This window comes from Cylas formicarius, unplaced genomic scaffold, assembly GCF_029955315.1.
Source record: "Cylas formicarius isolate icCylForm1 unplaced genomic scaffold, icCylForm1.1 PGA_scaffold_10__41_contigs__length_53128322, whole genome shotgun sequence".
In the NCBI taxonomy this organism is placed as follows: domain Eukaryota; kingdom Metazoa; phylum Arthropoda; class Insecta; order Coleoptera; family Brentidae; genus Cylas; species Cylas formicarius.
In genome coordinates this window covers 37,480,347-37,949,970 of record NW_026844214.1, presented here as the reverse complement: position 1 = coordinate 37,949,970, position 469,624 = coordinate 37,480,347, and the positions used below count along the sequence as shown (strand labels likewise).

Sequence of the window (469,624 nt, the reverse complement as noted above, 5' to 3'; positions counted from 1 at the left end):
CCGCAATTTTTTTTAAATTTAAAAAGTTCGGATATTTATTTATGTTGTATTGGTAGTTTTGTTTAAATGATTAAAAAAAAAAACAATATTGTTCAAGGAATTATTTTATTTGCTCGCTGGTTTGTCCACTATTTATTTCAGTTGGCTTCAGAGTTCAGTGAAATAATTTTGTTTATTTACAAATATATAAAACCTTCTGTAATTAGTACATTACAAAATAATAGGTATCATTTATTGATGCCTTTATGTAGTAATACTATTAGCACTTCACCGTTTGGCCTAATATTTTCCAGAAATTTACATATTTTACATCGCGTTTTTCCACAGATTAGTAACACAGTCTTTACATAACGCATTCCAACTGAAAAGAAAACCTATCTAATGGCAATAACAATACATACAAATACAATAGTTTTTACTAAGATTACAATATTCTACACGCATTTTTTAACACTTTTTTTTTCTTTTTATTCTTATGTGGTCTCAATACTATGGTTCCATTTTGGTGTTTCGAAGAATGACTAGGGTTGAAGGCACCTACGATGGAGAAAGGATTTAATTAGATGTACATTTTTAAGCACTTGTGGGTTACCTGGATTAATTATTAAAGTCAGAAAGATGCAATCTTTTTGATGTTTTGGTTAGATTTTAGATTATTATTACTGTTCTTGTTCTTTAGACATGACATATTCCATTTCTTTTGTTTTTGTCTTTAAGTGTATTTGAATAAATTTAAATTGAAATTGAAAAAAATTAAAATGAAATAAGTTGAAATGAAAAGCAAAATAGTAAAGAAGAACACTAATAAAGAATAATACGAATAAATAAAAATAAAGAAAAATGAGCTATACTATACTATATATATATATATATATATATATATATATATATATATATATATATATATATATATATATATATATATATATATATATATATATATATATATATATACTGTAAAAAAAATGTTCAAGCTTTATCCAATATTTTCAATAGTGTCCTTATTTTATGTTTATTACCGTTGTTTCCTACACACTTACTAATAGTGAGCGAATTTGGATGGTTCATCGTGGGATGATGAATTGCAAAGTAATCTCCAGATCCGTTTTCTTCTCTAGGGTCGCGTAGCTCAGCTAAACACTGCTGTGCCAGATGACGGAAAACGGTAGAAACGTTCACGTCTTCTTTAACTGAAGTGCGAATTAATCGGCAACCAAGGGCGCGGGCTAAGAGATCTGCTTCTTCGCTATAAATTAATGTAGGTGTTGGGTTCATATACTTAGAAGAGATATAAAGGCACTGGTAATACAGGAACTTGTGAATTTTTTTTTGAGAAGATGCTTCCGAAAACACTCCGATAACTTCCCAGTGTTCGAAGTGTTTTCGGAGCGCGAGCATTGAAGATGCCAAGTGAGATTTTGGCGACACGTCTGCAGGATTCCAGTTGGAGTTCAACAAGCGAACGGATGATCCCGGAATGTTTTTTAACATATTTTTCCATCAGTGAATCAATGCGTATATATATATATATATATATATATATATATATATATATATATATATATATATATATATATATATATATATATATATATATATATATATATATATATATATATATATATATATATATATATATATATATATATATATATATATATATATAATCTCATTAAATCAATAAATCTTCGGACAAAATTGAGTTAAGTGAATGAGAAATCATTGCCGTCTCAGGCGCATCAATTTTTTACCGTAGTATGGCCGCTATCTTATATAATCGCTATATTGTTAGGTTCAATAGTTCAAAAATTGACTATACTTACGGATTTACGACACTTTGGTCGGAAAGATCAATTTTGTTTTGAACTATAACTGTGGGGATTTCACCGCATTCGTTTTCAACCTGTTAAAAAAAACAAAGCATTAAAAGAGGCATTTGGAAAATATATCTTTTTGTTGCTTTCTTAATCACCACATACATACATACTTTTTTCTCTCTCTCTCTCTCTCTCTCTCTCTCTCTCTCTCTCTCTCTCTCTCTCTCTCTCTCTCTCTTTGTAGCGTCAGCTTCAGTATAAAAATCTTAGAGAAATATCTAATCCATTAGAGATTTGTTGTGTTTCGAAATTAACGGTCTGGGAAAATTCGTTTTATTACATTTCAAAAACTGAATATTTGTCCACAGAATAACAGCCTTTCTGATAGTGAGCTGTTAAGCGTTTTTGAATGCCTAGAACTATCTCGTGTCAGGACCACCGTGGAATACATACCGCGTTTTATCCCTAATTTATTATACGAATAAAGATTTAAATGCGTTCGTTGTTCTATCGAACATGTGTTCGCGCTCTGGAACAATGATTTCGACATATTAATGTTCTTGCTTTAGGAATAAGATACGATTACAATACAACATTGCTAACCGGAGCATTATCTAAATGACGACTAATGGAGTGCCATTATCTTTACTAGAGACAGCAACTTGGTTTTTCCATTATTGTTCGAGGAATAAATGCGGATTCATTGAACGCTTTTTAAACGACCATGTGACGTAAAAATTGGCAACACCTAGTTAGTAAATCTGAGAAAAGGACTTGATAATCACCTTCGATATCATATCCTACAAATCAGACAACTTAGAGGAGATATATGGAAAATCGGCTTGTTGAATATTTACGACACTCTACTGATGTGGTTAAGCATTGTTTTCTAGTTCTAGACAATGAAATTACCCTATGTTATAACACTATCCACCGCAAAAATAACTACCAAAACTAAATACTAAATCCGGACCGATTCTTCAATTCTGATAGTTTTTGGTACATGCAGTTTCTTAGTCAAGGCCCGAAATAATCTCTTCTTAGTCGACTTTCAACATTGTATGAAACTTAAACAGCCTCGCTGTCACTAGACAATGTATTCCATTATATCATTAGGGAAATTCCTTTCCGACCAACGTCGTCATTAATTTGTTTGTTATAACTCTAAGAATAATATATAAAACAGAACATTGTCTAAATGACATTCTTCTAACAACCCACGTTAACGTCAATGTTTCGTATGTTTGCGAACTTTGCGAACGATCCACTTTAGAAGAATACTCACTTTAAGTTTCCACGAATGAGCTGCCTCAAACGAATCCCTGTCCGTTGTCGAAAACGCTAGTACGCACGCTTGCGCGCCCCGATAATACGCTTTCGTAATGGCATCGAACTCCTCTTGGCCCGCGGTGTCCCATAACATCAAGCGTACTTCTTCGCCGTCGACTCTGAGGAGCAATAATTCTAAATTCATCCGATTTTTTTTTATTGCTACTTTTATCTATATATCAAGTATTCATTTCCAATTTCTTGAATCCTGGATAACCGTCAAGAGCGTATGACGATAAAATTTAATAGCATACTGCGTGACATACATGATATAAATGAAATAAGTGAGAGCCAGCTTTAGGGAACTTCTAAGTTTATCAATTCGTAATGCTTAGGAACTACTACTTCATATAAAACTTGTGTTCATTTAAACTCTGAAGTAATTTAAATCTACAGCGATACCAATATCCACACGAAGAATGCATTAAGTGTGTAAATAATTTAAAAAACATATTTCCAATAAATACAATATATTATTAATGAAAGTTGGTGGATGTTCGGTAACTACTTTAAGTGCACTTAGTTGAACACTACACCATAATTGCAGATTTTGTGCATAATATTATAACTGATATGGACGAAATTATTAATATTTCATATTTTTAGCCTATAAAATTAGGTTTCATGATGAGAGTGAGAAACTTAAAAAGCATTTAAAATCTAGCAAACTTATTTTTAATCAAAACCTAACATGGGATGTTTTCGGTAGGTACATATTGAAAAACACTGATAGTATTTTGACTTTTGTCAGTTCTAAAGGTTATGCATTCATCACGTAACTCAATGAAAGAAATGAAATGAGTGTAAAAAATGCAACACGTTTATAAACTTCACACAATTGTTTAATAAACGCTACCTACACAAACTCATTCAGAGCTACGGTACACAAATGGGATTCCAAAATAAGAGTAAGTTTTAGAAATCAAGGACAAAATTGTCTGAACGATCCCAATTGAATTAAATGGCGAATTAAAATGGTTAAGTAAAAGCGACTGATTGCTCATTCGTTTTTGATTCGCTTGTACTGATGTTAGGTTAACTGTATATCTTTACAATAATTGTTCCTTTAAAAACAATCAACAATTGTGAGATAAGCGAGATAAAGGTAAATGCTTTATTTTAAGTAAATAATCTATTTGTATCTACCGAAAATAACGTATTTTTAATATAAAATACAGATTTTTTCTTAAATATTAATATTAATATACATTTAACAAATCGGTTTCTTAAAATCAATTCTGGAGTTCGCAGTCTATTACTTATACCAAGTATTTCGTCTCTTCTTACAAAAACTGAAAATCTAAGACTAAAATATCATATATTATTTTAGAGTCAAGCCAATTCTAAAAACCAGATACAGACTTTTACTTTCTAGAATTGACAGTTGACTCAAGTTTTCATATGAAACCATTAAAATTTTGAATCAATAATGTCATTTTCTCTTTAATATTAATACATCCACTTTATTGAAAGCACGTGTGGCTTATTTCAAGAGACGTTATTCTAATATGCAGAAGTTGTTCTTTATTAATAAAGAATCTCTTTAATTAAGGGGTCGGATTTCTCAATGCGAAAGTACCGTGAGTTCTGTTAAAGGAATTTAGAGGGGTTAAAAAAGTAGACATTCACAACAAACATATTTTATTTCATACGTATTTATAAACATAAAACGAAAGATAAACATAAAATAAATAAATAAACTAAAAAATAAACATAAATATTCGTTGAGGAAGTTTTATAAAAAGTATAGTAAAGTTTCTTTGAATAATCAAAATATTTATTGGTTATATAGCGTACTTTTGTCACCCGGTGATTTTTAAAATAGGGAAACTTAAATGACTGTCTAGTCTTCAGCCGGTATCCTTTAAAATGTTCATCATATCCACTAATTTTCCAGACATCAGTAGTAGTAGTATCAGTAGAAACACGTTGCTTCATTCTGAAATCAATAGTGAGGTATGAAAAGTAATCTGTAAACCACCCTTATTTTATCTCACCCTGCATGATACATTTGGTTAAACATATTTTGTTCCGAAGGTAATATTATTAAAATTCTATTTTTATTTTAAATTTTAAGAGCTTTGTCTCTCACATGTCTTGAGAAAAACAATCGAAATTTGATAATGTTTGTTATTGCTGTCAAATATGATCAGCAACGAAAGACTTGGTACCAGATGCATTCCATTTTTTGGAATATGTGATATTAAATATTAAAAACTTGCTTGACCCGCCAACGATCGTTAAATATCTACTGAGGAGATAGCAACTGAAATCAGTTCAAGATTATATTGATCTTTCAGCCACTGAAAAAGTTGTTTTCAAAGTATATCCTTTACCCAATTGCTGGTATGAGTGCTTTCATTAACATTTTGTCGGCATATAACTTCGATATATGCTCAATTTCCATTTTGTTAGCTAGAAAGAGATAGTATTTTAGTCATTGTATGCCATATCTACAGTTTGAGCGGAAAATTTACGAGCCCAGATACGCATGCTATATTTGAAGGCATAATCAAAATGAGTAAACTAGACAGCATTCCTAATATAGCGTGTCGACACTTTTTTTCTAACTTCTTCATTACCGAAGTGTATTTATTTACCAATATAAATACCAAAGTGAAAGAGTTATGACCCTATTCTACTTTTCTCTAGTTCGCCATGAAATTTAACAAAAAAAAAAACAAGTAAAACAAATTAGTAAAAGGCTTTCTTTTAATAAATCGGAAAAGCGATGTTCAATTATTGTTTTTTCGATACAATCATGCTACAACTTGATACAAGAATGCTACAACTTGACCAATTAACCGAACTTCAATAATACCTGAAGAAGTTAGCAATAGTGTCGACTTGAATAGATAGGTATCAAGTGATTTTCGAGCTGTTGTAATAATAATATAAATTTACTTACGTGTTATGAAATACAAAAAAAAACTGTAAACGGTTTACTGTATACTATAGATATATTACTTACCGATAAAAATTTCGATTGTAGATCCCGAAATTCCTTAGCCACTCAGCAGTTTCTCCAGCTTTTTCAAAAATATTTGCATATTTCACCGTAACAACTTGCTTCACCGAAAAGTTTGAAAGACGCAAACGTCTTCTGCGAAATTAACCTAACGCGTATCCAGATGGTTTGCTGAACTACATAGCACTCATCATTTTTTTAAATTAGGGATGTGATATTCTTAATTTAAGTACTAATGTTGAATATAATTTAACAATTTTTTTTTGTATTTTTCGAGGCTCACTCTCAATTTCTGACAATGCGTAGGTGTAGGCGTTATGATTTTTTGGTTGCTATGAATAGGGAATTTTCCTATGAGAATTTGTGTTGCTGAGTATAGCTTTGTTTTTATAATATAACGAAATTTATCTCCACTTTAAAGAATTCGCTCTCCAAGGTGTAGATAACAGTAATTATGTTCTATGTTAAAAAGGATTTAAAATTTAGAAATTCAAGAACTTATAATATGAAACTAGAATTTTCTTTATTTGATATAAAGAAAGTAGCCAGCTAAAAAAATGTTAACTTATTGTAATATATTGATAAGTTGGTCCATTTGAGTTTGTGATAGACTCGAATTAAATATCCAATATCTTTTTTTGAGTTTCGCTGATCAGAATTGGATATGCCCAATTTAAAATTTAGTAAAAATATGAATGAGAAATTTTGTTTTGGATTGAATCTAAAACTTTTGATCTAAGTAAAAATTAAACAAATATGATTTGTGAATTGATGCGCCGCAGATGGCATTGATATTTTCTTAGAGTAGGTAATTATTTTCCGCGCATGCCTCTACATTTCATCCACTAATCTACACTTTGCGCCATTTTCTTTGAAAACAACTATTTTCACACACTTAACTCGTTTTTCTAGAATATTTAACGCACGAAAATAGTGCCGTAAAATTGCCGCATCCAAACTTATTGACAATCAGTCAGCAGCCTTTCAATTTTTTTTCCATTGTTGCTTCATAAGTTCCTGTATTAGCAGCATAGACAGGGCCACTATATCTTCGAATTGCTATATGGTATGACCAGCCGGGTTAATCAATCAGCGGGGAAAATAAAAAACTGTCACAAAAACCTGTCCTACCGTAACGAATATAAAATTAATTACGTCGAATTGAAATTTAATTGACCTAACCGTCAAATAAAAATTTCCTTTTTTGTCACTTTAATGAATAGCAAAGGTCCTCTGCATTACGTCATTTTAATTTAATATGTAATGATTACTTGACCATAATGAAATTTCTGAAAATAATCTATTGCTTATTTGGAAAACAAATAGGTACTACAAAATAAAGAAAATTTGCTGGTTAAACCTATTTTAAGTTTAATGAGAACGGTTGGACCATTTATTAAGCGTGCAGGATTACGAACTCGTTCTCATTCAAAAAGAAAAATTGCCAAAACTTGGCACGATCGTACCAGGAAATAATTCGCCATTTGACATCAGTATTTAAAGATCTTAATTTAGAATGCGCAAATTGTGACGTCGTGGGTTATTGCCTCTGTGCTTATTAGTTTTAGTTCGCAATCTCTCTTAGAAGACATACCTGGCCGCTTATAACCGGTGATGATTGTGACCACTTAAATGAATTACGCATTTATAATATTATTAATACTTTTGCTGTAAAAATAATTCACCTATAATATTTTAAGCGCATTAATTTATGTTTGTTAGGTAACTGGAAAATTAAGAATAAAGAAGAAATAACTGCCGTTTCCAAGAAACAACAGAATTTTCTGAATTTAACAACCGACAATGACGCACAAGATTTAGTTACGGTAATAGAAACCCAATGAAGACAGTAACTTTAACGTTATCAATATCGCCACCACAACTTTTTAACCGAATAAGAGATCAGATTAATTTACACTCTGGTGAGTTTTACGCTACTTATTATGAGGTATTATGTACGGAGAGATATTTCTTCGGCCAAGAAACAAGTAATTCTCTATAACATGCACTACTTTTTTCCCAACAATTGTAGAGCTTTTAAACCAAACCGCTTACTTGCAAATCACTAAGAATTATTAAGTATTTAATAATTGCATAAGTGAAAGGAACAAATTAATTTAATAAACTCAAAAAAAAACTCGGCCAAATTCTATTGAAACAATCGAAAAAGCAACATAATTTAGCATAAAACAGTAAATCTCAGTCCCAATAAAAAACTCCCCTATAGTTCTTGGAGTTTACCAAATTTTAGCGTTTTTTTTACACGCATAAACAGGCTTACTCTATTTGGCGTTCAAGGAAGTCGACGCCAATGGTTTTCTTGTAATCCTTGGTAAAGGTTCCTTTGCAATATCTTTGGATCATACTAGATTTGCCAACTCCACCATTGCCCACGATGACCACCTATGAAAATCACGAAAAAAAGCTAATTAAGTAAGTGAGTATACGTATTGTAATTCCTGTATATAGCTTTCCTACTTAAGTTTCCTGTTTGAAAATTTTATACAAATTTCTAAAAACAGGAAAGCAAAATAGCGATTTCAATTTTAAAACAATAATTTATAAAAAACGAAAAAAATTTTGTCGTTGGTTAGGTTCTTCATTATCATCCGAGGGGTGATTGAAAATTAATGTAAAATAATTAATTAAAACTTTGTATATTAAGAATTTTTTTTTGCTTAATTAGGATATAAATCTATAATACTTTTTATTAAATTTTGTTTCATTTTTGTTAGCCAGGAATAACGACTTTTCTAAAAATGCCAAACTCTCTTCACCTTAAGAGCCACTTCTAGTTCCTCTTCCCGCATGATTTTAAAAACGAGGGCCCGCGTAGCCCCCAAAAAGGGCACCCGAACTCATCGCCCGGCCACGGGCAGTGCCCATGTATTGACCATCAGGCGCCTGAAACAGATATATCATTAAATGAATAATTAATTAATTCAAAGTTTACAGTGTATTTAAATGCATGTATAATTGAAATGCAGGATTTCAACAAAACAGTGAAATATGTTCAATATGTCAATTGATATACGCAATATATGTAAATTTGCTGCATTAATTATGTGTTACTGGAAGTACCTCAAGCATTTCCATTTTCCGTTCTTTTCATAATGCAGAGTAACTCTGCAATCCTGTTATTCTTACCGCAATGCAGTGGAGAAGGAACATTTTATTTTTAACCGTCCTGAAAGCGACATTTTCTGACATAATATGAGTGCCTCGGCTCGTTTTGTGATTTAGAACGAAATTTTTAGTCTAAGTCGCCTTTCAATTGGTTAAATGAAAGTTTCAGCCACTTATTACTTAAACTTTATGAAGACTTTTTTATTGACAAATTTGTCAGACAATCATATGCAGTGCCGAATGCTACTTACCACGAAAAATATTGACTAAAGCAAATATTTTAAATTAACAATGTTCATGAAGACAAGATAAAGAAGAAGATAAAGCGAAGAAATCGAGAGTAATGAATTAAATGGATATCGATAAATTCTTAACAGAAGCAGCAGATGGGCACATTCTTATTACCAAAGTTTTGATTAGTTGTCAACGGGAAGAAAGTGCTAGTTGATGACAAAACAGACAAATAAACTATGCTTTTGTTCAACACTCATAAATAATGGAGAAAAATAATATACAAAGTATATATCCGACACTTTTTTATTCGTTACAACATTGGAAAATGTAATCAACGAACCCTGGCCGTCCATACAGTAAGTAAATCTAAAACTATTTTTATAATTGCGTAACCCCGAAGAATAGTCATAGGGAAACTGTTTTCGTCGCAATTCATTCATTCAAGGCTGCATTGAGGACTCTTTTCAGAATAAGTTAGATAGAACTGACAAAATTCAAAAGGCAGGCAGTTCAAACAGGTATTGTATCATCAAAAAAAAAACAAAATACATTCCTTACAAATAAATATTAATATTAATATTCAAGAATCATCTGTTATAGTTTTTCCTAAGTGCTAACTTCGAATCGGTATAAAACGCTAAAAAATATTGTCAATGAAGATTTCACAAAAAAAATTAATATCACACTTTATGTCTAAAAAAGTTTAATAGTGCTTCAAATACGTCTCTTTGATTATTCATTCCATAATATAGTCCCATAAATGAGCAAGTAAAATCTACAAAAACACCGAAACAAATTAACCAAAGTGCGTGTTACTTTTGTATTCTTTGTGCTATTAATATTGCCGCACGAGTAAAAGTGTCTGGCGTCTGGGTAATTCTTAACTGGTAATTATTTAATATTCTAAGCAATAAAATCACTGAATCGAATCTTTCTGGCGTGTATTCATTCCCGATGGTTTGCATCATAGCGGGTCAGCGGCCGCTAACTCACAAGGTCGAACGTCTTTTTGTGTTAAGAAGAGGAGTTATTAAAACTCCTTTCACTGATCTCTAGATACGAATTTTCCGTGTTTTATATTGGTTTTAGAATGCGAAAACAAAGCAACAAATCTTCGTGGCGCGGGCGATAACTTGCTGCCCAAAATAAAGCATTGACGCAACTTGAATTTAATCTGCACAGAATCGCAATGATAAAGGAAAAGCAACATACTTTAATTAGACCAATTACAGTAAACTCCGTTCATAACGTACATGGGATATAACGTACTTCCGGGTATTACGTGCGTATTTTACTGGTCCGGCCAAAATACTCTTGATTTTTTTTATCGGATATTACGTTACTTATATAATTTCTACTACGGTTATAAAGTACAATATTTTCACTATGGTTCTGGTTATGAAGTATGCTAAAACCGGATTATTGAGCGATGGTTCCCCGAAATAATCGGGGATTTTTCAGTAATCCTTTGCGAGGTTTTCTGTGAAACGTGGTGTCCGACCGACAGTTTCCACTTTATTTTTTGAGTTCTCTTGTCTCGGATGACTGATTCCCTAATTGGTGACAGGTAGTGGAAGCCGCTACGTCGATGATACTTTTGTTATTTGGCCTCATGGTCAAGAAACCCTAGTAGATTTTCTTAGACATTTAAACTCGATACACCCTAACATACGTTTTACCATTGAGTTGGAAGCTAATAATAACCTTCTATTCTTAGATATTCCTATCAATAGAACATCAGACCTAACATTGGGTCATTGTGTTTACAGAAAACTTACGCATACAGACCGATACGACCTTAATGCATGGTCACATCACCATCCGGCCCAAAAATTATCGGTTATCAACTCTCTTATTTACAGAGCCGTAAAACTATCTCAGCCCAAGTCGCTGAAAACAGAATTAAAACACCTTGCCTCTGCTCTTCTCTCTAATAAATTCCACATTAAAGATATTAAGCGTTCCATCAAAAAATACACTTCACCACAACTTTCCGATAGCAATGAGGCCGAAAGCAATCCTAAACTTGCCACTGTCGTCCTTCCTTACATTCAAAACATCACTGACCACATATCAAAAGTTCTAAAGAAGTATAACGTCAAAACCAGATTTACCACTGGTCCAAAAATCTCTCATCTTCGGTCTGTCAAAGACAAAATCCCATTTTAGATGCCAGAAGTTTACAGCATTCCATGCATATGCGACAATACATTGGAGAGACCGGACGAAAAATATCAATTAGGCTCAAAGAACACGAAAGAGATTTACAACTAGGACAAATAAACTCATCAGCTGTTATTCAATAAAACTAAAATTCCTGCATGTAATCCGTTCTACTACCAGCGAAAAATCCAACAGTCTATAGAAATCTATAAACCACCTAACAATCTTAACCGCGACTCAGGTCTCTACTTGTCACCAATATGGGAATCAGCCATCCGGGACGGTGTGTATGCCCTTCATTAGCACCCCCTCAAACAATAAATAAGCAGGTATGGTATGTTCATAGATATAAGAAAGTGACCAATTGCTTTTGAATGGGATTATCCAAGGGTGGTCATTAACATACAATGCAACAAGATTATTACCTAAAGCTTCGGAATTTAAATTCAGGTAAAATTGTGACGCTGATCTTATAGAAATAGAAATAATGTTATACCAACCTGTGTTTTATATTCTTTGGTTTGGTATACTATTTAGTTTAAGTTAATTAGTGATCATTTCGTCTGTAATACAGCGTGTGTTGAATCGTGTGCGAATTATGCAAAATATATGCGAGTCTAGTGTATCTCAGGGATGCTCCCGTACAAATGTATAAAACACTATTCTATTGAGACTAAGGACGTTATAAACAATGTTTATTTGAACGTGGTGCCAGCAAGCAAGCATCTTTAGAAGAAACGGCCACATTGACGAAAATTCCAACATCAACTGTATGGAAAATTGTGAATAATCCCATTTCAGCGTACAATTTACCAGTTATACGAGGAACAAAGCGTGCCTACATTAGATATCTTAATTAGGAGACTCGAAAAAGATGAAACCGGTGTTAAATGTGGCAGAACTACCTTATGGGAGTGTATTTTAAAAAAATTGACAAATGGCAAGTTTTAATGGAATCTTTTATAATTTAGAAATGGCGACTGGAAAAGGGTTGGGTTGACTCAAGTGATAAGTGTAAAACAAACGCGCCATCAAAAAGAGGTAAAAGAATAACTATTTTGCATGCTGGCTCTAAAGATGGTTGGATTCCAAATGCACTTTCTCTGTTTGCGAAAAATATTAAAGATTCTTCTCTGGATTACACCACCGCTGATTTATTTGAAAGTTGGTTTAAAAACAAACTAGTTCCAAACTTTCCTCCTAATCGCGTCATTGTAATGGACAATGCAAGTTATGACAGTAGACAGTTGACTAAAACCCCTTCCTCATGTGACACAAAAGCAACAATCCAAAACTACATGTATAATAACGACATTTATTTTCACGAAGATTATACCAAAAAGCAACTAATTGAGGTTCTACAAAGATTGAACCTACAAAAGGAATACGTCTGTGATAATTATGCAAAAAATCTAGGGCATACAGTTTTAAGGCTTCCACCTTACCACTGTATATTAAATCCCATTGAACATGTTTGGCATCAACTGAAATCTCGTAACAACGTTTTTCCCCGTGTTAACTCCTATGTCCTCAAACTTATAGAAACCGAACTTTTTAATATCCCTCCACAAAGTTGGGCAAATTCTGTTAAACATATAGAAAAAGCAGAACCATCGTGTATCCACATTGCGAATAATATAGAACACATAATAATGTATAAATAAATGTATAAATGTGAATAATTTTAAGTAATTTAAGTAGGTAATAAAAATAATCTGTAATTTTATTTGAGATTTAAACATAAATACATAAATAAATAAATAAATATTGTTTAGTATCTTTCCTAACAAAACCCCAAAGAATTAAATTCTAAGCAAAGTACGGACCCTTTCGGCCATATTTCATTCTTACAGCTTGCCCGGGTCTTTCCTTATTTCGTATCAATTAGTCACTTTCTTATATCTATGAACAGACTTTACAGAGTAAAATACGAGCCAGTTTCAGTCACGCTCTGAAGAAGCCGACAGGATGATTGGCTGGCGACTCAGCAAAAATCGACCTATATTAGTGTTTATTAGTTTTCTATTTTTATATAAAATGGAAATATGTATGTACTTACATTTTTTTTTGTGTTTTTTTTATAGCGTACTTCCGCTTATAGTACTCATATTCTGGTCCCTAGAGGGTACTTTATAACCGGAGTTCACTGTATATCAATTTTCAATCAATTTTATATTTTTTTTACCGCTTCCTAAAAATTACAAACGTTCTAATAATTATTTGTGTTTCATAGATTTCGCCGATACCTAAATGATCAGAAGTCGCCTTCAAAAGCGGGGAGTACTCCAGGTATTTCCATGGATTTTTGAAATAACGGTCTATCAAATAGAAATAATACGAACTGAGTACCTTAGTAGATAAGAAAAAGTGTTTCAACCTAAATGTTTTTGGTAATCCGCCGTTGCTCAGTATACAATCAATATAATAAATTGGTATAATTTGTATGCTCACTTTAATCAACTCCAGAATGGAATATGTGGGCCATGCGGTCATTTGAAATCTAGTTTTGAATAGGTTGTAATTTAGCTATAGCTTTTTGACGGCAGCGTTTCTCATTAGATGTTCAGATCTCGTTAAATATTCTGAGAAAACGAGTCCAGTTATATGGAGATCGCTGTTTAGACAGAAATATCATTACCGCCTGAGGCGCATCAATTTTTACCGTCTTTAGGCCATATTATCTAAGAGCTATTTTGTAACCCAGAATTAAAAGTTTTGTCTTTAAAATATCACAATACAATAAAAAAATAATGATCTAATCTGAGTTATATGTAGATATAAGTTGTTATATCAGAAGTAATTGACCGACTTGACTTCGGGTTTTATAAATCAATTTAGTGGTAACTGTAGAACAATGGACTAGGTGCGGATAAAACTAATTGCGTTCCCGTTTCTATTGTTTTAATGCACAAACAGTAAAGTTTATGTTACCCGCTGTGTAAACAGAAAATCCGTGGCACTACTTGCTCAATTTAAATAAATATACAAGGCATAACGCATGAAAGCAGGCTGTTGCATCGCATGGAAACAAAGTTGCTGAAGTTCAGAATCTTCTTAAGTACATCCAAGGAGCGACATGCTTATTTATCTACCATATATTGGATAAAAAAATAGCACTTAAATCTTAGATTGCTTAAAATTAGTTCCTAAAAATTTCAATTCATCAAATATGTAAAAAAACATATTTTTTCTTTTTTGCTTTTGTTCTACAAAGGTCACATTATCAAAATATTAAATATTTATATTATATTTTCAAAAATAATGGTTCGATATTTTCAGAATAAGTTTCGCAAGCGACGAACAAACGAAGTTCTAATAAAATCACGAAACTGGCTCGAATCATCAGAGTATATTCCTTTGTTCATAGACGTAAAAACTAAACCCAGTTTTGATAGTATGAAATTACACGACAAGGAATGCAACTCTGAAAATAACTGCCACGGTAAGGTTAGAACTATGTTTCTTGATGCGATAAAGTGCCTGGGAGTATCAACAGATAGCTCAATAAACTTAGGAAAGGCATTCTCATTTGGGGAAGTAGTTATGAGAATACAAGTAACCCTCTTGAGTTGTTACATAAAAGAGCAATAACATTTTTCATGCGGAAACCTTTTAGATATCCTACAGATCATCTTTATCGTTAAGTATCATTTTTTCTATAAATAGGTTTTATTTCTACCAAATTCTACCCATCTGTACAAAAACCGTAACTTAATAGGTGGTGACGTAAACATGACAACACAACGGACACAGGCAATTTGATTCGCCACTTTAGTCACCATCATTATTTTATGTGTCATTTACTTAGGATAAGTTAATTTTTAATGTTGTAGGTATAGTCTGTTCATAGATATAAGAAAGTGACCAATTGCTTTTGAATGGGATTATCAAAGGGTGGTCATTAGCATACAATGCAACAAGATTATTACCTAAAGTTTCGGAATTTAAATTCACGTAAAATTGTGGTCTGTAATAGAAAATAATTTTATACCTACCTGTGTTTAATTTTCTTTGGTGTGGTATACTACTTAGTTTAAATTTGTTAGTAATCATTCTTATTTCGTGTGTAATACAGTGTGTGTTGAATCGTGTGCGAATTATGCAAAATATGTGCGAGTCTAGTATATCTCAGGAGATGCTCCCGCCCAAATGTAGAAAACACTATTCTATTGAGACTAAGGAAGTTATAAACAATGTTTATTTGACTCTTATTGAACGTGGTGCCAGCAAGCAAGGATCTTTAGAAGAAACGGCCACATTGACGAAAATTCCAACATCAACTGTATGGAAAATTGTGAATAATCAGTAAGGAAAAAAAGAAGCGATGCTGACATTTTCTCGAGTGTAGATGAAACTGATCAAGATATAATACGGCGTAAAATTTACCAGTTATACGAGGAACAAAGCGTGCCTACATTAGATATTTTAATTAGGAGGCTTGTAAAAGATGAAACCGGTGTTAAATGTGGCAGAGCTACCTTATGGAAGTGTATTCAACACATGGGTTTTAGATTTAAAAAAATTGATAAAAGGCAAGTTTTAATGGAATTTAAGTAAGTAATAAAAATAATTTGTAATTTTATTTTAGATTTAAACATAAATACATACATAAATAAATAAATATTGTTTAGTATCTTTGCTAACAAAACGCCAAATAATTAAATTCTAAGCAAAGTACGGACCTTTTTGACCATATTTCCTTCTTACATCTTGCCCGGGTCTTTCCTTAATTCGTATCAGTTAGTCACTTTCTTATATCTATAAACAGACTTAAAAAACATTGTATTTAAGGAAACAGTGTAAATCGTTGTATGTTCAAAATTAATCTATCTATCTATCAATATTAAAGTTTCCCTTGCTACTACTACTACTCAGCTAAGCTGATAACACAGGCACTTTTGGAGCTAACATGAAAAAATTTTGATAGTTCAAAGCCTGTTTTCAACCAATAAAATTTAAACAATAAAATTCAATCAAATAAAATTCAACCTATTAAATTTTCAGAAAAAATACAAGTTTAAATACTATAAATGCCATTGCGGTGGGCTCATTAATTTTACGGTATTTAAGACTCCTACATTATCTAATAGCTAAATGTTTGTTAGTGCCACAGTTATAATATTAAGTCATGAATTTGACTGAATGCATTTGGCTGGAATTTCAAAGCAGTCTCTGCAATGTACAACTTTTTCTTTTGCTGTTTTAGAAATAAAATGGAAAAAATTACATGATTCTGAAATTCCTAAAAAACATAAGTTTTGGCCAATTTACGATTTGATTAGTGAGAAACAGTGTAGTGTAGCGGTAGTGCTTAGTCATTAAATTGGTGAGTGACAAGTGCGAGTAATCGGAACCTGGTCTACTTCAATACTTTACGCTTAACATATTAAGTTAGAATATAAAAATCGCGAGATACGCGAGAAAACGGACTTTGGGTCAGTTAACTGATAAACTGTCAACGGCATCTCGATGCAAATGCAAATTCCTGACAAACTTGCTTTACATAAATTTTTCAGTTAAACGATACCCGGGTATGATTTTGTCATCTCTTCCTGCTCTAAATTTCTATTTATGCATACTAAGTGTAAATTAGATTCATTAATAATTTTGCAAATATAACAAGTGACAGACGAAAGTGAAATGTGTCGATTATGTATCTCTAAAAATTAACCGATCACTTCCTATGTAATTTAGAGAAGACACGACTTTCTCGATTTAATTTCCTAATCAACAAGTTTTTCTATAACATACTCATGTGTTGTAACAACATAGGTTTGTGATGCTTAAGTCTTATAAATCACAGTTGTATTATTTCTCGTTTTTATCACATAGGGCTTTCGATTATATCGTTCTGTAGGACAGTATAGACAGTAGTAATTTTCTATAGTCTGATTGGTTTTTGAAGTATTTAATATTTCTTGTCAAAATGTAGTCCAGAGAATACCTGTTAGATTGTTCTACACAGCAACATATAATCCGCTAGAGCCAGATTCTTGGTACCTTATTTCTAATTATTTATAAGGATGTTTCAAACAATTAAATTGGAAAACTAACAAAACTTTTTTTTCAGATTAGAAACGGTCATTTTTATAATTCTATCTTACTTAGCCTTGAATGCATTACTTATCTAACCACCCTTAAAGTTGACGTCCGATGATTACAGGTTTGTTTTAAATTTATGAGCGTTGTAATATGGGGTAAATGGCAAAGTCGGTATTTTTGTTTGCTGATTCGCCATGGTTAACGTCGATTAAAGAAGCGTCAGCTTTATTTGCAAGGGAAAAATATTTAAATGATAATATTTACAAAAATAAATTATTCCAAATATAAAAATTTATACAATGTTTACTAAACTTTTTATGCTAAATAAATAAGTAGCCAGCTTTTAATGATGAAAATTGCACACGCAATCGGGTAATTGGATCCTCTCTCTAGGAATGAATTACAAAAGAGTACTTTTAACAATTATATACAAGTTATTCTACGATTTGCAGACTTTCTTTTTATGCCGCGTGATTTATTAGTGTATTAAAATAAAATAAAAAAATAAGAAATTAAAAAAAAGATGCTCCTTTGGTATTATGATATGAAAATTTATTTTTCCATTTTACCGGCCTTATTTTACGCCATACAATAAAGAATGCACCATTTTAATAATCTAACGTATTTTTTTTTCAGAGAAGTACATTTTTTATGCAATGGCAATTACACCCTTATGCGGAATAGATAGAAGCCTCATAAATATTCCCAGCAAGTTCTCGGGGAAAATTACATGAAGCGAAGATTTTAAAAGATATAGATAATAATATATAATAGCAAATACTCTTACTAGCATGTTCCACTTGAAATTTGCATTTGCTAATGGGTTCAGGTAGATTTAACAACGCTGAATTAGGCAAAATATTTATATAGTAGATTATTATATAAGGAAAAGTTATCCGTTTTAGTTCTCGAGAACTTTTAATAACGAGATACTCAACGTGAAACACTCTATACAAATTCCAAGCATTCTCTTACAGCTACGCATAGCTACCTTAGCTGAACAACTCATCTTAGAAAACAAATAAGGTCCCATATATTTCTTTTTTGGGAATAACCATAGTCCGTACACTCGATTTATCTGACAACATTATCGGACAATATTGCCCATAATTGCTAGGACGTCGATAATAATTGCAGAGAATACCGCGGAAAAGCGATTAACATAAACATCTATCAAGGAATCCAAGGAATTTTAGTTCTTTTTATAAATCGGTGTCAAGTTGGTAGCGAACACTCGTTTTACTGGATCCATGTCACTTTACGCTTGTTTTGTCGAGAACAGTTTGTCCGTTCCGCACAGGAAGATTGTAGTACTAATTAATAAGAGATCCTTTCCTTCAAGAAATTATAAGTCCCTTATCTATCTAGATAGATAATGCATTTATAAAAAAAAGCAGAAAGTGACAATTAACATCTAACAAATTTGACTAAGGGCATGTGCAGTTTACTAATAAAAGTTAGTTTATCGATACGAAAATTGTAGATGACCGACTCATACAGCGTGTCCTAATATAAGTGAAACGACGCTTGTAAAATAAAGAAAAACTTTTCGTTACAGAAGAATTTATAACATAATTAAGCAAGATTTGCAAATTTTTGAATATTCGATTTCCCTTTTAGATAGGATAAAAGTTATTTGAAAAAGTTACTGCTTTGTATTTAATCAAATCAACCATTTTTTTTCTTACTCTTTTGAGAACGTGATCGGAACTGAGTCGGATCGCAACTGCTGTAAGACGCAAGTTGGGATCATGTTAAAAATATAAACTATTGCTATTGCCAGAAATCTGTTAAAAATTTAGGTAATTGAGTGAAAATTCAAATTATTTTTCAGCTTCGTATACATGACAGTTTTCTGACACAAAATACGTATTTTTAATTGCTTAATTTTGGATCCGATAAACAGCACATTGACGCTCTTTTAAATATTTTGCCAGTCTTTCTGTAAGGCCAAATTTTCTAAAAAGCAAACTTTATTTTATAGTATAATTATGATGAATGACCGTCATTGACCTAGACGTAGGAAATAAATAATTTTTTTTATAGCAACGTGAAAAGCGAACCTAAAATAAATACGAAATAAATTTAATGTTAGTCAATATAAATAATTTTGTTAGTTTTTCTCGGTTTGATTTTCAGTTTCATTTTATTGATTTTCAGGGAAAGAAAAATATTCCAAGGTTGTCGTCAAATTTCAAACCCAAAATTATTTATAAAAACGTAATAAAACTGACTTTGATGGGTTTAAGCACCGAAGGGCAAGGCGATAGAAATTGCGAAAAATTTAATTTGACCATAAGTTAGATTACTTCAAATTGGCGTAAAAAAGCATTTTGCTCACTTCGTTCTGCTGGGTCATGATAGAAACCGAATATTAATTATAGTATTTAAAAAAAAATTTTGAAGAGTTACATATAACATTTTCAACATATTAATGATATTTTTTACATATTAGTCTTATGACTAGGATATAATGCATTATATGTAGATTGTAACGGATTTTTGGTCGCATCCTAATGGATTTTAATTGAATTGCTTGTTTAATAGACACAAATTTTATAACAAAAAGCAAGCATTCCAACCGAGATTTTCTAAAGTTCTGGGCGTTTATGATCCCTAAAATTTTCGAATTTCATCGCATTAAAAAGGTAATTTATTGAACATTTTGTAACACCGGATATACTTAGTGTATACTGAAGGTACAAGATTTATATTTTAATATATGCTTAATCAGTAATGCAACATTCTAATATAACCAACAGCACATACATTACGCCATCGTACGTTAGATATTCAATGTCCATAAATCAAACAAACCATACAAAAAAAACTGTCTAGACTGTAATAAATCGTAATGATAGCGAGGCAATGGATAGTATGGCAATTAATTTTGAATATACCCATTGGCATGTTCAAACATATATAGATACTTTCTGATTATGGAAATTTTAACTTTAATTGCATATGGCTCAAAAAATAACGAGAAAGCTTCAACGCGATAAATGTTTTCATTTTGTATGGGCTTGATTAAAGAACGTAATTAAGAATGGTTTCTCTTTCTATACGTGAAATAATAGTTGCTGAAAGAATTGATCGATTTTAATCATTACAGATGTACTCAAGACGGAAGTTATATTGCTTGTAACGTGAAGCATTTCATTTGTTGCTTTTAAATTGGTTTTGATGCCACTCTGACACAGTACTTTCTATTATCAAGATGAAAATGTTCAGAGAGAGAAGTAGACTCCTAATATTAATTTAAAAAAAAAGTATAGTCTTGCCTCCTGGGCTGTCGTGTTTCTATTGTAAAAATTGTTAATTAGATCACAGAAAATAGCATTTTTCACATAAAGTAAAAACAAGTAATCCCAATTCGCATAGGTAAAAGGCCTCTAGACATCTAACACACATCAAATAAGACATCAAACTTCGATTGCAATTTTGGACAGTATTTTTTTCAAAATATAATGAGATTCCATTTTCATACTTTTTGGTGTTTAAAAAAATGACGCAAATTACAAATTAGTGTGTGAAAATTAGGTTCATGTGACAAATGATTTTTAAGTTTAATACGAAATCACCTTTCAAAATACGTATTTGACATTCTGTATATCCATATATAATAATAATAATAATCAATTTATTGTAAACACCAATAACACATTTCAAAAGACGATACTTTCTCACTTAACCTACAATTGCTCTATATTAATTAGATAACAGTTAAGCCCGTACAATATACAAACGATAAATCAAAGCAATATAAAAGGAGAGAAAAAAAAAGAAACGAAAGGAAAGAAAAGAAATCTATTATTATTTATATCAGTTTATTACAGAAAAAAAGTGTATAACAAAAGAAGATAAGAAAAAGAAGATAGCGTAGTATGCTGTGTGCACTCAAGGCAATTCATATTCAGTGATTTCAGCCATTTACGAGCAGCCTTTGTATATTAATTACGGCACAATCTAAGCATAAAGTATATTTTTTTCTGAACATCTTATGACTTATTCCTTACACAATTTAATTAACTTAAACCCGTCCAGTCCATTCCATAAGGAATTAACAAATAAAGCACTCCTTAATTTAAAGTGTTTCAAATCAAATGATCCGAACGCGTAGAAGGCGCACCTAATCTCATTTCTCCAGCTCGCTTAGCATATGGTGTTTCATAAAAAATAACCGAAATTAATAGTAAGTGTACATTGTAAGTTGGCGTTAAGAGGCAACACGATGATGTATGACATCATTTTGGAGCAAAGTAATGGTAATGGTACGAAGTTTCTCGACTGACATATACGCGCGACGAAGAACTACAAATTTAATACTAATGTGCAGATAAATGTCTCGTGCAGAATATTAAAATGAGAAAACAAAATTATGTGGTGAATTATTTTATTCTTCTATTAAAAATTTATTAAAAATTGAAAATTTTCTTAAAGTTTCGTTTTTTTTTGTTATTGCGCAATTTTGCCAGTTTTTAATGAATTACAACCTATAACCTAAGATAACTGATAGACCAGATGCAGTTGCTATGTTGAACTTCTTCAACTTGAACTTTTTTGATTTCATTTCAATTTTGTTGTTTCTGATAACAGTTTAAAAAATTGCTGTCTGAGATGATAAACTGATTTGTTTGTTTCAAAACTGCGTCTCTAATGATATTTGAATTTTAAACTGTGTGAAAAATGAAAAAATAATTTATGCTTTATACAATGTACTTCAAAAATACTGTGTTGTACATTCTTTTAATATGTCTGGGTTTCTGTTCCTATTTTATTATTTTCATTATATTATTTATTACGATTCATGACATTTATAATATAGTATGCCTGTTCTATGTATTGTAATTCAATATTATTTGTACTATGAGGGTACTGTCCAAGTGATATTCTGTGGTGAATCGTTACCAAATAATACACGTAGTTACGCGATTACTTTTATGTTGCTGGGTACGGCTACGAAGCTATCACGAGTTTTATTTTAATTTGTAATTAGTTAATACACTTTGTGAACTAAGATGTTGACTTTTATTTAGGACTAAAAAAGTCCTGAGTATTACACAATATTTATTTATTTATAATATACAATGGTAGGCTAACCTATTTTTTTAAGTACTTGTTTTGCGCTTGATGGATGGGGAAACTACAATCAAACCGTGGATAATCGAGGACATCTGTAAAAACTATGATTCGCTATCTTTCAATAAATCAGTTTTTAAAGTTAATTGGGTAGTAATGCCTCGTACCCACATACACAATATAATAACGTGCGCAAGATACTTTCCCACACGGTGAAGAAAATTATATGATAAATTTCCGATGCGATGCAACGTAAAATAATTTTGAAGGGATAAAATTAGTGTAATTTAATTAATACGGGCTTTACATTAACCGGCCGGAATTACTTTGGTTCAACTGTAGGGAGTCTAGACCAAGACCGCAAGGACTATCGCAAAATCTATATTTGGTCTTGATCTCAGTTTTTCCCTATTAAAAGAATCTTTAATCTCTTATCTACAAAACTGGCATTCTTTAATGGCACTGAACGTGGTTGTTAACAGTACCCCTTTAAAGAATGTTTGACCGAGGCTTTGACCAACCACAGCTGTGCTTTGACATTTATACGGTGATCTTTTGGTGGTGATTGTTTTTATTTTATTAAGTATATCTACTTAATAAAATAAAAACAATCACCACCAAAAGATCACCGTATATATATATTCATAAAATACCTAAAAATCCACAACATTAAACAAAAAATGCTTTGTAACACTATATCGTGTTACAAAGCATTTTTTGTTGAGTTTAATTTTGTGGATTTTTAGGTATTTTATGAATGGCACACTCCAATAACCAACCTTCTTCTATGAAGCAACAGGGAACGTTAGGTTGTGTTACGAAGTGATTGGTGTTGGGTCTTCTGTTTCGTTGAGTACAGAGTCCTTCTAACATTCGTTTTAACCTAATGACTTGAAGTGAGATCTGCCATGCCCCACCCAGTTCTAAGAAGTTCGGTTACAAAATTTTCCGCTCCCTGATGATAAACGAGTATTGACGTAAGCATGTTGCTGAGTTCATATTGTAAAAAAACCCTTTTTGTGCTGCAATGAACCTCAGAACTTGCAGCATGTGACGCATTTTTCTCTAGCAGCACAATTTCCAAATCGTACGGAAAGTTAATCAAATGAGCAAAAATCTCTGACAATCTGATATTCGCTCAATTGTTATAAGTAAAAAATTAATACGTATTTTAACAGCAGAACAACTTGCCATAATTATTGCGTTAATCGAAGATCTGTGTTTCGAAAATGGTATCCAGATATATGGAAACTGGAAATTACAGGAGAAGGCCTGTTTTTCGACGCCCTCGCTGCGTTCACAGGCATTACGGCTAAGACATGTTACAGCAAGACAACTGCAACTGACATCGTGTGGCTCGTTTGAGGTTTCGTTTACTAGTCTACTCTTTTTGCTTCTGTTCGACATATACTAGTTTACAGAGGCGGTAAAGGATAGATATTCAGTAAGTAATATGCGACTTAACCTCAATTTTTGCGCAGGGCAGGACAGAATTATCTGCAACAAATTTCATATAGATTAATTTTAATGTATGCTAATGCAAGACCATACTTGACAAGAATTGCATGTGAATACTTAGAAGAGGTTGGCTTAAAAGTTGGCCTGCTGTAACTTCTGATATGAATCTTAAAGAGCACGTCTGGAACCATCTAGTACTGAAGTTAAAAAGCGAAATGTTGCTTTAAACAATATTCTAAAAGTCGAACATGAAGAATAGGATAATCTTGATCATTTTTATATATGAAAACTAATTGAATCAGCCCCAAACCGTATGAGAGCAGTAGTTAAGAGACCGATTGTTGTCGTATTATTTTATTTAAAAAAAACATTTTTTCTGTTTTTCTGCATTTCACTCTATAATTATTATGTTATTGTTTTAGCCGAATTTATTTGCCTATGATTTATGATGAATAGGACCAATTATTGCGAAAGCTGCAAAATCTATTATGCGATAGTTTTTTTAGGGAAGTGTACTTAACACCTTTAAATTATTTGTTTTCATATTGTATAAAATAATGGCTTTCATTCGGCTACAAATTTAAAAAATTAAGTAATTATTAAGCTTCCCGGTGAAATAAGCGAAGTTATTAAAAAAATATAATTTCAGACTTCAGCCAACCTCATATCCGGTGGTAGGGCTCGAAATATGTACCGGTCGATTAATAAGCTTCATGAGAATTACCGTTTGATATAAAATCAAGAATTAAATGTTGGATTGGCAATGAAATGGTCATGTAAGGGAAGCAGTCGTCATATTAACCGAGAATCGAGAATCGAACCAAGCACTTCTATATATCCGCAAATAATCATCTCGATGCAGAAAATGTTTATTAATTGATAATACTTTAAAGACAACTTTTCAATATATTTACTAAGTGTTTTTTGTTTAACATCAAAAATTGAATTATGTCACCCTGATTTTCGTCTCCCAAAACAAGCTTAGCGCAAAACTCATATTCTTTCAAGCAATAACGTAATATCAAATAGCAGGTATTCCCAGACATCTTTATTATATATCTATGAGGTAAAATTCGGGGTGAATTTTAATCAGTATAAAGCAATGTATGTTTTTATTTATTATTTCATAAAATACATTTCTTATAAAAAAATAGTTTGCAAAAATGTTTCAATAAAGCACTATTCTCGAAGATATTGAAATTCTTGGGAAAATTTTGATTTTCTTTCACCGATAAATCAAATAACTTTAGATGCCGCTGAAAGTTTACCTGATTTGGAATTATAGAAGTCGTTAATCCATCGTTTATCAACAGAACACAAATGAATAGGCACAGAACTATACAGAGAAACTTAAAATGTTAAGATAAGTATAGCCGGCAGACCGAAAAATGTTAAAACCCGTAACAAATACTTTTCATGGAGACGCGATTACCGCACCACTTGGTACCAATCCGGGCACTTCTTGAATACTGAAAAGTTGTTCTTACGACGTTCCTACGAGCAGCAAGAACCTCATGTTCACTCTTTGCTGTCCTCTTTGTTCACCTGCCCCGTTTGTTGTTCCAAGGTAACACTAAGTTGTAGGCATGTAACCCGCACGTATATTATATTCGTTAATTATCGGGGAGAATCGACTCTAAATTGGACTGTAGATATAAGTTCGGATTATTCAACTTCTTAACGTGAAGTTTAGTAAAAGTGGCTTGAAGATAGCTGCATGTACCATTTACACTATTTTTAGAGATAATTTGTCTCTAATTAATGTTATTTGTCAATTTGGCTCCTTTCATTCCCCTTTCTATAGGAGATAGACGAATGTTGGTGTCTATTAATTTTCAGTCAATACTAAAAATCGCATATAGGTATCGAGTATTGTTTCAATGTTTTTGGAAAATGTGCATTTTTAAAAGGTACCTAGTATGGTATAGTTGTTATCGAAAATTTTGTGGTTTCAATGAAAATATTTCCTAAGCAACTTTTTATTTAGAATTTAATGGTTTCAATAGAAAACTCATAGTTAATTAGTTATGAACTGAAAAATTGGCTTTTATATTAAATTCTCTACTTCAAATCATTGAAAATTACTTGAAATTACATTTTCAAAAATACTTGAAATTTTGCTCTAGAGTTTTGCATGCGTACTTATGGACGAATCAGCCATAATGCCAGAAACTGCGTACTGGTAGTTTTGGTTGGTCAAATAAATAAATAAATGGGATACTATGGTTTGTTTCTCAAAGAAACTTTCACAGCCTGCAAAGCGTTTTCTGTATTTTTCCTGCGTCAGGTGTTGACTGTGTCTCGCTGCCGAATCGCCAAATATGCTGCTGACATCTTCAGAGCGCTATCTGAAACTAATTTGATTGCTCTACACGTACCTTAAATACTTGCTCCCTACCATTCTACCCTCCCTGGTTCCTAGAGAAATATACCTGAATATACACACCTTTTTCGTTGATTCTTTGAAATTTATTTGAAAGGTTAAAGTAAAAACTAGAATTTGGCTACGCATTTTTCTTCTGTATGTCGTGCCACTATCCAAAACTCTCCTTGTTCATCCTTCGAAACTTTTTCCTAAGATAACTCAAGCAATATATAAAGTATGCTTTATTTTTGAAAAGGTAATTTTTATGCAATACGGTTATTTTCAATGTTTGGAAAACAAAAAATAAAAAGTAAACTTTTCTGTTGACTAATAAAATATTAGTATTAAAAAATATATATTTATGCCATTAAATTTCCCATAAACAATGTTCTGTAAATGTTTTCATAGAAACACAAAACTTTCCATGCCACAAAAGTTACAGCGATTTTTTTAAAATCCACATTATCGAAAACACCCTATAACTCTGGAACGGAAACAGATATCCAGGTGCGTTTTTTATCATTATGTTTTTTATGAAAATAGAGCTCCAGAAATTCACATTTTTCTTTTTCGACTCTATCCTTTAGTAAGGAGAGTGTTCCTTTAAAAGTGTCCAATTTGACCCACCCTGCACATATCGGCATTTTTTTCAACGAACAACGGATTGATAATTTTTTGTTTTAATGCACCTTGGAAACAGTTCTCAAATACCTTCTACAATTCCAAATTGTGTGTATATAATTAATATAAAAAAATTACCTTTTTTCTGTTTAAAAAAATCTAAAAAATTTTTGGCAAAATTTGGTCAAAATCGTGTTGTCTTTTACATCAAAATGTTGGTCTCAAAATACCAATTTTAAAGATACCTAAGTGATATTTTTTGTTGTATTTTACAAAGTTTGAATAAAGAAAGATTTAGTTTCGTGCAGTTCATGATTGCATCTTAATTGGTTGTTTTTACGAAAAAATTACACAATAGAATAAAATTAAATTGAAAATAAATAATTGCGGATACTCAAATGCATCTTTAGAAGAGTGAATCGTTAAAGTAACTATCTATTTCTTACTAAAGATACTAATAAGAACTTAGCGAGGTCAGCTCCAAATACAATAGTCAGAAACAATTGGTCTTGTCCAGACTACTGTAAAATCATTTCTTTTTCAGGTGATAGGATATTGGTCGTATCGCTGAACTAACGCAACACCCGCTAAAGTTTGATTTGTGTAAAGCACGTATTAATTAAATTACACTAAATATATCATTTTAAAATTGTTACCCCATAAGTTGGGTCTCATCTTAAATTTATATATATAATTTTCTTCACTTTGTGGGAAAGTATCTTCTACACATTATTATAGAGTGCAGAGTAATATGTGGGTGCGAATTATCATTAATTTCTTTATAGGCAGATCTTTATAGTAGATCATGGATATATTTCAGATATCCTCGATGTCTACCTTAAGAATAATATAAAACAAATTTCAAAATCGAGTTCAAATAGGGCTTTAATTATTAAATAGTAATGGACTCTGTATTTTGTATTCAATTGGATTGCCCATGTGACAACTTTGCGACTGTCCATTTTGTGAGAGCCTAGATGTTAAGCGTCCTTTTTTTACACAAACCACCTGCCGTTATCATTAAGTGAAATAAGTAGTCACAATTTCATTGGAAATTAGGTTCGAGACCCCATTGCGAGAAAGCAAAATTCCTTTCGATTCTGTTTTTTATGTCTAGCAATTATTTCAAATATCGTAATGGTATGTCGTAACACTAACATGCGATACATAGTAAGTTGCCGGTATTGGACCATGGAATAGGAATTAATTTAATACTAAATATATATTACAAGTTGTTTGCTATTTATTTACTATCGAAAAATAGTATTAAAAAAACAGAAATGTTCTTTTTGTTTTTAAAACGTAACATTTATTGCATCTTTCCCACCAAGTGGAAAACTTTAATAGAACGAGTCCCAGACAATCAAGATCTAGGTTCTTTACTCGATACAATAGTATATTATGCAAGTTTAATAAACATCACTTTAGTCACCAGTTAAAATTGGCGCGAGCGGAGCGAGCCTTTAATAAACGGGTGAGTTTGAATGTGGAAATTTTCGACAGAGATAGGTACATAAATGTAAGCTTGATAGCGAATGTTTATGGCTAGGAAGATTTTTTCAAAGGAACATAATTAGTACTAATTTCCTTTGAAATATTTATACATTTAACAGAAAGAAAATATCTTGTAACCGAATCAATTCAAAAATACGTACCTACATAGGTGGATATCTATTTACAGTATGTGGTTAATCTTGGATACGAATTCTTCCTGTATCTAATTTATACACGGTAGTTAGAACACCCGTATCAAATAAATTTTGTACCTGACTGCAATTGGGATATTAATCATTAACTATAGCGAAATAATTTCACTCCAGATTCGCTATTAATTCATTGCCGCTAGCTTGGCTAGGGTTCTGCTGATTGTTGATGATTTATATAGCACGTTTCTTTTTTAATGGTTAAATATTAAGCAGAAGTTAAGTGAAGAAATCATGTATCTAAATACAAATGTTGGTTTTTAGAAATATTGAAATTTAATTAGATAATAATTAGGAATTAAGTAATATTTAGAAGAAATTCAAATGCTTCAAAAACGATAACTAAAAGACGCAACTAAAGTTAGACATTAAAGGATAAACTTTTTTCAAAATTTGACTCACAACAAATAAACAACCAAGATATTTGTGAAAGACACAACAAGCAGAGCAACAAGTTTCTTGGGAATAAATTGGCTCTGTATCATGTCTTATCTCTTCCATGCATGGTAGTAATTACAGTAACAATAATAATTGACTTTAATTAACACCGGCAAAATTATTATATATTAAAGTTACTATTACATTAACGGTCAATACCTGGAACCAGTCTAGTTACAATTAATTAACTCGATCAAATGATTACATCATTTTATTTTCTTTCGGATAATTTTGAAATTGCCAGCGAATATGATTAAAATGCAAACGACCTTTCTTATTTACAGTTTAGGACATATATACGCACATTATAACACTTGCCATGCGTTGGTCTTGAAACTATTAACTGCCGACGTTATCAGACTGAAGGGAAACGCAATGAAAAATTATTATTATTACTGAAAAATATGTATTTTCTTAATTAAAATTAAATTGAATGCAAAATTGAAAGAAATGAAAATTTATACATTTTGTAAAAAAATTAACACCATGCTAAAAAATCTAAGATTTGCCTTTTTTTAATGAAATTGTACACATATTTGAAGTTAAGAAACAGTAGGATGTGGCCCTTCTGCGCTTTCGTATCATTTCTTTCTCATTGCAGACGATCCCTCAAAGATCCATAATTTTCATAATAGTAACTTTAGTTCGTTGACTATTTTTAGAGTTAGTGGAATAATTGGTAAGTAAATTAAAATTTAAATTCAGCCTTTAGAAAAGTAGTAAATTTTTAACGACTGTCAATGACCCGATACATAAGCAAAAAGCTATAAAAATGTTATGAACGTAAATTAAATTCAACCCGTGCTTGCTGGTGTTTTATGACAAAATTTATACAAATTAGAATTTTTTTAAATAAATAACTTACTGTATATTCATAGCGTTTTTTAGTTTAACGTTGTGTTACGTCCTACTGTTGCCATGTAGTTGTATCACTGGATAGAAATAGTCATCATTTTAAAACTTGTAATTTCAGTTCTCTTGGAACTTCCTTGACTTATTAATTCCAATCCCAATTCATTAAAGTTATACAATAAATTTACACAAGTTTCAACATAACGAAGAGTTAGAGCTGGAGTTTTATAAATAGGAATGTTTTGAAATTGATTATCAACTCCAACTATAAATGGAAGTCGATGAAAATCTGGTTGACTCTAAAAAATCTCGGTAACTAAAATAATACCTACATTCTCAGTCGTTTTTTATGAGACGAACCTAATAATGAAAAAATTGAACTCAATTTTTAACCACATTTAACGGAAAACACAGTTTTTTAAATCAGTTTGTGTTGCGCCAATTTTAAAACCTGGATTATGACCTACAAAACTTAGCTTAACTTAAACAATCGTTGTTAGCATTTTCTGATGTACAATTTCTTGTTCACAGAAATCTCATGGTAAAAGGCAAGCTAAGTTTATCAGTATTTTGTCTGGTCCTTTATCGGGCAAAAATAATAAACTCATATCATACATTATCTGTTATAGGAGTAAGAAAAATACCCAATAAAATGAAGGAAATGTATTATCAAGACATTTTTTGATGAAGATAATGTTCTACTGATGTGATTTTTTTCAAGGCCGGTGCATCAACGGCAGAACTGCTTTCAGATTATGGACGACTACAGATTCTTTTCAATAGAATTTCTTCCCATTCTCATAATTTTTTTTTAAACATTGGAGGACTCTAGGGAAAGAAAAAATTTGTTTGCGTTTTTTTTTCTGTTTCTAGTTTTTCCACGGAACTTACAGCATCAATTTTCGATAATGTGCATATTGAATTGAATTAAAAGAGACTTGTACCAGTAGAAGTAGACATAGTTTTATTTTTACTTACTTTGAGGTTGGAATCGACTCAGTTAAAACATGGTCATATTCTATGGGGAAAACAAAAAATTCCCAAGATTTTCCAAGAATATCTTCGTTTTATTAATCCTCAAAATTTAAAACACGGTGCCTTGACTGTGGAGTATTTTTTAAAGTTGGTTCTATTAAACTTAGTGCAATGTTAATGCTGGTGCAACAGCCCATAAAAGAGGCATTTTTGAATGTCATAACCACTTTTTTTGGTCTTTTCTTCTTCAGTGGCCCGTGACTAATGAGATGTATCTCCCAGGCATAAGTTTTGGTATGGTCTCTCAATATCAGAATTGGCATTTTAACATCATATATGTAGGTAGTTTTCGACACTGTCACATTGTAACTTAAAAATGTTGAAGTAGCCTTAAGAGGCGTTATCGCGCAAATGACGATAATTCAGTATATTCAATTATTTTTAGATACTCATATGAATTGCGTACTAAAAAACTGCAACTTTATATTGTAATCAAAAAACAAAAAGATTCAATATCCGGAAAGGTCATTGAATTCTACTTATAAAGTGCGTAAAGAATGTGAAAATATCTTTTTCTACTCCCTCTGTAAAATGCCTAATTGCACACCGATCTAGCGGCGGGAAGTGTCACTTTACCACGTCAGTTTCGTTTCCCATGGATCCGAGCCACTTCGGACATTTCCGGGCTTTTACCGCACGGGTATGAAAGCAATCGGATGTTTTCGAAGATATTTTCCACGCCTTGAATGTTGACGTTTCTCAATTCTGACGGTCATGTCAGTGAATCTATTCGTGTTGGTTTGTGAAAATGTACCCAAAAACTAACGGTCGTAGAAAAAGAACTTTTTAAGTCACTCGTTTATTAAACACTCGCTTCGCTCGCATAATATACTATTGTGTAATTTGAAAAAAAAAAGACAGACATCGACATTAAGTTAAATCGTAAAAAAATTGAACTAGCTAGAAAATTGCGAACTGCAGTGTAGATATTTATAATCTGCGCATACTTTTTTCTTTTAAGAAAAATGGTTTTTGTTATGAAAATATGCCGGCCACATAACCAAGGAGACTTACATATATTCCTCTTTGGAGCAATTCCGAAGAAATATACTTCCTTCTGTATCCAAAACCCTCACGCTTTTTTGGGCGTTTTTCAAACAGTCTTTGATGGGCGCCAAGACAGGTGTAATCTTCAAATTTTTTAATATGTTCCCTGTCCAACTTCAGAGCGGTAAATATATGCTTAGGTGGGAAGAGTGTAACGCCTTCTTTGTCATCTACCAAGTAGAATGCTGCTTTGCCGGCAAGAACGTCTCTAGTTGCCTCTTTTGGTATTACTGTATGAACACCAATACTACAAAAATGACGCGGGCAGAAGACTTCGTTATTCTTAAATGGATCTAAACAACATTCTAAATATTTACCCTCTTATAAGCATGGGAATTCGCTGTTCGTTGGGGCCATTTTTGTTAGTACTTTGCTCATTACTTGACGTTGAAGGTTGATTGTCATTTTGTTCTTCATTTCGTTCCGGTTGCGAAGAATGGTATTTTTCGGGAGGCCTGCCTATCGGCACCAGAGATTCCTTCATCTCTTTTTAATTCTTCTTTAATGAAAATATAAATAACACCTATCAGTTAAAAAGTATGGAAGATAAATAAGAATAAAAGCTAATTGAAATAATATTTATAGATTTTATCTATTTAGATTAAATGATCAATCAAAACTCAATGGTAATTTCCAAAGTGGTAATTTACAAATAAAAAAGAAATCATGTATTTGAATTAAGCTTAAAATAATTTCTCTTGGGTGCTTTCTGTTTCGCTTTTTTTTTCTATATTTCATTATCATAAGTATATGTTATATAATCCGAACGTTTCAATCTACAAACCGAAACAAATCCAAGAATTTTTCGTACCTTAATTGCTGATGGAGTGGCACATGGATCGTCGAAACAAAAATAACAACTGCCCCGGCTGAACAATTAAAATTGCTATTAAGGGCAAGAATGTCACCGTGTTGGTCGGTTATTTATATCTTGTTTTCGATTTTGATGGTCCGAATAGAAGCACGTGTATATCACTACATTACAGACGAACATACCTAACTACCATGCCAAAAATATTTGCATGTTCAATTGCTGATGCTGATATGCTCCATTTAAGAAGACGAATTTAGAAAGATCATGGCATTTTACTTAAATATTTTGCATACATTACATAATATTGCGGACAACATCAGGGCTTTGAAAAAGTGTCACTTTTGGTTTGATAATAAGGTCTATCTTTACGATATCTACCCACTTTTTAGAATTGCTTTCGTTATGTTATGCAGTGCTTAAAAAAAATGCGGAAAGCTTAAGTGAGTGATGCCTGGTTCAAAATAATGGGTCGTTTGTAACATAAACGTTGGGCCATATTTTTCACTTTTTTAGAATTAGACTATCTACGATTTTTCCTTTAGAACTAAATTTAAAGAAAAATTTTTTTAGCAATTTATTTTTTTCGATGGCTATGGTTGGTGGTACCGATAAAGGTAATTTATTCTGGACTGAGTGTGGCTGTCATGGAATTATAATTTTTCTTAGTTACTTTTGTTTCTTTATATTTTTAATTAAGTTTTGGTTAGTCGATGAATAGAACGTAAGTTTTTCCATTTTCAATTGGTTATAACTTGTGAGTGTATGTGTTATAAATTATGTCCATTCAAACCATCAGTCGCGCCGGAATGGTAAACATAAAAATTTCAAATCATTTGAATAATATTATTAATAAGCCTCCAGTAATATAATTAACATATAAAAACTTTAAATTTCTAGAAACCACGAAAAGAGGACCATTATTTTCATGACAAATTAGGAATCCGCTAAATAAGGTGGAGTTCTGACGTCAATTGGGACGCGAATGTTGCTTTTTAAAAAAGTAAGCTTTAGAACAGGTTTAGATATTACGGTATATTATATTAAAGATCGTAACAGCAAATAAAATACTTTAAAGAAAAATTTCTATCTTGTTTGCCTGCCTTCTATTTTTGTACCGTATTTTTTTTAATCCAGTTCGAAGGGGTGATCTTAAATGAATTTTGCAAAATTTTATTGTACTGCGTAATTGGTAGATCGTTTGCTGTAGAAGTTTTGAAAAAAAAAACTATTAATATAAGTTGAGGAGCCAATAGAAATATATATATAATAATAATACATAATATATAATACATAATATATATCATAATAATATAATAATATAATATATATAATATGATAGTATTTAACATTGCTATTATAAGATAGAAGGGAAAGGATTCCGTCTTGTTTAAGGCAGTGAGGTGTGTCGACTAAAATAAACAATATACCAATATCATATTAGCTAAAACGAGATCTAGTTCATTTCATTTAAAAATAAAATTTCCCACTAAATCTTATATTCGGAGGATTTTTTTCTAAATTTTTGGGAGTTTGGTGAGATCAATATTTAACATCTTAGGAAAATCAAAGCAGTCTACAGTTTTTGCAGACACAGATTATCCTGGTTGTTTGGAGTGTTTTGATACCATCATAATGCCATGAATTATCTACTATCAATGTTGCATTCATTACAGGTTCTGCTTATGTGCCAGATGGTAAAAGACAGGAGGCGAGTAAATACGACAGGCACAGAGAACAAAAGATCTTACATTTTTGTAGAGTTTGGTTATATAGACATTCGAGGCTTAGGAACTTTAATTCTTATTTAAGAGTGAGGTCAAGGCTCAAACTATTTTTTTCAAAATATTAATAAGAAGAGCCTAGTTTCACGACCAAAGGGTAAAATATATATTTTTTTTAATTTTGTGGCCAAAGAACAAAGCTTTTAACAGGTTTTCCTTTGGGATATATAAAGTCCTAGGAACGGTAACTTTTTTAAATTACTTTCGTACTATACCAGTTGTCCAAAAATAATTAAGAGTAACAAAGCTGTACTTTTTTAAATGAAACTCCCTCTATATCTCCCTCTAAAATGGAGGTATGCAATAAATACTCGAAATATCGAGGGTCCATTTTCAGACGCTCACATATTTTGTCAAAACTTTTGCTAACTTTGGACAATATTTTGCGGGGTTACAGTGTTTAAAGCATCTGTAATACGCATTTTCAGATTTTCTGGTTTGGTTGAAAGTATGTTGTAAACAATTCCTTTCACGTATTCCCATAAAAAGAAGTGTAATGGTGCGCAGTAAGTTTGGGGATCTAAGGAACCAATTTTGAAACCGATGTCTTCCAATCCACCTGATTTCAAAATTGGTATTTAAAAATTGTCAAATTCATCGTTGTTATAATATTAAAAGGGAACGTTCCAATAATACAGGAAATTGATATTCAGCGAAATGAGACTGACAGCCTTAATAAATTATAAGCAACGAGATACAACTTTTATTTAGTAATCACCAAATGGCGTCAAAAACCATAATCTTGGGTATTTTGCGAAACGCGAAAAGACACTCTAACACCATTCGATAGGTAACTGAAAAGTATATTGCCTCCTCCACCGTAAATGTCGTTGATTTAATTTAAATATTTCTTATGTATGTATTTGAGAAATAAAAATTAGATTACATTTTGATAAAACCCAAATTATTTAAAAAACTTTAGATTTGTGTATCAAAAACCATATTGAAACGCACACTTATTTTGATTATCCAGTGGAGAAATGTTATAATATAAAGCGGGTTGGTTATGATTTTAATTTCCTTTGTATAAGTATCGTAGGTCGGGTCAAGTTTTAATCCATAACGGGCCTATGGATTGGGTTGGATTGGAAATAGATCTTCAGGGTGTCCAATTGAGGTGCTGTATTTCGGAAATCGTTAATTGCATACAATTCACTAATGCCTCAAGAGACGTCGCCGGACATGCAGCAGTAGCTTGGGAAAAATAAGTGAATTTTATCATATATTTCAATTATCGCTTTCAAGTCTGGCCTTTCTAATAGACAATAAATTATGCATTATGAGTGCCCTAAAGTGAAATTTAGTGGTTTCTAAATAGTAACAAAATTTTCTTAAGCCCACTTTTAAAAGAACAAACAAGTTACACAAAATTACTAAAATTATTTTTTTTACTACTTGCAGTTTCCAAGACATTTGATTAAACTCACCAAATGTTGTTGTGATTTTGTTTCATTCACACAGTAAAAAAAATATAATAACAATAAATAAAAATAAAAAAGACACTAGCACACAAATATAAATATACTAAACTTATTTTTTAACAGAAGCAAAGAAAAAATCTTGGAAGCACTTCACCAATATATGAGTTAGAGTTTTAGTCGACAAAAATGTTGTTGATATGCCGGGAACAATGTCTGGACCATTACGTAAACTGCCCAGAAAAGTGCCCTTGTTCCGTTACCAAATTGCCTACAAATTTTAATTAAAAAAAAATTTAAAAAGAACATGAGATAGGTATAGGGAAACCCACTCAACATTATTTCTTTAGTAGTATCTAAAAATGAAACGATATACAGGAGATACAATTTGAGCCAACCTTCGTTTTCATTTTTTTCGAAGTAAGAAAAAGTTTGTAGCCGATAGTACTTACATATATTATTCGTTTTTACTGACGGACTTTACTCCAGTAATATAAATAAATATAGAATATTAAAATATTTAACTTAATTTATCCTTTTAAAACAATCTTAAAATGATAACAATCGGCATTGTCATAATTCTAGTTTACAATAAACTCTATAATTTATTTGCAGAGGAAAAACTTTCCTACGGAAAAACAATTTTTCTTTAAAAAAGAAAAGGCATTCCATTTATTAAACTTATCCAAGTCGCAGACCATCACTTCATTATTGACTACGTTGGCAAAAATTTCTTTATGAGGCAGAGATCAAAGGCACAAAATGAAAGTTTTAAAAATAGACCGGAGATTTTGACTCACCTTTGTAAACTCGCAGTTTCCAAAAATATCGTGAAGCCGTTTGCGTGGGCACATCGCAGGCGATATTTTGACTACGTATTTATTAATTTAAGGGATATTCTTGTGTCCTACTTGTTGTATCTCATTGAATCATTTTTATTTACAAACACACGCATTTAATCACACTCACAGGCACGAAGTTGTTTAAATATTTAGGCACTTTCATATTTTTAAACAATTATTGGAGTCTGAAACGAAGAATAAACTGGATGATTTTAGTTATGTTAACTGTCAAAAGGTTTAGTTCAGTTTGGCAGGATTTAATAATAATGTGAGGAACAATAGTCAGCTCAAAAGTAAGATCATTTCAAAAATGTACTTTTCATTAAATACTGGTGACTCCCTAAAAGAACATGGAAACTAAATTTAGAGCAGTCGACTAGCAATCTACATAGTCTATATAACAATTGAAGAGAAACACATTTTGCGGTTTAAACAGACAACAAACATTAAACCTTAACAGTAGTATCATTCTTGATTCACCATTTTGAACACGCAGTTTTCAAAAATATCGTTGTTTTGAGTGAGCACATCCCTGCGGCGAAATTTTGATCAAGTATTTATTAATTAAAGCGAGATTCTTGTGTCATACTAATACAGAAATGAAAACTTCAAATGAGTGAATATATTTTTGAAAAGCATCTTGGTAAAATTTCCATCAAAACCGATGCGACATAGTTTTCAGCCAAATATTAAGAACGGAACAACTGCCAATAATGCATATTTGTTAATCATTTAGCTTTAAAAAGGTTTACTCGTTAAGAAACTGCATTCTTTAAATATTTTGCTGGGCAACCATGACTATAGAATTAATTAACAAGCCAAGAAGAGGAAATTCCTGCATAATATAAGTTTATACTGCCGAAAATTCAACCGAAACAAGCGTCAACTTTATTATTTATACATCTGTAGGTATACGAACAAAACGTTATTCTTTAAACCTTTTTCAGAACAAAATCGAAAATAAAATTTAGACGTTTAGATGAAAACTTTTTAACATTTTATTTTTTTACTAATTCAAACGTAATGTTTTCCTTTTTTTGTGTCTAAAATGGTTGCAGATAGTTGATAATAAGATAATAGAAAATATAAGAATTTGATTGTATATTTTTTATATTTAAAAACAGAGGAACTTCATTTCATCTTCATCTGTGCTCACTTAAACATTGAATCTAATTAGTATTTTGAATGTGTAATATTTAGAAACTTTTGATATCAAAGTAAACACTGTCATCAAAATTAATAAGAAATTTTGTTATTAACATACAGAGTACTCTAAATCTGGCACTCGGGATTTTACGTTTGAAATGGTAGAATTTTTGAGGTGAGTAAAAGAATGACTACATAATATTTTAAACTGTACTTCTTTTTTGTTGAGAACAAGTAATCTTTTCATCGAATATAAGTTGTAGTGTTTCTACGTTGCAGTCGACGCGTCACCGATATATTTCTTTGGGAGTTTTTGAAAATTTAAACCGTTTTTTGTCGTTTGATTTGGAGAAACTTAGGTACAGGACTTTATAAAAATATTTCATGTACAGTCAATAATGTACCTGTCAAGCTGAACTAATCAATTTGTGTTTAAAGACTAAGATTACTTACTGAATCGATTGCAACTTCGTTCCCGCAAACCCAGAATTCTTAAAAATATGCCAGTGCCAAACATATACTTCAATTTTATTTATACGTTTTATCATGCAGATGGTCTACTATTATTTAAAAATTTTTTCAACTTCCTTACGTTGCTTTTTGCCTGCAAATAGTTCTTGGCTTCGTCTTTTTCCACCGATATCGACTTGGACCTCTCTCGAACACCACTTAAATAGTCCCCGATTCTTCTTTCGCGATTTTTATTCACACTAATGGAGGATAACATATGCATTGGTTTAAAATTTGTCACTCCAGATTCGTCAATTAGTACAAAAGGAATTCGTCCCGCCAACACGCCCCTAGATGCGTCCTTTGGAACTACAGCTTGTAGAGAACCACGTGTTACTAGCACGGGACAATCCAGTCTCATCCTTTTCAATATAAAATCTTCAATCGCCAACAAATTTTGTTTCTTCATGAGATCGTATGGGATTTCTCTCGAATTTCTTACCGGTTTTTCATCCGATATTAGAACGGCACTTTCCCTAATTAATTGCCTTATTCTGGGATCCGATTTGGCACACTCGGGATTCTTTTTAATCCTCGAAATAGCGGTCTTTAAAGAATAATCTCTTTCCGCCAATTGGCGTATAATCGTCATCCGTTTTATCATGTCTAGGGAAATATCCTTCAAATTGTTTAAAGATGTTTTTCGCTGCGAGAGATTCTCAACAATGTCGTCCAAATCGAGTGCCTTCGCAAAACTTAGTGCTTCCTGTATAAACTCCCTCAACGTGCTTTCTTTTTTCTCCAACAATTCTTCAAGGTTGTTACTCATCATGGTTTTAACAGAATTAACGATGCAATCCTGAAGCGCTTCTACGGATTTTTCTTCGGAGTCGACCGTTTTAATTGAAGCTTTGATGAATTGCGAAAAATCTTGCAAGATTCCCGGACTAACTTTGACCAATTTTGTAAAGGAACAATTCATAATATGGCCGTCGCCGATAATGCGATCTAGATATTTGACCGCATCCATTATCGATAAATCTTCCGCAGCTAAGTTTTTCAACGCTGCCATCTTGGTGTGGGAAATGTCGTAAGTTAGCTGCCTCAATACCGCGTCGCAGACTTCTAAACGATCGGACGAAGTCTGCATTAGGGATAGCAATTCGTTAAGCACTTCGGGGTTATTTTTGAGCATGTCCGAAATAATATCGACTACCGAATGAAGTGCTAAAAGCTGGTCTTTGGGTCTATTCTTGTAAACGTCGTTAGCTACAACTAAAGCGTTCTTAAACAAAACCTTCAATTTACTGGAGCACTTGTTAAATTTGACATCGATATCTGTCTGTTTGATGTTAACGTCCATGTTAATGTTCTCGACGCGAACACTATTTTTATCCCGGAAAGCCGCTGACCTCCTAGTTATCGCGATCAGTATTTCGGAAAGTTTATTTAAGGTGTCATTTTCTTGAGTTATTCTCGACGCCGCATTTAACGCGTCGCTATCGCTTACATACGATATTAGGTTATTTTGGGACACTAAACTTATCTTGCGGAGTTCGTCGAGTTTTCTCTGCAGCTGCTTCTTTTTTTCCTCTAAGCTATTCAATAGATCGTTCATGCCGTCGTCCTGTAACATCTGTTTTAACTTTTCCAACTCTAAGCGTTGCTGTTCGTGTTTCAAACGAATCGCTTCCAGGTCGACCTCCTCCATTTCGGACGTATTCAGTTCCGCACTGTCCAAAGTAGAGTCCGTGGAGACCTCGTCAGTTTCTTCGTCGCTTGGTATGCTCGATTTTTCGGCACTTCCCACAATTATTTCGATATTGTTCATGTCCTCGACCCCTTGTTCTTTCATCACCTCTTCGATGCACTCCTTAATTGCGTCTTGATCGTTGTTTTCTTCCTCGGGTACGACACTTATAATTCTCAAGAGTTTTCTCCTTCTTTTCTGTCTTTGTTCCTCCGGTTCTGGTGGCGGTCGTTCTTCCACCTCGCTGGCAAAAGTTAATTGACCACCCGATGTAATTGTCGATTGCGTTGGCAAAAACAACGGATCTTTTTCGTTATCTCCCATGATTAGACCGTTAATCAGAGTTGGTTTATTGTCGATATTAATGGTGATTCCGGGGGCGTATTCGTCACCAAACTCATTTTCAACCGTTTGCCCCGGTACGAAAACGTCACCATCTTCGGTATGAACCATTTGTCCGCTGATAAAACATTCCTTGCCCGAAGTAAGTTTAACTTTGGCCCCCGTAACCCGTCCGTTAATCGATCGGTCGCTTTCGATTTCCGTGAGAGTCGCGTCGCCCAAGTTTTTAAGAATTTCCGGTATGTCCTTAAGGGTAGGCAGCTGTCCGAGCAAATCTTCGCTTCGCGCGATTACTTCGTTAACGTTCTTCGTACTTTGCAGATCGGCAATTTCCATGGCGATTGGATTTTCAGTGGCCGGAACCTCGATCTCGTCTATCACCTTTTTGGCATCTTCCTCGAATTTTTTCCAGTCGAATTTTTTCATTATCTGCTTCATCATTTCCTTGAACGCTTTGGTGCCTTCCCATTTGTGTCGCTTCTTCTTTTTCATGATCCTCTTCAGTTCCTCCTCCCATTTTTCTTCTTGCATTTCCTTATCTTCGAACAGTTTAGCCAAACTCATCGTGTACTTGCCGTGGTGGTGATTTTGTTCCTCCTCTTCTGTGGTTGCGGCCTCCCCGCAAAAAAGGGGCCCGCCATTTTGCTCGTAATACTGAATTTCGAGAGGAACTTTTTTGAAGTCCTTCATTTTGACTAGAATTTTGTCGTTTTTTTGCGACACCAAGATGTCGACGATATCGCCGTCCCTTAATGCCAATTCAAAGGCGGCTTCGAATACTATATTGTATTTTTTGTCTTCGACGGTATATACGAAAACGTCTGTGCCGCTTTTGCTTTGAAGGATGTTAGATAATACTTTTTGGGTTTCGTTTTCGGGATCGATGCACGGGGTCATATAAGTAAAATCTTCCATGCGCTTATGCTCCCTTTTACCATAATTTTTTGACCTTTTCGATCTCTCTTGTCTATGATTCAAAAGTACCGGAATATAATGCTGGATTTTTGCCCCCAGTAGCCATTTACCCGTTATTCTGAGCGTGCGCAGTGCGTCCCTAGGGGTCAGCGGTTTCAGCAAAGGCAGGTAAAAGTTTCTAGTAAATATCTTACTCGCTCCGGTAATTTTGCAAAACGAGAGCACGTAGTTCACCATTTTTTTTTTTACTTTTTTAAGCAGGCACGATCGATGAATGAATTCGAATAACGACGTATTTAAAAATATTTAATTTATTCAGTTTTATTATTAAACATTACTGATACACGGTTAAAATGAACATATTTCAACAGAACGAAGTGAAATACAATACAGAACCACGCTTAGTTTACAAAACAGAAGCAAAATCAATTCGTTCGCAAATTCGGCTCGAAATAGAAAGGCGCGCGTTCGTCCCGACGCGACGTCGCCGACGCTAACCGGTACACTGAAACCTCGCATCGTCTCGGCGTCGCAGCCTCTTCTAAAATCTTCTAAAATTGTTCCCGTAAGCGTCTAAAGCGGCTTGATATTTTAACATCCTCGTCGCGCTCTTCGCCTTCTCTAGGATCTGTTTCGTCTTATCGTCGTCGAAGAACGTACCCTTTTTAATGCTCAACTCCAGTTCTTCCAGTTTCTGACTTTTTTTAACCGGCTGGATAGGTTCGTATTTCGGCGGTTTTTCTATTTTAAATTCTTTACACTTCTTGCGAATATCTATTCTGAGTTTGTTTACCTTCGACTCTTCTTTTAATACTTTCTCCTCCATCCTTTCCTTCATTCTTTTCCTTTCCTGCTCGTCTCTCAGTCTGCGTTCTTCTTCCAAAAGCCGCAGAGGATCTTCCAACGGCTGCCTCTGAGGTCTGAAAGATTCCCTGGGTGGAGTTACTTCCTTGACTTTCATTATTACCGGCGCCCTCCTTTTGACCTTTTCTTTAATTAGCGGCTCCGAAGGTTCGTCAAAGTTTCGACGTTTAATGACAATCTCCTCATCTTTTATTTCTCTCGGTTTGCGCTGATATGAAGGTGGGGGACTGGGAGTGAGGGAACGGCGGGGTCTGGGCGGTGGAGGTGGAAGATCCTCTTCGGTAGCTTCAAATTTCAGCTGACCCTCTTGCGTAATAGTAGACTCACCGGGAAGGAACATGGCGGGCTGTTCCTCTTCACCCATTACTAGACCAGGAATTAGGGTAGGTTCCCCGTCCATCAACACTGTTATTCCGGGGATGTACTCCGGGGTCCCGTTTTCTGTTTCAACGGTTTGACCCGGCATGAATACCTCATTATCTTCAGATTTTACCATTTGGCCCGGAACGAAACAAGCTCTCCCTTGTGGTATCGACACCCTCGCCCCAGATACGTTTACTAAATCCTCCATTTCTCCCGACTCCAAGTTTTTGATGACGTCCGGAATTTCTATTAACGTGGGCAACTGGTTCAGCACCTCCTCGCCACCGGCAATCAACTTTTCGTTAACATGTTTGGTTTTTTCCATATCGTCCATTTCCATAGGTATGTTCTCCTCTTCCACGATTTCTTCTTTCTCTTCGACAATCTGTTTAGTTTCCTCCTCAAATTGATCCCAGTCCATGCTTTCTAGGCAGCCCGCCATCATTGTCTTCCAATCGGCCGAGTCCTCGCCTTTAATCTTCTTCTTTCTTTTATTCGCCATTCTCATCATTTCCAGTTCCCATTCTTCGACGCCCGATTCTTTGGCTTCGAAGAGTTTGGCGATGGACATGGTCTCTTTGCCATGATGGTGTTCTTGCTCTACTACTTCTTTGGTCCATCCGCTACCACGGTAGAGGGTAACTCTGTCATTCGTAAAAGGGGCTACCGGAATCGCCACTTTCATACCGTTGGAAAGTTTGACTAGAATTTTTTCGCTACGTTGCGCCATCGTTATATCCACGATGTCCTTATCTTTTAGCGCTTTTTCCATTTGGTAATTGATAACCAAGTTACAATTTTTATCCGTCACCTCGTAAACGTAATACTGACCTCTGCCTCTGGGTTTCTGGGCCAGGATTCGTTGAACCCGGTCATGATTTTCCATGTCGTCGTCAAGAAATGGTTCTACGTATTTTACATCGTCGTGCAGTTTGAGCTTTTTCTTTATTACTGGCACCCCTTTGCCTCTTCTTTTTTTCTCGGCGAGTTTTTCATCGTGTGGTTTAAGCACGGGAATATAATGTTCTATTCTAGCTCCAAGTATATTTTGACCCGTGATTACCTTTCTTCGAAGTGCGTCTTTAGGCGACAGGGGTTTTAGCAAGGGCAAGTAATAGTTTCGCTGAAACAGTTTGCTAGCCCTGGTGATCTTGCAGAGCGATATTTTTACGTTGATCGGCATTTTCGATGATGCTTCTGTTTTGTGTTCAGACTATACTTAAGTTAATATCTAATATTGAGAAAAATAAACACTATGCAGACTACTTTTGGATTGGCTTCGTTGTAAAACGCATCAGGTCGAGCAGCGAGCGTGGACTAGAAACACTAATGCGGATGTGGTCTGACAATGCGGATGAATCCGAAGAATGTGGGTTGAATCGGTGCCCGATCCGATACCTGATATTTATAGCCAATCACCTCTCCAATTCGGGCATCCATTAATAGACAGACTTCCATATACGGTGACGCAATATCCCCACCGTATCAAATGTATTTCTGTATTGGTAGTCTTCCAACCAATTGAACCGTTCATTCCGTTCTTTGGTTAAATACTTTTTGTAATCGTTATCGAAAAACTTTCCTTTTTTGATGCTTTGTTCGAATTCTCGAAGTTTTTCACTTTTCCGAACAGGCTCCAAGGGCTCGTATTTGGGAGCTTTCGGTCGGTTCTCGATCAACTGCTTCGCTCTCTGTTTGATTTCGCGACGTTTTTTCTCGACTTTCGCTTCCTCTTTTCCCGTTTTTTCCACTAAAGCCTGCACCCGTTCCTTTTCCTGTTCCAATAGGTCTTTCTCGAAGGTGGGCACTTGAAGGTCATAAATCACAGCATTTACTGTCATTATGGGCCGTTTCGCTTCAGTATCGTCCGTAACCTGTAACGAGGCACTGGTCTGAATTTTTTTGGGAGCACGTTCGCGATGTTTCGGACCCATGTTTTCGGTTGCGTACTCGCGCTTAGGCCGCTCGTAAATGAACTCCTTCTTTTCTCGTTTAGGGGGCGGTTTCATTTCAATCTCCTCATCTTCGCTATTTTGGACCTCGTCTAGCTCGACTTCTTCCACTTCCTTCTCGAAAGGTGGGGTAGGTGAACGCCTAACTACGTCATCCTCTGTCTCGGTGAACTGTAATTCGCCGGACTCTGTTATAGTCGACTCCCCTGGCAAAAACATCGCCTTATTTGGATCGTCGCCCATTACCAGTCCGGGAATGAGAGTAGGTTCGTTATCTAACAGTACGGTAAATCCTGGCGTGTATTCCTTCTCGCCCGATTCCATAACGGTCGTTTGACCGGGCACGAACAAATCTCCGTCTTCTGACGTGACCATTTGACCGGGAACAAATCTTTGTTTTTCATCACTTAATGACACGATGACGCCCGACACGTTGGCGATATCAGTTAAATCACTTTGATCTTTCAATACTTTTATAAGCTCGGGAATTTCTGGTATGATAGGTAACATAGACATAACCTCATCTCCTGCGTCTTTTAGTTTCTCGTTAACGTTAACTGTTTTGTCAATGTTTTCGAGAGCCATCGTTATAGGTTCATCATCAACTGGGTCATTAGCTTCTTCGACAATTTGCTTCGTCTCTTCTTCGAAAGCGTCCCAATCCATCGATTCGGCAGTGGCCGCCAACATTGCTTTCCAATCCTCTGTGCCTTCGCCTTTCATTTTCTTTTTCCTTTTATTCGCCATTCGCATCATTTCCAGTTCCCATTCTTCCACGCCAGATTCTTTCGCTTCGAAAAGTTGCGAAATGGGAAAAGTGGTTTCCCTGCCGTGATGATGAAACTCTTCCAGCTCTTTCCTCGTCCAGCCCTCGCCTCTGTAGAGCGGTGCCCTGCCGTCGTACGCTACCAAGGGCATGACGATTTTCGTCCCATCCTTCATTTTTACGAGAATTTTCTCGTGACGTAGGGAAATTAAAATATCAACTATAGCCTTCTCCCTGACGCAGCGTTCCATTTGATGGGTCAGCACAAGGGTGCATCGTTTCTCGGGAATAAAATATGTATAGCATTGGCCACGGCCTTTTGGTTTAGAGTTGACGGTGTGTTGAAGTTTCGTGTGATAGTCCATTTCGTCGTCAAAAAAAGGTGTTACATATTTCATGGAATCTTTTTTTCGTTGTCGCTTTTTCCCTTTCCCTTTGGGGGTATATTTTCGTCTTAGGACCCTCGCAGCATACTCCTCGAATACCGGTATCCAGTGTTCAAGTCTTTTCGACAGCACATCCTTACCTACAAGAATCTATGATTTAATATTACTCGTGTGACCGAGTGCCGAGAAAACGCTTGCCTGTGATGATGTGTCTTCTGAGGGCATCCTTAGGGGATAAAGGCTTGAGTAACGGCAAGTAAAAATTCCTTTGAAATAATTTACTCGCTCTGGTGATCTTACATAACTGTATCATAACATTCAAAACCATCTTGGTGGAATTTCAATAGTCAGTTCACTAAAACTAGGCTGAAACGACAGACTTCGCGACAATAGAAGCACAAGTTTTAAAAATATATCCCTAAGAGGTTAGATGGGTCGTTCGAATGTAACTAACCGTATAAATGCTAGGACGTTGGTGGGGTATACCGTACTTGGCACATGGTTTGTAGACGATTCATATGACTTTTTAAATGCGGATGTTGTTCAGTTTGTTGTCGATCAAATGGATTTAATGCAGGTGTTTTTTTAGTCCATTAGTACAAAAGGATAAAGTATGCCTAACGGCAATTTGATAATAAAAGTTAAAGTTCGAACCTATAACTTGCAGAAAATGTTTATATTAAATCTAATGTGAAGTTAAAAAAACAATCACTCAAAAACTTATAGAATGTTTGGCTAGTTAGAAAAGAATAATAAAATTCAAATAAATTTGAGTTCTGCATGCTTGGTTACTGAGATGCAGATTGTGTTAAATAGCATTTCTTCAAGTGATTTTTGTGCAAAAAAGGTCCATTTACGGTCAAATTTGAGTATTTTAATATTGACCAAACTAACAAATCGTTGACATAATATGGTCTATAGGTTCGCCTTTCAGATTTCAGCGAAAAAACCAGTTTTCACATTACTTTTTTTAATTGCCTTCAAACCTTTTATTTGGAAAAAAAATGCAATTAATTTTTATTTGAGGGTTTCACAGTGAAAAATAGCAAGCGTGATTAAGCCTCCCAATGTTTAGGCTTTGTGTCCAATAAAATCGATTTAAAGATCTTAGAATTTTAATCATAATTTTTTTTTCTTACAGCACTTGTACTTATAGGTTCTTTCGGTAAATCAATTGCACTGACCGGCTCTATTTCCATACCTACATGTAGTTATCCCATCTCCCATCTTTTATATTTGAAATAAAAGTCAATAATAAATATTTGACTGCGCGGAAGGTTTTGTTTTAGTCCATCCAGCACCTCATAAACATTTGCAGCCAATTTTGACAAGTTGGACATGTTTAATAAAAGGTGGAACATTATTAGTTTGTTACGTGTTAAAATGTTATTGTTATTGTTAATGTCACTTTGTAATAATTTTGTAATAATTTTAAATTCGTAGCAGCGATTCTAATGGTAGTATGTATTTTATAATATATTATTATGCGTTTGTGATATCCAATTTACATATATGTAACCCTCTTCAAGGAATACCCGAATACGATACTTGGCGATTCGGGGAATCCCAATAAAAATATCGACTCCATTTAATTCTCAGAACGACGAGATGGCGACGTAACGCACAATATAAATCGATATAAATCTCATTGTATTTTTAAAATTATTTCAGTCAATTGACTGGTCAATTGACACAAAAAAAATTGACCCGTCAATTCCACAACCTTAATGAATAGATTCGTCGAATTGCCCAGGATAAACCCACACTACAGGATATTCCTAGTAAAAGCAAAAGGTTCTTGGTTAAATTAATGAAATAATAATGCACACAGAATCGTCTACTTGAAAGGTGTGCCTTGTTTGGTAAAGTGAATTCTGTCGGTGTCTGTCCAGTGTTTGATACTACCTAACTATCGGCTAGCTATAGCAGAGCAAATACTCGGTCACATAAGCCCAGACAACCTAGTAGAAAAAATGTTAGAGTCACCGACAAATTGGGACCACGTCTGCAAAATGGCAAAGCAAATACTTTCTGCCAAGAGGATAGATCGGCCAAATCTTATACAAGCTCGCTGAACCTTAGTCAATAGGAGACCGAAAGATCATAAAAGAAATTATACCCAAATTAATTATTGTTTTTTATTCATTATTGCGAATCAGCATGTCAAATCAATAAATCGCAACGAGGGAAACCCTCCTAGCAAGCAATCCAACAGTGTCTTGAAGAAAAACCAAAAAGGCGAAACCATTTAAAAAAATAAATGACATAAATGACTATAAATGACATTACAAAAATATATAATTATAATAATAAATAATATTTTGTTTGTAAGATTTTTAGATTTTATGTTTTCCAATTTGCTGTTAGCATCAATATGTGTATATATGAATAAAAAAGTTTTATTACGAGTTTTGTTTATTTAAAAAGCTCTGTGGCATAAGTAGCCCAGAAATCGAAAAGTAAGATCGGGTAAGGATAAGATACCATTCAAAAAATGTTAAAAGTTTATAGTTGCGTTCGGATATTATATTTGATTTAGCACCATTTCTTGTCATAATAATCCAAGAATAAAATATAAAGACAGAAACGTCAAAACATCTGACTGAAACAAACAAAAAACTGGGCTAACCTCCCTGACGGTAGCATTCTAGAAAATGCCGATTGGCTTACGTTAGCTTACCTAGAAACCGAGTGTCCCATGCTGTATAGGTATAGAAAATGTGCTTTAAGTAGACGGGCGGATTGTTCGCTTTCTTCAATAACACCCACACCTAATAGAACTATATTCATATGTTGCCTCTGGACGACGAAGATCGACAATTGGAGAATGGTCCTGATAATTTTGCTCAGATTTTATAAAAAGCAATATGCATCACTGTCACTGAAGAAACGGTTTGTTCTAGGCTGTATGATCCTGGCAAATTTGGCGAATAGCAGTAACACAAAATACCTAGTTATAACAAAAGAAGAAGAAGAAATACTGTATGGTTTACATTTTTGTTTTTCCGTGTGTTTATTTTTTGTAGTTTGGGATAGTTGTCGAATTTTTCAAATTAGCAAAAAAAACAAAAAATGTCTATGGATCACCCCAGGTAATGCGGTACTTCACTTTCGATCTTGACTCTAGCAGATAATTATTATAAACATTTTAAAACTAAACTTAAATATTTTGGCCTTCAGCGAATTTTGTTTAATTTTATAACCTAAACTTTATAACAAAAAAGTGCTTTTGTTTGGTAAGAAACAAATATCATATTAAACGAGAGTATTATTATTTAAATTTAAATTTTTGGAATCAAATTGAGCATTGGTTATGGTTAGTTTTTTTCGGGCAAAAATTTTTAAATTTATTGCTAATCAATAAATGAATTTTAGTAGTTTTAGTTTAGTTATTACATTTTTCCAGGTTTTGTGCTATCATCAGAACAAATGGACCAGAATTGGAATTGGACCGTGTAAGATTCTTAGTTAATATATAATATTGTATTTAATTGTTTCCATGGAAGATTTCAAGTTGTATTTGATTCATAATTCATTATATACTATTTATTCTCTTTCTTGTTTGTCTGCTTTGACTATTGTTAAAGTTACACCTATCTGGTATATAGGGGTGGTTAAAAGTAAAAATTGTTTCATTAATCTATACCAGTGATTGAAGAGCAAAATATTTAAAAAAATTTCACATAATTTTTTTTAGAGGACCATAAATGCTGAATTCTCTAGGTTTGGAAAAGTTACAAAAATATACATTGATCCTGGGAAAACAGTTGCAAAAGTATACCTGGACAATCTTGAGTGAGTATAGTATAGCCTGTTCTGAGATTTGTATGGTATTTTGCATTTTAGGCAGCTTAGAAAAGCATGTCAGCAGCTCCATAAGAAATCTGACTGGTGCATTGAATTTAGCAAGGATCAATTTTTTGACAACCGGACTCAACAGCGACTAGACCATCATAATAATAGGTAAGTCATATTATTTTGACTGCTGCATTTGTTTAAATGATATGATAATAATTTATCTAGCAATATTTAAATATATTTTTTGTCCACTTTAAATTTAATGACATTAATTGGATATTATAACATGGTTCAACCATAATTTAGATATTCAATAACCTCTGAATGAAAATTAGGTATTAAGATCAAAATTATAATTATTTATAATTAATGCGGCTAATATAAATATAAATTAGAAATTTATATAATTAAATCATTAAATTTTGTAAGATCTGGAAAGTTTTGGAAATACAGAAATTTATCTTTATAATATATATTTGGTCTTTAGATCTGCCAAACTACAATTTTTTAAATTGTTAAATGGATTTTTTATTATTATTATTGAAATTGTTAAACAATAGAAACAAATTGTATGAATATTGATTTGTTTTGTTTTTCCCTGTTCAAGGTTTTATTGTGACAACAGAGTAACCAGCCAGGCAGTTTCAGACACCACTAGTGGACCAATTAACATGGATAGTGAAGAAGAATGTGAAATTTTGGAAAATTATGTTAATGGCCATGGTAGGCCTGTTACTGTACTGCGAGCTGATAATGGTCAACTATTTGTTGATCTAAATGACATTCGTGCATCTGGATTTGCAATATTTAGAAAAGAAGATTACAAGACAACTATATTAACAAAAATGTAAATATAATTTTTATGCTTTGTTCTTTTCTAATAAGTTTGATATTGTTTTAGGGACGACTTGAGAGAATTTGAAAGTTTTTTGTTAAATCAAGCAGTTGCATATCAGCTTAATACAAGAAGGAACTTTGCCACAGATGAAATATTTAACACAATTGAAAAGTAAGAATGACATTTCCCTTTACATTGGTGTTCATTTATACATTTTGGTTACCGATTATTGTATTATGAACTTGATACATCCATTATGTTTAGGGTAAAAGAAAGACTTTGGGGCTCTCAAAGAAATGAACAAAACATTGTCACTTCTATGAACGGGGATGCTCCGGTTGTTAACGTTACGAGGAGTTATTCAGGTCTCAGTAGTAACAATGCACAGAATAAACCTCGTCAATCTGACCAATATGCTGCTCCATCATGTAGTCATGTGAAGCAGACCAAAATAGAAAGCCAAAATATAAACCGGCAAAGTTTTATAACTAATGGTGCTAGATCAAATGAGTTCAACCAAGATGTAAGTAGTATGTAGGGTGGGACGTTTGGGTGTATAAAACTAATTTTTTTTCAACCATTCTAGAACTATGCTTGTTATAGTTTCGCAAAAATGATTCAAGGTAAAGTTAATTTAATGTTTTACTTTTAGAGTAGAAATACAAAACCAATAAATTCCATACATATTACAAATTCAAGACCAAAACCATTACGCAAACCTAATGTTGATAAAACCCTTGAAAATCTACATTTAAAACCTGTTGGTAGTAAAAAGGCACCAAGTGAAGATGAAGATTGGTTTGATGATTGTAATACTGGAACTATTCCAAAACTTGAAGAACAAGCCGTTGCTATCAATACAAGCGCCAAACCTTGTGATATTCCAATTGAATTTAAGCAAACAGATTCTGCTAATCCATGTGTGGAATCTGGAGCGGCGGTGTCGTCCATTAACAAAGTTTCTTTACCAGTTTCTTCTAATCCCTCCAAGGTTAGTTAAAAATTCTTTTTTTGTGGAGATTATTTGTAGGCTGAGGCAAATTGAAAATGTGGTTAACACAAAATGCTTATTCACTAAGTGCAGAGGTTTATGTAATATTATTTCTAGGTTCGTATTAGTTATGTTATGGAAAGAGAAAACAAAAGTCGAGTATACTTTGTTCAACGGTTCGAAAATATAGACCTAGTGGACGACCTTTTGCTGCAATTAAATACCTTAAGTGAAAATCAGAATATTGCGAATCCAATAGAAAATGGCGTTTATCTTTTTCAATTTGAAGAACTATGGTCAGTATTATTTGTTAGAATATTATCACATTGTTTGATTTAATTTAAAATTAGCCATTCAATCTAAACTCACTTTAATTAATTTTACAATTTTGGAATAATTTCATGCCTTGTTTTTTTTTGGAACAGGTAATAAAATCTATATCTGGTAATTTAAAAAGCAAAGTTTTTACAAAAAATGATTTGGACAGATAAAAAGATAAGAGCGTTTGAATCTAGTCTAGCATTTCTGTCAACCTTATTTCAGAGGCTACATTGGTTAAATATTTTTCTTTTTTTATAAAAAAAATAGGTATCGTGGCAAGCTTATAAGGATCAATAAAGATCAGTCATATTTAGTGGATCTAATTGATTATGGAAATATAGAAAATCTAAAAAACCCTGTAAAGGAATTACCTGAAAAGTTCAAATCCACACCTGCGCAAAGCATTCGAATTACTTTTACAAATGAGAGTCCCTTAGCAACATATAAAGTTGATGATGAAATAGAAATTGTTGCAAGGAAACAGGTAAAAAAAAGTCTGTCTTAAGTCCATAACATATTTCGAATAAATTTTAGTATGATGATGGCACATATCTGGTTCAAATTTTTGCTGGTTGTTCAGAGGTACCATCTTCTTCACAAAGTAAACATGAAGTTCAACCTGTAATCACCAAACCATTGACACCCAAATCCCATCCAGTTACAGATAACTCCTATTTTGTGATCCCTCCACTGCTAGGTCCTCTTAAAAACAATGAAAAGGTGATGATATTAGGCATTACAGATGGAAAATTGTTATTAAGGACAAAGGATTGTGCAGCACATTGTAAAGAATTGTATAAACTGATTAGTGACATGGAGAAACAATGTAAGTTCAATTTAACTTTCTGTTGTATATGAAACTGAATCAAAATGATTTGAGCCTATAAAGCGACGATGTATTTTTTAAAAATCTTGTTTTGCTTTAGATATTTTATTCTCACTAGGCATTGCTTGATAATCAGTCAATATCAAATATTAAATATTTTTAGCTATCACAAACGTGAAAGAAGGCCAGTTGGTATTATGTTCTCGTGATAAAACAGAAGGCTTACATAGAGGGGTCGTTAAAAAAATCGAAAACTCTGCCGCTTATATAGATTATTTGGATTATGATGGGACAGAAACCCTATCTCTGAAATCACTGAGAAATGTTAATGCTGAGTTAGCTGCAGCACCGAGGGCGCTAGTGGAATCTCCACCTTATTCAGCTTTGAAATCTACAAACATTGCTATTGAAGACTTTATCAACAAACTTATTATTACAAAGAAGAAGTTAGATGTGGTAAGCTTATACCATCCATAATGTGAGGGATATGCCGGAATTTTCTGTTGTTTGAAATATAGGCCAGTTGACAGATTTCTCGAATTGATATATTTAGTGGTTATTATTTAGTTGCTTTTTAAGTATGTGACCAAACTTCAGGAGGTAATTCTTTGAGTGAGTTTATGTTAAAAAGTGTAAGAAAATATGTGTGAAATATCGCAAATAACATTTATAATAACAAAATAATTTTATAGTCAGATTCAGAGAAATTATAAAACAGGTCACGATGGTCAGGACAAGGTCAAAAGGGGATTTTAGTATTCGGACTCTCGATTAACAATCGGTCAACAACATCTGTATATATTTGGGAGAATGTGTCTTAACAAACTTTCAAAATTAAGTGACAAATTCCAATACACGAATTTAAATAGAATTTTTAAATTACGTCTATATTTGTTTTGGGTAATTTTTGTCACGATCCCATAATTGTTATTTAGCGAAGTAAAAAACGTCATTATTAGTATTATATATAACTTTATTATCCTTAGTGTCAATAATTATTGAGTATAGTTCGCTGGCATGCTCTTCATACATAAAAAATTTTATTCTCATAATTGATAATTAATAATATTAGATAAGGATATTGATTTTGAATTTGTCTCAGATTATGGAAAATGGAGATTTTGACTTAAGAATCGACAGTAACACACTGCTATCACAAGAAATCGAAAACTTGAGGGTTAAGGATCAACCACTTTCCGATGTGGTTTCTGAAGGTGAAGGTGTGTTAAAATATATAAGTGTTTTCAGCTGTTACTCTTGCGTAAAATTGAAGCAAGTTAATTATTTTATATTTTCAAAAGGTTTAATCTGCATTGTGATTCTTCCAATTTCAGTTTATTTACCTGCAGTTTCTTTTTGTTTTTTTTTTCTACCAATGAAAACTTATTGCCTTTTTGTATTCATTTTTATTTAGAAATTTCAATAAAAATGAAAATAATAAAAAATCTAGGGTTGTTACAGTTTTCAAATATGCACATGTTTCTCATTTTTAGATGTTGTCAGATATGAAGACATGCCTTATGCAAAGTTAAAGAAAGGTACCGGCTGGTACTTTTGTTACAGTTGTAAAGATACTGAAACAATAACCCTTATATCCAGTGAACCAGAGTATGAGAAATACTTGAATGATTTGATTATTACAATATGTGACACAGCCCCATATGCACCGGAAATTTACCATATGTGTTTGGCGAAATTTCATGGTAAATAACTTAATTAATATTGTAAAACACAGTACATATAATTAATTAATTACTTTATTGCATTGTGATGTACATTTTTTTCATAGATCAGTGGTACAGGGCCACAGTGATTGATGTTGATGAAGAACATGAGACATTTCAAGTGTTATTTGTCGATTTTGGTAATGTTTGCGACCTTGAAATGAAAGATTTGAGGAGGCTTCCTAGAAAATATGCAACTATTCCAATACTAGGAGTGTCCTCATATTTTATTGGTAAGTGGATAGCAAAATTAAAAGCACATAGTGAATGGTCCTGTGTAAGCTTCAGGAATTCCATTTTCAATATTTTATGTTTTGATTGTTGGTTTTCTCTATATATCTAGTAGATAAATTGACTTCAGAGATATATGTTAATAACACAGGTAGTTTACTTTCGACTATTTCGCTATTAGATAATATATGGGGCCCTAATACTACCAAACTAAAGTAAACGCGCATGCTCATAAATTTTACACTAACCTGTTCTTTGCCCAATTTTCTTTCCAAACAATGATTTCCCTACATTTGCCATAAAAAATTAATGTGAAATATTGCCCAAATGACGGTGTTATTGTGTGAAAACCAGATTTAAAATGACCTCGCTTGCTCACCTTGAATGATCCCTCTCAACATTTGTTTTTCATGGTGACTTCAAAAGTTCCTGTATTATGAGCATAGGCATGGTTTTTATACAGGTCACGAAAAATATTATTCAGTTATAGCGTTATCGTAAATGTGACAGAGTTACTCCGAGGCTCTTGGAATGTTAGAGAGTGATAAGAAATGTACGCTGTTGCCACGAGATTAAATCAGACAGTGCAGGATATTTTAAAGAGAAATGGGTACAAGTGTTGTAAATTACAGACCACACAGGAAATTTATAATATATAATAATATTTATAATAAATAAATAATAAGTAATAATCTTGTATGTTAATGACCACCCTTGGATAATTCCATTCAAAAGCAATTGGTCACTTTCTTATATCTATGAACAGATCATACCTTTATAAAATAGTTTTTTTTTAGTTGTAGTTTAATTTTTAGAACATCTTTTATTTTTCATGTAGGGTGGATAGCTATGATTTTAATATATATATATATATATATATATATATATATATATATATATATATATATATATATATATATATATATATATATATATATATATATATATATATATATATATATATATGTATATATATATATATATATATATATATATATATATATATATATATATATATATATATATATATCTCACTTGGATGCTTTTAAAATCTCCGTTTAACTTTGTCACACTAACGATAACCCTATAACCGAATAATATTTTTCGTGACCTGTATATCTGGTAGCTATATGGTTTCAATCGATAACATTTCAACGTTCAACAGCACTGGCTGTTCTTGAATTTGATTTCACATTGGGGATAGCATTTTTTCCAGACATGCTTGTTTAAAAAAATGTTCAGAAGTAAGTTAGTGAGTGAAATTTTTGTGCATGCGCGATACATCATTCTATCCTGCACAAAAATAATATAGCTGCCTGAATTGTAACAATTTTGCCATATTTTTGCGGCTTCTATATTCAATTTACCTGGGTATGTGGTTCTCTCCAAGTTTTGACACACCTACGTAAATCTGAGGTTTAAAATTCGACGCTTACAATTTGTCATAGCGTTTCCCTACATAGGTACGTAGCTATAAAATATTTTTGTTTTTAGGTTTGCCTACAAATAATACTAAGTTGAACTCGAGACTACAGGAACTAATTCCCGATGCTACATTTTTGGATGTGAATGTTAAAACAGATTTAGATCCTGACAAGTTGCAGTATGGCATTGAAATCCCCGAGGTCTATGAAACACTCAAATCTGAGGGATTTATTTAGTTGAGCAATGTTCATAGTTTGTGTATTATAGTAATTTTTATTTTTTTTATATATACCGGGTGACACAAGAAAGTGGAAACACTCGATAACTGTTAAACGGCTTAAATTTGGAAGGGTTAATATAGGCTGAATGTCCAATGTTTTGACAATATGCAGTAGTTTCCGGTTTGAGCGGAAAGAACAGTAACTTTTGAATTTGAAATGGCACAACCGATATTTTTTTGCATTTTTGGATTCAGGAGATCATTCTACGTATAGGACAGTTTTTCTCAGTTTTTTTTTGTTTCATCATAAATACTATTTACCGGGTCAACTGATCAGCGGAAAAATTGTAAATGAAACTTTTCTTTACTTGCGTAATAGCAAATATCATTTAATGTAATCAACTATTAGTTTTTTAGGATAACATAGTTTTTTTTAAATAGCATTTTTATAAAAAAAATATTACGCAGGTGGCTTTGCTTCACTTCTAATAAAATTATCATGTCGATTATTTTGTGGATTTCTCATTTTCCATTCCAGCTTTCTTAAGAAAGAATATGGAAGAAGGCGACTTCCCGCATAGCCCCGTATATCAGAAACTTTTTCTCCATTTGTAATTGATTATTGTTTTCCTTGATAATCTAAATCGATAACGCGACAAAATCGATAATCAGATAAAAATGTGCAAACTGTCAGAAGTTTTAATCATGCCGACTTGATGATGAATAGAAGCAAAGCTACCTAAGTAATATTTTGTTTTTATAAAAAGGTATTTACTTATCTGGTTTTTTCCATCCTGTGAGCTTATTTTTTCACGAATTTTGAAAGTTTTGTCTTCAAAATGTTGAAAAAAAAGTTTTTGTTCCCACTAGGGTGCTATTTGAAAAAACTAGGTTATCCTAAAAAATTATCAGTTCATTATATTAAATACCATTTGCCATTGGACAAGTAAAGAAAAGTTTCATTTACAATTTTTCACATGATAAGGTGACCCGGTCAATAGTATTTATAATACTCGCGGCCTTCTAAACACAATTTTCGAAATTAAATAAAAATTTTAAAAGACAAAAAGAAAGTGAGAAAAACAAAAAAAATCAAAAAATATAGGTTGTGCCATTTAAAATTCGAAAATTACTGCCGTTTCCGCTCAAACCGGGAGTGCAACTATTGACTACATATTGTCAAAAAATTAGACATTCAGCCTATACTAACCCTTCCAAATTTCAAGTCGCTTTCTCAAGCCATTTAAAAGTTAGAGAGTTTTCCCACTTTCTTGTATCACCCGGTATATAAAAATTCTCATTTTCCCAATTAATTCTTAATTAATTAATTAATGCTTTATTCATTGTTTTATCAATCAAAGACTTGTTTTGTTTCTTTATGGTAAGCCTATAAAGCCTAATATAATCATATATTTTTTAATGTATATATATATATATATATATATATATATATATATATATATATATATATATATATATATATATATATATATATATATATATATATATATATATATATATATATATATATGAATATTTTATTTATTGTCCTCGTTAGCCCTGTGTGAAAAGTAATTGAGAGAAGTGAGTTGATTTCCCTGTGGATTGAAAGAATGCTTCCAAAATATTTAGAAAAGAGTGAAAAAGAAGTTAGATGCATATTTGGTTATCACTGGCGGAAGAATCCTTGATCACATTTTGTACAAATGACTTCAGCAAGTCTAGGAACAGCTTTTCATATTTCTTCAAGTGAGAAAAAAAAATGCAGAGGCTATTTGAATGTCAAATCTCAATCCCAGTTTTTTGAACTTGCGCAATTAAAAAAAAACTGATTCTCCTTTCTCCTTGGATTTAACTTGGGGTATAAATTGGTGAAGAACATTAATCCGTTAAAAAGCGAATGAAATGCTTTGTGGCTGCTCTAGCTGTGCGCATTTATAATAATTCTGTTTTCACAACAGGTTTCTCAGCAGATAATTCTATTATCGACTGAATTCGTTATAATGATGTATCTATTTGGCTTAGAATTTCAAACTGCTTTATTGAACCTTTTTATGCTGCTTATCACTTATTAATTTTATGCGTTATCAATACAATTGTTTCATACATCATTTGCAGTAGGTATAACAACATATCATTGAAATGCGCACTCAAGATAAACAAAAATTGAACTTTGTTAATGATATTTTAAAAATATCCAAGATTTTATTAAAAATATAGGAAAATATTTTCTTAATATGTCGAAAACTATAGACAGTAGAGGCTGTGGCTCTCTGTGACACACTATTGTCCGTAAGATGGCAGCAGCTATTTTGCGTTTTATCCAATCGGCTTGTGATTCTTTGAAGCTCGGTGAATACTTACGTTTTTTTGGGCAAGAAATAATTTCTAAATTGATCTAGTTTTCGACCAAGTAAATGAGATAATTCCCCCTTCAATTATAAAAAAAATGCGCTAAATAAAAAGATTTAAATAATGGAAGTTAGGCACGTTTGTTTGCATTTGTATGCACCGCATTCATTTATTTGTGTAAATAATAAAATAATGATAACAGTAAGGAAACCACACGACGTTGAAGTAAACAATCTCAAACGCTCAGATGTATTAAAAACATTGCCTGTAACATTAACATTATCGAAATAACAAAAAATTATGTTTTGTTCGAAATAGGCGGTGAGTTACCGGTAAAACAGCAGTTCTTCTTAAAAAGGTGAATAACCCGTTTAATATAGAGCGCCACAGATGTCGACACCACCGTTCCATGCAAGAAGCTGTCCAGTGACAAAATGGCAATGGAATGTATATGCAAGAGAAGGACTTTATAAAGGGTTTTCGCCATAATTCTGTATAAAATACCGGATTTTTTCAATAAAAGTGATGTGTATGTAAAATTTAACGTGAAGTGCAATATTCGTACATTTGTGTATGTGATTTTTACTCAGTTTAGGTGGTTTTCTTCAATAATTATGAACCATATATTTTTAACAATAGGTAAGTACCTAAAAGCCATTTCCTTAATAATATGTATGATTTATTTTTAGTAATTTAATCCGTATTTATCGATTACGTGCAATTCTCAAATTTAACAATTTCCTCACTCCAGGAAAATCAGAAAATTATTGTGTTATTTATTCTTTGACCTGTCTAAAAGAAAAAATTGTTTACACCCCGTTGTCCACCCCGAAGAAGTTATCGTTGATGAAGATGAAGTTAACGTTGATGAACGTCAAAATACACAATAGTAGGAGAGTTTATGTTGTCGAATCGGATTTAACCAGGATGGTGCTGTAAACTGATCTCTCATTTTATTATTTTTTAAATTTCGTTTTCGCAGGACTTCAGCTTGTTGGCTGTGCGATCTTTATAAATCGCTTTCTTGTCGGTTACGACTATAGTAAAAAGTTCGGCCAAAAGTACCATACTTTATTATAACATTGATTGTTTTATGTTGAGTCCATACTGTTTACTGTTATGTTGTTTATTGTCGCAAATTTTGATGATCAGTTATTCTTATAAAATCGATTATTGTCGTTGTTTTCAACCACTTTTAATGTGATTAGCAGAAGATTAGGAGTTGAATCAACTCAAATCCTATTAGGAAAGTTTTTGCCAAAAAATATATACTTGATTAATTAGAATTATAACGACAGGTTTTTATTAGTGCCCTATGAGCAACCCTCAAAATGTTCGCATATTCATTTTCTTTGTTCCGAAAAATATTAAAGTGCAAGTTTTCAGTCGATAAATAATTTACGAAACATAGGGGATAGGATAAGGGACCTATAATTTAAATCATTTCAAACTAGATTTTAATAATGGATATTGACAGGGCTGATGCCATCGGCTATACCTACGTAATAAACTTTAGATATTTTGAGCTGTTTAAATTTGTTTTTCTTTACTAATTTGTGGAATTGTTGCGAGATTTAGACCACACCTCACCAGACCTGAATTCAAGTTTGTTTCCAATCAGTTTCCAATGAGAATTTTCGGAACCGCTGTTTTCTGCGTCGAACGCACAGACAATTTGTCACTTTTAGCTTTTGACAGGTATATGTACGTATCTTTTTTGATTCTTTCCCAACCGTATTACATGAAAGGCGTATTCTATTTAGTTTGCGGTCTTATCGATTCGAGGGGTAAACGTTGAGATAATTATTTCGGTAATAAGTATCGGAGTAGCGATTGGGACCAAATATGAGCTACTCTTTCCCAGACCCTTCTAGAATTGACAATTTTCCAGATAATTTGATTAGAAAATAGTAGATAGGTGTTCATCAAGTTGTTGCAATTGATCAGCGGTAATTATTAGGACAGGTTATTGGCGTGGAGATGTTGTTACTTGGATAGAAATACAGGAAATGTGGGTTAACACATCGCCGAAGACGCCACGCGCAAACTTCTGCATCTATTATGCTAGGTGCTACGCCAATGCTTGTTTTTCATTCAACTAATGGTGGTTCAGCTTATAGTAGATTGACAATTATGTATTATGTCATACTATTTACAAATCTCCTGGATTCCTCCTGTGTCGGTTATTGATAAATACAAATTGCTGACGTTTCGTCATTCATCCTGTTGGCTTCTACAGAGCAAGATTTAGTATTAGTTAAGTTCAGAAGATTGTGGAACTTTCTTTGAAACATATATATTATGTCAACCACCATTAGTGTTAAATTTTATTCGTTATGGAAAATGAGTTTAAAAATATCCTAGAGATACTAGATTAAATATCATGTGTTGTTATTTTCATAGATAAAACAAATGCTAGTTATTGCAGGTCTATAGATGCGTCTTATAAATTCCATAATTCCATATTTTTTATAAAGTAATAGGGAGAAAGATGAATCGTCAAATTAGTGTAACTCTGGCCTGAGGTTTGACCAACTTCATTCCCAATTGTCAATCGCGATTTGGATCACAAGAAGAGGAATTTTTGTACCCAAAGATTCGCTGCTGTGGTTTGTATATTTTCAAAATTTTCTAACCCAAGAAAAAAAATGTATCTAGTTGATGTTAAAAGGGAAAATACTTTAATGCTGATTAAGTTATCAAAAATCAGTCGGACTTTTACCTTTAACACACAATAGAATTTTTAAATGCGGAGAAAATATGAAAATATTTTTGTGTTTAAATCAAACCTAGATAAATAGTTTTATTTTTTGGGTTTGCTTTGTTTACCAATCACTCGGTGCATGAATAATATTAAACCAGCATCATGCTTAAAACAATTTATGTTGTAGGATTTTAGCTCAAACACAATCATTAGTATATTATTTTTTGTATCGAGGTTTGTATATTTATTACTAAGTGGCCACTTTTTTCTAGCATAATTTTACAAGAAAAAAGTTATAGAAGACTAGTAGAGTTCAAATTAACTTTTACGGAATTTATTTTATTTACAGTGTGTCCCAATTAAGTAAATTCGAAGAAACTCATTTTAAACTTTGCAACTTTTGGATAACTTTTCTTTTGTAAAACTGGAAATATGCTAGGATGGAAATACTAAAAAAAAAATTGTGTGTGTATGTATACAAATTTTATTTAGTTATCTCTGAAGCTATAGCTAAATATAAAATCGAGCCTAATGTAAAGGGATGTTAATTATAGTTCACTAGTAACGTCCGTAAAAAGCAAGCGCCTGCCTCGATTTATCAAAAATATAAAAGAAGTATTTTCCGGATATCAGCAGGTATTATAAATAATAAGAAGTTTCTGAGGAAGTTGGAGAACCGCGCGGATATGCCATGGATTTATTTTCCTCCGTCTGCTTCTTTCCTTATTTTCCCCCGTCTGCTTCTTTCCGGATTTATTAAATAGAATATTTTACATATTATTTTAACCTGTTGTGCAACGAATTTGGGTGACGATAATTCTGTCGAACTATCGTATCCGTCAAATATTTGCTTATTTCCACTACAACGTGATAACTAAAACGCGAGTTAAAATCCAATAAAAATTAGCCGCAAAGCCAATACATTATAGACAATCTAATGATACATACATTTATAAGTGTACTTGTCATTTGATACGTAGCCAGGTAAAATCATTTCACGGTATGTTAGCCATTCTACGGGGAAGTCTGTTACAATGTTTTTGACCAAGGTAATGAGTCGATCAATCGAATTTAGTTAATATATATCCAGTCGAATTTCGATAAGTCGAACTTCGATAACTCGAATTTTTGATAAGTCTAACCAAATTGGTTGGCAATAGCGTCAAAAGTAGGAAACGCGTGTTACTTTGTCTTGATTACTCGAATATCTTGATAACTCGAACGAAACATTTGGTGCCAACTTTCATAAGTCGAATTTTCTCGGGGAACCCCCTAATTACGACCGATCTTAACCTGTCTTTTTAAAGTATCTATGCAAGCAGTTCAGTGTCTGTGTTTGCTAAGTTCACTTGTATGACTTACTAGTTATTACTAAGTGAAAAATACTGTTCCTATTCAATTTACACATTACATTAAAGACATTTTTGGATTTTTGCATTTGTTGAGGTGTCATCAAAACGTACTTTAAAAGCTTTGTCTGTGGCTCAAAAAATAAAGATGTAGCTGTGAAGTATGGGATTTCGGCAAGTACAGGCTCTACAATTTTGAAAAATAAACATTCAGTCATCACCGCAATGGAAGGTTTCGAAAAAAACAAAAACAATAACATTACACTAATGGTGTTGACGCTACCGCATGCAATATCGACGTTAAGCCCGAAACAATTTCTAATTGTTTTAAAAAGCCGGTTTTGGTCAGTATTCTGAATGGGAAGAAGAAGAAGATGAGATTCCCTTGATTTTCCTAAGTGAACGCCTGAAAGAACAGAGTGAAGACGAAATCCAAATAGAAATCGAGTTTAAAGCTTGGACAAACATTAGAGGTATAGCAGAAGGTAGCACCATTAACGATTTTATACATGTGGATGAGGATATTGTTACTTCAGAGTTTCCTACTGATGAAGATATTATCGAGTCCTGAAGATCCGAACCGGTACAGTTAAACATCGAAGATGACTGCGAAAGTGACACGATGGAGGAGGAATTGGAAGATGATTCTCAGCAACCACCTTCAAATGAATTGGTTGAAAATTCGTTGATTGTCTTGCGTTCCTATTTGAAAATCAGTGAATACACAACCGATTCCCTCTATCATTGTTTAAATAAAATTGAAGCTTTTGTTGAAAACCAAAATAAGAAATCCGGTCGTCAGTCACAAATAACCGACTTTTTTCCAGTGAAAGAGTAAACTTTAATATGTACATAGATATGTATGTATATGTGCACACATACTATGTTTATACATACTAGGTACATATACAATACATTTGTATGTACATATGTACTACTATTTCATAATTTTAGTTTTTTATTCAAAAATCATAGATATTAGGGCATTTATGTAACGTATAACCCATTTTCAAAAATGATTGAATAAATATTCATTCACAAAAAAGTACATGCATTTGTAGTTTTTATTGATAACTAGAAATTTTCATGTGTCAAATCGCAGTTCGACTTATCGAAGTTGACTGTATTCAGCTATAACCGGACATATAACAATGTTCAATATTTGAATTTACAGGAAAATGTTAAAAACTCTATCTGCTTTAAATTAAAATTAATGTGAAGTAAGCTTTAATTAATATGTCTTAAGTTTTCCTGTAACCCATTTTCCAGGAATAATAACCATGTTGGAGGCTTGGCGCGGAATATTTCTATCGGATATTTTATTTCGGCATTCGCTATACAACAACGCCCGTGCTCACGTAAAAAATAGTCAAAATTAAAAGCCAAATTGAAAATAACTTCAAGTTGGAATTTTTTCGTTATTTTGCGAATCATCCGATCATTCTGCTTGTTGATAAAACGTTATAAAAATGTTTAAATCGCACAACTCTTTTTTTCGATTTAATTAGTGCCCGGCGGTGGTGGAATTTGAAAATTTTTTGGATATTAATCAAAGTCTCAAACGGGTTTCAATCAACATTCTTCGGATTTATTTTTTATACGAAATCGCTAAAATCGGGCTCTATATTCGCTGCTATTGGCTTTCACTGCGAGGGTTGATTAATACGCTATATTTTCGACCTAGATTTTACGAGTTGTATTTTGTTACTCGTTGTCGAACGAATAATTTAGACAACTGATGTCAGGCATTCGAAAAACTTTTAATGGACGGACGATATAATTGGTGCGGACGTTTTCTTTTTTTGTTGCGGGGTGATCGATTACTTTTAAATGTATAAAATGGATTAATGGCACACCTTGTTATCTTTTTTGTTTTTTTTTTAACTCACTGCACTCACTATTAAGAAAAAAATAATGTTTTAGGAAGATTATTTAAAGGGCGCAAATAATCTTCGCAAAAACATATCCAGTCGATATATATCTCGATATTATCAAAAAAAAAGCAAAGATTCTATGATGGTGCGTGAAGACTTTTCATTGCAATTCGGCTTTAGTTTTTCATAAACATATATTTGATTAACCTGACCCCGAATCCAGATTTCAGAAACGGCTGCTATGATCAACTTTTACCAAATACATATAGCAGCATTTTTATTCTAAACAAATAAGTAACTCGTTTTTTCATTAAAATGGAAAATGGGATCCGGGAATAAATGCAAAATACTGCCGAAAAAATGCCAGATCTAAAATGAAAACTTTTAAATTGACAAACTATCAGTAGGTTCTTTGAACGTAAAGTATGGTGGAAAACGAGTTTTGGAATGGCTCGGCCATGCTCTTATTTTTAACATTTTTTCGTGTTTTGCATAATTTTTTTTTGGTAAAAAAAACAATTAAAGTCTTAAATCTTTTTGCCTAAGTGAGCTAATTATTTCAAAATTTTCCACAGGGTAGCTAATTCATTTATATGGATCACCGCTTGACTTTGCATGTCTCGTCTCAAAAATACACTAAAAATTTTTTTTTTAACATTTTGACGTCAGCGTTAAAAAGTTCAAAAATTTATCAAATATCAGCAACCGTTAAAACTGTTTGCTCATTTTTATGAGAAAAATCTTTTTTACGTTGATTTTTAATACGTGGAACAATCTTATTTCACTCAAATCTAATCGATACAATGTTTGTTTCATTAATGTAAATTTTTGGGACATTATGTATCTATCGTTTTGGATATTCAAACAAATGTATTAGCTACCGCCTGTGAAATTTAATTTTACTTACGCACAAAGATATTAAACTTTAATAAACGACGTTTTTTCTGAAAAAAAAAATAAAATTAACTTTTTCCGAATTAAAGGAAAACCAGTAAACGTGCTACAATATTGTCGTCTGTTTCGTATTGGAAACGGTGAAGGTGCGTAAGTATTTCAGGAAGATTGATCATGGCGCATTATGGAGATACTCCAAATTTGAATAAAGAAACTTCTTATAGGAGACTCAATGTAAATCTATCACCTTTTATGTATCACATTGGATGAAAGACCTTGACACTACATTTCTCTGAAATCAGTTTCTAGACTTAAATAACTTGGGTTAGATCTTTATATTTTGCTATCTTAAGTTCTACCGACTTACCTTTTTCATTATCTTTATTCTTTTTATATGAATATCTGAATATTATTTGGTTTTAAAACATTAAAACCATAGTAACTTTGACTAGATCTTCTTGTGCATTTGAAGTTTTTCCTTGAGTGTTTAAGATAAATGTAAAAAAAAAATCTTTGTAAAATATTAATTCTAGTCTACCTAAGTAGTTTGATTTCTATTTCTTTAAATTGGGGTGTACCAAAAAAAAAAACTTAGGATAGAAAAATGTGGAAAAATCGAGTTGTTGAGATTTTTTTCGAAAATTCGCACATTTGCAGAAAATTGATACAACTTTTTCCAATAAAATTTTTCCTAATTTTTTGTAAAAAATATTTTTTTTGTTTTTTAACAATTTATCAAATATTTATTGAAATGTTTTTCCAAGGAATTTCCACAGGCTGCAGTGGATACTATTTACAAATCTTCTGGGTTCCTCCTGTGTCGGTTGTCGATAAAGCAAACTTGTTGACGTTTCGATCACCCTGTTGACTTCTTCAGAGCTTCACTGAAACTGGCTAGCACTCTCTCTTGAAAACTGTTTAGTTGCAAGTTTGGAATACATACATATTCGTGACTTTTGTAGTCGGATATACATTTACTGATTAAATATAGATATCGAGTATGTGGCGCTATGGCTCTAGTTCACTACAAGTGTTGCAAATCTTAACTTAGTTTTTGGTTAGCATTCAACTCAGTCACTGTTTATATACATACTGTTTGAGGGGGGGCTAGATGAACATTGTCTCGGATGACTGATTGGTGAAAGGTAAAGGACTGAGTCTGAGTCTGGGTTAAGATTGTTTGGTTGCTTACAGGTTTCTATGGATCTCCGTATTTTTTCTGATAGAAGTATTGTTTACATGAAAAAATTTTAGTTTTATTGAATAAGATTTGATGTTCGTTTTTTTATTGTCGGTATGTTACTATACAGGGTGTCCAAAGAGTGTGTCAAAGTGATTTATCTCGTTTATTACTTGTTTTAGAGAAATATGTTAAATCGAAAAGTTATAGATGAGACTAAATGATGATCCATAAATATGTTTTAAACCAAACATATTTTTAAACCGAATACGTTGTATATCTTGAAAAAATCAAATGGTATACCCTGTACATTATACTTCTATTAATTAGAACTATTAATGCGCTTTCAATTTTATTAAGCAATGCCTATACCTACAGTTAGTATTTTTTGAGGTATACACAGTTTTACGAACAGAATACTGAAAATTTTCAAATCGTACGAAAGTATCACAAAAGATTGAGAACAAAATACATATTACCTGATTGTGAAAAGTCAGATAATATATTAAATCCCAGATTTAAACAAAAATAATTAATAAAAATATAAATCCGAAAACACTCAGCATAGACCATAACATCCCTACATTTGGTGATTGAGTATAAAAGGGAGTATCTACTAATTCCATAATATACAGGGTTTTCAATTTTAAAAATTAGTTTGGTTTTCTACATATTTATGAATCACATTAATGTAATTGTAACGTTTGTATTTAACATTTTTCTCTAAAACAAATAATAAACGAGATATATTACTTTGACATATTATTTGGACACCCTGTGTATTTCCAAATCTGTCTCCGTATTGGCCAATATTTCTCCATAAGTATTTTTATTATATATCCTCATACCGTCTATTTTCATAAATACTATCAATTTTTTCCGCACCTTTTAAAGTCATTCTGTATAACCCCATTTAATAATAATTAAAAATACGTTGATAATGATAATTGTTATTGTTATTCATTCGTATATGCTGCCGTTGCCGAACAATATTCTTTAACAGGATAAACTGAAATTTTAAAATCTACGTTTTGCCAGTATAGTTTCAATTGAAAAACTGACGATGATAATTAGATGAAATTATTCTCTCCGATTGCTCCCAAACCCATATATCCCGGAAATATCCGAAGTGGCTCGGATCCGTGGGGATAAGAAACTTGCGTGGTAAAGTGACGCTTCCCGCGCGGTGCATAATTAATTATTTTACAGAAGGAGGTAGAAAAACAATTTTGCATTCAAGATTATCCAATACCGAACGTTTTTACTTCAAATTGCCCGTTCATGGTGGTTTTTTGTTAAGGGCAGTAACCTGTGTGTACGCGCGCTACGGACAGCCGGATAACTAAAATAATTAGAAGGCGACGGTTTATACGGAAAACGCGAAATTAATTATCAAGAAATTCCCATAAGCTTAAACACGTCTAGTCCTCGTCATCCACACCATTAAACCTGATCCATACTTTTCCAAACAACTGACAAATATTTGAGCCGGTATCGCGCTAATCTACGCAAAGCGAATCGTACGTTTTGTAATTTCATAATTATACAGCCCGTCAGAAACTTTAATTAACTCTTAATTCGTTTTAATGCCGATCAAAAATTACGATCCGCTTCGCCAACGTCGACGCAGATTTCACGTGCGGCTCTCGAAAGCCTTAAGGCTGACCACGATCACTCAAGAGTCATAGGCCATCGGAAAATTATTTAGTTATCGTCAAAATATTAAGCGAAAAATAGTAAAAACCTGAGTTCAGTGGCTTTCTTCATAGTGGCTAATATACAGCACCTGGTATATGTTTCGCTATATTTTTGAGTTTATTGTGTTTGAGTGTAGTAGTAAACGATAACATTGTTATCCTGGTCGGTTTGCAAATAGACTTATTTAAAAATAAACTGATTTTGTTATTAGTTTTTAAAGAATTTTGCGCAGAGCTATTCAGTTTTTTGGATTTGGTAGTGCTTCGTTTAGTAGATTAAGTAAACTTCAACGAGGTAGGATAGTATGTTCTGTGATATGCGTGCACCCTCTCAGGCTTTGGGGCTTTCAAAAGAACCAATGATTGCGAAGAATGGCTCCTAAGACTAAGTAAATGTTGACCGAGGAGTTGACAGATTTCTATGATAGCGATTTATCAAAGAAGAGTTTTTGGGTTGGTATTACCATTAATCAATTGATATAGAGAGCTATGTTCGAATATGGTGTCAAGAACGAACTTGCTGGTATTAGGATTTGAATCTGGTCTTTTTTTAGTGGGAAGTCGAGTTTTTGTTTGTTTGCTGATGATGGTCGCAGAGAGCTCATACCGATTGGTAGCAGGTTATAGTATTTTTCAGCCAGAAACATGAACGCTCATGTTATAACGTCAATAACGTGTTACAACCTGTCGCGTCAGAAAGTGCATGATCCAGTTTTTCAGCAAGACAATGCATGAACACGCAGCCGCACTTGCCTATTGTGGGATATAATAGGTAGAACGCCGAGTCGGTTGCCACATCTCAATACTGCAGCATTGCTTCGCATTGTTGAAAGGCCTCTAAACTTTAAACTGACTTTATTTTACAAAATGGAACTGCTAGTTTTTAAGTTTAACGTGTTTGATTTAATATGTTCTGTGGTGATTTTATCGCCCCGTCCCTTAAATTTTATTCCACATAACTGCAGTTCAGAGTGACAAAAAGAGGACCAATCTGAGGATAAGTTCTGAAAAAATAATTCGATTGTTGTTGGTTATAAAGTTTCACAAAACACTAAAGATTTGACTATGTATTTCTTTTACTTTGACATTTGATTTGATTTATTTGGTATTTGCCTTTATTTAAATTTGATATTATCCCATACGTGTATGTTTTTGGGGTCTTTATATAAATAATAAGCACTTTACTTCGTTTAGAAAACAGCTATTGTGCGGAGGGGGAACTCATAAGCTAATAGAAGCCACAAAGTTCATGAAGACCTTCTTTTACATTATGGTACAAATGATGGAATTTCCCATCGTTACCTACGGTACGCAATTAAAACCAAGATGCAAGTAAATTAGTTGGTTTTATTTTGAAATGTAACAACTTTTTTCCGCATCCACCAGATTGTCGAGAAAATTTAGTAAATTTCAGATTGTATGTCTACCATTGAGCAGAGAGTCTTCCAAAAGAAAGTGCGAGTTGCACTTTTCCGCTCGCTATACATCCGTTGTGTATTTCTAGCTAGAGCGGTAATGTATCGCATTGAAGATACACAAATGGTTTTAATGCATGTGCTTATTTGTGCTCTGTTATTTTAATGAGTTATTTTATTGTGATGGATTTACGGATAGAAAACTGTTGATAGTATTCCCCTGGGGATTCCTTTTTAACTATATTAGAATATCGTCTTCGAACTTTTTTTCAAAATCTGAAATAATTTCGTTTTAATTCGAATTTTGTCTGAAATTAATTACATCCTATTCATATAGTTATACTTGTTTAGATTTTTGTAAATATTTTGTTCTAATTTTCTTATAAATAATATATTTTATGCATGCATTGTATTTTGAGTTGGTGAAATTGATATTCATGTTCTGTCAGTTTTATTTACGTAATGTTTCCTTGTATGTTGTTCGATATCGGTAATGATCATGAATTTGTATTGAGCGGTCAAGTAATTTCAGCAACTTATAAGTTACGCTACGCTTATTGAAATTGAAATCGGATTAAATTGAGTCGTACAACTCCACAATTTTTCTGTAAAATTAATATTCAATTAGAAATCGCAAATATTTTTTTTATATTATATTATCTTTTATATTTATTTTATGGTGACTCTAATTTCGACCAAGGGTTGGACCAACTAAAATTTTAATGCATTGACGTTTCTTACGCTAAATTTTGTAGTTAAACATGCTAACTCAAAATTCCGAAATAGAATAGTGTATTATGCAAAAAGTGCGGTAAACGGTACTTGAGTCACGAATTTATTTGACACGAGCTGAGTAATTAATAAACGAGTGACTTAAAAAGTTTACCAAATGTGTTGCATACTATATTTTTTTCTAAGACCGTTAGTTTTTGGGTACATTTTTGTATAACAACACGCATATATTCACTGACATGCCCGTCAGAATTGACAAACGTCAAAATTCAAGCCGTGCGATAAAATCTAAAAAAAAAATTCGATTGCTCCCAAACCCGCGCAGTAATATCACGGAAATGTCCGAAGAGGCTGGGATCAGTGCGAGAAGAAGCTCACATAGTAAAGTGACGCTTCCTGTACGCTAGATCGGTGTATAATTAGCAGAAGGGATTAGAAAAACACTTTTACTTCCTAATAACGAGCCTTTTTGTCTAATCTTTCCACATTTCTATATCTCCTTTCATTACCTCGCCGACTTAGTGCCGCCGTTCCTTAAGAGATTTGTACGTTCATTTTTGTTTTTTGTTTTGTTATTAGTGAGTGCCGATAGAGACTCTGTGATATGCCAATAAAATATTGGAAATTTTGAGGAGAATTGAGTAGAAAGATAGTCACTAGAAGCTGATAAGCTTCGTTGGTGATCGTTAAAAGTTTATTTTGCGCCGACTTTACTCGAACTCGAAAGTCCACGCCTTGGAATTTTCTCGGCAAAAGCATGTGCATCGTAAAACCATATTATTCGCCGTAGCTTTTTAATGTTAACCATTGAATATAAAATTTAAGCATGAAAGATGGCGTGCTGTATCATTGTGAGTCATTAAAATTAAAATTTTTGGTTTTTTGATCTGAGGTGACCCCAAAAATCAAATCAATAGGCACAATGTAACTCGTACACTCTGGCGTTTACGCTGGTTGACCGCATGATGTGGGCCGCGCGTTAGCTTTACGAAAAGCATTAGTTCGATGGGAACATATAAATCAATGGTTGCCCTCATTTTTACACCTTTACACATAAACTCGTTTTCAGTTGCTTTTTATAACTATGGTTTTTTTGGCTGTGTTTGCCATTGATTTTTTATATTTATCGTAAACTGTCATCGTTTTCTATTTGTTTGCCAAACTACTGTACATGTAATTTAACCGAATTAACAAAATTACAAAAAGGTACATATATATATAGGTATTATTAACTATGATTGCCGGGCAATTGAATGGCATTTTTTTTTACCTATTCTAAGCTCTCGTAAAGATAGCTTTGGGGAATTTTTAGTGTATAAGCTAGCAAATGATATATCTGCTCGATAGATATCTTTGATAAATAATTAAAATTTTGTTTAACATAACTTTTATTTAAATTAAAGTCGTACCTGCGGAATTTGTGACTTACATATTGTATGTACTCTGACTCATATACTATATGTACTATATATCCTACTATCTACGTTTTACTTCATTTTAATAATTATGTTTGGCAGTGTTGTGATAGATAAGTACATAAATAGACGATTTCTAATATTTTATTACAAACTAAAAAAAGGATAAGTATGTAAAACCTGACAGGAATACGGATCAAAGGCAACTTCATAATAAAGGCGGGGTGGAATGAAGGACATTCCTAATTAGCTGCTCAGTATTAGGGTCTCTTAATACTTCATATTTAGTGTGAAGAATTACCCTCGCTTGATGGTGTGTCTCAAAGTATCCCGCCTTGAGTTTTCATTTTTAATTAAATATAATATAAATATAATCATTAAATATTATATTATCTTTATTTACGTATAAGAAAGTCACATTAGTACTAATAGAAAATACGCTAACATAAATATATAAAAATGATCAATAATTACCTAATTAAATACTTTTTTATTCAGTCCCAGAGTCAGAGAGATTAATTACAGCTATTCTGTATGTAAATGTAAGAATCTTTAATTCTTAAAATGTATTGTACTGCATTTTTCCAGCTCTCAACAGGAATATTATATTTTTAATTAAGTTTATTACACTAAGACTTAAAGGAGGAGTTTTTTTTAACAAATGTTGTGTGGGGTTGAATATACAGTCGTATGGAGGAAGATATAAAACAGTATGCTCCATTTGTTCAGCTAAACTATCTCATACATATTTTTTTAATGGCATATAGAGTTAACACTTACAAAAGTTGCCCTTTGTTGTAACTGGATTCAAAATAAATACCATTTTGTAACAAAAATTCTTGAATTTCGGTTGTTGTACTGGATGAATTTGAAGCTTTTTCAATTACCACTTGTTTTTGGTTTATTTTGGTATTTAAATCCTATTTTATAAATAACTCTGTTGAGGGTGGCACCACTAATAATTACATTGGTTTCATCTTCTTCCAGCGTCCTTTCCAGTTTATCCAATGTAGGAACAAACTGATTTTAATAAAGGATATGTATTTTCCTTCTTCTCATTGTACAGACGGTGAGATTGAACATTACTGAGTTTTTTTTTTCATTGAATAATTCACTGTTAACAAAATCCGTTTCGATTATACTTTTATAAGTTGGCAGGTATCTTTTAAAGCTTCTTGTTTAATGATTCCAAGAGAAAAACCATACAGGGCTCTTCTAAGAGTAAGACCGAATATGGGCAAATAATTGATCGAACTTTTTTTGCTGGCAAACTAATTGTAAATTGACGTGTAATAAAAAATACAGGGCGTTAATTTTTTGAAAAATATCGGAAACGCCACCTTGAAATGGAAATTGTAACTTAAATAATAAACACCAATTTACTGTCGAAATTTTAATATGAATTTGTTAATTGTTTTGACATACCTAACATTCATTCGATTCATTCGGTGAGCCACGTATGTGGTACATATACTCGTAAAACATATACGTAATTTCCATTAAACGTTGAACAATAAAAATGTGAAAAAGGTGAACGCCCACGCTATCGAAAGTGTGTGTAGCATGTTAATTTAATTTATCATTCCAGTGCGCATATTTTTTTACCTCAAAAACGGCAGAAAACAAAGCAATAAATTATAACGCGGTCGCGCACCCGCTAATGGTCATAAATTACTGCCAACAATGGTTACCAATAAGTCCGGCTGCTTATTTTACATACGTACGGTTAATGGTATATGTATAGAAATACGCGTTGAAATCTATCAAAGTATCGACGCCAGAAGAAAAGCGCTGCCCGTGAAACAATAAATGGGTTTGGCGCGTTGACTTGCATGGGCGCTTTATTGGCACCGCATACTTATTTCCGCGTATGTTAGCCCTATTAATTAGAGCGGCTGATATAAAAACTGTCTTCTATTTCGCCGCACCATATTCCATGTACAGGATGTGTGGAAAAGGGAAACTCCAATGTCTAAAGGAGATACACGGAAACTAATGTAGATGATGTCTGAAGCTCAATTTTCATAAGTTTTGTTTTGTTTTGTTGCTTTTGGACAAGTAGTCTTTAGACCGTGCAACCGTAATATGAAAACAAATACGTACTAAAGTATAGGCAAATTGTGATTTTGGTGGTAAAGATGAATGGGTTTTACTCAGTTACATTTTTCTAGGAACCACTTTGTGGCATGTAGGTGTTTTTTTTAATTTCATCTAATGTTAGTCTTTGGTAGTCTTGTTGGTGTCCTTAACTTTCGTATCGATCTTGTAGAGTTATTCTTATGGGCTCTTAAAACCACTATTTCTTGTTATATAGTTGTATAGTTTTTTGGCTGTTTTTTCTCAAATTGACTACTATTAAATAGGTTGCGTTGAAATCTTCCGAAAATGTCTTTAAGAGGTTGTTTTCTTTTAGTATATTGGTCGTAATACAAATAATAAAGCCAACTAACCAAAGCTGTTATCAAATTACAGTCGCTCGGTCGAAAGCCTACTTCTTTAAAACTCTCCGGCAATAAATCAAATATGCTATATTTCAACTAATATAATTATTAATAACTGTGATTACATTCTACGTAAATAAATGCTTTGGAAATGTTTTCACAAGTACACAAAATTTTCCATTACAAAAAAGTTGCAGCGATTTTTTAAAAATCCCCCTTTTTCAAAAACACGCTACAACTCTCTTAGTTTTCTTCTATCTTGTATAAAAAGTTTAAAGTATAAAGAGTTTCCATTAAAAAATGTCCAACTTGACCCAGCCTGTACAGGATGTCTGGAAAAGTGGTAGCAAAATACACACACAGTAATTCATTGTTTATATTTTAACGGAGGTCAAAATATTAAGATTCAGCGCAAATGTACTTTCTTATATTATACGTGTTATTAAAATTAGTCTTTTACAGATTGGAACAAAATAGTTCTTTTGAGAAACACTATTTTTAATTGTTTTTTGTTAATACGAATTACAATTTCGTATGCCTAACATACGCAATAATACCGAGTAAAAACTTGACATAGATAATAAGTACCTACGTTAAAATAATTGTGCAAAATTATATAATAAATATAAAATCTGTACGTGCAAAGTCTGATAAATTGATTCCTAAATTTTTATCTAAATAAAGAGAGTGAGAGAGAAAACTTTCTTATGGAAGACAGTTGTGGAGCTTAGGGCCCAAACTTGTAGCAAATCTACCGTCCTTGCTATAGATGGGATGATATGTGTGTCCAACTGATATTTGCAGATTTGCTTAAGGCTTTTGTGTAAACTGAGACAAATGTTACAGAAATAACATTCTATATTTAGTATATTTTCATTACATAGCTGGTTGGTCGGAAAATGTTCTTTTTGACAAATGGCTTATATAATATATAACATATAATATATAACATGTAACTTAATATATAATTTGGAATGACATTTGGTGGTCTTGAAGAGTTAGCGAAATGTTTTATAGATCGATATTAACAATTTTTCGTTGATGAGCTTACAGACTTCTTGCCTTAACAAGCGGGCTATGAATATAATTTTTGCTAACTGTGACACGCAAGTGTCTATTGACGTTAGTAAGAGAAAATGTAACACAACTTGGATTTATTAATATTGAGCATTAATTCATTCATAGTCCAGCGAGTCTTACACGAACTTATTTACGAACGATAACGATTTTATCGTAACGAAGAAAGAGTACATTATTCACATAGAAAGTATTAAAGAATAAAAAAGTGCACCCGCCCTAAAGGACCTATACTTTTCGCCATATATGATAAGGATGCGTTAAACAGTTTTAAAGTACCAGGCAAAAATAATTTTCAAATTTTTAAATAAATCACCCAGTAATTAGCCACATTTTGTCTAAGTGATTTGAGTTAAATTTTAAGATTTTGAGCTTTGGATCCTACGATTATAAGGCAAGGAATATGTGATAGTATTTTGGATTATCTTGGCAAATAAGTGTGTTTTAACAATATAATATAATAGTTTTTAAATAATTTTAATTTTTCAGAAAATCCCAAGATATCAAAAAATTTAATCTAATTCATTAAAAACTATATTTTTAAACTTGTCTGCCTATTAGTTGTTGGGTGTTTCGTGCTCTGCTAAGTTTTTTTTCTATAAAATAATTAAAAAAAAAAAAAAGAAAAAGATTACAATTATTGTTGTCAATTCTCAATTTAAACATCTGTTGATGTTTGTATGAATTGTTTTGTTGGTTTTAATAGTGGTAGATTGCTCAAATAAACTGATACACTCCGTATAAAGACCCGACCTAATTGATTTATGTCTCGGAAAACCTCAAATTGCCATTTGATACGGTGCCAAGAATCGGTTTGCCGCATTTTTCGTTTTTGCCGAGTCCTGCCACCCCCCATTACCCCACGTAAATTAACGAGAGAAAAAAAAACCTCCCTATAGTTTTTGAATATAACCGCGATAGACGAAACGGTGGGCGGGGCAGGGGCCAGAAGTCGGAACCCTCTCTTAATTGTTTCTCGCAATTGTCGGTTTTTCGTTTCGTGATTTTCAACGCGATTGATTGGAAAATTGCGCGCGGCATTGTTAAAACAGGTTAAAAGGATTTTCTGCTAGAGAATAGTTCGGCGCTCGAAACTCATTATTCGAACGGAAAATAAACCGTGAAGCGTGGTTTCAGAATGGAAATAATGCCGAAGATTTCTTAAATATTTTTTCCCATTGTTTAAGAGTATCATCTTGTTGGATATAAAATTCTTCACATACATAAGGTTGAGTTAAAAAATGTTTAGCGGAAGATGAGATAAGAAAGCGACGCTCTGCCTCTACATCATCGGTGTATGGTAATTATGGCACTACTGAATATAAAACTCAAAGAACTTTTTCTTTATTCTAAAATCGACGGAGGTTTAAACTAAAATAAAAGTTAAATTAGCAAATTTAGTAAATCCTCATCTGTACTTAGGTCGGATCATTGCTGCAATTTTGTTTCCTCTTGTCATCAAAACAGATTAGATTAGATTAGATTAACAGTTGGGAGAGCTAGCAGTCAGCCTGTCCGTCACTGCGACCCAGAGGATCTATTGTGACTCTCTCCATAGCTATAGGGCTTTATCCAGGTTCGTCTCTCTAACCACACTCCACAACTTCGATAATGGCTCCCTCGAATAGCTAGCTCTCTGCCTCTGGTTTGGTATCGCCCAGCAGATAGAAACGCACTCTCGCTAGGCCTTCGCAGTGGCACAGTACGTGTGCGACTGTTTCCTCCTATTTCTGACAGAATCTATATTCTGTGTTTTCTTCCACTTCCATCAGGCTTAGATGCCTCTTAAGCCTGCAGTGGCTCGTCAGCAGACCTACCATTATTCTTACGGCTTTTCTATTGTAGCTTAGTAGGTCCGCTGTAAAATTGGCCGATGGGCTCCTTGGCCTGTCTTTGCATGTCCCTCCACCATCGTCGGGATTCTCGGTCCATCCAATCCCTGATGGCTGTTTTTGCAACGGGTTTGGCCACCCCACAAAAGGGTTCTGGTCCAATCAGGCGCATTGACGACCCTTCGCGGGCTACGTCGTCTGCGCCTTCATTACCTTTATGCCCCCCGTGCCCCGGTACCCATGATGGAGTACCTTTGTTCTGGCTTGCTGTCTCGTTTAATGCCTTATGGCAGTCCAGAACTAACTTGGATGTTATTTTATTAGATTGCAGGGCCTTTATAGCCGCTTGACTATCTTTGTAAATTGCAATTGATTTGTTACGGATCTTCCTCTCTTTTATTTCTCTTGCACAGAGTTCTAGTGCGGTGATCTCTGCTTGGAACACTGTTGCTAGCTTACCCATTGGAATAGAGATTTTCCTTTTCGTTAATGTATTCCGGCTCCTACTCCTTCTTGAGTTTTTGAGCCATCGGCATATCAGGTTATTTCTGCCTTGATTGGTGGCCCGTTTTCCCAGTCTTATCTGGCAGGGATTTGAGTCCTGTAGTGGTTAACGAAGCAATACTTAGGTGTTGTGCTGTCCGTAGGCAGCCCTAGGACATTGTCCGCCCTTACATCCAAGTAAAGCTTGTTATGTTTCGTGCGATGTCCACCAATTATTGGGGACTGGCTTTTAAGAAATCTATATACTGCGGATCTTGCTTCCCCTTATATATAGATCTGTATTGGTGGGATATTCAGTAGGACCTTCAGCGCTGCAGTGGGCGTTGTGCTCATAGCCCCTGTAGCGCACAGACTCGCTAGTCTTTGCACGTTACTCAGCCGCCTTATTGCCTCCCCCTGCATGGTTCTTGTCCACCAGACTACTCACACCATTCACTACTGCTAGATGCAACCAAAGTGTCATTTTTGAGTTTAAGCCCCAGTTCTTTCCACAAAATCCTCATCTGTAGGTAGGCCGTATCATTGCTGCAATTTTTTTTTCCTCCTGTCATCAAAACGGAACTACATGAACAAGATATTGTCGGCTACTTCAGAGTTATAAATTTTGGAGTTTGATTTTTACTTGAATGGAACAACCCTGTATTTGACAATTATTCTGGGATTTAACTCGTAATATCAGGTAGTACGCAGTATCGAATTATTGTATATATTTCTAAACAAATTCCAAATAAACAGACTTGGCGTGATAAAACAGTTATTAAATATTAAATTGTAGATTTTGTGTAGGACTAGCTTAAGCATCGAAATGCTAATTGTAGAGAGCGGAGTAGAAAAAATATTTCTATATACTCAATAGCCAAAATTTCAGAAAATGGTTACAATTTTGTTGTTTTGTCAAAGGCGTTTTATTATTCCAAAGTTCTCAGCAATCTGGAAAGATAAGTCTAAATTTTTAGGCAATTTTTGGTTTTCGCGTGAAAACTTCTTAATAATTTTTGGAAATATTAGTATAAATATTTGTTTCCACACTTTTTGCAACAGAAAACTATCTCTTAGTTTTATAATAAGTATAAGATATATACACATTGATTGCAGAAAATATTGAAATTTTATGAAATATTTACGTTCGAAGTTTTCATTATTTCTGAGATATACATAATGACCACGGTTGTTTGATTTTGATATTGAAACTGAAAAATTTGAAGCTTGCTGATATAATTGTCAATGAAACCTTGAGATATATGCAAACGTTGCAAAAGCCCAAGTTTGTTTAGAGTTAAATTTCGAGCACCGGACTTCCCTAGTGGTTTACAGTCTATCAGAGCCATTGATAGTGCGCGAATTTAGTTTTAAAATAAAATGTCAATAACATTTAAGTAATTTTGAAATTTCAATTCTGCTTTTCTTTTCTGGCAGATCGCCATGCGAATCTAAACTGGTTCGTATTATAAGAACTCGTTCTGCAATTAAGTTTTCTCATAGGGACACTCATGCATCTGGTTTGTTAAATGATATTTTCCAAAAAAGTACATAATTGAATCCAAAATAATGGAACGGTGATCAAAAGTTGTTAGCGTGCGAACGATCTTGTTAAATTGTTGCAAATTGATGCCCAGTCCGATTTTTAAATTAACTCTAGTTTTGGCTCAAAAAACTTGGTGGCCCCGAACTGATTTTGAAGATTCAGATCGATTCGGATTCATTACGTTGAGGGAATTGAATTTGTCTGCAAGTTCTGCAATTTGATCTGCAATATACATCTGATTAAGCTCAATCCATTTCAAAATGGCGCGGACACGTACGACTGAAATTTTAAGTATGACAAGAGAACATATTGAATGGAATAGTAATTTATATTCAAATTTATTTAGTTTTATTGTCGTTTTTGTTGCCATAAATTGAAATTGTATATTGAAGTTCAACGATATTAAATATTGTATATTGAAATTCGAACGATAAGAGCAAATTTCTGTTGCGTGTTCACTTATTAAAAGAAAAATATGTCGTATTAACTGTGTGCTATGCCTTGAATTTTGGAATTAATTTCTCTGAGTGTGCATCATGGAAGAAGCAAAAGTTTTATCAAACACATTATTTTTTGTTTTTTTTTTCTAGCCTCATTATTTGAATCATTTAGTGAGAAGATTTTATTTGGAGTATACATCAATAGAATGTACGTTTTACTCAGTGGTATTAGTGTGTGGCAACGTTTATTCTTATTTCCTCGGCTATACTACTTCGCTTCCAATTCAACGTAACCCGAACTATCGGTTTTATTAATTCACCGACGCCGTCGCACATTCCAAGCACACATAAAATGCAAATAGCAACATGCCAATGTCTCATAGTAAAGCGGAATACCGTGCACATTTCGACATTCGAGGTCAAACTTGCATATTGTTGGCCAGTGTCTTTTTATCGCAACTAAAGCCAGCTAGACGTTTTGCTATCGATTCGACGGGTTCCGATACTAGACGTGCATTTTTAACGACACGACTGTTGCTGTAGTTTCCGGAGGGGATCGCCTGAAATGTTACACGCTCCATGTTTACTTGTCGGTACTGATAAGTAACAACGATATTATTTTTCGTTGTGTAGTGAGACATTTGCACGAGCTGCTGATAGTGAAAGATAGATATATCACTGTGATATTCGCAGTTTCGACTTGTTGCTTTTTAATAGTATAAAGCAAGGGTTCAAGACTCCACAGTTTCTGTGGGGAAGATTATGGCTACTTATTTTACTATTAAAGAAAAAAGGAGAGGAAAGTTGACACGTGGTGTATTGTTTCAGCAAGGCAATATTTCTGACCACAAGAGTGTTTTTTCCCAGTATCACTTCTGTTTCGCCAAGTATTCGTCTGGATTCGAAACGCTCTCTAAAATTTCAAGATCTTTACCACTTCTAAAATAAAGGGTTAGCAAATGTATATAATTGTATCAGATCTGAATCAGAGTTATATTCTTGGAGCTATTTTGCTCACGTTGCTGATGTTTGATGTTGTGATATTTCACTTAAATCGCACACCATTTTAACAAAACACGATTAAGTGTTGATTGAGCCAACTCCTTTTTAAAAATAAGGTTTCCTATTCCTCATCCTATTCGTATTTCGATATTTCACTTCATTATACTGGCATATTTTCGCTTCCTAGAAGATCCTTGTCCTCTCCAGAAAGTACAGAACTTTCTTCATTGAATAGTTCCTCTTGGGCTCAATGAATTAAGATGTGCAGCTGGTTAGGAGATGAATTGGAGTTTCCTCGTCTTTTAAACACAGTCTACATATGCTGTTGCCTTCCAACCTGAATTCTATCCCTTCCAGTTCCAGTGCTGCTTCCAGTTCGAGGTTTCTTCGTCGTCCTGTGTAGATGGTCTAACAGTGACGGTTCCTGCAGTACTTTCCTATCGTTACCTACCTCCTGAGACTTGTGACAAACCTTTGTTCAGCACCTCCAGGTCCGAGAGGCACTTATTTTGTGACTTAAAATAATTTGGATTCTGGATGCAGAAATAAAATTATCTGCGCAATTATCCTTTTTTTTCGTACGTAATTTCAAAAATTCTTTCCCCTCTTGTTGCTAAATTGTTTAAAAATGAGGTACTGCACCTGGGGACAGACAAATTGATAGATAAGCGCTAATGATTATGCGTTTATTTATTCATTTTATTGTTGCAAATGACGAACGGAAAAATGCAAATATGAACGCTTTTCGTGTAATAATAAAGACCGAGGCAGGAGTTCCATATTACTGGGTCAAAACTGCATATTGTTCTCCACTTTTTTTGTCTAAAAGTTGAACAAAGCGGAATAGGTATTACGGTGCAGAAACGTATAACTGAAACGTTTTTAATTTTCGGGGCTTTGTGATTTCGCAGTCTGCTGTGTGAGTTAATTATTAATTTTTCAATGCTGTCATGTTACCTCGAGTGAAATTTAATTTCAAAGGGTTCATTAATCGAATGTAATATAACTGCAACCAACACGCCTTTAACTTTAACTGCTGACTGATATTTAGTTCTTGATAAGTGGAAATCAGCTGAGATGCTGACTTCCGAATGCAAGTTGGCAAAACCAAATGGACTCTCAAAGGTTGTAATAATATTTTTCCTAGTTCGCCACATCATATCCCAGTGCGCTGTGGCAGTAGACTGTACTTGAAAAGGTGCTAATAGGTTAGGATGTATGCGAAACATTTAGTGTAAAAATATACCAAGCGTCCAAAAAGTATGGAAACGGTAGAATATTTCGAAAATTGCACAATTTATCAAAAAACAAAAAAAAGTCTTTTAATATTGAATAAAAAAACTATTTAATAACTCCAAACATGACCCCCAAATCCAAGCCACTGGTGGTGGGGAGGAGGCAACTTTCAAATATTAAAGTGCGAGTTTGAAGTTTTCTTTTGATAATTACGAAAAAAATAACAAATACGATTTCTTCATTTCAGCATATTTTTCTACTCCCTGCGCCAACATGAGTACCTGAAGAAGTTTATAACAGTGGCTTCTATACTTTTAATTTTTGGGTACATTTTTGCAAAACGAGTAATGTGTGTCTTGAACTGTCAAGTCAAAATACCAGCAGTAATTTAAATCTACCAAAAACAGTTGATGGCTCCTAACAACTGACTGAAGTGAAAAGACTAAGATCTAAGATTTCATATTCCCCCGTCCTTATCACCACATACTTTTTGTTTTTGATCAATTGTGTAGTCTTGGAGATATTCCCCTATCTCCATCCTTTTTGGACAGCAATTTATAAAATTTCAAATACCATAACTTGCTATTGGTTATTTTAATGGAACATAATATATTTTTCCAATTTTCATATGATTTTAATTCACCAATTTCAAGAACATGAAAAATAGCAAACATTATTCAACAATTCTAATAAATTTATTTTAAAAAATCTTCACAAAAGTTATTGCTGTATGTTGATTGTCTTTTGCTGTGTTGCCTTTATTTTTTCTTTATTTTATAATGTTGTTGTGTAAAATTTAATTTTCCTATTTAACTTTAAGCTGTTCCACTTTTTCTTGTTTCTTCAAATTGTATTTTGTGTTTTTATTGAATTGTTAAATTTTGCTTAACTTATTAGGTAACTAAATAGGTATTAGTGGAGAGCACCACAGTTAACTTAGCTAGTTACTTAATTAATTCACATTTGCCCTACTACTGGTATAGCTTTTATTTAATAAATCATTGATAAATCACACATTAATTAATTTTTGACAATCATCAAAATACCATCCATATGGCATATTTGGGTATTTTTGAGTAGGGAGTAGAACAAAGGTTTTTGTTTTTTTATTAGACTAGCTATTAACACCGTTTTCAGATAGGACCAAACTCGTAACCAGTGCTGTTATTACTTGATTGAAAAAAGCCGTAAAGTTTCCGAAGAGTGCTGCTTTTTTAAGCCCTTTTTTGTACAAATTAGCCCAAAATTAGTACTAAATAATGTAATAGGTTTAAATCCATTCTACATTAACTTCAGAGAAGCACGAAAGCCGCCACCTTTCCGATATCTACGTAATTATTAATTTCGAATTCTTTTCGTTTTCAACACAAAACTGCATTATAGTTAGAACGCAAAAAAGCTATAAATCTCTAATTGGTCTAAAAAGAATACTCGTTGTCCAGCTCGGCTCAAACATTTCCGAGTTATTTAAATGGGGCCCCCTAATTATCTTCGGGTTATATCGTTGTGATTTTTGGTTCCCAATTTTTTTTGCGACTATATAATGTGTAGGTTCGCATCGGATTTGGTGCAGCGAATTATGCTAATAGGAAGAAATTATTTAAAAACTTACCCCTTGGGGTATATACCTCAATTTTTTTGCCGCTATTCTACTATCTGATTGAGCCTATTATTTGCTTCGGATTTGATCGGAGGTATTTGATAGACACGTAAATTTAATAGTGAATTTATTAAGCTACCATGTTAAATTTGTCAGTGGTGCACGTTTCAAACAGATTGAAAAAATGTCTTCAGAATAAATTTATTGTGATTTTAAATGTTAGCATTACCGCTTGCAAATGTTTAATAGTCTATATATCCACTAGTTGTCCTTACTTTTTGGCGTCAATTTGTCGTAAAAGAAAAAAAAAATGTCGGGCTGGGTTTAAAAAAATGCTAATGGTAATGCTAACTTCACGCGGAAATTAGCATGACCACCCTTAAAACTTTAACGTCCTTATTATGTTGTTTATGTATTGGGTAAAAGAAAAAAAATTGCCCCGTCGCATTTTATAACACATTATTAGTTCTCTTCAGCATGAAATTACTAACTTACTCCCTTAAAACTTTGAATCAAATTTTTCGCTTAGCATCCAAATCCAAATTTTAAAAAATGCATCTATAATAATAATTAATCACATTGAGTTACTTTCTATGCTGGCATTAATTAAGCGTTTGTTGGTAGGTAAAAGTATTTTTTTTAATAATATTTACATATTTATAATAGAAGTTATAAATTCCCAATCAATTTTAGTATATTTAGTAAATTCTTTTCAAATTAGTAACCATCCTGGAATTCTTGGCTCAGCGTCAACATGGGAAGTTAGTATCACCGGTTTTTTTTTAATACTTATTTTCATAAATAAAATGTCCAAAAAGAATCTTTTAATGCACATTTCGGCATAAAGCATTACTAGGAATTTTTTTTCATAAAACGTTGCTCGACAATATTTATACTTAGACTTCCGATTAATAGTTTTTTTTAACTCTTCGCGACAATTTTTTTCTTTTACGACAAATTTACAACAAAAAAATGACAGTTAGTGCATATGAACCATTAAAAATTTTCAAATAGTGATACTAAGTTCCTATACATAACTTCTGGACACTTAAAAGTGTTTTCTCTATTACTGTTTTCAACTAATGTGACAGATGCATCCATACAACATGGCAAAGAGTGTCTGGCAAAATAAAAAAAAAAATGCGTTCGCCTAGTGCGGCAAACGGAAAGAAATACATGTTCACAATTTGGTAAGATGTATCAATTACACACATACTTATTTTTCGTTTTGTTGTTGGGATAGTTATTTTCCGAATAAGTCATTTTCATTTTAACTGGTAAAATATTTTTGAAATGAATATTTCAAGAGCGGCCTTCAGGATTTAAGTTAAAATTCTTGAAAGTTGAAAAAATAAAATTATCAAATTTCAGAAAAAAAGTACTTGCACATATGGTAAAAGCGCACCTGAATTATATTTTACTTTTAGTACATACGTTTAAAAAATGTAGCTGATGGAAAATATTTCTTTGTCAGTGTCGTCAGGTTGAAATTTGCATAATGTCTTTTACCAATGTAAAAAAAGGGCGATAAACACTGTCCAAATATTCGTTAAAATTTATGAAACGCACGCCTTTGGTTGCTGGGAAAAACGTTCTTGCTACCTACTGCTCCATTCTCCGGCAGCAGTTTAGTATGTCCATGCTATCGAACTGTTAATTCGTTTTATTCAATTTTCTGTTCCGATATTCTGGCGCAGCAGTGCAATTACCTTCAGTCATTTCTTTGACTATTTTTCGTTTTTTTTTTTTTTGGTTTTATGAAATTCTTTTAGATCTTTTCGCCTTTGGGGAAAATCATTATATGAGTCGGCAAAAAACTAAATAATCCAATTAAAAGGAAATATAGTGTTTTTGTAGTTCCTTTGGTTTGATTGTTTTTTACGTTGTGATGAGATGCGCTTTCTAAAAATTTGGGCGTTCGCATGTAGTCTGACAAATAATTATTATGGCGTCCAAACAAAACGGGTGCGTATTTTCCGTGCTACATGAAACTATTAAATAACAATATCTGCAGCTTTATTTAAAGATATTTTTTTATCTATAGAAATACAAAATATGAAGCACTTAAATTAAATAAATTTATAAATTATTTAAAACATATTTTTTCAAATTCATTTTAGATGTTTATAATTGATAGGCATTTTAAAAGTATTTTGCTAAATTTGCTTACAGAAAACTTAACTTGCAGTTGAATGTAAAAAAATATATTGAAAATACGATATTTTCAAAACGCCAGTGCGTATTTTTTTATTGCGATGAAATGATCTACTGTTTCAGTTTGAGCTTTTCTTCTGTGTCATTCCTCGTCGAAATTAAAAAATGTATGTATATATTTGTTTTTGGAAACGGATTTAGTTTCATCTTAATAATTATATTTGGTGCCTAGTTTATAAAACTCTAAATATGCATTCTCTAACTGCATGAAGCAGCGCTGGTTGTTTTATTTTAATGCGAGTGACTGAGTGAACAAGACATCTTTAAAAAAAATAAAACTGAAAGAATGAAAAAGTTTTCAATTTTTTAAACAAAATCGCCCATTCGTGGTTTTCGAAGAAACATGCCACCTGTCCCACCATTTTAGTCCTTGTAACTAACTTGTCAGAAAATTATATGGTATCTTTTGGCTCGTATCAAGACTTCTTTGATTTTGGCATATTTTATTGTGTTGGGATTGAAAATATAAAAATAGTAAAACGGTTACAACCTCTATACATAATTGCAAGAACGTGTTTAAATTTACGTAGGATTAAACAAACTAGGTATATCATCTACTTTTGACCGTCGACTATCCCGAATTTAATAAATTACTGAAACTTTTATTCGTTTTGACTTTTTGCGCGACATTAGATCAATCATGTTTCACATAAAATTCACGAGGATATATTCATATTTAAATTTTCCACATTTAATATTCATTTGTCACTTCGCGGAAAGTATATTTTCTGTCAAACTGCACATAGTTGGATGATGAATGGAACATATAATACATGTAATGGAAAATGCGTGTAATACGATATAGGTACCATTGAACGAGTTTCCGATTCTATGGGAATTTTACAAATTTGCCAAATTTTACAACTCGAAATTAAACGTGGCGTATAAAAAAAATTCAAAAATGGGCAATTATTTAAAAAAGAAGCAAGCAGTTCGCTATAAAAAAGATTTTCAATTCCTAAAGCCCTGACCAAAAAAAGTCAACATCGAAGCGAAACTGGTTTATTTTATATTATTAGGAACTCGCCATAGTTTCAAAGAATCCTTATAAGGTTATAAAATGTCCCTATTAGGTATAATTTAAAACTGGGACGGCAAATCCCAAGGGATTAACTCGCTTCTTTCGGCGTGAGTTCGGTCAATCCAGAAGCGTATCTAAAGATTTTTTTCGTTTCGGCTGGCAGTCGAATAATTTGTGAGATTGTTGGTTTGTTCATTTCAAAAACCTTTCTCAAAAAACACTAGTATGCAACTTATCGAGAATGATTTAGAGATCAAGTTTGTTTCTGAAAACTTAGTTTTGACAAAATGTCAATTCACAATTAAAAACCAGAGTGCCAGATATTTCCACTTGTTATTGAAAGCTTTTGTGAGTTTAGTTAGATGTTTTTATTTTTTAAATAGAAAACTACGCGTTTGTCAATGTCTTTTTCGATTTATAAAGCAATATGCAATTTTTTAAAAATAAGGGACGAATGGATGGTATCGGTCGAGGTGCAAGTAAGTCGATTTTCTATACGTTGCACATATGTTGAAAAGTGTACATTTCACAAATGTATGCAACACAACGAGGACCTTAAAAAAATCAGGTTTTTTTTTAAACACTTTACGTAATTATCCACCTAAGTGAGCCCTACTAAATATGTTTTTATTTGCTGGACTGATCCTCATGATTTATTATTACAATTTGCATTTTATTTATGCCAATGTGCAGACTAAAAACAAGTTCGGGCATTCAACCATTTTTTATCAGTGTTTATGAAAATTTTAAAATATCATTCGTTGAAAATTTTAAAATAATTCTTTTTTTATGATGGTGCATGGCTGGATCTTGGACGCCACTGTTTTGCCTGCTCTCGGGAAAGAAGTATATTACTCGGCTGCCGAAATCTATTGCTATCTGGGTCGCTTCAAAGTTTGTTTAACCCGTGGTGCTTGATAACGATTAGGTAAATTATCCCGAAAACTGAAAGCGCTTACTACGATGTTTTCTTATTCCTGGCCCTCTCTGACGTATGAATCTGACGCCCATTATAAGTTTGGGTTTCTCCATAATAGTTATGTTTACTCTGCGAAAAGTCCGTTAGTCGTACTTGGATCGCCGCACCGCTGCATATTTGGTAAATTTTGAGGACCAATAAGAAATTTTGCTGGGAAACGGGCAAAAGAAGCTTATTACTAAAGGGTGATTCAATAAGGGTTTCCACATTAAAATAATAAAAAAATCTCGGAAGAATATAAAAATATACAAAGATTTTTATTTGCCATTTTAGATTAATGTATGACAATTAGGTATGACAGATGATGTCGTTCAAATGACCCCCGCGACTCACGTGGCATGACGTAATTTATTGAAATTTCCTAACACTTTTTGACACAATTCAGGTTCTATGCCGGGGCTATTTCAAGTCTAATCTCCTGTTTCAGCTCTGAAGTAGTGTTTGGTTTATTTCTATACACTCTGCTTTTTAGATACCCCATACCCGTTACGTGAGATAATCCGACCAGGAAACTTGCCCCGCAGCAATTGCATCGTTTCTCTGGATGTGTGACAAGTAGCTCCATCCTGTTGGAACCACAAATCTTCAATCTCCAACTGCTCCCAGAAAAAATCAGATATCATGTTTCGATAGCGAACACCATTAACCGTAACAGCGTTCTCCGCATTATCTTCGAAAAAAAAAAGGGCCAATTATTCCTCCGCACCAAAATGGCCACCAAACAGTCACTTTTTGAGGATGCATTGCTTTTTGAACAATCTCTCTTGGATTTGCTAATTCCCAAATACGAGCATCAAATCAAAGTCTTGGCCATTGATCAGTCGGTTTTGTAGAACAGAGCGCCAGGGACGGACTTTGTTTTAATATTTAATATTATAGGTACACTCAATTTATACAAATTATCAATAATTACCTATATAATCTTGTTTCCGTTACCATAGGCTTTTAGTTATTATGTATGTAAATGATAAGAATCTTCAATTTTTAAAATGTGCTGTACTGCTGTTTTTCAGCTCGCAACAGTCGGTTTTAATTTGAAGAAAGACGTTAAACAATATTAATTTAATACTTCTAAAAGTTTCTTGCAATTGGTTTAAAAATAAATATCATTTTGAAACAAATATTCTCGAATTTTATAGCAAAATATAATTTTAAAAACCATTTCTCAAAAAGTTCTACACTTGTATCTTTACGATAGTCTAAGCTAGAATCTATCTCCTTTCAAATATCAGGTTAGCGTTTTTGCCTCCGAAGAGCACCTCAGTCGTCCAATCAATGGAAATTAGGTAAGACATATTACTAGCAGATATTTTTCGTATCCTTTGATCCAGTCATTTGAAAATAAGGATCCTTTCAACATCACTTTCCTAGACTCCATAAAATTACTTGCAGAATATTGGAATGATGTTACTTTAATCACTATTTCGGAAGATGAGTTTGATTCAGAGGATGACTTCCCTCTGGTTCAGTGGTTCGAGAAGTACAAAAATAATGATGACTGGGAGGTTCCCCCAAGTAATTGGTTGCGCCATAGCGGCCAAGATCTAAGCGACATTGAAATGTATCTTCCTGAGTTGGATAGCTTCCCAACTGTGGATGATAATTTAATAACAACGGAGTTATTAACGGATAATGATATTATTACTGAAGTTTTACATCCAAATGATCCTCAAAGCTGTGATAACGAAAGGGACGATGATGGTCAACAGGACGAAGTACCAAGTTATTCTGAAGCGTTTGGTGCCGCTAAAATTTTTACAAATTATTTAAAATCACTGATAATGTAACTGATGATACTATGCAAGCGTCCTGGAAGATTGAGTAGCACATTGAGAATATGAAATTAGTATTGAGAAAAAATAAACAAAAATAACGAATTTTATTACTCAAAAAGAATAAAGTTTATATAGATAGATACGTTTTTAGTTTAGATAGTTTCTTTCATTTTTTAGTACCTATATTAGTGTTGAGGGTACTTTATTCAACACTGCCATTGATATATTAATTATTAGTTTTTGAGTTTACCCATTAACAATAGGTAGGTATAAGAGTCGTAATTATTTTTTTTGGGAGGGCCCGGCAAAAGCCAAAAAAGTATATTGTGAAGCACACTATAGGCCCAAATTTCCAATTATTGCTCAAAGGTCTACTTACTTAACTTACTAACTTGTGTTAAATCATTTTAGTTTTCCTATACTCTCGACATATATTGAAAATGATCGGAAAATCCTTTATTTTTGCTACTGTAACACAGATCCGATTACTGTTATTAGGTATAAATCGTGCCTTTATAGATTTAACGGGAAACACGTGTTGGACAAGGCTGTTGGCACGACATAATACTCAAATGTAACTTCTTATAAGTTTACCAATGAACAACCATTATTGTGCACAACAACAAACCTCCGCTGTATGTAATATAAACTTTCCGAAACGGATCGACTCACTATGCGGTCTTGTATGTTAACCATTATAAATAATTATTTAAGTTATGTAAATAAATACATATCCACCCTCGTAAACTTTACGAACGTATACAGTTGAGCTGTCACCCTGTCCGTCTGTTTGTAAATTCTGCCGTATTTTATGGTATTACGTAGCGGAGCTCTTTCTGCTCTCTCTCTGTATTTGATGCCGTTTTCACATTTTATGTAACTACCCGATGAATTCTAAATTAGAACGTTCGCAGAAAGTAGCGAACGGAATTCCATTTATTATCGGTCGCTTCAAATATGAAACGGGAGAAAAACGAATTCTTGACCTTTACACGGTGCTTTCGGAAATGTCAGCGTATAATTGTTAGGGACGATTCCATTAACATTTGGCCGCTTTTACTTTGAAATACTATTGTACTAGGACGGTATATACTTCGGATGGTTCTAGAAGTATCGTTCCCTAAAAAGTAATTACGACCTTCATACTTATTGCTACTCGCTAAACCAGCAACCAAAAATGTATACATGATAGTGTCTGCTACAAAAACCTATGATTTCACGAAATAAAGGGTGATTCAATAAGGGTTGAAATTATAAAAAAAAAACTCGAAAGAATATAAAAATATACAAACATTTTTATTTGCTCTTTTAGATTAGTGTATTACAATTAGGTATGAAAGATGATGTCATTCAAATGACCCCCGCGACTCATGTGGCATGACGTAATTCGTTTATTGAAATTTCCTATCACTTTTTGACACAATTCAGGTTCTATGCCAGCTATTTCGCGTCTAATCTCCTAATTCAGCTCTGGAATAGTGTTTGGTTTATTCTATACACTCTGCTTTTTAGATACCCCAAAAAAAAATCTAGGGGAGTAAGATCACATGATCGCGGCGGCCAATTGATATCGCCGTTACGTGAGATAATCCGACCAGGAAACTTGCCCCGCAGCAATTGCATCGTTTCTCTGGATCTGTGACAAGTGGCTCCATCCTGTTGGAACCACAAATTTTCAATGTCCATACCTTCCAACTGCACCCAGAAAAAATCAGATATCATGTTTCGATAGCGAACACCATTAATCGTAACAGCGTCCTCCGCATTATCCTCGAAAAAAAAAAGGGCCAATTATTCCTCCGCACCAAAATGCGCACCAAACAGTCACTTTTTGAGGATGCATTGCTTTTTGAACAATCTATCTTGGATTTTCTAATCCCCAAATACGAGCATTGTGTTTGTTTACAAAGCCACCAACGTGAAAATATGCCTCATCGCTAAAGATGATTTTCGTTGAAAAATGAACCCCTTGTTTTCGTAACCATTCTGCAAACACGCGGCGCTGTTGATGATCTCGATGTTTCAACTCCTGAGTTATTTGGACTGTATTTGGGTGTAGATGCAAGTCTTTTGTTAAAATTCGCAGCGTGGTTGAATACGTAAAGCCCACTTGCTGCGATCGATGACGAATCGATGTGTTTGGATTTTCAGCTACACTTTCCCAAACAATTTGATCTGACCGACCTGTACGAGCACGTTGAGGGATTTTGAGGTTAGTTACAGATCCACTTTGCTCTAATTTTTGAACCACATTCCAAATTGTCCTCTCAGAAGATCGATTTTGCGCGCCGAAAAATTCACATAGAGCCCGAAATGCATTTTTCCTTGATCGACCATTTTCATAATAGGCTTGCACAATTTTTACACGTTGTTCAGTCGTATATTGCTCCATGACTAATTTTGTTTATGTTTTGAGGTTAGAAATCTCATATGATAATAAACAAATACAGTGGCGTTTCAAAAATATTTCGGATTGTAATGTGGAAACTCTTATTGAATCACCCGTTACAAAAACTGAAATTCAAGAATATTTGTAACAAAACAATATTTATTCTGAATTTAGTTACAATAAAGGGCAACTTTTGGACGCGTTAACTTCATATGCCAGAAACCAATAGGTAGGTTTAGCTGAACAAATGGAGCATGTTGTTTTACGCCTTCCTCCATATGATTGTATATATAAAACCCCTTGACAAAGTTTATGGCACCAACTAAAATCAAATGTCAAAACAGAAAATGTTACTTCTGCTTTTAGAAGATATTTGCGTGCAAAATAACATAGAGCCTCATTGTAATTAATATTAATGACCACGAGAGTGAAACAGAATGTGATTGGTGTTGATTTTGATTGGTTTGATTTTGAATTATTTATTTATATTAATAAGTTCTATACATTTAGTGTCATCGTAATTTTTATTAATCAAGTCAGTGTTTACATTTGCCTATCATGCTTCTTTGATTTAGTTCACCCATCATAAATGTTTTTGTTTTCATTAATTACCAAAAGCAATATCACTTGTATCATGAGAATTTTTTCAAAATAGTTTTCAATGACTTTGGCGTAAATTTGGGCGTTCCAACATTTAACCCCAGAAAATTCACTGATATTAGGTGACATGATAACGTCACCAAAACTTCGACAAATCGACTAATACCGGATTGAAAGTGAGGTCGAGGTCCAGAGTTACAGAGGTGGGAAAACGTGTGGCATCTGCGAAGAAAATTGTTTTTCAAATTATCGCCTTCCTGCTATTGGAAAACTCAACTGAAGCTTGAACTGCACTTTATTGTTTTTTTTGTTAATACTGAATTGAACATTTTTGGAAATGTCTTTCACAGACTGATTTCCTAAAGCTGTTGATGCAGCTGTTATGTGAAAAATGAAAGTTAATTTTTATAAACATGTCGAGTCGAAAGGTCGACCCCACGGTGGCAACTTAAAAGTTTTTAATGTTCTCAAGTTTATCAAGTCATAATTTGAAAATACACAAATTGTCGGCAACTTTTTTTCTTAATAATAAAAATCTTGAGAAAAATATTTCTAAATATTTATCCCATGGTTATGCCCGATTGTTTATGTGACGTTTAATCAAAGGTTTCGATTTAGTTTATACGGGGTTTATGGGGTTTTCATCACGGACACCAACGTGAAGGTACTACAAAACGACATATTTGGCAAGGAACTGGGTGCATTTACGTTTTGCTTCGACATAGTGGACGATGATATTTGCAGAACCAGCGTTTTTCAAATAACACTGATGACAAAAATTATAATTATAATTCTTTTCCTGTGAATGTACATACAAAGCTCATTCAGATTTTACGTTTTGGATTGTTGTTTTTAAATACTAATAATAAATTAAATAAATACACCACAAAACTCACGTTTGATTTTTTAAAATCGCAATTATGTGTTTCTATTTAAATCTGGCAGAGGTCGACCCAGAATAATCTAGAAAAAAATGAATCTGGGGAAATACCTTTTATATTTTACAGTTCGGACGTAATTATGTGTAAAAAAATCAATAATAAATAAATTTCTTAAATCCAAAGTAATCTGCATTTTTTTCTAAACATTTTTTTTATAGTTCTTGGTAGGTAAATACACAAATTATAGACAGGCTAAGTTCTAAGGGTATCTTTTTACATATACTCTGATCACTCTATATAATACTCCTTTTCGAATATTCCAGTAAAAATAATCTTTTGCAAGTTTTTTTTTTTCCATGAAGAATTTTTTTTGCCAAATTAAAAATTCTTTTAGACAGATAATTTGCTGGATTTGCGTTTGACAGAGAAGTGGTCCGGTTCTTTGGTTCTCGTTCACGTAAAAAAATGGAATTACTCACGCATTGGAATATTCTGTGTGATTGATTTGGGCGTACCCATAACCTGTCCATTATATTTATAGATTAGGCCATTTAGAACATTTTTAACGCGATTGATTGCTTTTGTAATTGTTTTTTAATGTTATATGCAAATATAAGTTTATACGGATGGGTGACGAATGCCACTGTGATGGTATTATCGCTACGACGAAAACGTCAATCCCCTCCATTTAGGAAAATTGTGTTAGTATAAGAAAAATATTAACCTCATTCGAAATGCGGAGTTATACAAGGAACTCTACCAAACCTGGAAATGAATTTTAAATTTTCAAAAGTTCGTGAATGCTTTGTATTACGTGTACCTGTAAATCATACTTTCGAAGGGTTATTACCCTTTTTTATTTTATTACCCTCTTAGTTTTTAAATAATTAAAATATTGAATAATAAGTTGTGAATATGCCCTATTAATACTACCCATCTTGTATAGACTATAATCTATGAGTTCGTCAGACTACATTTGTGATGGGCTTAAAACTAGTCAATTAAAGGGAATCAGAAACTAGCGGCGTTTGTAGCGTGTTGCACCTTGCGCATAATACATGTACTTGAAAAGGAATCGCTATAGGGACGGAGTATTAGGTATAAATTCAGACTCGCGTTTGAACGTAATGTTTTGCTTCTGCCATGACTTCAATAAATTGACTCAAGTATTTCGCTGCACCTACGACGCAGCCCTGATGCTATTATGGCGTCATTGCAAATGTAGTGGTGTAGTAAAATTTGTGTATTTATTATTTCATTAGAAATGTAACGTTTTCGTTGTCACATCACTAAGTTGCACAATTACTCTGTTTGATTATTAAGTGGATATTATGTAAGAGTGTGCCTTAAGTTTAATGTCACTCATGTACTTATCCCATAAAGTTGATTTCCTCATTTATGCATCGTCTTACTTATTAATTTGTTTACTTTGTAAACTTTTATGGTGTCTGTGCCTACTCACAAAGGTCGCGCGAGAACAGAAAAAATATAAGCAGAAAACAGACACTTGGAGACCTTAGGTATGCTACAACATTGACATTATTTGTTCTTTCACACGCGCAAGTTTTTTATTTTCTAAGCGCCGTTCTGATGGAATAGAAATACAAAGTTATCACTTTAAGGGATGTTGTTAAATGTTTCATAATAAGACATAAAAAAATTCACTATTAAATGCCTCTTTAATATTAGAATAATATCAGCAAGTTTACTGTTGTACCTTGTGTTTCTGCTTTCCAACACAAACATCCGTAATAGTATAATTTAGGCCTAGCACGATTTATTTAATTTTTTTCAGATTCTGGAAGAATCAAACTTTTATAAGCGAAAAACAGTAACGGGACTACCGGTAAAAAAATCACTTAATGACTAGACATCTTTGGTGTATTTTTTGTAGTCCTGATCAGTAACTATTCTCTGGTCTTATCATCTGTTTCATTTTTAATAATTTAAAGTGTTCATTTGAACTCTCAACAATACTTTTTAATGATTGACTAGCCAATTAGTTTCGTATACTCGTTTCAGTTTAATGAAAATGTTTTCCTTAGATAGTAGTATATTTAATATTCTATAGATGTAATGCGAGAGAGTTCTCATTATTGAACTGTAAAACTTGTAGTCTAAGCTGTATTCCATAGGCGTTCGGACTTATTATACCTATGATGATTGCCAAAGGGTGGCAGATGGAATTTGTTGCTGGGAAACGGACTAGTAACACTTTACTTTCTAAAAATCATAAAAATATTGTTCTCAATGTGTGTAAAGGTCTTCGTCGCCAAAATTCATCATTCAAGTTATCAAGTTGCAAAAATAGTTAAAATGTGTTTGAATATGACTGTTTTGGTACGAGGGCAAGGCATAACACCTCTCGCAAAAGGGAATAAAGACAGTAGATTGTGAAAAATGGAGTAAGTGCGTCGAACGACTTTCACGCATTTTATAATAAGGTTCGTGGATCTTGAATAATACACCATTTTACTGTACTTGAACGATCTAAAACGATCTAAACAAAGCTAAATATTATTACAGAATTGTACCTATGAATAGAGATTCCTACAATACATCTCGGAATATATTAACACCAAAATTTACATATGAAGTTTTATTGTAAATCAATCATTCAATAATAGTGTTTATTGGAATATAAGTACAGTCGAACCTCGATAAGTCGAACTGCGATTTGACACATGAAAATTTCGAGTTATCAATAAAAACTACAAATGCATGTACTTTTCTGTGAATGAACATTTATTCATTCATTTTTAAAAATGGGTATACGTTACATAAATGCCCTAATATCTATGATTTTTGAACAAAAAACGAAAATTATGAAATATGTAGTAGTACATAGGTATGTATGTATTTACATAATATGTACATACAAATGTATTGTATATGTACCCAATATATATAAACATAGTATGTATGCACATATACATACATATGTATGTACATATTAAAGTTTACTCTTTCACTGGAAAAAAGCCAGTTATTGGCTGACGACCGGATTTCTTATTTTGGTTTTTAACAAAAGCTTCAATTTTATTTAAACAATGATAGAGGGAATCAGTTGTGTATTCACTGGTTTTCAAATAAGAACGCAAGACAATCAACGAATTTTCAACCAATTCATTTGAAGGTGGTTGCTGAGAATCATCTTCCAATTCCTCCTCCATCGTGTCACTTTCGCAGTCATCTTCGATGTTTAACTGTACCGGTTCGGATCTGCAGGACTCGATAATATCTTCATCAGTAGGAAACTCTGAAGTAACAATATGCTCATCCACATGTATAAAATCGTTCATGGTGCTACCTTCTGCTATACCTCTAATGTTTGTCCAAGCTTTAAACTCGATTTCTATTTGGATTTCGTCTTCACTCTGTTCTTTCAGGCGTTCACTTCTTCTTCTTCTTCCCATTCAGAATACTGACCAAAACCGGCTTTTTTAAAACAATTAGAAATTGTTTCGGGCTTAACGTCGATATTGCATGCGGTAGTTACGTCAACACAATCCATTAGTGTAATGTTATTGTTTTTGTTTTATTCGAAACGTTCCATTGCAGTGATGACTGAATGTTTATTTTTCAAAATTGTAGAGACTGTACTTGCCGAAATCCCATACTTCACAGCTACATCTTTATTTTTTGAGCCACTTTGCACTTCTTTTATAACCTTGAATTTTTGATCAACAGACAAAGCTTTTAAAGTACGTTTTCATGACATATCAACAAATGCAAAAATCCAAAAATGTCTTTAATATAATGTGTAATAAATGTAATGTGTAAAACAGTATTTTTCACTTAGTATTAACTAGTAAGTCATACAAGTGAACTTAGCAAGCACAGAAACTGAACTGCTAGCATAGATACGTTAAAAAGACAGGTTAAGATCGGTCGTAATTAGGAGGTTCCCCGAGAAAATTCGACTTATCGAAGTTGTCTTTTGACGCTATTGCCAACCAATTTGGTTCTACTTATCAAAAATTCGAGTTATCGAAGTTCGACTGTATGTGTATTTTCATATTGTTTTTACTTCTATATAAGTTTTTATTTACTTGATTTTAGAATAAATCTTCATTATCTACTCATCTCTATAATTCTAATCTATAATTATTATTATATTTATTGTTCCAATAAACTATCTGCAGTAACGCCTCTGTTACATTACTTTCATTCCGTAACTTGTCTTTCTATTGTATGCAAATTAGTGCGACCCTAATGTAGGAACGATTGTAGGTATTAAAATTTATCGAAAACTATCGTTGCAATTTATTGCAATATAACCTGAAACTTTACTTTTTATTACTTTCTCACATTAAGAAACCTTGCGATTGAATGTTCCTCTGTTTAGCATCCTGAGACAATCAAAAACTAATTACACACGGCACTTCATAACTTTGATTGCTCCCTCGTATTTCCGTTTTTACATACTAAGACTTTTATAAAACTGTTCAGTTTGCAAACTTTTTCGATAGCCAAAAAAATCTCTTCATTCATTTAGAATTTAGAATAACAGAAATCTTAAAGGTCTCTCGATGATACGGAGAGGGTTAATCCTGATTTTTTCAATAATTCACTTGAAGAGAGCAAAAGCATTAAATAAAGTTAGACTTGTCGTTAGGGTTCCTTTGTAAGAAAGCAGCGTTTATCTTATAATTTAAAAACGCAACTCTTCCCTACAGGTTTATAATTAATTATCATCTTGGGTCATTTTTAATGCTACCTCATCCTATACTGTATACATTTTAAAAGTTTCACGCACAATCGCAGTGGATTATGGCGCTGTTTTGTTTCTTTTTATCGAAGGCAGCAATTTTTGACCGTTGATAATTATTATATTCTCATTGAAATATGCATGTAAGGATGGCTTTCAAGCGTATAGTGGCGGTTGAGATTATTTTACGAAGAAATCGCAATAGTAGACGTTCCGCGAAGTATGAGAGTTATTACAGAAACCTTTTCTTCGCTAGGAGGATAATGCAAAGCGTTTCGTGCACGACAAATTTATCCTATCGAATTCTCTGCGAAAAAATGTTTCTAGTAAAACGTTAAATTAGTTTTAGTTTATTTCATAACTTAAACCAGAATGTAATAAAGAAATTAATGCTCAGCTATATGGGATTAAGAAAGTAAAAAAGGCTCAATATTTGTACATAGAAAACTGATCTATTTTTATTATCGATTCGTCAAATAAGATTTCGTTTGTAAAATTTCCAATATCAAATAATTAATCTTCACAAACCCATAAACTGCCACCTGTAAATCCGACTTATCTCGATTGACTTCATCGACTCTCTGTGAGATTTAGCAGTTAAAGTATAGCATCTGATATTCGGAATTTAGGTTGCCCCAAGTGTTATAGATTTTTAATTTGACACTTATTTGACTATACATTCGCTTGGCATCATCTTCATTAGTACGCAATTTTAACTGTAGAAATGCATATGCAAATTTAATATTTTGATTACAAATATAGGGTGTTTAAAAAAATCGAACTTGAGCTTTTTTGACTATTTTTTGATGTTTTTTACTTATGGTGTTACCAAAAATTCAGTTTGTTTTATTAGGTGATTTAAAAAACGTTAAAGAACTCTGCATACTATAGCATAGCGTTAGTATGCAGAGTTTCATTTTTTGTTAGCAAGTTAACTCATTTTTGCACTAGATAGGAATTTTCGGCTGTTTTCATACGTTGTTAAGGTATTTTTAAATTGTTTTCCCTTCATAATGGTTGTGTATCAAATGTAAGCAACATTATTTCCTTATTTTAACTGTTTTCAACTGTCCTGCCCAAAATTATACTTTCTGCATTTTTTTTTATATTTCATTGAGAATGAGAATTTTCGAGTTTTTCGTGTTGTCAGTTTGAAACTTCTTTCTTTTCTTATTCAATTTAATTCGATAGTAGAAAAAATGTGCGCAATATTCCTCATTAATCATTACAAAAATTATTTGGTCTATTTGAACCCGAATTTTGATTCCATGCATCCAAAATTCCGGTTCAACGCAAGACTCGCTGTTCACCAATAAACACATTAGTTAATAATATTGATTAAGAATTATTACTCATAGGATTCTTTTTATCACTTACTCAATTTCTGAATGTTCGATCACGCTGCTTGCAATATTTTTTCTATCACAAATAGTTAAAAATCAGAACAGAAAAAAGAACAGAACAGTGATTTTTTTAAATTACTTAATACGAATGCCTATTCCAATAAAACATTAATAAAAATGTTAAGAAATTAAAAAAAATATATATTTTGAAATTAAAGAGAACATGGAACTATAATTATTTCTGAGATTTAATATTCGCGCATAATTATTAACCTAGCAAACTTTTAATGAATATTTTGCCTGAGTAACGCCGCATATGTTAATAATGTATCAAACGACACTTAAAACTTACACGTTTTTCAAAGATATTTCAATTTAAAATTTGATAACGGAACCCGCAGACAAATTTTATACGTTCCTTGTGTTCTTTAATCTAAGAAACAAATTTATTCGATAGTGCTGCGGACAAAAACGAGAGTAACGTTTTAATGGACTTTCTTGATAAATTAACATTACCAGCAAGCATTTACCTTAAATGGGTTTATCTATCTAAAATGTGCTTATCGGAAACCTGCTCAACGTTTTTGTATTTTTCATGCAGAGGTGGATTTAAAAAAAATCACACTTACGACGACAGGTACATTAATTTCAAAAATAAAGCTCTGCAATTTCGAGTTCCTCGTTGTAATAATAATTCTTTGTTTGCGATTTTATTACCGCATGTTTGGATTTCGCACAACAACATTATTCTTTAGTAACGGAATTCCTGCCATGGTGAAGTACGCCATTACTGCCCGTTTTTTCGCGTGTATTTTTTATTTACTTTATTTAAAATTTATAAAAATCAACCGTATGACTTTTGTGTTTCCTATAAATGCACATTTTTAAAAATTATTTGCAATTATATGATAAATTGGAAACACTAGCGCATATTATGTACAAAAGACCTACTACCTCGCCTAGAGGTGAAACCATGCTGGGTGAACCATATCTATCCCCTCCTGAGATTAGCGAGAAGACGCTCGAATTGTCATCGCTATCATATGATATCACTGGACGTGATGAACGCTGTGCAAGCACTACCTTTTTTTTTGCTAATCAATGAAAATGAATAAAAATATGAATTTGATTTCTTCTAGGTCGGGATCGGCTGAAAACGCTACTAAAAATAACTTGTAAGTAAGTGACACTTCTACAACTTTAGAGATGTTGTTATATATTACTCAGAGTTTATAATAATTAATCATTAATTACAGTTTTCAATAAAGAGAGAAGTTGTAGGACAAATTAAAAAGGGGGTAAAAGTAAACAGCAAAGTGGTTTTCCGGTACAGAAATTATGGATTTCCAAGAAGATATTTTTTAATTTAATTCGAAGACTTAAATTATTTATTGAATGTGCAATGCAATAAGAAAATATTTTAACCATTTCTTTTCGACGTTGTGGTATTCTCAATATAACATCTGTACAAAAAGTGATTTTATGAAAAACATTTTCATGAGCTTTGTACTTGCTTAATTTGAAATAGAATGTAGCATGGTGTAACCTAAATATATTATACATGTTAAGCCAACCCGAAACAGCCAAGTATTTTCTGGATACGATATTGGTCAGCAGCGTCCAGGCAGGTTGCGCACATACCACTGCAATGATTGAAGTGTGACAGATCGATGGATTCACAAAGTAGTTTCTTCTAAACTTTTCTTTGTATCCGAGTATGGTATAGGAGTGTCATTAATTTTTGTGGTCATTTTGTTTTCCAACAACCAACAGCGGCGATTTAGTTGGATTTAACTGCACTAGATGATCGTATGTAATTTTATAAAAGTTCTTTAAATCAATGTTAATTTTAGTCTCAGACTGCGTCATTTCACAATCTTGAAAAAAAAGTAAATTTGAGTATGGTCAGCATATAGGTGATAATTACAATATTTTAAAGCCTTTACAAAGTTAAACATATTGATTGTATACAACAAAGGACCCAATAGGCTAACTTGTGGTACACCTAAATCAATAGAGAGTAGTTTGTAATACACATTGTCGTACACCTGTTGAACTCTATCGGATGAAAACGAATTTAAAAACACCCGTGCACCTTCAATAAACCCAATACAGCGTAGACTTGAAGCAAGCAATTTATGATTGATCATGTGAAAAGTCTTGCTATCATTATCAGTAATGTCGGTCAAAGCACTCTCACAACTATAATCTTAATAATCTATAATCTAAACCCAGATTGTTTTGTATCAAAAAGAGCTAAGAATCTTCTTATTTGCCTATCAATTATTTTTTCTAAATCTTTAGAAAGAATAGGAAGGTTGCTAATTGACCTCGGTTGTTTAAATTTTGTGGGGTTTTTTACTTTAGGACGAGGTGTGACCTTTGCATGCTTCCAAGATTTTGGAAAATAAGAGTTTAATATATTTTCTTTATAAAATGTGTACTTAAAGGGATTATAAAAGAAAAACAAAACTGTATTAGAGTAATATTTAATTTATCATCATCCATTGCCTTAGACTTGATATTTTTTATTATGTGAAATATTTCATCGTCTGTAGCCAATGTAAAATGTAGGTTGCTCTTGGTCGACATTTTCTAATTGAATGCTCTCATGGAAATTTATTAATTCCTGATCTGGTATTTTATTATTTTCAATAGAGTTTATGAAAAACTGATTTAGTTAGAGCATTGGAATTTGGCAAATTATTTGGTAGAATATTTTCTTTAGGTTATATTCAGTCTTTTTAACTCTGACCCCGTGTCCTTGGAATTTGAATTTTGAAATTTATGACGCAGATATCTTTTTTTTTTCTCGGTGTATTGCTGATGTGGTATAATTTCGGAGTTGTTTATGTTACATTTTATTTCGTTTCGTTATGAAATTTAAAAAAAAAACAGTATCATTTTCTACCTCGTATTTTTTCTTTTTATAAAATTATGTTTTCAAAGAAACTTCCACAGGCTACTGTAATACTTTTTATAAAACTTCTGGATTCCTCCTGCGTCGGTTTGTTCGACTCAATAAAAACCGACGCAAGAGGAATCCAAAAATTTTATAACAAGTTTTATAAAATTGTTTCTATTTATATCAAACTGGAATCAATGCCAGAGAAAGCGAAGAAGTAGATGTATAGTTAAATTTACTTTACTAGTGACGCATTTTACACAGTTTTGAAATAGTACTGACGTCAATAACTCCCGAGGTTCTAAAATAATCTGAAATTTTGGTTGATCAAAATTAGAAAAATGCTAGTGCATAAGTTAGGAAGAAAGTTTGTTTTATTGGTATTTCCATTTAAAATGAGTCATAAGTTAAATAAATTATCGAGGCTAAAGATATTCTGACAAATTTTCATAATTTCATTTTTTTTTATCTATGTTTCTTTTCTTGTCAAAAGACACACGTAAGTCGTTTCTAACCTCTTCCTCCAAAATTTTGATCAATAATTTACAATACCACAATCCGCCCGATTATTCGAAAATTTATTGGAGTTCATCCCTTATTATGATTTTAGTTCGTCGCTTAGACACTCATCGATTCTCTTTGTGCTTAGCCGCGGTCGGTAAAATGAATTGCCCAGGGTGGTCTCCTTGAGTTAACCTGATAACTCGGGCACTTGATACACATACATAACACTTTTAGTGTCTGGTTGCATCGTCGGAAAGTCCTTTACGAGAGATACAGGTATATTGATCGAAAGTTAATTATCGCGGCAGCAATTTGTACGCGCCTGCTTTACTAATAAACCGTTTCCGTCGCATCAGTTCGACGTGTAATGCTCAAATATAGGCACGTTTGAAAGATAAAATAAAAAGTGTACTATGATAATCAGCTAGAAGGCCTTTTTAAGCCCCTTTTGGCTCATTCGTCTACGTTGTACTTTATTAAAACTTTTACTAAAGATAAATTGCTTTTAAAAAGTAATCCGATATTGTCTCAGTCCCATGCACAGGGTGGGCGAAATTGGACAATTTTATAAGGAAATAAAGGAAATAGAAGATAACGATTGTACGTGTACATAATAGTTAAAACCGCACATGGATATTTGCTTCTTTTCCAGAGTTTTTCGAACATGTGCATTTTTAAATAATCGCTCCAACCTTTTTGTTATAAAATGCTTCGTGTTTATATTTTTGAAAACTAATATTTTATTCGTTATCAACCAAAAATCGATTTTTCATTGAAAAAAAACTTAACATTACCTTTCCAAAAATATAGCTTAATTGATATTTTGTACAAGTTTTCGTGAAAAACGCGCCACTATGCCACGGTAATATACACTCGGAGACTAAACGTTGTAAAATTAAAAAGAAAAACGCTAACGATTTGATAAAAATTAGATATAATTTTGCTTCATTGTTTCTTTTTAGTAAATCAAGAAGGCGCTATATTATTTTATAATGTCTTCTTTAAACTAACATGTGTATAATAATTTGTAGTGCTAATTCCTATTAAAAGAAAAGTATTGTCTGCATTTGGATTGAAAAGAACACCATTCAAATTATAATTAACAGGTATTAAAAATAAGCATCACAAAATATTTTTTTAGATTGTTAAAATAACAATTTAAACATGTTATAGATTTAAAACAAAGAGGTCATATAAATTGTATCGCTGTCGTTAGACTAAAAATTCCTATTTTTTAGTTTTACTCAAATGCAACATTAATGTAACAAACACGAAACAAAATACAATATTTTTATTGGAATCAAATTTGCCCTACTTTGAGTTAATACACTGACCAGCAAAAAAATTAGGGCACTCAAATTACAATTTTTTTTGGGAGAAAAAGTTTATCACTGAATCGTCGATCTAGTAGGTGGTAAATTATCTATAAGTGGTAAATTTTCTATCCAACTCTATTTTTATAACTGAATTCAACATTTAATCGGAAAATCTTGTTGATTTTCAACAGGAAAGCAGAAAATCCCTATTATAGATAGTGATTTTTTATTTGTAACTATTGGTAATGACTAACAATTAGAATATTGGAGAAAACCTGAAAATTAATGACTTGTTTTTGTGTTTTTGTGCTTGTAATTACCGAGGCATGCTTTGAATTAAGTCGATGTTGTTCCATTCCTGCATTAGCAACTCTGTCAGCTCTTGAACGCTTCTTCGAATATGTCGTCCCATCTCATCCCACACGATGGGATTCATGTCTGAACTGAGTGCTGGCCAATCAAACGCCTCATTCCCTGCTCATCCAGATATTGACTGACAATTCTGGCGGTGTGGGGTCTAGCGTTATTGTTCATGAAAATGCCATCTTCGCTCAGTGATCATCCATGATTTTCGAAATGTGAGCTATTAGAGAGCCATTCTGTATGAAGACCAACTCTGTGTGTGCCCTAACCAGAACCGAACCACCACCATACGCAAGTGTTTCTTGAATACAACCTGGGGCATATCTTTCTCAGGGTCTCCTCATACTCTCCGACGACTTTACTTAGGTTTAGGTAATAAAATATATTTTATTAAGAATATATGCTAGATATACATTGCTTGCTTGTTTACTTCCAGCAATTTAAAAACTACTAACTACTCTGAAAAGATGAAGGACCGCGCAGACGCTAATAGCGTATGTGTCCCTATCCTATTGGCTGTTAAAAGTCACATAACAGCAGACCCTATTTTCTTTTTAAAATGTTTAAGAAATCTTTTAGAAGTAAAAACTGATCGCCCTTCAAATATGAGTTTGATTAATGCAGTCATCTTATTATTAGAAGAGAACAGAAAAACGTCATTTTGTAATAAGCAAGTAATAAGTTGTTTTGAATGTAATGGCGTTTAAAACAAATATGCAATACATTAAATATAGGAAATAAGAAAATCATTTATGTTTTAAAGTGACTAATGTAATAATTTATAAACAAATCAAAGTCAAAATATTAGTTAAATTGTAGCAAAGAGTTAACTTATTACAAGATGATTCCTTATGCATTTTAAAACGCTTTTTCTCTGAGTGTAGAAGGCAAATGCGTGGGCAAATTGTGATTTTGGTCGTAAAGACGCTAGATTTTGGTTTAACGTTTTTAATTAAATTTTGAGAATCAACGGGAAAGTTGCATTTTTGTAAGAACCACTTGCAATTTGCAATTTTCTGGTGCTGTGTGGCATGTACGTGTTTTTTTTCTAATTCACCTAACCTTAGTTCTTCTTAGTTTTGTTATGATCTTTCATATTTACGTTGTAAAATTATTTTTAGCGACTTGTAAAATCCTTATCGCAAGTTTATGTATAGCTTTTTGGCCAATTCTGAATCTGATTGATATTATTTAGATTGCTTCGCAATCTTCTGAAAATGTTATAATACACATTGCTTGCTTTCTCTGTATTCTTTTCGACTTTGTTAAAACAAACTACAATATCCCATTTACTTGAAAACTAACCGAAACTACTAACCCAGTGCGCAGTTTCCGGTATTATGGCAGCTCCGTCCAAAACCTACTTGTTCAAATATTAAGTGTACTATATTTTTGGAAAGGGATTTTCAAGTACTTTTCCATGACTCCGTGTTTGTCTATCTCCTATAGAAAGGATATTTCTCTTATCTTGTAACTAGAATGTTTCAGAAAATATCGGTAATCTTTTGAATTTAAAATTTTATTTTTACAGAGCTCTAACCTCCAAAGTAGCTGCTTAAGAAAGTTTTGTTTGAATAAATGTTGGATTAGTTACCGAATAAAAAAAAAATGTGAAGTTCTTTAAAACGTATCTTTCAAAATGTGGGTTTTCAGTTTATCAAGTTATCAAGTCAAGTCGCTTAACCCTTCTATTTTAACGCCCTGTGTGGTTTACCACCGATAAATGAAAAGAGAAACAAAATAACCAAAAGAACCGCACTGAATATAGTAAATAACATGGACCACTTCTTTATTTTTCACTTCAACTGCGCAAATTACGAACGCCATTGAAAGCACGCAAAACTTTTTATTGTTTATTCCAAAAATTTTAAAATATTGGTGTGGGACGCTTCCACATTTTGAACAACTTGAACAGCCAATTTTTTTGGTGTTTCATTTAAATTTCGAAAGTTCTATCACATTTTTCAGGTACCAGCGTCACCGAAAAATGGCCAATTAAGGTAGTTTTCCAATTAAAAGTTTAAAAATTGCTTAGTGTAATTTGATTGTTTGATGATGAATGTGCGCCTCGAATATAAAATCTATATTAGCTACAAAAATTTTTATATCCTATTTTAGGTTAGAAATAAGAATTTTATAAGAAAGGAATATGGAAATTTTCGTATGTCAAAAAATAACTTTTTCTTTTCATTTCTATTTCTGGTAAGCTAAGGGATATCATAGTTAAATTCAGCAAAAATAAATGCCACAATCTTCAACTTAACCGTTACCGTAGATATTTTAAGCCCCGGGGTAAGCCATTTAAGTCAATATAAAAATGAAACGCAATTGCAGTGTCTTTTGCTCATGCGTCCGACAATTCGCAACAAGAGCGATGCTAGAAGCGACTTTGCTGACTTCTACTCAAAAATGATCACAAGTTGTTTATTTTTCGACTGCAAAAAAGCTTTGGAGAGTTTGTTATTATTCTTAATAAATCCAAAGCTTATTTTTTGAGAATTTTTATATAATTCTGTAAGTGATGTAAAATCAAAATAAATAAGAACTAAAAGTTCAGATTTTCACGAAATTATATATTTTTACATGACAATTGTTCCGACAACACCGTGTCTTTATCAAATGTAATGTTTACAAACTACCTGCTACTACTACTGCAGTAAACTCTTTTATCCGAAACCTAATACAGAACAGAAACAATTTAAAACAATTACTTACATAGTAGAACCCAGCGAAAGTTTCAAAACATTTGTCAAAATGTGGTTTAAAAATAGCTTTCAGAACTAACAACACAATAGCAAAATTTTTAAAAAACAATAAAACGAAATGTCCAAAATCTCAAAAATCAGGTGTCTACAGGTTGAAATGCGGATCTTGTCCTAAAATTTATATTGGACAAACAGGTAAATTCTTCAAGAAATGCATTAACGAACAAAAAAGAGCGTTTAAAAACAATAGTCTAGATTCTAATTATGCTACACACTTAAACACAAAAAAACACATTTTTGATGACAATTTTGATATTTTACATAAAGCCACGAAAAGTTCTTATTTATTTTGATAAATACAATCATAATGTTTTAAATAGTATATCTGAAAATTCGGTATGTTATCAAAAAAAAAAAACATTTTTTAATTATAATAGGTAATAAAGAAATATTAATAAGAAAATTAATATATCGAACTTCTCGTTCCATATACGGCTTGAAAATACTTTGCCCGATTTGTACGCCGTATTTTCTCTGGCAACAACCCCTTTAAACAAAACACCTCGCTGTCGGTTCCGTCTAATGGTCCCACGTCACTATAAAACTCCTTCCCGCCGAAGTGTTGTTACGAAAAGTTTTCTCCAAAAACGTTGTCATCGGAAATCCATCTTCTCGTCTCCTTGAGATTCGCCTCGGAGAAAAAGCTCCCTCATCGGAGCGGCGGCGGCGTCTATTCTTGAAGAGGTTTTTCTTTCAGTCCTGATGGCTGCTTAGCTTCGAGCCAGAACCGGATTAGGTTTTTAATTTATACGACAAATGGTTCGCGACATTTTGCGTAAAATTTAATTTCAAACTCTTAATGGAAATTTTCTTTACCGGTTAAGTCGACGTCGAATTCAATAAATAACGACTTTTATTTGCCCGAGATTGCGCCTGGTTAATTCGATATTGGTGCGATAATAATAATGGTACCCTAGGGGTAAATCACGTATGTGTGAATCTTTGTTATCTGCGAGATCCGTGAAATCTTTATGAAATCATAATGCATTTCTATAATATCGAGTTTTAAGCACTTTCCGTTAGTTAAATTCTTCGTCTTTAAATAATAAACAAATTAATCTAAAAAAGTTCCAGTACGTGATCCAATAGCTATTTTTACGTTATTTATAGATTGCGTCTAAGGTGTGTGTAAGAAACTCAATGTTTCCTAGACTTCCTTTTAGAAGCCGCGTGTGGAATACAAGTTCATCGAAATAAATTCTTAATTTAAAATTTGATCACAAACAAAACAAAACTACGGATAAACCCTCGAATTATAAAATAAACGGCCTACCTTATGTGCACTCTAGTGTAAGACCCCCGAGACCTCTCGGATTTTCTTTCTCCACACCATGTCCATTGCAGCAATGTAGTGGGGGTTACCAATCGCAAACACGCGAAAACTATGCGCGGTAATTCGGCCAAACAAAACCCGAGGGCTCATATTATCGCGGTGAAATGACACGCGTTTTTTACCATAAAGTATATAAAAAATTAAATTAAATAAAAATTGATAAATGTATTCGATTAACCCCGAATCATAAAGAAATCAATATATAGAAAACCCAGGTAATGAATTAATATTTAGTGTCAATATACAAAATAAATAACCAAAACTGAACATACCGCCCACCAAATACAACGGTATTTCAAAAAACAACAAAAAAAAAAAAGAAAATAAACAAAATATGCTAATATTAAAGTTTATCAATTGTGATTAATTGGCCGGCAGAGGACATACCTTAATAACCGGTCGTTTGATTAAACCGGTTTGGGTTCTGACAGTGACTACTCGTGGAACACCGTCAGCACCAGGGTGAATGGAATCAATCCGTCCCAGTCTCCACTGGAGGGGAGGTAAATTATCCTCCTTCAGTACAACTAGAGTACCCGGCGTGATAAGAGTGGTATCTTTATCCCATTTAGCTCTCTGTTGTAAAGAATGAAGATATTCCATATGCCATCTTTTCCAAAATGATTGATGCATTTTGGTCAGTAACTGCCACCTATCAAGTCTATTCATAGGAACACAAGTGAGGTCGTGATCGGGAATAGCTGATAGAGCTAAGGAGAGAAAATGACCTGGTGTTAAACTGGATAGATCGTTGGGATCACTACTCATAGCGCAAAGTGGTCTAGAGTTGAGTACGGCCTCAACTTGAGTGAGAACTGTGTAAAATTCTTCATAGGTAAGTAATTGTTCCCCTATGATTTTAGTAATGTGGGTTTTGACGCTTTTAATGCCAGCTTCGTGTAACCCACCAAAGTGAGGCGCTGAAGGAGGGAAAAATTGCCACTCGATTAATTCCTCAGCGGCTGCGTTAGCCATGCAATCTGCTAAGTATCGAGCTGCACCAACGTAGTTGGTACCGTTATCACTGTGCAGTTTGGAGCATCTACCACGTCGACTGATGAAGCGACGCAATGACGCAAGAAAGGCAGAAGTGGATAGGTCTGATACCAGTTCCAAATGCAGGCACTTTGTAGAACAACACACAAAGAGAGATAGATAAGCCTTTTGAGTACGGCAACCTCTATGTCTTGACATCAGTATCTGAAAAGGGCCACCGAAATCCAAAGAAGTACATTGAAAGGGCTTGGCTTGGGTAATGCGGAAACTAGGCAAATCGCCCATTTTTGGTTCTATTACCTGAGGATGTGTTCGAAAGCAGCGGAAACACTTATGGACAATACGTTTTATAGCACCCAAAATCCAAAACCGTTGAGATATAAAATAGCGCAAGGCCTGCTGTCCACAGTGAAGGTATCTTTTATGAAAATCCTCTATTATAAGATCAGTCAACCTATGTTTGTTGGGAAGCAAAACGGGATGCTTTTGATCGTAATCAAGTTGAGAGTGCGTAAGGCGTCCGCCTACCCTGAGAAGTCCTTGTTCATCGATGAAAGGAGCAAGCTTTCTTAACGGCTTGGAACAAACACTCTTGTTCGAAAGATTGGAAATGTCTTCATAAAAGGCTTCTGCTTGTACTTGCTTCACAATGCGGAGAAGACTCTGAAATAACTCGTACTCCGTGAAAGGACCCCTTTTAACCACTGAAACCACTTTAAAACGAATGCCAAGAAAATGACGCCAATAAGTAATAAGGCGAAGTATTTTCTGTAAGCATGAATACCTATTCAAAATATCACCAACAGGATTATAGCCTTTTATTACCGTGAGAATGGTCGCTCTTTCTTCTGGTAGTGGTTCGTCCAATTCACCAAGTTCGTGTTTGGGCCACTCTTCGGAGGGACGCGACAACCAAGCTGGTCCCGCCCACCATAAGGGACAGTCAACTAAATCAGACGGAAGGACAGGGCGACTCGCAAGGTCAGCTGGATTGTCTTCTGATTTGATGTGAAACCAACGTTCAGGTGCTACATTGTCTTGAATCTGACTCACCCTGTTTGAGACGAAAGTGCGCCAACGACAGGGCGGTGACCTTATCCAACCTAGGACTATAGTCGAGTCAGACCAAGCATAAATATTTTGTACGTCGGGAATGTTGTAGACATTTAAGGCATATTTAAGCAATTTGGAAGCCATTAATGCAGCACTTAATTCCAATTTAGGAAGACTCAATCTCTTCAATGGAGATACTTTACTCTTAGCATAGAGGAGATAAGTAGAAATTTGGCCATCTGGAGATACGAGGCGAGAATAGATACAACTTCCATAACCTAGCTCTGAAGCATCCCCAAAAGCATGGAATTCTAAACTAACATACTTTGAAATAAAACAATAACGGGGTATTTCTAATGCTGACAGACTTGGCAATTCATTTTTGTAGTCGGTCCACCTTTGGGCAATATCTGCGGGCACTTCACTGTCCCAGTCGATACCTCTCGCCCATAAAGATTGCATTAGCTGCTTAACTAATAGAGTTATGGGACAAAGTAATCCAATTGGATCAAAAATTCTGGAGATTTCAGAAAGTATAGATCTCTTAGTACATGTCGAGTTGAGAAATTGTATGTCGTATGAGAAGATATCCTTCTCTGGAGACCATCTGAGACCCAAAACCTTCAAGTAAGGATCGGATTTAGTGTCAAGTGCGAGAGGTTTCTGTAGAATATCTGAAGGTATAGTAGATAAGAAGTCAACACAATTGCTAGACCATTTTCTAAGGAAAAAACAACCCTCATCCAATAGAGCAATAAGTTGTTGTTTGATATCCACAGCATCCTCTAAAGATTTACAAGATACACATATATCATCAACATACACTTGGGACGCTAAAATTGCTGCGGCCCTAGGAAATCTATCTCTACCCTCGGTGGCTAATTGTAAAAGACATCTCAGAGCAAGGAAAGGAGCTGAATTTAATCCGTAGGTTACGGTTTTTCGGCGAAAATCTTGAACAGGTTCTCGAGGGGAGAATCTCCATAAAATACGTTGGTAGTCTTGGTGGCTGTCATTAACAAGTATTTGTCGATACATCATTTTGATATCGGCAGTAAATGCTACAGGAAACCTTCGAAAACTTAACAGAATACTTACAATTTATTTTGTAGTTTGGGACCAATCAACAAAGTGTCATTCAACGATCGATCCCGCGGACTGCAAGATGCGTCAAAGACTACGCGCAATGCAGTAGTCGTACTATTCGAATTAGTAACCCCATGGTGAGGGATGTAGAAGTGGCGCTGGGCAACGTCAGAGACAGGAGCAGACACGGGTTCCATATGATCCAGCTCTAAGTATTCCTTCATAAATTTGGAATATATCTCAAATAATGGAGGATCCTTAAGAAAACGGCGCTCTAAGCTATAAAACCTTTTTAGGGCTATGGAGCGTGAGTCAGAAAACTGGAAAACGGTAGAGTAACGATAAAACGTCCTTCAGGAGTTCGAGAATGAGTCTCGTTAAAAGAAATTTCAGTGGGATCGTCAAGGGTTAATGAAGTCTTGCTACTTGGAACTTCCTCCATTTCCCAAAACATTTGAAGAGTTTTATTAATATCCCGGTTTTCTTCCAATAGTGTGCAACAGGAATATGAGGACTTGCTTTTTATACGATCAATTTTACCCATCACTACCCAGCCAAATAATGTATTGAATGCGACAGGTTCCAACTCTTTACCGCACACCTTCTCAGGCAACAAAATTAAAGGGAATAACTCGCACCCGAAGAGAGCATCTATAGGTCCAGGAGTATTGTAGGTGTCATCAGAAACGACTAAATTCTCCAAATGTGACCAGTTCTCGCGACTGAAAGATACAGAAGGCATGTAAGAGCAAATCTGCGGTAAAACGATACATTCTATGGGAAAAGAAGGTGTGTTCTTACCCACCGGGCGGACCGTACAACAAGTAACACCATTCGACGATACAGATGTCATATTACCTAACCCATTAATTGGAATGTTCAAACGAGAGCGGGAAAGTCCTAATTTCTTAAAGCATCTTTCGGATATAAAATTGCCTTGGCTTCCGCTGTCCAGTAGTACTCTAACTGTGTGGGAATAACCTTGGCTGTCCAGAAAATCCACTTTTGCAGTCGCAAGGAGCGTAAATGCACTATTAGAATTTATGGAAGTGGTGCCACAATGTGGTTGATCTACGGAAGAGTCATTAGCACTGGGCAAAACATCGTCATTAGGTGGACTACGTTCATTACCATGTGCCGACTCGAAATGTAGTAAAGAATGATGGCGTTTCGTACAAGAAGAACAGGTCTTATTAGAACTGCATTTCGAAAATTTGTGAAACGAACTCAAACAATTCACACACAAACGGTTGCGTTTAACTAGTAAATAGCGCTCATGAGGAGTCTTACTTAAAAAGACGGAGCAGTTTATAATGGAATGCTGGGTCCTACAGATACCACAATTCAATGTAGGAACGTTATTAGAAGGAGTATTAGTAAAAAATGCTTTGGAGTGATCACCATTATTCCTAGAACCTGACTTATGTTGACGGTTACTGGCAAAAGACTTACTATTATAAATGGTTCCGGCATTTTTTGATTTATTTTCTTCCTGAGTATAGGTCAACGTATCTAAAACCTTACACCTGTTATTCAGAAATAATTTCAACTGCGCAAAAGTGGGTATATCAAATTTTGCGTGCTCCATTTCAAATCGCTGTAAGGTATCAGAATCGATGTTCATTAAGAGTAAATTAAAAAGCAAAAAATCCCATTCCGCAGTAGGAAAGTTCAATAATTTTAATGCCTCCACATTTTCACAAAACTTATCAACAACATTACGCAGTGCTTGATTCGATGGATTTGAAATTTTGGAAATGTTCATTATTTCATTGAAGTAATGAGTCGATAAAAGCCGTTTATTGTCGTATCTTTTTATTAAAGTATCGTAGGCTACTGCGTAATTGTCATCAGTTATAGGAATATTTCTCAATAAACTGAGCGGTTCTCCGGTTACGAGAGTAAGCAGTAATTGAAATTTTTGTGAAGCGGAAAAGTTCATATTATGCACCGAACTCCTGTATAAATCAAAAAATGTCGGCCACTGTTTTAAATTGCCTGAGAAAACAGGTATATCTAAACGGGGAAGATTAAAATTTAGGTAAGGCGGCAAATTATGGCTCTGGCCTGGTGGCGAAGGTGGTACCATCATGGATATTTCAGATTTTATACAAAGTTCACTATAAATGCTTTTAATTGAAAAGTATTGATCATCAACTTCCGCTCGAATTAGCTCCTGCTGCTCAAGCATTACATCCGTTACTCTTTTATCAGAAATTATGTCCAAATGCAACCTATCAAACTCATTATATGTTGATTCTAACGCCGAATATCGTATTTTAAAATCATTAATTTTAGCTGGGTTCTGTGTAGCAGCAGTAGCTAAATCGTAGATTTCTTTCAATCTTTGTATAAAAACGCTTCTTCTATTTACTTTTGAATCTGCCATGGTTTAAAAATATTTTTAGAAATTTTCTATATCATAAAAAAATGGCAAGAAAGAAGAAATTAAATTCAATTATATTAAAATATGCGAACAACCTCGTAAAATCCACCAAAACCACAATTGATAACAAAAAACAATCAAAATATCGTACACAAAATCAAGACCGCAAAAAACTCTAAACGATTTAAATTCTTTACCTGTTTTCCGATACTTCGTCAAATTTATTCAAGGTCGTCTTATTTAAACGCCTTTATAGTGAATGAAATCAAAATTATTTTTACCAATTTAGTATTAGAAAATGAATTTAGAAAAGACAAAATAATTTTATTTTTGAATTACTGATTCTTTAAAAATCCGGGCTCGAAGACCATATATATGTAAGAAACTCAATGTTTCCTAGACTTCCTTTTAGAAGCCGCGTGTGGAATACAAGTTCATCGAAATAAATTCTTAATTTAAAATTTGATCACAAACAAAACAAAACTACGGATAAACCCTCGAATTATAAAATAAACGGCCTACCTTATATGCACTCTAGTGTAAGACCCCCGAGACCTCTCGGATTTTCTTTCTCCACACCATGTCCATTGCAGCAATGTAGTGGGGGTTACCAATCGCAAACACGCGAAAACTATGCGCGGTAATTCGGCCAAACAAAACCCGAGGGCTCATATTATCGCGGTGAAATGACACGCGTTTTTTACCATAAAGTATATAAAAAATTAAATTAAATAAAAATTGATAAATGTATTCGATTAACCCCGAATCATAAAGAAATCAATATATAGAAAACCCAGGTAATGAATTAATATTTAGTGTCAATATACAAAATAAATAACCAAAACTGAACAGTGTGGTAATATTTTCTCTACTTTTTTTTCTATGAATTTAATTGTACTAACTAATCAAAACTAAATATGTTTAACTTAATTACTTAATTATGTATTTTTAAACTTATCGGCTGCGATTCTTTGTTGTATCTATTATATCTTTTCCTCGGCATCAATAACTTTCCGCAAGTTGATAAACCAATATATTGACTGATGGTGATGGATATATTAATCACATTTTTTTTTTAAATCTTTGTTGTTACCGCTGTTTGGAATTTATTAAACAATGATAAACAAAAAATACGTTATTACAAACAGGTATAATGCCCACTAGACTCCCGATTTATTTTTTAAGCAATTTGAAAAAGAAACGGAAAAACTCATACTGACTGAATAGTAGTCTAGTCGAATTTTCACAATCTAGATACTCATATAAGAACGAAAATCTCGACAAGTCACCATAAATGCCCGTGAGCAAAAATTTTTGCTTTTAATTGTGATTTTCTGAATTTAAGATCCTATTTTTTTTTAATCCACATTTCGAGTTGTAGAGTGTCATACGTGCATATTTTTCCTATTGTTATTGTCCCCTCAATTATCAGTCTTCATATCATTTTCCGATAAATCGTTGTTGTTAACTTTGTTTTTTTTTATTTCATGTTGATTTTTGTTAAAGTAAATTGAAACAAATAAGTTTCTTTATTATTAAACGCTTAGAAATCTGCAGTCAACATAAGCAAACCCTATTGAAGCAGTTGCCTTATCACTAGTTTGGCGATAGAATGTGTGTTAATAAAAAAACGACTCTAGTAAATCACATTGTATCTAAGCAGTTGTCAGACGACTTATTTTTATTAATATATCAAGCATTTTTCAGACGATTTTGTTTGAATTTTATATTGTTTTGTTTTATATTGCATAGTTTTATAAAGTGGGGAACTAACAGTTTTTGTTTCAATTTTTTAAAATATTTAGGCGTTGATAATTTAACTTAAAACAGACAACATTGAAAGTTTAAATTAAATAAATGTATATGTATTAGTACGTTGTCTGGTTTTGTGGAAAATTCTGAGTAACTTTTGTATTGCCTTTCATTCTGAGCATTTTTTTTTCTAAGGTAAGGGAGAGAAATATAAACTAAACGATAATTATGATTCACCTTATTAAGACGTATTTTACCGACAAAATTAGGCTTTTAAGGCTTTTTTCAAAATAAATTCGTTTTGTAAAAAGCACCTGGCATCTATGCTCTATATGTTATTTCTCCTAGTACTTTTTCTGTTTGTGTTAGTTTCCTGATCTCACTAAATGCAAGCGTTTCACCTATGGATTGGAATGTAAAAACGTTTACAAAATGGTCGTACCTATCTTAGTATGCCACCATGTTTAGTATAGAAATATTTTCAGCCTAAACAAAAAAAATGGATATTAATATCCCTTCATAAATAAATTTGGTGTTCGATTATGAAAGCGGCAATGATTTCGTTGAAGCAGAAGTGGGGAATGGCCTCGTTCCGTTTAATATTCCCTACGCAGCATTTCTACCATTCCATAACGTCCTAACCAAGGCGAGCCACTTTATGAATAAACAAAGAGGAATCTTGATACGTCGATCCCTTATTGGAAAGAGAATCGCATTTACAGCTTCACAGTTTCCTCTTTTGCATGCGAAATCCATTACGCGTTCGCCATAATCTACTTCTCGCTATTGATCTCCATAATTTTCTCTTTATTAGAAGTCGCGTCGAGCGAAAAGGATTTTTATCAGTTTATCACCGGTGGTCAGATACATTTAACACATACGCACACTTAAATGGTATATCGCCATCTCTATCTCTATGTCCGTCGTCCATCTTCTCTTCAACCTATCCACGATCCCTTATTGTTAGTTACGTTAAAACAATTTCGCTGTTGATTTTAATCTAGTTTGGAATAAATGTCCATTATTTAATTTTAGTTTTATTTTAGAATTTTGAAGGAGTGTCTTTACTGCAAAACACCTTACTATTAGCCTTTGCATCTGGAACCTACATTTAAGGGTATCTTGCCTGAAAAGAGTTTTAATAGCATTTATGGAGGGTCTGCTTAAAAACGAATACATTTTGCTTCATTTAGTTTGAATTGAGTATTGGAATCTCGATAGGAAATGTCAAACGGCAGAATCGTGAATAATAAATGTACACATGTACACATCTGGACTATCATTAGGGACAGTGATTAATGTCTACCGATGATTTTCGTAGTCGCCGTCTTGTTTTCAAAAGGTTTTTTTTTATTTAAAAGGATGCGCGATTGGGTTTGGCACTCCGTCAATTACAATCTACAAAAATAAATTGAGTTTTGATAGAGCTGTCAAGTAATGTTTATTAAAGAAAAAAATTAATAAAATTAAAGCCAACAAAGGTGATATATATTGTTATTCCTGGGTTAATTTTATTGTAATTCCTACGCTGTTTTAATACTGATGTGTTTTTTTGTTAAATCAGACCTTAAAATCAATAATATTCAATCTTTAAGTAATGTGTAACATTAATACCTGGGTGACCAAGACTTTTTGAACAGAAATGTCCAAACAAAGTTTTTTAGTTTTGATATTTTTTACCGAGCCATTTGCATTCCAGCGTAACACTCATATGATTTTTATCTGCCACTACAAATGCGTGGGGTTATTCCCATAATTAAAACGCAGAATATTACAACTCTCAAACTGGGACCAATCAATACTCTTCTCTACTGACTACTTCCTAAAATCCCGCAATGGCCGAACTTACATTGAGTCACGTTACTTGCTGCTTTTGGTTTCAACCTGCCTTGTCAAACAACACTGGTTGAATAAATAAATACATTTAATAAATCTTCTGTTTTTGTTTCTATTTTTTCGAATATTTTCTGAACTATTCGAGAATTTTGCTGCAGAATGTTAGACAGTAAAATCAGGAAATTTACCTCAGTTTATTGATCCCCGTATCTTTTATAGTTTGCGAGGCCCATGGTGGAGATCGAATTTGAATTATCCTGTTAGCCATATGGATTGAATAACTTAGGGATGAATTAGCCCAATGCAATGTTTAAGGAAAAAGCTGAATCAAGTTAATTTTGCGTTCTTATGAAAATTTGTCCATTTTTTCAGTAAAGTTACGGCTATGTGGCAACTCAGGTACACCTTATCTAGGAGAATATCATAGCCACCTGTGGCGCATCACTTTTTACAGTAGTAGGGCCACTATATTATCTTCTAGGTTTATGGTTACTCCTAAATAGATATTAGATAATATAGTGGTCCTACTACGATAACAATTGGTGCACAGCAGGCGTCCAAAAATGTGATGATAATCTACAATTTACGCCATTTTATTTCTAAATAGCGATAATCTACAATTTACGCCATTTTCTTTCTAAATAGTGATTTTCCCAGACTTGGCTCCTTTTTGAATTAAGAGGTGGTGTTTGTTTTGTTTTATCAACCGGTCTTTGATCAAATAGAACGCTTACCATACATGTGACTTATTCTTCATCCGTTCTCTTCTTCCTCTAGCTGTCAACCGTCAGTTACAATTACAAGAATACTACATATGCATGCATGCGCGGGATATCATTCCTATCTTTATTAAAATATCACTGCCTTCTGCGGCGCATCAATTTTTATTACATATATTATCTAATAGCTACATGGTTGTACCCATATAGCTATTAGATAATATAGTGGCCTTACTACGTTAAAAAGTGATGCGGCGCAGGTGACTATGATATTCTCGTAGAGAAGGCGTGGATCGTATGCGCATGCTTCCCGGCCAACTAAGTTGTCACATTACCGTAATTTTTCTGAAAAAACTGACCAATTTTCATAAAAACGCAAAATCAGTCAGAAAATCAGAATATAATTCGCAATGCCGAGCTAGGAATTCCTATTGCCAGAGAATGATAACAGTCTGTGACATTGTTGTTTACCTTTTATGGTTTTTGTGATTCTTTGCATCCCTTTTTCGTGTTTTTGTGAAAAACTTGTGATTGTGGTCAAAACTAAGGAAAAGAATGTGCCTATATACGGGTAAGTGTTGCCTTATGTACAAGTTAATTTAAAAATTTTTAAATTGGTTTCTATAGGACTTCGACTCACAAACTTGTATAATTGGTGCTTTCAATACTTGCTTCTTCATGAAATTACAAGTGTGGCAAATATGAGGACCCAATACAATCTCAGACAAACCCGAGGGATTTAACAAACTGCAAGGTACACTTAAATAGCTACATAAGAAAGATGTTTAGGTATTATGTTTTTGTGTATAAGAATTACAGGAAATGTAAGGAAACAATTAAGCTTGAAGTTTTATTAGAACAATCACAAGAAATATTCCTTGATAATTACAAATCCTTGTAAGTCTCAATGTGGGAAAGTTTTCGTTTGTCATCGTCACACTGAGTGAAAACAAAATTGCCTATCGGTTGGTCGAAAATTAACAGAAATTAACAGAAAGTGGGGAATTACCAGAATCGGTTCAGCTGCAACAGAAAGAATTTAAACGATAAATCTGCAGGATATTTTTCGGAGGTCTGAAGGCATTACAGGAAATCTTTGAGAATTACCAGGAATTCTACGCAACTATTCAAAATTTTCGGGTACTTCATTTGTGAGTGGAGTACTTCATTGGTAAGTGATAAATGCAGTATGTACATACACATTTTGACACTGATTAAATAGAACCACTTCTCACAAAAAATACTGATTTTGTACAAATGCTTGTTGGATTCGGGACAACTTGAGTAGCAAAAATATTATATGCACAACTTGGGACCATGAGATATTGGTTAGTCTCCGACCATTTTCCCACCCTTTGCTCAGCTCTAGAGTAGGCTATGTCCTTAACTCATAAGTATCACCTACTTCCCTTGTGTAAATAAATATTTGGTACAAGTTTTTGGACAAGTTTTGGGACTGATCCAAGTTCACTATCCCCCTTTTTTTTGTAGACTTACATATATGCCTGTTTCTTATCCAGTGAGTGTCATTCAATTTACATTTTATTTTTACCAAAAGATGAAATTGTAAGGACACAATGGATGACATTGCTTGTCAAAAATGGAGCTGCCATGGAGGCTTTAGAAGATGTGGGGGTCATATCACTTCTTCAAGCTATAGAAGAGGTGGTAAAATTTTGATAAAGTAAGCAGTGCAGTGTCTTTTAGGTAGATATTGTGGTCAATTGTAAATCGGGTTACTTGTTTTCTGGTCATTCTATCTGCCGATGGTACTTAACAGCCCATATTTAAAGTGCCAAATGGTACCTTTTTTTTTCTGACCAGACTGATAAAATGTATCAAATAATTTCACATTACTCAAAAATATGTTGTTGGTAATATGTTACCAACTTTTTTTTTAGTCTAAAATATTGTTGTTTTTCCTGCATAATTTGGGACTGAAATTTTTCCATCTTGAACAGAAGAGAAATTTTTGTTGATAGGGGGGCGTTTTTAAGCTTTATTTCCAACAAGTCAAAATAATAATTTCATTACTAGGTGGAACTAGAGCAGAAACCAGCAAATCTTTAATCTTCAGTGGTAGTGAAAACAACATTACAAGTTATAGAGAAGGGGTCATCAGTTTTTAAAAAGAACTTAAGGCACAGTAACATATTGTCAACAAGTAAAGTGCTTCTGATTTAAAATTTGTTTCGAATTTACAGTTAATGAAATTTTGCTTTAGTTATTCTACTAATAATTATTAATAGTTTAATGTAATAATAAAATAGTAAATGAACATTTTTTTATTGCTTACATCTTTTTTTTTGCAATTTTTAAAAGTGGTGATCCTCTCAAATCAAGTAATATAAAATTTCCTTGAAAGATAAAAAGTAAATATGCATGCATATATTTTTATGTAATTTCTTATTGTGTTTATAAGCAACAATGTATTTTATTCTTTTCAATAAAGGCCTTATTAAATAATTAATGTATTTATTTATACTAACCAAAATGAGTTAATAAAACACTATATAAAATGCTATTATAATTAAAGGTAAGTCATAGTTGTGGCATAAACTACAATCTTGTCTACAAAACCAGTATCGAGTGTGCATCTGGAAAAAATTTTTTCTTAATAGGACATCTGCCACATAGAATGTTTCATGTCAGCTTACACTTTCAAAAAATCCCTAGCATTTCCGGAGAAGTACTTTTTGGTTATTTAATTCTGTTACATTTAGGGCTAATTGTTTATTGACTTGTTTTATACTAGTTTTTAATTTCCTTGGTTACATTTTCCAATACCTAGAGTTTTTAAGAAATTATCCATTGACGTTTTTCATAATTATGTGAGATGCGAAACTTTCTGTAATTACTTGACTTGCGATGAAAGAATGAGCGTTCTGTTTATATGCGGTGCCTGTGGAACTTTTTTCCACTTAGATGTGTCCTCTGCGATATCTAGTACCTCAGTTATATTTACACTTTTAGAGTCACATTTCGTGATTTCGACTTTATTTGCACTTTCAATGGGGGTTAAACCAGTACGTTTATAAAAACAAACAAATTCGGGAAAAATTAGCTGGTATGGTGTCTATAGCGCTTAAAGAATCAAAACGCTAAAATACTTCCAGAAGGACGCCGATCTGTGTGCTGTAATTCTGCATAAATTCTGCACTTGTCGCTAATTTTTTTTAACACTTTCTACAACTTAATTCCTTTTGTGCCTGAAAATTTAATGGGATTTCGACATATTTTGCCGTAAAAATTCAGCATCCAAACATTGACGACATGCTTTCGGCCAGGTTGGTTGTTGGTTATAGGTCCTAGAACGTCAGAAAAATGCAATTTCAAATCTCGCGCATGCGCATATTGAACAGATATCAAAATTTTGTAGTACTTCACGAGTTCCTGTAGCTTAGCATAGGCAGGGCCTCTAAATGTCTAGTAGGGATGTTCTGATACCATTAAAGTATCGATACCTACTCATTTCGATAGTACTCGAATCTTTTTTCGAGACTACCCAAATAAATACTCCTAAAGTATCAATACTTACTCATATCGATACTTTTAGCACTTTATTATTTTTTATTTACTTTAAGGAAGCTAACAATGAACGTTGAAGGACAATAATTGAAACAAAATTAAGAAGGAGAAGAAAACTTTTTTATTATAAAGGTTTGCGTCACGTTAAGCACGTACATTAAACAAAAAGCTCCATGATAACATTGGAATAATAAGCCGATGATTGCAATAAATAAAATTATATATTTTTACATGACAATTGTCTCGACAACACCGTGTCTTTATTAAATGTGTTGATAAAACAATTGTCATGTAAAAATATATAATTTCGTGAAAATCTGAACTTTTAGTTCTTATTTATTTTGAAGTTATTTTTATTTTTATTAAAAAAAAACACCAAGATAACCAATTGCACCGCAACCTTTTTGCATTATTGATCGTGGTTTATTCTAAAATCAATATCGTGACGATCTTAATTAGCAATTATTGATCAATTACTGGTGAGTTATTATGGAAGTGCGTTATATTTGTCAACCGTATTTCTTATTAGCTGTATCATTATTTAACAATATGGAGGGTTATTCAAAAAGAAGATAAACACATGATTCTAGCGTTAATGAATAGAGAAAAGTGTACAATTATGATGTGCATTCAATATGAGCACCGTGCGTTACACGAATCAGCTGGTCTTTGGTTATGGAATTCACTTCATTAATTCTTCCTATCCAAAGTGCTGGAATGGTGTTATTCAAGTAACGTCGAACGTCTAAAGAGAAATGAGGCGCGGCACGATCTTGCATGAAGATGAAATCATCTGAATCATTTTCAATTTGGGAAAATAACCAGTTTTGATGCATATCTAGTTAAGAAGGGCCCATAAACTTTGGTTACAGAAGACGTTCATCTTTGGTGAATCTCATTCATGTTCAATAACTGCAGTAGGATTTTTAGTTGCCCAAATTCTGACGTTGTAGCGATTAACCTCACCAGAAAGATGAAAAAATGGATTCATCTGAAAAAATTAATCGTTCAACGAAATTGTCTTCTTCCAAATCATCTTTTTTCATATTTCTTACCTGCAGTTTGTATGGGTTCATGCGCATACGATGTTTTAGAACTCGCCATATACCGTTGGTTGAGGAATGTTAAGTTTTTTGCTTGCTCGCGATGTGGATTTCTTTGGGCTTTTTTCGTAACGCGTACGAATACTCTCGACATTCTCGTTCGATATGCGAGGACGTCCCTTGCTTTTTCATTTGCAGAGACAACCATCTTCTACGACTTTTCGATGCCACTCGTAAATTTGCTTATTGAACTGCAACAATAGACTCTTGTTTTCACCACAGACCACCAACCTGCAAATAAATCGAGAACAACCATCAGCGCCAATGCGACCGATTGGAACTTTCACACTTTTACACTTTTCTCTATCCATTAACGTTAGAATCATGTTTCTATCTTTTGTAATTTGGAAGAAGTAAATGTTTGAAATCAAGCTCTCAAAGTTTGTCATATAAACAAATCGATCAGTTTTTGCCTGATACTCAATTATCGAGGAGAATTTAACCGAGGTTATAATTATTTTAGAATGCTGTACTATTCAACTATTACTTTGTAACTGTTAGAACTGGAAATGAAACGAGTTATAGTATTCTATTTTAAAATCAATATATAACATACAAATATTAATAGTCCCAATACGGTTCCAGGACATTAATTATGTAAATTTATTATTTATAGTACGAGTGTCCGATTATTAGTATCCCACATTTCAAGTTTCAATCCTAGAGTCAACCCTGAAACATTAATATATAATCACATGCTCTAACGCTTTTGTTCATTTCTATTTACAATACTAGAATGTAGTAATTAAATAGTTCCATTATTGATCAATAATCATTCTGTTAAATTGAAACGGAATGAAAGAACAGAATGGAAAAATATACCATATTTGAATTTTTTGGTTTAAGATATATTTAAGTGAAATTTTCTGCTTTTAACAAACAAATATAATAATAATAATAATAATAATAATAAATGTATAACTTGTATCAATAATAGAAGTTAAACATTTTGGTGAGCAATTCCAGCGGGCACTACACTGGGTCGACCTCTCGAGTTCGAAATTGGTTATCACTTGCAGGTACAGCGTGGAACGGGAACAGCACACGCCGATAGATGCTGTAAGGGGTGGGATCGATTAATTTGGCTGTGATTAATAGTTAAAAAGCTGATTAATTTCGCTTATAATGCATCCCACTCACTGCTGGCCGGCGATTCTATTACACTCCCGACCGATCCCGAGCGCTGTTCCCGACTTGACCGGCATTGAATTTCAAATAACCATTTTCCCGTGCTCCAGGCAGGCCTTTTACCGATTAACGTTTTATTGGGCTGCTACCGCAGAGCGTTGCTAACATTTGGCAGAAGGATTTCGTTTTCGGCACTAAATAAATTATTGCAACAAGATGGGCACAGCGATTTTTCTTTTATATATTTTTCAGCGAGTTTACCTTTGCACATAGATACACTCTAAGTGTAAATTTGTAAGGATGTCATTCCTGCAATATTCGTCTCTCTTTAAAATGTTCTTTAAATGAAATTCGTCTTATGTAATTTTTTGATTATAGTACTAAGTTCAAAAATGAACAATTTGTCAAAGAAATGAACTTTTCTAAAAATCATTGGTTCGCTTCGTTAGTCGAAATTTTATTCTTTATTATTATTTGCAGCTGTTAAGTAGATGTTTTATATTTCTTTTTTACTTATATCGGACTTTTTAACAAAAGATCTAATAATAATAAAAGGACTTTTAAAAATGCAAAAATTCATAGGACATGAGGTTGGTGGTTGCCAAAGGGACGAATTTGTATACTGAAAAATGGCGGATATAAATTTTGCGTTTAAAATGATACGGTTTAATTGTTTATGATCAAAAAACAGCCGATGTCGTGAAGAGGCAATAATATAAGTTTGAGACTCTGAAACGCTAGCTTCCCATAAACTTATTTTACGTTTAAGTCTAGCAGTAGTTTCACAAGTAAATACACTTAATTAATTGTTTGTCTGCTGAGTGTTGTGTAAGCCAAAAATGACACTGTACTAGTATTTTTTTACCGTTTTTTTAATATTGAGTCGATGTCTCAAAAATGGAGCACATTAATTTTAGAAAAACTATTGTGGTAGTAATAGGATTAAGGGGGGAAATTATGAGGAACTCTCAAAAGAAAATATGTAGAGTCATGCCAGGAACACTTCAGTCAAATTTTGAAATTTTTACAACAATTGAAAATTTTGAAAAAAATGTTTTCATTTAAAGGGTTAAACGTGATAGGAATTTCGCCAGTTCCGTACTGTAACCGAATTAAGGTAGAATGCATTTTAATTTCATATAAACCATGATTGACGCCCATATAAATTATCGTGGTAAAATTTTAATTTGGCCCAGTGACTAAAGCCGCACGTAATAAATAATTTCATATTCAAAAACTCTTAATATTGTAAAGCCTGCGCTGACTCGCCGCAAAGTTACTCAATTAATGATTTTCATTCAGCGCCATAAAATACGGAAATGCAGGAGTGGCGTATTTCCTTCGTCAAAAACTGAAGTCCGCATGTTAAATTCTGCCGCTAAATAATAAAACAAATTCACGCTCCCGCTTCGGGGCTTTATACACTTTTGACGTGTCTAGTTTCGAAACCTTTTAGCAGTTGATTCGCCGGTCGGTCCTTCGAGAGTTAAACTCAATTCCCGTTTTGAGCCCTACTTCCTGCGCGGTACGAACACCGACGACGACCTTTTCGCTATACTTGACAGTCTAATAAAACAATTAAAATTTAAATCGACGCGTTTCGTTTACGGCAAATGCATAACTTTGAGGATCGCCGTTTTGGGAAATTTAAACGAATGACCGTTTATTATGCGGCAAAACTTTTTAGAACGACACCCATCGATTGCTCTCTCTGCCTTCAAGAATCGGAATGTTTTTTCATCAATATTTCAATAATTTACTAGTTATACTATCAGTGGCGTTCTGTTTATTATGGGTTGAGTTCTACTTGTTCTTTAATTTAAATGATCACATTAATTATTTTGAAGATACTTGTTTTTTCACATTGCTGCTCTAATAGTTTGTTCACCGGACTATAGTATACAGGGTGCACCCTCTAGGGACTAGAAAATGAGTACTCTATAAGCGGAAGTACGCTATAAAAAAATATATTATTAAAAATAGAAAACTAATAAACACTAATATAGGTACTAAAAAATGAAACAAACTAAACAAGCTAAACTAAAAACTTGTCTATCTATATAAACTTTACAACATACATACTTTATTCTTTTTGAGTAAAAAATCGTTATTTTTGTTTGTTTATTTTTTCTCAATACAAATTTCATAATCTTGATGTGCTTCTCAGCCTTTCAGGACGCTTGCATAACAATAGATCAGTTACATCATCAGTAGATGTTAAAAAAGTTGTAACAATTTTAGCGGCACCAAACGTTTCAGAATAACTTGGTACTTCGTCTTGTTGAACATCATCGTCGCTTTCGTTACCAGAGCTTTGAGAATCATTTGGCTGTAAAACTTCAGTAATAATATGTTGGTTACATCTTGGCCGTTGTTGCGCAACAAATTACTTAGGGGAACCTCCCAGTCATCGTCGTCGTTATTTTTGTATTTCCCGAACCACTGAACCAGAGGTAAGCCATCGTTTGAATGAAATTCATCTTCCGATTTTATCAGACTTGCATGACGAAAGCAGTTGGAAATAGTGGTTGAACTAACATCATTCCAACATTGTGCAAGTAATTTTATGGAGTCTAGCATGGTGATATTGTAAGGTTCCTATTTTCAAATGACCTATTTTGTATTCTGACGTATTAGTCTTTCATCCCAATCCTTATTAATAATTATAGATTTTTCACATTTTTCATGCATTTCGGTCGCTCATATTTACCAATAACAAGAAGTTTGCATTTTTCTCTTCCTGTCATATTTGCACAAACCCAAACGGTGTACGTCAACTTCGACTGCTTCTCACCCAAACACTTTTCTCCTCTAAATTTAATCTGGAGTCATCTTGTAAAATAGCCCAGTCTTGTCACCATTGAAAATAACCTCAGAGCCTTAATTTTGTGCAACACTGGGCTACTTATCCTCTAACCAGTTCAGCACAGCTTGTTTGTTAACATCCCCTGCTTCATCAGAATTTTTTTGTGACGTTTCTGTTGTGAAGAACTTTAAAACGTTCGAGCCAACCTGCAGAACAACTAAAAATCCTCATCCTGTAATCTCCTGGCCAATTTCTTTTGTCTAGCAATTTCGGTCTTACCGATGCCACTCTCAATACTTCTGATAATCTCTATCTTTTCTTTTACAGTTAAAGACTTGGGCCGATCCGCCATTTTAACCATAAACTCAAAAAATAAAGTGGAAACTGTCGGCCGGACACGCACGTCCGGTTTTAGCGTAGACTCGTACTTTATGACCAGAACAATAGTGAAAATATTGCACTTTATAACCGTAGTAGAAGTTATATATGGTACGTAATATCCGATGAAAAATCAAGAGTATTTCGGCCGGACTAGTAAAATATGTACGTAATACCCCGAAGTACTTTATATCCCATGTACGTTGTAAACGCAGTTTTTGTTTATATAAAATTGACCGAAATAATTTTAAAAATACCATGAAACTTTTATTTTTATTATTTATATTGTGGAGTCGATATTATTATTGAGATTCCCGGAATCGCTTAGTATGGTATTCGGGTATAGTTTATTATAAAATACACATATTATTATTAAATAATGATAGCTGACACTCTACAATTGCAATATGATATTTAAAACATTTTTTAGTCAATTAAGAAGTGGTCAATTGACCAGTTCCAACACTAAATTTCATAAAATATCATTTTCCAGTTTAAGATTAAACTTGTAACACTTAAACTACCTAAAACTTCACTGTAGCTTGATTTATTCATAATTGACGGCCTTAAGTTTAAAACATCCAAACAAATGTTTTATCATAAGTATTTCCAAAAATGTTAAATAATTAATATATATATATATATATATATATATATATATATATATATATATATATATATATATATATATATATATATATATATATATATATATATATATATATATATATATATATATATATATATATATATATCCGAAAACACTTCGAAGTGCGAGCATTGAAGATGCCAAGTGAGATTTTGGCGAAACGTCTGCAGGATTCCAGTCGGATGCAGGATTTGCAGGATTCCAGTCGGATGCAGGATTCCAGTCGGAGTTCAACGAGCGAACGGATGATATCCCGGAGTATAGTGTCATCACATTTTTCCATCCGTGAATCAATACGTGAGAATATATATATATATATATATATATATATATATATATATATATATATATATATATATATATATATATATATATATATATATATATATATATATATATATATATATATATATATATATATATATATATATATATATATATATATATATATATATATATATATATATATATATAAATTATTTAACATTTTTGGAAATACTTATGATAAAATATTTGTTTGGATGTTTTAAATAAATCAAGCTACAATCAATCAATCAATCAAGTTTTAGGTAGTTTAAGTGTTACAAGTTTAATCTTAAACTGGAAAATGATATTTTATGAAATTTAGTGTTTTAACTGGTCAATTGACCACTTCTTCATTGACTAATTAAAAAATGTTTTAAATATCATATTGCAATTGTAGAGTGTCAGCTATCATTATTTAATAATAATATGTGTATTTTATAATAAATTATACCCGAATACCATACTAAGCGATTCCGGGAATCCCAATAATAATATCGACTCCACAATATAAATAATAAAAATAAAAGTTTCATGGTATTTTTAAAATTATTTCGGTCAATTTTACATAAACAAAATTGACCGGTCAATTCCACAACCCTAATGATATTGTACTCATATAATTTCTAATCAATTATAATGTAATGTGACAAATATGAAATAATAAAAAATATACCAATAGCGCCTTACCAAAAATCTAAAATACAATTTTTGTTCGAGTTAAATCATCGCGAATATAAAATTTTAAAAGGACGCATCTAAAACAGATATAAATTATACAAAAAAAAACAGTTTTATATTTAAGATTGAGAGTATAATTAAATTTTATTTCTGTTAAAAACTGCCAATAAAGTTTTGTGTTTTTGTTTTAAAGTAAGCTTTACGTTACTTTACCTTTGTGGTTTAGATTATATTAGCCATTCTATTTTTTTGCGATTGTTTTTGATAAATTGGTTAAGGCTTTCGCGGCCCGTTGATAAGCTATTATCTTGATTCGGGTTTAAAGGCCGTCGTCGATTGGAATTACTTGCTAACGTTTCGCTAGCATGAGTGGCGAGCTTCTTCAGACGTCCTTCCATCTCCGATGTTGGACGTAGCCTGTCTACATCGGAGATGGAAGGACCTCTGAAGAAGCTCGCCGCTCATGCTAGCGAAACGTTAGGAAGTAATTCCAATCGACGACGGCCTTTAAACCCGAATCAAGATAATAGCTTAATTGTTTTTAATGTAAAAAACAAAAAAATGTAAATTTTTTTGAAGTGCTATTTTTTAAGAAAAAAAACATAACAAATCATATCAGTTATTTACTGAACTGAGGTGGCTTTTACTTGATCAAAATCCATTTATCAAAATAAATAAGAACTAAAAGTTCAGATTTTCCCGAAATTATATATTTTGACATTTGATAAAGACACAGTGTTGTCGAAACAATTGTCATGTCAAAATATATAATTTCGTGAAAATCAGAACTTTAGTTCTTATTTATTCAGTTATTTACTTCAATCAAATCGGGATATACATTTTAAAAAATAATTACCTCCGCAAACTTGCAAAATTTTATAGAAATATAATATGTCGCTTGAAAAAATAAAAAGTACATCTGGGATTTTGATTTTATAGTGCACAGCTTCAGACCCTTGTAGACCCTGTAGACCCTGTAGACCATATTCCTGAACTGATAAGTCAAATGCGTGCGTTATGTTTTTGTTTCTATTAAAATCGTAGGAGTTCGTGAAAAACTGTTTTTTTTTGCCATTATTTGATATTATACTTTTCGAAACTTGTCCAAAAAATGCAATCCACAAGTCAGGGAAAACTTGGTAAAGTCAAAAAAATTCTAATTCTCCAAATTGCTGAATTTATCGAACGCGCACCAGAAATTGTTAGAAATGAATCAATCTGCTGTAAAATGAAACAAAATGAGCTTAACGCGGATTCACCACCCCCACTCGCCGTCGTCGCATCCCCGTCCGCCAATATAAATTTTCCCCGGCAAACATTATGCAAACATGTCCGGCGGCAAAAATGAGCAAACAAACGGCGACGCGACGACCGCATAAAGTGAATACGCTTAGCGACGCGTGATGCACACTCCCTTTTCATAATCAGTAAAAATGTTACATTTTTACGCTTCGGATGTCATAATAAATGTTTTACCGTAAATTTATTTACAACGACCGGATCCCGTGTTTGTCGCTAATTTTATGTGCCTCTATCGGGAATTGATTACACCGTTTTCTATTTTGCTACCAAATTAAATAAAATAATATAAATCGCAGCGAAACACACGAATAGTCATATTAGCTAAACTTCAACGACTGGCTTGCAAGGAGCTGAGGTGGTTAGTTTGTGCCTTCCACGATTAGGCGGAAAACAGCTCTCTAGGCTAATAGAAACATTGTGGAGAAACAACCAAAATTGAGCGTGTTTTACTTAATTGTAAAAATATTTTATTAAAAAAACAAGCGAATTTTTACTCAGGGAGAGATCTTTCTCTCTCGCTTTCTGTTCATGAATAATGGAATGGTAGAAAAGGCAAGATTATTTGTTATAATTAAAATTTATAAAATTTTCGTTTTTATGATTATTCGCGATATTTTACTACTACATTAACATCTAGCTAAAAATCGCATTACTAATGGAGAACCTTAACCAACTGGCATGTTACAATGCCAGTTGGTTAAGGTTGAGGAAGCTTTGGAAGAGATGTGCTTTATCAACCGGATCCTTTTCTGGATGGAACATTCTCTTGTGGGTGTTGCCACTAGTGTTTGAGGCTTTTCTGTTATACAAGAAATCATCAATCTTTTTCTTCAGGGCTAACCTTTCTTCTATTCATTTTAGTACCATTACTTTTTTCCGTTGTAATGCACATTTGTTTTCTCGTCAGTTGACCAGCTGACTATCAAAATTATGATATATTATGGAGGGTAGGATAAAATTACCGACGTTCATTGGTGAAAGTGCTATTGAGAAATTTGTCGACGTAGAACTTTTTGTCTCCGTTTCCCATCCACTCTTCTATTCCCCGGTTTCAAGATTACAGGTTTTTGGTTTCGAAGGAAATACTTAGGGAGAAGACGTTTCATAATCTCTCTGGGGAGTAAAATTTTTCCTGTTTTTAAGAATAGCTACACCGACGTGGGACTCAATGAATAGTCTTTGTTCTCACTCTACAAACAAAAAATACATGTGTTCAAAAATATTGTGTGTTGTATTATGGATTTGTTCGTTGTACAAGATTTGGTAATTGATTATTTCTTCAGCTTCCCAACTTCTTAAAAATGTAGAATTTTGTGCCCAAGATCGGTTGCAATTCTGCTGCGAGTGCGTTTGCAGAACTCTGCATCGTGCTTCAATCTGAAATAATTGCGGTAATTCTATGTATGCAAACCATTTTATGGAGGAACTGTAGACAAAGAAAGATCCACATCCTCATATACAGATGAAACACGGTTCAGTCTTGTTCTGCAGTGCGCGGAAAAATTGCTAACATCAAGCTGCGAACAGGATTTCTTGGCCCAGAAATCTGGCAGAAACAAATCAATTAAACCCTGCCATTATTCATTCAGTGGCGAATTTACAGCGTGTGATTTCCAATCAGCGAATTATTTAGCAGTTAGAAGCTGTAGACTAAAACCTGAGACAACCTGTACATGAGAGCTGATTGTCTAAAATTAGGTAGAAAACAACTCTTGCAAATTACTGAAGGTTTACCACAGATTGTGGTCTGATTAGACATTTAATAATTTAGGACTTGCTGAGAACCCTGTGTGTGTAGAGCCTGTAGCGAAAAGAATGATTGCTACCTCTTACACTTTTTTTCCAGTGTGAGACCATATGGATACAACTCTAAATAGGCACCATTTCCAGAAGTCTGAAAGTTTGTATAAATGTTTTTATAATAAAACTTTATCGTCAGCAATGCAAAAATATATTTTTAAATTGTTAATTGTCAAATTCTCTTGGACTTCTCAGTATTAAAGTATAGATTATAACGTCCATCCCTTGTAATATGAAAACGGTTTTAATTCCGTTAGGCTTCCGCTTTTTATGTTTTAATATTACATTGTCGTTAGTGTTTCTGCCAAAACGGCATTCAACGTGTTTAACGCATGCGATAAATTGCCCGAACGCCTTGTTTCGGCTTTTTGAGAAATATATTAAAGCATTTTGACACGGGCAATTTTAAAATTCATTTAAAATTATAATTATCTCCCTGATTAATGCAACCAGCTGACTCCGAGGAAAATAAGAGGTGAGTGTCGGTGCGTTAAAAGCAAACAAAAAGAACGGTTACTGGCATTTTAAGGAGACTAAGAGTACAGTTATTTCTGTCAAGAGATATGGACCTTTTAAGAGAGAACGAATATACGCCCGAGATGTGCGAGAGAAAAAAAAAAAAAGCATTTCGGGTTAGTTTACAAGAAAGTCAATTTTCCGACAGTCAATTAAGATATTTACATTCTAAAATAAAACTGGTGTCGGTAACAGAATTAATTAAAAACGAGGAATCTTTTGGCCGTTAAAATGTTTTACTTTGTTGTGTTTCGATTTGATTTGGCTTATCACGACATCGATGACATTCTTGCATTGTACTTATCTGTGCTTGACTTAGTTTAATTAATACTTTTCGTCATGGATCATCGTCTCACCATAAAAAAAATAAAAAAACTTATTTATAAGGAAAAAAAGCTGTTTCAACTTAAATTTATTTAAAAAATATATTATTATATAATAAGTAAAATAATTTTAAAACAGTCAAACACGAATTTGTCATACAAAATACGAACTGTTAACTGTAAACGGTTTTATTTTTTTTATGGGAAACAGGTCCGCCGTACGAAAATAAGTTAGGAACCAAGTAAATAAGAATTTAAGAGATAGTTTTTGTTTTTAGACAAAGCAGAGTCATAATTTTTTTTTCGAAAATAGCTAGTGCGGATCCCGCACGAACGGCAGTGATAATAATAAATAAGGTTGCTGTAGTTGGAAAGAAGTTCAAACATATCTGTGCTTTAAGAGATGCTAAAATATCATTTTTTTTATTTTTGTACCACTCCGTATCTTTTTTTTTACGAATCTTTTCCTACATTTCGCTGCACATTTTGGAAAACTATGTACAAAGAAATCCCTATTCAAATATCTCTTTTTATTTTTGCACATAGACTCCACAATTGCTTAATTTTAAATTTAAATGATGGTGTTGGCGTTTTCTCGATGGAATAATTACTATTTCCTGATTTATATTTTTTTTTTTTGTTACAGGTAAGGCCATATCGAAAAATTTAGCGTCTTCGTGTTATGCAATCAAGTAATGTATCAAATTTATTATCTAATTTATAAGTCACGTGCGCGTTCTAAATAATGTTCTGGTATGTGTGTAATGTTATTTGACATAATGTCGCTTTATTTAGATACGGATTTAATTATCGATTTTATTTTTAAAGAAATTCAGATTATACTGAAATATAAATTTTAGTCGATAATAATAGCGGCGTCGTGTGGTGGACCCGCTGCATACATTTTTAACATTTCGAATTTTTGAGGATCACTTAGAAAAAATTCTAAAAGGCTTGTTTATATGGTGTACCTTAAAATAAAAAGCAAATATGTATTACGCACGGACCACGTCTAATTGACATTTAAGTGTTTCGTTTCAGGGAATTGTTTAAGATTAAGCTTGATGACGTTGCATACATTTAGTGAGAAAAGGTGTTAAGTATAGATACCTGATTTTCAGCCTACGCATTTGGAAATCCCAATAAAATTTAATATAACCTTTAAAACGTATTAATATTATACTTATGAGATAATGTGGTATTATGGTGTGAAATTGAAATGATGTAAAAAACTGTTACGGCTGGTTTATTAGATTACAGAAAAGGGAGCAATTTAAGAAATATTTGCGCAGAAGCAATTATTTATATAGAAGTCTTTCCAAAACAAATTAATTTTTTGGTACAAAGGGGGAGATATTATGAAGGTATACAGTAACAATTAAAAGTGAGAAAGTGGTATGTCAGATTGTATTTATAATATTTTTATTTAATGTTAATTAAAGATAGACTAAAAGATGAAGATTTGTCAAAATTCAGAATTTTGGAAGACAAAGATTATGTTGTAACATTTAATTAATTTAACAGAATATGCAACAAGGGACTGAAAAGTATTGTACCTACTTATATTGTGGACTTCAGAAATAATGAAATTTTGTTTTATTTAATTTAATTGATTTGCTCGTAACATCTGGAAATTATTTGTTAGTAACTGCCAATATTTTCATAAAGTGAAACAAAAAACGTTGGCCAGGTTTTTGTGTTTTAACAACGGAATTCATCGCAATTATGGTGCTTGTTACGGGTTTACGGGTTTTCTCGGTAGTTAAGTCGTGGCCGTTTGTTTTTGTTGAAAACTTCCTGTTCGAACCGTATCCAAAAATACATCCAGACGAATCGGGATTGAAAGGAATACAAACATTTGGTTGCCTGTGGTATTACATTTGACTTTTTCGGCAACTAAAACCAGGGACTCTAAACTCTGGTATAATATAATTGTTATATCACAGATCAGTAATGTGTAAGTTGAAGAAAACCCAAACCATATGCATTTTGTAATGTCCGTATGTGTCGCAATTTTTACAAACCGTATTTTGACGAACCGCGTGAAGACCTCACAAGCGGATCTAGTAAAAACTAAAGAAACTAACTAAAATTCAAAAACTCAAATAGAAGACGAATCTCTGACCCATTTTATCTACGACATTTTGCTCTTCAATAGTTAGAGCAATTATCAAATTACCAAAGTTAATTAAAAAATGTCTGATAGTTTTCAATTAAAAATATCAGAGCTTTAGGCTACTGATAATCGTCGCTCTATGTATAACGCGTTAATGTTATATCGGTGCTTGGACCTATATTTGATAAGCACGCTCTTAAAAGTTGTTTTTAAATTTTATTGTTGTTGTCAATTGGAAAATTTGTTCAATAAATATAAAATATTTGGAAAGGTTTCAGATTTAGGTTTATTAAATTATTGAGATTGTTTAATATTTTTCAATTTTAAGAGCCCTTATTTAGCCCCTTGAAGATTAATACGTAAGTAATTGTTGCTGTCACGCGGCGTATCTCAAATTCCTCAGGGATTCAGTCTTAAAACGAAGTTATGAACGTACAACCATATTTAGATATCAGTATAAACTGAAAGTCTAGATGCGTGTGGTAAAGCACGATGCTTCTGATAAGTGGCAGCCACTTTAGATCAAACGATTAGTTCGATTTTCGATCGTGTTAAGAATCTTAAGCGCTGCGATGCGTATTACCAATCGGTTGAGAGTTTTGAAATTGAATACCTTAAATCATTTTTTGTTATATATTTAAGAAGTCGCTGTCAAGTGGTTATCATTTTTGTAATTTTGCTATGAATGTAAACGATGCGTAATCAGTTCTAATACGAAAATATACACTAACTGAAAGAAACTAATAATTTAGTAGAAATGGATTATTGGAATTTCTTAAAAAAGTATTAGGCAATTAGTTAAACCTTTGGTAATGGGGCACGCTACTGCTTTTTATTATCCCAAATAAACATGAATCTTCCGATTCATCACAAAAAATGAATGTTTCTTGGAAAACGAACTATTAAAGACTACACACAGATTTTTTTTTCTGAGATGAATTAAATCATTTTAATAACAAACGTTACTAAAATATTAAAGGTAACTAAAATATTTAATTCAATATCCACAACTTTGTAAATTATATTCTGATTGCACCAATAAAGTTTTGCCGAAATTTTCTACAAACCGACTAATAAATTTTTTATTATATAATTTGTTCCCCGAATTAAAAAATTCTTAAAATCACATAGGTTTAGTATTAATTGGAATACAAAAATTGCTACTTGGAATAAAGTGAATGTTAAACTAATATTTCCTCAAATTAAAATTTATTTGCTGCAAGTAAATCTGTAATTCAAAATCTTTTTGATGCTAGTAACAGCTTTTTTCTGACATTCCGACGAGAACTGGACACACGCTGCCGGGCGCACATCGCGCCATTTGTATTGCCGCCAAGATGATCGTGAATGTGAATAATAGATAAATTATTATCTGCATGAGGAGGGGAACATCTTGTTCCGGTGATCCAAGTTATGTAGAAATTTAAATTATTTGATATGTAATAGATACCTCAAACTTAATTGAAACCTCATATTCCTGAGTCTAGGGAACCTAGTGTTCTTAAACTAAAGGTATGTACAGTGCCTTCAATTTATCTTGATAACATTTTAATTGGCCGTATTTTTTTTTGTTATTAGAGATATCAAGGTAAACAAAAAAACAAAATGTTGTGTTAGTAGCCAAGTTTTTTTCCAAGTGACGTATAAAACAAAACGCTATCAATTTTCTGACATATAAGCCTACATCGTATTTTTTTAAATGGAACTCACTGTGTGTTATATACGTGTTTAACAGAATATCTTATTCCGATTACAATGATGTAACACACTTTATATTTTAGTCCACTCGTTTTTGAGAAATCTTCAAAAATAGAAAACTTTTATATAATTTCAAAGAGTGACTGCAAGAACAATAATTATTTACAAATTAAAATAGAACAAAAATCCTAAAAATGACAAGATACACTAAAGTAAAAAAAACATTTAACTATTCTAAATACTGCTATATGTTACACCCATTTTCCTGAACACATTTCTCACACACTCTAATTATTAATCTCTTTCATTTAGTAACGTTTCCGGATTGTCTCTTAAGTGATTGATTGCCTCTGAAATCCTTTGCCAAAGTTGTACGACATTATTCCAAGCAGTTTTGTGCACCTGATTTTTTTATTAAACTTAATTCTTGTTTATTGGCTGGCCAATCAATATTCCGCCGTTCCCTATTCAACCCCTGGGGTATTCCACGTTAAGAAAATTTTTAACTGGCACGACATTGTGAGGAGGGCCACCGTCTTGCTGCCATGTAATCAGCGCAGAAATATCTAATGGTAAATCTTCTATATATTGTTCTATTTGTTGCTCTAAGAGTTGCAAATAATGATATTCAGTTCACTTTTGATCTATGAATATTAGGCCCAAAATATGCCCATCTATGATACCACACCATACATTAATTGATTGGTACCCCTGGGTTTTTATTTCGCGTATTTGTCTAGGATTATTTAAAGACCAATATCGCGTATTTTGTCTATTATAACCCTTTCATCAGTCCATAAAATGTTTTTCAAAACATTATTATTCTTATTATTTAAAAAATTCAAACAAAACTGCATCCTGCACTTAGTTTTTGAGTTTTACCAAATTACAACTGGTTTGATCCTCTAGAAATACCTGTCCCTTCATATACTCTACTAATAGAGGAAACCAGATGTGCTTCATAGAATTCTAATACGTTTGCCTTATTTTATTCATTTAAAACATTGTGATTTCGCCATACCTTTTTTGCAGGAGCTCTGCGCTCTGGACAAAGTCTAATAAACTGACTACGAGCTGCGGTTGCCCTTTTATTACTCAGAAAGTTTACTTGAAGCATATCACTCCTTTCACGGATGCTAAATTGGCACTCTTTGAAATTATATAAAAGTTCTTTGTTTTTGTGTATTACATCATTGTAATCACACAAACACACATTTAAAAAATACGTTGTAGGCTTATATGTCAGAAAACTTATAGTGTTTTGTATTATGTGGCTTTGAAAAAAACTTGGCTACTAACCCTACATTTTGTTTTTTTGTTTACCTTGATATCTCTAATAACAAAAAAGTTACAGCCAATTAAAATGTTATCAAAAAATTGAACGCTCGGTATATTATTTCTGTGGAAGAAAATAGAAGAAGCTATAAATGCAAAAGGAGAGAAAGTAAGAATATATGGCATAACACTACAACCCTTTACTATTGCAGAAGCTCCCACAGTTACTAAGGTTACACCTACATTGCTCTTACTTTTGCAAATTAATATCTCTGGATATTGTAGGTTTTAGACCATCATGCACCACAACTTTTTATAAAGAATATTTGTTTTAATAAGCAATACAAAAGTTGCCCATATATTGCCGAAATTGTAAGATTACTGCCTCGCAATTCACTGGTGACCTATCCAAACGAGTCGCGGGTATCGACAAGTAGCTACACGAAAAAGCCGACCTAAAGATAGCATATTTGTTTTTTTTTTTTAATTTCAACTTTCGCTAAATTTCCTTCAATTTAATATTACTGTTAGCAAGTTGCACCCTCCTTATAATTTAAATTAATTTTGCATTGCTTGAAATAAATATTTCACTTTTGTTACTTCAACGAGAAGTTCTCGAAAATAAATAATAATTGTACCTAGTATATACCCCTTTCCTTGCAATAAATAAAGTAGAATTGTAGTAATACAACCCTATTTCTTGTAACAGTGCAAGACTTATCATGGCAAATAGAATTTTCTTGCAACAAATATATTTTTGTATACGAATTAAATTATTTAATTAAAACAAATGTGCTATTTCAATGTATCAAAATACTAACAGTTATTCATCTAATATAGAGGATCTGCAAGTATTGTTGATTGTCGCCTGTCTAAGTGAAACCAATTGTTCTAAAACCTGTTTTACAAACGTCATATTTTAAAAATGCAATAGCTGATGGATATGTTTTAATTATAGGAATTTTAAAAACTCATCAAAAGAAATTTGAATAAAAACCAGAGATATGTACTGAGTGTTATTAATATACCGTTTTTTACATTGAATATAAATATAATGTGGAGCAAGTTTGATAAACGCCGATTTAGTCACGAATTTGATTAGGCACAAGCACAAGAATACTTAATAAACGAATAGCTGAAGAAGTTTGTCAGCGTGTTGCATATTATGCTTTTTCTACTCCTTGCCCTAAAATAACGACCCAATTTACCCAATTACGACGTCAGGGTCATTACCAACCGTCGCGAGCGACTTCGAGTTTAACTTTAGTCACTTGCCACCGTGGAGGTATTTGTGCTGTTTTGCAAAAACGTATCCAAAAACTAATCGTCTCAATCGGGAAGAGCCCAGTGACGTCAGATGCGCAGAAGACGAATTTGAAACGGCAACCAACTGTCGTTCGAAAATGCGGCCGCCATTGGCGTGGATCAAATCGTTCCGGATGTTTCCGTTTCGTGGCTGTGTTTTGTGGTTGCTTATATTTCGTTCATTTTTATATACTGTTATTTTCGATAAAGAACGCAATAACCCGAGAGGGAGATAGGATGCTTATTCCGCGCGTCGAACAATGACGCCACTGGCCTCTTCTCTATTGAGACAGACTCTATCGTTGAAAAACTAGTACGTAACACGTTTATTAAGCAATCGCTTCATTCTTTTCAAAGCTCATGTCGAAAATGGCGTTTATCAAGTTTGTCTGCATAATATATTATTTTATAAGACCATTATTCTTTAGTACATTTTTGAAATACACCCGGAATACATCCTACCCTATCTCTCCAAAACCCACTATTATAGAATTAGAAAACTCCGAAACGGCTGTGTGTAACGAAGCTAACGTCTTACAGAACAGAAAAACATTTTTTGTGCCTTTTTCGTGTCTATTCTACTATTTAATATATTAGTTGGCAATATTTTCGACTGCCATGGAATACTAAACAGCTTTTGCTTCGAAAATCATTTTCACATAGTCATAGTATTTATGTCGAAAATAAATTTGCTTAATTTATTTAATTGCATGAAAAGTTTGCATCGAATTGTACTTTTGATTGAAATTATCAAATATATAAAAGAATCATGAGAAATAGTAATGGAATTTTGTTTAGTTGCGTTTGCGATAAATTGAGAATAGATAGCTCAGTTTTCAAAGTTTCCAAATTTTGCTGGTGAGAACTTTAATAGTGATCACTTGATATCATTTTGTTATTGCCAGTGTGATACCCCCCAGTTTATAATCTTTACGGTTCTTGTAATGCCATGCATAACTCTACTAGTTATTAGCGCGTACAGTCTTTTTGTTGACAAGGCACTCCCTGTAGGTAAAAGGCTCAAACGGCAACCACCTGACATTTATTGAACAAACACTCGAATTTGAGGTGTATCTCCCGTTCCCTACATCTTCCATCGTTCTTCTTCGCCAAATCTCTATTTAGCCATCGATTTTCGAAGGGTGTTGCGCGGCAAGGCGAAATGCATTCGAGCACTTGAAAGGTAAGAAGGAACAGAGTATCGGCAAAGACAACAACAACGCCACTTTGCTGTGCAAACAACAGAATGGCAATTAATGTTCTCTCAAGGATACAGCTACTTCACTTTGCTGCTGTGTTGTGTCTATCGGTTTGGATTTCGGTTCATGACGCGATGGCTAATTTGACACTCGTATCGGATAGTTTGAGCACACGAGATGCGCTAGATTTTCGATAACGTTTCGTGGTTTTAATAAAGTGATATATCTAATAAAATCTAAATGTAATTAGAAATGATTATGTAAGTTTTCAACACAACTTGGTACTTTTTCATAAAGCAATTTAACCAAAACAGCCACTAATATATTGTAATATCTAAAGTCTTACGAAGTATTTCCAAGCCAAGTTTAATATTATCCGGATGATTTTTTTCGCCAACTTCTAAATGAAATTTTAGCAGCTGTAACCGTAACCGTTCTAACTTAATCTGAAATGAGAGATGGGGTAAAAATTAACCGGATATATGATTCTTGCAATGTCCAACTGAATGTACATGAGTTTATCCAGTCTGGGAGGAAACTTCCGGAACGCATTATTGAGCAGATCCTTTTAACAAACTGAGCAACTTCACTTGAAGCCAACGAGCCGGACTTGGTCCAGCTTTTGCTTTACAATATCTTTTGTGAGGAGTCATCGTGTTTGCAATAATAATTTTGCAGTTGAACCCAACATAGAGGCTGCCTTCATTTTTGATTCCAAATTCGCCAAATAAAAAAGATGCGGTGCTCATATCGTATTTTGAATATATCTACTTGCGTTTACTCCTTAATTTGTTTTGTATCCTATTAATCAAAAATCAGTACAATATTTTAGAACTTGTTGAAGTACAGTCATTTTGCTTGGTTATGGCAGCCGTATAGGTGAACAAGTTGCATTGCATTACTATTATTATTTCTCGGAATACAGTATTTTCGAATCCAGAATTTCAGATAAGTGAAAATGAAAAAAATATATAATAAATAATGTTTTCCCATAGCAGTAAATACAGTAATTTTGACAGTACTTTAAAAGCATTTAATAGATTTGCATAATAACCAAATAAGAGTTATTGCCCGTACATTGAAAGACGTTACTTTGAGACACGATCGTAGCCTGGCATTTAAATTAAGACGTAAAACGAAACAGAAGTATAAGCAATAACATCTGATGTCGTGGCGTAAGGTAAAAGAAATGTTTTGTACTACAAAACATCAAAGAAATTCGGAGCGTGCCGCGCTGTTTTCCCTCTCGCTTGAATTGGACGACGACGTCGCCGCACTTCCGAAGTAGTCTAAACTTAAACTTGACAGTCTGTTTAATTCTGCTTGTCTGTAGTAGATGTTACCAAATTAGGTCGATGTCCTAGTTTTATTAGCTATACGGGGTGTTGCGCCGGGAACGTCATCGGTCTGTGAAAAAAAGCCGGGCTTAAGAAGCTTATAAGCCACTAGTAGGTGTTAGTGATACACTAGAAAGGAATTCTATAATAATCATTTATGCCGAATAAAACTTTGGTTCTTGAATCAGCTCAGGTCAAATTATAACTTATGAATGAGTTTTACAACAAGTATATAGGGTGTTTCAAAACAAACCAAAACGTTGACACAAGTCAAATATGACTGAAAAATAAATATCTTTTATCTTACGAACGTTAAGAGAACAATAAAATGTTATCTAACCTTACTATTTACAAAATACATTTTCTGCGTGTTACTCTATGCAATTACGTTGTTCCCAAACGAAAACTACACCATTTGTTTTAATAAGTTAATAAGTTAATCTTTATATAAAATTAAAACTGATTACTAAACAGTTTATGAGACGCTGTCAGCCAGTGTCTGTTCACAGTAAGTCGCATTCAGTGGCGTCGCAGCTATCCTTCCTAACTAAATTTAGAACAACTTGAAGAAACGGTAACGGTAACTTTCATGAAAAAAAATGTACGAGAGACAAAGAAATTGTAAATGAGCCTCTCATCAAAATTTATTTTTTTCCATCTGATTGCCTAAGTTTCTTAAGTTAGGAAAAATGATATTAGTGAAGTAAAAAAATGAAAAATATGCATAGAGCGTGTTCTTTAGTGATAGGTCGATAATTTTTTTTGGTTCTATATCTTTTTGTTTTTAAAATGAAAAATAAAATCTATATTTCTCCGGCTATCCTGTCTTTGGGGGTAATTAAAAAAAAAGTGAAAAAAAAACAAGCCACATAAGTTGTGAAGTTACACTTATATCTTTAAAATATTATTAATAAGCGATACATTTTTTGTTTGAACAAAACAGCCTGTATATTAAGGAAGTTTTTTAATTCTTTGCAACATTTCTGACATATTTTGAATGATGTTTGCAGGTCTAAATCGATTTCTCCGACTGAAAGCCTTTGTTATATATTTGGGGTTGATTTTTTATGCAAGGGGACCTACTTTAGTGATAATATTAATAATAAATTAATATGGGATTTCCAAAAAGTAACATTTAAAATCAGAATGAAAAAACAACCAATAAAGAAATTGTCATTTTCAATTTTTCTAAAAGTTGTAAATGTCGAAATAATAGCATTGTTGTTGTAAAAATACTGTGACATCGAAAGATGTTTTTTTTGTGGTTTTGAAAATAAATTTTCACAATCAATCAAATTAATTTTTTAGTTTTATTTGCAAAATTGAATTCTGAATTGATTTTATGTCCCACTTAAGAACTGAAATCTTTGTTTATGGATCGATTTTGATAAAAAAAAAATTGTTGGATAGGTCTCTAAAAAATTCACCTTTTTTGGTTTATTGCTTCAACTTCCTTAAGAATAAAGTGTCATCGAATTTTTATTCAGGACCACATAAAACCGAGCTATACTATGTTCCATGAAGTTCGCTTGTGTGTTTTTGAGAGATCTATCCAACAAAAAAAAATTATCAAAATCAAACCGTAATCAAAGATTTTACAACGATGCACAGCCTTAGGAGGGCGTAAACAATATTTCAAACACCCTATATTGAAACATTATAAAAATTGGTATAGTTAGGTTTCAAGTACTCCTGAATAAGAATTCGTTTTCAATTTTTTTTTTTAAATCTCTAATAGTACTTCTCTCTTCTCTCTTAAGTGGGACACACCGTATATGGTCATGTCATAGAATAGTAAATATGCCTCAATGCTTAATCCTATACATATGCGGGGTTTGTTTTACATTACTGCAACTGTACCTAAATGATCTTGACTTGACCAACATGCTCATAGACGATAGCTTGTTCGAAACGCCACTTACAGGTACTTATCCGGGATTGAATAAATTTTATTAAAAATGAAATTCCCCGATATTCCAATATATAAATTTCATTCGATCTCGGGACTTATGACTACTTAAATCCAATTTATTGCGACGCTTCCATTTTTCATTTAAGGAGGAATTTATTAATTTTAAATCAGATTTTTAGATTTTACGCTGATATTGTGGATATTCGATGTCGTAGAATCCGGATGAAAATCGGAGCGAGGCGAACGAAAATCGCAAAAACGAGAAAATGAAGCAAAAGATTTTATGGAAACTTGAAAAACGGCCGCGCTTGATTTGTCTATTTAAGTTTCGAATTGGGCGTTAGTTTTTAAGTAGAACTGGACCATGTATCATGGGTAAAACTTTTAGCTGGTTCAGCTAAAGTCAAAAGGGTAGGGAGAGTATGCGAAGATATACTACAGAAATGATCCTGTGAAGTATGATCTGAGGGTAGGGAAAAGATAATTGTAGTGCTACCGACAAAACGATTTCTAACAGAATTTTATCGTAGTTTTCACATGTAGGGTGTTCAAAAATAAGCTGCCAAATTTTAAAGGACTGATACCTTCGGTGCTATTTACACATCTTCTGGATTTATCCTGCGTCGGTTTTTGATGAATCGATCTTGCTGATGTTTCGCCCATCATCCTGTTGACTTCTTCAGAGCTTAACTGAAATAGTTTCAGATTTTTCATAAGTATCTTTTCAATCTTCTAGTCGTTTTTGTTTAATGTTGATAGCTATGTTACACCAGTAACCGATTAATTTAGTCTCATGTTTTGCAGGTTAGAGCGGGATCCTTTTTGCTGTATAAAATGGTATGGAATAACATTCTCCAGTGGTCACTTTTCGTGGTGACCAATATGATTTCTCTTCAAATCGTTTTTGAACAAAATTATTAGCAGCCTCGAACCAATTACGTAGTATTTTTTGTAACTACGGTTATCCTACAGAACATAGCTGTCATTAATGCGGGACTGCAAAAAAAAACTAATTTTGCCCTAAATGATTAAGTTTCAAAATATATTTCAATTAAATTATTTTTATAACTCGTAACAATTTTCCACACCCACGTTATTGATTTTGTCTGCCTATGTTAGTATCCCCACGAATGCATCCCCAAATATAACTATAAAATCCGAGTTTCTAAAAATGGGTAAATTTTCCGACTTCTTCCGACCTTCTTTTCCGCAAACGAATAAAAACAACTCCGAAAATATCCTAACCTAGTCCGGTAGCTTTTAAAGTCGTCCAATTTACGTACTCCAATAAACTGTGGAAAGTGGAACAAACTTTTATATATTTGACGTGGACCCGTTCGTGCGTTTTAAAAGCGATAAAGGGAGCACAAATACACAGTTTAAAAGTTTGTTTACGTTCTTGTAAATCCCCGTACAAACTATTTTGACAGTGCATTATTGGACTACTTTGAGATTGATTATACATTTGAACCGGAGATAAAACATTCCGTAATCGGGCCGGTTGGGCTATTAGATAATGGGATGTTCTGGCTGGGGCCCTCGCGCTATGAATCTCCCGAGTTTACACACGGTGATTATTTGCTGAAAGCGTTTTGATTACATCTGTGGGCCTTTTTATAGATCGTGAATATCTTGAGCGTTCGCTTATTACAATAAGCTCGAGTTTAAAATACGTTTCAATTTTTCCATAAGCAATATTTTCGTTTATGTAGTAGCCTCATTGTTATTTACATAACAATTTATCATGAGTCTTTTTGTACGAAAATTTTTATCAAAAAAGAAAATATTTCTTAAATTGAAATGTGTTTGCTATTTATTACGTATTTACAGAATAAATGTATAAATTTTTCAACATATGAAAAATTTACGATTTTTTTTAATTTATACTAATTTTTTTATATTTTATCCTATTAATTCAAATTTCCAGATTTTTCAGGATATTGTCATTTCTTTTAATTGTGCGAAAAATATAGTCGAGTATTCTTTCATAAAGCTTTAAAATATTGAAAGACTGCTTGTGCCTGATTGCCTCAATATACCTACATTTAAAGGTACAATTCTTAACAAAAGTTTTTTATTATCATCTTAAATACCCTTTACGCGATTTTGTTGAATATTATTGGTGGTGTTATTTCGTGTGATATTCCAAGTTCAACGTTCAAGATTCAAGATTCATTAGTTCAACGTGGTCCGGAAGTCAGCTTAATGAATGCAATTGACAGAAAAAATACAAACACATTTAAATTTTGTTACTCTAGGACGAATGCAGAGGTTGGGCTGTCTAGTGGCCCTAAGACTTCAGGTTCTGGAAAACTGGAAGTCAGGTATAGATTGGCACCAAGGGCTGCTGTTTGTCACAGATGCGAATCAGCTCTCCTGGGGTACACGCGATTGTCTGCTCACTAAAACATTACCGAAGATTACTCAGACGTCCACAACTATATTTGAAGCCACAATCAAGCGGTTATGCAAACTCTTACTTCTGTGTAGGAATTTTTACTGCCATTTAAACAACACCTTCATAACATGGGGGTGGGCGCTGTGCCAAATTGATCAAGGCTTGCGCTGCCAGTTGATGAGCTGTTGTACTGACTCGTTTCTAAAGTGGCAAGCGTCTTTGAGCTCCTTTCATCTCCGATGTTGGACGTAGACAGCTAGCCGTTTAGTACTCACGCTGTTGCAATGTATTTTTTATATCATTAGCTTTAGCTTTAGGGAGTTTTTGATTCGTCTAAACACCTTTGCGTGGAAACGATGGTACTTACCTACCATTCCTTTTTTAGATACAAATTGAAAAGTGATGATTGGTGTGATCTCATCCTGTCTTGTCTTTTCGGCAGAGTAACGTTTATCTCATTGATGTTCTAATGACAGCAGAGCCCTCTCTTTGTTCCACCAAGTGAAATGGAGAAGCTTTAGGTTGTATTGTAGAAGTTCGGCTCATGGGTTCTAAAATCACATTTGACTGCTGCTCAGTTAACCAACCTTGAGATGTATAAGTTACAATGGTCAGTCAGATCGTCTCTAAATTTACTGTTTACTAATTTTTGTATATTCTAGTTAAATTTGTTTGAGTAATAATTTCCGACTAATGACAGAATTCATTTTATGGATCTGTTTATCTGCTATTGACAATAAATAAAGCTAAATATATTTCGACTAACGGGTTCCATTTTTAAGTGCATCGATTTGAAAAATCAAAGACATGCCCTTTCGCGCTGTCATCGTGTCAGTGTTTTTGTCATGGTGTAATACATCATCGGGCGTCGTATCTCCCAAACTTAATTTGGAATATATGATATAATAAAGTGGTTCTGCGGAGGAGAAAGAAAAATGACAAATTACCGATGCTAGAGGGGAAATAACTTTTTTCCTAAAAACATCCTCGAAAATATCGACATTTTTCCATGCTCTGCCATTTTTCCGTCGCACAGTCTTACAGTGAGTGTAGCTAGTCGGTTACGCAAGCAACCATCAAGGTTTCATAAAATTTGGTTTTTGTTAAAAGATTTCGCTTGTCGAGTGGCGGATGATTAACGAGCCCAACCATTCGAATAGGTTACGGCGCATCAACCCGGCGCTGTTGCCTAATGTCAGAAGTGGGATTTGGTGGAATCGTTCAACAAATACGGGTTCATTCTAGGATGTTTTAATTAAATGGTGTAAGGCAAATGATAAGTGAGATTATCGCCTTTATGTTAAGTATGATGGTGTATTAGATTCGGTTAGATTATTCCGCCATGTGAAAACTGAAACGTAATCTCTTAATTGACAGATTAATTCTTGTGTGATTCTGTTCTGTGGCGCATTTTTAATCCGTTTAGTTACAAATCAAATTATAGTTCCCCGCTTTTGAGTGAATAATTTAGCTTTTTTGAGTACAAGCATTATTCATTTTTCCTCCAACCAACAATTTAAGGAAAATACAGCCCTGTTCGCTTTTGAGGATTTATGAAAAAATTGCATTTTGTGTATCTTAAAGAGTTTTCTACTCCCGTCTCTAAAATACGCAATTATGAACTGTTCAGGACTAGGCAAAGTGTTACTTTAAGACACCAGCTTCATTAAATGCTGTCGCGAGTCACTTCGTGCGTTTCCGGTACTGTTACTAATTAAATTTGACACACTGATTGGTGACTTTTGTCAGGTATGATGGTCACGTCACGTCACTCGGTGAATATATCCGTGCTGTTTTGGCAAAAATGTACCCAAAAACTAAATGTCGTAGAAAATGTATAGTATGCAACTCGTTTGGGAAACTTCTTCAGTCACTCGTTTATTAAGCATTTACTTAGCTCATGCCAAATCAAACTCGTGACTAAATTGACGTTTGTCAAACTTGTTGTATAAATATCATTTAGATATTTCCAGTGAACAAAAAGTCTTACAGGAAGCACAAATGTGCTTGCGCATAATATAACTTGCATGAAAGCTCAACAACGAAAGTGCAACGTTAATCTTCAAATATGGGTATATCAAAAAATGTAAATATTTACGACCTTTTCATTAGTAGTAGAGGTTGTCGTAAGACACTTCTTCCTCGACTTTTTGGCGAAGATCTTTTTTTATTATAATTTTTGTTTGTAATTGTCAAAACTTAATAAGCACGTATACATAGTATTACCGTAGTAGTCACAATCTGAAAATAAGATCAATTAGTGGGCATACCCGCAAGGTAGGAGATACTTAACACGTGCTTTCCTCGTCAAAGTGTAATCCAGTTATAATTCGTGTCGAATCGAATTATGATTTCCCATTAAACCTGATATTGACAATTTCGTTTTACAGACACATACGCACTTCACCGACACAGGTTGTTAAATACATTTATACAAGAGGCACGATGATACTTGGCCTTATTTCTCGTAGAGTTAATTTGATTTGTTAATAAGAGGATTGGCGGTGCAATATCGGAAATTGGAAAGTAATGCGGACAACAATATGGGAGTGTGTTAAATTCAGTGAAGTCTAAATTAGATTTACTCATTTTGAAGTTGCTGTTTGATAACTAAAAGAAAAGGTGACTTTTGTTTGTGCAAATTGGAATTAATAATGCGCGTGAAGTGCATTATAGCAGGTGTACTAGTATTAAGTTCTTATATATTCGCCTTGGTATTATTTTGCATTTTTTAAAAAATTCTCTCTGTTGAAAATATTCCGCCAAAATTCTGGAAATAAGACACACAATTACCCAATAATTAGTAAATACGTCGGTCCAAATCTTAAAAGATACACATAACGTATACAGAAACAAACTTCATTTGTATAAAACTTTTCTCTATTTAATCTAATCAATCTTTGTGTTCCAATAATGGTTTCGTTTTCTTACTTTGGCTTCACTGCAGTGGGACTCGTCAACCGGCAACATATCATTGAACTTTACTGACAACTAAGCCAAGGAATCAGTGGGTCTTCACATAATAAGTAACTATTATTACTCTATGTGCTGTATCGAGCAAAGGTCCAAACCTTGGATCTAGATTTGAGTTCCTAGAAAGTTTTCAGTAGTTTCCAGATATGCTTATCAGAAAGATTAGTTAACCCATTTCATAATCTTCGTACGCAATGTCCGAAGGTGAATAGACCCATTCTTAATACTGGATCTTAGAAAATTAGTCACACCCATTTAAGCTTCTTTGTAACTTACATCTAACGGTAATTTTTATAAATCGTCTTATCAATGTCGGTGTTATTTTGACGGCCCGCATTCAAACGTATAATTTGATCCTATTGTTATACCATAATCTTGTTGTAATATGGATCGTAAGTTCAGGCGGTGAACGGAATAAAATCCAAGCGGCGGCGGATATTTAAAAAATTATCTGTGATGTATCAGGAGAAACCCTCTTCATTTAACTCTGCACACTTCGTTTCGGATACCAAGTCAGTGTCATTTCGTTATGTTTGTAGGTGGTAATTTGGAAATGTCACATACAAATGTTATTTTTTAAATTGTTTTAAAAGTAGACAAATTTGGGGAAAAAACATTTATCAAAAATATTTTTCGAAAGAGCGGAATTTGTACCATTTTGAACCACCAATACAAACAAATCAAAGCTGTTTTTAGCAGTAATTAGCAGGGTTGGGTTGATTTTAATCAAGTGATTTAAATAACGATTAAAATCATTATTTAAATCACAAAGTATTAAATACGCGCCCATTTCCTTTAAAACGTTAGTAAAGGGTTTATTGGATTTTATTATATTTATACGGTTAACTTTTTTTTTAAATATATTGAAAATCGTTTACATTCTGTCCAGAGATAAAGAAATTTTTCGATATGAATACGAAATACTTTTTTTATGTATCGTAAACATTAAAAGGAAGTAGGTATCTAAAAATTATAAACATAATATAAATAAAATATGCATGAATTCGAATTTTGGCAAGAAAACACAAAAAAAGAAATGACATTTTTTAAATAATAAGCGCCTTAATTCTTTTGAAAACGTTTTTGTGAATACCTTACTTCAACTTTTAAGTTAAATAAAAATCAAATAAGTAATAATAAAACAAAATATTAGTTGTCTACCTGTATTCGTTTCTTGCTGCGTATTATCACAACTATCATGGTGTGCTTTAAGTGTAAATTGAATTTCTTGCTCTACACCCACATTTATTTGGATTTGTTGTTTTTTATGTAAAACTGTTAGCAATTTAAATGTTTTCACCTAATGCTCTATTTTCCACTAGTTCCACTCTTTTGACAAACGACCAACTAAATACGCGAGACGTACTCATGATTTTATAAAAGTCAATTATTTTTTATTTTTTTAATAAAAATAAAAGTTTACCCAACAATGCGAATTAACAAGTAAGCAAACTATGTGCAAGAAAGGATTGGTCACGTATAATAATAGTATATTATGCAAGATTGATAAACTCCACTTTAGTCACGAGATTTGGAGCGCCGCGGAACGAGTGCTTAATAAACTAGTGATTGAAGAAGTTTATCAGCGTGTTGCATATTATTTTTTTTACGATCATTACTTTCAGCCCACACTGAGTGACGTGTAACAAGATCGTCAGAACTGACAAACTTCAAACACCACCTACCGGAAATATTCCATTGCCCTCAAACCCGTCACTTAATGAATCTCAACAGTGATCATCACTCATCATTGAATATTTTAGAATCTCAACAGTGATCATCACTCATCATTGAATATTTTACAGTGGGAAGCAAAAACACATGGTTTTTCCGATAATTGTAAAATATAATTAATCTCAAAAAATCTTTCGCAGTGTTATGTCTGCTTATAATCCAGTGAAAACATCGTTCTAAGAGTTTTTTTGTGGATTTTGCTCTGTTTTAAAAACTCGAATTTACTTTTCTCTCATGTACAGGCGTTGAATCTTAATCAACCATTGTGAAAAATAAAATTTTTTCGATACTTATTCTTTGGTAATTTTTATGAGATCTTCAACTAATTTTAATGATAATTATTGCTGCATTTGGACTCATTTCTTAGTTTTCTCTAGTCAATTTAGGGAGATGTTGAACAACGGGTTATGTCCCAGATTTACCGAACGTCATATTTCATTCATAAAACGGGGGTCTTGTATCGTCATTATTTACTCTCTTCTTGGCGGATGTCCTAAGTGTAGCGTTACAGTACGTGGAAATTTGCTTGTTGATAAAAATTTTACATGAATTATGGATAGCTGGCACACGATCTCACGATCTCGCCTCACACAAAAACACTAAATACGGAGAATATATGACACCCTGTCTTGACGTTTTACCAACGTTAGAAAAGCAAATACACACATGCAATCTGATACGTTAAGATACCTACTCCGGGCACCTACTTACTTCATCATTTTTACTTTAATGTTATGTCTCATTTGTACGGTACGACCAGGTATTAACAACCCGTATCGGGTTTCTTTTGGTTTATACGGTTGGTTAACTGGGGAATTTCATAAATATTCAGGTGGTACAATGTAATTCTATAGTTAAAAGGAGATAAGGATATTTATCTGGTAGGTTGCTATTGCTACGCTCTCATTTGACACTTCCATGACGGCTTATCTATCTTTTTGTGTCGAAGAAAAATTATAAAGTGTTGTTTCGTTGCTTGCACTAGGCAAAAGCTAAAACATTCATTTTTTGGTTCGCGTCACATTGGTTTCAACGGGTACCGACAAACGCGACGTACACTTAATTTTGCTTTTCAACATGATATAGAAAGCTTAATTTTCTTATACAGGTTGTACTTTTGTATGTATGCTATACTCTGTGTAGAGGTCTAGCAAGAGGTCTGTGTTTCTTTTTTAATGTAATAATTAAAAACTCTTATTAAAACGTACAAAAACACTAAATGTTGATTTTTTTACTTTTAAATTAAAATCTGCAAAGACTTATTCAAGCCACGAATAAGGAACTGATTTTTTTTAAAGATATTTTTTGATTTTCAATTTGCAAATCCTTATGACATTAAAAATTCTATTCGTATTAATTAATCATGCTATTAGCAGAAGGGGAGTGAAAAGAAACCGTGAAAATAAATAAGTGGCAGGAGGTTGGGGCCACACGAAACAAAGTGTCCCCGTTTCTCGTATTTTTTCGTAGAATCGAATACGCTTGCTCGCATGTTTAATGTGTATAATACGACTGAAAGCTCGATTTGATAAAACCATTCATCTTCAAAGGAAAATAAACAAATCTCAAGTCGAAAGCTGTTTCTGCGAGGCTATTATGTACGAGAAAAGCCTCTTTTCATTTAAAACTAAAGGAAGGAGCAGCGGGTAAAAAATAAACCTACTTTTTAAATTGGGTATGTGCGGCAAGTACTTTTTTCAGGGTTTGTATTCAGATTAGTGTTCTTTTTACTGAATAAAATTCAAAAGAAAAAATAACGTTTTTGGGGGTAATCAAGGGAACCAAAAATATAGTACGTTTTACATAAGCCTATTTTATATGCATATAACTTTGCTTAAATGTCATCTAAATGTTTTGGAAAGAATGAGCTTTCAATTTTATTATAAAAACATATTTTTTTTATAAAACAGTAAAAAACTAGACAGACAAAAATGAGTCTTTGACAATTGCTCTTTACTGAAATATTTGTGCAGAATTTTCATAATTATAGTCATTTTTGAAACAGCCAGTAGGTATTTCAACATTAAAAAATTGTCACCTCCTACATTTTATAAACAATTAAGATTGCTTTCAAATTTAGCTATTAGGCTATTAAAAAAATATGTTTTTTTATTTATTTTTGTATTTAGGCAGATAAAAATATACATTATACAAATATACAGTATGCCGTGACTGACAAATATTGGTGTCAAGACAAAAGATGGTTGTCATAGTTATATTATAAAAATATAAACAGTAGAATGATTTCCTATATTACTCATTTAAAAACATGTCTGCAAATATTAACAGAACAGAAAGAACGGAGGCAGAAAGAAATATGGTCTAATTATTTGACAGGCATTTTAGACTCGCTTTGCGAGAACTTCGTCGCAGTGCTTTAATCGCGCTCATTCACGGAGAGCAAGAGGTGTCGGAACTCAACTGAAGCAGTTTTCTGCAAAAAATTGTAGGTATTGTGGTCAAATTGGGCCAGTGTGCAGAAGCTGCTTTAAGTAAAGAGGAATATGCAACCACAACATCAAATTCCACAAATGATTAATAACACCTATTTCTTGTTTTTTTTATGTAGTGTAGTATCCCACATGGTATGTTTGTTTGTTCTTTTTATACACAAAATTCACACGTTTACATTATATCATCCGTTCGCTTGTTGAACTCCGACTGGAATCCTGCAGACGTTTCGCCAAAATCTCACTCACTTCGAACAGTGTTTTCGGAGCGCGAGCATTGAAGATGCCAAGTGAGATTTTGGCGAAACGTCTGCAGGATTCCAGTCGGATATATATATATATATATATATATATATATATATATATATATATATATATATATATATATATATATATATATATATATATATATATATATATATATATATATATATATATATATATATATATATATATATATATATATTCTCACGTATTGATTCACGGATGGAAAAATGTGATGACCTATACTCCGGGATATCATCCGTTCGCTCGTTGAACTCCGACTGGAATCCTGCATCCGACTGAAAACACTTCGAACACTGTTCGATATATATATATATATATATATATATATATATATATATATATATATATATATATATATATATATATATATATATATATATATATATATATATATATATATATATATATATATATATATATATATATATATTTGTATATATTTCTTATTGTATGATTTAAACAGCTTTTTTTTATCTACAAAACAAAATACTTTAGGTATTTATCTAACGTTTTTTTATTGCAAACTGTTTTTACAAATAACAAATAGTGTACAAACTTTAAAACTCAAAAATTCTAATAATAAACTAATTTTTGAAAAACTTTATCTAAAATAAAGTTAGGTATAACCATGACTATATTTTTCAGCGAATACAGATTTTTACACATTCTGGTTGCATATTTTATACGGAGTGTTTTGATTTTTATAAAAATTGCAATTTTTTTGCTAGGCAGTATTTAATTTTAATATATTATCTATTTAAATCTTATATTAACACCGTATAATTCCCTGGTACATAATTAACCAAAAACGTATAAATTTGGAAACATTAGTTAATTATTTGAAAATGTATACGTACAAATAATTTATGTAGAAATTATTTGGGTAAGCACAAAAATAAAGCATTACGAATAATTAACACTAAAGCATATGGATGTGATATAATAATATAATACTTTATGTCAACAATTAATAATTTTTTAAAGGAAAACAGTATCTAAACCAGAAAAATCATCGCTAAAGTTTGAGCCTCTATCGAAAAGACTAAATTATTAAAAAAATTCTAAAGTTTCAGGCATTATTTCCTTGTGTTTAGTACTTCTGCTTGGCCGTAAACTGGAAATTACTGGATCGGTAGCAGGTAAATGTTATATTTTCGTGCTCGTAATACTCCAGCAATTATATTGAGGTTATTGGTTAAGCGAATCCTGTCGAATATCAGATTTTGTAAATACAAAAACTTAGATGTTGATATGTTTTTAACTAATTTGTTCATTTTATTATTATATTTCTGATAAAAGAATCGACTTATTTGTGTAAAAATTTCAAAAAACCATTAATCAGTATTCGTTTCGTTTAAATCGTAGTTAAATTTGTAATTAGACACACTGACACGTCAAAATTTAACGCATAAAGATAGCTATCTATGTATATCTATATCTATCTAAATAATTGTGTGAATTTAATTCTAAAAATATAAAGAAAATTTTTTGGTGTATGTCTCTGATATTAGACTAACCCGGTCCTCTGCGCGGCGCCGGCGTTAGAAATAAAGAAAATATGATATTTGTGCAAGTTAGTTTTGTTTGTTTGTTTGTAAGGAACAGAAGCCTCTGGCAACGAATTGATATATCTATATGAATATGCCAAAGGAAAAATGCATTTTAATTTTTTTGCGAGTGTCTTTTTTATTTTCTTAAATGTGTAATTTCGTTTTTACTTCTTTTTTAATAATATTTAAAATACTCGACTCAATTCGATGAAAATTATTGCAAGTGATTTATAACTTATGTAATCAGCGAAAAATGTAATCTATATTGTTAATAATTTTGATATATTTTTGGTATTTGGCAACTAAAATTACACGATTTCACATTCGCTACGCTTTTAGACATTTGATTAGAAATCGCAAGATTCATTTTGCTGACCAGGTTAGGAAACACCCCCTACAGGTTCATCAAATAAGTATCTTAAGAGATCTATTTTCAATGCCAATCGAGTGTGGTCCCCTAACGCGACGTCCCGGATGCTTCGCTTTCTCTCTTTAGAAAGAATCACCAAAGGAACGTATTTATAAAGATATTTTTGTAAGTTTCCCTTCTCGTTGGCGTTCATAAAGGGACTTACTGTTGGTTCGATGTAATTATAAGCTCTAATTCTCGTTGCTCTTTCCCGGGGGGGATTGTGCTCGGAAGAAACTTTCCAATAGAGACTTTTTAAAGGAAATGTCAATACGTTAGTCGTGGAAATATAGCTTCAATAATTAAATCTGGTCAGTGAAGTAATTCGCAATGGAAAAATCTTCTTTCATTTGCTAAATTATAATTATTAGCGAGGGTTTGTAAATAGTGGTGCAATGGTTATTCTTGGTCCAGCTGGCCTTAAAATTGAGATTGAGGATTTAATTATACAAAAATTTGAATGTTGATTAGAAGCACGTAAATAAGTAGCCCTGGGATTCTATCTAGCGCAATCCTAGCCTCCGTAATCTTCCATATCGGGAAAATGGAAGTGTTGGTGACTTCGTGGTCGTCGTCGTTAAAAAAGCTTGAGCAAGATGAAAAACTAAAAATTAGTCATTCATAAATTATAATCGAACCAGGAAATGTTAGAAGTACTCTTTTGGCAACACCGCAATATGTCAAGGCTGTGTGATTTTTAAAATGTTAGGCTTTTTCAACAAAAATTGTAGTACTTTTTACAAAACTTCTGGATGACTCCTGCGTCGGTTTTTGCTGAGTCGAACTTGCTGACGTTTCGCCAATCATCCTGTTGGCTTGTATGGGGATAAGGTTCCCCCACAATACTTCCATGCTTTGTGCAAAAACCAAGAACACAAACCTATCTTTATGCAACTCTTTAAATACTACGTATATTTTTTCGCATTTCATTCTAAGGCTATACCGCAAATGCTACTCTCCCCCCGTTTCAATGATAACTTAAACTGACCAACAAAAATTGATTGAAGGGTCGATTTATTGATACTAGTTGTTGTGGGATATTGCAACCAATAAATTTTGTTTTGTTTGTCATTCATTTGGTATTAACATTTCCACAACAATCCGGCACATATTATTCGAATACATTATTGTATTTTGACTGACCCCAGTGTTTTTAATGTCAGTATCCAACTCCTGGAGCGGGATAATGATCCTTCTAGAAGATGGTCTGAACTGGTAACTTCTAATTGAAGCCGTATAATAATGAATACCACGCAGCAAGTAATTTCGTCAATTAAGGGATCTTCCACGTTGTTTTCTCCGAGATATTTGATACCGGGTGCGTTGAGTAACTCGGTCCGACTAAAAGGATTTTTTTCTTTCCGAAACAATTAGAGACAGTAATAAGTATAATGCCACTAATTGGATCAGAGGAATATCATCGAATATCAACAAAATTTGAATTGAATGCCTTAAAAGAGCCAAGCAAAGTTACTTATAGTATTATTCGCGTCTGAAATAATTAACTAGAGAAAATTCAATGGAAATTCGTAATGGGGAAAATATTTTGTGGATGGAGTAATATATTTCATATATTAGGTACCTATATTTTTATAGTCGTGCGTCTGGCTCGAGTATATCTAGACTTAAAAGGCTTATGAAACCAAAATTAAACTGCTTATATAAAAGCAAAAATAAATTGCGACCGCAAATTTCTCTAAAAATTAAGGTTTATAATAGCCTATTTATCACATAAAGGTTTCCTCAGGTGGCCAATAATGGAGAAGCCGAATTAACGCACATATATGTTCGGCCAGTGTGCATTTTTCTAAGATATATATTTTTAATTAGACAGAGGCGCAAAAGATGAACAGGTAGGCAGAAATTATATATATATATATATATATATATATATATATATATATATATATATATATATATATATATATATATATATATATATATATATATATATATATATAATTTCTGCCTACCTGTTTATTTTTCGGAAACGCCTCCATAACTCGTGCACTTTAAATATTGCTTTTGCAAATTTTACTAGAAAATTCACAGGCTTGACTTATTAATTAAATAATTTCGGTAATTTTACTTCTCCATTTTCAATATTTTGCCTCCTTGATGAATCTTAAAGATCGTTAACTGTTGTAACTATAGTATAATCCTAGTTTGCAAAATCTATCGAGAAAATCACCATAGTTGTTTGGATTCAATTAAGCATACTTTTAAAATATTATAATGTTATATAAACAGGATGTTTGTATTTTATTGGATAACTACTTTCTTATTTTACACCTTTTTATTATCACACTTTTGAACTCCTCGAAACTTCCTAGAAATATTTCATTTACAATATCCTGTGGCTAGGTCTTTGTCATATATTTGGCGTTGATTTCCTTATAGAAGAGGAACCTTACTGCCGGTGTTGATATTTTAAAAACCCATAAATTTTAATCATCTAAGAAACTAAAATTTTTATGCTATTTGGTATTTTAAAAAGGGTGACTTTGTAGTTGATGGAGAATTCGAAATATTCGCAGTAAAATTACACACCGATCTAGCGTGCGGGAAGCGTCACTTTACCACGTCAATTTTATTTCCCGCGGATCCGCGCACACTTCGGACGTTACCGGGAATTTGAGCCCACCGGTTTGGGAGTAATCGGATGATTCCAGAGATATTTCCAACGCCTTGAATTTGACGTTTGTCAATTCTGACGGTCATGTCAGTGAATGTATTCGTATTGTTGGGCGAAAATGTACCCAAAAACTAACGGTCGTAGAAAAAGCATAGTATGCAACACGTTCGGTTAACTTTTAAAGTCAATCGTTTACTAAACACTCGCTCCGCTGCGCTGCGCTTGTGTCAAATAAACTCGTGAGTCAAATGCCGTTTACCGCACTTGTTGCATAATATACTATTTCCATTGTAACAGTGCCAGGGCGACCAAACATGGCGAAAAAAAAAAGCAATCAATTCCTACAGAAACGTCATTATTTTGATTTGCGATGCGTTTGAAAATAAGTCATTTTTGACAGTTTGACATAGGCAACGCACTCAAAACTAAGTCTGTATTAATCAGAATCTCTAGGCATCAAACATCCTTTTACAAAAGGAAGTTATGTTTATCATGCAATGCGATAAAATTCGCTGACTGAAGGTAAAAAAGAAACTTCCTTTCAGAAAATTTCGAAATACCCACTTTTGACCGAATATGCTTAACTTAATACTTATAAGCCGATATTACTTTCATGTTAGTCAATATTTGTGCTTTTTATTATATCTTTCTGGATGACTCATTAATGCGATTTTTTAATTTGTTTATGTTGTTATGTGCTTATTAACTTCGCCTGTAGTGTTGTTTCAGCTCTCATTCAAATAACAACCGACCCCCAATCCAAGTGAAAAAATTGTGTGATAACTTTGTTGTTCCACCACTTCATTACGTACACTATTTTGGAGGCAGATGTAAAATTTTGTAAATTGGGCCCTGCAAAACATACAGATATATTGGAAACACCATCTAGCAATTTAACACGCGCATGACAAATTACTACTTTTAAAAATCAATTTTTGACAAGCTTGTAATCGAAATTACAACACGGATACAACGCCTCGTTATCAAACGTGGCGCGACTTATACATATTATAATTTAAACTGTACATCGACAACCGCGCGCATAAAAAAGAAACTTAATATAAAAAAACGAAAAAGAAAGGGTACCGTCCTTAACCAGCCGTTAAACGAGCAAGTGAGGATTAAACGGACACCATAATATTTTACGTGCGTGGTTATTGTACCCGAAATTGTTCCCATAGTGGTACCCTTCACTGTGCACACGCCTATGCGTTATTAAATCATCATAATACGACATTTATTAGCGTTCCTTAACTCGAAACGTCGCTTCGGATACGCGGTCGCAGAGCAGACATTTTGGCCGTGCACACGGCGTCAAAGAAATAAGCCCAAATTTAATGTTTTTGTTTGTGGGGCGTTCACGTTGCCGTGCGTATTTTTTCCATGATTTTGTTATCGACTTTCATTTATTGTTATTTCGAAACCTTCAAAGTTCATTGGTTTTCTCGTTTCGCGGGTTGATTTTCTTTTTTGATTTATTATTATTATCAATCATAATTATTTGTCCTCTGAACTACGTTTGTTGCATCATAAGCTTTTAATTTTGGTACTTCCGTTTATATATTTATAAGTGCAAATACAAATTTTCTGTTGTACATTTTCTCGGTGAAAATTTTTCTAATATCATTTTGACTACCACTTTTCTTTATTTTTATCCCTCCCTTTTTGCTTCATATAATTTTTTCTGTCGAACATTCCTTCCCGATTTGACCATTGCAAGCCCATTGTAATAACAACGATTAACTAATTTTGTGAAAAATCCGGCTGGGCAGCAGTTTCCCTTTTAAATTGTTAGTTACAAATCTTTCCAAATTTTTGTCAATTTTGTTGTTGAGTCATAATCAAAGAAAGCTCTCGACACCTTTCATCTAAAACCAAAATTATGGAAACGCTACGTCGATGATACTTTTGTTATTTGGCCTCATGGTCAAGAAATCCTAATAGATTTTCTTTTACATTTAAACTCGATACACCCTAACATACGTTTTACCATTGAGTTGGAAGCTAATAATAACCTTCCATTCTTAAATATTCTTATCAATAGAAAATCAGACCTAACATTGGGTCATTGTGTTTACAGAAAACCTAGGCACACCTTAATGCATGGTCACATCACCACCCAGCCTAAAAATCATCGGTTATCAACTCTCTTGTTTACAGAGCCGTAAAACTATCTCAAAAGTAGGTACGGAGCCACTTTCAGTCAAGCTCTGAAGAAGTCAACAGGATGATTGGCGAAATGTCAGCAAGTTCGACTCAGCAAAAACCGACGTAAGAGGAATCCAGAAGTTTTGTAAAAAGTATAATAATAATAAAAAAACCTTCTAAACTCATAAGCCTTCATAACATTTTAAGACAACATACACACTAGCAGTGTGTATTTTCCCGAACCATTATTTTAAGAAAGACACACTTATTTACCTAAATATGTAGCAACTGTAGACAAAAAAATACCAAAATACTGATTTATTTATTTTTAAATAATACGCACAAATAATCAAATGATAAAATCAAAATAGGCTTTATTTTTATAATCGTTTTTATCTAATAATTCTATCAGGTAACATTTAAATGTGTAAAATTTAATATAAAAAATAGCACACATTGTTGACACCCCCAAAAATAGTCAATTAGTTCAAAAAAGAAATAAGGAGAAACCATCTCTTGTTTCTTTTATCTGCCATTAGATAGATGAGTTGCTTTCCGAGGTTTTTTTTTTTAACTTTTGGAGGATTTTGCAATCTGCCCATTGGGCACTCAGCGTTTGATTTGACAAGAGAATGATTCCAGCGAGTGATCGTCTTTAAAATTATAACTAAATCTTAAGTCTAGATTATTTCAGTCTGTACGATCTTAAGCCTAAACTTATCTGAGTCCTATAGTGAGGTCCGATAGCAGTAGACGCTTCAACCTGCGCACTACATTGACTTCGTGCATATTTAACTCGTGGTGAACTGAACGAACTATAAGGATGTAAATTTTCTTTAACGGTTTGTAGAGGGAGGTCGTGAATAATTACTCCATTGGGTGCGTCAACGAAGATACGCATAACCTTGTTGTGAAGCCTCTGCAGGATGGCAATATTGGAGTCACTAGCAGTAGCCCATAGCTGAATACCATAAGTCCAGACCGGCTTGACTGGTATAGTAATATTTTGCTATCCAACGATGTGTTTTTTCTTCGGATTGTGGCAGCTGATAGTTGTTAATCTTCACTAGAGAACATGTTTCTATGTATTGTGTGTATGTTATATGTACAGCTGTATTTTATTTAGGTTAGGTTGAAAGATTCTTGAGGCCAATGTTGGTTCGGTGTGTGGTGGTAATATTGTAGTGTCATCAGCATAAGTTGCTACCCTAGTAGTTCTGGTTGTTGGTATGTCTGCATTATATATGGGCTATAGTTTCTGTCAGAGCACACTACCTTGGGGAACACTCGAATGAATGGAGTATAGCTTTACTTGTAAGTCGTTGTCGAAGCCAAATTGATGATCTGAAATTATTTTTTTTGCTTCGACCATCTTGTTCAGCCCCTCGACATACAACTTCTTGAAGACTTTGGAGTGCATTTGCAGCAAATTTATGGGCCTATAGGAGGTGACTTCTTCTGGCTTTTTTTCCAGGTTTAAGGATCTTAATAATTTGGGACACTTTTTAAGTATTTGGGAAGTAGTTGCGAGGAGGTTCTAATTAGATAAACAAAAACGGCGCTATTAACTTGTTAAAATTCTGGTATCGTTTCTCGTTTGTATATTTTAAAATATGCTAAATATTACACAGGTATTTTACTTTTGTGGAAGAAATTTAGCGAGAAAGGTGTTCGAGTTTTTTGAAATTAACCAGCGGAACTGGAATAACCAAGGAAACATCTTGCAGATAAATTCAGTTTTGTGTTATTACTGAGTAGGACTTTTTAAAACTATCCTTTTTGATTTTTTTTTATCGAACTGCACCGAATTGAATCGAATGGTAATATTGATTAGAACCTTTTTAATTGGTAATCAAAATTATTTTTCAAGGCAAGAAATAAATAAAACATTCGACACCATAAACATTAAACAATGATGTATCCAACGGTGTTCCGGTAAAAAAGAAACAAAGCGATTTAAAACCTTTTTTTTATTTTGGAAACAAAAATCCTCCAAACATGAAAAATTTGTTTTCGAAGAGGAAATAAACTAAACGAATATTTTCCAACCCCTCGAAAACTCTAGCGGTGGGGACAGCCACCCTTAACGTTTTAAATGGAATTAGTGGTCGAGTGTAACTTGATTTGAAAACCCAACCTTGATGATCGCCGAACACGTGTAAAATTTCAAATATTATATCTACCTTTCACGAGTTATCATATAAAGCTTTAAAAATTCCTTATTTGGTTATTGAGTAAATTGTATTATTAATTTCATTATTTTTATTTAGTAAATTTAACACTTGATATTTTCACAAGATCACGCAATAATGTCAAATTATAATAACTGTGGTCCGTGCCAAAGCGAATAAATTAGTAAAATGTCACTGTGAGATACAGACTGTTAAGGTTTCAGGTGATCATTTCTAAGTAAAAAAGTATACTACATTTAATTCGGTAAAACACCGTTCATGATATCAGCATTTTAATACAATCACCTCTACAAATTATCAGCCAATTTTAACATCGGTTTTTCTTGTGATTTGATTGATGCGTTCGACATATGCGAGGTGCACCAATGAGTCACTCTTTATCCCATTGGGCCACAGAGAAATGACAATTTCGAGAACTAAACTTTAACACTCTATGTTGCGGACCCTGCCGCATAATCGTGTGCGTTTAGAAGGTAATCTATATGTTCGCTTGGTAAGTCTCCGTTGGATACTTAATGTTATTTAGGTTTTTTTCATAGTTGCTACGGCGAACATTATTTCCAATTTGCTATTTAATTCGCTGTTGTTATAAACCGTTCGAATTTAACACGACGATCGTATTCGTTGTCGTTTGTGCGCAATTTGATGTCTGTTGCATTGGCGTAAGTTCAAAGATATCCTCTGGCACAATTTCGGGAGTGGAACGATACAGTTAAAACTGTTTTACGACTGCGGGTTAATAACATTAACAGTATTATGTGATTGGGGTTGGGAAATAAAAGTTTTCAAATGATCTTGATGCGGTTTATTGGGTAGAATGTTTGATTACCACGTTTTCGCAATTGTTTTGTTAAATAATATTAAAATCAAAACTGACTACCAAATCTATAATTTCTATTCTATGTGAAAAATCAAAATTATTTAAATTTATTCTTTGTTTCGAATACGATGATTCCGTAGGTAAAAAATTACGTTCTGCTCCGTTGTGTCAATAAAAAATTATCAAAAAAAAAAAAACAGAAACTATTGAAACCTGTTTTAAACGTTTCTTTGTTTCAAATACGATGATTCCGTAGGTAATAAATTACAAAAATTACGTTCTGCTCCGTTGTATCCAAAAAAAAAATTATCAAAAAAAACGGAAGCTATTGAAACCTCTTAAACGTTTCTTGTATATTTGCAATATGGCATTTACGGGTATATAAAGTGCGTATAGGGTGGTAGTTAAAATAACGTGACAATTTGGAGGACTTAATTGTTATTTAAAAGGACCGTGGCACTGCATTTTTCAAAACAAAAAAAAAATGAAAATAAGTTCTTTGAGGTACTAAAGTGGCAATAGGAATTTTTTTTATCACTAATTCGTTTTTTTCCCATATACAGGGTTTTATGTTGACGTAGCTTGCCAAGGTAAGTGAACTTTTCAGACGCCAAAAGAAAATAGTAAGTGGTGTGAGTGTACACCTTCAAATTAAAAAATGACAAAAAGTAGCACCTTCCGCAGCACCATAATTTAATAAAAAGTTGCTATATAAATCAGTATCTAAATTTGAGCGTTTGGTATTTATTTTATATGAATATTTTTATTTGTCTACTATATTAAATTGATTTTTAATATTCATAGATATATTTTACTTTCCATGATATAAGAGAAAAGAAACAGCCTTGTCCTGTTCCACACTAGTTTAATGTAAAATCGTCTTTTTATTTATTTGTATTTTATTTTGTTTATTAGGAGTTCTGATACTACATCAACATCTCGTGATTTAATGAGAATTCTATATTTCTTCTTTTGCGGCTACCAAACACAGAGTAATTAAATTTCGTCCAAGTACGCGTTTTTTACTTTCTTCATTTGAGTTTACGGTTCCTGCTCAGAATGGGTTTTTATTTTTATTTATTTTTAGATTAAACATGTGGAGAACGACAAGGTTGTTTCTTTTCTCTGGCCTTTATTACTCCACTTTGAGAGGTGGACCACTTTTTAAATATAATATTGATAAAACTGAATTTTGTGCATACATTTCTAAAACTATTCATTTTTTTTTTTCACTTTTCTGTTTGGGCGTCAAGGTAATTTTTTATTTCTTTTATTCTATTATTATTATTTATTTTATTATTTCTTCTGATATTTACGTGTAACCTGTATTGCCGCCCTGGAATCACAAATACTTCAAACGTAAAGTCCAGACAGTATGTGGCGGCTCTCTTTATTCCAACTGGAAACCAAGCAACTTGTATTTTGGTATTTTGGGTATTTTGTTTCTTAGTTTTAGTGATTTAGGCCGATTGAAACTGGCGAAGGTAAGATAAGCCTGTTTAAAAAATTTAAAGATTATTGATAGACGGTCGGTCGCCAATATCAGTGAAAGTTTAATGAAGTTATTAATGATCCAATGCGCTCCTGTCCTTCAATTTTACCTGCTTCTGGTGTAGACGGTGAGTTCGTGTGTGTGTGTGTGTGTGTCTGTTTCCTTTTCTAGCGATCCGCCGCCGTGTCGTTTGAATTAAACATAACGTCAGACATCGAAATAACACGAAACCGATTAATATTCCGCCGTTGCCGGAGCCTGATGAACGGGCCAATTTTGAATTTTTCGACTTTTCGGACCGCGGCCGTACACGAATTATTATCGAAAAAGGGATCGCGCGTCTGGCTGAAACGTGATTGATGGTTTCGAAATTTGTTGGGACCATCTTCCGAGCGGGGAAGAAAGAAAACAGAAAAACGGACAAGAATGAATTATACAACAGCTTTGTGAATTTTTGCACTTTTTTGTCGCCCGCTCGCACCGAAACAATTTAGTTAACGAAAGGGTTCTATTTTCGTCGGGTGACATTTGCGAAATAAATTCTCGACACAGTTTCTCTGTGTCGGTTTTCACCGTAAAGGTTCTCGCACCCTTCTACGTTTTTATGTCGCAAGTGCTTGCGGAGCAGGCCATAGCGCTCCGCTACTGCTTTCTGTGTAGCTATTCAGCAGAGAGATTTTAAGATTTTTATTGCCAAAAATCAAAAACGAAGAGAAAGGATTCTATGTTGTCAAATATCTCAACAGCAGTTCCATCAATGGTAATTTTATCCCATCCACCAAAATATATTATGCTATGATTTTGATAGTCTCTCACAAAAAAAAAACGCGTGTGGTTTTAAAAATTTTAAACTACATTCCAGTATTGTAACTAGATACCCAGAGTTTACTATCGAGGTTAGCGACGCACAAATAGATATGATGATCTCCGATTCGACAGAACAGTCTGAAATATTAGAGAAGTTGTTGAACAAGATGTTTTGTTGGTCTAAATAAAATAGAACGAGTTTTTCGACTCTTCGAAATGAAGAGCTGTTTCCTGAACCGAGCATATAAATTATAAATTTCCACAATTAGAACAAAGTTATTGTAATTCTACTAAATAAATTTGTCTTAGATTTAAATGACTATCAGGATTTTACGTCGAGGCATTAATTAATTATTTTTTATTTAAAAAGAGCCGTTTTGTGATGGGGAATACATGTATACATGTAAACAAGTTGGTTGTTGTGACAAGTGTTACGAAAATAAGTTGTATATTGAGGATTGAGGATATTGAAGAGTGCCCACTCTCAAGGAATTTGTAGAAAAAACAGCCTAAACGCAATTTCAGTCTTTCCTTCATATTAAGCTGCAGCTTACAGGATACATGATCATGATCTCTCATTTGAAGGTTAAAAATAAAACGTATGCATGTGTTTTGAATTCTCGGTACCTTTGGACTCAACATCAAGACATGGGCCACAGGCAATGTCGGCGCAATTACAATGTGAAAGCAGCAAAGACCCTCAGCTGTTTTTTTAATGACTGGTTAAGTATATCCTTGTTATATTAATTTCCGAATACATTTTTTGTTCGAAACCTGAAAGAGCCGATCCACAAAAGGGGAAAGAACCAAATTTGTAGGTTATAATCTTGCCTCTTTCCCTTTTTTCTCTTTCGCTCTGTTTTTTTAATAGAAAATTTTCATTTTCACATTCCTTTAAACATTTCATTTACGTAAAATTCAAGACCGAAATTAATTAATTTCGTTATTTTTTCTTTTCGAAACTATAATAACGTTTATCATTGCTTTGTTTTTGTTTTGTTATAATAAGTGTTTCATAACGTTATGAATGGTAGCTTTTCTTTGAGCAGAGACAGATATACCTCAGTAAATAACAATAATTGAGAAGAAACTGTATCTTAATGTAACGACCATAACATTATGGAGTATTTTAAAAAATATTATATTTTAGAAAAAGATAATATTGGTAACCTCATGACTATTCTTTCCAATCACTCAACACTCAGTTCTAATCGGTTGCTTTTCTTTTTTTTTTTGATCGTTTATATATTTTAAAACTTCTCTCCTCGATAATTTCGAAATTAAAAATAAAAAAAACAAACTAACTAACTAATCAAAACTGCTTCGCTCTTTTTGCCTCTTGTCCCCAAAAATATCTTATGGGGGATCAAGTGAATTTATTATTATTTTAACGTTTGATTTTTTAAAATTGACCGAAGAAAATTACTGTCAACAATAATTCCTCATAGTGACCATTTTATTATTTATCATACAATTTCCTTCTTAGATTTTGGGGGAGAATACATTTTTCCAAATTTCTCGAAGAAAAAGGCATTATCACTTTCCATTTAATTTCACTTTAAGATTATAATTTTGGTCAGAAAGTTTTTTACTTGGACTTCTTTTTAACTTTCGTATATCGAGATATTCGAGGTGGGAAGTTTTGAAACAAACCATCCAGTGATTGGCCATTGTTTGCGGTTTAAGACTATTGTTAGCGTTCTTCCACCCTCTCATCGGTGGTTAAAAAATTATTTAAATGAAATAATCAACTTTAAATTCACCGTCGACATAAATAAGTAAATATGTAATTAGAAAAATGAAGAGTAAAATCCTCATGGTTATCGAATTTTTTATTAGAGCCAAGCTCTTTACTACACTATTTTATTATTTGTACATTGCGATAAAATGTGATTAATTAAACCGAATCAGATCTGAGTCAATTTGCTCTAAATGTTGGATGTCGTGTGTCGAAATCCCTTATGCAAGGAAAAAACTACATATACATCTCGGACATGATTAGCCATCCATTCTCTCAGCTTTCTTGTCTGCTTGTCCCCCAATTTTTCCTCCTTTCTGCACTCCGATTTCTAGCGACAGAAGCACAATATCCACTCTCGGGTTACCGTAACATCGTTTTACAAACGAGTTTGTTTACGGGTTACTTGGCCGCTAACGTGTTGCAATCCCGTCATGATTTTTCTCATCAGCAAACACGTCAAATCTTGTCGATCATCAGTCGCGGTGACACAATTACCTTATGGCTGTGTATATACGGCGAGAAATTTTTCACTCCAGTTTCTCGGAAATTAATATTCTTTGGATGTTAAACGAAGAGGAAAGATACAATTGATTGACTCGTGGGTTGAATTAAATTACGTGATTATTGTGTAAAACATGGAGATTATATTATCATTTCTGTAGGTAGCAATAATGGGCGTATCCAACGAGAACGATGGGCGGTTTCGTTTTCCTTTATTAATTTCACTTTGTCTGTTTCCTTTTTACTTTCTTTATTCAGTATTTGGAAGATCAATCGATATTGATATATGCCCAAAATTCTGAATTTTTCGAAATGTATCGTTATTAATTGCTTTGGTTATTGTGAAACTTATTAGAAATGCCAGTTATTTTCATTGCATGCTGGTGCTTATTTTTGTTCAGTTATTGTCACTGTGTTTGCAGTTTAAATGTAAAATATACTGTTACTGTTTAACTTTTAAAAATTTGGTTCATATCTCATTTGAACTGAGAGCGCCCCCTTTTTTAATTCATATTAATTCAGGAGTGTCTTGTAACTTCGAATACAACGTTACTAGCGAATATTTCTAAAGTATTGGTTAGTAAGTTTTTCTTAGTTAACGTTATGTAGAAAATATCTGTGTGAATTTGTGGTTTTCATAACAACGAGATGGATACTGATGTTGCAGTTTTTTTTTTCATGCTTTTTAATGTGCTGTTTCATAACATATAGTTAAAACTGTGTAATTAAAGATGTATATGTTGTTTCAGAAAGTTCTTTGTGTAACTCGTCGCATTAAGGGTAAGTGACCTTTTTGTTTTAGCCAATACTACTACAGCATATTTTTGTGTGAGCCGTACTTTAAGTAATATTTATATACGTATATTTAACTACTCAGTGATCCAAAGAAGCACCTTGAGCGATTTATAATATGAAAACATAAGTAACATTTTATCATAACATAATAGTAAAAATAATAATAATAATAATAAAGTAATTAAAGAAATGCACAAAAGATACATCTAGAAACTGTAACATAAAATACTAAAAATAATAGAACATAGAATAATAAGAAAAAATGACTATAGAATAATTAGAAAACAAACATATTCGGATAATAATAAAAATAAAAAAACATCAAACATCAATATCAAAAGAATGGAAAGGAAAGTGAGACACCATTGATTTTTAGTGGCAAGTTTCTATAGGCGCTTTGTGTACAGGATTTTAGCTACATTAGTCTAGACCAGGGGTCTCCAAACTTTTCAGCCTTAGGGCCATATTGATCACGCCAAGAAATTCTAAGGGCCAAAACAATATTATCATTAATTGTCAATTACATAAATCTCATTAGAATTTCATATGTCATTATGCTTGTTATAAGTTATTTTTTTATTTAAAATGTATAAAATGTTGGTTGAATTCATTTCAATAATTTGTTGGTTAGTATATAATAACCTACAACAATGTTATGAGTAGTTAGCCCATGACCATATCAATGTAGATGTCATATTAATTAATATTTTACGTAAAAATAGATTACTTCAGTAAACTAAATTTATTTGCTATAAACAACATCTAATCTCTAGTAGATTTTTCTTTCAAGTATACAAGCTCTCCGCGGGCCGGACAAAATCTGTTCGCGGGCCGGATGTGGCCCGCGGGCCGTTGTTTGGAGACCCCTGGTCTAGACGACCTATGCGGAATCCTGTAGGAACCATACGTATTTCTTGGGATAAAATTCACTACACTACATACAGAATTTAAGTATTTAAGATTTATAGTGGAAGCTTATTTTTTTTCACCCAGTCCCAGTAAAGTTCCCATCAGGGTGTCAAACAACGTGATTAATTTAAATACACATAACGCCACATCTTCAATATGTTCTATAACTAAGTCTTTGGAATTTTAAAGGGAAATTTATTTGGGTCCCATTCGGTGTTTAAGCGGGAGCTTTATTGCATAATATAACAAAGAAATAAATAAATATAAATTCAAAATTTTTTTTCCAGAAAAAATTATGTGAATGTAATAGGATCCTAATCTAAAGTTTAATAATATTTTAACGAATAATAATCAACATTTTTATAACGATTGAGAAAAATTTGCCATAGCAAAAGTGAAAACGCATCAACGCCATGCACGAAGGAAGGATGTGTCTAACCGAGGTAAATATTTAAATATTTTCGTTAATATTCCGCGCATTTCGAATACTCTCGGATCATTATGCAAATCAGGTGGATTGGCTCGCACAGGATGTAGGCACGTCGGTAATTGGAGGTTTTTAAAAGGCGGACTTTAATGCGTGTAATCTGTCCGATTTTATTGATTCAACAAGTTTCTTCGACACATCCTCCCGACGGAGTTTTTTATTCAAATCTTATATATCACAGAGATTTAATTGGATAAAAATAATCCTTATTGATGCCGTGTAAATAAATTAGGCATTAGAATTATTGTTGGATTATTCATCACGCTGGATGATCAAAAGAGATGATTCGGTGTGTGGCGTTCGTTTCATGAAGTTGGAAACCGTTTTAGCCCAAGACAATATTGAAGACAAATTGAAATATTTAGGTTTTTGTAACTTTTAACCCAAATATTTAAATCAAACTCGGAATTCATTTATTAAACGGCCTTTTTGAAGTTAACGGTGACACATCGTCATCACAATCACTTTTTCGTCTTACCAAAATCTGCTATTTTTTGACCAATACCTAGCGTTGGAATTGGTCAATTTACCACTTTTTAATGTACTGATCAATTGACCACTTTTTAACTGACCCATCAAAAAATGTTTTAAATAACATCTTGCACCTATAACCCTCTTCAAGGAATATCAATTCCATTTATTACCCAGACAGACGCGACGGCGACATAAGGCGCAATATAAATATTTATAAATAAATAAATATAAATTTCATGGTATTTTTAAAATTATTTCGGCTAATGGTAACTGGTCAATTGACACAAAAAAAAATTAACCTGCCAATTCTACAACAATATATGGAGTAAGAACACCCATTTATATAAATGAGCAACAAAAGGAGAATAATCTAATAATGAAATTTGCCTCACTCTTCTATCATGCGAATTCCACTCCAATTTGAATCAAGTTCGCCGCTTGTAACTACTTGCTCACTTTTCTCTATATTAATTATTGTTGTATTGTACCGTTCTGTTGTCCATTATTCTTATCAAGTACCCCACCGAGTTCGATATTTTTTAAATTTAAATCTTAATACTCTGTACCTAAAAAATATTTCCATACAATGCTCGTCGCAAAAATTGACTTCCCCCGCATCGCGCTGTGCGATCGATTGTATCGTAAAGGCTTCAAGGAAATATTTTGTCATTTTTCAAATGGCGTGAACAAGGCAGTCACTCACAACGATCTTCCATTTTTCTATTTTTTTTTGTTAAATGCTTAATAGCGTGTCAGGGTTTGACGGATGAGCAGACTCGCTATTATTAAACAAGGTGCGAAATTGTATTGTTTTCGGGCTTTTATATCAATTTACAATTTTGCAAGCCTATAAAAACCAAAACCCAAAAAATATGGATTGGCTATATTGCCATTGTTTAATACGTAAAAACGTTGATAAAACCAGATCGAAAAACGCTTTCACGTAAATTTGTCTGGACTAAAACTTGTATAATAAATAAAATTAAAATGCGTTAATTAATTTTTATCTTTTCTTTGTGATAAACGTCTGTAAACTTGATTTTTTTTAGTAGGTTGATAAGTTATCTAAAATTTTACTTTTTACAAAATATCGCATTTTTTATTTGTTTTATTACCGAGGCACTTAAAGTAGTGATGGCCGTGTTTGTCCAAATCGTATTGGGGCGTTCGTGGCTCGCTCGGGGCAGCGCGGGAGGGAGGCCGGCAAAGCGTTTCCGTGGAGAAAGAATTTTCCTCGATAGAGAATGATTATGATTATGTTTACATTGCAATGTTTTCAAAATGCATCTGTTAATACATTGACTCAGCTTAAAAGATTCAGTCGTGTTATAATTAATCAAGGAGCCAAACCTATCATAAATTTATTTAATAAGCGATATAATTTATCAATATCTTTATCTAATACTTCAGCTGCGACTATTTTGAGGATATGATTGTCAAATAAAATCCTTTGGATTATGCAAAAAAAATAACCAGCTACCCAACCCAAGAATCAAAAAGTAAAAGTTACCGAAGTAGTTATCAGGATAAAAAGTATGAAAAAATTGAAATTGCATTAAAATTTTAGAAAAGGAAAGCGTCCCGTTACTAAAAGATACCTATTTTAAAAGGTCCAATTGTAAAATAAAAATCTCTTAGGTGCCAATGAAATATCTATCTACACCTGCATTATAGTATGTTTAATAGAAGTTGTAAGTTTTTTTTAGCTTAAACAATAGCGTAAATTGTTCTTTATAGCATGTCCAATAACCTCTACTTTATTTTGTAAGCTTTTGATTTTATTTTGTTTCTAAGTGTGTAAGTGAAAACCACCTATATAGATAATTATCCCAAGTAAAATAATTTTTTCTACTCCCGTCTGTAAAATACCTAATTACGCACCGATCTAGCGTGCGGGAAGCGTCACTTTACCACGTCAGTTTCGTTTCCCATAAATCCGAGCGACTTCGGACATTTCCGGGATGTTTTCGGAGATATTTCCCACGCTTTGAATTTTGACGTTTGTTTTTAACTCACTCGTTTATTAAAAATTCGCTCCGCTGCGCTCCGTTCCTGTCAAATAAAATCGTGAGTCAGCCGTTTACCGCACTTGTTGCATAATATACTATAACCGCATTTTATAAATTAATTTGCTATCTGAGCCGCGTTTACTCTCTTTATTTGGATAAATGTTTCGGCCGCTTTCGGGTGTTCGTCGCCGGTGCCTCGGGTGATTTGGACAAATGCACAGTATAGCATTTGTGGTTTTCCCCTTAAAGTATAGGTATAGAAAATTTAGCATGTTAATTGAATGAACACAAGTTTCTATAGCCCACACCAGACCTTCACACAAATTAATTACCCAACTATTTGAGTTTCTTTAAATATGTTTTATGTTTTAAGCCCTTCAATTTTATTAATTTGTTTGAGTTTGTTTTGTTTTTTATTCGACCAATGATTTTTTTTTATTTGATTTGATTGATTTTTTATTTTTTATGGAATCAAACAATGTTGTTTGCTACAGCTGGTCACATAATGTTATAATATTATAAACGATATAGATAGTGCTTAGGTAAAAAATAGAATCGTAAACTGTCTCGGAAGAGAAGTTCAAAATACAATAAATCAAATTGCCAAAGTTTTCTTGCTCCATTTCTAAGCAAATGTTGGAGGAAAGATCAAAAATCTTTTTTTTTTTTTTTGGAAAATCGAATCCAAATACTGTAGTATTCGCGAGTCGATAATTAAAGATGCGGCGGATTGAAAGGCGGTCCCGGACGTTAATTCAAATGCAAGTTGCGGTTTATTGCAACAAATCTCAACGCGATAAGGCCGCGCCTTCCAGTCCAAACGCAAAAAGAAATCGAATGCTAAAAGCAACCTGACAGTTACACTACGAACATATTCGGAAATCTTGCGGTCGCATTCCTCAATAAACTAATATCAAGGAAGTTTTCGGATTACTCGAAGCAAATTAACTGTGCTTTGAAGAAAACGAGACTGATGGACAGCTTAAAACTTGGCTCGATTTAAGTGATGTGAACCGACTCGAAGGCATCAGACTACGGAGGTCCATATACCTATCTACTCTCAGTTTGAAATATATATAAAATATTTTAATAATATTTGTTCTTGTAGACCAATTTTCGACATACTACAATCTAGCAAGAAACCTATCCATTAAACCGGATATAGAAATAGTGCATAATGCAAAAATTTTTGTTTGCGGAGCTGATGTTTAGTGAATCAGTGATTGTTTATCAACGTGTTTCATACTATAATTTTTCTATGACCATTAAATTATTACGTACGTACGTTCACTTTTGCAAACACTTTCACTGACTGATGTGTAAAATGACGTCATCAGATCTGAGTCATGGAAATACCATCAGTGCCCAAACTCTAAACGTTCAATCGCTCCGAACTGGAAAGAAAATTTAACTGGATCAATATTTGATTCAATAATCGAATTATTAAATTTTTTCCATTTTTTTATAATTCCATCGATTATTGGGAAAAAGACACATCTATTTTTAACACCAAATATTATTGTAGCAAGAAAAAACCGTTACAAAGTGTATGTTTATTTTAAGTGGTATCTTTCTTATTTCTCAGAAAATTTTAGATAATTTCACGTATAGCTAAATTTTGTGGATGAGATACGTATTTAATATTTTCTGTCAAAAATGACGTTGGAAGACTGAAGAACGTCTACATAAATCCATATTATTTAGAATACAAAATTTTGGTAACTTAAAAATTTATATTCTGTTTTTGAAATATTGCTATTTAGACATTTTCCGTTGCAAATATATGGCTTATAAGTTGCATTCAACGATTCTAGGGCAAATGAGAAAATATCAAACCAACCTACAAAATTACCCAATATTGTTACATCAGCTGAATTAGTTCGAGTTTGTCAAACGCGACGGTAAAATGAAATAAACCCCTCCGCCCAACACAAAACAGTACCATATGCAGTGAAGGTTATAGAGAGCTGTGAAATTTAGGCATAGAATATTATACATGTAATATGTCTGAAATTTTCGAAGGAATTCAAGAAAGCATATTTGTGTTCCGTTTAAAATAACAAAATTGACACCCACCTCGAGGATATCCTGATGTGCGGCCATCCTGGAGATATTTTAGTCGGATTGGCCCACCAAAATTATTTTAATTGCAAATTTTAAAATTTTTGCTGCTTATAGCACACTTTGCACACGTTAATAATACTAATAATGTACGAATAATTTATATAACATCTGTTATTTATATCTCTTATATCTGTTGGCGCTCATTGTGTCACGTTTTTGGGTTCCAGACATGACCCGGCGTAGCCCGATCAAGTCTCTTGCCACCATATTTTGTTACATTTTTGAATAGACCAAAATTGTTCGACAAATGCGACGGTGGAATTAAACAATCGACCATCTAGTCAACGAGTGGAGAAAGAAAGGCAAAGAAAACCACACGAAAGCCAGAACTTGGAACTGGGGGAGTGTTCTACTGATAGATTTCTTACAGGGACGTTAGACCATCAAAGCAACCTACTATTTCGGTCTCTTGGCTCGAATTAAGCTTCAATATCGACGCAAAAGACAAGATTGTCCCATCCGCGAGGTGTTGCTCCTCGACGACAACTTTAAGTCCCACACGGCATCTGCAAAGCAGGAGAAACTAGTGAATGGCATCGCCATGTGATTTTCACATGTTTGGGTATCTCAAAGAAGCACTTGTAGCCAAGCAATTTGATACCAACCATCAAGTAGAAACATTACTGCGAACGTTGAGAAAAACTTATAAGAAGGGAATTATATAGAAAAATAATTTGTAGAAATGTAGCCGCTTCTTGTAAAATAATTTTGTTTATACAAATAGCTCGTTTATATTTGAGTGACCTTCGTCTTGGATCTCCCACCGTCCCCTGATTACCCCGAGTTCTTGTAGGGCCAGGTCCGGAGTCAGCCTATTCCACTCGCTCCTCTCAGTATTTGCGAAAGTACTTCTAATGAGCGAAAGTCTGATTTTTAATTCTCGAATGAATTCGTTGTCGAATTACCATAAACCGTAAATTTTTTGTGACGAGATCAAATTTTCCCACCTAAACGGGCAATTCGTTCGGGTAATCTAATTTGCGCAATTTGCTTTGGTGCAGCCAGTTGTTAAAAATTAGACTCGTTAAGATTACACATTATTCTTCCACCATTGGCGGAATGTTATATCGAAAACAGCGTCCACACTTAACGGGGCTCTCCGCGACGGATAAAGGCCGCAATTAATTAACATCGGAACAATAAATTAGCATAAATTTGCGCCGCTCTTGTTAATATAAATCAACAATTATAACCGTCTCGAGTGAAATTCGCATTTGTTTATGTTAATAGGTTGTAAGAATACGGGTCTCCCGGGTTTTGTTTGCGTATTATAAATACGTTAATGTTCCAGATTTCTGTTCAAATTAACGGTGCATTAAACAGGGAATACTTTAGGTATGTTGTGATTATTTTTTCGTCTGCTATTTTACTTAGTTATTTATTGTTATTACTTTTTATTTTTTTATTATTATTTGTTATTTAGGTCACTACATTTTGTTTACGTTTGTAATATAGTTCAGTCGCGTTTTTTGTCATGCGTTAACGAATGAATTCGTTTTTTTCCTGTATCTTTTCTTTCTTATATTTTATATCTTTTATATAAACTAGGCCAAGAATGTTCTGTTCTTTGTTATTTATACTGAAATTTTCTTTTCTTTTCTTTAATTTTTGTTCACAGTTGTAATTTTTGAGATATAGGCCTTTGGTATTATTTCTTCTTCTTGCAGTGTGTATCCACTGTTGGATGTGTGCGATAACATTTTCCATTGTTTCTCTATTAGCCAAGACATTTTTTTTCCTTCCGATCCCTCTCCGGCCTTCGATCAGCAGATATGCCGTTTTACTCATCTTAGGACCTCTTCCTTTGTTAGCTTAGCCGTCCAAGGTATTTTTAGAATTTTGCAGACCAGCCACATCTCGAAAGCCTTCAATGTAATGATTGCATTCGCCTTTAGTGTCCAACCTTCTAAACAATAAAGAAGCACTGATGAAACGTAGCATTTAACGAATCTGAGTCTTGGGTTTTTCGAAACTTCCAGAATGCCTGTTCAATGCGACTTTTTGTTTCGTTGTCTGATGCCCATTCTTCGCAAAGCCAGATGCCCAGGTGCTTAAACTTATCTACTCTTTCCATGGGCTTTGCGTTAAATGTTATTAAATATTTAGATTTCTAGAGATAATCATAAACTTTGTTTTTTTGTTATTGGTATTCAGGCCCAGTGATTTGCTCTGTTCTCCTATCTTGTTGACTAGTTGTTGTAGATCGTGTATGTTACCAGCAATTAAGACCTCGTCACCATAGCGGATATTGTTGATCCGCCCTCCATTAATTGTTATTAACAGGTTGACCTATCTTTTCGACTCACTCTGTGGGGTTCTTACAACCATTAGAAAAAAATGTACAATGGTGAAGTTAATGCTCGTCCACTATTACATTTGTATTTACATCTTATCCAAAAATGTTAAAGACTGCCTTTAGTAATGTTTTTTTCTTGGAATGGGACATTTAATAAAAAAATGCAATTAACCAACCCTCCATCGACATCTACGCAGCTAAATCCAAATTCTGTTTCTGAATACTTATTACCTAGTACTTATATCGTGGTTTTGTTATATGTCAAGTCAATGTCGACCTTTTCAAGGCCTTCAACAAAATCGTAATAATCGTGTCAAAATTACCTTTGGCGAACTTGCTACAAAATGTTGAATTTTGATTAGCTTTACTCTGATTAATATTAATCCTTAATTAATCTCTTTCAATACGTTTTGTATAATATCAACTCCAATCAAATATCTACTGCTAAACATTTTTAAAACGCCTCAGTTAAAAAAAGAATTTCTTTTTGTATATGCGTCTATGTTGTTGTAAGCGTTTTCTATGAAACTTCTTAACTTAAACCGTAAAAACTACAGAATGCCATTTGCATGCAATGACCGCATTGTGTGCTCATGGCATTTAGTATCCCCCATTACTGCTTGAAGTTCTTCATGCGATAAACCTGGTAAATAATATGTATGTTGCTTTTATTATACGCTCACTTGATCATTTATTGTTTAACTGTTTCCTTCTTTAAGAATGCAGTGACTGCGTTGTTTATTTGGTGGTAACTCCACCGACCATAAAAGTTAATAATAATAATTTACTAACATCAAATTTTTGCCGTAACCGCGCATTTTGGGATTCTCAAAATGACCAAATTAAATATATGACAATATAAAATACAAGTACAAGATGGTTTGTAATGAATACTTAAAAAAACAAATCAGGATTAAAGTTGGGAAAATAATGATACTGAGGCAAATATACCCTTAGTCAAGTTTTATAACTTAGCATGTTTTAGAGATATTCACTTGAAAACTTGGAATCGAAGGTCATTATGAAGCCCAATGTCAATATGTCTAAAGGCGGATCCCACAGCGCGTAAATCGCCGAGTCACAAGCCTGACTTTCCGAACTTCGCGCCGTGGGAATGTGCTGGCTCGTGGTCTCTGGCTCGGCTGAGACTTTTCCGCGCTCTGTCAGTAAATTTAGCACGAGTCAAGGGAAGATGATGCAGACCATTTATTTTCTTGCTCGGCTCGTAATACTTTTTACCTCATTCTAACGGCACGGGGAAAATTTTAGCTTTTTTTTCCACAGTCAGCAGTGTCCCCACACTTTGCGTGAAGTGTTAAATTTGATCAAAATAATATAAAAAATGAAATGGACCAACGACTTCGTTCTTGAATTTTTAAGTGCTTATACGGAGGAAGCTGACGTAGGGAACCCGAAGGATACAAACCTCTAAAAGTAGAAACCTCGTTAATGGTTCCCGAAAACTCATCTAAGGAAAAATGTTTTTGAACATTTTAATCACAGAATTGAAGAAAAAAGAACGTTCCTATGGCGTCTTTTCGAAATATAAAAAAAAGACTGGACCTGCATCTCATGGAGGGTACTTTCATACTTACCTATTACGGCTTTTATTCAATGATCTTCTTTTTTTTAGGCTTTTTTATGTTTATAGAAAAGCCAATATCAATACATAGGCACAGTTAAAACAGCAACTCATCTTTACTTACGAATTTTATTTTGGGCTTGTCAAGCTAGCACGAGCGCGATCTTGCCAAGCCTTTTTTAACGAACCGAATTTTGACGAGTAACAGCGAACCCAATTCGTCGATCCACGCGCCGTGGAATCCCACCTTAACGTATATTGACAATTGCCATAACCTCACTTTTGTGGAGTGTTTTCGAACCCAATTGGAATTAGTGTAAAATATTTCAATGGGAATCTAGAAAATGATGTTTAATCGAAATAGAATTAGTACCCATACATTTTTTCTTAAAATGCATTATCCTGTCATAATTTTAAAAAATCAATTTTATGGATTAACTAACGTCCTCTTCATATTACGTGGAAAGATATTTTGTAAGTACAACGTGTATACAAAAACACGGAATTCCAAGTTTTCATGTTGAAATTTCAACAATAGAGTTATAGATAAATAACAATTCTCAGAACTAGACATTAACACACTGCACTACCACTAAAGTGTGTGTGGTTCATTATATTCGCTATATTAAATCTAGACATTATTTGGTGCATTATTTGCATTGCCGATAATTGTACCGCATTTCAGATAATCTCACGTGCAGCAATCAAATTTAAAATAATAATAATTTGAACACTTGGTCGCTCGTAGCAAAAATTTTCACAAGGCGTTGTAGCAAAACCCCATCGTTTCATTTTTTAAATTTTTAACACCACACGTCATGCGTCAGATTTTGTTGGAAGGCCATATGTTTCGCATAACAGACGCCTCCGCGTAGAACCTGATATCTTTTATGCCGCGTACAAAAAAATATAAATAAGCTTCTCACAGCGATTTATCAAATTATCTCGCGCTCTTCTGTTATGTACCGGATTTGGTAGAACATTTGTTGCAACGGGCGTTAGTAGAAATGATATTGATTGGAACCTCATTGATATACGAGTCTCATGTAAAAACGATCAATACGGTTTGTAAAGAATAGACACTATATATATATATATATATATATATATATATATATATATATATATATATATATATATATATATATATATATATATATATATATATATATATATATATATATATATATATATATATATATATATATATATATATATATATATATATATATATATATATATATATATAATTTGTAACCTATAACCTTCTCCAGAAAGAAATGTTTATTAAATTACAGTTATGATTTTATTAATTCAGTATAATCATCATTGGACTTTTTAGCTGCGGTTGGACACAATCATTGCAGAGGTAAACCAAATGCTGGGAGGTGTAGGAAATTTCGGAATCTCGAAATGTTTCATTACTTTATATAATTCATATGTCTGTAGAAAACTGCCATTTGCACCTGCTGTCTGGAACCCACAACAGTTACTGGTGTTTCGGCAACACCGTGCCTTTATCAAATAAAGGATCTTATAATCAATCGTCCGATGTTTACAAAAATGAAGAGAGTAAATTCTTAATTATAGTTAATGTATGGTTTCTAGGTAAACCTAAACTTTTAGTTCTACATGCTAGTAATATTATATATAATAATAAATAATTTGTGAAAATCTGAATATTTTTTTCCATAACCAATTCGATGTTTTACGCGCCTCCTCCGGTAAATTCCTAAATCCCCCTCCCCCAACCCCAATTAGATCTTTGAATTGAAAACTATATCGTTCCACAAATTCCTTCCATTTAATTTATTTTATAATAGTTATTTCTAGTCAAATGGTGGATGTTGTTTGGAACTCGATCTATGAGACCACAAATAGTGCACAATTTGAAACTCTAGCACTCTACACTTGTGGTTTGGATTTGATTTCATTGAATTATAAATTATCATTTCCTCAGAATTATCCTTGCTTTCGTTTCTAGTTCAATTTTAGGTGCCGGTTCCGAACCAACCACTGTTCTAATTGCTTCAACAAAATAACGCTCGCTGGAAAAATGGATATCTGTATGGGAAATCAGATGCGTGTTTAAACTTGTGAGAACAAAATGGAACCAATGCATCAAGAATCTTACTTCGAGCCATTCCTATTTACTGAGTGCCCAAATTTTCAAAACTTGCTAGTTTGCTGTTTTTTACAAATCAAATACAAGTGAAAAATTTTCATTTTTATAAACTCGTTCGCTTTAGGTTTTTAGTGAAACACCCCATATCTTATTTGTTACTATTAACTGTAACATTGTGTGAAAAAACCATTTCTGTATCACCTGCCAAATTTTTGTAATAGAGAGCGGTGCTTTGAACATAGAGAATAGAAGTGCAGATGGCGAGGTAGTTGGTAGGTCTCTATTAACAAAAAGCAAATATCTTCCTCGATCATCTGATTAATTAGTGCCACATTTTTTATAAGGATTCTTTCAAATAGTGAAACCTAGTCTCTTAAAATCGCTTTTGGTAAAATCATGCTAAAATATTTGAACAGAATTCTAAATATATTTTTTTATTTTTTATGAATATTTTATGTTATGTTAATTTTTTCATAATGCTAAAATTTTACAACATTTAAGTAAATAGTTTGACTACATCTATTTATCTGACTACATCTATTAGTCTGTTTTAAATTTACATATCGATTAATATATATTTTTGAGAAGCTCGAAACCAAGTAAAGGTTTCCACCCCTGAAAGAAATATTAATCTTGATTTTAAATACTTTAGTCCTTATTCGTTTGTTGCTGTCTAAAATGGTTTAATTTAAATGAAATTTTCAGTAGGTTTTAACTCCCAAATATATTATCCTTTACATTTCCGGTAAGACGGCTCTGTTATGTTTATAATTATTTTATGTTTGCTGATATTCTCATAAAGTTTTTATTTATTATGAATTATATTAATATATCACAAAATATTATTTTCCAGTGAAAATTGATTTATTGTATTATCTACAATTTTTAACTTAACTTTAGAATCCTAATTTAAATGTTCGAACCGAAAAAACGTCAAAAAAATAGTTATATTATAAGGATATCAGAAAACATTTCTAAAAAAACATCACAGTGCCGTATTGCCAACAATCTGAAAGATAAAATTTTTGGAAGTTAAAACAACCCGAAAATGAAATTTACATTGAACCATGTCGTATTTATGATTCTAACCTTGATGATGGCCCTGAAGAAAGCTTTTAAATCTTTATTTTTAAATGCTCCATGTTCTCTGTCATTTTATGTTGAGGAAGATCCGAAATTCAGAAAGATTTTTTTTCGCTAACAGTTCAATGGCGCTATGCGGTCCTCGTCCGTCTATTAGTAATACTAGTGTATACTAGATTAATGAAAATGCTGCATTCCCATTACAAGTAATGCCCAGAATAACAACTTTTTTTTGTTGCCTCATATAATAAGCATCGTGTTTGTTGCGGAGCTTTTCTTCGCCTTACAGCTCCGGACAATTTGTGTACACACAAGAGAGAGAGGAGTGAGCTATTTTAAAGTGGGTATAATTTCAGCTCTTTAGGCGTTTGATGTAATGTCTCAGACGTGTTAATTTACCGGCCTTTGTTTTTAAATTATATGCAATTTTCTGCTAACTTGGGAAACATAAATTTCACGACTTTTTTTGCACCGTCTGTGTAATCGAGCGAGATCGTATCGATGATATAATATAACGTAATTATTTTTCCTTCGGTGCGACTTACTTTTTTTTTTGTTGGTATTAAAAATTTTACACACAGGTGAACGTTCACATATATGCTTTTTTTTTTGGTCGTCATTGCGTAGAGGTTTTTTTTATACCGTTCGATACACCAACGGAACGTGATTATTTTGGCTTTCTGTGGGGTTGTAAATCAATATTTGACAGTTTTATGCCACTTAACTTAGTAATTTTTTATTGTTATTATTATTTAAATACAAAAAATGATTTCAGCATTAAGATTTTTCTAAAAAGAGAAAAAAATAATGGAGAAAACACTAATAATAAATGAAGTATATTAGAAAGATTTATTATTTGCAATATTGAGGATAACAATATATTAAAATGCAACCGTTTAACCGAGCATTTAACACTGTTTCATGCTGGTTTCTGTATATTTGAATATACTTCACTAAATGTCACAATGGTTTTGATCAAATTTGTCCATTTCTAAGAAATTATACAAATTTAAATATATTTTTTTGTTAATGAATTATTTGCCTGGATTGCGTATTAAAAGTTGTCTGTCTTTCTGACATATAAGTTGTCATCTTCGTGAAAAATGAATATCCGTATAGCATTTTTTCTAAGGAAACACATTTTATTGCTAATCTTTCGAAATATAAAACTTGGTGAAATTTTACTTTATACAAAGTCACCATTTTTTATATGCTAAATTGGATAAAATAAAATAATATTAGTTTTTGATCCCTATGTATTTTTTAATTATCCAAACCGACCAGATTTAATTAAATATATAATAAAGCCTTTAATGTCGGAGAAATCATTTTATGTTATCATATTCTTCTTAAAAAAGTGTTGTAATCGTTTACTAATCCCAAGGTAATGTTTGATGTATTTTGAATCGAAATTTTCTCATGAATTTCTCAGAAACGATTCACGATGCAATTATTTTGCGGATAGATTTAGGTTTCTCATTAAATTAAAGCACATCCTTATATTGGACAAATATAATGCTTTAAAAGTGTACGTGAATCCAAAAACATTTGTTTGTTTGTTGTTCGACTAAGATGTTCCCCTTAAATAATGATCGAAGATTCGCTTCGGCAACATTAACTACTACAAGTCTTTTTTTATCTCAGTAATGAAGACTTTTATCGACGATCATGATTATATATATTTTATTATATTTTATATATTTTTTATTTTAATATATATATATATATATATATATATATATATATATATATATATATATATATATATATATATATATATATATATATATATATATATATATATATATATATATATATATATATATATATATATATTTTTTACAGGTTCTGAGATTTCATCATAGTTGAATCATTTTACTAGCTCATAATTTTTGGAAACAAATTTTCAAAGTTCCAGGTAGAATTTTGTAACTGAAAGTGATAACGAAAAAGATAACTAACTTAAAGCCACCACCAAACAGACATTTTGTGGTTTGTCCTGATTCGTATTTGCTTTCAATCGGTTCTTATCAATTAAAATCAAAGGAAATAGATAGATTTCTTTAGTATCATTGTCGATTTCATAATCACCCCCCTGAGGACGTTTACACGTTAGATCGTCACATTGTGTTTGGTCAAAATTGGAAGCAACCTTTTTTGTTTTAAATAATACGGTATTTTACAGGAAAAAAATATTAAATAATACATATCCCTAGTTTCCTTATATTTTTCAATATTCTATTTTTGTCTTTTGAAATACTGATGCAGTATTACAGCTTGGAATTTTCTTCATTTGCTTTTAAATTTGCCACACCTATTTTATTTATTTAATTTTGAAATTTTGCACAATATTGTTGATATTATCAAGTTCGTTGACTTTTTCGTGATTGGTCAAAACTTATAGCTTCTAGGTCAATGTCATTTTTTTAAATAAAGTAAATCTGCGCGTTGTGTTGTGTTGTGTAACTAGTTTATCAAAACCGCTGTCACGAAAATCTCTAAACATCAGGTAAATCCACAGTTTGAATGAATCAAGAACCTGTAAAGTTCTTGGTTCGTATTTGGATCAATTTCTAATTTCTAATCCTTACTAATCATTGAACAAAATAAAAATATAAATCAATATTGCCTATTTAACATTTTCTCCTGCAAAAAATGGTCAGAAAATTTCTTAGCTTGTACTTCACACTTTGAAGCCATCATGTATCTATGTCCTGTAATTTAGGAGTGAAATAGTATAATTAACTTCCCATTTCACCGAAGGAAATACTTAATTTTAAAATAAAATACTTTTAAAAATGTATGAGCGGAATTTGTACGTTTTGTGTAGTATGCTTTTAGTCGTAGAAGAAATAAAATCTTTACGTTTTTGTATACAATAGATATTTCTACCCATTCAAACTTAGCATGAGAAGCGCAATCACGAAACAGCATGGCTAAAAGATGGACACGATTATTATATCTTCACGGTACTCGTTTGCATTATGGCAAACCTATTTGAAAAAAGTTATTACAAATTTTCGCGGTAATATGTAATTGCAACCGCAAACAGAAAGACACAATAAAATATACGAACACTCTCACGAAAATAAAGAGCACGTTTGATACCTCACCGGGAATTCTAAACCGAGGAAAATCGTCTTTTCGCAATTGTATGCAATTTGGTGTTATACGGAATGGCATTCGGCATTGTGTGTAAGCATACGCCGGACGGAAAGAAACTCTTATTACGTTTCTAATCGGTGAACGCTGGAAACTGTAAATCATCAAAATTGTTCGGTTTCCTTGTTCGCAAATTCATGCGTGAAATAAACAAATTCGACAAAGTGTAAGATTGTCGAGATGAGAGATCACGCGGTATTTCCTAGATATACATAAGAAATCAGACAAGAATGTCATCAGTAATTATAGACCCATCTCGATAATATGAAACTTCCTCAAGGTTTTCGAAATCCTTCTCTATAATGTTATTTATTCGGCGACGAGTCAACAGCTGTGTTCGAAACAGCACGGTTTTATAAGGGGTAGATCGACAAATTTATTTCTTCACGCAGGATATAGCTAATGCTAAAGATGACCATGCACAGCTGGATGTCATTTATGTAGATTTAACAAAAGCCTTTGACACACTAGATCACAGCATTCCGTTAAACAAATTGTCTAAAATTGGATTTTCCTCCTCTTTACTCACGTTGACGGAATCACACTTAACTAATCGCAGGCAGTACGTTTTCGTGAATGGTTTCAGTTCGAGTGAATATAATGTAACTTCGGGTGTGCCACAGGGCTCCGTTCTAGGGGCCTTATTGTTCATTCTATTTATGAATGGCATAGGGCTGGACCTTTCCTTCAAATATCTTCTTTATGCGGATGACTTAAATCTGTATGCTGTCATAAATCATTTTCTTGATTGCATTCGACTGCAATATGATCTGAAGATTCTAAATCTGTGGTGTAACAACATGATGCCTCTTAACATTAACAAATATAGTGTCATGACTTACTCTTTGAAATCGTCCCCAATTCTCTTTGACTACAGCATTTGCTCAACATCTCTTGCTAGACCGAACTTGTGCGCGACGTAGGTGTAATATTCGATAAAAAGTTGTCGTTTGTCGATCATATCGAGTCAGTAGTGGCAAGCTAATCTAAAACTTTAGGTTTTTTGGTCAAATGCGATAGGGATTTTGCTTCACATTACTCGATAAAGCTTTTGTTTACCGTTTTTATTCGCTCGAAGTTAGAATATGGCTCTGCCGTCTGGTCGCCTGGTTATAGCGTTCGTTCGCAGAACTTGGAGTCCATTCAAAGGCGATTTCTAAAATATATATATTATAAAACTCATGGATCTTATCCTGAACAGGGTGTTCTTCAGACTGAGTTTTTGAATTTGTTTTCGATGGACCCTCTGCAGACCAGGCGCGAGTATTTGTCACAAGTTTTGTTATACATGCTGATTCATAATTTAGACATTTTTAATTGCAGTTTGAGTAGCAATAGGCTAAAATTCTGTTGTGCCTAGTCTTCTTGCAATTTCGTTGCCTTCGCAGTTGAGTAATTTCCATCATTAGTATTTTTCTTATGTTCATTTTGTTGCGGATCATCTTTTTTGCAATATTAGTGTATTTGTGTGGTGGTGTTTATATTTTGTAAATAATTTTGTAATTCTGATTAAATGTAGTTGGTGTTGTCCTGCTCTATAATTGGGTTTGATCCTGTTGAGCAGGATATGTAAATAAATAAATAAATATACCGTTTTTAATACATAATAAATTTCTATGATGCTCTAACCCCAGACCTACTTCGCTTGGGTTTCTCTTTGTAACCTTCAACAAATAGATTCGCAATTTCACAATGACATTCAAGAACCGTATTTCGGTACTGCGTGCATGCAAATGCTAAAAGCTGACGGACTTGTGTTTCATCGGCGATAATCATTACTCCATGCAATTAAAAATAAATTCTTACTTTAAAATGTTTGTTATAAATCTAAATGAAGGAGTGAATTTAGCTATAAAAAAATGTTAAAATATGTTCATGTTCCGCTGTAATAATTATTTCTGGCACTAGTCGACTTCTGTAAACACTTTCTTCTTCGGTGACATGTTCTACACATTTTTTCCAACTAGAAGCAGATATTTTTTCTACTTCACTTCTTATTAATTTTATTGCTCCAGAACTAAATTTCGGCGAGGTGTCCCCATATCGGTTCTATCGGGTCAATGTTGAAGTGATATGGTGGAAGACGGACAACTAAAATCCCCGCTCCATGGCCAACTTGTCCACATTATACTTCTTATCAAACTTTTCCGTCTTAAGAACTTCCTTTCTTGAAGGTATCGTGATTATCAAACCAGGTCTCATCTAAATATATGATGGGGATGTTTTTAGCACGAATTTCTTGGATTTCTATTTTGTCCTTCACTCCGAGATTCCGTCTTGATTCCGTCAAAACTTTTCTGTTATTGTTTTTTAATAAACCAATTCCAAACCAATGTTCAAAACACTACTTAATTCTTCATGTAAAGTTTTAACTGTTATAACAAAATTCTTCTGATACCCAGTATATATATCAACGGTCTCACTATTCCGTCAAGTCAAGTAGACTTTTTGGAAGCCCACGATCTTTTCGAATTTACTTATTATTGGGTGCACTCTACCTACCTAAATGGAATAAAATGAGTAATTTTTTAAACAATGGATTAAAGAAAATAATGAAGAATATCGAACAACAGGTAACCACTCCTCCATCTTTGCTATAAGATGCCTAGCAATAGCGAGAGTAATACTAACGGTTAAAAGCGATGAACTGGAATGAAAAATGTTCACCACATGCGAATTCTTATTTGGAGTTGCCGAATATATCTTTGTGTTTAACAATAATATTGTTTGCCATAATTTTTGAGCCAAGATTATGCGAAATCGAATTGGGAGAATTAATACAATAAATGAACCGGTGATAGTCGTGTGATTCAGGTAAATATTTTTCGGAGATAATTTTGCAATCGTATGAATAATAAACTATGTTACCGAAATATTACAGAATATAATGACACAAGTTCCCAAAGTTTCATTAATGAGTTTCGATTGATGCTGATCGATTTCGATTTACCTTAAAATAAAACTGACACACCACTTTGCTTTTGAGCAGCTGAATTGCATCGACGAACTTGGGGTAACATTTACATTTCCTAGGATAAATTAAAGAGTTGAAAACAAACGCAAATAAGAAAACATACCAAATGAACAAGAAATTTGCTATGTCGATATAAAAATTACCGGTTTGAAGAGTCTCAAAATGTGATACAACACCTAAAAAACATGCATTGCAAATACGGATTTGATGTTTTTTAATCTTTCTACGCTATTCGTCTGTGTTGAGAAAGTTTGGAATTAACAGGAAACTGCTTAGAAATTAGTAGAATTGTCACAAATTACTAAAAATTAGCAAAAAATTTAAATATACTTTTTTAATTGCATTTGCTTATTTGCTTATTCTTTCCTTCATTTTTTCTTCAAATCTGTGACTTCTAACAATTATTCGTTAACATATATTTAGCTCTTTGGGGTTCCATTCCGTTTTATAATTTTTACTTCAACAGAGTGTTGTTTTAAATTTAAAATTGAATAAATGAGCAAAAAATTAATAGATACTCGTGTTTTAGGAAATGTCACACAGGTTATATACACTATCAATAAAGATGGACATCACAATCAATTTATATTTTAATACGTTTTAATAAAAATGTTCTCGCTTACTTTTAGAATTCAAGATCCTCGTATCACTAAGTTTTGTAGATAATAGGTCTGGGACGAAATCACCCAAAATAAAATTTACATAATTTAACATTAATTAACATCAATCGTTGGGGCGTGAGTTATTCTTTAAATTCCTTTAGTATGTTTTTCTCGAGGACAAAATTACTTGAATATTTCGAATTGTTTTGTTTCAAAAGGTACATATGATACACAATACTTACTACTAATTAATATTCTTTTTTCACATTCCGTGCCTATTTTTGTTCCAACCGAGATATCCATAGAGTACGTAAACCAGTTCAAAGTTAACAAAAGGTGCTAAAAATCTTATGTCGAAAATTTTAGTCACATCTTTGACCTTCGTCCCCATTGGTTTTTTTGCTTATTTGATTGATTTTGACTATTTCATTCTAGTGTTTTTTATGAAATAATTAGATCTGGTTCATTTATAATCATGACAGTCTTTTGCAGATCCGAATTTAACAAATATAGGAGTATAGGAAGTATAGGAATTGCGCAATAGTTACTTGCTGCGTTGCATCAGCGCACGAATAATTTTAGTCCACTCCTTACCTTAAATTTAACGTTCGTTATTAGAAATAGGATAACTATTTTTCAACATATGTCAAATTAAAATTTATTTTTTCGAAAATAACAAACAACAAATAATAGTAATATAATGTCTCTTATTCTCTCTCTAAATGCAGCGCCTGCCCGCGATAGGGGTGGATCATTCGAGTCGTCTCCTGTCTTTGATCTCGTTCCCTTCCTTGCGTACTTGCGTTCTGGGAATGCGCGGGTCAGGGCTGAACTCGTTCGTCACAATACTAAACACGAAACAAAAATGCATCCCAAACAGACATTCCTGAGATCTCAAGAGCTGCTACATAGTTTAAAATTGGTTTGTTTCGTTTTGGTGTTGGTTGTACATACTATAATAGCATCTACGGTGTGGGCCAAATTGGACACTTTTTAAGGGAAAATCACTTTTCTAAAAGAGATAGACGAAAGCTGATATGAGGAAATCGGGCTCAATTTTCATATCAAAATAAAATTACAGTTTGCACACTTGATGTTTTGATTGAGTCCTCTTCCAAAAAATACAAAAAATGAATATGTCTTTGGACGGTGCTACCGTGTATTGCTCCGGCTAGCCAATCGGAAATAAACGACAACTGATGTCGTACTTTCTATTTTAGTTCAAACTCAATCACACGCTTACACATTTGGTAGTTTTACGAGAAAAATGAACAACATCCCGCTACCGTCTTCCCACCCTAGTTACCCATCTCGCCGTTCCAGCTCGTCTTCTTCTTCTTAACTTCTGACAGTATACTTTACCCAAAATACAACTGGGACAAGGTATTGGGCGCACCACAACCGTAATACAGAAAAAATGGGCATCAACTGACCAATACTAGTTTCGTAAAAAAATATTCTCGTCCGTGACGATATTCAACAATTGTTCGATAAATCATATTTCAAACAATGATTAAATTCATATTTTGAACAAGCGTACAATAATGGCTGCCCGAGAATCGTGTGCGTGCGTCTTTAGCGAGAAACCGAAACCGAGATAAATTACGCTTTTCAAACTTCCAGACAACATTTATTGAAACGTTTGAAACGGAGCTAATTTGATAATTATTGTGCCTCGGCATAATACATCGCTAATACTTTTGCTTTGGGTCGTTTCACGACGGCAAATCCATGAACGGCCGACAATATCGTATTCATTTTTTGTATGTTCACGAATATATCTTTCTTTCATTCTTCGCCTTCGTTTTTTTCCGTATTATCTGTGCTTACGGGTTAGTTACCGGGGCGACGTTGCCGTACGTTTTTCATTTTCCTTTCTTCACTTCTGACAATTGAAGATATTCGGTACTGGTTCACAGTTGTTAACGAGTCACCAAAACATTTGTAAACCAGAACTAAAGACCTTCACAATTTTTTCGTATTTTATTTGTGTTCTGGTATCGATATTTTTTTGTTTTTATGTATTTTCGACGGCTCAATTTTAGGTAAGACGCTCTTGGCTATACCAAATGTGTGTGAAACATTGCCGAATTTCCAGCAAACGACAAAGCAGAGATAAATTAAAATAAAAGTGCAACCTTCTCTGAATTATTGACAACTAAATTTGTTGTACCGCTTCTCTGAAACGGGCACTACTTTTAATAACTCCAATTTATACTAAGAATTCTGTTACGTTACCAAATCTATACCCAAATTTCGATAACTAGGATTTTTTGTTCTTTATGATAAATATTAAGAGTGTTCTTGTAGTTTTTCAACTTCTTGACTGACTTGGTTCACTGTTTTGCGCTTTTTACAGCGAGTATTGGCTTTCGCATAGGGAAACTTCATAGCGGGGAGATAATGCGATAATGGTGCAAAATTTCTTTAGCTCCCAGCCGTCCGTTGTTTTGCCAACTTTGTTAGTACGTTACACAACGAGTAGAAACCTGCAAGGTTTTTGTTTCGGCTATCAAATATCGTCTTACGTTTGTTTTTCTCCAGGGTGAAATTAGGGTTTAGTTAAGGCGAAATCTCGTGATTACCGAATGAACTCCTTTGATTAATTACATTACATTAATCTCGCTGTGAAGTAATGAATTAGTGTCCTAAAAATGTTTATTTACACTTGGCTACCATCAATTTAATAAAAAAAATCCTCATTTTCTCTGGGTTCATTGAGGGTATTACCATTTTAAAATAGCAGAAGAAAACACATGCATTATTCGCTATATTATCACTATTTTAACTAACCTCTATTTTCTAGAAGTTTTGAGTTTTGAGTTTTGAGTCTTCGGTGTGATTTTAGTGCGAGCTTGCATTAGGTATAGCTGATACTGCATTTACGTTCTCATTTATGCTTTTGTATTAAATGTAATTGTTAACTAAATTTCATTCCCTAAAAAAATAAATATGAATTCGATACGATTTCTTCTGAAAAAATCGAAATCAGTGGCAACAGGTCAGATTCTCCGTTGTTATGTTGCCGATACAACACCTCTCCTCTCAAGGTGAACGTATAATATATTATCGTGAGTTGGCTGGTGAGGTCAGAGACCCCCGGCCGCCACCGCTGGCTGACTGGGATTCAGATTCCGACTGTTGGACGACTGGTCGCTTGAATGTTCTGGTCTTACGTCATTCTCAAATTTTTTCATACATTTCAAAGAGCTCCGAGTAAACGCGGTGTTCTTATCTATCCCACAAACCACCCATCGTCCAAGGCGTATTCTTCTTCTTTGTATCTTTTATTTTGTTTTTTTGAGTATCTTATCGATGGCATTTTTAGAAATCATATTAATCGTTTTATAGACAATCACTTCCAGCAATGTTTTATTCGAATTCATCCATTCACTACGTATCAATAGCGAAATCCTATTTTATTTCTCTTTATAATTGATGGCGGATGTAAACGCAACTTGAGCTCCTATATAATAAATATACAGAAGTATAATACTAAACACCATTAAATGATAATATATAGAAAGAAAACCAGTAGTACTAACTACTTCTTCAAATGTACTTTAGTAAATTCTTCTACAAACTGTATTATTTTGGTTAATCACGAATTTGTGTGGTCTGTCTAGTAGCAGGTCTGTCTGTACTAAGTAATTTTCAAATTGCAATAATAACCAACCTTCATTTCAAACCGCTCCACTGTGACGATTATTTTTATCGTTAAAAAAAAATTGTGACAACGCTAACATTTGAAATTTAATTAAAATAATTACAATTAATTTTACTTTTTCCCTCTTTATTCCAGTTGAGTTGTTTGGCTTCTTTATTTGCCGTAGAGCATGAACAAAGGTGATTGCGATATGATTATGGGTAAGCCTCCTCTAAAAATTGATTGCAAATTCATGTAACAAACTTGCTTCTCTTTTCTTGCGATCTTTGAAGTCAGCAGTTTTACGTCTCATAAAAAGAACTTCTTGTCTTCTGCGATTTTAATCAATACACAGCCTTGCTGCCTGTATTAAAATAGGAGCTTTCTCAATTCGTTATTGAAAGTTGCTTGAACAAGTGAGTTTCCGGCGACAGTATGAAGATGAGGCCGGATAATCGTTGCAACGATTCACACAGATAATTACCAATTCCAACAGTAGCCAAACGGAGTAAACTGACAATTTCAAAACGTTGGCATTTTACCTGAAAATTGCCCCGACATTAAGCCGCAAAAAGTTCCCAGTTTTGCAGAAATAAATGGGACAATTACGGGGCAGCGAAGCCGATTTTTTGCCCGTTTTCAGCCATAACCGTGCTCCTCTCCAATAATGCGCTAAAATTTCGGTTAAATTACTTTTAACTAAGCGAAATGCCTTTTTTAGATAACGGCGCAGATTTAACCATTGATGTGTTGTTTGATTGTATTTCAAATTATATGATGAGTCACTTAGGCAGCAATAATAATGGGGCAAAAGGCTGTGAAAGTTTTAGTAATAGCTCTTCAAGATTACTGACTCGGTCGCACTTGTTACTTTATTTGCCCAACCATTTATGACTTTCATATAACCACGCAATGAGCTTCTGAGACTGACTACAGTCCTGTCGCAAAACTATACTTGGTGAGAAGCCTCTAGGGCCAGATGTGGCCCTAGGGCCCTAGGGGACCTTGGGCTACTCGATCTACTAGTATCATTTCGTTTATTCCATTATTACTTTTGCCATGATATTTTTGGTTTAGTTGTCAATAAAGTTTGTTAAAACTTTCTCTTTTATATCTCATCGGGAATTTTGCATAGTCGAAAATCAGAAATGCAGTTAGAGTTGTAAAAATTGTATCCATTGGAGGTTTCAGCAAATGGCGACCATTTGTGTCACAAATCCTCACCAACCCACTTTCGCTCTCTTCCCCTGAATACAACGAGAAGATTGACGATAGTGCTAAAGTGGAGATAGGGAACTTATATTTACCAATCACTCAGAACCAGACGTACAGCGGAGCATGGATATAATAAACCCGTCTATTGTGAACACTCAGTTATAATGAACACTTTTTGAATTATACTCGAAAAGTCTCATAAAACAGAAGTAAATTTGGACTGTTTATAGTGAACCCGGATATAGTGAACTTTCGGATACAGTGAACTAAATTTCGTCAAAATTAAGATACATCTTTTTCGGGGGTGCCCTCGGTAATTTTCGGGAATATAAAATTGACTTTTTCGGGGGTTCACCCGGTAATTCCCCCGAGAAAGGTTAAAATACATAGCATTTGTTTTGTTATTGTTTTGATCTCAGTTGTGATTTGATGACAGACCTTCAAATGGAGAAGCAAAAATGAAAAGCATTAACTTTGAAAGAAGAATACGATGTTATACAAAAAATTAAAAGTGGTATGAAATAAAGTGATATTTGTCGTGAAATGAATTTACCGAAGGCAACTGTCTCCATTAACTTAAAAAAAAAGGTGTCAATAAGGGACTTTTACAGTGGTTTACCCAAAAAAGAAAAGAAACTGTTGCCCTAAGTGGTCCAGTTCTACAGCAAAATTCAAGTGAAATTGGAAATAGAATAGAAGGAAGAGATTTTGTGTGCGCCAGAAGTTGGATTGAACGTTTTAAGAAGAAAAATTTTATCTCTGGAGGAAAAAATGTTGGTGCGTCTGCATCAGTTGATATAAATGAATGATTGATGATCTTTGCAAAAAATATAACAGTGACAATCTTTTTAACGCCGAAGAGACCAGCCTTTTCTGCAAATTAACCCCTGGTAAGGAGAAAGGTGTACAGGTGGAAAATTGTCCAAGCTTTGAATAACAGTTCTGGTTACTGCAAACATTTCTGTGCAGGTCAAACAGAAAAACTTGGATGATATCTGACTTATTTACCGAAGAACTGCTCCAATGGGATACAGAATTGAAGAAGAAAATAAAAATTATTCTTCTAGTAGATAATTGTCCAGCACATCCCAATGGTTCGTTGAACCAAATCAAACTGGTTTTTATGCCACCCAATACCAGTTGAAAACTGCTGCTCTTGGATCAAGCCATAATCCATTCCCTGAAGTGCCACTATAGGAAAATTTTGCTTATAAAGATGATATAAGGAATTGATGATGAACAAGAGTTTTTAGTGAGCTTATTAGATGCTGTAAAGTTTGTTCACCGTGCTTGATAAAATTCTTTGAAACATGAGATGCTTTCGACTCTGACGATGAATTGACTCTAATGGAATGGCTAAAAAATCATTCAGGAGATCCCGAAAATACCGACACCCAAAAAGCTCTTGAAGCAGAGATTACGAATAGGATTGAACATTTCGACGATTAAAATAATGTATGGTTTACGTGATTTTATTTAGAAACAAATGCAGAATTGAGTGACGATGAGCTGAACGAGAACGAACTAGAACGACTTGCAAGATATCCAGGTATTACTCCACTGAATTTTTTCCTCGCCGTTAAGGAAAAACCACAAAATTTAGATGATTTAAAATTTAGAATTATACGCGAAGTAAGGCAATCAAAATGTCCTGAGTAATATTTTGGAAGGGTTTTAAAACCGTTTAGTATATTATCAAGAAGTTAATGGTGGGCATTTTCAGGGCCTAATAAAATAATTTCTTTGATATACTTTTTCAAAATTATGTTAAACAAATTTTTTTGCATCATTTTTTGTTTTTTCTTTTAGGCTAGTATTAAGAATGGCTTTTCCTATACAATGTTTGTGTTGGTGTCTTGTTATTGTAGAAAAAAGGCATCCAAAGACTGAAGAAATTTTCTAGCCTTTGTCTAGAGGTTGTTAGTTTTTCTTACGTTGACATTCGTTCTGCTTGCGTTATGTTATTTATTCCATTTTTCTTTACTTATTTATTGTTGTTTTTTATTATATTATTTTCAGTGTATTTATCGATAATGTTTTTTTAGAAGTTAACTTATGTTTCTTTTAATACACTGGTGTTGTAGTTACACGGAAGAGTATATTAATCAAATAGTCTAATTCTCTTTTACAATATTTTTTATCTTTAAGTTTTCAAAGAAATTTCCTCAGGCTACTGTAATACGTTTTACAAAACTTCTGGATTCCTCCTGCGTCGGTTTTTGCTGAGTCGAACTTGCCAACGTTTCGCCCATCATCCTGTTGGCTTCTTCGGCTTGACCGAAACTGAACTGCAACTCAGGATGATTAGCGAAACGTTAGCAAGTTCGACTCAGCAAAAATCGACGCAGGAGGAATACAGAAGTTTTGTAAAAAGAATATTTTTTATCGTTTTTGTAACTTAAATTTGCTTTTTCTATGTCCCCTAAATTGTTAGACTCTCTGTGTTCATTCGAGTCGCATTTAATTCGCGATCGATCATCACCCCAAGCTTGTTCAGTCTATTAAACTGCTTTTTGATCGTAAATAAGGTGTCCACTCTCTTAATTCCATCATTTGAATGCACAAAACATTTGACTTAATAAAAGATATTGATTTATGAACACATTAAATATTAAGAAACGATGCGAAACTAAACCCTCCAGATTGCATAGTTTCTCGAGTAGGCCATTATACAAAATTCTCACGTCTCGTCTTCCATAATAAATTTTATCGTGAACATTTGCCACATCTATATTACTTTGATTGCATTTCGTTTTCCGAGAAAAATGTTTAAACGTCGCCGTGAAAGCAATAAACGAATACTGGTTATTATTGAGTGGCCGATTGTAATTTAAGAGGGGAGTTTTAGCGCAAAGATTCCCGGACACTTATAATTAATATTATGTTGTGTCGGAATCTATTATGACTTAATTTAATGCTCGAGTTTTATTAACTTATTTCCGGTCCGCAGACGTATCGATGGTTCCTTCGCTATTATTCAGAATTCATGGTTTTTGATGGTCACTTTCAATAATAAGTTACCACTAATGGTATAAACATTTTCCTATGATATAACTCAACTTATTTCAACAGTTGTACTTCATTCTTCGTCGAACAGACCACCATGGTTGCAGGACCGGATCCAGGATCTAGGTCGTAATACTTGCGACGCTGCCATATATAATGGAATCAGATTGTAACAATATTCGTATTGATCATATAGCGACTATTATAATCTGGTAGAATTTTATTATTACGTAAAATTATTTTACATGAATTCGTGTAATGCATTGGGAGTAGATGCCCATGGCATTTTCCTTGATATATTACTTATGTGCTTCTTGATCAGAACAAAGTTAGCACTTGTTGATTTTTTCGGGGGTTTCATTAGTTGTATAAAACGAGGCTATAGATTTGCTATTGACTTAGCAAGATTTGCTTTGCTTGGATATTTTTAAATAATTTTTGGTTCAGGCTATTAGTTCTGTTTTCCAAATTACTGAATCGTCTTTGTGCTAGGATGTAGCTTGACAATATTGATGGGTGATATGTATCCCCAGTGTGGCGTTTTCTTATAGGATTTTTTCTTCAAAATATAGGTGTTACTTTTTATTTTGTTTTTTTTTTCAATATTAGTTATTAAAATAAATAAGAACTAAAAGTTCAGATTTTCACGAAATTATATATTTTGACATGACAATTATTTCGAAAACATCGTGTCTTTATCATTTTTTTATTATTTGATATATATTTGATTATTGATATATAATTTCGTGAAAATCTGAACTTTTAGTTCTTATTTATTTTGATTAATGGATTTTCATCAAGTAAGAGCCACCTCAGTTCAATATTAGTTATTAACAATATGAAACTCGGCATCTAGCAAACCACTTTGATCAAAATTACATACAAATAATAGAAGAATAATTATAATAATAATAATAATACATTTATTGTTATAACCAAAGTTAAATAAGTGAAATAATGGTCAACAATAGGTCTTGTTAGGGCAGCCATCTAGGAGTTCTAGATACTGTTCAGGCCTCAATTTAACAGCGAAACTATAATAATAAAAAATTTCATAGAATTTATTTGAAAGCGCCAAGCGTAGATACACATAATTCTAAAGAAAAGAAAAGAGAAGAAATGGAGGGGGAAGGAAAGGAAAGGAAAGGGGCACATGTTTTTTAGAAGCGCTTAATATTAGTGCGTACGTAACAACTGCTTTTTGAAATTATTCCTAAACGTCGAGTTGGAGTGATAAATATCAACATTAGTAATAGAGCTAATGCAAATGGAATATGATCTTTTAAATAATTCTTTGCGGTGACGGGTATAACTAGTCGGTGTCTTATATTATGTATTACTGAAGACCTAGAGATTCAGTCTATAGTAAAATAGCATAATATTTCTTAGAACTTAAACTATTCTGAACTCCCCTAACATTAATTACTAACCTTGTTTGCTGTTTTATTTAAGTTGGCAGCCCCAAATTGACCTGTTTATGTGAGGTTCTAATAAGCATTGGCAGATTTGCAAAATTACTTTAAAATTCTGTATTTTCCAGTTGTTGGATTTTTGGTTAGAATTTCCTTGAAGGAAATTTATAGCTGTCAATAAATAATCCTAAATTTACGACGGACGACTATTCATGAGAATAGCATTTTTAACCAAAATCGTTCTAGTGAGTTTATGTCCCAATCAATGGGACCAAATGAAGCTTTAAAGCGTTTGGGGACCCACGTAACATTTATTTTGGGTGAACTTACCAGCAATCTATCTCTTTTGATCAATGCTTATAGATAATAAATAACTAATTATGGCCGACGCCCTTCGATAATGCCTTCGATTACTCTATTTTTATATAAAATAATTTCCTATTATTTCACTATGCGTTATGCATTATTGGGCATTATGACCTTTTACCTCTAATCACATGAATATGTTTAAACGGAAAATTTTACTTATATTGGTCAAAAATTGATTCGGACAAAGAATCGGCGGGATCCTGTTGATACCCATCGAAAAATAGCTCCTATTCAACTTGGAATATTTTAATTCTAACGAAATTGACATATGTATTAGCTAATCCCTGATTCAGCTGTAAAATCGGCTCGGACGAGCATACGCTTTCGATTTTATGTTTAGAGTTTTGTACGTAAATCGTTTGATTATAATAGCAAACGTAAACCCTAAACCGCGATACGTTCACGTAAAACCCTAATAATTTGCGTTTATATTTTTCGCAATATAATGGGCAACCGAAAGGGCATAATAGCACTAGTTTAATCGGATATTAACAACCAACAGTTTCGCATCACTTTAAAGCCCAACATTCAAAAGTTTGTTGATTAAATCTCCCCGGATAGCTTTTGTTGGTGATTAATTTTCTATACAATAATCTCTAACGTATTTTGGGATGGATTATGTAGAGCCCGATTTAATTGATACGTTTCAAAAGTTCTGGCTTTTGTTTGCATTAACGGTCCGATTTTATGGAGAAGATTGATAATATACGGTATATATTCATAACAATTCTTAACTAATCCTAGTCACTTAAAAAATATAAGGATACAATTATCCCCAGTCTTGCGCAATTTGTGCAAGCAATATGTAATTAGTTGGCTAAGGGATATCGAATATGTGCTGTTTTCGCAATTTTTGAAAATATTAAGTTATTAACAATACTGAACGGCCTCGTTAATCACACCAACGTTTTTAGTAATGTGTGTGTTTTTAGTAAATGTGTTATATTAATTATTTTATTTGGCATTCTTCAAATAGGTTTCTTTTTTTATAGTTAAAATAGAAAAAAATCAACCACGAGACTTTGCACATTAAATTCAAAATATGTGCATAAGTTATAACTTTTGAGTCCGTCTTTTCCTCCAAAGTTTTTCTCATGAGGGCCATATTTGCTGCGTTCTGTCACAAAAGATTTTACCTCGCAGTTATATTTTAATTTACGTGAAGAAATTAGGTCACAAACTATTTCAGTCAAATATTGTGAAGTATCAATAGTTTCGTAAGTCCACGTTCAGTTGTTAAGATAAATAAATTATTCGATATGACTGCGAAATACTTTTTAATATATCGCAAAAAAATAAAAATAAGTATCTAATTTGCTAAAATATTGGCAAGAAAAGACGAAAAGGACATGGCATTTTTTAAATAATAAATGTCTTAATTCTTTTAAAAACGTTTTTGTGGATACCATACTTCTACCTTTTACGAGGTGGAAAGTTAAATAAAAATGAAGTAAGCAATAATAAAACAAAATATTAGTTACGTACCTCTATTCGTTTATTGCTGCTTATTATCACAAACATAATGATGTGCAATCCCTTAAATTTCTTTCTTGCAGATTTTACAAATCGCTGTACATCTCTATATTTTTTTGGATCTGTTGTTTTAGTGTAAAACTGCCATATGTTGTTTTTTTTTCTTCCAGCCATTTAAATGTTTTCACCTAACGCTCCATTTTCCACTAGTTTCACTTTGACAAACCACCAACTAAATATATTCGCGACAACGATAACTTATAGATCGGGAAAAAAAACAGATTTTTTGCAAAAAGCGCGTTCTGACGAATACTTAGTGTGTATATTGTACTGTATTGTTTATAGTGGGTTTAAAATATTTTGTAATTGCTACAATATAAAACGAGAAATAAAATATTCTTATGAAATCAGAAAACCAAAAAAATCATGTTTCTTTTAAATCAATGATTTTTAATAAAAATCATAGTTTGCCCAACACTGGATACAAATGATAACTGGTATTATATATCGGTAGTTTAGAGTTTTTCGTATTTCAATATTTTATAATTAATACAGTAAGACGCCGAAAAGTCATTTTTCAAGCGCTTCTGAAATTGGCAAAGAAAGGCAGTTATTTAATCTAGAAAGTTAGGTTTTAAGACGATATTGGCAGTTTTTATGATTTTTTCGTTACAACAAACTGCGCAAAAGTCATTATTGACTAGAATATGATCGAAATCAAGGAAATGTATAGGAAAGGTGATCTTCTAAGTTAGGTTTTAAGCCGATATCTGCAGGTTTTGTGTATTTTTCGGTACAATAACTGACGGAAAACCCGATTTTGATTGGAAATAAAAGGCTGTAAAAGTCAACCATTCTACGATTTTTTTTAAATTAATTAATGAATCGATTCGCACAAGAAGGCGAACATTTGTTAAGAACATGCCATTTCACTAAGTCCACGCCTACCATTAAATGTTGATAACTTTTAAATAAATTTTTATAAAGCTAAATTACACCAAAAATGGGTTGGTTCATTTTAAAAAGCAAAAATACTCAAACCATCTTAAATTCATAATCTTCAAACATTTCGAACGTTTTTCTAATTTTAAGGACCGAAATAGATTATGGTTTGACATAAATTCCCCGTACAACATAACTCGATTATTTAAAGCGACGAAGCCGAAAGTATCCGTAATTGTCAATTCGTTATCTGGAGAATCCACCACTGCTAGTCCTATCTACGAGGAAGACGACACAATTATTAATAATGATAATTGCCTCGTGTTCGAAAATAGCATAGGAAAAAATGCCTCTGCCTAACAGACATTCTTAAATAAACTTGATAAATTAGTTTCGTTCTAGTTTTAAAAAGTGATTTAGATAGATGGTAAGGTTTTAATGGCACCCACGATGTTCGATGCAATTTTCGAATGGATGAATCTTTTTAAAAGCTTGATGCATAAATGGGTTTTTTAGAGTATATAGCTAGTAGAAAAAATAATTTTTTCTACTTTTTGCTCTAAAACACTCAAATTATTAGCGCGGATCAAGCGTGTGGTAAGTTCTAACGGCGCGTCACTTTTCACTTGTTGGATAATATTCCATTACTGCATGGATGGGATAAGATAATACTAATGTTATAATTAAATAAATTAATACCGGATAAATACTCGTGTGTTTTTCAATGTAACATTTTTTTTCAGGTGTTGAAGTTGCATCTTATGGATACAGTCCGTTGGGTAAAAACGAATTTCAGGTAAGATGGATTTGGGTTTGGGACTTCTTATTGAGTAAAATTTCACTTGTGCTGTTTGTAAAAAACGTTGAATTATTCTCGTGCTCTATAAATCAAACAAGCTTATATGTATGTTATGCCGGGCATTCCCCGCAAATAAACTTAGGCGTATCAACATCAATGGGTGATTATACCTATAATATTCCACAATCCTAACCGAATCGGCAATATTAAATTAGCTAATACGCTAATATCCTATTTGATCTTCAAAGACTATATCAAATATACCCTACGGCAATTACATAATTTACTACGAATATCGCAGTTATAAACTATGCATCGTATGTTATACGTTTCTGGCCGAGTCGTCCGAATGATTAAAATTTAACCGACACAAATGGACTGATACGTTTGTGAATCGTTAATCGTTTTAGATAATTATGAATTGTTTCTCGTTAATCGCTCATCAAGCGCAGGTGTAGATCGAGAGGTGTATACTAATGAAAGTTATTTTTATTTGGGGTTTTATATATAGAATATCAAGATTCATAACTTAAAGACCCTAGCAAAATCGCAATATTGTTTTTTTTTTCTAACTGTACCTTTATTTCACGTTAGGCTAAGTTAATATGATCATAAAAACCTATTAATTGCAAAATATTTTTTTTATTAACCGTCATTACAAAACATGCTGAGTTGAATATAAAGGTAATTTGTGATCTAAGGTTTCATACTAGAAATGCTATTGATAACATATTCTTTAAAAAAAATACATAACTAGGAACACGCACATTGGAATAAACAAAACAATTCAATACCTAGACTGACTGGAGCAGCACTTATATACAATTTAATTAATAAAATATTACCTTTAATTAGTTCAATGTTTTAAATACTGTTAACATAAAAAACTAAAATGACTGTTTATCGTGCGTTTTGCCTCTCATATTTCAGATCAGTGTTGTAGAAAATTTGCTTGAAATTATCCTTGTGCAATTCAGATATGAAACACAAAATTAGATACTTCCATACAAAACTATACATCCATAATTAATTTCGAGAAAGACATGAAAGCTTTTGGATCCGTCTAAATTTGATGGATATTTACATGCAAATTTAATTGTCGAACTTGCTAACGTTTCGCCAACCATCCTGTTGGCTTCTTCAGAGCTTAACTGAAAGTATTTCAGGTAACATTTTATTAGTTAAATCGTTATATAAATGCTGCTGCCAGTCAGTCTAGGTGTTTAATTGTTTTGTTTATTCCATTGTGTTTCTAGTTATGTATTTTTTTTAAGAATGTGTTATTAATAGTTTTTCTCAATTTGTTATATAGTAGCCAGTTTGTAGTATGAAACCTTGGATCACAATTAACTTTATATTCAACTCAGCATATTTTGGTTAGTTTTGGTTCCTTTAGTTTTAGTGTTTCAGTAAAGCTTTGGAGAAACCAACAGGACGATTGGCGAAACGTTAGCAAGTTTAACTCAAGAAAAACCGACGTAGGAGGAATCCAAAAGTTTCTTTGAAAAAAAAAAGTTGAATTTTGCTAATGTTGAGCGATTCTTATATAACGAATCTATAAAAATTGAAAAGTAATTCTCGAAATTTTTAATCGATTCATATTTTATGAAAAAACTGAAGCCGCCTGGGGTTGAACGGACGCTCTTCAAATAGGCATTGATTTGTTATTATTATATTAACGATGCGGATATAATAATATTTAGGGCCCATAGCTTTTTAGTTCGCCTTCTTATGGAATGTTTTATGGAATTTTGAGATTTTATAGCAACACACTTTTACTAACAACATCAATGTGATAAAATGTAATTTCTTGTTTAGAAAACTAAAATAGAATATAATTGTTGCTTTACGTCAGAAAGTGGACATTAAATCAACCGTCAAGTCAAGTAGAAAAGTACAAAAATGGAAAGCAATGGCGAGGTACCGAAAGGTCCAAATCACGCATCTAACGGACAAATCGTGAAAAATGACCACGAAACAATCCTGGACGTGAAAGAAATCGCCGCGGAAGTTTGCAATTTGGCCGGAAACCCTACTTACTGTAAAATCGTAAAAGCTGCTTTGAGAATGGAAAACCAAGAAAGTGCGCGGAAAAAGAGTCAGATCGACTTAAGTGTTCTTCCCACCAGAGAATATTTGGATCAAACGGTGGTGCCGATATTGCTCAGCGGATTGTGTTATTTGGCACAGGAAAGGCCGCCCGAGCCGGTAATGGCTTTAGCGGAGTTTTTAATTAAAAACATTGAGAAGTATAATCCTAATTGAGTGCCCAGAAATGTTAGCGGTAATTTTGAAAAGCCATAAACTTCTTTATTCGTGTTCAGGCATGATGAAATAAAAATCGCGCATAAGAGTGCTTATTGTTTTGACAAATTATGTACGTACGTACGTACAGTAGCATACGAAGTCGTGCTATCATTTAGATTTTTGTCGCGAGCCATATGCAACCTATATGGGTCGTAACTCAATTCCTTTGTGGCATAATACTATAAAAGGTACACTAAATTTCACAATATGTGTATGTAAATAGCAACTAGAAAGCACTCCTGCATAAAAGAAAAACCCGACGTCTAAAATATGAAGTCTATTTTAACAAAATATGAAACTAGTCTAAATCGAAGTTAGTCAAATCTTTGTTTCGGTTTGCACTTATTCGTTTCTAATTGCTGTAGATTTAGTTTAACATAAATTTGAGATTCAAAAATAATGACAATGACTTTTTTCTTTAATATTGCAATTGTTATATTAGTTTACTACATTCCTAACATTACCTGAGGAAAACTTTACTTATTTATATTATGTAATTTTTACTAATTTCTTTTCATTTATTTAATGAAACATTTTATACCTGCCTAAAAGTTCTTTAGCGAAAGGCGTCTTTCAAGTATACTTAGTATATTCGTTATTAAATTAATTATTTGTAAACTTTGTCACTTGTTTAAAATTCAAAGATAAGCATATTTTTCGTCCACATTCGTCAACATTTTTTACCAAATTGTTGCCCAAGTTGACTAGGTATTATATTCTTTATATTATATTTTATATAATATAAATTATTCAGTTTGTTTTGCTCAAACAGCAATGGACAATGAACTCCAGATTTTTTTATCGTCGTTAATTCTAAATTATGTATTGGGCTATTTCAAAAAAAAACGTGGGAGTTAAAACCGTTACTCTCGTCGCAATTGTTGAATGAAACGATGAAAATATAACATCTGCGTTCATAATTCATGATGTTCCCATTCGTATTGATTTTGACGCGACACAAAGGCTATTATAAAATTCACATTTATGTCATCTTACCGAACAATCCAATTGAAACTGTTAATTTTTAACGATTGACGTTTGCAGCAGATCAATATTGCGATGGCGTGGTAATATAAATGACGCAAAACCTATTTATACCGGGTGGCATGTCTCAGAAAGTAGCTAGTAGCGCACGAAATTCTTTTCCGAAAAACGATCAAAAGAAATGACTGGCAATATATTTTATGTTTCCATCTCTTCTACGAGGGGACGTATTAGCATCATATTGTATTTTATGAAAAATTTTGCGTGTTGGTTGTAAAATAACAGTAGGGGCACAATTAATTTCTTCATAAATTTTAAGCGTACTTAATAAAGGGTTTGTTGTTTGAACTAGAAAACTAATCATCGTTCATTCAGGAGTTTTTGTAAAACTCTTGTTGGGTATGATTTAGAATTAATATTGTGTAGTATATTAATTAAGAAGTAGATAACATTTGCAAGAAAATTTGTGATAGTTCTCATCAACTTTGAACAAGCAAAATGAAGACAATGTTGGTTTATTGTTGTTTATTTAGTCACAAGCCACATCAGCCTCCAACCAACCACTAAAGCAAAGGTGTGCTAGAGCGTTAAGTAGGTTTCCAGGGAGGAAGAAATGTTTTCAAAAAGGCAATTTTAATAAAGATTTTTTCTCTACGACTATTAGTTCTCGAAATATTTCACCGCTAATAATCTCTAATGAACTATTGAATTGATTACGTTGATATTTGATAATTTTGGGAACACCTTGCTATTGATTAAGTAATCTAACCTAATTCGTTGTAAGTTTGTCCTTATATTTATTTTCATTTAAGTATGACCCACATGTTGCCCGCAGCACACCAGTTTTCATTCATTGTTTTCTTATATCAGTATAGAAAAGCTCAATATATTGACGCGTGACACTTTCTAATTAAAGAACAAAGCTGCTGAAATACCCATGTGCATTATTAAAAACTTGCATACATATAAGGCGCACCGGACCACTTTTTATAAATAGTTCCCCCCTTAACGTGTTAACGGCAGTATCGTTCTTGATTTAATATAATTTTTAATTTCAACTACAGTGAAGTGACTACAGTGTGTTAGTCTTCAATTAGACGGATTTTGGTTACAGAATTTGGTGTTTTTTAATGCAAGTTTAATTGTGCACGCTGGCAGCAAATCAGGTAACAAACACCAATAAATTTGTTCAACCCATGGGATGACATTGATACAAATTAGACAATTTTTTGATCAAATTTTTATCCAATTCTTACAAATCGCGTTCCCTTCATATTTTGTGAATTTTCAGTGGATTGCTATTTCAATAGGGGTTGATAGAAATCAGTCACACCTTCATTCGTAATAAGTCCATAAGCATACATAAGTATACAGGAAAAGTTCAAATTAAAAGAAAAGATCAATTTGGAAGTTATATCTGTTCTCTGTTTACAGCATTTTAAAAATTCGCTTCTCGATATTGTTTTTAGTAAGAGATACCAATTCGATTAATAGACTCAACGTTGTGAATTTTGTTTTCAACTAAAGCCGTTTTGAAAAAAATTGATTTGGAGACATCCAGGCATTTATTATTCAACTAGTTAGCATTAGGCTTTACAGGATAGGATGACATTGATACAAATTAGACAATTTTTTAATTAAATTTTTATCAAATTGGGGTTGATTGATATACTAATATACAGGAAAAGTTCAAATTAAAAGAAAAGATCAATTTCAATCAATTTCGAACTTCTATCTGTTCTCTGTTTACAGCATTTTAAAAATTGGCTTCTCGATATTAGATATTAGATCGTCAATTAGATTAGTAGACTCAACGTTGTGAACTTTGTTTTCAATTAAAGCCGTTTTGAAAAAAAAAAGATTTGGAGACATCCAGCCATTTATTATTCGAATAGTTAGCATTAGGCTTTACAGAGAGAATTTTTTTTTGTTCTTTACAATATATTTCTTTTTAAATCATAAATTTGTGGTTTCTATATGGGCATGTAAATTTTTGGTTTGAAAAATGGGAATTGTTGAATTTATAATAAATATTTTTTTCCAAGAGAGTTAACGCAATATTGTGTTAAAAAAAGTCGACTGGAAAAATATTTGTTTCGGATAAACATTTGTATTACTAACAATTTCTTTTATTTATTTCAAAAAACTATGCCTCTCACAGAAATGAAAAAGGAGATATAAAGAATCCGAAAATAATTTCCCAACAAATTTATTCCTGGAAACGTTAATCAAAATAAAAGTACCCTAAGAACAAGTATCTGATCTCATATTTGATTTTTTTAATTTTCAAAACGGTATTGAGTACCAAAATCACAATCTTTCAGTTGCGGATGTCCCAATAGGGAGAGACAAATTTGTGGCAACTCTTATTTTCTGTTTTCTCTGAAGTCCGACCTTACTTTGTGTAGTCAAGCTTTGAAAAATAGCCATTAGCTCAGCCCCCTCATACTTGCGAATATATTATAAATAAATATTGGACATGCGTAGGTTTTAATTGTGACGTTGGAGATGACGTCATATTATAATAATGCAACTGGCAATAGACTTACTTAGATAACGAACTAGATTTGCAAAGTTATTTTTTGTTCATTTTGAACGTTTTCAACATAACATTTTTAAATTATATACAGCAGACCTATTTTTAATGCCAATATCTCCTTTTTTATGTTATTCATGTTTGCTTTGCATTGCTAGTTATTCAGACATAAGCTGTCTAAACTTTGGGCATCTTTGCTACGCTACGCAATTTGTTAAATAGGTAAATTTGGTATTGCTGTGGTTATAAAATCAAATTAGTGATAATTTTAAACATAGAACGAATGAAAGTGTTTACGATTCAAGAATTATTTTTAAGTTAGGGTTATGGTCCAATTTATGAAATACGTCGCATCGATGAATTGGCTTCTGGTATTTGAATTGGGGTTGTTAATATGTTGCGGTAAAATTTTGTGACAAATTAAGAACATGCAATATGAAGCGCTTGCGTAAAATATGATCGAGTTTTATGGGCACACGTCTCTTCCCATCTTAACTGTAAAATTTTATTGTATAAGTATTATATGCGCGGTCGCATCATATAAAGAGCTGCCATAAAAATCGTAAAAGATTTTCATAAAATGAGTAGGATTATATACTGTGTCTTCATAAAATTATTAAAACGATTTTTTTTAGTTGGGAGTTATAAATATTTTTATTGTTGTTCTTGGAGGTCGACTCGCTAGGTAATAAAAGCGCGCACGTCAATGCCATTCTTTGTGGAGGCGAGATACAAGTTCCTGATTGTTGATGTATTACAATTTCCGTCAATATTACATTGAAATTTAGGATTAAGCGGGCATTTTGAAGAAAATGTTTTTCCATTATTTTAGTAAATCAAGTTCAATTAACAAAATTATACGGATTGTTTTATTAGAATAAATTTCAAACTATTATGATAGCCTTAATATTACTTAGAACTTTTTACGTGAGGTAAAAAAAGTTGAACTTTTGTCACACGCCACATTGTTTTATCGAATGTATATTTTGTATATGTTTAATTATTCATATTGCAATTGCACAAAGCCCTTAAAAGATGAAAAAGCACTTTATCATGCATGGCAAGTACCTAACCTACGCATTTGTTGTTTGTGATACTCTGAATCCTCTGGAATATTGCCCTTATTTAACGAAATTATTCATAGGAAAATAATATAAAATAAATAAGAAAACTTGTACATTAAGGCTACGGTCCTTTGGTTAGTCATTCGTAAACACGGTATGTGGGTCAACGAGAAATTCTCACAAATACTAGCTTGACAAAAGCAATGGCCACCATCAGAAGTCTGTGACTGAGTTCTTTGCTCTGACATTGGCGATTCCATCTTGGGATTTGCAACATGTAAATAAATTCTAGCTTCGTTGGCTATATGCTATTTTTAATTCCGAAAAGTTTTATTCCAAATTATGATACACAAGATGATCTGCGCTAGACAATTTTGTAATAATGCAATTTTTCTTAATGTCTATGTCTACACCATATTTAAGAGGAGTTCCCTCTTGGGGATGCGTTATAGAAATACATTTAGCAATACCGTAAATGGATGTGAATTCCAACATTTCAATCTTTGCTAACCAAAACTATTTGTAAAATAGATCTTTTTATAATCTTACAGATACTGCTTGAGATACTAACGCTACGACCATATTTAGTGGAATATTTTGTTTGTTTCTTGCACTTAGTTATTAATTCCAAGAATTGGAGATTCTCACTTATGAGTTTTGAAAGTTTTGAACGTTTTTATCTCATTATATCACAAGTAAACGTGTAAGCATATTTCGGAATTAACACTTTTAATATAGATTACGAATGGGCGCAATTTGCCATTTTGAGTGTATGTGCATTTATCTTTTAAAGCCTTCCTCCGTTGGAACATTTACGGTTTCTGAGTGGAGCTGCTTAATTATGTATATATTCGTCAGGTGGTGGGGGTTGTGTTATCTTCGTTCTTCTCGCAGCTGGGCCCAATTTGCGCGAGTTTCAGGTATACACGACAATCCCTAGCTTTATGCGACTTGACACTTTGGAAGTTGTATTTCGGTGGGATTCGTGAAATATTCAGGCGATTTAGGATGTCGGGAAAAAATATTCCCAATATTTATTCATTTTTAAAACGAATTCTCATTGCCATTCAAACAAAAAAAGAGGACCGTAAAAAATAACAGGTCTCCATTTTTTTTCGTTACATTGTCTAAGAAAAAATTCGGCATTTTGAAATATAATGTCCCCCTATAACCTCGTCCTGTAATTTGCGAGGCTTGCGTTCCTTTTTACAAAACAAACCACACCCTTATTGGTTCAGCTATTTTTCTACCGCATCGGGCAGCATAGAGGACATAATGACGCTTATTTTATTCAATTAAGGGGACAGGCTGTTAATTTTCGCACGAAATAGAATCCTAAAATGAGGCACTTCTTTCTCGCAGCCCTCCCCTTTTAATAGATATTCCCAGAATTGAATTGTGCGGGGATCTTTGTATATCAATGCAAGTTTTGTAACATATAACCAAGTTCACACTGTTTATTTTTATTTATATCTATATTTTAAAACTAATATCACACTGCCAGATGATGGATTCTAGGACACGAAACGAGAGCAAAAAATGCCAAAAATTTCTGAAAAAAATACAAAATCATCAACAGCACATAGATCGACAAATAACATGGCCAGATGTTAATAGCCCAAAAATTGATTAAAGATCATGTGAAAACAAGCGTGTCAAAAAAAATTTTTTTTTGTCAGAAAACTACTACAGCAACGTTAATGAAATACAGACACTCTGTATATGCATGTTGCACGAACGAAAACCTCATTTACAGTTAATAAAATCATCAAAAGCATTTTGTATCGAACAAAAGAGTAACGATGATATATTATTATTGTCCGTAACAGCTTCGCATCACTTTGTAGTCACGTGACCTTTTAGTTCTCTCACTCACTCTTCCCTTTTAATTTTGTCGCTTGAACTTATCCGCTCTCTCTCTCAACTGTCATGTCAATTTGTAAAGGTCTCGTGGTATCGTAATGGGTATCGAATATCTGACGGTTCTAAACTTTTATTTTTGTATCGGACTTTACACGGGGTGTTGGAAAAAGCGCTGTCATCTTGTAAACGTTAAACGAAGAACCTTGTATGATTTTCTTTTTATTTCGACCGGCCATTTCATATAAAACTTTTTAATCGTTGCTGGCTTGCAAGGCAAGCCGCCAAGTCATATAGTGTAAATATTTTATGTGCAATTGTACAAGGCGTGGCGTTGATGTGTATGTGGCTTTTGTTCTGCAGAATTATTTGTATTTTCCTATTGCATCAACTATTGCACGTTACGTAGGAGGCTGTTTATGCGTCGGTGAGACTGAACAACTTTTGATATTGATGGATTAATCAGATTCCTCTGTCCCGTATTGTTAATTGATACGTTTAGTACCGCATGTCTTAATGCTATTTTGTGTGACTCATTTGAATTCAATGTTTATCTTCGTCCGTGTCACACCGACGACACCGAGAATACAGGGACCCGGTACTTTCGGGTGACGTCATCATAGGGAGGCGGCACGTCGAGAACGGTTGCGCCTGCCGCACATGAGTTTTGTGATGTGGCTGAAGTTAGATTTGGATTTGGATTCGGATTTGCGAATATTACAGTGGACCAGTTCGTTGTTTCCCGTAATTAAAACAACGTATTCCTGCGGAAATGCCGGGAAATTAAGCACGGGAAAATTGTAAGGGAACTCCCAAAAGCCATATTCAATGTCGCTATACAGAAAATAACACCTTTTCCGCTCGTATTACAGCAAATAATATTTTAACTAATATTTCGCAATCTCGAAAAAATCTAAATTTGTCCCAGATGTTCAACCAGACCATTGAAATGATTCTTTGGGATGTGGCTGAAGTTAGATTTGGATTTGGATTCGGATTTGCGAATATTACAGTGGACCAGTTATTTATTTACCTTAATTTTAAAAAACGTATTCCTGTGGGAATGCCGGGAAATTAAGCACGAAAATATTGTAAGGGAACTCCCAAAAACCTTGTTCAATGTTGCTATGCAGAAAATAACCCCTTTTCCGCTCGCATCACCCCAAATAATTCGTTATATTTATTTTTTAATTTCAAAAAAATCTGACGTTGCCCCAGATATTGAATTAGACCATTGAAAAGTCACTTGGGAGAGCTTCAAAATGAATCAATCACGTTGAAACGGTCGGGCAGATATAAAACTACCCCCTAAAATTCGCCATTATCAAAGTAAAGATTTGGTTTTTATTTGTAGTTTTCGTTTTTATATTTTTTTAGCCGTTCATTAAAAGTTTTCATTATAAAATGTTTGCAGTGTAGGAAACGCCAATAATCGACAAGGGACTAAATTCTGTACTTGATGCTGTTTAGAGAAACGGGGTGTCCCATTTAAAGAACAAATCGTTGAAACGTTTCCGGATTTGGAGCAATAGTTATCATGCTGGTTGTACAATTTCTTTCATATAATTCAAAAATAAAAAGAGACAGGCATATACTAACATAAATAAACCATAGCAACAAAACATGACAAAATATACAGGGTATGCAACTTAACATTTGAAATATGACAACCATTTGGAAACGAATTCTGGGGCATCTCATAAATGGGGTAATTTTCTATCTTCCCGACAGTTTCAAAGTTGAGTAATACATAATTTTGAGGCTCTCGTAAGTGGCGCTTCAATGGTCTATATGAATATTTAGGACAAAGAGATTGCGAAATAAATAAAACGCATTTGGTTATTTCATAATTGGGGGTAGTTTTATATCTTCCCGACCGCTTCAAGGTGGTTGAGTAGTCCTTAATTTTGCAGCTCTCGTAAGTGACTCTCCAATGGAATATTGAATATCTGGGACAACGTCAGCTTTTTTTGAGATTCCAAAATAAATAAAACGAACATTTGGTTATTTCGTTATTGCGGGTAGTTTCATACCTTCCCGACCGCCTCAGGGTGGTTGAGTAGTACTTCATTTTGAAGCTCTTTTCAGTGACTCTTCAATAGTCTAATTCAATATCTTGGACAACGTCAGGTTTTGTTGAGATTCCGAAATAAATAAAACGCATATTTGGTTATTTCATTATTCATTAGGTGGTTGAGTAGTACATCATTTTGAAGCTCTCGTAAGTGACTCTTCAATAGTATAATTCAATATCTGGGACAACGTCAGTTTTTTTGAGATTGCGGAATATATATAGCGGATTATTTGGGGTGATGCGAGCGGAAAATGGGTTATTTTCTGCATAGCAACATTGAACAAGGTTTTTGGGAGTTCCCTTACAATATTGCCTTGCTTAGTTTCCAGGAATTTCCACAGGAATCCGTTTTTTAAATTAAGGTAAATAACGAACTGGTCCACTTGGATTCGCAAATCCAAATCCAAATCTAACTTCAGCCACATAGTTTTGTGGCGTTTTAGCATTACAAAAGGTGTATTTTTAACATTTTTGAAAGACCTTTGATTGAAAGAAAGAAGAAAGTGTTAGTCGTTAATTATTTAATTATTGAGAAACAAATTTTTAAAGCAAAAATCAATAGGAAGTTTTCGTTGTAGTTCACATACTCAAAATGTTGATTTAGGTGATACCTAGAAAAATATGTATAGAAGATATATAATCATTTTGAATCCAATATGCAGTAGAACGAATTGACACAATATTGAACTTTGCAAGTGACTATACATTACTGTGATTATTGTGCATGGAATTTCAATGGTTGCTATACGAACAATCGTATGAATAGTACATTTATGGTCGAGAGAAAGGTGCTCGTTTACTAAAAGAAATTTCACGCTTTAGAACTGTCAGAAAAATTTCCTCATATTCATCATTTGTTAAACATTAAATATGAATATAAAACAATTGACACAATAACATCTTGGGGATAAAGCAATTTTCCTTGGCTTATTAATAAGGAGAAATAGTAAAATTATCTTCAACTACGAATGCATCATTATAAATTATATTTTTCTATTCCCGTCTGTAAAATGCCTAATTACACACCGATCTAGCGTGCGGGAGCATCACTTTACCACGTCAGTTTCGTTTCCCACGAATCCCAGCCACTTCGGACATTTCCGGGATTTTATCGCACTGGTTTGGGAGCAATCGGATGTTTTCGGAAATATTTTCCCACACCTTGATTTTTAACGTTTGTAAATTCTGACGGTCATTTCAGTGAATGTATTCGTGTTTTGCGAAAATGTATAGTATGCAACACGTCCGGTAAAATTTTTAAGTCACTCGTTTATTAAGCACTCGCTCCGCTCGTGTCAAATAAACTCGTGAGTCAAATGCCGTTTACCGCACTTGTTGCATAATATACTATTATTTTACTTCCGTACATTCTGTATAATAATCGTTTACTAACCGAAACGGTAATTTTATATATAAGTTGAGACTTTTAAACTAACCAAAATATGATTTGTTGCAATAATTTTGGAAAGTGATCTGCCTAGTAGTCAGTATTGTAACGGCTTCTAAAAAAATTAAATTTCTGTCCAACTACGCTAATTTTAATTTTGCAATTTTGTTTTTGAGACAAATTCCAATTAGTTATGAAAACTTCATTTGAGAAGCTTTTAATAAGCACTTCTCGGGGTGTGCTCATATGAATTTTCTTTTTGTTTCCATCTCGAAAATAATTACCTCGTATTTTTTAGTTTTCATCGAAAAACTCTCTGGAAATGTGTTTCAAAAGTTTTTGCGACGTTCGTCTAAAAGCGCCATAATATTTAACTCCGGTTTACGAGCCCATTATCTCTGTACTATCTGGATAAAATCTTATTTAATGTAAGGCGGCTTTCCGTTTTCGGTAAATTCAAACCGTAACAGCACCAGTAACAGTAAATTAAGCACCTCCCGATGATGTCATGTAAACATTTCGGATGGAAAATAATAATTTAAGTGGGTTATATACGTATTCGAGAGCAAGTTCCCGCCGTCAAACCCGAAGTTGTGTATTGTAAGGTGGTCCATAGAAACCGGATCTGTTTAAGTTATTGCTCGTGTTCTTATTTTTCTACTACGCATATGCGGCCAGCCAATCAGCCTTTTTATTATTTGACTTAAAGCACCCACAAAACGTTGCTTCGATTTTACTCTTTATTTAAATTGTATATTATATTATTATGTATGCACATTGTAGTATTTAATAATAATAATAATAATAATAATAATAATAATAATAATGATAACAATAAATTGTCTTTATTGAAAATCAAAATATACAATATAAATAATAATACGAGTGTGGCAAATTGCGGTCTTCCATGTAACCACAAAAACGACAGCACCAACACCATAATTGTCAACAAAATAAACACCTATATATACATCGTAAATATAAGAAATAGAAGCTCATTATAAACTCATACGCTTTTGCTATAACCATCAATGTTTAGAACATTATTAGGTACAAGAGTTGAAAGCCAAGTTTCCGAAAGACTCACAAGTCAAGTCCAGAATCCAAAATAAGTTGGATTGGATTGGAAAAATGGTCAAAGTTAGAATCAAGTGATCTTACATTTAAATGAGCAAAAGCGCAAGCATCGTTATAATGGTTTTTTTTTTTCGATGTATAGAACTTTAAGTTGGCATTACTGTTCAAGATGACGATCGATTTAACAGCTGTCAAAACTAGATTGCCGTTGTTCCCGATTTTCATAAGCGAATTTTGTTTAGCGATGAAGCGCACTTCTGGTTGAAAGCTAATCCTCAAGTGCATGTCGAAACACCGTTACATCCAGAAAAACTGACTGTTTGGTGCGCTTTATGGGCTTGTGGAATCATTGGTCCGTACTTCTTCAAAAACGATGATGGCCAGAACGTTGCAGTCAATGTTGATCAGTATAGAGCTATATTATAGACAAAATCTTAAACTCTCTCTCGACACAGTTTACGATACTGTTGATACTGTGTAAAAGTTTTTCACGTATCGCCCACAAAAGCTGAAATTTCTATCTATTAGAATTTTTTGCCCATAAACGACGTACCCTGTATATAATTCCACCAATGTTCGAAATACAGGATATAGCCTTGGATCTCGTTATTTTCCTGGTATCCGACTTTTGCCAATGGAGTAAATGGTTTTCAAAAAAACTGTTTGTTTCCTGAAACCATGCAGAATGTGGTAATAGTAAATGACTTCATCGCGTCTAGATTGAGGGCGAGAAATCGTGATTTTTATTTGGATTTTTTCCAATATATCGAACAGCGTATGTGACGAAAACCGTAAACACAAAAATTGTAGCCCTTGATACCGCCTATAACATTGTTTGAACGGATTAGCTATTGTTTGTACGAATTTTGATTTACGCTTAATAATTTACTCTCCAAAAGAACAATTTTCAGGGTCTTTTGAATTTTTGTTCATAACTAAAACACCTTATATATAATCGAAAAAATGCGTGAAACAAAAGTTATAGCGCCGGGTCTTCCACATATTACGGACGTAAAATTTTTCCGTTCGGATGAATGGCCTTGGAGGAAAAGATGTTTTTCTGCATGCCAAAATAACCACAAAAAAAGTACTTATAATATTTTTTAATATTGCACGAATATCGCGAACAACCTGTACAATACTTAAAACCGTAAATAAAAAAGTTTAACCTGTCTATATGGGCTATATCGTCATGTAACAGAAACTGACATCTAAAACACAGATTTGAAATTATTTCCAATTTTCAATAATAGGGGGTCCCATTTTACAGTTTTTTTGAATTTGCGGCGCACCCTGTATTTATTAAGCACTCGCTCCGCTCGTGTCAAATAAACTCGTGAGTCAAATGCCGTTTACCGCACTTGTTGCATAATATACTATTATTTTACTTCCGTACATTCTGTATAATAATCGTTTACTAACCGAAACGGTAATTTTATATATAAGTTGAGACTTTTAAACTAACCAAAATATGATTTGTTGCAATAATTTTGGAAAGTGATCTGCCTAGTAGTCAGTATTGTAACGGCTTCTAAAAAAATTAAATTTCTGTCCAACTACGCTAATTTTAATTTTGCAATTTTGTTTTTGAGACAAATTCCAATTAGTTATGAAAACTTCATTTGAGAAGCTTTTAATAAGCACTTCTCGGGGTGTGCTCATATGAATTTTCTTTTTGTTTCCATCTCGAAAATAATTACCTCGTATTTTTTAGTTTTCATCGAAAAACTCTCTGGAAATGTGTTTCAAAAGTTTTTGCGACGTTCGTCTAAAAGCGCCATAATATTTAACTCCGGTTTACGAGCCCATTATCTCTGTACTATCTGGATAAAATCTTATTTAATGTAAGGCGGCTTTCCGTTTTCGGTAAATTCAAACCGTAACAGCACCAGTAACAGTAAATTAAGCACCTCCCGATGATGTCATGTAAACATTTCGGATGGAAAATAATAATTTAAGTGGGTTATATACGTATTCGAGAGCAAGTTCCCGCCGTCAAACCCGAAGTTGTGTATTGTAAGGTGGTCCATAGAAACCGGATCTGTTTAAGTTATTGCTCGTGTTCTTATTTTTCTACTACGCATATGCGGCCAGCCAATCAGCCTTTTTATTATTTGACTTAAAGCACCCACAAAACGTTGCTTCGATTTTACTCTTTATTTAAATTGTATATTATATTATTATGTATGCACATTGTAGTATTTAATAATAATAATAATAATAATAATAATAATAATAATAATGATAACAATAAATTGTCTTTATTGAAAATCAAAATATACAATATAAATAATAATACGAGTGTGGCAAATTGCGGTCTTCCATGTAACCACAAAAACGACAGCACCAACACCATAATTGTCAACAAAATAAACACCTATATATACATCGTAAATATAAGAAATAGAAGCTCATTATAAACTCATACGCTTTTGCTATAACCATCAATGTTTAGAACATTATTAGGTACAAGAGTTGAAAGCCAAGTTTCCGAAAGACTCACAAGTCAAGTCCAGAATCCAAAATAAGTTGGATTGGATTGGAAAAATGGTCAAAGTTAGAATCAAGTGATCTTACATTTAAATGAGCAAAAGCGCAAGCATCGTTATAATGGTTTTTTTTTTTCGATGTATAGAACTTTAAGTTGGCATTACTGTTCAAGATGACGATCGATTTAACAGCTGTCAAAACTAGATTGCCGTTGTTCCCGATTTTCATAAGCGAATTTTGTTTAGCGATGAAGCGCACTTCTGGTTGAAAGCTAATCCTCAAGTGCATGTCGAAACACCGTTACATCCAGAAAAACTGACTGTTTGGTGCGCTTTATGGGCTTGTGGAATCATTGGTCCGTACTTCTTCAAAAACGATGATGGCCAGAACGTTGCAGTCAATGTTGATCAGTATAGAGCTATAATTACTAACTCTTTCATTCCTGAATTGAATAACCATGATGTCCAGGAGATGTGGTTTCAACAAGACGGCGCAACATGTCACACAGCTCGTGCCACAATCGATTTATTGAAAGACACGTTTGGTGACCGCTTAATTTCACGTTTTGGACCTGTGAATTGGCCTCCAAGATATTGTGATTTAACACCGCTAGACTACTTGCTGTGGGGCTATGTAAAGTCATTGGTCTATGCGGATAAGCCACAAACGCTTGACCATTTGGAAGACAACATTCGCCGTGTTCATCAAAAATTGTACGTCCAGAATGGATTACATCCGCGCCAGAAGTGGCGGTCATATGCCGGAAATCATGTTTAAAATGTAATGCCACAAGATTATCTTTCGGATAAGTAAAATTCATGTCAATCAAATAATCCATCGTTGTTTTATTGCAACTTAAAGTTCTATACATCGAAAAAAAAAAACACCCCTTACATGAGTATCCTAAACAACTAAATAACTAAAAAAAGTAAGGAATTTGCACGGAAAAAAGTTGGGAGACGCCCAAACAAAAGAGTAAACAAACAACAACAAACAAACAAATACACCGAAAAGCATACAAATTAGCATGTCTCGTAATAACAAATCGGCAATATAAATCGCAAAAAAAAAGAAAAAAAAAACAGTACGAGGTCTAATTTCAGATAGCGACAACACCGCTGTGCCTATTATACTAACTGTTACAACTTTAGAAATAAGTCAGTCTAGCAAGAGAGCCAGATGTAATATTGGTATTTCAAAATTTCATTAAAAAAAAACCAGAGAAAAGTAAGATTTATAAAGCTATAAGCGAGTTTGTATGAGAAAACCCATAAGTTTACCGATAGAAAGTAAAATAAAACGGAAGGTTTTTCTCCAGGTCTATACCAAGTGCAAACCGAAGTAATGAATACGTGAGCATGCTCAGGCAATATTTTGAAGCGGAACCTGGATCTTCTGCTTCTTCTCGTTCAAAAAAAATATTTTACCGTTGGCAGACCACACCTATGTCCGTATTTAGCTTTAGTTGCTGTGAGTAGTTCATATCTTTGGGGAGACAGATCTTCGTAGACGGAGATCCCTGTACCTTTTAAGGCTGTTCTAGCACTAAAAACTATGAAGAGTTTAGTTAACGCAGTCTAAAGAGTTACTAATTTGGGACAATTTGTTATCAAGAGCGGTAAACTTCGAATCGATTTTTGTTTCGAGGTGCGAAATAAAGTTTGCACATACTCTAGACCCGATCCTTTCCATGTTTTCGTCTTCCAATCTACTAGAACTTCCACTTCTAAGTACCACCAGTCATTATATCAGGTAAACGACAACTTTATTGAACAACAAACTACGACAAACTGGGCACAACACGCTAATTAGACTTTCTAGGATTAGCGGCTAATTGCCGCACAAAAATCCTCAGGATTTACGACAATGCATGCGCATATACACTAGCTATATCGGCAGAATAAGTAAAGAATTATTCACTGGCAATAACCCTTAAGATAGTCAAAATAATAGGAGCTTCTCACAAAGCGGTCTATCTATTCTCGTGCGAAACACATCACACATGTAATATACATGTATATTGTATATTTAATTTTACTTGACCACAACTGTAACAGCTTCTAAAAGGGTATATGTTTTACGCCCGCAATTTTACGTGTTGAAAATATACTTTCCGCAAGCGTTAGAAACAAACGTGTGCAAAACAGAAAACCTATAAGACACCATTGGTAAAATTATGTTTTATTTATTCATTTGTGTTACAATAAAGAAACAATTATTCCCGTTTCCGTATTATTAATACAGCATTAGCAGCAGTAGTTATATTTCTTAATTTTTGAAACTGGACTTAATAATAAAAGTAATAAAGTAGTAAATAAATAAATAAAAGTAAATAAGTAAATAAAATAAGTGTTTGGTTGTTGATTGAACGAGTGTGCGCAGGTGCCAACCTGTTCAGTGATCCCTCCATGAAGTCTTGCGGTGGCGTGGCTTTATATCTTTAAGAATATCAACAGTTTGGTCTGCCGCGTATTCATACAAAGATGGAGTTGCTCACTATATTCCACAGTTAGGTCCATTAGAGACAGAAGTTCTGCTGCTGGCTATTATCACGGTGTCACCCACGTAACAAAGATATTTATTTCATAATGCTGCCATTGATCTCTATGCCTGCACTTGTATTTTTTTGTGTTTATACACGTTTTCCATTTTTTATTTTTTTATTATTGCTTGGCCCGCAAGCTAATACATTGTCTCGAAATCTAGTTTTTGTTGCTGAGAAGATGATTTAAGCCCCTGAAAATGTGACTTTTTTTTATTGCGGGTTTTTAAAGCGGATAACAGTTTTTCCAAGATCATTCTTTCTTCTCAAATTGTGCGGCCGAAAACATCACCGAAAGGGCACAAAGATGTCAACGCTAAATCGCTCGGGCGCATATTACATCCAAATTTCCCGCATAATTAAAAATCGCTGCACCTAAAATAACACTTCAGACGAGGCGTGACGAAATCAACGCATCCGTGTTCACTTTTGCTTTTTTAAGCCTCCTTTTGATTTTCCGCGAGCTTTTTTAGACAGCCGCATTAATGAAAAGCAAACACTTACCATTTTGGGCGTTATAATCTTAAAAGGTTTGAACTATTATATAAACAACAATTTTTTTATATTGCAGAAATATTTAGGATATTTTATTGAGATGTAAACCAAAAATAATATGCATATAAAATAAGCCAAGCCCCCCTCTAATTTTGATTGGTCTTTTTGAGTCACAGAAAGCGCTTAAATTTCGTAATCACTTTGTTGGAAATTCAGAAGTAGAAATATAATAACTGTCCCTTGTGCCGAAATAAAAATGAAAAATGTGCCGGACGACAAGTTTAATATGATAATAAACAATTTTTTTAATTAAAATGAGTTTTTATAGACTAGAGGATAACGTGCGTTAGTGTGACGATAATGGGCTGCCACTTCCAAAAAGTTGCTATATACGGGACTTTAATTAAATATCCAGCGTAAATTTAAAAAATTGAGATTAGATTTTCTTAGTTAATTTTAAGGCAGACAAAATTCTTTTTTTTTTTAACGTGCGAAATTAGAATTTCATTTTAGCATGCGTCTAACTTCTAAACGGCGCCATATTGTCTTTCCTTATTTAAGACTGTTTTGTAAGTACTTCAATATCAAATATAATTAAAAAATAGATTTTGATCATCAGTCATTCTTACGTACAATCTACTCGATACTCCGTAAGACAAAATTGAAGTTACTTGTAGTTTAAATAGTTCTGAACCCTAGCTTGTTTGAGCTGGAGCAAATATTTTCATTTCTAAGTTATTAATTTTTTTCTACACCATGGACTCAGAATCTACTGATATGAATAGCGACATAAACGAGGATAAATATAATATACGTAATAAACCCTTATAAAAACAGTTGATAACAACTTATGGAGGCAGTATTCGGAAACATGCACTCCTAGATCGCGACCAAGATTGAACAACACAAGAGCAATCTTGGCAGTCTGCTACGGGGCATTAACCAATTCATTCTTAAACCACAAACATTAGACACAAATATCATCATGTCTACTCTCATCAATTTACGAATTTACGCTTAGTTACGAACGCATGTAAATACCAAATTTAGAATGATTTAGTTTCAACCGATTTTCATGAAGCAGTAGGCAACGAAATGGACTAACTTGCCTATTGGAGTAGGACACTATCCTTTTCGTATGTAAGAGAAAAAGGACAGAAATACAGCAGGAAAGTGATAAACATGATTATCAATCGTTTTTGTGAAATGATGATAATGTTTTGGGAATCACTTGAATGACATTTGTTTGCTTAAACTAACCCGTAATCCGATTTTAAATCATACGAATTTGTTGGAAATTTGCGGTTTTACACCATTCTTGCGAATAAATTCGCTTTCGTAAATACACATTTATAAAAGCCCTTTAGAGATGTAATGTTTCAAACCAATTTATAAACGTGGATTAGACAGCAGTTACCTTAAACGGTCACAAAGGATTGCTGGTATTCACTTGCTAATATTTACGAATGCGGCTTTGTTACTACTGAAAAGAATGTAAAACCCCAACAAAACTGAAATCGGTCAAAAGCTCAGCATAGAAATGAATGTGTTGCTATTAAAACGGTTTAGGCGTCTATGTAACCATGTAAGGCGTTTTCCGGTAGACTAATCCACGTTTACAAATTGCAGGTTTCGAGACAAATAGTCATTATGTCTCTCAATGCACTGTTAATGAACCCATTTCCACCAGGATGGTGTAATCGTTTATACTAATTTAAACGCCCTATACAATGTTCGCAAAGATTTTTAGGGTGTTCTGAATATGATATATAAGAGGTTATTGCATTATTTATGAACCTCCGCTTGCTCAAAATTTTTGTTCATTTTCCCAATCCCAATAATAATATCGACTCCATTTGGTTCCCAGAACGACGCGATGGCGACGTAACGCACAAAATAAATAAATATAAATTTCATGTTAGTTTTAAAATTATTTCGGTCAATTGACCGGTTAATTGCACAACCCTAGTGTTTAGCGTTATTAACTCGCGTGTTACTAACCAACTATTAAGCACGTAGTCATTTTTTGTACGCCAAGGCCACAGTACCCTTAAAAATCTAAGATTGTGGCCGTATTGGATTGCTTTATAATAGTGAGGGTTAATTTAAATTTTTTGTCAAATACATTTTTAAGTGGCTACATAAAATATCTACCTCGCAATATTATCGGTTAAAAACTTTTTTCTTTCTTAAAGCCAATACAAAATATATCTGACAAACCGTAACCACTTGTCTGCATAAAATACTTTTGCGAAGAAAACATTGTCTCAAAATACCTCGACAATGACATGGCACTCGAATAATTCATAAACACCCACGGATGCCTAACGATGCCTTACACCATAAATATAAATCTAAATAACCATCCTAGTGTTCCTAATCTCATTTGCCGATTAAAATAAAAGTGGGATATTCTTCAGTTCATATTATTGATAAATTCAAAAGTATTTTTATTCCGTGTATGTAGTTAGTTTTTTTTATCTTCTTTATAATCAATTCTGCAAATTTAAACTCTGAACTCCATAAAACTCCTAGATTGTACCCTAGTTCCGCTCTGTTTGCAGTACTCTTCATGTCTGTGGAATCCTGCTTATATATGTCATATTCTTTGAATTGACCAGTAACAGCATCGTTTCCTTCGCTATGTAAGACATGGCTAATATTGATTGTGGGATACTTGAGAAAGTTTCTAGATGCTTTAAGCTTGTCGTCAGAGCAGTATCATATCAGAACTAACTATCGAAAATTACAAACACACACTGCAGATACAAAATTGGACAGACCAATGCAGTTGCGGTAAAGAATCTATTGAAGGAACAAGTCAATCAGGCTAAAAGAACAACAGGTGTTAAACTTTAGTATATACACATTCTCAACAGTAAAAAATGGCGAAAAATTGCTGTGTTGTAATTAATGTTACACCATTCAACATGTACGCTCCTCAGATGAAAGACCTCAAATCAGCTAATCTAAGTGGTCAGAATGCTAGAGTCTCCCAACTCCTTTGACGTAAATAAAACAAGATTGCTTTCGAAAAATCGTCGGTGCAACTTCGTCGCAAATAGCGCGAATCAGCTTTTTATGGAACTTTGAAAACACCCTGTATAAAGTGTCCTTCATATCTCGTCGAACTTCAAAGTTACGGCACACTTCGGTAAATATTAAAATTTGTACGGGTACTCGCAATTTAAAATTATATTTTTTCAAATGTCTTGCGTCCCCTATATTATAGACAAAATCTTAAACTCTCTCTCGACACAGTTTACGATACTGTTGATACTGTGTAAAAGTTTTTCACGTATCGCCCACAAAAGCTGAAATTTCTATCTATTAGAATTTTTTGCCCATAAACGACGTACCCTGTATATAATTCCACCAATGTTCGAAATACAGGATATAGCCTTGGATCTCGTTATTTTCCTGGTATCCGACTTTTGCCAATGGAGTAAATGGTTTTCAAAAAAACTGTTTGTTTCCTGAAACCATGCAGAATGTGGTAATAGTAAATGACTTCATCGCGTCTAGATTGAGGGCGAGAAATCGTGATTTTTATTTGGATTTTTTCCAATATATCGAACAGCGTATGTGACGAAAACCGTAAACACAAAAATTGTAGCCCTTGATACCGCCTATAACATTGTTTGAACGGATTAGCTATTGTTTGTACGAATTTTGATTTACGCTTAATAATTTACTCTCCAAAAGAACAATTTTCAGGGTCTTTTGAATTTTTGTTCATAACTAAAACACCTTATATATAATCGAAAAAATGCGTGAAACAAAAGTTATAGCGCCGGGTCTTCCACATATTACGGACGTAAAATTTTTCCGTTCGGATGAATGGCCTTGGAGGAAAAGATGTTTTTCTGCATGCCAAAATAACCACAAAAAAAGTACTTATAATATTTTTTAATATTGCACGAATATCGCGAACAACCTGTACAATACTTAAAACCGTAAATAAAAAAGTTTAACCTGTCTATATGGGCTATATCGTCATGTAACAGAAACTGACATCTAAAACACAGATTTGAAATTATTTCCAATTTTCAATAATAGGGGGTCCCATTTTACAGTTTTTTTGAATTTGCGGCGCACCCTGTATATTTTTGAAAAATTGTCAAGACTTAAAGTTTATGGAGTCGTTTCCTCTGCGTCTTCTGGTTCAAGAATTTTTTCGGTCTTGTAAACGGTTTTTGAAAAATTGAAAAAAAAATTATTACTTCAAATTTCGGACACTCGTGTTTCATAGCAAGGTCCAAAAAACAGTCGAAAATCGCGAAAAAAAGATGGATATTGGCGTCGGATCAGGGTCATTTCTTATAAGCTTATGTGCCTCGTGGAGGGTTAAAAAGGAGTCAAATTTCAATTTTTAGCTCCAACGGTTCGAAAGTTATTCAGGAAAAGCCAAATACGAGAACGGGGAACAGACAAATAGACCAAAAAATTCTTTTTTCGACGGTGATTATTTCTGTACCAACGGCGATCCCATAGGACTTACTGTTACCGAGATATAAAATTTTTATACGAGCGCAGATACTTTCGAAAAATTCAATTTCATCGATTTTCGAAAGTAACAAGAAACAGAACACCCTCGCTAACTAAATACATACAGGGAAAGACATACCAGGCAATCGAACATAGCGTTTCGTATTTGAAAAATCGAAATCGGTATCTTCGCAAATAATGTAATTCATTGATATATTTTGGACACACTGTTCTTAATAACAATTTCGAAAGGTCGATTCTTGTGTTTTCGTTTACTATACAGGCGATTACCACGAAACAAAAGTGATTAAAGTATTGTCCAACATTATATTCAACATTTTCAAAATTATTCAACATATCTAAGAATCTGGACTAACTCTAGGGAAAAGGAACAATGTTTGTATTTAAAATTTTTCGATAAAATAAACTATTAAGGAGATATAAAAGAATCCCACAATAGTGAGCCATGACAGCTTTTACCACCTGCAGTAAGCTTATCACGTGGTCAACTATTTCCTACATCGGAAGACCGCATGTTTTTTTTTGCTGTGAACTCGTATTAAATATGTTTCCCTACGTGCGTGGAAAAAATCGGACGCTTCTATGGAGTCATATTGGAGCCTTATCCCAAATTGTAACCGACAAAACAAGTCACAGGGTTTCGTATAAAGTATAATGCATTATAAATCGCCGGTGTATCAGTCTCAGAATATCTTAAAATATTTTTGAATTTCGTCGACGTACAATACGCGCGGCCAAAAATAAAAATTCCCGATAACATGTATAATTCACCCGCAAGAAAGATTTATCTCGGCGCGTTGTTGTCATGCGACGAATCCCCCGTTACTTCTTGATTTAAAAGACAAAATGCCCGGTATCGGTTTTCTCACCGCACGTATATTTTTCCATAAATTTACGATTTTTTAATACGCCCGAAATTCAAAACCCCGAATTATTTATTTGCATATATACAGTATTGCTTTGCTACGGCGAAATTATTGTGCTCTCGCGAATCGAGTTGCGTGTTTCCGAATTCGTAACTCCCAAATTATTTATTGTTCGGTATCAATCAAGCTCAAATGATGTTGTAATTTCGAAAATTTGCGGGTTCAGTCTCAAAACACAAAAATGGATATGTTTGGCCCGGGGGTCGGGGGTGGGTTTCTCGGCGTATAGACCACCGGCTGATCGCTACGCGCGCAGATATGCATTTCAAATTAACCAAGCTACTTTCGGTCAGCCACGGGATGTCTAAATCAAAGACCATTCGTTGGAGAGACGAATATATTACGATAACTTCAATAATTAACTCCGTAACAACATCAAAGTAATGCGCTGATCCGCCTAGAGTCAATATCACTTATATGATCTAATTTGGGACCAAAGCAGCGTAAGTAGAGTAGCTGCGTTGTGAAAATAACATTTTTAATTCAAATATTAATTTCTCTAAAGCTTGCAACAGATTGTACAGTGTGTCCCATTTTTGATTGTTTTACAGCTTGTTTCTCTTATTGATAAAGTTATCGCGTTGCAGCTTTCGTGTTTTACGGCTTCTATTTCCTGAAATATAAGGTTGCACAAAGACATATGTCATAGTCAAACTATAATAAGAATTACGAAATGTAATGACTGTTTGAAAACTACAGTTTACTATGAAAATAGACCCCTTCTTCCAACTTTCCAAAATTGTAGATACAGTAAACTACGTTTATAACGTACGTGGGATATAACGTGCTTCCGGATATTACTTACATATTTTACTGATCCGGGCAAAATACTCTTCATTTTTCATCGCAAAGTGCGAGTGTACGCTAAAACCGGATTATCGAGCAGCGGTTCCCCGAAAAAATCTGTGATTTTTCAGTAATCATTTCGAGGTTTTCTCTGAAACCTGCGTGTCCGACCGACGGTTTCCACTTTACTGTTTTATGAAAATAAAAGATAGAGATTATCAGAAGTATTGAGAGTGACATCGGTAATGCGGAAATTGCTAGACAAAAGAAATTGGCAAAAACAACAATATCTGCAATTTGGAGTAATCACGAAAAGATCAAGAAAGCAAGTGACTGTAAATCGCACAGGGTTTTAAAAAAATTAGAAATCCTGTACGTTCAGATGTAGATAAAGCTCTTTTACGATGGTTTCAAGTTCCAAGATCCGAAAATATAGCAATAAGTGACCCAGTTCTGAAATAGAAAGTTCTTCCAGTATTGTACAAAATTACGGCCCTGAGGATATTTTCAATGGTGACGAGAGTTGGCTATTTTGCAAGATGACTCCAGATTATACCCTTAAATTTAGACGAGAAAAGGTGGGAACAGTCGAACTTCTTGTGATTGGTAAATATGAACTACCGAGATGCATGAAAAATATGAAAAATGTACCTGTCATTTATAAGTCGCACCAGCGAGCGTGGATGACTTAAGCACTTTTTTTATAATTATTTAAAGAATTGAGATGAAAAACTGAAACGTCAGAATAGAAAAATATTGCTTGTGGTTGACAATTGTGCAGCTCATCCAACAAATCTAATCCTTTCAAATATCAGATTAGAGTTTTTGCCTCGAACCAGTCGTCCAACCAACGGATCAGGGCATAATAAAATGCCTTAAGACGTATTACCGCAGATATTTTATGTATCGTTTCATCCACTCATTTGAAAATAAGGAACTTTTCAACATCACTATCCCATACTCCATAAAATTACCTTTGGGAATGATTTTACTTCAACCACTATTTCAAACTGCTTTCAACATGCAGGTTTGATAAAATCGGAAGATGAGTTTGATGCAGACGATGACTTACCTCTGGTTCAGCGGTTGGAGAAGTACAAATAACGACGATGACCGGGAGGTTTCACTAAGTAAGTCTTTGCGCAATAGCGGCCAAGATCTAACCAACATTGAAATGTATCTTCAGGATAGCTTCCCAACTCTTGATGATAATTTAATGACAACGGAATTATAAACGGATAATTAGATTATTACTGAAGTTTTACAGCCAAATGATCCTCAAAGCTCCTGTAACGGAAACGAAGATAATGTTCAACATTACGCTTTGTGCCGCTAAAATAGTTACAATTTTTTTAAAATCTACTGATAATGTAACTGATGATGTTATGCAAGCGCCCTGGAAGGTTGAGAAGCACATCGAGAATATGAAATTTGTATTGAGAAAAAATAAACAAACAAAAATAACGAATTATTTTACTCAAAAACAATAAAGTATCTATTTTTAGTTGTATGTTGTAAAGTTTATATAGATAGATGAGTTTTTAGTTTAGGTAGTTTAGTTTCTTTCGTTTTTCAGTACCTATATTAGTGTTTATTAGTTTTCTTTTCTTATATAAAATAAAAATATGTACGTACCTACATACTTTTTTGCGTTTTTTTTTTTATAGCGTACTTCCGCTTATAGAGTACTGATTTTCTGGTCCTTAGAGCGTACTTTATAACCGGAGTTCACTTTATCTGCTTTGTATTTGAAAAATCTCCCCTATGTATTCCATTAATTAAAATGCAAGTTTAGTTGGTATTCAAAATTTTCCAATTTTACAGACTGGATCCTACGTAAAAAACCCAATCCAGGCCAGTTTTGCAACATCTTCAAAAATCACCCCGTACCTAAAAACTCGCAACTCGCTAGTTTTACTAATAAGGGGGCAAACCCATCAAAAAATGTACATAAAATTATACAGTGAAGTCCGCCTATCGTAATTTTATTTGGAGTGAGATGGGAACTAATGGCGAATGTTTTCTTTGTCATACGTATTACCGTATTGCAACTAATGGTAGTTAATTTTAATAGATGATAGATGATATTAGCGTACCTCTGGAAATGCTTAACTTCCATGAGGTGTTAAATAATTTTAAAAATGGCAAATTTTATTCTGTAACAAAATTGTCAATATTTATGTTTTTTATTTTTTCGCTTGAGAACCAGGCAAAGAGTCAAAAAAGTTGTGTTTTTAGTATAACTTTTTGGTACCGCCGTGTTCATGCTTATTTCAATTGCAACAGTGAATTATTATCACCATTGCAAATATATAAATTTTCTAGGCATGCAACTAATTAATGACACCAATGCTCCTCTTATACACTACATCTATACAAATTATGCATTTTAAGTATCTATATATCTTGTTAATGTTTCTTAATTTTAACTTTCAAACGAGACATTCCACAATTTAATAAATAAATAAATAAAATAATAAATCTCCTTCTGTGCAATACTGGCTTAAACTGATATTGACAAAATATATTGTTCGTGTTCATCAAACATTTATTAAACTAGTCGCTTCGCGAATCACACACTAATAATTTCTTAGATTGAGAACAACAATTAAAATTATTAAAAAACTGTGGACACAATACTAACAATTTATTTAACTTCTATTATTTATATCGACTGACTATTTATTTGGCACGTCCAGATCTTCCCAGTAAAATCTTGCCATCTTCCTTCTGCTGGCCTCTAAAACCGTGTTTTGCTTTCATAGTTCGCAGCGCCTTGCCCCGGTGAGTATAGAACGTCCGAGTGGTTTGTTAGGTTCTGCATTCAGTCGTTCATTCCCAAGTTTTCTTAGTTCTTACAGAGTTGTTACTTTCGACCCCGGTCTATCCTACTAACCGTGTTTTATTTTCGCACTTTAAATACATTATTGTTATTTATTCTTCCTAAACCTGGTGAATTTTTAATTTCTTGTTGTGTCACTTTTTCCTGGTTATACGAGTCAGGCACCTTGAAGAGCCTTCCCAGGCCTATTCGTTGGGGTTTTGACTACATGCATAGTGGTATCGATCACTATTCTGATTTCATATCTCGTTTAACGCATTGTGGCGATCCAAAGCAAAAAATAAGTGCACAGATTTTTTTTGTCAAAAATATTTATTAACGTGCCTTTTGATACGCTTAATAATATAATGATATGATATTAATATTAGTATAATAAACAATATTTGAAAATTTCAATAAAATCGACTAAAACGTTAAGATATTGTATAGAAAAGATTATATATTAAACTTAAATCTTTTGCGCAATTTTGCAATAACATTGACTACAAATGTATATCCAACTATATTTGATTCAGGTACATGTATATGTTCCGAAGAATTCAGTTACATAAAATATTCTTTTTGTTAGCATCCTAAGATATAAACTCACTGTTATACGAGCATTAGTCATTTCACCCGTTCGTTAATAAAATTTATACTCCTGGCTATAAAATATATAATTTCGTCGGCGTTATTAAAATGTCGTAAAAGAATCGTTTTCTTAATAAATATAAACACTCGGAGAAGTATTACAAATTCGGTTCGGAATTTATACTCGTGTTGCTTCACTTGATAGTTTTCACGCGATTTTAATGACTTAGTTAGACTGGTGTATTCGCCAGGAATTCTATTTACTAAACTAAATTTGCTTGCATAGAAATAGTAAACTGTAAATTTTTGACTTGCCGTATTTTTTTTCTAGAAACTGTTCATCTGACCCAAAAAATATACATGCAATTTGGAAGATAATTTAACAGGCTTTAGTATGAGTCTAAATTTGTCAAGATTGCTGATCTTTTATATGCGTAGCTACGGTTAAACAAATGAAACGTGTTGCACTTAAATGCTTGATGCATACGACACCGCAAAAAACTGCCCAAGTTATCGCTCTAATCGAAAGTGGACTTCGCCTGGCAGCTGTTGCTCGACAACTCGATATGACACTTGCACCAGTTCGAAGAGTATGCCAATGGTATAAGGAGACTGGATCCTTTGCTAATCGCCCTGGAAAAGGCAGAAGGTGAATTACAACGGCTCGTGATGATCACTTTATTGTGACAACAGTACTTAGAAATGGTCACCTTAATGCGATTGAAGTGCAACAGCAGGTCCATGAAGTTCGAAGAGGGGCTATTAGTCAATGGACAGTGAGAAGAAGACTGAAGGAAAATAACCTGACCCTAAAAACAACTGAAATTGGTCCAAAACTTACTCCAGCTCATCGACAATCACGCCTACGCTTTGCACGGGGTCATCCGAATTAGCCATTAGACCAACGGAGGTCTGTTCTGTTTTCACATGAGACCAGAATATGTCTTTTTGGTAGTGACCGACGAAAAAGAGTGTACCGAAGACCAGGAGAGCGATCTAGATGTAGAATGCTGCAATGAAGAGCGGAGCCCTTATGAAAGTGGTGCATGATATGCAATTTCTATGGACGCACGAATTGGCCCTGTTTTCATCCGTAGGGGCGGCCGTGGTCAAGGGGCAAGAGGTTTAACAGGTGCTAAGTACATCGAGTATATTTTATCAGTTAACGTGGTATCATATGTCGACTACATTGGAGAAGTATTCATTTTTATGCATGACAATGCTAGGCCGCACACCGCAAGAATCGTGCAAGATTACATTACAGAAGTCGGTTTTCGAGTTATGGAGTGACCAGCATGCACTCCCGCTCTCAATCCGATCAAACAATTGTGGGATGAGCTAAAACGGAGAATTCAAGCTAGAATTCGTACCCCAACCTCGATCCCAGAGCTTATTGTTGCAGCAGGGGAAGAGTGGCTTAACATTCCACAAGAAACAATGACGAACTTGATTCGATCTATGCCCAATCGAGTAAGTAATGTTAATAGGGCAAGAGGGGGCCATACCCATTATTAAAAAATAAGTGTTGAGTTGGTAATTGTCAATAACCCTATTTGTTTTTAGTAATAAAAACAAGTTAATTTAACTCTTGCAGTTATTTTATTGTGCTAAACCTAAAAGGCAGAAATTGTTTTTTTCTACTCCCGTGTGTAAAATACCTAATTACACACCGATCCAGCATGTGGGAAGCGTTTGGGAGCAATCGGATGTTTTCGGAGATATTTCCCACGCCTTGAATTTTGTAAATGTATGCGTATTGCGTTGCGAAAATGTATCCAAAAATTAACGGTCGTAGAAAAAGTATAGTATGCAACAGGTTCGGTAAACTTTGTAACTCACTCACTCGTGAGTCAAATGCCGTTTACCGCCCTTGTTGCATAATATACCATTATCAATTTCAAATTGTATTATAGCATATTAAATTGTCTTTCAAACAGCATTTTTTTATCTGATCAATAGTTTCTAAAAAAAAATGAAATTGAAGTCAAAGTCAAGTTTATATTCAGTGCCAAAAGATTTAAGATCCTATAAGCAGTAAAATTGTTTCCATTGCTTTCCAATTATCCAAAATCTGTTATCTATCATTGCTGAGGTACTGATTGATGATTACTTTTGATTAGAAAATAAAATGGGTTCGGATAAGCTATATGGTCAAGTTCCTTGTCTTCTGTTAGCCTTCAAAAAAATCACAAATCACAAAAGCGACAAACAGTAAGAGGTGGGCCAAATTTAAATATAGGGGAGTGCTTTTACATGAGCTAATGTAAATTTGGTAAATATGCCACGTACTATTTGTTAAAATACGGTTTAATAATTTTGTTGTATCAAAACTCTAGCTGTAAAGTAGTTATGACATGTACAAAAACCTCCATACTACCATATGTGTATAGGTAACGCAAAAATAAATATGTCTGCTAAACCAAAATATCCGTAACAAAATCACAAACTTGCTTTTGAGGGAATGTTACGGTGGCGTAACCGCCTTAATATGCGACAGCTCGAAATAATGAACAAATAATGCCGTTCATATAATAGCTTTTGTAAAACGAAACATTGTACACTTTGCGCGAAAACTAAGTAAAAAGAATCCTGCCTTGAGTGGAAGGGCAACGTTACAGCGTCGTAAAAGTAGACAATACATTATTAAAATCAATAACGACGACATACGAGAAGACAACAACAACAGCGCTAACGGAGACATTAAAGCCGCCGTTTTTGTTACAGCCACATTAAAAATACGGACATCGTAAAACAAAAAATTATATGAAAACGACGGCTTCCTATCGTATATCTCAAAAATCGCTTCTGTCGGAAATTAATTAGCCGGTTCCAACACAGGAACGGTCGGTAAAAAACTGCGGTATAAATAAACGTCAGAAAAATTTTCCGCCACGAGAAAAAGATCATTTTTATTTTATAAAGCCGGGAAAGAGTTTTTGAAAACGCTTTTACAAAATCTATCTAAAATCCTAATAATTACAAAATACAAAATTATTTTGGTGGTATAGGGTTTTCATTTAATGTAAAGTATAGAATTTTAAACCTCTCTATTTTTTTGCGAGAATATTCATTAAGAACCTGTAAGGAGTTGTCGGTTCAATGTGGGCCAGCAAGACACTTTAACTGGGATTTTAAAGTGTTGATAATACTAGATACTAGTAAGCACGTATTTTAATACAAAATGAAAAAAAATATCAAGCATAATAAATAAAAAAAGAAATAGGACATTTAGTAAACATCCGAATGAAAAAGATAACTAACTGAATAAAAAAAAACTGGCCAAAACTAATACTTGCCTTGCCACAACTGTTTGTTCACCATTAATTCCATGTCGGTAGAGTACTCCAAACATAATCCGGTATTTAACTTTGGTAATTTTTTATGAAGATCTAACGGCAGGCCTACCTCGACAGGGTTTCTCTTTATAACCCTCAATAAATACAGTCGCAATTCCACAATGACTTTCCAGAACCGTACTTCGGTACTTTGTGCATACAAATGCGGAATGCTGACGGAGTTGTGTAGAGTTTCGTCGGTGAGATTCCTCGATGATTATTAATCAATGAGTGAAAAATCCATTCTTACTTTAAAATCCTACTCTTGATATAAAACAGTCCGCACGGCACAGTTCTTGTCGGCTAACGTCTTAAATACGGCCGCGGCTTGTAGTGGCCGGGCTGAAAAGAATATCTCCTTCCGCTTTACAACACGCGCGTCGTAATCTCATTCCAAAGTCAACTATAAAAGGTTGTAAAAACGGTATATCGTTTGGTGAAGTCTATTAGGGTTGTGGAATTGACCGGTCAAATTTACCACTCAGTTGACCGAAATAATTTTGAAAATACCATGAAATTTATATTTATTTATTTATATTGTGCCTTACGTCACCGTCGCGTCGTTCTGAGAACTAAAGGATGTCGATATTTTTATTGGGTTTGTGGATGGATATTATTATTAAATAATAATAAGTAAAACGTTTTTTTATTATAGTCAATTAGGAACACTAGTTGGTACTATGTGATTGTACAAATTAAGTGAGCCACTGTGTGCGCATACTTGAGTGAAGAATACACCGCTACTCACATAGTATAAGGGTTTGCAGGAAATATTATTTCACATTATTTAATAATGTCACAAATCCGAGAGTCGACATCATCCCCACCATATTGTGCAAATTAATCTTTTTTTTTTCTTTTATATTAAAATTTATTTTTCATTGTTATATAAAACATTCAATTATTCAATATCGGTATACGCTTACCTCGTACCGTTTTTATGAAAAGGGGAGAAAGATTTTTGTTCAGTCAAATTATTTAAGTTTTTACCATTGCAGGTTAGTTCGCTTTACATAAAACCTAGGTTTCAAATTCTCTGAAACCTGTTCACCCATTGTTCAAAACAGACCAGACAAAAATGCTTGAAAAGTGGAAATCAAATTTAACCTTACAATGTTTTCGATTCATTCGGCATAGTCAAGATATACCAAGATTTATGTAAATCTGATAGGTTTTTGTTATTTGCCTCAAAACCAGTATTTAGAAATCCGGTAATCTGTTTTCGAAAAGTCCAATTTGGGTTTCGGATAATTTGTATTTATTTTTTGAAATTTCAAAATGTGTTTTCTATATTATCTTACTAACATTAATTATTAATTTTAAATAAATGACAAACAGTGTTATTGGCACTATTGGAACAAGGAAAAACCAGCGAAGAGCTAGTCAAATTGATATAAGTGTACATTCAATACAAAAAATATTTAAAAAGGTACATAACAAAACAATGTAACAAAATTACAAAAAGAACATTTGTTAATGAGGTGATTGGTCAAGCAGCGCTGGAATTGAGCTGAACTATACTAATATTGCCTTATGGCGAAAATTAACTAAAAAAATGTTGTATTTTGTGCCGCTTCTTCTCAACCGAGTAAATGGCCCTAGATTGCATTAGATAATGATGGAAGATGTCATCTCCTAATCACTTATGCTTGGAAAATTCAAAATGGCTGGTTCATCCAAAGTTTCGCATCACTAAGCAGAAATGGGAATCCCTAACTTAACAATCGTCCCGGGAAATTGTTATCGCGTATATGCGAATCCGTCTAAAACAACGTCTCTTCATACGGGAAGACATTCATTCCAATCAGATACAAACGGCGAATAATGGCGGAATAAAAAAAAATCGCAAAACAAAAAGGTATCCGGCGCATTCGAGACTTATCCAAACGCAAAAAACAAAAAAAAAATGAAAAGATATGAGCTTGGTTACAACGGGACATTCGCGCATAAATGCGCATATCTTTCGTAAATTGATACATATGTAGGAACAGACGTTAAATATGTAAAAGGGATCTCATCAAAGAGGACAATGCTTTATTAAAATGATACAAGTTACGTCGACCGTCACAGAGGCAGAGCAGAAACTCTTTTTTATACGGAGATCGAGTCGCGCAATACAATAGCTTTTTATGCTCGGTATTTGTTTATTTCACATTCGTCGTGTGTGCTGATGTTAATTAAATGTACGCGTACTTAGTTAATGTGGAGTTTCTGGCCTATTTGAGTCGTTTCCAAAATAACGAATTTGGCTGTTATTTCTCGATTAAGAGGTGAAAGTGAAATCAAAAAGCGATACCGCAAAGGTTTAGCTGTGAGGGAGTTTTTGCAACCCCTCAAATCGTTCTTAAAATGAAAATTTTTGTTATTATATCGCTCTTAGGGGATATGGTCACATCAAATAACGATAAAGAACCAACTTTATTTAGGTAGACTTAAAAGCAGAACACAAAGTGAATTGGTCTATTGGTAACAATAAATTTTTTCCAAGTAACTAGAAAATTTTTAACAAGAACACTTCAAAAAGTTTCTGAAAGAGGTGCCCAGGCTTGCAAATTCACTTTATAGTCTACGTATACTACATCAACTGTACAACTGTATCCATAAGCACGTAATGTATAAGATGAGAAGTTTTTTTAATTGTGACATAAAATTGGATTATTGTTACATTTTTGTGTAAATTTCGGAAAGCTAGGTAGCATAAGCCTTTTTGAAACTCACTAATTTTGACCGTAGAATTCAAAAATGCGTAATGTGCAGGGGGTTAGATTTAAAAAATGCAACTTTCGATAATTTTAGCAGTTTTAGTGAAGTAAAACTTTTTCAAAATCTTCCACGTCGAATAGCCCCTGTATAATTGAAGTTGTTTCGTATCTATGAATTTGATGTTTCGAGATGTATAATATAATATATAATATAAAGACCGATGCCTTAAATGTTTTGTCAAAATGTCTGCAATTTATTCCCATTTTAATGAAGTTTCCAAATTTATGTCAAGATGCATCGTCAAGTCCCAATATTTGATAATTCGCCTTCGAATAAACAGCAGAACCAAGAAGTTTGTGTATTTCTAAAAGTCGGCGAAAAAATCAGTGTTGGGCAAACTTTGATTTCTATAAAAAAATCAAAAATCATTGATTTAAAAAAAAACATGTTTTTTTTAATTTTTTTTTTATTTTAATTGTTTTTTTTTTAATTTCATATGAATATGTTTACCGTTTTCTTTTGTAACCATTAAAACATATTTTAAAGCCATTATAAACAATATATTACATTATATGCACTAAGTATTCGTCAGAACGCACTGCATGCAAGAACATTTCTATCGCGACCTGTTTTTTTCCCTATCGATAAATTGTTGTGGAATACGTCTCACGTATTTAGTTGGTGGTTTGTCAAAGAAGTGGAACTATTGGAAAACAGAGCACAAGGTGAAACCACTTAAATGGCTTTAAGAAAAGAAAATAGCATATGGCAGTTTTACATTAAAACAACATTTGCAAATAAATCTGGTGTAGAGCGATTTGTAAAATTTGCAAGAAGGAAATGCAATAGATAGTTCAAAGACACAGTATGATGTTACAGGTAGGTAAATAATATGTTGTTTTATTAATACTTACTTCATTTTTATTTAACTTTCCTTTTTGCAAAAGGTATAGTAGTCACAAAAACGTTTTGAAACGAATTTATTGTTTAAAAAAAATGTCTTATCCTTTTTTTCTTTTCTTACCAAAATTTGAATGCATGCATATTTTATTTATGTTTATGTTTATAATTTCTTATTCTTATTTTTTACGATACACGATACATAAAAAAGGTATTTGGTATTTAATTTTATTATTTATTTATTTAGTATATAATTTGTGAGAGATTTGTCAAGCCTTTGGAATTCGCCCCAGAGTTCAAACAAAGAACAGGTCCAAACAACGAAAAAGAAAAAATTGAATATCAGCCTAATTTGAGTAGTTTCGTACTGCGGGCATCAACAGCTGAAAAAGAAAAGATTGATAAACAAATAGCAAAGGCAATTTTTGCTACTAATTCAATCTTTGGATGCATTCAAAACTCTGAAGTAAAAAAAAAACTATTCACTTATGGAGACCTGGTTATACGCCGCCATCAAGAAAAACATTATTAACAAGATTGCTTTCGAAAAATCGTCACTGGGCGGGGCAAGTTCGTAGCGCGTAGCGCGGAGCAGCTTTTTATTGTAAAAGGAAAGAACTTTGCGGTTTGGTGCGGTAAAAGGACGCATTTTTTTTCTATTGTGCTCCTGCGGACCACTATGGAACTTTCGCAAAATCGATGTAACTTAATTGTGCATGCACCCTGTATAAAGTGTCCTTCACATCTAGTCGAACTTCAAAGTTACAGCAAACATCGGTAAATATAAAATTTGCACCAATAATAGCGTTGTCGAATGATATTTTTTCAAATATCTCACGCCCTGTATAATTCACCACACCTGAAACTTTCACGACACGGTGTACGATACTGTTCAAATAAAATTATCCCATCTTTAACGGTTTTTCATTTATCCCCAATAATTTGCCCACAAAAACGAAAATTTGTAGGATTTTTTAGATTTTTTGCCCATAAACGACACACCCTGTATATGATACAATCATTGTTGTAGAAGTTATAGCCCTGGATTTTCCACGCGTCCTGGTTCCAGAATTTTGCCAATCGGATGAACGATTATGGAGAAAAACATATTTTTGTGGAAGCTAAAATTACCAAAAAAAAAATTCAAACATTTTAAAAAAATATTTGGTAAAATTTGATTGCGCCTAATTTTTACTGTTTAAATGTGGACACGGACTTTTACTTCTCTGCTAAATTTGAAGTTGATATCTGCAAATTTAGGACACTTAACGCATTTCTCATTTAGCATGGAATATCTGGAACGCCCTGAAAAAACCTTAAATACAAAAGTTTTTTCTGTCTATGCGGGCTATATCGCAATATAAAAGAAAGTGAGATCTTTCAGTTATAACCAGTTTTCAATAATAGGGGGACCCATTTTTCAGTTTTTTTCCTGTATATTTTTGAAAAATTGTCAAGAATAAAAGTTTACAGAGCCTTATCTTTTGCTTCTTCTGGCTCAAGACTTTTTTTGTCTCGTAAACAGTTTTTGAACAATGTAGACCCTTGCACGCGCGATTTTTTATTTTTTTAGAATACTTCCCGGTTTATTGACGTACGATGGAATATCATTGCTGATTGTTTAAAGATGTACGTCACTCAGTGGGATATATTATTACAAATCTGTCAAGAAAACAAAAACCAATGTACTAATTCGATGCTGTGGAGCAGTGGAAATATTTACGATGTATCTTCCAGAGTGTTGTAGAATTACCTTTATCAAAAATACAAGACATTCAAGATTGATATAAGCGGGAACTCACGCTATATCATTTTATAGCCCATATTTTGAACCCTCAAAAGCAAAAATGTTAGTTAACACCTGAAGAAAAGAATCTGGCTTTAGAAACAATTAATAATTTATATGGAAACACTGGACTTTTGCCATTAGTGATAAAGTTGAATGCCCGCAGTTCCCTTTCCAAAAAAAAAAATATGTTTTCGGATGAAATAGTAAAAAACGTAAATGGAATACAGTGGTCGACATGACAAAAGTATCAGCCAGGAATTGCGAAACAGCTAGCAATAATAAAACAGTTTCTGAGTGCAACTGTTCCCTCAGGGTCAGTAGAACAAATTTTCAGCACTTTTGGTTTTGTACACTCAGATATAAGGAAGAGGATGGGGATAGAAAAGATAGAAAAGTTACTATTTTTGTTCAAACTATACAAGGAAAATGCAGATGCATAAAGTGTATATTATTATGTTATTTGATTTATTTTTTTAAAGAGTTGTGTTTTGCCTTTATTTTGTGATATTTTTACGTTGTACTTTTTGTGTTGGGCTCGAGAAAAAAAGATTTTGAAAAATAGCAGTTTCATTTAAGTCATGATTTAGATTTTAAATTTAAAAAAATCAAGTGATTTCAATGATTTTGATCGGGATTTAAATTACCTGATTAAAATCAGCCTAACCCTGAATACAATAAAATTCAACAATTCTCTAAAATAGATTTTATTTACTATTTATTAACAATGTTTTTTTTCTCCTTAATATTGATTTATAAACAACTTTCATGGCTTTTGAGTTTAAGATGTTTCCATAAAATCCAATGTCTTCCTCCTTTATCGTTACATTTGACGGTTAAAGTTGTAAGGAATTAATTTATGTACATCAATTGAAGCCATTTGGTTTTATTGATAGTTATAATTACAACAAACTTGGCACAAACTACTTATCCAAGCTACCAAGTAATTGTGCACTGCTTTCCAACACCTATTCCAAGAAGCAACACCTCTAGTTTGCAGTGTCATGTGCAAAACAATACATTTTATATAACGTAAAAATTGAATATAAAAGGATTTAGGGTAGCATAAGAAGGGAACTCAAAAATACTCCCTCCATTAAGGAGTTAAATCTTGAAAATGTACGTTGCAATAAAAACGCCATTCGTTGAACATGTTATTCGATTAATCGTTTTATTATCTCCCATGCATCATCCGCCTTTTATATTATAAACGCCGAAGTGAATAACCCGCACCCCCGCTGTTATCCCCGTCAATGATGGTATGTCGAAGTAAAATACTGTACAACAATATCACAAATAGTCGTTATTGCCTGTATCACAAACGTATATTTGTGTTCGTCTCGTTGTAAGGCCCGTCTTATTATGGGCAAATCAAACTCTCCAATCTACCCCAAACCAGTTTCGCGCTCATACGGAAAAGTACAGTGCCGGCTTTATATCTCTGTCTACCTTTTTCAGTATTGTCGACCCTGACGACGCATAATAATAATAATATACAGGGAACGTGAATTTAACGCTACCAATTAACACTCTCTTCAAATTTAATTTTTTTATTTTTTTTTTATCTTAAATACCCGTTTTCTGTAGCTTTTTATATCTCTATGTTGGTTATCTAAGAAATAAACGATTTTTAGTTTTAGAAACCTAAAAACGTGTAATGCCAAGTTCTATGAATTTGAACCTTCTGCTGTACAGCTGTACAGAAGACGCTATATTAAAATTAAAAAAAAATCAAAATTAATATATTTTATACGCCATCGAAAAAATGTGAACTGTTTTTTAAACGTAATGATTACATGGTTTAAGAATCAGTTCATCATTTTCCTGAAGCTTTTGTTTGTTATTCAAATGTATTGAATATTTGTATTTATTCAAAGCAATGTTTGAAAATGCGTTTTTAGGATTGTAATATTAAGATTGCGTTTAATAATCATAACTCTGCAATACTATTAATTTCATCTATCTGCAAAAGTGTAAAACCGAATCCTATAGTTACATTGTCATCACCAACAATTGTCACTATACAGCGCTCGCGATTTTATTTGATTACAGTCCTGCCTTAAATACAGTGATATAGGTAAATATTCAACTAGCAGACACACGATGAGATGTAAAAATATTTCTCGTTTCCTCAGGTCGTTTCACCTACATTTTCCTTTTTCACCGGCGCTCTCAGATAGATTTGAAACGATTTTTCGCCAATTTATTGCTGAATAACGCGTTATCGTATAGTTGCCTTTTGCGAAAATGGCGTCTCGAATATACATAATATAACATCTCCAAGGCATAAAAGCTCCAGCTGCATGAGTTTGATCGTAGAAAAAAAACAGTTCTAACGTAAACTTATTCTTAATAATAATAATTAAAGATGAACAGATTGCTTCGGAATACAAGGAAATAAGCAAAGAAATAGGGCACAGAAATGAATTACATAATAATACATGACCACCGTCTTTTCTTTGTTAGTACACATGTGCTTAATTCGAAATAGAAGAAAAATATGCAATTCGAACACTGGGTGTTTTCGGTAACTATGTTATATTTATATTGAAAAATAATATACCTATATTTTGAAGAAGGGAAAAATAAAATATTTTAGTTATTAATTTTTTTCTAAAAGGAGCGAATATTAAAATTAAATGTTTGCTATATAAGTAAGACTACTACAGAAAGCTTTTTAAATTTTTTCTAATAATATTATTACTTCAATAAAATTCATTTAGCCATATTAGATATACTTGTTCCTTCGTAACATTGCTGTACTTTTTGATATTCAGAACATTCTACACAAAGTGAATATTTTTTTGTGATAATTTTCGTGATTCGGTTGATTACGAAATTTTCCGAATTCTTTCAATGAAATTTTTATACCTGTTGTATTTAAGCAATGACGACCTTAATCCCTTTCTTCCCTGACTTGACAGCTTGTCGCGTGTGTAGATCTAATAAATAGCAGCTTAGTAAAGCCACCAAATATCAAACCAAAATAAATATACCAGACATAATTTTTGGTATATGAAGACGTTTTTGAAACTAATTCAAGCTCTAAGTACCTATATACAGAATTCGAAATAAATCACCTCTTCTTTTTCCTATAAAAGGGAAACATAATTCGTTTTACTTCTTACTCCTGCGGTCTGTCAATCGGAGTCTATTAATACACGTAAAGGGCAAAACATTCTTTTATGAGATCGTTATACGAATTACCCGGTCTCGAGATACAGATATCAAAACAAATTCCCGAGAAACGGAACGGAAAAATATTGCTTTCTGGAAATGTTATCGTCGGACGTTTTCTTTGTGTCAATTGATTTTTCGAAATTATTATTGAAGTTTCTCGATTTATTCGGGATAAACCGTTAGAGTTTCGACAAAGTGAAAAACTTATTTTCGTGTTTATTCGTTTGTCAGTTTTGATCAAGATATAATTCAATTTACCACTCTCTAAATATTTCGGTTACTCTCTTTGATCGGTTTAGGAAAAACTAGTTGATGTCTATTTGGTAATTATTAAACAAATCATTTCACCGAGGAGCGAAAATATCATAAAATGAACACTGAAACTCAATTCAAATGCATCAAAATCCAATTGGTATTCGTGATTAAAATCTGGAATCTGATAGGTAGGCCGATAGTTTATTGCACTCCACTAGACGATTTACGAAAATAGATGAATATTACAAAATGCACTAATCCAGGGGCAATCAACAGTGTACTCGGGCGATTCAAATTCATCCAGCTGTTACGAAGATTCAGAATGTTTGATTTGGCTATTTTTTTTCTTTTATTATATTAGTGCCACTATAAATATAAAAACTAAATGTGGGTGGACATGTTCTATAATCGATCATTCACATCGATGTGTCCATTTTGGTTAATGAAATTTTTAAAAATGTTGAAAAGACCAAATTAGCCAGCCAGATCAGACGCGGAGTAAAACCCGGAAGTATTTACAACACACATATAAGACCCGCGGAAGCCTAAAACAAAACATTATATATATATATATATATATATATATATATATATATATATATATATATATATATATATATATATATATATATATATATATATATATATATATATATATATATAATGATGAGACACTATATTCCGGGATATCGTCCGTTCACTTGTTGAACTCCGACTGGAATCCTGCAGACGTTTCGCCAAAATCTCACTTGGCATCTTCAATGCTCGCGCTCCGAGCATATATATATATATATATATATATATATATATATATATATATATATATATATATATATATATATATATATATATATATATATATATATATATATATATATATATATATATATATATGGATTCCTAGCTTCAGTAGTGGCGGTATAACTTCCCAGTTATACTTCAACCAGAAATATAGTGCTTTTACAATCAACTCCGTGATTAACTTTGCCTACTGTTTATTACTGCCGAGCAGACCCTTGTCCGTAACCATTCCAGGAATTTATCTACCTACCAAGTTACCGGCTCGGAATGGCATTTGGCTATTGCGCGGGCGCAATCACTACTACAACCACCAACGAAATATCAAATAAACGTCAAAAGTTGCCATGACTGATAACAGTAACACTATAGGGCGTCTTTCCAATAACACAATTAAACTAATTCGCTCCAGGCTTTCCATCGATTTTTTCACCCGTCCATAGAGGACACAACATCGTTTTTCTCACAATTCGGTCGTTATACAGATTGTTAATGAGATTTCTTTGAATCAGGGGGACTCACACTGAGATAATTATACGTGATAATTAGACAAATCATCAGGCCAATCGAAATGTAAATGAGGCGAAACGCGGCCGTACAACTGATCCCAGCTATTCTTAAAAACAATGCCATAGAAAAGCGTTTGTAATTGCACGGACGTAAGTTGCCCAGCAATTATTTATTGCCTATCGTAAATTATTCGGTTATTGTATGCCATTGAATGACGTATAATTAAAATGCTTTGAATATTTCTATCCGATGTCAGTAACAGAAAAAAAATTTTTTTTTTCATATCATTTGAATGATAATGAAAGGTGAACTTCTTGCGAAAAGCGAATGTCTTCAATATGGTGTTTGTAGCACATTTTTTAAGAGGCATAGCGTTACGCAACCCTCTCTCCTTTCCGAGATACATCTCAAGTGTCAATTTACGCATGTCCGAATAGATGCAGGGGCATCGACAAGTGCAAACTCAATTTGAAAGAAGTATTTAACGTAAAAGAAAATTACACAAATGATCCTAAAAAAGGCAGACAGGCAACACGCAAAAAATGAATAATAAGAGTTATAATGAAATTAAATGTATTAAATGTTTTTTTAATTTGAATCAAATTCGGCCGCTTGACTCTCCTTGAAAACACCAAGAAAGTTACCTTCGACGATTTTCTTCAAGTGTCATGTCCCTTGAACGTTGACGACTGCCATGTTCACAATGTTTTTATATCTTTCCCTATTTGGTGCCACTCATCTGCGTTAAGGCCTGTCCATTGTCTCAGGTTTCTTAGCCATGAAAGCCTCTTACGCCCAATCCACATTTTTCCTTCTATTTTTCTGTTAAGGATAAGTCGAAGAAAGTCATATCGAGGTCCTCTAATTATATGGTCTAGTTGCTTGATAATATTCAGAAGTAGTCTGTCGTGTCCCATTATTCGAAGAACTACCTAATGGCTTTTTCATCTAGCTGGATGTTCTGTAGGGTTGATATCAGTTTATTGTGCTGAATGCGGTCGAAGGATTTTTCATAATCAATAAAGCACAAGTAAACAGGCTTTCTCACCTCCTTTGCAGAAGCGTTTTCATGGTAAATAGTGCTTCTCTAGTTCCCATGCATCTTCTGAAATCAAATTGCTCCGAACTCAGAGCTTGCTTGCATTTGTTGCTAATTCTTTTTTGTAAAATGTGTAGAAATAGCTTAAGCACATGACCAATTAAACTGACACACATTTGATCCGAACATTTTTTTGGGTATTGGGATGAATAGCGATTTTTGACCAGTTTGGTGGTATATTACCAGTATCATATATCTGGTTGAATAGCACAGCGATTTCACTTCACTATGTATTTGATCTGGTCCACCTATCTTATTGCTTCTGGCTTGATTTATAGCCTTTTCCACTTCAAATTTTAGAATAGATGGCCCTGTCTCAGCCTTCAAGTTTGGCATCGCTGCTCTGTTATCTTGTACCCCATGCTTCCACTACTTCTGATTCTGATAGTGCATGTCCTTACACAAGGGTGCTGTTTTTATTTCGCCTGTGTAATCGAGTGACTTCTTTAACTGGTTGCATTTTGTTTGCTTCCATATTTCTTTAACTGAGTTGATTTTTCGTTTTATTTGTTGTTGGATTCTTTTATATTCAATTTTACTCTTGTTTTTGTGTTTTCTTCTTTGTTCCATTAGTTGAATTATTTCATCCGTCATCCATTGTTGTTTCTTGTTGGTACTGTGGACGATCTTGGAATGTTGTAAATGATGATGGACATTGCATGATTGGTACAGACATTTTATCCTTATCTCTATAAAGTTAGGAAGTTAGGAAAGAGGTTTAGATCATAACTTAATTAAACTTCAACTTAGTTTCTATAGCATTTGCGATCTAAACTTAGTAGGTATAATGATTATTAAGCAAGATCTAGGCGTTCTTGTGCAGAATTTATCGAATTATTTACAGTGTCTATAATATTGTGGAAACTTTTATGCCGAATTTTAGGAAAACAAAGCAAATCCCATTATTTGTTTTAATAAGTGAAATGTATACCACGACCTGGTAAAAAACTCATAATTGGTGAGTGAGAATTTTAATAATGGTCGGCGGAACTTGGACTTCCTGAAATGTCACAAAGTGTAATAGACACGTACACAAATTAATAACTTTTTTTTTCTCAGCAAACGAAAATTTTTTATACTGGTAACCTGGTAAAAGTGGGTTCTTTTTAGTCCAGTCTATTTTTGGTTGCTACACCAGCATCAGCAAAATAATTTATTTCAATTCTCATTTTTTAATGGCACCTAGCCTCTATAAATCAATCTCTGTCATTACGATCAAACTATAATCGAAATTGTCGGAAGTCGACCAAATAAACGCAAATTTTCGAAGATTAACTTCGGCCCTTAATCTTGAAGATTTTAATTAGTGCCAGGTGGTTTCACAGTGGCAAAATAATCGGATAACGCGGTGCAAAGTGTATAGCGTTTTGCCGGTTGCAGAACTTATTATGTCACGTCACCGTCATATCGTCCGTCGCACCGCTAATCGATCCCTAATCCCATTTTCGATTAATTTCGGGGGCGGATCGGATGTTTTCGTTTTCCTTTTTTTAGGGGGGAAAACGCTTATTAAGGGGGCTTTGTCGGCATTTCCATTACGTACCACTGATTACAGAATCCTGTAACAGGAATTCTTTAAATGTCTAGTATTTATTTCTGGTGATGCTGGTTTTAATTACGTTAAACTAACATTTCATAATCTCAGTTGTCAATTTCGCAATTTGCAAAAGTGTCGAAAAATGGACACTGTACAAACTTTTATTGTAACCATGCAATAGTTTCAAATAGAATGTACCTACAGTAAGGTAGTAAAGGACATTTTAATAAAACTCAATTTTTTATCCTGGCGACGCACAAAGGTATTTTTTTATTAATTAATAAATAAAAAAAAACTTTTTTTTTTCAAAGAAACTTCCACAGGCTGGTGTAATCATCCTGTTTTCTTCTTCAGAGCTCAACTGAATCTATAGGTAGTTTCAGTTAAGCTCTGAAGAAGTTAAAACGGTCTGTAATTAGGTATTTTAAAGAAGGAGGTAGAAAAATAACTTAACTTAAAATAAGAAAACATTACAAGGAATAATATTTTTGAATTTGCTTGTTTTGCTGATACGAGTTGGGCACGAAAATACTTGAAATATTAGTAAACAACTTGACTTAGTTTTTTTGGTATTGTGTTGTAAGCCTTTAAATTTGGATTTTTTGTATCTTAGAGAGCAAGATAAATGTTTTAATATTTCACTTAAAATTATTTAGAAAGTATGCACATGAGTAATAAACAATCAAACGTAAATACCTCAGTTTTTTTACCATTTTAAAAAATTTCATTAATATTTAAAAACTACCAATTGCATCATCACATATACGCAGGTACAACTGGCAACAGTGTGAGCTCGATGTTGCACGTGGCAGTTACATTTCCTTGAGCTTGTCTGAGATTAGTTCACGTTGTGGTTACTTTGCAGTCAACACTTGAAGGAAGAAATACTTTGTTGATCCGCCTTTGGTCACCTTATGTCATATATAAGACAGAACATTTATGGGACACTTTCCGACAGAAGATGGTCCCAAAGGCAGCCCATGTTGCGAACTACCATGTTTCTCATTGGGTACACGATATAACCCAACCTCACACGACTGGCTTGACATGTCAACCTTCAATAATTTGTTATAATATAATATTTGCATGCTTGCCATTTAACTCTACCCATATCACAACCTCTAGATGTCCCGTTTTTCGGGCCCTTAAGAGAAAGCCAGAGGAAAACTCTAACATCCTGGAAAATGCAAAATTACAAATCGTTTTAGCACCGATACCGTTGGAGGGGTCGAGCGACGATGCCAATGGAATGTTGAATTAGAGGACAGCGAATGATGCCGACATCAGCAAAAAATACTTTTCTCCTACGTTAGAAAACATCACCAAGTGAAAATTCCTGCTAATGAGATTTTTGCCTGGTTCTCGGAAAAAACTTAATTTCGCTGTATCTGCATCGTTAATAAAGTGTTAGAAGGAGAAGAATTCGAAGTTCAGGATCTGAAATCAGCAGGACCGAGAAAGGATTTCTCCGCGATGCTCTTTAAGGAAATTATTCCTCTACTACTAGATCCGACACATGTTCTGAATTATATTTTAAGTTCTAATAAAATATTTGCTCTTTTTATGTAATAAATAAACGATAGTCCAGTAAGAATAGTGTGGTCAATCTAACCCTACATGATCAATCTCACCTCTTTGTAAAAAAAGGAAAAAATGTTTCAACCCATTTGACCTGTTTAATGCTATAAAATCGATGTGATCAATCTCACCCTATTCATGGTCTAAACATAGTTTTTTCATAGGGTAAGTCGATTCGTTTAATAGATATTTTAAAGCTAGTGCTGAGGTTTTTCTCTTTGGTCCATAATGTAACAACTAAAATGGTTAGAGATAATAAATATAGGAAATTGTTTAAATTACGACAAAACTAAAGTTTAAATTGATCAATCTCACCCCATTTTACGGTACATCAAAAGTATAATTTTATTTTAAATGGAAATAAAACAATCATATCTATCAAATGTGATTAAATATAAAATATATAACTTTATTATTATGATTTTACAACATATTTAAAAAATATATATTATATTTGGATATTAGGTCATTTGCTAAGTCCGAGGCCAATTTAACTTTTTCCTTTTTTTTTCTATTATTTTTTTATGGGTTTTGGATTTTTTCAGAATAGTTTTTTGCTTCTATGAACATTAGAGTCTAGATATAGATACACCATCTGTTTTTTATACTTAGGTGTACCAATAATAGTGTTTGGTAATGCCAAGTATTTTTTATAAAATATTTTATCTACACACCGAGAAAATTCATAGTTTGTAGTAATAATGTTTTAAATTGAAAATATTGTGGTTTTAAATGTTGATGGTTTTTAAATTTTCAGGATTTTCTGAGTTATTAATTTTATATGGTAATTGCAAAGCTTTAACAATTTAAATTCTCAGAAATGTAATTTTTATTTATATCTAGTGGGTTCGATAAAAGACGCTTTAATGTTTCATTTATTTGAATTGCTTAAAATAGAAGCCAATTAGGAGATATTAAGGAAAACTGCAAACCGTAGGCGGGTATAATCTGCATCCTTACATATCGAGTGTTTAAAAGACTTTTTTGCCAATATGTATATATTTAATTGTCTCTTGTCTTTTTACCTTGAAATTTTACTCGAAATTCCGGTTTTAAGTGTAAAATAAAAACAGAACGGTAAGGCACTTAACTGGAGCCTCGGATTGAAGTGCGTTTTAGCCTGGTGCATTCGTTTTGTTTGTTTTTTCACCTTTTAATTGTTGTCGCTACATGTCGCTGATTAAATGTTTGTTTTTTAGCGACAAACCGCATCCGGTTATTGGTTTGTTTCATTTATTGAAGACTAAATTTTTCCTTTCTAAAAGTTTTTTACCACATCAAAGCTAAATTATGACTAAACAAATTAAAAAATGATACAATTTAAAGGACTTTAATAAATTAGATTATTATTGTCGTTATTTTAATGCAATATAATTAAATAGAATTAAATTGTTATAGTATTCTAAAATAATTGTTTCAGGTATGTTTCGGCCAAATCATGTCAAATTCAAGTAAGTAGATGATTGCTAGAAAGAAGCAGTTGGATGGTGTAATTAAAACATTTTTCTTGCATTAATTTATCCACATCTTTATTCCTTTTATTTTTTATCCATTCTGCATTTCTGCCAAATAACAGTAACAATTCCTTTATATTTTAAGTTTTGGCCAAGATTTACTTAAAACTTTCAACTACCTTTTTGCCTTTTAGCTATGGTAAAAAATTGCTTTTTGCCAAATATCTTTCTTTTTTAGTTGATTGTATTTTGTTTTTATTTCCACTAATGTGCATTGCAAGGCTTTTTCTATATAGCCGTCAAATGACAATGCGATTGCTGCAACAAAACACTCTGCCATCAATCTAAATGAAAAAATCAACCCTATAATATATTCGCGAAAATAAATAACATAAAACCATTAGGCGCTTCCATACCTATTAGACTGGGCGCGGCTGCCATTTTCCATTTTGCACAAATTGACCGGACGAAGTGTGTCCAGACCTATCCTGTCAGTGCTGAATGTTTTCTAATATGACCCTTAAATATCATTTTGCGCGAGGAATATTCCGCAACGATATTCTGTAAAATAATCAAAACGGCATTGATTAGTACTCGTAACAGAAGAAAGTGGAAAATAACATTTTTTGCATTTTAACTGCCATACTCCTTATTTTTTAATTTTGCGTAAATGTGACGTTTCTCCCATTTGTTTTAATTTTGACCAAACGGCACCGTAGAAAATATTTGTGGTGGTTAACGATGCCTATATACCGGGTTAAAAAAGACGCGGCAATATTTAATGCCTCAGATCATTTTATGAAAATTTTTTCCATAAATATAGAACAGGAAATGTATTGTTGCTAACATACATGGTGTACGATAAAAATTAAACAGTGTTGTTAGGGAGTGGAGGAAAGGGGGGGGCAACTTTATAAAATATATTGGATTGCACTGTAGCTACAACCACTTTTATCAGTTTTTGTAATGTTTTTGTAGAATATACTTATATTAAGTAATGTTTGGTAAAAATATTATTGCAATGTTGAAAAATATGTTTTAAATAGTTTTGGGTTTTTATCTCGTAAACGAAGCAAGAGATTAGAAAAATTTAAGAGGCTAAAAGGTAGTAATTTATTAATTCATTAAGTAACATCAGTTTTTATTTTTATCTATACATTTTATAAAGGGCTAGGACTTTTTCTTAAAATAATCTGTGGAGTCAATAATATTGATATAGAAATGATATTTTAAATAAATCGCTTATTTTAAATTGCACGCACAATTAAAAACGTATGTACGTAATTATCAGACACAGGAGACTATGTTAAAAAAATATTCTACGGAAAATGATCTTGTATGGATATTTTTGATTCACTTTGTTATTACCCCTTTCAAACCAGCACGAAAAAGCCGTTTTAACGTCTAGCTTTGACTTTGACCTAATCTTGCAAAAATTTCACGACAATTTTGTACAATATTATACAGTGTAACGTGCCAATTTGCCAAATCAAATGTGCGGCTTATTTTTAAAGCAAATAATATGTTTATGCGGCGTATTTCTATAGCAAATAATATATTTATGGTAGATTTCCTTCGTAACATCATTTCTTGTTCCAAGACTTTATTGATAATACATTACAATATTACTCTTAACCTTGCCGTGGATTAGAAATAGGGATTTAGATGCTAGATTTCTCCCAATAGTTTATTTCTTAGTTTCATTATCCTTGTTTAATTTATGCGTCCCATCATCTCTGCCCGGTTCGAAGATCTTTTTTTCTTCAGGTCCACTACATTGTATGCCACCTGTGATCGCGAATGTGGTGTAGTGAGATGCTCAATGGAACTGTATGAGTATGGGAGGATATCTGTCCGCGGTGTGAGAGAACTCGATCTGGTAGACGATTTTTAGTTTTCGTACCCTGGAAATGGGTAGCTCGGTATAATTTAATTTTTCGGTGTGATGTTGGTGATTTTGTAAAAAATACCAGGCCCATTGAGTTGATTGAGAAGATTCTTCGAGGAGACTTTTGTACCGATATGTTGATCGTGCCTTTGGATGTTTTTGGCCAGATCTCTACGCCATTTTGGGGATCAGATATACTTCACGCACCCATATGAGGTTCTTATTCTTGCTTTTCTGGCACTAGGCCAATTTGTTGATACGTCTCATACCTGTACGTGAAACCCGATCAATACCTGCAGGTATGTGATAATTTATTTCAGAGGTAGTTATTAATTTTTGCCATTTCGTTTTTTTTTATTTTTCTTTGTTATAATTTCAACAAATTAGACAACACGTTATGAGGATATGTTAAACAACCGGGTTGGTTAAAAATAGCCATTTTTTTTCTTTTCTTGCGGAACCTTACCTCCATCGTCTCTTTTTATATATGTATTTCATTTTTTTATGAATTTTGGGATGCTTATTCTGTATTTTAGTGTTTTCGAACTAGACCCTAGGCTCTCTCTGTTCTCGCACAACTGTTTATACACTATTTATCACAGACTAATAGTGAATGTAATCACGTGGCGCGCAAAACCACCATCTGAATATATAATTATAGATTGGTAACATATTTTTTTAAATTTATATATATATTTCTCACTTTCTTTCCCAGTTGAACGAGCTGTCCGCTCGTTGAGCGTCACAACAGGATGATCTGAATTATAATGGTTAAACTGTTAAAATATTTATTTTTGAAAAATCTCCTCTACATTTGGCTTTTAAATTTTATGGCATAGGAAACGGTTTTAGCGAAAACACTGAACGGTATCTAAATTTATTAACAAAATTTGCGATAAACCATTGTTGTTGTCCTGTTTTAGTATTTAAATTAATTAAAGCAATGAATCTTAAAAGCAAAATGTAGACAATTTTTTTTTAAATAAAAAAAATGTTTTTTACGCAATATTTAAGATATTAGTTTATGTGAACTTTTTTATTTACTTTTATCTGCTGAGTATGTTACGAACCATTTCACTTTAAGCACACTGTGTGAACTTAGTCAATGTCAGATGTTTGGACCCTTTTCATAGCAATAGAAAAATGTATTGTTGCTCCTTATCTTTTTGTGCGTGACCTTTCTTTTTCCCCTTGGTTAACAATTAGGAAACGATCTTTTAGACTCCATGTTCAGTCATTGGTTGCACGTGTCCCAACCAAATTAGCCGTTACCATATTTCAGGAGTCATTCCAAAGTATGGATTGTTCGTTTTTCATGGCCACAATTTCTAAAATATTATAATTTCAAACCACAAAAGAAGAGGGTTTGGCATTTTCCTTGCCGTTCATTACACCACACCGTGGCGGTATTTTACTAATCAAATTAAAACGTGACCGACCTTTTCGTTCGTGTGTAGTCAAATATTCCGAAGTTGGCATTAAGCGAACAGTAGACGATTACACACGGTATTCCCCAATCAAAATTATAGTTTTCTTTTATGGCGGCAGCGGAACAAAAAATGCCGCAATCCGAAAGGAAATAACTCGGAAATAAGAAGACGCCCCGCGGGGGCCGGGCCGTAGACATACCCACGCTGACAATGAAAATTCTGAACGGGCCGCCCCCTCTGACCTCCCCCCCCCACCACCCTCTTTTAAACTTTGCCAGCAATTTTGCCCGGGAATATTATGGAAACGCGCCACCGCATTCGTTGTTACCCGTCCGGTCGTGTCCAACTTCTATTAAACAAAAGGACAAACAGACTAAGAATTTAATTTAGTTATTATATTTGCCGAATCGATAATCAGATTCCCAGTGGCGTGTGCGTTTGTGTGTGTGTGTACCTTATCTTCGAACTAATGCGGGCCAAGCTTTTCTATCATTGTCTCTCATATTGCGCATATATACCTATGTATATCACCCATGGTTGTGCATTTCGAAATGTTTATTTGAGGTACAGGGTAGGCACTTTATTATCTACCCCTATCTTATCTCAAAAACATTTTGCAAAAAAAGAACAGTTAAATACAAATCTCTTGTTGGTTTAAATGATTTGGCGCATTAATTGTTCAACAAATGAAGAAATATTGATTTATTGTTCCACGAAAATACGATTTATTTTTGAAATTGGGAATTTGGCACGATAACCATTTTATACGCATTTAGAATAGTACCATCAAAACAATTTAAGTTTTAATTGTAGGGATGGCCCTATATTTTTGAAATGTTATGTTGCTATATTTACAGGGGAATTGGATTTTAAAGGCGAACTCCCTGACATTGAGGCTGATATTAAGGGTTCTATTAAAAAGAAAACCGAAAATTTCGCTTTTGCCAAATATTTTTTCTCCTGTAGGCCACAAAAAAAAATCACGTATTAGGTCATGTATTTATAGAAATGTTATACTATTTATAATCGCGATATACGGAGTGCTCAAAAAGATCCGGTTTTTCTGGAGTATATAAATTTTGACTTTTTTTAATACAAAACTATTTTGCTATATTTTAAATCGAGCATTAACCCGATAGACTGATAGACTTGTCTTTTATCGGTAATCTCGGAAAGCAAGAGTATACAGGATGTTTATTTCTGGACTACCATTTGTTTTTTGTGATTTTTTTTTTTTAACAGTGAAATGTTAGTTTGAGGTCTTGTGAAAAACACAACCTGTGTAATTGGGGAGTTTGAATGGTCCTTGGGTTGTCAGATTTTAAGTAAAAGATATTCTAATGTGTTATTTAAATTTCAGGTTTATAAAAGTAATTGCGGTTGGCTATAGATCTACCCCTAGGAAGCGCTTTATGGGATTGCGTAAAATAGAAAGAAAATGCCTCGATTTTCGTTAAAAATAAAAAAAATGTTGATAGTGACTCTACTCACAGTCCCAAGTCACTTGGGACATTTAAATCACTGCGTTGGGAGGGTTAGGATGTTTTCGGTAAATTTTAGTAATGGGTTTTGACGTTTGTCAATTTGGACGGTCACATCACACGTCACTCGGTCAATATATTGGGCCTGTTTTGCAAACGTGTACCAGAAAATTGTTGATCGTAAAAAAAGTATAATATGTAACACGTAAATAAACTTCTTCGGTCACTCGTTCGTTATTATTGTTATTACTCGCGCCGTTCTTGCCAAATCAATCTCGTGACTAAAATGGCGTTTATCAAATTTGTTGCATAAAATAAAACATTGTAAAATGCCATTTAAAAAAATAGATTACTAAGAAATTTATTCGCTCCGTGTATGAGGCCTAGTAGCGCCGCCCACGGAAAAAAAGGAATTACAGCACTCCAATTTTATCATTGTCTTTACGTGTTAATTTATAAATAAAACAATTAACAATAAATTTTGAGATGGATAAGTAGTATAAAGTGATTTAAACGAAAGGTACGTGAAAATTATATATTAACAAAAATTTTTTTCTGTAATTAAAACGTGTAACAAACAAATAATAATAGTTTTTTTATTGACAGCATAACCTGAAAATATGGCATCGGTAATATTGCAGACCGGGTTTGAAAATATCTCCCATTCAATAATTTTTACTGCAGGTACGCTAGAAAAAGGAAAAAAATTGGCTTTTTGTCATATTAAACATATTGAAGAATACGTTGGTGGCAATATTAACAATAAGTTAATTGCTAAATGCATTCGGCAAACGGCCGTCACTGAAACACCATATAATTTACAGATTACAGAAAAAAAATTGTCAAACTTTAAAAGTGGCTTTTTTACTTGATTCTTTAATTTTTTTAGCTGAATAGTAAAAGGGAGGTGGTACATGCTCAATGTACTTGCATTGCCAAAGAAACTGGCGAATTCAAACATATTGCGGCATTTATCCACCGAATAAACAATGACCGGAGTGTGCCTAAAATGAGTGTTCAGCAAGAGTGGGGATTTCCATCAATTAATCATTTAGCAAAAGAAAAATATTCTCGAGGAGCTACGGTAATTGATCTTTTTCCTCAAAAAGTGCTTAAAAATCCTCCTCAGCCACTGCACTTGACTTTGGAAGACTTTGACGATATCGAATGCCCAATTAAAAAAAGGTTAAAAGTCGATCATATTAGTGAGGAAGAACAAGTCTGTAGGGTGGTCATGAATATATGTCTCGAAGAACGACAGGTAGAACTAATATCAGAGTGTACGAAAAACGTGATTGCTTGTCTTTTAAAGAGTGCTGGTCAGTGTATCACCATAGGAAAAGACAAGTTGGCCCTGTCATCTGAGATAGCACAGTTTTACAGAGATCGGATACTATTAGACAGTGAAGAAGTTTTCACATTGTGTTTACAAACTACACAACAATGCGAGACGGTAAAATGGTTTGAAGCAAGACGTGTACGCATAACGGCCAGCGCAAAAGCTCATAAGATAAAAACAATAACTCGCACTTCAGCTGAATCTTTACTACAGGATTTTCTGAATCCGAAAAGTTTAAATTATGGAATTCAAAATGAGGTAAAAGCTCGCGAAAATTACAAATTACTGCATGATGTTCACGTATTTCAAATTGGATTATTTGTGTCTCCCAACAGGCCTGGTTAGGAGTCTCACTAGATGGAATAGTAGTCAGTGACGGCATGGTAACTAAAATAGTCGAAATAAAATGTCCAATATAATGCAAATCGAAACCAATATGGGATAAAGAAACGAAAAAATTTAATGTCGGCTATATTGAAACTGTAGCTACGGGAAAAGTCCAATTAAAAAAGAACCATATTTATTATATTATATATTATATTATTTACGAAGGTTGAATTCATTTCTTCATGAAAATCAATCCGTACAGCAACATCTTTAAACCGCGGTTGCAGTGAGTCAATAATAACTTCACTACATTACTGTATATCCATATGATCATTCAGGTTATCGGTATCCTTATTGTCGTTGAGGTCATCGTTACATGTTCTTATATTAAGAAGCTTAGTGTTGTCCATTTCGGAACCATTTGAATTTTGACTTCTCCGCATTGCTTTCGCGAATCTGTAATCGAGAAATCCTATATTTTTTAGTAAAATGAACATCTACGATTCAATTAATTTTTCATATCATCCTCTGTACAAACGTCTTTTACGTCCAGCCGTTTTGTATTTACTGATCTCGGTCCAAAAATTATGTACAAAATTACGGTTAACGTTACTAATTTTCAATCCGATATATCGATTATAATTTTACGAAACCAATAGAGAAACTTCTTGAAATGTACGTGGTTTACTCAATAAATATTACATTAAGGACAAATGAAAAATTTTACAACCAACTAAACGGCAAATGTAAAGCAAAAAATATAGTTTTTCGTGGACTACAGAAAATTGAATAATCATTTTTACAAATTTATAACAATAAATTCTGAATCAGTTATTAGGATAATCATGGTCTTACTTACTTGATTCTTTTCACAGCTTTAACCTACTTTACTCTCTTTTCGAGGTTATAGCCTTGCGTGGGGAATTTATAAAATTTTATGTTGTTTAAGTCTTCATTAACACAGCAGCCAGGAACACAACAAGTATTTCCTGATCGCCTCGTTCTAACCAATTTTTATTTATAATTAAAAACCGTTTAAAATTATTTATATTTTCACTTTTAATCACACTACTCATTAGAGTGTACGAAAATTTGGAGTGCAAAGATTCGACTGACGCTCACGAGGATCGCTGGCGTCCAATTTTTCCTTGACCACGCCCCCCCACAGAGAGCCTATAGGCAACAGGAATTATAACAGGTCTCAAAGTTTTTATCCATAATAAAAAATTATGCGATTGGATGTTGCTCTCCCATGCCCTGATGTGGCATACTTTATTTTTCTACGCCTGTACTCTGAAAAGTGTCTTGAGCTTAGGCCAAAAAACATCTGAAAATAACTTGGTATGTGAGAACTGAACTAATTCATATTTGTTAAATAACTTAACCAAAATATTCTAAATCACAATATTTTTTTTTGGAGTTGTAGTAATAGTAGTGGTAGTAGTGAGTGGTTTGAAACTGACTCTTTAACGCGCGCCCAAGCTAACGAAAACTAACTTCACATCCGTGCGCAAAGCGTCAATGGTGCACCATGGACTTATTTTCGTTCAATTGGGGTTGTACTAAAGACGAGGCCTTTCGGAATTCAAATTAAGTTGAATAAACAAAAAGTTCGAATTTTCGACTCACTTGATTTTTAGATGGCTCAGGAGAATTCGCATCAATTAAGCGAATGAGAATTTGATGTGAAATAATCCAATTATCTCCGGGTTATGTATGATTCGATGCGAGTGGTAGGGGAAATTATGATAATCGGACCCGTTGCCCCATAAAGTTATCGGTTTCGAGTGTTGCCCGCATTTACGTCGATTAATTGCCCGGTTTAGGGTTTTTTAAGTGGCACCGGGTCGAATTAATTTTTGATGACAGCTACAGGCGCTGTTTCGTGACCCTTCGCGGTCTTATAATGGGCCGACCTGATTTATTTAATGCACGCCTCCTAATATTTTTTCGCATACTTTGTGCTTAATTGTGAGTGATCATGATAGTACTTACGGAAGATTTATCGGTTACGAAGCTCGGTCGTGTGCATTTTTCGTTACAATCATGGTGGCACGGAATATTCAAACTCGATTCACAGCTAAAAGTAACCCAACTCTCTACTCTTTATTGTTTTTTGAAAATGCAATTGCGCAGACGATTTGTTAATAGACAGATTCATAGTTAGATGGCGCTAGCTGTAGAACGTAATTATCAGATTCAAGTTCCAAGTTTAAAGAATCTATTGTGACTCCCTGCACAGCTATAGAGCTTTATCTAGGTTCGTCTCTCCCATTATTATTACGGCGTTTGATTTGTACTTTCGCAGGCCTGCTCTAAATTTAGACAAAGGGCCTCTAAAGAATTCCTTGGCCTACCGGACATATCTCTCCTCCAATTTTGGGATTCTCTTTCCAGCAATTTTTTGATGCCTGATTTTGGAAAAGGGTGCTCGTCTAATCGCGAGCAACTTTGTCCCTGCTTTCGCTATCTTGATGTCCTTGGTGCCCCTGGTATCCATGACCACGTCACTTTTTTTTGTGGTCTCATAGCTTTAATTGTCACTTGACTGTCAGTGTAGGACGCAATTTTGCTCTTTATTTCTCATACATATGGTTCTAGTTTTTCGTTCTGATTTTACATATTCCAACTCATTTTGAGCAGTCGTGTACCAGATTATTTCTGCCCGTATTGATTGGGCATTTTCCGGTCTTTTCTGGTAGTTTTGTTTGTCTATACATCATTATTAAAATATTACCACTGTTCAAAAGAGCAATAGGAAGCTAATCAACATTTAAAATTGCAATATATTTGCTGACCCCTTTAAATTTAAATGCCACCTTTGTTTTTATATTTCAAAAATGGAAACGCTATTTCAACTGCGTTTTTAAAATACGATTGTGTTTATTAACGCTCGCTCAGAAAATGGTAAGTAAATGGCAGCTAAAAACGCAATAAAAAATCTATTTCGGCCTTGCATGAACGCGAATACTATTATTGACTTTGCAGCGGCAAATTGACAGCAGAAAAAGCCTTTACCACATTTTATGCTTTTATCGGGCATGTAGCGATCGGTTGCACCGAGAGGCTGTGTGTCCTTTACGCCGTACCACGCCGAAGCTATTTGACGTATAATTTCATAAATTATCTCTAAAGAAGTATTATTAGCATTATTAAAAAGGGGCGGCAATTTAATTTAGTCCCTAGTGTATATTAATTATATTCAATTAATCTGTCGCAATTATCGCGCAGGATCGATTACTTTTACTGTCCAATACTACCTGTTTGTAATTAATTTATTGCTAGATATTAATTACACTGGTGATAGATTTTAAATCACATATTAATGTTTCACACTTTGCCTCTTGCCCATTGATAATAGGAGTGTAATTAATAGTATTCGATGTTTACATATTTTAGTTGTTAATTAAATGGGAGTCCGGCAAATGTTGCAAAACTAAAATGAACCATAAAATCAGCCAGAATGCCATATTAATTTTATTAAAGCTTTGAGTTTCAAAAAAAATTGACAACTTATACCTTATCACTTTTGTTTAAGTACGTCAAGGACCAAAGATTCATTATCATCAATGTGCTGTGATATCGATCGCTACTAGAGATATAGAGGCACCGTCTAATAATTGATAATACAGGAACTTTTGAAGCAACTATGAAAAAATGTTGGGATCATGCGCATGCGCAAGTCCGCGTAAGTTTGGTTGACCCATTCTTACGGCAGTATTTTCTCAAAATATGTCCAGGTTCCAAGCCAGTTAAATGGAGAAAATAATGAAAAATGTAAACAACAATGACACAGCTGTAACAATAGCAATAACTTGGCCCGGCATTGACAATAATGTTCGGATTTCAGAGGCTACTTTCCAGAAATTTTCCGGAGAAATTACGACAATGTCATACCTTAGTTAGTTGTTCCCACCTGTACTACAATTTTTACCGTAGTACTATAAAATATACTAGCTATTTGAGTATATTAAATATAGGTCTTTGTTTTGGTGATACGTGAATTCTGAATGTATACCATAGTCTTCAGCTAATCTGTTCAGTTTCCGAGTATAAAGAATTGATTATGGGGTTTCTATCTTCCTGTTTCATCTTTATTTCTTCAAGGCTATGAATACGTAGTACTTACTATCACAAACAAACTGTCACAAAACTTTCTAAGCATTGAATCAGTCTTTAAGCATATAGCAACTCAATTTGCGTTTTTTCATTTTCCTTCATACATATACAAGCTTGTCTCATTTTGGTTAGTTGCAAAAAATATTACACACAGAACTTGCTGAAATTTTTGAAATGTACTTAATTGATTCTGCTCTATCGATTGAATATATTTTCGCAGCCCCCGTGTATCGTACTCGTATCGAAATATAGAAGTAATTGTATGGTTTTCAAGATATTAATTAATTTTTTTATTTGTTGACTATATCATTGTTTAAAAAATCATGATTTTGCCGCCTTATACAAAATAGGATACAAAATTAGGATCCTTTGCAACTTTTCATAAAATTGCGCAACATTATTTCGGGCAGGCGCGTAGACAACGTATCAATCAGCAATTTTTATTGCGTCGCTAAGATCACTTCAGCGAGTTCTAATATGATTGTGTTGCGGACGCAATTTTTTAATTACTTGCAGGTGGGCAAAAATAAACATTAGAAACGAAAAGAATATCGATTTGCCATTGCTTTTTGCTGCCATTCATTTTTTCCAAGTGAGAACAGGCTTACTAAATATTTAGTACTAGTGTAAAATTAATTTTAAAATCATCCTTCTGCAAGGTCGTATGCGAATGATATCTGACTTGACCATAGCTGTATTTATACACTACCTGCTTGGCTCTAGAGCGCGGGTTTGTCGCACGTTGGTTTTCATTACATCGCTTGTCACCTCACAATATTGAAGGGTCTGCAAGGAAATGTGAGGTCAAGAAATCTAAGAAAAACAATTCCAGACTATGACGACCATTAAAAAATGTTGGATATTTTGAATGTGGAAAGTGTGAACCCGTTGTCAGGTCAGCTTCGTATTTACTAAATACTATTAAAATGTAAAAGTACTTAGCTGTTGCGAAATTTTACTTAAAATATGAGACAAATGTCATTCGAAATGCAAGTGTAAGAATCGTTGTTCGCTTATGAACGCAAACGCGCGGTACAGTTCAATTTCCGATTTATAGTTGTATCATTACTGCCAGCAAGTCAGCAATTTCGAGCTTAGTATTAATTATCGGTCTGTTACACAAACGTCTACTTTTCGATTTTATAGTTACCGTAAAAAAATGTAAATAAACAATCTTAATCGTTAGTTTCGTAATAATACGTTGATGGCGGTTGGAAATCATATAAAGTTACGTTGCACTTTTAAAGCTCGTTAAAATGTGGATCGAGCTGTTGGAATGTTTGTAAAACGGGTGAATCGAACAATCGTTTTGTTGATGTATGAAATATTGATTTACCATTTCGTTATTATTAGGTACACACAAGCTTGTTGCTATAAAATGTCAATATTGTCAACAATTTAAACGATGGCAATATTTTTTTTAAAAAATTGCACAAGTTTTCAATTTCATCATAAACTATCATCATATATCATCATCAAACTGAGTATCGTTCCTAAGGGACTTAATATCTAGAGTCGAACTTGCTAACGGTTCGCCAATCATCCTGTTGGCTTCTTCAGACCTTAACTGAAAGATGGCTCTCATTTTACTCTGTACCTGCTTATATATTGTTTGTTTGAGGGGGCGGAGCTAAATGAGTTTATTTCTCTTAGTCTTAAGGCTGTTTCATGTTCTTTGAGCCTAGTTGATACTTTTCGTCCGGTCTCTCCAATGTATTCTTTGCCGGATATCCGTGGAATGCTATAAACTCCTGGCATCTGAAATTTTGTCTTTGACGGATCAAAGATATTGAGAGATTTTTGGACAAGTGGTAAATCTGGTTTTTCTTTAGAATTTTTGATATGTGGTCAGTGATGTTTTGAATGTAAGGAAGGAGACAGCGGCAAGTGTGGAATTGCTATCGGACTCATTTCTACTGGAAGGTTGTGGTGAAATGTATTTTATGATGGAACGCTTAATGTCTTTAATGTGGAAATTATTAGAGAGAAGAGCAGAAGTAAGGACACCTTCCATCTAAAACCAAAATTATGGAAACGATACGTCAATGATACTTTTGTTATTTGAAGAATCCCTACTAGATATTCTTAGACATGTGAACCCTATACACTCTAACATAAGTTTTACCATTGAATTGGAAACTAATAATAATATTCTTTCTATTCTTTGAAAAATGAAGATAATCTGATATTCAGAATATTAATCAGTTGGTTTTGATCAACTAAGAACGCCGTCATTGATTTTTTTCTGAAATACTTGTAAGGCGTTTAGTAGTAGTTAGTAGTTCTTGAAGTTAGTGAAAAATAACAAATATTTAGATTTGACACTAATTTTAATTTTTAACAAAATTTCTCACTGTTGATGAAAATCTCTACAGCTTTATTATTTACCGCTTTCTGGTAGAGAGATTCGCATATATATTGTCACACAAAACAAATGTCAAAATTTTTAGCCTGTTACTGCCAGGAAACAAACTTCAATAAAACAAGTGGATGATTTTGCCAAGAGTTTTTTTTTAATTTCTTGTCTTTTTTAGAAAAGATTTTTAGTTTTTGCAAACGGATTTCGATCGATCGAAAAGTTCTGGTCTTGTCATTAAGAAATGCCATTTCTCCTGTATGAAATATTGAAATGAAACAGTCGACAGAAAAACTTCATATTTCCCGCTTGCATATACTTTTATATCTGTAAAATAAGTATTTCATTGTTTAAGTATTTAAAGCGTTTCGCGTCTTCCCGGCGAAGCCAGAATCCAAAGTCAACGACTTTTCAATGTGTCCGGTAAACTAGCATTGGTTGTGAGAAATACGCAAACTCCTCTTCTCCAAACACATTAAAGCCTTCTGCAAGCCAGGCGCTTTTAGAGACCGTCAATTTTACTTTGATAAGACGATAGATTGTCGAAAGTCAATGCATTCGTATTTCACACAACCACTTTAATTTTCAACTTTAAATACTGCAATCCAGTGATGGGAATTCAAATTTAAACACCGTGGTCGATGACGAAGAGAGAAATAAAATTAATATTTTCCGAATGAAAAATAGTAAATCACGATCGCGCGATTTCACGTTTCGTTTTTAATTTTGAAATTACTGTTGTTTCAAAACAGTGATCGGAAAGGGTTTGTTTACCAAATTTAAGAGCCGTGTGTTATTAATTTACGTGTTTTGTTATATACTCCATAATTTTCAAACGCGAGTACATTATCACTTTAACTTTGCACGTCGTTACCCTTTTTGTAATCTTTTTAAACAATTTTAGCTACAGGTTATTGTTGCCACCACCATGTTTTTCTTTATAGTGAATGTCAGTTTAGACTTTTTATAGAACAATTTTCTGAAATCAAAATTATTGACGCACATAACTTTTTAAGGCTATTTCCTTGCTATTCGCAGTCCACGGCTTACGGGTCCAAGTTCACAAATTTAAACATATCTTTGAATTCTTCAGAACACATAGTAGCTCCAATGAATTAGCGCAAATGGATTGTACAAGTAACAACCCACACTTAGAACAGAAAGGATTATGTAAATTAAATTACTCGAAAAGAAGGAACTCCTTAATTAGCACAAACCTAAATTCGATTTAATCTTCGAATCGGCCGAATACATGAGCACCTGAACAAAATTTCGTTTTCATCATCTCGAGATTTTCAGCATTTTAGTAATTATTCTTTCATTGCTGTTGCACAAAAAGTATGTTTGTTCGATGCTGGAAGAGAAGTAAATGTTCTGAGCGATGTTCTTGGCCAACTAGACAATATCCAATATTTTGAACAGTATATCAGAATGCCCACTTAATGAATGTGAAAAAAACTCTTTCGCTTTTCTTAGGCTGGGGTCGATTTGAAAATAAATATAAAATCCAAGCTAATAGAAAAGAATAGCATTCCTCACTGCACAGTTGGATATCACCAGCTGCTTTCTGGTGATAAAAAATTATTTGTGATACAAAAAATATTTCTGTTGACGTTAAATAATTCTTCAGCGTCGTCAACATTACCCAAGATATACTTCCATAACAATAAAGAATATTTTTTCCTTTAAAATTAAAAAAGAAAACAAAAGCAGGAACTGTCAGAAGAAATTTGTATTCCCTTTAAAATAAGTTAATAGAACGTTCATGCAATAAAAGTCCATAGGTTTTCAATAGAATGACATTCAATAATTTTTCTATTCTATCGCGGCCAAGAATAAGTGCCCTAAACTAAGATATCCGTCAGCTCCAATATTCTTCCCTACGCTTTGGACTATACCGTTCGCTTATATTTTTGTTTGGTTTGCAACGCAGCACAAAGAATGTCCGAGCGTCGCGTGTTTAGATGCAATAAAGATTTTTATGGTACCTGCATAAACATAATAATTTTATTAATATATTTTTTTACTCATTTAAGATTGAATAAGTGAATACGTAAGTTCGGCTGGTCCTCTATTATAATTTTATTTTCGACAAATAGTCCCTCGTAAAATCAGATAAAGTGTTCTCAAAGCATAAGTTGTGGCGCGTGTAGATATATAAGCCCGTTTAAAAAAAAAAAGCAGCATGGAAGAAAAGTGCTTTTGTAAATGCCACGCGATGACCCACCGTTTTAAATATTAGCGGTTTTTGCCCTTTCTACCTGCGCGAACGTTGAGCTTTGTTGGATGGTCATTTTCACGTCACCTACGTGGTAATTGGAAATATAATTCCGATTTTTGTAAACATAAGCACCTTCTAACACAGTTAATTTAATCGTTAATTAACATTTGTCCGATTTCAGAAAATTAGTTTAAGTCCACTCTCAATCGCGGAAGTAACACCAAAATTGTGTGCAATAATATAGTACTAAATGGTAATTTACAATCGATATGGTCTCACGCTTATAACATTGCTAGGTCCAGTGCTGTGACTGGAGGTATTTTGACCAATATTATTGTCAAAAAGACGTATGCCACCAACTTTCTTGCAATTTTTGTGATTTTCTCTTAATAAGCCACTAAAAGTACCACTTTTTTGACTCTTCAGTTGTTTTCATATCCTGATTATTACTCTGGCAAAACGACCTGGGTATGGCACAAAGGCAGATTGCCAGAGCGGTTTATGTTACTCAAAAACCTAGTCACGGTTGCTGGAATTGGGAACTCAAAAGGTTTTTATCGAAGCTGCTTTTTTTTATCGACTACTGAAGATTGGGAAATGCCAAACTTATCCCGAAATCAAAGGAGGTACTGTAACGTTTTGGGGTGGACCTATAATTGGTGAAAACTTCTTGGCAATCTTTTTTGTTGACGTATTGTATGCGCCTAGTAATACCAACAGAGTTGAAAAATATTTCTTAGAAGCGAAAGGTGTTGTTGCAGTTGGTCTTCTTGCTCACCAGATATAAATTCTACGGGATAAGATTAAAAAAAGATTAGGCTCGTTAAAATAACAATGGTAACACAGAGCAACTAACACAAACGGTTTTAGAGGAACAGGCAAATGTTACCCAAGAAGAAATTAACAACTTGATACATAGCTATGCCTCGTTGAAATCATGCTTGCATTGATGCTGGTGGTGGCAACATTGATCATTAAAATAATTTAAATAGCATTATTTTTGTTCTATGTTAAGGAAATTGTGAAAAATTTTATTTTTTATTTGTTGCTTTTTACTTCTTAACTTTTTTTTCAAATTTAATTCTATTTCTTCAAAGAAACGGGTGATGTACTACGGTAAAAGCTATATAGCTACCATATAGAGGCCCTGCCTATCCTGATTATATTGTGAAGCAACGTTTTTAACCTTACGGCATTCAACAACCAGCACATCTTTATGGCAGTATTTTGTGAATGTGTGGAAATTGCTATTTAGAAAGAAAATATTATCTAGGAGCTGTATATTAAAAATTGATGCGCCCCAGTTGGCTGTATCTTCGTATAGAGATAGGAGTGATCTTCCGCTCATGCATCTATCTATATTTCATCTCGTAACATGTCCTTTGGGTCATTTTCTTTATAAACAGCACCCTTGACACTTTTCTGTCTGAAGATTTAGTAGGATCTGGATAGAGTTGTGCAATTCAGCGGTCAAATTTTGTTCTGTCAATTGACCGAAATAAGTTTAAAAATACACTGAAATTTATATTTATACATCGCCGTCGCGTTCTTCTGAGAACTAAATGTAGTCGATATTTTTATTGGGATTCCCCGAATCGCCAAGTATCGCATTCGGGTATTGCTTGAAGAGGATTATAGGTAAATTGGACATCACAAACGTATATTACATATTATTATTAAATAATGATAAATAACACTAATTTGGAAGATGTTATTTAAAACAATTTGACCGAATTTGACTAGTGGTCTAGAAGTGGTCAATTGATGTCATGTCATTAGACATGGACATGTTTTGAGAAAATACTGGCGCAAAAATGCCGCACCCAAACCTATTGACGATCTGTCAGCGGCCGGGTTGGTTGTTGAATGCCGCAAGGTCATTGGTTAAACACGAGATCTCAAATCTCGCGCCTGCCCATATTGAACGGACCTTCTGAAATTTATATTCATGTTTGCTTCATAAGTTCCTGCATTATCAGCAATAGGCATTGCCTCTATGTCTCTAGTAACTACTAGAGACATAGAGGCAATGCAATATGGTGATTTCAAATAGGTTTGGTATTGCGAAAAATGTTAATTGTTTCGGGTAAGTAAAGGATATATTATGTGATCTGATTTTGTTTGGTAAATAAATAACATTTGATAATTATATATAAGAATATATAAATATCATGTGTCGATATCCGTGAGTATTTCAATCAATTTGTATAATGTATATTTGTACGTATTTATAATATTTTTATATTGTTTATTTATTTTTATCGTTACAAAAATTTAAACAGAAAATTAATAATAATAATAATAAATATTGGTTAAATGTACATATTTAAGCAAATACAATATAGTTTTAAAAACGTTTGAAAAAACTAAAATATTATGAATTTCTAGGTATATTAATTTATATGATAATTTCATTATTTATATAAATTTTAAATTGCAAATAATTTTAATAAAATATTATTTGATAACCAAATAGATACACCAATCAAACAACGAGAATACCCCGTTCACCTATTTACATAAATGTGTGAGAAAAAGACAGTCATCCCCATGACCAGCCCTCTTTTTCTATTGTAAAATTTGCCTCAGTTTTCCACCACGCCGTTGCCATTCCGGCTTGAATCGAGTTCGCTGCCCAAAATATATGGTGCCGTGTCGTTGAGTGCATTAATATCTCCGTTCCCTTATATAAATAACGAAAACCGTAATTGCAATTTCCCGTCAACGTGAAAACAAGCCCGCGAGGATATCCATTCGGTATAGTGCCTAAGTTCGTGTTCCGTGTCATCAAGCAGTAAGACTCCGACACAGAATAATGCGCATTCCCTCTAATTTAACGGGAATACGTTAGAGTGAACGCGAAGATTATCGCAGCTCGCGCCCGCTGTGCGAGTATAGGTGCAGTTGACAATAATTCCGAGTCTACGAAAACGGTTCGAGGAAGTTAATATGACCCCGCCTGCGAAGCAGCGCCGATTGTGATGCAAATCTGTGCCGGTAAATGACATTTCGTATATCCTGCTATAGCGAAGAAGTTTTCGCCGCGCATGTAAGTTAATCATTTACTAATTTGCGATATAAATAAGGCAGGTTGACGTAGATCGATAGAATGTTGTGTTATTTTATCGAATATATAATTTGAGTCGTATATATTTAGCGGCGGTGCGGTGCGGTTTCGGCGGTATCGCCATCGACCATTCGATAAATGTCATTTGCGGATAACCGTGAGTATAAACATTTTAATCGGCTTTGTAAAACGCAAATAATAAAATAAATATACATTAGTTAGTTGTTTTATTTTAAAGATTGGCTTGAAAGAGATGAATACGAGGGCTACCTTATATATTTTGGGATTTGTAATAAAAAACTATAAGCTACCGACAAATATGACATTATTGTTTCTCAAAATATTCACCCTGATGTTCAATATACTTTTGCATTCGATAAAACCAATCATCAAAGCACTTTTCCCACATCTATTCGGGCACCTCCAAAACATGTTTTTTAAATGCATCAATCGCTTCTTCTGGGAATTAAAAGAAGTCATTAGGTGCTAAATCAGGACTATAGGGTGCCATTGTCGTCGGTTGGTTTTTCTAATCTTTACGAAGACTTTCGGCAAACAAATGGTTGTGTACCATTCAGAATTGACTGTTTTACCTTACACTAAAGAAACAATCCCAACGTGGCCAGTTATCCTGAAAACCAAAAATTGTTTCTAAGTGCTGCGCACGAACAACTGTTGTGGGCTTTGCCCATTCTGAAAGACCCACATAGTCGACTGCCGCTTACTTTCAGGTTCATATACGTAGATCCATGGTTCATCACCTGTCACAATATCATAGACGTGTTTGGAAGCACCGCCATCGTATTTTTTTAGCATTTCCTTCGACCAGTCAATATGAGCCTTTTTTTGAGCTGATGTCAAATTGTGTGAAATCCAACGCGAACAATTTTTTTTAGAGGCCAAATGTTCATGCAAAATTGTATGTATGCTGGTCCCACTAATGCCCAAAGATACCTGAATCTCATGGTAAGTCACATGATGATCCTGCAAAATCAGTTTCCACACTGCATCAATGTTTTCTTGGACAACCACCGATTTTGGACGACCTTCAAGAAATTCATCCTTAAAAAAACTACGACCACTACTGAAGTCCGAAAATCAGCGACAAATAGTAGTCCTAGATGGTGCTTTAACTCCAAAAGTCGAATTAAGATCACCGATTCATTGTTATTGAGCTAGTCCACGTCTAAAGTTGTAAAAAATTATTGCACGAAAACACTCCCGATTAAGTTCCACTTTTAACCGTCACAATTTTTTAAGTTTATTACTAAAAACACAGCCAACATGGTTTCGCCTAACTGATTAAACCTAACCTCAAAATGTCAAACTTCCTTATAAAATCGTTAGTCACCAGATGGCAGTACTAGTTTAAGAAAGGCCCGAAATATAAAAGGCAGCCCTCGTATAACTAGAGCTCTGCGAGTATGCAGGACAGAACCCTTTGTAAAATAAATATCCGTTGCACCAAAAATCCTAAACCTTGTTTCTTTGAAAGTAGTAGAAGAGTAGAGGGGGAAAGTTTTGCTCTATTTCGTACTCATAATTTTTACCAAATCGTCACAAAAAAAAGTAGGTTGACACCACCATCAAGTGAACAAAAAATAGGGAAATATATAATTGCACTTTTGGCAAATTTCTCTGACTCAATGCCTACAAACTATAAAATTGCAGAGTTGCACTGTTAGTTAAATCTTCACTAGAAGCTTAGTCGCTTTAAAAATAAGTATGCCAAAACAAATACAGGTGAATCAGGAAAAATTAGTATTGGACTCTGAGAGCCTGTTTTGCTATTACTCAAATCATTCCTATTTCATGCAATGGGTCAAGACTTGTCCAAAAGCATACTCTATAACAATTCTCCTTTTTTTTTAATAATCATCTAAAAGAAGCCTGTGACTGCGTCTTCCACGATGGACAGGGCAAGGACATTGTCCCTTAACCATACCATATTTGTCGACAACATCGCGATTTCATGAACAGAAGCATTTTTTGAAATTCGACACATCACAATAAATCATAAAAACATAATTTCGATCACATATGACTTGAACATTAGTACCAGCAACTAGACGTGGACTTTCAACATGCGTGCTGTCGATAGCTCCCTATTGTGACACCAAAAGTAACACCGACGATTCTGGGGACTGTGGACTGTTTCCTTCCTAGTTATTCGTCGATACCACTTTGGAACCCGAAAGTACCTTAAGATTACTTTCTGTTTTGTATCAACGAGACTGCTCTTCCCTGGTTCCAGATTCTTGCCCCTACAAATTTAATCGGAAGACCGTTCAAAAGTAGCAGTGGTATCTTTCCTGCGATCTTCCTCTATACATTTTTCGTGCGCGTACGTGTCCTATATTCTGTACTAAATGCATGTTTGCTGAATCCAATCCTTCAATTATTAAGCAAATCCTTATTTTATTAATAAATAGAATATTAGTAAAAGCTTCGATTTCAACAAGTACGGACAAATCTTTCTCTTTATTAATACTGCTTGTTACAACTAAAAGAACTTCGAACTTTTGTTGTCTTTATTTTTACTTAAATATAAAATATAAATATTCAATGGAAGTTCTTTTATTTTCAACATTTTAAACCTTATTCATCAGAACTGCTCGGCTATCTACCTAAATATTTCTTAGTTGCCCGTCAGATATAATTTGTTATCTTTTTTTTTTCAGAAGCAAGGTTGGTACCGGGTCACTTAATGATTTTCCAGGTCGTTGGAAATATACACCGATTAGAAATATCGACTTTAAATGAGGTTGAAGTTACCTCCGTTTCCAAAGAAAAAACAGGTGATATTTTTCGGGGAAGTTTGGAATGTTATCTCGACCTATTCGAGAAATAAGAATTATGAGCTGATGTTTCTTTATTCATGTTTGAAATTTTTGTTCGGATCAGCATCTGATGTCTTCTAACAGGCTGTTATAGGATTCACATGAAGTACGTGTTGTAGTTTAAAAAATACATTCCAGGGAACGATAGTATATCAAATCCGATTTGTGAAGTTCGAAAATGATGAATTCTAGCATTCTAGAGGAGAAATAATGAATTCTAACTAGCATCAAATTACCGATTGGAAATTTACCTTCGAAAATTGTCCAGTGAGTTCATCAGTTCCTGGGCAGAAATACTGTTTATCTCTCTATTAAATCCTGTTAATTCAAGTTCGCCTGTTCGAGTTTCCGCTATCAGTACTAAATTGCAAATAAGTAATAAATAATTGTCAGAGAGGCTAGAAAACGCCCGATATTTTTCTCACGTTTGTACTAAACGAAACCATTGGTAGTTAGAAAATTCAATTGATATCTTCATTTCTTCTCTTTGAAAGAATCAATCGCACAATTTTTGTTCTGCTGGAAAACTTTTGCTATGTGTCTGTCGAACCTCACACACAATCATCACACAATATATAATGCGATGAATAACAATCCATTACATCCGTATATATTTTTTTGAATGAATATTGAGTATTGTTCGACTGCGATACCTTTTTGACTATTTTAAATTTCATCGTTTCAGCTCTTTGAAATCCATCGGCAAACAATTCGGTGCGTATTGGCATTATTTTTTTATATCCGCGGATTTTCACATTTTTATTGAACATGTGGAAAACGTAAATGCAAATACCGTTTTTTTTACAAATATATGGATTAATAGTTTTCCGCGCGTAATGCTTATTAATATGGAATTTTATCTATTTATATTTATCTACCTGTCTATTTATTGTTAGTTTGTGTTTGTATCGCTACATAAAATTAGTTGATATATTATTAAATGTAACATTAATTTCTAAATAAAACCAAAGGTTTATGGCTCGTATGCATGAATATCCGAATTCGAAATTGCACTAGCCCAAGGAACAAGGTGTGTACCCGTAACATGACTTATTATAAAATAATTAAATTTTCTATATGGGGGCACCATCGACGCCCACATGTAATCACCTACACCGTATCAAATAATTAATGTTTTACCTTCTTGGAACGCCACGCGGTTAAGTAATAAAACCCGCGTTGATTAAGTCACTTTATTACAACAACTTCTAATGGAGTCTGCGACCATTTTATTACCATTTCTGAACATTGCGACGTAACGTACAATTTCCAAATCGAGGATGACTTGTATGACTGTGTGTGTGCTTACCGCACTTACGGATGGGCATGGCCCTAGCTTACATTATAAAACTTTCCAAGTCAAACATGGAACTGCTATTGATCTGGCAAATTGAATTCACTTCTGGTACCTAATAGAAATATTCTGCGCCTTTTAGGGTAAGTGGGGCAATTGCTTTGGCGTTTTAAAAATAAGGCCCGAATTGGTTCGATTTCATAAAAGCCTGGAATCGGTAGCATATGTGGACATGATTATTATTTTGCACCAAATAGGCTATTTTTTGATTGAAATTCTCGGAATATTAAAAATATGCAAACTGTTATAAAAGCTGTTATAGTAACTCTGCTTGTGAACATTAACTCAGTTTTTGATTAGTAAACCTTTTAGTAAACAGTACTGAATTTTAACCTCAAACACAAGTATTAACAAAGGAAAATAAACGTGCAAATTGTAATGTGAATTTCGTACATTATTTATATCTAACCTACAAGTGTAGCATGTCATATTTTCACCACCTTCTACTACCAGTTAACACCAATTAGGACCGAATTCCATATCTAGTGCAATAAATAAATAAATATTATTATTAACGCCACTCGAACATTGCTTTGCGTTCTGTTCTTGCAGCCTCAGTATGTGACATATAGGATCAGTCATTCTAATTTCTCATCACCGTGATTGCATTCTAAACAACCTTCAAAAACGGCATAACTTCCCATCATTTTCGATCTAATATAATAAGTTAACCATCAGATTTAGTTGTGAAATTTGTTTAAAAACCGTTATTACTACAAAAAGCTTATCAAACTATAATATATTAATGCAATTGCAGAAACTGCAAAAAGGGTTACCCGTTGATTAAGATTTTAAGTCAAGTCGATGAATTTATAGAATCCTCTTAAAACACAGTGTTGCAGTGCATCAATATTTAGTACTACGGCTAAAATAAAGACTGATTTGTTGACAGTGAGGTTCTAGCCTTGGGGTTAAATATGCATGTCTTAAAACTAAAAAGCACAATCAGATGCTCCGCTTGAGTACCGTACTCTTAGATACCATTTCTTGTGGTGTGAAAGTAGACTTCAGTTTGATGTTATCCTTATTTTGAGTTTCGCAAAATATTGCAGACCAAGAAGAAGATAAAATGGAAATGTTGCTGGTGATCCGGGTTTTTAGACAGAAAAGGTGTCAAAAGAGCAAAAAGAGCAAACTTCGGTGTCCACAGTTGTGACGAAGGTTGCTGCTAATGAAATTATAGAAATGTCCGACAGATGGGATGGGAGGCGACGGGACAAACGTAATTAACTTTTGCATTGGGTACCCAAATAAAAATAAAGAGAACCAATTCATGCTGACCAATACATTAATCGGAAGCCAAGTTTAAACTCATGCGACTTATTTTTTTCAGAATTCTTGAGGTACACCAAATAAAACGATCCACTATACGATCTGGAAACCCTTGGAAGATACGAAAAAAAGTTTCATACAAAAGTTTCTTGGACACGGTGTCCCAAAAGTATCCCTCGACATAAACATTGTTATTTTAAATGGCACACCCTATATATTTTGACATTTTTTGAATCCTTGGTTAAAATATAACTTTCTTAAGAAATTCCTATTCAAATTTTGCATAGTTTAGGCAGAGATTGAGGGTGTTCTATTTGAAAATCTTGAGATTTTGTTAATTGAATTCTCCCAAACGGCACCACCTATTTAGGACACCCTGTATAATCTGAGACGCATTTGTCAAACTGATTGAGTAGTGCATCATCTCCTTAGTCTGTGGTTCAATTTTCGTTCCAAAACTTATATCAGTATCGTCACAACACAATTTTATATCAAAATATGAAAAAAAAAACAACCTCGGCCTAAACTATCCAAAATTCGAATAGGAATTTCTTAAGAAAATTTACTTTATTTTAACAAGGGATTCAAAAAATGCCGAAATATACAAGGTCTTCCATTTAAGATAACAAAGATGATAAAGATAAAGATAGCTTTATTTCCATAAGACTTGATTTACAAGTGTTGGAGATTGTCAGCATAATGTAAAAGTATAAAATTATCTTAGTATAATTAGTAAATTAATAATAATAATAAGTAATACTGATGGATAAACAACAAATATAGAAACAATAACAAACAACGAATACGTATTAAAAGGTATCACAACAAAGAAAATCCTTAATATTGTAATAGGCGAGGCGTGGCAATTTGTCTTTAAAAGTGCATTTGAATTTTGTTTGACTAGTTATCTCCTTCAGTTCGATAGGCAATTGATCATAAATTTATACAGTCAAAACAAAGGGACTGTTTGCTGTAAGAGACAGTCGATGTGTAGGTATTTTTATGTTAAGATTCGGTCTTAAACTGTACTGAATATCTGAGTTTCTTGACGGCATATAAAGATTAGAGTTACTTTTTACAGACGTGGCACAATTTAGTATGTACATACTAGGAAGTGTCAATAAATAGTGGTGTGGAAATAGGTTCCGACATGAAAATTTCCAGGGCTTAAACAGTATAGTCCGTAAAATGCGTTTCTGCATCCTAAAGACTTGCTCCGCACGTGGGGAACCTCCCCAACAAACCAAGGCGTAGTTGAGACACGAATAACATACGAAAAATACTACATTTTTAACAGGGGGAAAGAAACCTGATGGCGGAGCCTCCATATGACAAAGCAGTAAACAGAAAGTTTTCTGAGAATGTTGTCCACCTGTTCGAACCAGGAGAGTCTCGAGTCTACATAAAATCCGAGGAATTTTACAACACTTTTCTGTTGAATTGTGCTTTCATTAAAGCGTACTAATAAACTCTTATTTAAATCCCGTGTTGAAAAGGCGATTATCTCAGTTTTACTTTTATTCAATATCAATTTGTTAATTTCTGCATAATGTTTCATTTGCTCAACCGTTGTCTTGGTTGCAATGCATCACTCGCAAAAAGGAAAAAGTAAGTATGGGGGAAAGATGAAAATACATCATTTATAACCACTATAAACAATAAAGGACCGAGTAAACTTCCTTGAGGTACACCACAATTCACTGACCTGGAATCAGAGACGTATTCAAATCCAATTTGACCAACTGTGTACGACCCCCAAGAAAAAACCTTAACTAATTTAAGATGTCGGGGGAGTCACTTTTGAGATACCCTGTATCAACAAAATTATAGTATTTTAAGTCTTCAGGAGAGTCCCAGCAGCTTGTACGAAACTTTTCCGTATCTCCCATGGGTTTCCAGATCGTATAGTGGATCGTTCTATTTGGCACACGGTGTACATTAAGTCGATATGCTCATTGGCGGAAAACGTCAACTGTGACATTACTTTTTTTTTTTTCATAAACATACCAATAATTTGTAAAATATAAAATTTGTAAAATATAACATGTATTAAAAATATCTGGCAAACGGTACTAATTGAATGAAATTGTGTATTATCGAAATAAATTTGCGAAATCGCATTAAAATTTCTCCTTATACAACTGAAGCAATACTGATTTTAAGTGCCCTTTCAAGCTGCCCTTTTCGCAGAAATAATAAGAGATTTTCTATCCCCATTATATTTTCTCGTTTTTTACACAGCCATCGTTAGGAATGAATTTAAGATATTGAAACATTTTAAATCTCTGAGTGGGCTGTGTTCGAACCATATACACATGTATGCGCAACAATTCGAAAAACTTGTACTGCTCCATTAATTTGCCAATAAACGAAAAAAAAAATTAAAAACCTTCGATCACCAATATAAATCAATGTTATTGCTCTTGTAGCAACAGTTGGTTGTTCAAGCTTCAATGATTTCGTCTGTACCTGCATTTTTGTTTCTATTAACATAAGCAAGTAATTTACGTGTTCTGTTGATTAGTTCGAAAGTATAGATATTTTTTTTGTAAATCTTTTGGAAACTTCTAAAAATATTGAGAAAAATATGGTCCAATTTTTTGGTAGTTGATTTTTACTTACTTTGGCGATAAAATTTCGTGACGTTACCTACACAAATATGTCAGTGGGCAAACTGAGATGCAAGAAATTAGTAAGCGTGGGAGTAACTAACACTAAATTGTTTGGATGTCGCACAAATCGAGGATTTTATTGCGAATCGAAATGTGTCATTGTGAATATCACCCATCTTGTCGCTCTTCAGATTTAGAAATTTTTTGGTCAAAACTTTTTCCAACGACGTGCTTATGCTAACCAATAACTAATTAATTCAACAAAGCGTAAAATGTTTAGAAATTGTTCCAAATTTTAGTTAAATCTCTAAAGGTTTCGAAAACATTTACAAAAAACCGTCACCAGGAGATTACGAAGCCAAGTTTATAAGAACTTTTATTTGTATTTTACGGCAAGTAAGTGGTTAAAATATTAACGTCTAATTTCGGGACAAATGCTTACAACATTCTCCATATTGACCGACCGTACTAATATCTGGATTCAATACCAATACTTGCTTTAAAAGTATTTGTGTTCATGTGTCGATATCGACTTAGAATATGTGTTTATACGACATTCAGTAATAAATGCCTATATAGACAGGGAGTACCAACTATACGGGATGTGATAGTAAACATATTTTTGTTCCCTATTGTAAACCCGATGCTAATAAAGACTTGACTATTTGATCTCTTAAACTATAACTATACTTTATGATATACTCAGTAATTACAGCGGCATGGACAATTAAATTATCACTTAAAATAGTACTAAATCAAATATTAAAATATTTTATTAGCTTGTAATTGAAATTAGTTTATTTACATATTTTTAAACCTATATATTGGATTAGCCAATTAAATTCAAGCCTTGTGGTGGTTGCGCCGATTTTTAAAACGTTATTTCACAGTTGAGCGGATGCGCAAATGCTTTAACGCTCTTTGAAGAGGTAACACACCTGTGGCGTAATCTCCCATTTTTTCTAGTTATAATTCCTCGTTGTAGCGTCCATAACAAAAATATCCACATATATATATACCGAATACAAAGTTGCACCAAAGCCTCATTAGAATTGGCAATGAACGCGCGTTTTGTTTGGTTTGTTTGCAGTAAATATACGATTTTGTCGAGGAGCGGGTTGTGACCAACGGCGACTGAATTAATCTTCACAAAGTATGAATGTCCTGTGCATAAAAGCAATACCCTGTTACGATGACCACGCGCTAATTAGCCACCAGTAAAGCTCTTGCCGCCAAATTATTTTTTTATTGTTTTTCAACGGGTTTCAATGCAATTTTTGCTTTGATACAGTCTAGATTACCGTAATTATGCCCCATTCTTATTCTTACAAATTACTTTACACTTTAAATAGGTAAGCAAAAATTGACGCTTCTGGGAAGAAAAAAAAATATTTGCACAGGAATTTCTGTATATGATGGGTTATATATTATATATTTATTATTTATTATTTTGTAAAATTTGATTTTTTTTTGTTAATTTGAGCTAAACTTCAACCTGAAGTTCTCTTTCAATTAATTTGACATCTTGTCCAATAATTAAATACAAGGCGAATTACAATTGGTTTTTACTTGTAAACAACAGTAACCATGCCAAAACAAAAAATACATGATACGTAATTGACGATAGATAAACATTGCAAATATTTGTCGAGATTGAAACCTGTTTTTATATTTTATTACAGCAAATCATTTCCAAAGTAAATGTGTTACAATTATTCATTTACTTTGCGTAAAAAGCATGAAATTTATACCCACAAATTGGCCGGGTTTAAAAAAAAAATGTGTCTCAAAAACATGTACATTTATCAAAAAAGCTACCAAATCCGTGACTAAAGTTCGAAAAGCTCTCATCGAAAGTGAAACTCGTGATCAGCGCATATTTTAAGGAAGTTGAAAAATATATATTTATATGTCACATCTGAAAAAAAAAAGTATGATTGTGTTAACCTTTTTATTTATTTTTTTATTCCATTACTGAAAGTTTCAATGAAAGGGGCGATTATGTAAAATTAATGTTCGAAATTTACATACCTTATATTTAAATTTCAATATCTTCGGAAATATAGTTGAATTTTTTGATAGAAATCTTGCGTAATATTGAAACGAAGCAATTGCTGTGAAAATATGTTCTCTAATGAGAATCCTGATTGATTAATTATCCAAATTGATATCGTTACCCGCATAAATCGATTTTGTGATCTTTATCCCTTTGCACCAATTTTGTAATGTGAACGTAGACAACTGATTGTCGATCCACTGTCGAAATGCGATTTATTATTATCTAAACGAACGTGGGTAAATTTGTTGATTAAAACCCATCTTTTGTCAGTATTTGAATACGTCATTTTGCTAATGAAAGCGTGCGGTAAAGTCGATTTGCGAACTAAAATAGACATTTAATTCGTTGTTGACGGATCGCTTTAACACTATAAAGTCATCTGGAAAATTATGACATGATCCGTGATCCTCTAAAAATCACCGGTCTAACAAAACTAACATTTTGTTGCCGTTCAGGTTTTACACTTTTATATACAATTTAATTAAGTTCAAATCAAAATCAAAATCAAAATATTAAAACGAAAATACCAAAACTCCACATTTTCACAAATTTTCCCAACACACATAAAGCTTTAAGCACTCAAACAAATATATACAGAAAAATTTTGATCAGTTAACTGATCGTTATGTTTGTCATTTGCGGCTTGTGTAACCCATGACCGAGTAAACGCAGAGGTTCCAACTGATACGTCGAGACGGAAAACGCCACCGCCTAGGACGTGAATCATGTGTATTAGATTAAATAAAATAACATCTCGAGTTACGACCTTACACACGTAAGCGACAGCGCACAGATCACTTTCACTAAGTCTCAGAGTATATATTTTGTCAAACATATATATGATCACAAACCAGTGGTGAGTTTTTATATGAAAACTATGAACGATTCATCATTCATATTAACAGTAATGTGTGAATTAATCTAAACAGTAAAGCCAAATCAGACCTGACAGCGTCATCAATCCCAGCCGCTACAGCGAATAGCTTATTCTTAAGTAAAGATTAAACACAAACGTAATACGCAGAAATTTTTAACTAACAAGTAACAAATAATTGAAATGTGTCCCACAAACAATAAATGAACAAGAAATTAAAACTGCGTTGGTCCTTGGAACTTCACTGAAGTAAACAGTATTTCCAATCAGGTTTCTTGTGGATTACCAATACTTCAGACTGCCTCTGAGATGTACATTTCCCCAATATACGACTCGCCTCGTGGACAAGATGCCTGATTCATCCATTCTCTTTATTCGATAGCTTGGTCATGTTCTGTCATTTTGTAATTCGTCTAATATCATTTCACATCTTTAAGGAAGAGAGAGCATCTTCCACTGTCTTACAGTATTGACGAACCAACCAAAACTATTCTGAATCAAATCTCTTATCAGTCTCAAGAGATCCTTGGGCATTGCAGATGCTCCTTCCTCGTTAGCGTTTTCACGATACGCTAATAATTTAGAGGCTTGAGAATGATACATGTGAAAACCCAAATACCGTACACCGGCGACCTAACATCTAGAAACGGCAGACAAAAGTTCTTCTCTTTCTCAATTGTAAATTTGATGGAGCTATTTAGGGATTTCAGGAGAATTGAGAATATCATCCAACTATTCGTCCCATTCCAAATTATGAAGGAGTCGTCAGGATATCGAAGTCAGATTTTGGATTTGACCATTGAAGTATTTTCAAACCTAGGGGAACCCATCATCTCGAGCATAAACTCCCCTCAAGAAATAACGAGGGTTTTGCTTGGGGATTTGGGGATACCATTTTTATTCTTCATTTGCTTTCCTCCTGGGTCGGTTGTTTATAAAAACTTGGATCACGTTTTATTGACTTCTTCAGGGATTAGGTGAAACAGTAACTTGAAACTGTTTGATTTATAATCAACCGACGCAGAAGGAATCCAGAATATTTGTAAATAGTATTACAGTAGCCTGTGGAAGTTTTTTTTGAAAAATTGTTATGACTTTATAATGCCGTCGTTAAACGAATCACTTATTTTAAAACCTTGGCTCGCGTTTTCAACGAAAATACCTAATATTGCATTATGCAGAGCAGCAAAACACAAACAACCCGTGGAGCTAAAAAACCGAGCAGACGTAATCAAATATTTAACAAGCAAACAAGTAAACAAAACGGAAGACAAAAGGAACATAACAATATTTCTGGACAGGGATAGCGACTTAATGTCAATCCATTGTGCGTGTACGCCACCGTGTATTTTCTCGTTAATGTAATTATCACCCAATATTAGCTCATTCTTTTCATGTCGATTCAGTGTATGCTCTGCTTGTTAGGAAAATTATTGGTGGTTAACATTGTTTTTTGTTGAGTTGTTACGGTTACTGACAACGATAGACATTGTTGGAACGTCGCTGCATCGTTTTCAATTACATCGTTATTCAAATCCCAGAAATGTTCATTATTCCGTGATTTGTCGATCGTCATGCCAATTCTTTTTTTTATAGCATATAGTTTTAAACTTAAGCAATAATGGATACGTAAAGTCAACGTTGAAACATTGTTTTAAGCATTTTAATTTGAAAATGTAACGTAGGTTTTCCCGAGTGTCCTGATTTCGAAACCATTAAATATTGTTTCTGGAATTAGGTCACAAAATTATTTTCCTTTTTGGATCAACTTTATAACATCTTCATTTTCCTAAAACTTTGTATATCTGAAGAGCGTTACATACAATTAACAACCTCTGCTCATTGCGATCTAGTAATTCCTTCGATAACAGTACCCTAATAATATATTATGCAACAAGTGCAGTAAACGGCATTTGACTCACGAATTTATTAAACGAGGGACTTACCAAACGTGTTGCATACGAGACTTTTTCTACGACCGTTAGTTGTTGGGTACATTTTCGCAATACAACACGTATAGGTACATTCACTGACATGACCGTCAGAATTGAAAAACGTCAAAATTCAAGCCATGCGGTAATATCACCGAAAATATCCGATTGCTCCCAAACCCGTGCGGTAAAATGCCGGAAATGTCCGAAGTGGCTCGGATTCGTGGGATACGAAACTGACGTTGACAAGTTTGATAAAGGTTAAGAGTGAATGAAGAAATGTATCAATTAGTTTTTGCGCTCGCTTGATCGGTGCTTAATTCGATAATGGTAAAGTATGAAATACGAAAATAAATTCAATACTACAATATGCATACAATAAAATACAATAACTAGCATTAGTCGGATTCAATATTTCTCTTATATTTAAAGTAAAGTAACAAAAATCTACTTTCCTAAGGTTATGAAAAAAATTTAATTAAAGTTTTTGGTAGTGTTATTGGTGTATTTAAAAAACGTAAAATATCTTTTACTTCCCCAGAAATGGCATAACTGTCATTTATTTCATAGAGTTAAAACTTTAAACAGAATACCGATTATTAATTAATTGTACTTTCATATTTCGCTAGAATGATTCAGTCATAACCATTATCGCTACAATTTCATACTGCGTTTCAACAATAAGAAATATTGCGAAAACTGATTCGATTGACGGTCAAATTTTTGCGGTAAGGGGGTCTAGATTCTATTAGGAGCACTGAAAGTTCAATTGCCTTTGTGGACTGTATTTCTACGATCGAATTTGAGTCCTATCCTTGTCTACGATGATTTTTTTATGGCATATAAAAATTATACGTGGCCCGTAAACTGTCGCCTTGACTAGTGGGATGGGGATTTTTTTAAACGGAATATTTTATTTCCTTTTTAATTTACAAGCACCGTCTTTTCTAGTCGGATAAAAGTCATTTTCGTATAGCCTTTGTTAATGATGTTAACATAATTTTAAATAATCGCAAGAAAGAAATTGTAATTTGTAGGTATCCGCAGAAACGAGAATAAAAATAAATTCTTGATTCGGGTAGCGTATTTATCCACTGAATTATTTACTATGACAATTATTCGATTTGATGGCGAATAGACAATTTTACTGACGTTTATTGCTGATTAGTTCGAAAATGGATTTCCTTTGAAATTATTCTACTTCAGTTTTGTGATTATGCTGTACGTTTCAGAAAATAATTTCGTCAGTTAATAATGTGACAATTATATAGCACCCAACAATAAAATTTATAGTCGGGTTTGCTTTTCGTTAATGTTTATACGTTAATCATCAATAATTATTGACGTTAGCCAGAATTCAAAGCTTGCAAAATTAATGTTATTGTTAAATGTCCACTTTTTAAAATGTTTGTTTTTAATTATAGATTCAAAAAAAATCAAACCAAAACTGGGGTTTGGGTATAACAGACACTCTTCATAGTGTTCCATGTTAATTTGGCACTTTTCCGACATCATGTTTAACATGAAAATAACTTTTGTAAATCAATAACGCTCTTAAAATCATTTCGAAGTTAATTAATCTATTTTTAGAAGAAGCAAATCTGAAAGGTACCGTAAAATCACGAAATTTCTCTTTTAGAATCCGAATTTTGCAAACGTTAAAGCCGCTTATGAGAACGAACTTTTTCTTTGTTCTTTGGATGCGAATATAATTCCGGATTGTCCTCTTAACGACTCTCTTAGTTAGTAAAGAATAATTAAGTCGATGAAAGCCAGGATATTTTTTTACTAGTTTATGTTGCTTTGTTTAATGTAAGGCATTATCCCTAAGCCGTGCTGCTTACTCCGTAACGGTTTGCGTCGAACTTAAACATTTAAAACGTAGCTACTAGATGTATAGAAGCCCTGCGTATGCTGATAATACAGGAACCTTTGAAGCCACTATGAAAAACATTTTGAATGCATTCAAAATGTCTTTGCGTTGTCATTTCAAACCCCCTTTGTTTAAAGGAAGTTTTAACGGCGGCTTTCAACAACCAACATGACCGTTGACAGTTCGTTAGTTTTCAGTTTCAATGTGGCATTTTTACGGCGGTACTTTATCAAAATATTATCCTTATCCTTACAGCTATATATTATCTAATAGCTATATGATTACAACTAGAGTATTACTAATTACAGCTTATAAGACCTTTCCAAAGCAAAAACTCCAACTTCTCCAAAAATTTTATATACTTTTGTCAAAAATGCTTTTATCTGTTTTACCAACCATTTTTAGATTTATAAAAAAAATATTCTATCGTATTGACATATTTTTTCTATAACTCATGGGGAATCCTGTATAATCTGTATATATTGTATATATGCGAAAGAGTGATTTTGTTTAGAAACCTTATGATTATATTATATAACTGAACTTTTTTTGCTGATTTTACATGTTATATAAGCACTACTTTCAGAAATAATAAAATTAAAATTAAAAAATCTACAAAATGTTGAAAGAATATGCAGTTCTTCCAATTTGTCCAATAGTCAATTTTCCACATCGCACCTTTTATTTCCTATACTATTACATTATCGTTTTGGCTTACGTATAAGTAATTCAGATAACAACATATTGGCGAAGTAGATAATGGGTTGACCGTTGATTCTTAGATAAATGAAATTTTCACATTTAATTATTAAATATATTGAACTAAAACAATATTTTAAATATTTTGCAATAACAAAAATTTTCCCGCAAGTGACAATAATCAGTCAAGTCAATGTAAAAAAGTCCCCTTGGTAATATAATGACCCTAAGTCAAATTGATAATACTCACCATCTCAATTAATAATCATGTACCTGAAGCGCTAATTATAATGTAGTATTCTCGACGTAAGGAAGATCGTCAAGATACTTTCAAGCATTTCCACATAAATCTTGGCTGCCCTTTAGTCACGACCCTTCACTCTATTCGGTTTGTTACACGTTGCGTATGGGAGAATAACAAAAATTTGATAGCGGCGTTGCCGTTTTTAGTGCGAAAAGCTATCGCGTTATTATATACCTGTAATATTAAAAATTAATCTTACACACGCCTTCGGTTACATTTTTGGACACTCTGTACAGCTGAGTTTTGAAGTAGTAAATTGAATTTTTTTTGATAAACATAATTAAAACTAATCAAAAAGTCGATTATAATTAATCACAGTTCTACTGGTTTCAAGAAGGCTATAAACATCAAAAAGTTGAAAATTAATACGTTGTATAAATAAAATACTCTTCACATAATAGTAATAAAAAATATTGTTATCCTATTATCTTCTGTTTGTATGAAAAATATGTCAAAAACCAATATTGTTACATCTATTTACTGTACCATCGCCGATTTATTTTTTATATCTCCAAGTTCTGATAATTTTACTCCTACAGTACGTGCACAACTGCCCAGAGTGTTATAACAAAATCCCCTTCATTTCATTGAGTTGTCTAACATTTGGCAACGTCTATCGGAAACATGGAAAGAGAAAAGCAGTACCTAATGGCATTCCAAGTCACGGAACGCGCGTAAATATAAAGAGATTTGCATGGAAAATTATCATAAAAAATTCCCGGCAACAATATACCACAAATTTGTTGCGACTTTTTGATTCGTAGTGATAATGATGATTTATTGAGTAACGGAGGGAACTTTTCAGTTGGTCGTGACGCGTATTTGTCTTGCCGTGCTTTTGCGAAATTTATCAAAGTGAACGCGCAATGTATTTAGTGACGCTTCCTTTTATTGAATTAGGCGTCGACATCTGTAACACTCGACATGTGTGGCCAATCGTATCTTGAGCGTATCATAAGCGCGCTTTTGATGTAGCTAGTTCTATCTGGATCATTTCAGATTGCCTACTTTTGAGTGCGTTAATTTTCAATTAAATTTTGTTCTCCAAGAATGAATGTTAAACATCGTCGAAAGTACACCAAATATATTTTAAGTCTCAGTCGCTTTTCAGTTTCAATTTCAATAGGTATAGATTTTTAGTAGGTAGGATTTTTAATTAGTTCTCTAATTTTTCAAAGAGACTTCCACAATAACAAATCAATCTTTTCAGAGTTTTCAGTTTCAGTTCTCTGAAGAAGCCAACGGGATGATTAGCGCAACGTCAGCAAGTTCGATGTATAAACAACCGAAGCCGAAATTACAATATTTTTTGTCTCCTCTGAGAATTAACATCAAAAACACCATATGATGGTCCTTGGACTTGATAAATGAGATGTTGGTTGTTGTTTGGGCTTCTACCAGGTCTTTTTCTATACAAGATACTGGAAATTCACATCAGATGTAGTTTTTCTACGCTGCATGCTGATAAGATCTGCATACAAAATCAGGCAGCTATGCGTTTACCTATACATTCCGGTATCTCACAAAAAACTGTCACGTAAAGTACAATTTTTTGAAAAATATTTTGTTCCGTGTTAGATGGTCCTAAAAGTTATGCAAATTGTATGATTTAGGGTAGCTTTTATAGTTGTTCGTATTAGTTTTAAATTGGTATATGGTATACGGTGCTTCGCTCTTCCGGTCGTTGTCGTTCCTTTAATTGGAAATTGGTAAGCCATTTATAGTTCTCAGTTTCTTATCTTTCTCAGGCTAATCGTATACTGATTTGATTTTTTTTTATAGAATTCGCGAAACAAAGGAATTGCCATAAAACTAGGGTTCCAATTGCCATCCAGTGTCTATGCCTTTAATTTAAAAAACATTTTTTTTTTGTAAAACTGTGACATGTTTTTTCGTTAAACATACCAATTTTCTATTAAAACGGAGTTACCAAAAGGAGTAAAGATAACTTAGAGTCATAGTTTATGAAAAAACCGAGTTTATTTAATGAAACTGAAACATTCTGTATATTTCGCACCAATGTGACTCTCTTAAATTGTTATATTGACCGGCAACAGAAATAATTAATGTTATTCACAGGCACGAATGTTTTTAAATTAAAAAAAAAGCTACAAATGATATCGCACTTTTTTAGGCCAGACAGCTTTTTACATGATCCATTATACTAAAACCCTCATACACTAAAGACAATATTTTGAGAAATCTATGCCTGCCGTAAGTAACCCAATCCGGGTCGCTCACAGAAGGGGGTTCCTTAAATTGAGTTTCGCGCCGCTAGCCATTTTCAATAGGTGTGAAAACAGCGTTCGCATAGGCGGAGACTCGGAGGTGTCGCCTTTTGTTTCAGGTAGAAACCTCCGACGGCTTAAAAACAGTTTCTTTTGTTTTCGTGTTTTTTCACGGCCGGTTTGATTTTTCATTTAATGACACTTGATCGTTGTACACATGGCATGTTGTGTGTGCGTGTGTGTGTTTGTGGAAGTTGTTCCGTCGTATGTCGGAGATCGGTCCAGACAAGTTTATTCTTTCGACATTTTTGCCGTTCTGCGTTGAGGGGGCTCTCATATACCTACTAGTTTTTAATATCAAGAGAGTAGTAGCATATCGATTCACTATTTAATGCTTTAAATTTGTAAAAATCTATCAATTTTATTTTTGACTCGATTTTTTAAATAGGAAATCCCTGATATCTGATATGTGGGTTCCTAAAATAAAAAATGAAGGTATTGTTAGAATCGGTGGTGAATGCAACTTAGCGAAAAATTTCAATTTTTTTTGTAAGGGGTCCTGTAAAGTTGTTTAGCATTTTGGGTAAATTACTAGGTTAACAGCTTTTTTGTATATATTGCGTTGCAATGGAAATGCGGCATTTTTATGAAATTCCGTTTTGATTTTAAAATTAGGCAAAATTGCTCAAAATATTTCGACTTCTTGGGTGTCTGACTTTATTTTGCCGTTCAGTTTACTTTTGTACTATTTCTTCTGGGTTCTTCCTGCGTCGGTTTTTGATAAATCGAACTTGCTGACGTTGTTCCTGTTTGTTTCTTCAGAGAACTGAAACTGAAAACTCAGCAAAGTTTACTTTTGATTTGTTTTTCGGCTCTTTGTTTTATCCATTCACTCAATCGCATTTATTATAATTTTTTAGAAAGAGTTTAAGTGCAAGGGTAAGGGTTGCGGGCTGGTTAGCATGAATATATAGCGTGAATAAAAAAATGCACTTCGATGTGTGCGGTAATGATTATTCGTAATATTAACGTTATACGTATGCTTGAGATATCGATGATATGAAAAACGGCCGTCTACTTTTTGCTCCTCGCGAGAATGGCCGACGCGAGAGATGTCAATCAAAAATATCGTATGGATTTTGATGCGGTTAATTCAAATGAGAGTAAAGAGAACATTTTTGCACCAACAAATGGGATTTAAAATAGGGTTAAAGAGCTTCTTCTAATCTCTTTGTTTTATACTCATCTCTTCATAGTAAATATTTTATTTTTAACATTTTTTTTTCATTTTTTCGGAAATTTCTAATTTTATTTTAAAGGTGTTGAAAAACTTGGAAATGGTCATCTAATGAGATGTCTGTGAGACTAGAATCACATTAAAACCTGAAAATCGAGCCAGGCTACACAACGAACTGGAAAATATTAACGCACACACCTAAATAAATATAATTTAGTAAATATTGACGATATTTTATTATCGAGTGAAAGAAGTGTCCTGATGTGCATCTATACGCATGACCATATGAAATTACGAACCGTATCCTACCAGTAATAACCAATTATTGTACAAACCTTTCTGTCGTAACCATAGCTTTAATGAAAACCAGCCCTTGCAGCGCCTTAGGGGCAGAAGTCAAGTCAAAAAGAATCGGGAGAGCAACCCTATATGTGCTGCGTGTCTCGTATACGCATGGCGAGTGGATTTGAGGCTTTGTAACAGGATACTCGCGAACGGTAGAAATGCAAACGGATCAAGTAAAGTACGGCTGCGTTTTCCATCGAAAAGAAACTTTCGATAGTTTTTTTGTTCTTTTTTACGCTTGTTGTATATCCATGAATTTCAAATTAAATAGAAAGAACCGAATAAGACGCCACAAAAAAACATTTGGAATAAATTGTACTGTGACGTAATGTACAAAATTTGCCTCAGTTAAGTAAGTGCCGGAACCTGTAAATATGTATTTCTGCATTATTTTTATTTTACGCTTTGTGAATTGGAGTACTTCTTATTTTCTTCTTATGTTATTTTCTTACGGACAAGGCATTTCTTTCAATTTAGTTAAGTTTCATCAAATAATTTTTATTTTAATAACGCGCCTATTGCAAATTCTCATTTATCTTTTGTTTTGTTTTGTAATGTTTGTCTAACTAAGTGATCAATAATAAATAACTATTTAATATCACGTTAATTTGTTACTTCCAAATAAAAATTTTTACAAATGTTTAAAAAGAACTAATTCCTGAGAAAATAATGTTGTTTACAAATCAAATACAATCAAAGTACAAATACCGTCCTGGTCCGCATGACTATTTGTAATAAAATTGTATTCTGCAACTTTCATTGTATATTTTAAATTTCTTACAAAAAAATAAAGTAGTATGTTCGCGATATTAGTTTTGTTAAAGTTGTATATATATATATATATATATATATATATATATATATATATATATATATATATATATATATATATATATATATATATATATATATATACAGTGTGTCCAAGATAAGGATGCACAGCATGGGGATCTCGGAAACTATAAGAGATACAGTGTCGGTTAAATTAGACAAAAGTTGCGCATTTTGATACCGAACAAGATCCCGTTTTACAAATTTGAAAATTCCAAGCCGTTCCGGAAATATCCGAGAAAAACCGAAATATTGCGATTTCGTTTTTATTATTTTTTAAAGCTATTTGAAAAGATATGAAAAAACGGAAAACACTTTTCCATTGGCACTTTTTAATCTCTCCAAATTGACGTTAACAAATTTTCATTACAGCGTTTCGATTCCATGGAACCACCATCAACTTTGATTTTTCTTATGGGACGGAAAAAAAGTACACACAGTATTAGGTTGTGCTTTTCATTGCGAATTCAACGATGTACGATACAATACGGTTACTTATGTTTTTATCCAGAAAAATGGCTTTTTAATACATTTCTAGTATTTTATTGTAGTAGGCCATGAGATCCGAACGATGAAAGGCAAAAGAAAATGGTTGACAAGTTCGAGTTAATGTGTTTATTTATTTACTAACTCTAACTGTTCATTTAACATAACAACTAAATCCAACAAGTTAATGAAAAACAAATTCTATAACAAATGTTCGAATAAATGACCTCCATTTTCTAGGCATAAGTACGCCCGTCTCACGGTAGACTCCAAAACACGACTTAACATTTCAGGAGTAATTTTATTAAACGCTGCTCGTACTGATTGACGTAATTGTTCCTCGTTGTCAAAACATTCTTTGAATACCTCATTTTTTATGTAGCCCCATAAGAAAAAGTCCAAGGGAGTTAAGTCCGGGGACCTTGGAGGCCAAGGTGTTTCACTGTAAGTCCCAATGTATTTTCCATCAAACCGTTCAGTTAAATATTGGCGAACTTCTCTGGAGTTATGGGCTGGGGCACCATCTTGTTGGAACCAGCAGCCTTGCACAGCGCCTAGCGGTAAATCATCTAAGGCATCTTCTAAATCGTGCCTCAAGATGTCAAGGTACCGCTCGGAAGTTAAGGAATTATTATAGAAAATAGGGCCTATAATCTTGCTACCAAAAATCCCACACCAAATATTAAACCCAAAGCGAACTTGATGTCTGGATAGTCTATTAACACGTGGATTTTGTCGCGACCAATAGTGTGTATTGCGCCTGTTATAAATACCGTTATTGGTCACCATACTTTCATCAGACCAAATCACTTTATATGGAAAATTAAAACTCTCATCACACATCCTGGTATACCACTCACAAAAATGTCTACGTCGTTCGTCGTCACCCGGTTTTAATCCTTGACATATTCTGAATTTGTAAGGCTTAAATTCATTTTTCCTTAAAATAAACTGAGCTGTAGATTTAGCTACCCCATTCTGGTCTTTAATTTCTCTGGTAGAAGTTTGTGGATTTTCGATAACAGATTGTAGAACAATGTATTGGTTTTCTTCATTGGAAGGTTTTTGTCGGGATAATGCAGGCTTCTTAAATGATCCATATTCTTTCAGATTAATTAACAAACGTCGAAAAATACTCTTGTCAGGTTGTCTCCGCTCTGGGTATTTGTTAGAATACATACGCTCGGCTTCCACACAATTTCTTTGGCATCAGATGTAGCAAGACAGCATATCACATTTTTCTTCGTTTGTAAAATTACCTCCCTCCATTGTAGAACAAAATAAATTAGAAAAAGACAACAACAATAAAAATACAAAAACAATAACTAAAGGAATAAACTTATGATCGACTGATAACAAAGACAAATAACATTAATGTGTCATTGAAATTGACTGGATGTCATTTTGTCATGGCCTACTCCATTTAAATGCTGAAATGTATTAAAAATCCATTTTTCTGGATAAAAACATAAGTAACCATATTGTATCGTACATCGTTGAACTCGCAATGAAAAGCACAATACTGTGTGTACTTTTTTTCCGTCCCATAAGAAAAATCAAAGTTGATGGTGGTTCCATGGAATCGAAACGCTGTAATGAAAATTTGTTAACATCAATTTGGAGAGATTAAAAAGTGCCAATGGAAAAGTGTTTTCCGTTTTTTCATATCTTTTCAAATAGCTTTAAAAAATAATAAAAACGAAATCGCAATATTTCGGTTTTTCTCGGATATTTCCGGAACGGCTTGGAATTTTCAAATTTGTAAAACGGGATCTTGTTCGGTATCAAAATGCGCAACTTTTGTCTAATTTAACCGACACTGTATCTCTTATAGTTTCCGAGATCCCCATGCTGTGCATCCTTATCTTGGACACACTGTATATATATATATATATATATATATATATATATATATATATATATATATATATATATATATATATATATATATATATATATATATATATATATATATATATATATATATATATATATATATATATAGGGTTTTTCACTTAAAACTCCGCACGCCAATAAGTCCAAAACGAAAAGAAATATTTAATTTATGTAAAAAGCAGTCAAAGTGTGGGGTCAAGTAGATATTTCCTAAAGTTTAAAAAATTCGACGCCTGCAAAGAGCTGGGCGTCGCGACGCGTCGAAAAATTATTCGATTGCAGAGACTTTGGAAATACGCGCATACAAAAGTACATATTATTTAAAAACTTTTTTGTTATTTACTCAAACTTATTTACTTTACCCGTTTCTAAGTTATACCGATTTAAAGTAAACATTTCTTGATTAATAAAAAATGTGATTAACGCTTATTTTTACCCATGAATGTTAGTTACTATGGCAACCATTGTCATCGCAGTTGTTTTAAGTGCAATTACAAACGTAAGTTGTTATTGCTGTATCAAAAAATTGTTACATTTTGTCACAAGAAATATCCCAATTAGTTCGGTTTAAAAAAAACTAAGATTTATTATGTGAAAATGGTGCAATTTAGCAATGAGGAAAAAGTAGACATGTTACTGGTTTGGAGAATGCAGATGCAATTGTAGAGAAGCAAAAAGAGTTTACGCACGGCGTTATCCGAATAGAAGAGTCCCCGATGCAAAAACCTTTTCAAGTTTATGTAAAAACTTAAGAGAATATGGCAGCTTCATAAAACCTAAAAGAGATAGGAACAGGACGGCCCCAAGATATCCCTATCAGAGATAAAAGAAAATACCGGTGTTACCATAAGTTCTTTGTGGAGAATTCTACATACAAACTCTTCACCCGTACAAAAATAAACTAGTTCATAAACTAGAACCAGGCGATTATGCTAGAAGAATGTATTTCTTAGCGACATTGTCCGATTTGTATAGCCAAGATGCAAATTTTCTCTCGAAAATTTTATGGAGCGACGAAAGTCGATTTCAAAATAATGGAATCGTTAATAGACACAACTGTCGTTTTTGGTCCGAAAACCATCCTCGTTGGATTACAGAAATAGGTAACCAACGAATTTTTAGTAACAATGTTTGGTGCGGCATATTAAATGGATTCCTTATTGGACCTTACTTTTACGAAGGAACTTTAAATGCAGATCGCTATTTAAGATTTCTTCAAACTACACTTCCGGAACTATTAGAAGAAGTGAATCTTGACACCAGAATGAATATGTGGCTACAGCAGGATGGAGCGCCTGCACATAATGCCCAAATAGTAACGAGGTATTTGAACCGAGAATATCCCAATAGATGGTTTGGTAATAATGGACCGGTAAGGTGGCCGGCGAGGTCCCCGGACATTACACATTACACCACCATCTCTCATCTCATCTCATTAACAAAATTAGTGCAGCGTGTGCCGCTATCACAAGAAGGACTCTCCTACAAGTGACCCAAGCTCATCTGTTAAAAGTTTTTGATAGTTGTGTTTGAGCAGATGGACATAATTTTTAACAAAATTTTTGAAATGTCTTATTATGTAGTTAATTGCAATAATAATTTTGGTTATTAACTTGTAGGTATTTTAGTGTTTTTTCATTTATTTATCATGTTATCAGAACTAAATCGATAAAAAATAATAAATAAAATCATACTAAAATAGTTGAAATCTATTGTTTGTAATTGCACTTAAAACAACTGCGATAACAATGGTTGCCATAGTAACTAACATTCATGGCATACTTGTAAAAATAAGCGTTAATCACATTTTTTATTAATCAAGAAATGTTTACTTTAAATCGGTATAACTTAGAAACGGGTAAAGTAAATAAGTTTGAGTAAATAACAAAAAAGTTTTTAAATAATATGTACTTTTGTATGCGTGTATTTCCAAAGTCTCCGCAATCGAACCCCACACTTTGACTACTTTTTACATAAATTAAATATTTCTTTTCGTTTTGGAGTTATTGGCGTGCGGAGTTTTAAGTGAAAAACCCTGTATATATATATATATATATATATATATATATATATATATATATATATATATATATATATATATATATATATATATATATATATATAGATATATATATATATATATATTTTTTTTTTTTTTTCACGTATTGATTCACGGATGGAAAAATGTAATGACACTATATTCCGGGATATCATCCGTTCGCTTGTTGAACTCCGACTGGAATCCTGCAGACGTTTCGCCAAAATCTCACTTGGCATCTTCAATGCTCGCGCTCCGAAAACACTTCGAACAGTGTTCGCCTTGAATTGTGACGTTTGTCAATTCTGACGGTCATGTCAGTGAATGTATTCATGTTGTTTTGCAAAAATGTACCCAAAAACTAACGGTCGTAGAAAAAGTATAGTATGCAACACGTTCGGTAAACTTTTTAAATCACTCGTTTATTAAACACTCGCTCCGCTCGTGTCAAATAAACTCGTGAGTCAAATGCCATTTTTTACCGCACTTGTTGCATAATATACTATTTTTCGCTTCCGTCTGTAAAATACTACTATACTAAATAATACTAAATACACTTTAGCACGTCAGTTTCGTTTCCCATTGATCCGAGGCACTTCGGATATTTCCGGGATTTTGTCGCACGGGTTTGGGAGCAATCGTGTGTTTGCGGAGATTTTACCGCACGGTTTGACGTTTGTCAATTCTGACGGTCGTGTCAGTGAATTGTTTTAAAATATGTGCTCAAAAACTAACGGTCGTATGTGGCACGTTTAGTCTATTTTTTAAGTCAAATGTTGCATAATATACTATTTCGCCCAGCCAAGCGCACGGGTCGCTTGAAATTAGAACACAAACAAAACTGATATGAATATCTAAGTTTATCTATCGGAATTTATGGTCGCTTATCAGACTGTAAGAGATCTTTTTTCTATTATCTATATATCTATCGGATATACATAAATAAACAGAGTTGAGTGAGAAGCTGTTACTTGGACACTGACAAAGTCTAATTTTATTAAACTCCATCATGAAAATAGTTTGACAAATGCAGTGTTATCGAGCAACCCTATACAGCGGCAACTTTCAACTGGAATTTTTAATAAGATACGCATACTTTATTAGAGATTCTTTGCAAGTATCTATAACTGTGTAAGGCAAGTTTAATATTTACTTTCGCAAGTGCGCCAAACATCTTTTTTTTTTATTAGAAAATGCATATATGTAAAAGCTGTACAGGGTAACGTATTATGTATTTCTTTCTAAGTTTAATAGTAATTTTTACAAATTCCCATTCAGGAATGTGATCTGCATATGGAGTATTGCTTTTTCTCTTTTTTTTCTAAAACTTGTAACGTTTTTTTTTTCAGGTAAAACTGCAGCTTAGTTTTGACCACTGGTTGTCCTCGTCGTGGCAAAAATGTAAGTATCGTTTCTTGGCCGCGTTTAAAACAATCAAACCGTTCCGCCTTACAAGAAACTTTACCCCGTCAACCGAAGCCGTTGGGCTTCCGTTGAATATATATATGCGTGCATGTGTTTTACAAGCACGCGGTAATGTGCACTCTGCCGTCGGCCATTTTCTTTCGCATATTTTTTTCTAAATTACAAAAGAGAGGCCATAAAACTCCTTGCACATAATTTTCCTTTTGTTCGGTCGTCCCGGTTAACACCGCGTCTCTGATCTGTCGAACGACATACGCACTTGGCTGTTGCGGTGCGAAACGTGTCGGTGGGGTTCTTTCTGTACGCGCGAACAGGGACGGACTCGATTGCGTGGGTGGGATTATGTTTTTCTTATTGTGCAGTAAAGCAAGCAGGACAAATTTCCACCCTATTTGACATTCGTAGATTATGAAAAAGCATTCGACACAGTGGAACAGAGCGCGCTACTGACAGCCCTGCGGAATTGCAGGATTGACTGTAGATACATTAGCCTAATACAATGTACCATGGATCCAATCAGTCTGTAGCTACATACTATCTCTACCAGAACGAATACACAAAACCAGTAAATAGAGAAGTAGGTGTTAAACATGGCGACATTCTGTGGCCTAAGTTCTCGTGCTAGAAGATATATTCAAAAAACTGAACTGGTCGAACAAAGGCCTAAAGATCAATAGCAAACGCCTAAATAAGAAATGCTAACAGAGTTGCACACCGGGTCCGGCAAGCTTGATTTGAAGATGAACATTGAAAAAAGCAAGGTAATGTACACGGAAGTAACTGTCACAAAGATAGACAACACGAAAATAGATAGTCACCGAATATATTATATTCCTGAGCCAAAAAATCGTCCTTAATTGAGATATTCAAATAGAAGAAATAAAAAGAAGGCAAACACTAGCCTGGGCAGCGTTCGGAAAACTAAGGTATTTACTGAAGAACGGACAAATTCAACTACATCTAAGTACAAAGGTTTTTGATGCATGCATCTTGTCAATATACGCAGCACAAACATGGACCATCTGAAAGACGAACATGAAGATGTTAATATCTCTTAAAAATAATAGAACAAATACAGGGATAAGACAAAGAAGACTGAAATGGGAATACGCAGGGCATGTTGCCAGGGAAGGAACTAACAAATGGCAAAAATCAGTCCTGAGATGGATGATTTTGGATATTTGGATAAAAACAGCCGATAGCAGAAGAAGATGGAAGAAAGAAGTTTGTAGAGGCGTATGTTCAAAAGTGGACTAAAAAAGAAGAAGTAACGTAGTAAAGCAAATTACGGAGGGCGAAGAAATATCAAACTAGATAACAATTGATAAGAAGAAGAGTAAAACCAGTTTGCGTGCTCTTCTATATTTTTTACATTTTACTTAGGGAAAATTATGCAAGGAGCTCTATGTGAAGAAACAACAGCCATTTGGGTAAACCGTGAACTCATTAATAATATCCGTTTTGCCTACTATACTTTGATGATTTCTGATAGTAGCAAAGAACCACAAAGAATGATAGACAAAATCTTCAATATGAGGAAAGCTACACTTGATATTAAGAACACAAAATTCGTGAATATCAGCAAAACAAATGTCTGGCGAAGGCTGAATGTTCGCAATAAGCACAAGAGTTAGAGAGTTCAAATAGAAACCGGAAAACACTCTCGTGAAATAAGATCCAGAATAAGTCAAGTTAAAGTTGCTGTATTTTCAAATATGTAGTTTATAGATATAACCGTTAAGACAATCCTTCTCTACGGAATGGAGTCATGGACAAAGAGTAACAAATGGTTTATGTTAAATCAAATGGAAAAAGAAACAAGCTTGCTTGCCTAGGTCACGTTATGCATACCGGAATGAATACAAGGCAAAAGAAATGCTAGAAGAAGACGCACTTCATGACTGGAGAACTTAAGAGAGTTGTAAACCAATAGAATGTAACAAGCAGCTCATCAAAACCAAGAATCGGCATGATTATATAGCCAACGTTCTAAGAGGAGACGGCATATACAGAAGATGAAAAGAAAATAGCAATGTAAATACCTTTCCTTAGTATGAAATAGTGACGTCATGTGATATGTGATATAATTCATCAACATTTTTCTGTCAGCTTTAAAATAATTAAAAAGTATTAGAGAATAAAATAATGTTCAATTTTCAATTTCAATTTTTCCAGTCGCCTAGAATTTGCGAAGGATCATCCAGTCACTTATTTCTGTTGCGTCTGAAAGCAGCCAGAAACGTTTATTTAGCACTTACACTTCACTTCAACTATGACAACGATACGTCAAATAGTTTCAATATACGGAGCATAAATATTAACATTAAAAATTTTTTTTACGTTTTTGCTCAGGACATACAAAATGGTTTTACACTAAAAATAAACTCAACAAACAAGGTATGCTTTCTTTGAAATTTTTGACAAAATAAAATGTTTCTAATAAAATCAATAATTTTACCCTTTTCTAACATGTATTTTGTCATTTTTTTCAAACTTTATAATCTATTAGTGTATACTTATGTCATTGGAAACTTTAGTTAGTTCTTTCAGATATCTGCGAAATTATTCTATTTATATGCAGTGTGTACGATTTAAATGACATAATGAAAATTTCGTGCTACTGAAAATAAGGTATTGGGAGTTTTTCGCATTAAACTAATACACCTTGTTATCCTTGGATGTACCTGGCAAAATTTGATTTAAATGACTTGTTTGCCAACAATTTTTGTAGAAATTTATTTGTTAAATTTAAACAAAGTTTAGGCCCAAAACAAAAACACAATATCGTACAAGGTATTTTGTTTAAAATTTCAAAGTTATTATTACATTTAATGTGGCAACCAAAATTTGATAACAATATCTTTCTGGAATACCGTGCAATATTATAGACTGTAGTTACAGACAACCCTCTGTTGCAGGGATTCCGACCCTGTCTTCTTCGTTTCCCTCGCATGCACGTATACCATACACACACGTGGTTTGCTTGGTCTTATTATTTTCGCACCTCCGCGACGACATTCAATGGTCCCCGATTCCGTGCATGCTCCGACGGCCATCGCCAACAAGAGAATTATGAAAAAATTTAAAATATTTTCGGTGGGAATCGACTTCTGAGTTTATGAACTAAGGGATTCGGATTCGATGACGGGGACGTAATTGAAAAAAGCGTGCCACGCCGACAATAGGCTGATGTTATTCATCGTTGATGGGATAACGTAGCCTACCATATTAATATGAATTTGACTTCAACGCGATTGCTGATACAGGTTCCTTTAATTGCTATTGATACACTGTGCGTACTGAGTAAAATTTTGGTAGGAAATAACACGAATAATTGACAATAAACATTGTTTGTGGCATTTTTCTTAAACATATATAGGCAGGTTATGGTATTATAAAGTATCTTCTGCAGATTTACTTGAGGTTTCCACCACATTTCTCCAAATATGCTGCTGATTATTTAAAAATAATGTCTAGTATTGGTGTATGACTTAAATCGCTGAAATATGTTTAAAAATTTTGGTGGATAAATTAAAATCTGACACAAGAGAAATCCATAAAATAAGTTGTTTAAAAACTGGATAGAAAGCCTAGAAGCGGTCGTAGGAAGGTGAAAATTGAAGCAAAAATAGTTCACGAAGTTTGATTGGATATTCGTTAAAATAAACTTCCACCTACTAACGGAATAAAACTTGTAGATAATCACCAGCTCGTTAGTGTTCTTCGTATCTTCGTTCTTCGATTTGAGTGATACATATATTTAATAGTGCAAAATTCATTTATATAATTATTTAAATAGTTTTTCTGTATCAAATATTCGAATATCAAATTACTGGCCAGAAATTTCGAATCATCAACACATACATTTATCAAAAGTCGACATTTTTAGTTACATTCTACATATGTCGATATCAACAAAGTTTCTTTTTTAATATAGGTTTTTGCATCTTTGTTTGTGTAGTTCAATATTTTGCAATTAAAACCAAGTAATAGTCATATTTTCTCGTTGGAAACATTTGTCTTTTCGAAAGTAAAGTAAGACATTTAAAGCCTCCTATGTACATCAGAGACGCCGAGTCCTTGTATGATTTTATAGAAGGGAAACGAACAGCCCATTCATCGACATGTGTTACGCTCCTCCCCATATAAACATGGTCGACCAACAAAATATAAAAGTGATATTGGAGTTTCTAAGGCCTCTTTTTAATTACGGAGGGTGACGAATAGTATGGCGGCGCATGAATTTGCTTCCTCGTTAGTGGCAATGCGTATAATTATAATGTAAAAATTTGCCTTCAAACGCATTTGCCTCCAGTCGCATTTTTGAAACACTTAAAAAATATTTTTCTGCTGCCACTTTAGTATTAATTTTAAAGTCTGTGTTAAAACCTATTGGGATTACTTATGTATTATTACTTTAACAAAAAAGAGATGCGCACTTTCTTGCAATTTATCCAAGGAACAGCGTTGCGTATTCTACCTTACCAAAACTTTATATCGGTATATTTTACAAAAAATAAATAGAACCTTTAAACGAACGGAAAATCGATTTAGACTTTGACTTTTTTTATTTGGTTATTAATGACATTTTATTATTATGAAGTATTTTGAACAAAATTAAAGCACCGGTTACGGTTTTTTATTTGTATTCTTGTCTATTCTTAATGGCATTAGAGACAAAATAAGTTTTCGTCCTTGTTTAGTAACTTTGTATCTACAAATTTATGTATTTTTTGTTTTCGCCTCTCTTTTCGCTATGTAAAATATTTTAACAAAGTATAGGAAAAATAGTTTTGGTTTCTTTTCATGTAACATTCTTCATTATTAAAATTTGGATAATATGCATTCATGTATTTGTTAATGTCGTTTTAGTTTGCTTAACGTTAAAATAGAAATGAACTATAATTCATAAAATCTGCAGTTTGGTCGAGAAAGTATTTTATTTAAAGGTGAAAAATATATCCCTAAAATCTTGATATCGGATTTTGAAACAGTCTGTATATAACAAGAAATACGTTTTTAATATCAAGTAAAAATCGTATGTAAGTCTTGATCAAAGCAAAAATGAAACCCATCGGGATTATTACGGTGGTGGTGGATACGTTTTTTAAAAAAATTCAGCGGTGGCCGTTAATAAATTTCTAGTTTTTCCTAAAAGTTCATGCACAAGATTCCCCCAGATGCACGAAAGTAATAGCCAAAATCGCGTCGCTTTTCTCTTTCCCAGAAAAATATTCTTATCAGCATGCAGCATCTATTAACTCGGCAGTAAAAATATTGAGATGGGATTTCAAATTTTTGAAGTATATGTATATTTAACGGCGCATGAAAAGGATATGAAGAGATCTAAAAGAAACCGCCATAAATTCGGAAACTTTATGATACAAAGATGAAGGATGAAATCGTTACTCCGTTATTATTCGTTGCCTTATTTAAGACTTAAGATTTATTTTATGCCCCTTAAAATTCGTACGAAATTGTTCGAGTGCATTTAAGATTGTGGTTTTATTACCTAGTGAGAAATTGTTCATTATTCCGCTATTCACACTATCAGCGTTAAATAGTTATGATAATAAAATCTTCCGAGTCTAAACGCAACGCGGCCAAAATAAAAGTGGCTTAGAAATATATCTAACTAACGATAACGTTTCAAAATTCGCCACGTCAATGTTTTATTCTGCCGTCATAATATCGAAAACCACAAATCGACTTTGAGATTTTCGTGGAACCATATTTGATATGCAATTTTTTACATTTATACATAGTATGCATATGTAAACAGAAAAAGAATATATATTATCTAGTGATAAATTCAGAATCTGCGAAAACTGTTGCTGTGTTTCCGAAATAGCGTCGTCTACTACCAAAAACTACAATATGCCTAATTCTATAATTCTATATAGGCAATTTCTTACTAATGTTAGGACTTTAAAATAGATGTTTTTACCGCCACCCAGAAATCAGGTTAAAGACCTAAATAAATTTAAAAATAATGAGGCCAAATCAGAAATTGTTACTCTAATTAGAAAACAAACGAATCCATTTTGGTCCTAGATACATGAAATTTATCAATCCAATGATCTCAAGGAATTGTCTTAATTGTTGTGTTTTAATTATTATATTGACATTATTGTTCGAATGAATACGTTTCTTTTTCTTCTGGTTTTATAATTTTTTCGCTAGTTTTAGCAATTTAATTGAGGACGTAAATCTACTAAGGAAAATGCAGTGACTTGGTTAAATAAAAACTCATAATCATAATACGTTATCAAAATAAAAAATTGTATCCCTAAACAAATACTTATTTCGCCACAGTTTGTTTTTCTTATTATAATATATTTTTCTTTACGATGCCAATATACAGGTGAATGTAAAATTCGCAAATTGGTCATTTTACTAAATTACGACAAAATCCTAACGAGATGTGCAATAATTGCCGACAGGAAGTATTTTGAAAATACCAAATTGCAATGAATGTACTGCTGGCGTCTGACTACTTATTTTAATTCTTTTTAAAGCGACAGATAATAAGGTACCATCTTTAGCTGTGGGTTACGTGGAAAATGCATTTACGTCTCATCGTGTTTTCCATATTAGCTGAAATTAATACTGTTTATGGTATGTCTCGTAATGTAGCTTTGTATATTATGATAAGCGTATTATAAATGGATTGTTGTTGGAATGTTTGCACATTTAATATTATATTATATTAAAATATTCTGATTAATTGAAAGCTCTGAATATTTTGATGAGACTTGAGATTTCATATTTAATGACATCATTTTGCAAAGAAAATTATCAATTTTCGGGATTTTCCGGAACGATCGAATTCTTGTCAATTTCCGCTTTAAGTTAGGACCTAAGTGCCTAACTCTATGATTGTTTAACCGCTTTTGCCTGGTTACCTAATACCGAGAAGCTCTTTTGTGTGTACATTTTACCAACAAAATCTTCTATCATTTGAAAAATTAATCAAGTATATTTAAAATTTCTACATTCTGCTTATAGTTTTTATAGCCAATTTTTTCGACTTATTTATATTAAACATCAAAACATAAATTGTGAGTACATGTCTGATTAATATTAATGTTTCAGAGAAGCGAAGCAATAAAATTTATAAATTAACCTCAGTGAAGAGCTTTAGTCATAATGATAACTAAATATTTATGCTTTTATCTACAACATGCCAAATTTGAAACGATCCTATATCTTATTACAGAATCAGAACTTTTTCAGAAAATGCATCCATAAAGGGTTATTTTTGTTGAGTTAGACAATTAAAGAATATTTCTAAAATAATCAATGTTCCTAAGGCTTTTTAATACGACATTTATTGTTAATCATTCTTATAAAAATATATAGTAAAGTTCTTCCAAGACAATTGACTGTTTCTATCAATGAAATAAATTGCTTCAAATATTATTTAAAATCCGGTCGATTGTGGCGGGAAAGTAAAGCGGATCGATCAACACTCACATGACGAATATCCCTTCTACCCCGTTTCTGTGTTTCTCGCTCTCTCTCTCCGTGTTACCGGGCCCTTAATACCTTAGCTGGCTTCTAAACCTTGCGTACACACGCACGTAAAATCAGTGGCGTTGAAAAATTGGAATAACATTTTTTTATCAGACGAGTGAGTTAACACTAACATACAAATGAGTCAGGAATACAGATAAAATGAGAAACTAGAAATAAAGAATTGTAAGCTGTAAGAACCATGTTTTGTGCAAGTTTGAGACATAAGAGATTTAGTCTTAATAAGAAGTTTAAAGATTACGCTTTATACTGGCTATAAAATACCCATTTATGCGTACTCAAGGTGTCACTTTAAAACGTCGGTTTCATTCAACACTGTCCAATGCAACTGCATGCACCATGCAACACTTTTATAAATTTCTTTAGACGCGCGCTTCGCTTCTCTCGTGCCTAAACGAATTCGTGCCTAAAGCGTTGTTTATACAACTATTTCAGAATTTACTGTTAGGCGTTTAATATAATATTCATCAATTTCATCTTTTACATTTATCAACAATTGATTTTGATTAAATTCAATTATGTTGGAACATTTAAAAATGTATTGTTCCTGATCCGCCACGCTGCTGTGTAGTATGCAAGCCTAGATAATTGTCGCACATTTAGATACTCCAAATAATATCCTTTATGTCGCGCTGTCAAAGGGTTTCTCCGCTAGACTCCCCCTTGCGCCCTTATACATACGCACACGTCACTGTTCCGCGTTCTCGCGTTACTTATTGATGCCCGGGCTCAGACCGTAAAAATCAGGTAAATGGTTATTTTTTGTGCTCGTTTGCTTTTTCATTTCTCCTAAACAATTTTCATCGTAACGGGGAAAAACACTTATCTGCCGGAAAGAAATTTTGTTAGCAATGGTATCGATGTTTTATGCTGTTTGAATATTTATTTCTTCGGCAAAATTGTTACTAGGAAGTAGAATCCTATTTATCTATCTATTAATCTATGTCTATGCTGATGTGCTTACTGTTTTTGTCATTGTTTCTGTCTTGAAGAATTTGGTGTCTCCATAAGTTCGCCTGTGTCTTGTAAATTCCATTTAACTTCAACAAACTCATGCTTGATCCCATGTTTTTTTTTTATTTTATTCAGTCACACACTACAAATACATTCTATAATTATATAATGCATTAAGCATTGCTACCGAAAGCATTTTAACTGAATTATCTAATAATAATAATATAATATAAGAATAATATAATTTAACAAAAACATTATAAGAAGTCTCATTTTTCACAATGTTAGGCAGTAGGTTGTATGTATTTGACGCCGCACTTGTTGGATTTTGCAATTCTTTATTTGTTCTGGCATTCCGTAACTGTATGTCAGTGTGATTTTTTAAGTTGTGTGAGTGTATTTCATTGATATGGGTTATTTTGACGTTGCTTTTAGTTTGTTCTGTATTATTTTAAAGGTAAGATTAGATTTGTTTGTTGGATTTTATTTTGTATTATTTTTATTTTATTAAAGCTTGTCTTATTACATGTACCCCAGACTGCAATAAGATGTCTTATAATCGGTAAGAAACACGTATTATAAATTTTATGTCTTGCAATTTCACTTAAAAAATAGTTTCATCTGTATAACGCTGCTGTTTTGTTTTGTATATGACTAATGTGAGCATTCGAATTTATCTGCTCCTCAAGCATAAGCCTCAAATATTTTGTTTTATCAACTCTTTCCAAAGTAGAATCATTTATGTTAATGTTAAAGTTATTTTTTGTTTAAATAAAACGTATTTAGTTTCTTCGGTGTTTACTTTTAATTTGTTATTTAGTAGCCAGTTGTAGTATCCTTTTATCCTGAATTTTCTTATGCATAAATTAAGACCGTATCATCTGCAAATGTATAATATTTTGCTTACAATTCAGCCAAGCGCAGACTCAAGACATACAACATATACAAGGGGGGCCCAAGGACGCAACCTTGAGGGACCCCACAATTATTAACCATAATTCTGGTACTGGAATCCTCCAGGGTTACGAATTGTCTGCGATTGGCTAAGTATGTTCTAATTAGGTTTGACATAATCCCATTTTTTCAATCGCGAACATGATCGTCAATATCGAAGGCTTGTCTTAGCTCCAAAACTAGCCAAAACCACCCTTCCCTAATCAAGACTATTTGATAGAAAGTTCACCAAGTCCATAGTGGCATTTAGTGTACCACTATTAGATGTAAATCCGTACTGAAACGGGTAAAAAGTAACTTGCCTTTCTAGAAAACACGTAACTCTATCCTTCAAGAGAGTTTCGATTATTTTTGAAAAAGTGGTTATGAGTGATATTGGCCTGTACTTGCTCCTCGACGTCCGATTTATATGTTGGGCATACTTTAATAATTTTTAGTTCCTCTGAAAATTAATTAACGTAATCAATATACTATTTATTAATAATACTAAGATAGGTATAATGTGCAATCTCGGTTTCACTAGTATTTAAAGGACTGAACCAAAACTCAACGTTCTAAAAAGCAATATCACAATTTGACAACGAATACAAGCTGAGTTCTTTACAGTGCAAAAACGTTATATTATACATTTGGAAAAGTAATTTTATTTTAGTTTCAATGATTGCAAAATAAGCAGGTGTTCCATCTAAAAATGCATTTTTTCTGTTGAACTATTAAACCTAGCGATTTTTTTTAAATGCACATTTTTCGAAAAAACGCTGTGACTCTATAACAGATGCGCAGTTTTTAAATTACAGCCAGTGTTGGTGCCGCCTTTATATGCGTTCCTTCATCAATTAAAAAATCTTCCAATATCGCTGAAAGGGCGACAACTAGGTGCTAACAAGAATCTACATCTCGCACGCATACCACTCAAACACGCATATTAAACGCATTGCCACCCGTATGTTTGCACCGGGAACATTGGATGCACACAATAAGAGTGCGGGTAACGCGAGGAAAGAGGTGCGGTATTAAAAGCCGCTGGTGTTAGACTCCGTTGAGGGTGTAAAAAATAAGTTAAGAGGCGTCGGATACGCAAAAGTGCGAGAGGTGGGGAGCGAACAACAATGCAGGCTCGCATTGAGACAAATGTCAGATTTTCACGAACACAGGGTTAGGTTTTTGTTTGACAGATGGTACAACATCTACTAAATGGAATGTTATGTCATCGTTGTTAGGTACCAAGGAGTAAGAAAGTTTTTTATTAATTTGACTACTAAATATTTAGCTTCATGCTCGCTCTTGCTCTTTATATGGGATTTTCCCAAAGACCATATGAAGGATTAAACACATTAGTCAATAAATCAGCCAATAATGATAATGGCCTTAGAAGCCAAGTTAAAGTCTCTGAGTTGGCAACATTTTATTCTCCGTGAAATTTGCCAAAACCACAGCTTATCCATCTCCATCCAATCTCAAAAGACTGAAATATAACGAGACGATAGTGGCAACAAAGATAGAAACAATCAATGGGTCGACAGAAATTCAGATTCAGTTACTAGACTAGACTATCGTTAACACATTTGTTATTTTAACATTTTAAATTTATGAAGTCAATTAGAGGATTCTGATGTCCCGCAGCTAAACCTAACCGTTTCTGAGATATTTAACAATTTCTATCAAAAATGATTTTTGCAGAACGAGAAACAAATATGCGCAGCAACAAAGCAATGTTTGATACTAGTCCGTTTTCCTACTCCCTCATAATTTACTTTAACTAATTGAACATAAAATTATACATATGCACAATATTCAATTTTACACAAAATTGTCCAATTTTTAATTGTAATTGTAAATAATATAAGTTTATAAAAATCGATGATTTTCAAATTAATTTAATTTTCTTTTTCTTCAAGTTGTAATAACATAATTATCGAAATTTATAATTAAATTTGTCAAACAGATTTTTTTCTAGCAAAAAACGATTAATGGACTTTTTAAAGAATTCCGTATAGGTATTTACATTTACATCTCAAAATCGGTAAATTAATGCAATACCGATTTCGGATATAACCGGAATTTTCCGGTATTCCAGTTGAATTTCAAATTTTTGCTAGGCATAACAGATCGACGAAGTTCCTGGTGGGGGTCCCTGCATACATCATATCCTAAACGCACCTTAAAATGTTTGTCCCTTCAGACTGCGTTTTAACAAAATGTCCCCGCTCCTATCCACAATTTTCCCATCAATATCAAATATTTAAAACCGAGACTCGATCAAGATAAAAAGGATGATTCTTTTGATTTCATGATTAAATGATGAATGGATGTGCTATTCCCGTTTTGTAAGTAAGCACCTGCTCCTCGTATATATTTATTAGTCGATGATCCGTGCTTTTCGAGACATCCGGTATAATAAATTTCGGTCCACCGTCTGCAAAAAAGGCGCCTTAATACACCTCCCATTGTAAAGCAAGATACGATTTGATCGGTTAATTGATAACGCTAAGCGTTTCAGACTAGAAAGCGTTCAAAATCCGATAGGAATTTTTCGAATCTTTTCAGGCACGGGCTTACATCAACTTCGAACTTTCGCTTAAATATTAGCCGTTAACAATTCTGATTTTTTTACGTAGCATTATTTTCTTACCAACCAAAACCAACCACACATTAATTATATTAACCTTTATGTTTTCTCCTGTACGTTTTTTTTTAACTTCTTTTTTTTTGCTATGTAGAACAAATAACATTTGTATTTTATGCGGTTTTCGAATCATGTGAGTTATGTACAATGATTTCTACGTAATAAGGATAAGACACCGTGAGATCTACGATGTCAGCATTTGGCCACGATGGTACTACGAAGAGACCGTGAGATTCACATCGTCAGCTTTTCGGATACGAACCTATAAAGTCTTAGTTTTAAGTAATATGATTATTCTTGTTGTAACTGTTGCTGCAGAAAACTCTTAATTTTCGATTGTATTTTGAAAATAAAGTTTTTAAAAAGTAATCTCGTCTTCGCTTGAACATAATTGGCGCAGTCGGTAGGATTGTGCCCTCGGAATTCGGAAAACGAAAAAGCAGAGACAATTCGCATGTGTACGTCGCATCGTGCGGAAAAGTGACACTTACCGAATTAGGCTACCCTGAGGAATGGTTTCAACCGCTACAGCGCAATCCAAAGAACTTGTTGGTGAACCCAGAGAAGACTCTCGTAGGCAGTGTGCAGCAAAGGATCAGGGAAGGGAAAACCGTAAGTGCGATTTTTTCCTTTCGCCTCTTTAAGATCCTCTGTTAAGGCTTTTAATAGGGATAATTTTAGGCAAGACGTATCGGACGTCAAGTAGTTAGTTAAATTGTGAAACAGAAACAAGCTGCGAATATTTCAAAGCATTAAGTAGTGACGTAGAATCTAAAATTAATGAAATTTTCAAAAATCTAACCTTTAGTGAAAGAAAAATATCAGAAAAAATGACAGACCCAAGTAAATTGGAATTTATTTAAATTGCAAAACATTCAACCTTACGAAGGTGATAACAATACCTTAAATAAGTTTATCAACAGATGCGAAAGCTTAATTAGTGATTACGCTTCCCTTGCAAATTCGGAATTAAAGAAACATATTTTTGAATGTATCCAGGAAAAACTCGTAGGTAGAGCCGCAGTTCTAGTAGGTAATCGCACAGAAATTAGTGATTGGAAAGCATTGAAAGATGCATTGACTCAATGTTTTTCCGATCGCCGAGATCTGAATTGTTTAATCCAAAAATTAGTTAGGACTAGGCCCAATAAAAACGAACACTTGATAAATTTTGGAAGTAGACTTCAATTATTAAGGAGCGACATTGCACAGCGTATAAGTAACCAGTCTAAATATACACCGGAAGAAAAACTTTCATATATTAAACATTATGATAAAAACTGCCGTAAATCGCAGGGTGCACAGGCGTCTTAAAAAACAATATGCATTTAAAAACACCGCAAAGTCTCGAAGACGCCATGGCATATGTAAGTGAATTCGAAAATTTTGAAAGGTTGTATGGGACTCTGAACGAGCCTTATAAATCTCAAAAACCGAATTTCCAAAATTTAAACAGTGCACCGACAAATCAACATCTTCAAAATTTTTATAAAAAACCGTTTAGCAATAATGCGTTTGTACCACCCAATCTCGCTCAATTTCCAACGTCTAGGACACCTTCCATAAGACGAGACCAATACCGAAATGTCCACATAATCAATCCGAACCCAATAAATCCAATCAGCCGGAGCAAACTCATTCCATTATGTTTGCTTCTTGAGGAGGGAGGAGTTATGTACAATGATTTCTACGTAATAAGGATAGGACACCGTGAGATCTACGATGTCAGCATTTGGCCACGATGGTACTATGAAGAGACCGTGAGATTCACATCGTCAGCTTTTCGGATACGAACCTATAAAGTCTTAGTTTTAAGTAATATGATTATTCTTGTTGTAATTGCTGCTGCGGAAAACTCTTAATTTTCGATTGTATTTTGAAAATAAAGTTTTTAAAAAGTCATCTCGTCTTCGCTTGAACATAATTTGTGCCAAATTTAGTTTTAAATATAATACTTTTTTTAGGTAGGTTGGCGGAATAATTGTGAACGCAAATTGAATGAAGGTGTACGAGTTAGTCACCTTGAATCTCATTTATTTCGTAAATAAGAATGCGGAGAATTGTTGTGCCAAATTTAAAAGGGAGCTAAAGGCTGATACAGATGAGAAGATCTATAACACTCTACATGGAACTTAAGTTATACCATGGCTTTGATGACCACAAAAAATTATCAAGACGTCTCTAATCAGCGGTGTAGTTAATTATTCTTGTGTCCCTTTATTTTCTTTTCGTTCAACTTAGGTACCAAATCCGTCCCTGATATTCCTCCCATAAAAAAGCAATTAAAACACGATGAAAGTATAGTCCGTATCATTATAAATAACAGAGGCTATATTGTTTTCGATTTGGAATCTGGTATTGAACGTATTGTTGCATGATGTGTGGATACCAGAGATGTTTACGGACTCATTTTCAAAGTCAGGGTCGCATTCAGACATGCAAGTAGATGGGTTTCGTACGTGACAAAAATAATAACCAATCTTATTAATGAATTATTGCTGATTAAATTTGAATTTCAAAACGATATTGCTCCTTTGTTCATCTTCGAGAATGCACAGCGGGACGCTGCAAATCTGTTAGAAAAAAATGCATTGTTTATGCGCCATGTTACCCGAATATTAGATGAGAATAATTGTTCTGGCAAATACTAAAGGGTGCTTAAAACATTGTTGTCATTACAACGAAAATGCTGTTAGGAAAAAGTCATTTTTTTAAATTTTTGTAGCTTTTTCTCTGACTTCATTTTATATGTATATTTGGTAATATGTTCTTATTCTGTAAAGTAAACATATGATTATAGAAAACAATGCTAAAGACCGCAAAATTTTAACGAAAACATTGGGCAGGTGGCAAACGGAGCTCGGATGCGAAAGAAGGAGGAATGCTGAACTATGCATAGGCAATTACGTGCAGAGAAGAAAGAAAACAGTATAGCAGGTCAAGTTCCTGAATGTATTAAGAAAAAGGCACACCTAGATTAAGATAAAGGCATAGAACAAGAGCTGGTAGAAAATTAAATCTAGGATTAGACGAGGAAAGCAGAGAGACTGGAGAGAAATTTTAAGGCTATGGGTCCAAGTGCCTGTTTAGTTAGCGGTCTACCTAAGGCTATTTAGTTTAATATGCGGTCAGCTCAAGATAATTTGGTTAGTTTGTTGTTGCATTAAATCCGAAATAAACAACTATCTAATAGAACTCATACTAAAACAGCACCGTTATATCTTATCGTTTCTATTTCTAACGACTTCGCTGCTCGAAATGAACAATTTGTGGCAATTAAAAACATATTTTAAATATAAAAAAATTTAAAAAATGGAACAATATAGGCGAGTGATTTTTTTCTATTAAAAGAACAATCCAAATCAAAAATCTAAATTTGACATTTACTAAAATCAGAACTAAAATCGTTTATTATTTTGAACCAGAATTTTTTTGTTTGGTTAGTTTTGGTTAGTTTTGGTTAGTTTTGGTTAGTTTTGGTTAGTTTTGGTTAGTTTTGGTTAGTTTTGGTTAGTTAGTTTTGGTTAGTTTTGGTTAGTTTTGGTTAGTTTTGGTTAGTTTTGGTTAGTTTTGGTTAGTTTTGGTTAGTTTTGGTTAGTTTTGGTTAGTTTTGGTTAGTTTTGGTTAGTTTTGGTTAGTTTTGGTTAGTTTTGGTTAGTTTTGGTTAGTTTTGGTTAGTTTTGGTTAGTTTTGGTTAGTTTTGGTTAGTTTTGGTTAGTTTTGGTTAGTTTATTGTAAACATATTTGGGAGAACCTTGCAGCATTGCTTTTTAGAATGAACTCGAAAGTTCTAAGGACGTTATCGTAAATTGACTAAAACATTTATTAATAGACATTAAAATGAACATTTGACCATAAATCTGCAATGCGTCTCGGTTTATTTAAATCCTGGATTGACCTTTTCATAGGTTACTTGTTAATTATCGTTAATTTTTAACATCCCATTGGCCAATTTCCAGGCGAGGATTTTTGACGTACCAAATTAACGTGCTTTAATTTAGCGGCACTTAACACTTCAAATTGCGGCAGTATTATCATGTCTTGGTAACTGGATAATGAATTAACCAAGGTGAGTCTTATTTTTATTTTTTGTTTTTACAGCAGGAACGAGAGATGTTTGAGGTGTGCATGTTGTAATTTGACATTAAGTGTGGTTCTTGGGTACATTGATGTCATTGTTTTTATGATATCTGGGCATAATTTAATATCTTTTTCGGATTAAGATTTGAAAAAGTTTTTGATACGTCTATGCAAATATTAATAAGGTTTTTTCAACTTCTCTGGATTCTACTCGAAATTATCTTTTCAACTTTTTTTTACCCAAAGAAATTATTATTCTTAAATAAACAAAACATTTTAAAACACAAGAAAATAGTTGAACTTATTAAATTAAACTGAAACTGTAATGTTCTATTTGTTTATTGTTTTTTACTGTATGAAATACAATAGTTTTGCCGATATAGCTAGTAGAGGTATGCAGACGCCATGCCTATGACGATAATACAGGAACTTATGAAGCAAAAATTATTAAAAAAATTGAGAAGATCCAAAGTTTTTAACCTATGACCATGCGGCATTCATCAACCAACATAAGTTTGGATGCGCCATTTTAACGGCAGTATTTTCTCCAAATATGCCTGGATCTCGTTAAATGTTCTGGAAAAACGAGTTAAATGTGTTAAAATCGCTGTTTAGAAAAAAAATGGCGTATAGTGGGTGCAATGTACAGGCATGCGCGGAACATCATTACCTTCTCTTTAAAAATATCAATGCTGTCTGCGGCGCATGAATTTTACCGTAGTCCTCCTCCTCTTTTCATTAATCTTTTCCCAAGGATGTGGTGACACCATTTATATTTGATTCAGCAGCTCATTCCATGCTTGCCTACTTTGTGCATTCCTTTCGCCATCATGCAATCTTATATTTATTAAGGGTTTTGTTTTGTTAGTCCCTTCTATGATTAGTCGTTTCATTGTTCCTGAGCATCTAGCTATATGCCCCAGGTACTGCAGATACATGCATTTTATTCTAGTTAGGAGTCTTGTAGAGGGACCAATTTCTTGTAACAGAGACACTTTGGTTCGATGCTCTCACCACGAGACTCGTAAGAGTCATCTATAAGCCCACATTTCGAAAGCATCTCTTTTTGTCTGTTTTGTTTAAAGTCCATGTTTCCGCTGCGTACGTACGCAATGGGGAAAATTGGAGCATCAACTAGACGGCGTTTAGTTGGTTTTGTCCTTAAATCCAGACGGCGTATTTCGGTCTCATATCTCCCAGTGTTGGTAATTAAGGAACCAAGACTAACCAAAACTGTTTCTCACTTTGTAGCCAGCAATTTCTAATGTTTGTGTAGAATTGTTGTCTTGTCTATCAACAATCATTATTTTCTTTTTCGATTTATTTATTTTTAAGCCATATTTTTCGCTAATAACAGACAGTCTGCTCATAATTTCTGTTATGGCCGGTATGGTTGACGCTATGACCAGTGTGTCATCGGCGTAGCGCAGTTTGGTAATCCGCTTTTCGCCCACAGATATTCCGTTTTGCCACTCGCCTAGAACCTCCCTCATGACGTATTCGCTATAAGTGTTAAATAAGAAATAACCAGCCCTGTCGAACCCTATCCCCTAATAAATCCCGTCGATTCTGCGGACTAGTTGAACCAGGTGTTTTTGCGTTCCCATTTGCTCCATTATGGTTCACATTTTACTTTATCAATAAGTTGCCTGGTATTTAATATTTGTCCCCTAGTTTCTTTCCTTGGTTCAAAACCTGCTTGCTCCTCTGGAAACTGTGGTGAAAAAAATGATTTTAAACGGTTGGGTATGATATGCAGGAAGATCTTACTGGCGTGAGATATAACAAACTATTCTGTAGTTGTTGCACTCCGAGTGCGAACTTTTTTTGAATATTTTCCAAACAAAGACTCTCCAGTCTTCCGGCTACCGGTAGGGGGTAGGGGGTAGGTAGGTAGATTAGGAGTTTTAATATTTTATATTATCTTGAATATATTTCAAAATTTCTTTTTTTTTAATTTTTGCAGAAGGCGCATTGTAAGAAAAGAATGACATGGACGTGAGCAATTGTTATATTATTATGGGGTGGTCAAGGATAGCACGTCACATGTTATTGGTTAGAATTATATTTCCATTGAGAGGGTTGTTAATATTACACACGGACCATCCACAATAAAAAAAAACATCAAAGTCATGGTCTTATTATTACAGCACACGTATCACGAGATCATATATAGATAAAAATTCTCATTTATAACTATCGTATTAAAAATTAATTATTTTGGCATCGATATGTTATTAAGCCGAAAAAATCGTGTAATGTTTCGACAACCCGGTCTATTGTGTAAAAAATTGCTACAGTTTAATAGCGCCGTTTACCATTTTGTTTTCTATATTTACTTCGAATGTCCACCGGTGCTTTCTCACGGAACACAAAAATGTTTTTACGATATTTTCCTATCAGGTCGTTTACTTCCTGTTAATATAACATTCCTACGATTTCGTACGGGTGTTACATGCTTGTTTTACAAAAAGCTTTCTCATCTTGTGATGTCGATTTTTTCCTCGATTTTGCAGTCATGTAGTAATAATATTATGCTTAAACTATGAAGTATGCGAACATTTTAAGTTATTGGCAAAAAAATTGAGATTATTAGACTTAAAACTTTTTGAACCAAGTTTGTCAATAAACAGGGTGGACCTACCAAGATGGCGAAAAGTATTAATACTGAACGTTTTTAATTTACTAATTACAATTACTCTAATATAATGTTTAGTATAATCAAAATAAATAAGAACTAAAAGTTCAGATTTTCACGAAGTTATATATTTTTACATGACAATTGTTTCGACAACACCGTGTCTTTATCAAATGTAATATTTACTAACTACCTGCTGCTATATATACCGAAAAATGTCCATAAAAGGTTCATTAATAAAAATAGCTTTCAGAACTAACAACACGATAGGAAAATATTTAAAAAACAATAAATCGAAATGTCCAAAATCACAAAAATCAGGTGTCTACAGGTTGAAATGTGGATCTTGTCTTAAAATTTATATCGGACAAACAGGTAGATCCTTCAAGAAACGCATTAACGAACATATAAGAATGTTTAGAAACAATAGTCTAGATTCTAATTATGCTACACACTTAAACACGGAAAAACACATTTTGGACGACAATTTTGATATTTTACGTACAGCCACAAAAAGTAGAAAATTAAATTTATTGGAAGCCATGGAGATTAACAAAATGCTTGCTTAACGATCAATTAGATTTAAATACCTGTCCTTTATTGAACTTAAATTCTCGCAATAACATTAATTAAGGTTTTATGATCATTTTTCGGTATATATAGTAGCAGGTAGTTTGTAAATATCACATTTGACACGGTGTTGTCGAAAAAATTGTCATGTCAAATTATATAATTTCGTGAAAATCTGAACTTTTAGTTCTTATTTATTTTGATAAATGGATTTTCATCAAGTAAAAGCCTCCTCAGTTCAAGTTTAGTATAATGTAGATTTTAAAGCTGACAGATAGAAACGAACATAGGTGTAACATCTCTTTCTTTCTGGTGTATTTCTTGAGTTGAATGGTAAATTATTAAACAAGAAGCTTTAAAAGAAACTTCTCTAAAAATAAAGTATATTATTAATAGTGGAGAATTGAAGAAAAAGAATAAACGTAGGAATTTTCAAGCTCACTGTGTAGAAATAGTAATCAGAACCTAATAAAAAGGAAAATATATTGTCTTTATCAAAGCGAACTTGGTCCTACCTTGGATAAACTGAAAAGAAGCTAGAAGAAGATGAAACCAATCTAAATATAAGCCGTGCCACCCTCCATAGAATTGTTTTAAAATGGAATTTAACGAAATCACACCGATTACGCACTTGTAGATTTAATTACCTTCAAGAAATTAAAGATATAGATTAGACAAGAGATCCATAATTTGCCTTGATGATGGTTGATTCCATTCAAAATTGTCAGATGAAAACACCTTCAAATAAAGGAAAACGCATCACCATGATACACGCAGGCGGATTTGTCCCAAACTGTGGTCTGTAAAGAATTAAGGCTTCTAGCTAGGATTATCATGACAAACTTTTTAGAAAGTTGGTTTCAATACAAACTTTTAAAAAATATTCCCTATAATATTTGTTAGAAAATTATATTTATTTCGAATTTACTTACGAAAAAGCGTAACTTTTGGAAGTCCTAAAATCATACTGGGCATACTGTTTTACTTCTTCCTCCACATCATTGCATGTTTAACCCCCTTTGTAAAACCACGTACAATCAAAGGTCAGAGCAGAAAATGTTACTCCCACTTAAAGTCCCAGTGTTATAAATTTGATAAAAAATGTAATTAACAACATACCAAGTGAGAGCTGGCAAGAGGAATTAGATTTAGACATTTAGAATAAAAATAGATAGTCCTAGCTATGATTTTATTGTATATATTTAATGTCATTGTTTTTTTTAGTACACCCACCTAAAAAAACAAAAAAATATATATTATTACCAAAACCTTTTAGAGTCCGCCCCTAATGTTCTATACTACTGGACCCAAGCTTTATTGCCGTCGGCAGGTAACTTCCATAATTGAGGGCAAAAGCCAGCGCGATGAAGATTGAGACAAACAGACTCTGGATTTACCTTTTTTAGTAACGTATTTTAACAGGGATAACCTCACTTTACTGATTTGATGTTAGTATATATGTTACGGGAAATGTAAACAATGGCCTATAAAGAAGGTCACTGTAGACAACATTTCGCATTTAACCACACTGCCAAATTAACCAAAACTACCCAATGTAGTCATTGTATACATTATCCGGGTATTGCTAACATTGTTCTAATTGTCTACTACTTTACCATATATAATATTGGTGGGTAGTTACATATAAGAATGCATACAACTGCAAATAAATTGGATAATTATAGGTACATATTCATTCTTCAGTATAATGTATTGTATATACGTATATTGCACATTTTAGCAATGGAAGAATTCGCTTTTGACAGACCATCAATAATTTCATAAGTATTTATGACTCAAAATTGTATAATGCAATACAAATATTCCCGAACACACAAAAAAGCAAGAAACCAAGATATGCAATGTGGTACAAGATTGGTGGTACCAAAGTCATCAAAAACAACCCAAAAATGTTTATCAAAAAATTTTAGCAACAAATTGGAGCAAGTTCCAATTTTTTATAAACGAAATTGATCAAAACGTTACAGTTGACTTTTATGTTACACAGAATTTTTATAAGGATTTGCGCAACTTATTTAACTAGTGTTATAGATTTTAACAGATGGAAAGTGTGTATACCTCCTTCGGAGCAATAAACGACAGCGTGTAAATAAACACCCAGCAGAAAGGATTGATGCAGAAACATAAATTGTTAAATTATAGTTGTTCTAGGTGTTAGGGGAGGGAGTTTCAGTATTGCACACCGAGGAGTACCTGCAAATTTGTGTTGTTTTTAATTTTCTGTTATTATCTGAATAACCGGTGTGTTTTTTCCCAGCTGTGAATCCTCACTAAAAAAAATCAGCCGCTCTCTATAATTTACATTAGTGCAATCACTCAATGCTTATCCGTCTATTGAACATTTTTGATTTTCGCGGTTGTGCGTCCATCATTCATAATATCACGATACGACCTTTGTTAATGAGGTAGGTTTTATTTTGATTTATTTCATGGCGACTGTATTACTCAGCATTTTTTCACGTCCATTTGCTAGCAATATTAGGTCATATACCTATACTTCTAACAACTGGAGACACATATCTGATGCCGTGAACTGTGTTAACTACAGTGGATAAAACAAATCTATCGATTTATGCCTACTTATTAAAATTATATTTTCTGTTCATAGATATAAGAAAGTGACCAATTGCATTTGAATGGGTGGTCATTAACATACAATGCAACAAGATTATTACCTAAAGTTTCGGAATTTAAATTCAGGTAAAATTGTGGTCCGTAATAGAAAATAATTTTATACCTACCTGTGTTTACATGTGAATACAGTTTTAGGGCTTCCACCTTACCACTGTATATTTAATCCCATTGAACATGTTTGGCACCAACTGAAATCTGCCATTCGTCGCAACAATGTTTTTCCCCGTGTTAACTCCAATGTCCTCAAACTTATAGAAACCGAAGTTTTTAACATCCCTCTACAAAGTTGGGCAAATTCTGTTAAACATATAGAAAAAGCAGAACAATCCTATATCCATATTGCAAATAATATAGAACAAATAATAATTAGAACAGGCGATGATAGCTATAGTGATACTGATATATTATGTGAATAATTTTATATAATTTAAGTAGATAATAAAAATAATTTGTAATTTTATCTTATATATAAACATAAATATTATAAATAAATATTGTCGAGTATCTTTCCTAACAAAACCCCAAATAATTCGGCCGTATTTCATTCTTACAGCTTAATTCGTATCAGTTAGTCACTTTCTTATATCTATAAACAGACTTTACCTATTGGAGAGTGAATTGAGAAATTTACTATACAGTGTGTCCAACTTAGAATTGTACACCCTTGTAAAATCTTTGTTTATGTTTTTTTTTTATTGAATAGATCTCTCAAAAATCCACCCAAATCTTGTTTTGCTTATCGCTTCAACCTAAAGTCATGGCCAACTGGGACCATTTAACAAAAGAAAGAGCAGGGAGAAGTACTAGTAGGGATTTCTTAAAGAATAAATTGGCAACAATTTTTTTTTAAGAGTGCCCATTCCAATTTCTATCATATTGTAATACAGGGTGTTTGAAATATCCTTTGCGCCCGATTAAGACTCTACATCCTTGAAAATTCTTTGTTTACGGTTTGATTTCGTTTTTTTTTGTATTAAAACCTTTGTCTCAAACTCTCTCTCAAACAGTCATGGCCAATTAATTGTTTTAAGGCAAAACTGAATTTCATGAAGCTCGAATACAGGGTGCACGAAATATCGCGGGCGCCCGGGTTAAGCACTACTCCTGTAGAATGTTTAAGGCTCAATTTTGATCATTCTTTTTTGTTGGATTGAACTTACTAAAAGGCGTTGAAACGGTTATTTTTATATAGCGAGAAGTACTTTAATTGATTTTTTCAAGTTTAAAATGTCAATGTCAAAATAAAATGTCAACAGTAAAAGTATTTTCATTCCTTAGTCGGTGAAGAGAATGAGCTAGTACCTACATTTTACCTTTTAATTACAATAGATTTATTCATACTTGAAAATTTTTGATCATTGTTTTTGAAATTTATATAATTAAGATTTGTTTGTAAGATCTTAAAATCACCCACAAAATAATAGTTATTTTCAAGGGAGATACTTTTAGATAGTTCTCAATCTGTTGTCATTTTAAATTTAAAAAATCCTTAAAACTATTTCTCCATTTTCGGCTTCAAAAACTATATCACTGCCTTTTATTAAGGTCTGTCCAACGAAAAAAGAGAACTGAGCCATAAACATTCTAGAGAAGTAATATTTAACCGCGGCGCCCGCAATATTTCGTTTACCCTATTTTTGTGCTACATAGAGATTAGTAAAATAAGAATTCGTTGACATTTTATTCTCAAAAAAAGAAATCCTTAATAGCCCTTCTCGATATTTGGAAACAAAAAATAGTCCCAGTTAGACATGACTTCAGGGTGAGACAATAAGCAGCATAAGGTTTTAGTACCTTTTTGAGACATATATCAAAATCAAACCGTAAACAAAGATTGTAGAAGGATGTACAACTTTAAGCGGACCACGAACTAAATTTCAAACACCCCGTATTAAAACATGATAGAAAGTGGTATACGTGGTTGGTCATGACTTTGCGTTGAAGCAATAAGCAAAAGGAGGTTTTAGTAAATTTTTCAGAGATCTATCCAACAAAAAAAATCATAATCTAATCATAAACAAAGATCTTGCAAGGGTGTAGAGTTCATAAGTACAATTAATACGTACACATACCACCTGTTTTACTAATATATGCCCAAAAGATAAAAGAATTAGAATACATTAATACATTTTCAGTACTCTTAATGTTAATGTTAACTTTGGAATTGTGTGCGTTACATAAGAGAAGAAAACATTTTCTGTTTACTTTAGAAAATGGAAAAATCGTTGTCTTTAAATTAAAAAGGAAATGACGTACATTAATATGTGTTTTTTTTTTTCTAAATAGCAACATTTCTTCTTCTTCTTACATTTTGGTATTAATGTTGCTTTTACAGAAACTTGTTTAAAGGTCTTAAAGTAATCAAGTTTCTGTATCCGATGGCGCCACCAATTAATTTTCGTCAAATTTGAGCTTAAAATATGATTTTTCTAAAACTGCTCCTTGATTGCAATTCTTTTTTAAACTGTAAAACAAATTATTGTTGTCCAAAGTTGTATGCTTTAGCAGACCAAATAAATGACGTAAAATGTATTCATTAAATATAATTAAAAATGCTTCCAAAATACTATAATTGTTGTTCCTTTCCTTTCACTTAATTGTGCAATTTTCTACAAATCCTATTAGCTACAAAATTTAGATTACTACCTTCATATTCAATGATTAATGTAATTGAATTTATTGTTTACTCCGTTTCACTGGTCCGGTATCTCAAATCGTCTTCAAGTGAATACTAAGTTTATTTAGTATTATTGTTAAGTAAATAATAAGTGATATAAAAAGTAAGTCAAGTAGAATTGGAAAAAAAATTCAAAGGATATTGACTTACTTTCATACATTTGGCAATCGATAACCTAATCTCGTGCTAAGTGTACCAGGCTCGGCTTCAAAAGACAATACCAATATAAAAAATATTAACTTTAAATAGTAGCTACTTTGTAACAATCGCTAAAATGTCTCGTGACGAAGCACGAAATTACCGTGAATAAGTTATATCTAATAATAAAAGTCTTTTGTCGCCTAAAAGGTACATTAATATTTTCCGTTATCATTCAATCATTGTCGGGTCCCATTGTATCTTCGGAAAGAGGATGAAGGAAGACGGGCAAGTCTGACCTCAAGTTACGTCTTCGGTAGTATTTTACCAGTGATTTATTGTATACAGTAAACATCAAAACCGTTAATTGAGAATTAAAGTTAATCGCCAATCACTTTCGCAAATAATGTTTACGGCGTCGTTTAAAGAAACTGTTTAATTTTTTCCAACTTTTAACCGGCGTAAAATATTAATTTATGGTAGGAATTGAATGATAATTAAGGACCACTAGTATTTTGGCTCATCTAATATGATGTTGTGCATACGAAAAAACAGCTGTTCATGTTTTGTTAAGCATCCGCAGGATATATCATAATGCCATCCAGCCCAGCTTTCTTTGTTCGAAAAAAGTGAGGCCATTTCACGTAAAGCGAACATGGGCGAATTGTTTGTTATATTTGATGTTATGTGTGAATATTTTGGTTACTTTAAGGTTCTTCTTTTTATACAAAAATGTGTACAAAAAGCAGCAGTAGATTTTTTTTTAATGTATTCGAAGTAGAATTAAAATTTAAAAAAACGGTGAATCAGCCTGCCTTTTATTAGTATTTGTGTAAACTGTGACTTTTTAAGGGATACATTTCAGTTGATTATAATATTTAATTTGTTTGCGCTAGAACCGTAATGTACATTAAACTATAGAAGTAAAATTTCGACTTATATTTCTAAGCTTTAACATTTTGAAACAGTTTACTACTGTATAAGATTGTAAGATTGGCTTTTAAAGTTTTTCTTGCAACTATTTTAACCATTTAAATTATTGATGTTTATTATTCTTTTCAGTTCATGATGAAAAAAAAAGTGCGCTTTTGTGGTAATTTTATTCGAGAACAAGGAGAAGAAGATCGCCATTTTTTGTACAAGTGCGGAGACAAGTCTACCAACCGTACAAGGAACGTGATTTAGAATGACGAGAAGGCATTGCCAAGAGACTGTATAAACAATACCATAGCAACAAACCGGAAGGCTAAATCATGGACTGTATTTTTCTTAGTTGTTTGGCTCTTAAACATAACTTTTCTCAAGAAACGAATTAACTTTATTGTTTAAAGGACAAGGAGACAGTTTACCTTTCCATGCTCATTATTCTCTATTACTCGATCCTATAAACCAGTAAAAACACTGTACGAAAGTAGACAGCTTGCAGCTTACATTTTTTGTTTAGCGTTTCCTCAGAAATGAATACTGTTTCACTCTTATTTTGTTTTTGTTTTTCATTATTTTTGTAAGTTCATATTTCCAAATTTGTGGTTCGAGTTGTTCGTAATAAATAAGAATTTGTGTCTTTTAGTTTTAGTTTATTAGTTTATTTAGTTTATTCTTCATTGTTATATGTTGTATTTCATTGAACACCAAAGAAGTTGCAGTCGAAATGTTGATTACTTTTCCACACTTGTATGGAAAAAGGTTCACTGTTTCGAATTAACTTTTAGTTTCTGCATTTTCATATGCTAAATATGCTGATGTCTAAAGTAAATTAACACTCACTTTATGAGGGTCAATGTGTTTAAAGACAAAAATTATATCTTTGTAACGCCTACCGAACGAACTATCTAAATGGATTTCTTTGATATGTCCGGTTTTACATATTTTTAGTCAATTAACCCAACAATGAACAATTTTCAGAATATGTAATTTTATGCGATATTCCGTTTCGAGTCTGTTGTGTAAAGAATGACATCATATGAATGAATAAACGCCTCGATTACGTGGTTTTGTATGAATGCCTACATAGAACTTGCAAATAGACATTTCGGGTTGGGCTTTGCCAACGTCCTGTGAAAGATCAACCATTACCAGGTCGTTATTTGCATGAGTTAAAGTCTTTAAACAAGGCGTGCTCCTTTCTGAATGTTCAGAAAACTGTTAACAAAAATGAATTATGTTTTCTAGCCGGAAAAATCTTGTTTTCACATCTCTTTCGGCGAGACATTTTCTCTAATATAATAACACGTAAATGCCGATACGTATTACCATACCGCCGTCCCGCGTTAAGTCGACTTTACATAAAACTAAAATAAAATAGATTTTTTCCTAGATAACACGTTCAGACGGCGGCAACAGTTCTAACCTTTGGCCTCTCCGCCAACCAAAGATTCAGCGTTCATTTAAAAGTCATGAAGGTTATTTTGTCGACAAAAAAAAAAGAATATAAAGTATCGGAAAATGTTGATGTTGAATGGTTCGATCCAAGACATCTGATAGTTGCTCGCCACAATTAAGGTATTGTACAGTATGTTTAAAAGTGTTTGCAGGAGTTGAGAAGGTCTTTCAAACCGATGGATTATGTTTATTTTTCAAAACAATGACAAACCATTTTCTTTTAAATTGGGGATCTTGCCTATATTTTTTGACATAGCGATTGGTGATGATAATAATTTTCCGAAGGGTCTTGGTAACGCAGAGCTGAACTGTGGTTTGATCTCCGTAAGCTTAACTTGGCTACTCTTGGCTCTCTAAGGAACCTTTAGCATTATAATAATATATGTCTCGCATTATGGCATTATGGCCCACTGTAATTCTCTAGACGACCACAAGGTTTTCAACTTTATTATATTGTCTTTGTCCTGGACTCTTTAAGGGTATTCGTAATCAGAACCTTTCATCTGCATAACGAAGATCGAAAAAACACTCACATTCATTACCATAGCATTCTATTCCAGTTTTCCATTATTATTGACTCACAGTAGATGTAAAAAGTAAAAAGAACACCGCTCATCGAACTCATCCCAAGGAAACATGATCTTTTTTTAAAGTTCGTAAAATGATGCGGCTTTGGATCTCTTCTATGCATGCGTTCTTGTATTTTCAGTTAACAGCCTCGATTATCTGAGTTAAGAAGGCTTTTTTCTTTCATCTATAGGATTTCGTAATGTTGCGATCAGAGGTGCTTATAGAGCATTGGTCAGGTAGCTTCAGAATCTTTCTCTGCTCGTTGCTTCGTGAGCATCAAGGGAGGGAGAATATAGCTAGCCAGTATATTGACCAAATATGCCCACTAAATTTTCATGTCTTATGTTGAAAGCGTGTTGGATACGAGATGGTAGCAAAGTTTCGAATGTTCAGTGTTGAAAAGTTCGCGTAGAATCGGGTACGGCCAGGCGCAAGTCGTTACGAACGGACCCGCCAACAGAGAAGTCACGTCCAGAATAAATTATACGTGACAGATAAATTAACAGCACTTGTAGAACATAACTAACAATTTTCATAGGGATATCAAATTTAATACTTATTTTTTCTACTCAATTCTGTAAAATATCTAATCATACACCGATCTAGCATGCGAAAAGTGTCACTTTACCACGTCAGATTCTTATCCGACGGATCCGAAACCTTTCCGATATTTCCGGGATATGACCTCGCAGGTTTGGGAACAATCGGATGTTTTCAAAGATTTTACGGCACGACTTGAATTTTGACGGTCATGTCAGTGAATGTATTCGTGTTGTTTTGCGAAAATGTACCCAAAAACTAACGGTCATAGAAAAAATACAGTATGCAACACATTTGGTAAACTTTTTAAGTCACTTGTTTATTAAACACTCGCTCCGCTCGTGCCAAATAAACTCGTAACTCAAATGCCGAACACATCCGATTGCTCAAAACCCATACGCTACTATGTCGGAAATGCCCGAAGTGGCTCGGGTCCGTGAGACAAGAAACTCATGTGGTCAAGTGACGCTTCTCGCACACTAGATCGGTGTATAATTACATGGTGCAAGGAATGTCGCATTTTATAACGTCATTTAATCCTTTGCAGGTTGTAGGTTAATAAATAATATATGTACATCGATTTTATTTGAAAAATGTATATCAAAAGGTTATTGGAAAAATATATATCAGATGTATAGGAACAAAATCTCAAGCATCAAGAAAGCTTGTAGAAAATGGTGTATTCATTTTAAGGAAGGAACAATACAGCCATGAGCACTTGCAGGATTAAATACAAGACAGGAATTTTAAGAGTTGCTCGAGGGAAGCATGTGTAAACGAGAAAGAGGACTGAAAGAACTTATACAATAGACTTGCGACAAAGTAAATAAATTATTAGTATTAAGAATATTTGTAGAAATTACACGGTGCCACTGAAATCATGTAGGTATTAATAAATTTCATTTATGTTAATGTAATTTTAAAAATGTTAGTTAAACTCAGTATGTTCTTCTATGCGGAGGTGGAAGCGATCGAATATTGCTTTAGAACTAGAAGATTTGAGTTCTGGGAGCAAGCGAGGGGCCTAGATATTTGTTGGTTTATACAGTGTGGTACAAAAACTTGGCATCAGCCATTTTTCCCATAAGTCCTTGTACGAAAGAATTCAAATTTGGGAGACAGGTTTAAAAGGATTAGACCTTGGTTTGTGATATTAGCCAAATTGTCAGATCTATGTTCATCAAATATGGGCATAAAATTTTGAATTTTTCAGAGACTAGGAAGTATTTTATATTTTTTCGGAAGATAGCCTCCATCTTTGTATACGATAATAGAAGCCATCAATAAATGTTAAATAACAATATATATTTCAAACTGGCTGTAGATGTATGACCTTTCTTTTCACTTTTTGAAGTCCTAAATAAATACATTTGACGTTTATTAAAAATTACTGGTAACTCCTTGTAAGGTGTATTACGGTAGAGGTTAACTTTACCATAAAAATACAAAATTTTATTCTGAAAATTGTAAAAGAGACTAGGGATAGGGGGCCATAAATGTGTGTTACCCCGAGGTTAACTCGCAACTGACTGGGACAAGATGTACAGTGAATCCAGTCACTTCATAATCGGTTTCATTCCCATCATCAGGTGTAAACCCTACCTATTGCGCTAAAAAATTAATTTTCACTTGTCAATTTTGAAAAATTCTGTACAGAGTGGTTCACTTTGTGGTTAATTTGTTAATTTCTTTAAAAAATTCTGTACAGAGTGGTTCACTTTGTGGTTAATTTGTTAATTTCTTTGAAAAATTCTGTACAGAGTGGTTCACTTTGTGGTTAATTTGTTAATTTCTTTGAAAAATTCTATACAGAGTGGTTCACAATTCCTTACTTATAGGATAAGTAAGTTTTGTATTCCAGATGGAAAAAAGCCAAAAATACTGTAGCAAGGTGCTTGTTTAATAGATGAAGTTGTCAGTGTTGTCATTCATAAAATATAGATAAATTCGTTTTGGTAGACGTCAACTTTTATCTTAGTTGTTGGCTGTAATAAATAATTGGCGATAACGATGAAAAAATATTCAAAAAGATAATCTCGGGCTAATAAAAAATATTCTTTTGAATACGGGTTGCAGTGGCCTTCAATAAAATTAACCTAAATTTACCTATACTTGGCGGAAACAATAATTGATGATTTGTATGGGAATTCCTATGTGCCATGTGCGGATTAAGCACACAATATGTACGTCCCGTATCTTTAAAACAACCAACATTTTGCTAATTTCTATTCTAGTTATGGTCTGTTCATAGATATAAGAAAGTGACCAATTGCTTTTAAATGGGATTATCCAAGGGTGGACATTAACATGCAATGCAACAAGATTATTACCTAAAGTTTCGGAATTTAAATTCAAGTAAAATTGTGGTCCGTAATAGAAAATAATTTTATACCTACCTGTGTTTAATATTCTTTGGTTTGCTATACTACTTAGTTTAAGTTTATTGGTAATCATTCTTATTTCGTGTGTAACACAGCGTGTGTTGAATCGTGTGCGAATTATGCAAAATATGTGCGAGTAATTAGGAGGCTTGAAAAAGATAAAACCGGTGTTAAATGTGGCAGAACTACCTTATGGAAGTATGTATATTCAACACATGGGTTTTAGATTTTAAAAAATTGACAAAAGGCAAGTTTTAATTGAATCTTTTAGAATTCGGAAATGGCGACTGGAATATCTAGGAAAAATTAGGATTTACGGAGAACAACAAAGGCCAATTATTTACTTGGATCAAACCTGGTTCGACGCCGCTTATGATACCCCGGAAAAGGGTTGGGTTGACCAAACTGATAAGTGTAAAACAAACGCGCCATCAAAAAGAGGTAAAAGAATAACTATTTTGCGTGCTAAAGATGGTTGGATTCCAAATGGACTTTCTCTGTCTGCGAAAAATATTAAAGATTCTTCTCTGGATTACCATGAAGACACCACCGCTGATTTATTTAAAAGTTGGTTTAAAAACAAACTATTTCCAAACATTTCTCCTAATAGCGTAATTGTAATAGACAATGTAAGTTATCACAGTAGACAGTTGACTAAAACCCCTTTCTTATGCGACACAAAAGCGACATTCCAAAACTACATGTATAATGACGACATTTATTTTCACGAAGATTATACCAAAAAGCAATTAATTGAGGTTCTACAAAACTTGAACCTGCAAAAGGAATACGTCTGTGATAATTATGCAAAAAATCTATGGCATACAGTTTTAAGGCTTACACCTTACCACTGTATATTTAATCCCATTGAACATGTTTGGCACCAACTGAAATTTGCCATTCGTCGTAACAATGTTTTTTCCCAATGTGGTCAAACTTATAGAAACCGAAGTTTTTATCATCCCTCCACAAAGTTGGGCAAATTCTGTTAAACATATAGAAAAAGCAGAACAATCGCATATCCATATTGCAAATAATATAGAACAAATACTAATAGGGACAGGCGATGATAGCGATAGTGATACGGATATATTATGTAAATAATTTTAAGTAATTTAAGTGGGTAATAAAAATAATTTGTAATTTTGTTTTAGATTTAAACATTAATAAATATTGTTTAGTATTTTTCCTAACAAAACCCCATGTACGGCCATATTTCATTCTTACAGCTTGCCCGGGTCTTTCCTTAATTCGTATCAGTTAGTCACTTTCTTATATCTATGAACAGACTTTATCTAGTATTGACTGTCAAATTACAAACTCTCCCTATTTCAATTTCTAGTTGACATTCGACCGTTTGGTCCATCAAGATCCCGCTCGAAACGAGACTGGTCGAGACTTTTGATACTTTAAACGTTCGACACTTTGTGGTGTTTAATTGCATACCAGAATTAGGTTGTACTCACCACATCAATTTTATTTCGTGCTGGTTTATCTTGTGGGGTTTTGGACTTTAGGCGAATTATGACCGGACCTTCGAATACACACATTCGCAATTGTTGCGCCTTTAAAGGTGATTTCTCATCCTCAGGAGTGGAAGCTAAGAAGCTAGAATTAAATAAAATTGATTTTTGTTGAGAATATAAAAAAACTGGCAGTGACGTGGTTTGCTTTTCGTACAAGCATCCAAAATAATGTCAACTGTTGCGAAAAATCAATTATTTTTTGCCGAGAAACCAAATACACGGCGCGTCTCGAAAGTTGCCTTAAAAACACCCTTTGTAGTACATCAGCAGCAGCACCTCCATTAAGCTCTCCGTAATCCCATTTTCCGTCTCCCCAATGAGGAGTAATACGACTCGGCGGTTTCTTTTTCACGCACATTTCCCGTCGCTACTGGCGCCTCCGGCGTTCCTTTTCCGTTTTCTTCCGCTCATCGCACCCCGCGCGCCTGTCAATATTTGATTTGTTTCTGTTTAGAGCCTCAACCGCAGAATGCTGATTGGTAATTTGTTTGCGGGCGACGGACGGCGCTCTCTGTTTGGCATAAAACTTTCCTCGCGTTCCCTTTTTGAATGAAAATATTTAAAAATCTACCGACGACTGCATTGTAGAGCGGTCAAAGCGACGGTGATAGAATTCAATCGAGGACATACCGGGTGACACAAGAAACACTCTATAACTTTTATACTGCTCAAGATAGCGATTTGAAATTTGGAATTGTTATATAAGCTGAATGTCCAATTTTTTGACAATATATAGTCAATGGTTTGCGAATTGGACATTCAGCTTATATTAACCCAAATTTCAAATCGCTATCTCAAGCCGTTTAAAAGTTATAGACTGTTCCCACTTTCTTGTGTCACCCGGTATAGAGGGTGATTTATAAAGAATGGCTAATTTGTAAACTAGAAATACTAGACACCAAAATATTATGATTGATCTCCACATGCTATAAATGTTGCTGGTACAAGGTGTTCAAACTTTAATTGTGTTTCTGAATTTTCTAACTAACTAATAAAAATTCGCAGTTTTCAGATTTTCTGACCCGTCAATTACGAATTTTAAATTCATTTGAACGTTGCTCCTAGAGGGCGCTAATTTCACTGTGTTATTTAAAAATATCGAATCATCTGTTGGTTAGTTTTGATGAAAATCTGAAAGGATGTTCAATTTTTCATAGAACAAGTACTCTTGTTTCGGCCGTCTAACTGTCGGTATTTGACTTATTTGCATTTAGCAAGTTTAATAATGTTTTTTATAAGTTCTTAAACGATGAAAAGGTACGAGGAGCAAGAAAACATCAATATTTCACCATAACAATTTTAGCAACAATAATAAGAAAACTTCAAATCTAATTTTGGAATTGTCCACCATCGTACCTTAATACACTCTTGATAGGCTTTCCTGTGGAGCACCATTGATGGAGTATACATACTCGAAGGGTTAATACTACCCCTATAGGCCACGGAATTGCACTTTTTAACATTCAAGGCAATTCAGTTTTTTTTTGTACTGATGAGACATGGATATTTAAAAATCGTATAATTGGTCTTTACAAGGTATTGATATAAAAACTATAAAAACCACTAAAGTCAGTAAATTATAAATGTCACGCTACTTACCGACTAGTTCACTGGATTTTAATATATATATATATATATATATATATATATATATATATATATATATATATATATATATATATATATATATATATATATATATATATATATATATATATATATATATATATATATATATATATATATATATATATATATATATATATATATATATATATATATATATATATACATATATATAAATTATTTAACATTTTTGGAAATACTTATGATAAAATATTTGTTTGGATATTTTAAATAAATCAAGCTATCAAGTATTTAAATTGTCTGATATATTGCATGACAATTTTCTGTGTATTAGTTTTTGGGTACATTTTCGCAAAACAACACTTGACCACATGAGTTTCTTGTCTCACGGACCCGAGCCACTTCGGGCATTTCCGACATAGTAGCGTATGGGTTTTGAGCAATCGGATGTGTTCGGCATTTGAGTTACGAGTTTATTTGGCACGAGCGGAGCGAGTGTTTAATAAACAAGTGACTTAAAAAGTTTACCAAATGTGTTGCATACTGTATTTTTTCTATGACCGTTAGTTTTTGGGTACATTTTCGCAAAACAACACGAATACATTCACTGACATCACCGTCAAAATTCAAGCCGTGCTGTAAAGTCTTCGAAAACATCCGATTGTTTCCAAACCCGCGCGGTTATATCCCGGAAATGTCCGAAAGGTTTCGGATCCATGGGATAAGAATCCCATGTGGTAAAGTGGCGCTTTCCGCACGCTAGATCGGTGTATGATTAGATATTTTACAGAAGGGAGTAAAAAAATAGGTAAGTATTAAATTTGATATCCCTATAAAAATTGTTAGTTAAGTTCTAAAAGTACTGTCAATTTATCTGTCACGTATAATTTATTCTGTGCGTCACTTCTCAGCTGTTGGCGGGTCCGTTCGTAACCACTTGCGCCTGGCCGTACCCGATTCTACACGAACTTTTCGACACTTTGAACATACGAAACTTTGCTGCCATCTCGTACCCAACACGCTTTCAACATAAGACATGAAAATTTATTGGGCATATTTGGTCAATATATTGGCTAGCTATATTATCCCTCCCTTGATGCTCACGAAGCAACGAACAGAGAACACAACACGAATGCATTCACTAACATGACCGTTAGAATTGACAAACGTCAAAATTCAAATCGTGCAGTAAAATCTCCGAAAACATCCGATTGCTGCCAAACCCGTGCGGTAAAATCCAGGAAATGTTCGACGTGGTAAAGTGACCCTTCCCGTTCGCTATATCGGTGTGTAATTAGGTATTTTACAGACGGGAGTAGAAAAAATTAATTAAAGTTAAAATTTACGATACGATTTAATATTTACCCATGTAACACAAAATTCAAATAGACTAATATTTATAAAAATTGAGGGCTTCAATTCTTTGGTAAAGGAGTAGGAACCAAGCAAGGTGGCTGCTGAAAAAATGCAAAAGATTTTTAACTAGTCTAATTAAATTAGATGACCAGGGAGAGTTTAGTGAGTTTAGTTTATATATTAAAAATGAGAAATATACATTTCTTCCACCTATAACCCACTATAATACGCAACGCAACGGGAAAGTCTGCCATAAATAAGACAATAGCATAACTTTTCTCGCCCCTCACCTTGACTCCTCCCAATGGTTTCGACCAATCTTTGTTACATAGGAAATCGTAAGCACAAATTAGGACAAAGTCGCGTATCGATGAACACGATAATGTTCCAAAAATCCAAAAATTGAAATTATTTTAGCTATTTCCTGGAATATCGCCGATAAACTGATATTTTCCGTTTTCGATTTTATTTTTTAACCATCTACAAGTACTAATTCTCGTTTGTGGAAGCCAAAAATGAAAATATTTACAGGTTTGGTGGATACTGTTTATATATTTTATAGCAAATGGCTTCAATAATTATTACGCAAGATTTATATATTACTTATTTGCTGATATGTTCACCATAGCCGAAGGTATTTTCACACTAAGGCTCGCTTTTATAATCTTCTTCGCAAACTTTCGGTGTCGCCCGATGATAACCGAACATTGGTCTTTTTACTTCAGAAATAATAGAAATTCCTACGGCGAAAGCAGACACTTTCTTCCTTAGAAAGAACAACGTATATGTTAAAAGAAAAATTTGTATTGTTGTTTGTCGCCCTTGTTAAAGCCAAAGTCTTTGTTCGTTTCTAAATTAAGAAATTTAATATGATTTAATACGAAAGTTATTTGTATGGAAAAAGAAACGGAGAAATTTAGTTGTTTTTAAAGATTTGATAAATGTGCCGTTGTCCGTTATCACAAGATATTTCACCCTATCCACAAAAATATCGAAATCGATAAGTTCATTTTAAAAATAAATAAATAAATTTGGCCTAGTAGTATCGAAAGATATTTCTTTACAATCAATATCATCGAAATCATACAGATTAACCGTTTATTTATATTTTGATAATATTTCAAATATCTTTTCGTCTTGGTTTAAAATCTAAAATTTATTATTATACTATGGAAAGTGGATTTGTGTTCTTGAATTGGCGTTTTTTGATGATTCTAAACTCTTCACGATTAACCAAATCCTTCACGATAAAATATCAAAATTATTTAATAGAAAAAATCCAATAGGAAACAAATCGTTATCCTTATATATTTATTGTATTGTATGTTCAAGCTTCCACTCAGATAATGAACACGGCAAAATACAAATAATATGTAATTACTAAAATTTTTAACTAATGCTACTTTATATACGTTATTGGTAAATGGACAATCAGAAAATGCTTTCAAAGTTTTCAATATAGGAGTTTGTTAATCTAAATTGCAATAAATAAATCGAATTATTTGCAGTTTTCAACCAATTTTACATACCTAATTCTATAAGAGAATGTTATACTTCGTTAAAATCGGAAATGTGGACCGAGTTGGATTATAAGCCTATATAGCAAGCCTATAAGAATCTGGAATCTCATTTTCTTATTATACTTCACGTTATGGCTTAATGAAATCAGACAACCAACAGCTGCCATGAAAGTATTATTAAAAAAAACCGGAATTGGAGGTTTTCCCTCCACCTTCACTTATTAAAGTTATTAAAGCGTATCAATCCCGATTTTTTCAGCCATAGCACTAAAATGCAAATTTTACTGGTTTACGGATATTTATCAATTTTTGCGGTAAATTTTTTCTGATAAAAAATTGCATTAACATTACCAGTTTTTTTTAACGTGTAAATATATACAACAGTCCATTGATCACTTTATACGAAATCTCACAACTTTTCTCCTTAACGAAACAACATGTATACATACCTATAAAATCCTTTTTTTACTCCCGTCTGTAAATACGTAATTGCCCACCGATCTAGCGTGCGGGAAGCGTCACTTTACCACGTCAGTTTCCTTTCCCACGAATCCGAGCCACTTCGGACATTTCCGGGATTTTACCGCACGGATTTGGGAGCAATCGGATGTATTCGGAGATATTTCCCACGCTTTGAATTTTATCAATTCTGACTGTCATGTCAGTGAATGTATTCGTGTTGTTTTACGAAAATGTACCCAAAAACTAACGGTCGTAGAAAAAGTATAGTATGCAACACGTTCGGTAAACTTTTTAACTCACTCGTTAATTAAACAACCCGAAATGCATTTTTTCTTGATCGACCATTTTCATAATAGGCTTGCACAATTTTTGGATGTTGTTCAGTCGTATATTGCTCCATAACTAATTTTGTTTATGTTTTGAGGTTAGAAATCTCATATGATAATAAACAAATACAGTGCCGTTTCAAAAATATATCAGATTATAATGTGGAAACTCTTATTGAATCACCCGTTAGTATATTATATAACACCGCATTTGTTGCGGCATTGCGACCGTCACGAAAAAATCACAATTTAACAAATTAAAGATAATAAGAGATTTATCAGATTACTAAATTTCGGACCATTCAAACAAAATATTTACTAGTTGCCATTCAACAAACCTATTCGTTTACCCTTCTTCGGTTAACGGTAAACAACGAAATAATCACAATTTTAAAACGTTATGTTGTTTATTTAACTTTTACAACTAATCATTAAGTAGTTTATTTAAAGAAAAAGACCGTAAACTAGTCCACTAGATTTTAATTGTAGCTTATAACACGTAGCATTTAAATTGTCTGATATATTGCATAACATTTTTCTGTGCATTAGTTTTTGGGTACATATTTGCAAACCAACACGAATATATTCACTAACATGACCGTCAGAATTGACGTTTGTCAAACCCTGCGGTAAAATCTCTGAAAACATCTGCATGCTGCCAAACCCGTGCAGTGACGCTTCCCGCACGCTAGATCGGTGTGTAATTAGGCATTTTACAGAAGTGAGTAGAAAAATAAGTTTTTTCTACTCCCGTCTGTAAAATTCCTAATTACCCACCGATCTAGCGTGCGGGAAGCGTCACTTTACCACGTCAGTTTCATTTCCCACCAATCCGCACGGGTTTGGCAGCAATCGGATGTTTTCGGAGATATTTTGACGTTTGTCAATTCTGACAGTCGTCTCTGTGAATGTATTCGCTTTTTTTTGCGAAAATGTACGCAAAAACTAATGGTCGTAGAAAAAGTATAGTACGCAACACGTTCGGCAAACTTTTTAAATAACTCGGTTATTAAATACTCGCTCCGTTGAGCTCCGCTCGTGTCAAATAAACTCGTGAGTCAAATGCCGTTTACCGCACTTGTTGCATAATATACTATTTTTATATATATTTGCTTTTTTATTTAAGTCGGGTCGACACGATTTTAGTTCCAAACGCACTAATAGGACTAACCGAAAGCAACCCGTTCCCAAAGCAGAATTAACATTAAAAATTTTTTTCTTACGGTTTTGCCAATATTGAAATGGCCGTATGTAATAAATAAAATATTTAAAAACTGAAAGTTTTCAATGTAGTAATTAATACAAACTCCACATGAAGTGCTCGAAAATTATTTTTTTACGACAAAAGGTGGTAAAATTTTGATTACTTTTTCTTTAAGGACAAACTACGTTTCCAAATAAGGCACGAAGAAATAATCCCCAAGAGAAAATTAGATTCGTTAATACCAGTAGGTATATTAAACTAAATTGAGTCGTTTCTTTAGCCGCAATACAAATCGTATGCTCCCCTTTTACGAATGTGATACAATCAAAAAATTCCGCCGGCGAGAAAAATTAATATGATTAAACCTTTCTAAAATTTATGTGGAGGAATTTTAACAAGTGTTTAGTGAATAATGTTTTAGTTGGGGCGAGCCTCTTGCCAGGCACGGTTAAAGACGGACTCGGTTATAAATTGCTGACGATTTTTTTTTGAACGGGAAGACACCTTTGATGTCATGTTTTTTGCGATCTTTTTGTTCGCGGCGCATCACGCGGTTCTATTTCAGAGTCGTTGTGTTGCGACATTCTTGTAGACGGGCTTGTCGGGCTAATTTAGTGGCATTCTCACAAAAAGAATTTTTGGAAGCGCGGCGAATACAATAGAATTTGAGATTTCGCGAGGAGTGAGTTTGATCAAAATTTATGAAACACCAGTAGTAGCCGATGCATGAGAATTTCCAAGAAGTCCAAGCGAACCGGTAACCGTCGATTGTTCGGTATCAAATTTGAATCGAGATGTGTGCGAATTATCATCTGAAATTCCTTTGTTTATGATGAATGCCTTTAACTCCAATATACCGGCACATAAACGGACAATTATTCACAATATCTGGTTTATTAGTGGTGACAAGGTAGCTTACCTCGGGAAAGGAAAAAGAAAAGAACAGTTCGGAAAAAGTCCCCAGGCAGTCGTTTAAGAGAAATATTGGTAGAAATAAGTCTCTCCATTTCCCATTTGTTTTTTAAAACTGGTTTTATCATACACTTATAACGAAATAGCTCCGATCAGTGGAAGTGGACAGAGTATGTCTTGCATGTGTCACGCGTCTGGCAAGTGAGTAAAAGACGCGTATACGAAATATGATTTTCCAACAATGGTGGAGTTCAAAATCTTAAGGACCAGCTTTATTACGAAGCCAAATGAGCGTTGCCAACCAACGATGTGGGGATTTACATTTCCTTACTTGTTTAATCAATTTTTTAATAAAATTCTCGTTATAGGTTGATATAAGTGTCTAGATAATAGAATAGAACAAATGATCAAAACATGCATACCGTTTTTAGGGATGTAACATTATAGTTTTTTTTCAAAACACTACTTACTTGAACGACAACTTTATTTGCTCAAATAAGACCAAATATAGACACCTAAAGCATGCAAAATAATAATGTGATACCATTTTTACGTGAATTTTGCTTGAACACGGCTCATACAAAATAAATTTTAGTCACGTCATGGATGACGCGATTTTTAAAACCATCTTCGCCAAAATATTCGGCACCGGACTAACTTGATTCGAGTTTAAATTTCCCAGTCTGGATTCAGTTGGTAGCACTACTCTAAATAACGAAACGAGTTTTTGGTTTAGGACAATTTTTTGCTATTTTAAACTTAAAATTTTTATACTTGTGGACTGCTCAGCTGTATTTCTTTTAGGAATAATCCGACAAAGAAATATCTGGTAGATTACTTAGCCGAACATAGATTATGACTACATCCATATCACTGTACTTTTAACCCAGCAAATAAAATATAGTTTGAGCTTTGAAACGCAGTAAGTAGCAAATGTACGCTGTGCTCACCGAGTTCGATGACGTGACTAAAAGTTTATTTGGTATGAGCTATAGTTATAGAGGCTAGCAGATCCGTAATACCGGTCTTCTACTAAATGTCGAACAAATGTATATTTACAACTACAATGCGTTGAGTTTTGTATTGCGGATCGACTCGAAAGCGATAACATCAAAAGAGAAGGAAAGGCATTATTAACATATGACGCAAAATTTTAATAATTTCAAAATGTTAATAAAAAAAATCATTTCCAGAGGAAAATAAGATTAAAATAATTATCACTGACACTTTTGAAGATACAGTTAGCCCGAAATAAATTACTAATTTATTACTATTCACAAATCTTCTGGATTCCTCCTGCATCGGTTGTTTATAGTCTGTGGAAGTTCCTTTGAAAAATTACTAATTTATTAAATAGTTTAATTTTGACATTAAAAAAATTATTCTGTCAATATGGTGAAGTATTCAAAGGCTGTATCGCAAAAGTGAAGACGTGCAGGAAATGCATACCAAGTTTTTCCCTTAAAATGAGCTCCAAAATTTTTCCTCCTGTATTGACACGCTATTAAGTTGGAGCCTGTATGTCATAGATACCGGAAAATCTGTTGTTTAAAGTATACTTGGCACTCAAAAAATTGATTCATTTGTGTATATTTGTTGAACTTCTAAACTGAAGTTGTAAGCTATTTCGCTAATCTGGTCGAACGTTGTATTCCGTATATCAAACAATTAATCTTGATGGCAAAAAATTCGCAATATTTGTTCGGTCCTCGGACTTATGATTTCAGAAGAAATTTATTCGTCCCGGAATTCCCGGTAAATCCGCTACCCTCTCTGGTTCAGGAAAACATAATAAATTCCAGAACCGCGCTTTCGCCAAATATGTCCATGGCACTAATTGCTGGACATGTTTTTCCGAGATCTTAATAAAAATTCCAGGAAAATTTGATTAGATTTAACTAATCCGAGTCCCGGAAATCGACCGACGTCTTCCGCGTATTAAATTGAAATCCCGGCTGCATCCAAACTGCCTTATAACTAGCACTAAACCAGTCCAAAATGCCTTCCCTATTCCGGATAGGGAGGGGTTGTTTTTGTCCTTGATAATTTCCTCGAAATACATCGAATTGCCGAATTCAAACACTGAAATCGCACTTGAAATCAAAACGAATATGTCTGGACCACGTTTTAATGAACTAATTTTAATATGTTGATTTTTATACGCAGTGACTCACTATTGACATTTTAAATGGAACATTATTATGTTTTCGAATTGTCGCTTTTTTGTAACAAATTTTTCAAGTACAATTCGCCTTTGATAGTTTTTTTTTAATTTTCCGAAAATATTTCCATAATTTTATTTCAAAAGATAACTTAACAATAAAAGAACAACAACCTTCGATTTTCAGAAAATATATGATGAAAAAATATTCCGGGGTATCATCCGTTAGTTTATTGAATTATAGCGTGCATTTTGATAAGATAAATTATAAATATTAGCAGAGTGTTTCAAAAAAATTAATTGGGACCAGGCATATTGGAACTTCTAGGTATAACGAACAACGTTTACAATATTTTAACAAGATAATCTTAAATATCTTGAGTCCTAAGAGTTAAAAACCAAAAATGCACAAGAAAATATTAAGTTAAATATGCTTATAGTTAAATATAATGCCGATAAAATTAAACTTTTTTCGTTTCCTTTTTGGTAAATATTTTATAACAAAATTAATATAGTTTATCTTCATTTCAGCGTCACAGTGGCATTTATTTTTACATATCAATTCGTAACATAAGCGACTGTTTTTCGAAAGTATGACTAAAATGACAGCGTATGCGGCGTTAAAGAATGTCGTATTTTTATTTTAATTACTCAGAAGGCCAAACGAAGGAAACATAAACAATTCGATAATAGCTAACTATAATGTCACAGATAAAATCTCTATCGCGATAACTGGCAATTGTATTTTGCGCCTTTCAAGAAATAATTCGATCCATAAGCAACAAAAACCTATGCAAATCTTTGTAATAATATTAATTTTTTAGATTTTTGATCTATAATTCTTTATACAAATTCTTCTGCATTTGGCAATATTTTTTTCTATTAAATATTACAAATTTACATCTGGTCATAAGATTAATTACTACCGATATTTTTTTTTTCAGTTAGTATGTTAGTATGTTTTACTTTGATTCTGAACAAAATATGTGGAAATATTGTTGAAATATTTTCATGTTTAAAAATTTGGTTAAATATTTTTGTTGTAGTTGTTTATTTAAATAAGGTGAACTTTTTATGAAATACCGAGTTTTGTTCGCTTGTGTACATAATTAAATTTTGGAGTTTTCAAATTTTGCCTCTGCAGCATAATAATTAAGCTGATTTATAAAAAAAATGTCTGTCGTATAACTGAAAACGTTCGGCGTTGTCCAGAATTAATTGGAACAAAATTTTAAGTTGGATTTAAGAGCTTCTAAATGATGCAGATGGATGGCCTCGCTCGAAGCTTGAAGTGTTATAGGGAACAGGGGGAAGATCCACGTAACGACATCTGGCTAGGAGGAATAAAATTTAAATTTCAACTCATTTTCTTTGTATTTAATTCAAGTGTCATCGGTCAATTCTATGTCATTGACAATTTTTTGACATGTATATTTAAGGAATAAAATACAAATTCGACAAATTGCGGCGTTTTGTCGAATTATTGTATAAAATGCTTTTACTACGACCATTAGTTTTTTGGGAGATTTTTGCAAGACAACGGTGAATGTTATGTAATGTAAACCCGTAACTAAAGTACCGGAAACGCCACAAGTGTATAATTAAGTATTTTAGAGTAGCGAGTGAACAAAAATATTGTTTCCTCTTTGTATTTTAAAAAACCGAATTGAATATTAATTTTGTAGATTTCTAAATGAGCAATGGACTGAAAACTGGATATCTATTTTTTTTAACCATCGGTTTTTCAATTCACGATTAGTTGGGATTGACAATTGACAATGGGCAGCAAGCTTAGCTTCTAACCAGCTAATAACCATTCCACTGATAAATGGAACCTACATTTCATTTTTACCTGGCAACTATATTTTACACACGTTGGGGTTTATGTTCTATTTATTTATTCTTTGGTTATCGATATACAATCGATTTAATTTTGCCAATCGTATTTTTTTTTATTTATTTATTTATATTACTTATTAATTTTATTTTAAAAAATAAATGGAAGTGGTTGTCCCATCTGTAAGATTTTAATACACAGGGAGCCCTGTTTGGCCATATACGAAAAAACGTTTTTAACTTCGCAGATTTTTAAAAAATTCTGTGATGTAGATTGTAATGCATCTTTAAAAATCGTTTGCCTCTAAACTAATTAATATTTGCGTCGGAGGTAAGTGTTGTGTAATAATTCAGCTCATCAAGAATTATATTTTCGTATTTTTGTACGATTTGTCCCGTTTATAATAATGGAACGATTAACAATATGAAAACGAATTCGGTATTCACATCTGAAAAACATTCATGGAAATCGTATTTCGGTTTCCCGGAAATAGGTGTAAAAGAAGATTTATGCAAAATCGATGCCGAGAAGGCAACAGGAAATGTAATTACCAGGTAGTAAAATCAATCCACTCGGAGTGTTTTTGTCGACTTTTCTTTTTCGCGGGATAATTCTAGGAAATTACGTTCGAAGACAAGGTTGGTAAGACAGAATGCCAGAAATAAAGTTATTAGTAAGTTTGAAATTGAAAAACGTAAAGACAATGGAGTTTTTGTTCAACTAATTAAATTAAATTACACAGGGAGAGAGGAAGTTACACAGATATTTTTGTCTTTTTGGTAGCTAGTTTGCAAATTCTTTCTTTTCAGTAACGTCATACTGTTATACAAATTTTTAATAATTTGTATAATTCAATGCAAGTTCTTCAGCTCCATAGTTATAAAACATTTTTATGGGCGCACTTTTTCCGCTGATTTTGATCTTATTATTAATTTACGTTTTATTTTTGTTGAAAAAAAATATCTATTTTTAAAATTCTTAAAACTTAAAAGCAGTACTTCACCCGCTACACTTAATCACTAGAACTACGTTCATATTTTCTTGTTTCTATAGTCTTAGATTTACAGTATATGGTAAAATACAAAGTTTTTCCCATCAAGTCTAATCGTTGGTAATGGTTAATTTTATTGAGTACATGTAACGTCACCATGAATGCTATTTGGTAATATAATTTCCTGGCGAAAAAAAAACCTTATTCATTAATAATATGATAATTAAGTAAATATAGCAACGATCCCATTAGCTTGTTTGATACTATTACTAAATTACTATTACAGTTTGTTTTGACAAGATCTATCAAAAAATTTTCCACAAAAAGTGCTAACTGTTGTTGTGAGACGATTTTTACATTTTTACTCAGTCACATTTTTGCGATAGGTTCAAGGAAATAATCGAATTTTTATATGTAGATAGAAGAAGGAGATTGACTACGCACATGTTGCTTATAAATAAGTAGCACCGCAATTGCAGGTAATCTCGCAAACAGCTGATATTATGAGCATGCCCAAAAGGACAATCCAAAAAAAAATGTCTGAAAACAACCAGTTGGCAAATCATAGTGCAACAACGAGAGTCAATCGGCCGTAATAACTATCAAAAGCGTGGGACATTCTGCAAAAGTAAATACATAATGCGTATCTTACGATCTGTAGGTTCTGAACAACTCTTGCACAAATTTTTACGAGAGCGCTAATGCGAATTCTCAGCGGATAACACACCTCCATTGTTTGTTTTATTACCTATATCTTGTCAATAAGAGAGAGCCCATTACTACGCATAACTGTTCAAGCGCCTATTCATCAAATTTTTAAACCCAATTGATAATTTGCGAAAGGAGAAAACTGAGGGTATCCATTTATTATTCTCATCCGAGAGAAAGATTTCCGATCGCATTCGACCGTTTTCGTTGTAATACCAGTCGGTTTAAAATAAAAAACCTAGCATTTCACCATAAATAGTTACGAAAGTTCTAGCTTAAACTAACGTTTAGGCTAAGTAAGCTAATAGTGTTAGTGTTAATTTGTTAGTGTTAATTTGAATGATTCCAGAGGGGGAAAAAGAAGAATTTTGGCGGCATTATTTATAACACAAATACTTAGGAATTACTATTAAATAGTACTTGGAATTAGAGTGAGGGACAAGGGGGAGTGGCTATTACAAAGAGATGTATGAAAAATGGATACAAGTTTAAAAACGTTTGCTAAACTTTTTATGTCACTCGTTTATTAAACTCGTGACTCGTGCCGTTTACCGCACTTGTTGCATAATATGATATTTTTTAAGAGTTTTTATGTATTTCAGAAAAGTATAGAAATATGTTTCTCGCTCAAGTTTTTGCTGTGCTCCTTTCGTTCAAATTAATATCAGTTTTTAATGGAAATATGCTACAAGGGTCGTAAGTAGTGTGAAATATAACATTTAATTCGCCACTGATTGATAACATATAATTGTGAGTAAAAGAGTTCTTTAACGTTTTAGCGCTATTGCTATACAACCTTGACCGAACACGAAAAAAAAAGTGCCTAATTGTCCAGACATCTGTCGTCACAGAAGATTAGATATTAGTATAAATAATAATAATAATAATAATAAAAGATTTGGAAACATTGAAACTATATCCGAAAAGAAAAGAAAAAATATACAATACCAACAGTGTAACAAAAAGAAAAGAAAAATGAAAAGCAAATCCTAATCCTAATTTCAAGTATATCCCCACAATACAAGAATTGGATGTTGTTTTGGTTTTCTCAGTAAAGTGCGTAATATATAGGTTGGTATTACTTTTAGATGGTCTAGATCACCGTTCTGTGCTCCTCCCCATAGCAGTATACCATAATTTAATAGGGACTCCACCATCTTTAGTGAATAATTCTTCTTTTAATAGTATTTTATGCACAAGTTTGATAGACGCCATTTTAGTCTGAAGAAGTTTATCACACATACATTTTCGCAAAATAGAACGGGTGACGTTACGAACGTCAAAATAACACAGAACCGAAAACATTCGATCGCTCTCAAACCCTGACCAAAGTACCGAGAATGTTCGAAGTGGCTCGCGACAGTGGGTAATGAGGCTGACTTCTTAAAGTGACACTTTCTGTTCGCTTTGATTCATGCATAATCGGATATTTTAGAGTAGAGAGTAGAAAAAATCATTCAATTGTTATTTTTGAGAATGTTGTTGTCCATTGTCTGCAATGTTAGAATTTCATGTAAAAGTGTCTTTCTGCTTCATATTTTATAATATAGTTATTTACTTTATATCCTATTACTGGCATAGGACGCAATACTACAAGTAACCAATCATCTCTGCTGCTCTGTGATTGCTACTAATAAAATATTTTTGGATTATCCTGGATAAGTAATTTATTATATTACAATAAATTTATTTGCAGCTCAGGCTGTAGAATCCGTAGTCCACATGTATATTAATAAATGTATTATTTCTCCTTCTGTCAAAACATTAAGCGGTTTTGTCGGGTTTCGGTATAATAGCTGTGTACCAACCGTAGTCAGAAACCTGTTCGGAACTGTAATCCCTGTCACTCAACTGATTTTTTGATCAGTTGAATGATAGGAATTTACAGTTCCAAACCGGTTTCTGACTGCGGTTGGAACAAAGCTATTTTCATCGCTATATGATAAAGTTGAAAAAGTTTCTTTTTCCTCAAATTTCATAATATACGTCTTTAAAACGCTTAGCCCATTGTTATCGTTTAAATAAATTGTTAAATGCTTCAGGTGGCAATTATTATTTAAGTTTTTTATCCTGAAAATAACGCTCTTGGATATGCATTTATTTATCGCACGCCCATTATACGCATTATTGACCATATGTTTCGGACCTGATTTATGTTCTGAACTATTGTATGTAATTTGCGATACAACTTTTTCATTAATCGCTTAATGGTAGCGAATTATATTCACTTTAATAAAATGTAATGTTTTTGCGTTATATTCGTATTTTCGATATTAGTACGAGAACGCATAAAATAATTTAATATTAACCACTTTTCTGCGTCTCAAGCACAAAAAAAAATTGCCCCATTGAAATTTCAATTTGTCTGCGTATTTCGTTGCCTAATATTGCATTATTTTATTAATAAAAACTTTTTTCTTACTGTTGCGTTTGTAAAAAAGTTTATTACCATTCCACGGGACTCAAATATAATTTGAATTTCCGATGACAACCGTGGAATATAGTTTTTTCTCTGTCCGTAAATTTTTTATTTTTGAAAGTAATCATCAGTCAACATTGATTATTGCTCTAATGCGCATCCTATGCATGTGGTGTGTTTTTGTATACCCGATTTTTAATACAACACATACCAATGCAAGGGTTAATAAGGACCTGTCAAAATTGTTGTGGACAATGTAATCAAAAATTTTAGGTCGTGCAAAACTCGTTCACCAATTTTATGCAAAAGCGGTTTTAAAAAGTCCCGATGCATTAAACTAGGCAAGCAAAATGTATACGGAGAAGATACTTCTTATGGGAAATTTCGATCTGATAATCTAATTTGATATTTTGGTTTTGAACATGTAGAATTCAAAAATGCTAACGGCAATGTTGTCAGATTTCTCGAAACCTTTTACTGATACACTTCTAAAAGTTGCTACGTTTAATAAATTCTCCGAAATTATCAGATGTTAAGATTCTTTACAAGGGTAAAACTCGCAACACCGATGCTAGAATTTTTGATGTTCAAAACTCCCAGGTATTGAATTTTATCATTTCAGCTTAGGCAGCTTTAAAATAACAAAATGACGTGTTATGTAAAAGTGGTAAATCTGACAATATTGCCGTTAGCATTTTTGAATTCTGTATGTTCAAAAACCCCAGGGTATTGAATTTTGTCATTCCAGCTTGAGCAGTTTTGGAGACATTTAGCCTTCCGGTACTTTTTCTGAAAAAGCGGTGTTGCTTATTAGACCTTCCTAAATTCGATATGCGTAATTCTTTGCAACAAAAATAAATAAGGCATTCCATTTAAAATAACAAAATTGTATAGTTTAATGTAAATGTGGTAAATCTGACAACATTGCTGTTAGCGTTTTTGTTTTGTTGTTGCCTCTTCAAAAACTCCCAGGTATTGAATTTTATGCTTTCAGCTTTGACAGTGTGGGAGACGTTAGCGTTCCGATACTTTTTACTAACCCTGTATACTTTTTCGACTATTATTTTTTGGGCACGTGTTTACAAAACAGCACGACAACATTCACCTGCTGGCGTTTGGCATGACTGGCAGAACTTACAAACGTCAAAATACTAAATGTATACCAATAATAAAAGGTACCTAAAACTTCTGATTGCTCCCAAACTCGTGACTAAAATACTGGAACGTGCGAAGTGGCTCGCGTGCGGTGGTAACGAATCTAATTATACGATTTTTCAACAGCATCTTTGTATCTTCAACAATAATGGAGTTTCCCATAATGTCACATTGAAAACGGGACATCCGGTACATCATTTACTTAGTACTCGTATACACCATTAGAGCCACATATACAACGGGTTCAAAGAGTTGCGTAATTAATACCTTCTTATAAATGTTCTTTAAAAGTTCATTTAATTATACCATCTCCTACTGGGAATATGGTCGTGCCAAGGTCCACTTCTTGAAAACCGAGCCCCCTATAATTAATATCATGGTCATTTTTGTCATTTAAAACAATTGTTTGTATCTGCAACATTTCATAATTAATTAAAAAAATTACCGAACAGGTTTGCTACAATTTCGAAGGAATCTTAAACGTTCTTTATCTTTAAGCGATTATTTTTTTAAATTATCGTCTGAGAAAAAGCAGGCCGCTTATTCGAAACAGAAAATATTATCAATATCCGGCTGAATAAGGAATTCCTTGCGAAACGAGTTCGCGGTACTGTTTATTTCGCAATTTTAAAATGAACAGATTGGGTTACAGAATTCGTAAACTTTTAGTTCTCTTATAGTTCTTTTTTTTTGAAATACGTTATGATTTTCGAAAATATTTTTACTAGAGCCGGCCACCGGCAAATTAAAAACAAGTATATTGTGATAAGTATAAAATTTATATATCTCAGAAAATTACATTCTAATTTTCTTGACTATCCTTTGTGATTAGTTGTTCGTGTGCGTGGCAACCAAAAAAGCAACGCTGAGGAAGAAATTGATGAAAAAACGAAAAAACTGAAACGTTAGAGGCAGAGGCAGACAGACATGCAAATAAGTCAACATAAATTTATATGAAAAGCAGCTAAACTATGAAGTTTCAAAATTGTAAAAAGGCAAGCTATGGTCTAGCAATATTTAATAATATTGTTTATTGCTTTTGTGAACCACTGGGAAATTTTGTTAATGGTTAGTTCATTAATTCTAAATGTTTTAATAAAATATGAACTTCTTCTTCTTCTTTCTCTGCTTAACCGTTAATGGATGATTGCAAACACATTTTCCATACCTTGTTTATCTGTGGATCAATGTCTGAATCTCACGTATGCCGGTCCACTGTCTCACGTTCCTCAGCCATGACATTCTCTTTCGTCTTAGTCCTGTTCTACCCTCGATCTTGCCCTCAATAATCAGTTGCAGAAGTTGATATTTATGATTGCGCATTGTGTGATCCAGGTATGCAGTTTTTCTTTGTTAATACGCCTGAAATCATATTCGGTTCCCGTTCTGGCTATCCATGGTATTTTAAGAATTCTGCGGTATATCGACATCTCAATTGCTTTCTATTTGTTTATGGCTTTTGCTTTTGATGTCCAGCCTTCAACACCGCACAGATGCACTGATCAAACATAGCAGTCCACCAATTTCAACCGAAGACCAAGGTCAAAGTCGCCACAGTTTTTTGAATTTTAGGAATGCGCCTCGGGCTTGTTCAACTCTGCTTTCAATTTTATTGTCTGAAGATCATTCTTAAATTGTTCCACGCCTTCTATACCCTTTCCATTTTACGTTAAGCCGGCGTTTTTAAATGTATCTATTTCTCTCGTAATAACCATGAATTTAGTTTTCTTTGTGTTCACGTTCAATCCCATATCCTGGCTACAGTCTCCCACCTTATTAACCATCTATTGTAGATAATGTTGTCCGCAATTAGAGCAGTGACGTCAACATAGCCTCAGCATATACCATATACCATAGACTTTGATCCCAATTTCTTTGTCCTTAAGCGACTCCTGAAAAATGGCTTCCCAGTATAGTTTAAGCGAGAGCGGCAACAGTATACACCACTCATCGACGAATTTGAATTTTGTTGGTCAGACCATTGCCACTCTGACCTGTGCTGATGTCCTTTGTCAAAACTCTTTTCGTAGTCTTTAAAACATAAACACACATTTTTTCGCCATAGCAATTCTGTGTTAATACTTGCGTTGCAAGTAACGCCTCTCTTGTGTCCAGCCCCTGTCTAAATCCAATCTGTGAGTCGCTTGTGGCGTTATCGCATTTTTTATAAAATCTCTGAGGCATTATCCTCAGGAATATTTTTATATATGAACTAAAAACAGATATTTCTACCGCTACCTTTAAACAGCTTACAAAAATGTTCACTGTATTGTCTGTAGGGTTGTGGAATTGACCGGTCAATTTTTTTTGTGTCAATTGACTGTCAAATGAACGAAATAATTTTAAAAATACCATGAAATTTGAACTGAGGTGGCTTTTACGTGATGAAAATCCATTTATCAAAATAAATAAGAACTAAAAGTTCAGATTTTCACGAAATTATATATTTTAATATGGCAGTTGTTTCGACAACACCGTGTCAAATGAAATTTGACATAATTTTTTTTTGATAAATGACATTTGATAAATACAATTGTCATGTCAAAATATATAATTTCGTGAAAATCTAAACTTTTAGTTCTTATTTATTTTGACCATGAAATTTATATTTATTTATTTATATTGTGGGTTACATCGCCGTCGCGTCGTTCTGGGAACCAAATGGAGTCGACATTATTATTGGGATTTCCTTGAAGATATGTAAATTAGACATCACAAACGCATAATAATTTATTATACAATACATGTCGTTATTAAATAATGATAGATAACACTCTACAATTGCAAGATTTTATTTAAAAAAAATTTGGACTAGTCAATTAAAGAGTGGTCAGTTGATCAGTCCCAACACTAATTGCCTGCCTATACAGGAAATTTGGCAATTTGAAAACAAAAATTCTAGAAGTTACTGAAATTACCAAAAAACATTCCAAGTTCTTTTTTCCTCTTTTAAAATTTCATTAATCTCGATTATTAGCATCTTTATGTTTTAACGTTTGCAAACGGGATAAAGTACCATTGTAGAAACAAGTAATAAGGGCTTAAATTTTTCGACATTTTTACTTTTTACTTATTCCTGATGGAAAAGTAAATGTAATACCTTGAAAACATGAAAATTTTCATTGTACTAAGATTCTATTTAATTCTTTTTTGATTGGTTTTGTACCCGTTTAATAGTAATAGTTTAAAAGATAACATTTGGCTTTTAGTAAATTTCAAAAACCAAAAACCCTGCCAAGTATAGTTAGTTGGTTAGTTTTATTTCGGCACGTGCGGAGCTAAAATTTAAAATTAATTTTTATTAGACATCAATTAATTTAGCACTCTACGGCAACGGGCGCTATTAATCAGCAATTTGTTCCAAACGTTTTGCGTTTCACAAGTGTAAGATTACGTAAGCAGGTGATAGTAAACAATAACGTTTTGTTAATTTAGTACTCGATTTCGGTAACGGGAAAGTCGATGGCGTTTTTATTTATAATAAACGTAACTGCAGATTGAATATCGAGATTGCAGCCGTTATTATACAAACTAGATACGATTGTTTGCAAATAGGCTTCTTTCCCAACCCGTATGAAAAAAATTAATTATGCCCAATATTTTGAATTAATTAAAAAACAAGCTACCAAATTCAATTAGCATCTGTCTTACCGGGATAGATTTGTGTTACGCATGTTAAAACCGAGATTTAAGCTGACAGATTTTTAATATATTTTCTACTTTCGTAGAGGTATATTGTGTTTTTGGTCATATTTTCATGGCATAAAAATAAATTAAAATAATTCAAATGGTAAAATCAATTTCGAAACAAATGTGAAATAAATCTCTCGAAAAAATATAAATTTTGTTCTTGCCGCAAAACCAAAATCGGTCTAAATTGTTTTCACCGAATATTCTATAGGACTACCAATTTTATATGAAAGTTGAAACAATTTCTCGAACCTCTAGCTTATTTAGAACAGAAAAAATGGTCCTTTTTGGTTAATATCAAAGAAGCTTGATATTTCTTAATACCTCATTATCCATAATTGTTAATTTATTATAAATCCAGCAATAGGACGTAATATATTTGAAAGCTATTTCACCTTTTTTAGAAAATCTTCGTTTTGATATTTAAATTGCTCTAATCTATTGACTACCAATGTATAGTTGGTTAGACGTGTACCGAAACGTTAAGGAATTAATTTTCATAAAAGCAATAATTTAACGACCTTTCTTTAATTGTTAATTAAGATAATACACTTTAGTCTGGGTAGCACTCATTATTTTCTTTAACCGATAATAGAAAATGTACACTACGTAATAGTCAGAGATGTGCAATTGTTAGAGCTGTAAAAGTATACACTGGGGTGGATTACACTGTTGCCTCATATACACTAGTACCTAAAATTATGGCGTTGGGAATGGATATCGTTATCAAAATTGCTTCAAAAAGTGTGCTTTCAGTTTTATCTTTGATCAGAAAAATTTTCAGTATTATTTATTAATTTTAAAACCAGAAAGTTAAAAAGGTGTGACAGGGAATAAAAACTCATGTATGAAAAAAAAAGTAATCAGCTTAACAAACCATTGTTAGGGTTTTCTATTTTTGCTCGAATTGACCGTAAAAAACACAGGGTATCTGCTGATTAAAATGATTTGCGATGCAAATCTTAGTGACAAATTTATGTTTTCATGAACAGATGTTAAAGTTAAGTTTTATATGATATTTCAATTTCCAATTTAATAAAACGGAGGACAATACCCGCAATTAAAAATAAACCGTCAACGGTAGGTGACCGAATAAACAAACAATTTATCAAATTATATCAACGTAAATACCGCGAATCACATCGGAAAGACAGTGGCTTGAATTACTTCATGAGAAAGAAACTGACTTGACCCTTGTAACCTAAGACAACAAGCACGTTTAAACAAAAAAAAGTGTCTTGACACTGTAGACACCGGAATGAGAAAATTGAATTTCTTTTCGCGACAAAGTATCAGATTCACCGATGGAAAGCATGAAAAATGACCGACATATTCAGAAAAATAAAATTTTAATAACCGCAGTATAAAAGATTTTAGCGGCGTGGGCAGTGGTGACTCGTGCGTGGGGACAAAAATAAATGATCCTTTACTTGTTGGTAACGAACCAACTTTGTTTCGTATGACACTTTTGAAAATCCGGTAATTTATTAATGCCATTTTTTTCGGCACGTTATTTGTTTCTTCCGGAATTAATACACACTGATGCATTGAGGAATTCATAATTAATATTAAGCCTTGTCTATCTGCAAGTCACAGGAAGTGGAAAACTAATATGGTCATTTCCATACATTTGCGTTTACTTTTCTTTAGTTGCCTGCACTGCACCGATTTAAAACTATTCGTTTGTCATAAATGTATTTTAAAAAAGCATAAACAAACAATACTTTAATAAGTATGTATAACTCTTGAAGTATGATAATATGAATCAATCGATGTATAACAATTAGGTATCTTTTAACCAAAAAAACTCATAAATAAACAATAGGAAAATGTCTCGCACAACAAAATATCAAAAATTACTTATACATAGCTACTAAATTAAAGAGCGTTTTCCTGGGCTAATTCTAATTAGAAAATAATAAAGTTTCTTTTTCAAATCGGTTAATATTTCAAACATTCTTTAGCCGATATTGTTCCTTGACTTTTGTCTGTATCTGGATTCATTCTAGTACAAAAAAAATATGTAGAGATTTGCTGCGACACCACAGAAAATCAAAAATTCAGCTATTTTTTGCACTTTAGTAGTTTATTTGTGGAATATATAATCTTAAAATTAAACATTTTTAGGTTTTGAATAACACAAAATATTTATTTAAAAACCACAATTCGTTTCAAACTATAATAATACTAGTTCAACATAACGTAACATAGTATTTGTATCAATAAAATTATCCTACCAACGAGCGCATCTAACTTGATTTATTTAAAATTATATACATTTTGTTACTGAAATGTAATTTTGTGTGTGTGTGTGTGTGTATGTTAGTGTAAAGCAAAAGTTATCAAACTGTAATGTATACTACAATCATAAAAATGACGCATAATTTAAAAATTAAATTATTTCATTACTCCTGAAGTAGGAGCGGAGGCATTTCAGCGTCGATTTGGAATGATGGAATCGTACTCGCAAACCGAGGAGCCATTTTTAACGTACCGGCCACATAGCAGAGTAAAGCTAATCAACGGACAGCAAATTCGGTTGTTTAGAACGATAGACGTTTTTGTAGATACGGTTGTCAAAAATAGTTTCTATTTATTTCGTGGACGTTTTTGCATCGTCATTCAAACAAATTGATGGTGCGGCACAAAGAGGGATCGTTTTGATTCGTTTATTTCCACCTAGTTCTTAAAAATGGCATTTTATACTATAATTATTGTATTTGGTAGCAAACTGTATAAGCTAGATACTTATTTCATTAATGTTTTAATTTATATAATGTGTTAAACGTGTCACTAAAATGAATTTCAAAAGATTTTTCAAAAATTTAAAAACGCGAAACTTAAATTCATTGAAAAAATGACGTTTTGGGCAGTTAGTTAATGACAGGAGAGAGAGTTAAACCATGCTTGAGATAATGCTATATTATGCTACAAGTTTTATGATTTTAGTCCTTTTTCGAAATTTACTAGCGTGTTGTATACTTACGTACATACTTTTTCTGCGACAATTAGTTTTTGGGATGCATTTTCGCAAAATAGCAAGAATTGCCGCTTTAAAATACCATAAGAATTATGTTATTAGGCAAATGCACACAATTGCGCAAAAACAGCGTGAACAAATTCAACTATAATTTCTTTACTATTGGACGGAAAAACAATAAAGCATTACGTTTTCGATTTAATTTAAAATGCTTTTTGTATACTTTTAGCCTATACGGATGTTTATCTAGTTTGGCATGAAATTTCTGATCAAAACCAAATAAAGGCAAATTTAATGTACAAACTATTGTTAAAGTTATACAGAAATGTTGAATATTAAATTCGTAACCGCCATCTAAAGATCTTAGATATTATTGTATAACGATTTTTATCGACGATAAGGAAAATATATTGATTGCATTAGCACTAATTTAAACAATAAATAATGTTATTAATTTCATCTTTTTTGTTTTTATCTTAAAAATCATCTTAAACTGGACCAAATAGGAATAGACTTATAACTCTTTAATGTTTAGTCTGATAAGCCATCATAATAACGTTTTGTATTAAGAGATGCTAATCGATCGATCGAAAAAAACTTTTTTTTAAATAATTCGGGAAAGTGCTGTTCCGTTATAACCATTTTAATCAACAGGAAAACTGCACTAATTTTACCGATTTTGTATAACTTTCTTCATTAAAAGAAGTTAGCAGTAGTTCCTTGAATTTGTTGGCGCTGCATATATTCACAAAATTAACATCTTATGTTTGGGTTAAACCACTAGTTTCAGCATAAAAATCTGGAGGGATACGTAAGAGATTTTCTGTGTATATACGTAGATATTTAAAATTGACGTGGCACGACGTATTTCTAAGAGTTAATTCCGGTGTAGTTTTTTCCTATATTAGTATTCGTTCTTGTTTCGTCATAATGAAACTTCAGTTTAGACAATAAATTAAGAGGAGGCTCTAAATGAATGCCGAATTTCTTGCTGACTATTGTTGTTTGATCGATCAAAAATATGTAGAAGTATAGAAGACTTTGCTGAGCTCATTAATTTGTTTTTCTACTCCTTACTCTAAAATACTCTATTATTGATCAGGCATGCACAGCGCGACACTTTAGAACGGAAATTTCGTTAAACATTGTCACGAGTCACTTCCGGCGTTTCTGGTACTTTAGTCGCGGGTTTGGAAACGACCGCATGTATTTGGTAGATTTTGAATACCGAGGGTATTTGGACCTTTGTCAGTCCTGATTTTCACGTCACACATCACTCAGTATTGGTGCTCTTCAGTCGTTCGTCAAATACTTGCTCCGCTCGTTTCATTCGTGAACGAAGTGTCGTTTATTAAATTTGTCGCATGCTATACTATTAAAGTACATTTTTATCAAACCTTAGATAAAGATAGCTTTATTTCCATAAGACTTGAGTTACAAGTGTTGGATATTGTCAGTATAATACAAATTTAATAATAAAAATAATAATTAATAATGTTAGATAAATAACAAATATATGCGCAATAACAAACAACGAATACTTATTAAAAGGGATCACAAGAAAGGAAATCCTTAATATTGTAATAGGCGAGGCGTAGCAATTTGTTTTTAAGAGTGCATTTGAATTTTATTTGACCAGCTATGTCTTTCAGTTCGATAGGCAATTAATTGTAAATTTTTACAGTCACAACAAAAGGAGTATTTGATGTAAGAGACGGCGGTGTGTAGGTATTTTTATGTTAAGATCCGGTGTTAAATTGTACTGAACATCTGAGTTTCTTGAGAGCATACAAAGATTACAGTTGCTTTTTACATAAGTGTCAAAATTTAGTATTTACATATTAGGAAGTATCAATAAAGAGGATTTTCTGCGTCCTAAAGACTTGCCCCGCGCTTGGGGAACCTCTCCAACCCACCAAGGCGTAGTTGAGACAGGAATAGACATAGGAAAAATAGTACATTTTTAACAATGGGAAAGAAACCTGATGGCGGAGCCTCCATATGACAAAGCGGTAAACACAAAGTTTTTTGAGAATGCGATGCACCCGTTCGAACCAGGAGAGTCTCGAGTCTACATAATCTCTGAGGAATTTAACAACACTTTTCTGTTTTCTGTTTTTTTATATTTTTTAAGCTCATCTAGAACGTAATGTCTCAGGTTTTTAATAATATCCCACTTAATTGGGGTGCCTGTTTTGTTTTCTTCGGGGAAGAAAACAAAACATCCGGATCAAAAAAAGAGCGGTGTGTCGTATGCAAAATGCGGAAGAAAACTGTAGCTTTCCCTTACATATGCGCTCGTTATCTGTTTCCATTAGTAAAAATGCGTTCCCGTGCATTATTTGTATGGCCGACGGCGGCGCAACGTTCGAAGAGTCTACAAAACTTGGAAATCTAATAGGGAAAAAGTTTAACCTGCGGTTCGTGTCCGGTGCAACAACATCGAGGCACACAGAGGATACAACGCGGGCCCCAACTTTTGCGCCCGCTCTCGCCTCTATTCACAGAAAAGTGCTGGGAGGTGAAGTCGGGTTCCCCCCATTCCACCACGTCAACGTTCCGCGGGTCACGCCTTCTTGTATTCCGAATTCCCTAAACACGTTTTGCTGACCCGCAGTAACGTACCGCTACTGAACGTGGGACAAGCCGGTGCCGTGGCATTGGTATCGCGCGTATTGCTCGTTCTTCTTTAAAGCGAAAGTTTTTAGGCTTTGTGTTCTCGGGAGGTTTGGTGTTTCACCCGAGTCTTTCAACGAAGAAATGTGTTCGGCAATGGCGTGATATACGTAGAGGTTTTTTTAAAGTGGTGTTTTTGGTGAGGTGATTGCGGTTTCTGCGATGTCGACACGAAAAGCGCTGGGTGATGTTGAACTTTGCTTACGGTGACCATGCATTTAACATTTGGTGCGGTGTGTAGTGGTTATTTGAGAATTTTCGTAGAACGGTGATACCGGATGTTAATTTCAATGACTTGGAGGTGAGTTTGAGATTGCGACTCGGAATTCTTGAGCTATTGTTGTCTATTTTTTTTTTATACAACTAAATACCTACCATGTGAAGGCCTTCATTATTTGTGCTTTCACGCAAGCTATCATTAAAATTCACTTAACATGAATTTAACACTAAAATTAATAAAAATATGTTTCGCCCCGGGGATTTTACTAAATTAATGTAAAATTTGAAACGAAGAAGGCATATTTTAAGGCCTCATTTTTTCGATTCTTCCCAGCATTAAAAATTAAATCAATATCAAAAAATTTTGACATTAAAAAATCGAAAAGTGGTGAGATGCGAAATATATTCATTTGCCAGTCCATTTACTCTATGTTTTAAACTGGTATTAATTTTAATTGCTGTTTGAGGTTTGGATGAGTGAATCCGCCATAGAAAAACGGGAATTGATTTGTTATTTGCTAGTTAAATAAATAAAGCACACAATTTCATTTTTACTTCATGACTTGGAATCATTAAGTTATAAACGGAACCAAAAATATTGCAAGATTTCCAAATAACTCACAATATTAGCATTTTCGATAGCTAAGGTCTTAGTCGGCGTCTTGATGGTTATAAAGTCGCGTAGTCAGATACTTTATTTGGGGTGAGTACATGTAATTGTCAGTTTAGGAAATGCATCATTCGATAGAGTGAGAGATTTAGATTGAACCAAAACTGACAAAACGTGAAATATGCAATTTTTACCCGACATTTCACGATTTAAAATGCGCCTGCAATCAAAGTAAAAGTTACATGTATCTATTTTTAAATCCATATTACGAGCTATATTCGGCATAAAAATTAATGTATGATATCAAGTTGAAACCCCACCCCCCTAGCGAGATGATGTTGCTGTGCTTAATGTCATTATAATTTAGCCTCAATTATTTTATAATACTTAGAAAAAACTATTAAAGTTATAGAATAACATTGTTTCCTCTATTTTTCGTTTTTTTTTAATATAATACCAAGTAGCCGAGCTTTGGACGCCATTGACCAAATGCATTTTTAAACAATAAAGTTGTCTTTTGGCTTTAATATGCTCGTAACTTTAATACTTATGATTTGATAATTGTTGCATCTGCTGTGAAGAGAGAGCCCAGTTCTATTTATTGTTTCTTTGTCAATTTTTTTCAATTCGCATTTTAACTTGTCAAGTCCGATTATCCTGCTCAGTAATGAAAATTAATAAATATCTTGCTTTGCTTAGGTTATTTATTATTCATTAATAACTAAATTGTTTCATTCATGAAGTTTTGCATTTGTGGTAGATATTTTTGAAAATATCAGTTGGTTTTGTCCAGATTATAAAAAGTATAAGTTGTATAGGTGGCTGAAAAAGATGCGTGCTTATAATTACTTGTTTACTAAGAATCTTAACGTCGATTGAAACGAATATTCAAATTTTGGCGTTGAACCGAAGATAAAATTTGGATTTAATTGGAAAATTAATATTGTTTTTATTAACCGAAAAATGTTTTAACATGACAGCTGTTCGTTCGTTCACTTTCAGTCCCAGTCAGGTCGAAATTTCTTTGCTGTATATGTGTGTGTGTCTTTGGTTTGTTACCTGAGCGCTTTCTTTGTTGTTTCGTTGCATTGTGTGAGCAATAGAAGAGAGAGATGCTCGTGTGCCGATAAACATCTGCTTCAAAAAGGATTCCGTTTTAAGTTCAGTTTTTTGTAACGCTACTTCATGTTGGAGTGTCGGGTTGGGCCTCGGGTTGAGCAGATCTATAATAGGCATTTAAAAATTATTTATCCCCGTTCGTAACGGGGAATAATTACTTTTCAGTCGAAAAGTATGATTTTTTTGGTTAGTTTGGTTGGTCGTCAAAAATAATTGTTTAAATTAACTTGTAATAGACATGAGAGATCTCGATTAATTCGAAAGTTTCATGGCGGACATCGAAATGAAATTTGCGAGATTATTCTAAGCTTAATTATTTTTGATGGATTTGATGCATACCTATTCACATTTCAGAATAATATATTTTAGGATTTGTTTGTAGTGAAAAAAATCTTTATTTTACAAACTCCCGTCCGAATGAAATTTTTCAACAGTATTTTCATTTGTAGCAAAAGTCTCTTCAGATCTTTTGCGACCCATCCTCCTGATCAATCCCATACAAAATGGACCGCACGAGTTGTTAAGTACGCATATTTCTATATTCATAAAAGACAAATGAAGGATGTGTCGCTAGCGTAAATGCAAAACGTGACTACTTCTAACGGTGTGTGCCATTAATGTCCATTGTATGGAATCTTTCGGAATTTCGTTATAAGAAAAAAAACGAAATTAAAAGTTCACATAAATCATTTTCTGTGGCATTTGAAGAAACTGGTAGAAACGGCCTTGATTTAGTAACGAGGTTGTATTCGAAAAGTCGAAGAAAAAGCACATACATCTCGGATCGAGTTTCCTTTACTATTTTCAATAATAGATTTTGATTATTGAAAAACCAATTGGATTTAATTAAAATATTGCATTAATATGCTAATCTTGCTATTTTCTTTCTTTTTGATCATAGCAGAGTATAGTAATGTCGTGAGTAATATTTCGACAGATATAATCGAAAATATAACAGAATAGATTTATGGATTTTTCAAAGATATAATATTTGTTTTATCTCTTGTCTCCCCTTTAAAAGATATATTATGTGTTTACGTTTCTTTATTTGATTTCACCGACGATATTATATAACTGTAATTTTTTTTTATATGAGTTTTAGTAATATAGTCGAGGATATATATAACTATACAAATGTTTTTTTATTTTTCAGTTACTCTACTAAACTCTAAAAAATTCTAGCCAGACGTACAAAATATGAACGTATATAGGTCTTATGGAGGATATTATGACGGTATTCTATAGGATTGCCGGTCTCTTTTTGATCGCTGACCACTGGGGTTTTGAAAAATTTAATGTGAAAATTGCAAGACGGGTTATTTCGAATTAAAAATAAAAATTCTATTAAAAGCCCCGTCGTAATAGTAGTGGCCGAGAAAATATGCATAGTGCAATTAAAATAAAAAGTTATTCCACTTCCGGTTAAACTGGTTTCAAAGCTTTGTACCAATGAAATACTGAAAGAAAAAGAATATGAAAATTTCGTGCTCCAAAATGCGTAAATAAATTCAAATAAAAGACATGAGACATTACATTTTTTAATTATCTAATAATATTTCTAAATTTCTAAACTTAAAAAAAACATTTTTTTATTTTTTTCTAACCTATTATGATGTAGGTGCGGACCTCGCAATGAATTTTTACTACGCCATTGACAGAACAAGAACTGCGGGGTTCTGAAAATATGATATACGTCAGACAGTGCTTAATGCGCATTTTGTTATTAAAATGGAGTATTAACACATGGAGCATTAGGAGGTAGTGATAGCAAGTGAGATAAGCATTGTTAGAGGTTCGAGGCGGAGGCGGTTTATGCGCGATTTACACAAGGAGAGAGAGATCCCCGTCCTGTTTATATGAGTAACTGAAAAGCTATTACCTCGGCTATTACGTTTGTTGTGCAGGGTGGACCAAACAAGTTGTTTTCTCATGGAAACACATCTTATTTGATTAAATTGGGAACGCCCTGTATTAAAAACGTTTGGAACTTTTCTATTGCACATAAAAAGTCGTTTAGGATACGTTTTTAAAATTTAACCCTTTTTATAAAAATAAAAAAAAAGTCCGATAAGCTAGAGAGGTGAGGTAAATTTGTTATCTTCCTTTAATAAGGAATAAGGAACTCGTTTGTCCCGCGCTGTAAGTGTCATTGTGTCGCGCTCGCCTCGGCGTTACCGTGACTCCCCTATACGGAAATTATGCAGAGACGCTTGACCATTCGCCCCGTGTCGAAGACACATGGACGTCGAACGTTGACTTTAGAATGTGCGATTACCGATTTCGATAAATTTTAATAAATTGTCCGAGACCAGACCCGCGTGATAAATTATTCGCGGATTTTCGTGGAGCATTAAAAATCAGATTGTCCGTGCAGATGATTTATTGCCGGTAACGGAGATTATTCCGATTGTCATTACTCCTATCAATTTGATGAATTTCGAGAAACTTCGGATACTCAGTGGGAGTGCCATAGGGCTAATTTTTTTGCCCCCACATTTCTTCTTTTTTCTTATTGGCATAGATTAAATACATAGACCTAAACTAACCGCGTCTTATTTAATGGAAAACTTATTTATTACAAAAGGAACGAACTTTGAAATATTCAAATTGTTTTTTGTTTTATTAGATGGAGTAAAATTCTGATATCAGTTCGTCACACGGTGTTGATATTTCGCCGAGCTTTTCGCGCAGTGATATAACGAGGGTAATAATTATGTTCATATGGCATTAAAGACTCCTGACTAAAATAGGTAAAGAACTTTTTATCTGACAGATCTCGTCAGACTAAGATTAAGAATAACGTTCCTAGTTATAGGAATAGAAATGAGGTGTACCGCATTTGTCAACTTATTTGCTGGTGACACATTTAGAAATAGCTACTAAACTGAATATCAGATGCACCATTTCTATAAATGCCTGTGTCAAAATAAACCAAAATTAAACAGCTCAAAAACCAACGAAAGTAAGCCGTCAAAAATTCTATAAATCGGGGTATTCAGAAGATATACAGGGTGATAAAATTGAGTTTGTGTCCGAAACTAAATACTTAGGTCCACAGTTATGCTTTACTAACTGTTTCAATATAATCATATCGAATATGTATCGCGGCTTTTATCGCAACGGACTAAGATATGAGTGAATCGTACATTTTTTTACATATCTTATATATTGTACTAATGAAGATTTAAATAGGTTACAAATACAACAAAATAGGTTTATGCGAATTACATTGAACTGCGATAGATATAGTCCTCTACGGTTAATGTTGGACCTGCTAAATTGACTAAATATCAGGGTAGTCCATTAGAATTGCTAAGCTATCTAAAACGATATTTGGAAAGATCAAATTTTCACCAATATTATTATCTACGTTCAGCATTTTAATGTTCCTATGGTAAAAATTCTACTCTACGATTGTGCTTGTTATTTTAATGAACTACCGGAAAATCTTAAAATAAAAATATTCAAAAATAGCCAGGTGCTAGATTAAATTATTATAATAATAAGACAAAAAACGTAGCTCTGGCTGATTGCTTGCAAAACAACAATTTTAAGCATTGGTGTGTAAATCTTGCTTTGACATTCTAATCACCCAATTCTTGACGACGTTCTCTTAAATACGGATGTCCCGTAATTTTTACTTTTATTTAATTTTTTATCTTAAAAATGACTCTGGTACAGCATTCATTGTCGTGCTACAGCAGATCCGACCAACGATTTTAAAGGTATAGCTGACGAAAAGTTAATTCAGTAGGTATGTTACGTAGTGCATCACTTTTCAAACAATATAAGATTAATTAATTAAGAAGGTTTAATCATTGGCAAGTTGTCAAGAATCCTGTAGCTAACATCGGGACAACATAAACATAAAAATTGCAAATGGTAATGTAATTCACACCCGATCGACGAATAACATGATGAAATATGTTTAATACCTGATGTAAATATTTTGGTAGATGAAGGAAGTAGTTTAAGAAACAAAAAAGTTTTTAATTGGTGAATTTGAAAAAGATAAAGAATATTAAACTGTATATTGAAATCCAAGCAATTTGGGCAGATGTTCTTTCAGTCAGTCAGTCATAATATCCGTTCATGGTTTTACTTATTATTCCCTTTCGGGTCCCGTGTTTAGGACGCTTGTAAATTTTAAATATTATATGTAATATTTATATAATATTTATTTTTTTCGTTTGAATTATAAATTTCATCACAAGTCTTATAGATATCTTCTTTTTTTTGTTGATAACAAAGCTTTGCATAATATTATGTATTATATTGTAGTTAGTTTGTTCTTGAGAGGATACTGTGGTGAGTGTATTAAGTTCTAAAGAACAAATGAATAAATTATAAAATTAGGTACCTGATTCTATATCGTCACGTTGTTTTTTAACACCCGTAGGTATTATATTTAGATAGCGGTTTTTTATCATTTTTGTTATTAATATATTTTTTGTTTTTTTCCAGGTATGGATTATAAATTTGAGATTAATGATGGTAAGTATGTATAACTAAAATATACTGATACACATAGGTTATTTCCATTTATTTAAAGCAAAAAACATTATCAATTATTATTACTTGGTAATATTCGAAAAGAAAATGCCGAACGGAACTAACCAATCTTACCCATATTATTACTCTTTTACTTGGGAACCAGTTCTTAAAAATCATTTTACCTGAAATATTCCCCACATATCGAAGCACCGGGCTCTGAAGAGCCGTTTAATAATTTATACCGTAAAACCAATAAACAATTCGCCAAAAACAGTATTCTGTTAGATACGAACTTTGTCGTAACGTTTTCGATATTGTAATTATAAATAATTTTTTCCGATCGAAAAACTACAACAATCGCCAGGTAATAAAATAAAAGCTGTTCCTCCTAGTTCTCTTTGTTGGAACCGGTTCTTTATTCTCCTTGGTCTCGCTGTTAAATTTCAGTTTGTGGAATTTTTATTCTTGCCACAGTTACAAAAATGTAACCGCTATTACATTACTGGAAACATCGAGGATGTAACAAGTAATATGAAAAATGTAAACGGTGGTTTTTGTCGTGGGAATTTTAGTTTCAAGACATGTGAAAAAATATTCAAGGCGATTCCCGTCACCCTATACTACTTATATAGCACAACTGGCCGTCCTTATATTGATCAAATAAGACTAGCTGCTTATTATGACTCGTTCTGAAATCATCGATTCAGGCAATATTTTGATAAATTTTGGTCTTACATATTTTATAATAAAATTGGATGTAATTTTTCTTTTAGTTACATCAAAACGTATTGCAGCTGTTGCTACTATCGCTTTTTAAAAATTGTGATGTCGGTTACAAAAATCAATACACCTAGGTCAGTGAAAATGTCAAGAAAGTGAGCAATTAAGGGACAAATGAAAAAAATTTATGCCAGAAGTGCTATGCAAGAAGTTACTTCTTGATTTAAGTCTTATATTATTGACAAGTTATTAACCGTCTTAAAATTTCAAATATGTCAATAAGTTGTCACATTATACTGAGTATCCCATAACTAATCCGTCATAGAGTAACAGTTGAAATTAAAAATCAACAAAAAATGTTCCGGCAAATGTTAGTTGTCGAAAGTAAAACTTGATTTTTGAGATTTTAATGTAATTTGACCCAGAAGGAGTCATCGGGCCTGAAGCGTTCTCTGGGAATGAGGTTCAAACTAATACCGAATTCTGATTTCTCATATTAAATATCGCTAGTATACTAATTTCAAATTTGGTATCTTTCCGTTTTAAAATTATTGAAGTATAAAATGAAAATAATTAACTAAACTTAAAGTTATAATTAAAAGCAGATATTATTATTATTATTTCCAGGATAGAAAATAGTAAAGTGTGGGTAAATATTAAAACTCGAAATCATTTTTGCAACTCTGGGAGCTGATATTTGATTTATTGCTAATATGTAGCAAAATAAAACCTCACTCAAAAGTTAAACTGGTGATATTAACATTTTTCAACCCAATTTGTTTTTTTGTAGGTTTTAGGTTTGTAGAATGTCAATGGTCAATGAAAACACTGAAATCTTGCGTATTTGTTGTGTCCTCCATTGTGCTATTTATTTAATTTTTCAACCATCAATCTTATGTTATAAATTTTAATCATGTTTAATTTTTTGTTTATTCCACTGATGTTTCTCATGACATACGATATGTGAATTTTGATTTTTTATCGTTACTCCTAAATCGTCTTCGAAATCTACGTTGCGCCGGAATCGTGTCGTTTCGAAGAGATTTGCCTTTCTCCGCTGCCTTTCTGCTCGCAGAGTAGGGAGTTAACCCACCGCCATGGTTTTAATGTTCATTATAAATTCTTATTCGAAGTGTTAAATATTGAAACGTTATTTCTATGCTAATAAGTTGGCCGTGTACATTACTCACCCAAATGTCGTCATTTAGCTCACGATTTTTGTATTTGTCATTCTTTTTCTGGTCTTTCAGATTCGCGTCGCGATCGTATTTGGTTTGCAGTTTGGTCACGTATTTAAAACAAAATGTCATCTTGTTTCACTCGTTTTGTAATTATCACACAATCAGGGTTGCCAGTGAGTCATTTTTCTCACAACTGGTCACTTTGCAATGTCAAAACACTATTTCAAAGAAAATGTTTCTATATGGACCGTTTTAGAGCCAATTATCGATCAAATTAGTATCTATTTTATCGCGTTTTTCCACTTATTTAGTTGTCTTAAAATGACACAATGCAGAAGGTGGCCAGGTAGCAGCTGTGTTCTGCGCGAAGACAGTCAGCAAAAAGACAGATGCGGACTAAAAATAAGAGAAGCTTCCACGAAGTTGGCGATCCAAACCGAAACTAACTCTAATAGTAATAATAGTACTAATAATTGAAGCTTTTTTTGATATGTCGTCAAAAATCTGATGGTTTGGAGGGATTTTAACTCAAAACTGAGAAAATTTCATAAAAATTCAGACAAACTTTACCCATTTCTTTTATATTTAAAATTGTACTTATTAAGTACTGATCGATTCAAGAAGAGTATCAAGTTTTGCTGGCATATTTACATGAAAAAAAACTTTTCCACCGTTGCTGTCCCCTAGTGCTTTATTTCACACTTTAGTTGCTTAAATGTTAATGCCGCAGAACCCGTATATGTTTCAAGGAACGTGGAAATTATTTTCGTGGGTGTTTTGAATATGATCTCTATGTTGAGTCGATACGGCCCTGACTTGCCGGTGTATTGTTAAATTGCTTTACCGCGAACGACATCTTTATACCTCGACGAGGAGGCAACTCCCCTGCTCCGACAATAAATCTTTATTATTATAATATCACACAGGACCTTAATTTGCAATAAAATCGGCGCAATTTGCTGTATAAATTACACCCGTTTGCTGTAATTGTCGAAATAATTCGGCTGCCGCTAAAATTGTTATTGCGCTAGCTTTGTCAATTCGAAAAAATGTCGAAGGATCTGAGGTATTAACGTGCCGCCGTTCTTGTTAATGTTTACCGTCTGTTGTAGAATTCGTTATTATCTGGTTTTCCGAGAATGACTTGTGTACACTACTTGCTCTGGTTTTCTCTGTATATTTTATTTATTTGTTTATTTTCTCATTTACGGCCGTCGGACCCGGTCGGGTTAGTCTTTATTTAAATTCTTTCCAGTTTATTTTCCAAACCTTTGATATAAACGGCGACTGCTGCTTGTATTAAATGGCTACGGTTAATATGAATATGTTTATTGTCCATGAAGGTTCGGTTTTCCCTTTAATTTACACGAGCAGTTAATTTATTAATGATTATAAATTCTATTTTTAAATTGGAAATTGCGCCCAGCTTTCTCTATCCGACGTTCCTTGCAAGAATACTTTTCAGCTGCTTCTGTTTTTCGTTACCGCCATTGCACGTTACTAACTACTAATAACTACATTTATATCCAATACGACGCGTCAAGTCATTCAGAAAATACCTGCAGCCAATATAAACAACTTGCATGCGGAGTAGATAAAACGCTGTTAATTATAGAGAAAGTTATATTTTTCGATAAGTCACCACTTGCAGCTTACACTTCAAGTTTCTGAAAACTGATGTTAGATGAATTGATGGGAACAGTTTTGCAAAACGCACGAAGGGTCCACCTTCATTGCAGTCTTCTAAATTACTTTTTCCATTCCTTACTGTAACATACCTAATTATGCACAGATAATTTAGTCAAGAGTTCGGAGGGTATGTATGATTAAAATAGCAGTTATAATCTGAAAAATCGCAGTTTAAATATGATTAATAATAATTTTGAAAAATAACCTGTAGGTAGGGATAGCGAATAAGTAAAATATCTCACCTCCAATCTAACTCTTTGTTGTCTGTGTATTAAGTCTTGCGCGGCATCTCTTTGAAAGTGTTACTAATTCCCTTTCAATTTATTTTGCAGAAAGCAAGTATTTGGTGAATGTAGTCGATAACTTTATATTTGTACATACCTGAGGAGAAAGTTCCGAGAAGCATCCTGGGTGATTCAGTGTCCTGACTTTTTTGAAATACTACCGGAAGTAATTATTTGAATGCTGAAAAAGTCAATAACGTCGTTGTGTTACAATCTAATCTTGCGTCGTGCATTTCCTGGGTTAACCATCAAAATGTTTCCGAATTGGTAGAATGAAATTTTACTTGACCAAACCAAGAGAAGTAAAGTTTATTAAATTCAATTTTCAGTCTTGCGTCACTGTCGTTCTCTATCCTGGAATTGAAAGTTGGAATTTTGGTTACCTACTACAAACCAACCAAAACTATCAAAATCATTATTTGTCAAAATGTTTAATCATATTAAACAAGATTCATAATTATTTTGTTTTCTATAATGAAACTTTAATTCGTATTAACAAAAAAGAATAACGTTATTTATTACAATTTTTTTCAATGAATAGATACTTTTCAACATTTAAAAACGAATAGCAGTTGCCAAAAGAACCATTTGCCAATCTAAATAAAAGAGCAATTTTAATAAAACGAAAATTTCAAAAAACCCATTTTGTAGAAATATTTCAATAAAATCGTATTATTTTGATTTTAAGAATCTGTAGCCAAAATATTTTCAATACAGAGGAGTTATCCAAGTTATGCGACACAGAATATTGTGGTCAAAATGCAAGGTTTTTAAAAAGTTTTACTTTTGGGATATGTAAAGTCTTGTTATGGTTTCTTTGAAAAATTGCCGTCATACGATACAGGTTGTGTCAAAAGTGTTAAAAATGTCAACTTTTTTTGTGCAATGTATATATGCGTTTTTGGATTCTACGACCAAAATAAGTGTACACATCATGAATTTTGACAATTTTAATTTCTCAAATACTTATGAAGTATTTCTGGTATGTAAGTGTAAAGTGTAATCATAGACCGTACTTTATATCTCAATTATGAAAGGCTTTCCATCTTATACAGGGTAACCCAAAAATGTATCTTAATCTAGTAACAACTTTAAGAGGCTCCAACCAGAGAATGTACTTTTTAATTATTTATCGAATGCTTTAAAGCGTTTTATTGCATCTGGTTGCCTATGCTATTTAGAAACGACAGATAAGTCATTCAGGTGGTCAATTTCGTCTGGTTTTGCTGTCTGTTACTTTATGACTACATTGATCTTTCTCTAACAGTTTCTCACGACTTGACAATTCAAATATTAAGAGTTACTGCTTGGAATGTTTAAACCCAACGGGTACAATAACTAGATAGGTAACATGCATAATAACAATAAATATAACATGAAACGGATGGAACACCTGCAGAATTTGATGACATTTTTTTTGGGTAAATCTTAATTATATTATATAATGTTATAACACAATCAGATAATGCTGACAGCTGAAGAAATTATCTCACATTTATAAATAGTATAGGCTACTAGATGCAAAAAACTTTAAATTTAATTAGCATACCGACATTAACACCATTCGATCGGCAATTAAAAAGTACATTCCCTTGAAAGTTAAAACTTAATTTGTTATTAGATTAGGATACATTTTTTTCGTCCACCACCACATAAGATGGGAATTTTTTTACAATTGGGATATTGTTACATTCTACTGTAACTTTCGCTGACGTTATTCAACTACTATGTATTTAGAAAATTAGATTAAATTTGAAAAAACTCAACTCAAACCTTATTGAAACACAAACTTATTTTGAATATAATTTTAAAACATTCGACTTCTATAATTTGGACCTTATATACCGTATAGTGCGAATAACCCTGCATATAAAAAGCATTTTGGCAAGAGCGGTCGCCCTTGGCTGAAAAAATTAGTTGGTTCGGTAAATACATCTTTATTTTAGAGTGGCATGCCGCTCGGCCATCTCTCACACAGTGGCAACCCCGCGGTAAGGCAGAAAACACGAGCTCGGAGTTGTTAAGGAAATACCGTTCACAATGTATTACTCCGACTGCACATTCTTATCGCTCACATTCTAAAGAAAAGATATGTATGAAAACAGACCTTGCAATGAGTACTGGGAAAAATCACAAACGGCAATCAAAATGCCTCGGGGGCATATATATACTCATAAACGAGACGGCAAAAACTTCCAATACTCGCTGTTATAATGCGCCACGCCCCCGTCATATTTACTGTGCGATTTACAGGGTGTTATGAAAAAGCGCGCGCATGTATTTAAAATGGGCGGGAATCGTACCGTATGTGCTTTGATCGAATCGTTTATCGCTTGTTGGTGCCAGTTTCCAAAAAATAAAACGCTGGACCATTTACAATCTTGGGATTTAATTTTTTTGTTAAGTGTATGACCAAATTACAGTTATCGATATGATTATATTAGCAGCACTTGCTAAGCAGCATATACACCATAAGTAAAATTATTTCAAAAAAATAAAAAAACTGGATTTTTAATTACTTTCTACTTCATCTCGTTTGTGCTTTTTCCTTGTTTTTTTTTTCTTAACTATTATCGGATAGTAATGTCTAAAATTTTATTTACTTTTTGTACTTAATTTGTATATTCGATTTAATTGAATCGTAATTCATGTAACATTCAATTATCTGTATCTACAAAATATATATTATATTATTGTGAACAATAATTTACTTATTATCAATTTTAATTTTATTAACTTTTATTTTATGTTTTTCCATATTATTGAAACATTTATATCACGATGCGTTCAACTGATTTTATACGCGATTTCCTTTTTTTAGACCAATTGAAAAAATAAAAATCGATGTCCTATACCGATTTTTCCTTTCATAGATACTTTGGGTAGGATAACTTATAATGTTCTTTTGCAAAAGGTATTAAAATTAGTTATTTAAAATTAAAATATTGGTGTCCGAAAAAAAAAAGATAAAGCCGTGTGTTACGCACACAATACCAGTAATTGTTATCCCCTTTACTCTTTTTATTTTCCCAATCACCCCAGTATTTTATGCATCAAGCAGTAAATTTCAGCTTTAATGGCTCGGAGCAATGAAAACTAGACGTTTTGCTCGAGTGACCTAGTTTGTAACTTAATTTCCCGAAAGAATAATTCCCATGAAATCGCTGCACGTTTTTTCCTCAACATATGAATGCGCATTCGTGAGTATCCAAGTTACAATGTATTTCGATTTCCTTATCTTTTTGTAATTTTTTTTATTTTTAATTTATCTATAAAATGTGTGCTATGGCCATCTTTACCGTGTTATCCGGAAGTGATGGCCATAGAATGACGAGACAAAAAACTAATGAAATAATTAATAATTCATGGGTTTTTTGACTTGCTGTCTTTTCTACCACATTTTTGGCAAAAATGATCGAATGTTGTGTGTTGTTGTTCTTCAAAATCTTCACTTCCGCTTTCCTCGCATTCCAGACTTATGCTTTTTTCTTCTTCGATGTTTTCTTATTTTCAATTTTCGGAACGGATTTGTTTTCACACTTTTGTTGTTTTTCTCTCTTTTGCGTACTGTCAAATATTCCGGTGATGTCAAAATAGCTGCTATTTGCTTGGTACTCTTTCTAGTAACAATTATTTTTTCTGGGACTAGTGACAGATCAGACAATATTTTGGAGGGAGTATCATCTTTTTTGTTAGGTTGTGCTGGTAAACTATGACTTTGCTGTTACTCTCCCTTCTTCTGAGCTGAGGACTGTAATGTAAGACACATGCTTTTTTGGCGAGTACTTCACCCGGTCTGCTATTTAGCTGCAGGCCAGATTCATCCATGTTCGAAGACTTTAAGTTGCAATAAAACAACGATGGATTATTCGAATAACATGAATTTTATTTATCTGAAAAATAATCTTGTGGCATTACATTTTAAATATGATTTCTGGCATATGACCGCCACGGCTGGCGCGGATGTAGTCCAATCTGGAAGTCCAATTTTCGATGACTTTTTCCAACATTTGTGGACGTATATCGGCAATAACACGGCGAATGTTGTCTTCCAAATGGTCAAGCGTTTGTGGCTTATCCGGATAGACCAATGACTTTACATAGCCCCACAGAAAGTAGTCTAGCGATGTTAAATCACAAGATCTTGGAGGCCAATTCACAGGTCCAAAACGTGAAATTAGGCGGTCACCAAACGTGTCTTTCAATAAATCGATTGTGGCACGAGCTGTGTGACGTGTTGCGCCGTCTTGTTGAAACTACATCTCCTGGGCATCATGATTATTCAATTCAGGAATGAAAGAGTTAGTAATCATAGCTCTATACCGATCACCATTGACTGTAACGTTCTGGCCATCATCGTTTTTGAAGAAGTACGGACCAATGATTCCACCAGCCCATAAAGTGCACCAAACAGTCAGTTTTTCTGGATGTAACGGTGTTTCGACATACACTTGAGGATTCGCTTCGCTCCAATGCGGCAGTTTTGTTTGTCGACGTAGCCATTCAACCAGAAGTGCGCTTCGTCGCTAAACAAAATTCGCTTATGAAAATCGGGAACTACGGCGATCTCGTTTTGGACCCATTCGACGGATCTACGCCTTACTTGATGAATTCATGATGAATTGCCAAACCAAACTGAGAATAAATTACTTGACAGCTATTAAGTCGGTCGCCATCTTGAACTTAAAGTTCTATACATCGAAAAAAAACACCCATTATATAATATACTAACCATGGATGATTATTAACAAAGGATGATCTCAAACGTATTGCCATTTTGCCCAATAATTTGTTTGTTTTTGAGTCGACATCCAGAAATCGGTGTTCGTAAGTCGAAAGGAATTTCACTAACTAGATTATTTTAATTTTCTTGAAGAGATAATCTCTCTTCCAAATATCCAGCTAGGACCCATGTTTCCTTTTTCGGAGTTTCCGTATTTAACCTAACGCCCCAAAGTTTTCTATGGTATGTTAAATCCATTGGAAGCTCGTCGAACAGACACAGTACCTGGCACCACATTTCTGATTGCATTGGTCAAATTTTCTTTTATCCAGTTACTACGTGCCTGTAGGGATTTTCTTGTATATTTATTTGGCATCTGCAAATAAGAATATCTAAATTAGGTAACACGGCATCAAAAAATAGAGATTACCGAATAATCGGGAAAGATGGCCATGTTTAATTCTAGATATAGCCCACTCTCCCGATTATCCGGTATCCGTATCCTATTTACCATTCCAGTAAGTTATGTCAAAGTCACAACAGCGCAATAACCAAATTCAACCAACACAATAATAAAAATGCACATCTGATTTCAAAAGTGAAATTAGAAAAATCTAATTTCTAATCTAAAAAAGTCTCGGAAAGGCACAGATAAATATTTCGCTGGCAATGGCCATCTCTAGCGTATGGCCAACTCTCCCGGAATTACACAAAATGGAACACATTCACGGTATTATAATAAAGTTTACCAAACAAAATTGCTGGTCGCCTCAATAAAAGGACGTATACGTAACCTGCATTTTTTTTTGGAAAATAAAATATTTTAAGTTTTTAATTCAACCCTTTTAACTGTAGGAGGTAAAATAGAGGCTAATAGAAGGGAGATTCAACTTTTTCGGATTTCAGTTTATGTTCCATTGAAATTGGTAAAAAAATCTCTACTGGTTTCTGTTATTTTCGTTGTGGGTTTTAATAAATAAATAAATAAATAAAAGTACTTCTTTATTTGTAGGTTGTTTTGTTTGTTTTGTTGAATTTCCATGGTTTGGACATTATTTGTGTAAAGTTTCTTATCATGTCACAGTTGTTCGGTAGTCTTTTTGTGGCACTAACATTTTTTTGCCAATTGAATCTGCTTTAAAAAATAAAAAGTGGAGGTTTAAACCAAGAAACCTTCACTTGCGTGGCCTAATTCAGAGAAAACTCCGCTTCGGTCCTTACAGTAAAAACTATCAAATAGAAGTACAATTTTACTGCATAGCCTACATAAAAAGTATCCGTATTATGTTCGAAAAGGCAATGAACGGCACAGAAACACAGTGTCCTTATTCACGGAAAAGGATCGATAAACCAAAGGGCGCCTTTCCAGGTTTTTTCTTTAAAAAAATGTTCCGACGTAACATTTTTTTCCTATATTTTACGCAACGTCCTGGGATCCGGCATCAGAGTAAAGTGCACTCTATAAAATCCTTTGTGCATGCGAAGTACATTCAAAAGGAACAAAAGAAATATTAATTAAAACTGCGTATTGGCAAAGTTCATACAAGGTTACATTTATAATTCAGGATACGCGTATTGGGAGAAGGTTAATAAAAGGAAAAATTCGCTGCGTTGCGGCCGTATTTCCAACGCTGAAAGCTGCATTTGAGTTAATAGAAATAGCAATAAATAATACATTTTAGTTTCTCAAGTAAGTGAATGTCGACAATTGGATAAAAGAAGATCAAAGTTTAAGGTTGACCCGCATGAGCAGGCGTTGAGAATACTGTGGATTCTTACAGTACGAGTAACATTTTATTCAAATCATAAGTACGTTTTCCGGTTCTATAGGAATATTTGCTCGAATCGTATGTCGAATTTTCGTTCAATATACATACTTTTCCTTTTCAATATATTTGCAGAATTGTTTGCCCACTTCATTTTCAAAGAAAGCTAACAGTGCGCATTGTGGGAAATAAATAAAAATACAAGGGGAAAAGTCGGTATATTTATGGATGGATGAGAATAAGGAGTCAGTTAACAACCTCTTTATTAACATGCTGCAAATCAATGAATTTATAACAAATACCGGACAAGACTTAATATTTATATGGCTTACATATTGGTTACTTTCTCTTGTGAAAATACACGTTTAGGCATACCATATAGTATTTACGTCAGATTATTAATTAACTTAAGAGAAATTAGCAATTGCACAAGTCTACAAAATTAGACATTTTGACAGAGGTTTTTATTTTGAAAACTGATTTTATTTTGGTAGGCTGATTTCAAAAATTCTATGCATTTATTTGTATCATTTGTGCAAATGTTAAAGGAAAAAAAACATTTCAAAAATAATTTATTTTGTTATTCAGTAAAAAAGTGGAATCTTAGTAAAAAAAAAGTGAAAAAAACTTTACTCAGACTTTTTTGAGTAAAATCTTCGTATTTTTGCCTGAAAGCTGCGTTGTCCGGACATTCGGCAGTGTGTTTTTAAGGGCATATTCCATTTCCTTAATGTCCGGATGAAATCTCTCTCCCTGTTCTTCGCCAACTGCTGAAAACAGGAAATGCACTTTACTTTCAAACTCATATTACAACCTAGACGATGAAAGTGTTGTAGCATATTTTGAACAATATTTTCGTAGTTTTCGTCATTAGAATTCACAACAAACTTATCAATTACTTCTTTAAATGAAACCCAGGCGTTTTTCTCGACATTGATCATTGTGTTCTGAAAATCCTTGTCCTTGCATAATGTCCTCTTTCCAAATTTAAATATAGTAACATGACGACAAATACAACCAAACTGCGTATAAGCAGGTTACAACGCTGTATTGACGCTTCTGCGCCAACTCTGTTGGTTCGCAGAGAAAGCTTATATTGTATGTTGCCAAATCACATTTAAAATCATAAAAATCAATTCATTTAAAAATCATGTCTAACGTGGAACAAGCATATGCACGTCATAGATATGCATACCAATAAAATAACATTTTTAAGGTATAGAGCGCTATAAAAAAATGACGTGATAGAGCAAAAATATACCGTTTTTTGGAAAAAGGGCCCTCAAAAATATTTAAATAAGCTTTCAAACATCAAATCACTGTAGACTTGTGTTATTATTAATCACTAAAGAGTCAAGAGTTAATTTTTCTACTACTGTCTCTAAAATACCTAATTACACACTGATCTAGCGTGCGGGAAGCGTCAGTTTACTATGTCAGTTTCGTTTCCCACGGATCGGAGCCACTTCGGACATTTCGCAGATAATTCCCACACCTTGAATTTTGACGTTTATCAATTCGTGTTGTTCGCGAAAATGTACCAAAAAACGAACGGTCGTAGAAAGAGTATAGTACGCAACACGTTCGGTAAACTTTTTAAGTCACTCGTTTATTAAACACTCGCTCCGCTCGTGTCAAATACACTCAGTGAGTCAAATGCATTTTACGGCACTTTTTGCATAATATACTATTTGTGACTTATTAAATGGACAGTTTAACGTTGTTTTGAGTAGTGATAATAACTCGAAAACAAGAAAATCTACTACAATAAACTTAAGTTTTTAATTTCTTTTTTTTATTTTATTTTTTTGTTTTTGCTGTGAAATTGAACAAGTAACTTCCTCGTAAAATTTACCGGAACTTAAAATTTATTTTGTGCCAACTAACCAAAATTATTTACACACTATAAATAACTTTTGTTAGGTCAGCTTCACTTTTCTAACTGACCCCGCAGCGTTTCGTTTTTATAGAACGATAGGGGTCGAACATTCGAGCCGTCTAGTTCGAAGGTCGTAGTCGCAGACAGGGCCTGGACAAGCCGGACTCGGCTCATTCGACTCGCTCACAGTATTTTAATTGTTTACCAATTGTTATTTAAAAACTCGAATATCAAAATGTCTGCCAGTTTAAAAGACTTGAAAAACTCGAAAGTAAAATTAATTAAAACTGGATTTTGTTAAATGCATACACAATGGTTATGGAATTTTGTGAAATTTTTCTGCATTTTTTTATTAAATTTGGTCAAACAAAAGTAAAAAAAAGTTGGCTATAATTTTTGGACATTTAGAAATCAGAAAATTTTGCTGCAACACTTTGCGAGTTTGGAAGTTGCTCCGAGATATCGTAGGTGTCAATAACGTGCGTAAATATGTCAAAGGATATTTTCCGTTGACGTCAGACTAGTTTCGCCGTTTTTCCGTTTTTTCCCATCGCTTTAAGAGGGAAATTTTCAAAACATTTCCTAATGAGTATAGGAAATGTACTCATCCCCCGTACGCACGACGTCAAAGGATGTCGGAAAAGTGTCTTTCACGACGGAACAAGCGTTTCCGTGCGGCCTACTTTTATCAAGAAGAAGGGGGGAAACTTTCTTTAGAATTTTCGGTTCGATTTTATGCTTGCGTTGCTGAAGTACACAGTATCACGTTAAGTTGAAACAGGGGAACATGGTTGGAATACTCGACGTCCTTTTCAAAGTAACGCATTTATTCTTAAAATTCATTAAACATTGCGTTGCCTTTTTTATTTTGTTCACTGTAAAAACTCCGAACTGCGAAAACAACTGCGCATTTAGGTTGGTCTTTTGATGTAATTGTATCTACGTTATGTTCAGTTAGATATAGCTCAAGAAACTTCGTGCACAGTGCTTACTGAAACTTGCGTGAAGGGAATTTAAAAAAAAAATACGAAGCCTTCCCAACTAAGCAAAAGTTTACATTGTGGATGGCAATTTGGTCGAAACATACGATCCTTCCAAATTTGATTATTTGCAGAATGAACTCGGCGACATCGCTTCATACAAAAAGTAGCGTCATTCTTAAGTGGGACTCCATCTCTAAATTGTTATTTTTTTTTGTACAAGTGTCGATTAAAATTTGCGATCTCGTGATAAATAGTTAGAAGTACAAGCCGTCAAGTTTAGCTCAATACCTAATCCGATCGATACCAAACCCGTGACTAAAGTACCGGAAACATCTGAAGTGACTCACGACTATTGTTAGCGAAGCTGACATTTTAAAGTGACACATTGCGCGCTCCCGATCGGTGCATATTTGGCTATCTTAGAGTAGGCAGAAGAAAGAGAATATTAATATTGTACACAAAAAAAGAGTTGCAGTTTCGGACATTATGTAATATGCAAAACCATTAAATTTTTTTAGCTATAGTTTTTTAAAAATACAGATGCATAAATGAAAAATATTTTTTTTTAACTGTAAGTGTTTTTGTTCGGGCTTAATGGCCGTCATTGAGTGGAATTTCTTCCTGATGTTTCGCTAGCACGAGCGGCTAGCTTCTTCTGAGGTGCTTCCATCTCCGATGTTGGATGCAGACATTTTAACGCATGAGTGGTTGTGGCTACCGGCGCTGTGCTTGTGTTCCTTAAGATGGGGTTCCAAATTTGTTTGAGCTGCAGTGTCTCTTCTTTTCTATTGAAATTATTTGTAGGTTTATGGATTTCTATTGCTTCTCGTACGAGGCGGTATGATAGCCCGAAGTGGCGGCTGACAGTGGATCTCTCTTGTCCTTGGCTGATCTTAGCGTTTGTTGTATTTTCCTTGTTGGTTTAAATATTGTGTTAATATTATGCTTTTTCAATATTTTTCCGATCCTGTCTGTCACGCGAGGAATAAAAGGTAGATAAGCACTCGCAACCGTTAGTTGTTCACCCAGGTCTTGTCGTGAGGCAGTTCTGGGCCTCATAGCCTTATCGATATCAGATATCCTGTATCCATTTGATTGGAAGGCTTCTTTGACGTGATCTAGTTCTGCTTCTAGGTATTGTGGATCACAGATCCTCCGGGCACGTTCTGTTAAGGTTGTACTGATTCCTCTTTTTTGGCTTGGGTGATGGTTGGATAAGGCATATAGGTACCTGTCTGTGTGAGTCGGCTTGCGGTACACTGTGTGCGAAGGGGATCACAACATTCTTTTTGGGGAAGCCAGGCTTCTTGTGCCCACTTCGGGCTAACATGCCCGCCTCGTACGAGAAGCAATAGAAATCCATAAACATACATATAATTTCAATAGAAAAGAAGAGACACTGCAGCTCAAACAAATTTGGAACTCCATCTTAAGGAACACAACGACAGCGCCGGTAATCACAACCTCCCATGCGTTAAAATGCCCCGCCCCCTCCCCTCCACGACTCCCCAGGCATAAATACAACTTACGGCACGTCAGTCTGCATCCAACATCGGAGATGGAAGCACCTCAGAAGAAGCTAGCCGCTCGTGCTAGCGAAACGTCAGGAAGAAATTCCACTCAACGACGGCCATTAAGTCCGAACACAAACACTTACAGTTCAAACGCTGGCCGCGAAAAACTATCATTTTTTTTATGTTTTTTAAATTTTAGTCAATTTATCAGTTTATTTGTCAAATGACACATAATTTTTACAGATATGTGATTTTTAGAATCAGTATGTAACGTTAGTTAAATAGAACACTCTTAATGACGTTCAAGTTCAAATAGATTTAGGTTAATATTGCAAGTTTAAAAAGTTAAATTTTAAAACTTATGAACTATCTTTTAGTATACTGGCTCTTAAAGTATACAATAAAAAAAGTGTAAACAAATATCTTTTTCAGCGGTCAGCAAGCATTATCGGACTAGAAAACGTACTTATTAATATACACTGCGTCTCATGTAAAATACTCATCTTTTGTATGTCTCGGTTTCTATTATTTCGTCTAATATATCATCGATCGTAAATCACACTGTATAAGTTGAAGTTAAAGTTGTCTCAAACTCCTATTTAATCTTTTCGAACCCCTTCTTCCTCGAAGAATGTGGTTACATAAACCGTTTAAAAAATAACTTGAAGGGAAGGGAGACGCCTACGCAACGAATAATTATTGTCCATTACGACAGCTTTTTAACGGCCTCCTCACTCGGTCAATAAGTATCATCGTATTAACGTTTTATGTACGCCCGTAAAGAAGTATCGGCGAAGCTTTTCGTCTACGTGGCGAGTTTTTATTGTCGCTCGCAAAATTTATCGACCGTATATCGTTCCAGTACTGTTTTGTCAAAGATAATTATGTGTTAAGTTACAAAAATACGCGGCTATAAAGTACACGCATGTACTGCTCAATAGCGTTCATTCTCTCAGCTTCGGATATAAGTTTTTCGACTTTTTACCATATTTACTTTGCAAAATCACCGCCAATTTCCAGTTGTTTGCGAAAAAGTTCCTTGGGTTTCAATTTGTAAATTTTGAATGAATTTTACTTACCAGTGCTATAGGTCAATTATAGATTATGCCCAATATTTGAAAGTTCAAGGAAGTTTGTACTTGATTTTCCAACTATATATACTAACAGTAATTTTGAAAAAGCTGGTCTGTTAAAAGACCGCTAATTAATGCTCATTTCTTCTACTTTTGGGAACTTTATTTAATTATGCTTACCGGGCTTGATACCATGAGGGTCACCTTTGTAATGAATTTGAAAGCGGTGGATTGATATAGTCCCGAATGGTCGCGCACGCTAATTTACAAGCTACCAGTAATAAAATTGTAATCCAACCAGAAGTTCCTGCCGTATATCTGCTAAAATAAAATAATAGTTTATAATAGGAACCCAGCTGCTTTTTTGTAAGACAAAAATGTTTTAAAAGTTCGCGATATTATTATAAATATTGCAACGTGTCTTCTACCAAATTACGAGAAATTTGGCAGTTCACATTACCAGCTGTTATTTTCATCAAATTATAGAACTGTTGAAAGTGTAAATATTTAAATATATGAAGTAGTAAAAATACTATATTATAAAGAAAACCACTAAGTTTGAAACCTAAATATCGGTCCGAGCGGAAAAATTTAAGTGGAAAATGTGTTAAAAAATGGAATGGTTCATCAGAAAATTTAAATAATAAGTACATATTATTCTGCAAGTTAAGGAAACCGGGTGATTTGTCCAACAACACTTTGGCCACGGTAGGCCTAGGTGTGCCTTCTCTTAAACAGAATGCTCATTATTTCATCTCAAGTCTAGTGATTGAACATGAATGTTTCGTCTTCTCAGAGATATTATTACCACTATGCCAATTTGTGTAGGTATTGCAAATTAAACAGCAAAACGAAAATGATAATAAAACCAGCCAATAAACATTGTGTTAAAAAGAAACTGCACGTAACATGAGCTTTCCATACATGTACCAGATTGGCAAAAATTGGTTTTAGGGAATAAAAAAATTAATATAATTAAACTTAAACCAATTTCTAACATACAGTTTATGAACCTGTAGTGATGAAATGTAAGCAGTTCGTTTTGATCATATAAAAATGTCTTTCCGAGCATCTTTCTAATATCAATATAACCTAAGCAATTTAAAAATTGGAATCTTTTATGAAACTAAATTCTAACGAATGAAATCTTGAAGTATATAGACAGATTCATCATTTTATTAAACTTCTGCAAGGTGATAATTTTTTTTGTACGAAGGGGTTCGAACAAGAAACTCACGTGGTAAAGTGACGCTTTCCGCATGCTAGATTCGTGTATAATTAGGTATTTTACACAAGTGAGTTGACATTTGACTGTTAGCATTTGACTCACCAGCAGGGCGAGTTTTTAATAAATGATTGAGTTAAAAAGTTTACCGAAAGTGTTTCTACGACCGTTAGTTTTTGATACATTTTCGCAAAACCACAGGAATACATTCACTAACATGACCTTCAAAATTGACAAATGTTAAAATTGAAAGCGTGGTAAAGTGACGCTTCCCGCACGCTAGATCAGTGTGTAATTGGGTATTTGATAGACGGGAATAGAAAAATTTAAGTATTTTGTCACTAATTTTAGAAGACGGTGTTTTTCTCGAATCTTCTCAGAGTGACACCGCTTTTCTATTTTTTTTTGCCACATTACGCATTGGCAACGCGGTAACCACAATTGAAAATTCTCCGTTGGCATTCTATTACTTGTTGCCGCACTTATTATGGAGCATTTAACTAATTTATAGGTTACATAAAAAGGAATCATTAAAATGTCACCAGGACTGTCAACACACAGGGATTATATCACCGGATACTTAAAATGTTTTAGTAGCCACAACAGGTAATAACTTGATAATTAAAAGTAAATTCACCACCTGCGGTTTAATATGGATAATTAACTTATGCGGCACACGCAATTGTTCATAGGGGACCGCTGTAATCTTTAGAGTATTTGAATTTTTTTCATAGAATGTGACCGGAGACGTATCTTTTTCGAAATAACTCTTAAACTGGTATTTCTTAAAATGGGCGGCTCTGAGCAAATCAAAATTTCTGTTTGAGCATACTTCGTAAACACATTAAGGATGAAAATAAATTATGCACATCTCGTACCCTAATTGATCCTCCATGTGTATTTCGTTCCCAGTTCTTTCGAAGCCTTCAGCGTTTATTTTTTTGAGGAAGAGTCGAGCTTTACTCTTTCATTAAAACTCATTTCTTACGTGATAAGTAACAATAAAATTAAAGTAGAGCACATTTTCCAGTATGACATTTTTGCTCAAAGTATGTTCTGATTTGTGTTTTATCCATGAACCACACTGACTGCCTCTATTAATGTGATATATATTATATATTTTCTTATCAAGCTGTTATTCCATATGATTGAATGTAGTGCTTTTATCAGATATACTCAATTTAGGTTCTTTATGATGGCCTTAACGCCCCTTCAGGTTCACAGAATGTATTAGTATTATTCGAAACTGTAGAAAAAATCTAAATAATGATTTCATTCGGCCTATAAACCAGCTGGAACCAATTATAATTTCAACTATTACTGTAATAGCTTAATAAATACAGGATGCTTGGCATTGGGGAGGATTAGTACACCAGGGGCTGACGCCATGAAACTTTAGAATCTAAAGGACATAACACCCCACAAAATAACGGACTTTAAGCGAGGGCTGAACTTGATGGGAGGAGTATAAAATTGGAATTGTGCTGACAATAGATCTATTAGTCGCAGCGGAAGACCGACAAGTCGGCTACACACAATAACCAAAACCTAAAACATGCAATATTAAGCGAAAAGCCAACCACAGATATATTTAGTTAGTAGTTAGTTAGTTAGTCAAGTTTCTGTCAGTTCATTTTTTAATTTGTTTCGTCTAAAAATAAAAGTGCCAAACCCGCTACCTCCGTAATGATGGTTTTGTAGCAAAACCCTTGGAATAGCGGTTGTGGTCATTCACTTTACCATCCGAAAAGGTAACATTAAGACAGTTTTGGTATTGCGATGCACTAATAAAACAAATTGATTTCAGTCGCTATTTTGAACCGAACATTTCGATATTTTAAACATTTCAACAATTCTTATCCTTATGCATCCTTGCCTTCCCACCGTAGTTTTCAATAAGAAATTTATGAAAGATATCTTCAGAATGTCTTCCGGAGTTCATATGACATTGAACAATCAATCATTAGATTTTTAAAGTCTGACAATTCGTGCCAAATTCTTGGTATATTTCGGTTTGCGCATTTGCATGAAGGCCGGTAGACAGTTATTATACCTAGCTAGGTTTTCAGGCCTTGAACCAAAAACATATGATTTTCTTGTTATCTGGAAACATAAATTTTAAACTAATCTTGGTTTGAATCATTCCACGTGGATGGATAAAGTTTTCATTTGATATACGGCAGCAGTTGAGATAACAAATACAAATACAAACTAACATCTCTTCAGGTGTCCTACCATAAGCTGTTCTAGGGCAGTCTGCTATGATGTGTTTTACAGTTCGGGTTGCACCATATTCGCGGAAGGATATCAGTATCTTTCATCAGCATCAGGGTGTCGGTGGCTTTTGGGTTATACATGCTTGTTGGTCCGTTTTTGGTGCGAATAGGTTGCATATCTTCATCAGCTTTATCAGCAACCGTGATCGCAATTATAAGACCTGACTGACTAACAACTCCTGCAATGATCCTCATTATGTTATTGAGTTGTGCATCAATTGTATTGACATGAAAACTGTTAAGGCACTTTCACACTACAGAAAGACACCTCTATAAATCCCTTACTATTGATAAATCTGGAAATGATTTTGATGTGCTGCCCTTTAGTCCTGCCATATATTACTAATAGTATGAACTCCGGTATATTGGAAAACAGTTTTCCCTCAGAATGCAAAAAAGCAAAAGTCAAGCCACTATCGAAGAAGAGTAATGCAGAAGAACACAATAATCTCTGACCTGTCAGTATCGTTCCTGCAATGTAGAAACAAATGCGCGAACATGTATACAGGTACCAGATTCTACTAGAACTTCAGTCGAAGTTTAGATTGGGATTCACTTGCACAACGGCGTTAGCAACTGTAACAGACGATATATTTCAAGCAACTGATGCTGGGAAGAACACCGCACTGATTTTACTGGACTATTCGAAAGCGTTCGACGCCAACTTTTTCTTACAATTCTGAATAGGATTTTCCACGGAGTCAGCCGCTTTTATGAAGAGTTACTTGGAATTTAGATTTGAGTTTGTCGAAGCTGCGCAAGGTCAGTCTCAGCGGAAACAAATTATGAATGGAATTCCCCAATGGGAAGTTTTAGCGTCGCTGATTTTCTCCTTATATACTTGCAATATGACAACATGTTTATGCCATTGTCAGAGTCATCAATACGCGGATGACAGCCAAATTTCGCATTCTGTTTATTTCAACAAGTGGAAAGAGGCAAAAAATATAGTTGAAGGCGATCTACACCGACTGGTGTCATTCTCAGAAAAAATCCACTGATCTTTTTTTCGGTAGGGGCAAGCACACTCTCAGTGATACATTGAATCTATCAATCGCAGGAGATTCCCTGTCAGTTTCTCACTGTGCTGGAGACCTGGGACTCTTGCTGGATACTGACCTAAGATATCGACAACACGTGAACTACAATCTAAAGAAAGCATATATGTCTCTCAAACTTTTGTATTCACGTCTTCATTTGTTAACAGTACAACCACAACTCCAGTTAACTGTCTTGTTTTAAACTGATATTCACAATTTAAATCTAAGATTTGAAGGTCTGATAATCCCACCACAACACTCTACCACATTGTTGAGAAGAATCTTCTCCTACAACATGTACAGACTGTACAATGGACTTCCCCTAACAATAAAAAAACATACCAACATACAAAAATTTAAAAGGCATCTAAAGAAACTACTGCTCAGTACCTGGCGATTAGTATTTAAAAAAAAATGGGCTTGATATTGCGGATTGCACTATGGTTGACGCCCGAAAATTACAAAATTTAATAATTAAACTTTTTAATTCACTTGTAAAAAAAATCTCTACTCTGTGATATTGTTTTTTTAGTTTGTAAGTTAGGTAAGATTTAGGGGATGGGATTTGAACAATTCAATTGCTTCCCAGCTCCTTTTTGTATTATGCTATAAATGCTGTTTTTGTATGTGTTTCTTACATTATTTTCTTCTCAAATTGTTGGCTTGAGTTGTTAATCATTTGTACTAATAAATTTAAAAGAAATCCAAATAGTTGGCCTTTCATAAAATACCCCGTTTTTTATCGGACTCTAAATCCGCATGCGAGCTTGTCCAAAGGGAACATCTTTTCCAACCCGGTTGCCTCCGATATTGCGTAAAGTTTAAATGAATCGCGCTTCGTGGCATTGTGTAACCCGAACCAATTTTTTCCACACTCCGACACGCTCAATTTCTCACATCGGAGGAGCCCTGCGAAAAAGCAAAAAATAGAATGTTACGAGGTCATTTAATTTAGCGTCTCGGTCAATTTGTTGCTTCCAACCGAGGAACAAGAAGCGCAATTTGACGTGATGAATTTTCATAAAGTTTCCGTAATTTCCGATGCTTTGTTTACGCGAGACGTATTGTGAATTATAAGGGACAGAGTCGTTTTTTGTTTCAATTTGCAAGTTATGCTGTGAAAACAAAGTTCTTTTTTGTTTATAATTTTATTAACCGATACAACTTTAGCCATCTAAAGAAATATTCAAACTTTAATGCAAAAATAAGTATTATTTAACTTTGAATTACAGGCATGAAGGGATGCCTTTTTAATTGGAAGAATCTGGAACGTTCTATCATCGAAGCATTATGTCGTATCCTCGGAAACTGAGATGGCCTGGATACTATAGAAGAGTAGATATAATTATTTTGAATAAGCGCTGCGTTCGCTAGATTCTTCTGTAATAGAAATTTTCCTATTACATAAAATTGCTTTAAAAGGCAAACAACATTTTGGAATAGAAATATCACGTAAAAAAAATTATTTTACATTTCACTGACCTGAAACACCTGAAAAACTTATTTTCAATAATAAACCTAGAATTTTTATATTATTAGTCACTTAAATTCCTTTATTTTCATCAATTCAATTTAATTCATCAATTTAGAACGATTTGTTGAGACAATCATAGCAACGTTGATACTCTTTTTAGCTCATTTTTTCATTCATTGAAAGGAAAAAATAAGAGAAATGACTTATTTTGTAATTGTTCTCTGTAAAACTTTATACTAGCGAAGCATAATTTTTTTTCTATGTAAATAGGTAAATAGGCAAATTAATGGTTTATTCAAACGATTAATAAAAGACAGGAGGTTGTATTGGTTTGTCTAACTTATTCACCTTCTTAAAACAAAATATCGACAATAATAAATAATCAGTAATGTTTTTAGTGTGACAAGACACACTAAAGTAAAAAATTCTTTAACTATTCTAAATACTGCCCTATTTTCCTGTACACATTTCTCATACACCCTAATTGTATGATGTCTTGCATGTAGTAACGTTTCCGGATTTTCTCTTATGATTGATTGCCTCTGAAATCCTTTGCCGAAGTTCAAGCAGTTCTGTGGACGTGATTTTTTGTGTCCCTAAAAGAAAAAATTATTAAAATTAAGTCGGGGCTGTTGGCTGGCCAATCCATAGTTCCGCCGTTCCCTATCAATCCCATGGGATATTCCATGTTAAGAAAATTTTTAACTTGCACAACATGTGAGGAGGGACACCGTCTTGCTACCATATAATCAGCGCTGATATATTTAGCTGTAAATCTTCTATATATTGTTCTATTTGGTGCTTTGAATGGTACCACTGGGTTTTTATTTCGTATATTTGTCTAGAATTATTTAAAGATCAATAACGCGTATTTTGTCTATTACAACCCTTCCTTGTAGTGAACGAACTTTCATCAGTTCATAAAATGTTTTTCAAAGAATTATTCTCATTATGTCTATTTAAAAAATCCAAACAAAACTGCATCTCCTTTGACATTGTTCTGCACTTAGTTTTTGAGTTTTACGAAATTTAAATAATCTTTCAAAAATGAGTGTATTGATCCCCGAGAAATACCTGTCTCTTCATATACTCTAGTAATAGAGGAAACTGGATGTGCTTAAAACATCATGATTACGGTATACATTTTTTGGATTTAATACGTTACCGTTTTCCGCAAGTATCTTTGCCAGCCTTGGAAATATCTATTTTGCAGGAGCTCGGCGCTCTGAGCAAAGTCTAATAAACTGACGACGAGCTGCAGTTGTACTTTTATTATTCAGAAAGTATACTTGAGGCATATCACTCTTTTCACGGACGCTAAATTCGGGAAAAGCCATTTTGACAATAATGACTTGGACAATAATTCAACGTTGTTTACTAATATATCAAAGATAAACATATTTTTATTTGTCAAAAAAGAATGGACTAAAATATAAAGTGTGTAACATCATTGTAATCGGACCAAGATATTCTATTAAACACATGTATAATATACAGGGTGTTCCATTTAAAAAAATATGAACTAGGCTTATATGTTAGAAAATTGATAGTGTTTTGTTTTATACGTCACTTGGAAAAAAAACTTGGCTACTACATTTGCACGGTAATTTTTTTTCTTAGATCAAAGCAAATTGCTTTGTAGTAACACAATTTGTGCTTTCCTATTCACCAAGAGAATTTTTCTTGATTTATCTCAAAAAATCTCTTAACTCTCTGTTTTATTGCAAAACAGAAATTGTTTTATTATAAAATGAAAGTGTATCAATCTAAGACACCTTTTCCTCGAGAAGGAAAATATTTGCTCATTCAAAAGAAAACCTTTTGATTCTTCTTCCAAGACAAAATAATTTTCTTGACCAAAAATGAAATAATGAAAATTTCCAAAGTTTTCTTTCAAGACCATATACTATTTTAGAGCAAATGGAAGTGTTTTTCGAGATAAAACAAACCTATATCTGCATTATTTTGTTTCAAGACAAAACTATTTTTGAAATGAAAAATTATACTTCCTTAAATCAAAATAAACGGAAATTTATATTATTTTCTTCTAAGATATTTTTTTTCTTAAACATATGTACAGGGTGTCCCAAAAGTCAACGATAATACTGAAAAGGCTGAGGGAAAAAGTCATAAGCATCAAGAAAAACAAAATGGTCTACCACTTTAATTGAATTCATTAAAATTGTAAACTTGTATCAGATTTTCGAGTGACACATCTAAAAAAAAATAACTCTTTACATTCTTAGGTATTTCAGTTTAAAAGCGCCCATATTTCATTGATCAAAGATCAACGTTAAAGTAAAAGTTCAAGAGAATAATTCAAATAATCATACTCGTACTTTACTTTAAAATAGATTTCTTATTAAAGGTTTTGAAACTTTTACTTTAACGTTGGTCTTTGATCATTAAAATATCCGCGGTTGTAAAACTGAAAAGAAGTGAAAAATGAAAAGAAATATTTTTTTTTAGATGTGGCATTCGAAAATCTGATCCATGTTTACGATTTTAATAAATTTTATTAAAGTGGCAATATCGCGAAAACCATCGATTTTTTACTAAGGCCATTTTATGTTTTTCTTGATGCTTATGACTTTTTCCAGCAGCCCTTTCAGTATTATCGTTGACTTTGGAGACGCCCTGTATGTATAAAGGTATTGCAAATTGAAATTGTTTTCTAGAAGTGATTGTATTGTTTACATAGGAGTATAGGTGTTTTGATGTGAAGAACAAAAATGGAAAGAAATTCAATCGTACGAAAATACAAAAATATTTATTTTTCTTTTTTCGGATTCAACAGTAACAGCAACATACTTAAAAGTACCACAAACGAGAACATCTTTAAGAAACATAGTCTTATATTCTAAAAGTCTGAAAAAAAAAATTAAAACAAATGTTATGCTGTCGGAAACATAACGCATAACAACCATAACACAGTTAACAGTGCTACGAATGCAAAGAATATTCCTTCGAAATTTTTTATCACTTCAAGAGGCATATCCCAATCTGTCAAAAGGTCACGTATGTTTTCCATATGAGCTAGGTATTTTTATACACATTCAAATCAAAAATCAACATCAAAACAAAACACAATTTTCGTTTCCGATGCGATGCCGACCAAAGCCACCTTTCCGACACACTCACTCCACATCACATAAATAACTAAATGAAATGCGTGTCTGCGTGTTAACAGGTTCATGACAAATAAATATTACGAAAATGTATCGATTCAAGACAATGGGGGTTTAATTTTTTTACTTCAAGGCAAATGCGCCAGGTTGTTTTTAACGAACGTATTTATTATTTTCATCAGAGATGATTTATACCGGATTGTTTTGAGTAAAAATCCAATTTTTCAAGATTAGATTTTTCTTAAAGGGAGACAGAGCGTCGTAGCTTCCATAGAAACAAATTTTTATTTTATGCTAAATAAAATAAATTAAGAAGTCTCAACGACTTGTATGAAGCCAATTCGTTTTGTTAAAAAATGAATTGTTTCGAAACAAAACAATTAAGGAAGAAAAATAAAGTCTCATTACAAGATGAAACACTGCGTTAAACTAAAAAGAAATATTTCACTTCAATACAAATTGTCTTAAGGTAAAACAAAATGTTCAAGAAAAGAAAGTTTTCTTTGTAGACAAAAATTTTTACCGCGTGTTGTTTTGTTTTCCTTGATATCTCTAAAAACAATAAAGTTGCAGCCAATTAAAATGTTTATCTGGATAAATTGGACGCACGGTACATTAATTGACAGTGTTACGGAATAATAACTTAATACTACAATACAATAAAAAATACGCAAATTGTTATTTGATGATGTAATTGTTAATTCCAAAAAAATATCATAATTGCATTGAATTTTGTGAATTTTTGATTAGGATCAGTAATTCCAATTAGATGTCCTCGAACCGCGTTATCGGGAGGATTTTGACGATACCCTCGTTGCGTCCGCGCGGAGTAAATAGAAAAATATTGTGTACGTTTTCAAAAGGGACAACCGCCTGGTTACCCCCGGGTGTCGGTGATTAATCGTTTGTTATTAAATGCAAGCAAACCGAACTGAGGCTCATTTATTTTAAAATCGCGGTTTTATTACCTTAATAGGGGCAATGTAAAAACCGTTTAGAAAGACACATTAGGTACTGACGAAGACAAATTGCGTTTGTTTTTTCCTCTCGGAAAAAGAAAGAGAGAGGCCCCGGCTCGACCGACTCGCCTGCCCGATGCACTTAGCATCGATATTTATCTTTCGAAAAATAAGAGAATTTTGACGGGTGTGGAATCGATATTTATGCCCCCCGAAACGGTCCGAGGTGAACGGCAAATTGCAGGGTTTTGCGGTTCGGCCGACACCTTGCGCTTTGTAGCACGTCCGTGGAATAAGTAAACGAATTTGTTCTTTTTCATTTACGGTACGTATCTGTAGTTGGTACCCGTTGGTTTGAGATTGTTTTCAATTAGATATACAGAGAGAGATAATTGAGAGAGATGTTCTTAAGGTTCAGTATTTTGTTCTCAAAATTCTGAAACATGCAATTTTATGTAGACCCATTTCAAAAATTATTGCAAAAAATTGTATTCACACTTCTATCTCTAAGAGGTTTCTTTAGAAAGTATTTTTTGGTGCATTTTAATAGGGACTTTTTTCTTATTGTGATCTCTAAAATTAGTCTCCAAAATGTAATTTTACTGTCACTCTGTATGTATACAGGTTTGTTTACGTTTGCTACAAAGTATTAAAAATGTACCATCTAGTCTAGATTGAAAACTGATTACCATCTACATAGGTATCTAATGTCTGGTAGAAAAAAGTGCAATCACTGAGAAATTAGGAAATTTGTGGTTTGCTAGTTATTCGGAAAATTTTGCATTCAATTGCTTGCGTATTTGCGTTAGGTTCATTGGAATTGCGGTTTTGAACGGGCCGATCGTTTCTCTGATAATTTAAAGCGCTGTGCTATCAATGATTTTGCTATTTCGATGGGAAGACGGTTGACCAGAAGTCGAAAATATTGTACAGAGGAAAATTCCCAAAACAAACTCGTATTTTGAAAATTTGGCTGAGCAAAACTAGCCAAATTTTCAAGTTTTTTTGATTTATTGTATTATTTTTTGATAATTAAATGCTTTTTTGCGTTGAAATATTATATATTATGTATTTTAATTGTACACATCACTAAAGTTTACATTTTTTTGCAGATCTTTAGTGAGAGCTGGAGTCATGTAAAGTGATTCCGAGCCCCCGACGTAGCGCTACCGCTTACCCCGGGGACAACTGTGCCAGAATTAGGAGGCAAGGCAATTTGCCGCCCCGTTTTATCCGACAATGGGCTGGCCGCCGTGTGGAACGAGCTTTAGTCTCAGCAGCGTCGTTCTCAGGTATGCTCTACCTTTCCAAAAAATGTGCCGGTTCTACGTGAATGCGTCAACATCTTGTTACTCTCGAAAATCGATGAAATCGAATTTTTCGAAAATATCTGCGCCCGTATAAAAATTTTAGATCTCGATAACGGTAGGTCCTAGGGGACCGCCATTGGTACATAATTGATCAGCGCCGAAAAAAAAATTTGTTTCTGTCTGTTCTCCGTTCTCTGTTGCAAGACATTTTCGGCAATAACTCCGGAACGGTTTCAGCTAGACGGCCCAAAATTTTAAAAGTCCTTGGGGCGCACAAGATATGTGAAAATGGCCGCGGTCAAACATCGGCGGCCATCTTTTTTTTTAAATTTTCGACTGTTTTCTGAACATCGCTATGAAACACGATAAGTGTCCGAAATTTGAAGCTATTGACTTCAAATTTTTCAAGCGGATAGCGTTTGATGACCACGGAACCTATTGAAATTGGTGAGGCTGGGGGGATCGAGAAGTATTTTTAAAAAATTAAAAATCGCATTTGCAAGGGTCCAAGAGAAAGATTATTAATCGAAAACCGTTTACGCCACCGAAACAATTCTTGACGCAGAAGATTCGGCTCCATAAACTTCCATTCTTGACAATTTTTATAAAATGTACAGGGTGCGCCGAAAAAAATGAAAAATTAAAATTTTTATTGACGCATTTAGCATTTACAATACAGTTTAACCTAGGAAAAATAAGAAAAATAGTACCCACACATATCAATCGAGTAATAATACTTAATCAGTTTGTTTTACATGACGACATAGCCCGCATTGACAGCTAAAACTTTTGTATTTAAGGTTTTCACCTGTTGTACAGGATGTTATAGATATTAAGTGCTATATTCAAATATTAACAGTTGTCTTAAATTTGCAGCTATCGACTTCAGATTTGACGGCAAGATATTTTATCTGTTAAAAAAAGACTTACTCAAATCAAAGTCTTTTTTTTAAATTTTAGGCATATTTTGGCTTCCAGAAAAAAAGATTTTCTCGGAAACTATTAACTTTATCGGCAAAATTTGTGAACCAAAAAATGCGGGAGATCCGGGACCATAACTTTTATTTCAGGCATTCATTCCATTATATACAGGGTTTTTCAATTATTGACAAAAATCTAAAAATACCCCTGAAAATATTTTTTTTCGCTATTAAATTATTAGCCATAAATCAATTCGTGAAAAATATGGCTAATTGGTTTAAACAGTTTTATAGGCCGCATCGAGAGCTACAAGTATTGTGTTTATGGTTTTCGTCTATCACATACGCTGCTCGAGATATTTGAAAAAATCCATATCAAAATCGCAATATCTCGCAATCAATCTAAACACGAAAACAAGTATTTTCTCGAAAACTATTTCTTCTATTGAAATAATTCATATACCGCGAAACGTGGGAGATCTAGGACTAATTTTACTTCGTTTTTTTTTATTATGTTCAGGGAGTGTCGATTATGGTTAAAAAAAAACAAAAAGATTCTGAAAATTGCCGTTTTCTATGAAACATCGAATAATATGGTTTCAACAGTCTCCAAAAATTGTGTCGACAGAGAGTTTCAGATTTTGTCTATCATACAGGGTGCGCGAGATATTTGAAAAAATTTCATTTGAATTCGCTATTATTTGTGCAAATTGCTGTGACTTTGAAGTTCGGCAAGTCGTGGAAGTCACTTTATACAAGGTGTGTGCACAATAAAATTACATCGATTTTCAGTTTCAACAGGATTTGTAAGAGTTGGTTGTATGACAAAGTTTTTATATTATAGGCGGACAATATCTCTAATAAGCAAGTCATACTTTTTTACATTGTGTATTTTGTATGCAAGAGTAATTGTAATGCAACTACAAGTATCTATTTATATGTAAAAGTCTTTCCCGTGCTGATAATGCAGATATTTTTGAGACCCCCAGCCGCCTGAGCAGACGTTTTATGGTACTTCTGATCCTTGGTTTATCTACTAGCTCTAGTTGTACAACAATTGATGGTTTACCAAAGTTACCTACCTAGTTTACCAAAACTAGCTCTAATCCTTTAAAACTACAACTTTTAAGTGATATAATTTGCTTGCCTCTTTGTAGCAGGACGAACTAAAAGTGATATCCAGTAGTAGATTTGCTGTTTACGACAGCCAGGTAACAGTTTGTGGTACTATATCTAATGCTAATTTGGGTTTTTGCTGAATACAAAAGTCAATGTAGGTTAAAAATTTGCAAAGCAACGTAGGTAATCGTAGATTGTTTTTAGGGCGCTGGTCTTGCTGCTGTTCAGTTTTCACTACTTCGTGCTCGCCACGGCGGTACCTACGAACGCAAAATTCTACACGATACATTGGAATTCGTCGAACCCGATATTCCGTATCGACAATACAGACAACATTATCGACGTGAACAGAAACAACCTCAAGTTCGAGTATGATCAGGTAAATTAAAATTTAATTTCATTTTAAGCCGAATATCGTACGAATTTGATTTACTTGCTTACTTAATTTAGAATATTTTTGCGCGTGACGTGTCAGTCGTGGTTTAGTGAGTGTTTTAGTAACATCTTGTTTAGTGTGTTGCCAAAAAAAACTGGTTATTATGTTGCATATTTCATTTGGAAAATCCAAATGAGACCGGTAAGGTCTAAGATTAAATAACTAAAATAAATGGAAATTATGATTTTATGCCAAGTACTAGTGCAAACATATTTTTTAAATTCTCAATTAAAGTATTTAAGTAAATCTCAAAATATGTGAAAGTTCATACAAGTAAATAGATGGAATGTACAAAAACAATCAAGCAATAATCGCTCATACCTCTTAACATCTAATTCCCTCAAACAAAAGACGGTTGCAGCTTTGGTCTAGAATGCTCCAAAATGAAGAACATGCTAGCGTTATTCTACAACATTGAGATATAAAATTCTGTGGATCTCGGCGCATCCACTCAGAATTGAATATTCCTGATGGGAGCAGACAACAATAGGAAGAAAACAACTCAAATTGTAACAGTTTACCGGTCTCGGTAATATGGGCAAGGATCTTAATAATAATTGTATATTTGTTAATAACCCCGCTTTGAAGCATTCGAAATTACTTGACACAATTCATTGGAAATTTCATGAATACTTCTTAGCTCGCGTTATGTTTATTTAGGTATTGATTTAAGAAGTTATTTAGTTATTTTAGTGATTATTTATATTGTCTGGTCCATTGAACATATTTAAAAAATATATCTCGCTAACTATTTTTCCTATTTAATTACCAACTTATTTGATTACAGCATATATTATTAGAACATTTTGTAAATTCGATATGCATAATATTTTCCTCCGAGGTTACGAGGCTTTTAACGATTTTCTATGCCGAAAATAGCAAAGGGGAGAGTGTTTAGTGTTAATAAAGTCGTTGCCCAAAATTCTCTCTTTCGAGCAAAATTTTTATGTTTGTGGTTTGTTAACTGTTTTTTTCTTATATTGCCATGTGGTAGTTTTACATACATTTAAAACTTGTGTTTTTGGTTAAAAAGAAGAAACGGCATAAAAGATGCATTAAAAAGCAACCAAGCAAATGGAAGCAACATTTTTAGAAAGTTAAAAAATGTCAAGTAAAAATATTTGACCAATCTCTACAAAACATTGAAACTACATATTTCGAGAAAAAAAGACAACATTCTCTATTAAAGAATTATTTGACAAAAATTACCAAAAAAGTCAAAGTAAATTCCACATTTTTTTTACAGAAGATTCCTAAGAAACAAAACGAGTAGGTTATAGTATATTACTTACCGAGGACTCACATTAAAAAGTTTTGGGAAAATGTCAACAGAGATTTTTTAAATACAATCCTTCGAAATTGATTCTGTGAAATATATACCAATCGGTTAGTTTTAGAAAAAAAAATAAGATTCAGAGTTTTATCATTTTTCACGCCCTACAACTTGGTTTTGTTTTATTTCCAAAGAAAAATCGTCAACTTCACTTTTTTCAATGCGGACTTGCATTTTATTCAATTTTTGTTTTCTTTCTTCCAGAATATTAAAAGCGATAGTCTGTGTGTTTTTAATGTATTTAAATTTATTTATTCTATTTACAAGTAAATAGAAAGTTTAGGGTTTTTCACGCCATACGGTACGGACTATTGTGGTGAAATTACAAGGTTTTCTTTTTGTTAAAGTGTACGGGTTACCCCAAAAGTGTAAAAAGTATTAAAGTTGATTTTTTTAAAAACAGAACCCCTGTATATTATAGCATTTTTGGATTCCACTACCAAAATAAGTAGGTTTGAATAAAGTTCATGATGCCTTAAATCTTGAATAATCTGAATTTCACCTAATTTTAATTTTTCAAATACATATGACATGTTTGAGGTATGTAAGCGAAATATATAGTAAATTGTTGCCATGGACCATATTTTATATCTGAATTACAGCGTCAATAATTTAAATGAAACGCCATGTTTTTTTAACTTTTTTAGTTAGAATTTAGTTCGGGCACGGAACATTGAGTATAACGCATTCAGTGATTCAGTCGAACAAAATCAAATTTTTAAACAAAAAAAAAAGCTAATGGGTGGTCCTCATATTGTGGGATCGTTTTTTAACAATGGCATTCGTCGCACGTGCCTTCCATTAATAAAGTTTTGACAATTGATAATATTGTACCTCAGATTAGTTAAAAGGGCCGGATATCTAATCGCCACGTAGAACACAGTCCGGATTACAAAAATTAAATTATTCATTTCTTGGGCCCGGCCTCGACGTTGGTGGCGATTATTAAATATGCACGCGTTAAAATGATTAGTTATTATATTTTCCTGGAAGTTAGTCGGTTGGTATAGCGGCGGGGGTTTATATATTATGAAAGGCCTCCCTAATGTAATCAGCGCCAATTTTAATATAAAGTTCGACGTAAAAAATTGCTTTATAGAATAGTGATGACCGAGGTGACGACCCAGTTAGAGAGACAAAAAGTTCTTTGTGAAACGCCTGCGGGTAATATAAGACGTTATATATTTCGACAAGGCCACGCAACTATTATGGCGAAGATGAATGTCGGCTTCATTATTAACTTGTAACTGGGAGGATACAAGTTCAACCCTTAATCTCGGTTCCCGGTAATTTGTACTTTCAGGAAACCTTGTTCTACAATTTGTTAATTACTTTGGTTTATTTATTGATTTTTTCTTATGGAAACGTTAAAATCAATATTTTTAATTGGTTTTGATAGCTGCAAGTAATGGCATTCAGCAAGGGGACTCTTTAAGCCCGCTTCTTTTTAACCTCGTTATGGATGAAATAATAAAACAACTTCGCAAACTAAGTGGATACAAAATGGGGAAGTGAAAATTCTGTGCTATTTAGATGACGCGGCTCTTGTCGCGAACAACAAAGATAATCTTCAAAGACTTGCAGTTCACTAAAACAGCCAAACTATTTAATATGGTTATATAAGCGGCAAAAACAAAATCGATGGTCACTTCCAAGTCACCGACAGATGCAAACTTGTGGTTGAGGACAAAATAATACAACCGGAAATGAAATTCAAATATTTAATAATTTAAATATCTGGATACCTAGACCTCTAAAACAAAAGGAATATTAGAGACCACGGAACTGAAAATACTTCGAAGAATAACGGTAAAAACACTCATAGATATTCAAAGGAGTGAAGATATTAGGCGAGTGTTCGGAGTAGATGAACACATTGATCGTATGGCAGAAGAACGAATAGTGAATATATCGAGGAACAAATAACCAGCAGGACGAAGTAGCCTAGGAAGACCTAGGAAAAGGTGGAGCGACAACCTCCCAATTGACTACTGAATGATGACAATCATGCCTATATGCAGTAGGAAGAAATTGGTTTTGTTTAGCAATTTTCCTAAAAAGTGTCACCCTTCCCAACTATGTATTTGCAAAAACCAATCACATCTGTACTTTATGTTAGAAGTTTTTGTCATCTATTTGACAAAAACTATAGAGAAATCTAAGCAGATACTTGAAATTCTATTACGCTTAAGTGGAAAGTTAGGAAAATTTGGGTTGGATTGAACTTGTTATTTTACTTTAATAATTTTTGTTGCGTTCATTTGACTTATCCATTATGGTTCAGTTGACTGGTGCACTAACCTATCAGAAAAAAAATCAAGGCAACTTCCGACCAGACTAGTGAAAACTATAAATACAAAGAACCAAAAACGCCAGTTCTTCTAGTTTGCTAGTCTAGACTAAACTCATAATATTAGTAAGAGCGTGCAGTTATTTCAAGTAAAAAGCTAGCTTGGAAACGTGTAGATTGTTTTCAAAGGTGCACAAAAAGCTGCAAAACTAAAACAGAAATTTGGAGATATGAATTAAAGATTTTTATCCGTTAACGCTAAGCTTTCTTAATGGGTAAGTGTAACATATTTTGCAAACATTTGTTTAATTTAAACTATTTAAAAAATAACAGGACTGCAACTGTTTACCTGTACACAATCTCGATTTCCTAGTTGTTTGAAAATTTAACTTGCAGTTCGTGTTTGATAGTTTTATACTATCATATCTATTTTAATTTTTGGTTGGGGTCAGTGGTCAGTAAAAACCTCTTTAACTCTTTTAATAAATATGATGAATGGAAAAGTCTTGATCGTAGAATGTATTTTACAATGTCTAGGCGTCATTAGAGTTCAATATATACGTATTCCACAAACTAAACGGTGCATTAACAAATTGTTAAGAAACCCTTATTGTAAATTGTTGAATGTAGCATGTGCATTAGAATGTAATATTATGTTCTCTGTATTCGGGGATAACTATTTCTGTTTCTCTTTCAAAACTACATTAGTTATTATCTACTTTTACTTTAATGTACTATTTTCTACTTGTTTATCGGGTCCAAATAATAGTTATCTCTCCCGATGTAAAATCTTTTCGTTATACCATTTAACGAGTCTTTTAGGTTAGACGTCATCAGCTTGAAAAAATTCAAAATGGGTGACCCCAACGCAACGGCCGCTTCCGATAATGCGCGATGATGAGCCTGGCGAGTCCTTTCTCTTAAGATGTCAAACTCCTCCACTCTGAGCAATATCTTTTTCCCACTTGTCTGATCCCTTCCAATCCAATTGACAGACTTTGGTCACTTGTAGCAAAAATGCAGTTGTTGATATCGTACTTGACTAACATATTGCGCCGTAACGGAAAATATTTGGAAAATTGAATTACGAAAAAAGTTCACAAGATACTTCCGCTAGATTTTGCTTTGTTGTTGAGATGTTGTGAATGTATAGCACGAAAACGTAGTAAACATTCGACGCAAACTTCGGACATCGTTTAGAAAGCCGATCGACTTTTTCCCATTTCATTTTTAAAACAATTTATTGGAAAACCCGTCTGAAATTTATTTCTATTTTCTAGGTCAACCTGATTTGTCCGGTTTACACCCCAGGGACGAGAGACGACGAAATGGAAAAGTACATAATATACAACGTGTCCAAGGATGAATACGACACGTGTAGGATAACGAATCCTAATCCTAGGATAATCGCGGTCTGCGACAAACCGTACAAGTTGATGTATTTCACGATAACGTTTAGGCCGTTTACGCCCCAACCTGGGGGTTTAGAATTCCTGCCAGGTAGGTGTGTTTAATAGCTCTCCGGAACTGTGCGGATTAAACAGACTGTTTTTACCGTAAAGTTTTCGGAAAAACACATACGGAAATAATACATGTTATTTTTAGTGACCCATAGTACGTACATGGTTTTGATTTGTGTTTTGTTTGTCTGTTAACTTTAAGAAATTTATTTATTTATTTAATACTAAAACGTTTATTATTCTAATCATCAAAATGATACATGAAAAAACAACAACAATTTAAAGGATAAAGCGCCGGGCTTTCACTATGTAACAATTATAAAGCTGTTGGGGCGTTAATTTAACTAAAAACATTTAGTTGCGTCATGTAAGACGGAAGGGGAACAAAAACGCTGCGCACAAAATTTATTGAGAAATTTATTTTTCATAACGAAATCAAAAATTTTACATTTGTTGACAAATAAAGCAGCCAGAGAGGAAAATATCTTCTTAGAGGATTGTTTCTTATGCTTTGGAATTCTAAGTATTCCAGCTAATATCAGTTTTTTATGAAGGTACATTGGCGTTTTAGTTATATAATCAATAAAGCTTATTAAATGCAACATGTTCAGCCACTGCAAATCGTTAAGTTTGTGACGCCTAAGTATTCCAAAAATTAATGTCAAGTTCGATTTTTGAAATTTTTGTATTCTTCGTTTATTAAAAACACTCAGAAGCGAGCATACATATATCAACAATATCAAAGCATAACTTGAGTCTTAATATTAAGATAGTGTTTATGTAGGTAACGGAATTTTAAAGCAGAATAATCCTCTTTTAAACAAAGTATGAATATTAAATTCATAATGTTCGTTAATTTTTATTTGTTTGTTTTTTTTTTTTTGAAAAAAAAAATTTCATTTTTGTGTCGTCATAGTAAAAGTGATAAACGCAATGCTGTAAAAAATTTATAAAGTTAATTGTATAAATACTTGATTGTGGTACCCCTGACACAAGCCGCACATGTCTCATTGTTTATTTCCATTTATCAGATTTTTGTGTACTACCTGTATAAGATTTTATAAGGTTAAATGAAGTTTCGTGAAAACTTAAATAATTCAACATAGTCATAGTCATGTCGTGACTAAATATAATAGTAGTCCAATAATATTAATATCGTTTCCTGATCACTGTTGCAATGTTATTATTTTCTAAAAATTTGTATTTCCATGTTTTTTTCTAATATCTTAGAAAACACAGGTGGGATAGAAATTGAGAGCAAGCATATTTTTATTGTTTAGTACATTTCCACACTATTTATTATATTTATTTATTATGTTGGAAAACAAACGACACTTGATATTTAAATTCATAGTAAATTCATCATATTGGGGGGAGTTTGGTCATTTCAAGTCAGGTTCGCACTGTTGCTATTTGCTTGGACTACTGACAATTGATATTGAAGTAATCTTCAAACTATACTTTTAATATCAAATTACTAACAAATGTTACGAAAAGCAACGTAGTTATCCGCATATTGTATTAATCATTAATTCATTGGGTATAAATAATAAATTAATCCTTGATATTTAACAGAAAGCATTGAACAAACAGAATATGAATATAAAATAAAAAATAAATTCTTTACTCTGTGTTTTTACTAAAATCGAATACAAAAATGTTTTCCACATGTTGCGAAACACATGATGTTTATGACTGGTATAATAATAATTGACTGATATAATTGGTTTTCTGTAAAACTTAGTGAACCAGTTAATAAGAAATACCGATTATGCAATCACACTTGTAATTTTTATTTTTATTTTTTTGTAAATAAAATAAAAAACATGGAAGCAATCTCAATACTCAAGGATACACCTAAAAATTCAGCTTAAAGTTCCAGTGTAATAAAGATATGCCGAAATTATTGGCATCAAATAAAAATAAATGATAAAGTTGTCTACTAATTTAGTATGCGTTTGTATTGATGCGCCGTGACTAAACCTTAACATTTTCCATATCTTTGTCCGACTTTATCTCACTTGAGGTTTAATCTAGGATCGATTTTCTCTTATCTGTATATGCACACTTTATGTGTGCACAAGTTTAAATTTTTTAACGTTTGCATCTTTTAGCGTATTAATCTGAATACGTCAAGAATAATTTTGCAGCACCTTTGGTCATTTCTTCATTGACTGGGATCCGGACATTTTTCTTCAAAATACTGATAAAAATGATCACAAACCATATAGTACTGCGAAAAATGTCACATCTAAACTGAAAACTCTCAAATAGAGAAACTGCCAGCGACCATGTCGATTTCTAAAAGGAAAAATAACTCAAATTGAAAACGGAACCCGAAAACAAATTTTATTTTGTACCTGTTTTCTTTAATTAAAAATTCCTTACATTATCATCTTTTTTTTTTCATTTATACGCCCAAGATATTTTTATAATAAAAAATAGGTAGTTCTCCTAAATGTTTATACATTTTTAATTAAAAGTATTCGGATGCTAAGTCCATTTTATTACTACCTATAGCGAACAGAACCCGCTTAAATCCGACTCGCCTCCATAAAGAAGGGCATTTAAATACTTTGTAAAATAAACGAGACCCGCAAAAAAACGCTCGAAAACAGTTTTGGCATGATGAGCGCAACTTTTCTCGCGACTGCTTCGTGGCATTATTATTTTTATTTGCATACCTATGAATAACCATTTGAAAACGGTTTAAATGAACTAAGAAAATGATAAAGAAACACATAAGAAAGAAACGATAAATTCCCGTTTTATGGTTCCAACATTTACACTTTGCTGAACGCTTTTATGAATCATTAAATTTCAACAAGAAATTATTTAGATAAGACATTCGACTATTTTATGTCTGAGGAGACGTCCCATTAATATTAATGCGCATGAATAATAAAGTAATAGAAATATGGCATACGGCCTTAATTGCTCGGCCAGAGCTCTGAGTTGCGTTTGATGGGAGTAAAACGAGCACGTTCCGATATTTCAGGATTGTACAAAATCCGGTTTTGAATTGGTTAGTAAAAACGAAGTACATTAAAACTCAAAGATGGATAAAATAAATTTGGGGTTTTATTTTACGACTTCACTTGAGGACTGCCGATCTTTTTCACACCAAAATGAAGTTTAAAATCGCTCTATATTTACTTTGCATTTGCATTAACATTACTTAACAATTCAAAATTTAAAGTGTGCGACACTGAAATTACCGTACAAAACATATTACAACAATGTCTAAGATCTATAGTAAAGTAAATCTTGAAAAGCGGCCTTCGTCACAAGACGCACGCTTGGGTTTTTTTTCCACGAGTTGCCATTTGATTATAACATCGCAATATAGAAGTTTACTAGCCTACGTGATGGTTTCTTCCTTTTAGAATTGTTTCAGTTTTTTAAAAATACATACGTCGATTACTTCAAACCAAAATATTTTTCAAAAATTCAAAATATGTCTAAATAAAGTCCGGTCTCAAACAAATTTCACCGGTCGGCTCCAAATTTTATCTCGATATTTTTACTTATTTAATTTTGATAAACACCAGTGAAATTTGTTATTCTTGGTCGAGATCGGAAATGTCGATGTCGCTCTCTGAACTGATTTTCAGAATTTAAGCTAATAATAAATTCATCCTCGTTGTCGTGTTGAACATAATTACTTAAATTTTGTTGCATGTTGAAATGCTTTATCTACGAACGAACGAACATGTTCTTCTGCATTGTATACAATCTCGATAGGGTGGAATAGGCTCACATGGGTACAGTGGTAAACGTAGAACCCCTAACCCATATTTCGCAGCGATTTTTTCAATTTATATTTGTCATACTAATTCCTGTATGCGTAGGCTACTTTCAGCAGCTCTGATTTCGAGTAGGAGTCGTAAAAGAAAATATTTTTTTCGAGCAACCAATCTTGAATCTCGGCTGTTTTCAGGTCACTGGATACCTAAATTTTCAAGAATAATAGGAAGGGTTAACCATAATAACGACATTTTTTGGGAATCAGCGACTTCTCAAACCATTGCTCGAAATATTTGACATTCATTTCGTTATGTCGCTTTTCTTTGATAAGAAACTGAGTCGGTGGCGGGTGGAAATACTTTGGCATATATTGCATGAAGCAGAATAACACTTGGACCTCTTTTTGTTGGTGTTTTAAGACCTGTTAAACCTTTTAAAAAAGCATCTCTGCGATCTGTTATGGTATTGTCATTCCAAGCATAATTAATCGTATGACCCAAATTGACCCAGCTCTGATTTAAATAGATGATATAATACCTTTTCTTGATCGACCTTATATACGTGTGTCGCCAATTAATAATATATTTTCGCTATAACATTATATTTTTGCGACCACGCGTCACATTCAAAACCTATATCTTTGATTAAAATATCCAAGGAACTTAAAGAAAAACTTCGCAAATCGGTATCCCTCCGAATAATTTTATAAATAGCAAAGTCGGTGCAATGTTTTTGAAAAAAAAAACATTTTGAACAATTAGTCTGAGTAAATTGTTAAAAAGCTTCATCATATGTATAATCACGAGATTTTTAAATTCGCCATTGTTCTGTTCCGCGTCTATCTTGATGTTAGAAATTGTTTTTTCACTAACACCACTTAGTTTTGAAGCGCCACTCACAGCTGCACTTCAACTCAACCTTTCGCAATGTTCGCACCTGCATGGAGCGCTTGCCCTTGTTTGAATTTCTTGAATTCCGTGTTAGTGATAAGAAATCGAACATAAAATACCTCATTAATCCAATATACTATTCAATTTTTATTACCTATTTTACAAACAAATTCAAAACACGTGATTCTAATCTTTGTATATATATGTATATATTTAATATATCCTTGGTAGCGCGAGGTAGCGCCACTACAAGAGCCAAATTGAGAACAAATTCAATTTTTAATGGCAAAAAACTCCCAGGTGCAAATTTTTGTTCAGAAATGGACATTATTTAGAAAAATTTGAAAGCAAACGAACATTTTTACCCTAAAAATACTTGACAAATCAACCTGTGAAATATCGGATACTTATTAATTGACATCATGTATCAGATATTTCTATTTTAGATACATGCATAATATACTTTTTAATACAATTTTACTTGGAATTGAATTACAAAAGGAATCATGCTTACCTCAATATCGAGAAGTGCGAATGAACTAATAATGGGATAAATAAAAACGGCGTCGATATTTTTAGAACGTCTTAACAAAAACTCTGTTTCACCTTTTACTGTTACACGAAAAAAAAATTATATATATATATATATATATATATATATATATATATATATATATATATATATATATATATATATATATATATATATATATATATATATATATATATATATATATATATATATATATATATATATATATATATATATATATATATATATATATATATATATATATATATATATATATACATGCCACTTTTGTATTTTCCCTTCATATTGCAATATATGAAATATTATTTTCGTATTTTGATTATTAACATTTAATATTCAATTTTCTAGGTCACGATTATTATTTCATTTCGACATCGACAAGCGATGATCTCCATCGAAGAATAGGCGGTCGTTGTACCACTCACAATATGAAAATTGTGTTCAAAGTTTGGGGTCCATCGGCGCAAACCCCTACTCTGCCACCTACTCCACCGCCTGTAAGGCCTACGTGGTGGTCCGTCACGCCCCAAAGGATGACAACTACAACGACTACAACAACCACGACGACGCAACCGCCACCTACAACCACAAAGAAGTCGAAACCATATAATAAACACCCGAACGAGGTGGTTAAAAGTGAAGAGTTAACCCTCGGAGGCAATCGCGTCTCCGGAGTGGTTAATTCAAACAATTTAGTGTTTGTTCTAGTGATGGTGTTGTTTGTAGTGGTATTACGATGAGCTGAACAATTAATTTAATTTAAATGGCGCTATAAATGTGTGTGACCAGTCCCCTGATCAACGTCCATTGCTAAAAGTGAAGCGAACTCTCTCGAACTGGTGTTTCGTCCCCCCCGATCCTAATTTTATATGTTTATATATATAAATATTGCAACATAGTGTGCAAATTGGCATGAACTTTCGAAATATCGTTATGAAATAACGAAAACCCCGCCCCGAAACTTACGGACCTAAACTTAATAACAATGAGTTTTTCTTGAATTAAAAAAATGGAAATGCCTAAAGAACTGTGTATTTAAGATTTAAATTATTTTTAAATCCTTGGGAATTTTACCTTATTTATTAGTATCTTATATTTTTAATTAGGTAAAAAACTGTACATATTTGTGTATTATTTTCGAATAATGGTGTTTTGTTAAAATATTTCAAACATACCTTGGAACCGCATTCTACTAGAAAGATAGTTGGCCTATTTAACTTAGTATTTATTGAAAATTTCACACACACGCTATTAAATTTACACGATATATTTACTCAAATATATATATATATATATATATATATATATATATATATATATATATATATATATATATATATATATATATATATATATATATATATATATATATATATATATATATATATATATATATATATATATATATATATATATATATACTTATACATGTATACAGATTGGGCCTAAAGAAGAAATTAAATGATCCCGTAATCGAATGTTCTGCTTCAGAAACGGTTTTTCTGAATTCATATATTGTGTGCACCTACATTTATTTAAATTTTTCAGGTAGGCATTATTATACTTGGGTAAAAGTGTATAATTAGGAATAGAATTTGATAATTGTGATACTAATATATAAATTACTAGTAATAATAAAATAGTTTTAATGAAACACCGGAGCGCGAGTGCGAGGTATTATATTCTTCGTTCTTTTGCATCATTTGAAAGAATATCTGCATTTGCCAAAGTTAATTTTTGAATTTTTTTGCTGTTTTGCATACATTAGGGACTTGCGCAGGAACCTTATTTAATTCTGTACACATATTTCATTTATTTCAACGAAAAATTGTGCCATAGACGCACTTTCCGAAAAAATTGTTGCAACCTGAGGTAGGATCGCAATGGACACTAAACAGATGAATATTTATTTTAAAGTTGGTGCCACGGAGATTATATTTTTGGGATCTGCATACTGATTTTTTTTACGCTATTCATTGTGTTATTTACATAGAGTACCTAAAAGATATATTAATAATGTTGGTTCAGAAAAATAATTCGTTAACAAAAAATATGTAATTGAACAATTGAATGGATACATATATGGTAGTTACATTTTATTGCACAGAATTTTGATTTTTAATATTTTTAATATTCTTAATTTAAACTGAATGTGTTTTTCTAGTCAGAGAATAAAAAAACATCAAAACAAAAATAACAATGAATGATCAACGTTTAGATTGATAAATATCTAAAATTAACAATTTTTAATACTTAAATTTGGAGAGTAGTTGTTCTATTAGTTTATGATTTTGAGAAAGCACAGTTACAATTAATGTGTTTATATACAAATCCATTTAAAAACATACATAATTATATAAAGGAGTAGATAACATTTTCGATATCACTTGTGCGAGTAGTAATTATTGATGACCAATTAATCATGGTAATAGGATAAAGTGTACTGATAAAAGACATTTAGGGGTTAATGCTGCTAATCTATTTTTGAGTTTATGGCAATGTAATTTTTATAGTAAAGTAAGCGTCAGTACAGTTTTACTTCCAACTTTGTCAATGATCATAATAAAAACGTTTGGAGTGTAAACAACAAAAACTAACCAATCTGTTTATTTTTGCAAACAATTTTTTTTCGATGATATTATTGATAATATCTTTTAAGGATACTATTATATTTATAAAGGTAAAATTCCTAGGCCTGATCTTTATATAGAAACAATTACGCAATTTAGTTAAACAAATCGAATATGACAAAAATGGTAGTGTACAGACAGTTTTACATGTTATCTAATTTTCCGTTTAAAGAACATTATGCTATGCGAGGCGCATAATTGACCAATCCTAAAATTCGGCAGAGAAAAAAGCAAAAAAAAAGAAAAACTTGTAAATGTTATATTTTTCCTGGTCAGTTGATTATTTCTAGTATAACAGTGTTGGACATTTTTTCAAAAAACAACAAATAATAAATTTAAAGTGAAACTAAAGTGTAATTGTATGATGAAAGACTGAAAAAAAGATACTAGTTTCTATTGTGTTAATATAAAGTATTACCCTTAAACAGTATGATCTGGCGTTTTTAGTATTAATTTGCTTGCTATTTAAAATAAGAAACCTGCACAGAAGTTTTGGTTGTTTTGTAATCTTACTGGTCCTTTGTATGAAAATAATTCCTAATGTAAATTAATTAATTACATTAATACTTCCCTTAGTTAGAGTATGTTCTAAATCCATGGTAACAACAGTCACTAAACCTAAATACACAGGGGCACTAGCTGGCTTGGAATGCTCTGCAGAGGGAGCGTAGTGAAAGAGAAAGGTAAAATTTTAAGAAATGCTTAAAGTGACCCTTCTAGTTTTGCTTATGTTTTTCATCAGTTTGTGTTATTTTAAATGATTTACCCTAAATGCCGTATACTTAATTTTTAAAATGGAAAACGCTTAATTTAAATATTTTTTTAATTCTTTTATACTAGAATGTTGTATACCTAAGATGTTTCAATAAATATTATTTAAACTAAAAAAAAATAATTTCTTTCACAAGTAGTAAAAAAGAATCTACCTAAAGTGCTGTTTTCATTTAAAATTATTTTATCATCATATAAATAAACTAAAAGTTTTTGCTTCCCAATTGCCTCTAATGCCTCTTTTAATCTTGCCATTATTTTTTATTACCGTCCTTTATTTTGGAACCCGATAAAACTAAGAACGCCAGCATGGATTTGTGTCTAGAAAGTAGCTATAATATGAATATTAATGTAATTTTGATCAAAACAAAGCCATAATAACGATGAAATAATCGGTATCGATACATTTCCTAATAAAAATGATATCTTTCAGATTAGCAACAATTAATTGACCAAATCTGTTTAAATACAACCATTATACATATTTTCTTAAACCAAGTTTTGTGTGTGCAATATGATCCTCATAAATGTGACTTTATTATTATAAAAAGTCTGCTAAGTCGAATTCCATCCAAACAATATGTATTCACCAAAATGGTGTACTTAAATACTTGGTCAAATATAATACTTTAAAATTTTTACTCCCAAGACCTTCAATACTTTTCTTTTGTTAACCCGATGAGCCCAATGTGTATGTTCAATCGTACAATAAATATTGTAAAATGCACCTATACATATAGACAAAAATATACATACAAAATTGAAATTTGGAGGTTTTTTTTCAATTGTTTTATTCCATTTTCTTAGCTGTGTTATAAAAGTGGTAGTTTTTAGTCAATATTTGTTGCTTAAAATGTACACACATGCTCTTCCTCACTCTTATTTCCCTGGCAAAACGACATGTATAAAACGTAACCGTCTTGTTGATTACCTGTAATATTTAAAAGTATAAGAAAAGATTGGCTAAAAAACACCATGAATTGTTTTTAGCTGCACATATTTTTCTTAAGCTTTGTAGTAAATGTTACTTGGTAATGTTTGTGTATCAACCACAAAATTGTTCAATGTTCTGATTATTTTTTTAAATATATTAATCTATTTAAGCAAAATGGGAGTTTCAGTTTCAGTTAAACATACAAACCCCAGATATGGCCTCCCAAATGGATCAGAGCATTTAGATGATAATGAAATTTTGGGGACCTCTATATGTCAGTGGTAATACCAAAGATCCTTTGCGAGTAACATTTTAACATGGTAGGCATTTGTGATTCTGACCCATAATTTGAGACTAATAACATTTGTGTGATTGACAATTTCAAGATCAAGAAAAATCATAGTATGAATAGTATATTATGCGGTAAACGGCATTTGTCTTGCGAGTTTATTTGACAGGAGCGGAGCAGTGTTTAATAAACGAGTAAAGTTTACCGAACGTGTTGCAGGCTATACGACTACGACCGTAAGTTTTTGGGTACATTTTCGCAAAACAACATGAATACATTTACTGACATGACCTTCACAATTCAAGGCGTGTAAAACATCCGATTGCTCCCAAACTCCTGCGGTAAAATCCTGGAAATGTCCGAAATGACTCAGATCCATGGGAAACGATGCTAAAGTGGCGCTTCTCGCAGGTTAGATCAGTGTGTAATTAGGCATTTTGGAGACGGGTGTAGAAAAAATTAATTACAACTCGCATTTTTTACCTATGCAATTTCACACACTAACCTAACATTTAAATTTAATCTGCTAGGGGAAAAACCAGTGAACTCTACAGTGGAATGGCATTGTTATTATGGAGAAGTGAGACAAATTTTACAGTAGAAAACAGGGTTGCATAAATATTAATTAAGTAATATACTCACAAATTAAAAATATTTTCAGCCTTTTCTAATTTTCTAAAAACTTATTGGTCATAAAATAGCAGCACGTACTTTTTTTTACAAGTATTATATTTAGAAAAGACAATACACGTATATTTATCTAATTATATATATTTAACCAATAGTTTTTTTTTCTTGAAAATGGTTCGGTGAATAAGCTGAATAAAGGAACTAAATACCTGTACAATAATAAAGGCGAATATCTCGGTTGTTAGGTGATTGGGGACATGCTCGCTTTGCCATCTTCTATGGGCTGAATCTTTACACCACATTCTCTTTGAATATCTCTTGTAAAGTATCGTACCTAAGATCTATTTTCAAACGCAGATCGCGTGTATTACAATCTTAATACACAATATAAAAATGATGGTATACTATATTCAATCAATAAAATCAATATCAATAACCTTCCTTAGAAATGAAGAATAAGATGTGTAATTCCTTTACTTATTAGTTTTAGATATCTCATAATTCCTAACGGTTTTCTTCAAGATATTATTTATTTGTAAAACAAAACCAGTTCATGTAATAGGTGTATAACACTTTGTTTACCTTTTGCTGATTATAAGCAACACAAGAATTTATCATTTAAACAAACACCAACATGAAATTAGAAGATTCTACATATATACAAGATTGTCGCAGTGAAAAATAGCAAGACTTAGTTAAAAAAAAATAAACAGGACAATAATATAAACGAGTATGACAAAGAAAACAATCCCCATTACTGCCCGTCTTACTCTAAATAAAATTTGCCTCACAAAATCGGTAACACCCACTTCAGTCTCGGTTCAGATTTCAGATGGAATTCACTAATGAAAACTATTGAGGTCGTGAACAATCTGTTGCATCAGCAGCCTGTAGTGAAACTATGCCACTGTTTTAGAGGCTAGAGTGTAGGATTCCTAAGTATTTCAATGTCGCGGGTTGATGTCAACCTGGCCAGGCTACTTTAAAGTTGGTGTAGCGAAGTTTTCTTTTATTAAAAAGCCTCCAATACAAACGCACTGTTGACAATATTTATTTCATGATCCGTTCTTAAAATTTGTTAGGAAACACCTATGTGAACACTATTCCTAAAACACACTAAAAAAAATTATCTTCAAGAAATTCTAATTAACATATTGAACTGATAATGGAAAACAATAAAAAATTGGACTTGTATTGGAATGCTGAATGTCAGTAAGGTTACCTAGTAAAACATTAGCATTTTTAAAAATAATTGAATTTTCTTAATGTTTATGTATTATAGTTTTTGAAACACATTGATACTGGCCTACTCGATGGTAAAACTTTGGCGAAAAAAACTCTAAATGGACCTATTTTCAGCTGACAACTGCACATCAAAGTTTTATTTCTAAATAAATTAATTTAGAACCACAAAGCTATTTGCTTTTAAAAATATTTCTCATGCTAAATAAACAACTTTGTCCCTTATATAAAACGTTTAACCTGCTGCTAAAATTAGGGTCAAAATAAAAATGCACTTTTAGAACACTAGAAAAAAAATGTATTGAACTCAAAAATCACATACATAACCAGGTGTTTGCCTAAAATCTATAGGCCTGTACACTTGAACAATTTTCATCCACGAAAAGCATATTAATTCGAAGCCTGTTGGTATCACAAATTATATCAATTAAACTACTACACATAAATACAAAACCGTACAAAATCTACGAGTATTTTAAGCAAAACAACCAAGACAAAATCAAAAAATTGTGACAAGACTGCAAGACTAACAGATAACACAAAAAAATTAATGTAATTTATATTTTTCAATTTATTCAGTCAATACAAGGTGGAAGTATATAAAAACTTATTACCTAGAATTTGGGCACTAAGTACTAATTTATCATAATTTAATACTGGTTGGAAAATTACTTTTTTTAGTCTTATAAATGAAAATACCAGTCTTTCATATTACAGAAGATCTACCATTTTTGGCACCCTTTTAAGGAAGAAATGTCTTAACAAACTGATTTTAGGAACAATTTTATAACTGGTGATACACCAAATTGTAAAACTAGCATATAATAATCATCAGTCTAACTCACAAATTAAGTCTGCAAATTTAACATGTAATCAACTTATGGAATGTTACTTTCAAGTCTGGAAATAACTTTTCTGGTAATTAGTTAATGAAAATAAAATATTTAATTTCGAAAGACATAAGATTTTTTTGTTAGAAATAAATAAAATAAAAATGAATACTATTGATAATACATATAAAATGTTATTATTGGTAAGTGAATATGGAAATATTATTAATGTGTTACACTTCAACGCTGACAGCTGTAGCATCCACTGAAGTTTCAACCTTCTTTACCTTAATGTCATCAGCACTCTCGTCAACAATATTTTTTTCTCTACTGCCTTCTGCATCACCATTTGTCACCCTTTCTTCACTTGAACCATTTTCTAAACCATTTGCTAAGTCTTTTTGATTTTCTTTTTCTTCTTTTCTACCGTTTTCCGATGAATGCCCCTCACAAATCTTGTCTAATTCTTTGCTATCATCTTTTTGAGGACTTTTGGCATCTAGTTTGCTATTCCCATCTTCTATTCTTTTTTCAATATCAACTTTGTCATCTACCTCCTTGTTATCAGATTTTTCATGTTTATCTATACTGGAAACATCTTTCGTATCTGCTAATTCTGTCTCTTGCAGTGGTGACTCAATATCCTCCTTTTTATCTTCAATGGTCTCCTTTTGGTTTATTTTCGGATCAGCAATGTTTTCGTTTTCTTTTTCGGTATTAGTTATTGATTCTGACTGATTGTCAGCAGGTAATGACACACATTTTGTTGATTCACTTTTTTCTGTTTTCTCAATAATGTTGTCTACATCAGCTTCTGCACTTGTTGCATCAATATTGGCATGTTCAATTTGTGTTTCAACTTTTGAATCATTCACAGATTCTTCAACGGTAGGTTTAGACTCCTCAGTAATCAACTTTTCATCAGAGCCCACATTTTTTGCACATCTAACTTTTTCTTTTTGTTTCTCAGTATTTAGCGTGTCCACACTCTCTTTCTCAGTAACTTTCATGCTTTCTACAGTTTTCGTTTGTTCATCTTGTTTTGTATTTTCTAAAGCATTGGCTTCTCCTGTAACATTAGTATCCATTGGAGAATCCTCGGGAGAAGTTCTTGTTTCGTCAGTCTTTTCTTTAGATTCAGTCTTTTCATGGTCTTCTGTTTTGGCAGGAATAGATTCTGTAATGATAACTTCACTTCCTATATCACCTAGAAAAAAAAAGGAATAAAATAACCATCCTCACTTCAATATGTCACTGAGTGTACAACTAATTTTTGCATCATTTAAAACAAAGTTATAACGAAACATATATATGGAAAGTTTGTTGGGTTGAGTTTCTGTCGTTAAAAATTGTGTTACCATCAGATTTAGTTTTCTCTTTCTTTTCAACTGGAACGTCAACTTCCATTGTTTCATTTTCCGTAGTTTCCTTTCCTGCATCTTTATTGGCTGACACAGCTTCATTGTCAGTTTTAGCGACTTTGGCAGGAGGTTCCTAAAACAATGTAAATATTAGAACAAAAATTTTACTTGAACTTGATATTAACCATAATTGAAATTGATAATTAAGAGAGTCTATTTTAATGATTAACATTATGCTGCTATATTGTAGAGGATGTCATATCTCTAGGCCTCTATTCTGTAAGTTTACATAAGCCGTATAAGCCAACAAAAACAATAAATAATTTTTCCTGTAGTTTTTCATTATTTTATAAAAAAATGGAAAGATATGTTTCTTCATTACCTAATAAAATAATAATATAGAAGTGATACAACTTAACAGTCTAAATAGAATAAAAACATTTTAAAACTCTTTACAATATACCTACATAACAAATGTTGGAGGTAAAAAATGTTCCTACTCTGATTGAATAAGGTGCAAAATAAAAAGTATTTTTGTTTCGTTACCTTCATATATGTAAACTACACTACCTGATTTTACTAAGACCATTGGTGTAGAGTTAATCTCAAAACAGAACCATTTCATATGAAACGGCACTCTTCAGATTAAAAGTTTTTAAATAATCTTTTTGTATCAGTTCTATATCCTGTTTTTTGATAAATTCAATGCTTCTTCGTAACATAGTATATTGAATCTCTACATTTGTTACAAAAAATTTAATTGAATTTTCATTATTTTAAAATTGAGCTACAAAAATTCTTGACAGGTCTAGAATACAAAGATACATTTTTTGTGTGCCTAAAAACTATAAATCATAAAGTTTCTCAAATTTTGTCTGAAATACCTTTTAATTAAAATGGGTTCATAATATGAAATGAAAATTGTTGTGGTGGTGGGTCAATATATTTACATGCAACAAAAAAAACTGGATTTATTTAAACAAGGTTAATGTTTATTCAAACCACTCCTCTCTTGCAAACTACATATACAGGCACTTTACACTCTACCTATGCCTAAAAAACCCACAAACCTCAGTTGTCGACATTTCTTCAGTATTTTTGCGTTTTGATGACTTATCAACATTGATTTCTTCAAAGCTGGTAACAACTACAAAATTCTTGGAGTCTTCTGGTAGACTATCATTACCATCACGAATAATTAGGATGACAGAGAGATTTGCAGATCTGGCCGCGTTACCCTCTGTATAGAAATAATCACATCAGTTCTACTACCCCTCACTAAATAAAGCAAGTGCTGTATGGGTCATTCACCCATTTTTTTTTTTGTTATGTCACACAAAAATTTTTTATTAGATATATTACTAACCTTCAATATTATCCGTAACAAAAAGAATCTCTTCTGGCTGCACTGCGAAGTCTTCAACAATTTTCTTATAACTATCAGGTTCAGTCTTAAGTCCAACAGATTGATCATAATATTTAGAGATATGTAAGGAAACATCTCCTCCTACCGTGTTTGCGAAGAGCAATTTTTGAGATTCCACACTGCCAGTTGAATAAATAGCAACTTTATGTGTCTGGGACCATGTTTCCAGGCAAGAAGGAACTTCAGGAAAAACACTAGGGACAAAATGAGAATTGTAATAATATTTATAGTCACTAAAAGTGGTTTTAAATATGTATTAAAATAAATTATTTTATATTATTTAATTAAAAAAATAATGCAGAAAATATTAGATTACAAACACAAAACGTACTGTGCTTTTAGTTCACCATTGTTATAACCAGAGGAGTAAATTAATCCTTGCAAAGTTTTCAATCCTTTGTTATCACTCCCTTTTTCTGTTAACTCCACCACCCCTTTTGTGGCAGCTTCTAAATCTGACTCCTTATCATTCAATTCTTTAATGGCTTCTTTAACAATTTTATCGTCCCACTGTGATTCGAGAAATTCTTTGGCGTGTTTGGTTACATAGGGAAATAAAGTTTCCTGAAATAATTCCATTTTATGTAAAAAAGATTGACCCAAAGAAATACTCTTTGTTGTTTATCCCAGCACTCTAATAACAGGGCGCAATGAACAATAACTGGACAATGAGGTTAATACATAAACTTACACATTACAGGTTATTCTGACAATAACTGAGAATACTTTGAATATACTTTTATTGACTATTTATTCTATTAACTGGTGATATATTTTCAAATGCGAAAAAGTATGAAAAAGTAGAAAAATTCTTTCCAAAATGTGAACAAAAATTCGGCATTAAATAAAATTTAAGCTGCGTCATCAGTCAATATAACATAATTCTAATTTAATCAAGCTTATATAGATAATACTTTAATACAATGAATGTGCATGGATTTAGCCTAGGTGTACAAATTCTAGGTAAATAATTTTCCTTAGGCAAATAATATTACGTCATGAACTTCCCTGCAGTCAGCTGTATTTAATAAAAAAAAAAAGCATTAAATTAAAAAAACTAAGTCCAAAGGAACAAAATAAAATTAAAACAAGTATCTACATAGGTAGCTTTCGTTATATTTGCCGATTGATAAATCCAGTTCAAATTTACATGTTAGTACTTTAGAATAATGATTGTTGCAAACTGCTTTACCGGCGCTGTACCTAGACAAAGACGTGAATGTACGAAACATACGCAGAAGGGCTGAAATTTTACCTGGCTCAAGGACAACCGGCTTATTGTAAATCGAAAAACTCGCAAATTTTTAACTTTCAAGCACAAAACGTATAGAGAGAAAACAAAAATAAACGGTTTTATATGGACATTTTTGTACGTCCATTACACTTCCACCTCCTATGGTCATTATTGCAAAAAACGGTATCTACTTAAATACCGGAACCAAAGGAAATACATTAAAATATTTACATGTTTATAAATATACCTATATACATATGTAACAATAAGAACCACACTACACACAGTCAAATTTCTTACCTTTGCAAAATTAATGGATGTAGTAGTTCCGAGAACATCCAGCAAGACGACGGTGCATTTTTCGAAATTGTTTGGGGGTTGTACACTTTCGGTATCTGAACTCATTGCTGGTTTATATCAATTAACGTGACTAAAATAGATAGATTACAACTATATGAAGGGATTATAAAACGTAATAGCAGAAAAATGTGACCACTAATGTTAACGACAAATGACACCAACCAAACTCATACAAGACACAAGTTGTGCAAGCCCAGAAATAAAATGGTGCTTATGGCGAAAGAAGGCATGCGTCGCGGGAAACTTAGTCCGAACAATCCCGAACGCTGGCGAAGATAAACGAGGTGAATGATTAAAATGCATATTTTGGCGGGAGATGTCACCCTCGCAGAAATAATTGCTTCCAACTCTTAATGGTTGCGCGAAATTTAATGAGACTAATTTCAGGCGTTTAATAAACAGAGTAAAACAAAAATTTAAAAATTCATCATCTTAAATTAAATTTGTATTAAAACGATTGAAAATATTTCAAAATATTTTTGAGACCAGAGTCAATTCTCGACCACGTCACCAACCTAATAAATATTTAAAAGCGGCGACCAACAGAACATGTAAACGTAAGTACTAGATAACAATTAGAATTGAAAAAAAAATATTTTTAAAGAACTTCGAATTCACGCTAGCGATTATTTACAAAAAACTCACTATTTTCAGTTCTTGAACAAAGCAAAAAAAATTGAAAGGCTTTATAGGTACATGCAGAAAATAATCATTTATAAGTTTTTATCAAAGAGTGTGTAAACAAGTAAAAAGAATCCAACACACAGAAAAAACACTACCGTACCAGCAAACAAAATAATTTTAAATTATTATACTCTATATATATATATATATATATATATATATATATATATATATATATATATATATATATATATATATATATATATATATATATATATATATATATATATATATATATATATATATATATATACTCTACAGTTATAAATACCCTTATGCTTTATCATTGCTTAGTTAGCATCTAGACAATAATTTTACTATTGATTCTTATAATTCTTATGTCAACATTAAAATTTATATAAATATGTGTATAATATATATATATATATATATATATATATATATATATATATATATATATATATATATATATATATATATATATATATATATATATATATATATATATATATATATATATATATATATATATATATATATATATATATATATATATATATATATATATATATATATATATATATATATATATATATATATATATATATATATATATATATATATATATATATATATATATATATATATATATATATATGCTTTATCATTGCTTAGTTAGCTCTTAAAAAATCGAAAATTTCTGATTCTGATTTAAATTCTAACTTGGAAATAATGCCAGATCCAATTAATCTTCAATAAGTAAGATATCAAGGGAATAATATCCCACATTTCGATTGTAACCCTAAGCAGATTAATCGTTTTATTAGAATTTGTGAAAATATCTTGTTAACCACCAGAATATCGATGAACCAAAGGCCGCAATAAATGTTTGCTTAATCGATACCATTATTCGCAAATTAGTTGGTAGAGCAGCAGACATAATAAATAAAACAGGTCTCTTAGCTACCTTCTCAAATCAAAGATCTGTTGATTGTCTTTTGCAAGATATAATTTCTATGAAACCGGATAAAAGTGAAAGCGCACATAATTTTGGTTTACGCTTGCAAGACGCGAGTTACATGCCAATAAACTGCTTACCTTAGTATAATTTAATCGCACAGTGTGCATTTAGATATCGCTTTATTCCGTTTATGTAATTGTATACAACTTAACGTTAAGATAATTTTGAGACAGGAGAACCAGTTCTGTTCTTAACTTCAGGCAGTCAACTCGCTTTTGTTGTTATAAATCGTTCCCGTTTTTAACGACAATAAAATTCTTTAAGCAAATTAAAGTTTTTTTAAAAAAGTGTTTCTCTGATCAACAAACGTAACTGGCGCAGTCGGAGCGGATTTTTCGGTAATTTTGCAAATTTCGGACAAAAATCGCCGAAGCAATTTATCGACGAACCGTAAATTCAAGTTCGGAACAGTCAAGAGACACTAGTACATCGTGATCTTCGAAGAGGACAAAAGTCGCCTCCGGATTGAACTGTGTGCAAGGGAACAGGACCAACTTCGTCCAAATTAGACTAGGAAGACCTGGGAGCTAGAACACATCTCCGGTTCCTATAGGCGTTAGGCTAGGAAGAAGAAAAGAAAAAACAAACAGTCGAAGAAACCAAGCAATGAAAATCCCATCACTATAAGTCGAATATTCCAATTTCCCATTTTCCATTGTTAGTGTAGTAATTGTAGTTATAAGAGATTCGTTTAAACCTCAATTTTACCCTCGTACTGTTTATGTCAATAACTTTCGATAGTATAGACGAATTGATCCGAAATTTTCTAGACATTAGCTTAGACGAACAACTTGATAATACATCTCGAAGTAATAAAATGGCATTAAATATTCCTCTAATAAGATTCCAAACTGATAACATTGCCCCATTTGATGGCAATCCGAAATTATTAATTAGATTTGTTACTTCTTGCGAAAATCTTTTACTAGCTTGTCGTAATGCACCAGATCAAAATAATGTAAATATAATAATTCTGGATGCAATTAGAAGTAAATTATGTGGTAGAGCCGCTGATTTGATTTGTAGCCGAAGTGAACTAAATTCTTGGCAATTAATTAAGAACGTTTTAATTCAAACGTTTAGTGACCAGAGAAGTATTGATTGTTTGATTTAAGATTTAATTAGTATGAAACCGTTAAAATCTGAAATACCTCTCCAATTCGGCATGCGAATCCAGGATGCTAGAAGTCTCTTGTTTTCCAAATTGAGTTCAGAAATTCAAGAAGTAAATGAACGAAATATTAAAATTAGACATTATAATGATTTTGCATTAAAAACTTTTATTAATGGATTACCATACCATCTGCAACTAGTAACTCGATTAAAGAATCCGGATAATTTAGAACAAGCACTGGCCTATGTAACTGAAGAAGAAAATTTCGAAAATTTCAAAACAGGTCATAATAGCAATTTAGCTAATACAATGTATAAACCGCAACCAAGAATGAATCAAAACTTTGTGAGAACGCCAATAAACCTATTTAGACCCCCCCAGTCTCAAAATTTTCACAATAACCAATCTAATTTTAAAAATATTCTAAATCAAACTCCTCAAATGCCAAATCAAAACCAATCAAACTATAAACCAATGTTTAGACCATTTCAAAGTCCGCCACAGAATCAACCAAGACCTATTACTTGGCAACCATATAATAGACTTCCTAATCAACAACATCCGATCTTTGCTAATCAACGTGCAAGTGCAATATTAAGAAATCAAACCGCTAGGAACCAAAATATTCCGAAAAATAATCAACCAGAACCTATGGATACGAGCTCAGGAAATAAACGTATGTTTCCGAAACCTAATTTTGTAGCTCAAGAATTATTTGCACAATCCGTGAAAAGTAATGGTAATATTCCTGATCAATCGACATCAGAATTAAATTATTTCCCTATACAAGAAAACATAACCCAACAATTTGAAAATTATGAAAATACAGTAGATTATACTGCTAATCTACATGAAACCGATTTCGACCCAAATTATATGGATTATCCTGCTAATCCATACGAATACTACGACTACCAACCCGATAATTTCGAATCATATGAGCAAAATTTTCAAATGGATGCTTCTACCAACAACAATACCTAACAGATCAATACCAATCAATAAACGTAATTGATATAAACTACCACAGACTTGATTTGCCGTATATTTATATCCCAGAAATTAACTCATATTTTTTAATAGATACAGGTAGTTCTAGATCGTTAATAAATCCACAAACTGCAGAAAAATATTTTAAATCGAACATTGCTTTTGAAAACTTTTTTATCAAAACTGCCCACGCAATTTCTCAACATGATAAGGTATTACAAATTCCAGCGTTTAAAATATTCAAAACAAATGAAATTATAAAACTTTATCTCTTTAAATTTTCCGAAAAATACAATGGTTTATTAGGTGCCGACCTTTTAAAACAAATAAACGCAAGTATCGACTTTAACAAAAAGGTGTTAAGAACCACAAAAACTGAAATACCAATGATTTTCGAAAACACACAAGAACCCATACAAAATAATAAGTCAGAACCGTTTCGAAATTTCTCAAATTCAGTAACTGTACCCGGCAGATCCCAAAAAGTAATAAAAGTCCCTGTAAACCAATCCGATGGTTTAGGTATTTTGGACTATACTAACTTAGGTAGCAAAGTAGAAATACCCAGAGCTCTAGTGAATATTGAAAATAACTTCGCATTGACTATTGCCACTAATTCTAACGAGAACCCTGTGAAAATAAATTTTAATGGTCCATTAGAAATCGAAAATATTAATATAGCAGAAACAAACTTTATTGATAAAATGGAGATTAAGAAAATTGTTTAAGCACTTCCCAAGATAATATTTTGAAACAAAATTTTAAAAACCTTAGATTAAGTCACTGTAATTCGTAAGAAAAAAATACAATTCGAAAATTATGCTTAGAATATCGAGACATTTTTTATTGCGAAGAAATTCCTCTTAGTTTTACTAATAAAATAAAACATAAAATTAAAGTAAAAGATGAGACCCCTATCTATACTAAAAGCTATCGTTTTCCCGAAGTACATCGCGAAGAAATAACCTCTCAGATTAATAGGATGCTCGAGCAAGGCATTATAGAACATTCTGATTCACCTTGGTCTAGCCCAATTTGGATCGTCCCAAAAAAAACTGACGCATCGGGAAAGAAAAAATGGCGTCTGGTAATTGATTATCGTAAGTTAAATGAGAGAACAATCGACGATCGTTACCCGATCCCAAACATAGCCGATATTCTCGATAAGTTAGGTAAATCAAATTATTTCACCACTTTGGATTTAGCTTCTGGCTTTCACCAGATCGAAGTAGATCCCAATGATGTTTCTAAAACCGGATTTTCCACACCTCACGGACATTTTCATTTTAAAAGAATGCCTTTCGGTTTGAAAGGAGCACCAGCCACCTTTCAAAGGGTTATGGACAATATCCTTAGAGGTTTACATAACGAAATTTGTTCCGTCTATCTTGACGACAAAATTATATTCTCGGTTTCGCTCGAAGAACATATCCTAAGACTTAGACAAATTTTTAATCGTTTGAGAGAAGCTAATCTAAAGGTACAACTTGATAAATCGGAGTTCCTTAGGAAGGAAGTTCAGTACTTAGGACATGTTATCACTCCTAATGGTGTCAAACCAAACCCAGATAAAATACACGTAATTAAGAACTTCCCAATATCCACTACTCAAAAAGAAATTAAAAGTTTTTTAGGCCTACTCGGTTATTATAGACGTTTTATTAAAAACTTTGCAAAATTAACTAAACCCTTAACACTTTGTCTAAAAAAAGAAGCGAAAGTAATTCATTCGCCCGAATTTATACAATGTTTCGAAACTTGTAAAGACATGTTAATAAACTCGCCTATTCTACAATACCCTAACTTTGAAAAATCATTTAACTTAACTACCGACGCTAGTAACTTTGCTATTGGTGCAGTGCTCTCCCAAGGAGACGTTCCTAATGATAAACCTGTGGCTTATGCTTCTCGAACACTAAACAATAGTGAAACTAAGTATTCTACAACCGAGAAAGAATTGCTAGCAATAGTGTGGGCCTGCAAACATTTTAGGCCGTACCTGTACGGAAAAAAATTTAAAATCTATACAGACCACCGACCATTGTCATGGCTTTTTAATCTGAAAGAACCTAATAGTAAGTTAGTACGTTGGCGACTTCGTCTCGAAGAATTTGATTATGAAGTTATCTATAAGCCAGGAAAATTAAACGCGAACGCCGACGCCCTATCGCGAATTCAGGTTAATGAGGACATAGTTGACTATTTACGACACTTATCCGAAAATGTTATAAACGATAACCCGATAGCACCAAGTACAAACCAACAAAATTTAAATATCGATCACCAAACCCCTGTCGAACTAATAGATACTGTACATTCTGACAGTAATCAAGAAGCAACAAATGAAGGAATCCGAATTTTGGACGAAATTATAAATAATAAATCACACTAAATAATTGTTACACCCAATATACATAACGAATTAATAATAAGTCAAAACGATTTCCAAAAACTCAAAATTCTGGAAGTAAAAACTCCAAAACATAACGAAACCTTAATTCTAGATTTATTGAAAAAACACACATCTCTAGGAACTAAATTTTATATTTACTTTCACGACAACACCCAGTATAGCGAATTTAATAATGTGTATCGTAAATATTTTTATGAGAAAGGACTAGAACTCATTAAATGCACAAAATTAATAAATACGGTTAGGGAAAAGGAAGAACAGATAATGCTAATCAAATTTCATCACGAGGGAAAAACAAATCATAGAGGTATTATAGAAACTATTGAGCATTTAAAAAAGAATTATTATTGGCCAGGAATGAAACATGATATTATTAATTATATTAATGCATGCGAAATATGTCAGGTCGCAAAATACGCTCGAGACAAACCTTACAGTCCATTAGCTTTAACAGAAACCCCGAGCAAACCATTTCAAATTTTACACATAGACGTTTTTAAATTCGACGGTCAGAATTACTTAACAATAATTGATAAGTTTTCTAAATTAGGGCAAGCATTTAAAATTACTAGCAAAAATGCAATTGAAATTTGTAACTCTCTAATGCACTATTTTACATTCTACGGAATACCAGAAAAAATTATAGCTGATAATGGTACCGAATTCAATAACGAAACAGTAAAAGAACTGCTAAAAATTCATAAAATATATATTCATTTTACTACCCCCGGTCATCACGAAAGTAACTCACCAATAGAACGTTTCCATTCTACGCTATTAGAACATTTAAGGTTGTTAAAAAATAGATTTAAAAACGAAACAAATCTTATGGAATACGCTATAGTCGCTTATAATAGTTCCATACATTCAGCAACTAAATTTACGCCTTATGAACTAATATTAGGGCATACAGCATCTCGGGACCCCCAAGAATTACTAAACAATACGTTCTATTCTGAATACGTTAATAATCATAAAACTAAACTGCAATCCGTATACCAAAAGGTTACCGAAAATCAAGAAGGACAAAAACAAAAGATTTTGAAACGTCACAATATTAAAGGACCAGGACAATTCCAGTTTAAAATTGGGCAAAAGGTTTATAAAAGTAACGATAGAAGAAATAAAAAAGAAAATAAATTTAAAGGACCTTTCGAAATTGTCGAAATTCTACCTAATAATAAAGTCAAAATAAAAAATAAAACGGAAATAACACATATAAAGGAACTAAGGAAACCTGTTTCTGTTACAGATTCCTCCTTTTCTACTGCGGATTGATGGCAGAACAAAGATACCCAAAATTTCATAAGATTGAGAATAATCCAGGATTATTCCCCTTTAAGTTAGGTAACGCACAAAACCAAATTGACCACTGGACATTTGTTCAAATTTTCGATATAACAAATCTAATCAAAGAATATTATTATACATCTAACTCAGCGACAAAATTAAGAGAAGCTTTCGAAAAGCATAATAATAGTGCTGGCTTTAAAATAGAATTTTATAATTCATACCATTTAATAACTACATTAGAAAATAAAATCAAACTTGGAATCTCACAAATAAATCCTCAATATACTATAGAGCAAGGTAGAGAAAAACGTGGAATTATAAATGGCCTAGGTTCTATTATTAAAGTTATAACTGGAAACCTGGATAACGACGATGCCGAACGTTATGATAAAGCTATTGAAACGCTGTCATCTAATCAAAATAAAATTAAATCTTTAATCATCAATCAGATTTCGATCCTAGATAATTCGATCAATAGATTTAATAAAACAATTAGTTCACTGGCATATAATCAAAATATGCTAGAAAGTAAATTACTACTAATAGAAGATAGTATTAAGAAAACAGATATCCATAATATTGATACTTTTAACTTTTTGATTATAGAAATGGTAATTTCGCAAGTTGTGACGCAATATCAAACTATTCTGCAAATTTTGGACAACTTAGAAACATCAATAACATTCTCTAAACTAGGCACATTGCATAATCCTTTAATTGAACCACACGATTTGATAGACGAAATGAAAACAATTGAAAAGACTTTAACTAAAAATAATAAATTGCCATTTGAATCTAAACTTGAGAATATACTTCTTTTTGAAAAAGTAAGTAATATAAAGGGTTATTCAAAACTGAATAAGATAACATTTATTATTGAAATCCCGTTAACAGAAAACGAAAACTACAATTACTTCCAATTAATCCCCTTGCCTATAAAAATGGATTCCTACAAAGCAATCCTTCCCATGGCCGGATTCCTAGTGATAAGTGAAAATAAATACATCTTAACGAACACACCCTGTAAGGAAATTAGTGAAGGAGAATTTATTTGTAATAATGGTCATCCAACACAGATTAATAAATTATCACCTTGTGAAGTTCATGTCCTCCAATTTAAACAAAATGTGTCAAACTGTAAACTTTTCCCAGTGATAATGTCGGAGTGCAAGATCCAGAAACTATCGAACAATAAATTTTTAATAGTGTCTCCGAAAAAAACTGTTAGTGTTCAAACGTGCGGCAAGGAACAAGAAAGTATTCCCCTAGAAGGTCCGTATTTACTGGAATTTGTGCGAGAGTGCCAAATAAAGTTAGAAGGAACTGTTATAAAAATCTATGAAGAATCAAAGATTCGACATAAAAATATTGAACTCCCGTCAAGCGTAGAAATGGAAAGACCGACGTCGAACATTGAACCACTCGTCTTAGATGATATTCAACTGGACGACCCGAACACGATTCGAGCTACCCTTAGGCTACAGACTCAAGAAATCAAAGAATTAACCAACCCTATTAGAATAAGAGATATCAGCATCTGGACAATAATCCTTTATGTATTAATAATTGTATTTTGCTGTTATGTTAGTTATAAGGTTATCGTCTTTAAAAAGAAGGATCACACGAAGGTTAAAGATGAAGAATACCCGACGGACACGGTTCACCCCCTTCAGCAGGGATGCTCACACTTATGAGGGGAGGAGTTACATGCCAATAAACTGCTTACCTTAGTATAATTTAATCGCACAGTGTGCATTTAGATATCGCTTTATTCCGTTTATGTAATTGTATACAACTTAACGTTAAGATAATTTTGAGACAGGAGAACCAGTTCTGTTCTTAACTTCAGGCAGTCAACTCGCTTTTGTTGTTATAAATCGTTCCCGTTTTTAACGACAATAAAATTCTTTAAGCAAATTAAAGTTTTTTTAAAAAAGTGTTTCTCTGATCAACAAACGTAACTCGCGGGTAGTATTTTATTTTCAAAATTAGACACTTCAAATGAAGACATTAATTTAAAAACTTTAAAAATTACTCAGTTTGAAGACTAAATTTTAAAAACATTTATCAATGGTTTCGATTACCATATGCAACTAGTAGTACGTTTAAGGAACCCTACTTCTCCATTCCAAGCGATGTCATTTTCTCTTGAAGAAGAGAACTTCTTAGCTTACAAAGACAGAATCAATATTACTAATAAGAAGGTACCTATTGAGACACAAATGAGACAAAATCCTTTTCGAGAACATCGTCCCATTAATGCACCTTCGACACCAAATTTTATGACACCTCAATTTCAAAAAAACACAATATTTAATTCACAAAATTTCCGAATGAGACCCAATCAATTTATTCAACCACGAGCTAATCTATTTGCAAGGCCGAATCCATTCATTCCAACACGACCAAATCAATTTATCCAACAAGACAAAAACCGTTTATTTAAAGACGTAACTTTGATTCAAGACCTTACCCCTTTATTCAAAGACCACCGGTTAATATAAATCCAAACTTTACCCCAAGACCAATTTCAATAAATTTAATCAAAACTCAATTCCAAAACAAGACAAACCTGAAACCATGGATATGTCATCCGTAAATACAAGAATTAATCAACTTCATTTCAAAAGAATTGTATAACCAATTAGTAATTCCTGAGAATAACCCAGATGTTAACCAAATTCCGTTAAAGTCAGCTTCAGAACCTAATGAAAATCTTTCTGACTTCTATGCGGAATACGATTAGGTAGAATATTTTTATGATCATCCACAATGTGACTCCGAATATAACGATTATCCATTCGAAACCAATGACCAATACCAACAGGTCAACGAAAATGATTCTTCTAACGATTATAACGAAAATTTTCAGAAAGCCCCGAATATTACGAACCAAACATAAACAGTTATAAAGACTATAACGCTTCTATATTCTTAAATAATTATAATCACTCGGATCTGCTTATAATTTATTTCCCAGAAATCGACTAACACTTTCTATTAGACACAGGTAGTGCAAAAAGCTTTATTAATCCAAAAAGAGCGTATAAATATTTTCCAAATTTTATAGACTTTGAAAATTTAACTGTAAAATCAGCACATGCGGTATCTGCACATAGCGAAGTAATGACGATCCTACTACTATCGTCATTTAATTGCCCTGATCAAGTACATAAATTTTATATTTTTAATTTTTCCCCAAAATTTGACGGCCTCATTGGAAATTCATGCGAAAATAAATATTAGCGACTCTACGCTACAAACACTTATTGTAATAATACCTTTATATTATCAACACAATATTGGAAAAATATATAATAATAAAAACGTATGAAAAAAAATTGATTATCCCGACATTATTATTCCCCCTAGACCATCACAAAAGGTTAAAATACCAGTGACAACACAACAAGGTATGGGAATTTTACCCTACGAAAAATTTGCGAGCGCAGAATTCATTTGCTCATACTATAATTACTAATCCACCTACTAATCCTGTTTCCAATCAATTTCGCAAACCAGGTACGGAAAATTTAGCCCCACCTAATGTCGATAATCTCTCAAAAACAAAATCTTAAAAACTTACGTCTTAATCACTGTAACAAGGAAGAGGATGAAGCTATTCGAAAATTATGTTACGAATATAGGGATATATATTATTGCAAAGACATACCGTTATCATTTGCAAACTTAATTAAAGACAAAATTAATTTAACTAACGACACTCCGATCTACACACGAAATTATCGATACCCTGAAATCCATAAAGCTGAAGTACATAAACAAGTAAATGAAATGCTAAAAAATGACATAATACAACATTCAAATTCCCCGTGGAGCAGCCCCATATGGATAGTGCCCAAAAAGACAAACGCATCTGGTGAACGCAAATGGTGTATTGTTATTGATTACAGAAAATTAAATGAAAAAACTATCGATGAAGATATTTCCAAAACAGGTTTTTCCACTGATACCGGATTATATGAATTTGGCTTAAAAAATTCACCCTACACTTTTCAAAGAGTAATGAATAACGTACTTAGAGGTTTTCAAAATGAAATTTGATTAATTTATTTAGACGATATTATAATATTTTCTACATCCCTACAAGAAAACATTGAAAGTTTAAGACGAATTTTTGGAAGACTAAGACAAGCCACTTTTAAAATTCAATCAGAATTTCTCCATAAAGAAGTTTCCAATCCAATTAGATAAATCAGAATTTCTAAAATCGAAGCAGTAAAAAGCTTCCCTATTCCAAAAACACACAAGGATATAAAGTCATTTTTAGGTCCAGCCGGTTATTAAAGATTTTGCAAAATTCTCAAAACCAATGACATCACGCTTAAAGAAAAACGTCAAAATAGAACATAACCCCGCTTTTTTTACATCCTTTAATCATTTGAAACAATTATTAATTAATGCCCCTATACTAAAATATGCAGACTTTTGAAAACAATTTATTTTGACTACAGACGCATCAAATATTGCTTTAGGAGCCGTATTATCACAAGGGACACCCCCAAATGACAATCGAATTGCATACTATTTTGCACATTAAACGATACAGAACAAAATTACAGTACAATAGAAAAGGAATGCCTTGCCATTGATGGGCCTGTAAATATTTTAGACCACATCTTTACAGATACTTAATTTGGCTTTTTAACGTAATATAACCTAACTCAAAATTAATAAGATGGGACTCGAGTTAGAAGAATATGACTATGAAATTTTTATTTAATAACCCTGGAAATATCAATGTCGATGTAGAAAAATTTGTAGATGATAAATTTGACCCCAATAAATTAAACTTGTCAGATATTTCAAAAACTCTCGAAGACATAGAAAAAGAATACAATCCAAAATAATTATTCACGAAAACACACTTATAGTACAAATAACGGCGAATTTCTCCAAGAAATTCCCACATTAGACGAAATAATCCACAACAGACAAAACCAATTACGAGTAGTTCTCAAGAAAGCACCTTATTCTATATATATATATATATATATATATATATATATATATATATATATATATATATATATATATATATATATATATATATATATATATATATATATATATATATATATATATATATATATATATATATATATATATATATGGGGTTTGTTACAGCTCGCGCCGTTTTCCCTCTCTCAACCAGACTCTCCATTCATCTTTGTCATTCCAATCTCCGTCTTCCAACCCCCTTTCCTCCATGGCTTCATCTATTTCATCCCTCCACGATCTTCTGGGTCTTCCTCTCTTTCTACGTCCCATAGGGCTCCACTCTGTGATTTTCTTTATCCACCGTCTATCGTCACTTCGTCTGACATGACCATACCATTTAAGCTGTTTTTCTGCTATAAGTCTTTTTCTACATTCATTTGCCTCTTGATTTCTGCGTTACGTATTCTATCCATGCGTGTTCGTTGGCAACACCTTCTCCAATATTCCATTTCTACGGCGGTTACTTTAGATTTGTTCTTTTTGTTCAATAGCCAGGTTTCTGCTCCGTATGTAATTATACTTTCTACTATTGTCTTAAATATTGTTGTTTTTGTTTTCTTTGTTAATTTCTTGTTTCATATAATGGAGTTCAGTTGTTTTATACATGTTCTACCCTGACCTAGTCTAGATTTGATTTCTTCTTCTGTTGATCCATCTTTTGTTATTATACACCCTAAGTATTTAAATTTGTCTGTTGCTTTTACGGTTGTGTTTTCATCTATTTCCAAATCTTCGATTTCCCCTTCTTTTGTTGTTAGATATTCTGTCTTTTCGAAGTTTATTTCCAAACCTACCTTCTCATATTCCTCTTTCAGCTTTCTGAGCATGTAACTCAAGTCGTCTTCATCCTGGGCTATGACCACCTGGTCGTCGGCAAAGCTTAGGGTGTATAAGTGGTCGTCGCGTACTGGGACTCCCATACCTTGACATTTTCTTTTCCATTGTGTTAGCGTCCTCTCAAGATAGATTTTAAACAACGTTGTTGATGTAGGGCATCCTTGTAGTAGGCCCTTTGATGTTGTGAATCGATTTGTGTACCTATTACTTATTTTAACCGACAACTCGTTGTTCTTGTACATTGTATCTACGGCTTTTATTAGTTCTCTTTCTATCCCAATATCTTCCATTGCTTTCCAAAGTTGTTGTCTGGGTATAGAGTCATAAGCTTTTCTTATATCTATGAATGCTAAATGGATGTCTCTGTTTTTAGCTTTTTTCTTTTCGATAGTCTGCCTTACCGTATATATCTGATCAACGCATGACTTCCCTGCCGTGAAACCGGCTTGATCTTCACCTATTTTCCCTATTATCTGGTCTTCTATTTTGTTTTTGATTATCTTTCCATATAGTCTTCCCATGCTTGATATAATGCAAATTCCTCTGTAGTTGGTACACTTCCTACGATCCCCCTTCTTGAAAATAGAGCTTATATATGCCGTATTCCACTCCCTTGGTAACGTTTCTCCATTTATTGCTCTTTCAAACGTGTTTTTCAATATTCTGAATAATTTGTCCGACCCATACTTAATAAGTTCATTCACTATCCCCCCTGGCCCTGGTGATTTTTTGTTTTTTAATTCTTTAATGGCTTTTATTATTTCTTTTTCTTCTATTGTTACATGCTTTAGATTGTTGTTAGGTTGTATTTGGTATGTTAGTTGTTGCCAGAATTGTGGTCGTGTCTCCGTTAGTAGTTGTTGATAATAATTTTCCCATTCGGTTTCTTTGATAAACTGTATATTGACTTTCTCTTTGGTATTTGATCTGACAGATCTTATTGTTCTCCATGATTCCGAGCATCTTGTACCTCCTGTATACTGTTGTATGTTTTGGCAGAGTCTATCCCATTTTTCATTTTTTTCTTTACTAATTAGTTTTTTTGTTTCTCTGTTTTTGTCCTTATATTTCTGTAGGTCTTCTCCCGAATTTGTACAGAGCCATTTTTGGTGTAAGCCCTTTTTTTCCTGAATAGCTGCAATAGCTTCCTGACTAAGTTCTTCTGTATATTTTTTGTTCTTTCCGTCTTCCTCTCCTAATGCTTCATAAGCTGCCTCTTTAATGCTCTTCTTCACGTGTTCGTAAGTGTCTGTTAAATTATTAAAATTGAACTCTATTAGTTTTTCATCAAGTCTACGTCTGTACAAATCTCTTATTGTTTCTTCCTCTAGGAGGTGAATTTTAAATCTTTTCTCGTTTATTTCCTGGTTGTTTTGGTTGTCTTTTTGTTGTTCTTGTTTTGCTGTCTCTTCTTTGTTTTTCTTTGCTACTCCATACCAAGGAAAGTGCATGTACGCAACTACCAGTCGATGATCGGTTCCGCATTCAGCGCTTCTTTTAACTCTTACATCCTGTATCTTAATTGTTGTAGTTATCCTAACAACTATGTAATCTATTATGGATCTTAGATTCCTAGTTTCTTGTATCCAGGTGTATTTGTGGATGTCTTTATGTTTATAGAAGCCGTTGGTAATTTTTAAGTCGTTTAATTCGCAAATTTCAATTAATCTTTCACCATTGTCATTAATTGTGTCCTCCCCGAATTGGCCTACTGTTTTGTTATGTGCTTTATTTCCCGTCCTTCCGTTAAAGTCCCCAGCTATTATTATTTCTTGTTTAGTTTTTACTTTTTCAATTTCTTCCTTTAGAGTTTCAAAGAATGAAATTTTTTCTGTAGCGGGGCTGTCGTTTGTTGGTCCATATACTCCTAATAAAACTATTGATCTGCCGCACATTTTCAAGTGTACTGTGATTATATGTTCATTAATGGGTTCCCATGATGTAATGGTTTTCTTCCATTTCTTGTTGATAAGTACCGAAACCCCAGCTTTAGCTCTGTTTTCTTTATTAATACCGCTCCACATGTGTAGGTGCCCATCTATGTCTTCTGTGCCATGTCCTTTCTTTTTTGTTTCGCTCATTACCAGTATGTCTATTTGTCCTTTGTTAAATTCCTCTCTGACTTCTGTTTCTTTTGTTCGCCAACCCTGTATGTTCCAGGTGGCACATACTAGTTTCCTGTTTTTACTGTTTTTTGTTTTGGTTTGGTTGAGATGTAAGCTTGGGTTTGCTGTTTGACCAAAAGCAAAATTGCCCCCCCCCCGTATCCTATGGGGCTCCCTTCATCGAAGGTGTGGATTTCCACCCGGGGACCATTTTTCCGTTTCTGTATTTTCATTCTGCCTTTTGTCCTAGCTTTTCCCATTTGGGGTTTTACGTGTGATAGGGTGCTAAGTCCTAACGCCACAACCCTCCTCCTTTATCCGGGCTTGGGACCGGCAATGGCAGTGATGGGCTACTCGATCCACCCATCACTACCACAGGCGGAGTTCCTTATTCTACTTATATAAAATATATATATCGAAAATTTTGATGGTCATAACATTATAAATACAATAATTCCCGACAATGAAACTATTCTAACTAAATTCTTTAAGGAACATCTAAATAATAAGTATACATATGTTCACTTTTTGTCTAAAGAATTTCGACCTATCGTGCAGAAGGTTAACATAGCATTTAGAAAATTCTAAACTAATTGAATGTTCGAAACTAATTAATAATGTTAAACCAGAAGAAAGAGAGATGTTAATTCGTTATAAACATGAAGGAAAAACAAATCATAGAGGCATCGAAGAGACAGCTAAATTCCTAAGAAATAATTATTATTGAAAATCTTTAAAATCAGATGTTATGAAATTGCCAACGAGCAAAATATCACCGAAAATCACCTGATCAACCATTGATTCTTACAGAAATACCCTCTAAACCATTTTAAATTATACACATCGATATATTTAATGCAGGAGGGCAAAAATGTCTATTATCGATAAATTTTTTAAAGTTGCACAAGCACTGATTTATTTTAGAACCGGTATTTCAGCATGTCAACAATTAGTTCACTTTTTCTCGTTCTATGGAATTCCGAAAGTAATAATCTCTGATAATGGAACCGAATTTAAAAATGACGTATTAAATTCTTTACTAAAAGTACATAACATAAAAATTCACCTTGCGTCACCCAATTATCATGAAGCTAATTCCCCGATGGAAAGACTTCATTCAACTCTAATCGTACATTTAAGGCTACTCAAAGAATCCGATACTAAATCTGATATAATTTCGCTTATGCCTTATGTAATTATTGCCTATAATAGTACTATTCAAGTACAAATTATATACCCTTCGAACTTATACTGGGACACACCGATACCAGAGACCCTTTGACTTTGACTCCCTCACAAGTCTATTTTGAATATGTTAATTCTCACCAAACAAATGCAAAAATCCTGTATAATAAAATTCATGATAACTCTCTAATCAAGAAACAAAAAATTATCGACAAAATCAATGAAAAGAAAAAACCTATAGAACCTTAAGTTGGTGCAACAGTATATAAACGTATCAAAAATCGAGAAGGTAAATCAAATAAAAAATTCGACGGACAATTCATTCTAACTAAAATTCTAGAAAATAACAAGATTGGGATTCAAAATCAGAAAACAGAAAAGAAAGAAATAATTCACATTAATGAAACTAAAATTATGAATATTGTTCCAGATGGCTCGGATTCGTTGGAACAGACGTAAACTTATACAAGCTAAATCACTACCCAGGACTTCTTGCTTATAAACTAGGAACTGTAAAAATGATTTCTAACTACCATTCACTTGTGCAAATCTATGACTTAAATAATATAATTTCTGAATTTGAAATGATTCAAAATTAAGCAAAATTACTAAATAGAAAAGGAAATAAACCCTTCAATGAATAATTTAAGGAATAAACGCGGCTTGTTGAATCCAATTGGTTTTATCATTAAATGTATTACTGGTAACTTAGATCAAACTGATGCGGAAAAATATAAAATGCGAATTAAGGAACTCCAAGAAAACCAAAACGAATTGAAAACCAATCAATTTACCAGATAAAATTATTAGAAAAGACAATCAATATGTTTCATAATGCAATAACCAATATTTCAAATAACCGGATTATTCTCGAATCAAAATTGCTACAAATCGAAAGAACAGTTGAGAAAATAGCATTACAAGAAACAAACGATTTTGACTATTTTCAAATCCATGTAGTCATAAACCAATTGAATGTAATGTATAATTTAATATACGAAATACTTCCAAAAATAGAAACCGCTATTAGTTTTGCAAAATTGAATACTTTACATAACTCAATTATTAATCCATTGGAACTCTTCGAAGAAATTAAAAATTCTAATAAAAATTTGCGACATCAATTACCACTCGAAATATCTCTTGGGAACTTACTAATTTTTGAAAAAATTATCGAAATTAAAAGCTATTCTAAAGGATCAGTAGTTACGTTTATTCTTGAAATACCATTAATTGAAGTACTATCAACTCTTTCCGTTATCAATTCCGACTGGAAAAGATTCCCAACAAGAGAACAAGTATGCCTTTATGGATCAAAATGTATCCAACTACAAGGAAATGAATACCTGTGTAAAGAAGCCTATGTTACTTATTTGAAGAATGTTCTGTAGAGCTGATATCCGACTTGGAGAAATACAAGTGTGTAGAATCCAAGATGGAAAATGGATAGTGACAACCCCAAAAAACGTGACAGCTACTATAAAATATGAAAATAATATAAAAAGTGTATCATTATTTGGGTCCTACCTCGTCGAATCATCGCTGGCTTGTGGAATACAAATGGAAATTATACAATTATACAGCTGAACTTTTCCCTAGCTATACGACGGAAGAAAACCCTCGACAACCCTGAGATTGACCTGAGCACTATAAACCTTGAGGAACCGAAGCAAATACAAAACAACTAGATGAGAATAAAAGAACAATAGAAGATATGACGGCTGGAGTTTATATACGAAGAACTAGTGTTTGGACTATTGTTTTGTGTATTATTTTTGTGTTAATCATTGTCTATCTCCTATATAAATATTTTGTTTCTAATAAAATAAAAGTGAAAAGGATGTAACCGAAAATATAGTAATATAACAAAAAGCACGTATTGCATGCGTGCTTTTATCTAAGGGCGGAGGAGTTATATATCCCCTTATGCTTTATCATTGCTTAGTTAGCGTCTTGACAATAATGTTACTATTGATTCTTATAATTCTTATGTCAATTGTCAGATAATTCTTGACCAGTTTGTTACAAACCACGCTCGAAAAATCAAATTCGTTTTCGAAGGCGAAAATTCCACCGTATTCCTATAAACAGAGTTACGTTTTTATCAATAATCCTCTTTAAAAAAAAGAACCAATTATTTACATTATTTTAACAACAAAAAATTATGGGATACTATTAAAGCATTTAAATATTTATTTGATTTGATTTTGTCTAGTATGGATTAAAAAAGATGTGTTGTGTGTTACAAATAGAATAACTTGTAAAAACAGGAATTATTGTTATATATATGTAATAATATTACCAATTTATAATAAAATAATTAATATTTTGGTACTTCAGTACTTTTGTTAAAAATAAGCTTTGCAAATTAATTAACATATCATATGTTACACTGTATTTTTAAAATTTGTTTAAAGAAACATTTTTATTTAATGGCAATAATAATTAAGGTCACCATCACATATATTTTCAAATTTTTTGCTTGAGCGTTTCAAACAATCTATTTGACTATAGTGGTATTAGTCGTCTAAATTTCCATTTTACTCAATTCATGCTTACCGTTGAGTATCAAAATTTAATATTTCTATAAAAAGTTAATAATTTTCAATGGAATTAAAACCAAAGTCTTCATTTCATTTTTTTTTAAATATATAAATAGTATACATTAAGATGGCGATTTAGATGCACAGAGTGTTTCAGTATCTAGTAATATATCAGAAATTTCCGTAACACGTAGTTAGATACGAATTTTTATGTTCAATGCGGACTAGACAAGTAATTCATAAAACGCCATAAAACGCATGCAATCAATGTAAGCAAAGGCTTGTACACTCTATAAAAATAAGGAAAAAATCACTTATCCCCAAACCTAAACTGAAACCAAAACTAAACCTCTCGATATATTTGGATTTAGGCACCTCTCTATGTGTTTGGAATGTCATGTCAAACGTCTGCTTAAAAATCGGACATAATCTGACATGCGGTCAATTATAAAAGATAATCGTTTGGAGCACAACTGTACTGCTCACTGCGAGAGGCAATTCCCCCCCAAACGGCGGACAGAACCTAAATGGAAGTACTTGTTAAAGAAACTGTACTATTGTTTATCCCTAGTGTCTGGTACCCACCCACAGTGCAATTTGTACTTTGCAAGCAGTCACGCGTTCAGAGAGGAAAAACGAAGACACTACGACTCAAACCACTACTACATTATACATCCGCTTAGCAAACTAGCTATTTATCACGAAATGTACATACTTGCTTTGTACGTCGTTGCCATTTGGTTGAAATTGCTAGACGTTGCCTTTATCCGAAGAACAAACTATTACCTCGGAACATATAGCGCATTACCACAAGCGATGAATATTTGTGACGGTCTCAGCTGGTTGAATATAATGTTTATGTTCTTCATCGGTTTTGTTATATCGGAGAATAGGCTGGTAGTTATCGAACACGAAAGTATCGTCTTTTTCCGTTTGAGAAGTTTGATGTTTTGGGCGGAGCTACTCTCCTCGATACCTAGATATACCTTGTGTGCAGGTCCTCTGCAATGCAGCCACGTTTTTTGGAATGTGCTCAATTTCCTGTCACTCTTCAAAATCGTACTCTTCGGAAAACTGATAAGGGCGGTGAAGATATGCGCCCAATATTTCAAGATTGAAAACACCGGTCTGATTTCTCTCGTGCAGTTTTTTTTGATAATGGTACTAGTCACTCACCTCATGTCTTGTTTAGAATTCGGCGTGCCGCGATTCAGGAAAATTTTTACCGGAGAGTACCATCCGAGTTCCTGGATCCTTTACGACAATTTACTGGAGAAGTCCCTCGTGAGGCAATATTTCTACGCATTTTTTAAGACGGCCGCGCAGACATTCGGAGTGCATATCGACGTTTATAAAGAGTATGCCACTTGGGAAGAGACCATGGTCACGTTGGTCAATTACTTTGTAGGAAAAATTATCCACATCACCACTTGGGTGGCTCTTTTGTGTGCCATCTTGTCAAAGGATTTGCAGGAGGTGAAATTTCAGGAAATCATTACGCAACTGCACGAGTACATGAAGCACAAGCAGCTCCCGGATAACCTAAGGCACAGGATCGTGGGGTACTACAACTTCAAGTATCAGCGGAAGTTTTTCAATCAGCGAAACATATTGGACCTACTTCCAGAGAGTTTGAGGTTCAAAGTCAACATAGATAAGAGCAGGACGATAAAATCGAGCAAGCTGCCTCTCTTTAACGCATTTAGCGAAGACACCTTGCAAGAAATCGTTTCCTATTTCGTATCTGAAATTTACTCGGCGAATGACGTAATTATTATGTCCGGATCTATTGGTCATTGTCTATATATAATAGCTTCCGGAACAGTCGCGCTCTACACCCACTCCGGAAAAGAAGTATGCCACTTGCAGGACGGCGCATACTTTGGTGAGCTGTCGCTTATTTTGAAAAATCAAAAGTGCACCTCAACTATTATTGCTATCGAGACTAGCAAAGTGTATAGATTGGAAAGAAAATATTTTGAACGGTACATGGTAACAAACAAGGAGCTGTATGCTGCCATTCTTAAGCAGGCCGAAGAAAGACTAAAGATGATCACGGAGGTGGAAGAAGAATATCGCAGATATTTGTTTGAACGGACCTACACGGGAACGCAGCTATGACAGTATTGTATTTGTGCCTCTAAAATCATTATGCGCCTTGTTGTACGATAAGTATATTGGGTGTGTCCCAAAACATTATATTAATTTCCAGCATAACTAGATTATTAAAAAATCAGGTTAGTTTAGTGTGTCCTTCCGAAAGGTACGGCGCTCTAAAAGGGACCCTAAAAGATCTTTTTTTGCCAATTACCTTACCTTTACCTTATAAATACCTTCGATCTAGTCATAAAAGTTATTCCTACAAAAATGTAAGTTCAAAATAACTTCCAATATTTTTACTTCCTAGTTATTCCTGAAACAATTCCTATTTACTGAGATTATTCCTTGTCGTGCAAGAAAATGACTTTAAATAAACAACCGGTAATATTTTTAATTTTAAACAAGATTAAAACTATCCCCATAAAAAAGCCTTTAACGAAGCTACTGTAACAACATATTTTGTCAATGGTACTTTTGACAATGTAACTTTTATGGCCCAATTAAAGTTATTTGATTAACTAACTAAATTAAACAAACTCACGTATTTTTTAAACATTCTATTCGCTCTCGAAATTAAAGGAAATTTTTTTGAAACACCCTGTACAATTCATATATTGCTATAAAATTACTTGAAGTATTCAAAATTATTTTATTTTAAGTCCAAATGTTATATTTTTCAAGCAAATTGGGCACAAGGCTTTCAAATAACATTCTTGCAATAATTTCTTTATCAATTTTTGTGAAAACTATGTCTTTTCTATATTTTAATTTATGACTTTAAATGCATTTTTTTAAGAGCGAAATGATCTTAACCAACAACGTGACGGCTTAGTCTAGCAAGTCTACCCTGACGCTCATTTCTGTGGTTTTGCTTAAGTAAAATGTTCGACTTATTTGGTTAGTTTGGTGTCTTATGTTCTTTAATATATTGGATTACATATATTATTAGAAATTATCCGAAAATGACGACAGTCTTTTTCAAATATATCCAATAAATTCCATCTATTTCTACTTCTAAGTCGTCTTAAAGTGACGAGAATCTGAAGATTTAATGTTGCAGGTAACAATGGATAACAAAACATACCAGGTTAGCAAAACGTACCGGAACGCTTAAATATCCCCAAAACTGCCAAAGCTGGAACGATAAAATTCAGTACATATAGGTTTCTGAACATACAGAATCCACAAATTCTAATAGCAATGTTGTCAGATTTACCATTTTTAGGTTTATCGTCATAATTTTGTTATTTTCGATTGGATTCTTTATTTATTTTTGTTGCAGTGAATTGAGCATGTTGAATTTGGTAAGGTGTCATAATTTCAAAATTTTATTTCTATTAATTCCTCGGTAACACCGCTTTTTCAGTAAAATGTACCAGTATGCTTAAATATCTCCAAAACTGCCAAAGCTAAAACGATAAAACTCAATACTTAGGGCTTTAGAGCATACAGAATTCAGAGCGATGTTGTCAGATTTACCACTTTTACGTTACACGTCACAATTTTGCTATTTTAAATGAAATTCCCCTATTTATTATTGTTGCAATTACAGATGTCGAATTTAGTAACGTATAATTTCAAAATTTTGTAACTCTTAATTACTGAGCTTCGGTTGGTAAGGCGTTAGTGCTACCAACTCGAGTTGCCGGAGGTTGTCGGTTCGATTCCCACTGGGAGTCTTGGGTGTTGTTATGTTTGTTGTCCAACTTTAACGACTGACTTAAATCTGGTCAGCCGTCTAAGTAGACAGACAAGAGTTCATTGAATTAAGGAAACAAAATATTTTTTGCACCGAGCGGACAATTAGTTGAAAAAAATAATCATTTATGTAATGAGCGGATTTCCTCAGAACGAACAGAGTAAGCAAAAAAAAAGAATTTCCTGACGTGCGAGAGTGCGTCATTGGCAGCAGAATACAAATATGATTTTTGTAGATTTTGAATCCTTTACCACACATTTCGAAAATAAATTTTTCCTAATTATTTCATTTTTTAACAGAAAATAGAGAAGGGAGTAGAAAATTAGTACATTATGCAACAAGTGCGATAAGCGGCATCTGACATTAAAAAGTTTACCGAACGTGTTGTATACAGCACGTTGTTTAGTTTTTGGGTAAATTTTAGCAAAACAACACAAATACATTCGGCATGACCGTCAGACATATGGAAGTAGAAAATTAGTATATTACTTCACAAGCTGGTACTTTACCCCTAAACAGATATTCCAGGAAAATTGAGCGAAACCGCTTTGATTGAACTACAATAAAGCGCCGACGGAGAGTGGCTCTTCTTGAACTTTTTCTTGTGTTTGCCCAATAATTTTATATCACTCACTTATTTATTTTATAGGTGGAACGTTTTCTGTAATTCTTGCTCCAGCATTTGGTGCCGTAAAATCTCGTGGGTATTCCGTTCGCCAGACAGATGGCAGCACGCTGTAGCAACCCGGGCCGTAACCACAGCAACGGCAGCTTCCCGAAGCGGCGAACGCGACGCGTCGTTGTTGCCGGTTCCGCCGCAGTGTCGGTTGACGGAGCCGCGAATTCGTACGAATTTGGATTCGCGCGCCTGTTCCCGAAACATCCACTTTTCGTGTGTGTCAGCTTAAATTTCAAATTTTATTGTTTACAAAAATATAAAAACGTCACCACGCAAGTGCACGCCGGCAGACATAAACTGTACGCAACGTATATTGTCGAGAACTGTTTGGCGTTTAAACTGTTGCGGGATGTAGTTTAAAACGACACAGATGGTTTTGAAAAAGGGGGCCCTAGCAAGATAAGAAAACGGTAATTTAGCCGATTAGCGAGTTTAATTGTTTTATTGCCCGAGAGGCTTCTATAGTATATTGGATGTCGTGATTAAATTGTGTTATCATTGGAGCGGGATATCGCGTGCTTGGAAAATCGCCGCGAAGTATATAGTTCATTACATTGGATAAAAATTGTTTAACGGGGCTCCATTTTTTCGGTATACTCCTCGCCTAAAGTTTTGCGCTAGTCCACTTTTCGTTGGCCCAATTTGTTTAAGGCGTTCCAGGGTGTTTAACGAATTTAACGATATTTTTTTAATTTACTATAATTTACTATAACGTTATTACAGAAAAACTGATCACCTGGCGACGAAAGTTACAAAAATAAATACAATTTACCAGTTACCATCACACGTACTAAAATACCAAAAAGTTAACAATTAAGTAAAATATCAATGTTAGTCTAAGTTTGTTTTCAAATGTTTCACTAATATAGTATAGCTATGCATACTTTTATTGAGGGAAACTGTGAGGGAAATCAGATAAAATGAAATTCTTGAAAAACTTTAATTGGGCCAAATGTGTCATTTCGAATTCTTAACAAGTGGTTTCCGTATGTTACATGATGCGCAGGATCCTTCGATGTCGATTCGGCGAAATCCGGAGCCGTTTGTCTCGACTGCCAATTGGTTGCAGTGCGACCCGGTATAACAAAGCGCAAGAAACATTTTAGGTAGTCCCTATTCCTCGTGTTTATAAGAATTGTTTCTAATTTAACGAAAGTAAGTAATGATATTCAGAACCTTTTTTAATTTATGTAGTTGAGTCAAACATTTTAGAAACTGATAAATTGTCAAAAATTTTGCCCTGACATCTACAGTGTGGTACTTAAGTGTTCTACATTTCTTTATGAATAGTTTTTCAATAAATATTTAAAATAAAGATTTTCATTACAGTTTTTTAATATGGCTGCTATTAATTGCTCATGTCTCACGGAGTTCGCAAGAATAGTTTCGTGATTTTACTGTTGTTTTTGTTCAATATCATTCAAAGAAACATAAATAAGTTGGTGATTGTGTAAAATATTAAAATTCTGATTTAATTTTTGAAATGTTCTTAAATTTGAACAAAATGAATTGAATTGAATTTTTTAAATACAGAAATTTCTCATAACTATAACTATAACTAAGCTATAACTTTTAATTCTGAAGAATTTTTGCTAATAGTATTTTGCTCACTGTATACCGTGTGACCCTTAAGTGACTTATATTAAAATGAGACGTCATTAAATAGTTCCTCAACTTTTTTTCTAATTACAAAAATATTCGATAAATTCTCTTTATTTTCACTTGGAGTAAAAATAAAGTTATTGTCATAATTTTGGTTAGTTAGTTGTGTAGTGATAGTCCTGGCAATAGTTTCTTGTTTGTAAAGTTACAATGTATCAGTAATTTTAATAAACGTACGTTAAACATAATTTTTCTTCTATGATGTATGTACCTCATATTTTTCTAGATCCAAAAACTCTGAAAAATTGTTATTATTCACTTACATCAAGGATTTTAGAGGCATGCTGCATTTGAATTTACAGAAAACGGGAAAATTTGTTTAAATTATAAACCCGGAAAAGAAATAAATTCCCACTTTTTTTCACACAGGCGATTTCAGATGCTTAATAACCATACTATTGATCAGCTAACCATACTTTTGATAAAAATGTACCCAAAAATCGGGTTATGCTTCACGCGATTATTCTTTTGTTATGTTGCTTGAAGTTTTTGCGTCATTGCGCGCAGAGATTCGGCTCGTGTTTAAAGTTGTTTTGTGCAACTCTCATCTATGTCCATCAATATTCACCCACGAAATTTGATAGGTCCTATTTGCGTACAATTCGAATTTTGTGTCCGCGCGTGATCCCTTTTGATGCTAGACAACAAACTTGAACTTATCTCTCCAGGATTTCACTCATATCGATCAATACATAAATGTATCTGTCAGATTTAATAAGCGCGTGACCGATTCGGATGGATGGATATTTAACTTGAGGTCAATTTTATTTTTGCTTAGCCTGCTCGGTTATATTCGGTTTTACAAGATTAATGGTTTGGTTAATTAATATCACATTCAAGGGATGAAAAAGTACTTATCGATATGGTAAAAAGGTTATTCTAGTTAATCATTTTATTAATTATTTTGGAAAATTATAATGATAATGATAAAATGTTTGCCCGGCTAATTACTTAGCAATTTAAAACATAACAAAACAATAACAACAGCCGAAGAAGAAAACCGTCGAAAATGGCGTGCCCTTGGCAATTCTCGTAAATGCATAATAAATATTCCCTGTTTTTAAAGACCTGCACAACAAAGCGTCCTCTTAACGAATAACTTGACTCAGCACGCGATAGAGGTATTGTTTTGGTATACGTTCTAGCCAGTTATTTAACAGACAAAATTTCGCCTAATTAGCTAGTTATTGGTTAAACGCACTTTTATTATGGGCGTCTTTGTAAACAAAGAAATATTTGTAATTATTTGTAAAGGTCACTCATTGCGCTATTCGAAGGTATACCCCCAGGTATAATGGAAAAGAGAGTTTTCCATTATTGGATTTGGGTGAAAATGCAAGTTTTTTGGTTCAACGTTCGAAAAGCTTACATGCGTTTAGTATCATATATACAGTATATAAAATCAGAAAATATAATCCTGTTTCTTTCATATTAAAAGATAAAAATGGAACTCGGAAGAAGAAAGACAAAATCTACATTCAGTCTGTCTCTATTACAGATACGTCGTTAACAAATGCCAAAGAAATTACTTATCCAACCAATGCACAATGCACAAATACCCTTTAGCTTTAAAACTTCATCATTTAGTCTATAAACACATAATAAAGCAAAAAAAATTCAAGCGTATTTTATTTTGGATATATAGAGACTTTATCATAGGTGTTTCCAATAAATTAAAAAACCTTATCCGACATAGTTTAAATTAAAATAAAGAAATTATTTGATACACTTCTGTTCCTTTTCTTTCTTGTGCACAAAAAGATTTTAATTTTTCTTAGTTTTTTTCATACCTATACGCAAATCCAGTGAAGTGTTCAAGCAAAAACGCACTGCATGTAAAAATCTAATTTTTTCCACTGTATTTTTCTTTCATTCAATAACTAACTATTCGCTCATGATTCGTATTTGAATTACTCTTGGAATTGCCGAAAGGGTCAAAACGATGATCATTTATAATAGTTTGTTTTTATGTATAAATTTCAAGTATTTATAGTAATAAATCGTTAATAATCTTCACAGAACGTGAAAGATAACAAACTAATTACACAGCTCGAGCAATAGAAAAGTAACAATTTTGAGAACTAAACCTTGTAAATTGTTAATTAACGTACTATCTCTTTAACATATTTATATTCAGCGCCCTCGATTTACAGAATTATAGAGTTTTGGTGAAGTAAAGTCTGATTATGATCCACACTTTTTACAAAATGTATATACATATTATGGTACTACAGTTAAAAAATAGCTGGTGCCGTTTTATAATAATATGTAGTAACACCATTTCTAGTTTATATTGATTTGAGCCTCGGATTTAAGTTACTTGGTTCTTTTAATTTAGTCTTCGGTCTTGAGATAAAGAAAAAAAAGAATTTCACGCTCACACGATGTCACGATCTTCTTTCTAAACAAGACCAACTTGAAACACAATTAGTTCAATGAGAAATAACCAACCAAAAATATTAAGTGCAATGTAGCAATAACAGCCTTTTTTATGGACAAAAATTTTCAGCATGTTTTGCGCTAGAATCGGGTACAAGAGGTGTATTTTTTAAATTTTATTTTTAAAGAACTATAGCTAGAGTATGAAAGATTTTGTCAAGCGAGGTGATATGTCTGGGAAGTTTGACCCTAGTTATATGTTAGTTACCTTCGAGTTTGAAATATTGCTCGACTGGATATATAAATGTTGCCCATTGTTGCTCGCTATTCCTCCGGTGTTATGTTACGTGAGCACTTGCCTTAGATCACCGCAAGACTTGGTTTTTACTTAAGGGATTGCTACAGTATTTCATATCGGAAGATATGACTTATTTTCCATTAGTCTTCAGCTTAAGTTCTCTCGAGGAAAAAAAAAGTAACAGAAGTCCATATAAAAGTGAAACATTTCTTGGAAATTTTACATTTGCTAGCAATTTTATCACTGTTCGGATATGGTAAATAAAGTGACTGAACAATAATTAGTTCTTTATTTAATGTTCGGTCGTCATAAAAAAATTGACGGAGTGGCAATTCTCTCACAAATAAAGAAACAATTATGCTTGTGATCATTTTTTATCAGACGTTCCTTCCTGATGTAAACATTAACCGAAAACTATGGAATTGGTGATCTGTCATTAACTTACTCGTAAAAAACGAATTTTGGAATGTCTTCTTTCAACTTGGATTCAAACAGTGGATGTGTTATCCGTATAGGCAGGATCTATATAGAATCTACTGTATACAGGGTAGCTCACGACTATGGGATTGTTTTATATTTCCGTCTATCTATATTTTTTTGACAAGTTTTAAATGCGAAAGTTGTTTTTATTGATGTGCTGCATGCACTGAAAATAGTTGTTACACATGGTGTCGTATAAGTATCTTACAGCACCCAAGTTCCTTATTTTAAATGGTACACTGTGTACATTTTTGGATTTCATGATAGGATTCTTCATTTTGATTAATTTAAAAATTTTGAAAGATGTAACATTATTTTCGTTTATCGTTTGTATGCTAAACGGAAATTCAAGAATCGTTCTTTTGAAATTGGTATTAAAAATGAATTTATCACTTACAGGGTGACCAAAATTTACTAACCAATTATGTACACCAATTCTGAAAGAACGGCATATAAACGATTACGACGAACCAAAAATCCACACGGAAAGATTAACGAATCTACCACGAAATTTTCTCAGAAATTCAAAATCGAAATAAACCAGGTGTTTCATTTAAAATAAGGTATTCTAAGGTGTTCGTGAGAGAGCTGAGATAGATGAGATTAATTTTAATTTCAAGAACGTCGCATGAAGCATAGTCAAACAAACAATTTTCGAAAAAGAATCATGGAATACTGAAGCTAGCCTGTACATCTAATTGCTGTGAGACTATAACCCCAAAATGTTTATTACATTTGAATTGCTGAGAGTAATCTGATCTCTTCTATGCGATAATATGCGATACCACTTCTGGATTTCTTCTGCTTATCCAACTTTAGAAGTTATAGACAGCAACAGCAATCAATACCCGCCGCAGGAGAAATTCAGAAGGAGTGTACCTACAGGTTTCACAGACTACAAGATCAGACCAGACAATACCAAACAAGGAACACACTACGAACAGGACCACAAAAATTTTTAGAACTGTTATTATTATAGGACAGACAATTTTTACCATAACTGACTAATATTGAGTATATATCTCTCTCGAGTGTGCTTGTGCAATAATTTAGAAATGTCTCTGCTTCTTAGATAGAATAAATTTTACGGAGAAAGAGCTGCTGTTATATTTTACCAGTTTCGGCTGTCACAAAAACTTAATTATTGAAAGTTCAAGATACGTTAAAAACGTATTTTGTATCAAAGTGACAACTAAACAATTCTAGTCTATATTAAAGGCAACAAATTCGGCGGTCAACACAAAGAATTGAAAAATTTATTGTGCGGAATTCTGAAAAAGCGACATAATGAACTGTGGATGTGTAATTGACTTATTCAGGCTATCTGGTCAAAGCGATATACACATGTGGACGTGCACTGGCAGTTTCATTATGCTCTTGGAAGAGTAATTAACCCGCCGGGGTCACTTTGTGTCGTGCCAGAAAGGTTATCCGTTGTTGAATGTATTGCGTATGAATAGATGGGGGCCTAGTGGTCGGGGTTAGTTCGCCATTGTTTAGCTAATTCAGCGGTTCCAAATGACGTTTGTTTCATTTTGATCCTAATGGCAATTATATCGAAACGTGTAATCGTATTACCGTTGCAGTATTTGTTCCTTTGATTTTGACTTTGGGCTGCCCTCATGCTAGTGTTGCAGTCTATGAAAAAAATGTTCACTTTGATGAAAATCGCGCTTAAATGATTTGGTTAGTTTGGGTTAATTATATCCTTTTGAAATATGCTTCGTTTTTTTAAAATACAACACTCTGTATAATTATTTTATGGCGTGATATATCGATCGGCTATAACTTTTCAACGGTTTTGTTCCTAATTCGTATTTTTTATTAAAAGTCAACCAAACCCCAAAGTTAGCATTTATTTTAACCAAATTTGATATGTTGGTTTTTTGAATTTCAAAAGAGATATGGAACTGGCCATTTCAGATCATCCGACTTTACTGATTTTTAATTGGATTTTCCACGCCGTGGCTGTATAAGCTATTGCATTGGGTTAATAATACCCTTACTACTTTAAATACAGATGCACTTCGAAGTTTCATTACACGCATAACACTAGAGTTTGTTAAGCGTTTGAACAAAAATTTAGTCATATAAAGACGTTTATTATAGTGACTTGTAATTTACTTTTATTTTGTATTTCTTGTTTCTGGGGTTCCGAGTTTTTTGTCTTTTATCATTCAAAATTTATGCTCCAGAGGTGAAAATCGACATGATCTAAGACTTAGATTCTAAGTGATCAGTCATAGTGTCTGTTAACTCCTTTGACGTACGTAAAATTAAAAACATTTCAAACCTTGTCAAAAACGAAACTGAAAAGCTTATCAATATTGCATACCATGTTTTTCTTGAGTGGTGTGACAAACTGACAAACTTCAGTTCTGAAAAATTCACCGAAAACATCCGATCGCTTCCAAACCCGTGACTAACGTACCGGAAACGCACGAAGCACAATAATTAAATTAAATAAAGTCAACAGTGATTCTCAAATATTTATAAAATATTAGGAAAATATTGAACTTGGTGCGCTCTATTTATGGGACATAATATAATATTTTGTCTTATTCTTTTTGTATAATGGGCCGTTAAATGTAAAAACAATGTTTTTATTTTAAATAAATATGTATTAAAAATATAAATAAATAAAGACATAAAAGTTAACAGTTCGGAAACGGAAATACATTTGATATATATGTACATATGTACATACATAAATTTAATTATTAATAGCATATACCATATACAAACCATAACTAAAATAATTATTTAGCAACCACATCTCCAAAAAATAATCAATGATTATATATACAGAGCATAATACCAATACCATTATTATGACATTTTATTGAATTAATAGTCACGTACTTATTTATTCTTTTCAATAATGTGTATCACAACTATTTTTCTAAGCGGAAAATACTCCTTAAGTTCGGAATAGCTAAGGAGTCGACAAGCGAAAATAGCTATTGTTATATGTTTTTTGTATTTGTACAATATTCTAATAGATTTTATATCAATTTGATTTATTTTAACGATGTCCAATAATTGAGACGCAGAAAAACGTCGCAGCCAGAAGTAAAACTTATAAAGTCATTCTCTTCCAGGCTACTTAAAAATATATAATTTTTTTGTACTAACCATTTATCGTACTAGTGATTTTTCTTAAATGCGGTAAAATTAACCCAAGTACTCTGTAACATACTGGGAATATCCGTGGTATATTAACTATTGGTGAAATGAAGCGGACGCCAGTTCAAACATTTTATATTTATTTGTTTTTTCTGGGACAAACAATCATCTAACTTCCGATTGTTCACTCAAACGGATTTTCAAATGAATAAAGGGAACAATCCCATTCTGTTCTTTTCGTTTATTATTGCCCAAGAAGCAGAAAGTGGAACTGGCATTGTCAAACAACGTCATTAATTTTGTAACCGTCTAAAGGAGTAGCAGCTCCCGGAACTAAAAATTGCGTCGATTTTTACGTTCTTCGGGTCCGCAACGAATAGATTTTCCTTTGGGAATTCTCATGTCTCAAACATTTGCACGGAATGTTTGATATATTACATGACATCATCGAGCGTTATGCCGAACGCACTTAATTATCCCACTAAGGTCGCATATGGTTTGAATGTATGTTTTAATAAAGAGCAGTTACGTGAAATTATGGCAAAACCTTCACCTTCGTCTATATATTATAATAATTAGGAAAATACTTTTAACTCGTAGAATTACGCATATTGCTTTTATGTATGAAAATGTAAAGATTGATATATTACACTTTGGTGCGATCATTAAAAGAATTTTGTACAAGGCTTGTTCATCTTTCATGTTTTTTCGAAACAACAGCAAAGCAAAGGAAGTTCTAGCCTTCATCTCGTCGTCTCAATTAGGGCACGGAAAAACTTTGTGGCTGTTAAGAGCAAGTTTTCATTTCATTGTAGCATCACCAAAAAGTGTAGCCATTTATAAAAGTTGGCTTAGCGCTTTCATTATAATATTAGTAAATGATATACTCCAAAAACAAACCGAAGAAGACAACCATAGGGAACGCTGACAACGCTGAATTTATCAAGAAACTTCTAAAATATACTGTGCACTAGACAGACGATACAGATTTACCGAGATTTTAAAAGAATGGAAGTGGGATCGAATATGTTGCTGAATTGTGCGTGGGCGGAGTTTTGTTATATGACATCTATGCCTTTTCATTATGAACGGATAGTAGCAGATTATCTTCTATACTTTGTACCAAAAGCACTTTCAATCCTGACCGACCACTTATTACGCTTTTTCAAGATTCAGGCGATACTCAAAATTTCCAATACCGTAATCTTTTTGATATATCAGAATGTCTCACAGACACACACTAATAACAAAACAATGCAAAATGTGGTGGCAGAAAACTTTTTACAAAGACTACGAAGACCATACTAGATGACGATATATGGAACTATCGAAAGACTAGACAAAGAGGCAAGCATAATGCCGCTCGCAGTTAGATGCAGGGAGTAGTGCCGAGTTCAGACAAGGCAGTGACCATGATTTTGAAACAAAAATGCAACAAAATTTCAACAAAGTTTTAGGTATTCAGATAAGGCAAAAATGAGACAAAATGTTCAAACCACAAGGGTAAATGTGCAACAAAATTCCATTGTGAAAATTATTTGTTTAATTATGTGGAGTTTCCACCAGGAAGAAAAGTTTAAAAATATCTTCCCCTCTTCTTGATCCAATCGTGGACAAATGATATGCAAACGTTTACGGACGAGACCAAGCTTAAAATGCGAGAAAATTATTCCAGAAAAAAAATGATAGTTCAGTTACGTGAGCATCACATTGGACTTACTGGTGAAACTCGCTGAAGCTTTAAGAATTTTTTACGATTATCCGCTGAAGAGTATGATATGTCTTGTCGGTCCTGCAGTGGCCAAAAGCAGACTAACTATAGTAATGCTATAAGTGTAACAGAAAGGTTAGCAATAATTGTAAGATTTCTATCAACAGGCCATTATTATAGTTTTTTCTTTCTCTCGCATTCTGACTGTCTAATTTCGTTATTTTCTTTTCAACATCATACACTGAGTTTATATTTAAAGCTAAACAAAATCTCCTTCAATACATCGGCTTTCTTGTAATGATCTTTGTGGTTTTTATTTTTTGGGTCTCATAGTACTGGTACGGGTCCTAATTACAGAAAATACTTAAAATAAAACAAAATAATAAAGTCATAAATATCTCCCCACAAACAAAAATTGTAGATGGTAATAATAAAATATAAAAATCAAAATACATTATTCTTTAGACTATTTTTAAATTACACAAGTCAATACGACGGTGAGTAGTAGTTTAGAAACATTTGATAAATTGGTGATCTGATCATTATATTGGTCCTATTTTTAAAATTATAAGTCACTGCATGAATGATACCGTGGAATTAAAAAAGGGATTTTCGCCAGTAGGAGCCGACAGTCTATAGAATTATTGACTAGTTTATACAGCGCGACCATAGATCAAGAAGTCCGTCTAATCTTAAGAGGCTCCATGTCAAAGAGTTGGAGTAATAAAAGTTGATCAAGTGAGGATAAGATCCAAGTAACTTAAAGCGCAAACCAGAAGTGTGACTTTCGTAGATAGGCGAACGTGTTATAAACTTTGGGTAAACAAATTTAAGGGTAGAGATATTGGATAGACCTCGACAGCTTCAAACGCAGTAGCCCAGTAATTTCGATGTGCTTGTCGTAATTCGTCGTAATAAAAGTGAAGTTAGCGTCAAACATAACACTCTTAACGTATCTCACCTCTCCAAGTGCACACTGTTGAGTGTATAATCGAACAACATGGGACTATTATTTCCATAAAAACACAGAACTTTTCATTTCGCAACATTAAACTTTAGAGAGTTCACAGAACACCACTGATTTACCATGAGTACAATTGTAACTCTTTGTAGTCAATTTGTTTAGCAATGTCTAGAAATATGTCATCCGCAAACATCAAATTAGGCCAATTTAATGTAATTAAAAAAAATCAAAAACAATAAGGACCCAAATTCGACCTTTGAGGTATTCTTGACAGCGCCTCTATTTTCAATAAAGAGTTGTCTATGGTCGAAGTACTGAAACTGAAATTAGTAAATCACTCGAAAGTCCAATATTCTTATGCAGGAACATTTGGTGATCAATTTGGTCAAACGCTTTCTGGATATTATACCACATCGGTCTGTCTGTTTTTGTCCAAAATAACAAATAATAATAATAATGATTATAATACTAATACTAATAATAATGATAATAATAATAATAATAGGACTTTATTTCCAACAGGTAACATGACTCAATTACAGGAAATGTTAAATATAAATCATACAATATATATATATATATATATATATATATATATATATATATATATATATATATATATATATATATATATATATATACGCAGGGGACGTAAAAACTAATCTTAAATCTACTCGTCTTATAACTAAAAAAAGGAAAGAAAAGAAGAGAAAAGGATAAGACTTGTCAGTATGGATAACCCGACGCCAGTCCAAGCTGCCGAACTATCGCCTGGATACCATCATAATATAAATTACAGTGCGATGTTAGTTTGTTGAAGGTAACACTCATATTGTAAAAAGGGTTTTGAAAATGGTTATTGGTGGGACCTTCGATGAGAAAGTTGATGTCTCTCTTCGAGCTGCGGCACATGGAAAAGTAATTGTTCCAGAAGAAATGGACATTCAACTCCGTAATGAACTAACTTGTAGAGAAATGAAACAGATTGCAAGTCCCTGCGCAAGCTCAGACGCAGTACAGCGAACCTTCCCAGCAGAAGATCATGATCAACTCCCGTCTCAGGATAACAACATTCCTCAGTAACCTTCTCTCCACACTCTCAATGGACTGAGCGTGGCAGTTATTATTGGTGATCATACCTACGAGCCATAGTCAAGCTTAGACCTAACGTAACAGTTAAAAAACAATTTAACAGTAGCTGAGCTACAAAAATGCCTGCATTTCTTATTACGAATCGTAAAATTTGCATTGCATTGGAAACCATGTTAGTAATGTGAGGTACAAAATAGAACGTCTGGTTAAATATCCCCAGATTCTTTAAAGTCAGCAAGCAAGTCTAGTCAGGATAGTACCATCCATATTGTAATTAAAAACTGTAGGAGTTTTGCTGATGTTAAAATGCAAGTTATTTTTAGTACACTACTGACTGACAATATTGATGGTATCCTGTAGAATCTTGCAGTCCGTGTCGGATTTAGTGCAGTGATATAGTTTAAGGTTATCTGCATAAGCAAGGTTGTCACAGATGATCAAAGATATGAGATCGTCTATAAAGATATTGAACAGAAGCGGTCTAAGGTTAAAACCTTGAGGTATACCAGAAGTTGGAACCGATCTAAACCCCTCACACGCTATATGGAAGTCCGTGTATATAACGTCAACTTGACCTTGCTTATTCAGGGAGTCACAGACATAAGAAGACAGGGAACATAAGTTGATGATACATGATTGCTTCGCATAAAAACCATGTTGTCGCCTATATAGTTTATTTCTAATTTGAGCAAAAATAAATTTATATAATGTAAGCTGCAATATTTTCGAAAAATTGCAGGTAATTTTCAACTGCAGAAGGATCACCTTTTTTGAGAAGAGGATAAACTTTGGCAATTTTTCAAGGTTGTGGATAAACACCCGTTTCAAGTACCAGGTTAAAAATATGCCATAAAGGAGCACACAGTAGTATTCCGTCAGGACAGGCAGTTATTTTGTTTTTTGAGTGCTTTGCTTGCTGATAAGACATCCTCGATGGTAAGGTTGACTAGATCGGAATTGAAGGATATAGTTGAAGATGATCATGGATCTGGCTGGGATATGGTGTAGATGCTACCAAAGTACTTTGCAAAAGCTGCAACGACCCATGTCCATAGCATGACTGATTAGAATATGACACCGTGGCTGGGATTCGCGAATCTGCCTTCTTACTCTGAATAAATGACCAGCAATTGGCAGGACTATCATGTATGCTTAACTCAGCACGGTGTATAATTCTATTGACTTACAAGGATTTTCTGTGGTGCATTTTTTTCCCCGGCATTTGAGCAACGAAACTAGTACTAGTACAACACTACTAAACAAAACTTTTGTGATTTTGCACTGATTTTTGGGTCTCGTACTTTTGTCAGCACACACTGTCCACACTGCACTGACAGCGTGTTGTAAAATTTTCAGACAGAACAGAGGCTACTCGTTTTGTATGTAGGTATACATTCATTAATACAAATTCCCATTTGTTAATTTTTTTTTTCAAAAAAAAATCCACATTCTACTCTAATACTTTTTACAAAACTTCTGGATTTCTGCTTGAGCTTGACTTAAACTAGTAAAAGCCAACGAGATGATTGGCGAAACGTCAGCAAGTTCGATTCAGCAAAAACCGACGCACGAGGAATCTAGAAGTTTTGTAAAAAGTATCCCATTTGTTTATCTAATTAATTTTAATAAACGGATCAATTGCGCAAATAAATTTGGATTAATAACACAGGTCTACACTGATTTTGATGTTTGAAAACTGTTTGCTTATTTGTATATTTTTGGGGGCTTTTTCAAAAAAAAAAATGCTTTATCATGTCATATTTTATGTAGCGCCCTATATCCTAAAAATTTTATTAATATGTACACCAATGACATGAATATGTTTGTTCCATGTTTCGCATTTTAAAATTATTTGATTTATATGAAATTAATGTAAAAAGCAAAGGCTAACTGTAACTTCTTTACTCAGGAAGGACCGCTAGTGTATTGCAACAATATTCCTGACTTAGTTTCAAAATTAGGAAATGTGCCATATATAAAAGAAGAATGGCGCCTGTTTATTGGCGCAAGTAAACGTCGTTTAAAAGGTGTTTTTTTATTGCACCATGGTGACGAACTGGCGTCGGTTCCCGTTGCACATTCCGTAAATTTACAAGAAACTTAGGAAAATTTAGAATTTCTTTTGAAGAAAATAAATTACCAAAAACATCAGTGGATGCTTTGTGGTGACCATATATTTGTGAGTGGAATAGTCGTGCAAGAGATAGACATTGGACCCAAATAGAATAGCCCTCTAGAACAAGTCTTACACCTGGTAGCAAAAATCTATTAGGGGATAGCTTAGTTGACCCCAAAAAAGTTTTACTGCCTCCTCTTCATATCAAACTTGGCTTGATGAAGCAGTTTGTTAAAGCCCTAGACAATTTTTTTTTCTAGCCATATCTGATAAAAGAGGGTATTTTTGTTGAGCCGCAGAACATTATGCAAAGACAAGGATTTTCATAACGCAATGACACAATGACAAGTTTCTTGGGAACTCTAAGGACCAAAATTACTAAAGTACTGTTGAAAATGTTACAACACTTTTATCGTCTAGGCTGTAATATGAGTCTGAAAGTGCATTTTCTGTTTTCACATATGAACTATTTTCCTGAAAAAGTTCCTGCAGTTAGCGAAGAACAGGGAGAGAGGTTTCACTGGGACATTAAAGAAATGGAACGGCGATACCAAAGCAGATGAAGCATAATGATAATGGGGGACTACTGCTGGATGTTAAAACGGGCTATGCCCTTAAAAACACAGCCGACTGTCCGGACAAAGCAGCTTTCTGGTAAGAAGATGAAGATTTCACTCAAAAAAATCTGAGTAATTTTTTTTGTCACTTTTTTTTTAACTATAATTGCACTTTTTTACTGAACAAAAAAATAAATTATTTTAGAAATATCGTTTTTTTCTCCTTTAATATTTGCAAAAAAACCTTACGTGATACAAATAAATACCTTTTGAAATCAACCTAATAAAATTATATAAAATTATGTATATAATATATTAAAAGTTTTCAAAATGAAAACATCTGTCAAAAAGTTTAATTTTGTAGACCTGTGTCATTCTTTCAAAACACTTTGTTTTCACCGAGACCGCGGTATACGAAGTCGAAAGGGACGTTTTAAAATGTCTTTGACGTCATAGCGGTATTTTTCATTATCTTTCCGACATTATTTCCTTTGGAATCATTTCCTACGGGTGACGAAGATAGGGCGTATTGCCGCCGGAGGAAGTTTTTGCGTAATTTTATTCTTGTGAGGAATTTTTTATTAAATTCGAAAATTATTGCGTTAAGACGATATTGTCGTCTGGATAAATGTTTAGCATATTTTTCCAATCTGACTGCGTTGGACATTTTATAAGCTTTAATAAAACTCGTAAAGAGTGGAACGAAATTTTCTTGGCATTGCACAGACCTTCTCTCTCTAACTGAATAATTTTGGAAGAAATTTCGCTTTGTTGTCAATTTAGAAGACGAAGAAATTTGTAATTTGCTGCGGTTCTAGACAACGAAAGATAACTTTTGGGAAGGTTGTGATACTAGATGCACACATACTTCTCTGTGTACGTTCGAGTTTAACATTTTACAAATAATTATTTTTGAGGCCTTGACTTTGGAGTTTGATCGAAAATTTATAGCTCCAAAAGATGTCCCAACAGCTTCAGGTCTGCTCTGCATGGACAGCATTTAGTTTAGTTTTTACTAAAAGACAAAAGACAACAACGAGAAAGTTTTGCCCTTGGTAATAACCGAAACATGTCAATTTTTTGGCGAATTCATATTTTGTTCACAGAGTGTTTCATAGGTTTATTATTTTATTATTATTATTATTATTATTATTTATTATTAGGTTTGCTACCCAAAATACCTATTGCGACTCCCTCATTATTATATAATTTTAATTAGGTTCATCTCTCTGATCAGACTAGACAAGCCTTAACTAGCACGCTTCCTTTGGTTGCGCAGATGAAAACGCATTCTCAGTAGGCCTTGACATGGGCATAACACATGTTTGGTTTTCTTGACTGAATCTGCATTTAGTGGTTTCTACCACTCCTATGGGTGGTACCTCAGTGACCTACCAATTATTCTTAGGGTTTGCTTTTGTATCTTGCAATGGGATTAGTCACGGCACAAAAAAATGTCCTGGTTTATTCTTAGGCCTTCGGTGGCCACCTCGTCTAGAGCTTTAACTTGATGGTCTTCACGCCCTGATATCCTTTATTCTGACTTTCTATCTTTCTCTATTCTGCTGGATTGCGTAGCTTTTATTTCCGTTTGGCGGCTAGTTGGGTATGGTTAAATTTATTTAATTCATTTTGTTAATTTAATTTAATTTAATTTAATTTAATTTCTTTAGGCTTAGGCTAGACTATTTTTTTCAACTTTCACATAGTTTGTTGAATTTCATAGGAAATTAGAAACATTGTGCATCCACCGAGTGTCAAGTAAAAATCTTAACTATCTGTTAACTTTGCTGTTATTTTATTGTCCGCATATAAAATATAAGTGGTTTTGCGATATTCTGGTTGTTTTTTGAGTGTCGCATAGCAATATGAAAACAGAAATCGTCCGAAATTTTCAATTATTGACCCGTTCGTTCGCACAGATATGGAGTTATCCGTAAATCCTATTGAAATTACTAGGTTCGAACGGAAATAGAAGCTTTTATTCAATTTTTTCCCTATTTACCCTGGTATAAAAAACTTCTAACTCGATTCGTTTTGTTATTACAAGATATAACGTATATATATATATATATATATATATATATATATATATATATATATATATATATATATATATATATATATATATATATAAATATAAACCGTTTCGTAAGTGACATTTTTTGACCAAATGTAACGCCGAAAATCGTCGTTTACTTGAAAATGACGCCAGCGTTCGGTAAAACGTTACTTTCGGCACTATTTTGGTTTCCTTAGCAAAGAAACAAAAAGATTGAATTATCTTAAAATCAACGGAAATTTTTCGTAAAATCCAAGAACTAATTATTTTAGAATTACAATCGATATTCCAATGTGGCAGCCATAAATTTTCGTTATGCCGAGTACCAAACAGCGTAAAACCATTATGAAATCTTAGATCACTTCTCCGATAACGTATAAAGATCATAAAATCACCGAATGCTGTTAACTCCTGGCATCTTAAATGGAATTTTGTCTTTGACAGGTCGAAAATGTTCAGAGATTTTTGGACAGGAGGTGAATCTGGTTTTGACGTTATATGCCTTTAGAACTTTTGATATGTGGTCAGTGATGTTCTGGATGTAAGGAAACATCACAGTGGCTTTCGGCCTTAGTGCTGTTGGAAGGTTGTGGTGAAGTGTATTTCGTAATAGAACGCTTAATATTTTTAATGTGGAAATTATTAGAGAGAAGAGCAGAGGTAAGGTGTTATAATTCTGGGTTCAGTCACTCTGGCTGAGATAGTTTTACTCTGTAAACAAGAGAGTTGATAACCGATAATTTTTTTAAGGTATTTTTAATTGTGTGCCTAGGTTTGCTGTACACATGACACAATGTTAGGTCTGATTTTCTATTGATAAGAATATCTAAGAATGGGAGGTTATTATTAGTTTCCAACTCAATGGTAAAACGTAGGGTGTATAGAGTTTAAATGTCTAAGAAAATCTACTAAGGATTCTGGATCATGATGTTTACATAATTTTGGTTTCAGATGAAAGGTATCGAGAGCTTTCTTCTTAAACTCTTCCATAAATATACTCGCGATGACTGGTGATAGTGGAGGACCCCTGTTCCCGACGTTTGTTCAAAAATTTGACCGTCTATAGAGTCTATAGAAATCTATAAACAACCTAACAATTTTAACCGCAACTCAGGTCTTTCCCTGTCACCAATATGGGAATCAGTCATCCGAGACGGTGTTTATGCCCCTCATTTAGCTCTGAAGCCAACAGGATGATTGGCGAAACATTAGCAAGCAAAAACAGACGCAGGAGGAATACAGAAGTTTTGTAAAAAGTACTACAGTAGACTGTGGATTTTTCTTGGAAAAGTTAAGTGTTTTGCTTATTTTAGTTAGTTGCCTCTAGTTGCGCTAGTTTCACAGTATTATTTCGATGCATATTATAAATCGATTAATATTTTTTTATCTGTTGGGTTATGTTTAAAACAGGACCAAAATCTGAAGAAATGTTCAATGTTTCATGAAAAAGGTACTCTTGTTTAGGCTTGTAGTAAGTTTATGTCAGCATTTATCAAATCTGTATGTCATTAAATGTTGGTTATTTTACTTGTGTGCTATTTACTACTTGTGCAAACATGTTCGATAGTAAAGACAAAATGCTGCGACAGTTATTTTTTTCATAGTGAGATGCGTGATAGGATTTGTGTTTTTGCTCAAGCAAATCTTAGTGGACTTGCGGACTCCCGAAGAATCTACAACTATCCCGAAAACAGAAATCTTTACAATCGTTTAGATCGAAATCGTTTACAGAATTTTAACAAAAAAAAGTCACCTTTGTGGAATTTCAGCATGGGTTGTTTAATGTGAAGATTTGGTGTTGTGACTGACTTTTTCATTGGTTCTTTTGAATTGCCTGACATTCTAGTTGGACTTCGTTTATTTAAACTGTCTTAACCATTCAAACGTACTCCTAGAAGATGCTTGAAGAGAAAATATGAGGTTTATGCATAATGGGGCGCCATCATATTTTATGTTGCCAGTGCGCCAATGACCATGAGCACTTTCCTCAGCGATGGAATGGCCGTGGAATTTAATTTTTTTGGTCACCAAGGAGTCTTGGATTTCTTAATATGGTCAGCCTTCAAGGATTTGGTTTACACTGAAGAAGGTTATCCTTTGCACGAATTGCGTTTGAAAATACCCTTAGAAATAGCAGACAAGTTTTATTTTACATTCAAAGACATTTAAGCGAGTGTATTTTAAAATCTATTGAGACAGATGATGGATGGTGATAGATGGTATTATTTGAACATTTGATAAGAAGTTTATAAAAAAGAACAAAAAAACAGCTTTCCTATGAAAATTGAACATTCTTTCAGTTTTTCCTCTTGTTTCAACCATTACTTGGAGATAAAAAAACCATGATTCTATTTATCAAAATACTACGGTGAAACTAGCGCCCTCTAAACGCATCATCCAATCAAGTTTCAAATTCGTGATAGTCACGCCAGAAATCTAAAACGGACACTTTTTATTATCATAAAAAAATCTCGAGTAACAGGAAAATTCAGAATAATCATTAACATTTGAATCAGGCATGAGCTGAATTGAAATATTTTGATGTCAGTATCTCCACTTAGAGACCGCCATTCCCTATATATATGTCCTGTAGTTTTTATTTCCCGTTTAAGCGTGGCTGTTTCTCTTTATTGAAACTTAACTTAATCGAGTCCAATCAAATGTAAAATCTAATGCTAATCTATTTTATCGTTAATTGTGGAATATAGATGCGGAAGCACACGGCTTTCACACTTAATATCCCACTGGGTTATTTCCTGTCTATTTTTATTGTGGCAGGCGTCATTTAAGCCATTGTACGAAATGGATATAATTTCCAGAGAGTGCTTACGGAATGAGTATCATAAAATCAATTTAATATTCCGTCGTAAAAATATTTATGATGGACATCTAGAAGTGATGTTCCATAAAAATCTCTGTTATACTTTTTATTTGAAGTAAATACCTATTTTAGACTATTTTTCTTTACATTTATTCTTCATTGATACGGTAGGAGAAAAAATATGAAATTATCAAATTATTGGGTTCATTTAACTTCATTAAATTTGTATTTCTGGTTTGTTAATTGCATTTTACACAAAAAAATTCCTTAAAAAAACTAAAATAAACTGTTACAACAAAAATTAAGCGGACTTCGAATCTAGAGACCTACGAAAGGAAAGTTAAATTTAGCAATTTTATAGTAAAATATAGTTCCAAAAACTATGATGTTTTTAACACTATACAGTTTGTATAAACTAAAACCAAAAGGATATCGGACACGGCTATTATTAAATATGATATTAATATAAATATTAAGATAATCTTAGATATAAAAACATAAATAAGAAGAAGTGAGAGAGAAAATTTATAATTAAATAAAATTTATTTAAATATAATATTATAATTAATTTAAAATATTCGAATGTTGTTACGATTTAGATGAAAAGTAATGGTGGTTTGAGAAATTTGTGTGAATGACCTAAGCGTGATTTACTTGTGCCTTTCCGACCTATTATTACTGTAGTATTATGTAGTCGAAATATACAATCGCGTCTTATATGAAATTTCCTATTAAAAAAATTAAAAAAAAGTCCCTGCATGCATAGTTTTATAGCACATTATATATATATATATATATATATATATATATATATATATATATATATATATATATATATATATATATATATATATATATATATATATATATATATATATATATATATATATATATATATATATATATATATATATATATATATATATATATATATATATATATATATATGTATATATATATATATGATGACACTATATTCCGGGATATCATCCGTTCGCTCGTTGAACTCCGACTGGAATCCTGCATCCGACTGGAATCCTGCAAATCTTGCACTGTGTTCGAAGTGTTCGAAGTGTTTTCGGAGCGCGAGCATTGAAGATGCCAAGTGAGATTTTGGCGAAACGTCTGCAGGATTCCAGTCGGATGCAAGATTTGCAGGATTCCAGTCGGATGCAGGATTCCAGTCGGAGTTCAACGAGCGAACGGATGATATCCCGAAATATAGTGTCATCACATTTTTCCATCCGTGAATCAATACGTGAGTATATATATATATATATATATATATATATATATATATATATATATATATATATATATATATATATATATATATATATATATATATATATATATATATATATATATATATATAAAAGTATGTATACAGGGACATTTTTTTTAATAGGAAATTTCATATATTTGGACTGCAGAATTTGGAAATCTCAAGTAAAAAAAATTTAATTAAATTTTCAAAAGGTGAGACAAGGGTACCTTATTTACGTAAAAAACTTCAGATTTTCAAATTCTGTAGTCTAATTTACGAAAATTCGATAAACAAAAAATTTGGGCCAAATTTTTCTCACGCGTACCCTGTGTTTCCCACCCCTGAAGACAATCCAACACTAAGTTTGAGTTCGTTAAATAGAGCCTAAAATGTTTAGTAACTGTACCAAATTTTATTTAAAAATATTTGCGTGTTTGGAAAATATTTACAAAAAATCGCCTTTTCAAATTTAACACTCTGTATGTTAAAAATTAAGACGTTTTGGACCCTAGTTTCATTTTTATCCTTATTTTGGACCACAGAATACGTAGTTAAAATATTGACGTCTAATTTCGGGACACCCTATATAATATGATGCTTTGTTTGCTTTTCTATAGTTTGACTAGATACGGTTTCTTGCTTTTGTTTCACAATTTTCCTTTGTAAGGATTTGTACCAAAAAGGAATGTGTTGAAAATAAAAAATAAAAATAAATTTAAACTACTAATTAGTGCTTGTTATATTGCCAACTATGAACTTTGGTTTACGTTTGAATGTTTATAGAAAGGGTCATGCCACCAACTGCTAATCAGCTTTTTTTTTTGCTGGTCTCCTTAACTATTCTATAGTATTTGCTCAATTTTCCGGTTTGACGCGACCAGCCTTTATAAAGCCAGCGTTGGTGGGTCCTACTAATAATTTAATATCTTAAGTAATTGGAAAAGTTTTTCATTTTAGCCTGGTGTCTGAAATAATTAGCCAATGCCTAAGGATAAGGATAAACCCACTCAAGTTTGTAAAAAAAATGCAGAAGTATGAAATATTGTACAGGGGAAAACTGTAATTCTTTTAGATGCGGAGAAAGAGCAAATTGGCAAAGCTGAAGAATTTTCATTATTTTTTTTTTTAATTAAGGAAGTTTTAATTAATCTGGCGCAAATATTTTCTGTTCGAACTTTTAAATTTGTTTGGTAGGCTTATATCTCCACTTCTTGCGTCAGATAAACACGCGGCGGGTAAATTTTTGAGAAAAATTTTCGTGGTTTAAATCATAGCGTATATTATTGAATACTCGAATTTGTTCGGTATTCTTCCTTTGTTCCATTTAAACATTCCGGTCTAATAGTCAAATGTCGTTGTCTATAGGTCAGTCGTTTTCGTCGAATTCGGGAAAATTTGTATGTATGTATAGGGTGCGCCGTTTATCTTGTCTCGGAAACTATACGGGATGGAGCCAAAAGTTAAATACAAAAGTAAATTGATGTATTACAAGCCTTTAATTTATTTTCATTTTGTATATGCAGGGTGTTTAATTTCTTGATGGCGAATATCAACTTTCTTATTTTAAATAGACCACCTGGCATATTACTTCATTTTTGATTTCTGTATAAAATTCTAGATATGTTTTGTGTATAATGTCCTATACCTAAGTCTAACCGTATTTGATATTTTTATTTTTTTATGCGAAAAATTACGCTTGCAAGACCTAAAATATCTGCCAATTTTGACTGGAATGACTGAAATTTCATAAGAAATTTCGATACATATTAATACAGGGTGCGCGAAAAATAAGATTAAAAATGAAATTAATGAAACTGCTAAAAAACTTACCTATTTTTATAATTTTGTCATATTTATCATTAAAATTTAAGGCAATTTTATAGAAGGTAGTATATGCCTAATATTTTTACTTTTTTAAATGTTTCCTTTTAGATATCTGTATATCACAAATAATTTGCTGTTGAAATATAAGTTCAGTTAGTGTAAGGTGCTATGATGCCACTATGATTTACCATTTCATAGTTGACCATAACCTTGGCGATGTGGTTACTAAAATCCAAAGATTATGTAAATGTATGTATGCATTATTTATACAGAATAAGACCAAGGATACACGATAACAATGATGAATATTTTATTAAGGAACGATCAAAGGATAATAATTATTGTAACAGTTGGTCAATATGTCCTCCACTTTGAACAATACAAGCAATGTTAAGGGTTTTTAAATACATAATGGCATTTCTAACAGATTCAGTATCATTTAATACCTTCTCTTCTCCGACGTTTAAGTTGTTCGGCAGTTGGTTGTTTCTGTTTGTAAGCCAAATTTTTAAGTGTAGTCGATAAAAAATCTAGGGGATTTAATTCGAAGCTCCTTGGAGACCAGGCGTAACTACCGTTCTCCCCAATAGGGTGCATTTAAGTAGTTGCTAATTTCTTGATTTGTGTGATAAGGAGCGCCATCCTGCTGCCAAATTAAGTTTCGTCGTGCCGTTTCAGGCACTTTAATTTCAACAAAAGCATTGATAATATAGAAAAACTCTAAGTAGCGTTTTGAATTTAAATTCTGAGTAAAAAATACTGGACTTATTATTCTGACCTTCAAATGGCGCCCCATACTTTGACAGGATCTCTAACTGATTTTGAAACTTCCATATTTTTTTTATTATTCTTGGTCCTCCAGGTATTTTTCCTATAAAAATTTTAGTTGACGTTGTAAATATGGACTTATCTTTTCAAATAATATTAGTAAATATATTTTCTGAAAAGTGTGTCTCCATAAGATGTTGCAAAAATCTAATTTAATGTTGCAATACCGTTGTTCTACTTTTTGCACTTTACAGAGTTTATAGGACTTCCAGTGGTGTATTTGAAGGCTCGTTCGACGCGTTGTTGTTGACATCTAGATCGATCATTGAAAATATGATGACGTCTATTATTTTCTTTCTTCAAGGTTCCATATATTCTGTTGTTGACAAATCCTGTCGAAGATCTTTTTTTGTTATCTAATCTATAAGAAGCAGGATCCGGTTTATATTGTAAGATATCTAACTTTTTAACATATCAATTTTTTCCTCTGTTGTAAACATGATACGTAAGCAAGCAAAAAAATTAAATTTGTAAACGATAAATAAATAAATCAGTAATGTGTCAAAAAATATTTGAATGAGAGTAATCAAAAAACAAAACACACGTCCAAGGAGGCAGCGTCCTAGCACTTGTTTTGTTTAAACGCCGTCGTAGCCTTCTTACACCAACTGAACTTATATTTCAACACCAAATTATTTGTGATTGACAGATGTGTAAAAGGAAATATTTCAAAAAGTAAAAATATTAGGCATATACAACCTTATATAAAATTGCCTTAATGTTTAATGCTAAAATGACATAAAAAATGATTATAAAAATAGGCAGTTTCCATAAAAAAAAGGTTTTGAACGTTATTTTTCGCATAAAAAATTAAAAATTTGAAACATGGTTAGACTTAGGTATAAAATATGTCTAGAATTTTGTAGAGAATTCAAAAATGAAGTAATATACCAAGTGTTCTATTTAAAATAATGAGAAATAAAACACCTTATATATACAACATTAAAATAAATTGATGGTTTGTAATACCTCAATTAACTATTGTATTTAACTTATAGGTCCATCCCCTCTAGTTACTGAGATTAGGGTAGTGTCCCAAGTGGCCCAAGGGGCCCACTCTATACATATAGTGCGAGCCTGTAAATTGGAACATATTCAGTTAATCAACTATCATAACATCATCTTGTGTCCGATCACAAATCTGTTCAGTACGATTTTTCTAGGAGACTTCTACAGGTTATTATAATATTTTGTGAAAGAATCGATTACATGCAAGAATTTTAGTTTGGTCGAATAAAGCTTTATGTTCGATCTCATGAGTAAAATTAAAAATTAAACTTATTCCATATATAATCCATAGAAATCTCTAAACAACTAAATAATCTTAACCGCCGCTCAGGTCTTTGCCTTTCGCCAATATGGGAATCAGTTTTTTCACGTCCCTTCATTAACTCCGTTTCTCTCACACAGTATCAGGTACAGGGTACAGGTAAATAAAGGGAACAGAATAAGATGGATTTCGTCAACCTTAGATATACTTTTTACAAAGCTTCTGGATTCCTCCTGCGTCGGTTTTTGCTGAGTCGAAGTTGCTGACGTTTCGCCAATCATCCTGTTGGCTTCTTCAAAGCTTGACTGAAACTGACTCGCAAATCGATGCAGGAGGAAACCAGAATTTTTGAAAAGAGTATTACAGCAGCCTGTGGAAGTTTCTTTGTAAAAAAAAACCTTAGATATATAGCATTGCTCTTGAATTCCAATTGGCATTTCAATAGCAAAACAGGAGATCAGTATCTACCGGATCATAAAACAGATCAGCCAAATGTAGAATAAATATTTCTCATAAAAATTGTACCAATCAGATTACAACAGTGCCTATTCAAATATTCGGCTTTAAGCGAGGTCTTTTCCCATCCATCATGGATTCATTTCTTCTTCCCTATTTTAGATGATTGGTCCCTCAGAGCACTGAACGTCTTTAGTATTTAGATTTTTAGTCTATCTCTATTATATATTAACTCAGTTTGTGGTAAATCATTAGGTTATAGGTCTCCAACAAACTGAGTGGGGTTTGAGAATATTATTTTTACATGTTTATTTTCTAGAAACTGTTTTCCAATGTTGCGATTTAACTGAGAGGGCGGGCACCTTTAAAGTATACAGGATTCAGTAAACTAGGTTATCTTCCCCTAAATAAATAAACATTCAGAAAAAAATCAATTTTAAAATAGACTAGGGATCGAGTGCGTGCAAATAAAATTTGGCTCGGGCGTTTTTGTAATTTCAAGGAACTTTGATTACTAACAAAAAACCCACAATAATAATTATTTTCCACTAGATTAAAAGGAACCAAAAAAATATTTTAAATATCGTAAATTGGATTATTTATTTATTATTGGGAGTGAAATAAGCGAAAAAATAAATTGGTGTAGTTTTTATTCAATGAGCCACATTTACTAACAGCCCTTTGGTTTGGGGCAACATTGTGGGTAAGGTTTGGAGTAGTCCACATCCGTTTTGCCACAAGGACCACTGACGGCGCCACATCTGAAACACGAAGTGTTTGCTACACGCTAAATCTTTAAATGAACAAATTGAATATTCTATGTTATCCATATTAAAAACGTTATTGTACTATTGTCGATTTGAGTGTGAATGAATATACTACAATGTCAATGAATATACCACAAAATACCACAATTTTTCTCATAAAATAATAAATAATAAACGAACGAAGAAATTTTACGGCGTGTTGGGCACACTACGCAGTACTTGCGCTAATGCGTAAAGAAGCTTTCTTAAAGCACGTTTGATCTGTGCATAATTGGGTATTTTAGAATAGGGAGTAGAAGAATGTATATTTGAAGACGAAAATTGTTTGTTTTATCTTGTTGTTCATTTAAAATTTAATGTTGTCGTTATAACTTACGACTCAAGGCGAATGCTTCTATCGTCGTTACAGATCGCTTGTACGCATTTCCCTTCTATATTCTTGATTTCCCCTGCCGCCTCGATTGGTCCAGTGTACGCGGAGTAACAATATCCGGAATGATCTGTAATTGATTCCAAATTGTTAAATGTGATTTGAAACAGACAATAATTGTATTTTCGACATACGAACAATTTTTTAATTTACGCAATGCATGCATAAAAATTTAAATGAGAGAAGATGCAACTTTTTATACAACCATTTCTTTTGACGTAGGATAATTTATATAAGAATAGGAGAATAGTCATAGTTAATTTTAAATAATTGTTTTAAAGGAAACTATTTTCTTGATAGATATTGATTAGAAAAAAAAAATTTTTGTAGAATATATTTAATTGAATTTTATAGGTATTCGTGGATTCTTGTTTTGAGATCTCACGGATCTGACGGGTTCTTCCACACAATATCTTAATTTTTGTGTATTCTAAATATCACAAAAGTTTAAATATTATGTTTTTTATTTTGATTATCATTGAATATTACTTACCTAAACCAACAAGTTGTATTAGATAAAATTTAAAACAATATGAATAAAATTACAACGCTATTTGAATCTACGATACAAACTTTGCTTTTATATTGATAACAACATAAGCGACGGATTTATTTTATTTTAATGTTTAGTTTTTGAAAAGCAACGGAAGATGAAATTTTCTTAATGCCAATTGAAAATAGTGAAATTCATTAATTATTTACAAACCAGAATCTTTTTTTTATATATAATAGTACCAATATTTTTACACATCAATTAAACAACTACAACATAAAATGGTTGTTCTAAATAATATTTTTATACCAATTTCATTATTTGGCTGAATCCAACCGATACCGCACTGCACCAGAGCTGTAAAAGCGAAGACGACACTTAACAATAGAAAACACTTCATTATAATAAAACTCTTTTAGTCGTTTTGTAACTATTAATTGTATAGTTTTACTGGTTTCGCTGGTATTTATATTGCATGAAACTTGTTCTAAGAAATTCGTAGTCGGTTAACATAACAATAATTATATTGGATGTTCTCGTGCAGTGATTAAAATAAACGAGTCGATGTCGCCCCCGCCTTATGCCCAAAAGCGATTTTCCTAAAGAAAATGTGACATGTAAATAAGAAGGAAAATCCGTAAGGTGGTCATAAGAAATGCACATTATCAAATTAAATTATTAGATTCAATATTTTTAGCAAAGGCCGCGATCATGCAGATAGGAAAATATTCGAGTATCTGCAGTGTGTTTAAATTTGAATTGAAAACTTACATTTGATTATGAGACCTTGAAGGACGATTTCAATCAAACTTGTGAAATTGGACTAAAATTGGATTTGGAGAGCCAATTATCCAAATTTCTGTTATTTTATATCTCGAATATTTTCGAAATTCGAGTTTTCTTCTTTCTCTTCTTTCTTTTCCTACAAAACATAGTGCCGCTATGCAACAATGTCATCATCATATTTTATTAGTCACTTAAAGAAGATTAAAGAAACATGGGATGCTGGCAATGCTCCAGGATACCAGATTGAGACTGCAAATTTGTTATCTACAACTGTGCCGATATATTTTGGTTTCTAACTTAACTAACTAAATGTAACAAACAGAAGAAAACTACTTAATAGTATATTACAACTTATTGTAACTTAATACTTTTTCTACTACCGTTAGTTTTCGGATGCATTTTTGCAAAACAGTACGAATACATGATCGTTAAAATTCAAGCCGTGCGGTAATAACTCCGAAAACATTCGATTGCTCCCAAACCCGTGCGGTAATATCCCGGAAATGCCCGAAGTGACTTGGATCCGTGGGAAACGAAACTGACGTGGTAAAATAACAATTTTCGCACGCTAGATCGGTGTCTATAATTTAAAGTTTGAAGAATCACAAAAAAATAATATTAAAAACTTTTAAGAAAATTTTAATGTGATTGTTTTTTTCAAGAAAAGTTGCTCTAATGAGCCTTCCAAAGGGTTTTTCTAAGGTGTTAAAAAATAACAATGTACCTAACTTCATTCTACGAAAAAAAAATGCTTTTAGCTAAGCTAAGGGACCTATAGAAATTATATCTTTATTTTGAAATTCGAAGTAATAGCTATTTTGTTTGCATCGCTCGCAAGGGGTTTTGTTTAATATATCATGATCCGAATTCATTTTCTCGTTTAATTAGCGATCATTCGATATGTGTTATCAATCAATCAAAACGACTTAGCCGAATTCGAATGAATTATAATACATATATTGTACTTCCGAAAAATGTTAATTATGGAATAACGTGTTTACAAAAATTAGATCAGATAGTTATTCATAAAAAATGGTAAACTTATATAAGTGGCGGTCTTGAATAACCGGTATTACCGTGCGTTATAAAAAAGCTTCTTGCTAGTATATCTATTTCTATCTTTTAAAACACCAGAAGAGTTCGTCCATAATGCTCTATCTTACAATACCGACTGGTCATGTGTTTTATTGCCTTCGGCAAGTTATTTCCATAATTGCCGCCAAAAACCGATACGACATATTTTGACAGACAGAATATCTGTAATACTCCTTTGGGGTCGTATTATCTCCGTAATAGATGAAATTTTAAATAAAGATCTGTCCCATCTATTTTAATCTACATAAAATATAATCTGCCAATATTTTCTTATAATTGTGGAGCGACTATACTATCGTACAGTATTGAGGTGTTTCACAATTTTCCGTCGGTTATAGTTAAAAAGAAATCCGGTTCAAAAATCGAGGATAAATGGTAATTATTTATCCTAAAATACATCGCAGCTAGCCGAGCCGAGTGAGTTAAGTCACGCCAAATTGAGAACATGATCGTCATTACAATTACGCTTGTTATTAAATTTTCCTTATTCAGTGGGGAATACGAGAAAAAAACTGCTGCATGACACACCGTCACCTAAAATAGGAATAAGATGGAAATCGCCGCGATACTGACATCGAAAAGGCTAAGTAACCATACACACGCGTTTGCTAAAAGTTTATATTCCAAAATTTTGCATGTGTACGTACGTATTAGATGTTAGTTGCATTTCAAAATGAAGGATGTCATCAGTAAGGAAATATTTACGTAATGTTCCAAGTAGTTTTGAATTTTAAGATAGGTTTATGAATTTTATGAATGTTTTACGATAATTTTTAAAATACGTAGACAAACATATTAGGTTAAAGGTAGTAGTCCCAATAAAATGTATGTTAAGAATAGATATGATTGAGAATGTCCTAGTCTACCCAGTATATTAATTCAGTGTGTTTTCAAATAGACTAATGATGCAAATGATTCAAATATACCATAACACACAACAAACTTACCAAAGAAGCAATCATTTAAGTAATAATCTATCCAACATTAGCCGAAACGACAAAGCGTTTTAATAAAGATTTTAATAATAATTAATAGTAATCACTACCTAAAGGTAAATAATATTAATTAATTAATTCTAAGATTTTAGCTTACTCTTGGAGGTATCCGCTGGAATGATTGCAACCGCACACCACACATCATTAACAATAGTCAAAATGCTGGCTAAAAGTAAAATAAATTTCATATTGAAGTTTATTTCAAATTCGTTACCAAATAAGGTAGATACTGATTCCGTTTATTTATGGTTTTCGAATTTATACTGGGTTTGGACACAGAACCGTCTTTAAAAAGCAAGTTTTTTTAGGAACATTTAGATGGTCTTTGACTAATAAAATTTCCGTTTTAGATTAATTGTGATTGTGGTTCTTGCTGTAAATATAAACCGTCGAACAATTAATGATAATTATTTTAGAACTTCAAGCTGCGTTTAAACTGAAGTATCTCAAATCGCATGTATAAATTATAAGCTTTTTATTTCAAATCTAATAATTATTTAATAAAATAATTAAGCAATATTTTTATATTACGTATGTTATGTTTTTGGGTCTAATATATTGTCAAAAAAAAATCTGAGTCCTGTACTGAAATACTAAAAATATTTTTAAAACCCATAATTATCATGCAGTTACCTATTTTATATTTTATAGCTTTGCTTTGAAAGTTATGTCGAATAATTAATTTGTTTTAAAATATGTATTTGCAACAAACTTGCGTATCGACTTTATCAACAATTTTAATTTATCGTAGAAAAAGACAAGCACATTAAAACATTTCTAAATTATAATAAATATATGTGCTTGGGCCGCCTCTGTTTTCAATTTTCGCTTGCTCTTCTGTGGTGTGACATAAATTGTATGCTTATGATGCCATGTTTACATATTTATTATAACTTGTCGTCCCCGCATGCTATTAATGCACGTTTCAAGAAAATCTATACTCGTATGAATATGGTAACTTGTGGTTCAAAAATAATTGTTTGTGTGAATTGCGAGATCGACTTGGAATATTATGCATTATTCTATTTTTTTTTTTAATATAAACTTAGAAATTTTTCTGCTCCATTTCGCTCTATGGAGAACATAGACAAACAATTTATGAATGACTTGGCTTTTCCCTCTGTTGGTGTTAGAAGTTACCACCCGGTTTCTATTTTTTCTCTCTTTTCTCTCTACTTATAAATGTAATACTTAAAACCCAATATTAATTTAATAACATCAACATTAACACATATCATATTGGGTTGTGAGTTTTGCTGATGAAACCCCAGTTATTTATAGCGCTGTAAACTGGACAGAACTTAAGTTAATCACTGAAAATTGTATTGAGTTGGTTTGATAGTATGACTGTAATTTGTGAAGAAACATTTTTCTTAGCCTTTACATCATATGCCAGAAACATTACTACTTATAATACATTAGGATTTACTATAAATCACTAAACTGTCCAAATAAAATCCAAACAATATATAACGTATCTAGGTATATATCTAGATAGTTACCTAAAGTGGGATCAGATCACATATGTTGTGAAAAAGATTAGGGTACTTTTAGCCAGATTCTCGTTTTTGTCTTCGATCTGAAAGGAGGCACAATTGAAACTGCCGTTGCTGAAATCCATATTAGATATGGTATAACAGCCTGGGGAGGTGCATCTCTTTATCTAATGGATCAATTAGACAAAAAAAAAACAAAAATTGATCTTAAAAGTAATTTACAAGAAAACAGTGCTCTTCCCAACACAAGGATTATATGATTTGGTAAAAGTTCTCGATCCGCGTCAAATATTCTGCTACAATCTGTTAATACGTGAACATAAAAATAAACACACCCTTAAAAAAAATCAAGCATGAACACAATACAAGGAACAAACTTAAAAAATATAAATTGCCAGTTCTTCAGAAGACTATAGCATCGAGATGCCATACCTTGCTCTAAAATTGTATATCAGCCTATCTGAAGATATTGAAAAATTAAATTCTGTAAGTTTATTAAAAAAAAAATGTAAACATTAGATAACTGAAAAACCACGCAAACTTATGCACGATTCCATAGATTCTCTAAGTATGTATTTATTAGTCAGTATACAAAAAATGAATGAAATGAATGAAATGAATGAAATGAATGAAAGAATGAAATGAATGAAATGAATAAAATAATAGGTATAAAACTGCAATTATTATTAATTCTATCGCTGATTGTTGGTGGTGCTATAGACAATTAACTGTATTACAAGTTCATCAAAAATATAATTCAGATTTCTTTAGTGGGTTTGTTTGTATTAAATTTGCTACATTATGAAAAAGTAGATTAACTGTATATTATTTAATGTTTTGGTAAATATATTATTATTATTATCATTATATATTATATATTATTACAAGATCGTTCCAATGCACGTGTATTAAACTCTGTTTTAGGATTGAAATATTCCAACAAAAAAACACACGAGCCTCTATAAGAGGACGGGATGATACATCGAAACAGAGGACATTGTTACCGTGATCACAAAGTTGGTGTTGATTGAGAGCATTTGGATTAATGTACATTATAGGTTGCTTGCAGTGTATAGCGAAATCTAGGTGCCTGAATTAGATTGTATTGAAGTAGTTTATTGCGGTAAGGAATCTTAAGACACTTCTAAATTTCTGCCCGTTTGTAAGATTTTCCTTTAGATCATTCGTCAAACCGACGGCTGACCTCAATCATGATATCCGATACAAGTGCAGAAACGGTGAGACTCTCGCAGAAGTAGGTGGGCTTGTATGACCAATTCTTAGCCGATGAATTTTTGCTCGTTCGGCCCTAGTTAGGCCCAATGGTGGTTGCCAGCGCTAAACGGAATCCTTTATTTGTTCCAAGCTATTATTAACACTGTTCCACTCTTCCTGTCAGAAAATAAGGATTTTGTCCTTGAGGTAGGCTTTTATATCAGTGTGTTTGATGATATTTCCATCGATTATATCTTTTTCCGCTGCACTAGTGGTCAGCCAATTCGTTTCCTTCGATTCCTACGTGACTTGGAATCCAGATGAATGAGATAGATATTTTTTTCTCAATTAAAGATTTTGTTAATGCTAGAATCATATGTATTAATGGGTCCTCCGAATAGGAACTGGCTATTCCTTGTAGCAGACTGAGAGAGTCACAAGCCATGAGCCACTTTTGAGATGAAGTGGTCATATCGCAATAATGGAGAGCTTGCCATAATGCGTAGAGTTCTGCAGTGTATATAGAGGCATAGTGGGGAAGTGTACACGAGTAGGTGGAGCCCCCCACCGCTAGAGTAGCCTCCACACCACTCAACATCTTCGAACCATCTGTGTAGATCACTGCCCTAGTTAAGTTTTCGTGTATGATTTCTCTGAACTTCTGGTGGAATGAAGTGTGCTTTCTTTACAGTAGAGAGTAAGATCAAGATCAAAGTTTACAGTTGGGACTATCCATCGACTTCGAGAGGTGCCACAGGCAGGATCTCGGGCAAGTCGACGTCCAGTTTTCGCAAAGATTCATGCGCGCGGATCCCAGCTAGTCTTGTGATAGTGGATCGACCGCTATATCTGTCAAGGTTCTCAAATAAGATCGGATAATTTGGGTGATTTGGCTGGACTCTTATACCCACGACATAGTTTAGTATCACTTTTTGGCGAAGTATTCGCACCTATACAATATCTAAGACCGGCGTGGTGCACAGAATCTAATTTTTCCAACAAGCTTTTCCTTGATGAGGAGTGGTCAATTTTCGAGAGGACCAATGAGCGGTAAATTCCGATCAGTACGTCTGGGTCCGTGCCCCATTTCGTTCCAGCCAGAACTTTCATATTGTTAAGGTTATATTTGCATCTTACTAGTGGATTGTTGATGTGCTCGCGCCAAGTAAGTTTTGAGTCGAATATTACAGGGAGAAATCTAGTAGATTCTCTGATAGAAGAGAGTGAATCTCCAACACGCACACGGAATTTCCTTTCCTTCAAAAAGGATGAAATGAACTGGGGTAGGTAGTAGTATGTTCTCTACTTTTAAATGAATCTTGAATAATGCTTTCCAACAAAACGAGCTGGTCTACGGTCGATCTGTGCTTTCGAAATAATGCGTGATGATTTGCAAGAAGGCAACTTCTTTCTATGTGCCACACCTAGTCGAGAATTTTTCAGGCTATTGATTTTATCTTTTTCTAGTCATCGGAGACAGGGGTTTGGGAGCATATTAACGAAACATACTGTTGCCATGATGATCTTTTTGAGTACAGGATTGATAGGCGTACCTCTGCTCTAACCTTTTTGAAGGCTATGAGATTTGTTTGCGATTTGTGTCGTCGAAAAACACCGAGTGCCCTCTTTTTTATTTTAACGATTTCTGCCAGTTGAGGACTCCACCACGGTACTGCTCTCTTTCTATATTGTCCATCACTCATCGGTATTGCCTTTACCTACGCGGCAGGGACCGCTGGGGCATAACCCTATCAGAGGAAATGATGACTGGGAAGTGGTCACTCTGATACAGGTCGTCCGCCACCCTCCATGAGCAGTGATGTGAAATTGTTGATGATACCATGGATAAATCTATTGCAGATAAATCGCGGGACCTTGCATGAAAAAATGTTGCCGATCCCGTATTAAGTAAGACTACATCATCTCTCTCAAGGAAGTTTTCCAGAGCTCTTCCGCGAGAATCAGAATCGTCCGATCCCCAAAGTTGATTGTGAGAATTGAAGTCACCCAATACCATAAACGGTGTTGGCAATTATTGCACCACATTTTCGATGTCTTGAATCTGGCAGTTCCCATCTGGTATATACTGCAGATAGATATTGGGATAGGAATTTTAATCCTTGCAGCCGTTAGTTCTAGCGGTGAGTTAAGCGGCATTCGCGACCACTCCACATCGTCTCGAATTAAGAGTGCTACTCCCCCCTTTGCTCTAATATTAGAATCGATGTCTTTTCTTATTATTGAGTATCGTTTGAGAGGTTGTTCGGGTCTAAAATGTGTTTCCTGGAGACTGACACACATGGCTGATGTTTATGAAAGAAGAAACTTTGTACATATCCGTTACACTTCCATTGAACGATTTTATTCTGTTGATCGAACATCTTTAAGTATAGGGTTTCAATTACAAGGGAAGAGCGAGCTTATTAAGATGATGGAAAGACTGTAGAATATATAGAAAGTATATACAAAATTAAGTACCTGAATAGTAATTAGGAAAGACTAATATTTACATATTATCCTGACTAAATATCACAGATAAGTCAAAATTTATCACCCATTGGTGATGGTGGGTTTTGAGACTTTCTTTCCGGCCAGCCTTTTTTCCTTTTCTCTGGTGAGTCGAGTTTGCTGGAGTCAGCAGATTCCTCGAGGTCATCCTCCGATGTAGAGGGTACGTTTATATCCCCTCTCTTACGCTTTTCAGATGCATAGCTGGTGTTCGAGTTCGGGACGCTTCTTGAGAGTGGTTGCATCTGCATAGGTGTTTGATTCAACTACATATAAGGACATCTTTAAGAGCAGTAACTAATCTAGGAACTAGTTGTTTGATTAATTCTGGCATATCAATTTGGGAAGTAGTAGTTGCTATCGCATAGGAGGTATTTGGGTTGGGTGCCTGTACAACGACTCTTTTTTTTGCCTCAAGATATGATAAGTTTTCTTTGCACTTTTTCTTTTATGGTAATCTCTTGTTTGAATATGGGACAGTTACTTGATCATTCCGAATGGTTACCATTGCAGTTTATATACAGAATTTGCTTTATCTGGTAGATTAGGCTTGTTGAATGTGAATATATGGTTTGCTGTATCCTCAAGCCCTCCATTAATTTTTGTTTGGGTTCGACTTACTTCAATGACACCATAAGTTTTTAAGTTTTCAATTATTTCTTGAATTGTACTATTTACCAAGTCTGTATGATATATAACGCCTCTAGGTGTATTCATTATTTTGTGGGGTGACACAACAGTCATATCTCCTAGTCATGCGATTCGTAATAACCTATTCGACTGCGCTTGCGACACCGTTTCGATCAAGAGTCCGTGGTTTACTTTCTTAATAGTTTTAACCTCACCATGTTTTGGTAAATATATTACTATTATTATTACATCGAAAATATAAAAATCAAAATCAAAAATTATTATTTTTTGGTTTCTATGTGAGAAAAAATGAATATATCTGTTATTCCAGATGCCACACACGTAAATTATTGGCTCCTCTCCGGTGGGTGAGACATCCCCTGCGAGAATGACGCTGCAGTGGGAAAAACTTTCACCGCAGGAGTTCCAACAGTTGCAAGACTTAGCCGAGTGTAAGTACATGTTTTCCTTTTGTCGCTTATCGACTACGTTAAGTTTTCTTTTCTCAGAATAATGAAAATACAAGGTCGATTGATCAATTTTAATAATTTATGTATGTGTGTGTTATTAAAAAAGCTTTGCAAT

The 469,624-nt window shown here is 33.1% G+C and overlaps 12 protein-coding genes, 1 long non-coding RNA gene and 1 other non-coding gene across 24 annotated transcripts in view; 6 read left to right on the top strand and 8 right to left on the bottom strand.

Annotated features, from left to right (window-relative positions):
* Positions 1-1,819: 1,819 nt before the first annotated feature.
* Positions 1,820-8,924, bottom strand: LOC132699989 (ras-related protein Rab-23). The gene is made up of 4 exons (XM_060667051.1): positions 8,892-8,924; positions 8,396-8,517; positions 3,103-3,265; positions 1,820-1,903 (listed from the first exon to the last, which is right to left on the bottom strand). The coding sequence occupies exons 1-4, from the start codon at positions 8,922-8,924 to the stop codon at positions 1,820-1,822; spliced, it is 402 nt and encodes a 133-aa protein (XP_060523034.1).
* On the bottom strand, positions 8,396-46,775 carry LOC132699912 (uncharacterized). Its single transcript, XM_060666932.1, has 6 exons — positions 46,265-46,775; positions 44,405-46,206; positions 42,280-44,175; positions 38,871-42,035; positions 8,892-9,018; positions 8,396-8,517 (listed from the first exon to the last, which is right to left on the bottom strand). The coding sequence occupies exons 1-5, from the start codon at positions 46,392-46,394 to the stop codon at positions 8,929-8,931; spliced, it is 7,083 nt and encodes a 2,360-aa protein (XP_060522915.1). The 5' UTR covers positions 46,395-46,775; the 3' UTR covers positions 8,396-8,517; positions 8,892-8,928.
* Positions 46,776-49,038: 2,263 nt separating this feature from the next.
* LOC132707966 (uncharacterized) lies at positions 49,039-57,841 on the top strand. 2 transcript variants are annotated; one of them, XM_060680006.1, is made up of 16 exons: positions 49,039-49,158; positions 49,473-49,521; positions 49,764-49,861; positions 49,913-50,029; positions 50,472-50,711; positions 50,766-50,873; positions 50,967-51,225; positions 51,355-51,693; positions 51,811-51,989; positions 52,282-52,498; positions 52,549-52,840; positions 53,004-53,296; positions 53,943-54,054; positions 54,334-54,543; positions 54,630-54,797; positions 56,290-57,841. In XM_060680006.1, exons 1-16 carry the CDS (start codon positions 49,139-49,141, stop codon positions 56,454-56,456), a joined length of 2,868 nt encoding a protein of 955 aa, XP_060535989.1. In that variant the 5' UTR covers positions 49,039-49,138; the 3' UTR covers positions 56,457-57,841. The 2 variants fall into 2 exon arrangements, with proteins under 2 accessions (XP_060535989.1, XP_060535988.1); XM_060680005.1 differs by having other exon boundaries at positions 53,943-54,060.
* A 1,376-nt stretch (positions 57,842-59,217) lies between these two features.
* Positions 59,218-402,861, top strand: LOC132695835 (ephrin-B2). 6 transcript variants are annotated; one of them, XM_060660361.1, is made up of 9 exons: positions 59,218-59,431; positions 168,883-168,913; positions 201,562-201,614; positions 293,658-293,709; positions 358,357-358,386; positions 385,413-385,592; positions 387,854-388,028; positions 392,989-393,208; positions 398,707-402,861. In XM_060660361.1, exons 6-9 carry the CDS (start codon positions 385,540-385,542, stop codon positions 399,096-399,098), a joined length of 840 nt encoding a protein of 279 aa, XP_060516344.1. In that variant the 5' UTR covers positions 59,218-59,431; positions 168,883-168,913; positions 201,562-201,614; positions 293,658-293,709; positions 358,357-358,386; positions 385,413-385,539; the 3' UTR covers positions 399,099-402,861. The 6 variants fall into 6 exon arrangements, with proteins under 6 accessions (XP_060516344.1, XP_060516361.1, XP_060516353.1 ...); XM_060660378.1 differs by lacking the exons at positions 293,658-293,709; positions 358,357-358,386; XM_060660370.1 differs by lacking the exons at positions 59,218-59,431; positions 168,883-168,913; positions 201,562-201,614 and adding an exon at positions 205,917-206,074.
* Positions 108,671-111,898, bottom strand: LOC132699841 (uncharacterized). The gene is made up of 3 exons (XM_060666810.1): positions 111,183-111,898; positions 110,630-110,858; positions 108,671-110,572 (listed from the first exon to the last, which is right to left on the bottom strand). Exons 1-3 carry the CDS (start codon positions 111,896-111,898, stop codon positions 109,172-109,174), a joined length of 2,346 nt encoding a protein of 781 aa, XP_060522793.1. The 3' UTR covers positions 108,671-109,171.
* LOC132699765 (uncharacterized) lies at positions 112,242-114,332 on the bottom strand. The gene has a single exon (XM_060666687.1). It carries the CDS (start codon positions 114,330-114,332, stop codon positions 112,242-112,244), a length of 2,091 nt encoding a protein of 696 aa, XP_060522670.1.
* On the bottom strand, positions 144,357-144,461 carry LOC132708438 (small nucleolar RNA U3). Its single transcript, XR_009619949.1, has one exon. It is a non-coding gene; the product is annotated as a small nucleolar RNA U3 (small nucleolar RNA).
* LOC132708059 (protein dpy-30 homolog) lies at positions 203,486-203,952 on the top strand. The gene has a single exon (XM_060680163.1). The coding sequence runs from the start codon at positions 203,520-203,522 to the stop codon at positions 203,880-203,882; it is 363 nt and encodes a 120-aa protein (XP_060536146.1). The 5' UTR covers positions 203,486-203,519; the 3' UTR covers positions 203,883-203,952.
* LOC132708003 (uncharacterized) lies at positions 309,761-320,550 on the top strand. The gene is made up of 2 exons (XR_009619807.1): positions 309,761-309,872; positions 319,624-320,550. It is a non-coding gene; the product is annotated as an uncharacterized LOC132708003 (long non-coding RNA).
* A 2,268-nt stretch (positions 402,862-405,129) lies between the features above and the next one.
* On the bottom strand, positions 405,130-410,282 carry LOC132707986 (enolase-phosphatase E1). The gene is made up of 6 exons (XM_060680039.1): positions 410,006-410,282; positions 408,803-409,035; positions 408,412-408,665; positions 408,116-408,285; positions 407,043-407,178; positions 405,130-406,891 (listed from the first exon to the last, which is right to left on the bottom strand). Exons 1-6 carry the CDS (start codon positions 410,108-410,110, stop codon positions 405,918-405,920), a joined length of 1,872 nt encoding a protein of 623 aa, XP_060536022.1. The 5' UTR covers positions 410,111-410,282; the 3' UTR covers positions 405,130-405,917.
* A 10,974-nt stretch (positions 410,283-421,256) lies between these two features.
* LOC132699610 (craniofacial development protein 2-like) lies at positions 421,257-425,738 on the bottom strand. Its single transcript, XM_060666462.1, has 3 exons — positions 425,589-425,738; positions 424,431-425,547; positions 421,257-421,339 (listed from the first exon to the last, which is right to left on the bottom strand). The coding sequence occupies exons 1-3, from the start codon at positions 425,736-425,738 to the stop codon at positions 421,257-421,259; spliced, it is 1,350 nt and encodes a 449-aa protein (XP_060522445.1).
* Positions 425,739-429,668: 3,930 nt separating this feature from the next.
* LOC132699534 (potassium/sodium hyperpolarization-activated cyclic nucleotide-gated channel 4-like) lies at positions 429,669-431,383 on the top strand. The gene has a single exon (XM_060666350.1). It carries the CDS (start codon positions 429,669-429,671, stop codon positions 431,352-431,354), a length of 1,686 nt encoding a protein of 561 aa, XP_060522333.1. The 3' UTR covers positions 431,355-431,383.
* A 2,429-nt stretch (positions 431,384-433,812) lies between these two features.
* LOC132700179 (diacylglycerol kinase 1) overlaps positions 433,813-469,624 on the top strand; it is a 153,876-nt gene continuing 118,064 nt past the window's right edge. For 3 of the 4 annotated variants that reach the window (XM_060667369.1, XM_060667351.1, XM_060667378.1), the window contains exons 1-2: positions 433,813-434,121; positions 469,371-469,491. In XM_060667369.1, the coding sequence (XP_060523352.1) occupies positions 469,428-469,491 (64 nt within the window). In that variant the 5' untranslated portion in view covers positions 433,813-434,121; positions 469,371-469,427. Of the gene's footprint in view, positions 434,122-434,805; positions 434,867-469,370; positions 469,492-469,624 lie in introns of those variants that run through there. The other variant, XM_060667360.1, reaches the window with a different exon arrangement.
* On the bottom strand, positions 459,258-463,418 carry LOC132704473 (uncharacterized). 2 transcript variants are annotated; one of them, XM_060674493.1, is made up of 3 exons: positions 463,288-463,418; positions 459,768-459,891; positions 459,258-459,385 (listed from the first exon to the last, which is right to left on the bottom strand). In XM_060674493.1, the coding sequence occupies exons 1-3, from the start codon at positions 463,376-463,378 to the stop codon at positions 459,295-459,297; spliced, it is 306 nt and encodes a 101-aa protein (XP_060530476.1). In that variant the 5' UTR covers positions 463,379-463,418; the 3' UTR covers positions 459,258-459,294. The 2 variants fall into 2 exon arrangements, with proteins under 2 accessions (XP_060530476.1, XP_060530470.1); XM_060674487.1 differs by lacking the exon at positions 463,288-463,418 and adding an exon at positions 460,624-460,784.

What these genes read in the sequence shown, in the direction of transcription:
- LOC132708059 (XM_060680163.1), top strand. Translation starts at nt 203,520, where the DNA reads ATGGAAAGCAATGGCGAGGTACCGAAAGGTCCAAATCACGCATCTAAC.
- LOC132707986 (XM_060680039.1), bottom strand. Translation starts at nt 410,110, where the DNA reads ATGAGTTCAGATACCGAAAGTGTACAACCCCCAAACAATTTCGAAAAA. An exon ending in CATCCATTAATTTTGCAAAG is followed by an intron (nt 409,036 to 410,005) that starts GTAAGAAATTTG and finishes GAATTATTTCAG; the next exon opens with GAAACTTTATTTCCCTATGT. An exon ending in AATGGTGAACTAAAAGCACA is followed by an intron (nt 408,666 to 408,802) that starts GTACGTTTTGTG and finishes TTTTGTCCCTAG; the next exon opens with TGTTTTTCCTGAAGTTCCTT.
- LOC132699534 (XM_060666350.1), top strand. Translation starts at nt 429,669, where the DNA reads ATGCGGTCAATTATAAAAGATAATCGTTTGGAGCACAACTGTACTGCT.
- LOC132704473 (XM_060674493.1), bottom strand. Translation starts at nt 463,378, where the DNA reads ATGAAATTTATTTTACTTTTAGCCAGCATTTTGACTATTGTTAATGAT. An exon ending in TCCAGCGGATACCTCCAAGA is followed by an intron (nt 459,892 to 463,287) that starts GTAAGCTAAAAT and finishes AATCAATTACAG; the next exon opens with ATCATTCCGGATATTGTTAC. An exon ending in AGAAGCATTCGCCTTGAGTC is followed by an intron (nt 459,386 to 459,767) that starts GTAAGTTATAAC and finishes TTCGTGTTTCAG; the next exon opens with ATGTGGCGCCGTCAGTGGTC.
- LOC132699765 (XM_060666687.1), bottom strand. Translation starts at nt 114,332, where the DNA reads ATGGCAGATTCAAAAGTAAATAGAAGAAGCGTTTTTATACAAAGATTG.
- LOC132699912 (XM_060666932.1), bottom strand. Translation starts at nt 46,394, where the DNA reads ATGGTTTTGAATGTTATGATACAGTTATGTAAGATCACCAGAGCGAGT. An exon ending in GGAACAATTTTAGAAGATTT is followed by an intron (nt 42,036 to 42,279) that starts TAGAAGAGGCTG and finishes AATTAAATATTT; the next exon opens with TTAAATACGTCGTTATTCGA. An exon ending in ATTTGCAGGCAAAAAGCAAC is followed by an intron (nt 9,019 to 38,870) that starts GTAAGGAAGTTG and finishes TATCTGTTTCAG; the next exon opens with GCGCCTGATGGTCAATACAT.
- LOC132699841 (XM_060666810.1), bottom strand. Translation starts at nt 111,898, where the DNA reads ATGATGTATCGACAAATACTTGTTAATGACAGCCACCAAGACTACCAA. An exon ending in CGTTATTGTTTTATTTCAAA is followed by an intron (nt 110,859 to 111,182) that starts GTATGTTAGTTT and finishes CGTCTCAAACAG; the next exon opens with GGTGAGTCAGATTCAAGACA. An exon ending in AAAGAGCGACCATTCTCACG is followed by an intron (nt 110,573 to 110,629) that starts GTAATAAAAGGC and finishes TCATGCTTACAG; the next exon opens with AAAATACTTCGCCTTATTAC.
- LOC132699610 (XM_060666462.1), bottom strand. Translation starts at nt 425,738, where the DNA reads ATGAAAATACAGAAACGGAAAAATGGTCCCCGGGTGGAAATCCACACC. An exon ending in CCAAACCAAAACAAAAAACA is followed by an intron (nt 425,548 to 425,588) that starts GTAAAAACAGGA and finishes TGGAACATACAG; the next exon opens with GGTTGGCGAACAAAAGAAAC. An exon ending in AGAAACAAAAAAACTAATTA is followed by an intron (nt 421,340 to 424,430) that starts GTAAAGAAAAAA and finishes GTCATTTTTTAG; the next exon opens with CATTTCATTTACTTGTTTAT.
- LOC132699989 (XM_060667051.1), bottom strand. Translation starts at nt 8,924, where the DNA reads ATGCGGGAAGAGGAACTAGAAGTGGCTCTTAAG. An exon ending in AACTAGAAGTGGCTCTTAAG is followed by an intron (nt 8,518 to 8,891) that starts GTGAAGAGAGTT and finishes TGATTTTCATAG; the next exon opens with GTGGTCATCGTGGGCAATGG. An exon ending in TTCCTTGAACGCCAAATAGA is followed by an intron (nt 3,266 to 8,395) that starts GTAAGCCTGTTT and finishes ATTGCTCCTCAG; the next exon opens with AGTCGACGGCGAAGAAGTAC.
- LOC132707966 (XM_060680005.1), top strand. Translation starts at nt 49,139, where the DNA reads ATGTCTATGGATCACCCCAG. An exon ending in ATGTCTATGGATCACCCCAG is followed by an intron (nt 49,159 to 49,472) that starts GTAATGCGGTAC and finishes ACATTTTTCCAG; the next exon opens with GTTTTGTGCTATCATCAGAA. An exon ending in TTTCTTCTAATCCCTCCAAG is followed by an intron (nt 51,694 to 51,810) that starts GTTAGTTAAAAA and finishes TATTATTTCTAG; the next exon opens with GTTCGTATTAGTTATGTTAT.
- LOC132695835 (XM_060660378.1), top strand. Translation starts at nt 385,540, where the DNA reads ATGGGCTGGCCGCCGTGTGGAACGAGCTTTAGTCTCAGCAGCGTCGTT. An exon ending in CTCAGCAGCGTCGTTCTCAG is followed by an intron (nt 385,593 to 387,853) that starts GTATGCTCTACC and finishes GATTGTTTTTAG; the next exon opens with GGCGCTGGTCTTGCTGCTGT. An exon ending in TCAAGTTCGAGTATGATCAG is followed by an intron (nt 388,029 to 392,988) that starts GTAAATTAAAAT and finishes TCTATTTTCTAG; the next exon opens with GTCAACCTGATTTGTCCGGT.